General features: G+C 37.3%; 7 protein-coding genes, 4 non-coding genes and 3 pseudogenes across 19 annotated transcripts; 5 read left to right on the top strand and 9 right to left on the bottom strand.

Annotated features, from left to right (window-relative positions):
• Positions 1–8,868: 8,868 nt before the first annotated feature.
• Positions 8,869–8,973, bottom strand: LOC143405419 (U6 spliceosomal RNA). Its single transcript, XR_013092116.1, has one exon. It is a non-coding gene; the product is annotated as a U6 spliceosomal RNA (small nuclear RNA).
• A 10,609-nt stretch (positions 8,974–19,582) lies between these two features.
• On the bottom strand, positions 19,583–19,689 carry LOC143405304 (U6 spliceosomal RNA). Its single transcript, XR_013092022.1, has one exon. It is a non-coding gene; the product is annotated as a U6 spliceosomal RNA (small nuclear RNA).
• An 11,945-nt stretch (positions 19,690–31,634) lies between these two features.
• On the bottom strand, positions 31,635–60,434 carry LOC143404470 (calreticulin-like). Its single transcript, XM_076862590.1, has 10 exons — positions 60,324–60,434; positions 53,360–53,369; positions 50,665–50,766; positions 46,525–46,728; positions 44,344–44,438; positions 42,717–42,926; positions 40,320–40,433; positions 39,377–39,520; positions 33,772–33,864; positions 31,635–31,886 (listed from the first exon to the last, which is right to left on the bottom strand). The coding sequence occupies exons 1-10, from the start codon at positions 60,432–60,434 to the stop codon at positions 31,635–31,637; spliced, it is 1,335 nt and encodes a 444-aa protein (XP_076718705.1).
• A 33,674-nt stretch (positions 60,435–94,108) lies between these two features.
• Positions 94,109–230,407, top strand: Osbpl9 (oxysterol binding protein like 9). Of its 6 annotated transcripts, none has more exons than XM_076860429.2 (24): positions 94,109–94,246; positions 119,787–119,837; positions 133,575–133,653; positions 158,965–159,041; positions 191,527–191,622; positions 192,571–192,618; positions 193,798–193,827; positions 194,898–194,948; positions 203,050–203,088; positions 206,128–206,218; positions 207,777–207,881; positions 210,802–210,961; positions 217,258–217,370; positions 217,482–217,600; positions 220,367–220,452; positions 222,646–222,817; positions 223,986–224,070; positions 224,943–225,053; positions 225,322–225,385; positions 225,490–225,630; positions 227,867–227,945; positions 228,793–228,884; positions 229,377–229,512; positions 229,729–230,407. In XM_076860429.2, the coding sequence occupies exons 1-24, from the start codon at positions 94,136–94,138 to the stop codon at positions 229,801–229,803; spliced, it is 2,211 nt and encodes a 736-aa protein (XP_076716544.1). In that variant the 5' UTR covers positions 94,109–94,135; the 3' UTR covers positions 229,804–230,407. The 6 variants fall into 6 exon arrangements, with proteins under 6 accessions (XP_076716544.1, XP_076716545.1, XP_076966038.1 ...); XM_076860424.1 differs by lacking the exon at positions 203,050–203,088 and adding an exon at positions 186,124–186,192 and having other exon boundaries at positions 94,123–94,246; XM_077109922.1 differs by lacking the exon at positions 203,050–203,088 and adding an exon at positions 186,124–186,192 and having other exon boundaries at positions 94,123–94,246; positions 222,616–222,817.
• Positions 98,595–99,326, bottom strand: LOC143403975 (large ribosomal subunit protein uL23-like; annotated as a pseudogene).
• Positions 151,168–151,270, top strand: LOC143405422 (U6 spliceosomal RNA). Its single transcript, XR_013092119.1, has one exon. It is a non-coding gene; the product is annotated as a U6 spliceosomal RNA (small nuclear RNA).
• Positions 230,408–230,716: 309 nt separating the features above from the next.
• Positions 230,717–320,723, bottom strand: Nrdc (nardilysin convertase). 2 transcript variants are annotated; one of them, XM_076860421.1, is made up of 33 exons: positions 320,248–320,723; positions 301,408–301,735; positions 298,659–298,792; positions 297,624–297,693; positions 297,385–297,466; positions 296,355–296,508; positions 280,853–280,926; positions 275,070–275,165; positions 274,240–274,362; positions 270,883–270,940; positions 269,090–269,163; positions 266,015–266,084; positions 262,945–263,022; positions 261,417–261,537; positions 261,279–261,337; positions 260,948–261,002; positions 252,956–253,060; positions 250,726–250,849; positions 250,143–250,229; positions 247,781–247,900; positions 246,183–246,234; positions 244,781–244,931; positions 241,980–242,107; positions 239,385–239,547; positions 236,992–237,023; positions 236,609–236,747; positions 234,255–234,302; positions 233,953–234,005; positions 233,503–233,586; positions 232,840–232,930; positions 232,297–232,413; positions 231,448–231,537; positions 230,717–231,294 (listed from the first exon to the last, which is right to left on the bottom strand). In XM_076860421.1, the coding sequence occupies exons 1-33, from the start codon at positions 320,580–320,582 to the stop codon at positions 231,097–231,099; spliced, it is 3,693 nt and encodes a 1,230-aa protein (XP_076716536.1). In that variant the 5' UTR covers positions 320,583–320,723; the 3' UTR covers positions 230,717–231,096. The 2 variants fall into 2 exon arrangements, with proteins under 2 accessions (XP_076716536.1, XP_076716537.1); XM_076860422.1 differs by lacking the exons at positions 297,624–297,693; positions 298,659–298,792 and having other exon boundaries at positions 320,248–320,721.
• Positions 310,174–310,277, top strand: LOC143405298 (U6 spliceosomal RNA). Its single transcript, XR_013092018.1, has one exon. It is a non-coding gene; the product is annotated as a U6 spliceosomal RNA (small nuclear RNA).
• A 54,937-nt stretch (positions 320,724–375,660) lies between the features above and the next one.
• Positions 375,661–429,850, bottom strand: Rab3b (RAB3B, member RAS oncogene family). The gene is made up of 4 exons (XM_076862772.1): positions 429,623–429,850; positions 389,595–389,713; positions 385,944–386,068; positions 375,661–375,848 (listed from the first exon to the last, which is right to left on the bottom strand). Exons 1-4 carry the CDS (start codon positions 429,848–429,850, stop codon positions 375,661–375,663), a joined length of 660 nt encoding a protein of 219 aa, XP_076718887.1.
• Positions 429,851–457,761: 27,911 nt separating this feature from the next.
• Positions 457,762–482,991, bottom strand: Txndc12 (thioredoxin domain containing 12). The gene is made up of 7 exons (XM_076862771.1): positions 482,772–482,991; positions 471,204–471,264; positions 463,957–464,009; positions 462,869–462,942; positions 461,635–461,704; positions 460,512–460,595; positions 457,762–458,624 (listed from the first exon to the last, which is right to left on the bottom strand). The coding sequence occupies exons 1-7, from the start codon at positions 482,866–482,868 to the stop codon at positions 458,545–458,547; spliced, it is 519 nt and encodes a 172-aa protein (XP_076718886.1). The 5' UTR covers positions 482,869–482,991; the 3' UTR covers positions 457,762–458,544.
• Positions 466,600–468,175, bottom strand: Kti12 (KTI12 chromatin associated homolog). Its single transcript, XM_076862770.1, has one exon. It carries the CDS (start codon positions 468,146–468,148, stop codon positions 467,093–467,095), a length of 1,056 nt encoding a protein of 351 aa, XP_076718885.1. The 5' UTR covers positions 468,149–468,175; the 3' UTR covers positions 466,600–467,092.
• Positions 468,922–469,647, bottom strand: LOC143404614 (V-type proton ATPase subunit G 1 pseudogene; annotated as a pseudogene).
• A 1,027-nt stretch (positions 482,992–484,018) lies between the features above and the next one.
• On the top strand, positions 484,019–511,453 carry Btf3l4 (basic transcription factor 3 like 4). Of its 3 annotated transcripts, none has more exons than XM_076862766.2 (6): positions 484,019–484,101; positions 487,227–487,293; positions 491,256–491,369; positions 509,372–509,573; positions 510,469–510,528; positions 510,997–511,453. In XM_076862766.2, exons 2-6 carry the CDS (start codon positions 487,240–487,242, stop codon positions 511,041–511,043), a joined length of 477 nt encoding a protein of 158 aa, XP_076718881.1. In that variant the 5' UTR covers positions 484,019–484,101; positions 487,227–487,239; the 3' UTR covers positions 511,044–511,453. The 3 variants fall into 3 exon arrangements, with proteins under 3 accessions (XP_076718881.1, XP_076718883.1, XP_076718882.1); XM_076862767.2 differs by lacking the exon at positions 484,019–484,101 and adding an exon at positions 484,112–484,362; XM_076862768.2 differs by lacking the exon at positions 487,227–487,293 and having other exon boundaries at positions 484,026–484,101.
• A 13,073-nt stretch (positions 511,454–524,526) lies between these two features.
• Positions 524,527–531,817, top strand: LOC143404611 (large ribosomal subunit protein uL1-like; annotated as a pseudogene).
• Positions 531,818–540,008: the final 8,191 nt, after the last annotated feature.

The raw sequence follows: 540,008 nt of genomic DNA, 5'->3' as shown, positions 1-540,008 counted from the left end.
CTCTTATCAGTCCTACAACCATTACCACTATCATAGTAGTCCCCATTTGGCACGTTAAGAAGGACAGCTGAACAAGACCAGTTGTAATTAGCCCACTTTGGTTTTTAGACTTTTTCCACCACAAACCAACCACCCACAGAAATGCCTGCCAGGAGCTCCTAACTCCACTCAGACCCCTCTGACCAGATTCAGTCTTAAAAAGCAAGCCATACAGGCCTCCCCTTATTTAAGAGAGTCTCCCTTGGTCACTTTATGTTTTTTTGGTTTTTTATTCAAAGGAAAAGGGAGTATACTGTTTTAAATAATTCCACTTTGGTGCATTTAACAGCAATAACCACAAGTGATATTTCTATTGGAGTTTTCTATTTTATATTATCACATCTGCATTTCACAATTCACTTCACAAATGAGGTAACAGAGTGTCACAGAGGTTAAGTGATTTGTTCAAGGTTATACAGATAATCTCCAAAGCAGTATTGTAATAGTGAAATGAACAGGGCTCAAACATTAGAAACAAGATTCCAGTTTTGACTCCAGTATTTACTAGTTACATGACCTAAGAGTTGTTATAAAATAACATGTGAATGCATCTAAAGTTGTAGATGCACAAGTTAAGAAATATGAAAGTCATAGAGCGGGCTGGGCATGGTGACACATGCCTGTTATCCCAACTACTGCTGAGGCAGGAGGATCACAAGTTAGTTAGGATCACAGTCTCAGCAATTTAGCAAGACCCTGTGTCATAATTTAAAATTTTAAAAAAGGGATCGGGATGTAGCTTAGTGGTAGAGTGTCCCTGGGTGGTTCAACACCCAGCACCACAAAATAAAAATAATAAAAAAGAATGAAGGGGCTGGGGATGTGGCTCAAGCAGTAGCGCGCTCGCCTGGTATGCGTGCGGCCCGGGTTCGATCCTCAGCACCACATACAAACAAAGATGTTGTGTCTGCCAAAAACTAACTAACTAACTAACTAAAATAAATAAATATTAAAATTCTCTTAAAAAAAGAGTTTAAAAAAAAGAATGAAGGAAGGAGGGGAGGGAAGAAGAAAAAGAAAGTCATGGAGAAAATTGGTTTGGGGAATACAATTTTACTTTCTATTCAACTCTTTACTTTCTATTGAAACTCTTCCAAACCTCATGTGATCCAAGACATTATCCTTGGATGAATTAGGTAGAATCCCAGATGTCTAGAAATTTCTGGAAAGGCAGTGTGTGGTAGTAGAGAGAACATTGGAATCAACTTAGTGTGTGCCCTCAGGCAAACCATTTAATCTATCTGGCCCTTAGTTTCTCATGTATGATAATTAGCAAATCAATATGGAAAATGTTAAGGAAATGTAAGGGATTATTATCATTATTATGTGATTTATGTTGTCAAAAATGATACCTTATACCAGCTTTGGGGGATGCTGAAGCAGGAGGATTGCAAGTTCAAGTCAACCTGTACAAGACCATGTCTCAAAATTTTTAAAAAGGAATGTAGCTCAGTGGTAGAGTGCTTGCCTAGCATGTGTAAGGCCCTGGGTTCAATCCCTAATAACCCCCCAAAAAGTAGCATCTTCTATTTATATCATACTGCTTTTCACAGTTTATAAATGTTTATATTTACAGCATCTAGCACATTTCCTGATGCCTAATAAGTACATTATAAAAGTGTGTTGAACTGATTGGATGCAGTAGTACACACCTGTAATCCTAGCTACTTGGAAGGGGCTGAAATAGGAGGATTGTCATTTCAAGGCCAACCTCAGCAAGCCCTCTCTCAAAATTAAACATTAAAAGAACAAGGACCAAGTACTCTTGTCTTGTAATCCCAGCAGCTTGGGAGGTACTAGTTTAAAGCCTGCCTCAGCAAAAACAAGGCACTAAGAAACTCAGTGAGACCCTGTCTCTAAATAAAATACAAAATAGGGCTGGAATTATGACTCAGTGGTTGAGTGTCCCTGAGTTCAATCCCCAGTACACACCCCACCCCACCCAAAAAAAAGACAGGAGATGTAGCTCAGTGGCAAAGTATCCCTGGTTCTATACACAGTTCTACAAAAGAAAAAAAAAAGTTTGTTGAACTGAACACACAATCTTATATATAGTTGTTAATTGTTCCTAGATTTTCTTATCTGGAGATAAAGATAAAATAAAGAAACAAATTCTGTACTTTATAAATAACTTGTTTAAGTGGGGGCCAAAGAGGGTTTGAATCTTGGTTAAAAAAAAATAGAATCAGACACCTCCCCTCAAGAGGGAAAGACTCCCTTAAAATTATTATATGGGAGTTGTTCCAGGCCCCTTCCAGAACCTAATTTGCACTAGCTTGTTTCTCTGCTTACAGGCTCTGGTTTCAGTTAATAACTTGACATGTCATGGGAGAGCCAGCCTGTAGGAATGGGAATGATGGGCCAAACTCCCCAAACAGGCCTAGAACTTCTGAAACTGGATTTGTGTGTGTGTGTGTGTGTGTGTGTGTGTGTGTGTGTTTAATGCCAATGACAATTTGCTAATGTGTGTCCCAGATCTCATCAAAGCACTGGGTCACATCCCAAGTCTATTTTAGGATCATAAAATGTAGCTAATGGAAGATATGTTATGATCTAATTCATCGTAACAAGAGTGAACTGCATAAGAGAGATGAAAAGGACTTACCTATATTTTCTAGGGAAGCTTAATATCTCTGGGTCTCTAAAGCTCATATTCCTCACAAGCACTGTTTTAGTCAGCTTTTTCATTGCTATGACCAAAAGACCCAATAAGAACAACATAAAGGAGGAAAAGTTCATCTGGTGCTCATGGTTTCAGACATCTCAGCTACTGCTCTGGGCCCAAGGTGAGGCAGAACATCACAGTGGAAGAATGTAGTGGAAGAACACAGTAAGAAAGCAGAGACTGCACTCACCAGGGACAACATATAAACCCCAAAGGAAGTGACCCACTTCCTCCAGCGACACCCTATCTGCCTATAGTTACCACCTACTTAATTCATGAAAGTGAATTAATGCCCTGATTAGGTTAAGGCTCTCATAACCCAATCATTTCACCTCTAAACTTTCTTGCATTGTCTCACACTTGAGCTTTGGAGGAACACCTCATATCTAAACATTAGAGGCATATTGGTGATATTAAGGCCTACTTAGTAGGAATAGTGCAAAAATTAGAGATGGCCAGGCAAAATGGCACGTGCCTGGAGGTTGAAGCAAGAAGATTACAAGTTCTAGGTCATCTTGGGCAACTTGGCAATACCTTGTCTCAAAATAAAATTTTTAAAAAGGGGTGGGATTTTAACTCATTGATAGAGCACTTGCCTAGCATATGTGATGCCCTGAATTCAAGTCCAGTATTATAAAAATAAAACTAAAAAAGGGATCACTCATAAATGGCCTATGAAAGGGCCTGGGTCACCATTTAACTCTCTACCACTCTGGCAAGACTGTATTTACTACGTTGGGCTTGCAGATACATTAGTTATAAGAAGTGGGGTGCTGCCAGGCATGGTGGTACATGCCTGTAATCCCAATGGCTTGGGATGCTGAGGCAGAAGGATCATGAGTTCAAAGCCAGCCTCAGCAACTTAGGCCCTTAGACTTTGTCTCAAAATTTTAAAAAATAATATATATTTTTTAAAAAGGGTTGAGGTTGTGGCTCACTTGTTAAGCACCCTTGGGTTCAATCCCCAGTATTTAAAAAAAAAAAAAAAAAAGACATGGGGTGCCTTGAATAGCTGACACAAATATCCTTGTAATTTTAAAGGTACATAGATGCTCCCTAAGTATGTTAAGATGTGTCTGATGATTTAAATCTAAATATTAATAACCAAAAACTGCTGTTGTCAAGTACATTATTTCATTTGCATAACAATCCTATAGGGATTATTTTTTACATTATTTTACAGAAGAGGAATTTGTCCAAATTCATAATGACAGGACTGAGAATTATACACAGGTCTTCTGACTCAAATATACATTTTAAAGGACATGTTACTGGTGTCCTGTAGAAATTAATCATTCCTAAGAAGACTTGATAAAATAGTGCTCTTGAACGTGGAAAGCTGAAGATGAGGCTCTGGATTTGTGATAACCATAAACCCGAGATGAGCTTGAAGGGGAGACCTTAAATCCTGTACAGCTTTTTCATCAGTCATCTTTCAATCTTATTCTAACCCCACTTCCCTTCCCCAGCTCACCATTAAATAAAATCACAATTATTTTATTTATTTGTTTTACCAGCTTTTGCAGGCAACTGTTATATCAGCTCTTCATGAACACTGCACATCTGTGATGCCAGCATTTATAAAGTTGAGAAATGCAGGATGATTGATTGAAACTATGGGACGAGGGGGGACTGTGAGGAACTCTCTGAATATACAAAGAACCAGTTTATTTTCATGATTCTTTGAGAAGGGCCTTCCACATAAATGGTGCTAAGCTATTAAAAATAAGAAAAGTACTACAATTGTAATGGTAATCTGGAGCTCATACTTCCAAGCTGCTGGTTTCATAAATATAGCCCATCATTGTTCATTTTTGCCCAGGGCAGAGAGGATATGTGAAGCTGCACAATAATAACAATTGTGCTACACAAATAACTCTCCCTGTGCCAGAGTCTAAGCCATGAAAAGAACCAGGCTAAGTTGCCCAGGCTGTCTTTGAACTTTTTAAATGCTACACACACTTGGGGTGTGATAAGACAGTTCAAAATTGTCATCATTACTAATTTTTCAGTGCAATAGGATGTCCTGGGAACAATGTGAGTTTATACCTGGAAAGGCCCAGCTTGGTCCATTCTTGGCCCTATTGCTTCTTTGGTTTATAACTTTGGACAGTCAGTTTCCTTCTCTGTAAACTGAAGGTAATAACACCTGCCTGATTACATATGAAAACCTTATACCTGGCTCACAACAGACACTAGATAAATGTTATCTCCTTTGCATTTCTACTGGAGAACATTTAGGGTTTAAGTAGCCTGAACACAAAAATAGAAATCATTTTTTAAGGCTTTTTCAAAGCCAACTTAATGATTCTTAAAATATTTTCATCTATTAGTAATATTTCTTGAGTACTATAAATTAAAGGAGATTATTACATTCATGTCCCCAGTGTGCCATTGCCTTTTAGAAAGAAAGCAAATGCCGCTTTACACTTGCCCTGTTTCCTCCTTTCCTCCCACTTTCTTATGAAGGGTCCTGGAAGCTGTATAAACCAAAAATATCCAGACATGGTGGAAGATGCCTGTAATCTCAGCTATTCTGGAGTCAGGAGGATCACAAGTTTCAGGCCAACCTGAATGACTTAGGGAAACTCTGTCTTAAAATAAAAAAAACTGGGGATAGGGATATGTCTCAGTGGTAGAGCACTAGCCTAACATACAAGAAGCCATGGGTTCAATCTCCAGTACTAAAAAAAGGAAAGAAAAAAAAAAAGTGGGGGGTATGAAACCAAAAATGAAAAAAAAAAAAAAAGAATACGATGGGAAAGACAATATTTGCACTCAAGGCCAAAAATCCTTTCATCTGCACATTTCAAAGCATTTTTTTCCATCAGTAATTACTAGTCCTGCTTAACATGTGTGAATGATGAGACACCATCAAATTAAGAAGCTTGTCCTAAATCACAGCCCAAGTCAGAGGATAGGATACAGACAGAACAAAGGTATCTTGTTTGCCAGCCTTGGGCTCTAAAATAGGGCATAAGAGAGTCAACAGAAGGCTTCAAGTAATGAGGAGAAAAGTTTGAGGAATCCTGATTCTCTATCTTTGAATCAGTGCAGTGATAAGAACTTGGGCTTCACCGTGCACTTTGACTTCAGATCTCAGCTCAGCCCCTTCCTGGCTGCATAACTTCAGTCAAATCACAAAGTCTTGGTTCCCTTCTCTGAATACGATGGGAAAGACAATATTTGCTGAAAAATGGGGATATTCTTGGGGAAAAACTAAATGATGCAACTTTTGTGAAGGAGCCTAGTGTAGTGTTTGGCACTTTGCAGATGCTGATAGTGTTGGTTCATGTCACTGGTGAAAACCAAGACATTTCCCTCACACACTCATAATGACAAATAGACAACTCTTTCAAAGATTTTTCTTTAAGCCATAATCACAGTTTTGTCTTAGTTTAAAACCATGACTGTGTATTGAAAAATCTCACATTATAGCCCAAATAGAGAATGTCTTGTTCAGGCCTTCATTGCTTTTCTTGTGCTTTCTCTCACAGCCCAACTCTAGCCTATTAGCAAGTTCTGTTGGCTAAATCTCCTATTATATGTAAAAAAAAAAAAAAAAATCTGATTCTGTTTTCAAAGTATATCCCAATCTGACCAATTCTTATTATTTCCACTGCCACCTTCTTTCTCCTGAATCACTCCTAAATCAACTAATCTTTCTGCTTCTATGCTTGTATTTATATCCATTCTCCATATCATAGTCAGAATAATTAGTTTGAACCCAAGGGATGCTTAACCACTGAGCCACATCCCCAGCCCTTTTTATATTTTATTTTGAGATAGAGTCTTACCAAGTTGCTTAAAGCCTTGCTAAGTTGCCCAGGCTGTCTTTGAACTTGCAATACTCCTGCTTCAGCCTCCCAAGCCAAGAAAAATCATTTTAAAACATAAATTCGATCTTGTACTTTCCTTTTAAACTTTAGGGATTTCTCATCAACTACCTGACCAAGGTCTACAGTGGTGTTTTAGTCAGCTTCTTCATCACTGTAACCAAAAGACCTGACAATAACAACATAAAAGAGAAAAAGGTTATTTTGGCTCATGATTTTAGAGGTTCAGTCCATGGTCAGTCAACTCTATAGCTGTGGGCCCAAGCTGAATCAATATCATGGGGGAAGGGCCTAGCAGAGGAACTGCTCAGCTCATGGCAGGGTCAGGAAGAGCAGAGAGATTTGGTTCTGCTCACCAGGGACAAAATATAAAACCTAAAGTTACACCTCCAGTGACCCACCTCGTTCAGCCACATCCCACCTGCCTACAGCTTAATCCACATACATGGATTAATCCACCAATTAGGTTACACCTTTCATAATCTAATTGTTTCACCTCTGAATATAAACTTTCTTATGTTGTCTCACACATGAGCTTTTGGGGAACACCCTATAGCTAAACCATAACAAATGGGTACCATTCCAGATAAATATGTGTCAGCAAAGCACAGAAAAGCAAATGTGTTCCAAGTATGCTAAGAGGTCTAGTGGGATGGAATATAGTGTAGATGGGAGAGGGAAGAACTAGCAGAGAATGGTAAAAAGGGTTAGGAAAAAAAAAAAACAGACAAGAGCTGGGATTGTAACTCAGTAGTAGACCACTTGCCTCACACATATGAGGCACTCGGTTGGATCTTCAGCACCACATAAAAATAAATAAATAAAATAAAGGCACTGGGTCCATCTACAACTAAAAATATTTGAAAGAAAGAAAGAAAGAAAGAAAAGACAACCCAGACAATATCATGGCTAAACTGGAAGTGACATAGAGAAGTGTGTCTCTTTAGAGTTCTCAGAGACGCAGAATTACCCACTGGAAGAAAGGAGTCTCTTAATGTTTTATGTTGGTGGTATTTTCAAATATAATGACTTTGAGCCCAATGAATAAGATTCCTCTTTTAAGATAAAGTCAAGATTATAGACCAGGAATCCTAACGTCAACACAGTGGTTAAGAAGATGAGTTTGGGAGTCAAATTTGAGATTGAATCAAGGTCCTCCATTTATAAGCTATAATACCATGGGAAAGTTATTAATAGTTTCTGAGTCTCAGTTTTATGTAAACTACATCTCAAAGTGATGAAGAGGAATAAATGAACCATGTCATTAAAGCACTTTGAACAGTAATTGGCACATGGGAATGTGTGCTCAACAAATGGGTATTATCCCATTGTTATGATGATGATTTTGATTAAGAATTTGCTTTTTTTATAACTGCCTCATGTCTGTGAGCTTTATTAAAAATGCTGTATTCCTCCTCTAACAGAGATCTGAAATAAATTTACTAAATTTTCAAAGTCTAAGAAGACTCTCCCATTTAACAGCAAAACTTGGCACAGAGAGATACATAAAAGGGCATATACTTGCACTAGAGGCACTGCCTGCTCTATTCCCCAGTCCAGAAGATCAAAATATATAAAAAGAAAAGCAGTATCATTTTTGCATTTAACTATATATGAATATATTTATACATCTTCAGTGCTCCAATTTTTAAGAAAGATTGTTTTGTTTTTGTTATTCAACATCATCTCTATATGCAAGACAAGGATTTCAGCGGGTACTCAACTAAAGACTCAAGGATTTGACCTAACATTGATGAAAATAATTGGGTGTGTTGAGTTCATGCAGAGATGTTATGTTTGTATATTATGCTGAATGAATTATGAAGTTTTTTTTGTACTAGGGATTGAACCTAGAGGTACTTTACCACTGGGCTACGTCCCTAGTCCCCTCCTTTTTTGGGAGCATACTGGAGACTGAACCAGGGGCACTTAACCACAGAGCCACACCTGCAGTCCCTTTTATTTTGTTTATTTATTTTTTAAATTTTCAGACAGAATCTTGCTAAATTGCTGAGGCTGGCCCTGAATTTGCAATCCTCCTGCCTCAGCCTCCTGGGTCACTGGGATTATAGGAAGGTGCCACTGTGCCTGGCACCCAAGTCTTTTTAAATTTTTTATTTTTATTCATGTATCACAATGTTTATTAATAGTTGCAAGTATATAAAATGAGGACATGAACATGATTTGATAAATTAAGTAAACTGAATTTCAATACTATAATAAGAGGGACCAATTCAAATTCTCACCATTTGTTTCACAACCACAAAAACCACTATAAGGGCATTAACAATCTCTCAAAACTGATCAGTTTTGTGCAAGTAAATATGTAAAAATACGGACTGATTCACAAATTTGTGTGTCATCTTTGCGCAGGGGCCATGCCAATCTTCTCTATCATTCCAGTTTTAGTATATGTGCTGCCAAAGTGAACACTTAACTTTTTATTTTGAGACAGGGTCTTGCTAAGTTTTTGAAGCTGGACTGAAATATGCAAACCACCTGCGTCAGCCTCCCAAGTTGCTGGAAATACAGGCATCCACCATGGCACCAGACTAAAGAAGAATTTTCTCAGGATAATATTGGCACTATACAATTTTGCCTTACTAATTTTCAAGCTTAACCTCAAGTAAGTTACAACTGTCCTATTCATAAAATTATGTGAATTATACATCAGTAGGTAGGATAGAGGAAGTAAATTGTTTAAAGCATGAATTTAGTGTCAAAAAGACTTGACTCACATTCAACTCCTGGCTCTGCCTCTGAGAATCTGGGGAGGTTACTTAACCACTCCATCCCTCTGTGATAAAAAGTAGATTATAATCACTACTGCCTCACTGAACAGATTGTAAGGATAAAATGATAATAATTTATATGAAGTTTTTAGCACACAATAAGCATTTGAGAAGATTTTATATATATTAAGTATATATATTAAATTTGAAGTCAAATTTGATATATTAGGGATTGAACCCAGAGGCACTTTACCAGTGAGCCAGATCCCCAGCCCTATTTATTTATTTATTTATTTATTTATTTATTTATTTTTGAGACAGGCTCTCTCTAAGTTGCTTTGATCCTCACTGAGTTGCTGAGGCTGGTCTCAAACTTGCAATCCTGCCTCAGCCTCCTGTGGCACTGGGATTACAGGCATGTACCACCCCATCTGGCTTAGAAGATACTTTTTTAGTAGTAGCTTTAGTCAAACCAAAATGCACTGGGATCTGGAAAAAAAAATCTTCAACATTGAAGAATTGGATTCAAGAAAACAAGTTACTTCTGAAAGACTATTCATCTGAAATTCTATATAAAACAAATTGTCCCCATAATTAAATATTCATACAAAGACTACTGTGAATAGGTTTTTAAAAATTATTTAACAAGAGAAGATTCTGATTGGAATTTCAAAGGTGCATTAAAATTATCTCAGGCCCATAAAACAGCATTGAACTACATACATCCTGCAAACTCCTAGCTGGCCTCTTGGACTAGTTTTTAGACTACAGATTAAAATCCCCAAAAGAAGCTTGTAGAACAAGGGACTTATGAAGAGCAAATTAGTAGGCTTCTTTGCATTCCTATTCAATCATTTGACAAGCCAAGTTTTAGTACATACTATGCTAAGATCTCTACAAAGAAAAGGAGTTAGGAAAATAAAAAAGACTTGGTCCTACCCTCAAAGAGCACCCAGTCTGGAGAGGAAGACAGACAAATACAATGGTAATTATAAATGCAATAAAACAGTTAGGAGAAGATTAAGATGTCAGAAATGTGGGAACATACAGAAGGAATACATTCATATTGTGGGAACAGGGAAAGATTTCTTAATGAGACTGTGTATAAGTTGAAACCTGAAAACTAAATAGGAAGTACCTTGTTGAAGCAAGGGATAGACAGAAAAGGTCATATTCCAGGCAGAGGGAATAATGTTCACAAAAGGTCCATAAACAAAAATATGGAAAAATATGTAATTCAGGTGGTTTAGATTTTAGCTTATGAAGGTGCAAGGCTCGGGTAAGATTTAAACTGGCCTTGTGTATGCTAATAAAAAGTGATCTTTATCCTGGGGTTAATGTGGAGTCACTGAAAGACTCTAAGGGAGGGAAATAAAAATTCAAAATCATGTTATAGAAGGTTCACTTATTCATCATTGTACTTATTCATCATATTTTTCTTGCTTAGTTTCCGTAATTCCAGCCAGGGCAACTAAGCAAGAAAAATAAATAAAAGGCATCCAAATTGGAAAATAAAAAGTAAAACTATCTTTATTTGCAGATGAGATGACTTACGTATACAGACAACCCTAAGGAAACAAAAACAAAGCCTATTAGAATAAAAAATTAGAATAAACAAAATTCAGCAAGGTGCAAGACACAAGACAAATATACAAAAATCAATTATATTTCTGTACATTACAATAAACAGTCTGAACATGAAACTAAGAAATAAATTTCATCTATGTTAACATCAAAAAGAAAAAATAAACCAGGCATGGGGTTGTACTCACCTGTAATCCCAGCTACTTGGGAGGCTGAGGCAGGAGGATTGCAAGTTTAAGGCCAGCCTGGGCAACTAAGTGAGATCCTGTCTCAAAACTTAAAAAAAGAAAGAAAAGAAAAAATCAGAATAAACTTAGTAGAAGTGAATACTTACAACTGAAAACTATAAAACATTATAGTTTTATTATTATAAGACATTAAAAAGACAGATAAATGAAAAGACTTCCCACGTTCGTGAATTGGAAGACTTAAAATTGTTAAATTATTAATACTCCCCAAATTGATGTGCATATTCCATGCGATCTCTATCAGAACCCCTGCTAGCTTCCTTATAGAAATTGACAAGCTTATTCTAAAATTCATATGGAACTTCCAGAAACTCAGAATATCCAAAAAAAATATTGAAAATGAAGAACAAAGTTGGAGGACTCATACTTACTCATCTCAAACTTACTACAAAATAGTATCAAGATAGTATGGTACTGGCATAGAGACATCTAAATCAATAGAATAAGATTGAGAGTTTAAGAATAAACCCATATATAAATAGTCACATGATTTTCAACTATCCAAGATAATTCAACTAAGTTGCCAAGAACAGTCTTGTCAACAGATGATACTGATACAACTGGATAACCCCAGGTGAAAGAATGAAGTTGGATCACTACCTCATACAATATACAGAAACTAACTCAAAATGGATCAATGACCATTTTGACCATTGAACTATAAAATTCTTAAAAGACACCAAGAGTTACTTCACTACAAAATTCTAAGAAGAAAACATAGATGTAAATCTTCATCACCTTTTGATTTCTTAGATGTGACACCAAAAGCACAAAAGGAACAAAAAAGTCACATATCAGGTATGGTGGTGCATGCCTAAATCCCAGCAACTGGGGAGGCTGAGGCAGGAGGATTGCAAGTTTGAGGCCAGCCTCAGCAACTTAATGAGACCCTGTCTCAAAAAATTAAAAGGGGATGTAGCTTAGTGGGGGAGCACCCCTGGGTTCAATCCCCAGTACCATACAAAAAAAGTTAGAGTTAACATATGGCCCCCCAAATTCTATTCCTAGATACATAACCAAAAGAATAAAAAAAATATGTCTACACAAAAGTTTGTATATGACTGTTCACAGTTGTATTATTGAAAATAGCCCTAAGTGGAAACAACTCAAATGTCTATCAACTGATGAATAGATAAATATACTTTGATTTCCATACAATGGAGTGTTGTTCAGCAATAAAAAGAATGGGGTACTGATTCATAATACAACATGGATATACCTTTAAAACATTATGCTAAGTAAAAAAAAATTCAGAAATAAGTGCTGGGGTTGTAACTCAGTGGTAGAGCGCTTACCTAGCACATGTGAGGCACTGAGTTCCATCCTCAGCACCACATAAAAATAAATAAGTAAAATAAAGGTTTGTGTCTATCTAAAACTAAAAAAAAAAAAAAAAAAAATTAAATTCAGAAATAAAAGGACCCAAATTATATATTTACAGGAAATGTTCAGATAGGCAAATCCATAGACATAGAAAGTAGATATGTAGTTGCCTGGGGAAAAGGAGCTAGTTTAGGCTACAGAGTTATAGAAAGGGGTAAAAAGTTTCTTCTCAGAATGATGAAAATTTTCAACAATTAGATAATGGTGAGAGTTGTGCAACTCTGAATATGTTTAAAATCATGTGATTGCACACTTAATAAAAAACATAAGAGGGGGCTGGGGTTGTGACTCAGTGGTAGAATGCTCACCTAGCATGTGTGGGGCACTGGGTTCGATCCTCAACACCACATAAAAAATAAAATAAAGGTATTGTGTCCAACTACAACTAAAAAAAATATTTAAAAAAAAAACACAAGAAAGATCATCCTGGCTTTGTATAGAGGATGGGGCAGTGAGGTCAAGAGCTTTTTTGCTGGGGCCGGCAGGGAGGGGTTACCAGGGATTGAACTCAGGGCACTGAGCCACATCCCCAGCCCTATTTTGTATTTGATTTAGAGACAGGGTCTCACTGAGTTGCTTAGCACCTCTCTTTTGCTGAGGCTGGCTTTGGGTCTCACTGAGTTGCTTAGCACCTCTCTTTTGCTGAGGCTGGCTTTGAACTCACGATCCTCCTGCCTCAGCCTCCTCAGCTGCTGGGATTACAAGTATGTGCCACCATGCTGGCTCAAGGAGCCTTTAAAGAGATCTAAAGAAGAAATGTTGGGGCCAACACTGTAGCACAGTGATAGATCTAGAAGAGCTGATTGTAAGGATAGAAAAAGCATGGTACGTGCATAGTTAGAGACAAGAGCTTTAAAGGAAAACACACCTTAATTTCAAATCCAGCTCTGCCATTTAATAGGGTGGCAGGTAAGTTTCTTAATGATGTGAGATAAATTTTTTAACTTATCTAAACCTCCATTCCCTTTTCTATGAAATGAGGGTAATAAAAATATAATCTGCCTGATAGGGTTAACCAGAGGAATTGTTCATTACTTTAATAAATACTACTGAGTACCTACAATGTGCTGGACACTGCTCTAGGTACGAGAATATAGCAGTAAAAAAAAAAAAAAAAAAAAAACAGACAAAAATTTGCTCTGCCACATGCTTCTACCATGATGTGCTGCTCTACCGCAGACCAAAACAATAGGGCAAATAGATTATGGTCTGGAAACTTCTAAAATTGTGAGCCAGAACAATGCTTTCTCTTTAAAAATTGATTATGTCAGGCATTTGTTACAGTAATGAAAAGCTAACACATGAAGCCAATGCCTAAACACTTACTTGTAGGTAATAGTGAGGTTAAGGACCCTGCTAAGTAATTGAGCCCAGTTATTAGCATATTATGAAGTCATATTGGCTTCTGTGTTTTGATTAGTTTAAGGTTATTTTATTCTCCATCATGTACTTAGGTCATATTAAGGATTATTATGTCCCAGTGGCTCAAGGGGCTGAGGCAGGAGGATCACAAGTTTAAAGCCAGCTTCAGCAATTTTGCAAGGCCCTTAAGCAACTTAGCAAGACCCTGTCTCAAAAATAAATAAGTAAATAAATAAAAATAAAAAGGGTTGCAAATCTGGCTCAGTGGTTGAGTACCCTGGCACATCCCCCTCCCAAAAAAATCAAATATATATATCATAATAATCATATATATATATGATTATTATGTTTCACTGGGATTTTCTGATTGTCCTTTTAAAGATCACCTCCCCTGTATTCCAATGATAATACAGTGTCTTTCCAAAGATACATACCAATTCACTTTCTATCAAACTCTATCCTTCAATATTGATAGGAAATTCTAGAACATGACTCCACAGGAGTCTGAGGATACTACCAGAAAGAAGTTAGAAAACAGGTTGGATATGATCAGAATTATGCTTTTCAGGCATAGAACCAGTCGAAATGGGTAAGAGTTGAAGGTGAACAGTCTTACCAACCCAGGGAGAGGAAGACACAGGGGCACAGCTTCACATCTGAGGTGTCATAATTTTTTCAGGAACTCAAAATCAATATCAGTGATGAAGTCAATCTCTTTGCAAGCTGTATTTATTTATTTATTTGGCAATAGTGGGGACTGAACCTAGTGGGGATTCTAGATGTCTAGATGTCTACCTAGATGTCTACCTCTGAGTTACATTCCCAGCTCTTTTAAAAAATTTGTATGTGTGGGTGAGCCGGACACAGTGACACATGCCTGTAATCCTAGTGGCTCAGGAGGCTGAGGCAGGAGGATCACAAGTTCAAAGCCAGCTTCAGCAACTTAATGAGGACTTCAAGCAATTTAGTGAGACCCTATCTCAAAATAAAATATATAAAAGGTCTGGGGATGTGACTCAGTGGTATCAGCCCTATTTTGTATTTGATTTAGAGACAGGCTCTCACTGAGTTGCTTAGCATCTCTTTTGCTGAGGCTGGCTTTGAACTAATGATCCCCCTGCCTCATCATCCTGAACCCCCTGGGTTCAATCCCTGGTACCAAATTGTCTTGAGATATGCCTGGCTAGTTGCCCAAGGGGCCCCAAACTTGAAATCTTCATGCCTCAGCCTCCCAAGTACCTAGGATTATAGACATGCACCACCATACCCAGCTAAAAGCTGTATTTATGATGTCACTTGAAAATATCACTATCTTTGTCTTCACAGACTAACAAGATGAGTGTTTAAATCATTTCCTTCTCTATCTTGTCATTGTGGCTTTGATCAAGCTCCTTCCCTCCTCTGAGCTCAGGGTCCTGCCTTCAAAATTAAGGGGCTGTATTCAGCCTCCTTTCTAACGTGCTTTTCAACTCTGACATGTTCTAATCTTCTATTAACAGCTATTTTTTATTAAACTCATAATATGTATTGGCATTTTCCCAAGATATGTGATCCTTTCACTCAGTTACTCCTCTCCTCAAACTCTGTTATGAATTATGTTGGGCTTGTCTTTTGATATCCCTATGTAATAAGAATTTAAACACTTGGTTTAAAAAGTGGTGTACTGGCAGGAGCTTTATTTTCACCCAATACATTGGACTGGAAATCATGTAAAGGGCTTTGTTTTGTTCCAGCAGCCGAAACAATAAAACCATTAGAACCACATGCAGCATCATTTTGTACTGCCCTCAAGTGGTGGTGGCCCAGATGTCTTTTGCTGTTTGCAGTTTAAGGAATAAAACACGCCTTCAGAAGAGCTCATGATGTCTAGTGGTCACAGGAGTCACAGAGGACCTGAGGTAGAAAGGCCCTTAGAGGATATCTGATCTAGGCTTCTCTTTAAAAGAGGGATTGAGACTGTACTGGTTGTCATCAGAAAACAAATCTGTTTTAGCATTTTCTATCTTTTGTTGGAAAGCACAGGATGGGGTCTTGCTATGTTGCCCAGGCTGGTTTTAAGCTTGCAATCCTCCTGCCTGAGTCTCCTGAGTAACTGGCATTACAAGGGTGCACTACTGCACCCAACTAGTATCATCTATCTTTAAAGAGAGCTATCTTATGATTTAATGGCCTTGATACTTTCTCTGGTTCCATTTCTCTGCTCCTCTTCACAGCCATTTTTTTTTTCTGCCATTCTGGGGACCAAATCCAGGGCCTAGTGTATTCTGCAAGTTGTTCTACTTCTGAGCTACATCCCCAGCCCCACAGACAAAATTTTGAGAGTTATCTACATAGTGCTTCTATTTCTGTGCCTCCAATTTATGTTTTAACATTTTCCTTTGAAATAATTCCAAACATGTGGAAGAGTTGCACAAATATTACAAAGAACACCAGATGTACCAGAGCTTAACATTTTACCACATTCTTTGAGTGTGGATGTATGTGTACTTGTATGTACATGGTTGTATGTATTTTATGAACCATTTGAATTTATCCCAGATACCCTAAATATTTCAGTGTGTATATCTCAAAATAAGGATATTCTCTTTATATCTACATACCTACCAAGTATGACAATTGAATTTTGGAAACTTACATTTGATATAATCCTTATACATAGCCATATTCAAAGTTTACTAATTGGCCCAATAATGTTTCATACAGCAGGCCAACTCTCCATTTGGGTCTGATCCAGTGCTTAATCCAAATTATGCATTGCATTTAACTTTCATTACTTTTTAGTCTTCTTTAATCTAGAATTGTTCTCCAGTCTTTCCTCATTATTCATAATTTTCACGCTTTTAAAGCACAGTTCACAAACTCTGGAACCAATCTAGATGCCCTTCAAGAGATGAATAGGTAAAAAAAAAAAAGTGGCATATATACACAATGGAATATTACTCAGCAATAAAAGAGAATAAAATCATGGCATTTGCAGGTAAATGGATGGGAGTTTGAGAAGATAATGCTAAGTGAAGTTAGCTAATCCCAAAAAAACAAATGCCGAATGTTTTCTCTGATATAAGGAGGCTGATTCGTAGTGGGATAGGGAGCAGGAGCATGGGAGGAATAGATAAACTTTAGATAGGGCAGAGGGGTTGGAAAGGAAAGGCATGGGGTTATTAATGATGGTGGAATGTGATGATCATTATTATCCAAAGTACAAGTATGAAGACATGAATTGGTGTGAATATACTGTATAAACAACCAGAGATATGAAAAATTGTGCTCTACTTGTGTAATATGAATCATAATGCATTCTGCTGTCATATATAAATTTAAAAATAAATTTTAAAAAAAGAATACTTGCCAGGTATCATATAGATTTTTCCATTTAGCTTTGTCCTATGTTTCTGCTTGATTAAGTTTGCATTTTCTTTTTGGGGGAGGTGGCAGGTTGAAACACTAACTATATTTATTTATTTATTTTAAAGCTGTACTGGGGATTGAACCCAGTCTCTCTAGCGCTGAACTACATCCTAGTCCTTTTTTTATTTTTTTAAATATATTTTAGTTGTTCATGGACCTTTATTTAATTTATTTATATGAGCTGCTGAGAATCAAACCCAGTGCCTCACACTGCTAAGCAGGTGCTCTTCCACTGAGCTACAACTCCAGTCCCCAGTTCTTTTTTATTTTGAGACAGGGTCTCACTAAGTTGCAGAGGCTGTACTCCAATTTGGGATCCTCCTGTCTCAGCCACCTGAGTCACTGGGGTTACAGGGTTGCCCCACTGTGCCTCTTGAGGTAGTATCTTTCTCAGTGCATCATACAAGGAGAAACACCATGTCCTTTGGGCCCATTATTAATTGTGTTCACTTTGATCAGGTGGGTGGTATTTGCCAGGTTTCTCACCATAAAGTTAGCATTTTCTGTTATGTAAATAATGAGTAATGAGTGGAAAGGTATAAATATCCCATTCCTCTTCAAACTTTTGCCCAACCTTCATGGATAACTCTTGTCTCAATCAATTACTATGATAGTTGCAAAACTGAGATTTTCTAACTTCATCATTTCATATGTATTTTGAGGGAATACTGGGGATTGAACTCCGGGCACTCAGCCACTGAGCCACATTCCCAGCCCTAATTTTGTATTTGATTTACAGATAGGGTCTCACTGAGTTGCTTAGTACCTCGTTTTTGCTGAGGCTGGCTTTGAACTCACAACCCTCCTGCCTCAGCCTCCCAAGCTGCTGGGATTATAGGTGTACACCACTGTGCACAGCTCATGTGCATTTTTTAGTTGGCATTCTACTATGAGATCTTTCCATTCTCTCTTATTTATTTACATATTGCTGGGAGCCATCAGCCAAGATGCTGGGAGCCATCAGCCAAGTAGGTATGACAATCTCCTTGCCAGCTTACTCCCATGCTGTCTGTGGAAGGACTTCTGAAAGGTGACCTTGCTCAAGGACTAGGGCAGTTTAGCATAATAGGAGAGTAGGGTGTTCCCCCTTTAGAATAGGGCAGTTTAGCCTAATAGGAGATTAGGGTGTTCCCCCTTTAGAATAGGGCGTATCCTGCTGCTGAGTTCCTCTTGAGTGCTTAGGGTCAAACGTATATTTTGGGAGACAAAAGCCCATACAGAGTGGATTTGGGCAGAGTAGTGGATTTGGGAGAAGTGGATTTGGGCAGAGAACGTGGATTCCCCCAGAACGTGTTTGTAGACGGCCGGTGTGAGTTCGGGAATAAAGAATTGCTGTTTGAATCTACAAGCTGTGTGGAGACTCGTGATTTGTGCCCAGCTAGAGACTGCGGCAACATATTATATTCAACTTGTTTCAGGGTTGGCTAATGAGAGCCCTGCCAAGCCGGTTTCTGTGTCTTTTTTTTTTTCCTTCTTTTTCCATGCACTCTACCCTTGGGGTACACCCACCAGTCCCTACCCCTTTTCTTAGACAGCATCTCTCTAAGTTGCCCAAGCTGTCCTCAAACTTGTGATCCTCCTGCCTCAGCCTCTGGAGTTGATGGGATTATAGGCATGTGCCACCATGTTCAGCTTGACTTCTGTGTACTTTTGATGTGTCCTCATCAATTTTTTTAACACTTCCTATTTTCTCATAGAAGATGTTCCAGTCATGCTATATATTCATGGGCTATTTCTGGAAATCAGCCATTTCTCCAATGAGATTCCCTTGTAGCGGGGGAATGCTATTTAGAAACCAAGATGTGGGCACCAGATATGCTCATTGCTACTGGGTATAATTGCTTCTAAGCCCTTTTAATAAACAGAGCCAAGGGGGAAAACAGCAATTTAATTTATGTAACTATTTTTAATCATGAATTCATTACTGACACCTCTAATTCCAATTCTACACCACAGGGGTCTTTATTTGCACTTCCCTTTTCCCACAGTGAGAGCTCAGGCTCCCAATAACATCTGTGTCTTTTTCATTTACTCAGTGTTATAATGCACACAAAATAGTTTCCTCGTGGCTATAATCATTCCACTACCAAAAATAACACACTAAATAAGGTTCAAGATTTCTTTACAATTTTGTTTTTAGAATAAAGTTGTGTATTGAAAGTACTGTATTCAGAAGTATTTGATTTTTTTTTCTTTTCCTCCAGAGTGATTGCATTAGATATTTTAATTAATTTATTTCTGTTGATATTTGCTTTTAGGATTCCTTCCATTCTCCTTGATTTAATATTCATGTTTGAACTGTCCCCAAATTCAAATCTATGCAAAAAGTATATGGGTTGCTTCGCAAATTTGTGTGTCATCTCTTTGTAGGTATCATGCCCATTTTCTGTGCATTGTTCCAATATTGGCATATGTGCTGTCAAAGCAAGCACACCTCTAATTTATTCTTCAAACTATTCAATTCTTTTTAAAAAAATATTTTGGTTTTTTTAGTTGTAGTTGGACACAATAGCTTTATTTTATTTATTTATTTTTATGTGGTGCTGAGGATCTAACCCAGCGCCCCACACGTGCTAAGCAAGCGTTCTACCACTGAGCCACAACCCCAGCCCCCAAGCTATTCAATTCTTATTTGAGCCCCCCACTTACTGAAGCTACTCCTGAAAACTACTCGTCAATGACCAGTATGTCTCTATTCTTGTCATACTTGACCTTGCATGCTCGGCTGCCTCTCCAATGTTCTTGAAACTCTGTCCTCTTTTGATTTTCATATTCCCATATCCCTCTGGCTTTACTCTGTCTTCACAGGCCTCTCCTCCTTCTCCTTTTCTATTCAATCCCCCTAAAATTTACTGCTCCTCAGGCTTCTTCTTGGCATCCTTCACTTCTCTCTAAATTTTCTACTAGATGATTTCAACTAATTCTGTCTTCAAATGCTGATTGTGCTAATGACCATATCCAAATTCATATCTTTGCCCCAGTCTTCTCTTCTGGTGTCCAAACTTATAACCAGTTGCCTAACTGACATCCACTTGAATTTCTCATGGACGTCTCAAGTTTAACATGTCTAAAATAGAACTCCTAATTTCCCTGCCAAATCAGCTTCTCCAGCTCCTTCCTCTCAGTAAATGTCACCTCCATCTACCTAGCTGCACTAGCCTGAAACCTACAGGTCATTCTTGAGTCCTCCATTTTCCTCAACTACAATGTCCAGTCCATCTGCAAAACATGAAAATTTCATCTCCAAATTTACATCAAATTAGTCCATTTCTCTTTGTGTCCATCACCACTTCACCTTTCATCTCTCACACAGACTACTTGTTGGCCTCCCTTGCACCATGCCCTATCTTATTGTTTTTCTCCCCGACACATTCACTCCATGTAGTGTTAGGGTCTGTAAACAAGTCAGGATGGCGCCTGGCATTTTGCCAGAGGGAGTGGTTTGTGAAGTAACGCCAGCAAGCCATTAAGTGTGGAGATTCCTTATTGGTTGACTGCTGTATCTAGTTTATGTTAATTAAGATAAGCTGTGTGGAATGTATATATACCCCTCCTGTCCTACAATAAACGGCTCCCACTCCTGCTGTATCAATCTACACAAGTTCCTTGTCACCCCCCGGTTAGTTTGCTGCAGCTGAACTGCGGCAATGTAGTAGTTACAATGATTTTTTAAAAAACAAAATACTAATATAAACTTACATTTATTGTGTGTCGGCTATATGCCAGGAACTGGAAAAATATATATAAGTAAAAACATATATGTGTGTGTGTGTATATATATATAACATATATTTTTATATATATGTATATATATATATATATATATATATATAATTTAAGTAAAAACATGTAAAAAGTGCCATGCTCAAGATCTAAACATATACATTTATTGCTATTATTATTATTATTATTATTTTGGTTCCAAGGATTGAACCCAGGGGCACTTAACCAATGAGCTACATCCCCAGCCCTTTTTTTATATTTTATTTTGAGGCAGGATCTCACTAAGTTGATTAGGGCCTTGATAAGTTGCTAAGGCTGGCTTTGAACTTGCAATCCTCCTGCCTCAGCCTCCTGAACCACTGGGATTATAGGCATGCATCACCATACCTGGCTTACTTATAAATATTTTAATATATGTATTATATACACACACACACACACACACACACACACACACACATACTTTTTCCATAACAACTCCATGAGATAATACCCAAATGTACCTCAATTTTATAGATGAGAAAACTTTGACACAGAAAGATTAAGTAATTTGCCCAAGATTATACAGCTGATAAACGATAGAGCTTAGTTTTAGAACAGACTGATTCCTTATTTGTTAAGGTTCTCTAGTATACTTTACTGAGTCATGTCATTAACCAGCCTCAAATGCTGATGGAACTAAATTCCCAACTCTTTACCAAGACCTATAAGGTTCTGGGTTGTCACCTCTTGCTTACCTCTGCAAATTCATCTATGCTTCTCTTTCCTTTCCTTTGTTCCATACATGTGGTTTTTCTCCAGCTTCATTGAACATGATTAGCTCTTTTGTGCTAAAAGCCATTAACATCCTCTACTTCAAATATTCTTCTCATGGCTGGTTCTACTTCATTCTTCAAGTCTCATTCTAATTTTTCTCCAAAGACCTTCTCTCCCATGCTATTTCTAAATAGGTCCTTTCCTGGTTGGCTCTCTCTCAGCCCCTACTTTTTTTGTCTCTCTTCTCCACTAAAATCAAGTGCTGCGGCGAGGCTGGGGTTGTGGCTCAGTGGTTGAGTGTTTGTCTCACTGCGTGAGGCACAGGGTTCCATCCTCAGCACCACATAAAATAAATAAATAAATAAATAAATAAATAAATAAAACAAAGATATTGTGTCCATCTACAACTAAAAAAATGTTTTTAAAAAAATCAAGTGCTGTGAAGGCAAAGCCTGTGTCTCACTTTTATATATTCAGAGACAAACTCAGTTTTCTGTTCATAGAAGAAACTCTAGAGATAATTATTGCATAGACATATTTTATCATATTCTACTTCATGACTTCAGTGTATTCATAATTTCTTCATCCTCATCACTTTGGATTGTTGCAGCCCCGGCTCTGACTCCTCCTATACATACCCTTAATCAACCTCATGCCCTCTTTCTTTACATCCTATTAGTCATAGTTTTTATTGCTGCTAATTGCCCTCAATCATCTCATGCTTCCTGATTTGAATTCCTGAAAAAAGAAATATTGATTTGACCAACTCATTCTTGAGGAGCCAGGCCACATGTGTAGGTCACTTGCCTTTAGGTCATAAACCCAGTCCCAGTCTAAGCAGGGTTTTGGAGGGGAGCGCCTACAGAATATTGCCTTTCACAAGGAGGACAATTTAGTGGGCATAGTGAATGATATTTGAGTATAAGTTGCTGTTGTAGCAGTAACAAATACTTAAACAGGGCATACTATGGCCTGAGTTTCCCCAAGAATTACTCTCTTGAGACAAGCCACAGTTTATTATTGAGTCCAATTCTTTTTTTCCCCCCTCTCTGGAGAGAATAGTAAACATAAACTACCAACTGGTTACATTAATATAGCATTTCCAAAATGTAAGAAAAACATTTGCATTCATCTGCCTTAATACCTCCTGAAACCATGGGAGGTAAAGAATATTGTTTATGTTTAACAAATAAGGAAATTGAGGTTCAGGGAGGTAAAAAGTGCCATGCTCAAGATCCCACACACACTGAATAAGAGCCAGCACTGATGCCAGGCCTCTAGATTCCCACCCATGTGCTTCTTTCACTGTATCTTGCTGCCTGATTTCCTGCCTGGGACCATCATTTTGAATCACAGTCCAAGGGATTTGTAAGGTAAGTATTTGAATGTTCAATGAAATGTTTTAAAGGAGTTTGATGATAATTGGAACTCCCTGTAAGTCAATACTCTATGTGGGTTCTATAGGCTCTGGGCTCTTGTCACCTGAGTATTTATGAAGCACCTACCCTGTACCACATGCTGTTTTACATGCACTCTCAACTCAAACTCACAACATTATAAAAGATCAATCAGATCTGTATAGTTCCCCACCATACAGATGAGGAAACTGAGAGTTAAAAACTTAGGTACTGAACCAAAATTGGAGATATAGTAAATGGCAGTGTGGGGATCCTAATTTAAATCTGATTACAAAGCCCATATTCCTTATATTACACTAGACTGCCTCCTTTCTCTCTGGGGATTGAACTCCAGTTCTCACACATGCTTGGAAAGTGCTCAACCACTGAGCTACACCTCCAGACCCAAGTCTCCCGTGTCTTAATTGGCTTTCTTACTTAGGTCAAGTTACTTAATTTATGTGACCTTCCATTTCCTTATCAATAAAATGAAGATATCAGTACTTAATTCATGGACTTATTATGGGTTTATTAGCAATCATGTGGTAGAACCTATTTCAGGAAACACAACAAGTATACATTATCTTTCAGTTTGGTCTGAATCTAAATCCTTTCAATGTGAAAAAAGGCAGAATTATCAAATCCAATTGCCAATAAGGAAAAAGATTTCTCTTCTGAGACCCTATCCTCCTGGCAAGTACTGATGGTCCAAATTCTGAAGATACAAGGTCTGGAGGGAGACAACAGCTATTTTCCAAGGAAACAGAGCAATTTAATGTATTTTAGAGTTGAGAATGAACCTACATTCAACTTGTTATAAGGTAGCAGAATGGAAGTTAGTAAGCATTCAATAAAGAGATGCAAGTTTATGTCTGACAAAACGAGATCTTCTCTTAGGCCAGGGACCTTTATATATAATCTTATTTAATACCACCATAACTCTAAGAGATAGGTCTTCTTATGACCTCTGATTTTCAGGCAAGGACTTTGAGGCTCAGACAATATGAGTAACATGGTTAGGGCCTCATATCTAATTCAAGGTAGAGAAGGAACTGAATCCCAGTTTGGCACCATCATACCAAGTGTATAGCTGTGTGCATCCTGAAGGCTACTAACAAGTTACCTTGATCTAGACTTTAGGACTTGTTGAGAGCCATAACCGAAGGGGCCCCAGCAAACTTCCAGCTGCCAGCAAACTTCCAGACTGCCGGCTGATGATTGGCTCACAGCGGCCCCAGCAACATCTATCTGATTGGCTCCTCTGCGGTGATGCTCATTGGAGATGCTCATTGAGCTGTTTCCCTGCCCTTTCAGACTACCAGCTGATGATTGGCTCACAGCGGCCCCAGCAACATCTAGCAACATCTAGCTGATTGGCTCCTCTGCGGTGATGCTCATTGGGCTGTTTCCCTGCCCTGGGGGACTTTTTTGGCTCTGCCCATGCGACCCAGCCAATCGGCCTCAAGAGCAGGAGGATTGTGGGAGGTGAAGAGGCTGGTGGGTGTGAATGTGGCTTGTGGGAAGCCGGTGGTGGCAGTTGGGCTCTGAGGGTTTTTTCCTGAGGAGCTATTTTGTTTGGCGTGTGTGGTTCTAAAAATAAAGTTAGTTTCTTTTGACAAGTGGCTCCTCAATTGTGCCCAGCCAGACTGTGGCAAGGACTCTTTGGATAGAACTGACTTCCTGGTCAAGCGTAATCCTTGACCAGGAAGTCAAAATGAGTCTTGCTCATTTTTTATTCTTGGGAAAAAATGAGTCTTGCTCATTTTTTATTCTTGGGAAAAGATAATCAATTATATGGGCATCAGCACAATTTAGGGAGAATACTAGGTAGGGTAGTATTTCCCCTGCAACCATTAAGATAAATACCAACATCTAAACAAATACCATGTGATGCATGCAAAAGCAAGAATAATGACTAGTCTTTGTACAGTACTTTATAATTCACAAAGGATATTCATATCTGTTATTAATTTGCTCTTTAAATCTCCCCTTTGATGTAGGTATTATAGCCATTACACAGATGAATAAATAGAGAACTCAAATAAATTTATTTCATCTGAAAGAAGACATATCATTTTATGGTCACCCAGTCTCCATTCCCCCATCCTTTGGTAACTATATCCTATGTTTGGGGTTGGGGTTGTGGCTCAGCAGTAGAGCGCTTGCCTAGCATATACAAGGCGCTGGGTTCGATCCTCAGCACCACATAAAAATAAATAAAATAGGGGCTGAGGTTGTAGCTCAGTGGTAGAGCACTTGCCTTGTATGCATGAGGCCCTGGGTTCAATCCTCAGCACCATGTAAAATGGGTAAATAAAAATAAAGATGTGTCCATCTACAACTAAATAAATAAATAAATAAATAAAATAAAGGTATTGTGTCCAACTACAACTAAAAAAAAATTTTTTTTAAATACCCTATGTTTTCTTTGAAGTTCAAATACCCTCTTCTTCAGCAACAGTGATTGGATCAGTTCAGACACAAGATATTTAATTTTTGAGCATCAAGTTTGGAGTATTTATTGAAAATTTATTCTTAAACCCATGACTAAGAGTCTGAGGTTACAGACTATCTCTGTGAGAAAATATTATTTTATATATAATAATAAAATATATAAACATATAATTTTTATATATTATATATTTATATAATTTATATAATAAAACAGCAAAATAAGGGCTGAGGCTGTAGCTCAGTGGTAGAGCTCTTGCTTAGCATGCATGAGGCATTGTTCAATGTTCAGCAGTATAAAAAAATAAATAAAATTAAAGTTATTGTGTTCATCTACAACTGAAAAAATTTTTTAAAACAGCAGCACATGGAGCTGAGGTTGTGACTCAGCGGTCGCGCGCTTGCCTAGCAAGTGTGACAAGTTGGGTTCGATTCTCAGCACCATATACAAATAAAATAAAGGTCCATCAAAAACTAAAAACTAATAAATAAATAAATAAAACAGCACAATAAAACTCATCCTACCCAATGGAAGGTTAAAAATTAAAAAGGAATATATAGTAAACTGATATATTGGAGCTCAGAAAGCAATATTCCAAAAGCATGTTGTACTTTGAACTGAAGGACATTGAAAGAGCCTTGGAAGCAAAGTTTCCTTTTGACCTTTTCCCACCTTCCTGCCTCCTACCCCTCTTTCTCACCCAAAGTTAGTCATTAAAACCAAAATACCACATCCCCAAGGTGGGTCATAGAAACTAGAAATATCACCCTAACTTCACCTGCCTTTAAGAGCTGGCCATAAAGAGCTTCTCTGACCTGCCTTGTCTGACAAAAGGTCATTAAGATCCTCATTGCAGGAAAGCTCCTGTCCCATATCTCAGAAGCCAAGATGGGTTTCCCTTCTCAATCTATTACCATGAGGTCATATCTTTTTTTCCAACCACATTTTTTTCTTTACGTGACTGTCCATTCTTCATTGAACCTAAATATAAAAAATAGAATCCCTTTTTGATCCTGTTCTGTCCTGACACTATCACTGTCAGGCACTATAACTGTCCTGCCCAAGCTCTGAGCTGGGAACTGCCGGGCCCTCAGCCTGGCCCTTCCTTGTATGTCACCCCACCTGGCCCTAGGAGGGCTCTTAGCCCAACCCTATCCCATCTCCCATCAGGCCCAGCCAGGGCCCTGCCTGAACTCTCAGTCTGTCCTGAGCCTGGCTCTCGGCCTGCCCTTGTTCAAGTGCTGAGCCAGCTTTGCCCCAGCCCTGCCCCCGCGCTCAGCTGGGCTCTGCTTCTGTTTCTCAGCCTGAGTAGGGACAGGAGCTCTCATCTAAATCTTTCATTAAAATAATATGTTGTGCTTTTTTCTTATTAATATCTTCTTTGTTATAGGGGTATCTGATGTGACCCTTAGAATGTATGAGAAAAAGCTTCACATCTTTCTGCCTCTACAGATGGTGGAACTACATCTTAATGTATAGTATATTAAATGTAAAAATGTCAATATTGCCAATTGGCTTTTTTTTTTTAAAGGGAGGAATTTTTTTAACACCCTTATTCTATTTATTCATTTGTATGTGGTGCTGAGGATCGAACCCAGGGCCTCACATAGTGCTAGATAAGCACCCTACCGCTGAGCTATCGCGCTAGCCCCTCCCAATTGGCTTTTTAAAAATTTCAAGCGAGGTGCTGTGGCTCACACCTGTATTCCCAGCTATGGAGGAGACTGAGCAGGCAGTTCATAAGTTCAAGCCCAACCTTGGAAATTTAGTGAGACATTGCCTCAAAATAAAAAATAAAAAGGGATGAGACTGAGTGGCGAAGCATTTTCCTACCATGCACAAAGCTTTGAATTTAATTCCCAGTGGGGAACAAAATCACACAATAAATTAGCTAGAAGAAGAGACATACTTAAAAATACAAAAAGACAGAAAGAATAAAAATAAAAAGATACACCAGGCAAATATAAACTGGGTTGTGATCTTAACATCTGTCAAAGAATAATTTTAGTCTCAAAAACTAAGAGATAAAAAGTTGGGCTGGGGATGTGGCTCAAGCGGTAGCACGCTCGCCTGGCATGCTTGCAGCCCGGGTTCGATCCTCAGCACCACATACAAACAAAGATGTTGTGTCCGCCGATAACTAAAAAATAAAAATTTTTTTAAAAAAGTTATTACGTATTCATAAAAGAAACAATAGATAACAAAAAAAACCTAAAAAGATAACAATAGAAACAAAAGATACAACACATGGATGCACCTAATCATACAGACAGAAAATACATAGAACCCATAGGGAGAAATACAGATGCATAACTGTGGCTGAAGATTTTAATATCCTCCTCTCAGAAACTGATATATCAAGGCTTGAATAGTGTAATTATCATATTTCAACAATTTTGCATCTTATGAGTAGCTTCCAAAAGGATTAAAGACACAATAAATGTGAAAACTAAAATTATAAAAAAAATTAGGAGACTATTATAGTTTGGGACTGAGGAGAAGGGAAGAATGAAACTTCAAAAACACAAACTACAACACAAATATAGGGCTGGGGATATAGCTCAGGTGGTAGAGTGCCTGCCTAGCATGTGTGAGACACGGGGTTCAATTCTCAGCACCACAAATAAATAAATAAATAAAATAAATGTCCATCAACAACTAATAAAATATTTTTAAAAAGACACTGGGGGCTGGGACTGGGGCTCAGTGGTAGGGTGCCCGCTGTGCACATGTGAGACCCTGGGTTCAATCCTCAGCACTACATAAAAATAAATTTAAAAAAGTTATTGTGTCCATCTAGTAAATAAATAAATAAGATTTAAAAAAAGACACTGGTCAAAGTAGATAAGATAATAGAAGGTTATATTTGAAATACCAGATGTACAAAACCATTGAAAATAAGTAAAAGGACAGCAACTCCTAGGTTAAAAAAAATTAAAAGCAAGGGAAAAGAAATACAGGGAGAAAAATAAATAAAATTTAAAAGTTACATTGTCACAGACCAAAGATGATAAAATGCCATATGCCCTAAGTCGAACTAACCAATCAACACATGGAGACAAAACTGGCAGGAAATATGTACAATAAATATTGCACAGCTCTCTCTGGATTTTATAATAGTGTGTGTGTGTGTGTGTGTGTGTGTGTGTGTGTGTGTGTGTATGAGAGAGAGAGAGAGAGAGACAGAGAGAGAAAGAGAGAGAGTGTTTATGGGAATTGAGCCCTGGGCTTTGTGCATGCTCCCCCACTGAGCTACATGCCCAGCCCTTTTCTGTTTTGAATTTTATTTTGAGACAGGGTCTAAACTAATTTGCCTGGACTGGCCTCAAACTTGAGATCCTCCTGTCTCAGCCTCTCAGATAGCTGGGAGTCCAGATGTGCACCATCATGCCTGCCTTAATTTTCTTCCTAATACATATATCAACTCCAAATTTTTCACAGCAAAATCAGTTTCTTTTGAATATTAATTAAATAAAATTAGAAAAAAAATTCGAATCACTTGAAGGAATATGATTCAGTGGCAGAACGGTGGTATTTAAAATATAAATCCTAAAAAGAAACAAAAAAATTTTTTCAAAGTCTGTATGCATAATGGGTGAAACTATATACACATTTTTTTCTTTTTAAATTTACCTTAATTTTTGAAAAAAGAATGTATATTTATACAATTGATCAAAATAAAAGACAAGTCTTAGGTTATAGCTCAGGGGTAGAGCACTTGCCTAGCATGTGTGAGGCACTGGGTTCAATTCTCAGAACCACATATAAATAAAAATAGAATTCTATCAACAACTAAAATAAATAAATAAATAAATAGGGCTGGGGATGTGGCTCAAGCGGTAGCATGCTTGCCTGGCATTCGTGAGGGCACTGGGTTGGATCCTCAGCGCCATACACAAATAGAATAAAGATGTTGTGTCCACCGATAACTGAAAAATAAATATTAAAAATAAAATAAATAAATAAATGACAAAAGAAAATTTAGCAAAGGTGGGAGCCGAATCTTCAAAAAATATTCAAATGAATCATTATTTTTCACTCTTCCCTCAAAAATGTGCATGAAAATCATTATCTTTATCTGGTGATACTGAAAATATGTAAAAATTAGTGGAACATATACTCGACTGAGCAGAGCAGATATTTTTAGTAAACAATACTCATCAGACTGGCATCCTTAAAACATAGATCACCCCAAACACCAGCCCTCTAACCCCAAGACAAAATATTCCAACTCAGCCCCCGTAGCCTTGCTCTTTTTCATAATGGGAAGACTCTGATGCTATAGAAGTAGGTATAAAATCAAGCTTCATTATCCAGAGAGTATTTCATAGATTTTTAAGGTCTAGAAACTACACAAGGCAGCCTGCAGAAGGGAAGGATGAAGTTCTTGCTGCTCCTCCATCATCTTACCACCCACTGCCTGTCATCTAAGTACCCTACTCTTTGACTCTGAAATTAGGTCCACACTTCTTCATCACTGGACAGACTCATGCATTATTTGATCTCCCTTCATTCACAAAGTCTTCCCTGAAAACCCCAGGCAGAGTTTTGTTCACTTTTTCCAACTAATATTAAATGAGCACCTACCATGTTCCAGATTTGTATCTGAAGCTCTGTGTTATGGTTTACTGAACCATATGACAGTAATGTCTGAGCCTGACTCACTGGATAGTGGATGTAATTTGTTTTAAAAGTACACTTAAAAGGTCATTTCTTCCATGTAGAAGTCTGCCTACTCAGTACTCAATAGCAGTTAGGTACTCACATATTCAACTGATTGGTGTGGTGGAAGGATAAGCTTTGAAACCAAAAGAACTTGAGTTCAAATACTGGCCCTGCCCCTTACTAACAGAACCAGAACAAGTGACCGCTATGTATATTAGATAAGCACACTGTAGGAGCTCCACAACTTCATGAGAAAGTGTAATCTGTAAAGGATGAGAATGCAAGTGATAATGGTGTGTGAACAGGTGGTACAGAAAAGATACAAGACCAACGGACTTGCAAATAAGAAAAAATTATTTAAAAATTAGCGGGGGCTGGGGTTGTAGATCAGTGGTAGAGCACTCGCCTTGCACTTGTGAGGCACTGGGTTCAACCCACAGCACTACCAAAAAATAAAATAAAGAAAAAAAAATAGAGCACAAAACAGCAATGAAGAGAATGGATTGCAAATTCAAAGCTAGCCTCAGCAAAAGCGAAGTGCTTAACAACTCAGTGAGACCCTGTCTCTAAATAAGATACAAAATAGGGCTGGGGATGTGACTCAGTGGTGGAGTGCTCCTGAGTTCAATCCCAAGTACTATAAATAAACAAACAAACAAATAAAGTAGCTTTCCTTTTGTTAAGAGGAAATCTGATTTTGTTTCTAGGTGCTTGATACATTTGCAAGATGAAAACATCAATGAGCACAAGTACAAGCATCTGCGCTACTCAACAAAGACTAAGCAATAGAGATATTTAAATGAAATAAAATCCTTAGGTATACAGACAAATTGAAAATGAGGATCAGGTTGACACAGAAGCTTAAGCAACAATTTTAAACACCATGATAATGATAATTTTCATAGCTACAATTTAATCAATTAATTAACTTATTTGTTCTGCAATACTAGAGATCAAACCCAGGGCCTCACACATGCTAGGCCACTGCTCTACCACTGAACTACATCCTTGCTTTTTTAAAAATTTTATTTTGAGACCTGGTCTCATTAAGTTGCCCAGGCTGACTTCTAACATATTTACTACTTTTGACTATATATTTATATTCAGGCACTTTACACATATTAGCTCATTTTAATCCCTACAACAACCTCATGAAATAGAAATGATCTCTCCTTTCCACTAATAAGGAAATGATCCCAAAAGGTGATGAGACTTTCTGAAGATCTTGCAGAGCAGAGGAGGTGGGTGAAAATAAAAATCCAAAGTTTCTTCCAACAGTTTCCTTTTTCCTTTTCTTTCCACACATTTTAAAAAATTGGTGCATTAAACATTTCTCCTTCTAAGTACCATCATCTGCTTCAGAGCATCATCATTTTTTCCCCAGTTACAGTTCATCCTTCTGGTCAACACAGACTTCTTCATTTTCACCCAGCAAACCTCTTTCTTCATTATCTTCCTGCATCTGCCTGTCGGAATTTCCTGGTTCCTCCTTGGGATCCTCTTCATTTTCCTCTTCTTCAAGTCCCCAGATGTCATCTTCCCGTTCTTCTTCCTCTTCCTTTCTCTTCTTGGACTCTTCTTCCTGTTTTCTTTTTTCCATTTCTTCATACAGTTCTCTCCATTGCTTTTCTATGTCCTGTTTAAAATGTGAAATTTCAAAGTAATTTACAGAAGGAATAAACAAAGTTAACCCACTTTAGAATATCTGGCATCTTCCCATAGCCTAAAAACTTTTTGGGATGGTATTTATTTACACACAAAATTTCAAATGTGTGGGATGAAATGTGTGTATGTGTGTAATTTGTAAATAAAAATTGATTCAGAATCACCAAATATTTATTGAATGACTACTCTGCTGCTGAACACAGAGCTAAACAATCTACACACATCATTTATATTCCTCACTGCAATGCATGAGGTATTACTTGTCCTACTTTCTAAACATAGGATCTGAAGTTTGGACTTCTTTATACATTTCTTGTTGCTTTCCCCCAAATTGAATGTAAGACCCATGGAGGCAAAAACTTCTTTATTTCTTGGCTATATACCTAGCTTTGAACAGGCAAATACTTGTCAGCAAATATTTGTCAAGTGAACAAATGGTTCAAAAATAATAGTTATTATTAAGCACATATTGTATGCCAGTAACTTATGAGATAGTTGCTATCGTTATTTCCGAATAATAAAGAGGTTAAATAACTTGCTCAAGTTTGTACAGCCAGTGAAGAATGGAGCCTGAATTTGAATCTAAGCAGTCTAGTCCCAAAACTCTTACTCTTTTTTTTTTTTAAAAAAATTTAGTTATAGATGAACACATTGCCATTAATTTTGTTTATTTATTTTTATGTGGTGCTGAGGATCGAACCCATTGCTTCACACATGCTAGGCAAGCACTCTATCACTGAGCCAGAACCCCAGCCCCAAAACTCATACTTTTTTTTTTTTTAACTTGCAAAATTGTTATATTTGGTAGATGTCAAGGAAAAATACAAACCCAATTTTTTTCTTTTCAAGGGAAAGCAGTAGGCCAGGCCCTAAGTATGGTGCATGCCTTGATTCTAACGAAAACTCATACTCTTAACCAATATGTAATAGTGACTCAGTTAAATAATATTTGATGATAACCCCCAAATAAACAAGACAAAACCATACAAAAACTAAAAAGTATAAAAAAGTCTAATAACTTTTCCCCATAATTATTACTTTAAAGCTTTTTTTGAAATATCAAGTACCCTTTTTTTTTTTTTTTTTTTTTTTGGTGTCTATATTTCACAAGTACTTTAAGGATGTTTCCTGTTGGATAGTCAAGCACTGGCTACACCCTGCTTCAATGGGCCTTCGTGCAAAGCCAGGACATCTGGATGCCTGGTGTCACTATCATAAAGCCATTGTCTCAAGTATTACTCCACCCATACAATATTCTGGGAGGGCAGAGAAGCTAGTAAACAGCACTTTCTGCAAACCATCCATCCAAAATGGGCTCAGTGGCTCCCTTCTAGAGCACCACACTGAATACTCAGCATGATGCACAAAAGGTATATGAGTTCTGGGTTCAAACTTGAACTCACTGAGTTAAAGAGTGCATGTGGTTGACCTTGTACAGTTTATACTCTGAATCTCAGTTTCTACATCTGAAAAATGGAAGTAATAATATCTTTTTAGGTCATCTTAAGGGCTGAGGTGAATTTTGCAAAGTACTCACAGAGTCATAAGTACAGAGTTGTAGATGTCCAATGAATGTGAGTTCTTTGACTCACTTCTCAAGGCCATGTGACCAGCTGTGGATCATGATGTGAGACTGATTTTTAAAATGCAAATAATAGGGGCTGGAGTTGTAGCTCAGTGGTGGAGCACTTGCCTTGCCCACAAGAGGCACAGAGTTGGATCCTCAGCACCACATACAAATAAAGAAATTAAATAAAGGTATTGTGTCCATCTATAACTAAAATAAAATTAATGCAAATAACAGTGCACAACTGAGGACACAGACATTTAGAATACAGGGTGGGGGAACATCTTACCTTTCTTATTCCCCAGGTCTTATTTCCAACCTCTTCAGCAAACTCTTCATCATTTGTAAGAAGGAAATTGTCAAATATACTGCCCGATTTTACCTGTTAAAATAAAATAATGGGATTATTAAAACTGGGTACTTAAATATTAAAGGGTCTGAAAAAAATCACCTGGAGTCAGGCACAGTGGTACATGCCTGTAATCCCAGCAATTTAGGAGGCTGAGGCAGGAGGACCACAAGTTCAAAGCCAGTTTCAGCAACTTAGCAAGATCCTAAGCCAATTTAGCAAGATCCTGTCTCAAAAATAAAATATAAAAAGGACTGGGGATGTAGCTCAGTGGTGAAGCTCCCTTGATTCAATTCCCAATTCCAAAAAATAAATTTAAAAAATGGAAAATCACCTGGAGGATAGGGATGTAGTTAAGTGGTAGAGCACATGCTTACCTTTGCAGGGCCAGGGATTCATTCTCAGCACACACATACACAAATACAGTTCACTAGGAGGCCCTTGCTAAATGCAGATTCCCAAGCCTCAGGCACAGAAATTTTAATTAAAAATGGAGTTTGGGAGACAGACACCATGGCACATGCCTATAATCCCAGCAGCTCAGAAGGCTGAGGCAGGAGTATTTTGAGTTCAAAGCCAGCCTTGGCAACTGAGAGAGGCCCTAGGCAGCTCAGTGAGACACTATCTCTAAATAAAATATTTTTTTAAAAGTCTGAGGATGTGGCTCAATTGTTAAGTGTCCCTGGGTTCAATCCCCAGTATCAAAAATTAAAAAATTAAATAATAATAATATTGATGGAGGTTAGGGTGGGAATGCAAAGGTTATTAAAAATTCAAATCATCCAGCATGCTTTACTGCCCCAGATGATCTGCTGTAGAAAGAAGTTAACCTACTGATATCCAAGGCTTGGTGTTCCTTCAAGCCTCTACCCACTATTTAAGAGGTCTGTAAAGAAACTTCCATAATTCTGCTAACCTCTAGTTTGTGCCCAGTGGCTCATGCCCCATCTCAGATTGACAACTCCTCCTTCTGATGATGCCTACATATAGATACTATATTTAAGGTCCTCTCCTTAGAATAATCAGAAAAACTAAAAGAACATAGGGGAAAGAAAAGTTTTCATAAGAAATGCAAGCAGAATTTAAATTCTCTAAAATTTAGATCCTATACCATATTTCTCTATTTTCTTAAATATTTTAAGTATTCACCATTGAAAGAAAGATTAATTAAATTCATGGCATGTAATATTTTCAGTATTTGTTTATTTACTTCATAACAAAGGAATAGAATAGAAGGAGCACAAGACCTGGAGTCAAACAGACCAGTTCAACCACATAGAAGTTGTATGATCTTGGGCAAGTTACTCAACTCCTCTGATAAGAGAAGTAAGGGAAATAATAACTCCCTGTGATAGTGTCATGAGAATTAGAGCTAATAAGTGCAAATCACAGTGTCCCGCAGATAATAGATGCTCAGTAAATGATAACAGTGATTATACTTTTTTGGTATCTGGATGTATTTCAAAACAAACAAAAGGAGGGCCAATCAGTGATATTTTACTTTAGCACCATGTTAAATCTTCAAGTCAATTTCACGGGAGAAGTTGTGTGACCAAGAAAAAGCCTCAGGTGAGTTACACTATGTCGCTCCCCAAAGCTTTGAAAACTTCCGCCTTGCCATACACTTTTGTGACCAAAAAGGGTTTTGTTGTTGTTTTTTCGTATTTTGTTTATGTTTTTGTTTTTCATGAGAAAGACTTTTATTTGACTCATCTCACCCCACCAACCAACAAAATAGATAGAGATTGTTATTTTACTCTGACTCATTTGAAAAAAAAAAAAAATTGTCTACAAAATTCCTTGTGCAGGGACTGAGTTGTGGCCTAGAGGTAGAGTGAGCGCTCGCCTACCATGCGTGAGGCACTGGGTTCAATCCTCAGCACCACATAAAAATAAAATAAAGATATTGCGTCCACCTGTAACTAAAAAATAAATATTTTTTAAAAAATCCTTGTGCAACTGTAAGATATTTTCTGACTTTGGGGATTTTTTCTTTTCTTTTGAGTTGTCAGCAATCTTGCTTAGAAAACTTCCCGTTTGTCTGGTGTGGAGGGGCAAGCCTGTAATCCCAGTGACTCAGGAGGCAGAGAGAGGAGGATTGCAAGTTCTAGAAGAGCCTGGGCAATTTAGGAGACCTTGTTTCAAAATAAAAAAATAGAAAGGGGTTGGATGTAGCTTAGTGGCAGTGTGCCCCTGGCTTCAATTCCAAGCACCAGCAAAAAACAAGGAAAAGGAGAAGGAGGAGAGAGAAAGGAAAGAAGGAAAGAAGGTGATCATTTGTTGGCTTTTCCATTTTTCCTGTTTCCAATATTACTAATCTCCTTTGGTCTCTTCAGTGACCCCTTGCCCTCTTAAGTCAAATTCATAGATTCATAAGCAGTACCAGTCCTGCTTCCAAAACTTACCAGTGGGATGACCTTGGTCTATTTACCTCCTCTCTAATCTTATGTTTTCATCTGCAAAATGGAAAAATGGCAGAAAATATACCCTCTCTGGTTTCTTCACACAGGAGAAAAGAACACATAAGAAAGAGTTGTGTTTTTTTTTCTTTTTTTCTTGATGGTGCTGGGGATTGAACCCAGGGCCTTGTGCATGTGAGGATATGCTCAGAGGCAGAGCGCTTGCCTACCTTACATGAGGCCCTAGTCTGGGTCACCAGCAACACACACACACACACACACACACACACACACACACAAATTGAAGGAAAAAAAAAAATGGAGATAGCAAGTCCTACCCTCCTGGCTTCACAGGTCTTTGACACAGACCACCTGACCTAAAGGATATCAATGTGCTTTGCATTATGGCTGGGCTAGACTCGTTGAAGTTTATGTTACTGAATAGATCATGAGGAGTCCCAAAGGAAAAGTATTTTCTTTGCTTTGCCACACCCGCCTAGCCTCTGCCTTGACCAAAGAATGCAATTACTTATATCTAAAAGGAAAAAAATAAAGGGATTATGTTTGAAGGCCTCAGAACATCGAACAGGAGGGGTCAGGGCAAGGCAGAAAAGTCAACCGACTTACTAAATGGGGATGAAGGAAGGACAGAGAGGGCAACTGAACCTGCAGAATATCCAAAGGCTGGAAAGGGGGGTTAGGGTGGTTGGGGGAGGGGCAGGTAAAGGAATATCCATCGTTTTCATGTGTAGAGTCCCTTGGCTTTTCCAATAAGGTGCAGAGACTGTGATAAACTATATGCTCCAGGTTAGTTGAGTGGGGATGGTAGAGTAGACAGCTCGATGCCAGACCTAACTAGATGTTAGAGGGGAAAAAATGTCTTCAAGGGTGATGATAGCATCATGCAGAACTCTCTCTCTCTCTCTCTCTCTCTCTCTCTCTCTCTCTCTCTCTCTCTTTCACACACACACACACACACACACACACACACACACAAAACATAAAGAGGTAATGCTGGGGGTTTAGAAATAGAGTCTCACCCCAGTCCCAGCATCTGCATTTTAATAAGGTTCCCCAGTGACTTCTATGCATGCTAAGATTTGAGAAGCCTTTCTCTGGCATGGTTTCAATTCTTAAAATAGAAAGGTTTGCTTGCTGAGAGAGGCTGAGAGAACCCAGAGCAATTAGTGTCAAATAATTTTTAATTTTGTAGATGACTAAAGTTTAAAATGTGTACCTTAAGGATTTCATTGGGGAAAAAAAGGGGGGGCATTTTAAGACAATAATCAGACTAGGCATAGTAATATGATCACATGTGTTTCCAAGATGTAGAAAGTTTCTATAATGTATTAAAAAGGGACAATTAAAAAAGAAAGATAACAATGCAAATTTGTGTAAATTGTATCCACATTTATCAGATAAACCAGGAAGGAAAGCTATGCTATTTTTCTCCGCCACTGCTCACCTGAATCCCTTTCCTGCACCTGCTAATTTACATACGTGACCTCCTTGCACTTCTATGTTGGTGTCCTTGAACCAGAGAACCACAAAAGTGGAAATAAAGTGGAAAGTGAATAAAGAAATTAAGAGACACTTGAAATATGACGTGTCTAATCCAGAGACCTTTGGTGGCTGTGAACTATAGAAATAAAACAGAGATTTCTAGGACCAGGGACCTACCAAGATACACCCAAGGATAAGTGGCTGTGGTTTCCAAAGGCTCTGTTGTATTGTGGGTGTAGTCATTACAGAAAGAACTTTAGAGACTGACAGACATGTATTTGAATTATCCTGTCTCTCCCATGCACGAGCTGTGTGCTCTTGGCCACCTCACTTGACATTTCTGAGCCTCAATTCTCTCCATTGTAAAAGAGGTAATAATAAAATACCTTACAGAGGTGTGGGAATTAAGGAAGAAAATATAGCTAAAGCATTGATCCCAAGCCAATGTTTACAAAACCAAGTTACTTCCTCTCCAGGCGAAATCTTCCAGGACTATGCAGATTGCCATTTCTAGAGACTTCCTGGGAGGGATTATGGGCCAACACAAGTCTCAGGGAAAAAAAAGATGGAAGGGAAAATGACTCTTCAAAGTCATGAGAATCTGATCCTTACAGATAGGGCCAAGGAGAGATGACTGGCAGAGAGGGAAGCAAGGCAGGGCCTATCATCAGGGCTGGGACTATCACTTCCAACATCTGTCCAGGGATTTTAATATTTCAGACTTTTGCCACATCTCTGGTTTCTGTTTATCTATAGAACTACCCTTCAGGAATCATATAGGACCAGCAGAAGTGGTGTAAAGTATCAGAACCCTGCATCTAGCTAGGTGTGGTGGTACACATCTGTAATCCCAGAGACTGGGAAGACTGAGGCTGGAGGATCACAAGTTCAAAGCCAGCCTCAGCAACTTAGAGAGATCCTGTCTCTAAATAAAGTATAAAAGGGCTTGAGATGTGGTCTAGTGGTTAAGCACCCCTGGGTTCAACCCTAAGTCCAAAAAAACAAAACAAAACAAAACAAAAAAACCTGGACCTGGTGCCAGAAAGTCCTGCACTCAGATCCCAGCTTTCTTTTTTTTTTCTTTTCTTTCTTTTTTTGGGGGGTGCGGGGTGCGGGTACTGGGGATTTAACTCAGGGGTGCTTAATCACTTAGTCACATCCCAAAGCCTTTTTTGTATTTTATTTAGAGATAGGGTCTCACTGAGTTTCTTAGAGCCTCACTAAGTTGCTGAGGCTGGCTTTGAACTTGCAATCTTCCTGCCTCATTCTCCCAAATCGCTGGAATTACAGGCATGCCCCACCATGCCCAGCCCAGATCCTAGTTTTCTGCTCACTTTCCCGGTTGTATATTATCTGGCAATTTAACTTTTCTGAGTCTCCTTTTCACATTTAGAAATAGAAGATGTATAATGAAAATTAAATGGCATATCCCTTAATGCCACACTTGGTACACGGTAGGAACTCAGTCAATTTTAGCTTTTGTAAGAGCTAAAATTGCTAGGATGAATATAATTACCCATTTTAAGGATGAGAAGTTTGAGGTTTAGAAAGATAAAGGCTTATTCAAGTTTGTGATTTCCAACCTGGGGATCTTTCCACAGTGTGAACACTAGAACTGTTGATCAGAGTCCAGAAAGCTTTACCTGCCAAAGGTCCAGGCCAAGAACACTGATGTTAAAATAATGACAAATGGTGGGGTCAGGCTTATATTTAGGGTTGTCTATTTCTGGATGAATCCACTCTCCCTGGTAATTGGGATTGTCAATGATCCGAGGTTTCCACTGTCCCTGAGCAAAGAACCAAAGCAGAACACAGGATTAACATTTTTCCATTCTTCTGATCTCATGTAATCAAAAAGGCCAATCAATTCATTAGAGTAGTTGTGTATTAGACATAAGAATTCAGAGCAGGATTCCTGGAGCTTCTTTCCCTTTCTTTGACTCAGAGGGTGCTAAATAGGATGGGGCAGAGACTCATTCTGAGCCTGTCCCCTCTCTGCATGAGCTTATTCATGAAGTTAAGAAACTGTGGCTTCTCAGAGAACATCATCTAAGTATCTTGGCCAATCTCCTCCTGGTGGGTGGCACAGGAAACTGTGGCCAAATAAAATGCTTGCCTCAGTCAATTTTATTGTTGGTCCACTTGTCAGCTGACTTCTTTAGCTCTTGCTTTTGACAGGAGGTCAGGAATTAACCCTTAAAAAGAAGTTCTCCTGTCCCCTAACAGCTTGAGTTCATGCATGTTTTACCCTTTCCCCTTCGGGCCCACTTCTGAGACTTCCAGATACTGACCCCAGACCCATTTCCTGTTTGGACCATGTTCTTTTGGCTGCTTTCCACTGTACTGGACAAGCTCCTTGCTCAGGAGCTTGAGCATTGTCTTTACCAGCCTATCCTCTCCCAGTTGGGCACAGCCCTGAGAGAAGGGTTGGCATGAGGACAGCATTATTTGGGGTAAGGGAGTAGAAGGAAGGGAAAATGACACAGGATCACAGAATTTGTTTGTAAATTAGAATATACATTGCTTCTATCTTATTTCTCATACCCATTGGAAAGACACACACCCCCCTCTCTACCTCCACCTCACCTTATATTTGAGGTTTGGTATCAGGGGCCCTTCCCACTCCCCATCCATCGCCTCATTCCAGTCATCCGGCTTTTTGGCCTCTGGGTCTGGGATGTACTCAAAGTCCTCCCAGTCCTAAAATGAAATGTTTCTTCATGCAGATAGATATGTGGTCTGGGATGAAACTGGGGCCCCAAGTTTAGTCAGGAGGAACTGGTTCCCTACCCCAACAATCCTTCTGCTCACCTACATAAAGGGCCAGCTCAGGACTTTGTAAATAAACTCCTATGCAGGAGAGAAAAAGCCTTTAAGCAGCAACTCCTGCCCCACCTCTGGGTTCTCTATCACTCTGACCTTGAGTACTTAAAATCAGATAGGAATTTCTCTTGTCTCTGACCTCACCCTTTCCCCAATCATGTGCTTATTATGGTTTGGATGTGGTTTGTTCCCACCAGCATTTAATTGCCAGTGTGATGGTATTGAAAGGTGTTGCAATCTTTGAGACAGATTTTCTAGGCAGGGTTCTCTCAAGAAGATAGCTCCCAGGATAGGATGCTAACTCTGTTTCAGGAAGCTGAGCCCCAACCAGCTAATCAGTTTCCATCTTCTTCTGGTTCATTTTGCAGGGGGAACAGAGGCCTGCAGCCTCTCTGCTTTCACCCAGGACTTGAGCCAACTCTGACAGCATCAGGTGGAGGGTTTCACCAGGAGGGCGGATCTGTGGTTAATCTTGCTGCTCTGAGCCTGCCCACCAGGCTTGGTAGGAGTTTAGACCTAATTTTCCCACGGTGCTAAAGGCCCAGACACTTTGCCTGATTATCTGTCTTAATCTCTGCCTAAATCTCCCTCCCCCTGTAATTGGAATCTTTTGCTGAATCTCTTTACATAAGGTTACACTGCAGGCTTCTCTTTAAGAACTGTTAGTCAGCTTTTTGCCACTGTGACCAAAAGACCCCACAAGAACAACTGAGAGAAGTAAAAGTTTATTTTGGCTCATGGTTTCAGTTATTTACTCCATGGTCAGCCAAGTCTATTACTCTGGGATCAAGGTGAGGCAGAATATCATGGCAGAAGGGTGTGGTGGAGAAACAGTGCTCACCTCATGGAGGTCAGGAAGAAGAGAGAGAAAGCAGCTGCAAGGAAGATGAACTTTTTCAGGTTACATTCCCCAGTGACCCATTCAAACTAGGATGGACTGATTAGATCCATTCATTTTGCCTCTAAATATTTCTGCATTAACAAAGGAGTTTTGGGGGGATACCTTATATATCCAAGGACCAAACCCAGCTGTTGGGTTCCCTGCTGCCCTCTCCTACCCCAAGCATCTCCTTACAAAAAACTGACCCTGCTCTGACCTGTGGAATAGCAACATCGCAGGTGGGGCCCTCCATAGGCTGGCTCTGGAAGACTTCTAGGCTGTCCTCCTATCATGTACCACCTTGAACTTTATCCTTCCAAAATACTGAACTGCTGCTTCAGTTCTTTTCACAATCATATTATTTTCCACCTAATCATTGCACCTTTGCTTCACCTATTCCCTAGGTCTGGAATGTCTTTCTTCTAACCCATTTTTACTTCCCTTACTCTAGTGAATTTATTGTTTGAAATTCAGTATGTTATAAAGCATATAAATGCCATATATTAAGGATTGACTATGTACCAGACATTATGTTCTGTATTTTATATTAGCTCATTTAATCTTCACAACAACTTTCATGCATGGGCATCATACTAATCCCTGTTTATGAAACTGACTTTCACAATAGTATGTTCTTTGCCCAGGGTTTGTTAGTAGGTTGAGGTCTCATAGTTAATAAGTGGTGGAACCCACATTGATGCTCATGTTTGTCTGGCCCCAGAGTCTATTTTTCTATCCCTTAGGTTAATCTAATCACTTAAACATTATCTTCTTTCTCAGACCACAACCAATACTCCACCCCAAACTGGGCTTGGGCTCTCACAGGCTTTGACCTCCCTGGGTCTCAGCACTGATCACAGGGTATGATCTTTGTTTTCTTATCTGCCTCCCCTATTAGACTCTGAGTTCTTGGAGAATAAGGGTTGTCCTCGTCAAAGATACCTCCAGTACAGCTTTCCAGAATGATAATGAATCAATGAGTATGTACCTTATATTGCCCATATCAATAACTTTGGAGTCAAAGAAATAGAGGTGCAAATCTTCCTTCTAATGTGTGTGTGCTTGGGCAAGTCACTTCATTTTCTAACGTGTTTCCTTATGCATACAACACTGCTCACAGAGGTTGTCAGAAGGATCCTCAATAAATGTGTGCTCTCTTCCTTCTATACTGCTTTGAATACTGATCTTGATGGGCCCAGTCTCTGTTCTATCATTCCCAGCCTCCTCCTCTTACCTCACTGCTGGGATCCCACCCACTTCCCAGACAAATATCCTCTGACCTCAGGTTTCTTATCTTCAGGATCTTCTATTTGCAGGCGTTCATCCCATTTCCTTGGTTTCCGGGCATAGGGGTCTTTTATTTTCCTGGGAGGCAAGAACTGCCAATCATCCTCCAGTTCCCCAGTTGCCACTTGCTGGTTATCAATTTTGACTTCATAAGTAGCATTGGGACGAATGATCAGAGTATACAGGTGAGTGTCTTTATTGATCTATAAAGGAAATGGGGAAATATCTCAGCTCTATATCGAACTTTTTGGATCTCAAGCATTAAATACACGAGATCCACAGTTCCCTGAATGTCACCTCCCATATTTTCACAAATATACTTTATCACATCTTCCTCACCTTTCTCTGGTTAACCCTCTAGGGATCCTGGGTCTGTTGTTCTAGTACACACTCCTCCAGTCTCCCTTACCTTCCAGCCTCCCCTTCACAACAGCTCTGATCATTCTCTGATCTTGACTTTTTCTGTCTATCCCTCTAGACTATGAGCTTCTCAACAGCTGGAGTCATATATGATCCATCAGTTGCATTCCTGCTCCAGAGGAGGACATCAGGGAGCTCCTGCACACACAGCTCCCACACCATTCTCCTCAGAAAGGCTCTAGGTCTGAACCAATAACCCAGGCCCCATGGCTTCTTTGGACTCAGTTCCTATCTTCTCTGTGCCCTGGCTGTGCCAAATCTCTGGCAGTACCACTCTTCCTCAAGTTTCCTTGACTTTTCTCAAGCAATATTCTCCTCCAGGAATTCAGTTCTCTGTAAAATTATCATATCCCTTCAAGTTATGCTCATCTTTGAAAACTTAGCCCAGGGAAAAAGTTATTTTAGGAAGGATTGCTGGACTGGGGTTGTGGCTCAGTGGTAGAGCACTCGCCTAGCATGTACAAGGCACTGGGTTCGATCCTCAGCATCACATAAAAATAAATAAAATAAAGGTATTGTATCCAACTACAACTAGAAAAATATGTATTAAAAAAAGAAGGAGAAGCATTGTCTAAGCCTCCAGTTTGGGTGAGGGTCCTCCCCTGTATTCCCAGACCCCAATTATACTAGGTGGTCATTTTCCTCTTTTTTTTTTTTTTTTTTTGTGCTGGGGATTGAACGCAGGGTCTTGTGCATGCGAAGCAAGCACCTATCAACTGAGCTATATTCCCAGCCCCAACTTTCCTCGTCTTGACTCCTATCTTAATTTAATTGTAAGTTTTATCAGGTCATGTCTAGCACATCGTCCACCCCCAAGTCCCAGCACAGAGTTAGCATTTGGTGAGTGAGTGTCAAATTACTCATGAAATCCACCTACTTTCCTTTAGCTAAACTTAGTGTCTCTAGCCTGATGTTACTATAATAAACTGACCCCTCATTTTAAAGCCCAGCATTCCTTACCTCCCCATTCTCCCCAGTATCTAGCATTAGGGACTGGGCCATGTCATGCATTGAGAACTTTACATGACTTCACAGGTTTCTGGATCAGCTGATCTTTTGTGAATTTATAGCACTTCCTTAGCTCTACTTTCTAATCTGTATAGTGTAGATGATAGTGTTTAGTTTATAAGGATTAATGAGATAACCAATATAAAATGCTTATCCTTCCCCTCAGGCTGAGGATCAGCCCTATACACTCACCCTGCACTTGATGGTCTTGTTATTCTCATGGTATTTCCCTTGGTAATGAAGGATGACCTGTACTTTGTTGTTGCCAAAGCCACAGATGTCAGGTCCTGGAAATTAAATCCCAAAGCATGATTTCACATCAATTTCAGGCAGTTTGCCCAGTCCAAGGCCAAGATCCAAGACAGATACAGCCTGTGTGTTAATCAGTATGATCAGCAAGAAATACATGACATAATCTACTGTAGGAATATTTGAGAAAGATTTAATGAAAGGAATCTTTATAAAGGCAGGGTCAGGACATTGGGAAAGCTATAGTGCTATCTCAGGGCTAGGAAGTGGGCTTAGTCCCACCAAGGGCCTGAAGGGGTAAGGAGGAGGAGTTACCAGAGCTTGGAAAAAGAGTCCTGTGGAGAAGCAGCCAGGAGAAAAGGGTACTCTTAGTTGAGGGATACAGCTCTTTTCTGTCTCTCTGATGTTCTGCCAGGGATCCTATTGACCAAACCAACCGGAATCCCCTCCTGTGTCAGGCATTTTATACCATATCATTTAATTCTTACAAGTAGGTATTACTATCTCCACTTTTAGCTGGGAAAATTGTGTCTCCGAAAAGTTAAGCAGCTTGCCCAAGGTCAAATAGCTAATAAGAAGCCTTGCTGGGATTGAAATCACTGCCTACCTAGTTGCAGAGCCTTAGGGCCTTTCTACCTTGTGAAAACTCTCAGGGGAAATATTTATTGATCAGTAACTCTGAGCCCAGAGAACTTTATATGCCAAAGGTTCAGGAATAGACTTTAACCTAATTTTCAACTTCACCTTCTGAGTTAGTGTTCTCTGACTATCCAACACACACTAACACCCCTACAATGTGCTCTAGCTACATTGATGTTCTCACCATTTCTCTACTTCCATCTGAATTTTATGACTCAACTTTTGCACACATGCTTCCTCTGCCCTCATTACATACCCTCTACTTCCTTCCCTCCTTATTAAAATCTAATTCAATCTTCAAAGAACAATTAACATCTCCTCCAAAAGCCTCCAGTTGAATTGAATCATTCCAGGATCTCATTCTGTGATCTTATAGCACCTCATTAATATCTTTTAAAAAGTATGTCCTTCATTCTTCCTCCCTGAAAATCCCTTATGGGAGATTGAACTCAGGGGCACTTTATCACTAAGCTACATCCCCAACCCTTTTCTATGTTTGATTTAAGACAGAGTCTCACTAAATTGCTTAAGGCCTCACTAAATTGCTGAGGCTGGCCTTGAACTAGCTGTTCTCCAGCCTCATCCTCCAGAGAAGCTGGGATTACAGGTGTATATCTGAGAGTTTATTCCATCGGTTAAAAAATTATTCAATTGCCTGAAGGTGGATGGATGAAGTAGAAAAAACACAGGCTTTAGAGGCAAATGGACTGGGTTCAAGTTCTGGTTTCCCACTTACTCACTTTGGGCAAATTTCTTGCCTGAAAGAAAACCCAATCTTGTAGGGTTGTTTGAGGATCAGATAAATAACGTACACATAAAAGGGAAAAAAATCACATTTTTATTATTTCCAATTTCCCTACTACTACCACTGTGTACACATACATTTCTTGTGAGAAGGGTAAATTCTGAAGAAAGAAAAATGAGCAAAGACACATAATTTTGACAACCAGTGATGCTATAAGAATGAAGGACATATTTTTTAAAAGATATTAATGAGGTGCTATAAGATCACAGAATGAGCTCTGAATAAGAGATCAAATGACAAAAAAACTAAGTAGGAAAAGGGAAGGATGCAGAGCACAGTGTCTCATTGTAGTAATAGCTTTTGAGACTGTCTATATTGTTTATGACACTTCTATCCTCACCCCCAACCCAGGAGTATTGGAAATCAAATCCAGGACATTGAACATGCTGGGCAAGCACCTCAACCACTAAGATACAGTTCCAGTTCCCTTCTCTTTCCCCTGTGCTATAAATTTGCAATACCAGGCACCTCCCCACCTCTTTGGTCTATTTTTATTAACATTTAGGTTTAGAGTTGCTTTTTTCGTGTCCTGTTGAAGAGTCCTACTGCACAGGTGGCGTGAAGCTATCACATTACAAATTTTTGTTCCAGGTCAACGTAAATCTTTTCAATAACCACAGTAGTTCTTATTTCACTTAGTACCTTGTAGGACTGACAGCAACTGCTTTCAGAGAGCTTACCAAACATGATGTAATACTCAGATTCTGAATGCATATCCTCTTGGTTCAGGGTGGCAGGAAATAGTTTCACATACCCACCACCGCAATCAATGCCTTGCTCATGTTTTACTGAAAACTGAACCACCAAGGTCTCATTCTCATTGCTGAACGGTTTAAACCTTGTTGAAAGGGCATAAAACTTGGCATCTTCACTGGTCTGGAGACCTAAAAACAGAGAGCATAGAGACTTTAGGATTAAATGACCAAAAAGCAACCAGAGAGACTCATCACTTGATCTAACCAATCTCTGGTATTTTCTCACACACAGTAGCTGTGCTGAAAGTTTTACACTTGTAATCTCATTCAAGCCTTAGAACAATCCTGCAAAATGGGTATAGTCTGGAGGGTGAGTTCTGGGGAAGTCAAAAGACCTGCATTGGACCACATGCCTGATAAAGAATCAAGCTGGAAGTTTTAGCCACATTTGACAAATGCTTTCTTTCCTTCTATCCAAGCTACCTCTGCTTTTCAAGAGATATTTAAACACTGCTCTGTAGCTTTACAAAACAAGGCCCTTTTTTTTTTTTTTTTTTTTTTTGAGACACCTCCTTTCCCTGCCCCACCCAGGCCAAAATGAGGCTCTGCCATGCACAAGGGCTGAGGTTAAAAGAGGCCCTGCAGGGGCAGGGGCTGTGGCCTAGTGGTAGAGTGCCTGCCTTACACATGTAGGGTATTAGATTCCAGCCTCAGCACCAGATAAAAACAAATAAACAAAGATATTGTGTCCATCTACAACTAAAAAAATGTTTAAAGAGAGAGACCCTGCATCAACTCTTAGATCAAATGATCATCGTTGTATTGTTGACTGAACACTTAATTTTTTTAAAATACTTTTTTAGTTGTAGTTGGACACAATATCTCTATTTTATTTATTGTTATGTGGTGCTGAGGATGGAACCCAGTGCCTTGCGCGAGCTAGGTGAGTGCTCTACCGCTGAGCCACAACCCCAGCCCCTGAACACTTAATCTTTACCAGACAATATGTTCATTCATGTGTGTTATTGCACTTAATCCTCATAAAAACCTCATTAGTTGGGCTCTACTAATGTCGCCACATTGTCATAAAATTGATGAGGCCATTTCACTTGTCCAGGATCACCCAACCAATCCTTCTAATTCCAGAACCCCCAGCCTCCACTTCAAGTCTTTTACCTCCTCCCTCTTCAGCAAATATCACGGTGGTCAGGGATCTTAGAGTCTTTCTAGTCTAACCACATTACTTTACTGATGAGGAAAACATGCTCCAGCGAAGAAAGGTTACTTATTCAAGTCACACAGTCACAAATGACAGACAAGCCAAATCTCCCGGCTCCCAGGCCAGTAGTCTTTATTATGCTACGCTGCTGCCCAGCTGACTGGTGATGGCTCTGCCTCTTTAACTCTCTGAGTCTCATTTCCTCATTAACAAAATGTGGATAATTATTTCTGTCTCACAGAGTTCCTGGTGAAGGTCAAGTGAGCAAGAGATGCGAGAAGTACTTATAAACTGTCAACACAAATCCCATAAGTCTTATAAAGAATTGGTTCATGCAGCGTGCTTTTGGAGACAAAATCATTCCTGTATGTTAGACTCTGCAGTCTTGTTCAGTATTAATTTATCTCTTAGCTTTCCATGTACTTTTAACTTCTTTATCTCTAATTGAAATTCCCATTATATTTTAACATAAAATACTCCCCACCTTTTTCAAATTTCCAAGTTAATAAATCCAATATTTCTATTTTTTTTTAAAGCTATCAACATCCAATGTAAGGGGCTATCACGATTCATGCTCGCTCAGGGTCTTTACTTCATGAGCTCACAGTTCTCTCTACTTCCCTGAGTCACTCTCTGGTGAATTTAGGTTTATTTCTGTCCCTTTGAGTAATTTTTAAGCTCCTGAAGAACAGGGCCATCTTTATATTCCCAGCATCTAGGACAGGGCCTGGAATAGAGGAAATGCTCAATAAATGTGTATTGAATTATTAGAAGGATGATAGGTTCTGATTCAGGTAAGTTCCCTCAAGCATTTATTGCACACCAGGCTCTTTGATAAGTACTTCCTTGTCTGACATCATATTAAGAACTGTGCACATTTTTATTCTATGATGACTACTACTACTACTATTTTGCAGTACTAGAGATTGAACCCAGGAGTGCTCTACCATTTAACTACACCCCAGGCCTTTTGTTTTTTAGAGACAGGGTCTCACTCAGTTGCCCCAGCTGGCCTCGAACTTGTGATCCTCCTGCCTCAGTCTCCCCAGTTACTGGGATTACAAATATATGCCATTATGTGTGGCCTGTTCTCATTTTAAAGAGATTTTTTTTTTTGTACTGGGGGTTGAACTAAGGGGCACTTGACCACTGAACCACATCCCCAGCCCTATTTTGTATTTTTATTTAGAGACAGGGTCTCACTGAGTTGCTTAGTGCCTCACTTTAGCTGAGGCTGGCTTTGAACTTGTGATCCTCCTGCCTTGGCCTCCTGAGCTGCTGGAGTTACAGGCATGTGCCACCCTGCCCAGCTAAAGAGAATTTAAAAGAGATCTTTCTTCAAAGATCTCAGGGAGGGGAGCAGTTAGAGAAGCCAGGAAAGACTTCCTTGGAGGAAGGAGTGGCACAGGATCAGAAAAGCAAGTTTTTTTTTTGTTTTGTTTGTTTTTTGTGTTTTTTTGTTTAAAGAGAGAGAGAGAATTTTTATTTATTTTTTAGTTTTTCGGCGGACACAACATCTTTGTTTGTATGTGGTGCTGAGGATCGAACCCGGGCCACACGCATGCTAGGCGAGCGCGCTACCGCGTGAGCCACATTCCCAGCCCAGAAGAGCAAGTTTTGAGGCTCTGTTCTGCCAAACTCTGCCTGATTCAGTTCCCCTTCACCAAGCCTTTTTCATACCCCGGGGACCTTCCAGACAACCAAAAGGAATCTGAAGAGCTTGAGTGGGATGAGATGTGAAGGATGACAACTGAGAGTGAAATGATAAGAGATGGGTGGCTATGCAGACTACCCTACTGGGGTCACCATGGCACAGGTGTCTGTCCCATGGGTCACTCAGTCTCTAATTCTCTAGAAGCAATTCTCCAGAGTGGATTTAAATAAGATTTAAAATGCTCAAACCAGTTTATAATGCTCTCCTTCAGTAAACATGAAAATGAGATGCATAACAGTAGCCAGGAAGGAGAAGACGGGAAATCACTGCAGAGAATGATCAATGAATTCTATTTATAGACAAAAGCTTTCTGAGACCCAAAACCCATGCTGACAGCTCTAGTCCTCAGAGCTCACTCTTTCTTCACAATACTATTTGTCCTTAAAATGGCTCTGTCTAATGAACATGGCAGGTGATGATACTGTCTCCTAAAATCAAGGCTCAGAGAAGTAAAAAGACTTGTTCTAATTGTATAGCTAGTAGGTGATAGGAGTTAGCCCTAGGTCTGTTCTGCTCCACTATCTACAATACTAAACTTCTCTAGGGAAGAGAAACATTTGGATATTATGCAGAACTTTCTTCTGCTTCAAGTGCAGAGTGCTACTTGAAAAATCCTAGGTGGGGTGGGAAAGCAGCATAGTCCGAGTAATGAACAGTTTCTGAAGCCAGACCCACAATCAGATCTCAGTCCTACCCGTTGGCAGCTGGTTATATGGATTTGAGCTCATAACCCAACCTCTCCTAGACTCATTTGCAAAACTGGGAAAATAATAGTGACCACCTCATAAAGTTGTTAGAAGGATTAATGGGAATAATATGTGTAAGGACCTAGTTTTAAATGCCTATTATTCAATGAATGGATATTATTATTTTAGTGGAAAGTTAATCCTTTTCCATTTACTAATTTTTTTTTCCTTTTAGTCATGGGAATTGAACCCAAGGGTATTCTACCACTGAGCTACATTCCCAGTCCTTTTTATTTTTTATTATGTTGCTAAAGCTGGCCTCGAATTTGTGATCCTATGGCCTCAGCCTCCAGAGTCACTGGGATTAGGTATGTACCACCCTGCCTGGTCTCCATCTTCTAATTTTTTAAGTAAGAGAAATGAATTGATAGTCAGAAATAAAAACAATTGCATAAAAGTCAGAATTTTCTCATTCAATTGGTGCATTCCTGAATTCCAGTATTTACCTTTATCTTTTTCTTGGTCTCCATAAAATTTTCCTGCCGTAAGCTGAAATTTACCATAATCCGGCCGATGTTTAGATTCTACCCATCGTTTTTTCCATTCATCTGTGGAGTAAAGGAGAAAAAAAAAAAGCAACATATTAAACTTATTTGTGACTGGGTGTGGTAGTACACATTTGTAACCCCAGCTACTTGGGAGGCTGAGGCAAGAGTATCACAAATTTGAGAGGAGCCTGGGAAATGTAATAAAACCCTGACTCAAAGTAGCATTAAAATGGTTGGAGATTAGATCAATTCTTGTCTAGTGTGTGGGAATCCATAGGTTCAATCCCCAGTACTACAAAAAAAAAAAAAAAAAATGAAAAAAATTGTTTTTTGTTAGAAAATAAAATGCAGCCAATGCTGATCAAGTCTTATGGAAAGGGTAAGAGTATAACAGAGGATGACTCCAATATTCCTGAAATCCCCTCACTATACAATGCCTAAGATCTTACTCTTCAGGCATTACCACATGAAGTGGCTTAAATACCAAGTATGTGAGTAATTTATATATAATGCCTTACTCTATCATCTTTTATGACAGTTAAATTCTAAAGACCACCATGGAAATATGGTTGAAGGGCATGAAATATTTGTTCTCATAAAAGTAGATAGAAAAAAACGTGCTTAGGAGGCTAAGTCATACGTACTTACGTTTAGCAAAGCAAAATAATAAAATTAGCTTACCAAGTAAAGAGATTAGCAGTAACATTTTATACTTCTTGAATTAGTAATGATGATAATGAACAATCAATTTCCATTTACCCTCTTTTGTTGCTTAAACTTTTTAGACTCTCCCTTATGGTTTCAAGGAGATGCTGATAAATATGTTTTGTTTTGGCACAGATGGCATGCAGACAAAGAGGCATTCTTCTTGGGACCTGGCACTCCATCCAAACATTCATTGCCTTTGTGATTTTATGCTTCAGAGTTGCTGACTCCCACTTCCTGGGCCCACCATGGTCCCAGAGTCACAGGGCAATTTGGCAACTTGAGATAGAAAAGGCCTTGGAGGTAGCCTTATTTCATCTCCTCCCTGCAGCTGAATGGATATTTCTCAAATTCCACTCCCAATATCTCAGCCTTAGCTCTACCCATGAAAATCCTGAACCAACATACACCCATTAAGGCCACTGTGAGCTGCTCTGTCAGCTACTGTTACTCAAGCCTGATGACTCAACTACTTCCTTTCATGAAACCCAAGGGCCTTGGGCTTGCTTTTGAAGGAGTTAAGAATATTCCACCCTAAAATATGCTGCTCTAGCATATTGAATGGGTTGAATTAAAGACATTTAAAAACAGCAGGTGCAAGAAGATCACTCTGACCTTCACTCTTTTCCTTAAAAATAGGAATAAGGGCTGGGGTTGTGGCTCAGCAGTAGAGTTCACCTAGCGCATGTGAAGCATTGGATTCGATCCTCAACACCACAAAAAAATTAATTAATTAATTAATTAAAGGTATTGTGTCCAACTACAACATATATATATATATATATATATATTTTTTTTTAAACCACAGGAATAAAATTCTCATGTGAAAAATGTCTTGCTGTGCATGGTGGCGCACGCCTGTAATCCCAGCACCCTGGAGGCTGAGGCAAAAGTATTGCTAGTTCAAAGCCAGCCTCAGCAATTTATCAAGCACCTAAGCAACTCAGTGAGACTCTTCTCTAACTAAAATATAAGAAAGGTCTGGGGATGTGGTTCAGTGGTTAAGTGCCCCTGGGTTAAATCCCTGGTACCAAAAAATATATATGTGTGTGTGTGTGTGTGTGTGTGTGTGTGTGTGTGTGTATTCACTATATATGAAGATAGAAATGGAACCTCATGAAAATCTGGACAAACAAACCTCATTACACCAAACTTTATCTTCCTAGTCACTTCCCTACCCGATTCACTTCCCTACCAAACTCCTTTGCCTTATCACATTTCACAACCTATTACTTGTCCAATTCAGTGTTTAAGAGATTAATTTTACAACCAACAATATAAATTAAAGAAAAAAAGATTAAAAAAAAAAAAGATTAATTTTGCTCCTTTGCATTTTCACTTCTTTATGAGCAATCCCATGCCACATAAAACATGTATTAAGTGCCCAGCACGGTGGAATACACGTATAATACCAGCAACTTGCAAATTCAGGGCCAGTCTCAGCAACTTAGCAAGGTCCTAAGCAATTTAGTGAGACCTTGTCTCAAAATAAAAAATAAAAAGAGCTGGGGAGGAGCGGGGGGTTGTGGTTCAGTGGTAGAGCACTTGTCTAGCATGTGTGAGGCACTGGGTTCGATTCTCAGCACCACATATAAATAAAAATGGATAAAAAAATAAAGCTCCTAAACATCTAAGAAGTGCCCCTGGTTTCAAGTCCCAGTACAAAACAAACATGAGTTGAGTAAATTTGTATGCTTTTCTCCTGTTATTCTGTTTTACATCAATTTAATTCTTAGTCTCAGCAAGGACAGCCAAAAAACCTAAAAGGGGATTAGGGGTATAGCTCAGTGGTAGAGAGTTTATCTAGCATGAGCAAGACCCTGGTTCAATCCCTAGCACCACAAAACCAAAGCCTCTAAGGGAAGAAAGAAAATTTTCCTTCCCCCAATACTTCATTGTTTTCTCTGTCTCTCTCAAAGTCTCAGTATTTGATAGCCTTGGTGCCCACCTCTCTCTCCCTCCTAAGAGAGTGGTGTCACGAGTTTCTGCCTAAAATTGCTGTGGCTTGTATGAAGTAGACCTTATTTCTCTGACCATAGTTGATCCAATGAAGGATAAATATTGATGCCAAAGTCAAAAGATCGATGCTAAAGCCAAAGATATATGTTAGGACCTCATGTGACACCCTGAAAACTTCACCTTACTCACATTCTTGGACGATGCTAGGAGATAGGTACTCTTTGTTCCATTTGGCACCTTGTTAGTGGTGGACCTAATAAGTGGTAGAATCAGTTCTGTCTGGCTTGTATAATTGTCTTTCCTCTGAAAGAAGAAAGAGATACAAGGAAAAGTGCTATGCAGGAAAAAAAAAGTGTTATAATTTATAATAGCTACTAAAAATATTTTTAAAGAGAACTATTTAAAACAAAAGAAAAAATAGATACTATTTAGCAGCCATATGTAGGCATTGTGCTGAGTGCTTTATATGCATTATCTCATTGTGTTCTCATAATAGTCCTGTGATGAATGTCCTGTTTTTTTCCCCCATTAAAAGATGATGAAACTGAAGTTTAGAATCTTGCCTAAGAGCCCAGTTAGTAAGTAAGTGAGCAGCTTACCCAGGTCTATGCAACACTAAAATCTGTACTTTTAGCTAGACTAGACTACTTAAAATAGTCTAGACTCTAGACTCTATATATTTCCCTAAGATCAAACATGTGAAAAGCCCTTTATAACCTAAAGAGTGTGCAACCTGTGTAAGAGTCAACTGTGGCATTTTATAGTTGTGATATATAATTTGTGTATAATTTTAGTAAAGTCTATCTTCCTACTGGACTGGTAAGTTACATAATGATTTTGTTGCCCATTGTGTCCTAGTACCTAGCACACAGTAAATTGTTAAAAAAAATTGTTGAATGCCTGAATGGATGTGTCATTATGCTTTTTGCCTAAACCATAAGGTTCTCAGCCTTGCAAATAGAATAATGCATTTATTCATCCATCCGACAAATATTAATTGAATTTAACCAGTATGTAGAGACGATTGTACAATCTTGGCCTTGAACTTTATGGTAGAAGATATTAGAACAGAAGTCCAGACTTCCCATCTCAAATTATTTTTCAGGTTAAAGAGTACGGATGCAATTCAAACCTGACACAATTTAGGGTATCTAAAATAAGAAGCCTCTCTTTTTTTAGGAGAATAAAGTCATATGATTAATAAAGTTCCATTTTATTGCCTTATAATTTTCCTTTTTAACTTTATAATGTCTTAACATCATGAAAGACTCAAGCCAGAATGACTCTCAGTGGTCATTTAATCTAACTTCTTTACATTATATAAAGGAAAACAGAAGCCCACAGAAGGAAGTAACTTGCTTATGGACACATAGTTACCAGTTGCAAATCTGAGACTAGAATCTAGTACTTCTGCACTCTGGCTCTGGGCTCATTTGTTCCTTCATTCAACAAATGAATATTAGTCATTCACTTTGTGCCAGGGATTAGGTACACAGACATGAAAATCTGACAAGGCCCCTTCAGGGACCTATGAGCCTTGGGGAGTTCAGGGAATCTGGTAGAAGAAACATACAAGTAAACAATTTAAACAGTAAACAAGTAGACAAGTGAAGCAATAGTGTGGTTAGGGTAGGTTAAGGAAGCAGAGGGTAGTAACATCCAGGAAAACATCTACTTCTCCCAGGCATCAGAGAGGACTTCAGAGGAGGCTTGTTGAAGAAAGAATTAAAAGGGCAGAAAGGCGAGGAGAGGGTATTCCAAAGAGAATGTCTTGCATGTACAAAAGCCCAGAGGCTTGAAGCAGCATTGTGTTTCAGGGTAACTATAAAAACTGTATAGTTTTTTAGGGAAGAGGAGAAGAGAAAGAGCCATATCAAGGAGAGCTCTGGAGACCGAGGTAACAGTAGATTAACTAAAGTTGAATGCTGCCATTTCTTCCCAATGCTGCCATTTCTTCCAACCTGATAAATCTTCCCTTTAAATTGGTCAGATATCGATAGGTCTACAGAGACCTCTCCAGCAAAAACTAATGTGTTTGGGAGCTGGCACATCTGGCTGATAAATGCACATAATTACACTCAAATAATCATACTCGAATCTGTAGAGAGAAGCAAGGAGGCCATATAAACATAGTTCCTCTCTAAACATAGTCCCCTATAATTGTACCTCCCAATCATCTGGCTTGTGATATAGCTCAAATCAACAGACTGACTAGGGACTCAGCTCTGCCACCAGCTTTAGCAATATTTAATTTAATTTATTTATTTATTTATTGATATTAGGTATTTAACCTGGGGGTACTTAACCACTGAGCCACATCTCCAGTCCTTTTTATTTTTTTTATTTTGAGACAAGTTCTCACTAAGTTGCTTAGGGCCTCATTAAGTTGCTGAGGCTGGCCTGGAACTTGTAATCCTCCTGCCCCAGCCTCCCAAATCGCTGGAATTACAAATATGCTTACACATCTGGCTTCGGCAGTATTTTTAACTTTTTTGTAACTCAGATTCCTCATCTGTACAAAAGTTACCTAACTCATAGAGTTTCTGGGATAATTAAATGAAATAGCACACAGCCCAGTTGTAGGCAGGCAAGGGCTCAATCAACACCAGTGGTGTTATATCTGCATATGTGTGTATATATGTATACAAAGTTTCATAACATCAAAGGTAAAGATAAATAAATATTTTTAGATTTGAAGATAAAAGTTGTGTCTTCCCCAGCATCTAGTCCTGAGCCAGAATAGATCCTTTAGAAGAAGTTTCAATAATTAGATAAAAATACAGATTTGCTGTATTTATTCAAAATTGTAAGATCTTATTCAACTGAAGAGAATTTGTTAGACAATCTAACCCTTACCTCTTCAGGTGCCAATATTTTACCTACCATTTTCAGTAAAACATGATAAAAGATACTAGTCTCTTGTGTACAGAATTCTAATAAAAAATGTAAACTTTTTAAAGACTCAAACTGTCTTTCAATCTATAATGTACAGCAGAGATGTAGGTCTGGTTTTCAAGTTTTTCAGTCTCCACTGTCCCTTTTCTGCTTAGAACACTCACTTCTCCCTGAGATTAAGGTGTTTGCCTCTAGCCACTGACTGAGCTGTTGTATATGACTTGGGCAATTCCTTTTCTGCATCTGTGTCTTCATCTATTTAAAAAGTATTATATTTAAACTCTTTAAAGAAAGGAACACTGGCCAGGTGCAGTACCCAACGCCTGTAATCCCAATGGCTAGGGAGACTGAGACAGAAGGATCACAAGTTCAAAGCCAGCCTCAGCAAGGCACTAAACAACTCAGTGAGACCCTCTCTCTAAATAAAATACAAAAAATAGGGCTGGGGATGTGGCTCAGTGGTTGAATGCCCCTGAGTTCAATCCCTGGTACCAAAAAGAAAGAAAGGCAGGCAGGCAGGCAGGCAGGCAGGGTGTTGGGGTGCACACCTGTAATCCCAGCAATCTGAGAGACTGAAGTAGAGGATTGCATGTTTGAGGAGAGCCTCAGCAATTTAGTGAGACCTTGTCTTGAAAAAAAAAAAAAAAATGGGCCAGGATGTAGCTCAATGGTAGAGTGTCCCTGGGTTCCAATCCAGTACCACAGAAAAATAAAAATAAAGAAAGGAACCCTGTTTACATAGTAAGTGCTCAACAAATGTTTATCAAGTAATGGATTGGCATGAGGACCCAATTAGTTAAGATAATAAAAATAATTATTTTGCTATCATTGAACAAGAGCTTCTAGTAGAACTTCCACTTCTCTTGGAGGTTGTCATTTCTGATCCACTGTATCTTAGCCAAGTTTGCTAGGAAAGTGGACATTAAATAAGAGCCTATATGCTTGCAAAAGGAAAAATTACTAGTTTTTCACTTAAATATTTGCAGAGCACCTTTTCTGTGCTGCCTGAGTGCTAGATGCCAGGGTACTAATGTGAACAAGACATAATTCTTTGAACTCTCAAACCCTCAAGGAGGTTATAGTCTAATGAGAGACATCTAATTTTCTTATTTTATATTTCTTTTTTCTTTTTCTTTTCAGTACTGGATATTGAACCCAGGGATGTTCTACCAGTGAGCTACATTTCTAGTCCTTTTTTGTTGTTTTGTTTTGTTTTGTTGGTACCAGGAATTGAACTCAGGGGCACTCGACCATGAGCCATATCTCCAACCCTATTTTGTATTTTATTTAGAGACAGGGTCTCACTGAGTTGCTTAGTGCCTCGCTGTTGCAGAGGCTGGCTTTGAACTTGCTAGACTCCTGCCTCAGCCTCCTGAGTCGCTGGGATTATAGGAGTTCACCACCATACCCATTGTAGTCCACTTTCTTGAGGGAAGATTATCTACATAAATTATTTGAAATACATCTGTACAAAAATTTTGTATTGGGCTGGGGTTGTAGCTCAATGGTAGAGCTCACACACTTGTCTAGCACATGTGAGACACTGGGTTCGATCTCCAGCACCACATAAAAATAAATAAATAAAACAAAGGTATTGTGTCCATCTACAATTTTAAAAAATTGTGTTTTGTCCTCATTTATTTATTTATTCTATCATTTCATTATATTAGTATGAACTAATGGATATTATTTTATACTTAGAGTTATAATCTAACCCAATACCACATTATTTTGTTGCTCAATGTCTTTAGCTATTGGGAATTTTTTTTTTCAGAACTGGGAATTGAATTATAGTATGATGTAGTGCTATGAACTTCATCCTCAACTCTCATTTTTAAATTTTTTCCCATATTTGTATTGGTACATTATAATAATACATAGTGGTAGGATTTGTTGTTATATATTCATACATGCACACACTCTAACTTGGCCAATATCATTCCCTAGCATTTCCTCTTTCTTAAAGTTCTTTTTAAATATTTTATTTTTATGTGGTGCTGAGGATCAAACCCAGTGCCTCACTCATGCTAGGCAAGCGCTCTACCTCTGATCCACAACTCCAGCCCTCCTCTTTCTTAAATTTTATTTTGAGACAGTGTCTTGCTGAATTGCCCAGGTGGGACTTGAAATTACTATCCTCCAACCTTAGCCTCCCCAGAAACTGGCATTACAGGCCGAATTATGCCACCATACAATTCTGCTGCCATTACAAATTCTTCCAGTTGATTCTTGTGTCCCTTTGACATTCTCCTATGGTTTTGTTTTTTGAACACCTCCTTACTTTCTGAAACTATAAAATACTCAGAGGTCATCATGCATATTCCCTTCCCAGTCCTAGAATCAGACATTTCTTTAAGGAGGCCTAGTTTCTTTTATTAGATAATGGCATTATAAACCATAAAATGGGCTCTGGGTGTCATTAATTTTTTTAAAGTATTTTTTTTTTTAAAGAGAGAGTCGGGGAGAGAGAGAGAATTTTTTTTTAATATTTATTTTTTAGTTCTCGGCGGACACAACATCTTTGTTTGTATGTGGTGCTGAGGATCGAACCCGGGCCGCACGCACACCAGGCGAGCGCGCTACCGCTTGAGCCACATCCCCAGCCCTTAAAAGTGTTTTAATTACAGTATAACATTTATTCAGGTAAGAGGACAAATCATAAGAGTATTGCTTGATGATAATGATGATGTGTGTATGTTGCTTGGGATCAAACCTGGGGCTCACATAAGTTAGGCAAATACTCTCCACTAAGTGATATCCCCATTCTCATTTAATGATTTTTTTTTCCACTGGAGATTGAACCCATGGGTACTTTACCACTGAGCTATATCTCTAGTCCTTTTTATTTTGAGTCAGGGTCTTGCTAAATTGCTTAGGACCTCATTAAATTATTGAGACTGGCCTTGAACTTGCAATCCTGCCTCAGCCTCTAGAGTTGCTGGGATTACAAGCATACTCCATTACATCCAGCTCACTTAATGAAATTTTAAGACAAATTTACCCAAAGACCTGAAGTTACAATTCCAAAGTCTCACTTCATACCATTCTAATATCCTCTACTCTGCCTTTCCCATGACATTATAAAACAAGGAGAAGAGAGAAAAACTCTAATCATCCTTTGAATATTTCCTCTTTTCCTCCTTCCATTTATTCATTAGTGTTTATTGAGGGCTTATTAAGCACTAGACAGGGAACAGAATAAAGTTCCTCCTTCATAGAATTTATATTCTAATTGGAGTTTATTGTTCTAATTAATTGACAAACTTTAAACAAAATAGCATATAAATATGTAATATAATATCAGGTAACAACAAGAGTGATAAGGGGGATGAGGTTGTTTGTAGCTCAGTGTACAGCACTTGTCTAGCATGTGTGAGGCACTGGGTTCAGTCCTCAGCACCACATAAAAATAAATAAATAGACTAAATGTGATGGTGCACACCTGTAATCCCAGCCGTTTGGGAGGCTGAGATAGGAGGATCGTGAGTTCAAAGCCAGCCTCAGCAAAAGCAAGGTGCTAAGCAATTCAATGAGATCCAGTCTCTAAATAAATAAAATACAAAATAGGGCTGGGGATGTGGCTCAGTGGTTTAGTGCCTCTGAGTTCGATCCCTGGTATAACCTCCCCCAAATAAATAAATAAATAAATGTATTGTGTCCATTTACAAATAAAACAATTAAAAAAAATAAGGAGTGATAATGTGCCATTTTAGATAGGGGCAGCCAGACCCTGTGCTGAGATGATATTTGATCAGTGATTGAAGAGTGAGCCATATTCCAGGTGAGCTACATGAGCAGAACACCAGAGAGAAGGAAGAAGGGAAGGGAGCTGGCACTTCCTACGTACCAGGCACTGTGCAATATGGTTTCCATATCTCATTTCATTCAGTTCTCACAGTGCCTTTCAAAGGAGGTAAGGTAATCGCCTCCATTTCACGGACACTCGGATAGGTTAATAAATTACCCAAGGTCACCCACTTAGCAAATGGCAGAATCAGGACTTGAAGGCTCATCTGTCTGCTCCAAGGCCCTCATTTTGCCTTCTCATCCCTGTGAGCTCCAGAGAGATCCTTGCCATCAGTTTGTACTTGAGACCTGGAAAGGCCAGCTGGATGGGGCCTCTTTGGTTTGGGCATCTTTCCAGGGCAATTCTTCCCCAGTCTCAGCATGTCCAAGTATCCCCGAATCACAGATGGTCTCAATTGCTTATCAGTCGGAGGCCTGAACAGCAGGGTGTTCCTCAGCCCTGCTGGGCTGTCCTCAGTGTGTCTGTGCCAGCTGGGCACAGAGGCCCTTTGTCTCAGAATGTCTCTTCAGCCAAGTTTTCATGGTCAAGTCTGGGAGCTAACAGAATTAACATTCACAAACACACACCTTGTGACTCCTGCATCATTCAGCTCCTCATTTGAATTCCAGTTTCTTTCTGCCTGATTTTGTGTTTTGACAATGGTCACTGCTGTCACCATTAGTCTTCCACTCATATCTTTTTGTATCATCAACTCGATGATTCTCCAATTCAATCTACTAACATTCTTGCATATTTTAATGTGCCAGTCCCTATGCAAGTTCTGGGATTCCTAAAGCTCCTGTTGTCCCTGAAGCCACTACTATTATGACCTGATGAACATCAGACATGGCACTTGATTCAGTGGCCAACAAATTATATATGAAGGCAGGAGACTTGGGTTCAGCAAGCATTTCTGTGGCCGATTTATTATGCCTTGGGAAAAACACTTTTCCTCTCCAGGGCTCAATTTCCCCATCTGTACATGGAAGGTTGAATTCTAAGGACCGCTCACACCTTCTTCATTAAAATAATGTATAAATAAAAAAAAAACTACTGGTACACAATAGGCATTCAATAAGATTAAGTTCCATCTCATTGAGTTTAGTTTCCTGGGTTCCCTGAACCAAGAATGATTTGTGTTGGCTAATAAGAGCATTCTGATATCTGAAAAGTCACTTCCCAGGGAAATTCATTCATTTATTAATTAATCCATTCATTCAACAACAACAACAACAAAAAATTGAGCACCAGCTATATGCCTGTCCCAGGCACTATTCTAGATGCTACAGATATTACAATGAACACAACAGGGAAGCACTGAGTTCTCAGGAAACTAATCTAGTGATGAGGAGAGCAAGAGAGAGGACAGAAAAGGGCAGGGGATGAAAATATTTTAAAAAAGAAACATAGTGGGAAGAAGTCTAAAAAATTGAATATGCAAAAGTTCACAAGGGAAGTGTTTGGGGTATGGAAATGTTCTGTATATTGATTATGGTGGTGGTTACACACGTGTAGACATTTTTCAAAGTTTAATGAATAATACACTTTATTTATATATTTATTTATTTTGGTACTTAGGATTGAACCCAGGAGCACTTAACTACTGAACTACATCTCAGCCCTTTTTCTTTTTTATTTTGAGACAGGGTCTCAAAAAGTTGTTGAAGATCTCCCTAAGTTGTTGAGGCTGGCCTTGAACATGCAAACTTCATGACTTAGCCTCCAAAAAGTCACTGGGATTGTAGGCATGCACCACCATGCTCAGCTGAATGATACAGTTTTGTTGATTTTTTTTTTAAGTTTTGAATGATACAGTTTATTTTTTTTTTATCTCTACAACATTTTATTTTATTTTATTTTTTATTGGTTATTCAAAACATTACAAAGATTGCAGAATCACATCGGTTACACATCCACATTTTTACATAATACCATAATAGTAACTGTTGTATTCTGCTACCTTTCCTATCCTCTACTATCCCCCCTCCCCTCCCCTCCCATCTTCTCTCTCTACCCCATCTACTGTAATTCATTTCTCTCCTTATTTTTTCCCATTCCCCTCACCAACTCTTATATGTAATTTTGTATAACAATGAGGGTCTCCTTCCATTTCCAAGCAATTTCCCCTTTCTCTCCCTTTCCCTCCCACTTCATGACTCTGCTTAATGTTAATCTTTTCCTCCTCCTCTTCCTCCCTGCTCTGTTCTTGGTTGCTCTCATTATATCAAAGAAGACATTTGGCATTTGTTTTTTAGGGATTGGCTAGCTTCACTTAGCATAATCTGCTCTAGTGCCATCCATTTCCCTGCAAAATCCATGATTTTGTCATTTCTTAGTGCTGCGTAGTACTCCATTGTGTATAAATGCCACATTTTTTTTATCCATTCATCTATTGAGGGGCATCTGGGTTGGTTCCACAGTCTAGCTATTGTGAATTGTGCTGCTATGAACATCGATGTGGCAGTATCCCTGTAGTACGCTCTTTTGAGGTCTTCAGGGAATAGTCCGAGAAGGGCAATAGCTGGGTCAAATGGTGGTTCCATTCCCAGCTTTCCCAGGAATCTCCATACTGCTTTCCATATTGGCCTCACCATTTTGCAGTCCCCCCAGCAATGTATAAGAGTACCCTTTTCCCCACATCCTCGCCAGCACTTGTTATTGTTCGACTTCATAATGGCTGCCAATCTTACTGGAGTGAGATGGTATCTTAGGGTGGTTTTGATTTGCATTTCTCTGACTGCTAGAGATGGTGAGCATTTTTTTCATGTACTTGTTGATTGATTGTATGTCCTCCTCTGAGAAGTGTCTGTTCAGGTCTTTGGCCCATTTGTTGATTGGGTTATTTGTTTTCTTATTGTTTAATTTTTTGAGTTCTTTGTATACTCTGGATATTAGGGCTCTATCTGAAGTGTGAGGAGTAAAAATTTGTTCCCATGATGTAGGCTCCCTATTTACCTCTCTTATTGTTTCTCTTGCTGAGAAAAAACTTTTTAGTTTAAGTAAGTCCCATTTGTTGATTCTTGTTTTTAACTCTTGTGCTATGGGTGTCCTATTAAGGAAATTGGAGCCCGACCCCACAATATGTAGATCGGAGCCAACCTTTTCATCTATCAGACGCATAGTCTCTGATTTGATATCAAGGTCCTTGATCCATTTTGAGTTAACTTTTGTGCATGGCGAGAGGAGGGGATTCAGTTTCATTTTATTGCATATGGATTTCCAGTTTTCCCAGCACCATTTGTTGAAGATGCTATCCTTCCTCCATTGCATGCTTTTAGCCCCTTTATCGAATATAAGATAGTTGTAATTTTGTGGATTGGTTTCTGTGTCCTCTATTCTATACCATTGGTCCACCCACCTGTTTTGGTACCAGTACCATGCTGTTTTTGTTACTATTGCTTTGTAGTACAGTTTGAAATCTGGTATCGCTACACCTCCTGATTCACACTTCCTGCTTAGAATTGCTTTTGCTATTCTGGGTCTTTTATTTTTCCATATGAATTCCATGATTGCTTTATCTATTTCTACAAGAAATGCCGTTGGGATTTTGATTGGCATTGCATTGAACCTATAGAGAACTTTTGGTAATATTGCCATTTTGATGATGTTAGTTCTGCCTATCCATGAACAGGGTATATTTTTCCATCTTCTAAGATCTTCTTCTATTTCTCTCTTTAGGGTTCTGTAGTTTTCATTGTATAAATCTTTCACCTCTTTTGTTAGGTTGATTCCCAAGTATTTTATTTTTTTTGAGGATATTGTGAATGGGGTAGATGTCCTCATTTCCAGTTCAGAAGATTTGTCGCTGATATACAGGAATGCCTTTGATTTATGCGTGTTGATTTTATATCCAGCCACTTTGCTGAATTCATTTATTAGCTCTAGTAGTTTCTTTGTAGACCCTTTTGTGTCTTCTAGGTATAGGATCATAGAATGATACAGTTTAAATAAGTAAATGAATATTTTATCTCAAGAAAGATGATTACAATTTAAGTCACATAAAAGGATAAAATATTTTTTTTTGATGAATAAACAAGAAAAGTCCCTGTCAGGAAACATTTAGACAGAAATCTGGATGATGAGAAGGAGGAAATATAATTAGGTAGAAGTCACAGCAAGTACTAAGACCCTGAGATGGAACTGAGCTGGCAGTGTCTGAGAAAGAGCAAAGAAGCCACTGTGACTAGAATGCAATGAGTAAGCAGAAGACAAAAGTGGAGGGGCAGGCAAGGGACAGGTCTCAGAGATACTTGTAGGTCACAGTAAGAAAGATGGATTTCATTTTAAATCTAATAGGAAGGTGTGGAGGTTTTTAAGTTTCAAAATGATATTATCTGATTTACATTTCTAAAGGTTGCTTCTGAATTTTATATCAAAAGAGAGTAGGGAAAAGCAGAAAGGCCATTCAAGTTAGTGAAATAGTCTACATGAGAGGTGGGTAGTGATAGGGCAGGTAAAACATAGCAGGCTTTGAATATATTTTGAAGGTAGAATCAATTACTTGCTGATGGAAAAAATAAAGGAATCAAAGATGAATCTTAAATTTTTGATCTAAACAATCAAGTGATATGTTGGTCTACTTACCAAGATGGAGCAGACCAAGGGAGAAAGACCAAGTCTGAAGGAGAACACCTAAGTTGTACTTTTAACGAAGTCTAAGATACACATGAATTTATGGACATCTTGTTTTATATCAACATTTATGAGTTTGGATAAAACAAGTCAGTGCTTAAATCTTTCCAGTGCTTTCCAGTACCCTAACAGTATTGGATTTCTGGATTTTCTAAACTGAGGATAAGCCTCACAAACCTGCCTGGCACAGTGGTGCACACCTGTAATCTCAGGACCTCAGAAGGCAGAGGCAGGAGGACCACAAATTTGAGGCCAGCTTCAGCAATTTAGCAAGACCCTGTCTCAAAATTATACGTTTATACATTTCAGATGTCTCAGTCCTGCTGCTATGGGAAGATTATTTGAACTTCTCTTTCTGGAGTGTTATTTTTTGGTGTGTGTGAGTCAGAATTCAGTCCAATCATTCAACAACAGTTCTTAACCTGGAACCTCTCTAGGGCAGCCACTGACTTTGATATTGAAAACACAGAGGAAAATCAGAGAAATAGCCAGTGTGCACAAGGCTGACACAAGAAGCATAGAGGCAGCTAAGTGGATTAGGCAAGCCTTCCTGGTAAAGGAAGGTCATGAAGAGTTATCTTTACAGCATGTAATGTGCTGGATTTTATTCATGATTTTGACCTCATCAACTGTCTTGGGGCTTAGGTCTTGAAACTACTCTTTCCCTGATTTCAAGGGACAGTTCAGAAACATTGATAAAACCCTTGGGCATTTCACTCCTGCCACTTTGAACAAGTGGAGTTAGTCCTTGGGGAAATGGCTGCAGGTCTATGCATGATTTCTTTGCTTCAGAAAGGAATTATGGTGTCAGTTAAAGCCAGGCCAGGCAGGGAGGAGGGCCTAAGAGCTGGCAGTCAGAAGCTTGCAAAGGTTGGGCTGAGATCAATCAGGAAATGGGAGGCTAGCACCCTATCTTCGGAAGAGGCTGTGCCTTGTGCAAAGTTTCCTCCACAGCCAATTAGTGAAACTAAGGCATTTCTTGCATCCCACTCCTCAGTCAGCACCTAAACATTCCCCTGTGAGTTGGTGCTGTGACATACACCTATAATCCCAGCAATTTGGGAGGCTGAAACAGAAGGATCACAAGTTCAAGACCAGTCTCAGTAACTCAGCAAGACCCTTAACAACATAGCAAGAACCTGTCTCAAAATAAAAAATAAAAAGGATTGGGGATGTAGCTCAGTAGGTTTAATCTCCAGTACCACTGTGTTCATGCACAGCCTCACTACTTTTCACCAAGAAATTACAATAATGTCCTAGAGGGTCTTTCCATATCTGATCTCTCTGGCTAGCTTCACAATCCATTTCCATATCTTTGCTGACGGGCTGTAAGACACAGGTCATGTCTGTATCTCCTTGCTTACCACCCTCAATAGTTCCCCACTGCTTTCAGCAAAGGCTAGGCTCCTTGGTTCCCTTGATCTAGCCCCTGCCTGCTCTACAGGATCACCTTCTCTAATCTCCCTTCACACTTTCAGTTCCCTGGAGATACCACTACAGGCTGCATCATCATTTAGAACCTTTGCACTTGCTGTTGTTCTGAATTGGAATGCCCTTCTTCCCATCTCTGCTTAGCTGTGGACTCTTGTTCATCCCTAAGAACAGTGTTTGGGTTTTATATTCTTCCTTGAGTCTTCCTGACCCTCCCTCTTGTCTGGGTTATTCACTCCTTCCTCTGCACCACCTCTGCACCTGGCTACCTCAACATGGTGTTACTTGTATCACAGATGGGGAAATTGAGTCTCAGACAGGGGAAAGGGCTTATCCAGGCTTTGAAGTTGGAACATGGACTCAAATCTAAAAGTTCCCAATTCCTAAGTAATTTTCTTATTCACTACTATTCTCTCAAAGAATCAGATTTTACACACACAGAGGAAGAGTATTTGTGTGTGTGTGTGGGGGGGGGGGACCTGAAACAGTACTGTTGAAAATGTGTCTTTAAATAAGCAAGATCTGACATAATTACCTGATGGGCCTGAGACATTTCAGGGGAAATACTGAATGAGATGACCTCCAAGGTTCTCTAAGCTCTATTTTATAAACCACAAAAATTTTCACTATCACAAATAATGCTGTCATTTTCCCCTCCAGGGTTCACTTGTTTGTACTTTGGGGATGAAAGGGAGGGAAAAAACATGTACTGCACATCTACTATGTACTAAGAGCAATGTTTTGCCTTTCTTATCTAATTTAACTCTCAATATTCATTTATTAGAAAAGGACATTGAAAGGTAGACATAGTTAGCTACTGGCCCAGGGTCACACAGCTAAGAAATAGCAAGCAGGGTCTTAAACCGTGGTCCTTCTGGTTCTAAATGAGCCCAAACAAGGAAAGTCAGAGGGATCACTGGGGCAGGTGATGGGGGAAGATCAAGAAGGGTCTGGTCCAGGGTCACTCCCACTGCCAGAACGCTTACCCCCGTCTTCGAACTCCTCGCGCAGGTAGACTTGGCGCTGCACCTGTGCCCCCAGTATGCAGGTCGCCAAGAGCAGTGGCAGCAGCTGCAGCCCCTTCATTTTGCAGAGGTCCCGTATCCCTGCGCCCAGCCTCCGAGTGCAGGTACCTGGCCAGCTGCTGTGCACTGCTGCCGGCTGCTTCTACCTGGACCCCCCCCTCCGCCCGGGAGGGGCCTGAGATCTCTGTACCTGGCCGCCTCCCATTCGCGGCCTTGGTGGAGGTGTAATGAGGGCTACAGCCAATGGTTGGGGACCACGCTCTGAGAGTGCTGGAGGAGCTAAGGGGTGGGGGGCGGAGTAGTGGTGGCAAGTGTTATGAGAGCTACAGTGAAGGGTCCCTAGAGAGTGGGGGAGTGGCAGGGCCAGTTGAGGCTGGCCTCAGGGTTCCCCTGAGCCTACTCAACTTTGGTGTAGCTGGTTTCAAAGCGCTCTCTCATGATTCTTTCCACTATCCTTAGGTCCCTGTATCCTTCTATCTTTCCTTCCATCCGTGGGTCCATCCATTCCCGAAGGGCTATGAAGAAACTGTGATAGCAGAGTACCTCTGTTTAACAGAAATATCTAGGGACCAGTAGAAGTCTTAATCCAGCATGGAATCTCAAGGAAGCTTTTTGAAGGAGGCATGCCAAGGTTGCAGGAAGAAATGGGAAGGAGGAAGAGGAGCAAAGGCAATACTACCTGAAGACGTAGAGGAAGGAAAGACTGGCGAACTAATATTACTTCTACATCAGCCTGTACATTTCAATCATGGTTATTTCCCCTATTGTGAGGAAAATGGAGCTCAAAGAAGGGGGGATGTACCAGCGTTTGCTGATCATAGTACTGTGCTTAGCACTGCAGCTGGCACTCAAGTGCATTATACAATTTAATGTTCACATCCAAGTGTTTGAGGAGAGTGGGGTTTTTTTTGTTATTGTTGTTGTTGTTTGTTTTGTTTTGTTTTTGGTGTGGGGGACCTTTATTTTATTCATTTATTTATTTGCAGTGCTGAGAATTGAACCCAGTGCCTCACACATACTAAGCAAGTGCTCTACCACTGAGCCACAACCCTAGCCCCAGGAGGGTGTTTTAAGGCTCACCTTACAAGTGAACAAACTGGAACTCTGAGATACAAGTGACATACCATGGTCATATAGAAAAGGAGTAGGGAATGGAAATCAGAACTTTTTTTTTTTTTAATTAAAAGAATTTTTTTTAGTTGTAGATTGACATGATACCTTTATTTATTTTATTTATTTATTTTATGTGAATATGCTAAGCAAGAACATATGCTAAGTAAGCACTCTACCACTGAACTACAATCTTAGCCCCAGAAATCAGAACTTCTTATTCCAGTACCTCCAATACACTTTTATTTCATTTCATCCATCTATTCAATGTTTATTTGTTGAGGTCCTATTATGTGTCAGGCACTGAAAACACAGAGGAGAACAAGACTGACAAGTCTGAAAAGGCAACATCAAGTCCAAATGCCCTGAGAAGGGAAATGAGTTTTCTCATTTGAGCAGCAGAAAGATGGCTAGTGTGGCTTAGGCACAGTAAGCAGAGGAGGCGAGGTTGCAGAAGGAGTTGAGTCAAGGCTTCAAAAAAGCCTGTAGGCCATGGGAAGGATTTGTAACTGGTGCAGTAGGAAGCCCTTGAAAGGAGTGACATCACCAGGTTTACATTTTTTAAAAGATCACTTTGGCTGTTGTTCACTTAGTTGAGGATGTCAAGTTGAAAGTCAAAATATATAAATCAATCTGAGAAGAGGTCCTGGCTACAAATATAAATTTGGGGAAATATAAGTGGTATTTTAGGCCATCTAGATAGATCTTTTTAAGAGGGAGGAAAGATTGAAGAACCATGCTAAGTACCTAATCCTGAAGAACTCCAACCTTAAGAGGTAGGCAGAGAAAGTGGAAGAAGCAAAGGAAACCACAACTGACTCCAGAAGAAAGAGCCACCTTTAGAATCCTAAGGGTTTTTATTCATTGACAAGGAAGTCTTCTCCTAAAGGGAGTGCCAAAATTGTAATTTTATTAATGTATACTAATCACTCACTATATGCAGAGTACTATGCCAGGTGCTGGGGCCAGATAGGTGTGTAGACAGAGAGGACCTAATCCTTGCCCTCCAAGAATTCTCAAGCCATCTGGAGAGATGGCAACTTCATTTAGGCACCTAACTAAGGACCAAAGGTGCCTGTGTTTGGTGCCTCAGTAAAGGTAAGAACAGCAGAAGCACAGGGGCAGTGAGATGTGCCAGACAATGTGTATGACTTACTTGTGTCACCTCATATAGTCCTTGTAATAGCAATCACTATTCTTATCCCCATTTTAGACAAGAAGGTAATGAGTCTTAGAGATGTTGGGTAAGTTGCCCAAGGATGCATAGTGACAAGTAGCAAAGCCTGTATACTCAGCCAGATCTCCCTGACTTCAGAGCCCAAGTGCTTAATCGCTGTTTTTAAAATTTTGTGACAATCTGGTAGGGTTGACATATAAGGTTCTTATGAAGATGAAGCATCCAAAGAATAAGGTGGAGGGAGACAAAATGAAATGATGAACAGGATCAAAATGTTCTAGGCCTTGAAGTCTAGATGGAGGAGTTTGGATTTTTTTTCCTCTAGGCCAGAATTTTTCAATTTCTATTTTATTGATATTTTAGATCAGATAAATTTTTGTTGTAGGGGATAGTCCCTGAATTGTAGGATGGTTAGCTGCATCCCTGACTTTTACCGAACAGATTTAAATAGCACTCTCTCCAACAGTTTTTCACAACCAAAACTGTCACCATACATTGCCACATGTGCCCTGGGGTGTACATGTACAAAACTGAATCTCAATTGAGAACTGCTGCTCTAAGAACTGGTGGGGTTCAAGATTTGAAAGAGTGTATAATAATGATAATTTATAATGCTTTCTTAACATTAACAACCTCTCTTAGAATGAACATTGTGATGCTTGTAATGTATCAGCCTTTGTGAAAAATTATATTGTGTTTCAACTCTGATAAGTTGGACTTACTCATACCTAGTTTGGTAACATTCACATAGAGTCTGTTCATTTTAGGTGAAATGATAAAGTTAACAATGTGCTCCTTAAGGACAGTGATCACTGTGCCTTCTTTGTTTTCATATATCAGGTTCTATAACAATGAATGTTAGAGTTGGTGAATTTTAGAATTGCACTACATACATAATGTCTTTTTTAGGATATGTTGAGGTCAGAGATATGTCAGATACAGATTAAATGACAAATGTCTTCATTTATAAGTAAAGATGCTGGTTTTAGACTTTTGATCCCCAAATCTTACAAATCAATAAAATGTGTGGGCTCTATATTATTTTCTTCTTTTTAGGGGCTGAACCCAGGGAGTTTAACTGCTGAGTTACATCCCCAGCCTTTTTTATTTTTTATTTTGAGACAGGGTCTTGCTAAATTCCTTAGGCCCTTGCTAAGTTGCTGAGGCTTGGCTTCAGGTGTATTTTCCATACGGGGGAAAAATGTGTGTGTGTGTGTGTGTGTGTGTGTGTGTGTGTGTGTGTATACAGTGCTGGGAGTCAAACTCAAACCCAGGGCCTTGCACATGTCGTGTAAACACATTACCTCTGAGCCCCAGCCCCCAAGAATATATTTTTAAACTGGATGTGGTGGCTCATTCCTATAATCCCAGTGACTCTGGAGACTGAGGCAGGAGGATCACAAGTTTATTGCTAGCCTTAACAACTTAGCAAGATGCTGTCTCAAAATAGAAACTAAAAAGGGCTGGTGATATAGTTCAAGGGTAGAGCACCTCTGGATTCAATCCTCAGTACACACACACACACATACAGACACACACACACACATATTTTAAAAATTGTTTACTTGTCTTAATCTGTGCTATTATAACAAAACTCCAACACTGAGCAATTTATAAGAAATAGAAATTTATTTCTCAACTATATATGGCACATGCCCATATTCCCTGCTACTAGGGAGGCTGAGGCAGGAGGATTGATTATGCTTAGAAGTTAGAGGCCAGCCTGGACAACGTAGGGAGACTCTGTTCAAAAAAAAGGATACAAGGAGAAGGATCAAGAAAGAGAGAGGATCATACGTTCAAGGCCAGCCTGTACAATTTAGCAAGACTGTCTCAAAATAATATAAAAATAAGCTGTGGATGTAGCTAAGTAGTAGAGCCCTTGTCAAGTAAGCATGAGAACCTCAATTCAATCCCTAATACCACTAAAAAAAGGAAAAGAAACAAAGATATTTTTTTTTCAGTGTTCTGGAGGTTAGAAAGTATAAGATCAAGGTACAAGCTGATCTGGTTTCTGATAAGGGCTGTTCTCTGCTTCCAAGATGGTCTCTTCTTGCAGTAGCATCATATGGCAGAAAAGAGGCAAAAGAAGATGAATGTGTTCTCATATGGCAGAAGGACCAGGCAGCTCTCTGAAGTCTCTTTCATAAGGGCATTGATCCCATAATGTGGGAGGAACCCTGTGAGTCTAACCTCCCAAGAGCACTACCTCTCAATACTATTACTCTGGGGTTTAAGTTCCAACATAGGAATTTTGGGAGGACACATACATTTTAACCATAGCATTACTGTATAAGGTATGTTAGGTGACTCAATATGATTTACTTAACTTACTTATTTCACAGTCCTAGGAGTTAAACCCAATGGCTCTTTTCCACCAAGGTACACCCCAGCCTTTTTTATTTTTTATTTTGAGACATGATCTCACTAAATTGCTGAGACTAGCCTGGAACTTGCCATCCTTCTGCCTAGGCCTCCCAAGTATCTGGGATTTTAGGTGTGTACCACTATGCCTGGCTTCAAAGTGATTTAATTTGGTATTTGTTGAGCACCCCCATGAATCAGGCACTGGGAGGGAAGTAAAGGCATAGTTTCCAACCTCTAGATGCATCTAAACAAAAGGGATGTCAGGCTTACATGGACTGTCTTACCTTGTTCTGTTCCTTACCAACCATGTGATCTTGGGCTAATCCGATTCATATTATAATCTTTTTAGGCACTAGCTACTTTTGCCTTAATGGGTACTTTCCTCCATAAAAAAGTATTTAAAGTTGACTGCATTGGCATAAAGACAAATATAATGTGGGCAAGGTTCATTATTATATATTCATTATTAATGTGTTCTTTTTTTCTGGCCTGATATTTATTTATTTAGTTAGTTTTGTACTGGGGCACTTAACCATTGAGCCATATTCTCAGCCTTTTTTTTTTTAATTTGGAGACAAAGTCTCACTACGTTGCTCAGGGCCTTACTAAGTCGCTGAGGCTGTCCTTGAACTTGTGATCCTCCTGCCTCAGCTTAATGAGCTTCTGAAATTATAGGTGTGTGCCACCACACCCAGCTTCTCTTCTGGTTTTAAAATAAATTAAAATTAAAACATTTTCTTGGGCCCCTAAAAGTACCCTGGGACCCTAGCATGGTGCCTACTATGCCTGTGGATAAACATCTTTGGGACCAATTGTTGATATTCTTGTATCTTTTTTTTTTTTGAACAGGGCCTCCCTATGTTGTCCAGGCTGGCCTCTAACTTCTAAGCATAATCAATCCTCCTGCCTCAGGCTCCCTAGTAGCATTTCTCATTTCCCACTCGTTAAAATTTGAGTTTTGTAACATTGTTAGAGACTTAGAAGTTACATGAGAGCACAAGTCTTATTTGTTCTCTACTGTGTACTTACAGCACTTGTCATAGAAGTAAATACTCAGTAAAATGAACATGAAATTAGTCACATAATACCAGGATATAGTATACACTTGATAAATATCAGATTTATTTGACCAGACCTCCTAGGGAATATACATAATAGATATTAGAAAACTGGAATAGATGGTACAAACCCTGAATGTAACAGGAATTTAGATCAGGAAGGATTGTGTGGGTCAATCACTTCACATGTTTTTTTAAATTGTTTATTTGTTCAGTGCATCAATCCCACTCAATTCAACCATAACACAATCTATCATTAGGATAGAAAGGGGAAGTGTTCAAAAAAATCAATTGACATTCAAGTACAACGTATTTACATACACAGAGAGTTGTACAAGTATTGCCATGTAGCTCCAAGCCCTCTGCAGATTTAATTACAGAGCTACAAAGTGAGTGCATAAATTATGCACTAAGGTCCATGTTTTGGAAATGACTGTGTAGTCCTGGGAATTAGATAGGAGGTTAGATCTTTGTAATTGATACTCTTCTACTTCAGAGGTGAAACCCTGCAGATCAATGAAAACTGTCTTTTTCTAAAGACAGTGTGTCTGCAGTCCTACAGGTCTAACTGGACATTTAAACTCCAAATACTAGATGTCGAGAGGAAAGGAACAATTCAAACTGTAATCTGATTCTACTCAGCCTCTCACTGTGGGGTCATTTGTTTCCTTTGACTTAACCACATCTGAAAAAGATGCCATTTCCCAGATGCACAGTATGAAGTCCCAAGGCCTTTATGTCTTTTCCTGATGCTGTTCTGTTTGCCTGGAATATTCTTCCCCTCTTCATTCTGGGAAACCCCACTAAGTTCCTATTCTTAGTAGTTTCTCTACAAGTGTTAGTTTCTCCTCTCTAAAAAATAAAGCGAAGCATTCATGCCTGTAAACTCAGCTCACACATTACTTCCTTTGGAAGTCTTTCCTATCTTCCCTAAGAATGCACTTATACTAGACACCAATTATATAAAAGCACTTTGCTGAGTCCTTTGTATTTATCATATTGTTTAGTTTTCTAGGCGATTTTATGCAGAAGATTTTTTTTTTACATTTTTTTGGTGTATTATAGTTGTACATAATGGTGGGATTTGTTGTTATATATTTGGCAAAAGGAATTCTTTATCCTAAGTTCCTAGGTCAAGAATCTGCTACCTAAAGCTGGAGTTGTAGCTCAATGGTAGAGTTTTGCCCAGCATGTGTGATGCCTTGGGTTTGATCCTCAGCACCACATAAAAATGAATAAATAAAGTAAAAGTATTGTGTCCATCTAAAACTAAAAAATATATTTTTTTTAAAAAAAGGAAAAAGCTGGGGCTGGGGTTGTGGCTCAGTGGTAGAGTACTTGCCTAGCATGTGTGAGGCCCTGGGTTCAAGTCTCAGCACCATATATAAATAAAATAAAGGTCCATTTACAACTATAATAAATATTTATTTTAAAAAGGAGGAGGAGAAGAAGAAGAATCTGCTGTTTAATGGTCATGTATCTTGGCCAGGGTCCTCCTGTAAAAGGTAGAGATGGAATTGGAATCCGGTTCTACCTGAGGATTTCCTTCAGGCAAGTCAGGACTCCATTCCTGAAGCTCTCAAAATCCTTCCATCATGCTCCTCCACAATACATCTCACTGTATGGTAACTTATTTATATACCTTCATAAGCTAAACTCTTTGTGTATGAAGTACTGGGTATCAAACTCAGGGCCTTGCACATGCTAGGCAAGTACTCTACCATTAGCCATATCTATAGCCACCCCCCCCAACCTTTTTAAAAAATATTTTTTTAGTTTTCAATGGACCTTTATTTTATTTACTGATACATGGTGCTGAGAATAGAACCCAGTGCCTCACACACGCTAGGCAAATGCTCTGCCACTGAGCCACAATCCCAATCCCTTTATAACCCTTTTCTTAATTTTTTTCTATGTGACAGGGTCTGGCTAAATTGTCCAAAAGGGCTTTGGATTTGAGATCCTACCACCTCAGCTTCCCGAGTGTTTGGAATTACAGACATGTCACTGTGCCCTGCCATACTCTAAGTTCTTGAATCCTAAAACAAATATTGCTTCTTTCTTTATTCTTAGCCTGGCCCAATGACGGGCACATGGTGAGTGATAAAAATACACTGATGGAATGAGGTGAGTAATAACAAAACACTTGGCAGTTTACAAAACATTTCAAATATACAATTTAATTTAGCTATAAAGGGCCCTGCTTTTTGAAACTAGCAACATAAAAAAATAAGCTAAATGCAAGTGAAAAAAAAAATGAACAAAACATTATTGTGAATAACAATATTGTAAACAGATACAAAAAAGTAAATTAACTGTGGCCAAAAGTTTTAGATAGGGGACTTGGAGGAATATTTTTAATACATTATTATTATTATTATTATTATTATTATTATTGTTATTGTTATTATTTTGGTATTGAGGATTGAATGCAGGGGGCAGGGGTGCTTAGCTACTGAACCACATCCCCAGCCCTTTTTTATATTTTATTTAGAGACAGGGTCTCACTGAATTGCTAAGTGCCTTGCTAAGTTGCTGAGGCTAGCTTTGAACTTAACAATCCTCCTGTCTCAGATTCCTGAACCACTGAGATTACAGGCGTGCACCACCATACCCAGCTTTTAATACCTTATTTTATTCCATTCTCGAAGAAATCAGTGAAGTGAGTAATATTGCCTCTCTTTTTTGGAAGGGGAACAAAGTCTCAGAAAGGTCAAGTAATTTGACCAAAGTGACACAGCTGTTTTATGGCAAAGCCTATTTTTATGTTCTAGTCTCTAAAAATCCTCTTTAAAAAAATTGGGGGTGGTTGAGGTTGTGGCTCAGTTGTAGAGCACTTGCCTAGCACATGTGATGCTCTGGGTTCAATCTTCAGCACCACATGAAAAAATAAGCAAATAAAATAATAAAGTTATATAATTTTTTCTGCATAGTTACTGGGTTATTCTGTGCCAGTGTTTTAGGGAATGCCAATAACTTATGTTACTTTTTTCTCATTTTTTTTTAGTTTTCGGTGTACACAACATCTTTATTTTATTTTTATAGGGTGCTGAGGATCGAACCCAGCACCCCAAGCATGCCAGGCGAGTGCGTACCGCTTGAGTCACATCCCCAGCCCTCTTTCTTTCTTTCTTTCTTTCTTTTTTTTTTAAACCAACAACAAAAGCATTTTAACAGGCGTCTTCTGGCTAAGTCCTGGGATGTAGTAGCAAGTATGTATCTAGTACAAGTAAGTTATCTGGGGTTTGAGGTCATTAAACATGGGTGAGAGTAAGGCAGTGAGACAAAGAAGTGAAGGGAGCCAATAAGGCATACATTACGGGCTAGTTATCATAGGGGCCAGCTGGGCCTCAGTGATTCTGGGGAACTCTGAGAGACAGTGTAGGACTGCAGGGAATCCCAGTGGAGTGATGAGGAAGCTGGGGTATTATCCACCAAGTCCCATTTGTTATTGGTTCTGGTGATGTTAAATCTCTAAAACTTCCATCTTGCTCTGTGTACAGGCAGAACATGTTTCCTGGCCAGAGAGAAGAAGGGAAAAACACAACAAAATTAAACTCAGGCAAAGAGACGCAGGTGTTTCCTGTAAGTAGCCTTCAGCATGTGGAAGTGAATGCCAAGAAAATATGAACAGGAAACCAACAGCATCTGTGACTGAATGTAATGGGATGTGAATCCTGCCCATACCACTTAATTTTCCACTAGGCTAAAAAAAAAAAAAAAAATTCATTGCAAGTCCATCTACACTAGGTCAGGGATTGACAACTATGATCACTATAATCAGGGACCTATAAACAAATCTGGCTTGTCTCTTGCTTTGTAAGCGAAATTTTATTGCCCATTCATTTATGCTTTTACCTTACTAGGCCAAGTTGAGTAGTTGGGATAGGGAACATTTGGTCTCCATGTCAAAATATTTACTACCTGACATTAATAGAAAATATATGTCAACTTCTATGTTAGGTACTTGGGATACTGAGATGAATAAGATTATTTCCCTGTCCTTAAAGAGTTTATAATCTATTGAAAAACACACATATGTAAACCAATAAATGCACGAAAATGTTACAAATGCTACAGCAACCATTCAAATGAGGGAATATTGATTTCTAACTAGTTGGGGACAAACAAAATATTTATAGAAAAGGTAATAGGTACTTTAACAGAATCCTGAAAGATAAGTAGGTATTTTCTAGACAAACATACAAGAAGAAAGACATTCAATACAGGGGAGTAGAAGTAGCAAAAATGTTGCATAGATCAACAATGACATGAATGTAACATTGTAATTGGAAGTGGAAGTGAAAAGAGGAAAGACTTGAAAAAGACTGGAAAATAAGGAACTGAGTCTGCACGCCGTGGCACACACTTGTAATCCCAGCAGCTAGGAAGGCTGAGGCAGGAGGATCACGAGTTCAAAGCCAGTCTCAGCAAAAGTGAGGTTCTAAGCAACTCAGTGAGGCGCTGTCTCTAAGTAAAATACAAAATAATTAATTATATTTTATTATATCAAATGCCCTTGAATTCAATCCCCAGTATCTGTCCCCATAAAATAAAGGAACTGAATTTTATCTTTTCTTTAGAAATAATGATACTGGGCAAGTGGCGCATGCTAACTTGGGCTGGGGATGTCCCTCCGTGGTAAAGCACCCCTCGGTTCAATCCCTAGTACCAAAAAAAAAAAAAAAAAAAAGATACAAACAAATACAACTGCAAATTCATGGCTGTGGTGATTTATCTTCAAGTTAGTTTGTGTGTGGGAAGGTTTTTTGTTGTTGTTGTTGTTGTTGATGTTGTTACTGGGGATTGAATTCAGGGGTGCTTCACCACTGAGCTCCAGCTCTTTTTCATCTTTTATTTTGAGACAATTTTGCTAAATTGCTGAGGCTGACCTTAAACTCCTAATCCTCCTGCCTCAGTCTCCCAGGTAGCTAGGATTACAGGTGTGTGCCACTGCATTCCACTATTCTTCAAGTTATGGGGACATGGATGGTGTAGAATGAGCAGAGAGCATGAGAATTCTTTTTTTTTTTTTTATTGGTTGTTTGAAATATTACAAAGCTCTTGACATCTCATATTACATATAATAGATTCAAGTGGATTATGAACTCCCATTTTTACCCCAAATACAGATTGCAGAATCACATCGGTTACACATCCACATTTTTACCTAATGCCCTATTAGTAACTGTTGTATTCTGCTTGAGAATTCTGTAAGACTCCTGGTTGAGTCAGAAGCTGTGGCAATCTGATAAGATATCACTTTAATGATAGTTTGAGCATCAGTTTGAACCATGATATATGTTTATTTCAGCTCCTCGAGGAGATAGACATGTTTATAAATGGCAAATGCCTCACAAATTCAGAGCTGACATAATTGCCTGATGGTATTTTTAAATTCTACTCTTTTAAAAAATTATTTCACAAAATGTCATTTCTTTTCTCATTGTAAATACAATGCCTCTGACTTATAGAAAATTTGGAAAACACAAAAGAAGTATAAAGAAAAAAATAAATAAAATCAACTATAATCCTATATGCTCACTACAGATGTTTTCCTGTATACCCTTACAGTCTTCCAGGTAGATATAAAAACTTTTTTTTTAAGTTATTGATGGACCTTTATTTATTTATTTGTTTATATGTGGTGCTGAGAATCGAACCCAGTACCTAACACATGCTAGGCAAGTGCAGTTCCAATTTTATAATAAACTTTTAATATACAAAATTTTTTGTATATTAATCAATACATTAAATTTTATATCATAATTTTCATTATCATTGTATCCCAGATTTTGTGTGTATTTATGGTGCTGGGGATTAAATCCAGGGCCTCATACATGCTAGGTACATACTCTAACCCAGAGCTACATTCCCCAGCCCTTTTTTTATATTTAATTTTGAGACAGGGTCTCACTAAGTTGCTTAGGGCTTCTCTAAATTGCTGAGCCTGACCTCGAACTTGGGATCCTCCTGTCTCAACCTCCTGAGTTGCTGGGATTACAGGCATATACCACACAGTTTATCTCAATCTAGCTTCTTTATTTATTTTTTTATTTTTTCAAGTATTTATTTTTTGGTGAAGATGGACACAACACAATGCATTTTTTATTTTTATGTGGTGCTGAGTATCGAACCCGGGTCCCGCCTGTGCTAGGCAAGCGCTCTACCGCTGAGCCACAATCCCAGCCCCAATCTAGCTTCTTTAGTCTTCTGCTTAGGCCTGTGGGAAAATCACACAAGATTCTACTTTTATCATTTGTGACTTGCTTTATTGAGATTATGGCACCTGTCCTGCAGCTCTCCTTTCAACATCAACCCCTGCCATCATACGGGTAATTTCATCTTCCATGTAAACAATATATCCAGCATGGTGACCTCACCATTCCTTGACTGCTAGGTCTCTTGTAATTTATATCTCTTTAGAAAGAGAATTCAACTCCAGATTTCAACACTTATAGCTTCTCTCTCAACCTTCCATTACCTATTAACTTCCAACTCTGAAACTGGAAATGTTCTTTTTCCTCTGATTATAACCTCCCAGCCTCCTGCCTTGCCTTAGTCCCACTAATCTTTTCTTAAACCTCACAAGAGACCCAACCCAGTCTCTTAAATTCTTTCTCCTAATCTTTCTTTTCTGCCACAGCTAGCTTGGCTTCCCAGTCTTTCTGTCACACTTACCCTGTAAATCTCCCCAACCTTGGGTAATTTCAATTATGTGCCTTCTCTATTCCTACAGTTTCTGAGAATCCCTGACATAAAAAAAAAAAAAAATGCCCACAACCAAATAAGCCAGTGAAACTAATGGTTGGTATCTTCACACTCAGCTGGCTCTTCACTGCTACTTTGAAGTCCCTTTTCATTTCATAGGACCCTTCTTCTTGCTTTTCATACTTCATCATCTTAAAGTTCACTATATAGATTTACCCCTCCCCTCCTTCCCCTGCTATTCTTTCCCTACCTGTTAATGACCTTCTTTTTCTCCTTTTTAAAAAATATTTATTTTTTAGTTTTAGGTGGACACAATATCTTTATTTTATTTTTATGTGGTGCTGAGAAACGAACCCAGTGCCTCATGCATGCTAGGCAAGCATGCTCCCACTTGAGCCACATCCCCAGCCCCTCTTTTTCTCCTCTTCCTCCTCTTCTTCCTCCTCCTCCTCCTCCTCCTCCTCCTCCTTTTGGTACTATGGATTGAACCCAGGGGCACTTTACCGCGGAGCTACATCCCCAGTCCTTTACATATATATATATATATATATATATATATATATATATATATATATATATAATATTTTAAATATTTATTAGTTGTAATTGGACACAATACCTTTATTTTATTTATTTATTTTTATATGGTGCTGAGGATCGAACCCAGGGCCTTGCACGTGCTAGGCGAGCGCTCTACTGCGGAGCCACAGTCCCAGCCCCTATCCTTTATACTTATTTTACTTTATTTTTCAACTTTGCTGAGGCTGGCCTCAAATTTGGATTCTCCTGCTTCAGCCTCCTGACTTGCTGGAATTACAGGCCTGCGTCACCACGCCTGGCTGTTAATGACCTTCTAATTCATAAAGAAATAGAGTTCATGAAGGAGGAGCCATCTTAATTTCTTGCATTAGGCCTTGAAGTATTTTTTCTAGACATTGACTCCTCCCAAATTCTCTTATTCGTTTCCTTTATAATAGTTTGTACTCCCACCCCCACTTACCTCTTCATTTTACCTTCTTTACATGCTACTGCCTTCTAGGGTTTCATCCTTAACCATACCCTCTATTCACATTTCCTGTAGAATCTCTATGCCTTTGGATACCACCTATGGATTTCCTTTGGATTAAAACCTCAAATTTGTGATTCTAGCTCTAGTTTCTTTCCTGAGCTCCAAATTAGTATATTCACCTGCCATTTCACCATCTATTTCCATCTAGATGTGCCACACAATTCAAATTCAACATGTTCAGCATTATCTTTAGCAGATTCCCTGTAACTCCTTTTCTTTTTTTAAAAATTTTTTAATTTTTTTGTTGCAGTTGGATACAATATCTTTATTTTATTTACTTATCTTTATGTGGTGCTGAGGATCAAACCAGGGCCTCGCACATGCTAGGTGAGTGCTCTACCGCTGAGCCACAACCCCAGCACCCCCTGTAATTTCTTTTCTTTTCCTGTGTTCCCAGCCTGGAAATCTGCAGCCCACACGATTCTTGCCTTTTCCTCAGCTCTTGAACACTTCTCTTCTCCTTCCTCTTCCTTTCTATCCTCTATGTTCCTGCTTTCTTTTTTTGTTAATTAAAAAAATTTTATTTGCAGATGGAAACAATACCTTTATTTATTTTTATGTGGTGCTGAGGATGGAGCCCAGTGCCTCACACATGCTAGGCAAGCACTCTACCATTGAGCTACAACTCCATCCCCTATGTTCCTGCTTTCGTTTAGGCCTCATCCTCTCTCACATACTCTGGTCTTCCTGTTGCCAGCATGGTATCCATATTGGTCACAGCAGATAGATTGCTCATCTAAAACATTCATTTCTAGGGGTTGGGAGTCTAGCTCAGCCCGTGCCTAGCATGTGTGAGGACCTGGGTTCAATTCCAAGGACCAAAACCAATACCAAACAAAAAAATATCTGACAATGTTGTATATTCTTGTCACAGAACATTGTGTGTGAACTCATTAAGGATGTTATAAGGGGCTGGAGTCTAGCTCAGTGGTAGAGCACCTGCCTAGCATGCATGAGGCCCTAGGTTCCATACCCAGCAACACCCCCCACCAAAAAAAAAAACAAAAAAACGGATGTTGTGAAATGATTATTACTTGTATATAAGTTTCTGTGCAACAGAGCAAAGGTAAAATGAGTTCTCTCTGGGTATGGGCACTAAGGTCTCAAAGAGAAAGTGATACTTGTACTGGGACTTGAATGATCACTCACAGTTTCCCCAGGCAGAGGAGAGGGGAATGAGGGGAAAGATATTTCACAAAGAGGGAATAATGGGAAAGAGGTAAGGAGTTCAGTTCACATCAGTTTCACAAACATCCAACCTGGGTTGCTATGTCCCAGGTAGTGCTCTTTTCTTGGGAATATAGAAGTAAAGAAGTCACTGATCTCAAGGAGGTAAAAGTCTAAAAAATGACTTTTTAATTTAACCATTATTTAATGAAGAAGGTTGCTTGGGAGATTTAACCCACTAATCTATATTAGCTCCTCTAAACCAATCCAAATAAATATACAGTATAAGTAAAGACTGTGTCCTGGTGGTGCATGCCTGTAATATCAGTGACTCAGGAGGCTGAGGTAGGAGGATCAAAAGTTCGAGTCCAACCTCAGCAACTTAGTGAGACTCTGTCTCAAAATGAAAAATAATAAGGGCTGTGGATATGGCTCAATGGTAAAGCATCTCTGGGCTCAATTCCCAGCAACAAAACAAAACTGTGCCTTCAGAAAACTAGCTTCCCTAGTCTCACCTTGCCCTTTATTTGGGATGTCTGCTGCTGCTAAGCAGACTGTCGGCTTCTTCCACTGTTCCATACTGGCTGCATGAGCCACTATGCTAAGCTTGAAGATGCACATGGAGTCCTCAAGAAATCCAAGTCAAGGGGCGGGGATTCTACTTGTAACAAGTAGATACAAGAAGGAGTCCCAGATTCTTTTCAGAAGAAGTGAAGATGGCCAAGTGAGGAGCGCCTCCATCATCTGACCATTTGACTTCTGGGCTGGGGGCAGGCAGGTACCCAGAAAGCCAATTGCATCTGATGGACCATGTAAGAATCCTTGTCACACAGAATGACCACTTTCCTGATATTTAAGTGCTTTTATATTCATCTCAAAACAAAATTCTGAATTCAGGATGTGGCAGGTACTTCCATGTTGTCTTCTAGAGCGGGTAGTCCTGCTTCTTTTATCCAGTTACTTTCCCTACTGAAATATGGATACCTTTCTACACATTACCTCCACAGTTGGGAAAGAGGTAAGGAGATCAGTTCACATCAGTTTCACAAACATGGTATGGAAAAGACTGCTTTTCTTTTGTTTCACCTTTCAGATTCAACACAGAAAGACGCCCTGAGGGTTCAGTTATCCTGCTGACTTCTCCAGGAAGGAAAAAAAAGCAACTGATGGGTCTTATGCAATTTGCTTAATTATAAAAAAATTATTTTGCAAGCTGAAGGCTGATGTTTAATTTGAAACGGGTGCTTAGGTTGTGGTATTTGTAAATTCTTAGCCTTTTGTTCCAAACAAGAATAATAAATGGCAAGTATGAATGACTTCAGGGTTTTTTAAAAAAATGTCTTCCAGTTTTGGCCACTATTGTGGTAAGCACATTTGAGACTGCAGCAGTAAATTCCAAATATTTGTTGTAATTTGAAAAGAAAAAAATGTTAAAAAGTTACATATATCTCTAAATCCTGGTTCATCTTGTGACATAGATTTACTGGATAGAAATGAAGGCCCGGTTTTGCAGATAACCCTTTGATGTGATAAAGAAGCATAAAGACAAGTTATCAAGATTGATTTCATAACTGATATACCTAAAGAGATTCTGTACAAATACATATTTTGGAACCTTTGCTGTTTTTAAATTTTGTCATTCTTCTACAGACTGACCAGATTGCATAGCAGCTAACCCTGTGAGTATATGCTTACATTTAGTTGAAAGAATGGTAAAAGCAAACAACCTAGCTTGAGTCCACAATGGAACCCTATTCACCTTCCGAAGATGAGAAGCTGCTGTATTAGAGCTTCATTCATCCTGTTTTGTGTAGTCCTACAGCACAGTAGAGTTAGTTTTCCATGCAGCCAAAACTGGAAGAAAAGTAGCACGAATAGTCTTTTAGTTAAGAAGGTGTGATGGACCCTATAGTATGACCTGCCTTCAACTTTGGACATAGAAGAAAAAGAATGAGAAATTTCCATATAACTCCTTTTTCCTAAGAAAAAGAAACAAAAATGTCTTATGTAGCACCATTTGAATTTTTTTTTTTTTGGAATTTTACATTACATAGTTCCATTTTTTATAAAGTCACAAGTAACTCTTTTCCTTCAACCCAGATGGGTACTTGGATTTATTTTTCTAGGTAGTAGGTGTAATGTTAAACTGAAAGGCTGGGACTCAGGTAAATTTCCCTAGTTGGACTTGGACTTTCTCAGTACCAAGTGGGATCTGTCTTAGAACCAATGTTTCCAATCCTTTGGCTGTTTCATTATAGACTTAGAAGAAATTCAGGATCTGAAAAAAAAAAAAAAAAACTCAAATAAGAAAAAATAGTTCCAATAAGAAATATGGGTTTTGTGTTTCATTCATAGATTGAGAATTTATTCAGGGTTTGAAAAAAATTCAAGAAATACGGCTCTTCCTTTTTTTTCCCTTTAACAGTTATGTGATAAAATCTATAGTGGAAAACTGTTTTTGCTTCCAAACAAACAGGACCATTGTATGATGTCAAGCCTTTCATAAGAAGCATGAACACCTTATTAATGATTCTTAATAGAGAAAAAAATTTAAACTTACTAATGAAATTAAGAACAGGTAGTATTACTAGATCATCTCTGTTTTCTGGAATGGTTGCTGAGGACCATGGGTATGATGATGCTGGAAACATAGGGTAGATTTACCCAAAATTGAGAGTGATAGAAATTGCCAAAAAATGGGAGATATTGAGCATTGTTATGATTAGATTAGTGAACCAATTTGATTTAAAATAAAAAAAAAAACTTTTTCACAAAATAAAAAAAAAAAAAAGGTTGTTCAGGGTAGAGGTGGGGCACAAGGGAATGGTCAGTTCCACCTGAAGAAGGACATTTGTGAATCATCCTAAAGGAGGATGTATAGCCCAGGGTAGCTGGAATGTGGTTCTCCAAGGGGATGTTAGAAGGAGGATGCAAAAAAAACCAGTTCATTTTTCTTTGCTCTCCTTAGAACATTGGTAGAGCCTAGAACTCCTCAAATATTTTTTATCTCTTTCCCAGATCCTTTTTGCCTCATTTTCCTAAACCTGATATCTCATTCCTTCTCTCTAGAAAGAGGATTGGGTGGGAAAGAACCAGAACATGTTGTTTGTAGACAAAATAGACTATGTCTTGTTTTTCTTTTTTTTCAAACTTAACTATGATCTGTTTTCTCTTTACCTAGCCACCCAACAAAGGATAATCGTATTTTTGTAGGTTTCTATGTTTTCCCTTAAGAAGGCAACATGCTGGGAATGTTGTTTTATTTCTGGCCAACAAATGCCAATTAAACAAGACAACAATAACAGTAATAACAAAAAGCAGTTGGTGGGAAGTTTAGGAAGAAAAGGCAACAAACCACCAACAACAGAATGTATTATGAAATAATTTGCACCTACACTCCCAGCTGTAGAAAAGTTGGAAATCATTTTTACTAGAAACTGAAAAACAAAAACTAAAACAACAACCAGGCATGGAAGCGTACTCCTATAATCCCAGCAACTCGGGAGGCAGAGGAAGGAGGATTGCAAGTTTGAGGCCAGCCTCAGCAATTTAGCAAGAACCTGTTTCAAAAAAATAAAAAGGGCTAAATATGTAGTTCAGTGATTGAGTACCCCTGGGTTCAATTGCCAGTACTAGAAAACAAACAAACAACCCCTCCCCCCCCAAAAAAAACAGGAAAACCACATTTCTGAAAACTTCATGTGAGTAACACAAGCCATTTTTTTATTCTTCCTTAAAAAAAAATCAACAAAAACCCTCAACAAGTCAGGTATGGTGATACATGCATAAAATCCCAGTGACTCAGGAGGCTGAGGCAGGAGGATCACAATTTGAGGTTAGCCTCAGCAATTTAGTGAGACCCTTCTCAAAATAAAAAATAAAAAGGACTGGGGATTAGCTCAGTGCTAAAGTACCCCTGGGTTCAATCCCTAGTACAAACTCCCTGCAAAACATCAACAGCAATAACAAAAAGCCAACCTAACAAACGTGGTTACATAAACAATTATCCAGTTACACAAGTTAGAAACCTTGGTATTATCTCTGATACTCATTTATGCCCTCCCTCATTTAATTCCATTGCTTCATGAGTTTTCAAAAAAATTTTTTTAATACTGGAAATTGAACCCAGGGGTGTTTTACACCCCTAGTTATTTTATTTTTTATTTTTAAGATAAGATTTTGCTAAGATGCTGAGGGTCTCACTGAGATCCTAAGGCTGGCCTTAAACTTGCAATCCTCTTGCCTCAGCCTCGAGAGTCACTGGTATTATAGGCATGTGCAAAGTGCCTGGATAGTTTAAAAATCTTATTTCTAAAATGTTTTTTAATAAATATATAGTATAGTTATCTTTCCTGTTCTTAATTCCTGTTCTTATTGTTTGAGCTTAGACCTTTTTTATTGCTTGCTTGGCTTTTAAAAAGTCTCTTTGTCTTCTTGTCTACAATCTTGCCCCTCTGTCCTCAGTTTTCTGCCAGGATAATCTTTGGCTGGGGTTATAGCTCAGGGATAGAGTATGTGCCTAGTATACACCAGTCTTGGACTCGATTCCTAAAAGAAAAAAAATCATGCCTTTAACATTTATTGATATTCTAATAATGGCAGGATGAAGTAGCCTCAATTCCTGTCCTTGATGAGTTTATGAAGTTAATAGTTAACACTATCTCCATCTTTTGGCTCTGAGTCTAATCTTTTTCCACTGTACTTCAGCTGCCACTTCATTCCATGCAAGGCCAGTCACTGAGGAATGTAGGAATGAGAGCTGATGTGTTTCTACCACATTTAATTTTAGCAGATGATCTAAAGCACGGAGTTTGACACTGTGTAAAATGTAGACAAAGTGCTGTGAAATTGGACATGATCTTAGGAGTCAAGAACTGCCATTGCTCCTAACTCTTCCTGATGACTGGTGTTGTGACATTTGAAGCAGAGTCTGCTGATGCCTGGTGACCCTGATGAAAGTCAAAACTGACTTAGAAGTTGATGATGCTGTCTATATCATGTCCAAGACATCTATTTTCACACCTCGACAATGCAAATACAGCTTGCAGCTGGGATGAAATTAGTCTGGGAGTAAAAGACCTAGATTCTAATTCTGATTTTGCTTTTCACTAGTTGTGTGAATTTGGACAAGATACTCAATAACTTTTTGTTGTTGTTGTTTTTATTACTGGGGATTGAACCCAAGGGTGCTTTTACCACTGAGTTAAATCCCCGGTCTTTTTTAAATGTTTTAATCTATAGACTTTGAGGCAGGGTCTTGGTAAATTGATGAAGTTGGCCTCAAATTTGCAATCCTCCTGTCTCAGACTTCTGAGTCTCTGGAATTACAGGTGCACACCACTGTGCCTAGTATAACTTTGTATACAGTAACCTCATCAGTAAAATGGATATAATAATATAAACCTTGAAGGATGGTGGTGGGAATTAAAGGAGAAAATTTAGATGATAGTATTAGCAAAGTCCTGTAACCTCCATTAAATTAATGGAGACATAATTTAAATCAAACAATAATTATTAAGCAACTTCTATGTACTAGGTACTGAGCTGGTTTCTGGAAATGCAAAGACAATTAAGACCTGATTCCTTCTCTTAAAAGGCTAAGGGAGGGGCTGGGGATATAGTTCAGTGGTAGAGTTCTTGCCTAACATGTATGAAGCACTCGTTCAATTCTCAGCACCACGTTAAAAAAAATAAATAAAATAAAGGTATTATGTCCATCTACAGCTAAAAATATTTTTACAAAGAGGGTAAGGGAGGAGTAGTAATAGTAATTAACACTATGTAAGTCTTTTAACTTAACCTGAATCATTATGTTTCAAGATCATCACACTTTGGTTACTCCAGAAGACATCTGTAACAGGAGAGTTTATGCTGATTAGTTTCTGGAATATCAAATTTTTTCAGTTCAAAACTTTACATATTTAGTACTGAACCAACTGAACCAAGTACTATAGCACTTTCATAGCTAAAGAAAGACCAGATACCTAGTTAAATATGCTAACTGTCCAGAGAGTGGTGACATTTTCAGCTTGACATGGTAAGATGATCATGATCTTGATACAGTATAAAAGTGTGCCATCTCATATGCAACTCCTTATAGATCCAGGTTGATTTCCTCCCATGTATCCTCTTGGAGTTTGTACCTGATTTTATTACCAGTTTTTATCCTAATCCATTGATAAATGATTTTTGGTTTTTTTTATGATCAGGAATTGCTTGATCCTCAAAGCTTTGTGAGAAGACATGGAAAAGAACACAGTCAAGTGCGCGCACCATTATGGTGGAGAAAAGGCAAAGACCTGGAACATCAATTTTCATGAGAAGTGTGTAATGTGTTTTGGGGGGACCATTGCAGCATAATAAAAATTCAGACATGTTTACATGAACTCAGATACATGTCACTGAATACTATCAGATAGTTAGGTAAGTGCATTAGTTTCTTTGAATCTCAGGTCCCTTACTTATTAAATGTTGAGATTTCCAGGCACAGTGGTGCACAACTACAATCCCAGCAACTCAGTAGTGAGGAGGACTGCACGTTCCAATCCAACCTCATAATTTAGTGAAACCCTGTTTCAAAATAAAAAAATTAAAGAAAAGGCTATGGATGTAGCTGAGTGGTAAAGCACCTATGGGTTCAATCCCCAGTATCAAAAAAAAAAAAAAAAAAAAAAAAAGAGACTGACTCAAAAGAGTACAGCAGGGGGCTGGGGATGTGGCTCAAGCGGTAGCGCGCTCACCTGGCATGCGTGCAACCCAGGTTCAATCCTTAGCACCACATACAAACAAAGATGTTGTGTCCGCCGAAAACTAAAAAATAAATATTAAAAAAAAAATTCTCTCTCTCTCTCCCTCTCTCTTTAAAAAAAAAAAAAAAAAAAAAAAGAGTACAGCAGGGCTGGGGATGTGGCTCAAGTGGTGGCGCACTCACCTGGCATGCGTGCGGCCTGGGTTCAATCCTCAGCACCACATGTTGTGTCCGCCGAAAACTAAATTAAAAAAAAAAAAAAAGAGTACAGCAAAGATTAAATGTGATAAGCTATGTAATATTTTTGGCACAGTTCCTGATACACAGTGAACAATAAGTGATGGAATTGAGGAAAGTACATCTAAAAGGAAAGAAACTGGCTTTATATTAAGTTGCATGTATGTTTTGTGTCTTTGGTTATCTAGTGCTTGTTCTCTACCAGGCATTGTCTAAACTTTTTATCCATGTAAGTTCATTTAATCTTCCAAACAGTCAGTTTGAAGGCAGTTACTATTGTTATTTGCATTTTATTTTATTTTATTTTTTTTGACCACCAACTCAAATTTTAATTCAAATTAAATCAAGATTGTGTTGTGTACACAAAAGCTGGCCAGGACTGTCTCTTACAAGATTCCATGCTAGAGATCATCCCCCTGATCTTCAGGAAAACGTTTTTACAGCACAAAAAGTTACAAAGGAGGTGGGTGTCTAAGGTACTTACAGCAAACAAGATTTTGACAATCATAATACAAAGGCAAATAGCAGGTTAAGGATCTACGTGGCTAACATTTCAAGGTGGAAAATAAATTCAGCTCCAGACATTAGAATTTATAAGTTGCCACTGAGATTTAGAGAGAATTGTTATTTGGTCAGCAGGAGCCAGAATTTATGAGGCACCAGTAAGGTTTTAGAGAGGGTTGTTATCTGGTAAGGGATAGCCAGGCATAGGTGAATTCAAAACACAGGTAGAAATTACAAGCAAGTTTAAAACATCAAAATATTGTCAGGCCAAAGAGAAATTTTAGTTTCCTTACACAAAACAGAAATACACTTTTTACCTCTAAAAGCTCTAAGAGAAGATTTTATTTATTTTTGTATTTTCTCATATCTCATGGCTTCTGGCATTCCTTTGTTTGTGACTATACATGCTTCTCTTCTGTGTTTATGGGGCTTCCAAAACAAAAAATATAGATAAGCCCTTCTCGTAGGGAAGATTTTTCAAACATAGCAAGTAACTACCCTTTAACCCACAGGGTCTGACAACCATATTATAGGATATGAAAGATGCTCCAATATGCTTGTTCTTCCAACCATTGTTTGCAAAGATTGACAAAAGTCAATTCATTGCACAGAATGAGTGAGGTGAGTCTCTGCTCTGCAGTCCAGAACAGGATGTAAAAGAGCCCCCAAAGTGAGTTTAAGACAGGGCTTTACATGACATAGCTGACAAAATCCTCTGTTTGTATATAAAGTATGTTCACATCAATTCCTGTCTTCATATATGTACATTTCCTGGCTTTCAGGGTTCTCAGCGTTCTCCCTGTGGTTTGTTTTCCAATTCTGCATAGCACAGACACCTGGGCTCTGGATCCAGTACAGAAGCCTATAAAAAGATTTTTAAAATTGTTATTTGCATTTTAAAGATGTGAATCTGAGGGGAAACTAAGATACAGAGAAGTAGAAAACTTGCCCAAGTTCACTTAGCTACTAAATGTTGGATACTAAGTGTTTGTTGTACAAACCCAGGTACAGTCAGTCATGCATCCTTTAACAACAAGAATACCGTCTGAGCATTTGTCATTGTTGTAGGCCATTTTGTCATTGTTCAAACATCATAGCGTATACTTACACAAACCTAGATGGTATAGCTTACTGTGCACCTAGGTTATACAGTATAGTCTATTTTAAAAATGTACATGTAGACATACCTATGATAGGGAACAGACAGATGTGAACAGTGGAAACATGAGATTCTATAAACTGGGCCCACTGTGCTGATCCCTACGTTTTCACCTCTGAAAAACAATTTACCAGGCTGGGGTTGTGACTCAGTGGTAGAGCGCTTGCCTAACATGTATGAGTTAGACAAGTGGGTTAGTTTCTTTGAATCTCAGGTCCCTTACTTATTAAATGTCGAGATTTCCAGGCAATTTTCCAGTTCAATTCTCAGCACCACATAAAAAAATAAAGATAGTGTGTCCATCTACAGCTTTAAAAAAAAAAAAAAGCAATTTACCTGCCGGCCTGCCTGACTTAAGTTCATAGGATATGTTACATTCCTTCTATCTGTAGAAGAGATGCAGGCCCCAAGTTATCTTGAAACAAAGATAACACAAGTTATCTTGAAACAAAGCTGGAGGCAGTGGTGGGATGACTTTTATGAACCTTACACAGACCAGATCTTGGAACTCAGGGAGATAAGGCTAATTCCCCCTAACCATAAAATCTGTAAGAACAGGTTCCAGTTAGAACTGGTCAGCATGGGCCAGTGACCTAGAGTTGTTATGGCAGTGGGGACTGATGTCATCCTGCTTTCAGTCAAAAGCAAGAGGTGGAGCCAGGTGCATGCAAGCCTGTAATCCTAGTGGCTCAGGAGGCTGAAGCAGAAGGATTTCAAATTCAAGGCAAGTCTCAGAAACTTAGTGAGATCCTTAGCAACTTAGTGAGACTCTGTTTCAAAATAAAAAAATAAAAAATGCTGGGGATATAACTCAGTCTTAGAGCACCTCTGGGTTCAATCCCTAGTACCAAAAAGAAAAATTTTAAAATGAAGACACAGGTGGCTGGGGTGGTAGCTCAGTGAGAGCGCATTGATCCTCAGTACCACATAAAAATAATAAAGGTTAAATTCTTTTAAAAAGATGGAGACACAAACTCAATTAGCCTAGGCTCACACAGGGACAGGATTATCAATATTATTGTTTTCCACTTCCATGTCTTGTCTCACTGGAAAGTCCTTAGGAATGATAAAACACATGAAGCTGTCATCTCCTCTGATAGCATTGTCTTCTGAAATATCTCCTGAAGGAGCGGCCTGAAGCTGTTTTATAGTTAATTTTGTTTTTTTAATAGTAGGAGTGGGGGGGGGGTTGGGGGGCTTGGGTTGTGGCTTAGTGGTACAGCGCTCGCCTAACATGTGTGGGGCACTGGGTTCGATCCTCAGCACCACATAAAAATAAAATAGATACTATGTTCAACTAAAACTAAAAAATAAATGCTTAAAAAAATAGTAGGAGTACACATTAGTTTTTCCTTTTTTGTGCTACCAGGGATTGAACCCAGGGAAACTTTACCACTGAGCTACCTACATCCCTGCCTCAGCAACTTAGTGAGACCCTGTCTCAAAAAATAAAAACAACTGGGGGATATAGCTCAGAGCTAAAGTGTCCCTGGGTTCAACCCCCAGTACAAAAAAAAAATTAAAAATAAAAAGAAACAAAGACTGGACTCAAACTAGCTAGCAATCCTCTGATCCTCTTCCTCAGGCTCTGGAGTGCTTGGATCACAGGTGTGTGCCACCGCATCCTGCTTAGAGTCCACAGTCTTAACTTTCTAAACATTAAGAGATTATTCATTTCTGGGTTGGGGATGTGGCTCAAGTGGCAGTGTGAAGTACTGGGTTCGATTCTCAGCACCACATAAAAATAAAACTAAAAAATAAATATTAAAAAAAGAAGATTATTCATTTCTCTATCATCTAACTCCAGACCCACTCACATCTAACTCATTTTCTCTTCTCTCCCTCTTGTTACTATGGAAGAAACAGCTGCTCCTATAAAAGATCAACTCTTTCACTTTCTACTATTGCTATTCTCTTCTTTCTCTAGGATGTCCCCAGTATTTCTCTTCTCTGGAAATCAGCAAAATAACACTTTCTAGTACTTTCACTCAAAACTGAAAAACAAGAAAACAAAGAAGCCCTCACTTACGCTGTCTTCCTCTTCTAGATAATGCTCCACTTCTTGGTTCCCTTTCTAGTTCTTTCTGCTGGTATTTGTGTGGCTGGCTTTTTCTTATCCTTGACATCTGCTTAAATGCCACTTCCTGTGACAGGCCTACCTTGACCCTCTAGTATAAAGTACCCACCCACTGACTTCCTTTTTCATCAGTTTATTAAATTCTCTGGCAAGGGTTTATCAGTAAAACCCTGCTCTTATAACTCCAACTACTTGGGAGGCTATGGCTAAAGGATTTTGAGTTGAAGGCCAGCCTAAACAGTTTAGCAAGAACCTGCCTCAAAAAGTGGACACACCCAATGTCAGGAATTAATTAATTTTCTTGTTTAGTGTTTACTTCCATCACAGAATATACTCTCCCCCCCCCCCATTGAACCCAGCAGTGCTTAACTACTGAGCCACATCCCCAGCTCTTTTAATTTTGAGATACAGTCTCCCTAAGTTGCTTAGGACCTAAGCTAAATTGCTGAGGCTGATCTTGAATTTGTGATTCTCCTGTCTCAGCCTTCCAAACTGCTGGGATTACAGACCTGTACCACCACATCCAGCTACAGAATGTAATCTCTTAGAGAGCTCTCTCATTGAATGTTGCATTCCCTGGACCTCCAACAGTGCCTGGATATATAGTATGTGGTTTATAACCTTTTTTTTTTTTTTTTTTTTTTTTTTTTAACATGTGGTGCTAAGAATCCAAACCAGTGCCTCACACATGCTAGGGAAGCGCTCTGCCACTGAGCCACAAATACTTACACTGCCCTTCTAGGCTGCAAGTGATCTGCTTTTACTTCTCCAGCCTAGCATCCTACCACTGTTTCCCTGGTTTACTGCTACAGTAACATTGAGCTTCTTGCTATTCCTAACATCTGGTCTTTACACTTAGAATTCCTTCAGCTTGAAAGTCTCTTCCCCCAGGTCCCTCCTTCATTTTCTTCAGGTCTTTGCTTTGGTCAAAAGTTACCTTCTCTTTCAGACCTTTTCTGTTTAAGAATCTAAAAAAGCAGGGGCTGGGGTTGTGGTTCCCCTAGCGCATGCGAGGCCCTGGGTGCATGCGAGGCCCTGGATTCGATACTCAGCACCACATTAAATAAATAAATAAAACAAAGGTACTGTGTACAACTAAAATAAATATTAAAAAAGAATCTAAAAAGGCAACACTAACTTTACTTCTTTCCTTGTTTAACTATTTTCCAGGGCACTTATCAATTTTCAATATATCATTTACTATGTATTTTCAATATATCATTTACTATGTTTTGTCTAGTGCAAAACAATAAATGTTTATTAATTGAATGGGATTTGTGGAACAAATGCATAAGTGAATATCAGATGTGAAATCTTTTGGTATCATCGCGGCTTATTATTATTTATTCCTTGTGTGAATAAATAATCATAACAGCAGTATTCATGCTTGCATTCTCGCTGGCTGGCACCGAGCCCTGCACACAACAGTCGCCCGGAGCACGCGTGTTTGACAGTGATTGCTGGGGGCGTGGGTCCGCGGGCTTACCCACAGCAGCCGCCGCTGGCTCCGCCCTGGCCCCGCCCCGGCCCGCGGCGGCCCCGCCCCCCGCATGCTGAAGGCCATATAGGCGAGTGACGTCAGGCCGTTTGTTGTCATTGGCGGCTCCCAAGATGGCGTCCATCGTGGAAGGGCCGCTGAGCAAATGGACTAACGTGATGAAGGGCTGGCAGTACCGTTGGTTTGTGCTGGACTACAATGCGGGACTGTTGTCCTACTACACGGTGAGTTCTCGGAGGACAAAGCTCCGAGCGCCTCGGGGACCTTCCTTCTTGGGTGGAGGTGGGGGACCGGGACTTTGGGTAGCCGGGTTGAGGTTGCTAGGCTGGGGGTGCCGCCGTACGAGAGGGTTCCCTTGTGGGGGAGGGTTTTGCGTCCTGGATAGCCAATGAGGGTGAAGGAGATGTAGTTGTAGCCAATAAACAGGCACTAGCTGTCTGATTTATGGGTTGGGGGCAAGCCACTTTTCTTTTTTGGGGGGGTGGTCTGGTTTTAAGCAGGTGGTCGTGTCCCATGCGGTTGTGAGCTGGTAAGGATGGTCGTAGTTATGGTTTAAAAGGTCCGGCTATGCGGTCCAAGCCGCCTCTCCACGTTGTCGTGGACTTTACACAGTACCCTCAGGCCCTGTAGACGGCCGCACCCCTTAGCTTCCCTCCAGGGAACGGAGAGCTCTGCTTTTTTTGCAAGCGTAGCCAGAAGAGCCTGGCCATGTCCAGAGGTGACCCTCGGAAAGAACCAAGGTGTCCAGAATTCCTCCTTTCTGTCCAAGTGTGTTATTCAAGGGATGCATCCCATTTTTTCAGCGGGAGACGAACGTAACCGACGCCTTAACTTTTGAGAAAAGAGGATTTCCTACGCGCGCGGGTCTCTCTTTAGGCGAGAGGTAGAAGGCATAGTGCAGTGTCCCCTTGAAAGTTATATTCTGGGAGGGCTGAGTTGAGGGTTTCATTGTCGTTAACTCGGAACAGTGATGGTGGGCAAGTAGATTAATTATTACGAATTTTGTTTTCGATTACCCCGGCCACCCCATAGCCTTAGAGATGGAAGGTCAGTGGTATCAGAGAAAAAAATTACTTACAAAGTTATTCCTCTGCATGGTGTATAGTTAATAGCTAACGAGAGGGAAGAAATCACTTAAAAGGACGAAATGTCTTGAAGGCTTTAGAAAATAAGGGAAAATAAAATTATGGAAGAGTTAATGTTGATGAGAGAAATGGGAACATATTTATGCATTCATTAAAAAAAAATTGAGTTCCTGCTATGTGTGTTTCCATGCCAGCAAGAATCAATGATCATGAAGACATTCACTGTTTCTCTTCTCAGGAGCTTTCATTCTAGTGGGTCCCTTAATTCATTTTGCTCCTAATAACGCTACAGGATAGGTACCTACCTATTCATTATCCCCATTTAATATCCCCATTTTACAGTTTTGGAATCTGAGGCTCCAGGCTTTTATGTAATTGCTCAAGATCATATAGGCAAGCAGTAAGTGGTGGAATCAAGATGCAAAATTCTTGGCTTTCCAATTGTTTCCATTAAGCTTCACTTTCACTACAAGAAGGAAATATGTGAAAGCTCTAAGTTAATAAGGCAAACCTGCAAGAGTTAAAGTATTAGTTTTCATCATCCAGCTATCAATTTCCTTTCTCCACATCACTTTTAAGTGGGAGAGTACTAAACCTTAATGAGTCTTAGACCCGTTTTTTAAGATTATTTTTCTGTAGGAATGGAAGAGAGGCAACTAAACCTCATATCCTGAAAACTCTGGAATTAGAAAATCCCATGAGCTAGATAAATGATGAGTAATATTTTGTTTCAATAAGTGTGAATCAGAAAAACACATGGAACCTATTAAATTTATTCAAGCTAGAGTAATTCCAGTGAGTGGCACTATGGAATTAAGTTACTTTACAAATCTGAATGTGGTGTCTTATAGGAGAGGTCCCAAGCTCTGGCTCTTGGGAGGTACTAGCCCAGATATAATGTTTCTTTTTCCTGTTAGTGTATGTCATTTGTCTGCCTTCTTTTGGTTTTTGAATACTTGGACAAATACCTCTTTGTCTTACTGGCTAAATACAGTTTTGTTTTTTTTTTCATGTACTTCCTTTTCTTTGTCCTTAATACACTTATCCTCCCTTTTGAGACTAGATTCTATTCAACATTACCCTTGCCAGAGGAAGGAGGTATCATATTTCTCACTAATGGCCATTTAGAAGTTTTGGCCCCCTAGTTCTTTTTTTTTTTTTTTTTTTCCCCCTAGTACTGGGGATCAAACCTAGGCGTGCTTTATATGCTTTACCACCATCTTTGGGAATCACTGGGAGTACAGGAATGTACTGCCACACCCGGCTCCCCTAGTTCTTTTGTGTTAAAGTATTTGCTTGTAGAGTTAATGTGACACTAAAATGATACACAACCCCTATTAGAGGCATTCCAGTAAAGATAGGAAAAGGATAGGTATTCACTGGGAAAGCAGGAGACACATTGAATGTTGATGATAAATTCTGTACACTTGGACATTTTTTCAGTATATTTGGATTCTGAAGGATTTGAGCATACATATTAATGATTTGCATGTGGCTGATAGATTGCAGCTGTATTTTCTAGGACGAATATATGAATTTGTTATACAGTATTTTAAGCAGGGGAATAAATAGCAAGTCACTTTATTTCTTGTTTCCAAAATCACTTGGGCTCTAATCTGACTCTGTGGTTCTTCATCTATGGGTATCCCTGAAAACTCTGAACTAAAACTACATTGGCCTTATTTTAGAGTCAGCCTATCCTGAGAATGGATATTGAAATAATCTCAGGATTGGGTTAAGATCACTGAGATTGCTGTGAACTGAATAGATTCACCCAGGCCATTCTTTTTAATATTTATCTTTTAGTCTGAGGTGGACACAACATATTTATTTTTTTATGGTGTTGAGGATCGAACCCAGTGCCCTGAGCATGCCAGGCGAGCATGCAACCGCTTGAGCCACATCCCCAGCCCCACCCAGGCCATTCTTCATCCTGGATGTTCATTACACTTCACTAAACTCTAGGATGGAATATTTTCTTTTGTTTCATAATTTCTTTTGTTTTTATAATATTGAAAAAATTTTTTTTCCCCAGTGCTAGAGATTGAACCTATGACCTTGTGCATGCTAGGCAAACTTTCTATTTCTGCACTACATTACCAACCCAATACATTGTTTTTGAAAAAGAGTTTCATATTTTTATTTTGCCCAATACAAAACTAGAGAAACTGATTACCTCCTTTAGGAAGGTAGATTTAGGCACTTGTTTTCCAGTTCTAGCCATGACTCTTAGTTATACTTAATAAACTGTAGTTCATACAGCAAGCATTTATTTAGGGTTGACTTTGAAATAGGCATTGTACTGTCTATGTTGGAACTGTAAGCATGCAGTAGAGATAATTCCTTTATGTAGGAACTGACAGTGTTGTTTGCATAACTACAGCCATCTTCCTTTTACCCATCCCCACTTTATGAATACTGTTCTTATTCTCAAGAGATAGAGACTTGCTGGTCTTTGTTCTCTCCTTGAGAGATAAAAAGTTGTTCTTCTCTGTTCTCAAGAAACAGTAACTTGCTTTCCACAAAATCAGGTGATGCTTGCTATGCCAGTAACAAGGGCTAAACCTGCCCCTAAAGGATGGCCATGATTCTGACCTATAAAAGATAATGCTCAAGGGAAATTTGCTACTGCTCTCCCTCTCCTGCTGCTCTCTCCTGCTTGCTGCTGCTCTCCCTCTCTTGCTGTTCTTTCTGTGTGAGACAGCCTTGTCAGGTGTCTAACAATAAATCTGCTCTGTAATTGGTGTGCCTGAGGTTAGTCCTGCACCACTTTTCTTTCAAGTGTAGCAGAGTAGACCCTTAGACATAATTTCAAAACAATATGATCCTTTCTATAATAGAAATATGAAGAATGTTATGGGAACATGGCTTAGAAAAGGCTGGAGACATTTGAGTTGACTTAATGGAGGAAGATAGAAGAAGAGCATTTCAGGCAATGGGCAAAGAATATGCATATACTGGGAAGCTTGAGAACATAAGGTGCATTAGGAGGGTTTTGAGAAATTCTTTTTTGTGTGTGGTACTAGGATTGAACCCAGGGCATGGTGCATGCTCTACTACTGAGCTATATTCCCAGCTCTCCACTTTTTTTTTTTTTTTGGTCGGGGGAGTACTGGGGATTGAACCAGGGGCAATTTGCCACTGAGTTACATCCTCAGCCCTTTTTATTTATTTTTAATTTTTTTTCCTTTTATTTACTTATATGTGGTGCTAAGAATCATCCTCAGTGCTTCACACATGCTAGGCAAGCACTCTACCACTGAGCCACAACCCCAGACCCTTTTTATTTTTTATTTTGAGACAGGATCTCATTAAGTTCTTAGGGACTTGCTAAGTTGCTGAGGCTGGCTTCAAATTTGTGATCCTCCTGCTTCAGTCTCCTGAGTTTCTGGAATTATAGGTCTGTGCCATTGCACCCAGCCCTTTATTTTTATGTTGCAAAAAAAAAAAAAAAATGTATGTTCAGAATGAGGTAGCCAGACTCTGTTTAGATGATTTCAATTTTTTTGGCAGTGGCCAAAGCATCGTAATCAGGAGCCAGTTGAACATATACTTTTTTCACTCCATTGAGCCTGAAGAGTGTTGACCTTGGCCACATTAGCATTACAGAGCTTCTTTGTAGCCTATTTGATAACACCTTGGCCACATCAGTATTACAGAGCTTCTTTCTTTTATTTTGGTACTGGGAAGTGAATCCAGGGGCACTTAACCACTGAGCCACATCCTCAATCCTTTTTTGTATTTTGTTTAGAAATAAGGCCTACTTGAGTTGCTCGAGGCAGGCATTGAACTCTCTATACTCCTGCCTCAGCCTCCCAAGCCACTGGGATTATAGTAGGCATGCACTGTTACTTCTGGCATTACAGAACTACTTCTTTTTTTTTTTTTTTGATCAACTTATTTGATCTAGTGTTTGTTAGCCTTAACATCCACAATGAGCATAAGTGTGTTGTTATCTTCAGTCTTCTTCTTGGCTGACTCAGTGGTCAGGGGGAACTTGATGACAGCATAGTGGTCAATCTTGTTTTCCCTGGGGCTGCTCTTCTGAGAATATTTGGGTTGCCTCTGGAGTTTTAATATCTTGGGCTGCTGAAAGTTAGGTGATGTACAGATCTTCTTGTAGCTGTGGACGCCTTTCAACACTGCTTTTTGGCCTTCAGAGATTTCCTTTGGCTTTGGCCTTGGGAGGGGCAGGAGCTTTATTCACTTTCCATGCCATTGGTGGAAAAGCTCCCAGCCCTTTATTAACATTTTTTTAAGAAATTTTTTCGGTTATAGTTGGACATTTTATTTATTTATTTTTATGTGGTGCTGAGAGTCGAACCCAGGGCTTCGCATATGCTAGGCGAGCACTCTACCACTGAGCCACAACTCCAGCACTCCCCGTTTTAAAATATTTTTTAGTTGTTGATGTACCTTTATTATTTATTTATTTATATGTGGTGCTGAGGATCGAACCCAGTGCCTCACACATGCTAGCCAAGTGCTCTGCCACTGAGCCATAACCCTAGCCCCCCAGCCCCCTTTTTAAACATTTTATTTTGTAACAGGATATTCCCAGGTTATCCATGTTGGCTTCCAACTTGCTATCCTCTGCCGCAGTCTGGCTGGGCACAATTCAGGAGCCACTTGTCAAAAGAAATTAACTTTATTTTTAGAACCACACAAGCCAAACAAAGCAGCTCCTCAGGAAAAAACCCTCAGAGCCCATCTGCCACCACCGGCTTCTCACAAGCCACACTCCCCCACCGCCAGCTTCCACACCTCCCACAATCCTCTTCCTCTTGAGGCCGATTGGCTGGGTCGCATGGGTGGAGCCAAAAAGTCCCCCAATGAGCAGCTCCGTGACCTGAAAGGGCAGGGAAACAGCCCAATGAGCTTCACCGCAGAGGAGCCAATCAGCTAGATGTTGCTGGGGCCACTGTGAGCCAATCATCAGCTGGCAGTCTGAAAGTTTGCTGGGGCCCCTTCAGCTCATCAGCTGGCAGTCTGAAAGTTTGCTGGGGCCCCTTGGGCTGTGGCTCTCAACAATCCTCCCACCTCAATCTCCTGAATAACTGGGGGTTTTGAGAAATTCTAAGCAGCTCCAGTAGAAAGTGAGATTGAATTCAGAAGGTATTTGGAGCTACAAGTTAGGCCTGTAGTTAAAGATCTGTTGGATTATAGCACAAAATTGGTTACTTGAAAATTTATTATTAGATGAAATGCCCAGGGAGAGCTAAGGATATACATTTGGGAACATTGTGTGAATTGTGAACTGTTAGTATAAATCATGATCACAAAGGAAAATGAGAAGGAAAGAAAATTGGAATAGGTGAGATATTCAAGGACCTGGAAGGTTAGAAAGTTCATGTCTTTTGTTAATTTATCAAATGTGTATTTGAGTACCTACTGTATGTCAGGCATTTTGCTAGAAAGTGGGAAATAAAATAGAAATCAAACATACTCAGGATACCTAGAGTGTACTGAGTGGGGGTAAAGCAAGTAAACTATGATGGGAAGCACAGAATATTGGCCGGGGGGGCATAGTTAGGCTATGTGACTCCTAGAAGAGGCAGATTTGTTTTGACCTGAATGAAGTAGAGAGGTTAGGCATGTGACTGGAGAGGGAAAGGTGCTTGAAACAAATGGAATAAATGTTTTTGGAGGAGACAAGAGTAAGGAACTTGTCAGTCCCGGAATTTAAGCTGTGTAATAGGCAATAGTGGGAGATAAATTGGAGAACTAAGCAGTGGGGCAGATAATAAAAGGCTTTTTTGGCAAACTCTGCTAAGAAATTTGAACTTTATCTTTAGGGCAATGGAGAATCATTTTGGTATTGCAAGCAGTTTTTAATTACTAAAAAAAATTTTACTGTAGAAAATTTCAAGTATACATAAAAGTAAAGAGGATAGAAAAATGAATTTCTGTTATCCAGCTTATACAGTTATCAACATATGGCCAACCTTGTTTTATTAATAATCTTATTAGCTCCTTCCTCCTCCATTTCCTAAATACCATATTACTGCATTTCATTTGTGAATAATTCAGTATGTGAAACTCAAAGTTAAGGTTTTTGTCTTTTTTTAGAGATACTAGAGATTAAACTTAGGTCCTTGTGCATGCTGGGCAAGCAGCATCTATTGCTGATTTACATCCCTAGCCCCAAAGTTAAGATTTCTTTTAAAAAATGTTATCAAGGGGCTGGGGTTGTGGCTCAGTGGAAGAGCGCTTGCCTCGCACATGTGGGGCACAGGGTTCAATCCTCAGCACCACATAAAAATGAATAAACAAAATAAAGATATTAAAAAATGTTATCAAAATACCTTTATTACAGTTAAATAGTAACAATAATGTATTAATACCAAATATCCAGTCTGTTCTTTGTTTTGTTGATTATCTCAAACATGTCTCCCTTATCAGTGGTTTGGGTTAGGATTCCAAATGAGATCTGCATATAAAAGTCTTGAGTATCTTTTAATATTTAGATCTTCTGTCCCTCCTTTTTTCTTCGCCATTTATTTGTTTAAGAAACCAGGTCCTGGGGCTGGAAATATAGCTTAGTTGGAAGAGTGCTTGCCTTAAATGCACACCAGCACCAAAATCAAAAAACAAACAAACAAAAAACAGGTCCTTTGCTCTGTTGAATTTTCCACATTCTGGATTTTGTTGGAGACATCCTTTTAGTATGTTTAAACATGTTCCTTTGTCCTCTTTATTTCCTATAAACTGCTACTTTGAGCTAGAAGCTTAATCAGATTAGTTCTTTTTTTCTTTTGAGCAAAAATACCTCATAGGTGGAACCTATCAAATCAAGAGGCATAAGGTAACTGGTTTTCTTTCTGTGAGGTTAAAACTGATCAATAGATTTAGGTGAAAAATATATTTTTATTTATTTATTGTTTGTACTGGGGATTGAACCCAGAGGTACATTCCTAGCCCTGTATATTTTTTAATTTGAGACAGGGTTTCATTAAGTTGCTTAGAACCTTGCTAAATTGCTGAGGCTGACCTTCAATTTGCAATCTTCCTATCTTAGCCTCACTGGGATTATAGGCAAAATATGTATTTTTTTAAAGCATGCTGTGGTTACTGAGGAGATTGTTTTTTTGGCAGGGCTTAGTGATTGAAGTGAGTGAAAGGGGAAGAGGAGGATGATGACATCCAAGTTTTTGGTTTGAGCTGGATGAATAGGGAAGATAAGAACAGGTTCTGGGAGAAAGGTGGTTGCTTTTGGGTATATTGAAATTGAAATAAAGATGTATTAATAGTTTGGAGCTTAGTACAAAAATCTGGGCTGCATATAAATATTAGTTTTTTAGATATGAGTACTTGAGAGAGTGACTGTGAAGAATAGATCTTTGGTTATGACACTGAAAAACACCACTGGATTAGTTATCTATTGTTTGGTAACAAATTCCTCTTAAACTTATTAACTATAAACTACAACTATTTATTATCTCATAGTTTGGGTCAGACTTGAATGGTTCAGGCTCAGGGTCTCATGATTGCAGTCAAAACATTAGTCAGGGGGCTGGGAATGTGGCTCCATGGAAGAGTACTTGTCTACCATACATGAGATTCTGGGTTTGATCCCCAGACTGCCTTTCCACCCCCCCCAAAAAGAGACATTAGCCAGGATTTAGTCATCTGAAAGGCTTGATCAGGGCTGGAAGATCTGCTTCCAAGGTGATTCACACAGTTGTCACAAAGCCTGTTTCTTGCTGACTGTTGGAAGGTGGCCTTATTCCTTACCAGGTAGCTTCTCTCCATTGGGTTACTTGATATCATCATGACTGGCAGCTGGTTTCACCCATGTAGAGTAATCCAAGTGAGAACAAGGACGATGACTCCATTCTTTTCATGACATGTTCTCAGACCATCACTTTTGCCTTATTCTATTCTTTAGAAACTAGTCATTAAGTTCAGCACATGTTCCTGTGGGAAGGAATTTTATACACTGGGCACATTGGGGGAGAAGGAGGATTAACTGCCCCCCACCACTTTTTTTTTTTCAGTCCTGGGGATTGAATCCAGGGGTGCTACATCCTCAGGTCTTTAAAATTTTGAGACAGGGTCTAAGTTGTTGAGTGTATTGCTAAATTGCTGAGACTGGCCTCAAACTTAAACATTTTCCGGTTCAGCCTCCAAGTCACTGGGATTACAGGTGTGCACCACTATACCCTGCAATCCTCATACCTCAGCCTCCTACATTGCTGGGGTTACAGGAGTGTGCCCCTGTACCCAGTTGTCTCTACTTTTTGAAAGGAGAAATTGTGGCATAATTTTAAACCACCAAAACCTTATGTAAGGGATTGTCATAAGAAAAGCCTGAATAGGGGAATGAAAAGGGACAACCAGAGATAAAAGAGAAAAGCCAGAAGAATGTGGTTTTCATGGAAATCAAGGTGGGGATAGTAAGTTGGCCTGAATACTGGTGAGAAGATTGATTAGATAAGGGCTAATACATATCTACTAGATTGATCAACTTGAACATTGATGTCTTTAGTGAAAGCAGTTTGTGTGGAGGGGTGGGTGTGAAAGACAGATTGGAGTGGTTTGAAGAATAAATAGGAGGAAGAAGTAGATCAATAGATGTGGATTATTCAGCATGATTCATTGATGAAAGGGCAGAGAGAGCCATATGGAATTGAGGGGAAGGGCTATAAAGTTAGGAATATGCTTAAACGTGGTAGGGATAAGTTATAGCAGGATCCATGTTAAAAATTAGATAAGAGGGCTGGGGTAGAGGCCCAGCGGTAGAGCACTTCCCTAGCATGTGCGAGGCCCATCCTGGGTTCTATCCTCAGCAGCACATAAAAATAAATAAAGAAAATAAAGGTATTGTGTCCAACTACAACTAAAAAATAAATATTAATTTTTTTTTTTTTTTTTTTTTAAGTGAGGGAAGAGTCTGGACTTGAGAATAGAAAAGATTTAGAACATTTGGCTTTGGGAACTCGAAAAAGAAATAAGTAAAGACAAGTTAAAGGCTAAATAGCATGAGGAACTATTTTGATTATAAAATGTTTTATTTAGTCATTATACATACATGTTTAACCCTTTTTCTTGATTTGTATTGTTTTTTGTAACATTTTTCAGAGAAACAGTGAATTAGTAAGTTACTCGTGCCACTCAAAATTATTCTTTGTAAAAGGAGTCATTAGAGAAATCACATTCTTTGCCATCACACACTGGAAGAGATTCATGATGACTTTGCATTTTAAAACCACTGCTAGTCAAAACACATTTAGGTGTTATTTGGCAGTTTTTAGCATGTCTAGAAGATTTTTTGAAATCCCCATTTAATGTTTGGATTTTAGGTTTTTGAAATGTTTAAGTTTAAGTAATGTATGAAAGAAGTAGTCTCAGATTCTTCTAGAAAATGTCAGTGCCATTCTTATCAAATAATTAAAAGTAAATTTATTTTTTTTCTAAGTAAACTACTTTGGAGTGTATCAATTTTTTTTCTTTTTTCTTAATCAGGGATTGAACCCAGGGTTGTTAACAGCTGAGCCACATTTCCAGCCTTTTATGAACTTAAAAAATTTGAGACAGGGTCTCACTAAGTTACCTAGGACCTCACTAAGTTGCTGAACCCTGCTTTGAACTTGGCGATTTTCTGGTTCAGCCTCCAAGTCACTGGGATTACAGGTGTGCACCACTACACCCTGCAAATGTCATCTTTATTAAGCTTATATGGCATGTTTTGAGTTGAGTATTCCTTGGTGGAAATGCTTGGGACCAGAAGTGGTTAGGATTTCAGATTTTGGGGGGATTTTGGAGTATGTATGAGTATCATAAGATATTTTGTATATAAAATAAAACTAATTTACTAATTTATGTTTTATATACACTTTACACACATAAGCTGAAGTTAACTTTGATACTTTTAGTGGTCTTGTGTTTTGATTGCAACCTGTCACATGAGGTCAAATGTGGAATTTTCTACTTGTGGAGTCCTGTTTGTGTTAAAAAGTTTCAGGTTTTGGGACATTTTGGATTTCAGATTTTTGGTTAAGGATGTTCAACCTGTGTGCAAATCTGATAAAATAGCTTTAGAATTGTTAAAGAAAAATTACATTGCAGGACAAAGTGGCATACACCTATAATCCCAGAGATTTGAGAGGCTGAGGCAGGAGGACTTCAAGTTCAAGACTAGCCTCAACAATTTAGTGAGGCCCTAAGGACTTAGTGAGACCCTGTCTGAGAATAAAACATAAAAAAAGACTGGGGGTGTGGTTCAGTGGTTAAGCCACCCTGGGTTCAGTTCAGTCCTCAGTACTTGCCCCCTCCACCCTGCCCTACTCCCCCCAAATTATTTCTAAATTTAAATCCTCTGAAAAGAAAAGAAATCTTCTATGGTAATAAGTGGTATCAATGGGAAGAAATGTGTGGAAATTTCACTCTATTTTTTCCTAATCCTGCTGCCCGCATACTGAGGATTAAAACCAGAGGTGCTTGCTTGCTTGCTTTATTTTTATTTATTTTGGTACTGGGGATTGAATTCAGGGGTGCTTTATCATTGAGCTACATTCCCAGTCCATTTTATTTATGAATTTGAGATAGGGTCTCACTAAGAGGAGGAGGGTCTTGCTAAGTTGCTGACACTGGCCTTGAACTTGAGATTCTCCTCCCTCAACCTCCTGAGTTGCTGTGTTTTACATAGACCATGGAAATATATATTTACTATTAGTATATTCTGCAATATTTAGAAGGCTATATAAACTAGAGTAGGACTGTGCCATTCTGTCTGAGTATCTTTCATTTTCCTTGAATACAACAGTTAGTCTTGATTTTTCCCTTTCCTAAAACTTCTTAGCCTAGCTCATAATTCTCTTGGGTGTTTAATTATTTTATATTTGTTATAATTAACCAACCGTATCTCTAGTACATTCTTTAACAGTACAACAGGCTTGTAACCTCCTTGGTGGCAGTTTGTTCTGAACATTATAATCTTCAAGCCCTACAATGTAACACATTATTTTAGTGAATGGAATGTCCAGGGTCCTTCAAACTAGGCTTAGAGTTAAGATGTAGAAGACCACTTGGAATTCTAGTTTATATAGCCTTCTAAATATTGCAGAATATACTAATAGTAAATATGTATATTTCCGTGGTCTATGTAAAACCTGATTGAGATTATATAAATAGCAGTGACTTCTGATTAATTATCCAGAACCTGTAGAACTGTGTGGGATCTTTTGGTTAAAATCAGACAGTCAGTTCTTCTTGCTGTTTTGAGCAGTTTTGTTGATGGTAATAATTTTTTGAAAGATAAAAAGTAAAATTGCTAATTATTTTTTAAAATTTATTTTTTAGTTGTAGTTGGACACAATGCCTTTTATTTATTTATTTTTATGTGGTGCTGAGGATCGAACCCAGGGCCTCGCTCATGTGAGGCAAGCGCTCTATTGCTGAGCCACAACCTTAGCTCCAAATCGTTAATCTTAGAACTTGGCTGAATGCCTGTAATCCTAGCTACTGGTGGGGAGGGCTGAGGAAAGGAGGATCTTAAGTACATGACCAGCCTTAAAATCCTGCTAAGATCCTGCCTTAAAATACAACTACACCTTAAAAAATAATAAAAAATAAAAAAATACAATATGATAAAATATACTACAATATAATAAAAGGTCTGGGGATGTAGCTCAGAGGCAGAATGTGCTGGGTTCATTCTCCAGTACCACCAAAATAGAATTGTTAATCTTAAATATGCCATTTCTATATGTGGCAATTGCTGTGGGATTAGATTTTCTAATAGTTAGGTAATAGGTAATCCCAACCAGAACTAGAACAATACAAAAGTGATTTAGATTAAGAATTAAATTCCCTTTACTGCTAATAAAGAAAACCAAATAAACATCCAGCCCAATCAGTTGTTTTCCTTCTTATTGATTTTGTTGTAAAGAATTACCTTCTTAGACTAGTCTAGACTGCCTTTAAAAAAAATGGAATTTTCGCGTGGTATGATGGTGCACGCCTATAATCCCAGCTGAGGCAGGAAGATCTCGAGTTCAAAGACAAGTCTCAGCAAAAGTGAGGTGCTAAGCAACTCAGTGAGACCCTGTCTAAATAAAATACAAAAAATAGGGCTGGTCAAGTGCCCTTGAGTTCAATCCCCTGCCTTCTTCCCTCCTTCCCTCCCTTCTTCCTTCTCTTTTCTTTCTTCTTTCTTTCTATTTTTTTCTTTTGTGGTACTCAGTATTGAAACCAGGGAGCTATATCCTCAGCCCTTTTTATTTTAAGACAAGTTTCACTAAGTTGCCCTGGCAGGCCTTGAACTAGTGATCTTCCTGCCTAAGACTCCCAAACAGCAGTTATTACAGGTGTGCAGCCACTGCACCCAGCACTTCAGAAGTCTTTTTTTTTTTTTAAAAAAACTTCTTTATGTTATTGAAAATTCTATCTTAGTTTCTAGTGATAACTTTGTTGCTAAACCTAGTGGGTACCTTTTTACTCTTAATCTTAGAGCTGTCTCTGTAGTATATGATGATGGGTTACTCTTTCTTTTAAAACTTTAAAACAGTAGTTTTACTCTTCCTGAGAAGATGACAACCTGTTCTTAATTAAAGGGAAAAACATTAAAAAAATAGTGAAAGGTATATCTAATAGAAGGAAGAAGCTAAAAGTTCTGCCAGTTATGGTGGCACATGCCTGTAATTCCCGTGACACTGAAGGCTGAGGTAGGAGGATTGCAAGTTTGAGGCCCTCATGGATTACTTAGCAAGATCTTATCTTGAAATAAAAAATAAGAAAAGGGCTGGGAATGTAGCTCAGTGGTAGAGCAACCTTGGATTCAATCTCCAGTTACTGAGGGGGGTTTAAAAAAAGAAAGAAAAAGAAAAGTCTGACCTAAAATTTCACTGTCTTTATTTTGGAGAGTAGTTTTTCATATGTCTCTATGTTTAAATGCATATGTATGTATATTTTAAATAAATGGAATCATTTTATACATGACAATCTATAACCTTAAAAGCATCTTAAAATTTTTCTATATAATTTATTATACCATTTTATATTATAGTCAAGTGGGCAAATGAACAAGGTATAACACTTTCTTTCAACCTTACTTAATTAGGTCCAGATCTCATTTATATGGTTTGTTCATCAGCCTTCCAGCACTGTGATAAAACACCTGAGATAATCAACTTAAAGGAGGAAAGATATTTTTTTTGGTTTATGGTTTAGAAGATTTCAGTCCATGGGGGATCCTTTGCTTTTGAGACTGTGGTGAGACCGTACGTCATGGCAGGGAGTGCATGGTAGAATGCACATTCTTTTCAAGGGCATGCCTGAATGACCAAACTTTCCTCCAGTATCCCCCACCTCCTAAAAGGTTCCTCCCAGTAGTGCAATAGGATGGTGACCAGACCTTTAGCATATGAACCTTTTGTTCATTTAAGATCCAAATCAGCTGAGCATGGTGACTCACTCTTGTAATCCCAGCTATTTGGGAGGTTGAGGCCTAGGAGGATCATAAGTTTAAGGCCAGCCATAGCAACTTTGTGGGATCCTGTCTCAAAATAAAAAATAAAAATGATGGGGTTATAGCTTAGTGGTAGAGTGCCCCTGAGTTCAATCCCCAGTATTAAAAAAACAAAAAACTAAACCTTAATGTCTGGCTTTGTGAGATTAAGATTCCTATGTTCTTTGTGATGCTGAAAGAGACAGTAGTACTGCTGGGAGCCATCAGCCAAGTAGGTATGACAAATTCCTTGCCAGCTTACTTCCATGCTGTCTAGTGGAAGGACTTCTGTAAGGTGACCTTGCTCAAGGACCAGGGCAGGATCCATGTTTAGGGTGTTCCCCCTTTAGAATAGGGCAGTTTAGCATAATAGGAGATTAGGGTGTTCCCCCTTTAGAATAGGGCGTATCCTGCTGCTGAGTTCCTCTTGAGTTCTTAGGGTCAGACAGTATATTTTGGGAGACAGAAGCCCATGCGGTGTGGATTGGGGCAGAGTAGTGGATTAGGGCAGAGTGTGGATTTGGGCAGAGAACGTGGATTCCCCCAGAGCGTGTTTGTAGACGGCCGGTGTGAGTTCGGGAATAAAGAATTGCTGTTTGAATCTACAAGCTGTGTGGAGACTCGTGATTTGTGCCCAGCCAGAGACTGCGGCATAGTACTAATATGTCAAATAGTTCTCCCTTATCTGAGCAGGGTACTTTGCAAAATCCCAGTGGATTACTGCACATAAAACCAAACCCTACATATATAATTTTTTTAAAACTATGCATAGTCTATGATAAATTTTAATTAGAAAATTAGGCATAATGACATAACAATAGCTATGGTATAAATAAGATAATAATTATAACAATGTACTGTAATGAAATTTATGTGAATGTGGTCTCTGTCTTGAAATATTGTATTGTATTCACCCTTCTTAGGATAGTGTGTGATGCTACAGTGCCTATTTAATGAGATGAAGTGAGGCGAATGACATAGGCTGAGTAGGTTAGGCTACTTTGTAAGTGTTACTGGAACATTAACACTGTGATGCAGTTGATTGGATAATTGGATAACCCTGACAGCTAACTACATGACTGAGGAGCAGGTAGTATATACAGCATGGTTAAACTGGACAACAGGATGATTCATATTGCAGGTGAGCATGATGGCATTAGATTTCATCATGCTACTCAGAACGGAGTACAGTTTAAAGCTTAGGAATTATTTCAGGAATTTTCCATTTAATATTTTCAGACTGTTGATTACAAGTAACTGAAACCTCAAAGAGAAGCCATGGATAAAGCGGGACTGATATATTATCTACCATGGTTCTGCTTAGCTGGATATTACTCTCTTTTTTTTTTTTATTGGTTGTTCAAAACATTACAAAGCGATATTACTCTCTCTCTTTTTTTTTTTTTTTAAAGAGAGTGAGAGAGGAGAGAGAGAGACAGTTTTTTAAATATTTATTTTTCAGTTATCGGCGGATACAACATCTTTGCATGTATGTGGTGTGGAGGATTGAACCCAGGCCACACACATGCCAGGCGAGCGTGCTACCGCTTGAGCCACATCCCCAGCCCGATATTACTCTCTTAATTAAAGCAGTAACAAAGACTCACCAACAGGCAAGGAGAAGATGTGCAGATTATACTTTTTTTTAAAAAAATATTATTTTCTAGTGGTTGATGGACCTTTATTTCTTTATTTATATGTAGCGCTGAGAATCAAACCCAGTGTCTTACACATGCTAGGCAAGTGCTTTACCACTAATCTACAACCCCAGCCCCAGAATCTGCTTCTTGATAGGTAAATAGCAAGTTTTTAGAAGAGATGTGGGATTGGAAATATAGCTGTAGTCATTTTTGCTAAAGAATGTAAAAAAACCTCCTATTATGTGTTAATCTCTTTTCTAGGTTCTTGCCTTCCCTCCTTCCTTCCCTTCTTTCTTGCAGTTCTGGGGATTGAACCTAGAGCCTTTTACATGCCAGGCAAATACCTACCACTGACTTACATCCCTAGCTCCACACCCCTGCCCTCCTTGCCCTTTGAGATCAGATCTCACTAAATTGCCCTGACTAAATTGACCTTGAATTTGCCATCCTCCTGGGATTAAAGGTGTGCACTACCATACCTGGCTTGTTTTATATATATTCTTTATTAGCAGATACTGTCATCTCATTAAGCCTCATAGCCCCTCTTATTTGTTTTTGCTACCACTGTAAGCATATAAACCACCATGATATTTCACCTTGTCTATTGTAAACATCAGCTGGACATGATGGCACACACATGTAACATCTGATTTGGGAAGCTGAGACAGAAGAATTGCAGCCTCAGCAATTTAGCAAGGCCCTAAATAAGCAACTTAGTGAGACCCTGTCTCAAAATAAAAAATGAAAAGGTCTGGGGATGTGGCTTAATGCTTAAGTGCCTCTGTTTAATCTCTGGTGCCAAAGAAAGAAAAAAGAAAGAAAACTTTGTTTTAGAATTATAGTCACCTGGAAGGGGAGAGTAAATGTCAATTTCTGATAGGAAACATCCTGCATTACTGGTACACCATGTTGTACTTGCAGTTTAACTTTCAGCTTCTGCCTTCATTATTTTCCTAGAAGTTCATACATTTTGAAGTAAAATTGGAACTGATAAAGAATGGGTGTTTTAAAATTGCCTTTTGAAAAAGTACTTTCCCCCTGATTATAAAAGTGAAATATAATTCTTTTATAGGTCATTAACTTCTCAAGTCCTTAAAAGTTTCATAAGCAGTTTGGCATAGCTCTGGAATTCTTGAGCTACTTCCTTATTCTCTCACAACTTTCTCTTTTTTTTTTTTTTTAATTTTTTTTAGTTGTTGATGGACCTTTATTTTATTCATTTATTTATGTGCCGTGCTGTGAATTGAACCCAGTGCCTCACACAAATAGGCAAGTGCTCTTCCACTGAGCCATAATCCCAGCCCCCAAAACTTTTTTAAAAAAATATTTTATTAGTTGTTGATGGACCTTTATTTATTTATATGTGGTGCTGAGAATCAAACCCAGTTCCTCACACATGCTAGGCAAGCACTCTACCACTGAGCCACACCCCCAGCCCCCCAAAACTTTTTAAAATATTTTTTTAGTTGTAGTTGGGCACAATATCTTTATTTTATTTATTTATTTTTATGTGGTGCTGAGGATTGAACCCATCGCCTCACATAGGCTAGGCGAACCCTGTACTGCTGAGCCACAACCCCAGCCCCTCATAATTTTCTCTTAAGCATCAATTTTTGAGAGATATTCTTTAAGAAATTAATTTCTTAGACAGTGTTTGAATTTATAGCATTTTCACCCTGTCTTTTGATATGTACATACTGTATTTCAAATGCTTTTCCTTGTTATCTTGGAATCATATTTAGCACTTTCTTTGCAAAAATATTTTCTGAGTTCTAAACTCCAAATTTGAACAAAGAGCTTTTGAACATGGCCCCATTCTAAATTAGGCTCTATAGGATCAGTCTTGGAATCAGAATAAGGCCTCTGAAATTTCATGATGTTCTGTTTTTACCAACTACATTTTTTGTTTGTGTGTTACACACATTTTCCTATATTCTTCAGATATTTGTAGTGCTCTTCTTGTTTTCTTTTCATTATTGTATTTTGGGCCCTGACTTAGTCTTTTCCAAATAAAGAAAAAAGACCCTCAGGCAGTTTTTGATAATGAAGTGAAGTTGAATGATAGTAAATTATTATAATTTCACAGTTTGGTGGAAGGAAGTACTAATGTCCAAGTACAAACCAGTTGGAGTTTAACACTCCCCCATCCTTTCCTTCAATCAACTCTTGCGAAAAAACATGAATCAATATTTCATATTTTGGGCAAAATTTGAGGAAACAAAACAAATCTGCTTTAAGGTTCAGCATATATTACCAATGTACTACAAATAATTTGCAGATCTTGGGCTGCTATTTAGTATTTAATATTTAATTGTATAAAGGATATAAAACAGAAACTTTTAAGTCATCATGGTTGTCCTTAATTGAACCTGTGAAAGCTGTTCTCTTCACTGATCTGTTGGCCTGGAATTCTGACTTGAAGATAAAATTGTCCTTTTTAAACAGTGAAAGATTTGGCATTTTACAATGTAATAGGCCATAGATCAAAATACTGGTTCATATTCTTTACCCACAAGTTTGAAATCCTTAAAAGCTCTGACTTCCTAAAGCTTTTTTTCTAAATTTATGATATACTCATTTGGAAATGAAGCCTGTCTTGAACTGATATGTGGCTGTTTATAGTCTTTATTACAGTTGGTGTAAATATTTATAATGTTATACTTCAGAAATACTAGTATTATTAAATTATGTGCATGGTTACCCCAGACCTCATTACATGTATGATATAGTTAATATATAAAAATGTATAATGTATATATAAAATATGTTTTACATGTATAAATAAACACACACACATATATATGTAGACCTATGTGATCTTGTTACTTAGGGATTGATATGCCAGAGAGTTCAGAACTGCTGAGAGCTTCACAGGGTGACATTTACTTGACTGAATTCAGAAGGATTGCTCATTTTATAATCAGCCTTTGTGGTTCAGAAAAGCTTAGAAGGAAGACTGAGATTAACCAGGTGGGTAGTGACTTGTATAAATGCCATAGGCTTGTGTGCCTCTGGGGTCATACCTGGATTTGAATCCTATTTTTCCTCTTTGCTGTCTGTGAGACCATGGGCAAGTTACTTAAACCTTTCTGATTCCTCAATTATAAAATGGCTGTAATAAAAGAACCTGAATCTTAAAAGCACTATGAGAATGAAGTATACAGTGGTTAGAGCACTAGCACACTGTCTGGCATATAAGCACTCAGTGATAACAAAGAGCTAAAGTTTATGAGAGTGTTTTGACATAGTAATATTCACTAAATGTAATTGTGTTCACTATTACATAAGCTGTATTTCAATTTGTTAATTCGACTGCATTTAAGCTGTACAGTTGTCTGAATAATTAGTGCATTTACTCTCTGAAAGTGGGCTATATGGAATGCCAAATTTATGAGCAGCAGCAGACCCAGGGGAATTATATTATAGATTTTTAATGGCATCAGACATTGACAATGAGACGCATGATCTCCATCTTAAGAGATTTTACACACACACACACACACACACACACACACATTTTTTCCTGTTTTCTTGAAGGGAGGTCAGTCTTATTCCCAGGGTCATGGAGGGACCCCCAACATAACTTTCACCTTGTTTCAATTCATTTCCTAAGGCACAATCTGTAGTGTGATTAATCACTAAATCTAATGCTCAAAATAAGGCTATCTACACTAGGGAGTGAAGGATTGACAGAGTTATTTGTGATAACTTGAGGGGTGAGTGATGGGGAATATTCTTCCAGTACTTTGGGTCTATAACTCCTCAAAGTTTTGTTGGTATAGCTTTCCAACAGCAATATGGCATTTTGTGTGATTAAGAACCCACAAGGCGAAAAGTAGTGAATACTCCCTAGGATATTCAATGCTATGAGAATGGCTTATGGAGTCTGCATCCTGTAAAGTAAAGAGACTTCAGGATGCATGTCATTGCTGTCATTAACTATTTTATAATTATTGTATATAGTGCATCTTTGTGGAATTTTGGCAAGTGTGACTTCTTTATTTTTTGTGGTATAATTATATCTAATAAAAAATAGATTTTAAGTATATATTTAGATGAGTCTTGGAATTTGTTTACAAGCTTGTTACCAGTGTCCCAGTCAAAACATAAGAGTGTTGCTATCATCCTGCAAAGTTGCTTCCTGTCCCTTTCCCATCTATCTTACACTTATGCCAGCCAGCCTCTAATGATTTCTATCTTTATAGGTTAGTTTGCCTGGCACAGTGCCTTCTTTTCTAACAGGAGTGAATGGTCTAAGGTGCAACACTGACTAGGAATACAACCTCTTATGCTCTTAGAATGAACTAACATGAATCTCCAGGCTGAAGCAGTGTTTACATTTATATGAAAAGCAGAGAAACCTTTTTGACATTTGTCCACCTTCATTTTCTATATGCCTTTTACCATCAATTGATTAGATGTTTATTCTTTTTTTAACCCTTTAATTTTTTGTTTTTTATTGGTGCATTATAGTAAAAATGGTGAGATTCAGTGTCACATATTCATATGTGCACACAATATAACAACACGATGTGGCCAGTATCATCCCCAGTATTGCCCCTTTCCCTCTCCTACTGCCTTCCCCTGGTTCCTTTCCTCCACTCTATTGACCTCTTTTTGATTTTCATGAAATCATCCCCTACCCCTCTGTTTTTTTCCGTTTTCCTTTCTGGCTTCTACAAAGGAGAGAAAACATGACCTTTGACTTCCTTTGACCTTTGGCTTATTTCACTTAACATAATGTTCTCAAGTTCTATCTATTTTCCTATAAAAAACATAATTTTATCCTTATTTATGACTGAATAAAACTCCATTATATATAAAATATATATCACATTTTTTTTAATCCATTCCTCTGTTGATAGACACCCAGGCTGGTTCCATAGTTTGGCTATTGTGAATTGTGCTGCTATAAACATGGGTATGTATGTATCACTATCGTATGATGACTTTAATTCTTCAGGATAAATACCTAGTCTTTTGTGGAATCTCCATATTGATTTCCATAGTGGTTGTACTAATTTACAATCCTACCAACAGTTTAAAGATGTTCCTTTTTCTCCAGATCCTTTCCAGCATTTATTATTGTTTGTATTCTTGATGGCTGTCATTCTAATTGCAGTGAAATAAAATTTCAGTGTAGTTTTGGTATGCATTTCCCTAATTGCTAAAGATGTTGATCATTTTTTATATATTTGTTGGCCAAATATTTTTTTCTGTTAGAAGTGTATGTTTAGTTTGTTTGCCAATTTATTATTTGGGTTATTATTTTTTGATGTTAAAAAAGTTTTTTGAATTCTTTATATATTCCAGATATTAATCCTGTCAGAAGAGTAACTAGCAAAGATTTTCTATTCTGTAGTTTTTTTTTCTTTTCACATTCTTAATTGTTTCCTTTGCTGTGCAGAAGCTTTTCAATTTGATGCTATCCCATTTATTAGCCCATGGCATCATTTCCTGAGCTTTTAGGGGTCTGTTGAAATTGTTGTCTGTGCCTATAAGTTGGAATGTTGACCCTGTGTTTTCTTCTAGGAATTGCATAATTTCTGATCTGATTCCTAGGTTTTTGATTCATTTTGGCTTGACTTTTGTGCAGGGTGATAGATAAGGACCTTATTTCTTTGTTCTACCTATGGATAACCAGTTTCCCCAGCACCATTTGTGAAAAAGGCTGTCTTTTTTTCCAGCGCACGCTTCTGGTACCTTTGTCAAGGATCAGATGACTGTGTCTGGGGGTTTGTCTTTCTGTCTTCTATTCTAAATGTAGATTCTTTGCAAAGGGGTGGTAGGAATGCTGAATGGGAGATGTAAGGATGAATTAGATACCCTGCCCTGAAGGAAAAGGGATGACGCATGTGCATACATTATTATCATACAAATAATAGGTCTCTTAATTAAGGGGTGCTATATTTTAGTAACTTCAGACAGAGACATCACATATAGCTGTCAGAGATTTGGAGCAAGCAGGTGAGACTCTTGCTTGATCTGTAACACAAATTTTAAGCAAATTGAAATTATCATTCAAATAAAAAGTGTAAATGTCTTATATAACAGGTTTGGATGGCATTCTTTGCTTTATAAAAGGGTTGTAGAATTAATTTAAATGGTAAGCTAATTTTCCCTAGTGAGTTTTAAATATGTTTCTGCAAAACTTTTCCAGACAAGCTGGGCTCTATATATACCTGTAATCCCAGCTATTTGGGAGGCTGAGGCAGAAGGATTGTCACAATGAGTCTAGCTTCAGCAATTAAACAAGACCCTGTCTCAAAAAGTAGAAAGGACTGGACTGTCAGCTACTATTCTCTCATCATCAGAAACTACTATGATTCATCAAGAACTTAGTCTTTAGTGAATAGCAGCCTTGGGCAGGCTTGCTGTCAGGGGTAGCTAGGGGTTACCTGCAGCTGGAACTTTTCCTCCTCACCTCTCTGCTTCTCTCACCATGTAGGCTTTAGTTGTCATTTTCTTCACATCCCAAGGCACATGATTTTTATGCTTGTGTGGCATCCATATCATCCCTATCTTTACAGCTTCAGGAGCAGATAGGAAGGAGCTCTTTCTTAACTTCAAATGATAAACTCCCCAGGAAATACTGTCCTGCTTTTTGGGGTATAGTGGGTCCTGTGATTAGTCAGCTTGGTTAGATAACCACCCTTTGACACTCTTTCTGGGTGATGTTGTCATACTAGCTTTCCTTTAATCTCACATTAGGCCTGAGTCGGGAGAGAATGAGGGAGAGGGCCTGCCCTGTGCCAATTGTGAAAGATTGAGGATTGGAGGATATTAGTGTGCAGATACAGTCTAAGAGAATTGTTTGCAGGGCAGCAGCAGCCTTTTCAAATTGTGCCTGCTCTATCAAACTCTGCTATATTTTATTTGTGCATCATTAAGTAATTTACTTGGTCTCCCTAGTGTCACTTTGATTTATAATATTTACAGAATTCTTATCATGCAAGATTTTGTGAGGTTTATTGTATATGATGTGCCTGTCACATAGAGGGCATCAATGAGAGAATCTGCTGCTGTTATTATCTTTTTTCACAGGTTCTCATATTTATTAATGCTATTGTTCTAAAATAGAACTTTGAAGATGTTTTTGTCCTTGTAAATAAATCTTCACTAGTTCTCCATTAACTATTGAACAAAACTAAATTTTTCTAACTACTAAGTATTTTTTTCAGACCATTTAGGATCTGATCCTGGTAATGTTATTTTCACCCTTACTTCTGTGTTCATCTCTGTTCTCTATGCTCTGGTCTATAAGACTACTTTCTTATGAGTAGGAAAGTAAATTTTCTTTCTTGATAGTGTTCCTTTGTTTGGAATGATCTTTTCCTCCCTACCTTCCCTCTTATCAGAGGGAAGGTATTATTATTATTATTATTATTATTATTATTATTTTGCCTTTTGGTACCAGGGATTGAACCCAGGGGCCTTTTATCACTGAGCCATATCCCTAGCCCTTTTTATTTTTTGAGACCGGGTCTCACCAAGTTGCTTAGGACCTTGCTAAGTTGCTGAGGCTGGCCTCGAACTTGTGATCCTCCTGCTCCTGCCTCCTTAGTTGGTGTGTCCAGTGGTGTTTTTTTTTTTTTTTTTTAAGCTCCAGATGTGCTGAGAAAATGTTGAAAACTCATTGTTGCCTTCCCATATCTTTTTTCATAGTAGGGAGCCTTTTGGAATTTATAGCATTTTGTACTTGTTAAAATAGTTTACATGCTAGTCTTTTTTCCTACATTTTCCCTACATTTTTGTAAGAGTCTTAAGCCAGTTATTTTGTAGAATGTTCCACATCATTCTGTATTTTCTTGATTATTTCCTGGTCATATTTGTTTTAATCATTTTCAGTTATCCCTTTCAGTGTTTTTTAATTAGTAATCCAAATAGTGATATCATCACTGGGACCTGTCTACCTATTTCTGTTTAATGTAATATTTATTTATTTATTAAAAAATATTCTGTAGTTGTAAGTTGACACAATATCTTTATTTTTTTATTTTTTTACACAATATCTTTATTTATTTATTTTTATGTGGTGTTGGGGATTGAACCCAGGGCCTTGCTCATGCTAGGCGAGTACTCTACTACTGAGCCACAATCTCAGCCCCACAATATCTTTATTTTATGTGTGGTGCTGAGGATTGAACCCAGTGCCTCACGCATACCAGGCTAGTGCTCTACCACTGAGCCACAACCCCAGCCCCTGTAATTTTATTTTAAAAATTGTGTTATGGTGGAAAAGAATCAAGGATGAATATGTGGCTCTTAACTTGTTTGAGTTTACTTTGTATTCCAACCTTATCAGATATTTTCTAACCTGATTGTTATTATTTTTGTATATTGCCTTTGTATTTTTGGTGGGAATATAAGTAAGGGTACAGTTAGAGGGCTAAAATGCTTAAAGAATATTTTTCTTAAGTATTTTTTTTTCACTAGCTGTGTTATTAGTAAAGAACTCTTTTTGATTCTGCTGGTTTTGAGAAATTTTTTTCTAACCTGTGTTAAGTCCTTCTTGTATTTATAAGTGGAATATAAGAAGACTTCTTAATACCTCAATAATCACTTGTGAACCTGAGTTTGGCTCAAGAGTTTGGATGTGTAGGGCAGGGCATCTGGAGTTTCAAGTGGGACAATTGTCTATAAAACATAATCATACAATATCAGCTTGATTTGCTTCTTCCTCACGTAGGTGGAGTACAAAAAAATGCCAGTTGTTTAAGTATTAAATATTTGTTGAATTTTGGTTTAACTTTGTTATGCATGAGCATAACAAAGTTTAACTTTGTTATGCATGAGCAGTTTAATTTTAGGAATATTTACTGAATGTCAGCACTGCACTTGTTGTGCATAACAGCCTTTGCTTGACTCAGTATAGTGAGGGTGACATAAAGGATAAGCAGTGTTTCATCAGGAAATGTGTTTTTAGCTCCTAATGTGTATCAGACACTGTTTTGAAGCACAAGTCAAGATATAATTTCTACCCTCAAAGGAATGTGCCACAGGGTGTTGCAGGCTACTGGAGACTGGGAGCCCAGGGATAGAAATCCAAATCTAAGCAAGCTAAGGTGCTTGATGAGTGACAGCAAGGCAGAAAATCTGGGCCAAGGCTATTCCAAGCTGAATAATTTTGGATGAGAAGTCACAAAGGCAAAAACGTCAGCCATTTGGGGAATTGCAAATAGGTGAAGTTAAAGCAATGTTTTTCAAAGTGTGGGCCTCTCTCTGATTTGTTGGAATCATCTGGGAACAATTCTTAAACACCTAGGTCATTCTTAGCCTTCCTGATGATTCTCTAACTCACTGAAATAGGAGAAACACTGGGCTAGAATTAAGGGACAGGAAAATTACAGTGTAATATGTTACATTAAAGGTATATAAAAAGTTCTATGATTAGGTTAATTTTTATAGTATACAAACCATTTTCATTTAAAACTCTGTAATTCCCCTATCAGTAAATGATTTCTTTTGGGAAAATGGGTGGGCAGAAGGGATGGATAGTACTATAAATCTCATTTTTTTATTCCCAGATAATTCTAAAAACAATTGATCTGTCAACTTTTTATTCATCAAATGTTTTATTTTTTTTTTTTAGTCCAAAGACAAAATGATGAGAGGCTCTCGCAGAGGATGCGTTAGACTAAGAGTGAGTATTTTATTCATTTTTATGAAAACCAATTTTGATAGAAAAAGATGTGTTTTGATGGAATCATGGAAGTCCAAATTTAGTTTAGCTTCCTGTCTTTTACAGGTAAGGGACAAGGGGAAATATTAAATGAGTTGTAATGTTGGTTGTACAGCAGCAGTAAAAAAACTCTGAGAAATCCCCATGTTAGCCACTTGGTTTTTCCTGTTCAATGCTATTTAATAATGTGTGTGTGTGTGTGTGTGTGTAGCATATGTAGAAACATGTAATTTCTACAGGACACATATACAATTTGAGCCACATATATAATTAAATTTTTCTGGTAGCCTCATTTAAAAAAGAGTGAGATTAATATTTTGTCCAAGCCAATATATTCAAAATATTATTTCAACATGTAATCAATACAGAAATTATTAATAAGATATTTTACATTCTTTTTTTCATAGCAAGTCTTTGAAATCTGTGTTGTCTTTTACACCAAAGGCAGATCTCAGACTGGCTGTACTTCAGGGGAGGGGCTCAGTGGCCACTTATGGCTAGTGGCTACCTTATTGGACAGTGTAAATCTCTGATTTTCATGCTGCTTTTGGTTGCTCATTCAATTTATATCACTGTCCAAATAGGTACAAGCTAGAAAGAGTGCATGACTGGAGACACAGTTTTCTAGTATTCCACTGTATCTAAAGAAGAGTCTGCTTCTATCACTAGTAGGTAAATCAGCTTCTAGTATCCCTTTCTTTTTCAAGGTAGTGCTTATTTCATTCTGCCATTTTTTTTTTTTTCCTGTATCCTTTCTTTGCTTGTTTTGGTGCTGGAAGTTGAATCCAGGGTGCCTCTTTACTTTTGAAGATGTGAATATATTTGGTTAACATATTGTTGCCTTTTTTATGAATCCTTGGTAGAACGAACAGGTAACTCTCAGAAGCTAAATTATAACTGAAAAATTGTGGCACTGAGATAGGTGTCTAAGTGTGGCAGATTTATAGGATAGAAATGAGACAGGCTTGTTTTGTGCAGATGGTGAATATGTGATAGCATAAAGATTTTTAAAAATTCAACTTATACTTTTTATTTTTAAATTTACTTTGGTTTCTCTTTTTTGACTTCTCGGTATAATTGCTTTTCTAAGCACTTGCTGTTGACCTCATTCACTATTCAGGTTTGTCTTAACTGCTTTTTTGGCTTGATATAGGCTCAGTAGCAAGACCTGGGCACAGCTGTATTGAGATAGCTGAATTTAGTGTGGATTTGGGCCACTGTCTCATTGTTATAATTAGCGCGCTGGTTTTATTCATTTGTTGTATTTTTGCTTTTTAAATATAACTTGAGGGGCTGGAGATGTGGCTCAAGCGGTAGCGCGCTCGCCTGGCATGCGTGCAGCCTGGGTTCGATCCTCAGCACCACATACAGACAAAGATGTTGTGTCCGCCAAATACTAAAATATTAAAAAATTCTCTCTCTCTCCCCCTCTTTCTCACTCTCTCTCACTAAAAAAAAAAAAAAAAAAAAAAAAATATATATATATATATATATATATATATATATATATATATATATAAAAATAACTTGATTAATCATTAACCCCTGTAATTACCACTCAGGTTAAGAAATAGGATTTTTGCCTGCTGCCCCTGAAGCTTTTCTCTGTGCTGCTTACCTGTCTCCTAAAGTAATCACTTCTATTATAGTAACTACTTCCTACTCCCCCCCCACCTTGGGTACAGGGGATTGAACCCATGGGCACTTAAACCACTGAGCCACATTCCCAACCCTTTTTATTTTATTTTTTTATTTTGAGACAGGGTCTTGCTAAGTTGCTGTGGCTGACCTTGAACTTGGGATCCTCCAACCTCAGCCTCCTGAGTCACTGAGATTACTGATGTGTGCCACCATTTCTGGCCACTTCTTGCATTTCTTTATCAATTTATTACCCAAGCATGCATCCCTAAATTCTACAGTTTTAATTTTCTTATTTTAAAATGATGGCTTTTTTTTTTTTTTTTCCCCAGAGTTTATCTATTGAAGAATCCAGAGCCTTTGACCTGTAGGAGTTTCAATAGTATAGATTTTACTGATTGCAGACTGGTGCATTCAGTGTGATCCTCTGCCCTCTGTTTTTGCTGCAGATTGACAGCTGCATCCAGAGAATGGATTGGACTCAGATTTGATCCCATTGGCAAGGCTACTATAGGCAGTGGTGTGTTCTTTTAGCAGGAGATAAAGTGTCTGTTTTTTTGCTTCTCATTGATCTTAGTAGCCATCGATGTTTAGTGCCTACATGCATTAAATCACTGGGGGTTGCAAAATGATGACAGTCTGTCATTGTTTAATTTTTACTAGGAATAATTTTTTAAGGAGACACTTCATCTATTATTTGGTTACCCAATGATGCAGTCAGTTCAAATAGGTAAGATAATTGCTTGATTACTTCCTTTTTCTTAACCAATTTTCAAGGTAATAGATTGACTTCAAATACCATCCATTTAAATATACCCAAAAGAATTGGAAGCAAGGACTCAAATATTTATGCATCCATATTCATAAAAGCATTATTCACAATATTCAGGAGGTTGAAGCAATCCAAATGTTCATACACAGATGAATGGAAAAACAAAAGGTGATATATAATACAATAGAATATTATTCTTCCTTAAAAAGGAAGGAGAATTCTGATACATGCTCAACATGGATGAACTTTGAGGCTGTTATGCTAAGTGAAATAAGAAAGCCATAAAAAGACAAATACTATATGATCCCTCTTATATTAGGTAGTTGGATTAATCAAGTTTATAGAGACAGAAAGTAGAATGAGGGTTTCCAGGGACTGGGTATAGGGGAAATGAGCAGTTATCATTTAATGGGTATGGAGGTTTAGTTTGAGAGGATGAAAAAGTTCTGGAGATGCATGGTGATGATGGTCATACAACAGTATGAGCATACTTAATGCCACTAACCCACAAATGGTTAAAATGGTAAATATCATGTTAGTATGTTTGCCACTACACATGCAAACCTGCATTTACTTACTCACAAATTTCACATTTATTTCTCACAATTTAACTCACATTTTATTTACTCCAATCCAACCTCTTAGTTAGATTTGCAAAGGTCTCACAAGACTGAAATCAAGGAGTTGACTGGGTTGGGTCCTTATCTGGAGGTTCCAAGTTGCTGACAGAATTCAGTTCCTTGTGTTTGAAGAACACAAGATGTCTGTTTTCTTGCTGGTTGTCAACAGCACATATTGCCCTATGGCCCCTTCCCTCTTCAGGTCAGCAGTCCACATTGAATCCCTTTGACTTCCTGTTCTGCTACCAGTTGTACCAAACACCCTGCTTTTTAAAAAGCTTCATGTGTGCTGGGTTGTGGCTCAGTCCTAGAGTGCTTGCCTAGCATGTGGCCCTGGGTTTGATCCTCAAGTACCCACCAAAAATGAAATTAAATGAAATGATATAAATGAAATGAAATGAAATAAAATAGGCTTTATGTGATTAGATTAGGTAAGACCCACCAGACTGATCTTTTTAAAAATATTTTTTTATTTTATTTATTTATGTGCAGTGCTGAGAATCAAACTCAGTGCCTCACACATGCTAGGCAAGCGCTCTACCACTAAGCCACAACCTCAGCCCCAGATGATCTTTTTACCCACTGTTGTCTCATCATATTCAGTTTCCACCCACACTAAAAGGTGAGGTTATACAAGGACAGGTCTGTGAAAGCCATTCTTAGAATTCTGCTTGCCACATAACATGGCAGAGAAGAACTAGACATTCCTGTGTTTAAATCTCATTTTACCCTTTGCTTTGCTGACTGAAACAGGGAAGCTATTTTGTAAGCTTTCTGAGCTAGAACTTTCTCTTCTTTAAAGTGGGGATTATAATACCCTTTTTGCAGAATTTTGTGAGGATAAGGCACCTCGCACTTAGATAATCTGAGTTTTATTACTAGGTGTATGTGTATGTGCATGTGCACACTTGTGGAGCATTGTAATTTTAGACTGCCATTTGGCTTTCTGTTTAAGAAACAACTGGAAAGGTTGTTTGAAATATAGGTTCCCAAGTCCCACCTTCCAGACATGCTGTTTTAAAGTAGTGTTCCAGAACCTTTATTTTAAAACAATATAAACAAACAAACAAACAAATAAATAAATAAAAATGGATTTTCTTGGTGATTGTGTTGTGCAACCAAGTTTGGAACCACTGGTGTAGGAGGAATCATAGTGATCTGGGGTAGAATCTTAAGAGTTTCACCTCTATGAAGATAACATTATATACCTTGAAGGGATGTGAGATTTAGCAATTATGTAAGGATAGGGTTTGGCACATAATACAGATCCAGTAAATGATAACTTCTATGGATGATGATGATGATGATGATGATGACGATGACAACGATGACGAGGAGATGGTATTAATGATGATGATAGATAATGCATCTAGATTTCAATTGAGCTTAATGAGTTTTTACTGACTACACCATTGATTTGCTTCTCCTCCATCCCATCCTTTGTTCCAGGCACACTATACCTTTTGTTCCCACACTGTGTGTGCTTATTCCTCATTGCTTCTGACACATTTTTTTATTATATTGTGAATTTTCTGCACCCTCTTGCCTGGCAACTTCATCTTTTAAGAGACATTTAAAATGTTATTTCTGTTCAGACTTTCTGACCTACACCCTTTCAGCAAGTTTGGTGGCTCTTTTCCTCTACCTTTTTACATTTGTCACGTATAGTCATAAAGTACTTGTTGCAGAGTATTACATGTTAATTTGTCTCTTGTCCCCACTTGATAGTAAGTTCCTATCCACTGTAACATTTGCTTGGCACATAATAAATAAGCATTAAAAAATATTATTAATTTTATATACTTATAAAAATGATGACTACATACTGGAGAATTTGCCTTTTCTATGGTTTATGTACAGAAAAACTGTAGGAATTATTTCAAATGAGATAATGCTGACTTCTTAAATGAGAAATATAAGCTAGTAGTTTGATAGGTTTCTAAAAAAAACAAAGCAAAACACCCTTGTGGTTTTAGGCTACATGAAAGGAGAATGGGCTGGGAGAATGGGGGGAAAGAACCATAGGGGAAGTGCAGATCAGGGCCTGTGCTAGGTGATTTTCACATGTAACTCCCATGGTAGAAGGATAAAAACAGGTTTCCCAAGTTGTTGCTAGGTAGTGTAAAACCCATGAAACTTTGACTGTTGGTCACAAAATATTTGCCACTAGAGGGTACTGTTTCCTTGATGAAAGAATGAAAGTTGGTTGATGCTTAGGTTCTGATCCTACCCCGACCCCTCATATTCTAGTCAGAAGCAAAATACTGACCTTTTCAGGTAACATCTGCAAAATGGAGAAGTAACAACATTAACGAGTCAGTGTGAAGTAGAGGCAAGAATGTGGCATCTATGAAAATAGTACTGCCACTTTACTGTATGAGTTCTATCACTTCACTAGCTCTGTGACTTGGGCCAACTCATGTGTTCAACTCCTTTTTTTTTTTTACTCTGAGATCAGGAGCGTTCAGGGTCATATGGCTGTAGACAGCAGCCTTTTTTTTTTTTTTTTCCTTTAAATCTCTGGAATGGGCATCATGCTATTTACTCATAGACTTATGAATTTCAAATTAATTAATATGTTAAAAACATATCCAACTGCAGTATTTGGGTCTTGGTAGGATTTTAATAAACAGTAGTCACTGTTACAATTAACAATATTAGTACACAGTTGAACCTCAAATCCTGACAAACTCTATAAAGGGGTTTAGGAACCACCAAAGTAAGATGGATTATAATTCAACAAAATATTAATGTTATTAAGTCTTTGAAAACTATTATTTCACATGAAACTTAAAGTAACTCTCTTTTACTGAGGACTGTGAAATTAAGCATGAGCTGACCATTCCTTATCTGAAATGCTTGGGACCAGAAAGGGTTTCAGATGGACTTTTTTGGATTTTGGAATATTTGTATATATATATAATGAGATACCTTGGAGAATGGACCTAAGTATAAACATGAAATTCACTTTATGTTTCCCATATACCTTACCTACACAGCCTGAAGGTCATTTTATACAGCACTTTTAGTATGCCTGCATGTGAAGTCAGGTGTGGAATTTTTCATTTGCAGTGCCATGTTGGCACTCAAAAAGTTTTGTATTTTGGAGCATTTTGGATTTCAGATTTTCAAATGAAGGATATTCAACCTATACCCCATTTATCTGTTGTGCTAGATATGAATTGCCTGATTGTCCAATGGATGCATCATCTCTTCTCTTTTAGTTCATCACAAAAGAGGTCAGCAGAGTACCATAACAAATTATTAATAGTTTCTGCACTGACTTATGCTAAAACCTCATTCATTGTCTGTGATATTCATATCACTCCCCATATCCTTAGTATTGGGATGCATCTAACAAAAAGTGACATCTTTGGATGCAGGAAGTTATTATTTTTAAAGTAATGTCTAACCTTAAGAATGTCCTCCTCTCCTCTTAAGTTTGTATCCTATAAGAAGTATTAGCAGGCTGGGCTCAGTGGTGCACACCTATAATCCCACTGGCTTGGGAGGCTGATACTGGAGAATTGCAAGTTCAGTGCCAGCCTTGGCAACTTATCGAGGGGCTAAGTAATTTAGTGAGATCCTGTCTCAAAAAAATAAAAAGGGCGGATATGTAGCTCATACCATAGCCCCTGAGTCAAATGCCCAGTACCCAAAAAACAAACACAAAAATATATTATCAGTTGTCATTTCACTGTGAAAAATTACTCCTGATTTTGGCTTTTCTTTTTAATTCAATAGCCCCCCCCCCCCCCTTTTTCCATCTCCATCTCTTTGCTATGTATTTGACGTTTAAAATATCCTCCCTGGGGCTGGGGATTGTGGCTTAGCGGTAGAGTGCTTGCCTTGCTCGTGTGAGACCCTGGGTTTGATCCTCAGTGCTACATAAAAATAAATAAGTGAAATAAAGGTATTGTGTCCAAATACAACTAAAAAATAAATATTAAAAAAAATAAATTATCCTCCCTTAGTTTGGTGTGGTGGCACATGTCTGTAATCCCAGTGACTTGAGAGTCTGAGGCTGGAGGATTGCAAGTTTGAGGCAAGCATCAGCAATTTAAGTGAGGCTCTAAGCAACTTAGCAAGACTCTGTCTCAAAATTAAAAGGGCTGTGGATATGACTCAGTTTTTGAGTGCCTCTGGTTTCAATTTTCAGTACCCAGCAGATGCACCCCCCCCTTCAAAAAACCCCACAGAAAATGTCCTCCTTTGGACAACATATAGATAGATACCTATTTAATCTCTGTGATTAGTACATAAATGTCATTAGTGCTATATTTTCTGAATGGTTATACTATTTCATAATTATAAATTAAAAGTTAAATAAAAGAGAAAGTGATGGAAAATATATATAAGGAAAATGCTAACTATGGCAAAGCTGAGAAACAGCATTAATATTCAACATAAAAGAGCTTAAGAAAAAAATTAAAATTGTTACAGAAAAAGAGAATACCAGAGGCCCAGTATGGTATAGATAATGTTCTTTGACAAGAACAGATATAAATTAGAAATCCCTTAACAAAAGAGCAGCCACCTGCCCCCTCACATATATACTTCTAAATAATTCATCAGTGAAAGTAGAAAACATAATGGAGATTGTGAAATATTTAAACCTGAATGATAATAAAGGGACCATGTGGTAAAACCACATCTAAAGAAGTCTATGATTTGTAATCTTGATGAATGTATTATAAAATGGAGATTAAAAATTAATGGGCTATGCATACTTTAAAAAAAATTAGAAGATAGAAGAAATTAGAAGAAAAAAACAAGTGGAATACATTAATGAAGTGGGAGATAAGTGTTAGAGAGCATCAATAAACTGAAAGCTCATTCTGTGTAAAAGGATAATGAAATCAACCCTTAGATCATTTGGAGAAATAAAAGCAGAGGTGTAAATAGCAATATTAAGAATGAAAAGGAAGAGAAATGCATATATATAGTAGAGATAAAAATTGTCAGTGAGCTACTGTGAAAATTTTTTGTCAATAAATTTGCAAGCTTATGTGAAAACAGATGATTTCCTTGAAAAGTAAACATCACCAGAATTAACTGAAGATGAAATTTGAAACCTAAATAATACCAGACCATTAAAGAATCTACTCACAAAAAAGTACCAACTTTTAACCAAAGCTTCTAGGAACAGATAAGCCTACTATTAGAAATAAGGGAGGGTGGGTGCTGGGGTTGTGGCTCAGGGGTAGAGTACTTGCCTAGCACTTTTGAGGTACTGGGTTCCATCCTTGACACTACATAAAAATAAATAAGTAAATAAATAAAATAAAAGTATTGTGTCCATCTATAACTAAAAAAATCAAAGGAATAAAAAGGAAATAAGGGAGATTCTCCAGAATAGAGAGAGTCTTCAATTTTATAAAGGTGATGTAACCTTAGTATAAAAATCATGCAAAAGACAGTAATTTTTTTTTCCCTTTGCTGATTCTGGGGATTGAACCCCCAGCAAGATGGAGGTGCCTGCTTTTGCTGTTTCTTCACAGTATTATCCTCTGTAGGTCCTCGTGAATGCTGTAAAATCAGAATGAAAAAGTTAAAAAAAAAAACAACAAAACAAAACGTGGTATAGAAAGAACATGAAGAGTTTGGTGCAGCAAGAGGAAGGGTGTGCAATGCAGCAGTGAATGAAAGGTTAAGACCTGGCCAGTTTCCAAGAGGCTTCTCCCTGAGAAGCCATGAGAGGGGCATTGGATAGTGGGAGATGCAGGGTTTTGCTTTTGTTTCACAAGTTGTGGGGAATTGATCTGGAAGAATGATATAAAAAGTAAAATTACTTGGTATTTGTGTGGAAATGTTGAGAATGAGGACATGTTGGATCTCTGTGAAGTAGAGAGAAAGGAAGCCCCGGGTGGGGGGTGTGTGTGTGTGACAGTGGAAAGGTTGGTTGGGCCAAATTTTGAACAGTCTTGAATGTCATTAGGAGATAATGTTGACTTTATTAGTTTGTGGGGAGACTTTTATACATGTGGGTCTCCCTTTTTTTTTTTTAAAAAATAGTTGTTACAAATAGATAATTTTTAAAATATTTATTCTTAAGTTTTAGGTGAACACAATATTTGTATTTTACATTTATGTGGTGCTGAGGATGGAACCTAGTGCCTTGTGCATGCTAGGCAGGCACTCTACCACTGAGCCACAACCCCAGCCCACATGTGGGTCTCTTATAACTGTTGGTGCTTTAGAAATATTTCTCTTGAGATAGCAAAGACTGTAAATTAGTAGGTGGCCAGATTTATCGGCTTCCGTGGTTCATGCCCGTAATCCTGATTACTCTGGAGGCTAAGACAGGAGAATTCCAAGTTAGAGGCCAGCCTCTGCAACCTAGTGAGACCTTGTCTCAAAATTAAATAAAAAGGGTAGGGATGTTGCTCAGTGGTGGCCAGATTGAAAGCTGTCAAATTGCATTATGGTGAAAGCCTGTTTTATAGCCATCCTGAATGAGCCAATCTCAAATGATGAAAGTCTGAAATAAAATAGTTGATGAACAATAGTTCAGAGGTACTATGGGCATATCTTGTGGTGATGGAATGAGGGAGAATTTGAATAGACCTTGGAGACTTCTATCTGAGTTGATTAGGTGACTGGTAAGCTTACATTAAGGAACCTGAGAGAAAGAACAGGCATTTGGGAATGGGTTAACAACAGCTTTGTTGAGATATAATTCACATATCATACAATACACACATTTAAAGTATGCAGTTAATGTTGACAGTATTTTCAGATTTTTAAAAACCACTGTCACAGTCAATTTTAGAATATTTTCATCATCTCATAAAGAAACCCAGTACCCATCAGCATTCACCATTGCACCACCTCCTCTAGCCTGAGGTGATCATTAATCAACTTGCAGTCTTTATGAATTTTCCCCGTCTGGATATTTTCTTTCTTTTTTGTGGGGAGGGTGGAGTGGGCACTGGGGATTAAACCCAGGAGCCACATCCACAGTTCTTTTTATTTTTTTTATTTTGAGACAGGCTCTTGCTAAGTTGCTAAGGCTGGCTTTGAACTCATAACTTGTGTTCTTCCTGCCTTAGTCTCCCGAGATGCTGTATTTACAGGCATGAGCCACTGTGCCCAGCTCTTTTGGATATTTCCTATAAATATAATCATATAACCCTTGGTTCTAAGTGACTAGGTTCTTTCTCTTAACATAATGTTTTCAAGGTTCACCTATGAGATCACTTGTGTTATACTAATTTCTGCATTTTATGTCCTGTACTAGAGGCAGGGACTGTTGTTTTGTATTTCAGAGCTGTGCTGTTATGGTTTAGATATGAAGTATCCTCCAACAAAAGCTCATGTGTGATACAATGCAAGGAAGTTTAGAGGTGAAACGATTGGGTTGTGAGTTTTAATCAGTGCATTCATCCCCTAATAGGGATTAACTGTGTGATAACTATAGGCAGGTAGGATGTGGTTGGATGAGGTGGGTCATTGAGGGGAATGTATTTTTGGGGTATATATTTTGTCTGTGGTGAGGGGAGTCTCTCTCTACTTCTTGATGGCCACGTCATGCTTTCTTCCACCACATTCTTCCTCCATGATGTTCTACGTCACCTTGGGTCCAGAGCAATGGAGCTAGCTCTATGTGAACTAAGGCCTTGGAAGCTGTGAGCCCCCAAATTAACTTTTCCTCCTTAAAATTGTTCTTGTCAGTTCTTTTGGTGACAACAGTGAAAAAGCTGACTAAAACATGTATCTAGCATATATTTTTGTGTTTAGTTATTAAGTACTACTATATTTTGTATGTAGACTCACAAAATAGTTGATGTATGATAACTTAGAAGGTTAACTCAGTTAACCACAAAATTAAGTTAACCAGAATAAACTGCTTACATGCTTCTCCACTGAGGTATGTCTATATTTGCTGTCATGGAATAAGTAGGTACTATGCCTATCCAATCCTAGTTCTGCCATTAGTTCTCCTTTTTAAAAAAAATTCTTTTTAGATATATATAACTGTAGAGTGTATTTTGACATATTATACATATATGGAGTAAATTTATTGTAATTAGGATTCTATTTTTATGGTTGTACATGATGTGCAGTTACATTGGTTATGTATTTATACATGAGGATAGGAAAGATATGTCCAATTAATTCTCTTTCCTATTCCCATCCCCACCCTTCCTTCATTCCCCTTTATTTAATCCAATGGACTTCTGTTCTTCTCCTCTCTAACCTCCCTTGTTGTGGGTTAGTATGCACATATCAGAGAGAACATTTGGCTTGTGTTTTTTGGGGGACTTGGCTTATTTCATTTAGCATGATATTCTTCAGTTCCATCCATTTACTGGCAAATGCCATAATTTCATTCTTCTTTATGGTTAAGTAATATTCCAGTGTGTATATATGTCACATTTTCTTTATCCATTCTTCTGTTGGAGGTCATCTAGGTTGGTTCCATAGCTTGGCTATTGTGAATTGAGCTGTTGTGAACATTGATGTGGCTGTATCACTGTACTATGATGATTTTAAGTTCTTTGGATATAGACCGAGGAGTGGGATAATTGGATCAAATGGTTGTTCCATTACAAGTTTTCTAAGGAGTCTCCATACTGTTCTCCACAGTTTTTACACCAATTTGCAGTCCCACCAGCAACATATGAGTGAACCTTTTTCCCTCATATCCTTGCTAATGTTTATTGTTACTATTCTGACTGGAGTGAGATGGAATCTAAGCATAGTTCTAATTGCTAGAGACATTGAACATTTTTTTCATATATTTTTTGACCATTTGTATTTCTTCCTCTGTGAAGTGCCTTTGCCCATTTATTGATTGGGTTATTTGGTTTTTTTGGCATTAAGTTTTGAGTTCTTTGTATTTCCTGGAGATTAATCTGCCATTAATTCTTTGAATGACTTTGGGTAAGTCCTGATACTCTCTGAAGATATTTTCCTTACCTGAAAATAGGAGTAAAATTTCCTTCCCAATCTTAAACTGAGGAATGAGGAAGATAATTCCCATGGATGGAACTGTATAGAGGTGAGGTTCATTCAGATGGTCTCTGGGAATAAATGAATAAATATTTCATTCTGTTACCAAATATTCCTGGGACAAAAGTAGTCTCCACATGTAGCTTTTTTTCCCAAGTGGCATTTTTGTTTTTCCTCTTGAACCTTTTCAATTCTCATTTTCAAAGTCTCTGATTTTCTTTGGTATATGGTTTCTCTTGTCACCCGCTTGGGGCATTTGACATATCCCATGCTCTCTAGTCTGGAATACTATACTCATTTCTTAAGGACATTGACCTATTGACCTGTTGACTCCTTATTTTACATAATTTCCTGTTTCTTTCCTTAATTCCTGTTGTCTTAACATAATGCATGTAGTTAAAAACCTATCTACCTTTCCCAAACAATTTAAGTGAATTTTTTGTGTGTGTGCAGTGGGTGTTGGGGGCTGAACCTTGGTCCTCTCACATGCTGGGCAAGTGCTCTCCCATTGAGCTATATCCCCAGATCTCCAAAATAAACAACTTATAAACATAGTTCCCTTTCCCATCATTTGTAGAGTTGTTCATGCTTTTCTTTAGAAAACATATACATGTAAATATATATTTTTTAAAATCAAGGATTAATTGAATTTTAAAAACAAATACAAGCTATCAATATATTCTGAAATTGCCAGTACACCTGTGGTACAGCTGTCAAGTGAAAGATATCTTTATAACTTGGTGGTCACAAGTTAAAGAAAAACAAAAACAAAAATTAAAACCATTTCACAGAAAGGAAGGGAATAATATGAAAATAGCTCAAGAAATACAATAATGAGCAAAAATATATGGGGAAGGAGGAACGTGTACTTTTGACTTCACTGAGAAACCAAGAGGAGACTGGTCTACCTAAATGTGTACTTTAGTGCCATGTGTCAAAATAAATATCCAGTGTCTTGGGAGGCTGAGGCAGAAGGATTTCAAGTTTCAGCTGCAGCAACTTAGCAAGACTCTCAGCAACTTGGAGAGCCCCTGTCTCAAAAAATAAAAAGGACTGGGGTTGTAGCTCAGTGGTAAGACATTTCTGGGTTCAATCCCCAGTACCAATAAATAAATAAATAGCCCTAGATTTTCAAGACCTCATAGCAGTTCTGTTGGGGGAAGCAGACATATAAACAGATAATCACAATATAGTGTGAAAACTGCCACAGCAGAGCAGTGTTCAAGTGGATATGAGAGCATCTGGAAAAAGGGATTGGACAGTGTTTGAAGCAGATGTCATCTGGCATTTCTTTACTACAAGCATAACACAGAAGCAGCCTGATGAAGAACAACTGCCTTCTTTGAGCTTCACAATAACCTGGGGAGGTGTAGGTTTCTGACTCACATTTTAGTGAGCAATTTAAAGCTTAGAAACTGTATGGTTGGTTCTTAAACATAGATTACAGGTTCAGCTTCTGTGTGTCTCCCCTCCCCCTCCCACTAGGACCATGCCCCTTATGCAGGCATAGAAAGTGTCTGTGCAGGGCAATAAACTTGTATTGCCAGCCCCTTTCCTTTGCTTCTCCCTCCTTCAGCAAAACTCGAGTCTCAGCTTTTCTGTCTAGCCTGCTTCCAGTGTCCTCTGTGCATTGAGTATTCCAGTGCTGTAGCAGTAGTGAATATTGCTGATGTCATTGTTTGCCTTATTGGGATTTTGCTCTTTGTTTCACAGGGAGCTGTGATTGGTATAGACGATGAGGACGACAGCACCTTCACAATAACTGTTGATCAGAAAACCTTCCATTTCCAGGGTGAGCTGAAAGAAAAGATTCTTTCTCTTCATAGTCCCAACTGCTTCTTTCCTTCTCTTTTGGGTTGTTTGCTGAATGACTTGAATGGTTTTGCAACTGATCCTGCATGAACGAGTGCACAGGAACGTTCTGGATGAAGTGGTACTGCAGGTTAGGCAGGGATTTGTATCTGCAGTGGAAACAGATCTATTTGAATCGACTGTGGACTGGCGGCAATTGGAGATTAACAATTTAAAGGATAAAAATCAGAAAAAAGAGTAATGGGCTGCTGCTGCTGCTGGCTTGTGTTTACAGAAGGTTGCTGATCTTCTTTATCAAGGAGTGTGATTCTGCTTCTGCATGAAGAGTCTAAAGACTGATTGTGAAGGTTGCAGTGTTTGTCCATGTTAAACTCAAAATGTAAATTAAATTGAAGCTGGCGGCAACCTTTGGCTTTAAGGTTTTGCTCTGCTTCAAGAAGTACAAGTTTGCATTCATTTCATCTGCATTTCTGTGTCTGTATGCCAACCATCATTTCTCTGCTATTATCCTTTTTATAGTTAATAACACCAATGCCATCTGCCACTGCTATGTTTCGGCATTGCATGCTATGGTTCACCGGTAGAAAGGGTAAGGTACTGTATGATCATTCTCATTTCATCTTGCTTTGAAAGCTCTAAACCTGCAAATAAAAGTCAATTTTTATGATCTGTGCTAATGCATCTCTTCCATTAGGAGTACTTATTAGTTTTGGTACTAATATTTGTTGTTTTGTCTATCCAAATTAAACTCTTATTTTATGTTTAAAGCAGTCCAAGAAACTTAGAAATGGAAACATTTGGAGATGTTAGCACTTTCTCTGAGCTACAAGTGATAATACACTGTTATAAATGTTAGGTATACCAAGATGAATAAATATTAAATAAATTTATAGTTTAAAAATGTTTTGGTTAGGAAGTCTAACAGTGATCAGATATACAATATGAGGTCTGCAGGCAGCTATTGTCCTTCTGTGATAAGATGCTATATTGAGGGTGTTTTTCTTCATTGTCTTGTTTGAGAAATTGACACAGAAAAATATGCTGCTTATATACAATAAAAACAAACCAATGTACTCAGTAGTGATATCTCTAATGCTTTCTCCTGTTTATTCTTATAATATTTACTGTTTGGTAAACTTATTTTATTCAGAGCTGTTAAATAATTAAATAATGTTGCTTTTCTGAATTTTTCCTCTACATTTAAATTCATAAAGCAGTTTTAATTGTATTATGAAAACCCAGTCTTTATTTTTAGGTTAAGTATGTAAAAGCTACTTATAAACCAAAGCAGATAATTTCCACACACTGGAACTCTTTTCTTGAATGAAGTTGAATAATGCTTTTCAAGCAAGAGCTGCAGGTGTAGGTAAAAGCTGCAATACGGAATTTTCTCCTCTGCAGTTACTAAAGAGGCACCTCCTTTGGACTCCCAAGAACCTGTGTTTGCTTGTTTAAAGGAGAAGTGACTTGAATCTCTAGAGCAAAGGCACCTCTAACTTCTTATTTATTTTTAAATTATTTATGCTAAACTGATCTACACTTTAACACTCTCATATTGATGTGACTTGCTTATAAAACAAGATATTCCTTAATGGATTGTTTAAACGATAAAGATAAACGATAAAGTTATGTATATTTTAAAAATGAATTCTTAGTTCCGAGACTGTCAGACTGATTATTTTCTACTTAATAGTAATAGGAGTTTTTAGGCAACATGAGATCTAGCTTTTGCAAAGAACTCAGTGGTAAGGCAATATTTATTTATTTTTGGCAGTAATGAGAGATATTTCACCTTTATTGCTCATGAGAAAATCTCTACAAAATTTTAAAAGTTTCTCATGTCTTATCTTAAATTCTTTACTAAGAAGTGAAAGCAAATTTTGGCTGATATGCATTAACATGTTTAAATATGCTAGAGTTTTTATTTATTTAATTTATGTGTGTGTGTGTATGATGTTAGAGATTGAACCCAGGGCCCTATGCATGGTAGGCAAGTACTCTACAAATAAGCTACATGCCAAGTCCAGTTTTTATTTAACATGCCAGGATTTTTAAAAGTAAATGATGAGAGCTGGGGTTGTGGCTCAGTGATAGAGTGGTTGCCTAGTGTGGGTGAAGCACTGGGTTTGATCCTCAGCACCATATAAAAATAAATAAATAAAAATAAAGGCATTGTGTCCACCTACAACTAAAAAAATATTTAAAAATTTAAAAAATAATGCATTTATAAAACACACTCTACTGTCAGTTATTAAAGGGAAAGTTATGGATACATTTATTTATGCATTCAACATCTGTTGGTCTAAAATTAATCTGTAAAACATATAAAACTCCTTGCCCTCTTGGGCCATCCATTCCAGTAGAGAGAAAGCCAGTATATAAGATATTAGTACAATATAAGGGATTGATAAGACCTGAGTTGGGGGAATAAAGCAGGAAAAGAGAAAATGAAATAGGAGTGTGAGAGAGAGAGAGAGAGAGAGAGAGAGAGAGAGAGAGTGTGTGTGTGTGTGTGTGTGTGGAAATTTTAGATAGGGTGGTCAGGAAAAGACTCACCAAAATAGTGACTTTTGGTAAAAGAGCTGAAGAAAATGAGGGAAAAAGTTAAATGACTGTGTTGAGTGAGGTGGGTAGGCACATCACTCAGGCCAAGGGAGTAATATGTATGAAAGAGCCTTCCTGCCATATTTAAAGGACAGCAAGAAGGTTGGCTGAGATGGTATATGGATAGCCATTGAGGAGACTAGAGGGAGATGAGATCCAAGAGGTAACAGGAGCCCAACTGTGTGAGGTTTTTATAAGAACCTTGAATTTTACTGAGATGAAAGGCCATTAGAGGATTTTGAGCAGAGGAATGACTTGATGTGACTCATGGTTTTTCTTTTTTTTAAATATCTTTATTTGTTTATTTTTGTGTGGTGCTGGGGAGTGAACCCAGGGCCTCACATATGGGAGGCAAGCATTCTACCACTGAGCTACAACCCCAGCCTGTGACACATGTTTTAACAGGATCATTCTGGCCACTCTGTTGAAAATAATATGCAGAGGGACAAAGATAGAAGAAGAGGAAGTATTTTGGAGGCGTTGAACCTAGAAGAGAGAGTGTGATAGTTCCCATGTGATAGCAGTAGGGGTAGGGAGGCAATGAGAAGTGGTCAAATTGTGTGTTAATCAACCTTAGTGAGCTGTAATTAACCTAAAATAAAATGTACACATTATATAGTTCAGTGAGTTTTGACAAATTTATTTACTCGTAACTACCATCACAATGAAGATATAGAACACTTCCATCACTCCAAAAGATTGCTTGAATGCCCCTTTTGGTCAGTCTCCACTCCCAACCCCTATCCCCAGACAGCCACTGATCTGCTTTCTATCGGTATAGTTTAGCTTGGAATCATATAGTGTGTCTCTCTTTTAGTTCAGATAATGTTTGCTGCATGTATTAGCAGTTCCTTTCATTTTGCATGTGATAGAAAGAAAAGTTGACCCCAAGATTTTTGGTTTGAGTTGCCGTTAACTGAAGGTGGAGGATTGAAGGATGTAATAGTTTTGGAGACGGGTAATGTGGGCACCAGGAGCTTAGCTTTAGACATGTTTATTAAACAAGTTTTAGAAGTCCACCCAGTTGCCAAATGGAGATGTCAAGTAGGCAGTTGGAGTGTGGAATTCAGGGGGAAAGTTTGGGCTGGAGTAATAAATTTGGGGACTCATTAGCATGTGGCACATGGGTGGTATTTATATATTTATTTATAGATAGAAAGATTTAAGTACTGAGCCCGGGTCTTGAACATTTACACAGAGGGTATTAAGATGAGGCAGAATTAGCAGAAGGGATTGAGAATAAAGGAGGAAAAAAACCCAAAATGAATGTGATACCATGGAAGCCAAGGGAGCAGATGTTTCTAGGAGGAGAGGTAGATCAGCAACTAAGTCAAATGCTGCTGGCAGACCAAGTAAGACAAGGACACAGAAATTATCCCAGGATTTAATAATGAAACCTTGAGAAGAGCAATTTTAAGATAGGAGTATAGACATTGCTTTCAAGTTCTGCTCTAAAGGGAAGGTGAGAAATATAGCAGTAGCTGGAGGGGGAAGTGGGTGCAAGTGAATTTTTTTTTAGGATAAGAAAAATAATAGCATGTTTCTGTGTTGTTGGCAGCAATTCAGTAAAGAGGGAAAAATTGATGGTGTGGAAAAGAAAAAGGGCTAATTGTTAGATCAGTGTCTTGGAGAAGGCGGGTAGTTAGTTATCTAAGGCATTGCCATTGGCTAGAAGAGTTCATAGTAAAATAGCTTTGAGTGTTAATGGGACCTCAAATGAATTAAAGTAATGATAATGGGGGGAAGGCAAATGTGATTCTCAGGAAGTAAATCACTAGGAACTGGGAAATGGGAGACTAGAGAATTAAGAGTAGCAACTGTGATGTTCTTGGCTTGACTTAACTTTGGATGTTGTAAACATCTGAAACAGAGAATCCAGAAGAACAGAGGTGGCGAGGGGTCCTCTTATATTTAAGGACACAAATGATGATAATTAAAGCTGAGTCTGAGCTGCAAGTGGAGATTTGTTATCATCAGCATATTACTGGTAGGTGGAACTAGAAGTTGAAAATTTGAATGTCCAAGAGTGAGGCAGGTAAGTAAACCAGTGAAGGGTGAAGCTGGATAATGATTAGCAATTTCAGGCTGGAGTTGTAGCGCAGTGGAACAGTTCTTGCCTAGTATGTGTGAGGCACTGGGTTCGATAGTCAGCACGTAGATAAATAAAATAAAGGTCTATTGACAACTATAAAATATTAAAGAAAAAAAAGATTAGCAATTTGGAGCTTTGATGCCCTGTTCAAAGCGTAGCTGCTACTTATAGATACTTACAGGCTTTTGGTGATGCTTATCCAGTGATGGCCAGTCCATGTTTTTTTAAGAGAAGCCAGAAATCCAGAGTTGGTTTTTGTTTAGTTTTGTTTTGCCAGTCAGGTTGAGTGTGATGTGCATGTGAAATATCCAGATTTAAGTCTCTAGATGTAAAAATATATTTACTTTGGTCAAACAAAGTGCATCTATGGGCTAGATAAAACCTTTGGATTTTTCAATCTTTGGTAAAAACCATGGTAGTAGTGAGTATGAGCCACCTGGGAGATCAAAGGGAGACGAGAGCTGGGGATTAAACCTTGGATCACACTGGGATGGAACTGCCAGCAGGCTCAGAGGGATGATCAGAGAAGGTAGGATGAAAGCTCTTAGTTTTAACCATTTGAAATTAATTTTTTGTAGATCAAAAGTAGTCTCTCATCAGCAGTTCATGTAGCTTAACATAATATAGTTCATACCAGTGATAAGGAAAAAAAATTCAGTTAAATTTTACCTTCAAATCAAATTGTATGTATTTAATGATTTAATATATGTAATGATTGATAACAGTTTTTAAAAATTTTTTTGGTAGTTGTAGATAGACAGAATCCCTTTACTTTGTTTATTTTTATGTGGTGCTAAGGATTGAACCCAGTGCCTCACACGTGCTAGGCAAGCACTCTGCCACTGAGCTACAGCCCCAGCCCGCATAGTATATTGGAATGATGATAATGATAGTGAATATTTATCAAATGTTTATTTTATACTAGGTATTTCTCAGGGTTTTTTTGTTTTTGTTTTTTGGTAACGGGGATTGAATTCAGGGTCACTCGACTACTGAGCCACATCTTCAGCCTTATTTGTATTTTATTTAAAGACAAGGTCTCACTGAGTTACTTAGTGCCTTGCTATTGCTGAGGTTGGCTTTGAACTCACAATCTCCTGCTTCAGCCTCCCCAGCAGATGGGATTTTTTTACAGGTGTGCATCACTGCTCCTGGTAGGTTTTTTTTGTTGTGCTGGGAAAACCTAGTCTCATACTTGCTTGGCAAGCGCTCTGCCACTGAGGTTCATCGTCAGCCCTCTACTCAGTTTTATCTTTATTGAACTATGCAGTTCTTGCAACTTTATGAAGTAGGTACTATTTTTTTAAATTTTATTTTATAAATAAGGAAACTGGTCACAAACAGAGTCATAAGGCAGAACTGGAATTTGAACACCACATTTGTACTTTATAGCCATTCTCTCTTAGTTGTTACAGAATTATTTTAGAGATTTGTCAACTAGCTGATAATGACTTATCATTTTATCAAAAAAGAAATTTTAAATCAATGCCACTTAATGCAATTTTTAAATATGGTCTTGATTTTAATGTTCTGCATGTTCCATTACTTAGTAGAGATAGTAACAATAACAGTGGTGGTAACAATAGCTACTACTACTACATCTAAATATTTATTATGAACCACTAACTGTTTAACTGACAGCATACATCACTTACAAAATTACTGAACTCCATAACTTTGAGGTTGTTTCACTTCTAGTTTTTTTTCTTTTTAGTTATACATGATAGTAGAAATGTATTTTGAATATATATATATATATATATATATATATATATATATATATATATATATGCGTGCAGTATAACTTCCCATTCTTATGTTTGGTTGTACAAGATGTGGAGTTAAACTGGACGTGGTTTCATATATGAAACTAGGAAAGTTATGATTGATGACTTCTAGTTTTAGAGTTGAAGAAACTGAATCTCAGGGAAGTTGAGTGGCAGAGCCAGAATCAGTGCCCAGGCCAATCTAGATCAGTGGTTCTCAAAGTGTGGTTCCAGACCAGGAGGTCAACATCACGTGGGAACTTATTAGAAATGCATGTTCTTGCCCTCTGCACCCCCATTGCTGAGTCAGAAACTCTGGGAATGGGTTCTCTCTAGTGATTCAGGTGTGTTTTAAAGTTTGACAACTGTGGGTCAGGAGTCAGAGGAGGTTTCACATACTATTCCACTTTTCTTTTTTAACAATCTTATGCATTGGATAGAATTACTCTCAATTTATAGATAAGAGAAATGAGGCATTCTCACTTCTTAGATTGTTTCTTGCTGTGATCTAGCCATCAGCAAACCTGGTATGTGAAAAATCTGAACTTTTTAAAGATGAGAATTATGGATATGTATGTCATTAGTTCTTCTAAAATAATCCTTTGCTTTCAAGGCACTTACTGAGGACTTCCTTTATGGAGTATATTCTCCAAAATAATTTCATGTATGAAATTTGTTTGCAATGTATTTGTGCATACTTTAGAGTAGCAATTTGCTAAGACAAAATGCAGCATGTTTAGACATTAAAAAAGTGCTTAAATGTGAAGAACTTTGAGGAACTATATAAGTCTCAGTAGAAGTTAAGACTGTGGTGGTTCTGATAACCAATCTTTTCAACCCTCTGTTAGAGCTTCCTTATTTATTAAAATGCAGAATTACTACAAATGATGCAATGGTTAATGTTATGGTGAAGGAAAGTGTTTAATTTAGAAAGGTTATATTGATCAAGTGTATTAGGATGTCGCTGCTCCCACTGCATTAACATCAATCAGCTCAGCATGGTACATCTGCATCATTAATCATTTAGAAGAATAGACAGTAAATCATTAGACTAAAACATAGTTGTGGGCTTAAATGTCTTCTGTTTTAAAAATAAGCATCTCAGCATTATAACTCACAAGCAGATGCAATTATCTTCACTTTAACTATTGACTTAAAAAATTTCCTGCAGAGGAAATTTTTGATAATCTCCCCCCCCCAAAAAAAAATCCTTTACAGACATGTAAAGGAAGTAAGTTATAATTAATTCTCTAATTAGACACTATTATTTCAATGGGTGTTAAGTGGGGAAACACTATTAGATTCATGAATCAGGAGTTTGTTATATTACTGTAGGAGGGCTGGGTCTAACTGGTGTGCCTTTTTCTTAAAAAAATATTTTTTACTTGTAAATGGACACAATACCTTTACTTTATTTATTTATTTTATGTAGTGCTGAGGATTGAACCCAGTGCCTCACACGTGCTGGGCAATCACTCTACCACTGAGCTATGACTCCAGCCCATGCCTTTCTTCTTAATTTGCTCTGCTCAAGGTCTTCCCTAAATATTTGAAATTATAATCTTCTCAGGTTTAATTATGGATTGCTTGGCTTAGTGAGTAGATAGGATTAGAGAGGATGTTTTATTTTTATTAGTAATTTATATAGGTATATATTTTAAATATTTTTTGTTATACATGGATGCAGTATATTTATTCTGGGAAAATATAGAATAGTATAAAGATGATACTAATAATCACTCCTGGTCCTGCCACCTGAAGATAATTGTTACTAACATGCTTGTATATTTCTTTCTAATTCTTAGTTGTTTATTTGTATGATTTTTTAAGAGTAAGTCATTCCATGTAAATAAAGTTATCTAGCTTTCCAATTTTAAATATTATATTGTGACTATTTACCCCCTATAGTAAATATTCTAAGAAAACATGATTTTCAATGTTATACAATATTCTACTATGTGAATAATCATATTTAGCCACTGATTAGTGTTGTACAAGTTTTTCTCTATTTTAAATAATTCCATGTTTAATATCTTTGTACATAGGTTTTTAACCAAATGTCTGTTTTGTTTAGGATGAATATTCATTAAAGAATTTGTCAGAATAAAAGACATAGGTATTTTTAGTATTTCTGAAACAATATTTAATTTTTTTGTGTGTATTTGTGTGTGTGTGTGGTATTAGGAATTGAATGCAGGGCCTGGAGCATGCTAGCATGTGCTCTACCACTGAGCTATGTCACAGCCCTTTTAAAATTTTTGTTTTGAGACAAGATATTTCAGCATTGCCCAGGCTAGTCTCAAACTTGAGATCCTCTTGCCTGAGCTTCTCAGCTGGGGTTTCAGGCCTTTGCCACTGTGCCTGGCTTCTCAATTACTTTTAAGACGGTTTATGTTGATTTATACTCCTTTCTGCTTTATCACATCCCTCATCAGCACTTAGTATTACAATTTTTAAAAGTATGTCAACTCAGGGTCCCCCACCCCCTCACCAAAATATATTTCAATGTGTTAATTTCTCATTTGGTGACTTACTCATTTCCTGGTTGTTTTCATTATTGTTAGAGTGTTTCTCTTTTCTTATATCCTTTGGAAAGGTAATTATCCTGTAATCTGAGAAATTGCTGATATATATTGTTATCTTTTTTCAGTTTGGAACACACATTCACAGTTTGAAGAGTAAATGAAGATGCATAATGAAAAACTACTTTTGTGTATAATGTGTGTCTGAAAATGTGGATTAAAGTCAACTATGTTGAACAGTGACTTGAATGGTTATAGGAGGGTATATTCTTGCCACATATTATAAAGTTCTTATATTATAAAGTTCTTTACCTTGCCTTCTAAATATAATATTACTCATAGATTTTATCCCTTAACCTTCAAAAATGAACACTTGGGCAGTCACCTCAAGTTTAATCAGCCAGATTCTAAAGTATCTCATTGATGAAGATTTTGTTTTCAGCATGCCTAATGATTTCTCCATTATGTTTATAAAACATCTCTTTTTTTTTTGTCATTTCTATTGGTACTTTAATTTTTTTGTTTTTCTATTAATTGAAAAATATGGTAGGATGCAGAATGTATTCAGATACTTGTATGATCATAGCTCTTCAAATGGAGATGATGATGTGTTGTAAATATAAATCCTGGCAGCTTTGCAAGATGTGATGACACAAAATGTCCCTTTGTTGCTATAAGAAAAATCAGGCTGGGGTATAACTCAGTGGTAAAGTCCTAGCCTAGCATATTTGGGGGCCTGGGTTCGACCCCCAGCACACTCACCTCCAAATGCCAATTTTTCTGTGACGAGTCAGTATACAAGAAAAGTGCACATTTTATGAAATTTGAGTAGTCAAGTACTGTATATGTAAGATCTCATGCCTCAACAATCTTTAGGAGCATGAAACTACTTGAGGGACTTTTAATCTTTAAAGTGAATGTACTTGAATATAGGAATTCACTTAAGGGAATGATAAACCAAGCACAGTGATGAGACGGAAGAAAGTAAAGTTGCTATCGTTGAAGAAGAGGTTTGAGGGCCTGCAGTCCTGCCCCTTGGTAGTGCTTAGACACTGATAGAAAATACCAGTATTCTCTTTATTTCAGCCATTCATTCCTTTAGCTCATTTATTTTTAAATCAAATACTTGAGTGCTTATTGTAATACTGGGCTCCAGGCTAGATTCTGAGTATAATGGAGTGAGCAAAGTTCTAATCTTAAGAACTTTACAATTTGAAAGGCATTGTTCCAGAGGAGGCTTCCTGGTTGCACAAAATATTAGGTAGTTCTTGGATCCCCTCATTAAATAATCCTGAGTTAAAGCTCTAGTAATTCTGATAATGCCTGGACTACACTGACCTTGTTTTTTATTTTAAACTGCCAACTAACTGCTGAACTCTCCAAAGAAATACTTAGCTCTGCCAAGGTTGTCTTTGTCTTTTTAACCTTTTCATTCTTTCTTGGACATGCAGTTTATGAATATTCATTCTCATAATCAGGATGCTTTTATCAATTGTACTCCTCACCTAATGTCAGTTCAACATATGAAATAAAGTTGTGTTTTAGCATCTTTTTTTTTTCCGTAGTTAGACAATACCTTTATTTTATTTATTTATTTTCATGTGGTGCTGAGGATTGAACCCAGCCGCCTTGCATGTGCTAAGTGAGCACTCTACCGCTGAGCCACAACCCTAGCCCCTAGCATCGTATTTTCTTAATATTCACTTTAGAGAATCCTAAAACAGTTTTGAGTAATACCCTGAGGGAAAAATCAAATTCAAATTAATGATAAGAAAACTCCCTCTTTGCTAGATTGCTGGCTTTAATGAGGACATCTACTTTGGGTGACTGCCTAGTGGGAGGAATTGGGATTATATAAAAGAAAGTTGAGGTGATCCCCTTGCATATGGGTGATTTAGGTGAAGCAGGGAAGAGTGTCAGTGAGACTATTTATTTTTGGAGAAGCTGATTGGAATTTTTTTTAAAAAGGTGATTATAATACACTTTCTAAGTGAACCCCTGATAATAAAAGAAGGAGGTGCCATGGGGAGGAATCAGACACCAATGATGCAGTTAATGTTGTTCTGGGCACTATAATCCTTGTAGGTACCTCACATGTGCTTATGAGGTAGTCATTTATTCCCATTTTATAGGCAAGAAGACTGAGGCTTGCAGGAGTTTTTTTGTTTTGGGTTTGGTTTTTTAATTCAAGGTTACACATGTAGGAAGTAGCAGAGCTGGAATTCAAATCCATGCTCTTTTCTTTCTACAGTGCTGCGTATCCATGCCTTTCCTTTCTTGTTACCTCAGCCCACCCTGACTTATCATTTATTATACCTTAGCCTTCATTGCAGCCTTTGCTTCATTGTTGTTCTCTCTCCATTTAAACAGAGTAACATGCTTCTTATTCCAGTAGAATCTCAGTGTTTTTATGCTATCAGGTTGTTTTGGTTGTCCAAGTTTCTCCTTTGCTCAGTGTCTATCCAGGTTGAGGTTTGCCGTGGGAAATCTCACCTCTTTGAGGCAAGAGAACTCAGACATTGGTTGGAAAAGATGGGAGTGAACTGTGGCATGAGACATGAATGAGCAGATCTAATTTGATTATGTAGGAGGCTTAGAAGCCTGGCCAGAAAAAGGCCTGGGAATGCTCCCTGTATGGATTAAAGGAGTCAAACATTTACCTGTATCCTGTTTAATTTTATTCCTTTTCTGACTGTACAATTTTCTTTTTTTTTTTTAAAGATATTTTTTTTATTGGTTGTTCAAAACCCTACAAAGCTCTTGACATATCATATTTCATACATTAGCATACATTAGCTTCAAGTGAGTTATGAACTCCCTTTTTTACCCCAAGTAGAAATTGCAGAATCACATGGGTTACACATCCACATTTTTACATAATACCATACTAGTAACTGTTGTATTCTGCTGCCTTTCCTATCCTCTACTATCCCCCCTCCCCTCCCCTCCCATCTTCTCTCTCTACCCCTTCTACTGTAATTCATTTCTCACCTTGTTTGTTTTCCCATTCCACTTACAACCTCTTATATGTAATTTAGTATAACAATGAGGGTCTCCCTCCGTTTCCATGCAATTCCCCTTTTCTCTCCCTTTCCCTCCCACCTCATGTCTCTGTTTAATGTTAATCATTTCTTCCTGCTCTTCCTCCCTGCTTTATTCTAAGTTGCTCTCATTATATCAAAGAAGACATTTGGTATTTGTTTTTTAGGGATTGGCTAGCTTCACTAAGCATAATCTGCTCTAGTGCCATCCATTTCCCTGCAAATTCCAAGATTTTGTCATTTTTTAGTGCTGCGTAATACTCCATGGTGTATAGATGCCACATTTTTTTAATCCATTCATCCATTGAAGGGCATCTGGGTTGGTTCCACAATCTAGCTATTGTAAATTGTGCTGCTATGAACATCGATGTGGCAGTATCCCTGTAATACGCTCTTTTAAGATCTTCAGGGAATAGTCCGAGAAGGGCAATAGCTGGGTCAAATGGTGGTTCCATTCCCAGCTTTCCAAATTGGCTGCACCAATTTGCAGCCCCACCAGCAATGCATAAGAGAACCCTTTTCCCCACATCCTCGCCAGCACTTGTTGTTGTTTGACTTCCTAATGGCTGCCAATCTTACTGGAGTGAGATGGTATCTTAGGGTGGTTTTGATTTGCATTTCTCTGACTGCTAGAGATGATGAGCATTTTTTCATGTACTTGTTGATTGATTGTATGTCCTCCTCTGAGAAGTTTCTGTTCAGGTCCTTGGCCCATTTGTTGATTGGGCTATTTGTTATCTTATTGTCTAATTTTTTGAGTTCTTTGTATATTCTGGATATTAGGGCTCTATCTGACGTGTGAGGAGTAAATATTTGTTCCCATGATGTATAAAGTTACAACTATCTTATATTTGATAAAGGGGCTAAAAGCATGCAATGGAGGAAGAATAGCATCTTCAACAAATGGTGTTGGGAAAACTGGAAATCCATATGCAACAAAATGAAACTGAACCCCCTCCTCTCACCATGCACAAAAGTTAACTCAAAATGGATCAAAGACCTTGATATCAAATCAGAGACTCGGCGTCTGATAGAAGAAAAAGTTGGCTACGATCTACATATAGTGGGGTCGGGCTCCAAATTCCTTAATAGGACACCCATAGCACAAGAGTTAATAGCAAGAATCAACAAATGGGACTTACTTAAACTAAAAAGTTTTTTCACAGCAAGACTGTACAATTTTCTATGTTAACTGAGGGATTATTTTTCAGGTTGTTGAGGAAACCAAACCATTATATCTTCTTATTTTTGTTCCTTCTTTGTAGAGAAAGTCCTGCCTTCCTAGGAAGAATAAATGTACAGTGTGAAGTAACCAGTATTGCTTTGAGCATAGTGATTTAGTACAAATTATACTAAATGATAAATACAAATCCTAAGTTATAATGAGGACTGAACCAATGACATTTTGCTGTATCTAGATTATGCCTTACAAGGCAGGGTTAAAGTGTGTGGAATGTATTGGGGTTGTCTGAGCTCATACTGCAGTCTTGGTCTGAGAGTATTTGCTTTCTGAAAGAAAGGCAAAGATATTATGTTAACATCTTATAGCTAAATATAGAGAAGGAAGGAAGTAGCTTACTGCCAGCTCTCTGTCCCCAAGCAGAATTGTCTGGAGAAACTGTGAGGGCAAAGAGTGAAACCTTTAAAAGGTGGTTCATTAGGAATGTTATAAGTTGATAATGCAGAAATGCCTTCACTCTACTTTATACCCTGAAGAAATATTTGCATACTTTTAAGTCTAAAGGGCTTCTTTATCCACAGTGTGTAAGGAACAACATTAATTTTTAGACATCTCTAAGCATCTTATTTAGAGTAACATAAATCAATTATTGTAACTTCTTTTCTATCCCTGTTTTAGGCCATGTCTATTTTGGCTTTGTTTATCCCAGAAACAAACAAAGAATCATACAGATATATTTTATTTGCCTTGTGATAGTTTCCTCCCTGAATTTTCTGACAAGTATTAATATTTTTCCTTCTCTTTCCTTTTGTTGATTTAACTCAAGTTGTGATTGTATAGCATCATTCTTATTTTTTGAACAACCCTTAACTTTGGTCGTCAATGGAAAATACTCTTTTTTTAAAAAAAAATTTATTTATTTATGGAAAATACTTTTGAAGGTCTGTATTTCTTTTCATAAACTTAGATTGCTTTAATTTCTCAAAATTCATTCATTCCTTTTCTCTCTCTCTCTCTCTTCCTTCTCCAGAATACATTAATGATTTTTTTTTTTTACTTTTCCTAAGAAGATATTTTCTACTAGTGTATATTTGAGTACTTCTAGTTAATTAACAAATTCAGTAAAATTTATGATAATAAAATTTCCAAAGAGGTTAGGTTTATTAAATTTCAGAATTAATTGAATCAGAGATTTTTCAGACTCAAAAGTAAAATTTCTGGTGGCTTACTGCTTCTCAACTTGTTTTTCTTTCTGTGTTCTTTGTGATGTGGAACAGCATTTACATTTCCCCTTAAAGTTAATCACATTTGAGGACTTCTTTTTCTCTTAGTCCCTGTATATCTGATGAGCCACAGTATCCATCTGTGTTTTCCCTATTTCCCTAAGTCAAATTACATGGCCCAGGTCTTTATCATTTCTGACCTTCATACTTTCTGTATCTTTTAAATTTCCTTTTTTCCCTTTCCTTCTGCCAAAAGCAGAACAGTTCTTTTCTTACTAAGTTATTTAGGTTCTTTTCTTAAATAAAATCCTGCTTTCCCCCAAAAAGTTCAAATTAAGGTTAGTGACCTTTAAAATCAAGCTTTCACTGAAACCTGGAGTTAAAGTAGTTATAAAATATTTATAGGGACTAAAATTATTACTATGTACTTACATATCTTTATGCCAAGGATTTTCATTGATAGGAATAATTTGACTTAGAAGCATGTGATTGTAGAATAAATTGAAAAAACCCATTAATTTACATATGGTTTTTATTATCTTCTTGACTGAATCAGTGTTGAGTTACACAATAAAATGCTGACTTTGTCCTGGAGAATCACAGTATTGACTCAGCTAGTCAAAGCAGAAGTTGTGGGGGAGAATCTCTTTTGTAAATATTTGCATGTTTTATTTGACAGTTTTAGAGACGCTAACTACAACTATTAATAAATCTATAAAGGAGCCAATTATGGCAACTTTAGTAGGATATTAAACAAAAATAATAATTTCTTAGGAAATCAAAGCTTTTTTTAGACTCCAAATATATAAAAGGAACTCTACATTGACTAATGAAATCAGTAGATCATCATTTCTCATTCAAGTGTTTATTGGGCAGGTGCCTGACATGATTTTAGGGGCGTGGGATACAACAATAAACAGAACAAATAAAGATCCTGCCTTTATGAAGTTTGCATTCCATTGTAAGGAGGCAGACAACAACTAATAAACACGGGTAAATACATAATTTAGAAGGGATAAGTACAATGTAGAAAAAGGGCAGATTAATGGGAAGTTTTAATGCTAGGTTAGGAACTGAACTTTAGTATATATGTATCATTTGTGAAGATGACAAATTATCATCTGACCTGTAGTTAGAGTACTAGTTAGTTGCTTAGAAAATGTTAAGCTTTGAAATTAAGAAAGTATGGATCAGATTCCATCCTAGATCTTAGGGAGTACACAGCTAAGCAGGGGAAGGGGAAAAATCATTAAACAAACTAGCATGTTATGGTGTTATAGATACTTCAATAAAAGCATGTATAAAGTCTAATAAAGCACACAGCCCTTTCATTTTCTAATCTGATCTCACCTCTGTGATAAGCAGTTTATTTAAACCATGACTTTTTTTTTTTGGTACTGAGAATTGAACTCGGGGGCACTTAATCACTGAGCCACATCCCCAACCCTTTTTTGTATTTTATTTAGAGACAGGGTCTCACTGAGTTGCTTTGTGTCTCCCTAAGTTTCTAAGGCTGGCTTTGAACTCTCGATTTTCCTGCCTCAGCCTCCCGAGCACTGGGATTACAGGAATGCGCCATGTACCAGGCTTAAACCATGATTTTTATAAGCCTTCTAGATATCAAATCTTGCTTAGATTGCTTTATACTTGATGATGTAAATTGATCTTTTTTTTTTTTTTAATATTTTATTTTTTAGTTTTCGGCGGACACAACATCTTTGTTTGTATGTGGTGCTGAGGATCGAACCCGGGCCGCACGCATGCCAGGCGAGCGCGCTACCGCTTGAGCCACATCCCCAGCCCGTAAATTGATCATTTTTTTCCACACTTTATTACCTTAAAAAAATTAGCTTCTGATTACTCAACATGTCCAAACTTGTTCCAAATTATAATCAGTTGCACTTTTTTTAACCACCTAATTATCTAAGTGGAGTGTTTTTATTTAGCATCCATCCAGCATCCATCATGTACTGCTACAAATACTTAATGAGTAAAGCACTATAAAATTTGCAAGACACTGTGCTAGGCACTAGAAATGCAGCAATAAATAGACTGACAAAATTCTGTATTCTAAGATCTTACAATCTAGTGGAGGAGGCAATCAATAAGTAGAATGTTACATATATACATATATGTAGTTCTAAAACTTGTTCAAGGTCTGAGCATCCTGTACATTTTTAAATATCATATGAGGACTCCAAAGAGCTTGTGTTTACAGATATCTGTTAATGTTCACCAGTTCAGAAATCAAAATAGGGATTTTAAACTTATTTATTTAAAAGTAGTAACAATAGTCTGTGACAAAATAACCATTTCCCTACTCCCCTCTACAAGATAATGAGAAGAGTGACATATTAATTTTTTTCAGTTCTGTTTAATGTCAGGCTTAACAGAAGATATCTGGATTCTCATATCTGTTATATGTTGTTTTGATTGAAGAACATGAAAATATAGCCTCATACAGGTATGTAATTAGAAAAGGAAGTAATGCTTTACTAGTCTCTTAAGAGAATTGTGAATATTCTTCTTTGGTATTTCACCAAAACTCAAGTGATAGTTTTTTAATCATTAATTGCAGTGTAGAAGCTGAAACTATACAAATGAAATTGATATATGAAAATACTGTTATTCAAATCCTTTGGTTTAGCAATTTGAATAGCTCATTCACCCTCTATATGATTTTGTAACATGCATTGATCATTTAGGAATACTGTTTTTTCACTGAGTTATATAGATCTGACATAAATATTTGACATATTTTGTTTTATGACATAAAAAGTCATATTTGTTGATATTGCTTCAAACTTTCAGAATCTGTCAAGGTCATGGTGGTTGTTAAATACATGTCTTCCAAAATTCCATTGTTTATCTAAAAGCTTGAAGTTTATGATTGACAATAAACATTGTCAGTGCTCATAGATTTAGCTTGTATTATTTGCTCAGAGTTGGGCTCAAGCATTTCATCTGTGGAAACAATTTGAGCAAAAGCTGGGAATTATGATTCATGTGAGCAGTAAGCACAGTGTAACTGAAACGTCATGGTTCATGCAAGAGAATATTGGGAAAGTGCTTACTTGGGCAGCACATATACTTAAATTGTAATGAGAGAAGATTAGCATGGCCCCTGTGAAAGAATGACACACAAATTTGTGAAGCATTCCATATTTTAAAAAGTATATTGAGAAGTAAGACTAGAAATGTATTTTTATTGCTGATCTAGAACTATAACAGTTGCTCAAAATTGTCCCTAAGGCTTAAGACAATGCCTGGTACCCGGCATGTGTATTTATATAGTATCTGAGTGATAGAATATTTGAGTTTAAGAAAGGAAAGATTATCTTATCATGAGCAACATAGGTGGAGAAGGTGACATTTCCCTGTAGCCCAGAAGAATGAATATAATTCTAATAAGCAAAGGTATTAGGGGCTAAACAATGTGCTACCTGGAAAGTGATTGTATTTTCCAGCAGACTGTAAGTTACTTGAGATCATGGATTGTTCTATCCTTGTTCATGTTCCATATGCATATGTACCTTATGCATTCGAGGGCTCAGTAGTTATTTCAGCAGTGACTCAGGAGTTAATCCTGTAAACATGTCTGTGTGTGTGTGTGTGTAATGTTTTCATTTTATGCTAAGTGGGAAAAAGAGGTCTTCCTGATTATAGAGGTTAATTCTACTTTTTACTTCAATTGCAGAACATGCAAATAACCACTTCCTTTAGCAAATACATGGTAATTTTTTATAATTGTTTCATGTCTTGAAGAAGAAGGAAATATGACTTAAGGAGGACAGATTCCTAAGTAGTGTTTCAGCAGCAATAAAGTTTAAGAGTTTAAATCTGTTTCTTGTGGTTTGGCTTGTATGAATTACATAGGAAGAGTGAAATTTTCAAAATTCTCTCAGGTTCTTACTTATTCAGTCGTACATAATTTAGAAAATGTGACTGTATAAGTAATAAAAGAGCTAAGATTTTAAAATCCTGAATATGCAAGTATTTTAGACCTACTGTTTTACTTTACAAAGAACCTTTTTTAAATGAATGCTTTATCATTATTTCCTGCAAACAAGGGAATTTTTCATATATGCTGAATATAGCTATTAACATTGGAAGTGTTAGCATGAGGAAATCAACACAGATGCATTTAATTTATTTATTTATATGTGGTGCTGAGAATCGAACCCAGTGCCTCACACATGCCAGGCAAGCACTCTACCACTGAGCCACAACCCCAGCCCAACACTGATGCATTAATACCACCTAATCCTTAGACTCTATTCAAGTTTCACCTGTTGTTCTAATAATGTCCTTTATAAGCAAAAGAATCTAATTTAGAATCACATGTTACATTTAGTTGTTTTGTCTCGGTTACTTTCAGCTTGGAGTAGTTCCTTAGTCTGTCCTTGAATTTTATGTAAGCCTTCATACTTTTTTTCCTTTTCCTTTCTTTGTGTGTGTGTGTGTGTGTGGGGGGGCGGGGGCGTGATATTAGAGATGGAACCCAAGGAGCCTTTTACCTCTGAGCTACATCTCCAGCCCTTTTAAATTTTTTGGTTATTTAAAAAAATATTTTTAATTGTAAATGTAAATACTTGTATTTATTTATTTTTATGTAGTACTGAAGATCGAACCTAGTACCTCATATGTGCTAGGCAACGCTCTACCACTGAGCTGCAACCCCCGCCCCTCTTTTTATTTTGAGACAGGAAGGATCTCACTAAATTGCCCCAGCAGGCCTTGAACTTGTGATCCTCCTGCTTCAGCCTCCTGAATAGCTGGAATTACAGGTGTGTGCCATCATGCCTGGCAAAAACCTTGACATTTTTAAAGATTATAGGCCAGTTATTTTGTTCCCAATTATTGTTTTTTTTCCCCTGATGCTTCTTTACAATTATATTCAGATCACACATCTTTGAAAGAATCGTAAAAATGTTAGTGTATTCTTATCATAGGATTTGAGTTTGTTCAGTTGGTGATTTATGATGTTCTGATCATTTGATTAAGGTGATATCTGCCAGACTTGTCTTAGAAAGTTTTATATTTTTCCCTGCTTTATTAATATTTTGTGGGGAAATTAAAAAAAATATTTAATTTTAGGTGTAGATGGACACAACACAATGCCTTTATTTTTATGCGATTCCACTGCTTAGCCACAATCCCAGCCCCTGTGGGGAAATATTTTAAAGTTACCATTTCTTATCAAACTTCCAATTTGTGTATTTGATAGTAACTCCTGGTTTTCTGTTTTTCTCAGTGGATTATAACTTGCTAACATTATTATTTATTTTGATGCTCAGTTCTCAGTTTGACCAGTAGTATCCCATGTAAGCTGATATCTCTATCCTTTTGACATGTTCTTAACATAAATCTCTAAATATATCCATACTTTCTGGCACCAAAAGATATTTCAGGCTTTGTACCATCCCTATTCTAATTTTGGAATCAAACTACTTTTCTAAGAAGCACACTAATTCCTTTTAGTAGAGAAATTTAGAAATGAAAACCTGTTGCTAGGTGTCACAGCTGCCCTTTCTTTGGGAGCTAAGAAATATGAATGTTACTTCCATATGTTTGAGTATGGTAATGTACCTCCACACCCATATTGAAAACAATAAAGTTATACTGATACTTCCAATTCTAGTTTAACACCATGGAAGTTGTTCTGATTTTTCCTCCTTACCATATTTGTAACTCCATTTTTCAAAATGAGAACTGCTTTTTCCTTGTTATTTATATTTATTTGATCAGTCCTTCACTTTGTCTTTTTTTTTTTTTTTTTTAAAATCATCTGCTTCTCTTTGGAATGCCATCCTTACTCTACTTGGCCTTGGCAACCTGTGTCAGGCTGACCTTGTTCCCCACAATGTGGATACCGCCTTCACTTTTCTTGGGCTCTGACTTCCCATGTTGGACTTAGCCATTATGTAGAGCCCATCTTCATTTTGCTTTGAGCTCTGATGTTCCATGCTTGATCTTCCCTTTGCTTGTTGAGATATGCTTTGTCTTCATCCTGTTCAGACTCTGACATCCTGAACTAGACCATTGATCCATTTGATATAATGCTTTTAATTAAATTATATAGATTTTCTAACGTCCCCTTTCTGTTTTAAGATTTGACTTACTGTTCCACAAAATCATTTAGTTGTGACAGTTCCTTAATTTCTTTTTATCTTTTATTACCTTGTCATGTTAGATGAATATTGGTCAAGTATTTTGTAGAATGTTTTTAATTTTTGGTTTACCAGATATTTTCTCATGATGAGATTGAGATGATGTATTTTTGCAAGAATACAATAGAAATAATATTTTCTTCTCAGATTGAGAGAGGGGTATGTGATGTTAACCAGTCTTATCACTGGTAATGTTAACTTTGTGTTTGGGGGGGTAATAGTTTCTTTTTCTTTATCTTTCTTTTTTTTTTTTTTTTTTTTTTTTTTGTGGTACTGGGGATTGAAACCTGGGCCTTATGCATGCTAGTCAAGTGCTGTACCACTGAGCTATATACCCTCAGCTCTGGTGATGTTAACTTTGATGATTCAATTAAAGTGATGTCTGTCAGATTTCTCCATTGTAAAATTACTACTTTTTCCTTTGTATTTGGTAATACCTGAAAGAAATACTTGGAAACTATGCTAATTTCATCAAACTTTCCACCTCCAACTTTTCCTACTGCTTTTAGCCGTTAGTAGGTCTTGCCTGCAGTAATTATTACAGTGATGTTGGTCTAGTGGTGATTTTTTAATTTCTCTCATTCTTTCTCCCTTATTAATTGTAATTCCTTTGAAAGAAAAGATATCCCTTCTCCCCATTCTATATTCAGTTTTTTATATGAGTATTGGTCTCATGTATATTTGCTATATTCTATGGGTTATAGTTCAATGCTATCTGGATTTGTTTTTTGTTTTGTTTTCTTACTCAAAAAAATATTTTTTGGCACTATGAATTGAACCTAGAGTCACTTTACAACTGAGTTTCAGTCTGAGTCCTTTTTATTTTTTATTTTGAGATAGGGTCTCACTAAATTGTTGAGGCTGGCTCAAAACTTGGTGATCCTCCTGATTAACCTTCCCACATCATTGGAATTACAGGTGTGCACCACCACATCTAGCCTTGCTCCAATTCCTTAGTCTTCCAATATCTAGTCAAGATACTGTTTTTCAGAACTACTTCATGTCTTAGTTATCATTAGCTGCTACATAACAAATTATCATAGATTGCATAGTTTAAAATGGCAGATATTTATTTCTTTCAGTCTGGAGGCTGGGAAGTTTGAGATAGGGGTGCCAGTGTGCTAGGTTTTGGTGAAGGCTCTCTTCCAAGTTGCAGATAATCAATTTCTCCTTGTGTGCATATTGTGGAAAGAGTGAGAGCTTTCTGGGGTCCCTAATACCATTCAAGAGAGTGCTACCCTCATAACCTAAATACCTCCCAAAGTCCCCATCTCCTAATACCATCCAATTAGGGTTAGGCTGTTATTAGATATTTAGTTCATAATATTAATATTTTCTTCTTCACACCTTTCAGAGTGGTTGTCTTACTTATTTGTATTTTTAAGTAAATTTTTTAGTTTTTGCATTCTATTCTTCATCTCTTCTTACCTTCCTGGTTGGTTTTCATCAATTAATTTGTGGGAGGGTATGTGAAACCTTACTGATTCTAAGAGTTTGAACATATACCAAAAGATATATTCAGAAAAGTGTTTCTACTTCCTTAGCCCTGCTCTCCTGTTCCTATTATCTCTGGTTTTCTATCCTTTCTTGCTAATGACTTGTATGTAATCAATTTCTCCCCCCCACACACACCCATACACAATGGGGATTGAACCCAGGAGCTTTACCCCAGGGCCTTACCAAATCACTTATGACCTCACTAAATTGTTGAGGCTGGCCTTGAACTTGGTTCTTTCTGTCCCAGAATCCTTCTGTCTCAGAATCCTTCTGTCTTTGGGATTTGTAATCCCAAATTGCTGGGGTTACAGGCATGCACTACCACATCCAACCTAATTTCTTGTTTACTCTTGTATTTCTTTTATAGGAACAAGCAGACACATGTATATTTTCTTTGGTATCCTTATTTTTTACACTAAAGCTGCACACTTTGATTTTTTTCATTTAGTATTGTATCTGGAAATCACTCCAAATTATTCTAATGGAATCTTCCCTATTCATTTTTCTTAACCTGCATAATACTCCAAAGTTTATTAAATGCATACTCTGTATGGGTATTTAGAGTATTTTTCAGTATTTTGTAATTACAAAAAGTGTGACAGTGAATAACCTATCTGGGGTTTCTAGGACTTCTGAAATCTGTGGCTTAATGTTTTTCATAAATTTTGGAAAATTCTCAGCCAAATGGTACTTTTGTTCTCTCCTCTCTTTTGTCTGCTTCTGGTATTTCAGTCACATGCGTGTTATAGTATCTTACCCTCTGTTGCTTTTACCCTTTCTTCTGTGTTTTCTATCCCTTTTATTCACTGTCTGTTGTTTCAATAAGTTTCTTGTAGTCTCTCTTCTGGTTCTCTATCTCTTGAATTGTATTTGATGTTAAAATAATCCATTGAGTTCTTAATTTTGATTATTGTATTTTTTTTTGTAATTGTGTATGGACAGCATGCATTTATTTTATTGGTATGCAGTGCTGAGGATCAAACCCAGTGTCTCACACATGCTAGGCATGCACTCTGCCATTGAGCTACAGCCACCGCCCATGATTATTGTATTTTTAATTTAGAATTTATATTTGGTTATTTTAAAGATCTAAATGAGAAACAAAACATTTTTGTCATTTACTTATTTTTTTAGTATTATTAGTTGTAGATGGACACAATACTAGTATTTATTTATCATTTTTATCCGGTGCTGAGGATTGAACCCAGGGCTTCTTCACACATGCAGCAAGCGCTTTACTACTGAGCTACAACCCTAGCCCAATTTTGTCATTTATAAAAAATCCTGGAGCTTCTGTTGATGTTTTTTTTTTTTTTTTTTTTTTTTTAGAGAGAGTGAGAGTGAGAGAGAATTTTTTTTAATATTATTTTTTAGTTTTTCGGCAGGCACAACATTTTTATTTGTATGTGGTGCTGAGGATCGAACCCGGGCCGCACGCATGCCAGGCGAGCGCGCTACCGCTTGAGCCACATCCTCAGCCCTCTGTTGATGTTTTTGATATATTTTTTAAAAATGTTTATTTTTTAGTTGTATTGGACACAATACATTTATTTTATTCATTTATTTTTATGTAGTGCTGAGGATCGAACACAGGGCCTTGCACATGCGAGGTGAGTGCTCTACCACTGAGCCACAATTCCAGACCCTGTGGTAGATATTTTATTTGAAAAATTATCTATAGAAATATAATTCATCTGAGATCTTACAGAAAATATTTTAATTTGCTTTTGCTAACTAAATAGGTGCCTGGAGTCACTAACAATCTGGGAGTCATTTTAGTCTATTCAGGCAACAAGATTTTTCTAGTCCCTCCTGATGACCAAGCAGTTGTTTTGCTTTACCCTTAATTTCAAGGCACAGCCATTGAGGATCCCAATCAAAACATTGGCCATTTACCAGAATTCATGCTGTAGATGGGCCCTGGCCTCCAACTTTCAGTTTGAAAAGACTTCTTTTTAAAAATAGACTATTTTGGGACAGTTTCAGATTGAGCTGAAAGTACCGTTCTCACATACTTCCTGCCCACACACAATGAGCCTTGTAAGTGCATTGTCCAGGCTAATGATTCTTTTCTTCAAATTTCTCATATCACCAGGCAAAAAGTGGCCCTAAGTACCAGGCTTATCTTCTAGATGTCTGTCCTTTCCCAGATCTTAGCCTGATAATTCTTGTTGGTGTCTGATGCCTTTGACCAGATTTTTTTGCCTTTTCATTTAAATCCAATTTATTTTTTGACTGACACATAAAAACAAAAATTGTGCATATTAGTGAACTAAAGAAATGTTTTGATATGTGTTTACATTGTATAACCATTAAAACAGGTTAAGCATATCTTCTCAAGCATTTATCATTTCTAACACTTTTAGAATTCTTTTCTCTACCTTTTTGAAATGTATATTATTGTTACCCAGAGTCACCCTGCTGTACAATAACACACCAGAAATTCTTGCTCCTATCTTAGTAAAACTTAGTATCCATTGATTAACCTTTTCCCAACCCTTTCACCCCTTATTTTTCCCAGCCACTGGTAACCCTATTATACTTTCAACTTGTATGAGATTATCTTTTTCAGATTTCATATGTGAGTGAGATCATGTGGTACTTGTCTTTCTGTGCCTGACTTACTTAACATAATGATCTCCAGTTCCATCTGTATTGTTGCGAATGATAGGATTTCAGGATTTCATTGTCTTTTTAATGACTGAGTAGTATTCCATTGTGCATATGGACCACATTTTAAAAATCCATTCATCTGTTTGTGGGAATCAGTTTTTTTTTTTTTTAAGTATTGTCAGTATAGTTTTTCTAGTTGTTCTCAGTGGGAAGGTTGGTCTGATCTATGTAACCTATCTATTAAACACAGTTTTCTCTTTGTTATATTTTTTGCAAGTAGACTTGCATTTCTGCTTAAATATTAGATCTATTAGATATTATAAACTCAGATAAGACAGATCAAGGTAACACTGTTAGGGGAGTAGCACAATTAAACACCTCTATTAGCATTATGGTCTTAAAAGTTTGCTTTCAAATATGGAGATACAGTGTAGAAATTATAGTTTTATTTTTATTTTATTTTATTTTTTTATGTGGTGCTGAGGATCAAATCCAGGGTCTTACATGTGCTAGGAAAGCTCTCTACTGCTGAGCTACAACCCCAGCCCCAAAAGTTTTAATTTTTTATTATCTCTTATTCTAGCTCGTGATGCTGATGAGCGAGAGAAGTGGATCCATGCTTTAGAAGAAACAATTCTTCGACATACTCTTCAGCTTCAAGTAAGAGTCTTTACATGACTTCTGGATAGTTTGTTAGGGGTGTGTGTGTGTGTGTGTGTGTGTGTGTGTGTGTTTTCTGTTTTTTTAAAAAATAACCGATATGATATAATAATAAGTTGCTTATTCTTGCTTTTATGGTATTATCATATATTGTAAAGTTATAGTCCTTTATTTTCTTCTGTTTTCTATAGGACAAAGTATTGATTTTTGTTTAGAAAGAAGATAATATAAGGCAATGTTAAAAATGAAGTGCTGTGTTAATTTGCCATAGTAATTATTTTTTTCATTTATTATATTTTAATTGTCTTTGTTTCTTTCCACATTTTTATTGGTTCATTACAGTTGTATATAATAATGGAATTTGTTGTTACATGTTGTACATGCACATAATGTAACAATATAACTTGTCAGATTAATTTTTTACTTAATATAAATAGTTGTTATTGATATAATCAAATTATAGAATCATGCATGATAATACGTAAGTGCTGAGAAGTTGATCTCATTTTCTCATTAATAGGATTTTGGCTATTACCACATGCATTGATTAGTATGGCAATTCTAACTGGGATAAAAGTGAAAGAAAACTCAACCAAAAATGGATCAAGGGAAAAAAAAGAGAAGCCGATTTATTTGAGTTTTAATTTGAAATAGTTCCTTAAACAACGTTGTAAGGACTCAGATTCCCCATCTCTGTTTCTAGATTCCATTTCTTCTAATTTGGCTTCACTTTCAGATAGGTTTTCCCTTTGTGTTGTTAAGATGGTTGTAGCAATTTAGTCTCACATCATAGGAACTCTGAGTCCATTGGGGGCTCTTGTTCTTTCTGGAGCTCAATAAGATCAACAGGTGCAGTGCTGATCACCTTAGCTTCAGTCGTTTTTCTGATCCAAATTAATCACAATTTCACAATCATATGTTCTACCTTGGAGCTAGGATGTTATGGGCTTCATCAGAAACAATTGATAGTAGGGTAGAAGATGTGTCCACCTTACCCCATCCCAGAGAGTAAAAATAAGGGAAAAAAACAAAAAATCTCTCTTCTACAATATAGAAAATACTCATCTATGTTTATTCTCCAACAAAAGAGCTTATATTTATGGCATATAAAGGATTTCATTTTATTTTGATTTAGAGGATTGAATTGTAGAAAACTGCTTTATAAATTTTTCTCTCTACTTAACTTTTGTCCTATACCAGGAATTAGCTTCATTAGATAAGATGCATAGGGAATTTCATGTTGTACAAGTTGTGAGGTCCCCATCACTTGAAAGTATTCAAGTAGAAGCTTAAAAACATTTTTTGAGTATGTGGTTATTCAGGGACAATAAGACATTAATATGGAGTTGAAGTAGTTACTCTATGAGTTATGTTTTTTAAAGCAGTTTCGTGGTCTCCATGGGGTTTTTCCCCCCCTTTAATTTAGGGAGTTTTATAAATAATACAGCATCATTTCAGTAAATTTGTGATTCAGCAAGTTGATAAGTGTTTAATAGTAATAATAGACTGAATGTGGCAGATGAGATTTCCCCCACATTTGGTTTAGACTGACATATAATTCTGTTAATGATCTGTTTTCAGGCTACCAGTACCAATATTTCTGCCACTGTATCTCTCTGTAAACCTACACAAATGCTGTTGCTTACTTATGTTCTTCCAAATGGTTTTAAAATTTCTGGCCTCTACATCTGTATGATGTTCTTAATCTTTGAATGTCTTTTGCCCTTTTCTTCAAGGTCTAGTTCAAAACTGACCTCTTCTGTGGAAACTCCACTGATTGGTTCTCCTCCCTTGGCATCCAAGTTCAAAGTGATCTCTTTCCTTTGAATGTCATAAGCATTGCACAATTCACAGAGTGCTTACCATATTCTTCTTGTTTACCTTTTAAAGTATGTAGAACTCACACCTTTCTAGTTAGCATACAGACTCCTTAAGGTCAGATACTGACTTTGAAAAGATTTTGATAAGAAGAGCATTTATGTATTTTTTCCAAATTTAATGTACAGAGAGGATAAGACATTTAGAAATATGGAATTAAATGTTCATTTAAGTGACCAAAGAGTCTCTTCCCAGAAGAAGGCAAGTGTGGTAAAGACATTTGCTCTGGAGCCAGAATGTCTGGTTTGTATTCCAGTGTCATAACTTACATTTAACCATTAACACTTAACTTACTGTTTCTGGTTTCCAGTGTCCTTATCTATAGAAGGACAAGAAATAACCACTTAATATGAGTTGTTGTGATGGTTAAATGAAATTAAATGTAAATCGGATGAAATAATGCCTAGCTATAGTAAGAACTTGATAACTGTTAGTTGCCATTACCAATACAACAACTACTGCCATTTCCTCTGCCAGTGCCTGGTATTCTACTAGTGCTCAGTAAATGTTAGTTAAATGGAGAAATAATTCAAGGAATTAATGAAGAAACAGATAGATTGCTTTTCCATGCTGTTATTAAATACTTTGAGAATATGGCCAAAGGGACTGGTAGTTCACCAGAAATACCATTAAATCTGTGGGTGAAGCATCGTTATGCAAAAAGGAGATGTGGTAGAATTGCAGTCATTAGCCTGTAATCCCAGTGGCTTGGGAGGCTGAGGCAGAAGGATCATGAGTTCAAAGCCAGCTTCAGCAACTTAAGGAGGCCCTAAGCAATTTAGCAAGACCCTGTCTCAAAACAAAACATAAAAAGGGTTGGCGATTTGGCTCAGAAGTTAAGCGCCCCTGGGTTTAATTCCTGGTACAAAAAAAAAAAAAGATAGCAGTTATTATAAGGCTTGGAAAATAGTAGAAGCAATGCAAAGGCTTTATTCAAAGGACAGTCTTCAGATATGATAATTACATGTATGCCAAATCTGTTCTAGAAGAACATGAATTTAGTATTTAAGGTACATTTACAAGAGTAGCTGAAAAACCAATCTTTTAATAATATTGAGATACCCTGATTCATGTGTCTAACTGGGTGTTCAGGCCCAGGATTGCAAAACCCCAGCATACTGTTTATTAATCCCAAAGAACTTGGTGGACTCAATGGAAAGGGTTTGGACATTTTACTACTGTGGAGGGCTACATCACACCTACAAGCAGGAGAAGTATATGGGATAGGTTGAACGTGTGGTATGGAAATGGGTTTCTTTAGATGTTTTGTGAGTGTGTTCTTCTATTTTACCAAGTTTGCTCTGCTTTGATCCCCACCTAAAGACTGGAGGAGATAAGGGAAATGGTTAATTTCTGTTTCTCTCATCACATTCCTTAGACTTTCTTATCTCACTGCTTAGAACAATAAGCATTTCAAGGCACTGAATAGTGTTTACCCCAATAACTGAGATTAATAAAAATCTTTGGAGCCTTTTTTCTTGAGTGTTAACCTGTTTCACCGAATATTAACTTTTTCAGACATACATTTCAGTATCTCATTATGTAAAGATCTGTTACCACAACTGTATTATTTCCCTTGGACTCATTAGATTTTATTTTCATGTGATATAGAAAAGTAGGTGTTTGTTTTCTCTCTTGAAGCCCTTTGTTTCCCAAAGGAAATGATTGCAATATAGATACGTTCCTTCTTTCCAGGTAAAATGGTGTGGAGAAGTGGTCAGTTGCTTGAGTTTCCTATGTCAGAAGAAGATGCCCCTGAGGGTTGTTGCTATTCCTGGAGGCAGATGAATTTCTGACTTCTAAATTGGCGCTTAAGATTTTTTAGAATTCAATTTTAAAATAAATTCTGTTGTATTAGTAATAGCTTTTCTATCTTGAACTCTTAGGAAGGAACTAAGAACAGATGGTCCAGTTTTATAGATAACTAGAGGTTTTTCCTTTAACTGCCAGAAATTTATTTTAACCGTATGTTTTTATGGAAATCTTACATATTTTTCTGCCTTTTCATTGTAGAAAAGAAAAAGCTTTGAAGTAATATATGTTCAACCCAGAATGTATGGAGAACATAGAAAATTTATTTATTCAGTAAATATTTATCAAGCATTTACTGTATTCCATGTACTATGGTCCATGCCTTTGTGGAACTCAGTCTAGTATAAAGAAGAAGCCATAATGACAATTAAACTTTAAAAATCTAATAAAGCAAACATGTAGGTAAGACATGCTTCTACAAAATTTTAATCTATTAGAAGTATATAAAATATAAGTAATAAGGCTGGGATTGTGGCTCAGCGGTAGAGCGCTCGCCTAGCACAGGCAGGATCTGGGTTCGATTCTCAGCACCACATAAAAATAAAGGCATTGTGTTGTTTCCATCTACACCTAAAAAATAAATTAAAAAAATATATAAGTAATAGGTTTTCCCAAGTTTTTCCTCTGGAGATAAATATGTTTTTCATTTATTAACTTCCTAACCCTGATGTAAAGTTACAGTACATAAATGAAGAAACATTTAAGACAAAGAATAACTAAACAACACAAAGCAATTTTAGTCATCTTGTGGCAGGAATTGGCTATTTGGTATTAAATTTGGCAACTCAAGTGTTTTTTTTTTTTTTTTTAGTTGTAGATGGACACAATATCTTTGTTTTATTTATTTTTGTTTTTTTTATGTGGTGCTGAGGATTAGACCCAGTGCCTCGCGCATGTAGCAAGCACTCAACCACTGAGTGACAACCCCAGTCCCGCAACTCAAGTGTTTTTAATGAAATCTGAAAGTTGTTTCAGAAAGGTAAGTGACCAGTGCAGAATGTTACCTATAAATATTCAGGCACTTGGGGCTGGGATTGTGGCTGTGCGGTAGAACACTCTCCTAGCACGAGCAGGACCCAGGTTCGATCCTCAGCACCACATAAAAATAAAGGCATTGTGTTGTGTCCAACTACACCTAAAAAAAATAAATATTAAAAAAAATTCAGGCACTAGGGCTGGGGTTGTGGCTCTGTGGTAGGGTGTTTGCCTAGCATGTGTGAGGCACTGGGTTCAATCCTCAGCACCACATAACAATAAATAAATAAAGTCATTGTGTCCATCTGTAACTAAAAATCATTCAGGCACTAGTACTCATAAAATGTAACTTTAAAAATTAAAGAGTACTGAAGGCCCATATACAAAACCATTACTTCCTGTCGCTCAGTTTTCTCTGTTCTGCTCCCCAGCCTAGCCAATTTTTTTCCTAGTGTATTGTGCTACATTAGTAGCATGATAGCTAGCATTTAATTTTTCAATAGACACTTTAAGCTCCTAAAACATGGCAATCCCTGTGTTACGAAATGCTGAGGATACATTGGAGAGCAAGGCATTGCACTGTCACGGGCATCTTGAGTTAGTGTAGAATGTGTTCACTCTAATCTTGAACTAAATATTTCTTTGTTTGATAATGCATTAAGATTTGCATGCAGTTTACCAAGTTTTGAAATATAGTGGCCTTAATCATGAGGTGCAAGGACTTTTACTACATATGCCAAGTGATATATTTATTCCACCTGGCTAAAGTTTCTACTTGGAAACCTGTTAGCTGATTTCAGTTTTGAGATTTCTGGGAATCAGACATGCAAAATATTGAAGCTATATATCCTGCTTCTGAGAGTTGTCTTTTAATGTTAATCTGCTTCAGAAAAGTGGCTTGTATTGGTGAACAAATGCCCAGGGAAAACATGATTTGACTAAATAAATAAATATTTATTTATTTATTTATGTATTTATTTAAGAGTAGTTTTAGGTTCATGGTAAAATTGATCAAAAGGTACAGAATTTTCCTGTGTATTCCCTACCTCCAAACATGCATGTCTTCCTTGATGATCAAGATTTTCAACCACAGTGGTACATTCATTACAATTGACCTACCCTAACACATCATTATTACTCAAAGTACATAGTATATGCTAGGTTTCATTCTTGGTGGTGTTTGTGAGTTTTCATAAATTTCTAAAAACATCTATTTATCATTACTAAAAATTCTCTGTACTACACTTACATATCCCTCCCTTCCCTTACTTCTTGACAACCACTGAACATTTTACTGTCTCCATAGTTTTTCCTTTCCCTGAATGTCCATTTCTGATGGATTTCTTTCCCTTAGAAAAATAGATCCAAGTTTCCTCCTTGTCTTTTTATGACTTGAATACCTCATTTTACTGCTAAATAAATATTTGTTCTAATCTTGAACTAAATATTTCTGTTTGATATATTAAGAATTGCATACAATTTACCAAGTTTTGGAATATGGTGGCCTTGATCATAAGGTATAGGGACTTCTCCTATATGCCAAGTGATATATATATTCCATGTGATAAAAGTTTCTACTTGAAAACCTAGTAACTGACTTTATTTGACTTCAGGATGTACCAGCATGTCTTGATCCATTCATTCACCTACTGAAGAACATCTTGGTTGCTTTCAAATTTTGGCAATTATGAATGAAGTTGTTATAATTACTATGTGCAGGTTTTTATGTAGGCGTGTTTTCAACTCTATTGGGTAAATACCAAGGAATGGCTTTTCAGTGTTATGTGGTATGAGTATGTTTAATTTTGTAAGAAAACACCTGTCTTCCAAAGTGACTATATCATTTTACATTCTTGCCAGCAATGATTGAGAGTTCCTTTTTGTTCCACATCCTGGTCAGGATTTGGTGTGGTCAATTTCCCAGATTTTGGCCATTCTGTATGGTATATAGTAGTTTTAATTTTAATTTTAATTTTCCTGATGACATCTGATGTGGGACATCTTTTCATATGCTTATTAAGAGTTGTCTAATATATTTTGGTTAATAGTTCTTCATCAGATACATCTTTTGTAAATATTTTCTCCCAGGATGTGGCTTCTCTTTTTATTCTCATCAGTTCTTTCTTTAAGGCCTGACGTAGTGTATCTGAAAAATGATTGCCAATCCTAGATAATCTAGATTTTCTTCAGTATTATCTTCTAGGAGTTTTATGATTTTGTGTTTTATGTTTAGATCTGTGACTCATTTTGAGTCAAATTCTGTGGGTGAAATAAGGTCTTGGTCTGATTCTTCTTCTTTGTTGTTATGGATGTCTAATTGTTTCTGCTCCATTTGTTGTAAAGTCTATATTTCCCTATACTATTCATTTTTCCTTTTTGTCATGGAAGAGTTGATTACATTCATGTAGTTCTGTTTCTGGGCTGTCTATTCTGTTCCATTGACCTATTTGTTGTTGTTATTATTATTTGCCAATTCTACACTATCTCAATTAGTGTCAGTTTTCCAGTTCTGTTCTCTTTTAATATTGTGATGGCTATTCTGGATCCTTTGCCTGTCCATATAAACTTTAGAATCAGTTTGTTGATATCAATTAAATAACTTGCTTGGATTTTGATTGGGATGGCATTTAGTTTGTAGATCAAGTTGGGAAGAACTGATCTTAAAGGCATAGTGTCTACCAATCAATGAACATGGAATATGTCTCCATTTATATAGTTCTCTGGTTTTGTTTATCAGTTTTGTAGTTTTCTTCATGTGTCGGGTTTCTATTCTTGCGACTAAAAGGCTCAGGGGTCACTCCAGTTGAACTGGGCTAACTGGGCTGCGCAAAATAACCACACAAGAGACACAAATATCTTTTTGTTGGGGGTCGCTGTAACAGCTTGCTAGCAATGATTGAGAGACCCTTAAGGGTCCGCAGAAAAAGAGTGAGAGCAGGCGCTGAGCCCTTTTATTGAGAAGAAGCTATTCAAATGAGGCAAGGGGTCAGGTTTCAGGGGGCTGAGTCTATCTTCCTGATGTCCGCTGCCAGCAGGTTGACTGACACCTGGGTAGGCCACACTCAAGGACACAGTAAGAGAAGGGGACACACACACAAGGCACCACCATGGAAGATTCTATCCTAAACAGGGCAAGGGATTATATTACAAAGGAACAGGTGAGCATAGCTTCACCTGTGGGGCTGTAACAAGACACACCCATGCACGAGACACTGACCCTCGAACCCAAGAAGGGTCGGGAAAGCTCTGCCACATTTCTGTGACTGAGCGCCTCAGCATCCAGCCAGGAGTGTGACTCAGTCATGTGTAAGGTTGGTCTCCCACATTCATGTATGTTCTAATCTTAGAGGGAAAACTTTTGGTTTCTCATCATTAAGTTTGATGTTAGCTCTAGTTTTGTTTGCTTGGTTGGTTTTCCCCATGGTGCTGAATCTTGGACCCAGAGGCACTTTACCCCTGAGCCACATCCCCAGCCCTTTTTATCTTTTATTTTGAGACAGGGTCTCACTAAGTTTCTTAGGGCCTCCATTAATTGCTGTGGCTGGCCTTGAATGTGTGATCCTCCTGCCTCAGCCTCCGGAGTCACTGGGATTACAGGAGTTGATTGGCTTTTTGTAGAAATTTCATGTTTTGGCAAGTTCCCTTTTCTTCCTCATTTACTGAGAGTTTTTATCATGGATGGGTGGTGGATTTTGTCAAATGTTTTTCTATATTTACTGATATGATCTTCTAATTTTTCTTCTTTCACCTGTTTATGTGACAGATCATATTTATTTTTGAATATTGTATCAGCCTTGTACAACTGAGATAAATGCCATTTAGTTGTGAATGTTTCTTTTTTTTACATTGTTGAATTGCATTTGGTAATATTTTGTTGAGGATCACTATTCATGACAGATACTGGTTTATAGTTTTCTTTGCCTAGTTTGAGTATTAGGATTATGCTGGCCTCTTCTGGAAGTTATGATAGAGAATCAATGTAATTTCTTTCTTAAACATTTGGTAGAATTCACTAGTGAACCCACCTGGGCCTGGTGCTTTCTGTTTTGGAAGATAATTATTGGTTCAATTTCTTTGACCCAATATAGACCTGTTCAGATTTTCTATTTATTCTTGTATGTGTTTTGGCACATTGTCTTGCAAGGAATTAGTCCATTTATTTAGGTCCATTAACTTGTGAATACAGAATTGTTCATAGTATTCATTTATTATCCTTTTGATGTCCGTAACATCTGTTATGATGTCTCCTTTCATTTCTGAAATTAGTAATTTGTTTTCTGGTTTTTTTTTTCCCCTTACTCTGTTCAGAGACTTACAAATTTCATTTCTAAAAAAACAGTTTTTGGATTATGTTGTTTTCTGTATTGGTTTCCTGTTTTCAATTTCACTGATTTCTGCCTTCATTTTTACTATATTTTCTTCCGCTTCTTTTGGATTTCATTTAATCATCATTTTCTAATCTTATAAGGTAGAATCTCAGATAATTGATTTTAGGTCATTTTTCTTTTCTGATATATGCCTTCAATGCTGTAAATTTCCCTCTTGAGCACTGCTTTCATCATATAATACAAATATTATAAATTGTGTTTTTCATTTTCATTTAGTTAGTTCAAAATATGGTTTAATTTCTCTTGGGATTTCTTCTTTGCGCCAGATATTATTTGGAAGGGTGTTGTTTAATCTCATGTTTGGGATTTTCCAGCTGTCTTGATTTTTAGTTTAATTGTGTTATGGTATGAGAGTAGATAGTATCTGATTTCTCTCTCTTCAATTTTGTTTAAGTGTGTTTGATGGCCCAGAATATAGTGAATCTTGATGAATAGTCCCTGTGAGTTTGAGGAGAATGTGTATTTTGCTGTTGGGGGAAGTAGTTAATACATGTCCTATATCTAGTCAATTGTGGTATTGAGTTCATCTATGTCCTTATTGGTTTTTTGCCTGGGGATCTGTGCATTTCTGATAGGGCAATATTGAAGTCCCCAACTAAGATAGTAGATTCATTTGTTTCTCCCATGTAATTCTATTAATTTTTGCCCCATGTGTTTTGATGCTCTATTGTAAGACATATGTGATGCCTTCTAGATAGACTGTCCCCTTCATCATGTTATAGCCCTCTTTTATGCTTGACAACTTTCCTCTCTGGGAAGTGGGCTTTATGTGAAATTAATGTAGCTACTTCCACTTTCCTTTGGTTGCTATTAACCTGGAATATTTCTCTATCCATTTACTTTTTTTTTTTTTTTTTAAAGAGAGAGTGAGAAAGGAGAGAGAGAGAGAGAGAGAGAGAGAGAGAGAGAGAGAGAGAGAGAATTTTAATATTTATTTTTTAGTTATCGGCGGACACAACATCTTTGTTTGTATGTGGTGCTGAGGATCGAACCCGGGCCGCACGCATGCCAGGCAAGCGCGCTACCCCTTGAGCCACATCCCCAGCCCTATCCATTTACTTTTAATCTATATATGTCACACACTTTTTTCCCCTCCCTTCTTCCCATAGTGGATGAGCAGTGATGCTGGAAATCAAACCTAGGGCTTCATGCCAATAAGGCAAGCTCTCTACCCCTGAGCTACATCCCCAGCCCAGCCCCCAAGAGAGGCCAGTGTTTTTCTTTCTTTCTTTTTTTCCCCCCTCCTGTGATTGAGTCTCTCTCCCTATGTTGCCCATTCTGGTCTCCAATCCTTGGAATCCTGTCTTAGCCTCCAAGTGCTGGAACTCATGGCATATGCTACCACACTTGGCATGTCTTTATATTTAAAGTAAGTTTCTTGTAGATAGCATATAGTTGAGGCTTATAGTTTTGATCCACTCTGATAATTTTTGTAATTTAATTGGTACATTTAAATCACTGCCATCAGATTGATTACTGAGACAATTGAATTAACATCCACTATATTTATTACTGTTTTCTATTTCTACTGAATGTCCTTGTTCTTTGTTTCTGTCTTCCACTCCCCCCCCTGCATTTTGTTGCTTTAATTAGGTATTTTATATTATTTCATTTTCTCTTTTTCTAGAGTATCAGTTGTATTTCTTTTTAAAATTTTTTCATTGGTTGCCCTAGAGTTTGCAATATATATGTACAACTAATTCAAGTTCGCTTTCAAATAATACTATACTATTTCACAGGTAGTATATTTTAGAATAACAAAATAACCCTTATTCTTTCCTTTGATCCCTTATATCATATACATCTTTCATTTCACTTATATATAAGTGTACTTAATCATACATACACATCAAATACATGATTACTATTTTGAAACTGTTATCTATTAGATGAATTAGGAAAAATAAAAGCTTTCATTTCCTTCTCTGATGCTCTTTTCTTTCTTTATGTAGATTTGAGCTTTCAATAATTTTCCTATTCTTTTAATATTTATTTCAAGGCAAGTCTACTGACAACAAATTTCCTCAAGTTTTGATCAGAGTAAGTCTTTATTCTTCACTTTTGAAGGATAATTTTGCAGGGTATAGAATTATAGTTTAAAAAAATTCTTTAAAAAAAATTTTTTTTTTTAGTTGTAGTTGGACACAATACCTTTATTTATTTGTATGTAGTGCTGAGGATCGAACCCAGCACCTCACATGTGCTAGATGAGTGCCCTACTACTGAGCCATAACCACAGCCCCTAGTTTTCTTTTTCTTAAATCCCTCAGTACTTTAAATATTTCTTTCCAGTCTTTTCTCACTTTTATTGTTTCTGTGGAGAAGCTTGAGGTAATTCTTAGTTTTGCTCCTCTGCAGGTAGGCTACCCTCCTCCAAATTCTTTCAGGATTTTTTTGATATTTAGTTGCTTGAAAATGATATGCCTAGTTTGGTGTTATCCTGCTTGGTGTTTTGTGGGCTGCTTTTATTTGTGGCTTGGTGTCTCATATTAATTTGTGGAAATTCTCAGTCATTATTGTTTCAAAAGTTTCTTTCTTCATTTCTTCTTTGGTATTCCCATTAGGCATGTTATAACTTCTGTAGTCTTTCCATGATTCTGTTATTTTCCCCCTCTGGGGTTTCCAAGTTTTTGAGGTATCTACTGATATCCTCAAATTCAGAGATTATTTCCTTAGATGTGTCCAGTCTATTAATTAGTCTATCAAAGGCATTTTTCATTTCTATTATGGTGTCCTTTTGTTTTTTTAAGCAGTTTAAAAAAATACCTTATTGCCCATCTGTTCTTGCATGCTACTTTGTCTATTAGAGTACTTATCATGTTAATCAGTTGTTTTTAACTTCTCATTGTAATATTCCAATATCCCTGCCATGTCTGAGTCTAGTTTTGATAACTGTCTCTTCAAGCTATTTTTTCCTTTTTAAGGTTCTTATAATTTTTCCTTGATAGCCAAATACATTGTAAGGTGGTGGTAAGGTGTGGGTGGTGAAGTATGAAGTAGTCTTGTGATTGGGTCTTAAGTCTTTTAGTAAATTTTGTGAACTTCATATGTGCTTCTTAAATCCTTAACCCCGCTCTTCCCTCCCATAGGTAGGACAGGATGGCTAGAGAGGGTCGGAGTTGAGTATTTACCTTCTCCCACATGGAAGCCTAGAAGAGAAGCAAGAGGAGATTTTACTCTAATTAATACCAATTGTGATGACAGTGTAGACCTTCTGAAGGTGAAACTTACAAAAGCACCACCCCCATCCCAATACTTGATCTCCTAGGAGTTTATATCTTTCAGATTTGTCCACACTTCCAGCATTTGTAAATTAGAGATCTGATTTCCCTACAGCCCATGCTGGTTACCATGGAAGTTGTGACTTGTGTGTTCTGCTCATGTAAGTTGTGATTCTGTATATGTGCTTCTTGGTCTCCTAATTTGGAGGGCAGCAGTTTGGTGACTGTGCTTCTTTTATAGATCTAAGAACTGTTGATTTTCAGATTGTTTAACATTTTATTTGTTAGGGCAGAAGACTGAGACATCCAGGCTTCTTCCATACATACCAGTCTGAAAACCCCAAAGCTTCACTTGATTTGACTTTTTAAATTTTTTTGCCTCTTTTTTCCTTCTGTTGCTACCAAAAGTATTTTGTCATCTATGTTTGAGGTGACATTAGAATAGAATATGATTTCTAGTTAAACATTTTTGGGGCTTTCTAGCAGAAGTAATATATTTTAAGGTAACATGAATTTAACATTCAAAGAGTATATTTAAAATTTTGACTTTTTCCTATATTGATTTTTATACTTCTTAATGATCATATTCTGTTCTCCCCCACCCCAAACAACCACAAAAATAGTTCTATTAGTTCAAAGATAAGTGCTGTTTTAGTCAGCTTTTTTGCTGCTATGACCAAAAGACCTGATAAAATCAACATAGAGGAGGGAAAGTTTATTTTGGGGGTTGTTTCAGAGGTTTCATTCCATAGATGGCCAACGCTAGTCCTCAGGGATCAAGGTAAGGAAGGACATCATGGCAGAATTGTGGAAAGCAGCTAGAAACATTATACCAGGAAGCATAGAAAGACAGCTCTGCGGAATAAGGACAAAATATGTACCCTTCAAAGACATGCCCCCAACTATTCACCTCCTCTAGCCACACCTAACTGCCTACAGTACAACTCAGTTAATCCCTATCAGTGGATCTGCACTGATTAAGTTAAGGCTTTCGTAGCCCAATCATTTCACTTCTAAACTTTCTTGTATTGTCTCACACATGAACTTTTGGGACACACCTTATATCTAAATTGCAGGTGTTAACTTCTGATTCATAGGTTGGAAATTACTTGCCATAAGTTGGTTTTAGTCATTTAGTCACTTAACCGTTTTTTGAAATAACTTGTAGATTTATTTAAAAACATTTGAGTTGCCAAATTTGGTTATAGCTTCTTGGCACAAAAAAAAATTGCTTTATTTTGTAATTAGTTTTCATTTTACAAGCTCCATCTTTTACGCATACTGACTTTACACCAAGATTAGGAAAATGAGAATTACATGTCCGCAACTAATAACTTATCTATAGTGTTCAACTGTGCAAGCATGGATTTTGGACTGGAGCTGGGACCTCTTTAACTATTTTACTGTTTACACTAAGAAAAACTTAGTATTATTGTTAAGAGACAGTCATAGATCATATTCTCTATTGCCATTAACATTTGTCTATAAATAAGAAAAACTAATGATAACTGGCCCCATTAAATTTTTACTAGAACTTTAAATATTTACACTATACTATTAAAAAGTGACAATGTCTTTAGATTTTGATACTAACCCCTAATGATGGTAATTGGAGATTTGGAGGATACTTTTTAAAAAAAACTTAACACTTTACTAGGCATTATTAAGTACAATGTCCTTGGTGACCCCATGGTCTTTCTAATTGGGAAGACATAAGCAAATGAAATAACTGGTAAGCAAGAATTATATAAATAAGCATTATGTTTCTTACAGGGTCAAGCAGTACAGTACATAGACAGAATCAGAGATGTAGACGACTTCTCCTCCTCCTCCTCCTTTTTTTAAAAATTCCGGCCTAGAGAACCGTTGGATCAGCTATTGTGGAATTAAGTCCCTGGACTACCCAGGTACAACATAAAATATTAGAAAGGCAGATATTAAATGAAAATTTAAAAGCGTATAGACATTGTCCTTGTTCATCTGGCAAAATGAATATATTTCTTTCTCTATCACTGCTTATCATTGGATATGTTTATTTTTAGAATAAAAATAGGTAATTCATTGTTGATATCTTCCAGGCATTTTATTAAATATTTATGATATAGTGTTACACAAAATCAGACAGGATCCCACTTTACTAACTTATTATACTTAACATAAGCATTAAAAAAAATAACAAGTAGAAAGCAGAGTGGTTGTCTGGATTGATTTCAGAAGGTCATGAGGAAAGTTTTAAAGTGATAGAAATACTCTATTTCTTTCCCTTTTTTGGGGGGAGGTGGAGTACTGTGGTTGAACCCAGGGGCCTTTTATGTACCCTTCAAAGACATGCCCCTAACTATTCACCTCCTCTAGGCACACCCTATCTGCCTACAGTACAACTCAGTTAATCCCTACATATTCAGCTTTTATTTTTATTTTGAGACATGGTCTTGCTAAGTTACTGAGGACCTTGCTGAATTGATGAAGCTGGCCTGGAACCTAGCGATCCTCCTGCCTCAGCCTCCAGAGTCATTAGGATCATAGGTATCTGCCACTGTGCTTAGCTCTGTTTCTTAATTAGGTGGATACATGGGTGCATACCTTTGTCAGAACATTTGTATTGTACATTTAAAATGGATACATTTGGGCCAGCATTGTGGCTCAGTGGTAGAGTGCTTGCCTAGCATGCCTGAGGCCCTGAGTTCATCCCTGTAACCACATAAAAATAAACAAATAAAATAAAGGTATTGTGTCCATCTTAAACAAACAAAAATAAAATGGATACATTTTATCATGTAAGTTGTCATTCAATAAAGTTGTTAAATGTAGAATTGTAATTCTGGTAAGAATCTTACATGGTCTGACAACATATAATGGGAAGAATTGACACGGGCAAGGCAAGACATGATAATGAGTAGAAGTTAATTAATTAAGAGTGGAGTTGGTGTCAAGGAGATAGTATAAAAGACAATAGTATGTGCCTAGGTCCTGAAGTTGGAAAGTCCTTGACAAATTAAAGAATACTGAAAGAGGTTTTGTGTGGAAGGCAGAAAATAATACAAAGGTAGGGCGAAACCATGCGGGTCTTTGTTAAGTACTGAGTCATATCCTATGCACTGTGGAAAGCAGTTGACTTTTTTTTTTTTAATAATTTTTTAGTTGTAGATGGACACAATTACCTTTATTTATTTTTATGTGGTGCTGAGGATCGAACCCAGTGCCTCACACACGCAAGGCACATGCTGTACCACTGAGCCACAACCCCAGCCCAGCAGTTGACATTCTTTAATTGGTGGTGAGGTGAGTGATGAGGAGGCTACTGAAATTGGTTATGGAACTAGTCTGGCTATTTTGTATTGAGAATGAATCTGAGGAGCTAGGGTAGATTCAGCAAGACTTTAGTGAGGATATTATTCCAAGAGGCCAGGATCTGTAATAGGGTGGTGGTGATGGGGAGAGGGAAAATTGAGGGTGTATTTAGGAAGAAAACAAATGACAGAACTTGGTAATGGACTAAAAGTGGAATATGGGAGGTTTGTCAGGAAGACTACTAGGTTTATGGTGTAGGTGTTAGGGTGGGTGGATGGTAGTGGTTTCATTTACAGAGGTAGGTAGCTGCGCTGGGGAAATACCAGGTTTTTAAAAGAGTGGTAGGGGAAAGAAGAGTGCACTGGTTTTGGACATTTTGAACCAATTTACATAAAAAAGAAATCTTTAACATTGAGTATAGCAGTGTAGCTTATTTATTCAGCTAGCATTTACTGAGCCCTTAGTGCAGTACGGTGCTATGTGTTGTAGAGGGTAACAGAACTTCAAAAGTACAAAATAATAATTGGATGTTTTGGAATTTAATAGAGGCCTGGGAGAAGTAACCACAGAGAAAAGCAGAGCAGAAAGGAGATTGCCTTTCAGATCATTTATGTCCCTGATTTCCTGAATTTTGGGTGTTTCTCTGACGAGGTCGTCTAAGCCCAAACTTTAGATGTTTTTAATTTTAAGTTATGCCATCTGGATCTTTGAAGAATCTTCACAAGACACCTACGTTCCTTATGGAACCATGGCACAACAGCAGGCCCATGGAAGCCTCATCGATTAATAAAATTAAACAGGCATCCCGAGCTTTTGTTTATTGATACACAGTAGTATGCTTCTCTCCCGCCTTCCTCCACCCCCACGCGACACAAACAAACTTTCAGGAAGCAAAATCCTTATCAAGATGAAACTTCTGGGTCCAGGCTCCATAGTTACCTATAGCTGCCAAAATGCTGAGGTAAGTGTAGGTGAAGCATTTTTACCGCTGTGACCTGATCCTTCCTCACCACCCAATGGGGCGCCCCGCGGCCGAATCTCTGAAGCCAACCTGGGTCCCCGTGAGCGACAACTGTCTTGCCGGGTGCCGCGGTGTATTTCTCAGGCGGCGCCCAGGCTACGTCGGGAGACAGCAGCCGCTTGCCCTCCCGCCAGGACTGACTCGCTCCTGCCTCTCCACGCCGAAACTGGCCCAACCGCCAATCGTCAGCTGCTCGCCTCCCCTCCAGCAGGTGACCCATGGCCAATCGCCAGGGGTCTCTTTGCCAGGAGCCGGCAGGGCCAGCCAATCGGGGCGGTCCCTAGGCCGCGGCGCGGGCGGGGCGGAGGGACGCGGTGTCCCGGGGGACGGGCTGAACCTCTGGCTGGGCCGTCTGCGCCGCCGCCCGGGTATCTGATCGAGGGAGTAGAAGAGGGGTGCGCAGGAGCAGCCCCCGCTCCCGCCCCAGGAGGCACCGAGGGCGGGGGCCTCAGCGAATGGCTTTCTTGCTGGCCGCTTGCGGAGTGAGTAGACCCCGAGGGTCTGGGAGAGGGGCTGGTCCCCACCCCTGAGTCCCCGGGGTCCCTGCTGCCTGCCCTGGCAAAGGCCGGAGGCGCCAGTGTCGTGCTTCCCCAGCCTCCTTCTCGCCGCCCTTTGGGGTGAGTAGGACGACGTGGCTGCCCAGGCCCCTCTTCCTGGGGAGTTCTCACTTCCTCAACAGTGATGGGTAGAAGAAAGGTTGTTGGCCTCCAAACCCCGCTTAGGAGGGAATCGCTTTCCTTTTTTTTTTTTTTTTTAATCATTTTTGTGGAACTCGTTTTTCTTTTAGAAAGCTGACTCAGAGTGTAATTTTAAACATAAAAGTTAAAAACTTTTTTTATCCCCCCATGGAAAGCTTAAATTTGACCACTTGTCCACTAATAGGATCTCCAGTTGCAAACCAAATTACTTTTTGATGTTTTGCTTTAAACACTGTGCTCTTGCTTGACCCAGTATTTTTGTGTATAATTATGGGTGCTATTTTTTGTATGTGTATGTGGTGGGAAGTGGTTTGTGCTTTTTGGGTATCTGTTGCAAATATATTGAAAACTTTGGTATAGTTTTATGGGGTTCACTTAACAACTTGGAAGGGTAGATTTTAGGTTCTCAGCCTGCCTTAGTGAAATTTGCTTATAATTAATAGACTGGGAAGCAGTTTTGAATCGTGTCCTTTTTTTCTTGGCATTTATATTGTATATTTAACAAGTATTTTTATCTTGAGAGATTGAACAAGATAAATTCTTGCTAATTTGAAGTAAGTTTTTCCTAAAATATTTTTTTAGATGTAGTTGGACATAATATCTTTATTTATTTTTATGTGGTGCTGAGAATGGAACCCAGTGCCTCACACGTGTGGGGCGGGGGCTCTACCAATGAGCTACAGCCTCAGCCCAAACTAACTTTTGGTTTTGTTTGTTGATCAAACTGTTTAACTTTTTAGATGTGTTAAGGAAATTAAAGACAAATCAAGTAATTATTTACTAGCATCTCATTGGTGAACCTGGAAGGTATTTTTTTTTCCATAGTTTTAAGAGTTTTTGCAGTGAATTTTAAAGTTGGAAATTCTCAATTAATTGGAATCTTCTCACAAGACATTGCTTATATTAAACTGAGTAAGTAAGAAAGCTCTTTAACGATTAGTATCAGCATCTCTGATTTACTTTTACTTAGAAAAAATAAATTTTAATACTTTTATTTTTGGTGTAATGCAGGCCAAGAGACTGCTTCAATAAAAATGCCACATTTCCTTTCCTAATCCTGGAAATTGTTAAGGATACTTTTGTTTGTATGTATATGGGGAGGAAGATGGTTTTATACATCACTAAAAATTCAGATTTTTAGTCTGGGTGCTTAAGTGAACAACAAGAAAGATAAGAAGTTTTGTTTCCAAAAGTGTCCTGAGTTTGATTTGTACAGGAATGACGTACTTGAAATGCCCTTTAGTATTATCAGAGGCTGCAAAGATCATTGGTCACATCCATTTGGTATTTCCAAAGTTCTAGGTGATATGCAGGGTTTTTTTTTTTTTTTTTTTTTTTTAATATGAAGAGATTGTGTTCAGTAGTAATTTAACCACTCAGCCATTCCCAGTTGATTTGAAGATCAGCAGGGAATTTAGTTGAGTGCAAATTTGGTCCATCTATGAAAGAGCATTGTGATATTACCTGATTGAAAAATCATGCAGTTGTCTGGCTTACAGGCTGTTGATTGAGAGAGAGGATGATGACAAGAAAACAATTTATAATCATGCTTTTATTCTACAAAGCAAATACTAAGATGTCCCCTATATGTTGAGTTTGTTAATATCTAAACATTGTAGACAAATAATTGATATTTATGCCAATGATTTTGATATAAAGGAAACATTTATATGATTACTATAATGTACTTATTAAAATTTTGTAAAGTTTTCAGTAAAAGTTTAAAACAAAGATTGTTAGGCTTGAAAAAATAGTTCTTAGATTGAAGATATATTAAGCAAATAGTCCCGTTTAAATATTTTGATGAATTGTGAAGTTCTACCTCGCAGAGATAATAGTTATTTAAAATCATTTTCCATCTTTGTTTTCTGTGGCCAGTCATCAGGTTCTGTTTGCCTTGCTAATGTCTTTTTTTCCTAGATGATAAAGCTTTAATTTTCCTTCATCATCTCTCACCTAGACTTCTGGAAAAATCTTCTGACCAGTCTTTGACTGTACTTTCCCCACTCATCCTTTTTAATAAAAAACAAACCTGACTGAATTGCTGCCAGGCTTAAAAATATTTTGATTTCCTGTTGTTAAAGTCTAGCTGTTTCACATATCCTTGGAGGCCCTTCACAAACTGTTCCCAATTTTTCTCTCTTGATTCTGTTTTTCACACAGCCTTGTTAGTTTACCTGGTTGTATCTCAGGTAGTAGGCCATCAGGTCTTGCTCAACATATGGGCATCTGTACTGTCTTCCTTCAGAATGAGAGTACTCTTGTCTTTTCAGTGGCTACTACAGTATTTTGTTCATGTTCCTGTATTACAACTTTCACTAAGTTGTATTGTAATTTTGTTTTGCTCATGTGTCTGATTTTTGCATTAGGCCAGAGATCAAAAGTTCTTATTCATCTTTGTATCCCCAGGGCCTTTGGCCCTAATCAAGTGCTTGGTTTGCTGGAATAGAAAGGTGTGATGATACTGTTCCTCACCTGTCATAAGGGTCACAGCTGAAACCCCTATAACAGAAGACAGATTTTAAGAAAAAAGCTTAACAGATGTGTTTATTTAAAAGTTTTACATGTTAAGAGGGCCTTCACAGTGAATACCTAAAGACCCAGGGAAAACTTTATGTTTAGGTGAAGAATAGACAGCTGTGTAGAATGTGGTTGAACAAAAAGGTGTATGACTAATGTAATAAATTGAATGAGGGAAACTCAGCAAAGGCCTGTGTAGTCATTATCATTCTCTGCCTCAGTATAACATTCCTTTATCCTGGGTAATGGGGAAGGACCCCTTTCAAAATGAAGGTCAAATAAGGTAGGTCAGAAGTGTCTACACATAAAGGTGTGGGTATATTTCTAGGTATTATAGCTGGCTTTGGGAGAGAGTTCTAGTTTCTCTGGCCTACCTTGTGAAAGAAAGAATAGCAGGAAAAAAAGAAAAAAAAGCCAGGAGAAGTTTAGAGATGTTTCTGAGATCCTTGCAGTGTTCTTCAGTTGAAAGAGCCATATTTTGGGGTATTTTTTTTGTTGTTGTTGTTCCAACAATACATAGTAGGTGTTTTAACACATGCTTATTATGCGATTAAAATATGAGAAATAATAATATTGTGAATATGCAAACTTTTAACTCAGTTGTACTGGCTTAGTTTTTCCTTGTGAAATAGAGTCTCCCAGGTCACTAAAGTTCTTGGTTACCAGCAGACAGGAAAGGCAAGGGACTGAAGTAGGTTTTAGAAACATGTTATAAATGGTGGGCAGATTCTGAACACCCCTAACCTCCAAATATGTCCTCTAATATAGTTGAAATAATGCTAAGAGCAATGCTTGCATAGTTTGGTCCCGATGCACTGATTTTATCTCAGGAAAAAGCTTGCTAAGTTGTAAGAGAATTCAGGGCAGTTACTTGGAAGGCATAGACATAATAGTCATTCAACAAATATTTGTGTCATGAATGAATGGTAAGGTCCATCTGGTACCTGCATGCATGTGCTTAAGAGACAGTGTGCACACTTCCTACATTAAAGTTAACTTATTTCTGGAGGCACCTTTTAGAACTTGGCTTCATTACTATATTGATTGAGGAACTTATTTTGTTTTTTCTAAAATGTGCCACTTCAACCGAGTTATTCTGCTTACCCCCATTGTTTCTTTGCATTCTCTGTATTCCTGAGAATGTTTTTAAAATCTGATTGCTTTAGTCTTTCTCCCTTGGTGTCTAGGTTACACTAAATGGTAGTTGGCTTGAGTTTTAACATTTTTTATCATACCAAAGAGGATGTGGTTGCAACTTACAAGTTCTTACTATCTTTATTTAAATTAAAATAATTTTTCAAAGATGAATAAGTAGACCCTAGAGGTATTTACTCTCTGGGTGAATAAGGTTGTTTACCTGGAGATACTCCTTTCACAGAATCCTAAAAGTGGAAGAAATTCAGAATTCAGTCTCTGTTTTTTTTCCCTTCCCCTCCCTCCCCCCTCCCTCCTCCTCCCCCCTCCCCCTCCCCCCTCCCTCCCTCCCTCCCTCCCTCCCTCCCCCCCCCCCTCTTTCTGTCTTTCTGTCTGTCTTTCTAATAGTAGAAGTAGGAGTTTCTGAGAAGCCAAATGATTTGTTCAAGAGTCACACAGGAAGACCCTTACTTTCTAGGACTTAAGCTTAGATGATGCTTGCTTTGTTATTATATCTAGAAAGTGTCAAGGTGCTGCTCTGGTGGATCTGCATGCGTTGTTTCTTAAACCCCAGTACTTTCTCCAGTTCGGCTACTAATTTGGATTTCCTTCTAAGTCAGCATCCAGATCTGAAAAATACCATCTTATATGTCTCTAAAAGAATATTATTCTTCATTTGGTCTTTTTAAAAAATATTTTCTTAGTTATACGTGGGCACAATACCTTTATTTTGTTTGTTTATTTTTATGTGGTGCTGAGGATCGAACCCAGTGCTTCACATATGCAAGGCGAGTGCTCCACCACTGAGCCACATGCCAGCCCTGGTCTTGTGGTTTTTAACCTCTCTTTGAGTTTATACTAGCCCTTCAGTCTGGGAGTATATCTTTTCTGGTTATTCTCCACTTTCTTACAGATTCATTTTCTGCTTTTTGTTCTATGCTCCAGGAGCCTGAACTTTACAGCCTGTATCACCTGGTGTCCTTTGTCCTTAGGCTTCTGTTTGGGTTTAGTCAATGGGAGGCAGCAACAGAAGAAGGAAGGTTAAAAGAAAGAGAACCTTTGGAGTATTTATTGCCACTGCCCCTTCCCTGCTTTGATGCAGTTTTAGCATTGACTGTCCTACAGCTGCAGTATACACTGAGTAGCTCCTCCTGTGATTGGCCCATGATAACATTATTCCTTGCTACTTCAGAATAGGAGTAGTAAAGGTTTCCTGCTGCTCCCTTATTCCTGGGGCTTCAGCATCCCTTGTTTCCTTAGCCCTGCAATCACTTCTACAGTCACTTTATTAAAGAAATGTTCAAATACTTTATCTGATAATGCTGTTTTCTGCCATGGCCCACTGCTGTAATATTTCTTCCCCATTTCTGTCCAAATCCTGCACTGTTAAATGCCACCTCTCAGAAATCTTTCTTATTCTTTAAACTTTCTCCTTTAAATCTTCTAGTGCCTTTCTTTTATCATTTATTTTACCTTGCTCAAATCAGTTATTTGTAGACAGATGTTTATGTCTTCTAATAGATTGAAACTCTTTTAAGACAAGATCACTGTCTGCTTCACCTTGGCATTCCCAACATGGCCAACATAGAGCCATAGTCATAGGAGATGCCCAATGAGAAAGTAACTATTGTAACACTGAATTCTATACCCAGAGTAGTATGTATAAAAATGTGCTCCTAAGATTTGGCCAGAGAGAATGAGCTTTTAGAGGGATGAGATGATTGTCATTGCCTGATCGTCCTCCTCATTGTACTGCAATTTATTTCCATATTTTTTCTCTAATCTTTCTTTTTTTTTTCTTTAAAAATTTTGTTAGCCATAAAAAATTCAACATTCATACTTGTAATGTAGTAAATCTTTTTGTAATAACTAAGTGTGTGATTTGTGATTTTTATCATGAATATTCTGGTTTATAATCTGCGAGAACTTATAGTTCTTGGATACTTTTTTATGTTTAAATAGTAATACGGGTTGAGGATGTAGGTCAGTAGTAGAGCACTTGCCTATTGTGTGAGTGTTTGGGTTCAATCACCAGCACCACACAAAAGCAAAAACAAAAACCTGTCAGGCACATTGCAATTCATTCTTGTCCTGTTTCAGATCATCTTGATAGGTTTCTGACAATAATTGAACTGAATGAGGGAAATTTTGTATACACTTTTAATAACTATCAAAAATGTGCCTGTGTTTTCATGCAACATTCATTGGCAGCTAAAAATCAGATATATAAAAAACAACTTTGACATATGTAATTTTAAGGAATAAGGTGCCAGAACACTTGTAGAACCACCTGTTCTTTTCAGTTCAGGATTGTTTTTGTTTTGTTTGTGTGAAATATAAGCATTGTTTTAGTCTGACTCCTTTGTTATGTTAGCTCTCCTCTGGCATTAATTTGTCAATTTGTTATATTTGCTGTAAAGAAACCCAGTTTTGTTAGATAAATCAGGTTTTGTTTTGGAAAACAATCAAATTTCCAACAAGTATTATGCTATGAGAATTCTGCAGTTATTTCAAAACTCAAACTAACTACTAAAATTCTCAGTTTAAAGATTTACATGTTTAATTTTTCCTAGTTATACATAGACTAGATTTCCTGGAAACTTTCCTAAAACATTTATATTTGGTAGATGGTTAAAAATAGACTTTCTAAAGTCTTTTAATGGCTGTTAATCTGAGGTTGGGGAAGGGAAGAATGTTTTTTTTTTTTTTTTTTTTTTTTAATTCCATACTAGTAAGCTACTGAATTTAATTTAGATACTAGAATGACATAAGAAAGATTTTGCAAGTAGCCAGATCAACTAAAGTGTCTCAGAAGAAATGCTTTGGTTGATTGCCAAATATCACATGGTCAAAACAGTACTTTGTTAGGTGATGTGATGTAGTAGATGTTTTTGTTCTTCCTGAGATTGCTTTCTTGAATGTTGAGTCATGCTCATGTTGTTGGCAGGAAGGGTGTGGGAAAAAAAGTTAGGTATTATGCTTTGTTTTACTGGCCATTTTTCTTCTCACCATTTCATTTATTTCAGTATAGTGGTGATTGCTAAGTTTTAAGTACTTTTTATTGCCTTGTGCTTTACCTTTAAATGATGTTACAGCTGGGGCTATGGCAGGTCGCTTGCCTGGCACACCTGAATTTTTTTATACTACATTTTATATTACATACTTGGAAATACTGACATACTGTCAGTATTGCCACATTTATTTCTTTAACATATTTTGAAAATGTGTACTTAGAAAAAAACTAAACATGAATATATATAGTAGAAACAAAGAGTCTCTCTTAAATGCTCCCAGTCCTCAATCCCACTGCTCTGGAGTAACAGCATTTTATGTTTTGGTTCATGTTTTATTTCAGTATGTGGTGTGTGTGTGTGTGTGTGTGTGTGTGTGTGTGTGTGTAAATAACCTTTTAAAAATGCATCTTCTAGTATAACAAATAGCTTTTTAAAAATGCAGCTTTAATATTACTTGTGTCTCTAATGTTATGTAAGCACCCATTATCAATAGAAGTCTGGTATTTTTTTTTTAATTTCTGTAGTTTGCTTTCTGCATTCAGACACTGTAAATTCATATTTAAAGATTTTTTTCTTTAAAGGTAATTTGCTGTACCTGAATACTCAGAATCTTAATGCTTTTCATGATATTTATATATTGAAAATGCCAGTTACATTCTTATGACAGAGGGTAACCAGGTACTTTATTGTCTAAATGGGGACACTTTTGAGAGTGAAGGAGGCTGCTAATAATAATTTTGCCTAGATAGCAGCCATAAAGACTGTCCTATGCAAACATGTATATGGTTATCCTATTTATAGACTTTAGGGTTTTTTTTTTTTTTTTTTTTAGTTGCTTTTTATACTGCTTTGTTGAAATAAATTGGGAGAATCTTAAAAAAAAAAAAAAAAAAAAAGCTGCCAGTGATTTCAATAGAGGAAAATGCTACAAATCTCAGACTTTTGTTGTCCAGTTGCTTGAGTAACCAAATCACTTTATGGAGTCAATGCTGTTTTTTGTTTCACAAGTCCAAGGGTTATGTAAGAGTTTAGCAATAGGTGAAGGGTTCTTAAAGAGTAAGAGTTGTGCTAAGACTTGGTGTGATGATTGAAATTCATGAATTTTAGCTAGTGTCTGTACCTGATTTCTGTTTGGCAGAGCACCCTATTTCTGTCACATTTATAAGAGCAATTCAGATTTGTTAGTAGACAAAAACAACTACCTATAAACTGTTTTCTTTGTAAATTTAAAGCAAAAAGCAATTCTAGTTTTTCAGAGATGATAATCTTAAGGAAAAAATAGGCTTTCTTTATAGTGTTTGACTCTTGATTTTCAAGGTAATAATTTCAGGTAAAATAACCAGTACTTTTCTGTATCTCATATTGGATTTTTTTTCTCATCTGATTTCTAGACTGCATTCATTTCATCACTTGTTTTGTCTGTTGCTCATACCTTATCTTATTACTGTCATTATCTACTATCTTCAGAGTTCATCAACTTAATGTTTCATTTCCTATTTAAGGAGACGATAAATACAATTTAACTTCGTGCTTTTATCCTTTTCTTGATTGTGTATCTCTGAAAAATTGCACGTGGTTTATAGTATTATCTGATTTTTTTTTTTTTTTAAGTTCAGTATCCTTTGTGACTTCTATATGTTAAGCAGTGTGTGGAGTTTGGGATTATAATGGTGAATCCGGGTTATCTGAGACTCCAAATTATAAAGGGAAGTAGAATACCTACTATTGTATTACTTTACACATATTTTCCCCATTTCGTCTGCCTAGAAACCACAAATGGTTTTTGTTATTATATTATCTTATTCTGGAGAAAATGGAGAAAGAAAAAGTGACTTGGCTAGAGCACACAGATAATTTATTAGGAAGTTGCAGATTCAGCGTGCAAAACTAGATCAAACCTTAAAGCTTGTGCACATTTTTATTTTTTATTTTTTTAAATGTATATTATTTCGTTGTAGTTAGACACAGTACCTTTGCTTCATTCATCTATTTTCATGTGGTGCTGAGGATCGAACTCAGGGCCTCGTAAGTACTAGGCGAGCACTCTACCACTGAACCACAACCCCAGCCCTTGTGCTCATTTTTAATACCTTAAACTCCTTGAGGCAATTTTCAAGTTATGTTTTTGTACCCTTATGTTATAAGAACTCTTTTCAAATTTCATTGATTTAATAGAAAAGTGTAATGTATTTGAAGCCAGAGGACTAGGTTAGAATCCCTGTTTTTTTTTTTTTTTAAATCCAGCTGGAAGATTTGAATAATAAGCAATATCTGTCTACTATGTTGTGATGATGAAAGAAGAAAATGTAAAGTGTCTTAGCAAGATACCTAATACTATAAAAAATTTTAATAGGTATCCATGGTGAATCCATGGTGTTAGACTGCTTACTCAAACTATGGGGGGGAAAACCTCACTTTTTAGGCATTCTTGGGAAACCCAGCAATTTTTGGTAAGGTACCTAGAGCTACCGTGTTGATAATAGAGAATTTAATTTGAAGCCTTGGATTGTCAGTACACTGACTTAATGGAAAGTACTTCTCTGAAGGTACTTTGGAGAATATAGTTTAATACTAGGCTCAATTTTATGGACATTTTAAAATTGATAATCTTTATTCCAAATGAACTGATAGTTGAGTATTAATCTTTAGGATTAAAATTGGGTAGAAATTTTTTTCCCTCAGAATTTCTGTTATCTTTAATTCCTATTTTTCCTTTAGCTGAAGTGGATAAATCTTAGGGATAAATAGGTATTATAAATGTTTCAAAATGTCCAGTTATCCAGGGAAATCAGAGATTAGCAAGCCTCACTTAAAATTGTGATCTTGTTAATATTTCTGATTTTTTAACATACTTTTTTCATCATTAAACCAACTTTTAAGACATCTGATAGGGAGACAACATGATTTTATTTCTTTAAAAATTTAATTTGCTAACTTAAATTTCAAAGGCACAGAAAAGCCAATGAATTTGGCATAATGTTTTGTTTTTTAACTTGTTACTTGCTGCTTATGTACCTGTTTTTCCTCTGTATAGTTACAGATTTTCTCTTATTTTTCCTTTACTTGATTATTGATTCAGACTCACAGTATGGTAACTTTCTATTCTCTCTTTTCCTTACCTTTATGGAAGATCAGTACTACACTTGCTTTTTTCCAGTCTTCTGGTATCTCTCCAGTTCTTGAATTTTCAAAAATAATTGTAAGTGATTCAATTGTAAGTATATCCTATACTTCTTTCATTAGATGAAAGCTTATTTGTGATGCATGTCATCTCAAATTGCTAATTGTTAACAGAAACTTTCCAAATAACTTATATTTTAATCAAAATGGCATTCTTGTAAAGTTATCATTAATTATAAGGTATGTTTTTTACTAATTTCAAGAAATCATCTACTTTTATTCATATCCATGTCATTTATTTTTTACTGAGGTTGTTTTCTTTTGTATTTTATCTTTGTTGAATTTTTAAGCTGTTTTTTTTTTCTTTTACAGTTCTACTGACAGCTTACCCTGTTTTCTTGTTAGTCTAAAGTTTTTTGAGACTTACAGTATTTTTCTTCCTCTTTTTACAACATATTTTTATTATATATGTTTTTTTGTCCTGTGATTAAGAGAAAGTACTGCAGATAGAGTACTTAGTTCTTTTAAGTTTTCACTGAGAAGTAAGATTTGATGTGAAAATTCTCACCTGTTAAAATTTTATCTATCTATTTATTTATTGGTACTGGGGATTGAACCCAGGGGCACTTTACCACTGAGATAGTTTATTTTTTGAGGTGGGTCTTGCTAAGTTGCTAAAGACAGGCTTTGAACTTCCCACCCTCCTACCTGTCTTAGCTCCCAAATAGCTGGGATTACAGGGGTGCACCATGGTGGCTTGCTTGTGAAATTCTTTAAACAATATTATTTTTTTTTTTTTTTTTTTTTTTTTTTTTTTTTTTTTTTTTTTTTTTTTTTTTTTTTTTTTTTTTTTTTTTTTTTTTTTTATTTTTTTTTTTTTGTGTCATTTCTCTTCCTCTATTAACAGGAATTACTTAAAAAGCTTTAACTGCCTGTCTCAAAAGTTGTCTCCTGTGAAGTTTTACTTAAGGGAATATCTCTCCAAAGCAGCTTTGCATGTACTTCAGGCAGTTTTAAGGACTTCCCTTGCAGTACTCTCTCTCTCTCTCTCTCTTTTTTTTTAAGTATACATTTTAAATAGTGTTTAGTGTCCCAGCTAAAGTAATTTATCAGGAATTGATTTAATTTTTACTGATTTGTTAGCTTTTAAGTCCTTTCTGAGAAAAGCGGTTCCTGTAGATTGGGCTTGATGTATGTTTCTCTCTTTTCTCTCTGTATGTTAAACTGGATGTGTAGATCATGACTGATAAAGAATTATCTGTTATTCACCATGACTATGTATTTATTTTAGTTTTCTTTAATTTTTAAATTTTTTTAATATTTATTTTTTAGTTGTAATTGGACACAATATCTTTATTTTATTTACTTATTTTTATGTGGTGCTGAGGATCGAACCCAGGGCCTCACACATGCCTTACACATGCTAGATGAGCGCTGTACTGCTGAGCCACAATCCCAGCCCCTTAGTTTTCTTTATTAGCAAAGAACTCTTGAAAGCTAGAGACTATTTTGCTTTTAGTATATTAACCCATAAGTTGGTTTTTTTTCTTTATATATATTTCTAATTTTATGATTAGATTGAAATTTAATTTCTATGGAGATTTTTCTGTCTCAATTTACTTACAGTTTAAACTGTAAGTAAATCCCTACAGAAATTGTCACTTTATAGGCTATGACACAAATTAGGGAGCAATAACCTCTTTGGTCCTGATTGCCAACAATTTAACATAATCACTTCAGTTAACTGCTGAAGAACATGGATAGAGGAGAAAACAAGGGAGGGAACAGAGAAAGGAAAAGAGAATCAGAACAGAAAGGCAAAGAAACTAGGGGAAGACTGGTATTGTGATTGACAGTTGCCAGATGCTGCAGCCAGGCTGTGTGTGTTCATTTAACACTGCAACAGTGAGCTAGCACTGGAGGATGCAGTGATGACTGAATGGTACATACCTGCCCTTCATATAATCTTTTAGAGAAATCAACCATTAAGTGTAACCAAAAAACATGACCAGAATATTAGATTGTATATCTGTTGTCAGACTACTTGATCTCAAGAAGTGTGCAGTCCTTCCCTGTTCTCATTTCTTTTAAGGGGAAGACAGAACACCCTCAGTGTGATAAAGGATTGTATTAGTCCTGTTTAAAAATAAAACTCCATTGAAAAGGATTATTATGATTAAATGCAGTGCCTCAGTATTCTAAATGTTGAATGGAAAGAGGAACAGATAATTCAAGATAATTTTTATGAAATAGTCTCTATCAAGAGATATTCAAATGAAGACTAGAGACTCAAAGACATTATAAAAGTAACTTCTGTGAATGGGAAGTTAGAGTAGGTGACAGATAATGAAACTTGTGATACTTTTTTTCTAGTACATTCTTATTAAACAGTTTAATTAGTATAATTTTTTTGATAAATTTGTATATGTTATCAATTGTAGAAGAGTTAAAAGGATTTTCTTTTTGAGTACATGCAGAATTTATGGATTACCATGCAAAAGAGGTTAGGCCAATTCTGATAACTATCATTATGAAACTTTCCATTGTACATTACCTGAAGAAAAATGATTTGGTGAGTAGATCTTTGAATATTGGATATTGAAAAGCATGGAGATTATTCTTAAGGTAAAGGAAAGTTTCGGAAGACTATTTAGATTCAGGATTGAGAGGAGAGATGAGTGAGGTTTATATATGATTCTAGCAACATCAAATTTTTAAAGAATTAATTATAGGATTCAGATTGAGGTAATGTAAATTTGTTTCTTTTTATTTCCTGGAAGATTTTTAATCTAATAGTGATTTGTTCAATAGAATATGTTAATCAGACTTTTATAGTGGTAATTCTAAATGGTTTCAAAAGGGAGTCTTAAAGCTTATATTTCCCCTCTCACATAGATGCCTCACCTTTTCACTTATGAATATGTTGTTGATCTTTTAAAATATTTAGCAAGAATGATGTATTTAGCTGATTTTAGTTAAATCATTGATAATTATAATATTCTGTGAAAAACAGAACAAAACAAAAGCCAGGCCAAGCATTCCTTGTAATTTTTCTGTAGCATAATAACAGGGAAAGAAATAGCTCCCTTCTACTATAATATCCATGAAATGTTATATGTTTATCCTTCCTTTTCTTCATCTTTATTATACTTGACAAATCAAATGTTTCTAATAGAAAGTTCTTTAGATTATCTTTTTAAAAAATGAAGATCTTTAACCAAATTTTTAAAATATATCTAGATTGTATGTACATTGTTTGTTATGATTTTTTTTTGTTCTTAAAATTCTTTTTTCATATATAATATCACATATATACTGGTTCAAGCAGGTTTTTTTTTTTTTTACATATATGTGAAAAAACGAGTAGGCAGATTTATTACCTTTGAATTTTGAAAAACAAAAGAATTACAAGTTGTTTTTTTTTCCCTATCACATTCTTAACAGGACTTAGTAAAATTCTAAGTTTTGGCTCAGAATCCGAATTTTAGATTGAGAATAACAACAATAGCAAGAGTAATAATTGATGGTGTTGGCTGTCATTGTCTTTGGTATATGTAATAGCTGCCGCACTAATAATAGGAGGAGGAGGTAGAAAGAAGACAGAAGGTTAGATAGAGAGCCATGGTGCCTTTTTAGGGCCTGAGCCAAAATTAGAAACTAGGTTTGCCAACCCACTGTCCTTTCCATAAGACCCAACCATCTCAATTTGTTTCGAGATAATGGCTGTGAAATGCTTTACTACTATTAATAGAAGCGTTATATGTGCAAAGATGAAGTATTGCTGTAATATAAACTTTAACCTCAGTTTACTATACTGTGGGAAATGTGAAAATGAGCTCATTTAGAATCAATTTTTTTGATTGGAAGGGAAGATAAGAAAAGGTCAACTTTGAGATAGGTATGCTGAGCTGTTCCTCCTATATTCACCCATTTAGTATACGGAGTTATGTAGTTGGGATAGGACTCTTTATTTTTTTTCGGGGGGGTTACTGGGGATTGAACTCAGAAGGTGCTCTACCACTGAACTATGGGAGATACTACAACTCCAGTCCTTTTTTTTTTTAATTTTAATTTTAATTTTAAAATTTTTGAGACAAGGGCTGGGGTTGGCTCAACAGTAGAGTGCTCGTCTAGCACATGCAAGGCGCTGGGTTCAATCCTTAGCACCACATAAAAATAAAGGCATTGTGTCCAACTACAACTAAAAAAATATTTAAAAAATTTTTTTGAGACAGGGTCTCATTAAGTTGCTGAGTGTCTCGCTAAGTTGCTGGGGCTGACTTGGAACTTGTGATCCTTCTGCCTTAGCCCTCAAGTCCCTAGGGCTTGTGGGGTGTGCCTCCAAGCCTGGCTTGGGTTAGGATTCTGGCAGTAATATTTCCTTATCCTATTCCCCTGCTTAACTATGTGACAACTGGGCATGCATATTTGGTAAGCTGATAATGTTTTCTCCAGCTGTTTTGTTCTATATACCTAGGATTGATGTGTTTTTCAGGCAGAACTGATTAAGAACCTTTGAGTGAAGTTAAAACATAGAAATTCATGTTCTCCTGGAATTTAAAGTTTATGTGACAAAAAGTAGAACATACCATGGCTGAATTTTTAAACGGAGAAATAAGTGGGTCCTCTAAATAAGTAAACATTTACACCATGTCCAGAGTGTAGTGTTCGTGCCAAGGGTGAAAGTAAGTAGGGAACTTAATTAGGAGAGAAGTTTTTGTCACTTTCATTTAGAAAGGGGCATGTTAGAAGAAGTGAGGATTTTAAGGTTCTTTATAAAATTTTAATAGAATAACTTTAAAAAAGGAATTTTTAGTTGTAAATAGACATAATACCTATATTTTATTTATTTTTGTGTGGTGCTGAGGATGGAACCCAGTGCCTCACAAGTGCTAGGCAAGTGCTGTACCACAGAGCTATAGTCCCAGCCCCTAAGGTTCTTTTTTAAATAAGGGAGATACAGAGCTGATGGAGAATGTTAAGGAATGGGAGAACTAAACAGTGAGAATATGAAGTTAAGATTAAGGGAATAGAGGAATGTACTGAAAAACAACAAAAAAATGGGTAAATAGTATTCTAGGTAGTTTTTATGTATCTTTAGCTAAGTCACTGTTGTTCTTGTGGTGAATGAGAGCCAATTATGGGTTGTTGGGGTTAAAAAAAGTTGATTCTAAAGAGCAGGTTAAATCCTCATTTGGCCATTTGCACATGTAATTGGTGAGACTAGCACTTGAAGCTGAGAGGAAAGTTGATGTGTCATTATTTTTGGAGAATTTAGAAAACAAATATTTCTGTAAAAGTACTGTTTCTTTTTAAAAAACAAAATGTTTTCATTTATGAAGGTTGAAATGTTTTTTTTATTAAACATTGCTTGGGTACTGCTAGATTTATTGCAAATTTTATTTTTCTCTAGGGTTTGGATTCAGGATTTGTTCCTAGTGTCCAAGACTTTGACAAGAAACTAACAGAGGCAGATGCTTACCTACAAATCTTGATAGAACAACTAAAGGTATGACATAAGTTTATATATTGAATTGATATAAAGACATAATGTTACTGAATCTGATTTTGAGAAAAAATTCTTTCTTCCTATAAATTTATAGTCCTCATATGGTTCTTCAGCAGTTTTAAAGCTGACTTATTTATATCTAATCTAATTATATTGGTAAAGAGCATATTTACATAATGTGCTTTTTGGTCATTAAAGAAAAGGTAAATATCTAGATGTAATTTGAAGAAAATAAGACTTGGCTTATTTTACATTCATATTCTGTTTAAAATTTCTATGAAACTGGTAAGGTTTAGTGGCTCAGTCTCTAAGATCTTTTTTTTTTTTTAATTTTAGGGAAAAGTGTAGGCGAGACAGTTTAGATATCTATCTCTTATCATTGCAGAGTAAATTATCTTATTTATTTATTTATTTGTTTATTTAGAAAATTCAGATCTAGGTTTGATATTGTCTTCCTGGGTATTCCCTACACCCATCTTCATTTCCCAGTAGATACAAATAAGATAAATAATTAAACTGGAATTTAGGGGAATATTGGTCTCCAAGTAATTGGAAGTTTAATTACACTGCTTGAAAAGATTAAAAGCAATGTTCCACTATTTACAAAATTATTTTAATTTCTACTTTAAAATGAATTAAAAGCAGAGGTCTTAGGAAGAAAGGGAGTGTTGATAAACTTGGGAGACAAAGCAGACTTGATATTTTAAGTTCTTAAGAGTGGTGTGCTTTCTTTGTAATTCTACCTGAATGATTGACTTTTACTGTTTGCAGTCAATCACATGATGGAACATAACTTAATACAATGCCAAAAATATATGCTGTATTGAAAATGCACATAAATCATCTATAATATGTTTAAGAATTTTTGCTTCTGTGTTTAGGAAGTGTACACAGTGCAGTAAAGTGAATTGATGTTATAACCTGTTTTTTAAATTCTTAATCCTGTAGCTTTTTGATGACAAGCTTCAAAACTGTAAAGATGATGAACAGAGAAAGGTAATCACCGTGATTTTGACTTAAAAAAGCCTTTTGGAAAAATAACAGATACACCAATCAGTATTTTGACTATTATGATAGTATTATTGACTTATTGTAATAGTACTGTCAGTGAACCTTATGGGAATTTTCTAGTGAGTTTTTGTTATGGTTTTGTAATTAAAAGATTACAAAATTTAATATTATTCCTGTTTTGTAAGTTCTCTCATATATAATGTGTTGAAGGTGGAAAGTATATTTTATTAGATATACATATGGTCACTTCAGATACAAATAAATAAATGGGCAAGAATTGTCAGAACAAACAACTGACATATAAGGAAACATGCTTTAATTATAGTTCTACTGTTCTTCCCATCCTTGGATTTCTGATGTCTACTTTGTAGTTTGCATATTGTTTTCTCTTTTTTGGGGGGGTGGGGAGTGTGCTAGGGATTGAACTCAGGGTGCACCTAACCACTGAGCTACATCCCCACCCCCATTTTGTATTTTATTTAGAGACAGGGTCTCACTCAGTTGCTTAGCACCTTACTTTTGCTGAGGCTGGCTTTGAACTCACGATCCTCCTGCGAACTCGGGATTCTCCTGCCTTGGCCCCCCTACTACTGAAATTATAGGCATGTGCCACTGCCCCCAGGTTGTTTTCTCTTTTCTAAATTAGTATTTTCCCTCTCCTGGCAACATTGTTGTTATTATTTTCCCTTTTTTTGACTGTAGCCTTGCATTTGGCCCTTTAAGACTTGTTAATAGTAGTGACTCAGGTTCTAATTCACCTACCATTGATTCTAAATTTCGTCAGTCCAGTCCACTGTCATTTTTTAAACAGTTTTGGAAAGCATAAGATGATTCTGAAAGAAAACATTTTAAAATTACATAATGAAACCTACAGAAAAAAAATCTTGTATTCAAAAAAGGAATAGAATGTTTTATATTAGTCTTACAAATCTTGAATTGAATCACATGAATTCCATTTAAGACGGTTTAACCAAAAAATGTCTTGAGTTTTTAATTTTAATGTTCTGTTTAGATTTAAAAATATAATCAAGTACTTTCTTCATAATTTTACATTTGCTTAAAATAATGAATACATTTCTAGTAAAATTCTTTATGACTAATCAGCAAAAACAAACTAGTATATTTATATCTCTAATTATTTTTGTTTAAATTTATTTTTCACAGAAAATTGAAACTCTCAAAGAAACAACAAATGTAAGTTATGTGTTTGATAAACTGACTGTATTATAAGGTGCTGTATATATTATCTCTGTATTAAGTTGCTGATATTGATTTCTGTTCTTGCCTGAGATCCTTAGATAAAAGGTATCATTCATTCACAAGTGTAGGTTGAGTATCTCTCATACGAAATGCTTGGGACCAGAAGTAGTTCTAATTTGGAATATTTTGGATTTGAGAATATTTTTGCACAAAATATTATTGTATCAAGTATGGAATTTTATACTCTGGCATCCTGTCAACATTCAAAAAGTTACAGATTTTGGATTTATTTTTTGGGGGGGTGGGTGGTACTAGGGCTTGAACTAAGGGGCACTCAATCACTGAGCCACATCCCCAGCCCTATTTTGTATTTTATTTTAGAGACAGGGTCTCATTGAGTTGCTTAGCATGTCACCATTGCTGAGGCTGGCTTTGAACTCACGATCCTCCTGCCTTAGCCTCCTGAGCATCTGGGATTACAGGAGTGAGCCACCGCACCCAGCTAGATTTTTTTATATTTAATTTTTGGATTAGGAATACTCAACCTGTGTATATTCTCTTGTAATTAAAATATATTGAGATTCGGTTTATATAATGTACTAGCCTTCTGACATTATCTGACAGACTAATTAGATTTGTATCTTGATAAAAAGTATTTTAAAAACAGGTAAGATAGTATTCCAGGTTTATCAGTATTTTCATTTCCATGAATCTTAAGTAAGTGCTGTAGGAATGTACAGGGTGGCTGTTCTTAATCTAAGAATTTGAAAGTTAATCAAACTCATATTTTTCTATTTGTGATGTTGAAAAGTCATTTAGACAGTGTTTTGTATAAATAAACAATATCGTGGCATTCCTTAGGAGATCATAGAATTGCTAATGAATTAACTTTGAGACTATCAGCGTATTAGAATCATAGGATATCCTCAAGAGAAGGGCATCTTTTATATAGTATAGACTTGACCCTTGTGCATTTGAACTGATTTTTTGTATTTTTAAGCTTCAACATTATGCAACCATTTTATTTGAAGTAAGATCCTAAAATCCGTGTTTTGTTTTTATAGAGCATGGTAGAATCTATTAAACACTGCATTGTGTTGCTGCAGATTGCTAAAGTAAGTAAATTTACTTTCGATTACCTTCATGTAATGGATTCAGAAATTCTAATGGCATTTTCCTTTTAATAACCACAAAACTCAAGTTCTGAAATACTACCTTTCTATGATAAATTGAATTGTGGAGTTACTGATATTGAACAACCATTTTGTTTGGATATTATTTTACTTATGTGTGTCTGTGCTGGTAACACTTTTTCTCAGTGGTTGGGAAGGAAGGGAGCATGTTTGAATTACTCACCCTTTCTTTCCCTTTTACCCATTTTTATAGCTTGGAACAAGGCCATCTTTTGCAAAATCTTTTTCAAAAGATTTTTTTTTTTAAGAATATATAAGGGAATTAAATTTTAGCAGTCATTTTTCTTATCCATAATGCAGAAAGAATATTATGCATGCATTTTAAAAATCATGCTTGATATAGATTTTTTTTTTTTAAGTATTGAGGTACATTAATGAAACCAGTGCTCTAATTGATGTTTTTACTCATGGAACAAACATATTCTGTATTATTGTGGGTTAAAATTTTTATGTATATTGTCTGCTTTTCTGAAAGATTTACTTAAATATTGATTGCCTAAAATTTTCAAAAGAATTTTTATTGTTTGTGAATGAGCTTACTTTTTACAAAAGATTTTCCCCTTGTTATTCCTACCTATTTTTATCCTGCAGCTAAAAGCATAGGTAGATAGCTCAGTGGCCAGGTTAGAAATGATGTTTATGTGAGTTTTTCATTGTTGGTCTGCTTTACTTACTCAGTTACGCATAGTTGTTTGTTCAATTATGGAAACTTTTTTTCTGAGCATTGTTATTGATGCAGTGGGATAGGGCAATCAGTTTTTGTTTGAGTAGTAATGATATTATGCTTATAGGATAAAGGGGGATTGAATTGTCATTTTCTTTTGAAGCCAGACTCAACATTAGCATACTTAAGTGTCAGAACTTAGGGCTTGCATTCACCTTATAGATATTCTTGACCACGATGCCTGCTTCCTATATGTCTCTAAACTTGTCATCTACTTTTGTGGATCAGAATCTATTCTGAAGCTAAGAAGAAGGGAGGATAGGGCTGGAGGCATGAAAGGAGTAAGATTTTTGGTTTAGTTTTTCTTGGCTCTTGAATTACATGGGTGAATGCAGGCCTACAGTTAACCCAAAACCTGTATATATTTAACTAGTAAACTACACCAAAAGTGTGTAGTGGAATAGGTATTTTAGGGCATTCATATTTCCTTCTCTGGAAGATGTTAGAAGAAGAAGTGATACAGTGTGTAGGCCTGTTGGAGTCGTCTCTGGAAACCACTCAGAATTTTAGATAGCTGTACAACAGTTCACTCCAGGCTTTTTCACATTTTATCCACTCATCAAGAACATTTTTGGTGTGCTTCTCTTTGAAGTGTGTTTTGGTTCAACATATTAAAGCTCTTTTCTAGAACTTTCTATAATTTAGTCTGAACATGCAACCTATTTTCATCCAGCTCAATAGACAAAACATTTCAAGGTCCTTCAGAATGAGTAATTCAGGTCAAATAAATGGAGTTGGACTTTTTATTTAATTTCAGAAGGAAGTTTTATTATTAAGGGTTTTTTTACGTGCAAATACAACTCTCCTGTGCCCATATGAACTGTGTATGTCTTTAACCTAATTTAATTGTAAATCAGACCATATTATTTGCCTAATCAAAAATGCTTTTCCATTTTATTTGAAATGAAATCTAAACTACTTAGTATAACATGCCATCACTACTCTCTTCTTTTCTCCTATCCTTGCTTAATCATACCATTCAATAACATTGGCCTGTTCTAGGGATTTTTACTTGCTTTTCCCTTCACCTGGAGGGAACTTCCCATAGATTTCCACCAGACTCCACTCCCTTACTTCACTTGATTCAGATTTCTGCCAAATAAAATGTCTTTGGAAAAACCTCCCTGGCACCTCTACCTAAAATAATTTCTAACTCCCACTAGTTTCAAATCATGGTCTTGTATCACTAACCAAATTTACACAGTATATTTGTTTATATGTTATCTCTACATAAGAGTCAAATCTTTTGGCAGCCTGAGCTGCCATAACAAAATAATATAGATAACAACAGAAATTTCTCATTTTGGAAGCTGAAAATTCAAGATCAAGGCTCTGACCTTTTTCATTTCTGATGGGGGGGCCTTCCTTTTTGGTCTGGAGACATCCTGTAAATTCATATAGTCTTTCCTTGATGTATGTACACAGAGAAAGCATAAGTTCTCTGGTCATTCTTCTTTTATGGATACCGATCCTATTTATTCAGAGCACCATGTTTTTTGCCTTATTTAGCCTTAATTAAATCCTTAGAAGCCTGTATCCAGTTATAGCCACTTTGAGGATTAGACCTTCAACATAGGAATTTGGTGGAGGGGGGCACAGACATACAGTCTATAATAACAATATATTCTCAGTATCTATAATATTTGCCTGCCACATAACCGAATGATTTTTCTAATGCATAATTTTTTTAAATGATTGCATGGTTTATATTTATACCTATATTTCCACTGTAGGTATGATTCATTTCATTTAGCTGCCTTTACTATGCTGTGATGAAATTTTGTTTTTAGTTGTAGATGAACACAATATTTTATTTATTTATTTTTATGTGGTGCTGAGGATTGAACACAGTGCCTCACATGTGCCAGGCAAATGCTCTACCACTGAGCCATAACCCCAGCCCAGAAAATTCTTATATGTTAATCGTTAGGCAAACCTAAACAGTTAACTGATCTGTGATTAAGAGACAGTGTTTTGGGGGCTGGGGTTGTAGCTCAGTGGTGGAGCACTTGCCTGGCACATGTGAGGCACTGGGTTTGATGCTCAGCACCACATATATATAAATAAATAAATAAATACTTAAATAAAGGTATTGTTTCCATCTACAATTAAAAATATTTTTTAAAAAAGATACAATGTTTTAAAATAATAATAAGAAGCAACATTGCACAATCTTAAAGAACATAGACTCTGGACCCAGAATGAGTTTGATACCGGTTCCATCACCAGAGCAAGTTTGTTTATCCTTTCTGTGCTTTGCTTTATATTCTGTGTAAAACAGTGATATTAATAGTATCTACCTCTTACTTATATTGTGAAATTTAAAGGATTACTATTTGTAATGTTCTTAGTACTAGACATATTGAGCCCTAAGTATTTCTTAAATATAAAAAAATTTAGGAAGGTAAATTTAAAGTGACAATATAACATTTTGATAAAAATGGGAGAACTTCTATCCAGTGATGGAAATATAAATTGTCATATCCACTTTAGAGGACTATTATTCATTGGCAGGTTAATAAAGGAGGGTGATAATGCCATCTAAGACTTCACAGGGATCCAAGAAGTTGACTAATTTAAACCTTTTTGAGGCTGATATATAGTCTGGCAGAAATAAAATTTTATTCTTCAAGTCTAAGTATTTTTTTTTTCACTTGCTTGGTAGTATCTTTTGAAGTATAGAAGGTTTTAATTTTGGTGAAGTCCAACTTATCAGTCTCTCTTATTGCTGTGTCTTTGTTGGCATATCTAAGAAATCATAGCTTGAACTAATGTCACACGGATTTTGTTCCCATGCTTTTTTAATTTTAGCTCTTTAAGTCTAGCTTGAGTTAATATTTGTGTTGTGATACGAGGTAGGGACCCAAATTCATTTATTTTTTGTTTTGTGAATGAATATCCAGAATCCCAGTCCCTTTTGATATCTTCTCAACATATAATTAGGAAGTTTATGAGCATAAAATTAAGAGAGCATTCACTAGACTACATTGCCTCATTAGAGAGGTGGGGATATGTTTCATGTTGTTTTTTTTTTTAATGATGGACATGGTTTAAAAAATACCAGAGTTTATAATTATGGTCAAAGTCTCCCAAAATTATGTGGTGCTCGTGTTTTTGTTGACTATCATATTTTCAGATCTCAGTCATGTTGGTATGTTCAAAAAAGAGAACAACCATTATGTATAGAATGAAGGGACTTATAACCAAATAAATCTGGTGTAATTTAAGTAGGAAGTAACATTGGACTCTTTCTTTGTTTCTTTAAAATAATTCATATTGAATTCAATAGAATCTCTGGTTGAGATTTTGCTTTACTTCACCCATTAAAAGGCAACTTGTAGTTCATTTAGAAAATAAAAACAAGAAAGGAGAAAGGGAAAAAGTGAGTGTAATAGAACAAAAATCCTAGAATTTATATGGGAATGGTTGATAGTAAGGCATGTAACAGCCTGTGGGTTTAGATTTGACACTGCCTTAAAAAAATAAACCACAATGGCAACTCAAATAATAACTGATTTAGAGTAGCATATGCTACTAATCGAGAATTTTTTAGGGGGGAAATGTTAGATGTTTATCTTAAACTGTACTAAGAAGTGCTGGTTTTAAATGTGATATACTTTGTCAGTAATGTATTGCCTTTTAACAATTCACCCCAAATTTTGAGTGTCTTAAAATAACTTTGTCACTTATTTTCCGGACAGTTCTGCATTTTGGGTAGGCCACATGGCTTGTCTCTGCCTTGTTCAACCTTGGCTTGATTAGAGGCTGGAGGGTCCACTTTCAAGATGGCTCACTAACATGGCTAAGAAGTTGGGTGGTGTGGGAGGGTTACGTTCCTCTCCATATAGTTCTTTTCATGATAGCTTGGGCTTTCTTACAGTGTACTAGGGTTCCAATAAAACAAGATAAAGGCTTGTGGCATTTAGAAGTCAGAATAATCATTACTCTTATACTGGTTGGTAGGTAACAGTCACAATATTGAATCCAGGTGGATTCAAAAATAGGGAACATGATGTCTGCCCTTTTTTAAAATATTTTTAAATTATTTATGGACCTTTATTTTATTCATTAATTTATATGTGGTACTGAGAATTGAACCCGAAGCATCACAAATGTGAGGCAGGTGCTCTACCACTGAGCCACAACCCCAGCCTGATCTCTCTTTTTTTTTTTTTTTTAAAGAATTTAACCTTTATTTATTTGTTGTTGTTGATTTGTTTTTATGTGGTGCTGAGAATCGAATCCAGCCCTCATCTGTCCTAGGCTAGCACTCTACCACTGAGCCATAACCCTAGCCTGGTCTCTGCCTTTTAATGGAGTTATTTTTGGACATTTTAAGCTACCATATGTTTATAATTCTGAGAAAGCCTTTTGGAAAATCAGTCTAATATTTAGAAATTAGAAGAGGAAAACCAAAAATCAATTAAATTTTCATCTGAGCAAGACACTTTCTTTTCCATTTTTCTTTCTCTGTAAGTTTCAGTAATTTATTTTCAACTTTCTTTGTATTCAGAATTACTGAAACTTTGCGTGCTTTAAATATATACTTAACTTAGTTGTGCAAATAAAAGGGAAAATGTCAACTTGAATTATGAGAATATTAAAATGGAGATACTTTCAGGGATTTGTAAAATACATGCACCATGCCAAGGGTTCCCAAGACCACCTGTGGGTTTGGAGATTGTCTAGAAGGACTCACAGCTGTGACCTACTACAAAATCAGGAAAATGAAAAGACACAAGGAAATCTCCAGAGCAAACCAAGCAAGAGTCTTATTCCAGTGGAGTCATATAGGATGTATTTAATTCCTCCAGTAACAAATCATGATTTGTTATCTACCTAGGAAAACTCATTAGACACCCTTTGCCTAGAGATTTTATTGGAGGATTGTCACATATGCACTCTCTTGACACTTAATACCATTCCAGATTTAAAGAAGAAAATTGGGTGTTCAGTATAAACCTTAGTATTTCCATAAACAGCATAGCTACGTTGAGCCACTGTAACCAGTTATGCTGGTGGGAACTGTCCTATAACCTGAGTTACTAGATACCAGCTAAAAGGACAGCTTTACAATCATGTTTTTCTAAGGAGCCATTCCAGGACTGCTATGTTAGTTAATTCTTTTCTGCACATATACTTAACAGGTCTTCAGATTGCTCTTGTTTGATGCTTTGGTGTATAGATTTTCTGGAAAAAAAAATTCACAAATAAATGAGATATAGGTTGGCTGTTATGTTTAAAATCAAAACCAAAGATTAGTTTCTACTCAAACTTGGAACAGTGGTACTTGCCTGTAATCCCACTGACTTGGGATGCGGAAGCAGAAATGTGATCACAAGTTTGAGGACAGCCTGGGCAACGTAGTTGAGAACTTACCTCAAAAAATAAAGAGGGGGCTAGGATATAACTCAACAGTAGAGCACTTACCTAGCGTGCAGGGGCACTGGGGGCAAATCCCTAGTATCACAAAGTAAAACAACAATAAAAAACTTGAAAGCTTCCAGATAGGTTACGGTTAAAACCTTAAGCATTTTGTTTAAATACATTAACTGCATAATACTAAAATGTGAACTTTTTTCCCCCCGCGGTTATGTTTGCTGCTTTAGAGAATTGTTCTTTTATCAAAAAAAGGGTTGAGGGGGGGACTATGACAACCAGAAACCTGGTTTCTCTTTGCTTTTTATTTTGGAATCTCTCCAAGGTATCTAATAGAAGGAATACTATTATATTTCTCTGTCTATCTGATGTCTTTATTTTTGTATTACATTTATATTATTATACCCTTAGATGAAGCAAAAGATAGAGTATTAGTTTTCCCTTTATTATTAATATTTTTTAAAAGCTTTTTTTTTTTTTAGTTGTAGATGGACACAATGCCATTTATTTATTTTCATGTGATGCTGAGAATCAACCCCAGTACCTAACATATGTTAGGCAAGTGCTCTGCCACTTAGCAACAACCCCAGCCCAGTTTTCCCTTTATTAATAAAAACTAAATTTTATGCAGATTGTGGTGGCATACACTTTTAATCACCACTTCTTGGGGGCTGAGGCAAGAGGATTGCAAATTTGAGGCCAGCCTGGGCAATTTAGCAACCATTTTACTCGAATGGACATGAAGAAATTCAAAAAAGATAGTTTTTTTTTAGGTCATAATATTCTAAAAATATACCAATCTTAATAATCATCTTACCTTTAAACATTTTTAAGGTTTTTTTTTTTTCTTCCCTACATTTCTCTCAGTACAGACTTTCTCCCCTAAGTATTTGATGTTGCTTTCTATATATATAGTACTTGTCCAGGAAGTATTTTTTCATCTCTTGAGGATGAGACAGTCCCAAAAGATTGCTCATTCCTCCTGTATGCATCCATGTTGGTCACTGAGGTGCTCAGGAGAGTGGGAAGGAAGAGGATTGAAGAGTCCAAGATATATAAGATGAATTCTTAGGTTCCTTCCACAGGAGGAATGAGTGTGTGTTGGCAACTCCATCACCTTCCCACCCTTTAAGTATATCCTTGTAGTGGCAAGGCAAAATAGCTTATTTGTTAAGAGCATGAATTCTGGAATGAGACTGCTTGTATTGGAACCCTGGCTCCCTCTATTTCAGTGTTCTCATTTGTCAGGGGGAATAATAAAAATAGAAACTATATTATCAGGTTGTTGTTGGAATACATGAATTAATATACATTAAAATGCTTGCCAGGTATTAAGTATTGGCTGCAACATCATCATAGTACAGATATAGCAATTATGGTTACTGAAACAAAAATCAGAAACAAAAACAATTACTTTTTTTTTAGGAAAGTAATAGTCTAATTCTGATACCAGTAACCCGAATATGTGCAGTTGTGTCCATTTCAAGTTTTTCAGGGTATGTGATTGCCACACCTTGAAAGTATAGTGAGAGTTTGGGAATTGTAGGGATTGGCATAAATGACTATAAAGTTTAAGCTAAGAAATATTTAGATCTTCAACCCTAAATTAGTACATCACTTTTAATTGTTAGTACAATTACGACTTCAGTTTAATAGGTTATTTTCTCAGCAAACTTAATTAAAATGTCTATGTAGAAAATGAATTGTCATGCTATTGATGTTGATTATTTTATAGCTAGCAATGGAGTTATGTTTGGCTAGGAATGTACAAATGGAATTTGTACATACATTGTAGTAATACATTGTAGTATTCTAACACTATTGCTTATGTAGTAAAATAAGCTTTCTTAGTAGAAAAAGTACACATGGGATTACTTAAATAAAAGAATAAAGTTAATATTCTTAACATTTTTCCTAAAGGACCAGAGTAATGCGGAGAAGCACGCAGATGGAATTATAGTAAGTTTAATCTAATCTTTTGTTTCCTTTTACTTCTGCAGAGCATTATAACCAGTCATGTCAGGAGAAACCTGAATTTCTACTCATTTTTCAACGCAAATTCCTATTTTCACTTACTCACTGCTTTTTGTTATTAACTCTTGCAATTTTCTGTGAGCTCTTTAAGTTGGCCATCTTTCAACAATCATTTGGAGAGGAAATGACAATCTTAAAATTATTTCTAAGTATTGGTTTCAATTGAATCACTTTGCATGTGTTACTTGATGGGTTAATCATGGTATGAAAACAGATTTTATAATTAAATAAGGCATAAACAGGAAGTAGCCTCTCTTTTTGTCCTGAAACTTTACAAATGTCAGCTTGTCTGAGATCTGGAAACATTTTGTAAATCTTCACAACCATCTCATGTTTATGAAAGGATGAGCATGTTATTTTTATATTTGGCTTAAAATGGAAAGCAGAAGTTAGATATCTGTGTTGTTTGCATATTTCTTAAGAAGGCAAAATACAAGAAATATCTTTGAAATATGAATTAAATACAGTGTAATTTCTGTTTCTGTTTTCAAAGTGTGAGCCCTAGTGATATAATACAGTTACATGAAATAAATACAACATAATGTTATATATCTCTTCCTGAGATATCATTGAAGATTGTTAGCCTCATGGGAAAGGACTGTATGTGTTTGTTGTCCAGTAACTCCTGGTCCCCAAAGACTACTCCTAAGGAAGCTTGTGTTGGCAGTTATTTTCATGTCCTTTCCCTCTAAGCCAAAGTTAATTGTGTTAAAAAATGGACAGGATTTTATAAAGCATACCAAAAAATGTTTGATTACTCGCAGTTATGAGCATTTGGCAAGTTTATACTCAGAGGAAATTTAAATTTGTAGAAAGCAAACATATTTGATTCATTTGCCCAAGAACTGAAGCATTTTTCTTTGAGAGTTTTTATTTTGAAGAAAAGAACTGTTCATGATGTCTTAGATCCACATTGCTTGGACTTACATTACAGCCCTACTGCTTACTACCTGAGATCTTTAAGCAAGTTACTTAACCTTTCTGATTCTTATTTTCCTTATTGATAAAGAAAGCTGAAAGTTTCTTCCTTCAAATGTTATAAGGTACAGAGTGATCACATAGTATTCAATAAATGTTAGCTGTGTGTACTTATATGTATATATAGTTCATTATATTATTTTGCATGAGTTTCATTAATGTCCTAACAAATTAGGGCCTGAAGATTATTTGTTTGAACTTCTGAAACTCCTGCACATTTTTCAAAGCAGTATATAGAATATAATTTTACATACTTTAACCTGAAGTTGATTGGCCAAGAACCATAGATAAATGTAAAATAGTTACTGTTTTCTGTCAAAGACAGTAAGATTGAATACTTTTAATATACATACTGTCAAAAAGACAAAACTATATATATAACTAACAAACGTAGTTAATAGATTTTATTAGCTTTTATTTGTGATTCATGGATTGTAGAACCTCCATCCTATTAAAATAGAATGAGATCTACTGGGCAGTACCAGAACAATGGGTTTTGTAGGTTAGGAACAAGGAAACTGAACAGTAGAAAAACTGATTGGTTAACATCAGGTTATTTTTTTTGTAACCTGGGTTAAAGCAGAGAGGACTTCATTATTACACTGAATCAGATAGATGGGAATCTCCTATGTTCTGGAAAAACTGATCTCCTTTGAATTTCAATTTGATTATGCAGCATTTAGCATGAGTGACTCCATTTGGTTTGGTCTCATCTGTTGGGACTAAATATAGGAGCTTAGTTCAAAATAGTAATTGCCATAATTTTCATTTAACAATATAAAGAAGTTTAAAAAGGTATTTTCTTGGGTTGACAAGCCTAATATTAGAACATTTCATTTGGAAAGATTATATCCAAAAGACAAAATTCTGGTACCTGATTACTTTGATTCCAAAGTTACTTTATTTATTAGTCTCTTCAAAGAGAGGGTTAAGGAGGTGATATATTCTCATTCCTTTGGATTAGAGCATTAGTGGTGGGATTTGCTCTTATGAAACACTTGGAGTCCTTTAGAGAAAAGCACTTTGTAACAAGGAATTTAAAGAGTAGCTCCAAGACTTGTTAAGATGCTTGTATAATGACTTGATCCAGATCTGAAAAAAGAATCCTAAAGTGATAATAGGAAGCCCATAGAGACCATATAATCCATTTTTTCTTTATTTTATAGGCTGGATTAACTGAGTCCCACAGATAAGATGCTTGAGGGGTCTAAGGAGTTAAAGTTTTTACAGATACTTTTTTGGGTTTAGTCATTAGCCACGACCTGGATTTAAAATTCATCCAGACCTTCTTCCCCATTAAAAAAAAAAAAAAAAAAAAATCAGTAAGCTGCGTAGAGTCTTGTTTTTAAAATGTCATTGGGCTGTCAGAGTAATTTTTCTTGGAATCACAGAAACCTGGACTCCTCCCCGCTAAAATTATGCCATCTGTTTGTTTCCTTTTCTGTAGTCTCAAAAAGAAAACCTTCTTCCCATACTTAGTAGAAGGTATATCTTTGCCTTGAGTGACCATAAAACTGGACACCAACATTGTGTAACAGAGTGGTGGATAGCAGTGGTCTAGGATGGAAAGATGAGATCTTCATAGTATAGATCCATTAGCGTAATGATAGGTATAAATTTTATTAACACCAAAGAAATATTTATGATGAATTGTTTTTGAAGCACTGAATTGAGAGGTTATTGTTTTTGCTTCTTCAAATCTTCTTCACATCATTTTATAACTCCTAAGTTTTTCCAGTTAGCTTTACTATCTTATTTGGACAGTGATTGATTTATTTTCTTTTCTTACTGTGCTTTGTTAGAAGAAACTCTTACGTGTCTGTGTAGAAAAGGTGTTTCATTTTCTCTTTGCATTTTGACTCTCCTTATCTATATAGCTGCCTTCAGGATTTTGCTGTCAGGAATGGGGCATTTTACTCACATGGGAGGGTTAGCACAAGAAGAACAGTTAATTAAAAATAACTACATTGTGTTTCTTTATCTCAGAGTACTATTAATCCTGTAGATGCAATATATCAACCCAGTCCCTTGGAATCTGTAATCAGCACAATGCCTTCCCAGACTGTCTTACCTCCAGGTATAGTATTTGGAAAAATGTTTCACAGATTCATTGATGAGAAAAAATTTACCTTATATGGTCATTATAGTAATCTTAGTATTTTCTGTGTGTGTTTTTTTTTAAGTAAATAAAATGATCATCAAAAATAATACAGCTGAGGGGCTGAGGTTATGGTTCAGCAGTAGAGCGCTCGCCTCGCATGTGTGAGGCCCCAGGTTCGATCCTCAGCACCACATAAAAATAAATTTAAAAAAATAAGTGTATTGTGTCCAACTACAACTAAAATATAAATATTAAAAAAACAGGTGAAAGTGGTAAAAGAAATTAATAGTATTTTGATATGGAAACTTTTGAAGTATGATGAAAGGGGCTTTAGTGTTCAGAGATGGAAGGCAACATGGACTTGGATTTGCTAGTAGGACAGAACTATTTATTTATTTATTTTTTGTACTGGAGATTGAACCCAGGGGTGCTTCATTTACCATTGAGTTACGTTCCCAAACTTTTTTTTTTTTGAGGTATAGACTCACTAAGTGGCTTAGGGCCTGACTAAGTTGCTGAGGCTGGCCTTGAACATGTGGTCCTTCTACCTCAGCCTCCCAAGTTGCTGAGATTGCGGCTGTGCGCTACTGTGTCTGGCTGGTAGAACAGAATTTTTTGACCCAGCATTCATGACTATCAAAGTAAGCTTAGCATACCTTAATCTACTTAAGGGTAATCCAGGAATATTCAATTTGGAGGTATTCTTTTTTTTTAATTTTTAATTTTTTTAAACATTTATTTTTTAGTTATAAGTGGACACAATACCTTTATTTTATTTTTATGTGGTGCTGAGGATCGAACCTAGTGCATCACACATGCTAGGCAAGCGCTCTTCCTCTGAGCCCCAGTCTTGGCCCCCTGTAGGTATACTTTATAATTTTGAACAATACAAAGTTTTACTTAAGATACTGAGAATGGGAAGAATAAAATTTGTGATGCCTCCTGATCAGATGTAATTTTAAGTATGGAGCAATAAATACTTTTTTAAAAACAGACAAAAGAGGGTCAAGGGCCAACACCCCGCTGTCTTGATTCCCTTTGTCTTTCTATTGCATCCATCATGTCTGTGTTCTTGTTGATGATGACATAGTGAAGCCAGAAATTGCATTATAAAAGGGAAAGTTCTTTTTTAAAAAATACTTAAAAGCATGTGAAATCCTTTTATGAATTTTTTGCTCCTTAAGAGAATGAGCTTAATATTACTTTGAGTACTAAAGAGGAGATACTGTGCCCTGTTTCACATTTTATGTGGTTTGGGACTTAGAACACATTATCAACAGAAGCATGTATTGGTTCTACAAAATAGTTATACAGAGCATTTGCCTGTCATGGCTGGTATCTTGATATCTTGCCTGCATATTATCATTGAGTTTAAGAGACTAGTAGGTCAGAAAGAAGGAGTAGCATGAAACCTAATAAAATACTATTTTAGAAATTTCTGAACTTTGTGATCTTGAATCCCAAACAATTGCAGTTAACAACAGTGTGTGTGTTTGACTGTTTTCTCTAACTTATTTCACATATTCAAATCTAGAACCAGCTCAGTTGTGTAAGTCAGAGCAGCGTCCGTCTTCCTTACCTGTTGGACCTGTATTAGCTACCTTGGGACATCATCAGACTCCAACACCAAATAGTACAGGTACAGATTTGTGTAACCTTTTTTTCTTACAACTCTCCATTAACATTTAAGATTTGTGTATGACTCCTAATGAGTAAAAGTTGAAGGAATATGATGTATATTTCTATTGGAAACAGTTTTATCATTATAGTACATACATGAAGTAGTTAACTTTGTTATTGAATTAGAAGCTTTAATAAGTAATTATAGTTTAAATAAAATATTGCAGGGTTTTGTGTAGCTTAATAATTATTTGGGATTCATATTGAATTTTGGGGGAAATTTACTCAAGTTAGACTTTTGTGTACTTTCTTACTGTAAAGAGATCAGACAAGGGGCTTGGGTTGTGGCTCAGTGGTAAAGTACTCACCTAGCATGTGTGAAGCCTCGGGTTCGATCCTCAGCATCACATATAAATAAATTAAGATATTTTATCCAACTAAATAATAAACATTTTAAAAAAATGAGTCACGTGGAATAAATGCTTTAAAAAAAGAGAGAGATCAGACAATATAGAAGTATACAGGAAAGCTGAAAGTCCTCATTAGCACCCTCCCCCAATTTATATACATGTTTGTACAAATGCACAAGTGTAATTTTATTTAGTTGTTTTCATGTTCATATAATTAGGTCTACAACATTCTTTTAATAGCTGCCTGGGTAGGTGTTACCTCTTTTTCCATTAATGCACATTTAAGTAGTTTCCAGTATTTTCCTGTTATAGCAATATTTTTCAGTGATATTTTTGTACGGTACCTTTGGCACATAAACATTTATTAGTCTTTCACATTTTTTGCCACTTCATTTTAATTTACATCTGCTTAATTTGTTTAGAATTATGGGCTTTATTTTTTTCTCCAATTTACAGGTATGCTATTCATGTTAGATATTAGATTTTTTTAAAAAAACATTAAATTTATGTTATACTACCTATAGAACCAAATTCAAGGAAGCACTGAGTGCTTTGGACCCTGTTAAGTCAGAAAGCCAAGGGCAGAACCACTCTTGAGAAATGGGAGATCAGCCCCACTTCTTCTTCCGCAGATTTCTTTCTGGGTAGGACTTTTCTTATGTAATAATAATAAATTCCCATGTGATTTAGCCTATTTCAAATCTTGAATTTGTGAATGCACTGATCCTGTTGTGTTGGTCTTTAATATTTAACCGTGTGGGCAATTTCTTCTGAATTTTGAAAGAAAAAAGGTCAACAATAGCCCTCTTAGAAGCTCTTGGGAAAATGCAAATAAAGAATTTGAGTATAAAGAAGTTGAAATGTTTTGGCCGACTTCTGTATTTTGTGAACTGAGTCACAATTCATTCATGTTGACAGTAGTACCAGTGATTTTTGTTTGTGGTTTATAAGGTTGGATTGTGAAGCAGACAAAATTTATCTGTTGAAAAATAGATAAAACTATTTACTAATCTTGAAAACAGGAGGAGCTTTTCCTTAGATTAATTTTAGTGTGATTATCTTTTCAGAAGTATTTCAGAAAGAGATTATTTCAAGAATCTTACTATTGTGATTTTTGTCTTGTTTGAGCTTTCATCCTTACTTCTACTTTCTCCACCCTCCTTTCCTTTCCTTTTTTCACTAATGTGAAAAAACAACAACAACAACAAAAAAAAAAAACTAAGAAATCATTTTGTTTGCTCTAATAAAGGTGCTCCCAGTTATTTGGTTTGTAGTTCCCAAACTCATTTTCTTCTTAGACCCATTTTCAGTGGTGTGATTACCTGGAGTACTTGCATGTTACTTAATTATTTGTAATTCCTAGTCTAACTTCTCCTATTCCAATAAGAGAAAGTTTCTTTCCTATCTTATTTCTGCTGTTGGAGAAAAAAAAGAGAATTTAAAGTTATTTGCCTAGGTAAGTTACCTTTTGAATTTCCACAATTACTATTTTAAAAGTATTTTTGTGAAAATGGCAACCAAGTGTGATAGACTGATTTGCTTTTTCTTAACTATTGAACCAAAGATATAGGAATGGATTAAAAATCTGCGGGTAGTGTTAGATTCATTTTCATTGCTGTTACCTTCCATTTCTTCCAGATCTGTAACCTTAGCTTTTGATTGCCATCAGTGATTTACTTAACATTAGCCTGTAGCAGGTATCTGCATAAATTGGCATGAATTATGTGACAGACTTAGATACATAGCACATTAAGTTGATCTCAATTCTTTGTTTAATATATATTTTGGCTTTATTGCTCCATCTGGTCATTTCAGATTTGATAGTAGTCATCTTTATCTGGCCTTCCATATCTTTGGTTAGACTCTTTAGGAATAGGAAGACATTCTTCCTAGCCTTTTCCTCTTCTGCATTCTTTCCCATACTAGCCCTCTGTTTTTATTTCTGTCCCTGAGCCCCAGGCATCTGACTTATGCTTAGGTGGAAAAGAAATGAGGAGCATGTGTAGTGTGTGCTCAGAACTTTGTGCAGAGGTTTAGAATTTTTCATGTGACTTCTATGAAAAAGGAATAATGTGAATGTAATATCCTGAACAGTATTCTAACATTTGTGTAGTGTTGCTATTTTTTCTGTATGTTTTCTATATGGTATATTTTTCATTGGGTCTTAGTATCTGGCCTCTAGTGTAAAATAAGAGTTTTGGCTTCCCATTGGTACTGGTGTCTGTTTCAAGACTTCAGTATCACAATTCACATAATCAAAAGCACTGCCTTCTTAATATTAAAGAGAAATTTACCTTAAATTATAGTTTGGGGATATAGAATCTTTTTCCTTTATTTAAAAGGCTATTTCCCCTTTCTGTAACATGATAGGCCTTTTCCTTGTTTACTTTAAATGTTGATTTTCTTTACAAATGGTGTGGAGACTTCTACTAACTTAACCAAACTCTTGATCTTAAAAAGGTCTGCTTTGCCCCATCTCCCTAATTACCAACATTTTTCCCCCTAATTTAAACCTTTTTAACTTTCTAGGCAGTGGGCATTCACCACCAAGTAGCAGTCTAACTTCTCCAAGTCATGTCAACTTGTCTCCAAATACAGTCCCAGAGTTTTCTTACTCTAGCAGTGAAGATGAATTCTATGATGCTGATGAATTCCATCAGAGTGGCTCATCCCCAAAGCACTTAATAGAGTAAGTACTTGAATAAAATGTGTATTTAAAAGACTCCTGGTTTTTAAAGATACAATTTGATTTTGAGACTGATGATAATGAGAGACTTGCTTTATAAAGTCTGCTAAAAGAACAACCTACTTTTCATTGGCTTATTGAGCAAAGTGAGTTCTAAGGGAGTTTTACTTTTACTGCAGATTTAATCCAAATATAATTAGTAGCATCATTGTGGTAATGTTCCAACAATGTAAGTTCAACTCTGGAAACTTCTATAGCACCCCAACATTAAGAAAGGATCTAATCTGATTGTGCAAGCTATGAAGTATTATACAAGTAAGAGCAACTTAGAGTCTGTTGGGGGAACGGATAGACATGTATAATCCACAGAAGATACAAGGTATGGTGTTTTATTCTGCTTTAAGCTGGGTAACTATAAACTGGGTAGCTTATAAACAACAGAAACTTATTTCTCACATTCTGGATGCTGGGAATTCCAAGATCAAGTTGCTCACCGCCTTGGGTGTCTGGTGGAGGGCTTGCTTTCTTCATGGATGGCACCTTTGAATGGTTTGTTCTCACATGATGGAAGAGGCAAGATGGCTCTCTAGGACCTCTCTAAGACTAATCCTATTCATAAGAGTACCACCTCACAATCTAATTACTACCCAAAAGCTGTACCTCATACTATCACATTGGTCATTGAGTTTCAACATATGAATCTGGGGAGGACACAGACATTAAGACATGCAGTAAGAATAAGCACAAGCACAGACAGCCATGGGACATTTTGAAGTCTTGAGAAGTCAGGGAAGGATTCCCAGAGGGAAGATTTGGTGGGGGTGGGGGATGGGGGGTGGTAATGATCCAAAGGTGAGATGTGGGTGAGTAGAGAGCAGGGAAATGGGGCTAAGGGGAGGGGTAAATGGAAATGTTTGCTTGCAGATGCAACCCTATTAGAAAGGCCTAGAGGCAAGGGGAGCTTGATTTCTTTGAGGACTTGTTAAGTATTTTGGTGTGACTGAAGTATAAGGTGTGGTAAGTGGCTAAAAAGAAAAGCACAGAGCAGGGAAAGATGTGAAAGTTGACAAGGACCTGGGCATAAAAGTCTTTAGCCTTTTATGAATTTTGAACATTTTTACCATGAGTGATGGCTGTTACTGGTCAGGTCTGCATTTTAGAAATAGATTGACCTAAATTGTGTAAAATTAAATGTGGGTGGGTGGGAGGCACTTGATTACAGATAGAAAGACCAGCCAAAACCTGATAGTAATAATATTGGGAATGGAGGGAAAGGTTCTAGAGATAGTAAACAGGCAGATTTTAGCTGATCATGATGATATATTTTTCTTAGAAAATATTTTACATCATTGAGTAAAAGCTAGGTATGTACCATTTTGTACAGTGAATGTTTGAACTGCCATCCATTTACACTCTACACATAGCTAATAAGCGAAATACTTGTCAGCTCCAATAGTATACAAGTTTCTATTGTTAAGACTTTGGATTCTGAAGTTTTAAAAAGAATGGCTTCTAAATCTGTTTTATTTCAAAGGTGTGTGACCTTGGTCAAGTTATTTAATCTATGTAATCCTTTTCCTTATTAATTTCAACTTCAAAGGATCACTGTGAATATGTAAATGAGAATAATATAAGTCAAGTGCTAAATTAGTGTCTGGCACATAATAATAGCTGTTATTTTATTTCTTTTTTGTATTGGGGATTGAACCATGGGTGACTTACCACTAAGCTAGTCCCTAGCCTTTTTTATTTTTTATTTTGAGACAGGGTTATCACTAAGCTGCTAAGGGCCTTGAATTTGTGATTCTCCTGCATCAGTCCCCTGAGTCACTGGAATTACAGGCATGTGCCACCATGCCCAGCTAATAATAGCTGTTATTTTAAAAAGTGAATTAATCTTTTATATATTCTGCTTGTGTTTATCATAGATGTATTTGGCTTAGTTTTTCCTGGCATATTTTTTTTTAGCTTTACTGCTTTCATGGGGATTGGTACTATTGTTATGACTTGGGTTGGCTTTCTAAGAGTACAAATTTGGAAATTATTATATGTGAATTTATAAGCAAAGTATGATGAGGTAGTCCCTAGATATTGGATGTTGGTTTCTTTTAATAAGAAATTTTGTGTAGGGCCCTGGGGTTCTCTTAAATATTGAGAAATCTGGTATTTATCTATAGTTGCATCATAATGGCTCAAAATCTCAGCTGTTATAAGAAAAATGATTACCAATTTTGTTGGCTCATAAAGTTTTTTGACAATGGATACAATTCAACCTTTGTGGGGAAAAGTGAAATATGTGATCTCATTAAAACAGGGTAGTCAGGGTTCAGAGTTTTGAGCCCACAGTTCAAAGCAAGCTGAGCAGTAGGACTTCATTTAGCATGGACTGACTGACTGACTCACCGATCAACTGACTTATTTCCTATCTCCCTTACTACCTGTATCCATGTTTTTTGGTTTGAGATGGGGTCTTGCTGTGTTCCCATACTGGCCTTGAATTTTTGGGCTAAAGCAGTCTACCCACCTCAGCGTCCCAAGGAACTATGACTATAGGCACACCATCTTGGTATCTTGTCTTTTTTTTCTTTATTATTATTATTTTTTTTCTTCCTGGTACTGGAGATTGAACAAGGGGCACTTTACTAAACTACATCACTAATCCCCTTTGTGTTTTATTTTGATACATGTTTTCACTAAATTGCCAAGGCTGGCTTCTAATTTCTGATCCTCCTGCTTCAGCTTCCTAAATCATTGGGATTACAGGTGTGCACCACTGGTTCTCTTCTTGATGGTCTGTTAGGAAATAAACTATTGAGATTGGCAAACTTCTCATTGCCAATGAAATTTCCCTTTAATTTTTTTTCCTAAAATTTTATGATTATGGGGCTAAAAGAAAATAAGCATTTATAAGAATATTCCAGTTAAAAGGTTGATATCTGAGGTTCCATCATTGGGGTTTTTTGTTTTTTGTTTTTTAGTTTTTGGTGGGAAGGGTCCCAGGGATTGAACTCAGGGGCATTCATCCACTGAGCCACATCCCCAGCCCTATTTTGTATTTTATTTAGAGACAGGATCTTACTGAGTTGCATAGCACCTCACTTTTTCTGAGGCTGGCTTTGAATTCATGATCCTCCTGCCTCAGCCTCCTAAGCCACTGGGATTACAGGCATGTGCCACCTTTCCTGGCTTCATCATTGTCCAAAAGAACTAAAGATAGTCTCTTATGCCAGACATTAGCTTTTTTTCTAAACAAAACACAACTGAAAATGTCTTGCTAGTAAATGGACTTACCCATTCTCTTAAAGCATATAATTATGTACAGTAAAGTATTTACTGTAATAGGCATGTCTGCAAGTTCATCTGCATACTGGTGGGCTGTTCCCACTCCTCTTTCTTTTAAGCTTTGTGCTTTCTGTGTGCCCTGCCCCTCAAATACACAGTTATGTACTTCCCATTTGAAAGGGTTCAGAGTCAGTTTCTGTATGCATTTAATCCTTTCTGAGTTCCCTTCCCCACTAAATTTCACATAACTCTTAGATACCACAGTGTTTTGTTCACTTGTTTGCCTTTTGTTTTAAAAGAGGTTTTAAATCCCTTTAAATTTAGTGTGCTGGCTCAAGCTCCACACTGTCTTGTAACCTTACCCTACTCAAATATGGAATTTATATTCTTTGCCTGGCCTATGTAGGCTTTGAGCTGTGACACCTGCTTACCATCAGCTGCTCCTACTAGTTTTCTTGCTCTCATACCATTTTCCCCCCTCTTTCTCTGAAGGAAGAGAGCTTATTAGCTTAAGTCCTTTCATTGGCTAAAAATGTGTAATGATGATAGCTTTCCTTCTCAACAGTGTTACTGAGCAGTGTGGTTTACACATTTATAAGTTAGATGAAAAGTACATGTTGAAAAGAACTTCTGCTTTGGAGTCAGATGGGTGTTTGAAATGGCTCCACTGGTTTCCAGCTATATGACCCCAGACCCATGATTGACCCTGTGAGCATCTGTGTGTCTGAGAATAATAATGCTTTCCTTACAGGGTTGTTTTAGAGCGTTTGGCACATTATAGGGACTCAGTAAATTGTTATTATAATTAAGTTCAGAACTTTAATATTTTTGTACTTCATGATCCTACATTTCATTCTTGACAAGTGAGCCCATTGCAGATATACTGTCCTGTTCTCATCTGTGTTATTGTCTGATTAACTATATTCTTTAAATAATGCTCTAAATGAGGCAAACTGTAGAATGGTTGAGGATTTGTCCCTTTTCCGTTTTCATATTATGGACTGGCTGAGGATTTGTACCTTTTCCATTTTGTTTTGTTACTTGGGATTGAACCCAGGAGTACTTAACCACTGAGCCACATCCCCAGTCTTTTTATTTTTTGAGACAGAGTCTTGCTAAGTTATTGATGGTTTCACTGAATTGTTGAGGCTTGGCCTCAAACTTGTGGTCTTCCTGCTTCAACCTCCTGAGTTGCTGGGCTTACTGACGTGTGCTACTGCATCCAGCTTAGATCTGGTTCCTAATCATGGGTAAAGAGAAAAAGCATAGCATAAATACATTTGATCTTTGCCATTTCTTCTAAAATATGATGTATGTTTTATAGGATTTCAAGTTAGGTCAGTTGATTTAAAAGATTTGACTATTTTGATGATTATAAAAAAACACAAAAACTTTGAAGATTATTTTCATTCAGTTCTTTTACTTAATGATAATTTGACTTCTTGGGTCTTTTACTTGAGTTTTCAATTGCCTCTCAAAACTGGTGAGATAAACATTAGTTATAGTACCTTGTAATGTATATTACTAAATTATCCAAGAAGCAGTATTCAGTTCTTGAAAAATAGATCAAAAACCAGGTAACCAGGGCAAACAATGTTTAATAAGAATACGTAGTGTAGTCTTAATAGGTGGTTATTTTAGTGTCTAATATAGGGATTTTTAGGGCATTCAGGCTTATTTTTTATAAAACTGTAATGGTGGGTACATATCGTCATATATTTGTCGCTGATGATAACACGTAGAATACATAACACCCCACTCACATAACACCAAGAGTGAACCCTAATGTAAATCATAGACTTTGAGTTATTATGTAGAATTATCACTTGTAACAAGTGCGGGATGTTTGTGGAGGAGGCTGAGCATACGCTTAAGGACAGGGAGTATAAGGTAACTCTGTACTTTCTGCTTAGTTTTGCTGTGAATCTCAAAGTGCTTTATAAAATAAAGTTATTAATTTAAAGAAAAGATAAACAAGGGTAAACTTATATATAAATTAGAATATATAATGTTTTATACTTAAGATTTGTAATAAGACCATGATTATTATAGAGAACCATTTTATAAGCACCTGAAATGTGAGAAATTGGTTTTCTGATTTTACACTGAATAAGTAAACTACAGTCAGGCATGGTGGCTCATGCATGTAATCCTAGCAACTTGGGAGGCTAAAGCAAGTTCAAGACCAGCCTCAGCAACTTAGTGAGAACCTGTCTCAAAATAAAAATAAAAAAAAATTTAAAAAGGGGGCAGATCTGGGGATGTGGCTCAGTGGTTAAGCGCCCCCTGGGTTCAGTCCCCAGTTTAAAAAAAAAAAATAGTTAACTGTGCTTTTCTGATTATTCTTCAATTTATGTACAGATACTTCCCTGAGTAAATTGTGAACACAGGTATAATAATCTAATACAGGTAGCTTTCTTTAGACCTATTGACTAGCTCATAAAGCCAGTTATCATAAATTTACTTGAAAAAATGATTTTTTATTTTTTTAATTTCAAATTTTTTTTAATGACTGGAAAAGGTGTTACTATCATTGTGGCTTTTATCAAAGGATCTCAAAAATATGGATAAGACATCTTTCTGAGACTTAATATAAGACTGTTGACTTTCGAAGTTCTGGGAATTGTTGCTAAGTGTTGTGACACATCTGCATGTATACAGAGCAACAAAATCAGAAACGAACTCTAGTTTCAAACTTGAATGCAGAGGCAAAAATCTTACTAATTTTTGATTCCTTGTCGTAAAATGTGACTTGGTTGAATACACCATCCAAAAAGAACAAAACAAGAGACCTTGTCATCAGGCCTCACAGTTCACAGTCTTGGTGACAGGGAGAGAGATGGAATTGCGCGTGTGTGTGTGTGTGTATAACCTGAGAACTGTAAGAATTGTTTGTCATCCATCTGTGTATTTTAGTTTTAAGTAACTTTATAAGTTAACATCTTGCTATGACTTCAAATTGCTTTCTTTAGCTTAAGAAGGTGATTATTATTATTATTATTTTTTTTTTTTCTTAGTTCTTCTGGTTCTGCCTCAGTCTTGACACACAGCAGTTCGGGAAATAGCCTAAAACGCCCAGATACCACAGAATCACTGAATTCTTCCATGTCCAACGGTACAAGTGATGCTGGTAAAGGACTTTTGAAAACAACATTTTTAATCTTAGAAACATTTGTAATACTGGTAGCAGCACAATTTGGCCCAATTTAATACTAGTCTAAGAGGATCTGTTTTGTTTTAGACCTTTTTGATTCACATGACGATAGAGACGATGACGGAGAGGCAGGGTCAGTGGAGGAGCACAAGAGTGTTATCATGCACCTCTTGTCACAGGTTAGGCTCGGAATGGATCTTACTAAGGTAAGAGCTAAATTTGGGATTTGGTTTAAGACTTAATTTGTATGTGTGATTCCCAGGGATTGGGTGGTTATAGTACTTAGAAAAATGATAAAATTTATATGTAAAATGATATACTTATGTCATGTGATTTAACTTACAGACAAGTAATCTGAAAATTTTGTAAACGGTTGATATAAGTTCACTTATGATTTCCTGGAGAATATGAGTTGTGGAGATTAAGATTTGAATTTTATTTTATTTAAATGAGAAATAATAATGGGGACTTGGTTAGAAAGCAAACCTCAATTTCAGTGATGTGTGCATAGAATCATAATGAACAGAGTTTCAGTCTTAGGGTGGAAGGATCTGTGTTTACCTCCTACCTCTGGTAATGCCAAACCATCTGACCTTGAGCAAGTCCCTTCCTCCAGATCTCCTGCAAAGTGAACATACAGTGGCCTCCTTCTCAATGTTATTGTAAGGATTAGAAGATGCATGTTGAGCCATATAGTGGCTATATTCTGGATTTGAATTTGAATTTAAACCTGGAGCTTTAAACAGTGATTTAGGAGACTTAAGTATATCTTTGTGTATATCTGCCACTGTGCTAAGCATGTTTAACTCCATTTTATAGATGAGGAAACTAAACCCAGGTTGAAAAAAAAATTTTTTTTTAGTTGTAGATGGATAACAAAACGTTTATTTATTTTTATGTGATGTCTAGGATTGAACTCAGTGCCTCACGCATTCTAGGCAAGCACTCTACCACTTAGCTACAACCCATCCCTCAGGTTAAAATTTGGCTGAGTCATATTAAGGTGGCAGAACACTGATTCTAACCTGGCTTGTGATTTTAAAATGTGTCATCTTTCCATTGTTGCCCTTGAAGTGAGGGATTGAGCTGTGTAACTTTCATTTCATATTGGTTGAAATATTGTATCTATCTTTAGAATTTTAGAAAATTTATTATTTTCACTTTATTTATGACAAAATGAACTCTAGTACTTTGTCACTGGTGAACTTAATCTTGATTTTGAATTTAGAGAGCTATTATGAAAAATGCTAATCCAGTAATACCTTTTAATAATTTATAGTCATGAGTCATTTAACAATAGGGACATGGTCAGAGAAATCTGTCATTAGGCAATTTTGTCATTGTGTGAACATTGCCTACACAAACATAAATGGTATAGCCTGCTACACTCCTAGGCTATATTATAATTTTATGGGATCATTGACCTATATGAGATCCATTTTGACCAGTTATGTGGCACATAATTGTATCTATCATTGAGTCTTTTATTTAGAAATATTTCACAAAACTAGAAAAAGTAGTACTACAATTCATTCTGAAAAATTAAGAGACCCAGAATAGCCAAAGCAATCCTGAGCAAAAAGAATGATGCTGAAGGCATCATAGTACCAAACCAGAAATTATACTACAGAGAAAAACAGATTGGCACTGGCACCAAAATAGACATGAAGGCTAATGGAATATAATGGATGACACAAGACAAGCCCACATAGATACAGTTATCTGATATTAAAATATACGTTGCCAAAAACATGTTGGAGTAAAGATAGTTTTTTTAACAAATGGTGCTAAGAAAACTAGATTTACATATGTAGAAGAATGAAGCTCTCAACCTGCAGGGAAGTCAACTCAAAGTGGATTAAAGTCCTAGGAATTAGAAACTCTTATTCTAAGAGGTAGGCCCATCGCTCCCAACATATTGGTATAGGAACCAACTTTCTTAACAATCCCCCTAGAGAGCAAGAAATAAAACTAAAAGTCAATAAGTGGGATGCCATCAAACTAAAAAAGCTTCTGTATAGCAAAGAAAACGAGCATGAAAAGAGAGCCTACAGAATGAGAGATCTTTGCTACCTGCTCCTCAGGATATTAATACCCAGAATATATAAAGAACACAAAAAAAATCCATAAATGGACAAAAAGAACTACACAGACACTTCTCAAAAGACGAAATACAAGTGGCCAACAAATACATGAAAAAATATCCAACGTCTCTAGCAATTAGGGAAATGCAAATCATAACCAATCTCACTCCAGTCAGTAATCAAGAATAATTAGGGCTGGCAAGAATGTGGGGGGAAAAGGTACACTCATGTATTGTTCGTGGGATTGCAAATTAGTGTATCCACTCTGGAAAGCAGTATGGAGGTTCCTCAAAATACCAGGAATAGGGCTAGGGATGTAGCTCAAGTGGTAGTGCGCTTGCCCGGCATGCGCGGGGCGCTGGGTTTGATCCTCAGCACCACATAAGAATAAAATAAAGATGTTGTGTATACCGAAAACTAAAAAATAAATATTAAAAAATTCCCTCTCTCTCTCTCTAAAAAAAAAAAAAAAAAAACTAGGAACGGAATCCCCAAATGATCCAGCTATCCCACTCCCATATATTTCCAAAAGATCCAAAATCAGCATACTATAGGGAAAAGGACACATCAGTGTTTATAGCAGCACAGTTCACAATAGCCAAACTCTGGAACCAGCCTGGGTACTCTTCAATGGATGAATAGATGTACTCAGTGAAAGGAAGCTTGCACAGAGGAAATGACATTTGAACATGCAGTACCCCTTCTCTGTTTTTCATCTGCTGGGCTACTTAATGGGCATTTTGGAATAGATGAATTTGAGTGGTATTGTTTTAGAAACATGCCTGGGCAGTATCTGATAAATGTTAAATGATTGGAATGAGTATTCTTTTAGCAGTTCAGTAATCTGTGTTTGGAATTTAATCCTCACAGGTCAATTGTGTTTTTCAGGTAGTTCTTCCAACATTTATTCTTGAAAGAAGATCTCTTTTAGAAATGTATGCAGACTTTTTTGCACATCCGGACCTGTTTGTGAGGTATTTGAACACAGTAGTTTCTAGTTTTTCAGATTTGTTACTCAATAGCCTTCTGCCTTTGCAGGATAAATGAATTCCTTCTCGCCTTTCAGACATTTCTGGGTAACAGCAGGATTGAATGTTTGTTTACATTATTTGGTGATGGTGATTTTGTAAGGCAACCAAGTTTACCACTTTAAAAAACTTCTTAAGAACCGATTAATAGATGCCCAGTATGTATAAGGCCAAAATTATAGGCTTATTTGATCCAAACATTGATTATACTGTTAATTTATTTGTACTGTATCCTGGGAGAACTTCACTGAACTGAATTCAGAAAACTTTTCTAAAGATTTCTAAACAAGAAAACTTTTCTTGTTTGGCAGGCACTTTGTTATGAACTGGAGAAAGAAAAAAAATCTGTGTCTGCCCTCGAGTTTATAGTCTAGTGTTGGATTATAAACTTTCATAAATTTTAAACTTAAAGTTTGTACTGTTAGCTGTCTGTACAAGGATATATGTAAAGGTAGGATTGATTTATGAGGAAGCAAGTTCACATTGCTATTTTTATCGGTAGCAGGGAAATTTTCTTTGTAATCGGAAATGCTCTAATCTATTTTCTGATTGTATCTCTTGCCTTGGACTATGATTCACTGCAGCCAGACATAAATCCCTCAGGTTTTCATGGTGATTGGGCACATAGGCTGACATATATGTATATATTTATTCCATCTTGATGAAGGTTTTAGAGGACCAGATAACCAGTTTTGAAAAGGCACGAATACAAATACATATGGAAGTGTTTGAGTTAGTAGATAATTTAACAAATAAGCTCTTTAAAAAAAAAAAATTTGGTAGTTGAGATGGACAGCATGCCTTTATTTTATTATTATTATTTTTTAATGTATTGCTAAGGATTGATTGAACCCAGTGCCTCACATGTGCTAGGCAAGCATTCTCATGTGTGCCTCTAGGTTCAATTTCTGGTTCCAAAAGAAAGAAAAAAAATGCCAATAGATGAGATTAAATGGAATACTGAAAATACTTGATTAATTAAAAAAAAAGGAGAGAGGAGAAATAATGCCATGAGGAACAAAAAGGACATGTAGAAAACAAATATTAAGATGGTAGAGTTTAAGCTCATTTACATCAGTAATTATGATAAATGTAAATATAATATGCTCACAATTTAAGAGAACAGAGATTGTCAGACTGGATAAAACAAAATGTAGCTGTATTGCCATTTCAAGGGGAGAGACTTGAAATATAAAGACATTGCTTGGTTAAAAGTAAAAGGATAAATTAAAAAAAAACAAGGGGCTGGGGATGTAACTCAGTGACAGATTGTGTGCTTAGCATGCAAGAGGCCCTGGACTAGGGTAGGTTCCCAGGTCAAAATGGCAGTCAGGCCTGCTGTTGCAGCATCAGGCCAGTGGCTGGATGGTGTCCGAAAATGTTATTATAATGTTGCAGGAGTCAATAAACTAGGAGTAATGAGAGATGATACAGTATATGAGGATGATATAAAAGAAGCCATAGAAGGTTTCCTGAGAACCTTCCAATCCCACCAGTTCTTCCCTGATTTTTCTGAGAAAATCATAAGACTGTAGAAGATCCAAAACAGTATAATTGGTCACCTTGATTCAACTGACCTTTCTGAACACTGCCCAGCAATTGTATAACAGCCTTTTCAAGTGCACTTAGAATATTCATTAACACCATATGGAGAGAAAAAAAGAAAAACCTAAAAAAGATAGATCATATGCTGCAAAGCCTTAATCGATTTAAACTAATTGTATTCACATAGAATATATTTTCTGACCATGAAAGAATTAAATTAAAAATTAACAATAGATACAGGAAATATCTGTTTGTTAATAAAATAATGTACTTACATCAGGTTCTGGAACAGGCAAAACTAATCCGTTGCACTAGAAACTAGAAGCACTGTTTGCTAGGGTGGGGATAGGTGGTAATTGCTTGAACAGAAGAATGATAAAACTTTCTAGAATAATGATTAAATAAATGGATATGTACGTTTGTCAAATTCTTCAAACACTAAGATTAATGCATTTAATTATGTATGTTATACCTCAATTAAAAAAAAAATCTTAGGGGTAACTCTTGGTGTCCTGGGTCCTCTCCAATCCATGGCTTAGGGCAGACATGCTAACAAAAAAGCAGGGCACTAAATTTTTTCTTTGTCTCTTGCAGCATTAGTGACCAGAAAGATCCCAGGGATCGAATGGTTCAGGTTGTGAAATGGTACCTCTCAGCCTTTCATGCAGGAAGGAAAGGATCGGTTGCCAAAAAGCCATACAATCCCATTTTGGGTGAGATCTTTCAGTGTCATTGGACGTTACCAAATGACACTGAAGAGAACACAGTGAGTTATGCACCAACAGTTGTTTTATCTTAAATTGTACTGATGGAAAATTTTACTTCATTTAAGGGCAGATAACAGTGATGAAGGCAGTGAGCAAAATATGCTTACTATGCAAAGAACATTGTTGTCAAATTAGCATATTTTGAAAATAGTGAGGAAGAGTTATAGTGGAATGAGATGAGAACAGAGATTGAGAAATCAGATCATATAGGGCCTTGTACACCATAATGATAATTTTATAGCTTGTCAGAATCTCATTTTTGTTTTGAAAAAGTCATTATGATGAGTTTCTGAAAACCAGATTTAGAAGCAAGGAACCATTCATTATTCCAAGAGAGAGATGGTTGATTCCAGTTCTGTTTTGGTGGTAGAACTGGTAGATGGATTGGGGGAGGAAAGGTAAGGAAATCAATCAGAGATGAGCCCTTAGATGTGTGCTTCAGCAGGTGGTACTGTCATTTACTGGTAAGAAAATATTGGACCTGGAGAGGGGAAAAATCAAAGGGCTCTGATTTGAAATTAGAGTATAAGGGGTTTGTTAGACATGTAAGTGAAGTTGTCTGGAATCTGAGAGGGTAGAATATGGAGAGAGTTCTTAGCTGGAGATGGGGCTTCCAAAATTTTAGTATGTTTAGATGGTATTGTGAAGTCTTACATTTGGATGAAATTACCTCGGAAGATAGCTAGTGAAGAGGATGTAACCCAGAACTGAGCCCCAGAACTCTGTCATTTATAAGTCTAGGAACATTAATGAAGAGTTAGATACACACTAAAAGGCTTCTAAGGATGGAAAAGAAAAAGTTCCTAGTCCATTGTGCATGCCACATAGTAATCTTTCAGTAAACATGAGTCTCTATAACTTTTCTTTCCTAAGTGACACATTACATATAGTCTTTACTAAAGATAATCAGTATATGTCTATTCTTATTCACTTGACAGACATAAGTATCCACTGTGTCAGGCCTTTAGGATTGTCTTAGTATAGTCAGGGAGATTGACACAAACTGTAATAATAGTATTGTAATTGAGTGCCATAAAAGAAATATGTAAAGGGTGATTGGTGTGTATATAGGAGGGAGCAAAGACTCCAGTTAACAGATTTTCTGTATTGTCATTTGTTTTTGTATTGTCCCACATCAGTAGGAAATTATGTTGTATTTGCTTGCAGGAGCTAGTTTCAGAAGGACCAGTTCCCTGGGTTTCTAAAAACAGTGTAACATTCGTGGCTGAGCAGGTTTCCCATCATCCACCCAGTAAGTTACACAGCTCTTCTGCAACATCCACTATGAAACTATTCTGCCTGCTGAAGATCATTAAAAATTCTGTAGCTGAGATTGCTTTATTGTCAGTTGTACGGCTAGCTATATCATCACCATTACCTGAAGTAGAAACTCAGTTGATTTGTTCTTATTGTCAATTCCTTATATAAGTTTCAAGATTCTTAGTATCACTGACTAAATATATATATGAAAAGAAGGAATTTGGGAGATAGATATGGTGGTACACAACTGTCCTCACAGCCACTCAGGAGGCTAGAGAATCATGAGTTTGTTTTATTTTGAGTAAAATAAAAAATGGTTAGTGGTAGAGCACCCCTAGGTTTAATCCCCAGTATCATTTTATTTAAAAAAAAAAGATGGGGGCTGGATTTGGGAAACCAATGCTTAATGCTTCTAAACTCACACATAATGCTCTGCTCTAGAGACCTTAGCAACTTTCAGACAGTTTATATAAATAATATGTAATTTTTATATTGTATGTTCTGGACATAGTGGAAAGAATAAATATCCTCAACATCTTGTTTAGTGAAGTATTAAAATTGGAAGTACTGGATGGGCTCAGGTTGGGGTTGGTAATAGGCATGCTTGCTGACCAGAACACAAGACACTTTTGATTTTATGTCTCCTGGAGTGTCCACAGCCAAATTCATTTTAGGGGAGCTTTGAATGGGTGCTTACATTGGAGAAAGAGTGGAAAAGGCAAGTGGGTACCTCATGGCGTAATATAAGGTTGTTCTTTGAGAGGTAAAGGACTTCCCTGTGAAGCCAGGTTTTTCCCCCAGATGGGGTTTAAAGAGGTAGCTGTAGCTATATAGTGCACTAATAGAAAACACTTTCCTATTCAGTTTCAGCCTTTTATGCTGAATGCTTTAACAAGAAAATCCAATTCAATGCTCATATCTGGACTAAATCAAAATTCCTTGGGATGTCAATTGGGGTGCACAACATAGGGCAAGGTAAGTTTGTGGGCATTGGGTGGACTACAGTGTTAGGAGTTTGTATGTCTTCGAATACCTGATAGACACCTGTCTAGTAAGGGAAAATGGCTACAGAAAGCCATACTGCATGCTGTTGGGTGCATGAAAGCATATGTACTGGGATGAAGACGGGATGGGATACAAAATAGGTTACTCCTAAATCAAATGAAGTATCCATTAGACAAACTACAAAGCCTTGTGGCCAGTTGACACTATTAATCAGAGGTTTTATTCCTTCTCTCCCCAGGCTGTGTCTCATGTCTAGACTATGATGAGCATTACATTCTCACATTCCCCAATGGTTATGGAAGGCAAGTAGAGCCATTTCCATTTCCTCTGATCAGCAGAAGACTCCACCAAATCCATTCCTTTCCTCATAACTATCAGCCTTACCTGAGAACTTTTGATTTTCCAGGTCTATCCTCACAGTGCCCTGGGTGGAACTAGGAGGAGAATGCAATATTAATTGTTCCAAAACTGGTTATAGTGCAAATATCGTCTTCCACACTAAACCTTTCTATGGAGGCAAGAAACACAGAATTACTGCTGAGATTTTGTAGGTATTTTTTCTCAAGTGCTATTCCATTTTTCTGAAATACTTCCTTTTGTCTTAAACTTCGTTAGGGATTATTTAAATTGTTTTGTCCTTTTAAACTTGTAGTACATCTCTTACTAAAATCCCTTATGAAAAGGAGACCTAGAACTCAGGTTCATAAAAGTCAGGGGTCACTGAGGAGACCTGCTTCCTCACAACCTGATTTGCAATGGGAACTGAAAGAGGTCTTCTACCTTTTCTGGCTAACCCAGACCATGGATTCTTAAAGATTGGTCCATAAACTAGTCCTTAACAGCAGACTTTGTGAGTGTCCCCTGAGTGTCTCCCAAGTCTTCATAGTCCTTCCCTTTTCTGTGCCTTTGCTAGGGGGAAAGCAGTTGGGTGGGTTCAGAGCTTGCCTGGAAGGGGACAGTGCAGTGTTGTGCCACTGGACTTTTCTCTGCCTTGGAAGGCCTTATTGGGAACAGTGTCAGATGGAAAATATATGACTGGTAAACCAGCTTTCCAGGGAGATGACTTAATGTGGATAACTAAATTGGCAACCCAAAACATCTTGAGCAGGTTGGGTCCAGGAACATAAGATGAAGTTTACAAAGAATCAGTAACATTGTTGGATTCAGAAAATATGGTAGGGCTTAGAGAGCAACACGAGTCACTGCTAAAAAAACAGGAAGACAATGGAAGCAGGTTACCCTCCTTTTGAGGTAATCAACCCCACAGGAACTGTTAGCTCAACAGAATTTTCTGCCAATTAGAGCCATATGTAGTAGAAAGACTACCTTCAAAAGTTGTGAGCTCGCTGGGCACAGTGACACATGCCTGTAATTCCAGTGGCTTAGGAGGCTGAGGCAGGAGGGTTGTGATTTCAAAGCCAGCCTCAGCAACTTAGTGAGGCCCTAAGCAACTCAGCGAGAGCCTGTCTCTAAAAAAAAAAAAAACAACATTAAAAAAGGTCTGGGATGTGGCTCAGTGGTTAAGTGCTCCTGGGTTCAATACCCAGTAACCCCCCATACTGCACCCCCTACACACCAAAAAGTTGTGAGCTCAGAGAGCTCTTTGTGAAGTCATTTTATTCAGGATTTGAGCATCAGACAAAGTTTGAGCATCAAACTTTTTGGTCTTTGGACCCCTTTATTATATCCATCAATATTTTCATGAGAAATTAAAAGATTTTAAAATATTAATTTTTAAATTAGGTTTTTTTGCAAAAATAAATTTTGTGAGAATAATAGCTTTTTATGTTTTGAAAGTTTTATAAATCTTCAATATAATTAATAGAATACAGGTGGATTCTACTAAAATCTGCTACTTCTATTCTGTTGCTACATATTGTATAGTCTTTGGAAAACACTGTACACTTGTGAAAAAACCAAGTGGAAACGACAAGTAATATTACGAAAATAGTTTTGACATTAAGCACTCCCTCCCTTATAGGGTCTTGGGAACCCTTAAGGGTACCCAGACCACACTTGGAGTCATCACATAATAACCTTCTAATCCTGGAAATTTTTCTTTCTCATTGTTCCCTTTCCCCCCATTTTCACTTGTTTCCAGCAAGGGATAGCAGTTTTCATCTCTCTACCTTGGCTTTTTTTTTTTTTTTTTTTTTTTTTTTTTTTTTTTAATTTCTGGTCTCTTTTAGCCTCAGTTTATGCTTTGTCCTTCCTAACCTGGCCTATGCTATTAAATTTATCTGCCCAAATTCCATATCTGCCAGACACATGACTGTGGTGTCAAGTAAAGGCCTGTCAGGGCTTTGGAGGATCCTTGTTTAGGAAAAGAGCCAAAACTATTTGATCTAGAGATTTCTTTAAGCCTGGGGAGAAAAACTATATACTAGAGTTAAGTTTCTTCGCACCAGCAGTTTTGCCCTTGACCCCTGGTGCCCACATGAGCTCACTACACACCTAGAATCTCAATGGTGAGTGAGTCTAGTAGGCTGTGAACAGTTGGAGGGCAGGTAATGTGCCAGGTGCCAGCATCTAGCACAGGGCTCCCTTGCCTATCTCACACCCGTTGCTTATGGGATCTGCGGTTTATTAGCATCTTGTTTAGGGCCCCTTTCTTATCATTAGCCTTGAGAAGTCTAGTTCCATTAAGCAATTTTTACCAAAAACCTCACAGTTGCTCTTTTATGTTCTATGCTTTGACAATAAACCATGCTGCCTACAAAAAAATAAATTGGTAGAATAATTCCCAATTTGACACTAACACAAATATTTCCTTTTATATTTAGTTCTCCAAATGACAAGAAGTCTTTTTGCTCAATTGAAGGGGAATGGAATGGTGTAATGTATGCAAAATATGCAACAGGGGTAAGAACCTATATTTTGCCACTTGTCTTTGGCTACATTTAATTTCAGCCTATCCCTTTTTCCTACTTTTCCATTTGAAACTTTACCACCAATACCACCTATAGTGTCATCTCTTCAGGGTGAGCTTTACTCTTCCTTCCCCTTCTTCCTTTCCAGCAGTGCAGGTAATAGAATGATTTTTACTTTTCTCTCTTTACAAAACACTTGAGAATAATATATGTAAAACAGTGCTTGGCACATATTGAGCACCCTGTGTTAGGCCTATCATCTGAATGTGTGCCATGTTTGTAAAATGGAGTGCTAACCAAATTTGAGTGTGTGTGTGTGTGTGTGTGTGTGTGTGTGTGTGTGTGTGTGTGTCTACACTCAAAAACTAATAAAATTAACTAACTGCCACCAGGCATTCAGAAATAAATGAGTCCCACCATCAAGGAATTTTCCGTCTGTATACCACCCATGAAATGTTCTCATTAAGCCACGAAGAAAGGTGGTATAAGGATAACAGGAGGAATCTGTGAACTGGATTTCAGAGAATTTGCAATGTAAAAAGCACACGAAGATTAATTGTGATGGGTCTGGCTTCCTAGGAATGATGCCCATACATGTAGCAACATAGCCACATTGAAAATATCTGTAGCCACATTTAAAATATCTGTTGAATTGAGCCTCTGGACTTAAAACATAAAATGGTATTATTTTAGCCTTAAGGCTGCATCATTTACATACATGAAACTTAATCTGTTAATTAAAGCCTTCTGTGAAGAGTTGACTTTTCCTCAGAAAACAGTTTAAACGATAAAATATCCCTTTAAACGATAAAATATCCCTTTAACCTCTCGTTTTCTAGGAAAATACGGTCTTTGTAGATACCAAGAAGTTGCCTATAATCAAGAAAAAAGTGAGGAAGTTAGAAGATCAGAATGAATATGAGTCCCGCTGGTAAGGAAAATTAGAACTTCTTTTCTTCAGTGGAAATTATGGCCTTGGGAGGAAGTGCTTACATCTGCCTCTGCAGTTGACCTCTTGACCCTTCCAAGATCACATTTTAAATCTGAGGTTTTTCCTGAAATGCAGCTTCTCAGCTCCTCTGTTCTAATCCTTTCAATTTAAAGTAAAGGACACTCAAGCCCTAGAGAGGGAAACTGACTTTCCCAGGTAGGTATAGATAGAACCAGAAGTAGAATCACAGGTCTCAGCTCCCTTTGTCCTTTCTCCTGTTGCTTGTTTATACTTTGATAGCTAACAGGTGGGGGTCTTCCTTAGGCCCATTTCTGTATTCTTTACTCCTTCTGTGCCCTGTTGCCACCTTAAAGAGATTTATTATAACACTCAAGAGCCATTTGATTTATATTATTATTTTTATACTTTATTCAGAGTGGCTCTAGACTTTCATTCTCAAGATTGTCCGTTCTCTTGATCTCTCTTCTTTAGCCTTTGGAAGGATGTCACTTTCAATTTAAAAATCAGAGACATTGATGCAGCAACTGAAGCAAAGCACAGACTTGAAGAAAGACAAAGAGCAGAAGCCCGAGAAAGAAAGGAGAAGGAAATTCAGTGGGAGACAAGGGTAAGCCCCACCTAACTGCTATTCCCCTATACCTTGAGTAGTAGTAATTCATTCACGTTTTAGCCAGGTGGTGAACACTATGAACAAAGATGATCACTGGTCCCTTCCTGAAACTCATTTCGTCCAATGAGGAGAGAAGGCATGGAATAATAAAAACTACCCTATAAAAGAATAGTACAAAACAAGCAAATAAATGAATTCTTATTCTTCTTACAGTTATTCCATGAAGATGGAGAATGCTGGGTTTATGATGAACCATTACTGAAACGTCTTGGTGCTGTGAAGCATTAGGCTGGGAAACAAAAGTTTACACCCGATGACCAGGGCAAGTTGTCCAAATTAAGCAACAATCTTCCTTTGGGAGAACCTATCACTCCCTTCTTATTGCAGTGGTTCCTATCTCAGGGATACTGGACTTTCTGACACAGATGAACAATTAAAGCTGGAAAAGCTTCCCTTTCTCTATGGCAGTTAAGATTTTGACTTCAGTCCTGAGAAAACAAGATGTCTGCTCCTGTTCCAGACCCCATGCTTTGAAAAGTTTCACACTCTGCACTCTTGTTCTGCTGTTAAGACATGACAAACAGACTCTTATTTCTTCGTTCATGTAATCTCTTGGGTTCTATATATACAAATATATACACACAAAAATATACCTGATGGCAGATTTTTCATAATCTTCCATCTATTGTAAATATTGGTTCCTCAGAGTTGTTTTAGAATATTAGTGCAATGTATTAAAATCAAGTGTTAGGAAATTTCATGGTTTCACTTATGATAACTTTTATTTTGGAAATGAACTATTATTAAATTGTATCTAAACCTGGATTACAGTTGAATTATATTCAGTGCTTCTTAAGGCTTCATAAAGTAATTTTTCCAACCTTTTTAAAAAGTGTATTTTTTTTTTAATCTTCATGTTTAGACATGGAAGCCAGTTATTTGGCAACCTTGAATATAGTAGCTTTTCACAAGAATTCTTAAAATACTGGAGGGTCTGGCCTCCTTTTCCTCTTCCTACCCTTATTGTGCTGTTCTATCTTTTGTCCCTGCTAAGCTTTTTTCTTCTGTTAACACACGTAAGGCTACCAACATTTCACCAAAAATATTTTATTGCCTTACAGTGTTTAATGTGTATTTTTAGATCCACACACCCCACACTGAAATAAAACATAATAAAAAGAATGCCACAGCAGCAGATGGCTCATTCTGAAGGGTAATACAGAACTATCTTTATTTAAAAATACATTTAAAAAAAAAAAAAACAGGTATTAGTACCTAGCATTTAGGTACTAATAACAAATTGGTTACATAGGGCCTCTCAAGAATTGGATTCTCCATCTGAGATGACACAGGCCAAAGCTTCCCAAATAACTGCTTCAAATGTGTCAAATTTCACACTTGTCCACCCCCTACATTGACCCTGTGTTGGTTAGTCTCAACAGAAAAGGAAAAAAAGTAAATTGAATTCTATGATGCCAGTGCAAAAAATTCAATGTAGGCCCAAAGGCAGTAGTAGTGTACCTCCATAAAATACAAACACATCTTTAAATACACACTCCTTCAGGCCAATGAGACTGCAGTTTATTTGACTATTTTATGGTAGGGGAGAAGGCTGAGTGTTGATGTGAAAGCCCTGATATCAGTAATGGGGATGGTAGAATCTGCCAGCAAAGGAGAAGGTGGCAGGTAGGCTAGCTGCATCACTTCACAAGAAGAGTTTGAATCCTCACCAGAAGGGGTGCCATCCCCTTCCGGTTCATACTTCCCATATCCAACAACCTGAAAGAGGAAAAGATTCAAGGTAAGAAATGTGTTGGCCATATTGTAGGCAAACAACTTGTTTAGAATTTCTATTAACCACCCAAACTCAGTAAACGACAATCCTGGAAATTCTGGAAAGAAAGGAACTATAGTTTACTTAACCATACTCACATGAACACTGAGCATTTTACTTCCTGGTCCTCTGTGAGCCTTGAACCAGTTAACCAGGTCTGACTTCGAGAATGACTTCAGAGCTTCAATCTTATAGAGGAAAGGGAGATAGGAAAGACAGATTGATCCTGCTTATATCTGAGCACTTTGTTTTATTTTCAGTGTTAGCTCTAACCTTCCAGAGAAGGATAGAGAGAGGATGAACCTCTGTGGCACAGCTTCATATTTCATAGTAATGATCTACATTAGCAGGTAAGCAAGACAGCAGATGTTGTAATTACAACTCAGTACTGTACTCAACTAGAAACCCAAGTCTTTGGTGTCACATTTCATTTCTCTGGCTTGAGAAAATATAGCAACTACTGATGTCAACTGGAGTGCTTTTATTGAGCTGGGCTCCTTCTGCCTCACAGAGCAATGATGTCTTTGTTAATGCACTGCAGGAGAGCTACCTATAATCAGAGGTGACACTAAATTGCAGGATCCAGAGAGTTCTTTTTCATGGGTTATATTATTTTGAGCTAGGAGTCATCAAAAAACCTATACAACTGGAATAAGTAAATCTGGAGGACATCAAGTCCAACTTTCTATAGCAGAAACCCTTTTGAATCCATATATATAATAAAACGTTGAGCTTCTCTGAAAACAGGTAGTGGGAGGTAAACTTTAGCACCACACTCACACTCACATAGCCACCTTATCTGGAAACTCAGTATTTGAATCAAGAAATGAGCAAGTGGCCAGGCCTCAACAAGTATCCCAAGTAGCACAATACTGGGATGCTTGCACTTGAAACTCATAGAATTAGGAACCCTCACATCAGGGCTATGTTGGTCTGAAAATCATTACCTCGTGGGCAAGACGGTCAAAGAGATACTGTTGTGTCACCACTTCATTCCAGTTCCTGTCCACCTCCTCCCCAAGGTGGGTATCTTCACACTCTTTGAGCTTGATCAAAGCTGTAACCTGTTCCCACCAAAGAGACACTCAGGCATGACATCACACCAGTGTGCACAGCAGGAATTATAATCCTATCAAATCTGGCTTGTGAAGGACCTAGCCAGCATTATTGGAAGAGAGGAAGCTAGGGGGACATTATGATCAGAAAAAGATGGAGCTATAAATCTCAAACCCGCTGGGCTTGGTGGTGCATACCTGTCATCCTACCAGCTTGGAAAGGTGAGGCAGGAAGATGGCAAGTTCAAGGCCAACCTCAGCAACTGGTGAGACCCTGTCTCACAAAAGGCTGGGATATATAGCTTAATGGTAGAGTTCCCCTGGGTTCAATCCCTAGTACCACAAAAACAAAAAACTGGCCTACACACTGAAAAACTGGTATATGGTATCTTGAAGGGTTGCATAAACCAAGACTAGACAGACCAGTGCAGTCACCTGGGTGTTGAATGCATCTTCAGTGAGGTTCTCGATCTTCTCTTCAAAGCTGGAAAGAAACTCTTCTATCTTCTTATCAACAATTTCAGAGCTGAAATAGAATATCTTCAATGAAAAGCAATCAGAGAGCTCATCTCTGGCAAAAGTCAAAGGAAGGAATTAGGACTAAGGCATATTTCCAAGGAAAAGACATAAGTGTTTTCTAAGACTTCCATACTCAACCATAAGCTGAAGGAGGGAAGAGAATGGGGAAGAACCTTCCTATACCCGGCCCCCCACCACTAGAACAATTTCTCTAGTATCCTCATCCAGAAGTAGCTACAGCCATACCTGACCATTCCAAAGCTGAGAACTATCAAGACCTTACATTTAGTTCCAGCATAAATGTCAATTTGGGAATCATTACCTTTCTTGTTCTCATCTACCTAATGAAAAACATTGGCAAGTGCTGTCAATAAGACTTGAGCCAAGTCCTAAAGGGCCACTGGAACCCATATATCAGTTCTCATTATGGTCATCTACTGCCTCCCCTCTGCTCCCCAGTGACTAAATAGAGCAAACCCTGCTTGTATTAAGAGTTGCATGAGGCTTAAGGAAGTATCTGTAGTTCCCATTCTCCAAGTCTAGAATAGGTTAGATCCATTTATTCACTGGCTTACTCACTTATATTTGGTTGCCTGAGTCCCCACAGTGACAGAGAATCCTAGAATCCCAGATGTATTCCGACAGGTTGGGTATACATGGTACCTATAAAAAAAGAAGTTTTTTGGGCTCATGAGGTTACTGGGCTCTGCCCTCAGAAATTCAAGGGGGAGGGTTTCTACCCACATACTGGGTTCTGAAAGTCCTAAAAGATGACCATAAATGTGTATACAACTACTTAATTCTCTTGTCAAGGTGTGCACCCCTTTCCTGAACTAGGGACCACAAGTTAGCTTGCTTTCTTGTTTATCTTGCAACTTGACCAAACTGAAAACATGATCATAGTCCAAGATGTAGCATATTTCAAAAATTCTGACAAGTAAGGCATGGAAGGACTGTGAAGTTGTGAGAGGCTGCAAAAGAAGCCCCAGACTCATTGTAAAATTTCAGTACCCTTATCAGCGAACTTACCCAAGGGTCTGCTTGGTTCGAAGGAAGTCAAAACAAGGCTCTTCCATGTGCATCTGTAATTCAACACACTAACCATCAGCCCAGAACGCAGCAAAGAGACTTCCATTTTTTCCCCTCAAAAAAGTGTTCCACATACCTCCATGGTCCAGCCTCTCACTACTTTCCTCCTATATCCCTTTCCTATGCTCTTACTGGGTAAGAATACTAAATGACGACCCCAAGTCACCAGCTTCCAAGGAGAAAGGCTGGGTCTCAGTGAACCCAGGCTCTTAAAAACACCTTGACTCACTTTATGCACTTACCACAAGCAGCTCCATAAGAGTATATTCTCTTAAACTCCTGGTACCTGACTGAAAAGACAAAGTGATCAGACAAACTAAATATCCAGTGGCTTACAAAACTTTTTAATATTAGCTATTCTTTTTAAAAACTTTTTTATAACTTTGCTTATTATTTTTTATTTGGTGCTGAGGATTGAACCCAGTGCCTCCCATGTACTAGGCAAGCGTTCAACCATTGAGCCACAACCCCAGCCCAATATTGGCTATTCTTAACAACTACTTATTATCATCCCCTCTCTTAGCCCCAAGAGAGGTAATCATACACTCTCCGTTCCCACTAACCTGAAGGTCTGTAAGAAGAACTATGCTAGACACCTGTAACTGCAGGTGGACATGGAGGTGGGTCTAATAATCCTGACCTGCCAGACCCTGCCTGGAGGACCTAGAGAACTCATAGGACACTTTCTAAATTCAAGCATTTTAGTTCACGGCCCTATGGAAGATAGCAGGAAATGGTTGGGGATCATGAAGGAATAGGACCAGATCTATTTCATAGGTAGAAACAACTGTTCCTATAAAAAACATCCAAAAGGAAAAAACCCTATTTAGAAGCCTCATCCTAACTACCCCGGAGAGAAACAAAATATCTCAGAATGAAGATGGCAGGAGACAAAGCCAGAAGATGGTTGCCTGTGCATGCATCTCCAGAGTCAGGCTTTTCTGAGACTCATTTCTCTTGATCTTCCCATTTCACCAGAGAAAGAGGCCTGTGTGCCCTAGAAGCCCTTAATAATCAACAATGAGATTTCCTATTTTCTTCTAAGAGAGCTGCAAAAAAGAACCAGTGCATCAAGTTTCTATCGAAAATGCTCTCTGTGAGGAGGGAAATGGTTTCCTAAAAGCAGTAGTTTGTGCTTAGAGATGACTAAAAGAAAGAAGTATCTTCAGTCTCACATGTGAAATCCTGCCTAGATCTCTGCCTCTGGGTTTTGAGAAATTAAGAGACATATAAGCAGGGCCAGGCTGTACTATTTATGGAGTTTGGGACTGAGAGTTGGAACCTAGAAAGACTGCAGGTTGGTTTTTTGCTATCACCAAGGAGATACGCTCCACAGAGAAGCTGGGCCTCTAAGGAAAGACAAAAATCTATTCACCTAAATCCAAAACTACTGTGGCTCCTGAAGCACTCATTAAGAAGACTAGGGAAGCCAGGCATGGTGGCACATGCCTGTAATCCTAGCAGCTCAGGAGGTTGAGGCAAGAGGATCATGAGTTCAAAGCCAGCAGCAGCAAAAGCAAAGCACTAAGCCACTCAGTCAGACCTGGACTTTAAATAAAATACAAAATAGGGCTGGGGATATAGTTCAGTGGCTGAGTGCCCCAGAGTTCAATCCCAGTATTTAAATAAAATAAAAGACTAGAGAAAGGCTCAAGTTCACCAACAAAAGATGACTGACATAAGTCAATTTACTTCTGACACCAGACCAGGGCAATGTCAGGATAAGACTCAGGTCTAGGGCCAGAAACACAATACAAGGGAAAAAAAAAAAAAAAAATTACAAGGCCATGATACTCAAACCCAGACCAAGGACCTTCACAAGACCTGAAAGGTAAGAACTGATAAGGACTTCCTCATGCAAGAAACTCAGGACCACAGCAGCAACTATTGGAACTCCAGAATTTGGGAAGTCAGATGTCAAGCTGGAGGTTTAGAGAAGATCCTTCTTATAGATTAGAAGCTGAGTGGGAGATTAACCACAGGCTAAAGTAGACCATGTATTAATGGGACTGTTGAAAAGTGCTTCCTTATTTTAAGCTCTTCCCAAGCCTCCAGAATACTGTGCAAAGAATACAGATTCCAAGGACTGACCAGATAAATTGGAGACCAACAAATGAGGGACTCAGAACCTTGGATTTATCATCCATAAAGTGGAGGTAATAAATCCTTTCCCTCAGGTGTTTTGAAACCTTTATGGCTCATAATCATTCTTGTTCGGTGTATACTGATTGTTTGGCTAGGTTTACTTTTGTCTATTTTTCAAAACTGTCCTTTTAACAGGTCTATTTGGGGTTCTGTTAGGGAAACATGCAGGAATTTCCATCCATACTGTATCAGTTCTTCCAGATTCTAGATTAGTTGATTAATGGAGCAATATCTCATAGTAGAGAAAAGGCCCATTTTACTGAAATGTAAAGTTTAAATGTAGTTGCTTCAAGAGGAAAAATGGCACAAGAAGAATTTAAGATTTGTGGTTAAGTTACAGAGGTAATAAGAAGGTCACTGGGTCAGCTCATTCCAAGGTACTTTGGACCTTCCCCCAGACTTTCATGCCCTAAAGGTACTTATCCATAAGAATACAATGGGGCCAACTGACCTGGTAGTAAACAGTGACTTCAGAGTTGGCATCACCCTTGTTTAAAGCTCTCACTTTGCATAAGTGGTGGCCACTGGGTAGCTCTACCACTTGGAATTGCACAGGCATTTCTTGCTCCAGGGGCATGAAATTCAGCTTACTGCAAAAGAATCACATAGGTTACTGAGACAGTGCCTTTATTCACATACACCCTTCCAAAACCTGTGAAGAAATAGCCAGGCTGTTCACAATCCCTCCTGATTTGCTTTATCTCAGCCTCAAGAAAGTCTACCATGGGTAAATATTTCAAATGTGAGTTTAGTAACAATTAACTTAGCTGTGGGGCTTAATGCCCTTTTTCTGAACACATAATCCTCAAAGAGATAATTCAAACCAGTACTTACTCAACAACATATTTCAGGAAATCCATTGATTCCTAAGAGGTAAAAGAGAAGAGAATTACTGTATTAGTTCCTCTTGATTTATTTCACCCAGAACCATGTAATACCAATTAAATCATTTCATTGATCAGGAAAATCAACTTAATGATAATGTTTAATTATTAAATACTGACTGTGTATGGTGGAAAGGGAGGTACTATGATTGAACCCAGGAGCACTCTGCCTCTAAACTACATCCTTTGCCCTTTTTTAAATTTTTATTTTGAAATATTCTTAAGTTTCTTGGGCTAGCCTCAAATTTGGGGATGCTCTTACCTTAGCTTCTGAAGTGGCTGTGCCACCACACCCAGGTGAATACTCTTAAATGAACAGCTCCTCTTCTGGCTCCCTTTGCAATCTGTTTACATACACTCCTCATTGGATCAAACTTACTTGTTTAGGGTGAATGTATCCAAGTAGACATACCCCTGTGTTTTAGAAATCTGGGCCCAAGGACACAGAGCCTGGATAGAATAAGCACTTATTCTAAGAGAACATATTCTCTTCTTCTCCAAAAATTTCTCCTACAAAATAAAAGATTTCTTCTACAAAATAAGATTTCTTCGACAAAATGAGGTATTTTCCAGCTATGGCAGCACACACCTGTAATACCACGAAGGACTGAGGTAGGAGGATCTTAAGTTTGAGGCTGGCCTGGGCAACTTACCAAGACCCTGTCTCAAAATAAAATAAAAAGTTCAGTGTCAGAGTGCTTACCCATGCCTGAGGCCCTGGGTTCAATCTCCAGTACCCATACACAGACATAAAAGCCAGGGGTAAGGGTGTGTGTGTGGGGGGAGAGGGGGGTTATTGTTTCTAAAGTGGTTTTTCCTGGGGGCAATCCATAGTACCAAGTCCTCTGGACCCAAAGCCCCTTCTTGGTACTCCCACTGTGCCCAGAAAAAGGCAGCTATTCTTATTCTTTTTGTTGTGGATTCAGACTTGGAAAATTCTCTCTGTGGGCAGGACAGATACTAAGGATGGTTTGAGGTTTGGGGGATAAAGATAGAAAAGAAGGGATGGGTAGCAGTCACAGTTTCAAGAGTGATTTATAACTAGGTGGGGTGGCACATGCCTATAATCCTAGCAACTTGGGAGGCTGAGGCAGGAGGCTCACAAGTTCAAGGCCAGCCTCAGCGACTTAGCAAGACCCTGTTTCAAAATAAGAAATAAAACAGGTCAGTGGTTAAAGCACCCCTAGGTTCAACCTCCAGTACCAAAAAAGAAAAATAATAAAGAAGATTTATGTATTCTATCAAAGGGTCAGTCCTGAGAAACTGGGAGGCCATAAAGGAAAACAGTCAATAGCCATTTTAGGAAGAGAGTTCCAAATATACACTCTTGCCTGGAAAAGGCCATTGTCAGTTACAAGACCCAAGAAATACATCTAATTTAATATCAGAAAAAATTCTTTATGGGGCCGGAGTTGTAGCTCAGTGGTAGAGCACTTGCCTACCATGTGTGAGGTACTAAGTTAGATTCCCCAGCACCACATAAAAATAAATAAAGTACTGTGTCCACGTACAACCAAAAATATTAAAAAAACAATAAGAAAAAACTCTTCATATGCTCCCAATCCTCCTCTGCTTCTAATAAGGAAAATGAGTAGTATTATCACAGATTCCTCTCTTTTCCCTCACTTCCACTAATTAAGTTTTAAGTTTGGGTCATTTTCTACCTTATTATTTCCTATTCTTTTTCATTTCTTTGGCATAATCTCAGACTTCATCATTGTTCATATAACAAAGTTTATCATACTAAACATTTTTTAAAGTGTACAGTTCAGTAGTGTTAACTATAGTAGTAACTATATTCACACTGATATAAAATAGATTTCCAAAACATTTTCATTTTGTAAAACTAAAATTCTATACCCATTAAACAACTGCTCTCTTCCTTCTTTCCCCAATCCCAGCCTCTGGAAACACCATTCTACTTAACCACAAATCTTAAATTCTTCAATGGTTCTCCATTTGCTACAGAATAAAGCCCCAGGTTCCTTCACCTAACAAAACTTATAACACATAGGTCTGCTTCTGTATATATGTAAAACATCCCTTGCCACATACTACTCCCACTTTAATCTCTACATTAAACTCTTCATGTTTTCTACAATCTTCCACAAATGTAACCAACATCCCTGACACACACACATTGTCAAACTCATTTCATTCAAAGTCATAAACAGTCTTCTTCATAGGAAGAGAGCTGCCTAAGTATCAGAATGGCAGGTTTCCTCCAAATCAGAAAATGATAATGCTGGCCCACAAAACTACAGAGCTTCCCACTTCATACAATTTCAGAGTACACCACTGCACTGAAGCCCAGAATACAGTAATAGTATATCTAACACTCACCGTGCTTGTGACATTTCCTTGTACCAGGCCCTCAACAAAGAGTTGGGCTTTGAACTCTTTGACAAAGTTCAGGAGAGACTCCAGGGAAAGGCCATCCATCAAAGCCCGGTACTTATCAATCATTGACCAACGGGCATATTCCAGGATTAAAAGTCGCACATCTCTGCACAAAGAGCAGAAAAACAAATAGCAACAACCTCTACTGCAAGAAATGCATCTTAAAAGTACAGAGATATTTGGTCAAGTTTTATAGATGAGGGGCTGGGGCATGCATGAGGCACTGGGTTCGATCCTCAGCACCACATAAAGATAAGCAATAAAATAAAGGCATTCTGTCCATCTACAACTATAAAAAGTTTTTAAAAAAAGTTTTATAGATGATGTATTTTTTTAAAGAGACAATTTCTATCACAACTTAAGATGGGGGAGGAATGTCATAATCATCAAAAAGAATTTCAAGTTACATATACAAAGTTTATAATGGATTTTACTCACCAGTACAATAATATACTTATCTAGTCTTAGTTGCAGAGTAAAATATTTAACATAAGTAAAGTTGATAGATGACTCAAAGCTTTCCCAGTCATATGCCAATTTAGCATTATTACTATTTTGGTTTGAAGTCTCACTAACATTAATTACTGGAGGTTACTATGATGAGAATCTATAATTGCAGTGACAATATAGTCCAGGTAATGTCTTTAGTCTAGAAGCAGATTAACTTTACCTCCTTATCCGAACCAACCTAAACCTACACCTAATAAGCTGTTTGAACTTGGCAAGTTAACTAATAACTGTGATTCAATTTCTTCACTTGTAATAATGCCTACCATTTATTTGGCATAATCACATGGTGAGAATGAATATATATACATAAAAGTTCTTTGAATAGTGCTAGCACATAAATTTTCCACGAATAGTAGGCATATTATTATTCTACTACACTTCAATAAATTTCCAAAGTGACTGGGTTTTACTAAAATAGTAGTTGATAAGACAGGCGCAGTGGCATATGCCTATAATCCCAGTAGCTCTGGAGGCTGAGGCAGGAGTGTGGGAGACCAACCTGGCATGTGACTGAGTTACTCTCCGGCTGGGTGTCTGAGGTGTCCACGTAGCAGAAATGCAGCAGGACTTCCCCACCCTTCTTGGGTTCGAGATTGGTGTCTGTGTAGAGACGTGTCTCTCCACTACCCCAGGGACCCAATCATCTCATCTGACCTTGCAACACTGCCCCCCCTTGACCTTCATTGGATGGAATTTTCCCCAGAATTTAGAGTTCCCCAATAAAAGCCCACTCCCAAGCATGCTTGCTCTCTCTTACTAGCCTCTCCCATAAAACCTTGCTTCCGCCCTGGAGCTTGAGGCTGAGAGCATGAGGAATCGTCCCCTGGAGCTTGGTTTAAAGGTAAAATTGTGTGTCTGTGTTTCATTTTGTAACTCCCTGAGAATTTCCCTTCATGACCAAACAATTAACCGTCTGTGCTAGCTGTGGACAAAGCAGGAGAATCATGAGTTCAAAGTCAGCCTCAGCAAAAGCAAGGCATTAAGCAACTCAATGAGACCCTATCTCTAAATAAAATACAAAAAAGGGCTGGGGATGTGGCTCAGTGGTCGAGTGCCCCTGAGTTCAAGCTCCATTACTCAAAGGAAAAAAAAAAAAAAAAAGTAGTATTTTTGTAAGTAAAACAAAGTAGTATTCAGGACTTATGGGATACACAGCACTATTATCATCATTTCAACAATTGCAGACAACTCTTCTTCCCAAATCAGATTATCAGTTAAACCTAACACTTAACCCCTTCTTCTTTTGTAATTAATGGACTCGTTATAACTATGTCAAAAGCAGGGTTTCCATTTAAAGTTGTGCTGTTTGTTCACCATTTTCAGATGTCCAGCAAGGGAGTCAAGAAGAGGTTTGCAAGCCCTTTGCACAAAGGGCTATACCTGCTCAGAGGGGACTTATCTGTTCTTCCCACAAAGGCTCTACCCTGCTGATAGGGTATCCCAAAGAGAGCTTTCTTTCTGATTCACACAAAGGTATCCACATAGGCTATCATTAGCCCTGGACTAAAGTAAGAACAGGCTCTGAGGGAAGGCCCCAGGGACAGCTTTTTATGAGAGGGTTCAAGCATTAGTGTACAGGCTGTTCAGTTGCTTTGCTTTCTTCAGGAACCTTAGCTGAACTCTGTATAGTTAAAGTTGCCAGATAAGTGACAAACAACTTAATTGAGATACTTATCAAACCATATAACACACTAAAATCACCAGTAAACAATTTTGGACTACAAACAAGCCAGCACTTAACTGTTTACTTACAAAGTAAATTGCAAATTATTTAATGATTTGCTTACAAAGATTAGAAAAACATTCTTCTTTATTTTCAGCCTCTAATCAAGTAATAATAGGCTGCTTTTAGTCCTGTTCACAGATAGTTACTTAATCTGGATTTAGAGATTTTATGATCTGAAGCCACAGCACAATTCTCGCATGTCTGAAAATAAGCACCAAAATTAGCTTCACTCCCTGCAATTCCCTAAGAAAGGTAAATGCTTTTAGGTTCCTAAAATATAAATTGATCCTGTGTATACGCACTTGGCCAGAGTCTCGGGCTTGATGAGAATGTTAAAGTAGGTCTTCTTCAATTGCTCCGTTATCATTGTAAAGACAGCTGGTGTGGAACTGAACTCAGCTAAGTAGTCAATAATGAGCTGAAACAGTAGCTGTTAAGGGGGGAAAACAAAAGAAACACTTGATGTGGCAAAGCATGAAAATCTACCAAGTGTTAGGGGGCAAATGTTTTCCTTTGGTTTTTACCAGGGGTTTAGCATAGTACTAGGCATTATAGGGGACATAAAAGAAGTACTAAAGGGCTAGGGCTATAGCTTAGTGGCAGAGTGCTTGCCTAGCACGTGTGAGGCACTGGGTTTGGTCCTTAGTACCACATAAACAAATAAAATAAAGGCATTCTGTCCACCTACAACTACAAAAAAAAAAAAAAAAAAGTACACTAAGGACTCAAGAGAATCTTCAGGGACTCAAATTCTCAATATTTGCCAAATTCGAAGCCATGGTTCTTCCTTTTTCATTATTTTCCCGGGTATTCTCAAACATTTTTTTTCTTTCCAAACACACTTATTTCATTTTATCTAGTGTCCACTACCACTCCAAAATGTGACTTTAATTGGATGAACATTATATATTAATTTTAAAAACTGATAATTTTATAATACCCAGAAGGTGAGTCTCAAGGTCTTTTTTATTTGCTTCATTATACAGTTTTCAAGCTGGGGATGTAATTCATTGGTAGAGCTTCAGCCTAGCAAGTATAGGACCTGGGTTTGATCCCAGCACCACCACCAACAACAACAAAAAAAAAAGATTTACAGTTTTCTTTAACTAGCTCCTATACTATTCCTACTTATTCCTAGGTATTTTGTTGTTTTTCTCAATATCGTAAGTGTAATATTTGTTTCTACCCACTTCTAAGTGGTTTTTGCTATCACAGGAAAAGAGCAACTGATTTTGAAATACTGAACTCATGACTAGCCACACATCACAAATTAAGTTTAATTTTGGTAATTAATGGTAGGAATTCAGTAATAATTTTAGTAGCATCTTAGGTTTTCTAAGAATACAATCAGATCATCTACAAAGAAAAATGTTATTCTTTTCCAAAAAAGTTTCACTTCATTTTATTGTGGTAGTCAGAACCTCAAAAACAATGTTGACTAACAGAGGTGATCATATATTACTCTGGGCTTGTTTCTTGATTTCAATGTTCAGTGGTTCATCATTTAATGTAACGCTGTTGGTGTGGGAGGGCTGTTAATAGTCTATATTGAGTTTAAATAATTTCCCTCTATTCCTATTTATTATAAATGCCAATACCAATTCATCAAATTTTTGGCATTTCTCACAATATTTATATAGTGGTTGCTCTTTTTTGATTCATATTATAATGAGCTACAGCCATCAATTTCTTAATATTGGACAACCCTGGCAGTCCTGGTACTTGGTCATGATGAATTGTTCTTTTTGCTATATTTATTGACTGATTTTGCAATGCTGGGGATGAAACCCAAGGCCTTTGCATGCTACTCAAGCACTCCACCACTGAGCTAGATTCTCAGTCCTAATTTTCAAAAATTTTAGGAAGTTTGCATCTATATTCTATAGGTAAAATTAGTATTATGATTTTATGTTCTATATCATTTTTTAATATTAAGGCTAGGTAAACTTTATAAAATGAAAACTATCAAACACTTTTCTATGGTTTGTATTTTGAAAAAGCTTTCCAGGTAAATCTAAAACATACTTTCCAAATGAAAACCACTATATTAGGTAGTAATCTATTTGGATTTTAATCTGTATCATATTTAGTCCTTTAGAGTGAAAAAAAGTAATATAGTAATATACTTTGTGGTACCTTTTCTTAAGACTAATCTTTGCTCCTAGGTAGGTGAGGTGTAAGGGTATAGAGGGGGGAAAATATACTCTTCTCTTGAGTTTCTGTCAAGAGGGAAACTAATGCTTCCTAGGCACAGATATGCTTTCTTTTTTTTTTTTAATATATTTTTTAGATGTTGATGTACCTTTGTTTTATTTTATTTTATTTATTTATATGTGGTGCTGAGGATTGAACCCAGTGCCTCACACACGATAGGCAAGCGCTCTGCCACTGAGCCACAACCCTAGCCCTCACAGATATGCTTTCTGGCAAGTTCTTTCCTCTAGACTTTTTCTTGTATGAACCTATTCCCCAAACTTTAATACAATATATAATGTATCTAAAGAAGCCTAGATATAAAATTTGTTGTTGGGTACATTATATTATTTTCCCAGGTGTTTAATGATTTCCACTCTCTTAGCTAGCATATCATTTTTTCCTCTGCTAATATTAAGTTTATGTCAAAGCAACACTGAAACACATTCCTTACCAACAGATACACAATCTTTTAGAAAAAAAGGCTCATAAATTTAGAATGAAAATGAAACACATATTTGAAACAATAATAGAGAGTACAAAAAAAGAGGATGACAGTGCATAAACATTGGAGTTCTACTTCATGTCAGGCAATAAACCAGGTCCTTTAAATCTGCCACTGGCATACGGTAAAAACAGTTCTAAATGCCAATGTTGGGTAACGCAAAGGTAAGTGAGATCACGTCAACAGCCTGGGCTGTATTGTACACACTGCATAATAAGACATATATAATTCTTTGGTTATAGTCATAGTTAGAATACCTGTCATCAGCCAAGAAAACTCATGATACAAACATTTCTTTTTAGGTGTAGTACTTCATGCACTTGCCTCCATGCTTGATACTACAGGGGCAATAAACAAACATTATACTTTAAAGCACTTTATGAAGAAAACAGTACATATACTTACAGGTAGTTTGTGGTTGAATCCTTTTACTCGAATAATTAAACCATGCTCTCCAGCTACCAGTTTATACTCCAGCTGTGCCACATCAGCTTCATAAGCTGGTTCCGCAAGATTATGGGTAAGGATATTGACAAAGATATCAAAGAGGACCACACTGAAAAGTTTACCGAATGCAAACAACATCATTAATTGACAAGAAAGACATGAATAGATTTGCTTCAAATTACAATTTTTAAAAAAACTTTACTTTTAGAAAGGTATTATTAATTCATCGCTCTGAAATGTAAAACTGAATGCTAATTTGGTTCAAAGGTAAATATAGCTTACTCAGGACTCAGTTTCATAGGCATATTAGTGGTGCTTCCTAGGCTTTTTCATGTCATGTACATGTATAAAATGATATTAGTTATATTGTATAATGAAGGGAATGGAATAGGCATCAGAAGCTATTGGCCTAAGGCTCATGGCTTCTCTCCAGACTTTTTTTGGGGTTGGAGGGTAACTAGAGATTGAAGCCAAGGGTGCTCTACCACTGAACATTATCCCTAGTCCTTTTTATTTTTTGTTTTGAGGAGGATCTTGCTAAGTTGCTGAGGCTGGCCTCAAACTTGCCATCCTCCTAACTTGAACTTACCATCCTGTCTCAGTGAGCCATAGCCAAGTGCCACTGTGCCTGGTTACTCTCCAGACTTAAGCTTTCTGACTGACTAATTGAAAATATGAGGGAAGGCAAGTTTTTAGAGTAAACATTATAATAGAGTTTAATACTGCTTGTCATTTTAAGGTTGGATACAGTAAAGTGACAAAGAAAAAGTTCACTATCAGTTCCTGAGTACTTTCTGTGATTCAGCACATCTTAGGCTCTCTAATTTTCCACAATGTCGCTATCCAAATATTTAGGCAAACTGCTAAGAACAAGTTGTAATTTGATTCCTTGGCAGTGTTTAAGTACAGGATCAACAGATCCAACAGTCCTCACTATAGACTAGGAGTTAACCCTAGAGTACAGCAAGAACTGATCATTAAGAACTTTCACAATTCACTAAACTCTGTGACTAGCCTACACCATCAGCATGTTTTACATATGGGTGCTAGAGTATGATTTTAATGTTTAGTACCAATACAAATGGCTTGTCTGGAGCATAGGAAAAATGTAAATCAGTAACATAGTTCAAGTACTGTGATAGAAAATGAGAGGATGATTTAAACCAAGACAAAAGTTTTCCAACAATTAAAAAAAAAAATGGGCCTGGGGTTGTGGCTCAGTGGTAGAGCACTTGCCTGGCATGCGTGAGGCCCTGGGTTTGATCCTCAGCACCACATAAAAATAAATAAATAAAATAAAAGATCCACTGACAACTAAAAAATATTAAAAAAAAAAATCAGAAAAAGGACAGTTGCTTACTTTGCGGCAGACTTCTGTATCAAAGGTGTAATCAGATGGAAACGTATGTAGGCTGAAAAAAAAAAAAAAAAAAAAAGACCGTAGATAATTTATGGAAGCTCAGAGGCTTCAAATATTTTTTAATTGTGAATAAAGTACAAATACTTAAATCCTCATATTTTAATTTTTTCTACACATTACATTTTTATTTTTAAGGTTTTTTTTTTTTTTAAAAAAATAGTATTTACCATTCCAAATAAAGTGCCCTGTGAGACTTTCTAAGTGAAGATCAGATATATGGATACACACAAAGAGGTATATGAATATTCACACTTATTAATAGCTTCAGATAGGGAAAATGTTAGGATATACATGTCAAGAACATTAAGGGAATAACCCTAATGTTTACAGAAAGTTTTGACAGAACCTTTTTCTATGGAAGCTGAATTAAGAACGTTTTCTGAAAGTCTTATAAGCCATTCAAGAAAAATTGTGAAGAGGTGGTGATATAGCTCAGTGGAAGAATGCATGCTTAACAAGCAGAAGGCTGTGGGTTTAATCCCCAGCAGAATGATGAAAGGATGGATAGAGAAAAAGGAAGAATGGAGGGAGGGAGAAAAGAAGAGAGGGAAGATGGATGGATTGATTTATGGAAACACTTTCTCAACAAACTCAAGATTTCTTCACAGAACTAAGGTATAACTTTGGGACATTAGTTAAATTACATCTAAGGACACTTAGTTTATGATTCCAAGTTGCTTCAGGAAGTTTCAATGCTTTGTACCAGGAACAAAACATAAAAAAGCCACATAGTTTGGGTCATAACCTTAAAAATCAAGAAATTTAGTCTGTTTAACAACTCTATATGATGCTTCCTTTAAAATGAAAAGCAAGATAGCAAGAGGCAGATGGGGGAAATTTTTACATCTGTAATGCTGGATTAGGCTACTGTTATATCCAAGAATAATTTTTTAAAAATATTTTTAGTTGTAGATGTACACAATACCTTTATTTTGTTCATTTAGTTTTTTAATTGTGGTGCTGGGGATTGAGCTCAGTGTCTCACACGTGCTAGGCAAGTGTTCTACCACTGAGCCACAACCCCAGCCCTGTAAGAATATTTTTTTTCATATAATCTTATGTTCAAATAATACCAGTTCCTTAAGATGGCCAAACATCTGGCTCCACTTTCATTTATCTAAAAGAAAAGTATCTGAAAACAATTGATTTCTAGGCTTGAATTTTTATTTACTGAAAAACAGAGTATCTGTAAGTATTTATGTGATAACATAGGAACACAGTATGAATCTGATAGATAAGCCTAGAAAAGGTCTCCAAAGTAAAGGGAAAAGGAAGTGGGCAAGACACAGGGGGAAAAAGAATGTTGCTATGAAAAGGAGGAAGATTTGTTTTATTTTTATTTTTTTTATATATATATATATATATTTTTTTTTTTTAGTTTTTGGTGGACACAACATCTTTATTTGTACAGTGGTGCTGAGGATCAAACCCAGGGCCGTGCTCATGCCAGGCCAGCACACTACTGCTTGAGCCACATCCCCAGCCCCGTAAGATTTGTTTTAATTACCTCACATCTTTTAGGGAGGGTAGCATATTACCTTTTGGGATTTTGAATTTGTTGTCTTTCTTATACCACAGGGAACCTTGTGGAGTATTCACAATTTTAACAGGGTATTCTGTTTCAGGGCAATCAAAAGCCTTCAATGTGAAATCCGTGGCTAACAAAAGAAGAGAATAAAAACAATCCATTATTCTAACAGAATTCTCAAACTGTTCTTGGTTTCAAAAGTTTAAATAACCATTTTTTTGTGTGTGTGGCAAAATAAGCCATATTTAAATACTAGAGTATGCTGTATATAAACTCTGAAAAATCTGTGATTTCCCAAATTTCGATTTCCATGAATTTGGGTTCATTTCCTTTCTCAAAAAAATTCTGAAAGAGGAACTTCTGATTAGGATAGTTGTATAATTCACTTTATGAATGAATACATTCTTGAATGTCTCTTACCAACTTTATGGACATTTGAAAGTTTATAAAATAATTCTGCTCAAACAAAGCCAAACTTGTAATTTCAGTTAATTAAAACAAATTATTACATCCAATATAGGTGATAAATAGGTAATTGGAGGAAAAATGAGAATGAAAGAATAAATTGTTATAGTTATTTCTCTTAAAAAAAACTTTAGTTGTTTAGATATTTAATGTTCAAGATATGAAACTGAATTGCCCAAAATCATAAGACTTATAAAAATAAAAGTTAGCCACAAGGGGGCACATGCAGGCTGATAATCTAAGTGACTTGGGAGGCTGAGACAGGAGGATCATCAATTTTGAAATCAGCCTCAGCAACTTAGTGAGACCCTCTCATAAAACAAAAAACAAAAAGGGTTGGGGATGTACATCAATTGTAAAATGCCTTTAAATCCAATCCTAGTAAAACACACACACACACACACACACACACACACACACACACACACACCACATGGCTTTTTTCTAATTGAGATGAGATGCACATGATAAAAAATTAGCCATTTTAAAGTGAATATTTCAGAGGCATTAATACACCCACAATATTGCACAACCACTGATCTAGTGCCATATAATTTTCCAAATCACCCCAAAAGGAAAGCCTATTATTTTTAAGGGAGTTGCTCCCTATTAACCATTCCCCTCCCCAGATCCTAGCAACCTTTACTATGTTCTGTCTCTGTAGATGTACTTTTTTAGATATTTCAAATAAATGTATTCATATATGGCCTTGTCACTTGGTATGGTATTCTCAAGGTTTATCCAGTATTTCCTTTCTATTTATGGCTGAGTAGTATTCTAGAATGTGTATACCACAATTTGTCCAATCATCCATTTGGCTGTTTTTCTATCTTTTGACTGTCGTTAATAATGCTAGTATGATCATGATGTAAGTGTATTTGTTTGAGTGCTTTTTTCAGCTCTTTTGAAAATATATGTAGTAATGAAATTGCTGGGAAAATAAAGTTTTCTGAATGTATTACATTCACAGACAACTGTAAAACCTTTGACTTAGGATTAGTAGCTTTCAAATTTTCTTACTACAACTCAACAGAAATATCTCCAATGCAAGCAAGTTGATAGATACAAAACAAAAATTTTTGAAATAACATCTTTTCTTTATGTAATAAAATATTTTCTATATTCTATTCTAATTGATTTTTTAATGCTTTACAGCCCAATTACACTGACATCACAGTGTTGAGAGCCACAGCCAAAAGGGGCCCCAGCAAACTTCCAGCTGCCAGCAAACTTCTAGCTGCCAACTGATTGGCTCCACTGTGGTGATGCTTATTGGGCTGTTTCCCTGCCCTTTCAGACCACGGAGCTGCTCATTGGGGGACTTTTATTGGCTCCGCCCATGCGACCCAGCCAATCAGCCTCAAGAGCAGGAGGAGTGGGGGAGGTTGAGAGGCTTGTGGGAAGCCAGTGGTGGCAGTTGGGCTCTGAGGGTTTTTCCTGAGGTGTGGTGTGGTGTGTGTGTTCTAAAAATAAAGTTCGTTTCTTTTGACAAGTGGCTCCTGAATTGTGCCCAGCCAGACTGCGACATTACAACCCATTAATATTGATTTTACAACATTTTAATGGGTTGTAAACCACAATTTGAAAAACACTAGAAAATATGATAAGATAATGACAATTTCTTCCTTTGAAAGGGTCAGCTATTATGTTCAAGAAAAAGCATAAATGTCAGGAAGCCAAGATTGGGGTTTAAGTCCCAGTTCTTCTATTCACCAACTAAATAGTTTGGGATAAATCACTTTGTTTTTCTAAAATTCTGTTTTCATTCAGAAAAGAAAAGAATAATGCCTATAACTGGGATTCTAAAATAGGAATTCATATGGTACTTTGTAAAACATTATGTACTATACAAGTTTTGCTGATTAGTACATGGATAGATTATGTAAAATGACTGCTATCTTACTGACCTATGTACTTGTTTTCAGCTGGAAGATGAAGATCTGGATTTAATTCAAAATTACTCTTCCACAGTTCAGCCCAGGAGTTTTCAACATCTGTAGAGAAGAAAGACAAACTGATCCAACAAATAAGGCCATGATCAGAATTCTCTTAACAAACCAATCATTGACTAGCCTCCACAAATTAATTCTGACATATCCAGGCAATCTAGAATTTCACTGCTCAAATAGTCCCATTAGCACTCTTATCGGCTGGGAAACTGTTAGATACATAAACTCTCAGGTCCTTCGCAGACCCCTTGAATCAATATCTGTATTTTAATAACATCTAAAAGTGACGCACTATATTTGAAAAGTAATTTTCTAAAAATGATTTCCAAATACCAAAACAGGATTTTTTTTTCAATAGCTAATAAATATAAGCATAGCAGAAAATAATTCTTCCCAAATTAGAGTAAGTAATTTTCATTTCAAAGGGAACTTTAAAAAAAAATTATACTTGCCCCACAACAAGAACCATCAGATAAGATCATTAAAGCATAAAAATTCCAAAGTAAATCAGATATATCTAATTGGAAGACAAAATATTTACCTTCTATGCTATACTGAGTCCCAAACCACTTTTCCTTGAGGTTGCATTTTCCCTCATTAGCACCAGAGAGTAGAACAAGATTTGCTTTTTGAGGAACTAGCTGATTAAGGGCTTCGGCAATGACCTAATAACGGTGGAAGGGGTAATGGTGGTGGTAAGGAAAGGGAGACATATACAATAATAATCTTAATATATTTCTGTTAAAAAGGCAAAGTTACATTGTTAGACACCCCCAAGATCCTAGCATCCTGATGTTTATAAAACTATTTAAAGTGCATGAACACCCATATTTACAAAGCATCATTAATTAATTAATATTTCAAGTATTTTTTTCAGTTTTACTGAGGTATAACTGACAATTATCAAATGTTTCATGATAATAAGTCCCACATATTAACAGCACTAGCAATAAAAACTGCTATTATTTACTGTGTTTTTACTATATGCCATTCAGTGCTCAACATACACTATTTCATTTAATCCAAAAAAATAATAATAAGGTATAATCATTTTAAAGAAAATAATACTCAGCTTCAGAGATTAAAAACTAAGTAATGCTTAGGTTAAAGATTATGTGATTTACAAAAAAAAAAAAAGAAAGAAAGAAAGAAAGAAAGAAACACAGCTAGAAGTGTCAAAAGTGGAATTCTAACCATACTGTACATGCCAAAGAATATACTCTTAAAAACTATATACTACCTCATACACAAGATAGTAAAATGATGCCAAAGCAAGGCCTCCTCTAATAATCCTTCATCTGCGATAAGGATTAAATTCAAGATTATGTAGGTTAATTTGGAATTTCAAGTAAAATTTAAACATTTCTTTGAGAAAAAACAACAAATGGTGGTTTGGAAAAAACACTCAGATCACTAGACATAACCAACCTAGAGAGATAGCAAGAATGTGTAATTTTTACTTCTTCCTTTGCCTTTCCCTATCCTCTTTAAAAGAAAGTTTTGGAATAAACACCCTTTCTAAAATTTCTCAACCTCAGCACTTAGTAACATCCTGGGTCAGATAATTCTTTGTTGTAAGTTACTGTCTTCTGCATTTTAGGATGGCTGGCAGCATCTTAGGCTTCCATTTACCAGATTTCAGGAACCGCCCTGTCCATGCCCAACCCTTAATTATCACAACCAAATTATCTCTAGACAGTGACAAATATCCCTGGGGAAGAAATCATCACTGGTTGGCTACTGTTACCCTGTAAGAACAAAGGTGATTTGCTCCCCAGTAGTAGAGGAATGCCCCTGACCAACTATTCACTTATATGTAATATTATCTGTAAATCATGTTTCTAATTTAGAGAATTTTTAATTTGGGGTGGGGGGGTTCTGGGGATTGAACCCATAGGCATTTAACCACTGGGCCACACCCCCAGCTGTGTGTGTGTGTATACGTGTGTGTACACACACACACACACACATACATATATTTTTTAAACAGGGTCTCACTAAGTTGCTGAGGCTGGCCTCAAACTTGGAACTTACTACCTGAGCCTCTCAAATCAGTGGAATTATAGGTATATGCCACGATGCCCAGCTAATTTAGAAAATCTTATATTTTTCTTGTAAAAATTTTGTGATTCCCCCAAAGTTATTTATCAAAGTCAAAATACTTTTAAATATATGCAAAACTGAGGGTGGCACATGCCTATAATCTTCTTTTCAATAAAGATATCCAACATAATATGTAATAAAAGAACAAACAAAGGTTTTATCACTTTGGTTCCAGTTCAAAGTCACCTTATTGAACCATACATCATGAAGTCAACAGTTGTACATCTAGGAAATTTACCAATAGAGCTCTCTTTTACTGGTGTGTATTTTTTAATCTATCTAGTAGGTATTTCTTTCACTCTTTGGTTGGCTAGAACAGCAATCTGTATCTGGATTTAATTGTCCTGAATTTCCAAAAAAATTAAAAGGTAAGCTAAACAATTTCTTAAGTATGTTTAAGAACTAAATAAAATAATTCTTAACTGCCTTAACTATTTTAGATGTCTTAACAAAGTGAAAACTTTAAGCTTTTTATATTAAAACATAATAATGTAAAATAATGAGAAATTACTCATACAACTATTGCAATTTCTTCTGCTTAAACAAATAAAAAATCCTGACTAAATATAACCAAGTTTTCTCTTTTCTCAGTTCTTAAGTATACTCTTGGTACTTTTTCACCCTTCTCTTTTCCTAAAAGCAAGTTTTAGAAGTGGAAACCTCCTTACTTCCGGCTTGTATTCAAAAAGAAGCTGATCTCCAGTGAGAAAGTCCTGCAGTGGGTACAGTTGCATGTTTTCACACATGTTTTCCACATACTCAACTGGATCTGTCTGTAAAGAGGCAAAATTATTTCACACCAGAACCTCTCCGCTGTTATCCTTAATTGGCCACAATACTCATATATTTTCTGTTTTCAAAAATGAAATCAAAAGTAGATATAACTGCAGCTTAAGAATCTGATGCTTGCAATTCCACAAAAATATCAGTGGAAGGTACTGCCTTAAGGAGTTTAACCTCACACCCCTCCAAACCCCTTCTGAGTCTGACAGCTCAACTAGATTCTAGTCATGTTACAGTCTCTTCATGAGAGCAATCATAACACTGAATTGTAAATGCTCATCTGTCCAGTGCTCCACATGACTGCAAGGTCAATAAAGACAATGGACCTACTACTACAGCACTATCACCAAAAAACTATTTGTAAGGATCAAACAAATGAAAACATGAGTATCATTAGACAAAATTATTGAGTAGCGAGTAAAACAGTAGTTACCAGAGGTGGTAAGGGTAGTGGGCAGAAGGGATAGAGAGAGGATGGTTAATAGATACAGGAATACTGCTAGATAGGAGCAATAACTTTTAATGCTCTTTAATATAGTAGGATAACTATGGTTGACAGCAGTTAATTATATATTTCAAAATAGCTAGAGGACAGAATTTTGAATGCTTCCAACATAAACTAATTATAAATGCTTGAAGTGATAGATATGCCCATTAACCTGATGTGATTGTTACACATTGTACTGTGTATTAATATATCACTGTACCACACAAACATGTACAATTATTATGTGTTAAGTAAAAATAAAGTTTTTAAAAAAGTTATATTACTCAGTATTGTACAGTTCTCTGAACCAATGAAATGGAAAAAATTTTCCAGAAGAAAGCAATAAATTCAAGTATTTATTAAGCATCCAGATACACAGAATTTTAAAACTGAGGGTGGCACACACCTATAATCTTACTGGGAGGCCAAGACAGGAAGTTTGTAAGTTCTAGGCCAGCCTCAGCAACTTATTAAGATCCTCAGCAACTTAGACTTGTCTCAGAACAAAAAATAAAAAGGACTAGGGATGTAGCTCAATAGTACAGAGACCCTGGGTTCAATTCTCAGTAACAAAGAAACAAAAGGACCTTATAAGTCCTGTATCTTACTCCCTTCTGTTTGTCATGATCGTTCAGCTAAAATTTGGGGGCCAACAGAGGTGAGGCAAAGAACCTCACCCCCCCGCTGGTACGAAGACCTCTACACAGGTGTGGCTGTATACTGGACTGGTAGTCAATGACGGGTAAGATCCAATTACTATGGTACCAACCTAAGACAGGAGGCTGACGCCTTGAGGTCAGCTCATCCAATAACGGGTAAGGACCATATGTACTATTGGACAACCTAAGGCAGACACGGTCCCTAAGCCACATGCTTCTTGTTTAAACAGAGAGGGGGAGATGTTGAGAGCCACAGCCGAAGGGGCTCCAGCAAACTTTCAGACTGCCAGCTGATGATTGGCTCACAGCGGCCCCAGCAACACCTAGCTGATTGGCTCCTCTGTGGAGATGCTCATTGAGCTGTTTCCCTGCCCTTTCAGACTACCAGCTGATGATTGGCTCACAGCAGCCCCAGCAACATCTAGCAACATCTAGCTGATTGGCTCCTCTGCGGTGATGCTCATTGGGCTGTTTCCCTGCCCTTTCAGACCACGGAGCTGCTCATTGGGGGACTTTTTTGGCTCCGCCCATGCGACCCAGCCAATCGGCCTCAAGAGCAGGAGGATTGTGGGAGGTTGGTTGTTGGGGTGTGTGGCTTGTGGGAAGCCGGTGGTGGCAGTTGGGCTCTGAGGGTTTTTTCCTGAGGAGCTGTTTTGTTTATCTTGTGTGGTTCTAAAAATAAAGTTAGTTTCTTTTGACAAGTGGCTCCTGAATTGTGCCCAGCCAGACTGCGGCATTTCGCCTAGCCGTCTCCTTGCAAAATTCCTCATTGGCAACCTTCCATAACAGGTATTGTCCTCCATTTAGCACAGCTTTACACATATTAGCCCAATCTGCTGGCGTCATGTTCAAGTTGGTAATGGATTCGACCAAGCTTACAGTGAAGGGTGCTTGAGGACCATAGGTTGTTACAGCCTCTTTTAGCTGCTTCACTGTTTTGAAATTTAAAGTATGGTAAATTCGCTGCCCTCCTACCTCAAATACAGGGCATGTTAATACTTGAGATCCTGTCTCAGGATCTGAACTATCCACTGCGGGGGTTGGGGGCCTCTCAGCATATGGACGTGGCCTTGTCAGTTGGACACTTACGCCCTCTGGTGATAGAAAGGTGTTAGTAGCAGTCTCCTGTAGAGGTGGTGCTGTTGGTTGGACACTTAAGCCCTCTGGTGATAGAAAGGTTTTAGTAGCAGTCTCCTTTTGTAACTTTCCCCCTGATGGCTTTTTCTGCTCTAAACTTTCTTTCTCTGTCTGATTAGTTCGAAAGACCTTCTCTTTTACTTGAATCTTTTCCTCTTTCTGACTAACTTGAGAGACCTCCTCATTTACTTGAATCAATATGTCTTCTCCTTCCTCTACCTTTGTCTGAATTGAAGGCTTTGGACTAAGAAAACCAGATACTAACGCCCACAATGCCAATGTGCCAGCTGGCAGAGTTCCTGGGCTGTTCTTTTCTATTCTTTTTAAATCTTCACCATGATGGTTCCATTGTGATATATTTAACAACTCCTCCTTAAAAAGCCATGGGCTACATTTTTGCATTGTATCAACGTATGCCCTGACTGCTCTTGATTTTACTGAGATGCCTTCTTCCTCTAACAATTTACTTAACACTCTTTCAGTTTGTTTTTTACTAGTTTCTGATCCCGTATTTCTACTATAATACAACCCAACAAGATGACGCCAAACAAAACCGAGACAGAATGAAATAAAAATGGAACAACAAAAATTCATTATAGCCTTTCTATCCTCCTTATATGTGCATCCGTCCTTTCTCCCTATCTGTTCCTCAGACGTAAATAGTTTTTCCTCAGAAGTGAGCGGTTTTTCTTCCGTCTCACTCATCTCCAGGGACAGGCAACTTAAAACAAAAATGAAGCAAAACAAAAGAGGAATCTTAAAATGGCTCCCCATCCTCTCACCCTGCCCTCAGGGGCGAGCGGTTTACTTACCCTCAGTCGCTCCCCGTGCGAGCCACCAATTGCCGCAGTCTGGCTGGGCACAATTCAGGAGCCACTTGTCAAAAGAAACTAACTTTATTTTTAGAACCACACAAGATAAACAAAACAGCTCCTCAGGAAAAAACCCTCAGAGCCCAACTGCCACCACCGGCTTCCCACAAGCCACACACCCCAACAACCAACCTCCCACAATCCTCCTGCTCTTGAGGCCGATTGGCTGGGTCGCATGGGCGGAGCCAAAAAAGTCCCCCAATGAGCAGCTCCGTGGTCTGAAAGGGCAGGGAAACAGCCCAATGAGCATCACCGCAGAGGAGCCAATCAGCTAGATGTTGCTAGATGTTGCTGGGGCTGCTGTGAGCCAATCATCAGCTGGTAGTCTGAAAGGGCAGGGAAACAGCTCAATGAGCATCTCCACAGAGGAGCCAATCAGCTAGGTGTTGCTGGGGCCGCTGTGAGCCAATCATCAGCTGGCAGTCTGAAAGTTTGCTGGAGCCCCTTCGGCTGTGGCTCTCAACAGACCTTATAAGTCCTGTAGATAAAAAGTGGTTCCATTCCCATGTTTCACATAGGAAATACACTGGATTAGGTGACTTGCCAAGCTTACACAAGCCAAGTATAGACTATAATTCTGGCTTCCTAATGTTATCTACATACTATTCCCCAAATACCTTCCTGCCTAGCCCTTTACCATATATATATAGGCTGCGTCTTATCTAATGGGAGAATGAAAATGAAGGTTACTGCATTCTGGAGCAGTAGTGGCATAGGGTGGAGGCAGGAACAGACAAGCACGTATATATATTTCATACATTTTCATATAAAAATAGGATTAAAAAAAAGTAAGGAAAGTTCACTGTTAGCTTTTTTTTCTCTATTTGAGAAAACATTCCCGTACATCAATGTCACTAAAGTACTTGAAATAGCTCTTCCTGTTGTGTACTCTATTTTTAAAATTATTTTAACTAGCTATTTACTTAAATGTAATTGCTCTCTTGTAGGTTATAGATAAAACTGAGTGATTCCAAGTATTTCCTATGAGAAAACACTAAGGATTCTAGCCAAAAGCAGATACGTCATGCCAAAACTATAATAGACTATGTGTTAGGGAAAAACCTTTTAAATGGGCTGGAGGTAGAGCATTTTCCTGGTGTGTACCAAGGCTCTGGGTTAGATCCCCAGCACCACAAAAACACACTTAAATGTTATCATTTAATTTTTATTTATTTATTTATGTACTAGGGATTGAACCCAGGGTTTACTGAGCTGCATCCCTACCCCCTTTTTTCATTTTTTTATTTTGAAAGAGTCTGCTAAATTGCTGAGGCAGGCCTTGAACTTGCAATCCTTCTGCCTCAGTATCCTGAGTTGCTGAGATTAGTCATGTGCCACAGTGGCTAGCCATTTAATTTTTCTTTAAAATGTAATGTACATAGTACAATATTCAACCTTTTAAAGTGTATAATTTGGTAGCTTTTAGTACAATCATCAAGTTTTGTAATCATCACCTATCAAGTTTCAGAATACTTGCACTCACCCCAAAAGAAAACTTCATACTCATTAGGCAGTCATTCACAATTACTTACTTCCCTCAGCCCGAGACATCAGTCTATATTCTCTATGAATTAATCTACTCTGATTATTTCATATGAATGGACCTATTTAAAACGTGACCTTCTGTATTTGACTTCTTTCATTTAGCAGAGTGTCTTCAAGATTCACCTAAGTTATAACATAAATTATTCTTTTTATGGCTGAATAATATTCCCTAATATACAGAGTCTACTTTTTATTTATCCACTCATCGGTTACATTTGTTTCCATGTTTTGACTATAATATATAATGCTGCTATGAATATTTGTGCATAAGTTTTTCTGCAGACTTATGTTTTCAATTCTCTTGGGTGCATATCTAGGAATATGGATTTCATCCAGATCACCCTTTCTGCCATTGCTAATCCACTGTGTTTTCCTGAACACTTTCCACGGATCAGTATTGATGCTGGGGCTCCTTGGAAGGCCCAGCCGATGCAGCAAAATTCTTATAACTAGTTCATATAATTCATATTTTGTCTGATATTTTGAGACAAGGTCTCACAAGCTGCTTAGGGCCTGGCTAAGTTGCTGAGGCTGGTTTTGAATTTGTGATGCTCTGGCCTCAGCCTCCTGAACCACTGGGATTATAGGCATATGCTACAATACCCAGCTTGGTTAGTTTGTTTTTGTTTTTGTCTTGTTTTGAGTGAGGGTGGGGAGAGGAGGAAATAGGGGATGGTAACAGGGGATTGAACTCAGGGCCACTTGACCACTGAGCCACATCCCCAACTCTATTCTGTATTTTATTTAGAGATAGGCAATCTCATTGAATTGCTTAACACCTTCCTTTGCTGAAGCTGGCTTTGAACTTGCAATCCTCTTGAGCTGCTGAGTTGGTTAGGTTTTAATCTAAGATGCTTTGGGGCTTGTGTTTTCAAATCAAGACAAATATTCATTAATACAAATACTCATTATGCCATAGATTGGGGGGAGTGATAAGCTATGGAATGGGGAGATGGCAGAAAAAAACATTATCTTGAAATGTACTTCCAACAAGTAACTGATAAGGCAAAAGAATATATCATTTACTTAAACAATGTTAAAAAGCCAGTTGCAAAGAAAAGGAATCTGGGTATGACAGAGTTGTCCACAATTCTCATTTCCATTCTTTTCCCTGCCACAGTTCTGGTCCACATACTGCCATCATAGCTGATAAGAATACTGATCAACATCACTCCTGGAAACACAGATGACAGGACTTGCGGATTCTAGATTTATCAATCCACTTACAAGGAATGTCCCTAGGACCCTTTTAGTAATCAATATGGGCCAGGTAGATTTTTCTGTTCCGTAAATAAGATTTCTAGTTCATTTCTAATAACTTCTTTTGAAGTATATAAACCACATTAAAACAGAAGTCAACAGTAACTGGAAACCTCGTTTTTGTGATCTTGTACTCAATACTAAGTATCCTTTACTCATAATACATATTGAGGGAAGAGTACAGTGATGATCCAAAAATCCAGCTTTCAATGTTCTCTATGGTTGTTAAATCAGGAGCTCTCAAATCTAGGGTCCCAATATATCCCCTACAAGATGTCAGCAGACAAATTCAGGAGGGACCCATTAATTTGATTGGGAAGAAATTACATATATTCACTAATCTATAAGTTACTTCTTTTAAATTATGAATATAGGCAACAAACCATGGTAATATTAATAGTATCTATGACCTTCTCCAAGAGAAATCACAATTGTAGATATCATGTATACTCATTGCTACTTAAAAATCCTGAAAATTACTAGATATCCTACCACATCTTGTTATTTAATAAAGAAACACATTATTATTTTTTACTGTTTTGAGTACTTTAATATTCCTTTGTAAACTACTATATTATGCATTTAAGAACACCATGGGGGGCTGGGACTGTAGCTCAGTGGTAGAGCACTTGCCTGGCATTGTACAAGACACTGGGTTCGATTCTCAGCGCCACATATAAATACATAAATAAAATAAAGGTCTATCAATGACTAAAAAAAAAATTAAAAAAAAAAACACCATGGGGAGTGGGGAAACGCTATGTACTGTGTATTAATTAACAGTATTGTTTCAATGTTAAATTTCCCACTGAGACAACTATATTGAGGTAAGGCAAGAGACTGCCTCTGCCTTGATACATGCCAAAAAACATTTAGGCGGGGCTGTGGTTGTAGCTCAGTGGTAGAGCGCTCACCTAGCACGTGCGAGGCCTTGGGTTCAATACTTAGCACCACAAAAAAATAAATAAAATAAAAGTACTGTATCCAACTACAACTAAAACATAAATACTTAAAAAAAACATTTAGGGTGAAGTATGACATTGTATGTAATTAACTGTCAAAAGGTTCAATAAAAAATAGACACACACACACAGAAAGAGAAGGAAGAAAATATGATGAATTATTATCAACTGGTAATATTATCAATTTAGGTGAGCGATATACCAATGATCACTGTACTACTGATAATTTTTCCAAAATTTTAAAAAGCCAAGAGGATTAAGTAGTATTCTGAGGAGGGGTCTACAACATTCAACAGACTTCTAAAGGGATCCAAGCCACAAACGGGGAAAAACCCTCTGCTCTAAACTCTTTACCTTTCAACATTAAATAATATCTTTCTTTTATATGTCCTTATACTATATAGATAATTTCTTACTTATGTTCCTTTCTATTGCCTAGAATATAACCAAATCTTATTCAAACCCTATATTTTGATACTGAACTCAATTCAAATTTACTACACCCATGAAGACTTCTCCTATTCTATTTCAATCAAGGAAAATATTGTCTTTCCCCTAAAATAGCAAAGCTCAGTGTTTCTAACATTATACATGGCAATTACTACAGATTTACCTTAAAGAATACCTTCACAATATTTGAATTCCCAAACTACCATAGCATAGCAAGCTTTCCATGAATGTTTATCAGAGGGATAGATAGGATGGATGATTACATTGACAAATGGCTGTGATACAACATGATCTATGTCATCTGTCTAATCCTGTCACTGTTACTCAATATAAATACTCAAAACAAGATTTAATTTTTTAGATAGCCTCAAGGCCATCTTGAGACTCACATGACAAAGAGTGGCAGAATAAAAACTCCAGTGACACTTCCAAAAAGAGGAACAATGTCCACACCAGTTTCAACTTGGTCACAGATAATATTCAAAAAGAATTTGACTTCCAATACCTGTTCTTGGTAATGAAATTCATTATCCTCAATTTTCTGAATCTCTTCAAAAACTCTATGAAAGAAAATGATAATTAGAGATATACTAAAATTAATCACTAGAATCATCAACAAGAAAAAAGAAGCATAAAAATAAAGAACTGGCCAAATAAATGTAAAACCTTAGCATACACTCACATGTAGAAGGATGAGGATATGAAGCCAGTAAAGGAAATAGAGTAGGAAATGCCTGAAAAGCCATCCCACAGGACTAAACCATGTGTACTGGCAGGCTGAAGGCTAAAACATATTAGAATTGACTCCTGGCCTCATTCTAAGAAGTTTTTATTACCTTTTTTCTGGGCCTAGCTTCTGCAGCATTTTTAAATACTGAAAGACAGTATGAGCAACCTGAAAACAAAACATCTCATTAGTCTATTACATAAAGTAATATCTATATAAAAGAAAAAAACTCCATGTTAATATTTACCTCATAGAAATGTTCATAACCTTCATCAGTTAATGTGATAGAAATGCTGAACACTGAATAAGTAGAATTTTGCTCAAATCCTGTCTCACCATTTCCACCAAATAATGCAAGAGCCCAGCACCTATAGTTGGGAAAAATAATCCAATCAGTGTCTCTGAATTGACAGCCTACAAATACTTCAAATTAACAAAATAGGCTTTCTATGTAAAATTTGGGGATCTTAGCTTTTGATTAATATAATTTCTAATAGTAAATTTCAAAGTACAAATTTTAAAAGCATAAAGCCTTCCAACGGACTATTGTGCACTTGGGAGTCCCAGAAGGAAGTAATGTTCAATGGTGAAGCTAATAGATATTGCAACACAGTAAAACACTAACAGTTTCATGAAATCAAAGAACTTCTTGTTGAAATAAACAATACAAAATATTAAGATATGGCTGCTGGGAAGCATTTCACTTATCATTTCTTATTTTGTCTCTTAAAAGAAATCTTAAAATGTATCAAATACATTCCAGTTTAGAAAGTCAAATGAGTTCTTTGAGACTATTAGCTAATCTATATAGATTGTCTAAGAAAGAAACAAGACTGGATCTTTTCCTGACTAAAATAATATCATAAACTTTTTTTTTCCAAAAAACTATGGAGTACTTTATGTATTTTCATGTCATCCTTGCATAGGGACTGAGTTAATCTCTGAATCAATTTACTTTATTTTATTTTTATTATATCTGCTACCAAAGTGAGCACCTGAAAACTTAAGAGAGAAGGACTCCAAAATGAAGTATTTGAAATTGTAATAAAGTTTGGTAACTTTGCACACATCTCAAAGCACATTATACATACTGTAAAAGGTATGTATAAACTCAATTATAATTGGTTTATTCTTTTATAATAACTCTAGACTCTTCATTTTCTTTATTTTAGAACACACTGATATCTTCAAGCACCTCTTTACATTTCTCATCTCTTTTCATTCTCAAATTAATTAATTAACAAAAAAGTCAATCAAGGAATTACCATAATATCCTGGTCCTAATTCTAAAGTTTTGTTTCTATTATTTGGCTGTAGGTGACTTACATAGGTGCTTACATGCATCATGACACACTCTGCTAAGAAAGTTACATACACTTTTCACAACCCCATATATTTTGTACAACTGATCTACACACTGAAATTTTCATTAAAGTCTATCTTTTGGTTTAGAAAAGCCTAAAAATGCAGTTTTTAAATAATTTACTCCTTTACTATTTTGTCAAATCCAAATTCTTGATTAGAGTTAACCAATTTATGTAATTCTGGAATTTATTACTTTCATTTATGATGTTGGTGTACAGTATGAAGAAATAACAAAATAGAAGATGACAATTAAAATAAATGAGGTTATGGATATGATTACAACTAAGAATTAAATTTTATTGTAGACCTCCTGGCAGCTAAAGCAAAAGAATGAGCAATGTAACACTTATTGTTTACTATTATCTTTCAGAGGCTGTTATACTGAAAATTCTTAATAACTGAATACTTGCTTTTTTCTAAGGTAAGAAAGAATGCTGCCTTTGCCTTCATGTCCAACCAGCCAGGAGATATAATGAAGTGGCTTCACCCTTTAAAAAAAAATTAAAGGTCAGAAAAAAAGCTTTTTTACACTAGAAAATCTTATCTCTAAGACTATAACATTTGATTTATTCTTTTTTGGTTTGGTTTGGGTACTGGGGGTTGAACCTAGGGTTGCTCTACCACTGAGCCACATTTCCAACCCTTTATAATTTTTGAGACAGGGTCTCACTAAGTTGCTTAGGGCCTCTCTGAAGTTGCTAAGGCTGGTCTTGAATCTGTGATCCTCTTCTCTCAGCCTCCCAAGTCACTGGGATTACAGACTTGTGCAACTGTACACAGTAACTACAATATTTGATAACATAATTAAACTTGTTCTTACAGAAATCCACTAAATGTGAAATTGCAATTAATTTAAAAGCAGCAAGATAAAAATATAAAATATGGTAAATCACTTTATCTGAAATCATTGAATGAGTACAATCATTCCAAAATTTAAGGCTACAACTTCTTTTCTTGGATACCAAACTTCTCTCCTTTCATGATAAAATCTTATTTGTCTCACCCAAAATAAAAGTAATACAGACTATCATTTTAGAACCTAATACAGGGTTGTTATGAATCACTCTGTCTACAAACAAAAACTTTGTAAAATGAAATGTGTTATTCTAAAGGTTGGAAATCTGGGTTCTCGTTTTAGTTTTTTCAATTAAATCAGTTTCTAGTTTTAGTTTCCTTCAAGTAAATCAGTACTTTAAATAAAAGACATAACCTCACTGTATTTTTATTTTCACTTGCCCATGTGCAGAGTTTTCATGCAAATGCAGTTAACAGGTATTATTATTATATAATAAGAGCCTAAGTAGTTGCATATGTTATTCAAGTTCTTTACCCACTAGCTTCTACATAATTTTTAAAATGTAGTCCTTTACAAAATGTAGATATCCAGAAAAATGAATTAGGTAATCAAATGAAGTTACAGAACTCAATTTAGGAAACTTTTTTTTCTCTAATCAGTAAATTTATTTATTTATTTAGAAATGGAATTTTGCCATGTTGACCAGGCTGGCCTCAAAGTACCCTCCTTTCTCAGCCTCCCCAGGAGCTGGGACTGCAGGCATATATCATCATTCCCACCAAAACTTTGTAAACTCTTAAAAATCAGATATAATATTATGATTTCCACTATATTAAGCAACATTGAAAGCCCATACAACATTGTTTAAAATGTGAATTGATTTACATGTATACTAAGACTGGCACAGAGGATTGAGCTCAGTGGATCACATATTTTCATCTAAACAAAGCTAACTGTACTGTATTTAGTATCTAGAGGAATAAACAATTATTGGCTTCTCTGTAAAAAATGGATCCCTATAGAAGCTAATTTACTGGATATTTATATTTGGAGATTCAAAATAACTGATGGTGACAGGGGTGGGGGTGAGGCAATGCTGGGTATTGAACCCAGGGGTACTCTATTGCTAGAGCTACATTGCTAGCCCTTTTTATTTTTTAATTTGAGACAGGGTTTCACTAAGTTTCCCAGGCTGCCTTGAATTTGTGATCCTATGTCAGTATCCAACTTGCTGGGATTATAGATGTGCACCACTGTGCCTGGAGAAATATATTGTTAAAACTAACAGTCCATTAAAAAAAAATAAGCAAATAACTAGATGGAAACATAGAAATTTTAACAGTTTTTGGAAAAATAATCATTAATAGTTTTTTTACTTTTCAATAATTTTCAAAATTACAACCATGAACTACCTTAATAATGCATTAAAGCAGTTAAATTGTTTATATGTAGTATAATTCTATTTCCATAAAGGTATGTGTGTTTTATATTCAGTATTGTAATGCCTAAAAGATATAAAGGAAACTATTCAGGTGGGATATATCTTGGAGGACAGGAACAAATACAGAAGCAGAACTTTACTTCTCACTTAATGGCTTTTTGTCTTATTTGACATTTAAAAGCATGTACTTAATAATGCTTCTTGAGACTTCATAACTAGATCATTGAGAATATTACTTTTTTCTATATTTTCCTTATACCAAAAACAAGTAGACAATATGTATTTTATTTTTTTCTGCTTTCTCATAAGCACACTATTATTATTAATTTTATGAGACCTGGTATTCTAACAAAAGCATTTTTTTACCAAGCTCAAGCAATACACATTACTTTCTTTTCTTCTGCTTGTATATGTGTCCTCATGGCTTTGTTTTGTCCACAGTGGTTTTAAAAGATTAATTAAATTTTTATCAACTCAATGCATTTTCATTTGCATTTATTTCTAATTATACAGTATTTGTATGTGTGATTATTTGATCCTTATCTTTAAAAATTACCTTGGCCCAAGCTGTACTGTTCATATATACATAAGTTGAAATACCTTCCCAATTAAAGTAAATATGCCTTAACTCATAATAGCAAAAATCCTTGATGCTTACCCAAAGTTATTTAACTTTACTTTTTTGGCAGGGAACTGGGGACTGAACCCAGGAGTGCTCTACTATTTAGCTACATTCCCATCCCTTTTTATATATTTTGAGACATGGTCTCACTAAGTTGTTTAGGGCCTTGCTAAATTGCTGAGGCTGACCTCCAACTTGTAATCCTCCTGCCTCTGTCTCCCAAGTAGCTGGAATTACAGGCCTGTGCCACTATGCCTGGCTATGACTTTACTTCTGAAAGCATCAAATTAAATGGTAGCCACCACCTAATAAACCATGCATAGATATATTTTTGTACTAAAAATATAAAAGAATATAATTATAAAAGTTAACATGCTACTAAATGCTCAATTTTGAAGACTATGGAAAGGTAACTAGTCACAGGAGAACTCTAGTTTTTAATACCCAAAAGGACAGTAAAATATACAGCAAGACTTGGAAAATCCAGGCATGTTTAATTTCCAGGTTTAACACATCTGTGTTTGCAATTCAGAATTCTGTAAATGTAAACCATTTAGCATGTTTTAAAAATATAACTGTCGTTCAGTATCTAATGAAGTTTAGTTTCCCTTGAACTCTTACCTGTAATGTTGCTGTTGAGGAGGAAGTGCCCATGTGATGGTCAGAGCATGAATTTTTCTGATGGGAACAACTAAACAAAATATTTTCCAGAAGAACAGATATTAAGTGTTTCTCCATAATTTTTACAAAATTATAAGAACTTTTTAAAAAGTTAATTTTTAATTATATTTCATCCTCCAATAAACAGAAGGTTAAATAAAATGCAATTATTATTATTATTTTCAGCTGCCAATTTTCCAATTTGAATAATGTAATTTTTGGCGGGGAGGGTATGAGGGATTGAACCTAGGGGTGCTCAACCCCTAAGCCATATCCCCAAGCCTTTTTACTTTTTATTTTGAGACAGGGTCTTGCTAAATTGCTGAGGCTGGCTTTGAATTTGAGATCCTTCTGCCTTATTCTTCTGAGCTGCTGGGATTACAGGTGTATAGCACCACTCCAGGCCAAAAAAATGCCATTTTTATAAATATCTTTTCTATTTAGTTTCTTTTATCTTTTCTATTTAGTTGGTAGTAACAAAACCAGGGATGAAAGACCAGTGAAAATAAGAAATGCTGCGAAGGATGAATCTCTTCTTTCAGGAAAGGATACAAGACTAGGAGTTAGGAGATCCATGGCAAAAATCCAGTCCTACCATGTTGCTGTGTGTGCTTATGTGACTTTGAGAAAAATCACTTGCATTTAAAATCTTTTTGAATCTGTTTATCATGGTAAAATGAACACCCAGTGTACTGGGTACTCACTGGGGTGGGTGGTGGTAGAATAAAAGCTCAATAGAAAACAATAAACAATAGAAAATGAGTTGTCTCTGGGAAGAAGAGGCTTAAAAGAACAGAGCCAGTGGCAAAAGGGGTGTACAGAAACAGTCACTGATCAGAGGAAGAAAAAAGAAGAGAGAGTAGCAATGGGGTGAAAGAGAATATCTAAGGCAATCAGGAGAAAGAGAAAAAAAATCTGCCACAATAAAAGTAGCAAAGAGAAATGGTGAACTAAAAATGCTTCTGTAATATTCAGTATGGGTAAATTAAGTAAATTACAGCATAATCACATGACTCATTAAGAGGTTATTACAGAATGATATTAAATTTTAAAAAAGCAGGAGTCAGTCAATCAATAAATCAATAAATGAGCCAAGGACCTGAACAGACACTTCTCAGAAGAGGATATATAATCAATCAATAAATATACAAAAAAAAAATGCTCATCATCTCTAGCAATCAGAGAAATGCAAATTAAAACTACTCTAAGATACCATCTCACTCCAATAAGAATGGCAGCCATTATGAAGACAAACAACAAGTGCTGGCGAGGATGGGTGCGGGGGGAGGGGGGGGAGGTATGCTCATACACTGTTGCTGGGACTGCAAATTGGTGCAGCCAATTTGGAAAGCAGTATGGAGATTCTTTGGAAAGCTGGGAATGGAACCACCATTTGATTCAGCTATTCCTCTTCTCAGACTATAACCAAAGGACCTAAAAACAGTATACTATAGGGACACAGCCACATCAATGTTTATAGCAGCACAATTCACAATAGCTAAACTGTGGAGCCAACCTAGATGCCCTTCAATGGATGAATGGATAAAAAAAAAATGTGGCATTTATACACAACAGAATATTACTCAGCACTAAAAAATAATAAGATCATGGCATTTGCAGGGAAATGGATGGCATTAAAGCAGATTATGCTAAGTGAAGTTAGCCAATCTCAAAAAAACTAATGCCAAATGTCTTCTCTGATATAAGGGGGGTGACTCAAAATGGGGAAGAGAGAAAGAGCATGGGAAGAAGACTACTTCTACATAGGGAAGAGGGGTGGGAGGGAAAGGGAGGAAGAAAGGGAATTGCATGGATGGTAGAAGGAAACCCTCATTGTTATACAAAATACATGTATGAAGATGTGAATTTGGTGTCAACATATCCTGTATACAGAAATATAATAAATTGTGGTATAAAGGTATATTAAGAATTATAATGCAAAAAAAATAATACGAGAGCTCATGTAAAAAAATAAAAATTAAAAAAAAATTTTAAAAAGTAGGAGTCAGAAGTGTATGCATTAATAACATTATTATTATTATTATTTAATTTTAGTACCAGCACTTAACCACTGAGGCACATCCCCAGCCCCTTTTTATATTTTATTAGAGACAGGGTCTCACTGATTTGCTTAGGACCTTGCTAACTTGCTGAGGCTGGCTTTGAACTCTTGATCCTCCTGCCTCAGCCTCCCAAGCCACTGGGATTATAGGCATGTGCCACCACACCCGGCTAATAACCTTATTTTTTATGTTAAGAAAATATAATGGGGGGCTGGAGCTGGGGCTCAGTGGTAGCGCACTTGCCTGGCATGTATGAGGCACTGGATTTGATTCTCAGCACCTCAGGTAAATAAATGAAATAAAGGTTTATCAACAACTTTAAAAAAATTTTTTTTTAAAAAAAGAAAATATACTTGGGGCTGGGGGTATAGTTCAGTGGTACAGCACTTGCCTCATATGCATGAGGCCCTGGGTTCAATCACCAGCACCACATAAAAATAAATAAATAAATAAATACAAATAAAGATATTGTGTCCATATACAACTAAAAAATTTTTTAAAAAAGAAAATATACCTATAAAAAAATCATGTAAATTTGCCAAATATGATTTATCTCATTGATCTAAGGGTAGTTCACCCAAAGTTCCTCAATCTGACATTTTAAAGATTTTCTTCACTTAACAAATATTTGTTTTATATTAGAGTTAAAATAAATTCCGAAGTGTTTTCTCTCTTATATTTTTCCTTCTGTAAAGGCAAACAAGAGCAGAATGTAGATAAAATGAATTAAGAAGTAAACAAAAAAGCCAAAGAAAAAAGAGAATAGGGTAATTCAGGGAAAAGCCATGAAACAGACTCAAGTGGCAACAGGGCACTATCTGTCACTAACTGGATATCCCCTGTCCATATACTCCCTTTCCAACACAACTGTATTTCCTGCTGTGTTCTCATTTTCAAAGAAAATTGGCAGTCTTAATTTTTAGAGAATGTGCTAAAGTTATTTCAAACAGTTTTAAATCTTAGAGTCACAAACCTCTATAAAGTTTGTTAAATGCTGGTGTGTCAAATGGATCCGTTAAATGCCCAAAGTTTGGTTTGGGTAACCCACTGAAAACAAAACAAATAAATTAAAATTTAAATGGCAAAAGTTTTTATAAGCAGTATCATTAGGGATATCTAATTGAATAATAATTATATTCTACATTTTTGCTGATGGCAGGCATTCTAGGCATAAACCAACAGTTGGCAATAAAGCCATTAATTCTTCAACTACACACTCTATTCTTAACCGCAGCTTCAATAACTATCATGCTTTTACAACTTACAAAATAGCAAATAATGAACTGAAGGGAGCCTACTCTCAGTTTTCATTGCCTCTATAAGCCCCATTCAATTTTAGTTCTCCCTATAAAAAAGTCATTCCAGAAAGAACATTTACACTAGAGATAATAATTTTCTTTTTAGTACTGGGGACTGAACCCAGAGGTGCTCTACCACTGAGCTACATCCCAGCCCTTTTTTATTTTGAAACAGAGTCTTGCTAAGATGCCGAGGCTGGACTCAAACTCAAAATCTTCTGGCCTCAGGCTCCAGAGTCACTGGGATTACAGGCAAGATGATACTTTTCTTGTTCAATAAATATATATGGAATGATTATTAGGTATAAAGCACTATATTAGGAACTGTGGTGTTTTAAAAACTCAGCCTCTTCTTCCAGGGGCTTCCAATCTGGTTGAGGATAACTACACATTTCTTATAAAAATATGGCCAATACAAATCAGTATCGCCTCAAAAACTCTTATTCTATATCATTAAGGAACCAAAGTTATTAATAATAGGAGAATTTTAAAATGCTCATTAGGGACTGATAGAACCTAATGAATCCCTCAGAATTAATATCTGTGATTTTATTAGTGAAAGATGTTTTTTTAATGAGAGACATTCCCATTTGTTATGGGACATTTCTATACCTCATATTTATTTCTTATCAGAAAAATTAAAAAATTAAATTAAATACCCCCAAATTTGGCATGGCTTTAAATTTCTTCCCAGACATAAAAAGCACTGGTAATTTTCAATGGAAATTTATACAATACCAAAACAATAACCAATCAGTTGTTATTATAATTTTTTTTCCATAAATTTAAAATGACTATGTATTGGGATGATTAACTGGAAAAGCCACTAGCTTACTCACCTGATATTAAAAAAAAATGCAACAATAAAGTATCTTTCACTTATTTGTATTATTTTGATGAATCTGAGGTGGACAAAAATGTTAAGGAGCATCCTGAACTGAAACATTATGTAATTTCTAATAAAAACCATTTTGGTTTAACAATCTGAAATAAGCTTTTTAGGTAATATGAAAAATCAGTCATCATCTACAGGTTTATTTCTTTTATGGGGAAAAGCATACCACATTCCAAACAACTGATGTTTAAAAAACAAACTTTCAGAATACACAATTTGTTAGAGGCAGAAGACATATTATGGTTCTCACCACAGTACTTTCTTTCATTATTATGGTTTCAAACACCAAACACAGTAACAGAAAAGCTCTGAATAAATGTAAAAGAGGCATAATTTCTTCAGAATTATTGTTTACTATAAATTTATAAGCCTGTAGATTGCGACTATGGAAATGGGTTCTCCAACTTAAGTTTTCCCACTCAAAAGCTGTGTAATCTTGGCCAAAGTTATTAAAATTAAGTCTTAATTATGACATGTTTAAAAAACAAAAGAAAAAAGCCTTTGTGGCTCATATAAAAAGATATGGTCTCTTAAATTCTAAAGTATATGACTTATAAAAAATAAGTAACTTACTTGTTTGGTATCTGGGAGAAGATTTCAGTCACCCAGTTTTCCAAAGTATCCAGTGTTTCTTGAACGGAAGAAAGGGACACATAATATTGTTATTCAATGTAGAAACAGAATTAGATTTTTCACAGATCTTTAGCTTCAAAACAAAGAGATATTTTGAGAATTACTTGCCAGTTCTTTTTTTTTTTTTAAAGAGAGAGTGAGAGAGGAGAGAAAGAGAGAGAGAGAGAGAGAGAGAGAGAGAATTTTTTAATATTTATTTTTTAGTCATCAGCGGACACAACATCTTTGTATGTGGTGCTGAGAATCGAACCCAGGCCGCACGCATGCCAGGCGAGCGCGCTACCACTTGAGCCACATCCCCAGCCCAACTTGCCAGTTCTTAACCAGTAATAAGTAACAGGAAAAGTAACAGCAGATAAAAAAACCTTAAGACACACAATTTTATTAGACTTCATTTCTCACTGGTAAAGTTAGAAAAGGCACTCAAGTTCAAAAAAAGTGAGAGAGAGTTTTTGTTTATCATTAGGCTAGTGTGAAGGACCAAGAGAGAAGAAATATATCAACCATCCTCTTACACCCATTCCAAAACTTATACCCATTCCAAAACTCCTAGCTTCTAGGAAGGTCTCCCCAGACCTAACTTATGTTACATTGCCCCTCTGCTTTTCAGCATCCCATCAGTATTTTTATACTTCGCTTGTATATACTACATTATACTTACTGAGGTTTTACCCTATAAGTCTCTTTTTTATTTTTATTATTTTTAGATGTATGGACCTTTATTTTATTCATTTATTTATATGTGGTACTGAGAATCGAACCCAGTGCCTCACACTAGGCAAGTGCTCTACCATGAAACCACAGCATCAGCTCCCCTATAAGTCTTTTTGTTTCATTTATGTATGATTTTCATCTTGTTTTGATTCCTTTCTTACATTTCCTAAGAAATTTTTAATAAAACACAAGATCTAAATGAAAAAGGAGATGTTTTAGCTTTATCAAGTGACCATCAGTGGAGTCACGTGAGTTTCACTAATTCTCAATTTAAAAAAAGCCCAATTTAGAGCTTGTGCTTAGCACGCAATAGGCCTTGAATTCATCCTAGCACTCCCTCAATCAAAAGATGCAAGATGCGAATATAACTAATCAAAATTTGAATTTATTCTATACTATTTATTCAGATGTTTTACTTTCAAGTAGAATAATAAACGTATAAGCTGCAAAATCTATGGAATCCAGATTGTATAAATGGTTTTCATTAAAACTATGGCTTATTTTTAAATTTTGCAATAAACATTTATAGTTCTTATTGGTTATCACAAAGGAAGAAAGTGCAAAAGAAACAATACACACTTGAAGAAAACTTCATGTATATGAAACAAGTTGCAACTATTAAAAATTATAAATTAATTTATAACAAAGATGGAATTATCTGCATTAACAAATGTAAAAAGAATCAAGAAGCATATCTAAAATTTGAACAAAAGAATCTATCATACCATAACCAAAACTTTGTTAAATCAAAATAATGGACTATTTTGATCATAAATGCAAAATTTTTATATGTAACCCAAGTTAGCTTTGACCTTAATGTTGACAATATAGAGGGCAAAATTTAATAAAAAGGAGACTCACTTAAGGTTAAAGAATTAGCTTTTCCAGAGGAAATCTGCTAAATGTAAGATTATGTCAAAAGGAAGCAACTGACTTTGAAAAACAGCCTAAAGAAGTGAAAATGTAAAGAAAAAAAGAAAGCTTCCATAATTCTCTTAATGAGAAAAAGTTAACGAGTTACTGAAGATAATCATACAAGATAGAAAGGAGTAGGAGTATTCATCAATCTTTTATAATTAAGATACTTCTATCATTGTCACTATAATTGATTTCAATCATGCCAATTTAAAGGACCTTATGAGAAGATGGACAGACAACTTGCCCTGTAAGAGTTTATAATCAGGGGCTGGGATTGTAGCTCAGTGGTAAAGCGCTTGCCTAGCACATGTGAGGCTCTGGGTTCGATCCTCGGTACCACATAAAAATAACATTTTTATAACAATATCATTGTATACAACTCCAAATAAAATAAATTTTAAAAAAAAGAGTTTATAATCAACAGAAATTAAATGTAAAACCACAGAAACAGAACATCTGAACATGGCTTAAAAAGCCAATTCATAAAGCCAGGTGTGGTGGTGTCTGCCTGTAGTCTCAGCTGGGAAGCTGAGGCAAGAGGATCACTTGAACCTAGGAGTTTAAGGCTAGCCTGAGAAACAGCAAGATCTTCATCCCAAGGGAAAAAAAAAAAAAAAGTTTAATTCTTGATCTATCAGTGTTATCAGTATACTCATAGACAACATAGACTAGCCTATAGATACATCCATTTCTACAAGAGAAAAACATCTGCACTGGTCTGTAGTGTAGCTCAGCAATTTGATCCCCAGCACCATAGGGGAGGTAAACATACCGCAAAGTATATTAAGTGCTAGAGTAAACTGTATGCAATTATGATTTGATTTTACTTTTTTTTTAGTTATTGATAGACCTTTATTTATTTATACGTGGTGCTGAGAATCAAACCCAGAGCCTCACACATGCCAGGTAAGTGCACTACCGCTGAGCCCCAGCCCCAGCCCTAGCCCTGCAATTATGATCTAATGCTGCATCTTTATATTTGTTTACATTTCTCTCCATAGTGAATAATGACATGTATGGTCTATAAGTTTTTGCATAAGTTTTGATAAATCTTAACTTTTATTTTTATTTTTTAATATTTATTTTTTAGCTGTAGTTGGACACAATACATCCATTTCATTTGTTTATTTTTATGTGGTGCTAAGGATCAAGCCCAGGGCCTCACATGTGCTAGGCGAGCACTCACTGAGCCACAACCCCAGCCCAAATCTTAACTTTTAATTTTCCCTCCAATACCAGTGATTAAACTCAGGATCACTTTACTACTGAAGCTACCCTAGTTTCTTTAAATTTTGAAATAAGGTCCTACTTAGCTGCAAAGACTGATCTTAAACTTGCGGTCCTCCTGCCTCAGCCTCTGGAGTAGCTGGGACTACAAACATTCACCATCGTTCCCAGCTATATTTTAACATTTTATAATAAATGCCTATATTTCCTGGTAACAAATAATAAACTAGACCATTATCTATCTATATTTTATGCATTCATGACATACCAAACAAAATTTTTCAAAATTTTTAGACTGTATGTTTCTCTACAAGTTTTTTCAAACTGTTGTGGATCTTAAAAAAAAAAAAAAAAGTCAGATAAGTGGACTCAATACAGTTTCCATACTACTGTTCAAGGATTAACTGTACTTTAGAATAACTCTAAAGATAATATTACCTTTGGATTGAACCACTAATGTCATGTAATGAGCAGAGTAGTAATGCATCCAGAATTCTCTCAATCTAGCATGTGTATCAATATTATTCTTTTTCGGTTCATGCTTGAGAGTCTCAGCATTTCCTGTAAAAAGTTGGAAAAAAAATAAAAGTAACTAAAATCACTTTTTTCTTAAAAGTCTTCTACACCAACAATGCATGTTCTGCCACTTTACTTGACCTATGAAGAAATGCAAGCAACAAGAATATTGAATAGTGTATAATAAATAATAAACAAAAATTCTTAAGGAACAATTCTGAAGTATATTTTAATACACAAGGAATTCACCTCTGGTTAGGAATACCTCAACAGCAGACAAGAAATAAATAAGCTTCCTTGCTTAATAGTCTAATACTCAATTCAGTTTACCCTCTGAATTAGTTTATTAATATTCTGCCTAATTCTTAAAAATAAAGCAAATAAAGCCAAAATATTCAGGGAAGTATAATATATTTGAAATATACTTTATTTATTATTGCTTTGTTTTAAGTATATTCTAGATGAACTCATCCCAATTTCTACTCTATTGGTTAAAAGGATTAATATTAGGCTATAAATGAATTCTACCACCAATAAAAAGCCATTACGAAAAATAGATAAACAGCTTACCAGTTAAAATAAAATTAGATCATAATTCATACTTAATGACCTTCTGTTGAAAAGTTATCTAGCCACCCAAAAAAGCAAAAGGAACTTAGCTACCCTAGCTTTATAATTTTAATTTATCACCTTTTCTTATTCTCAATCTTTCTTACCTAGAAAATATGAAATATTATTATTTAGTATCTTACCCCAAAAAAACTTGCCCATAGGATGTCCAGGTCTAGCAAGGCTCCCAAACAACATTTCTTTCCTGTTTGCATCAGATGGTCTTGCAAGTTGATATTCTATCATTTTAAAGAAATACTTTTAATAAAATTAAATTCTAGTATCTGTTCTAATTTTTTTGAAATTCAAGCTTACAGAACTTAAAACAAGTAAGTAACAAAAATTAATTTTTATAAATCACTTAAGACTGAAGTTGGGAACTTAATGACTTAGGCTTAGCTTTATCACTTAATCTGTCACTTTGGGTAAATCAATCACCTTTCTAGAGTTTTCTCCTATTTTTTAAATGAAATAAGGCAGTTATGATCTAAAGGTTTCAGCTCTAGGTTACTATGTCCAAGAATATACTGAACAAAGTACTAATAAAATATTAAACCAGCAGGGCATGGTTTAATTACATGCCTGTAATCCCAGTGGCTTGGGAAGCTGAGGAAGGAGGATCACAAGTTAAAGGCCAGCCTTAGCAAGTTAACAAGACCCTGTCTCAAAATAAAAAAGGGCTGAAGGTGTATGCTCAGTGGTAGTGTGTCCCTGGGTTTAATCCCCAGTATCAATATTCAATTCAATTAGATTCAGTTAAATTTAATTCATGTTAATACCTAATCCCCAATGGGTAGAGACCTCAAGAATGAGATTACTGCCCTTATGAAAGAGATTACTGCTCCCAAAGAGCTTCCTCATCTCCTCTGCCATGTAAAGACACAGGGCAAAGATGACTGTCTATGAACCAGAAATTGGGCCTTCACTAAATATTCAAAACTGCCAGAGCTTTGATCTTGAACTTCTCAGTTTCCAGAACTGTGAGAAATAAATTTCTGTTGTTTATATGCCACCTAGCCTGTGATATTCTGTTAAAGCAGCCTAAACAGGTTAGGATAGCTAGAATTCCAGTTCTGTTACTAACTAAACTGTTCACCCTTGAGGAATTTATCTAACTTACATTTCTGTATCTATAAAATGAACTCAACAGGACTTAGCTCATATGATTTTTATAAGGAGTAAATATTAAATTTTTTTTGTTTGTAGATAGACACTATATATCTTTATTTATTTATTTTTATGTGGTGCTAAAGATCAAACCCAGTGCTTCATATGTGTGAGGTAAACACTTTACCACTGAGCTACAACTCCAGCCCCAAGGATTAAGTAATTAAAAAAAAAAAAAATTGGGGCTGGGGATGTGGCTCAAGTGGTAGCGCGCTCGCCTGGCATGCGTGCGGCCCAGGTTCGATCCTCAGCACCACATACAAACAAAGATGTTGTGACCGCCGATAACTAAAAAATAAATATTAAAAAAATTCTCTGTCTCTCTCTCTCTCTCCTTCTCTCTGTCTCTCTTTAAAAAAAAAAAAATTTAATGAATACCTACTGTGTTGTTAGGTATTACTGAAATAGTTATTGGGAGTAAAATTTGAATAAACAGTAAAAGGAGCAAAGTCCATGGCCTCAGAGAGTTAAATTCAGGCAGAGGAGAGAAGCAATAAACAAATGAACAAATGTTTTCAGATAATATCAATTAGAGATGGGTGCTGAGAGGTCCCAGTTTCCTAAGGAGTCACTCAAGCTAAAGTTGGCTCCAGCTATACTTGAAAGACAAAACAGGAGTTTTCTGGGCAAAGATAGGAAGAAGAGTGTGTAAAATATTCTAAGGAGAAAATGGGGAAGGAGAATATGGCAACTCCAAAAAACAGAAAGAAGGTTAATATGGTCAAACAAAGGTCAGAATCAAAGCAGAGGCCAGGGAAAAAAGTCTAGACAAGAGTTATGCAGGATGGCTGAGGCTGTGGCTCAGTGGGAGAGTGCTTATCTGGCATGTGTGAGAGGCACTGGGTTCGATCCTTAGCATCACATAAAAATAAACAAAATAAAGGCAAAGGCATGGTGGAGAGGGGAGATAAGCAGGAAATAAATTTTGAAAGGGACTAGGTAAGACCTTTGAGAGAAGTATAAAATGTGTATGAATATAGCTCTTGGTATCATATAGTCAATACTGACTATAGATCTTTGGTAAAATAACTGATTTTGGGTCTTGGGGTTACTTATTAACCCCTCTAAGCCTCAATTTTACCATTAATCAAATAAGGATAATGGGGATAACAATCATAATAATGCAAATAATAAATGTTCAAAAAATGATATCAATTATTTATCATGGAATAATGTAGTGCATTGCAGATGCTTAATCAAGGGAATTGACATTATCAGATTTGGACTCCTAGTAAATTCATTCTGCATGAAAATATGAATAATGGATTGAAGGGCACCAAATAGAACCAAAAAAAAAAAAAAAAAAAACAGTTACAAGTCCTTACTATTATATTTGGTGAGAGAACAGAAACTAAAGTGACAGTAGAAACAGAAGCAGAAGTCAACATATTTAAGAAAATACTTTAATTATAAGTCATGAAGGCTAATCCAAAGATGATTCAATAAAAAGTATAGTCACAGCTTCAACAGAGTATTTTTTCTTTTCTTAAAGTCTCTGTAAAAATATGAAGATATGGCTACAACATAAAAGAAGCAACTCCATTACTGAAGATGTCCATGTCCGGGGCCAAGGGTATTGCTTAGTAGAAAAGTGCTTGCCTAGCATAAAAACAGATTCTTCCCTAAAGCATCCAAAAGAAAAACTACCCTAGGGAAACATTTTAGAATTCTGACCTCCAAATCTGCAAAAAAAATAAACCTGTTTTATTTTAAGCCACTGAATTCTAGTAATTTGCTTAGCAGCAACAGTTAACTAATATCACAGATATGTAAACATATCTACAAAAAGGAATTTAATTACATGGCAGGTTATGATAATTATAATGTTGTATCTCATTCATTAAGTCTCATATACTGAAAAAGCCAGTATTCTTAACACTACTGACCCATTAAATTAAAAAAAGTAGATAAATAATAAAAATTCATTATATCTAAACACCCAGAGACCACAATCTTCCACATGATTAGATAAAAGGGCTTTGTTCATATCCTTCATTCAGTCACTGAGACATATTATAGTTAATTATGTGAGAGTATGAGCTAATATTAAAATAGTTAAATTTTAAGAATAATTTTTGCCAAAATCTTGTTTTAGCAATAAATAAATCCCACCTTAAAAACTTACCTTGTGGATATGTCCTACGAGCATGTTAAATGTATTCAGGAAAACTAAAACACTGAGCAAATCTATGTGCATTATGCTGATAAATGCTTATAAATATATACGTACACACCCTTCAGTGAAAGCATAGACCAAAAATAGATAATCTACACAAGGAACAGTAATAAAGTATTGAAGTCAGTATTATTTAACAAAAGGCCAGGAAAGAATTAATTTCTTCCACAACCAGAAGGAGACAAATAAAGGGAAAGGATTCTATTGGATGAATCTGTCAGGACCCTCCATCTCTTTATATATATGGAATTGGCCATCTTCATGCAGGCAAAGAAAGTCATTAAATGAAACAAGTAACAGAAGAATGATAGAAGAAAGACTCTCACATGTAAATGGAACAGAAAAAATAACATTTGATTATTCAGCTCTCTAAACTGGTTAATGAGGGCCTGGGGATGTGGCTCCATCGGTAGCACGCTTGCCTGGCATGCGTGTGGCCCCGGTTCGATCCTCAGCACCACATACAAAAAAAAAAAAAAAAAAAAAAAAAAACACAAAACATGTGTCCACGGAAAACTAAAAAATAAATATTAAAAAATTCTATCTCTCTCTCTTAAAAAACAAACTGGTTAATGAACATTTAAGTAACATGTCATATCAGTTATAATAGATCACAAATTGAAATTTAGGATGTCTATCATTAAAACAAAAAAATAATTGAGCAAAAACCAAAGCCCAACAGGGATTTTGCCATAAGTTCATCTTAAACCAAAACAAACTAGTATGTGTGCATGCATAATGTAATGAAGCATAATAAAATATATTCTGATTTACACTTGTAGTATCTAATTAAAGAATTTTTTTTTTTTTTTTGGTGCTACTGGGGATTTAAACTCAGGGCGTTATGGATGCTTGGCAAGTACCCCACCACTGAGCTTCATCCCTAGCACTTTTTATTTTTTTTTTTTTATTTTTTGAGTCAGGATCTTGCTAAGTTGACCAGACTCATCCCAAACGTAGGATCTTTCTGCCTCAGTCTCCTGAGTAACTGGGATTATAGGTATGTAGCACTGTGTCTGGCCCAGAGGTCTACATTTTTAAACACTGATTTAACCCATTCTAGAACCTATAGGAAAAAAAAACATACTAGAAAGCATTTAAGAAACACAGATAGGGTTGGGGATGTAGCCCAGTGGTAGAGCACTTGACTAGCATATGCAAGGCTTTGGGTTCAATCCCCAGCATCACACACATCAACAAAAAGACACAGATAATAGTTATTCAGTCTCAAAACTTGATAAGGGTTTTCAGAACTTTCCTTAGTAATTTTGGCTTTTCATTTGTTCAAAAAAATATCTGGGTCTAAACTAAAACAGAGATTTTGGTAGGCAAGTAAAATGAAGTAATAAACTTGATTTAAAGAAACTACTAAAGCTAGGAGGCAATAAGCTATCCTATCCTCTGTTACAAATAAATTGAGGGTCATAGCTAGTGACATTTCTATAAGTTAAACAAAGATGTGGTGACTTCCAAGCAAATGGCTTTTTGGCCATGTGTGGTTTACTCAGCCTACTCAATGTATTAAGTCATTATTAGACCTAGACACTGAATCAAGCCAAGGAAGAAAATACTATAAAAACAAACAAATACAGACACCTTGATTCTTCAGTTGCTACAAGCCAAACCTAACCTATATAAATTCAAAGTTTCCCCAACTCTATTAGTACTACTTATACTACATAATTCTAATTCTAAAATAAAGCAAGTAATGTTATTCTACAATGGTAATATTTATGGTATAAAGCTCTAATGAACCTCACCCTATTGAAAATAGTGGAAGTCCTTATTGTTTACATTCTTTAAATCCCAAAGTTAAGAGAAATGCTCAAGAAGTAATATTAAATGCATTTCCTGCTCAGGGATTTATTTCTTCATCCATAGATATATAACAATTGTTTATTGTTTTTGTAACAATTGTTTTTGTAACTAACAAAATTTAAGACACAAAGCACCTATATACACAAATAACAAGTAACAAAAGAAAAACTATAATAAATATCAGGACAGTATACTTGAAGCCTCAGAAAAACGTCTATTCACACAGAAAGAGTAAGAGAACTTTTAAAGCTTTAATACCTAATTAGCTTGAAGAAATTGGCTACTATCTTCCTGTGTACACCCGCTTGTAATCCTAGCAATTCAGGAGACTGAGGAAGAAGTACTGGAAGTTCGGAGGCCAGCCTCAGTAACTTAGGAAGAACTTCAGCAATTTAGCAAGACCCTGTCTCAAAAACTAAAAAGAGCTGGGGATATAGTTCAGTGGTAGAGCCCCACTGGGTTTAACCCCCAAAACAAAAAAAGAAAAGAATTAGGCTACTGTCTTGGAAAAGATTAGCCACTATGGTAAAATTCTGAAAAAACAAACCATGAGTAAGCTAAATTCTAGTATTCTTTTGAAATTACTTCAATTCTAACCTGAATAAGAAATTTATTTCCTTCCGGAATGAATATGACATATTTATCTCAATGTTGCCCTTTAAGATATAAAGATAAAATGGCCTACGGATAACAATGATAAATGTGCTAAATAACTGGTTCAATAAGGAAAGAAATCGTTAAAAGACATGAAGCACTTTTTTTTACCACTATCAACAGCTTCAACTTCACGGTCAATTGCATCTCTGATCATTAGTGGATGGATGAAGAACTGGGCCCATCTGAAAAACAAACAAGATAGACATTTCTGGTTTTGTTCAGTTTCATCAATCAACATCTATTTTTTAATTAAAAAATTTTGCTAAAATGGAAATTTAGTTCACAAATATAAAATCAAAATAACATTCTGCATTTCTGTATTAAAAAATCTACATTCATTACAAAATATAATCAGCACTTATAGAGAAAAGTACATAAAACAAACACACAGAAAAATGTATAAATATACAGACTAATGTATAACTACAAGACAAATATCTAAGTGCCCCACACAGGTGAAGAAAGAGACCATGTGACAACTACCCTTTCCTCAAAATTATCCTGAATATTATGGCAATCATGTCTCTGCTTTTGTTTATATTTTACAACCTGCAGTTTTTGTCTACCTTTTTCTTCATCATCAACCCTAAGGAGCCTTTTTAGAAATTTTCTCCCATCTACTCCATCCCCTACCTTTGACTGACTGATTATTAATTTTGCAGTTAGGAGGGCGGATTCCAGGGCCTCACACATGCTAAGCAAGCATTTTACCACTGAATTACATCTCAAGAGGCCCCTATGATATCTTTTTTTAAATTTATCTTTTAGTTGTAGATGGACACGATATCTTTCTTTATTTTTATGAGCTGCTGAGGATCAAACCCAGTGCCTCACACATGCCAGGCAAGCGCTCTACCACTAAGCCAAAAACCTCAGCCCAGTATCTTTGCTTTTTTAGCCTATTGCATTTTCCTATTTTTAGAATCACCTAATCTATGTAATACTAAATAAATTTTCTGAGATTGTGGTTGGAGTATCACTGAATGTACAAATCAAGAGAACTGACACCCTTTATAAAAATGAGACTTTGAATGCACAAATAATACTCTCCACTTACTTAGGTCTTTAATAATTCTCAATAAAGTTTAGTGTATTTCTAATACATAATTTTATGCTGTTTTTGGAAGATTCCAGGGTGCCTGATTATTTTTAATGATATTATAAAGATTTCTTTTAGTGTCATAACTCTACTACATAAAAATAGTACTGAGATATAAATATGTGCATGTCTGTATGTATAATTAAATATATTCTGCCCTTTAATCCCAACGACTCAGATGGCTGAGGCAGGAGGATCACAAGTTCAAGGGCAACCTGAACAACTCAGCAAGGCTCTAAGCAACTTAATGAGAAACTGTCTCAAAAGAAAATATTATAAAGGCTGAAGATGTTGCTGTGGTTAAATGCCCCTGGGTTCTATTTCTAGTACAAAAAAAAAAAAAATCTCATTTTTAATTTTAGTACTGGGGAATGAACCCGAGACCTCACACATGCTAGGCAAACACTCTACCTCTGAGCTACATTCTCCAACACTTTTATTCTCCTTAAATTTTTTATCTTGAGAACTGGTTTAAGTTGCCAAGACTAGCCTCAAACTTCTGATATTCTTGCCTCAGTTTTAAGTAGCTGGGATGACAGGTGTGCACCATCAAACCTGGTATTTATTTATTTGTGTTTTTTTGTTGGGGGGCAGGTGGTACTAGGGACTGAACTAAGGGATGCTTTATCACTGAGCTACATCTCCACTCCTTTCTATTTTTTTTTTGAGACAGGATCTCAGTAAGTTGCTGAGGCTAACCTTGAACTTGTGCTCCACCTGCTCTAGTCAACCTAGTAGATGGGATTACAGGCATGCACCACTGTGCCCACTGCAGCAACTTTTTATTTTGTAGTCAATCTACCTTTCTAAATTCTCTTGTTGAAATTAATAATTTAGCTGAGTGCGGTGGCACATGCCTGTAATCCCAGTGGCTAGGTAGTTCAAGGCTAGCCTCAGCAACTGAGCAAGGCCATAAGCAACTTACTGAAACACCGTCTCAAAAAATAAATAAATAAAAATAAAAAGGGCTGGAGAGAACTGGGGTTTTAGCTTAGTGGTAAAGCACCTCGCATGTATGAGATACTGGGTTCAATTCTCAGCACCACATAAAAATAAATAAATGTAATAAAGATATTGTGTCCATCTACAACTAAAAAAATGGTTTTTTTTAAAAAGGGCTGGAGATGTGGCTGAGTGGGAAAGAGCCCCTGGGTTCAAATCCCCCTACAAATAATAATGATATAGCTGTAGAAGATTTTGAATTTTTTATGTATCATCTGCTATGACAGTTTTGTGTTTAGCATCTCCCCCCCACCACTAACTTGTATTACAAATGATAACTATAGATCACCATAGATTGTATCTGTCTTGTTTCTGATCTCAAGTTAAAATTTTTCTTTTCAAGTTTTCACCATTGAACTGTTTACCAGTTATCATGAGAAAATGGCCTTATACTGTTTGCTAAGAACATCTTTAAAAATAGGTACTGAAATTCATCATACATTTTCTACAAATTATTGAGATGTATTTTCTCCTTTGATATGACAATGTGATGAACTACATTAATTCATTATGTTACATTACTTCATTTTTCTAGGATGAACTCAACTTAGTGTTGACATATTGTCCTTATGTATTGCTATTTGTGGGTGAGCCTGGCCTATAATTTTTCTTATAATTTTTTCTAAAAAGTCATGCTAGCTTCATAAATAAGGAGTTATTATTTCTTTCAGTTTTGGTAGTATTCTAAACCTAAAAACTTATAAGAAATTTTCATTACTGATTTCGTTTCTTTGATGGTTATAAGATTACATGAACTTTTAAACTATTTCTTCTTATTTCTGTGTTAGTTTTATAAATTTGTGTGTGTGTATATGTGTGTGTGTGTGTGTGTGTGTGTATTTTACTGGTGACTGAAGCCAGGACATTGCACATGCTAGGCAAGTGCTCTATCACTGAGCTACATCCCCAAACCCTTTTTATTTTTTATTTTGAGACAGTCTCCCTAAGTTGCCCGGGCTGGCCTTGAACTTGAAGTCCTCCTGTCTCAGTCTCCTATGTAGCTGAAATTATAAGCATGCAAGACTGTGTCCAGCTAAAATCTGTATTTCTAAGAACTTACGTACTTTACCTAATTTTGTTTTCACTTCCCGACAGAGGTTGTTCAAAATCTTATTATACTTCCTTCCAAGGGCTGAGATTGTGGCCCAGTGGTAGAGCACTTGCCTAGCATATGTAAGGCACTAGGTTCAATCCTCAGCACCACATAAGGATAAATAAAATAGAAGTATTGTGTCCATCTTCAACTAAAAACAAAAAATCTTATTATGCTTTCAATATCTGCAAAAGCATATTTATTTTCATTCCTGATATTTGCACATACATGTTTTTTCTTGACCAGTCTTATGAAAGGCTTATCTATGAGTGGTATTTTTGTTTTATTTTGTTTTTCCAAAAAATAAACATTAAGCTATCTTAAAATTCTGTTTGCATCAAGATATAATTTGGCCTGGGAATGTAACTCAGTGATATAGTGCTTGCCTAGCATGTGTGAGGCCCTGGAGTTCAATCCCATTATCACAAAAATAAATAAATTAAAAAAATAAAAATTTCACATACCATAGAACTCCCCTTTTAAAGTATATGACTAGGGAAACTGTACTCTTTAAGAGTGAGTCTACATTTTCCCTTACCCAAGCTCTGGACAACAAATGGTTGTCAATTCTGGACAGTTAATATAAATGGAATCATACATTGTGGATTTTTTTCTTTTTGTTGTTTTGTTTTGTTTTTTGGGTTGGCTTCTTTCACTTGATATATAATGTTTTCAAGGTTCATCCACACTGTAGCATGTATCAAACTTCATTACCTATAGACAAGTAATATTTCATTGTTTCAAATATTTTATTTATTCATTCATAAATTAATAGAAATTTGGGCTGTTTCCACATTTGCCCTGTTATGAAAAATGCTACAACAAACATTATGCACAAGATTTTGTGTAGATGATATTATGTACTAAAAGTACAACTGCTAGGTCATATAATAATTTTTTGATCAATATATCAACATTGTAAATGCTATATATGATAAACCCAAGGCCAGCATCATTCTAAATGGAGAAAAATTGAAAGCATTCCCTCTAAAAACTGGAACAAGACAGGGATGCCCTCTTCACCACTACCGTTCAACACAGTCCTAGAAACCCCAGTTAGAGCAATTAGACAAAAGAAAGAAATTAAAGGTATACGAATAGGAAGAGCTCAAACTATTCTTATTTGCTGAAGACATGATTCTATATTTAGAAGACCCAAAAACCTCCAACAGAAAGCTTCTAGAACTAGGGGCTGAGGTTGTGGCTCAGTGGTAGAGCACTCGCCTTACATGGGTAAGGCGCTGGGTTTGATCCTCAGAACCACATAAAAATAAATAAATAAAATAAAGGTATTGTCCAACTACAACTAAAAAAATAAACATTTTTTTAAAAAGCAAGCTTCTAGAACTCATAAATGACTTCAGCAAAGTAGCAGGATATAAAATCAACACCCATAAATCAAATGCATTCCTATGTATCAATGATGAATCCACTAAAAGAGAAATTAGGAAAACTACCCCATTGACAATACCCTCAAAAAATAAAATACTTGGGAATCAATCTAATAAAAGAGGTGAAAAACCTCTACAAAACAACAGAACACTAAAGAAAGAAATTGAAGAAGACCTTAGAAGACTGAAAGATCTCCCATGTTCTTGGATAGGCAGAATTAATATTGTCAAAAATGGCTGTACTACCAAAAGCGCTATACAGACTTAATGAAATTCCTATTAAAATTCCAATGATGTTCCTTATAGAAATAGAAAAAGCAGTCATGAAATTCATTTGAAAAAGTAAGAGGCCCAGAATAGCAAAAGCAATCCTTAGTGAGAAAAGCGACACAGACCTTAAATTACATTTCAGAGTCATAATAATAAAAATGGCATGGAATTGGCACAAAAACAGAAGTGAAGACTAATAGAACAGATTAGAAGACAGAGAGTCATGCCCACATAAATATAGTTATCTCACACTAGACAAGGGTGCCATAAACATAAAATGGAGAAAAGACAGCCTCTTCAACAACTGGTGCTGGGAAAACTGGAAATCCATAAGCAGTAGTAGAAAAAATCTATCTCTCACCCTGCACAAAACTCAACTCAAAGTGGATCAAGGACTTAGGCATTAGACCAGAGACACTGCACCTACTAGAAGAAAAAATAGGCCCAACTCTCCACCATATCGGCTTAGGAACCAACTTCCTCAATAAGACTCCTAAAGTGCAAGAAGGAAAATCAAGAACCAATAAATGAGATGGTATCAAACTAAACAGCTCTTCAAAGCAAAGGAAACAATCAAGAACATGAACAGAAAGCCTTCAGAATGGGAGAAAAATCTTTATACCACCAGCACCTCAGACAGAGCATTAATTTCCAGGATATACAAAAAATTTAACACCATAAAAACAAATAACCCAATAAATAAAAGAAATGGACCAGGCACTTCACAGAAGGAAAAATACGAATGGTAAAAAAAACATATGAAATAATGTTCAACACATCTAGCAATTAGAGAAATGCAAATCAAACTACACTGAGATTCCATCCCACCTAAGTCAGAATGCCAATTATCAAGAATACAAGCAACAAAAAATGTTGGTGAGGAGGTGCAGAAAGAGGTTCATTTATACATTGCTGGTGAGATTGCAAATTGATGCAACCACTCTGGAAAGCAGTATGGAGATTCCTTACAAAACCTGGAATGGAACCACATATGACCCTGTTATCCCACTCCTGGGTTTATATCCAAATGACTTAAAATCAGAATCTACAGTGATGTAGCCACTTCAATACTTACAGCAGGTCAATTCACAATAGCCAAGCCAAGCTATGGAACCAGCCTAGATGCCCTATAGCAGATGAATGAATAAAGAAAATATGGCATATATACATAATGGAATATTAGCCATAAAGAAGAATGAAATTATGGCATTTGCTGGTAAATGGATGGAACTGGCGACTATCATGCTAAATCAAATAAACCAGTCCCCAAAAAAACAAAGGCAGAATGTTCTCTCTGATATGTGGATGCTAACCTATAACAAGGGAGGAGAAGATCAGAAGTTCATTGCACTAGACAAAAGGGAATGAAAGGGCGGGGCGGGGATGGGAATAGAAAAAAACAGAATGAACCAGACCTATCTTTCCTATCCTCATATATAAACACATGACCAAAGAATCTCCACATTACGTACAACTACAAATTGGAACAAGTACCTATTCCATGTATGTGTGCTATTTCAAAATATCACTGTTATGTAAAAAAAAATTTAAGTAATAATTTTTTTGTTCCACTTTCTGATGGGTTTCCAGTTTTCCAAGGAACTGTACCACCATCAATTTCACCAAATACCTGCCAACAATAATTAGTATTGTTTCCTTCTTTGAAGTGGGTGTGAAGTATCTCCTTAGTGGTTTGATTTTCAATTCCCTAGTGACTAGTAACATTAAATATCTTTTCATATACTTATTGGCCATATGCATATCTTCTTTAGAGAAATGTCTATTCAAATTCTCTTTTTACAGGGGCGGGGGGTTATAAGGGATTGAACTTGGGGGCACTGGACCACTGAGGCATATCCCCAACCTTAAAATTTTGTATTTTAGTTAGAGATAGGGTATAATTGAATGGCTTAAAGCCTCACTTTTGCTGAGGCTGGCTTTGAACTTACAATCCTCCTGCTTCAGCTTCCTGAGCTGCTGGGATTACAGGCATGTGTCACTGCGCCCCACTTTTAAGATGGATTATCTTTTTATTGCTGATCTCTAAGAGTTCTACATATATTCTGGATAGATTTGCAAGAATTTTCTTCTATGCTGTGAACTGTCTTTTCACTTTTTTCATAGGATTCTTTAAAGCAAAAAAAGTTTTTAATTTTAGTGAGTCCTAATTTATTTGGATTTTCCTTTTTTCTTTTGTTTTTTGATGTCTAAAACATTATAAGGATTTATACCTATGTTTTTCTTCAAAGAGTTTTATAATTTTTGCTTTTACATTTAAGTCTATGGCCAGTTTAATTTTTGTAGATAGTGTGAATACAGAGCCCAGGTTTATACTTTTGCAGATGGATAGCCAGTTGTCCCAGCACCATTTGTCCAAAAAAAAATCTTTTTCCATTGAATTGTCTTGGCACCTGGCAAATGACTATCAATGTAAAGGCTTATTTCTGGAGTCTCAATTTTATCACACTGATCAAAGTCCATTCTTATGCCAGTACCATATTATAGCTTTCAGTAAATTTCGCGAAGTTTGAGTCCTTCAACTTTATTCTTTTTTTTTAATATTCATTTTTTTAAGGTGTAGATGGACACAACACAATGCCTTTATTTATTTATTTTTTTAATGTAGTGCTGAGGATCGAACCCGGGTCCCGCCCATGCTAGGCGAGCGCTTTCGCTGAGCCACAATCCCAGCCCCTCAACTTTATTCTTTTAAAAGACACTTTTGACTATTTTTGGTCTCTTGCTTTCCACAAAAATTTTAAGATCAGTTCACTGATTCTTCAAAACTGGCATATGAAGTTTTGACATGACTGAATTTGCAGACAGATTTGAAAAGAACTACCATCCTAAAAATATTGTCTTACAATCTAGGACCACTGGACCACGACTTTCCATTTATTTAGGTTTTCTATTTTCAACACTTTCTTGTGATTTTCCACACACAAATCTTGCATTTATTTTGCTAAATTTATTCCTAAGTATTTTATTAGTTTAGATCCTATATAAAAGAAATTATTTTCATAACTTCATTTTTGGATTTTTCATTGCTACTATATAAAATTCCAATTTTTTTTCTTTCTTTTGGTACTGGGGATTGAACCCAAGAGTGTACTACCACTAAGCTACATCCCTATCCCTACCCCCTTTTATTTTTTGAGACAGGGTCTAAGTTACTGAGGTTGGCCTCAAACCTGTGATCCTCCTGCCTTAGCATGTGACATAGCACCCAACTCTCCAACTGACTTTTGCATACTGATCTTATATCCTGAAACCTTGCTGAATGCTTCATTATTTTTAATAGTTCTTTTGTGGATTCTGCAGGATTCTCCATATGTAGGGAGTTCTAGTTATTTGTGGTAATTATGTTCTCCAAAGTTAGGACAACCACTGAATTAGTGAATACTGAACCCATCTATCCTAGAGGAAATATATATACATATATATAATGTATACATATACATGTATACATACACAAAAATTATTATCTTAAATCCTAAAGGCATATCATAGTATGTTCTATTTTTAAAATTTTACCATATAGAGAATGAGGTTCAGAAGTGTTAACATGTTTGAAGCCACCATACTAACAGATGCCAAGGGGATTCAAACCCATCCAACTGACTCCAGTGCCAGAACTTCTTGCATTACACGTTCTGTACTCTAGCATTTTCATCTTCTGGTCATTTCTGCATTAGAACTTTTTAATAATGTCACCTTGTTCAACTATGTGTAAATTGCATGCTTAGCTCAAAATTTTCACCTCCCCACATGTCCATGAATGACCCATAAGGGCCCCACAAGTATGGATTTTGAAATTACAATTTTTAGTGAACTGATGAAATTGCAAATATGGGTAACTGTGCATAATGAGAATCATTGCACAAGATTATGGCATCCAAAAAGAGACTTTTGTTTCTTCCTTTCCTGCATTCTGTTTTCTTATCTAATTGTCCTGGGTTTTAGCCTTCACAACAATGTTGACTAGAAGTAATTAAGAGTTAAAATTTTGTCTCTTTCTTGGTTTTCAATCTTTCACCATTAGGTATGTTATTTGCAGGCTATTCATAGATACCCTCTATCATATTGAGTAAGCTCCCTTTTATTTCTACTTTAAATGGTTTTATCATGAAAGGGTACTGGGTTTTTCAAATGCTTTTTCTGTGTACGTTGAGATTACAGACTGAGAAATGTTTTTTGTTCTTTCTTCTATTAATGTGACATAACATAGTGATTGGTTTTTCAAATTGTAAACTAATCTTGCTTTCTTGAGATAAACGCAATTTGATCATGGTATGAATCTAGACTCAGTTTAGGTTTTTTTTTTTTTTTCCTAGAGGAATGTTGTTTTCTATGTTCATAAGTGATATTGGCCTGTAGTTTCCTTTTCTTGTTATGTTCTGGTATCAGAGTAATAATAACATAATATAGTTATTTAGAAAGTATGATCTCTTCTATTTTTGAGTTTGTGAAGTATCGGTGTTGATTCTTTAAAAAATTGGTAGAGTTCATCAAGAAGCCATCTAGGTTTACACTTTTCTTTTGGAGGGGAATTTTTTTTTCCCGGATACTGGGAAATGAGCCCAGAGATGCTTCACCACTGTGCCACATTCCCTTTTTAATTTTTTATATTCTAAGATAGCTCTCACTAAGTTGCAAAGGCTGACCTTGATCTTATGATCCTCCTGCCTCAGCTTCCCTCACTCCTTCTGGAAATTTTTTTTTTTTTTTTTTTGTACCAGGGATTGGATTCAGAGGCATTCAACCGCTGAGCCACATCCCCAGCCCTATTTTCGGGGTCTCACTGAGTTGCTTAGCAACTTGCTTTTTACTGAGGCTGGCTTTGAACTCACAATTCTCCTGTCTCAGCCTCCTGAGCCGCTGGGATAACAGGCATGCACCACCACATCCGGCTGAAATATTTTTTGATTACAAATAAAATCTCTTAATTTATTAAAAATCTACTCAGGTTTGTCTTTTTAAGAATATTTCAATAATTTGTATCTTTCAAGTAATTTGTTCATTTCATTGGCTTATCTGATTTGTTAATATGCCATTATTCTCAATGTTTTTTCATATTCTTATTATTTTGGTAAGATCAGTAATAATGTTCCTGCTCTCAGATATCATTTTCATAATTTGAGACTCCTTTTTCCTTGATCAGTCTAAGCTGAAGATTTGTCAATTTCTGTTGATCTTTAAAAGTAACCATACTTTGGTTTGGCCAATTTTCTCTATTGTATTTTATTTCCCTATACTATTTTTATTTATTTATGGTTTTTGTATGCGTGTGTATGCTGGGGATCAAACCCAGGGTTTCTTCACACATGCTAGGCAATCTCTCTACTGCTAAATACAGTCTAGCCCTCCAGTCTACTTTTTATTACCATTCCTTCCGCTTCCTTTGGGTTTTATTTACTCTTTTGTGTCTAATTAATTAACATTGTTCATATTGGAAACAACTGTGCCTCACTAGTTTTATCAATATGCAGTGAGACTTGAGGGCAATAATAATTGCTTTTTTGCTTCGAAGTCTGTTTTTTTTTTTTTCTCATACCAATAAAAACACATTGGCCTTCTTACATTATTATCTCCATGGTATACCACTTTATGATGTTTTTACTTGCAATCTTTCTGCATCGTTACGCTTATATTTAAGTCTTGAAAACTGAGTCTGACTAGATTTTTTTAAAAATCCAGGCTGATATTCTTTTTGTCTTTTATTTATTTTTTTTTAAAGAGAGAGAGAATTCTAATATTTTTTTTTTAGTTTTTTCGGCGGACACAACATCTTTGTTTGTATGTGGTGCTGAGGATCGAACCCAGGCCGCACGCATGCCAGGCAAGCATGCTATCGCTTGAGCCACATCCCCAGCCCTCTTTTTGTCTTTTAAATGGAACTTGGTCCATTTACATTTAGTGGAATTACTGATATATACACACAGTGCATCTATTTATTCCCTCTACTTTTACAATTTGTCTCATTTATTCTGTTTCTTATTTTTTTCTTCTTTGAATCTGTAATGTTTACCAATCATTCCAAATATTTTTCCTTTACTAGTCTATAAGTTTTATAATCAAATCTGGTTTGTTTGTTTTTTAGAAAACACATGTATCCTTTAATTTCCCAATGTGTAATATCAATACGTTACAAAACTTTTTCTCTTTTATTTTTGGTTCTTATGCTGTTGTAATTTTAATTCTGTAGAGTTTTAAAACTTTATATTTATTGTTTTTGCATTTTGATATACTGGGGATTGAACCCAGGGGTACTCTACCACTGAGCTACAACTTAAGTCATTTTTATTTTGAGACAGGTTCTTGACAAGTTGCTCAGGTTGGCCTTGAATGTGCAATTCTCCTAACTCAGCCTCCTACTTAATATTCATTTATATTCACTCATAAAATTATTTTCTTTGTTCTTCAATCTTTTTTGTTGTTGTTGTTTTTGTATCTCTGACCTTCATTTTCCTTTAAACTAAAAAAAAAAAAAAAATGCTTTAGAAACTTTTTCTTCAGAAATTTCCTTCAGTGAGGAGCTAGGGTTGTGGCTTAGTGGTAGAGTGCTTGCCTTGCATGTGTGGGGCACTGGGTTCGATTCTCAGCACACATAAAAGTGAACAAAATAAAGGTCCTTCAATGTCTGAAAAAATATTTTAAAAAAAGAAAGAAATTTCCTTCATTGAGAAGTTTGGGTCCATCTAAAACTAAAAATTTAAAGAAATTTGGATAGTGGCAAACTGTGATACTGTGAAATAATTATATATTTGGTCTTTGTACCCATTTTCTGGCATACAACTCCCAAAATTCTTGGAATCCCTGAACTGACAAAATAGGGTCTAAAAGGCTGCTTTTGCTAAAAATACTGACTCTTCACTTGGTCCTACAATGCCTAATGGGTAACTAAAAGCATCTCTACCTTCATTCTGGGTCTTCTTTGCTACCTTAAACTTTGGGTCAGATTCCTACCAAACTCTGCAGGTAAGCATGTTAATCATTTAAGGAGTGTTCATCTAAAGCTGGTAATCCTTCACTTTCAAGGCTGAAGGTTCCAAGACAAGAACAATTAAGATATTTTGAACACTGGCGGGAACATCATAATCAATACACAGTTAACTGCCAGTGTTATAATGTCCTGTTTCAGACCATCTGAGTAGAACCTAGAAGTTTCCAATCATTGCTCTAAATCGGAAGGTCTCACTCCATGTTGTCTTTCTGATTTGCACTTTCTCTGAGTTATACTCTCCAACAGTCACTTTGTATTCCAGGAACAACACATCTGATTGATCAACACTTCGCAAGAAGAGTCAAAAGTGCATCCAGGCAGCAGCAACACTCTTATCAGTAGTAATGACAGGCCAAACCAAAATGTGAACATGTCTACTAGACTATGCATACTTGGTATCCTCAACTTTTATTCTTCCCATTTAATCCCAAAGATCTTGTTAGCTCCTCAAAGACAGGGCTTAGAACACTAGTACCCATTTCCCAGTGTGGTCACACTGAATAATACATTCCTTTCCTACTTCACCATTACTTCTCTGCTTGATTTTTGGGGGAAAGTGGTCAGATCTGTTGTGTTCTCACTACCCAAAGTCAGCCCCCCACCCCACCCCACAGCCTAGAACTCTAAAAGTACCAGTTCTTTACTTGGACCTGCAAATGCCTAATAGGTAACTAAAAGTTACAGTGCCTTTTTCTATTCTAATTAATTGACTGCTAGCTTCAGAATGGAAGCTGGTCCCAAGAAATATTAAAGCAGGATTAGAGGATTGGGACTTTCAGTCCCCCCCTCTCAATCACTGGATAGGGGAGAAAGGATGAAAGTTGACCACAAATGGATAATAATTTAATAAATTATTCATATGCATATGCAATGAAGTCTTTTTTAAAAAATGACTGGGTTTGGAGAGCTTAGAGATTATTGAACATATGGAGGTTTCTGGAGGGTGGTGAACCCCTTTTCTCTTATCCCTTATCCTCTGCATCCCTTCATTTATATCCTTTGTAAAAATCCTTTATAATAAACTGTTTAATGCATTTGTCTGAGTTTTATGAGCTACTCAAGAAAATTAACTAAACAGAAGAGGGTTGGATTGTGGGAAGCCTGATTTATAGCTGATGAGTCAACACAGGTAAAACAACCTGGGTCTTATAGATGGCATCTAAAGAGATAAGGTAGGACTCTGGGGAACTGACCCCTCAATCTGTGGGAGCTCACACTTTCTCTGAATCAATCAGAACTGACTTGGTTCAAAAAACACACAGCTGATGTCCACTGCAGAACTGATTCCTTGCTTGTCATTGGGAAAAGTCCCCATATATTTGGAGGTCACAAAAGTCTGTGTTGACTGGTGTGAGAGCAGAGGGAAAAACAAAAAACCAGGGAGCTTGTTTTTCTAACATGAAAGTTCTTGCGGTGGCGTATGAAGATCTATTTCACTATGATTCATAAGAGATATCTGTTTAGTGTAGAATTTGTGGTTAGTTGGTAGTTATTTTCTTTCAGATCATTAAGGATATTCCATTGTATTTTAGTTTCTACTACTACTGTTATATTAGTCACTTGTTGGTATAGCTAATATTCCCTTGAAGGAATTTTTCCTATCTGGTGAAGAATTTCTACATTTAATTTTTTATAGTACTACTGTTTTTCTCCATGTGAATTTCCTTTAATGTATCCTTCTGGAAATTATTATACTTCTTTACCTTCTGAATGGTTGTCTCACATCAAGGTTCTAAAAAACTTCCCATGATAGAGCATTCAAATGTCTCTAACTTCATTTTTCCCTCTCTTCCTTCTGGGACTCCAAGTAATAAACACTGGACATTTTCCCCTCTATCTTCTGTGTCTCATACTCTTCATGTTTTTATTTTCTCCACTTTATGCTATATTTGGGTTAATTTCTTCAGATCTTTCTTCCAGTTAATAATTCTATCTTCAGCTATACTTGTTAAACATGGGCATTACACTTTCAATTTCAATTATAATACTTCAGTTCAAAATGTTCTTTTTCATTTTTTAAATTTCCCAGTTCATACTTGATAATTTCTTACTCCTTTCAAGTATATTCAAATTTGTCCTTCCTTTCTTAAAAAATAGTATATTTTTATGACTTGGATGTCACCATTCCAATGTCTGAAATTTCTAATATGTTTCTGTTATCTATTCTAACTCACGTTGTCTTGTTTTCCAGGGTATCTGTCTATTTTTTACTGAGAGTTGGTCATTTTACTTGAAAAACTACTTATAGGAACAATATAAGACCTAGAATGAAGGCATCTTCTTTTTAAGAGGATTTACACTTGCTTCTTCTAATCTTCTAGGAACACTGCCCCCAATTCTGAACCATAATGAAGGCTTCAGGTTCTCCAGAAGACTCAGGAGGCATTTTGAACGTACTCAATAATTTCTCAGGATGACTAATCCCTTTTCTTAACTTGAGAGGACAGCCTTTTGGAGTCCCAGCTTATTATGAAAAGAGTCTCTGGTGAAACGTTCCCTGCCCTTGGGAACATACTTGATTTTTATATTTGTGGCCCTTGTCCTACTACACTGATAAGTTCAAATTTATTGGATTAGCAAATGCCACCAGGATAAGACAGCTTTCATTCTCATTTACTATTACTGAAATGATCTCAACATAATCAAATGATATGACCTCTGTGACAGAATTAGATTTTAAAACCTATTAAAAAATACTGGCACTTGATCCACATTATAAGGGGCATGTTACAAATGACATTAAGGCTTTTAATTCTTTATTATCTGTGAAAGTATAATATAGCATTTAGTATAATATTTGTAATATGTAATGATCTACCACTATCTACCATTTCTGGCATTAATTTATGATTTGATATTCATGTTAATTTCTCATTCCTGCAGTAGAACTCTTCTTATTAATTCTGGTAGGATTTTTTTCAGTAGAGATAAATGTGTGAGCAAGAATAATGGTGTATGCCCATAATCCCAGCAATTCAGGAAATTGAGGCAAAAGTATCTCAAGTTTGAAGATAGCCTCAGAAACTTAATAAGATCCTGTCTCAAATTTTAAAAATAAAAATTCAAAAAGGACTGGGGATGTAGCTGAACTGTACAGCATCCCTGAGTTTAACCCCCAGTTTAAAAAAAAAAAAAAATGAGGAGAGAGAAATAATAACTAAGGGTGTACAGAAATTAGGATATTCATCACAGCATTATAGTACTGGAAAACTGGAAACAACTGTCTAAGAATAAACCAATTGAAAAGCTTATGATATTTTTATACAATGTAAATAATAAGTGACACTTAGAAATTGTATTTTATAAATAATTATAAGTGAAAATTATATCTTATTTTTAAATATAAGTTATAAAAGGATACACTTTATTTCATAAACATTTTAAAAAGTATCTGTCAACTGGTTATCTCTAGATTCTAAAATTACAAGCAATTTTATCTCTATTGTTTTTCTTTATTCTAAATAAGCAATAAGTTACAACAAAGTCTATACAGAATATATTATTTACAAAACTCAAAGAGTTATTTAAGAGTTTCTTTAATATAAAGACTAAGTTATTTTAGAACAAGAGTCAACATGTATTTAATAGGTCTTTTTTCCAAATAAAATATTCTGATAATTCTATAGAATCAAAATACTACTTGAAAATACCATAGAACATACCCAATATTTCCATTTTTAAGAAGTTAACAGATCTTAAGTATTAACATGTTAATATTTATATTCAAAAAATATACACTCTGATTTAATTACCTATCCAGAGCTTCCTTGAAGTATTTTCTCTGAACATCAAACTGAAAGACTGTACGTTCACAATCAGTTGAGGCATTATCACTACCCCCATGTTTCTTTAGGAAGGCATCAAATCCATTCTCATCTGGATATTTCAAACTACCCATGAATACCACTAAGTGAAAAGAACAGAAAGTCACACAACACAAAAATATAGCCAATATATTTATTACGAAGGATGAACTTTCTTATATGTGCAAAACATTTGAAAGAAAATATTCCAAGGCATTAACAATGGTTGTTTCGTTAATACTTACTTTCTTTATTACATTTCTGTTTTTGCATCATTCTATAATGCTCACATATTTTATGTTAAGAAAAATCAAGCACTTCATTTTTAAAGAAAAATAAGACAAGCATACACAATTTATTTATAAAAAGGTTAAAACTGAACAAGTAATATATATATGACAATTGTTACCATAAAAACTAATAAAGTAAAAAGTTTCCTCTCAAATATCTTAGAAAAATTAAATGAGTAATTCACAAAAAAAAAAAAAAAAAAAAGTATGGAGGTAAATATTTGCAACTATGTAACGTCCACACAGACTTTATTTAGGTACATTCCTAATTAAACTAAAGTTTTCTATTTTGTTTTGTTTTTATATTAATTATGTCTTTTTATTTTCTGTATTTCTGGTGTTCTAACATCTTTGGGCATTACAAACACTCAAACAGACTTCCCCAACAAGAGCTAACCAATTCCTAATGAATAGCAATCATCTCCCAATCTGTTGTCTTTATCATACTTGAAAAATGATGCCTGTATTTTAAAATGTTTCATTTTCATCATCATTATAAGTATACTAAAGAAAATTAAAATCATCCCTGTGATATTCATAAGTCAAAGATTTCTTAGCTCCTTTTCTGGTTAAATATATCATACATATATTTATATATATTTATATAAGTATCTAACCAATTACTTATCTTTGAAATCAATGCATATAAATTTGGATGTGGGGGAACACCGGGGAATGAAAGATCTTACTGTGCTCCAAAAAGTGTGCCAGCCCGGGCAGGTCATCTGGATCAGCAAAACTCCCAACTCCAACACAAAGAGCCGCTGCAGACTGGAGTAAGTAGAACACATAAAAATAGTTGAGTCAATTCTAAAAGAGTAATATCAGCATCGCATTGTAAGGATTCATTTGGAGATGGAAGTTTTCCAATACAAACTAACAAAATTCTTTCCCTGAGAATCAGGAGGAGCAGCAAAGTGAAACTCACCAGAACTGTGTCAGTTTCACCCTGCTGCTCCTCCACTTGCCATCCTGCCAAATGCTGAACAGGTGCAGACCTAGAGGGGAAAAAGCAGAAACAGACAGAAACAAAAGGAAGAGGGACTGGCCAGCCCACCCAAATATTATTTCATGTCAGCATTTCAGAATTCTGAACCAAGTTTGTTCCTAGAATTATTAGATTGGGGAAATCTGCAGAAATAACATATTTAGGTTGATTAAAGATTAAGCAATTGAAAGCTCTGTTACTAGATGTGAAATCTCTCAATATGTTACTTAGAAAGTTTTTATTTTATTAAAATAGGGAGTAAACTAATGTTTTAGGAAACTACTGAACAAAAACAATAAGTAAATGGTTAAAAATAAAATCTTTAGCTATTAAAAAATGACAGAAATAGACTTTAAAGAGGCTTTTTAGTTCTTCACTTCTTACTAAACATGTATAGCATATATTACTTATCATTATACATTCTCCCAATACCTTGGGAAAATCAAGCTTTTAACAAAATAGATGGCCAAGAGGTATACCAAACTCTGCAGTTAAAATGATTGGGGCATATCATTGAATCACTGTAAGTTAAAGGACACCAAAAAAGGAAAGAAAAACAGTCAATTTGAATAATTGAAGATAGGAAAGCAAATATTTCTCAAATTTTATAAATGTCAATTTTACAGAGCTAATCCATTTGGTAAAATGGGGTTTTGATAAATAGGTTACCTTCTTCGGAAAAGAGCGTTTTAAAAATTGGGGCTGGGGATGTAGCTCAGTGGTGGAATATATGCCCCTGCGTTAAATTCCCAGCACCACCAAAAAAAAAAAAAAAAAGTATGTACCTGGCATACAATCTAACCATGTGTCAGAAAACTTAAGTATGTTTAAAGAAGAACCAAACAGCCTCACTTGATACCATAAATCTCATTTTGAAGACTCAGGCACATAATAAACTCAGTCAAAACATGGGGAAATATCCACTTCTTCCAACCACAATCTAACCTGTTCTGTGATGTTTAATTGATGCCTAACCTGCTTTCAGCTCCAACTACCCCATAAAGATTTCTTGTCTCGACCAGCAGGGTTGAAGACATTTTTGAATAAGTTGACTTAAACCACAGTTTATCAGTCAGCTTTGACCACAGCAAAAACAGGCTCTGCGATTGCTAGAAAAGAAATTCATACTTGAGAATTTTCTACCCAAGAAATTCATAATGGAGAAATGCATACTTGAGAATTAAGAAAGCTCTGAACAAATCATAATTCAGTGTATATCATACTTAAATTTCAATCTTACTAATTTATTAAACTTTCAGATCAAAACAATTTGGGGGGAAGGAAGAAAATGGAGGGAATAAAACATGTTTCAGAAACTTCTTAATTAGGCAAAGAGTCTCAAAAAAAAGCTATATTTTTTCTTTCCATTTCCTTTATTAATTTTCATATTTACCATAAACAATGTTCATACTTCCCAAATAATAATTAAATCATAAAACACTTCAAAACCTGAACCACTCATAAGCCACCTCTTACCTAGACTAAACTACTTGAGTTTCTTTTTCCAGACACTTATTCATTGAGTGAACTAAACCATTTTTCCATTGTTACAACCTTGGAATCTTTCCTTTCACTTGGGTACCCATTACTTCTGGAATCAAAATTATCTATTTAAACTACAATTATCAATTAAGAAAACATATAAAGAAGTCTAAAGCATGGGGAGAGCTCCTTATAGACAGACAGAAATTACAGAAAGACAGAAAAAGAAGGAATTGTATAGATAGGAAATATGTAATTTTGTTTTTTTAAAAAAAAAGAAAATAAAAAGGTCTGAGATCATAGGCAGGTATTGTGGAACATGCCTGCAATGCCAGCTATTCAGGACACTGAGATATGAGGACTCAAGTTCAAGGCCAGTCTGAGTAACTTAGTCAGATGCTGTCTCAAAACAAAATAAAAAGGACTGGGAATATAGTTCAGGAGTACAGCAGTCCTGAGTTCAATCCCGAGAAGCGGGAGGAAGGGAGGGGAAAAAAGGGGAAGGAGGCCTAAGATCGTCCAGAAAGACGGGGACAGGGCTAGAATTAGAACCCAGGTTTCCTGACTATCAGTGTTCTTTCTAATCGATAACTTTTCTTACAATTCGGCAATTTTTCTTCTTTTCTATTATTGCTACATTTGGAAATAAGAGATCTATTTTAAAAGTGAATTTATTAATAACAATTTGTTTATAAAGACTTATAGATTACCAGGTGACTGACTCTCTCTCTCTCTCTCACACACACACACACACATTTTTTTCAGTGTTTTGAGTTTCATCTCTAAAGCTTTTCAGGTTAACACCACTTGGCCTATCATACTACACAAAAACAATTCAACATTTTAGTAGTAAAGAGCAAAAGTTCCTTAAAAACATGACTCAGGGCTGCATGTGGTAGCATACACCCGTAATCCCAATGGCTTGGAGGATGAGACAAGAGGATCACAATTTCAAAGCCAGCCTCAGCAAAAGTGAGGCACTAAGCAATTCAGTGAGACCCTGTCTTTAAATAAAATAAAATAAAAATAGGGCTGGAGATGTGGCTTAATGGTTCACTGCCCTGAATTCGATTCCCAGTACCCAAAAAACAGGGGGTGGGGAGGACACGACTCAACAGCCTGAACAACTTGGTTGAAAGAACTGGTACACTCTTTCTTTAAAAAAAATATTCTCCAGGAAGAGTGACTATCAAGCAATTCATTTAAAAACATCATTGAAGCCAGGTGCAATGATATCTGCCTATACTCCCCAGCTACTTGGGAAGCTGAGGCTGGAGGATCATCTGAGCCCAGGAGTTGAAGACCATCCTGGGCAACATAGCAAGACCCCCATCTCAAAACAAACAAAATTTACCACTGAAGACTTGTTAAGTATTCATGTAACACCTAAATTTTAGTTTAATAATCTGATGGTAAATCCTGCATAAGTAAATTACACCATGTTGAATGTGTTATCAATAGTCAAGAAACTAACTCTAATTTGCTGGTCAATTCCACTGTAATGCCTCCAAAATATTATCTGCTATCATGGGAACTCCCTACTGCAAAACGGAAGCACGCTTCAAAAAAATAATGTGAGAAAAATTTACTATCAAGACTTATATAACTATTCATTGGTTGCTATTATATATTAAATGAAGCTCAACTCCCTTTCTATTAAACTATTGTAATGTAATTATTTGTCCCAACCTTTGGTGCTTTTCACAAAAATAGCTAAGTCAATTCAATTATCTGGATAGAAATTACCCACATGGTCCAGAGGAAGATTCTACACCACTGGCCTCATTCTTTTCTTCATTTTTTTCTAGTCTCTCCAAGAATACACTCTTATTCCTTTATCTCAGGCTAAGAATTATATAGATCCTCACCTCTTGGCAATTGTTCTTAAAAATATAAGGTACACAAATACACATAAATTCATATATTACCACTGATCACCTCTGAAAGGTTATTAAGAATTTTGTTTTGTTTTCAGAATATCTCCGATATTCAGAATTAGAACCCAGGTTTAATATAAAAACTTTATATTCCATTAGTTTCTATAACAAGCATTACTTTTATAATCAATGCAAAATGTTTTCAAAATATAATCCTTATATAGAATACAGAATAGACATTTACTGAAGTTCAAAAGAAAAACATTTACTTCCTTTTTGGTGGTAAGAAGTAAAGCATGAGTTTAAAACTTATCCCAAAGAATTCCCAAATTTGAAAAGGACAAAATAATAGACATGACTCACACCTGTTTTTCAGTGGTTTTCTTCCTAGCTTCGGCCCTCTCTTCCAATTCTTCCAACTCATTATCCTCTGTATCAAGATCAACTTCATCATGCTCATCATCATCAAATTCACCTTCATCATCAAAACCCTCTTCATCATCATCTTCTATCTCAGCCCCAGAATCTTCATCATCATCATCTTCTTCTTCATCCTCTTCTCCTTCTCCTTCTTCTCCTTCCTCCTCCTCCTCTTCCTCCTCTTCATCATCTGTTGCATTTCCTGTTTTACCTTCCATATTACTTAGATCTGAAATCAAAAGTGCCTGCAAGCCATTCCGTAATTTGATGTATCTGAAAAAAAATCATAAAATATTTTGATTCAGCCATTCATTCATAAGCCTAACACAAGCGATGAGCTTGGTGAAATTTAAGGAAAAAAATGTCAAGCACAAATGCATGCACACACATGCACACATACACCAAAAATGAATACTAGAGTGCACACCCCCAACTTATCTGCAGTTTGATTTGCCCAATCATGATCCCAAAATACTAATTAATATATTTTTAAAATGTTTTTTAGTTGTTGATGGACATTTGTTTTTGTGTGGTGCTGAGAACTGAACACAGTGCCTCGCACATGCTCTACCACTGAGCTACAACCCCATCCCTAATTCATACATTTTAAAAGGTACATTGTTCTTAAATATCACATTCTACATTACTTGAAGATCTAACCTAAGAGAAACATTCTTCAATATACAGGTGACGCCAACTTAAGTATTAAAGCAAAACTCACAAAAACTTAACCTCTGTTGTATTTCTACGTTATATTTGAAGTAACAGTTTCCAAAGCTGCCTTTTTAGACTTAAGAAACTGTTATATCCCTAAGAAAATTAAATTCAATGACTGCTAGTACCACAGGATGTTGATTATTATTTAATAAAACTATTGTGGCAGTTTGATGACTAGGTGCCCAGTAGAGACTGCTCTCCCATCTTTATGTATTAGAAACTAATGCTATATTAGAGTAAAAATTTTAAAAATGGGGCTGGGAAATGTGGCTCAGTAGTAGAGTGCTTGTCTAACATGCATAAGGCCCTGGATTTAATCCACCAAAGAAAGGAGAAGAAAAACTACAATCATATAGTCCTTTAGGTACTCACTGATCAGTAAATTAGACAATCAAATCAGTACAATGCAGATTGACAGAGGTAAACACAGAATGTTTTAGAAAAAAGAAAGCAATCAGGAAGGCTTCTGAAACAAGGTACACTGGAAGTCTTGAAAAAGAAAAGAATCAAGCAGAAACTGGGAAGAATAACATGCAAAGAAAGACATGGAAGAAGGTCTCTGGCTCAACATGAAAGAATGAACACATGGATTTATCTCCCTTTTATATAAAATAAATCACATTTCAAGAAAAAAATATAAGATATTCAATCAATAAAATGATGCTCAATCTCACCAGGAATCCAAGATAATCAAATTAAACCATTGTTAATCCAACATATTAAATACATACAAAAAATTATTGCTATCCAATATTGACAAGGAACAATGTATTCTCCACACACTGCTGATAAATTTCAAGTGGTACAGCATTTTTGGTAGGGAAAAACAGTCATATCTACTTTTAAAAAAATATAAACTGTACTTAACTTCTAGTCCAGTAATTTTGTTTCTAGGTCTTTCATGGAAGTATTCACACTCTTGAGCAAAGATATATCAAAAATTTTCACTGTAGCAATGTTGGTAATAAAGTATTTATACATATAGGCATAAATATGTACATGGATATTTCTAAAATGTCTAAGAAAACTTCTTTCTTCTAGCTAATTCAACCTGTCTTCATTAATTTGATTTCATTTATTCTCCCACTACTCCTGTACTGACAAAACAGACTAAAAGAGATTCTGAACTATGTCCAGAATTAAGAATATGGTAGTATTTCCTTTATAACAAAACACCTAGCCACTCATTTTTATGTATTTCTTAATAAACCAACATTTTGTTAGGAATCCATTTTTGGTTATTAAAAATTTTCAAACAGTTTTCATGGGCTGGGGACTTAGCTCAGTGGTAGAGTGCTTACCTAACATGCATGAGGCCCTAGGTTCAAACCCCAGTGCAAAACAAAACAAAATAAAACAAAAAACTGTCTAATTAAATCTAAAAACACTTGGGGTCTACATGGGGAGGGAGGATGACATTCCTATGAAGTACCCTCTTTTAACCTAAAAAATTTAGCACTGACTATCCAGGCCTGAAATTAACAATTTAAAACTGGACTCTATATCATTACTCACTCTATGGCATGTTTGGAACTTTAGCTAACTTTGCAGTTTAAAGCCTGTAGACCTAGTTTAAGCAGTCAGTAAAGTATTAAGTACTATTCTGCCCATCAAAGCATGAAAGAAATCAAATCCAGATTAGGAGACAGAGAAAGTAGAGGGAAAAAAAGAAAAAAGAAAAGAAAAGGTGGGATGAGGAGAAAGGAGGAGAGGAAAAGGGCAACAAACTGCATGGTACAATATAATTTCAGCAAATGATTAAGCTTCAGAAATTCATGTCATCTCTACTTGTTAAAACAGAAAAGACCATGCCAACCCATTTAGGACTCAATAGAGCTGGGGGTAACTCAGTGATAGAGTACTTTCCTTGTATATTCAAGGCCCTGGTTCAATCCCCTGTCTCTCTCTCTCTCGCTCGCTCTCTCTCTCTCTCTCACTCTCACACACACACACACACACACACACACACACAAAAGCCATTTAGGACTCACTAGAAGTCCACTTTGCAAATGGCAGCCCTTTCCTACCCTCAGTGTTTCTCACCTATGGACGTAGCTCCTAACATAACCTGGTCAATCTTCCCAGCATGACTTGGAGTTTCATTCTTCCCAAACCTTGACTATGGGCTAGTTTTTGTAAGCTTTGTCTTATGGGATGTGATAAAATTAATGTTAAGATCTGAATCTGAAGCCTAGGGCTTCAGGTGCTTTGTACCTTCTGCCTTCACTCCGGAGACTCAGCTGCCATGTAAAGTTCAAGTTAGGCTATGATTAAGAAACCATGCAGAGAGAGGAGGTCCATCCTTTAGCAGTCTCACCAAGGCCTTAGAAGTGAAATTTAAGCCATCTTAGTCACCCTATACCAACCAACCCACCAAATGAAGGCTATCACACGTAAGCACCAGTAAAAGGAGCAGAAAAACTGGCCAGTCATTCCTCTGAATTCTAAGAAATAATAAACCATCATTGCTCTGAGCTTGTAAGTTTTGAAGTGGATTGTTAACACAGCAATATTAATACACTGGGAAAACTAAAAAAAAATAGCATGTCTCCCATATGATACAATAATTCTACTTCTGGATATACACCCAGAAGAATCTAAAGCAGGGACTAAAACAGGTATTTGTAAAGCAATGTTCATAGCATTACTCACAAGTCAAAAGACATGGGAATTAAATCATATGTCCATTGATGGGTGAACAAACAAAATGTGGTGTATACACAATAGAATATTTGTCTTTAAAAAGAAGTAAATTCTGATACAAGTTATGTGGATAAGCCTTGAAGATATTATGGTAAGTGAAATAAGTCAAACACAAAAATGACAAATATTGTATGATTCCACTACCTACAGTAGTCAAAATTCATAAAAGGTTAGCTGCCAGAGGGGGAGGGATAGAAGGGGAAATTGTGTTGTTTGTTTGTTTATTTAAGAGATGGGGTGTCTCACTATGTTGCCCAGGCTGACCTCGAACTCCTGGGCTCAAGTTATCCTCATGGCTTTGCTCTGACAGCCAAGTAGCTGAGACTACAAGTATATGTCACCATGCCCAGCTGGAAGTTATTATTTAATGGGTACAAAGTTTCAGTTTGGTTAGTTGAAAGGTTCTAGAGATGGATGGTACTGATGGTTGTACAACATTATAAATATACTTACGCCAATGAAATGTATTTTAAAATGGTAAATAATGTTTTACTGAGATAAAAAATAAAAGTACCTGTTTTCCCCATTTGATTTTAGAATTAAATAGAAGACATAAGAAACAGATAAATATCAAAACGTCAGTGTTATCTTTGACAAAAGCTAGATTGAAGAATATGACTTAGTAGTCTGAAAAGGGCTTGCTAAACTACCATATTGTATAACAGTTTCAAATGACCAAAAGATATGTAGATGTAGATAGGTAGATAGATATGGGGTGGCAGAAGAAAACAGAAGGGAAGAATTTGCAAAATAAATAAATTTTCTTTTCCTCCAAGAAAATTTCTTAGGACTGAAGAAAACGCATTCCATTACTGCCTGAGGTGATCACAGAGGAAAAAAGCTCTGGCAGAAAATTGTGGCAGAATTAATGTTAGATCACAAAGGACACTAAACAAAAATAAAACATTTTTACCAAAAGCACAAGCAAATAGTGTTGGGTATGGTGGATCACACCTATAATCCCAGCAGTTTAAAAGCCTAAGGCAAGAGGATTGCAAGTTCAAAGCCAGCTTCAGCAATATAACAAGGCCCTAGGCAGCTTAGTGAGACCTTGCCTCAAAATAAAAGAGCTGAGCATACAGCTCAGTCAATTCCTGGTACTAAAAAAAAAAAAAAAAAAAAAAAAGCACAAGCAACAAAAGAAAAACCAGACATCACCAAAATAAAAAACTTTATGCTTCAAAGGACATCAAAATGACAGTGAGAAGAAGAACCAGCAAGAGAAAATTTTGCCAATCATTTATTTGAGACATGTATCTAGAACATACCAAAAACTATTACTACACAATAAAAAGTGAAAGACGAAGGATTTAAACAGACATTTTCCCCAAAAAAATATATTCAATGATGGCCAATAAACACATGAAAAGATGGGTCAACAGCATTAGCCTCTAGGAAAAAGTGTATCAAAACCACAAGGAGATACTACCTCACACTCACTAGGAGGGCTATAATCAATAAGATAATAAGTGTTGGTAGACTATAGAAAAATTGGAATCTTCATACATTGCCAGTAGGAATATAAAATGGCACACTTTGGAAAATAGTTTGACAGGTCTCCTCAATGGCTAAACAGAATTACCATAGGGTCTACTCCTATTTTTACACCCAACAGAAGTAAAAACATAACCACACAAATATCTTTACATCAATGTTCATAGTAGCATTATTCATAATGGCTAAAAATGGTCATCAACTGAACAACGCATAAATAAAACATGACATATTCATACCTTAAACATATTATGCTAAGTTAAAGAATTCAATCACAAATAATCACATGAATTTGATTCCATTTACATGAAATGTTCAGAAGAGAGAAATCTGGAGAGATGGAAAACAGATCTGTGGTTGCCTTAGGCTATGATCAGGATGGAAGGATCAACAATCCTGGCAGCCAAGGGGCACAGGGTTTCTTATTGAGGTAATGAAATTGTCCAAAGTTGTGGTGATGGGTGTACAACTCTATAATTATACTAAATCCTAGGCTGAATGTATAGTATATGAACATTTTGATAAAAGTATTTCTTAAATAAGGCAATATTTAACTCTGGAGAAAACAAAGTTGTTCAACAAATAAAATATAATTATAGTAGACTTACCATGTCTCAGTATGAACAGTATTTTTTAAACTATAAATATTATTAGTTTATCAAAAAATTGGGATGTATTTTAGAAAGGAGATGGAAGTTATATCTAAATTTTATCATAAAATACCCAGTTAATAAAAATTATTGATTTTAGCAACATAATCAACTAGAACTTAAGATTTGTATGAAGTAAAATAGTAAGTCAGTACTTTTTTTAGTCCATTCACATTTAACAAGCCCTTTCTGCAAAATTAATTTTTAAGAAATCATAGTGGGGTAGGGAGGGGAGCATGGGAGGATTAGAAAAATTCTAGATAGGGAAGAGGGGTGGGAGGGAAAGAGAGGGGGCAGGGGACTAGCAAGGATAGTGGAATGTGATGGACACCATTATCCAAGACTCGAATTGGGTGTCAACATACTTTATATATAAACAGAGATATGAAAAATTTGGTATATATGTGTAATAAGAATTGTAATGCAAAAAAATACCCCAAAGTACATGTATAAAGACATGTATTGACGTGAACATACTTTATATTCAAAGATATGAAAAATTGTGCTCCATATGTGTAATAAGAATTGTAATGCATTCTGCTGTTGTGTATTTAAAAAAATTTTTTTAAATCAATAAAATAGAACATAATAAAGATCCCTCAGCCAGAAGAAGTGGTGCAGACCTATAATCACAGCAACCTGGGAGGCTGAGGCAGGATTTCAAGTTTGAGGCCAGCCTTGGCAATTTAGCAAGATTCTCAAAATTTAAAAAGGGGCTGTGAACACAGTTCAGTGATAGAGTGCCAGTGGGTCCAATCCTCAGTATTGCCAAAAATTTTTTTAAAAGGCCCTGAAAAATAATCCATTCATATATAGAAAACCTAACATATGTATGACAGAGTTGCATACTGGAGGGAAAGGATGTCAAATTATGATTTATGGTCAGCATACTAACAATTATTTTTACATTTCTTTTTTTGTTGTGGTTGGATAATGGCGTTTGAACATGGGGTTCTCTACCACTGAAAAAATGCCAGTGCTTTCTAATTTTGAGACAGGCCCTTGTTAAGTTGCTGAGACAACTTGTGATTTTCCTGCCTCACACTCAATTGCTAGGATTACAAACCACTGCCACATTTTTCATTTTTGAAAATACTTTAAGTTTTTAGAATAATTTGAGATCCATGAAACTGAAATTTCAATGTTCATAAAGTTTTGTTGAAACATACATAGCCACACTTATTTATATGAATGCTGTGTGGCTGCTTTTATGCTACAGTGGAAGAGTTTAGTAGTTGTGACAGAGAACTTATGTGGCAGTCTCATGCTTTGTACTGCTGTTGATACCCTACAAATAGTAGCAATGCACTTATAACTTTTGAGGTCAGCATTTTGAGTGTCACATGTATCAATGTACTACAACCTTCTTTTAAATGAGTACATAATTATCATGCTCAAAGAAAGAAAGAAAAGTAGAATTCAAATGTCCCTTTCAAGGCACAGGGAAGTGTGGATTTTGTCATCAAACTATATGGTAAAACATTGTGTCATGTTATGATGAGGTCTAAGACTAAGTACTAATCGTAATATTCCCAAGTCACAAGAAATAATTAGAAAATTTAAAACAAAGTGTTATATCACTATAGAATTTCTTCAGAAACATGAAAGTGAACGGCAGTTTCTGAGAGTTCATTTGTAGACCAAGAAATGGAAGCTATTTACCAATGGGGAGATAGATCATTTTTGCAGCAAGCAAATAAATTCATCCAGGAAATAACTGCATGAAACTATTAACCTTTCTGTGAGAACTAGTACTCATGGCTGAAGACATTGTGGCAAGATAAATAGTGAATTAAAAAAGCAAGGCAGGCTAAGGCTGTAGTTCAGTGGCAGAGCACTTACCTAGCACTAGGTTTGATCCTAGCACTACATAAAAATAAACAAATAAAATAAAGGCATTATGTCCACTTACAACTAGAAATTTTAAAAAAAAAAGCAAGCCAAATTATTTTAAGTTTTTGTCATTTGATATGTCAACAGATGTTACCAATGCTGTTATTTATTTAAGGAGAATTAGCCTCAGAATGTGAGCAACTACATAGTGTATTATATGGAGAACTACATTCAAAGGGAATGGGGGGAAAAAAAGCACAGCTTAAAGTGTAATCTGCTAATAAGTATTACCATTGATGCTGGTAAAAATATGTGGAGTATAAAAAAGGTTTAATTCAACAAATTTAGAGAGCCTCTGAAAACATGAGGTGTTTTAATGCCTATAGTTATTCATCGTCTTATTGATCAGTAGTACTTTACAGAAAATATTTGATTCTACTACATGATAACGGAACCCGTAGTGTCATTTATCCTTACAGACATAACAATTATAGTCATATCTTCAAGGACTGAGGTCAGCAGTGCCTATCTGTAGGGAAAGATCTTTCAAAGAAATATATAAAAAATCTCATTACAAATCAGTATTAATGGACTAATATTTCCAATCTATTTTGAATGCAGGGAACAACAACTTTAAACCCCAATAAAGCAAAAGGTTATCACAGAAAAAATAATTCCATAATTTTCACAAAATGGCACTTTATTTTGAACTTCATAAAGTTTTCATTAAAAATTAGTAGAAATTTGCTTTGTTACAAGTATCTACATAATATCCTTGATTCTCTCACACATGAGAAAACCTATCTGGATTTTATTTTTTTACAGAAATCATGGTAATCCTAGGGTAATAAGATTGTTTAAACTTATGCTTAGATAACTGATTGTCCATATGTTTTTAAAACATTAATAAAACTAGGTCCCCACCTACATATAAAAAAGCAAAACTCTAACACTTTTAGAAGAAAATAATAAAGTAAATATCCTAACTCCAATTAAATTTTAAGAGGGTATAAGCAAATGGAAAAGATGTTACAGACTTAAAAGAATATATACTTGCAATTCCTATAACCAACAAAGGAATGGTATGAAAATATATAAAGAATTTTTTTTTTTACCCCCTGTGGTACTAAACACTAAACCCAGGTGTACTCTACCACTGACCTGCATCCCCAGCCCTCTAAAAATTGTGAGACAGGGTTTCGAGGTGCCCAGCTTGGTTTCAAACTTGCCTATCCTCTTGTATCAGCCTCCCAAGTAGCTGGGATTATAGGAACGCACCATCATGCCTGGTTACAAAACATAAAAAAAAATCTTGTGCTCACTTTGGCAGCACATATACTAAAATTGAAATTATAATAGAGATTAGCAAGGCCCCTGGGCCAAGGATGACACAAATTCATGAAAAAAAACAACTTAAAAACAGGTGAGTCATAAATCTTTATAAAAAATCTAATGTCAAGAATCAGAATGGAAAGAAGCAGGAATTTTCATGCTCTAATGGTATAAATATTTTTAAAAATGCAACCAATTAGAAGAGCATTTTGGCAACATCTATATCAATAAGTATACAAATGAGTATATCCTTCAAAGATGAGTAATTTTACTTATTGGTAAATAATGTATGAGTATATATATTTCAAGATGAGAAATTTTACTTATTGATATCATTACACTTATAGGTATATGCTCTATATAAACCCAAAGTATGCACAGAGTCACAGATAATCCACCAAAGCATGGAAACAACTTAACATAGACTAATCAAAGAAAAAAAAGCAAAATCAAAAAGATAAAATATACTGGAAATTGAGAATAACCTAAATGACTAAAATTAGAAAAACAGGTAACTAAATTATGATCTATTTATCCAACAAAATATTAAACAGCAGATAACACAAACAGTATTACTAAGAATGAATAAATCTCAAAAGCAATGTTAAACAAAAAAAGCTTATTGGGGCTGGGGATGTGGCTCAAGTGGTAGCGCTCGAGTGGCATGCCTGAGGCACTGGGTTCGATCCTCAGCACCACGTAAAAATTAAAAAATGTTTTAAAAAAAAAAAAAAGTTTGTTATGAGACATCCAATGTGATACTATTTCTATAATGCCTTAAAACATGCAAAAATAATTACATACTGCTTACAGATAAGTGCATGTTTATACCCAGTATTAAAATGTAGATAAAAATGATATTTAGCAAACTTTAGATAATGATTAACACTGTAAAAGAAAGGAAGGAAATTTGAGGGTGCAATATACAGAGCTACAGAGAGCTTCGACTGAATCTGTGAGAGAAAAAAAAAATTTAATCTGAAACAAGAATAAAATGACCTGAGAGACATCAAATAGCTTATCCTTAAATAACAATGAGGCCAAAGGAGATAAAGATGGAAATGAATACAAGTTTTAGACAGTTCAATGGAGGTCAATGTAGTTTCGATGGAGGTCAAGTAGTAAGCAGGGGCCTGTTAATAAGGCAGGAAGAACAGTGTTGATCTGGAAGCCAATAAAATTATTAGACATCCATCTAAATTTTGGAGTATCTCATTTCTGAGACCTCTTCTCTTCCCTGTCCACCCCTGCTCTATGTTATCCAGTTTTAATTCTTTAAATATCACCCCGTATAAAACTAGCAATCACTCAGTTTGCCACCTTTTTTGTTTTTTTCCTCCATTGCCATTTGACATACTGTTTATTTTCTTGTGCATTCTTGAATAGTTCACTCTGTCACATGCTGCTGATAGCATGAGAACTAGAGAAACAAAAGATTATTGGTGATCTTGAACACAGTTATTTTGGCACAACAGTGAAAGAAGACAACTCTGAGTGAGATCAAGAAATGAGAGTAGGGGCTGGGGTTGTGATTCAGACGTAAAGCATTTGCCTAAGACATGTGAGGCACTGGGTTTGATACTCAGTACCACATGAAAATAAATAAAATAAAGGTATTGTGTCCACATACAACTAAAAATTTTAAAAAGAAATAATAAAAGTAGATAAATTGCAAATTCCAAATACGTACAGACAACTCTTTAAGATAGGCTTTACTGGAAACAGGAAATAAGTAGCTGGAAGAAAATAATTCAAGGACTATGTAGAATAAAGAAATGCTTTTCTCCTTAGGATAGAAACCATTTCAGCATATCTGTATGCTCCTGGGAATGATCCAGTAAAATGTAAAAACTGATGATATAGAATGGAAAAGTAACAACTGCTGGAATAATTAATGGAACATTGAAGGCAAGATGAGATGGAATCCAATGCACAAATGAACATATAGGTCTTAGGAATATAAACAGTTCATTTATTAACAACAGAAGAGAAGGTACACAAAGGCTCAAAAAGACAAAGTCCCTCCCCACTTCAAAATTTTCAGAATAAAGGTAAAAGAAAAGTAAAAATCACAAAAATATAAAATAGCTTGAAAAATATGGTTACAGGGACATACAAAATTGTTACTCAATAAATGCTAGAAGGCCAAGACTGAATGAAAAGTGTCAGAAGTGATTCACAGAGGAGTACACAAGTCAAACATAACCAAAAACAAGAAAATGTGCCAACCAAAACAGTATAACAGAAGATGAAGGTGAAGCCAGAAAGTTAAGAGCCAAAAATAGTACCTTCGACCTTATCTGTTTACCTTGCTTATAAAGAACCAAATGAAAAAATCCAATTCATTCTAATTACTACTCAGTAATTTATTTTCATAGAATAGCATTTAAGCTATCATGTAATTCAGTACCCCCTAATATGATTAGTATGAAGAACAAATGAGATAATCTATGTAAACTCCTTAGAACAGTACCTGGTACACAGAATGGACTCAACAAATATGAGCTTTTTCTGGTAGATTATTGTTGGCGGTGGTAATAAAAAATATAGAATCTGTCAAAAAGCCTATCTGGAGAATGAGTGAACTTGCCAAACTATAGTCGGCTTCCAACCCTTCTAAAAAAACAGTGCAATTCTGGGGCTAAGGTTGTAGTTTAGTGGTAGAGCACTTGCTTTACATGTGTGAGGCACTGGGTTCAATCCTCAGCACTACATAAAAATAAATAAATATATTTTTTAAAAAAACAGGGCAATTCTGGCCTAACCATGGAAAGCTAAAAATATACTATAATCTACTAAATTTCCTTTGATTTGGACAGCCTTAATGTTTGCTTTCATTCTAACAAACTATATGAATATAAATCCTCTATCAGTGTGGAGGTCCCATAATACATTATGTTTTTGTCTGCCAGGTCTTACAACTAGAGAATATCCTAGAAGCATATTACATCACTAGGGGTTTCCATATATATCTATCAAACACAGACTGGGCCCAAACTAGGCGTGGTTGTGCATGCGTGTAAACAGGAGAATGAGACAGGAGGATCTCAAATTCAAAGCCAGCCTCAGCAACTTAGCAATTAAGCAACTTAGCAATTGCTAAGCAACTTGGCAATTTTAAACAAATTAGTGAGACCCTGTCTCAAAATAAAAAAAATCAAAAGGATTAGGGCTGGGGCCTGGGGTTGTAGCTCAGTGGTATAGCTCTTGCTTAGCATACATGAGGCACTGGGTTGGATACTCAGCATTAAATTATATTTTTAAAAAGGTATTTTTTTTAAAAAGTGGGGGGCGGGTAGGCTGGGAATGTAGCTCAAAGTTAAGTGCCTCTAGGCCCAATCTCTGGTACCAAAAAAAAAAAAAACACTGGGTCCACACCCACAGAATACATTTGGGAATAAACAGTCATTTGAGATAATAATTTTTTTTAATATTTATTTTTTCAGTTGTACACAATACCTTTATTTTGTTTGTTTTTATGTGGTGATGAGGATGGAACCCAGTGCATCACACGTGCTAGGCGAGCGCTCTACCGCTGAGCCACAACCCCAGCCCGATAATGAAAATTTAACAATCTTAAAATCCAGTAAAACAGTAATAATTAAGTTATGTCAGAAATAAAACATACTATAAAACATCTAATAAGAAAATGTCCATAACATTGTTAAATAACATTTCAAACTATGTAAATTACATATTTTTGTTTATTTTTGCAGTGTTGGGGATCAAACCCAGTACCTCATCCATGCAAAACACATGCTCTATAACCAAACTACATCCCTCCCTGCCCCCACCCCTGGCCCAAGTATATATCAATTAAAAACGCATAGGAAATAAAATATTAAAATTATGTAGTTAAGTCTACATGAAACGCTTATGAGGGTGTTATTTTTTTATGGACTTTCTTCCTTTTAAAAGCTAAATTGCACAATATATTTTATTCTGCCATTGTCATTCAACAAAACATTATTACATGCTTTTCTGTGTCAATACACAAAGTACCAGGTCATTCTTTTTCTTTTTTTTTAAATAAGTACTATCTTGAAATATAGTTATACATTCTTTTCATTGTAAAACTATCAAAACTTTTTTCATTGTACTACGGATTGAATCCAGGGGCCCTTTTTATTAAATTGCTTAGGGTCTCACTAAATTATTTAGGCTGGCCTCAAACTTGCAGTCCTCCTGCCTCAGCAACCCAAGTTGCTGGAATTACAGGTGCACACCACCACACCCAGCTCATAACTTACTTTTGATTGTGCATGGCACTGAGTTGATTCAATTCAGAACCTTGTACATGCTAGGGAAGCACTCCAACACTGAGCTACATCCCCAGCTCATAACTTAATTTTATACAACCAACAGAAAATAAAATTGTTACAAAAAACACAGCCAAGAATAGTCTTATATAGGGCTGGGGTTGTGCCTCAGTGATGGAGCTCTTGCCTAGCATAAGTGAAGCACTGGGTTCAATCCTCAGCACCACATAAAAATATACAAAATAAAGGTATTAAGTCCATCTACAACTAAAAAAATTTTTTTAAATAGCCTTATACAAACATTTAATAAGTGTAAACATAACAACAGTAACTAACAGGCTGGGGTTGTGGCTCAATGGTAGAGGGCTTGCCTAGAATGCATGAGGCACTGGATTCAATTCTAAGCAACACATATAAATAAATAAAGGTTCACTGACAATTAAAAAAAAAGTAGCTAACATTTAAGGGCTTGCTTTGTGCCAAGTACAAGCCTACATATGAATTAATACACTAGAATATCACTGTGTGTGTTATTACCATTGGTATAATTTCTTTTTCTTCTTTTATAACTTGCCTATTTGTACTTGTTTACTCTGAAAAATCAGGTCATTCTTTTTCTTCTTTTTTAAATAATTTCCTTTATTAGTCATCTTATACACACAAACACACACACACACACACACACACACATATTTAATTGTAGCTAGACACAATACCTTTTTTATATTATGCAGGGCTGAGATTGAACCCAGTGCCTCACATGTTCGAGGCAAGTGCTCTACTACTGAGCTACAACCCAGCCCAGGTCATTATTTTTAAAACCTCGCCAGAATAAAATTAAGTCTAAAAATTTCTAGCAAAATATCCGTAAGAGTTCCAAGAATATGCCTGACATGTAATCATTTGTGCATTTATATATTTTACAAACTATATTTGAGAACCTGCAATGTGCTGGTCACTGTAATGAATAAAATGGACATCATCTCCATACTCAAGCGTTTTTAACCTAGTAAGCATTTGTTAAATTGAGTTAATAAGGGGAAAGAAAAAAAAGGGGGGAACATTTCAATTAAAGAAAGACTAGTACCATAGTACTATTTGTCAGTGCACACCCTTCAACACGCAACAATTGTCTCTTAAGCCATACTTGGAGGATTCAATGAATCCAAGCTTCTATCTTCAGATTAATTTTAAGAACACTGGAATTACAGGTGCACACCACCACACCCACTTTATTTAAATTACCAAACCTGACTTGGAATTTGTAATCTTCCTGCCCCAACCTCCCCAAGTAGCTGGGATTACAGGTAAATTCCACCAACCCTTCAAGATTTTCTCTTCCTTCTAAAACCAATCCCTCCATATATATTCTTGATCCTGTCACCTCACTACTATGGAAAGTCAATGTTCCATCTACTATCTTCTTTATCTTCAACTTCTCCTATCAGTGCTTTTGTTCCTCAGGCAATAAACACGCTATATTTATTCCACCATGAAAAAACTATCCCTTTTCACTTTAAAATCAAACCTGAAAAATGTCTACTTCACACTCTAAAAGTTCATGTTTTCCATCCATTCCTTATCTCACTACAACCTAGCTTCTGCCTTTATACCATTCTTTTGAAGCTGCTTTCAGCAGGAATAATTTCTTGGGTTCTGTTTTTTTTAAAATATTTTTTATTTGTCAATGGACCTTTATTTATTTATATGCTGTGCTGAGAATCAAACCCAGTGCCTCATATATGCTAAGTAAGCAACCTAAAGCCCACAACCCCAGCCCCTAAAAAGAACTGTTTTTAATTCTTAAACTACTTAACCTCTTAGTATTATATAACTATTATCACCCCTTGATTCAAGTATTCTCCCTCTACTGGCTTCAAGGCCATTGCCATTTAATTTCTTTTTGCTTCCTGAATGATTCCTTTCAATTTCAACTGTTTATGGGTTCCTCTCCTGTGTCCAAACATTGAAGAGATGAGTTAGCTTGCTCAAAGTCACAAAACTACTAGACAGGAAACCAGATACAAAAATGACTTTATAAACATATATGTGTGTGTGTGTATCTCCCTAACAACTATCAGAATTAACAACACATTTCAGTTTCATTATCTGCTCCCTGATTCTATCACTGCAGATACCACTGTTCCTTGAAGGCAGAAAGAAGACTCACCATCATCATCTTCAAAAGGAGAGAGAGCTTTTTAATGGTAACCTTATTTAAAAAAAAAAAAAAAAAAGTTTTTTTTTTAAACACAGAAACAATATAATTCTTTCTACTCTTAACACAACAGCCCTCATTAAAGAAATTAGTCTAAGAAATGAGTCAAAAGATATTTATTAAAGTCATATTAGTATTCAGAAGACTGAATGTATTTCAACCTTAAAAGTATTCATATTGTTAAATGAGCTTGAATTTCATAAGTATCCCTAGCTTGCTTCTCTAAAACTAAAGGAATGCAAAAGACTTGGATTCGGTTTTCAGACAAAGGAGGTGAATGTTGCCAAGCTGCTAGAATTTATATAAATGTCAAATATATAATGATTTCTTTGTAACTCTAAGACTCAATGATAACTCTAAGATTCTATGATAACATCATTAATGTGTGTATGTACACAAATGAAAATGAAACATAATTATTCCAAGGGTTTTATTGAAAAGATCAATAGATAAACCTATATTCTTCCCATCCAATACAAAAAAAAAGTTCTTTTATTTCCTGATATATAGCTGTCAATACCTTAGATTTACCTACAGTTTCTGCTCAGAAGTGAACCACCCCATTACTGAAATCAGCAGATATTAATGTTCTCAATGCAGTTGTTCTGCTCACTTGAACTGTGCTCCTCTTTCTGTTCATCAACATATAACAGTAAACAATAAATTATCAGAAATAGGCAGTACCTTATTCAGCATGTATTCATGATTCCATTTAGTATGTTGAGAATTTATTAAAATAACCATCTCCTAACTTATAACAGTCTGACCAAATTTTAAAATAGAAAGGCTTGCTCTCCAGGAGCTTACATACCTGTTCATTTGTTTTTCTCCCTTCCACCATAGAAATAGGCAATAAACACGACCTCATTTTACAGACAGATTAAACACGGAAAGTGTTTTATACTTATTTTAGTCAATCCAAACTTCCTAACATTAAGCGCACTTTATGATTAAAATAATTCAGTATTTAGAATGTCTACTACTAATCCTGAATTTCCACTCTAAACCAAAAAAAAACTGGAGTAATAGTTCACAAACTGGAGTTCCTTAATCCTTCCAGAAGAAAAGAGAATTAACACTTACCCGACATTTATTCAGCTCCCTAAAAAACATAACAAGTGTCCTGGAGATACAGTCAACATTTCAAAAAAGGTGAACACAAATTATATAAATAGAAGAGTAAAATTCTGCAGGCTATTACTTAATAAATACAGACTGGTAAATCTTTCAAGGCATTATTTTACCATAATGTTGCTTTAAACAGGTCCTCCTCTGGTGCTTATTTACACATTCAAAAGGCATATAATTATGATAGCTGCGTACTATAAAGGATAATGTACAAAGTTCTACAAAAATGCAATGGAAAGGGAAATTAATTCTGCCTGAAAAGGCTTCACATAGATAATATCTGAGCAACTCTTAGAAGGATAATTTAGCTCTCTAGTCTGCAGATGCCTCATGTATTTTTGGTTACAAAATATTGCAGAATTTACCTGTAAGTTGTATAAATCTTTAGAGATCACTTATCCTGAGACCTTCTACCTTCAAAGTAACAGAATCTTTTCTTTAAAAGTCTGACACTCTAGTGTGTAAAACAGGTAAAGTGGATAGAAGGGCTCTTTTGAAAGGCAAAGTTATTGAAAAGTTGCTGTAATCAAACTTATATGAAAACTGAAACACTAAGAAAGAATGATTTAAAGGTCACATAGAAACAGAAAGGAAATAATTTATTGAAAATTCACCTGTTAAGTCTTATCTCTCCTTTTAAGTCTTGCTTCTCTCTCCATTTGGAAGTTATCACTCCTTACTTCATTCCCTGGTCTACCTAGCACATGTTTCCATTATGGCTTCTATAAAACTTTTCAGTGACCTAATTTTATGTGTCTGTATTTCTCTACTACATTGTAAGCTCCCTGAAAGAAGGGAATGTCTTAATCATCTTTGTATGTCACCCAGAATAAAATGTTGTGTACTGTATTGTATCTGACCAAGTATCAAAAAAGATTTAAGTTGGCCTGGTACCTGGCACATAGTAGGATTTAATATTATTTATCAAATCAATTTGTGGAACATAAGGTTATTAAATAATATACCTAGTTACAACAGAGTCTGACACACTGTGTCTATTCCACGAATATTAGCTATTATTATGTAACCTTATATAGGAAGGGAAGAAAACCCTGAAGCCATTATTGAAATTTTAACCTGAAAGACAAAAACTAAGCAACTTTTATCAAGTTTTCAAGTTGCTCATTTACATATTACTACTACAAGCACATATTTCATGAGAAAAAGACAAAATCTTGTACATCTTAAAGGATGGCAGCCTGGGAAAAAACAATACAGAGAGTTGTATGTAATTAATCTCCAGACCTGGAGTGAAAAGAGAAAATGGACTGGTCTTAATCTTGGGGCTAAGTCATATCTTTCTACACCTCAGTTTCAGTCACCTGTGAAATGGGGGTGGTGAAATGTTAACTCTAGGCTTCTTTCCTGCTCCTGCTCTAACACTGTAACAAATTTGGACCTAGAATCTTTCAGCTTTCAACTCAACATGAGTAAAAACTTTATTTTTTAAAAAACCAGCAAATGGTGCACAATGGATTTGGTGTCAGATGGCCTGGATTTTCATACCAGTCTGATATCATTTAGCTGTGTCATTCTGAACAAGAAGCAAACTCTCTGGGTCTCAATGTCCTCAACCTGTAAAACGAAGGTGTTGGACAATATGAACTCTTTAAAATACATCACAGTCATGATATTCTATGAAATAAACTAGCTCTAAAGGAAATAGACAGAGATTAAGTCACCATTTATTAGAAATGTTTAGAGGGCTCTGCATAAACCAAAAGTAGAGAATTTCAGGATTTGAAAACTACCTCTCAATCAACTGAGGAACAAGTAACTCTCCAATGTATTTTTGGAAGAGGTCTCCCAACGATTCTAGTTCTGAAGAACGACCCATGGGAAAAAAGTCAGTCATTTCATCTTAGGCCACCTATGATGCAAAGTTCTTTACTGAAGCCAACCTATCCTCTTATAACTTTTGCCCCCTACTTTTACCTCTCACCCACCTCTCAAATGTTTCTGGTTAGCGGTATCTCCCCTTAAATATCCTCTCCTCCAAAATTAAGATTCTCCAACTCTATCCATCTTTCCTCCCAACAGAGCACCAAAACCCCCTTACCGCCCAACCCGCCTTCCTCCATTCTTGCTTTAGTGAACGTCAAAATTACTCAAACAGCTCTTTCCATTCTGACACGCTGATTCGCTATGGAACCTAAGATTTCTCACTAACCCAGCTGATACCACCCTGCAGGCCCTAATTGCCCTTGCCCGCTCCACTCAAGGAAGCCCTTGCGGGGAGAAGTATGCCCTGTTACCCCGAGAAAGAGAGAGAGACAGGGAGACAGGGAGGGAGGGAGGGAGGGGGAGGGAGGGAGAGACACACACAGAGAGACAGACACACACATACACACACACACACACACTCTCTCTCACACAGAGACAGAGAAAGAAGTGACGGCGGCGCCAACACAGGCCGGCACCCTGTTCTCCCCATCAAACCTCCTCCCTCACCGGTATTGCTTGGGGTCGCTGGGAGACTTGATGATCTCAGGGTCTCCGGCATTACTGAGAGACCCCCTCCGTCCCTCCTCCTCGGATTCATCCGCTCCTAGACGGGCAACCCGGCCGCTCTCGCCCAAATCCTGTCCATTGGGTTGCAGTTCAGGGCAGCTGCAGGTGGACTTCGCCTTGTTCCTTCCGGGCATGGTCACAGTAGGAAAAGGTCTGGTAGAGTCTTCACACCGACCCCGCGCTCCGATTCTCCACAGCGCCGCGAGCTCCCGCCCAGCCTCACACAACTTCCTCCCGGTGGCACAGACTGCAGCAACCGCGACTCTCCTCAGCATTCACCACCAAGCCGTAGCGATGGGCATCCCGCTCCCCAGGGCCCACCCCCTCCTCCTACTCCAGCCGCTCCTCCTCCTCCTCCGCGTTCCAGAGGCGGCGGCCGCGGCCGGCGCTGGTGCTGCCGCAGCCGCAGGGGAGGACAGGCCTGAACCCCTCCCCCAACTCGGTCTCTCTCACGCTGACTTTCCTCATCCCCCGCCCCCCCTGGACGCGGTGACGCTACTGACGTTAGCCAATCACGAGACAAGAAGGCAGTCACGCTCATGGGAACAACCAATGGTAACAGGGAAAGAAAGGAACCAAAGGGACCCGGCTGGATTCTCGGAGCACCCAGAGAGCATTTCGAAGCCTAACGTGGGCGGGGCGACAGAGAGGAGGCCCAGTGACGCGGAGGACGACGGGAAAAGGGCGCCTGCGCCGCGTTTATGACGTATTCGTCAGCGGCTTTATGGCAGTAAGTACTGCTCCGCGTCTCAGAAAAATATTCCCCTAGTGAGAAAACTGAAGCGAAAGCGGACAGATTGAATTACAAAGTCTTCTCCCGTTCGTGTCATATTTTGTGAACTCTGCCTCTCAAACTCGAGGTCGAACGTTTGGCCGTGACTCAGCATATAACAAAAAGCAGAAGGCCGGAAGTCTTTTCCTACGCCCTGGAGGTGGACGCTGCCCCAGAAGGGGAGTCAAGCGCCGGAAATAGCAATTGAGCGTTTCCGCCGCTTGCCTGTCAAGTGCTCTTGCTTTTCGCCCTTAAACCTTATGAAAGTGGTTGCAAGATCGGTCTGGACTTTTTTTAGCTCCGCCACAGACTAGGGTCCACAGTTATCTTACCTTTAAGTTCACTCTACTTTTACTGAACATCTACGACGTGTGGGCGAGCTGCTTTTAAGTTTTTTCTGCTTGCAGTAGCCTTTGATGGGCAAGCTAAAATGTGACTTAAGTATAGACACAATTTAAAAAAACGTAGCTGACAATAAGATACTGGCAGGTTCCGATGATACTAGCACATATAAAAATGAACATGAATGAATGGAGAAAGACTTGAAGCAGGGATATGTATTGTGGGTTATTATATCTAAGTTTTTCTAGGCCTCTTCTGAACTCCAGGCATGGGATAAAGCCCGGGGGGGGGGGGGGCGGGAAGGTGTATTCAAAAAGTAATAAATGCTATGAAGAATACAGGATAGGAGGATAAGGAGTTGGGGAGGACAGGTGTGGAAGGTTCAGACAGGAAAGGATGAAACCTGAACTGGGGCAAAAGATGAGGAATATTGAAAAGTATTGTTCAACGATCCCAGTTTTCAAGAACCTATCAGCTTTTTAAATAAGCAGCTCCACTAGACTGCCCTCCTTAGGAGCAGGTTTTTTTCTTTGTATCTCCAGTCTCTAGCATGGCTTCTCAAAACAAGTAAATCAGTAAATGTTTGCTATTGAGTAAATACCCGCAGCGACATTATCTATATTGTATTAAGAATTATTTTTCTCTCCAAAGCAATAATGCCATAAGTGAGAAATCATCCAAGTTCAGCTAGCAATTAGATTTTCCTTACTAAAAAACAGAATTTACATCTTTAAGTGTGACCTATTAGTTTTCCCTTTATTTTTTACTTTGCAGTACTAGAGATTGAATCTACAGCTTAACACATGCTCAGCCAAGCGCCCTACCGCTGAGCTACATTTCCAGCTCTTAGAATTTTGCTTTAAAAAGATCTCTGAGTGGGGCGTGGTGGCACAAGCCTGTAATCCTAGCGGTTTAGGAGGCTGAGGCTAGCGGATCACAAGTTCAAAGCCAGCCTCATCAAATTAGTGAGACCCTGTATCAGAACATAACAAAAAAGGCTGAAGATGAGGGTTCGTGGTTAAGCCCCCATGGATTCAATCACTACAATTCAATAAGTACAAAAAAAAAAACAACTGAATTTTACAAGTCACCAGATTCAAAATATGGCAACACCCTATAGTGTGGCATTCCATGTATTCATTCCACCAACAAATCCAGCTGGGAATAGAGTGATGAACAAGAAATTTTCTAGTTCTTTTGATTGTGAATAGTTCCAGAAGGAGATAAAGACACATAGAGTTCTCTAAAGAAGGAAATTTAAGCTAACATTTGAAAAATATATAGGAATGGTGCAGGAATGTGTAGGAATGGGTTTGTCAAAAAGCTTTTGATAATCGCGTCAGTATGGCTAAATTGCAATAATCTGGGAGCAAAAGGGAAAGAGATGAGTGGCAAAAAAATCATACAAAACCTAAGAGTAAGTCACTATTTGTGTATTTTTTTGTATCATTGGATCCCCAGCTCTTTGAATGGTTTCTGAAACTCTGTAGTATTTATTCAGTAAATAATGACTGAACAAATGAAGAGAAGTCATGATCACAAGTGTTTTCCAAGTAGATCACTGTGGCTGATGTGTGAAATATAAATTGGATGGTGAAGGGCCAGGGAAAGTCTGTAAATGAGAAAAGAGGGAGCAGAGCCAGGTATGTGATCTGTGCCTAAAGTTCCAACTACTCAAGAGGCAGAGGTAGGAAGATTGCTTGAACCCAGAAATTATGGGCCAGCCAGGGAAACAGAGAGACCTGACCCAAACTTAAAAAAGAAAAGGAAGAGGAAGAAGTTGAGAGGCTACTAAATAATATAGGCAATAAAAAATAACTTGCGTTTGGGGAATGATGGTGGAGATAGATAAGTTGTGTATTTAGGAGGTAGAATTGACAGGTTTATTAGTGGTTGATTTGATGTGGGGGAATAAAGAAGAGAGTAGTGTAGGCATAACTTTCTAGCTGATTTTCTGGTTGGATAGATGATAATCCCAATAATTTTCAGAGTTTCTGAAAGGCAAGCATTTTAGAAGGAGAAGAGCATTGGCTCAGTTTTGGACTTTGAGTCAGGTTGAGTTCAAAAAAGAGACCTAAATTGGAGATCAAAATGTTGTGGTTTGTCAGTTTCTAAGTTGTAACCAAAGCCTATTGAATAAGACCACCTCAACCCCCATTGAAATTGTGAAGTAAAAAAGAGAAAAGGGCCCTAGGACCAAGCTGTGAAGAAGAAGAACTCACAAAAGAGACTGCCATATTGGTAAGAGAAAAAGCAGAATGTGATGTCCAAGGAAAAAATAATTCTCTGATGCTGAGCTGAGTATAATTTCGAGCCCATAGCAAATGTCAGAATTTCAGATTAAATGTATCAAAAATGAAAATTGATAAGGCATCACAGAAGTACTTTAGTTTGGGTCCTTTAGATACAAAAATAAATACCTAGCAATGGAGATGAAGCTCACAAATGACCTATGGCCTAACCAGGACTTTCAAACCAAAAGTATTATTTTCCTATTGAAAATAATTTTAAAAGTTGCCACACCTCATTTGTTCTTTTTTAAAATGTTTTTTTAGTTGTAAAAGGAGACAATAACTTTATTTTTATGTGGTGCTGAGACTCGAACCCAGTGCCTCACGTGTGCAAGGCAAGTGCTCTACCTCTGAGACACAACCCCAATCCCATACCTCATTTGAATACTCATAGTTATTATAAAAAGTATTTCCTGGAGGAAACATTAAGTCAAGCTACTTCCATTTGTAAGAAATTGAGCTAAAATAAATAATAATAAAGTTAAAGATCACAGGATTATAATTTTAACCCTATTTATCTAGTCTTTCTTACAGTATATAAATGCTTTTTTTTTCCATTTCCACTCCATCATTAGCATCCTATACTCCTTCCCAGCTTACCTCATAGATTTCCTTCTCATTAGGTAGTCACCCTTTGCTCCCTATTATTCTAATGAAGTTCAGAAATCATGAAAAATAAAAACATCTCAATTCTATGTTTGATGCCTACCTCTGAAAATTATTTTAATTTTAGTCAATGTGATAGCTGTCTACCTACCAGAGAAACAAATCTGAGCTTTACTCCTAAAAACTCAAAGGTAAGTTATTCTTAACCCCATTATTCGCCTTTATATTTTGAGAGTTAGAAAAAGTCAAAAGAATGATGGAGTATTGGTTCTACGTTGAGTAGATGTAGAACTCAATACATCTGGTGTGGCATAAGCCCATTTAGCTTCAAGCCCAGAATTATCTTCCTTTTTCTAGTACCTAAAATTTCCGCATCTGTGATTCATTGTAATCTTTTATGACTCCTCTTAAATGCCTGTTACACTTTTGAAAGAAATGAAAACTAAGGCCACTTTGTGACTAGTGTTTCAATTTTAGAACACACTCTGGGAAACTTTAGATCATCATAAACCTGGGGTGGGTGAGGAAATTACTAACTGTAGGTGAAAAGGCAAAGAGAAGGTAGGTAACAACAGAATTATTATTTTCAAAATACTGTCTGTGGCCCACACTAAGAAATTATACCTTTGGAGCTCTAGCTGTTATGGGTCCCACCCACTGATTGTTATCCACCTTTTGCAGTTTTGTATCTAGGTCAAGAAATAGGCCTATTTTTATGGAGCTTTGTTTATGTAATATACAAAGTAATTTATGAGATTATAAAAACAATTTTCTCCTATATTATAAACATGGTTATAGGAGGAATTTAGTGCTTAGACCTTAAGATAAATTAGGAATTGCTCTAAAAATTATGCCAAATGAAAGATTATTCTATAACCAGTGCCCCTCTTCTGTTTTAAAGATATGCATTTTAAGACTCTGTCTAGAAAGGAAAGTGTGAAGACACAAAAATTATGTTTATAATATATAATCAGATTATGTTACTATTCTTTTTAAAATTCATCAATGGCTCCTCTTTTTTTTTTCCTCCTGGTACTGGGGATTGAACCCCAGGGGCACACTGACACTGACCACATTCCCAGTCCTTTTTTAAATTTTTATTTTGAGATATAGTCTCTCTAAATTGCTCAGGCTGGTCTGAAATTTGTATTCCTCCTGCCTCAGTCTCCCCAATAGCTGGGATTATAGGCCTGTGCCAGCATACCTGGAACACACTGACTGGCTAGCTGAGTATTTTATGTATTTGTTTGTTTGTTTGTGTTTGTTTTGGTTACTGGGGATTGAAACCAGGAGCACTTTACCACAGAGCTAGTCCCAAGTCTTTTTTACTTTTTATTTTAAGACAGGGCTCATTAAGTTGCTAAAGCTGGCTGGGATTACAGGGGAGCACCATTATGCCCAGTCACAATGACTTTTTTACTCTAACACACCAGGATATTTCCTTCTTTATGGCTGTTATCTCTGCCTCTTGGCCTGGAATATTCTTCCTTTAAATTTTGCATTGCTGGCTCCTCATGAGTCATACAACAGTTCAAATGTCATTCTCAAGAAGTGTCTTCTGTTATCCAAAATAGTATTCATTATTTGAAATTATATTATTTATTATTTATTTCTGTATCGGCTTTTTGACTATATACTGTCTATATTATCAGTTCATGCAGAGTTGGTATTTCATTTGTCTTATTTCCGACCATATGGCTAGAATCAAAAATCATGCCTGGTATATATTGAATATTCAATAAATACTTGTTGAGTTAATCATTGAATGATACAAAAAGGGAGGACAATTGAAGTTTCAAGACCAATTGAGTGTGTATAGCTTTAAATTTGAGATGAACACCTTTATCATTGGGCATGGAAAGAAGATATAAAGCAGAATAGGTATAGATGTAGCAAAAAAATTAACTAGTATTAGGAAGAAGAAAGCAACTAGAATTTATTTATTTACTTTGTTACTGGAGATTGAACCCCAGGGCACTTTACCACTGAGCTACATTCCCAGCCCTTTTTATATTTTATTTTGAGACAGGGCCTCACTAAATTGTTGAGGCTGGCTTTGAACTTGTGATCTTACTGCCTGCCTCCCAAGCCACCAGAATTATAGGTATGTGCCACTGCACCTAGCCCCCCAACCCCCAAGTAGTGGAGATTGAACCCAGGGCACTCTATCACCAAGCTCCACCCCTAGCCTTTTTATTTGATTTTATGATAGGATTTTGCTAAGTTCCCAGGTTGATCTCAAACTTGCCTCAGCTTCCCACATTGCTGGGATTACAAGCATGTACCACTGTGCTTAGGTTTTTAGACTCAGGGCCCCCTGAACATGCTAGGTAAGTGCACTACCACTGAGCTACACTCCCAGTGTAGCAGCAGGAATTTGAAAGAGTTTTTGTCTGATAGTCCTCAGCCTCTGTTCTCCTTTTGAAATATGATACAAAGTCAATGCTGTGACTGAGGGATAGGTAGTGTGAGGGGTCTTGCTTTCTTGGAAATAAGTAAATAAGATATTTGCTTTTACTGTTTGTTTAAATTTCACACATCTTGAAACCAAGCCCAGGTGGTAGTTTCTGTTTCCTGAGTAACTATCATACTTTGTGCCAAGCATTTTACTTTCATTGACTCATTTAATCTTCACAAAAATCTGAATCTGACACTCACTAGTTTACAGAGAAGTTAAATATCTTGTACAAAATTTTAAAAAAATGAAACTACCAGAATTGCAAACTATATGTCTCTGAGTCAAAGATTATATTCTTTCATCTCTTATGTGTTGCCTAACAGTAACCTGATGTGGTTAATTTCCAATCTAATCTTTAATTGCAAAGTAACAAATGTCATAACTAATATATCCCAAAAGGACAGTTCATCACTATCATTAAGAAAGTATCTGGCTTAAATCATATTGTTATGTCCTGGGCATGTACCAATGTGTAGCAATGAATCCCACCATTCTGTATGGTTATAATGCATCAGTAAAAATACAGAAAAAAAGTAAGTATCTAATATTCTAACAATCATCCTTCCTTTCTGAATTATTAGGTCTAAAAGCCACTTACTGAGATGGGGATGTAGCTCATTGGTAAAGCACTTGCCTAGCACATATAAGGCTCGAGTTCCATCCCTATATAGCTAATAATAATAATAATTAATAAATAACAAAGTCACTTACTTAGGTGGACTAAGCAAGCCAGGACCTCTGGGTAGGAGCAACACAATGATATGTGTCAGGACACGAACAATGTAAGGAGGTGACCATGAAGGCTAATGGTGCAAGTGTCGGAGTAGAGCACTCGCCTAGCATGCGCAAGGTGCTGGATTCGATCCTCAGCACCACAAAAAAATAAATGAATAAGATAAAGGTATTGTTTCCAACTACAAAAAAAAAATTTAAAAAGAAGACATGACACGAAGGATGTGACTCTACTTTGTGTATAACCAGAGATGTAAAAAATTGTGCTCTCTATGTGTAATATGAATTGTAATGCATTCTGTTGTCATATATAACAAATCAAAATTTTTTAAAAAAGAAGAAACAAAGAAAATTTTTATAATGGGAAAATCTGACAAACACCATTTGTGAGTACAATAACATTATTACTAAGGAACAAATTGCAGTTGTTATCAGTTAACAGTATACAATGAAGAAAAATCCAGCATCAGTTCTGTACTATTCCTACCCAAAATGTACAACTTGAATCTAATCAAGAGGAAACAGACTAACCCAAAATGAGGGACATTGTATAAAATAGCCCACCAATAATCTTTAAAAGTAGCAAAGTGATGAAAGTCAAAGAAAGACTAAGAAATTGTTCTGAATAAGGACTAATGAGACCTGATAACTAAATGCATAACTATAAATGACATTATCAGGACAATTAACTAAAGAGTTCTGTGGATTACGTGATACGTGATGAATCAATGTTAGTTTCCTGATTTGGGGCTGGGAATGTAGCTCAGTGGTCAAGTGCATACCTAACCTGTCCTAGGTCCTGGGTTTGATCCCCAGCATGTGCGCACACACACAAAAAAAAGTCCTGATTTTTGAGGATTTTAGGGTAACCAGACATCATATTGGCAATATATTCTCAAGTTGTTCAGGAAGGAAGGCAGCCTCTCTGTACTGTTGTTATAACTTTCCTGCACGTTTGAAATTATTTTTTTAAAAAGGAAAAATATCACTGAGGGGGACAAAATGAGCACAATTTGAAACATTGGAACTGTCTGCCAGTGTCTTAAATGTAAAATGTGAGTCCTGGAATTTGTGGAGAAAAACAATGTTTGTGGGGGTAATGGTAATAATTATTCTCTGTCTATCCACACCCTCCAAAATCATGCTGAAGATTTTCCTTTTAGAAGCCTCTTTTGACTATTCTATTCCATACTTATCACCCATTCCATACCTAAACTCAGAATGTACATTGTTTATTTCACTTCCTTAGTACTTTTTTTTTTGATACTTGGACACAATACCTTTATTTCACTTATTTATTTTTATATGGTGCTGAGGATCGAATCCTGGGTCTCACACATGCAAGGCAAGTGCTCTACTGCTGAGCCACAACCCCAGCCCCCCTTAGTACTTAATCATATATAACCTTGTGACTTCTCTTGTATTATTATTGTCTTGTATAAATTTTAAGTTCTTGTTTAAATCTTGTGAATGTTATTTTCTTAATCATAATAAGTTTAGAAACAGATATCATATATGGTTTCTTTCTCTCCTCAACATACCTAATACATGTTTTGCAATCACATTTTCATATCCTGAGGACTGTCAAAAATAATTGATTTCGCCAAGCAAAAATTTCATACATACCAACTATATATTAGGCACTGTAAATAATAATTACATGTGTAGGATGCATTGTAGTTAATAAAACATCTACACACCCATTATCTCATTTGTTATTTCTAACAACTCTGTGAAATAGGTGCTGCCACATGATAAACAAACACAGAGAGGAACTGTGAATTATTTAAAGCCATATAGCTTTTAAAGAGCAGAATTGGAATGTCACCTTCATTCTTCAGATTCCAAGTTCAGTTTCCTTTTTTTTTTTTTTTTTTTGCTTCACCATAGAAAGCAAATAACAAGTCTGGACACTCTCATGTTCATAAATATTGTATTAGTTTTCTACTGCTGCTGTAACAAATTACCACAAACACAATGCCTTAGGTGATACAAATGTATTATAGTTCTGTAAGGATAAAAGTCTGACACAGGTCACACTGAGCTAAAATCATGAGGTTAGCAGAGTGCATTCCCTCTTAAAGTCTAGAAGAGACTCTTTTTCCTTGTTGTTTCCAGCTTCTAGATGCTACTCATATTTTTTGACTTGAATTCCCTTCCTTCATCTTCAAAGAAAAAAAACATTGCATCTCTCTAGATACATCCTCCTCTGACCCTCTATTCCACTTTGAGGGATCCTCACAATCATGTTTGATCTACCCAGATAATCCAAAATAGTGTCTCTATTTTAGAATTAGCTGATTAGCAACCTAATTACTTCAGAAAACTTAACTGTCCTTTGCCATATATCCTAACATATTCACAGATTCCAGGGATTAGGACATGGATATCTTTGGGAGTCCTATCGTGTGGATGTTCTTCAAATATGCACTTTCCAAAGATCCACTGAGCATTTTCACATCTTAACTCATGATATGAATAGTTCTTCCATCTACTGAAAAATCAGCCATTAGATTCCAACAGGACAATTTGCTTACTGGTATATTAACTTTTAGCAATTAGTTTACCAAAATCATAAGCCATAGTTGATTTACAAAATTTAGTATCTTCTAAGTCCACTGTTCCCATTCAACAAACAAGGAGGTCAATGACATTAAGTAACTTGCCTAAGGACACACAGCTAGTAAGCAATAGAGCAATAATCCAAACTTGGACCCTATTTACAAAGCTCAAAAGCTAGAAGCTTTTATCACACCATTTTCTCACCAATAATAGAAATTTCTAGGGCCTACATTTTTTTAAAAAATCCAAATAAAATTTACTGCAACTTTTGTAGAGTTTAATTTGCGTTACAAGATGGGCCTCATAGAGAATTATTTAAAGCCCCTCAGGAAAAATATCCACGGCTTAAGGTGTAACCACTTTTGTTTCTTCTTTGGGGAAAAAGATGAGAGATGATCTCTGGGTCAAATGAAGGTGAGGAGTAGAGAAGCAGAATTAAGGTTATTTTGTGTGATGATGAAAGAATTGTGCTAATTGATTCTTGTAGCATAAAATGAGAAGTGTCTTTTTTTTTTTGTCAGTTGGTCTTCAGTGGCTTCAGTAGATATAAAACAGTATCTCATCCCAACAAAAGGATTACACATTGATTAATCTAACTTGTTTCAACTGGGGCCTACATTTAATGCCTGTGATTTAAACATTAATTTATTCCTTTGAATCATCCACTTTTTTTCCGTTTTTTCTTTTCTTGGAACCCAGGAATACACTGCCACTAGCTACACCCCCAGTTCCTTTTTTATTCTTTATTTTGAGACAGTGTCTCCATATATTTCCCAGGATAGCCTTGAACCTGTGATCCTCCTGCCTCAGCCTCCTGAGTTTTCTGGGATTACAGGTGTGTGCCTAATTGGATTATCTATTTGGGGGAGGGTGCTGGGAGTGGAACCCAGGATTGCCTAACCACTGAGCATCCTCCCCAATCCCCCTTTTTTTGCTTTAATTTTTTATTTATATATGACAGTGGAATGCATTACAATTCTTATTATACATAGAGAGCACAATTTTTCATATCTCTGGTTATATACAAAGTATATTCACATGAATTCATACATGTACTTTAGATAATAATGACCATCACATTCCACCATCATTTCTAACCCCATGTCCCCTCCCTTTCCCTACAACCCCTCTGCCCTATCTAGAGTTCATATATTCCTCCCATGCTCTCTCTCCCTACCCCACTATGAATCAGCCTCCTTATATCAGAGAAACATTCAGCATTTGTTTTTGGGGGGATTGGCTAACTTAACTTAGCATTATCTTCTCTAACTCCATCCATTTATCTGAAAGTGCCTTTTTTATATTTTATCTAGAAACAGGGTCTCGCTGAGTTACTTAGGGCCTTGCTAAATTTCTGAAGCTGACTTTGAACTCATAATCCTCCTGCCTCAGCCTCCTGAGCTACTAGGATTACAGGTATGTGCCACTGAGCCCATCTTGGATCATCTGCTTCTTACAGACTGCCTTGAAAATGCAAATCACTGCAGTAGAGGCAATAATATTACAGAAAATGTTTGGCATTTAATGAATTCAATATTTGTAGTTTCCACTAATCAAAAGTGAACCCCAGGGCTGGGGTTGTAGCTCAGTGGTTGAGTACTTGCCTCGCATGCATGAGGCACTGAGTTCAATCCTCAGTACCATATAAAACAATAAATAAATAAAACAAAGATATTTTGTCCATATTTTACAACTAAAAATAAAATAAAATAAAAACTTTAAAAAGTGAATCCCAGTGATCCCTGACCTGGAATAATGTTAACATTTCTAAAGTTTAGTTTAAATCACTCACTAGAATTCTGGTGTTATGGTTTGGGTATGAGGTGTTGTGCAAAAGCTCCTGTGTTAATTTATAGGAATGTTTAGAGGTGAAATTATTGGGTTGTGAGAGCCTTAACCCAATCATCCTGATATGAATGGACTAACTGGGTGGTAACTATACATAGGTGGGACTTGATTGGAGGAGGCAGATACTGGGGACATGCCCTGGAAGGGTTCATCTTCCCTGTGGTTCCTTCCCCTTTCTGTCTGCTTGCCAGCCACCAAGAAGTAACCAGTGCTCCTCCACTATGCTCTTCACCATGGTGTTCTGCTTCACCTCAACCCCAGAGCAATGGGGACGAAAACCATGAATTAAATTGAAGTTTTCCTCTTCTAAGTTGTTTTTGTCAGGTATTTTGGATACCTGACAAAGCAAAGCTGTGGGGAAAGTCCCTTAGTAATTCAGTCTAGTCAGTCTCCTAGAATCCAAGTAATAAATTTGCTTTACTATATGATTTTCATCATATGTGTCTTATTTGGAAATTATACTCTATAATGTCATTCCTAAGAGAGGATATTTTTCAAGAGTCTTAATTAAGAAGAATTCTTTGGTAATATCAAGAATCTATATCATAGTGACAAGAAGCTGTCAAGGGTGATCCCATATCAGCTTGAGAAGTTGCATATTATAATAGTGTCAGGAGACATGGATTAACTTCACTACTTGTGAGTCATATGATCTATGGGAAATTATGTAATTTCTTTAAGCCTCAGCTGCTTCTAAAAATGGATATAGATTCTTGCTTAATAAAGTTGTAAGGCTTAAAGAAAATGATGGATGTACAAGTGTGTGGCAAAGGAAGACAAAATCCTGATAGGAGTATGCATGAGTATGTAAGCAGACAGCTGTAAAAAAAAAATTAAAAAGGCATAGTAGGGGTTGGGTTCAAATCTTTACTGTTGCTTGTGTGATCTTGGGCAAGTTCTAAGTCCTTAGAAACTCTTAATCTTGATTTTCTCATTTATAAAACACATTCTTCATAGAGTTGTTGTGAGCATTAAATGCCATTATACTCTAAGAGCAATTATTCTAGAGTCTGACCCCAAGTATACGTTCAAGAACTGTGCACTCTTTTATAGAGTGCAAGTACAAAGGTTCCAGATGGTTGTCTTTAATTGACCTGATGATGACAGACGTGATTTCTTGTTAAACCACAAGGCGGAGCTAGAGACATAGGAGTGGATGTCTTATTTAACAGGAATCTTCAGATTTCAGGGAGAAAAAGAAGTAGTTTTTCATATGGAATCTTCAGATTTCAGGGAGCAAAGAAGTAGTCTCTCAGAGTCCATGGGTTTTGCCAGAACAAAACCTATTTCCCTTTAAGCCACCACTCATGTTCCTCTGAGTCATTTCTTGTTGTTTGCTGTTTTGTTTTCAAAAAGAGAATAGTAGGACTGGGGTTGTGGCTCAAGTGGTGCATTCCCCCAGCACGTGTGAGGCACTGGGTTTGATCTTCAGCACTACATAAAAGTAAAAAAAAGATATTGTGTCCACCTAAAACTAAAAATGATTATAAAAAAGAGAGAGTAACAGCCCAAAGAACACTCAATAGATATCAATAATGTGAATTTCACTTCCCCCTTGGAAAAAAAATTTGGATTTAGCACATAGAAGATGACTATATAGTTATAAAAGAAATCCTTTAATATATTTAGCTTTCTTCTCATTCTTCAGCCCAGAGACCAAAGGCAGCTTTTGTCTACACTCTGCTTATGTGACTGATTTCCTGTCTCTCAGAGCCCAATTCTCTCTCCCAAAGGCATACTAAGAATTTCTCCCAAGAAGCCCATGAGGTCCCCATACAAATATCACTCCTGGAAGGCTGTCTTAGCATCCCAGGATGTTAAATATCTAGATTAAGTTTCAGTTGTTCTCAAAGGATCACTTTGAAGGTATATTTTGTAAGCTCATTAAAAACTCAACTCTCATTACTTTCAGGCATGCTCCTGTACGCTATGTACTATTATAATTAGAACCTCGTGAAAAAATCACAAAAATCTACTTAAAAGATGATGGCAGTACCAAACATCAGCTTCAAAATGCCACTATTTTCAGGGATCCTGAAAGCATTGCTACAAAAATGAGCTTAGATCATTCCCAAATCTAAGTGCATAAGACAAATTCCTTCATTTCTACACATAAATACACTTCATGCTCAAGTGAGGGAGAATGGAAAGATTCTAGGCAGAGTTCCAGGACATGAAGAAGGTCAAACAGAAAACAATGTTCTCAGGTTTGAAAGTAATTATATATGGCTTGACTAGAAAGGTTGAGAGGGTGAATGGCAAGAATTAAAGCTGGAGGCCTTGGGCTGTAGCACAGTGGTAAAGTGCTTGCCTCTAATGTGTGAGGCAATGGGTTCGATCCTCAGCGCCACATAAAAATAAATAAAGATATTGTATGTCCATTTACAACTAAAAAAAAGAATTAAATCTGGAGAAAAATCATTAAGCCATGTATTTTATAATAAGGAGTATATATTTTATGCTGAGAGCAATGGAGACCCACCAAAAGGCAACAAGGTATGGCAAGAAAAAAAATTGTTTCGTGCTTTAGAAAGATTATAGCTGCAAGATAGAGAAGGGAGGAAGGCAAGTCTGGGCAGAAGGCATGCAGGATATTTTCTGTTCACCTCTCCAGATGCTTTCTCCATCATCTATCTGCTCTGTGTCCCAGAAGTTTGAAATGTGTGCATTCCCAACAGATTTCCTTGCCCCTCTAACTGTTGGTTGGATCCAGTGTTAGGACAGAGCAGCAGATCAGAGATTAGGGGGAAGGAGAGGTCCAAACATTTATTCCCCATCATCAGGTATCCTCATTGTGTGAGGATACCTGCCACCACCAAAGGTCACAGCTATTAGCAGTCAGCACCTTCCATACAACTGCCATCTTCCAATCCTTATAATCATTCCCTCCCCTGCCCTTCAACTGTATGGGTAGTAATGATTCCAACTTTGCTAGGACTGTTAAAACTTTGCCTCCCTTGTTGGTCTCCCTAAACTGTGCATATGCCTTGTGAATGGTTCCTTTATTGAACACTCCTCAAATTATCTAGTTTGCGTGTGCCATCTATTTCTTACCAAGACTCCAATGGATGCAGAAAGAAACCAGTAATACTGTGATGGTTAACATTTATTATGTTCTAGGCACTCTCCTATGCCGGGTTTCTGATCTCACGACTAAAAGGATCAGGGGTCACTCCAGGTAAACTGGGATAACTGGGCTGCGCAAAATAACCACACAAGAAACACAAATACCTTTTTCTTTGGGGTCGCTGTGACGGCTCCTCTGACCTTAAAGGTCCACAGGAAGAGAGAGAGAAAGCACGCACTGACCCCTTTTATTGAGGAGAAGCTATTCAAATGAGGCAAGGGGTCAGGTTTCAGGGGGCTGAGTCTATCTTCACGATGTCTACTCTCAGCAGGTTGACTGATATCTGGGTAGGCCACACACAAGGGCACAGTAAGGGAAGGGGACACACACAAGGCATTTCCATGGAAGATTCTATCCTAAACAGGGCAAGGGGTTATATTACAAAGGAACAGGTAAGCGTAGCTCCACACCCATACACGAGACACCTTCCCTCAAACCCAAGAAGGGTGGGGAAAGCTCTGCCACATTTCTGTGACTGAGTGCCTCAGCACCCAGCTGGGGAGTGTAACTCAGTCACATGCAAGGTTGGTCTCCCACACTCCTACACAGTTTATATATATTTAATGCTCACAGCAGCCCTATGAAGTATCCTTCCTTTACAGATGAGGAATCTGTGATACAGAGAGATTGGATAATTTTCCTAAAGTCACACAGTTTGTGAAAAACTGAGCCAGAACAGACAGAGTCTGTTTCTAGAGTGTATTTTCTTGACCACCATGCCCTTTGGTGAGGTAAGAGTTGATGTAGTAAGTTGCAGCAATAACAATGGAATAGAGAAAAATTTAAGACCAGTTGTTGCTAAACCCAGTGTAATTTAAAGTATCAATTGGGATCAAGAGGCAATGAGGACTGGGGTTGTGGCTCAGTGGTAGAGTGCTTGCCTAGCACATTCTAGGCCCTGGGTTCGATCCTTAACACCACATAGAAATAAATAAATAAAAATAAAGGTATTGTGTCCAACTATAAATAAAAAAATTTTTAAAAGAGGCATTGAAATTCACTGGTTATAAACATAGATTTTGGAATTAGATGGACCAGGCTCATGTTATGTTTAGCTGAGTGATTTTTTTTTTTTTTTTGTAACAGGGATTGAGTGCTGAGCCACATCCCCAGCCCTACTTTGTATTTTTTATTTAAAGACAGGATCTCACTGAGTTTCTTAGCACCTAGCCATTGCTGAGGCTGGCTTTGAACTTGGGATCCTCCTGTCTCAGCCTCCAGAGCCACTGGGATTATAGGCCTGTGCCAGTATACCTGGCTAGCTGAGTAATCTTAAATAAATCATTTTCTCTTTCTGGATTTCAGTTCCTGCATCTATAAAATAGGATTAATAATGCCTACTCCACTGAGTTTCTTTAAGAATTGAACAAGATCCTTTCACATATTACTTAATCTGGCATGTAGTAGATCTTAATAAATAAGATTTTTAATAAAGGTGCTTAATGAATATTTATAAATAAATAAACCCAGAGAGAAATGGGAGCACCTGTTGGAATTTAGGTATGTTAGCTCCAAAATGCTATCATCAGTGACTAAGAACTTGCACTGAGAACAAACCAGCCCTTCCCCTCCTTTGTGTGCCTCTGTTATTGGGCTATTTTTGTGGTATATTTTTTTGATGAGGTACCAGGGATTGAACCCAGGGGCACTTAACCACTGAACTACATTCCCAACCTTTTTAATATTTTATTTTGAGACAGGATCTTGCTTGCTAAGTTGTTTAGGGCCTCGTTAAGTTGCTGAGGCTGGCTTTGAACTCGAGATCCTACTGCCTCAGCCTCCTGAGCCACTGAGATTATAGGCATGTGCCACTACTCCTTGCTATGGTATTTAAAAAAGAAAATATTTATTTATTTATTATTTTTATGTGGTGCTGAGGATCAAACCCAGTGCCTCATTCTTGCTAGGCAAGTGCTCTACCACTGAGCTACAACTCCAGCCCCTATGATGTGTTTTTAACTATGATGTTCGAGTTATTGGTTATTTGTCTTTCTCTTCTGCTAAGCTCCACTAGTCCAAATTCATATCCTTATCCTCAGTTACTATCATCATACGTAGCACACACTAAGAACTCAGTAATATTTGTTGAATGAATGACTCAGTACTTCTAGGAAACGATTCCCTGAGTTTCATCTCAATTACCTTTCTTGCTGTCATGTAGATTAGAAAATTACTTACTTTTTTATTAATTACTTTTTCATTTATTCATAAATCCTAGTGCACACTAGGTGCTTGGCAAATATTTTTAAATGAATGTTTGGTGCCAGGGACCAAACCTACATCTTTGCAGATGCTGAGTACACTCTCTACTGTGAAATATATCCCTGGTTACCTATTCTACTTTTCTAATACAAGTAAAATTTCCTCAAAGTGTGTTCAGTGCAACTTTAGCAAAGTTTTAATAGATACACAGAAAAGAGGTTTAATGGTCAAATAAAGTTGAGAAACTTAGGGTTAAAACAAAATAAATCTGATTCTCAGGGTTTTAAATTTGCTAACAGGGGCTGGGGTTGTGGCTCAGCGGTAGAGTGCTCACCTCACATGTACGAGGCCCTGGGTTCGATCCTCAGCACCACATAAAAATAAATGAATAAATAAAATAAGTGTATTGTGTCCAACTACAACTAAAAAAAATAAATATTTAAAAAAATAAATTTGCTAACATACATTTTGATTCTCCAATATATTGCAGTATACAACATTTCCCAAAGTTGTTTGGACATAAAACTTCCTACCCTTTTTTGGAGCAGTGCATATTCCATAGGACTAGTATTCTGTGGGAAACAATTTAGATGTATAGTTTTATTTTTCTTATGCTGATCTGCCTGCTTTTAAAACTATCCCATTATACTCTGTCAGATGTTGAAGAAAAAACCCTGGGAAAGAGAGTCTGAGTCAAGTAGTATAAAGCTCCAAATGAATCATTCAAGGAATGAGAAACAACCCTTTCTGGAGGTCCTCAGAGAAACATTTATTTACTGTCATTCCACCAACATCCTGCTTCAAGGACCAACCCAGATTTAGAAGTTACAATGGCCAAACCCAAAATTGAAACTTACTACCTACAAGGAAGTCAAACTACAATCTGGGAATGAAGACATTTGTAACTATTTCTATTTTTTTTATTCTTTTTTGTTTCTCCAAAAACATAGGCAATAAAAATCTTTTAAACAAAAGGACCCTTTGAGCTTGCTGTCTAAGCAAGAAGAAGATGAAGAGAGAGTGTACCCAATACCATAGTCAGATTGGGATGTGCATGCAGAGGAGGGGTGGCAGAGTAACAAGTAGTGTACAGTAACAAACACCAAAAAGAGAGGGAAATAGGCAGAGTCTGTGGAGCTTCTAACAAGAAAGAAAGAATAAAGGAAGCTCTTTTTGGCTTGTGCGGCAGGATTTAGTCTTTAAAAGAAAGGGGGAAAAAAGATATAAATGAAGCCTCCTCAACTCTATATAGAGATTTGGAGGTCCTAGGCCAAAGTCAGATGTTGTTTCAAGTGAAGGTTCATCACATACTTATTGAGTACTTACTATGTGTCAGCATTGTTCTAGCAAAGAAATAACAAAAATCTCTGCTTTCACAACTTTACCTTCTGGTAGGAGTTTTTTTGTTTTTAGTTTTCTGCTTTTTGTTTGTTTGTTTTGCTGTGCTGGTGATGGAACCGGGACCTCATACATGGTAGACAAGTGCTCTACCACTGAGCTACATTCCCAGTCCTCTAGTCATTGTTTATTATATTTATGCTAATTTTTATTGTAAAAATATCATACAGAAGATTGTGTACAACATATGGGGCCATATTAAAAATAATCACAAAGAATAATCATAAAGCAAACATAAATCTACAAACAGCCTTGCTTATGAAAGAGAATATTACCAGAACATAATGAGTTCCCATGTAATTTTTATATCATGTTTTCCTCTCCCACAGAGATAACACCTATTCTGAATTTTGTGTTAATAATTTCCTTGCATTTTAATTAATTTATATATTTTAATAAGGTATATATGACAGCAGAATGCATTTTGATTCATTGTACACAACTGTGGCACAACTTTTCATTTCAATTATTCCCTTGCATTTTACCACAGTTTCTGTGAAATACTAAGCAATTTTTTATCAGTCAGGGTCCTGGCAGGAAACAGATGGTACAGTCAAATTAGGATAATTTGAGAAGAGTTTATTAAAAAAACTATTTACAAGGGTGCCAGCAGGGTATGGTAAGAACACCAAATAAAATATTAGCCTGAGGCTGATAAGAAGTCTTATTACTCTAGGCTTGAAAGGGAGGGGAGAGAGTTATAACAGGAAATCAGAGACAGTTGGGAGGAGTACTTGATAGGGCTGATACCTACAGAAGAGGGAACCCAGCCAGTGTACAGTAACCCCCACTGAGAATAACAGAGAATAAAATCAATCCTACTGGGCTGGGGATGTGGCTCAAGCGGTAGCGCGCTCACCTGGCATGCAATCCTCAGCACCACATACAAACAAAGATGTTGTGTCTGCCGAAAACTAAAAAATAAATATTAAAAAATTCTCTCTCTCTCTCTCTCTCTCAAAAAAAAAAATCGATCCTTTAGTTCTCTAAACTTCTGTGCTGCCTCCTTTCAATGAAACCTAACCAAAGTGAGAAGTCAAAGAAGCCCATTGGTGTGACCTATGCAATTCAGCTTCCTAGAAATCAGAAAAGTATGTAGAGTGAATCTAGAGGCTCAAACAGAAGATATCTAGACAAAATATCTTGCTTAGTTTTTCCTGTTTAAGTTTATAGAAATGGAATCATACAGTGGATACCTTTTTGCAATTTGACTTTTGGCTCAATTCATTAGAGTAGTTCATGAATAAACAAGCAGTAGCTTGTTCATTCATAATCGGTTCTGTATAATGTCCCTTTGTATGACTTAATCACAATATATTTATCCAATCTATAATTAATGGACATTTTGGGCTGGTTCCAAGTTTTTATATTTCAGAAACAATACTGCTGTGAATATTTTTGTGAGTATCTCTATTATAAGAATGCATATGATATATATGTAATTGCTGAATCAAAGGTGCAAGTTAAACTATAATGGATAATAAGAAACTGTTTTCCAAAGTCATACTATCTACACTGCAACTAGCATTAAGTGAGGGTTCTTCTTCTTCTACAATCTAACATTTGGTATTGTCAGACTTTCTAATTTTTTTTTGTCTTAAGTGGTGCTTGGGATCAGACCCAGGGCCTCACAGATGCTAGGCAAATTCTCTACCAATGAACTACACTTCCAGCCCCAGAGGTTGCAATTTTTTTTTTTCAGTGAGAAATAGTATCTTATGGTTTTAATTTGCATTTCCTGTTACTAACATGATTGAATGTTTTCTCATATGCTTATTGTTTATCTATATTACCTCTTCTAAGAAATGATTTTCCTTACATTTATTTTTCTGCCTCTCTTGAATCAGTTATATGTCTTATAAATACCTTCTCCCCCTTAGTGCCTTGTTTTTGTATTCATTATGAGGTATCTTTTGGTGCACACAGTTGTTACTTTTACTGTGTTTGAATTGGAACTGTTTTCCTTTATGGTTTGCACTTTTGGTACCTGTATAAGAAATATTTCTCTGCCCTGATGTCAAACATATTTCTTATTTTGTATTTCAAAAATTCCATTGTTTTACATTATACTATAAACTTGAACACCTTCCTATATAAGTCTTGCCATGGTCTGAATGTATGTTCTTCTCTACCAAAATTCTTATGTTGGAACTTAATAGCCAGTGTGATAGTATTAAGAGATGAAGCCTTTTGAAAAGTGAGATGAGGCCTCTGCCCTCATGAATGGAATTAGTATCCCTTTATTAAAAAAAAAAAAAAGTGAAGGGAGTGCTCTAGTCCCTTTTTCCTTCCCACCAAGCAAGAACACAGCATTTGTTCCTCCCATGTGAGAATGCAGCAAGATGCTATTATGGAAGCAAAGAAAGCCAGCCCTCACCAAACACTGAATCTGCCTGCACCTTTATCTTGGACTTTCCAAAACTGTGAGAAATAAGTTTCTATTATCTATAAATTACATAGTGTAAGGTATTTTGTTATAGAAGCTCTAATATACTAAGACAAGTCTTAAATATACTTAGAATTGATGTCTGTGCATGGTGGAAGGTAGGCATCAAAGCTAATTTTTTACCACAGAGAGAATCAGTTATTGAATAGTCTTTATCTTTTTATAACTAATTTGAAAATGCTTCCTAGGACAAAAAAAAGGGTTTTCATTTTGTATTAGACTTTTCTTGGATTCTCTGTGTACTTTTCTATACCTTTGGAAACACTATAGTCTTCATTTGAGCATCTCTATAACAAATTTTGATATCTGGTAGGGCAGAGCTATCTCATTCTTTGGAATTTTCTTGGGTCTTCCAGGAAAGAGCTTAAGTTCCATGGGAAACAATCTAATTTAATTGGAATTGCATTGGATCTATGCATAAATGTGAGGGTAATGGATACTTCTAAAGTATTTTTATGATAAAAATATAGATGTGCATTGTAAAAAGAAAATATTGATAAGCAAAAAGAAAAACATAAAATAGTCCAACAACCCAGAGACTACCACTATTAATATTTCAGCATAATATATTCTTCTGTATTTGTGTGTGTGTGTGTGTGTTGCTGGGGATAGAACCCAGAGACTTGTTCATGCTAAGTGTGCACTCTATCTTTGAGCTATACCTCTGGCCCCTAGTGTTTTAATCTTATGGTAATTGACAATCTATAACATTAAGTCTCTGTACTCTGTTTATTTCAGTCTTTAATATCTTTCAATAATTTTGTATAATATTCTCCCTAAAAGATAAGCACAACCTTGTTAGATTTATTCCAAGGGACTTTATATACTTTTTCTACTTTGAATTATACCTTTTAAAAATTGATTTGGGACTGGGGATGTAGCTCAGTAGTAGAGCACTTACCTAGCATGCACAAGGCCCTGGGCTTAATTTTTAGCACTATAAAATGAAATGAAATTAAATATAAAGTAAAATAAAATAAAAATACCTTAAAAAAAAACAGTGGTCTTTTGTTTATTACTATATGCCCAATATAGGTCTTGTGACTAACATGCAGTATGTGCTCAGGAAGTACTTATTAATTCAATGAATGAATAAAAACACCTAGTAAACTGTTGAGTGATCTAATGAAATATACATAGGGGACTTACTTGTTATTTTCTGCTAGCTTACCACATTAAGGACTTCAGTTTCAGAAGACTTCAATTTAATACTAGTTCTCCAGGAATAATGACTTACTAAATCATTATCTTTTAGATCATCTTAATAGGGGAATAGTTTAATAGCATCTATCCTGTTGTGGGATCTGAGAGTATGGTAATTTTAATGTTGGGGAAGGCAAAACATGCTCTATGACAGCATGAAGACACTAGTTACCTGCAGCGTGTGATAGGGTTTTAATATTTATGTCTTCTCCAAAATTCATGTAGAAACTGTATTAAGAGGTGTGGCCATGGACTGGGGTTGTATCTCAGTGGTAGAGCACTTATCGTGCACATGTGAGGCACTGACTTCAATCCTCAGCACCACGTAAAAATAAATAAAGTAAGGTATTTATCCATCTACAACTTAAAAAAAAAGAGGTGTGGCCTTTAGGAGATAATGAGGTCACATGGGCTCTGCACTCATGAATGGGATCAGGTGCCCTCATAAACAGGTCTGATGAAAGCCAGTGGCACATACCTATAATCCCAGCAACTTGGGAGGCTGAGGCTGGAGGATGGCAAGTTGAATGCCAGCCTGGGCTACATAGACTCTGTCTCAAAATAAAAAATAAAAAGGGCTGGAGATGTAGCTCAGTGGTAGAGCATCCCTGGGTTCTATCTCCAATACCAAAACAAAACAAAGCAAAAAACAGGGCAGGGGATAGATTTTGATGGAGCAAGTTTGACTTTTTGACCCATTCCATCTCTTCTACCATGTGAGGAAATAAGAGTTCCTTCTCTCTAGAGAATACAGTAACAAAGTGCCATCTTGGAAGCAAAGAACAGCCTTGAACAGATCCAAATCCTGCCAGAACCTTGATCTTAGTTTTCCCAGCCTCCATAACTATGAAATATTTCTGTATATTTTTTTCTTCATAAATTACCCAGTCTGTCCAGGTGCAGAAACATATGCCTGTAATCTCAGAGATTCAGGTGGCTGAGACAGGAGAATTACAAGTTCAAGTTCAATTACAAGTTCAATAATTACAAGTTCATTGCCTGAGCAATTTAGTGAGGCCCTAAGCAATTTAGTGTCTAAAAATAAAAAATTTAAAGGTTTAGGGATGGGGCTGGGGTTGTGGCAAAGTGTAGAGTGCTCACCTGCCGCAGTCTGGCTGGGCACAAATCACGAGCCACTCAAGAGGAACAAACTTTATTTCTGAACTCCACCAGCACACTCCACACACGCACCACAGGAACTCTCCCGAACACCACCCACGCGGCTCCTCCAGGAACCACCAACCAGAAATCCTTCCTCCAGCACTTCCCCAACCAATGCGAACTCTCCAGGAATCCCTGTGAGAACTCCAAAGTAGCGGGCCGAGGTGGACAGTAAAGGTCTAATATACAATTGAGTCAATTCAGCTTCATCTTAGTGGCTCGCCTCTCAACCAATACTATTGACAAAATGCCGGGGGCCATTCCGACTCGGCTGTGGCCCTCAACATCTCCCCCCTTCTGTTTAATTAAACAACAAACAATGTGGCTTAGGGACTATGCCTGTTAGGTTGTCCAATACTACATATGGTCCTTACCCGACATCCGATGAGCTGACCTCAAGGTGTCAGCCTCCTGTCTTAAGTTGGTACTACTGCAATTGGATCTTACCCGTCACTGACTACTGGTCCAGCATACAGCCCTACTTGTGGATAGGACTTTGCACCAGTAGGGGGGTGAGATTCTTTGCCTCACCTCTGTTGGCCCCCAAATTTTAGACCATCACTAGCAGAAGGGAGGAGGATGCAAAATGCCACCACACCAAGCCAAATGACAGCTCTTTTTGGAAAAATTGTACCACTGATGACACCATCAGCAAAGATGCGCCAGCACTACCACAATTCGCTGCACCAACAGATAGTTCACAATGCATACAAGTGATACATAGTCCAGGCAAGTTCTGCAAGCAGTTCAAAGCAGAGGAATCCATCAATATGTCCGTTTCCTCCCAAAGTAAATCGACTAATTGATTGGGCATCACTTGTTGAGTTATTATTCATTGATGCATCAGTTTATACAGTTTACTGTGATAGCTATCAAAGAAGCTGTAGTTTGGTTTTATCTTTGTCTTCACTGGCACTGGGATGAAGATAGGAATTCTGGCAATGATGGCTTAAAAAAAATCATGTAACATTCCAACAGGTACTAAGAAAACAATTTTCTGAACAATTTACATTATCCTGAACAGAATTATTAAATATAATGAAAAGGAAAGGTGAAAGTAAACAAACAGATCTGTTAACCTCTTTTAAAAACAATTCTCAACAGCTGTTTACCTAATTTAAATTAAACCATATAAATCATGTGAATAAAAAAAAATTTGGATCCATTTTTCATGAGCGCTCCCCATATATGATATATGACAAACGCACATACAGAATACAACACAAAACACAAGTGTGCACACATAACATACAACACATAAGACAATAGTAAAGACCTTGTAGCTTTACACAGGTGAAATCTTCATTGCAATGTTTAAAAACTCCACAGTCAAAAAATAAAACTGATCAGAAAAACATTAACCTAGGTCTGTATGAGCTCAAAAAATAAAATAGAACTTTATGATTTGGGAAAGGGCAATAATAAAATAGATATTGAAAAAAGACATCCTAGTTACCACCTGGGTTTGACTCTTTTTTGGATATCCCATCCTTTTTCCTGTAACTTGCATAATGGGTCTGAAGGTATTCCCACAAGCAAGCCCCAAGGTTTTTATATTTGAAATAGGCTTTAATGGTGTTCATTATTCATTAGCCTACAGGTGTGGGAGAACCACTGTTGCAGATGTAAGAATAGCCAAGCTGGAGCTCTGGATATCAGCTGTTATGGATTTGAGTCAAATCATCTTCTTTTTGGTCTGTAGAAATCGCTTTGGTTAGTCTCTCTGGAATCCAAATCGGCTGCTGTTCTCCCTGTGGAAACACACAAACAGAACCCCGACTCCAGACAATCACTGGGTCAGGACCTTTCCATTGTCCTGTTAGAATATCCTTCCAAAGTACCTTAGGCTTATGTACATTTTTTGGATACATATGCCTTTCTGCAGCACTAAGCCCTGATGAATCCAAATTTAAAAAGTTTAGAGTAAAAAGGGTTTTTTAAGTTTATCTTTGGGGGATATATACCCCTTTCCAATTCCCTCTTTTTACTTTAATAAGTACATTTTAATAGTTTGATGAGCTCTTTCAACTATGCCTTGTCCCTGTGGATTGTATGGAATTCCTGTTATGTGAGTAATGCCAAATGATGAACAAAATTGTTTAAAAGAGGTAGAAATATAACCAGGACCATTATCTGTTTTTAACTGTTTAGGAACGCCCACAGTGGCAAAATTTTGTAAGAATGAGCTATAATATCTTTAGTTTTTTCTCCGGCATGAAGGGAGCCCATCAAAAATCCGGAAGAAGTATCAACTGTAACATGCAAATATTTTAATTTTCCAAATTCTGGCAAGTGTGTGACGTCCATCTGCCAAATATGGTTAGGTATCAGTCCTCTAGGATTGACTCCAAGATTAACTTCTGGTAAAAAGGTCACACAATTTTGACATTGTTTTATTATTTGTCTAGCTTGTTAAATGCTTTTGTAAAGTATTAGCATTGACATGGAACCTTTTATGAAAATTTATAGCTTCTTCTATTGTAGAGAAAATATGTATGTCATGTGTAGTTTTATCTGCTAAATTATTACTCAAACTAAGGGCTCCAGGCAATCCTGTATGTGCCCTGATATGTCCTATAAAGAATGGATCTTTTCTGTCCCAGATTAGACTTTGTATAGTGGAAAACAAAGAGAAAACAGTAGAGGAAGGGGAAATCCTACCAGCATCTTCAAGGGATACTATAGCATTACCTATATACTGACTATCAAAAAATAAATTAAATACAGGATCTTTAAACATCACAAAAGCTTGTAATACTGCATTATGCTCTACCTTTTGAGCTGATTGTTTGGGTACTAAAAACGTAAAAGTTTGATCAAGGGTAACTACTGCTGCTGTACCATTATTTGACCCATCAGTGAATATATTTGGAACATTCATGATAGGTGTTTTTCTTGTCATTTTTGGAAAAACTACCAGATGCGAAGACCAAAAAGACAACAAAGGATTAGATGGTAAGTGATTATCAAATGAAACATTAGATATACACATGATTATTGCCCAAGTATTTAACTCATTAGCTAACTCATCAATTTGATTCATAGTATATGGAGTAATAATTTTATTGGGAGAAATTCCAAACACTCCCTTTGCTGCTTTTATTCCTTTGAGTATCAATTGTCCTAGAGCCTCAGGATACCTAGTAAGAATAGTGTTAGGAGAATAAGGTAAATGTGTCCACAATAATGGACCTTCTTGCCAAAATACTCCTGTAGGAATATTTTTTTTTGGTAGTACAATAAATAATAAAGGCAAACTTATATCAATTCTATCCAAATGCATATTTTCATATATGTTTCAATGATTTTTAATGCCTTTTTTGCTTCAGGCGTTAACATTCGGGGTGAATTTGGATCTGATGGACCTTTTAGGATATCAAATAAAGGTCCCAACTCTCCTGTTGGTATGCCTAGATAAGGCCTTTTCCAATTTACTCTCCTAATAACTTTTGAAAGTCGTTAAGTGATTTGAGTTGATCTACTCATATTTGAATTTTTGGTGGGCGGACCATGGTTGAGGATAATAGAACTCCTAAATAATTAATTGGAAAATTTACTTATACTTTATCTATTGCTATCTCTAGATTATAATTTTTTAATAAATGTGTAAGTGTCGCATAACATTCCAGCAATGTGCTTTTATCTTTATGTGCTAATAATACATCATCCATATAGTGAAACATTTGTAGTTCAGGATTTTGATTTCTAAGTGGCTGGATTGCTTTGTTAACATAAATTTGACACATAGTTGGGCTGTTAGCCATCCCTTGAGGGAGTGCTTTTCATTCATATCTCTGATCAGGACCTTCATGATTCAGTGCAGGGATAGTAAATGCAAAACGTGGACTATCCTCAGGATGAATTGGAATTGAAAAAAAAACAATCTTTAATATCTATAGCTAAAACATGCCCAGGTTTTTGGCAAAGCAGACAATTGAGGAATCCCCGATTGAGCAGGTCCCATAATAACCATCTCATTATTAATGGCTCTTAAATCTTGCAATAATATCCATTTACCAGATTTCTTTTCAATGACAAAAATGGGAGTATTATATGGAGATATGGAAGGTTGTATATGTCCCTCCGCTAATTGTTGTTTGACCAGGTCATGGGCTACTTGTGTATTTTCTTTAGTCAGGGGCCACTGAGGAACCCATACTGGTCTTTCTGATTTCCAAGTAATTTTTATTGTCTCAGTGACCCCTTCTGAAAACCCAATCCATGTCTATCAATTCCTTGATCTATTTGAATTGGTGCTGCTATACCTTGTTCTTGTTCTCCTACTCTTTTTTCTTTTCTAAAACCTTGTCTAGCCCTAATAGTGGGTGCATTTGAATTGATGTTATTTGTTAATGTCAAACCTAATTGATCTAGGACATCTCGTCCCCATAAATTTATAGGAAGATGATCCAATACATATGGCTGAATAGTTCCTTCACATCCTTCAGGATCCTTCCAATCTAATACCATTGCACTTCTATGGGGATTAATCACCACTCCTAGGCCTCGAAGCGTTTGAATGGCTTGTTGTAATGGCCAATGTTTTGGCCATTCTTGATGAGATATGATGCTAAGGTCTGCACCTGTATCCAGTAGCCCATTAAATTCATATCCTTGAATATTTAGTTTTAGCATTGGGCGAGAATCTAAATTTAAAGACAGCATAGCCCAATCTACACCTGTGGAGCCTAATCCCCTGGAACCTCTTTCAATAGTACTACTGGAAAATTTATCATGCAGGCTGGATATTATTAATAACTGTGCTATTCTATCTCCTGGTGAAATTACTGATATAGCCCTTGGAGAACTGGCTATAATTTTTATTTCGCCTTCATAATCGGGTTAATTACCCCAGGACTTATCATAAGTCCTTTTAGAGTAGAAGAACTGCATCCCAATAATATGCCTACTGTTCCTTGGGGAAGAGGCCCTTTTACCCCTGTGGGAATGATTTGAATTCCCATCTCTGGAGTTAGTACTGCTCTGGAGGAGGCACAGATGTCCAATCCTGCACTTCCTCTGGTTTGTCTGATGAGAGATCTAATGGACAATGTATCCTGGGCACTACCCTGATGATGTTGCTGGGTTCCTTCATGGCGTTGCTGGGTTCTTCCAGTGCCCTGTATATTTGTGGTCGTGGGCCCCGGAGCATTGGGCCCCCCCTGTCTGTTTTTTGGCAATGGAGCCCAATGCTTTTCTCCATGATATCATGGGTATACACCTGGTCCTTGTCCTTTTTTTGATAAGGGAGTACCCTCTATAGTGGTTTGAGAACGGCATTCATTAGCCCAATGTCTCCCTTTATGGCATCGTGGGCAAATACCCGGTATTCTACTCCTTTGATACCTAGCTTTGTTAAACAATCCTCCTATGGGGCAACTCCTTTTAAAATGTCCTGTTTGTTCACAATTATAGCATGTATTTGGCATCTAAAGCCTGTTGTACTGCAGCTGCCAAGATTTGCCCTTGTTAATTAATGTCTCTGCATAATTTAATATATGTGTTTAAATCTCCATGTTTCCATGGTCTAATGGCCTCCTTGCACCATCTGTTTGCTTGCTCAAAGGCTAGCTGTTTAATTAATGGCATTGCTCGTTCTGTGTCCCCAAAAACTCTGGTAGCTGTTTGAATAAGCCTATCTACAAATTCAGCATAAGGTTCATTAGCTCCTTGTATTATCTTAGATAATTGACCTTGTAAATCTCCATGTCCTTGTAAAGTCTTCATGCCCTAACTGCATCTGTAGCAATTTGTGAATATATAGCAGGATCATATTCAATTTGTTGCCATTGTCCCTCATAAGGTCCTTTTCCTAACAACATATCTAAATTTCTTTGAGGGTAACCGGCTGCTACATTTCGCCTAGCCGTCTCCATGCAAAATTCCTCATTGGCAACCTTCCATAACAAATATTGTCCTCCATTTAGCACAGATTTACACACGCTAGCCCAGTCTGCTGGCATCATGTCCAAGTTTGTAATGGATTCGACCATGCTTACAGTGAAGGGTGCTGGGGGACCATAGGTTGTTACAGCCTCCTTTAACTGCTTCACTGTTTTGAAATCTAAAGCACGTTGAATTCGCTGCCCTCCTGCCTGCTCAAGTACAGGACATGCTAATCTTTGAGGTCCTGTCTCAGGATCCCATCTATTAACTACGGGGGTTGAGGGCCACTCAGCTGTCTCCATAGGTGGAGCTGTTGGTTGAATTACACCCTCTGGTGATAGAACGGTGTTAGTAGCAGCCTCCTGTTGTAGCTTTTTCCCTAATAGCCCCTTTTCCTTTAAATTTTCTTCCTCTGTCTGACTAGCTCGAGAGACCTTCTCTTTTACTTGATCTAAAATGTCTTTCTCCATGGTCTGGACCTCTAACAATTTACTTAACACTCTTTTGGTTTGTTTTTTACTAATTTCTAATCTACTATAAAGATAACGCAACCCAACAAGATAACACAAAACATAACTGAAACAGAATGAAACAAAAACGGAACAAAAAATCGTTGTATCAATTTTCCTATTTTCTTGAAATGTATTTTCGTGGTCTATCTCTATCTCTTACTCAGGGCCAAACAACTTCAAACCTTGAGCCAACCATTTTTTCCAGTTTGCCTGAGAAAGTTCTAGGGATAGGCAGCTTGAAACAAAAACAAAACAAATCAAAACAAGAACACATTGTTTTTTGAAATGATCACCCATTCTCTCACCTTCCCTCAGGGGCGAGCAATTTACCTTACCTTACCTCCGAGCTTCAGGCATTCCCCGCACGGGCCACCAATTGCCGCAGTCTGGCTGGGCACAAATCACAAGCCACTCAAGAGGAACAAACTTTATTTCTGAACTCCACCAGCACACTCCACACACGCTCCACAGGAACTCTCCTGAACGCCACCCACGTGGCTCCTCCAGGAACCACCAACCGGAAATCCCTCCTCCAGCACTTCCCCAACCAATGCGAACTCTCCAGTAATCCCCGCGAGAACTCCAATGTAGCGCGAGAACTCCAAAGTAGTGGGCCGAAACGGACAGTAAAGGTCTAATATACAATTGAATCAATTCAGCATCATCTTAATGGCTCGCCTCTCAATCAATACTATTGGCTAAATGCCAGGGGCCATTCCGACTCGGCTGTGGCCCTCAACACTCACCTAGCATTCATGAGGCACTGGGTTCAATCCTCAGCACCACATGAATATAAAATGAAGATATTATGACCACCTGAAACTAAAAAATAAATATTGAAATGTAAAAAAGGGCTGGAGGGGCTGGGGTTGTGGCTCAGCAGTAGAGCGCTTACCTAGCATATGTGAGGCCCTGGGTTTGCTCCTCAGCACCATATAAATATAAATAAATACAATGAAGGTATTGTGTCCAACTACAACTAAAAAAAAAGAAATTATATAATTTCTTTTCTTTATATATATGGATGAGAATATAGCTCAGTGGTTAATTACCCTGAGCTAAATTCCCAGTAGTAATAAACAAACAAATGAACAAATAAAAATAAAATACCCATTCCAGGTATTTTTGAATAGCAGCACCTGGACAAAGATAGTATCCTTTGCAAAGGGGAATAGATGAAGGAAGGGAAAGAGAAGTGACCCTGATCCTAGTTGTCAGGATATATTTATGCAGATATGATCTGTTGAGAATGAGCAAGTTTTTCTTTTTTTATTTTTTTCTAATTAGTTATTATGACAGCAGAATGCATTTTGACATATCATACATAAATGGAGTATAACTTCTCATTCTTCTGGTTGTACATGATGTAGAATCCCACTGTTCATATAATCATACGTATATAGCATAATAATGTCCACTTCTTTCTACTATCCTTCTTACCCCATACCCCCTCCCCTCCCTTCACTCCCCTCTGCCTAATCCAATGTACCTCTATTTTTCCCTGCCCCACCCCCTATTTTGAATTAGCATCCACCTATCAGAGAAAACATTTGGCCTTTGGTTTTTTGGGGATTGACTTACTTTGCTTAGCATGATATTCTCCAGCTCCATCCATTTACCTGCAAATGCCATAATTTCATTCTTATTTAGGGCTGAGTAATATTCATTGTGTATATATACCACATTTTCTTTATCCATTCATCTGTTGTAGGGCATCTAGGTTGCTTCCATAGTTTGGCTATTGTAAGTTGAGCTGCTATAAACATTGATGTGGTAGTGTCACCATCATATGCAGATTTTAAGTCCTTTGGGTATAAATTGAGGAGTGGGATAGCTGGATCAAATGGTGTTTCCATTCCGAGTTTTCTGAGGAATCACCATACTGCTTTCCATAATGGTTGCACCAATTTGCAGTCCCACGAGTAATGTATGAGTATACCTTTTCCCCCATATCCATGCAAACACTTATTGTTGCTTGTATTTTTGATAATTGCCACTCTGACTGGAGTGAGATGAAATCTTAAGAGTAGTTTTGATTTGCATTTCTTTAATTACTAGAGATGTTGAATGTTTTTTTCATATATTTGTTGATCAATCATATTTCTTCTTCTGTGAAGTGTTTGTTCAGTTCCTTAGCCTATTTATATACTGGGTTATTTGTTGTTGTTGTTGTTGTTTTGTGTGTGTGTGTTGAGTTTTTTGAGTTTCTTTATATATTGTAGAGATTAGTGCTCTAGCTGAGGTGCATATGGTAAAGATTTTTCTCCCATTCTTTAGGCTCTCTCTTCATGTTATTGTTTCCTTTGCTGGGAAGAAGCTTTTTAGTTTGAATCCTCAATTTATTGATTCTTCATTTTACTTCTTGTGCTTTAGTAGTCTTGTTAAGGAAATCAGTTCCTAAGCCAACATGGTAAAGATTTGGACTTACTTTTTACTCTATTAGGTGCATGGTCTCTGTTCTAGTGCCTAAGTCTCTGATCCACTTTGAGTTGTTTTGTGCACAGTGAGATATAGAGGTTTAATTTCATTTTGTTACATATAGATTTCTAGTTTTCCCAGCACCATTTGTTGAAGAGGCTATCTTTTCTCCAGTGTGTGTTTTTGGCACCTTTGTCTAATATGAGATAATTGTATTTATGGATTTGTCTGCGTGTCTTCTATTCTGTACTATCAGTCTATGTGTCTGTTTTGGTACCAATACCATGCTGTTTTTGTTACTATAGCTCTGTAGTATAGTTTAAGTTCTGGTATTGTGATGCCTCCTGTTTCACTTTTATTGTTAAGGATTGCTTTGGCTAGTCTGGGTCTCTAATTTTTTCAAATGAATTTCATGATTGCTTTCTCTATTTCTATGAAGAATAGCATTTGAATTTTAATAGGAATTGCATTAAATCAGTATAATACCTTTGGTAATATGGCCATTTGGACAATATTAATTCTACCTATCCGAGAGCATAGGAGATTTTTTCATCTTCTAAGATCTTCAGGGCTGGGGATGTGACTCAAGCAGTAGCGTACTCGCCTGGCATGCATGCAGCCCGGGTTCAATCCTCAGCACCACATACAAAGATGTTGTATCTGCCAAAAACTAAAAAAAAGAAATAAATATTAAAATTCTCTCTCTCTCTAAAAAAAAAAAAGATCCTTCTTCAATTTTTTTCTTTAGTGTTCTGTGGTTTTCATTGTATAGGTCTTTCCCCTCTTTTGATTCCCAGGGGTTTTTTTGTTGTTATTGTTTTTGTTTTAGGCTATTTTGAATGAGGTAGTTTTCCTAATTTCTTTTTCTTTTTTTTCTTTTTTTTTTAAGAGAAAGAGAGAGAGAGAGAGAGAGAGAGAGAGAAATTTTTTTTAAATATTTATTTTTCAGTTCTCGGCGGACACAACATCTTTGTTTTATGTGATGCTGAGGCTCGAACCCGGGCCGCACGCATGCCAGGCGAGCGCACTACCGCTTGAGCCACATCCCCAGCCCCCTAATTTCTTTTTCATTGAATTCATCACTGATGCATAGGGATGCATTTGATTTATGGGTGTTGATTTTATTATATCCTGCTACTTTGCTGAATTCATTTATTCTAAAAGTTTTCTGGTAGAATTTTTTGGATCCTCTGAATATAGAATCATGTCATCAGCAAATAGTGATAGTTTGAGTTCTTTTTTTTCTATTGGTTGTTCAAAACATTACAAAGCTCTTGACATACCATATTTCATACATTAGATTCAAGTGGGTTATGAACTCCCATTTTTACCCCAGTTACAGATTGCAGAATCACATCGGTTGCACATCCACATTTTTACATGTACAACATGACTGTTGTATTCTGCTATCTTTCCTATCCTCTTTTATACCCTCCCCTCCCATCTTCTCTCTCTACCCTATCTACTACAATTCATTTCTCTCCTTGTTTTTTTCCCCATTCCCCTCACCTCTTATATGTAATTTTGTGTAACAGTGAGGGTCTCCTTCCATTTCCATGCAATTTCCCTTTTATCTCCCTTTCCCTCCCACCTCATGTCTCTGTTTAATGTTAGTCTTTTCCTCCTGCTCTTCCTCCCTGCTCTGTTCTTAGTTGCTCTCATTATATCAAAGAAGACATTTGGCATTTGTTTTTTAGGGTTTGGCTAGCTTCACTTATCATAATCTGCTCTAATGCCATCCATTTCCCTGCAAATTCCATGATTTTTGTCATTTTTTAGTGCTGCGTAATACTCCATTGTGTATAAATGCCACATTTTTTTTTTTTTATCCATTCATCTATTGAAGGAAAATTGTCAAGCCTGAGCCCCTTTCCAGGGATGTGACCTTATTTGGCCATGATGGGCTTTACACATATTTATTATTTATTTTATTTTAATTTTTTTTTAATATTTATTTTTTAGTTTTCGGCGGAAACAACATCTTTGTTTGTATGTGGTGCTGAGGATAGAACCCGGGCCACATGCATGCCAGGCAAGCGCGCTACTGCTTGAGCCACATCCCCAGCCCTGAGTTCTTCTTTCCCTTTTTGTATCCCTTTAATTTCTTTCATCTAATTGTACTAGCTAGTTTCTAGGACTATGTTGAATTAAAGTGGTGATAGAGGCATCCCTGTCTTGTTCCAGTTTTTAGAGGGAATGCTTTCAATTTTTCTCCATTTAGAATGATGTTGGCCTTTGGGTATAGTATAGATAACTTTTACAATGTTGAGGTATATACCAACTATCTCTAGTTTTTCTATATCTTGAACGTGAAGGGGTACTGTATTTTGTCAAATTCTTTTTCTGTATCTATTGAGATGATCATATTATTCTTGTCTTTAAGCCTATTGATGTGATGAATTACATTTATTGATTTCTGAAAGTTGAACTAACATTGCATACATGGACCTGAACCCCACTTGATAGTTGTGCACTATTTTTTAAATATATTTTTGTATGCAATTTGCCAGAATTTCATTGAGAATTTTTACATCTGTGTTCTTCAGGGATATTGGTCTGAAGTTTTCTTTCCTTGATGTGACTTTGTCTAGTTTTGGTATCAGGGTGATGCTAACCTCATAGAATGAGTTTGGAAGGGTTCCCTCCTTTTCCATATCATGGAATAATTTTAGGAGTATTGATGTTAATTCTTCTTTGAAGTTCTTGTAGAACTCAGCTGAGAGTCCATCCTTTTTTTAGTTGGTAGGTTTTTGATGGCATCTTCTGTTTTATTGTTTAAATTGTATATGTTCTCCTGATTCAGTCTGGGTATATGTTTCTAGAAATTTGTTGATGTCTTTGAGATTTTCTCTTATTGGAGTATAAATTTTCAAAATAGTTTCTAATTATCTTCTATATTTCAATAGTATCTATTGTGATATTTCCTTTTTCATTATGAATTTTAGTAATTCGAGTTTTCTTTCTTTCTTTTGAATTGTTTCTTTTGTTTCAATTTCATTGATTTCAGCTTTGATTTCAATTATTTCCTGTTTTGTACTGCTTTTAGGGTTGATTTGTTCTTTTTCTAGAGCTTTGAGATGTAATGTGAGGTCATTTATTCATTGACTTTCTATTATTTTAATGAATGAGCTCAATGCAATGAACTTTCCTCTTAGCACTGTCTTCATAATGCCCAGAGATTTTGATATGTTGTATTGGTATTCTCATTTACTTCTAAGTATTTTTTTAATTTCATCTGCTATCCATTTGGTCATTCAATGGCATATTATTTAGTCTCCAGGTATTGGAATAGTTCTATTTTTTATGTTATCATTGATTTCTAATTTTATCCATTATGATCTGATAGAATGTTGTTTAATATCTCTATTTTTTTTGGTATTTGCTTTTTTGTAGTTGCTTTGTGGGGTTTTAATTTTCAATATAAAACTTTATATGTAATGAAAAAATAGATACATACACCTCAATATTGAAAAATAAGTACTATTATTTTTTTTTAAGAAAGAGTGAGAGAGAGGGAGAGAGAGAGAGAATTTTAATATTTATTTTTTAGTACTTGGCGGACACAACATCTTTGTTTGTACGTGGTGCTGAGGATCGAACCCGGGCCGCATGCATGCCAGGCGAGCGCGCTACCGCCTGAGCCACATCCCCAGCCCCAAGTACTATTATTTTTAACTACTATTCTTTTAGATTCAGTTTTTAAGTGATACAGAGATAATGCAAATATTTGATTTAGGTAACAGCTGATTCAAAGTCATCTTAGCCGGGCACAGTGGTGCACGATTGTGATCTGAGGCAGGAGGATTATAGGTTTGAAGCCAGTCTCAGCAACTTACAGTGAGGCTGTAAGCAACCTAGTAAGACCCTGTCTCAAAATTAAAAATAAAAAGGATTGGGGATATGGCTCAGTGGGTTAAGCATTCTTGGATTCAATCCCTAGTACCAAACAACAAAACAAAACAAAACAAACAAACAAACAAAAAACAACAGTCATCTTGTATATCCACTAAGAAAGGCAGAGGAATAACATGAAGGAAGTAGTAAAGGCCTCCCATTACATGGACATGATTACATCTCAGGCAGCTCTTGCAGAAGCTGGGAACTTGGAAAAGCAGCTCCCCATAAGTGAGCGATAGGACTCTTGGTACTGCTGCCAACTTACCCTTGAAGAAAAACAGGGAAAAGCATTCTTCAAATTAATCAGATTTCAGAGGTTTTAGGCACGGATTTAAATAAGACCACAAAGGGCTTTAAGCTCATAACTACTTGACCAAACCATTTCTTTCGCAGCCTCCTCCAGAACCACCTTGATTGTGATCTCTCTATCCTCTCAACGTCCTTCCAAAATGCTATCATCACCACCACTCTTCAGCTAAAATGTCTAAGATGTCAACAGCTGCCGTGTTCAAAGATCATCCCTTTTGTTCAGAATGAACATTCAGTTCTCTTTATTCAACAAACCCTCAATATGCCAGAACCTGTGGAGAATCTGAGAATTGACAGAAAAATAATATACCCTTCCCTGACCTTTAGGAGTTTACCTCTTGGTATGGCAGAAACAAACATAACTGGCTGGGTCATGTGACGCTTTGTTTCTTCAAAGATGTCTTCACAGCCTCCCATAACACAATGTAGCCACTAAAGCCAGAGGGGGCTGAAACAGGAACAGTTGAAAGAGATCCTCTTCTGTTTCTCTTATGCATGCTGGAATGAGTGGCCCTGTATGTGTCCTGGGCGTGTGATGAGAGTAGGGTCTCCAACAAAAATCTGTGTTCTTGCTACTAGTATGAACCCCAGTGCAGGTTTCAGAGGTGCTTTAGTATATGAAGAAAGGCAATACCCCATCCCAGTGCTATCAATCAAGAATTACTTTGCTTTTATTGCTTTGTAAATTGGTCATCAGCAATATTTCCCTAAACATAGGTCTGCCCACAAGAAGCCAGAATAGATGCAAATTCGACCATCACTGCCTCAAAGATCTCAAACCATAATTTTCCTTCAATATCTGTTTTGATCCCTGAGCTACTCCATTGGTTCCATCTCTTTTCTTTCTTTCTTTCTTTTCTCTCTCTCTGTTTTTTTTTTTTTTTTTTTTTTTTTTTTGTGTGTGTGTGTGTGTGGTTCTGGGGATTAGAACCCAGGGCCTTGTGCATGCAAGGCAAGCACTCTACCAGCCCTCTTTTTTTATTTTTTTCTTGGCAATTTTATTCACTCAAGAAGGGTTTGGGGCTACAGCTCAGTGGTAGAAGGCTTGCCTAGCACATGTGAGGCCCTGGGTTCAATCTTCAGCACCGCATAAAAATAAATAAATAAAAATCCATCTAAAATTAAAAATTAAAAAAAGAGGGGCTGGGGCTGTAGCTCAGTGGTAAAAAGCTTGCCTAGCATGTGTGAGGCACTGGGTTCGATCCTTACCACCACATAAAAATGAAACAAATACAATAAAGGCATACTGTCCATCTATAACTACAAAAAAATTTAAAATAAAAAATAAAAATAGAAATAAAAGGAGCTGGGGTTTTGGCTCAGTGGTAGAGTACTTGCCTAGCATGTGGGTTCAATTCTCAGCACCATATATAAATAAATTAACAAAATAAAGTCCCATCATCGTCTAAAAATATATTTTTAAAAAAATAGAAATAAAAAAAAAAAGATTTATATTAACTGGTACACTACACTGTAGTCATTCATTGAAGGGACTCTAGGATCTCAGTCCAAATTCTGTGTTTATTAACTGTGTAACTTTAGGCAAGTAAAATATCCTCTCTGTTTCTTCATCATAAATGGGGATAATAATAGCACTTATTTTATAATATCATTGTAAGGATTAAATTGATTTATGTGTAAAAGGTTTAAAATAGTGTCTGGATCCTAGTAAGCACAATAAAAGTGTTAGCACTGACCATCAACTATGCGCAAATCACTGATCTAAGCTCTTGTATTATCTCATTTAACCTTCACAATCACTCTGTGAGATTGGTACGTTTTACAAATGAGAGGTATATAACAGAGCTCTTGAATAAAACAGATTAAGTAAGCTGCCCAAGGCTTTGTTCAGAGTGTGAACAAAACAGGTGGGGTTTCTGCTGTTAAAACTTTTTTTTTTCCCAGTACTGGGGATTGAACCTAGGGGTGCTTTACCACTCAGCTACTGAGCTACATCCTGCCCCCTTACCCCTTTTTTAAAACTTTGACACAGAGACTCATTAAGTTGTCCAGGCTGATCTCAAACTTGTGATCCTCCTACCTTAACCCCCCAAGTCTCTGGGATTACAGGCATGCATCACCTCTCCTGCCTATCATTAAACTTTTAAAGCAAAATAATTTTAGGATGATGAATGCAATGAAGAAAATGAGTTAAGGTAAGGAGATGTGGTAGAGTCAAGTTACACTAAAGAAGTGACATCCAGAGACTTGTTGCCCTTCTCTGCCACTGGCCTCTATTCAGAGCCATTTTGGTTTACGTCAACATACTTCCATAACTCTGCATGTTGTTAATGCAACTATTGGAGTTCATTTCCTTTGTTTATGTAGGTCCCCAAGCCCTTTAGGCACATTGGCCTTTGTTTGCTTGGCTTATTTAACAGGAAAGAAAATGTTTACTTCACAGAAAAAAAAAGAATGTATTCTGCATCATTGGACAATCTACTCCACTGTAACCAGAAAATTTCATTCTGACACAGTAAGTCCTGTGGCAAAGGAAACACAGGAGGCTATGAGCTTGGGAGAGAGGAGTACAAATTACATAGAGACTTAAGTATGTCCTAGTTCTCTTCTCAAAAAAGAGGTTGTCCCTCATTTTATTGGCAGCCCTCACTTTATGAACTAGTATAGTTTGAAAATACTCTTTACTTTGTGCAGATGGAGGTAACATACCCTTCCAGGAGAGTCTTAGGCAGGAGGAAAAGAGGCCCAAATACTTCTTCCACAGGGATTTCTTTGACTACTGTGGATTTCTGTGTCTTCCATAGGACATAGGGATTTTATTCTTCTGGTTACTGCTGCCCTTATATTATCTGTTATTTTTCTGGGGGTTTCTGTTATTTTTCTAGGGCTATCTGTTGTTTTCTTAGGGACTTCTGTGTCTTCCACAGGACTTGGGGATTTTACTCTCCTAGTTATTGCTGCCCTTATAATATCTGTACCACAGATATTATATAATAAAGTACCACAGACTGGATGGTTTAAAATGAAAGAAACTTATTTTCTTGCAGTTCTGGAAGCTGGGAGTCCAAGATTAAGGTGTCAGCAGGGCTGGCTCCATCTGGAGACTCTGTGGAAGAGTATGTTCCATGGCCATCTCCTCGCTTCTGGAATTGCCAGCGATGCTTTGCATTCCTTGGTTAACAGCTGTATTACTCCAGTCTCTGCTTCCATCATCACATGGCCTTTTTCCCTGTGTCTCAGTCTTCCTTTTCTTTCCTTTATTTTAATATTTATTTTTTAGTTGTAGTTGGATGCAATACCTTTATTTTAATGGGTGCTGAGGATCGAACCCAAGGCCTCGTACATGTTAGGTGAGTGCTCCACTGCTGAGCCATAATCCTAGTCCAAATTTCTTTTTTCTTTTTCTTTTTTTTTTTGGGGGGGTGGTGGTGGTGGTGCTGTGGATTGAACCCAGGGCCTTGTGCATGCAAGGCAAGCACTCTACCAACTGAGCCATATCCCCAGCCCCCCTTTTCTTCCTCTTATAAAAACAGCAATCATGGGCTGAGGTTGTGGCTCAGTGGTAAAGCACTTGCCTAGCATGTGTGAGGCCCTGAGTTCGATCCTTAGCACCACATAAAAATAAATAAAAATGAAGGCATTGTGCCATCCTTAGTGTATGTGTGTGTATCTATCCTTAGTGTATGTGTGTGTGCAATCATTGGATTTAGGGTTTACCCTAATCCAGGATGGCCTTATCTTAATCGGGTTACATCTGCAACAACCCTATTTCCAAATAAGACTGCAGTTACAGATCCCCGGCTTTAGGACTTAAGTTTATCTTTTGGGGGGGGATGTAATTCAATTCACGATAGCATCTTTGTGCAAGTTGGAGACAGACGCCCCCTCTGGATGTATGCTGTCTTTCTCCTATGATTTACTGAGCAGACAGCATCTTTATGTGAATTACACCAAAGAATCTTTTCTTTTAGTGGAAGGAAACATCTCCATATACCAGGATAAAGTCTCTCTCTCTTTTTTTTTTTTTTTGTACTTGGACCCTAAGCTGGATTTCAACCCCATTTATCCACCTGTGCCCCCCTTGGCAGGATACAACCTGTTCAATCACAACCTTGCCTGATCTGCACTCAGCTGGCTGCCTCTGGTCTGCCCCTCCCTCCATTCCGGCCCACCTTCTTCCTTCCATTCCTACATCTTGGGTATACAATACATTCTTATTTTCTCTATCCAGTTTTACACACACACACACACACACACATATATACACATATACACATACACATGGATATATACATATATTTTTTCTTTTTTTTAAGTTGTCATAATTTTAATATGTCATAATAATGGACTCAATGGCTTTATTTGTTTTTATGTGGTGCTAGGATCGAACCCAGTGCCTCACACTTGGAAGGCAAGTGCTCTACCACTGAGCTACAACTCCAGCCCTTTATCCAGTTTTTAAAATATCTTGTAGAATGATCTCATTCTGTATCTCCTCATATTTTCCTTCTCCTCTGGAAACATCACCCTAGTCCGTCCTCCACCATGACACCTTCCTCAGCTGTTGGAATTCACAATGATCTCCCCCTTTTCCCTTGGGTCAACCCTCCATCTCCTATTTGCAGTTCAAGTAGTTTGGATGGAACTGACCCTACTCTGTTACTCCAGAGACAGGCACAGGAATTAAGCTTGGCCATCCATACCACCTCATCTCTTAGCAGCATGATTTATCTAAGAGAATTATATACATGACCCAAGACTTTTGCCAAAACTATCAAAGCAGAGGTATTCTCTCCCTATCCAGATGGTTTTATTGGTTGGGTAAACTGGAACAATCCAGAAGAGAGTAAAATTGACAGAGAATCGTGATAATATAATTATTCGGTTAAGCTATTTCTGAAGCCAGATATACCCCTTGGACTTTATAGTAGCAAACACTAACAAATTCCCCTTCCATCATGACCCCCTTCTTCTTTTCTTCTCATAATTTTTAAATGGATTTATGTTCCTTGTAATTGAAAGAATTATGACTAAATGCAATATCTTGACATTCTTCTCTGCTCTGTTCTTCTAGGCCCATCAAAGTCTTCATAGTGGGTAGGAGTCAACCAGGTAAAAGAAAACAAATAGGGTTTCCCAACACAACGTGGTAAGGGTGGATGTAGGACTAACTGACTCTGCTGCCTGCTTAAACTTGTTAAACTTGCAAGGAGTAAGGGGCCAGGGTAGGAAGTGGGTTCTGCCCCTTCTTGGAGCAGCCAATTCTGTCTGCATTTTGTTTCATTTTTCTTAGGGATTCACCATTTTCCAGCTCAGCGGTCTTGTTCTGTTGGGAGTTAATACAATGCTAGGAAGCATGCAATGCTCCTTATTATTCTTTGCATCACCAGCACAAAGGCATAACCAGCATCTGGACTGGCTCTCCCTGAGCTCATGTAGCACTAGACTGTCCTCCACCATGACACCTTCCCCAGCTGTTGGAATTCACAATGACCTCCCCCTTTTCTGAGTCTATCATGAACCTCTGCATTGCACTATGACTTTTTTTTGTATTTGTACTAGACCTATTTTCACAATTCCTTTTTAAGGTCTCAAAGGCTAGAGTCTCCTCCCAAAGTTCTTAGCACAAATTCAGGAAAGAGTCGCTCTATAAATGTTACTTGTTATTATTGTTTGATCTGAAATGCACCCCAAAGTCTCACATGTTGAAGGCTGGATCCCCAATGCAGCAATGGGCTTCTGGGAAAAGTTTGGCTCATGCAGGGGCTGCCCCATCAGTGCATTAATCTACTGATAGCTGAATAAATTACTGGAAGTTGGTAGAAACTAGGAGGTAGGACATGGTTGGAGGAATAGGTCACTGGGTAGCATGCCCTGGAAGGGTGTTACTGGGCCCTTCCTTTTTCTCTTCTTCCTGATGGCAACATACTGAGTAGCTTTCCTTCACCATGCCCTTCCGTCATGATATTGTCTCACTTCAGGCCCAAAGCAATGGAGCCCCCTGATCATGGACTGAAACCTCTGAATTGTGAGCTAAAATAAATCTTTCCTTCTCAGGCTGGGGTTGTGGCTCAGTGGTAAAGCACTTGCCTCACAAGCATGAGGTCCTGGGTTTGATCCTAAGCATCATATTAAATAAATAAAAATAAAGATATTGTGTCCATCTACAACTAAAAAATATATTTTTTAAAAAAATTTAAAAATAAATAAATAAATCTTTCCTTCTCTAAGTTGTTTATGTCAGGTATTTTGGTCATAGTGACAAAAAGCTAAGAGGATAGTTCAAATGAACTTTAACTATTGTAAGGATACAGTTTGTACTAAGAAAACACATCAACACAGAACAAAGAGATACTAAACATAGATATTTACAAATGGGATCCTCCCTTTCACTACTGTTATACCACTATATATCCATTATCCTTTATATTTGTACAAACTCAATACTACTATATAACATTTCATATTATAAATGTTTCTAAAAATAGCTGACAGCATACAGAACATAGGTAGGAAAAAAAAGGCATGAAAACATCTGCTTAGCTAGAATCTGATGGTATGAGATATAAGGGTTATTATTTCTTTCTCCTCAGTCATATAGAGGAATGACTCTAACTTTTACTAATTGCTCCTCCTGAGGAATTCTGCCCAGCCTGTTATGGTACATTTTCTAAGTTGGCATGAAACCAGATTGTTCCCTGGTTGAATAAATTAGAAAGAGCAGTTGCAAGAATTGAAGGTAGTATGCAAACTGGATAAGATAACATGTCTCTGTAACCACAGAGACCATCTGCCTCTAGCTCTTGATATAAGGAAAGCCCTGCTTCTCAACTTTGCTCCAAGAATTAATTTTGTTGTGGGTGTGGGGGACTGAAAGAGGAGTAGTTTTCCTCTCCTTCCTTCTCTTCCATAAGCAGAGAGGAAACCAGATGTATACATAACTGATGCTTAGGTTTTTTCTTCAGCTGCCCTCCTCCAGCCTCCTGCCTCCCCCTACCATATGCAGGGTTCAGAATTAGGGCTACCCACACGTGGGGGCAGACTACCCTGTTCTGAGACAAACCAAGCCATTCTTTATGTAGTCTTGGTGCTTCACTGATGCAGGTTTTAGTTTTCCTTGTCTAAATACTGGGAATACTGGGCTGGGGCTGGGGCTGGGGCTGGGGCTGGGGCTTAGTGGTAGTGCACTTACCTGACATGTGTAAGGCACTGGGTTTGATTCTTAACACCAATATAAATAAATAAATAAATAAATAAATAAATAAATAAATAAATAAATAAAGGTCTATCAACAACTAAGAAAATATTTTTTTAAAAAATATTGGGAATAATAAAACCTGCATTACAGGGTATCAAAGATTAACAGGGCCTAGATGAGAAAGTGCTTTGAGAACTGTAAAGTACTGAACACATAATTAATGTTTTTTATGCTATTCTAATCATAATATATATGGACCCTCCTCTCTGCTCCTTTCTCTTAGGCCCCAACTCCATTTCAGTTCACAGCTTTGTTCATCTAATCCACAGCATGAGTTTTCTTAGCTACTTTTAGCCTCCAAAAGTTTTTCTGAAGCCACCAATATCAAAGTATGTTGGCCTTGATAATTTTAGGTGAGGTTCAGTTCCTAGGAGATTTTTGGAGGAGGGAATCCTTGGAAATGGTGCTGAGAGGATTATGCTCAGTTGAATTCCAGGCTGAATGCCATCCACCCCCAACACCCAACAATGTCTCACCACTCATTTATCATAAGTCCACAAGTTTCAGTTTCTAAAATGCATTTTTGTTTGATTCTTGTAACTATTTTGTGAAGCAGGCAAGGTTGTTTAATTTCATCTTATGGATGAAAATATGTTTGTCCAAGACCCAGTTATTATGTTGCAGAGTCAAAACCCAGATCCAGATCCCTGGAATCTTGGAATTTTGAGTGCTGGAGGGAACTTCTAAAAAATATTCTAGAATACTTGAAACCCTCATTTTGGACTATTCTTCATTCCTGAAAATAGCTGCTAGAGGAAAAACAAAGTATAAGTAGTACTATTTTGTAAAGTGTGTGGTGGCAGGCCCTACTGTAAGCAGTCCAACAAGGTCATGAAAAAGAGCAATTGAAGGCCTTTTTCCTGAACTTCTCTTGTTCCTAATTGGAGTCTTCTACCCTGATCACTAAGTCCAGATTCCATCTCCTGCTAATAACTCCCTTCTATTGTCCCTTTGCTCATGATGTTTACACTGGCTCTCTCCAGTCTCTGGTTTTCAGTGCCATTACAAAGATCTTCGATTAGATTTGCCTCCCTGTCACTGCCTGATTGGGATGATTTTGTATAGTACAACAGTCAACACTACACATTTGCCACCTGCTATATAGTGTGCCAGTTATTGACCTAAGGGCTTTACAAGCATTCTTTCATTGAATCCTTTCAACAATCTTACAAGATAGATATTATTTTTCCACTTACATATGCTGTAACTGAAGTTCCAAAAGTAATCTGCCCAAAGTCACAAAACTAGTTAGTGAAGAAGAACCAAGAATTAAACCTGGATGTCAGAATGTAAGCCCTGTGTGCTTAACTACTGTACTATACTACCTTCTCAGATCCTATTCTGTGGCATAATGTTTACAGGGATTTGAAGATCATTTACCTTGTGGAACTCTCTCTGCACTTTCGTTTCCAGGCTTCCAGTTGTATGGTGGGTTTGTCCTCAGAAAGATTTTGCTCTGCTTCACAAGCACTTGTTGCTTGATAAATTTAGTCCTTCTTGAATTGGAATGCATTTCTCGTTCTTAAACACAGCTGCCTGGTCTTTTCTCAAACACATGAGACTGTGCTCCATTCTTAACAAGTCTACTCAGAGATTCTTATTTTTGCTTTTCCTTTTGTTACCCTTCAGGAACCCACAGCACATGGATCATCTAGTTGCACTTAAGTGCTGCAATGCTTTCTGGCAGTCTCAGATACCAGGGTCATAAGCCTGGCTGATTGGTGATGGGGGTCACACAGCATTGGCTGTTTTCATTGTACCCAGAAGAAAGGAGGCTTTCGTAAAAAAAAAAAAAAAAAAAAAAGGATTCCTGCCAAAATCCTGTTTTCCACTTACAGTTCTTACAGAAAACGGGCATAGAATCAAAGAGCATTTGCGCCAAGAGGGCCCACAAAAACCATCTGGTCTTAGCTCCTGAAGCCCAGAGATGGAGCAACTTAAGCAAGATGTACAACCTTTTAGCTTTATATATTGCTAAACCAGGAAGAGATGCATTAGAATCTAAAGGGAGCCTAGATTCCTAATCATCCTCCTCAGAGACTGCTCTCCATTAGCATTTCTGACATGATTTTGTACCAAGCAAAGGGAAGTATTTTATTCAAAAATCCCAGAGATTTCTAATTTAGGTATTTGCTATTTAGCCACTTCAAAATGATAGAACACAAGTATGCAAAAGCTTATGCCACACAACCCAGTCCAGTCAGTAGTGGACTCAAGATGATGGTGTCATTAAGATGGCTAAGGAATAGGAACAGTTGTGGAGGAAGGAGTGGCAATGGTGTTAGCTGTTTTGATTAGCTCTTGGGAGCTTAGAAAACCAGCTTCTGTGTGGACTAGTGACCCTTAGTCACAGGAACTTTGCCTGTGCTGTCATCAGTCTGTCCATGGAGAACTGCTTCTAATCTTGAGAAATCCCTCTTCCCCCTGCATCCAAGTACAAGAAGAAAGAACCATGGAGACAGTATGTTTCTTTTCCAGATTATACTTTTTAAATTTTTTTTTTAGTTGTAGATGGGCACAATACCTTTATTTTATTTATTTTTATGTGGCGTTGAGGATCAAACCCAGTATCTCACATATTCTAGGCAAGAACTCTACCACTGAGCTACAACTCTAGCCCCAGATTTTACAGTCTTCATCAGAAAGTCCATGATAAAGGGATTTCCTGAAAGACCTCATTTAAAAAAATTAGAATTTCTACACTTTGAACTTGGAAGATTATATGAAAAATAAACTGAGAATCAAAGAAGAGACAATATATTTTTGGTTTCAAGTGATAAGAACCTAACTCTAATGTTCAGAGCTAAATGGAACTTTATGAGAAAGATGAACTGAGCTGTCTAACAGAATCAAAAGAAGAGGTGACTGGCTAAGTCTCAAAAAAACAGGATTAGCCAGGCATGGTGATGTATGTCTGTAATACCAGTGATTTGGGAGCCTGAGATGAGAGGATTACAAATTTGAGGCCAACCTCAGCAAATTAGTGGAGCCCTCAACAACTTAGTAAGACCCTGTCTCAAAATAAAAAAGGCCTGGGGATGTAACTCAATAGTAAAGCACCCTGTGTTAAATCCCCATTATTAAAATAGTCAGGATCAGGAGCAAAGAACCAGAGGCCTCACTCTTTCTCACCTTATATCTGTGTCTCTGTGTAATGGCCTTGTCTCTTAGTATAGACTAACATTTGTACATGAGTTGAGGACAGTCCATCAGAGTTTTAGAGTGCATGTCCTCACGTATTTATTTGCCATTCAAAATGGAAGAGAATAGCTCCAGGTTTTTTTTTTTAAATAAAAATCTTAGGGAAGAATTCTGATTAGCTTTGCTTGAACACATGGTCCCCTTATTGACAGTCTTCACTAGAAGCCCCTGGTTTGGGTGACGGAATAGTGGTACTACAAAAGAAGAGATTGCTAATTCCTGAAGATGGGGGCTGGAGGGTGGTGGGGGATAGCTGGGCTATAATGGGAAATGATTTACCTGAGATCCTATAGCAAGTTAGGGGCAGACTCAGGGCTAGAAAGAGAATCAATTTTAAAAAAATATTATTAGCTGGGCATAGTGGCCCAAACCTGTGATCCCAGCAGCTCGGGAGGCTGAGGCAGGAGAATCACAAGTTCAAAGTCAGCCTCAGCAACTTAGTGAGGCCCTAAGCAACTCAGCAAGTTGTCTCAAAATGAAATGTAAAAAAGAGCTGGTGGGGGCTGGGGATGTGGCTCAAGCGGTAGCGCACTCGCCTGCCATGCGTGCGGCCCGGGTTCGATCCTCAGCACCACATACAAACAGAGATGTTGTGTCCGCTGAATACTAAAAAATAAATATTAAAATTCTCTCTCGGGCTGGGGATGTGGCTCAAATGGTAGCGCGCTCGCCTGGCATGCGTATGGCCCGGGTTCGATTCTCAGCACCACGTACAAAGATGTTGTGTCCGCCGATAACTAAAAAATAAATATTAAAAAAAATTCAAAAAAAAAATTCTCTCTCTCCCTCTCTCACTCTCTCTTCAAAAAAAATTAAAAATAAAAAAGAGCTGGGGATGTGACTCAGTTGTTAAGCGACCCTGGGTTTAATCCCAGGTACCAAAAAAAAAAAAAGAAAAGAAAAGAAAATTATTAGTAGTAATGATGGAAGCTAGGCACAATGGTACACACCTGTAATCTGAGCTACTTGGGAAGCTAAGGTAGGAGGATTGCAAGTTTGAGGCCAGCCTGGACAACTTTACCAGACCCTGTCTGAAAAACAAATACGAAAGATGGAGGGGTTGGGGAGGTAGCTCAATAGTCGAGTGCTCCTGGGTTCACTCCCAGAGGGCAATAAATAAATAGTAATACTAATGGCTACTTCTGAGTTATTTTAATGTGTTGTATGAACATAAATCTCTGTTTTACTGAGCTGTTCATTCATTTTTTAAAATTTTTTTTTAGTTGCAGGTGGACACAATGCCTTTATTTTTATTTATTTATTTTTATGAGTGCTGAGGATCGAACCCAGTGCCTCACCCATGCTAGACAAGCACTCTACCACTGAGCCATAACCCCAGCTCCCGTTCATTCATTTTTTTTTTTTTTAATTCTTAAGAGGTTGATGTTGTGTAGAGAATGGACTACAGGGGAGAAGAACCAAGTCATCATCAGTAAGTGTGTATATAGAGAAACTGTGATAGCACTCTAGGGAAACACAATGGTGCCTTGAACCAAGATCATGGCAATGGAAATGGAGAAGAGTAGATAGATTTAAAATCTATTTGAAAGTAGAACCATAGGACTTTCTACTGGATTAGGTATGGAGATTTGAAAAAGAAAAATCAAGAAATTAAGAATAGCACCTAAGTTTCTGGCAAGGCTAGTGCCAAAACGTATGTGGGACAGAATAAAGTTCCAGTTTGGACATGTTAAGTTTGAGACAGGGAAATGTCTGGTAGGTTCTTGGGTACACATGTCATTACCAAAGTCTTGGCATCCCAAACCTCAAAACTAGATGAGTTCTCCAGAAAAGTGAATGTAGGAGGAACAGAGAGCCCAAGTGTTTTTTGAGCCATTTTTTCTGAATGTACTGAAAGCTTCAGCTAGGCTTCTGGCCAGGACAAGTCAGATAGGAATCACAACCATTATTCACAGTGAATCTCATGGAATGAGAAGCCAGTTTCATTCTTCAAGGATAGCTAAGAAGCAACCAAATGGACTATTCAACAAGCATCAGAACTTCTCATCTAGATATCTCTTGATTACTCCAAAGTAGACCCTTTGGACAACTAAACAATTCATGAGGCTGTCCAGCTCTAAACCATTTTGACACATCTCTGAGGATATTTGTAGTACCAGAATTTAAGACCCCAGGAAATTTCACCAGTCTGAGTTTCAGATGATTCAGGGATGTTTCATGTGGATTAAAAATTTTGCCACAGTATTTCATAGTTCTTCCTGTTAAGAGATGGTATCTCTCTCTCCACCCCTTAAAATTGGGCTTAGCCATGTGACTTGCATTAGTCAGTGGGACATTAGCAAATGTGATATAAATAGGCTTGAAAAGTGCTTAAAAATGCTCTGCATTGGAGTGTGACCTCTCTTGCTTTTGGGAAAACTTTTGCCACCATATGAACAAGTCTGGGTAGCCTTCCAGGGGATTAGACCACTTTGACAGAGGCCTTTAACCACCCCAGTCTGCTGACCTAGGATCCAGACATATGAAAGAAGCCATTACAGATTATCCAGCTTTAGCTGGAAAAAGCACCCAGCCAACACAGAATCATGAGAAATAATATAAATGCTTGTTGTCTTAAGCCACGAAGTTTTGAAGTGGTTGGTTAGATCCCTCAGAAGACAATTAACTCTTAACCAGGGACTTTTTTTTTTCGATGTTGATGGACCTTTATTTCATTCATTTATTTATATGTGGTGCTGAGAATCAAACTTAGTATCTCTCACATACTAGGCAAGCTCTCTACCTTAACCAGGCATTTTAAAGGTGTTCCACAGGCACAGATAAGCTTTCTCTCATCCTTACTCTTCTTGGGAAATTTGTATTTGATCAGTCATCAAAAGTTGGAACTTGGGGCTGGGGTTGTGGCTCAGTGGTAGTGCACTTGCCTAGCATGCGTGAGGCACCCGGTTCGATTCTCAGCACCATGTACAAATAAATAAAATAAAGTCCATCAACAACTCAAAAGTATTTTTTAAAAAAGTTGGAATTAAAAGATGAAAGATTAACTGAATAATGTAAAGCAAAGCCGATAGGTAGTAGAATAACTTAGAGGTAGTGGAGTCTTCCTAGGTCTCTGGAAATCAGAAAGCTCCACAAAAGTGAGGTTTCCTAGGCATGTGTTCTCATAGTACTATGTAGATTTCCTTCAGAGGTACTTGGTAACCATATTTGAGTGATGACTTGACAATATCTAGACTAAACTATGAAGTTATATGCTTCAAGGTCAGGACTGTCTAAAATGACACTGACTATATCCTGGCACATAATTTGCTGATTGAGTAAATTTGAGTTTTGCCTACTTAACATAAAGGATTTAGTCCTTTAAAAAAACATCACTTGGGGCTGAGATTGTGGTTCAGCGGTAAGTGCTCGCCTAGCAGGTGCGAGGCCCTGGATTCGATCCTCAGCACCACATATAAATAAATAAATAAAATAAAGGTATTGTGTCTAATTACAAATAGATAAATATTAAAAATAAATATTTTTAGTTGTAATAGACACAATACTTTTATTTATTTATTTGTATGTGGTGCTAAGGATCAAACCCAGGGCCTCGCACCGCTAGGCAAGCGCTCTACCGCCGAGTCACAACCCCAGCCCACTAAAAAAAATTTTTTTTTAAATCACTTAACTGTATTTATGTCTCACAGGCCAGTTTTTGTTCATACTTCCAACCTCAGGATGTTACTTGATTCTTCAACTATGGTAGATAGTTGGGTATAAGCTTAGGATAGAAAATCTGAAATTGATGAGATCCCAGGACACTGATTGTTGTAATTTCTTTTCCTTCCCCCAAACTGTTGGCAAACAAAGTCAAACACTTCAGGAAATTCAACATCCAAGGAAGGAGCTTTGGGGCAGGATTAAGTGATAGGAGTGGGAGAGTCTGGTTCTGGAGGATGCTCATCTCATTCCGTGTTACAAGCCTATAGTTACAAAGCAATTGGAAACCAATGGTTTAACTAAGGTTATTTAACTCTGAGAATCCTTAGGAGTCTATCACAACCACCAACCCATCAACTATACATCTGAGACAAAAGAAGAAAACTTAAATGCCGCAGTCTGGCTGGGCACAAAATCACAAGCCACTCACAGCTTTGTAGATTCAATCAGCAATTCTTTATTCCCAATCTCACACTGGCCCTCTACAAACACGTTCTGGGCAAAATCCCAAATACTCTCTGAATCCCGAGAAAACTCAACGGGAACTCCAGGAGCGGGCACGCCTGAGGCAGCAGGATACGCCCTATTCCCAGCAGGGTACACCTTAAACCTGGAACCGCCCTAAACCCAAGGAGAGCCCTAAACCCTGATCCGCCCTAAACCCAGATCCGCCCTGGTCCTTGAGCAAGGTCACCTTACATGCAATGTCACTGCAAATGACCTGGGTCCAATATGGAGATTCCTTCCTCTAAGCAACATTGGGTAGGCTGACAAAGAAATTGCCATGTGTCATTCCTACTTGGCAATGGCTCTCAGCACTTAAAGAGTATGAGTCAGACAAAGGTGGGTTCAAATGATGTATATTAAATTTTTTCCAGGACCATGTTGCTTAGAAATAAAATATTCTTCTAAGCACCTCCATTAATCAGTTACTTGTAGGCAGGGATCATTTGATTTGTTTATATTTATTCAGTCTTTAATTATGTTGGGTCCATAGTAGATACTCAGAATAGGTGAATTTGTTCTTGCAGGTGATCCAAGTCCTAGTCCTAGCTTCATTAATAATGGACTCTTAGGGCAATTAGATTTCCTCCCTTTCTTGAACTCAACAATCCCTTCTGTAACACAGGATATTCACTTAGTTTCTTTCCAACCTTAGTATTTGATGAACTTGTGCCCCTTCAGTAACTCTACCCCACTGCTGTTCCCCATTAGTAATGCTACAGACTGAGGAAACATAATAAGTCACACATAATTTTGTATTTACAGATACACATGCATTTACAACAAATTATATAAAACAACTACAATACTGTTGCACTCACAGCCTATTTTTGCCTCTTTAAAGATCAAGAGGTTTTTTTTTTAATCTTCTTTTATTTGGATTGTTTAGAAAGATAAAATCTAGGACAAGTTGCCACTAGCACATATTATTTTGCTTGAACCTTGGTAGTTAATTGTGCTATTACTGTGATTGATGAACACTGCACTGCAATCAGCTGGAAGCTGCTGCCTTCCACTCAACAGAAATGAGGTCACAGAGCAGGGCTGGGGAATTGCCATCTAACAAGCAGGTCTGTTTGTTGCCCAGTAGAAGAGTTTGCCACTAGAACATTTAACTCTTGATTCCATCTGTTGTGAAGATTCTTGCTCCCTTGACTGGCTCCTGCCTTTTAAAGACTTTATAACAGTTTTAAGTAAAACAGTTAATCTTTGGATGTTCAGTAGGAGAGAACAGACTATTGGATATAGTTACTAAAATATCCAGAGTAGGGGCCTTGGCCTGAAGTCCTACTACTAAGGTAGATGCCCAGAGAAAATAGTAATCATCCATGACACTGTATGCAATTTTATGGAGTAAAAAGTACATCCCAGGGCTGAGGTTGTAGCTCAATGGTAGAGTACTTGCCCAGCATGTGTGAGGCACTGGGTTCAATCCTTAACACAGCATTAAATAAATAAATAAATAAATAAATAAATAAATAAATAAAATAAAGGTATTGTATCCATCTACAACTAAAAAAATAAAATGAAGTTTTAAAGCACATCCCAGGGTGGGCATGGTGGTTCACACCTATAATCCTAGCAACTCAGGAGGATTGCAAGTTCTAGACCAGCCTCAGCAAATTAGTGAGGCATTAAGCATCTTAGTGAGACTCTGTCTCAAAATAAAAAATAAAATGGACTGGGCATGTGGCTCAGTGGTAGAGAATCCCTAAATTCAATCCCCAAGTCCAAAACAACAATAACAAAAAACAAAACACACACACACACACACACATCTAGAACCAAACCCCTGAGAAGGGAATATATATTTCCATGATCAGAGAAGTCAATCAAGTCAAACCCCTAACATGCCCCATTGCAGTAGCATGGAGGCTGCTCAAATCATTGCATGAAAGTCAGATAAGCATAACCTGACAGAGGCAAATGTAGGAAAAGCCAATACTTGGCCCTGAGAAACACTGGGCATTTTCTATTTAGGCCTATTGGATCTGGTTGCCTGGGAGACTAACTCTGCTTTCCTGAGCATGAGACATCCATCACCTCAGATTAGTCTGAGTAGTTGAGCAATTTGTTAACAGATTAAAGACATAAGTCTTTTCTCCAGTGTATCTGCAATCTGACAGCCCTGGCATTGTATCCTAATGTGTCTCTCATGCTTGTGTGATCTTGCTCAAGTTTCTTAACTTGTCTGAATAATATCTGTCTAAAGGAGATGAAATATAAAATGTGGTTAAGAACACAGAACTTATAGCCCACAACCTGGAACCCCTCCCCCAACCATTTATTCATTATGCGACCTTAGGCAAACAAGAACCTCTTTGTACCTTCTTTTCCTCATCTTTTTAATTTAATTTTATCTTTGCAGTGCTGAGGATTGAACCCAGGGTCTCATGCATGCTAAAGCAAATGCATTTCTGAGCCGCACCCCTAGCCCAATTTCCTCATGTTTAAATGAGGTCAATTACAATGCCTTCCTCACAAAGATGTTAGGTAGATAAATGAGTTAATATGTATAAAGTGCTTGGAACAATGTCTAGTGCAGAGTAAGCATGACATCTGTGTTAGTTGAAATGGCATTGGGATGATAATCCTGATCGCTCAGATTCCTTCTGAAGATGAACTAAAATGCTGAAGGTAAAAAAAAATCACAGAATTATTTGTGCCTGAAGAGACCTAAGATCATGCAAATAAAATCCCCACTTTATAAGTGAAAAATCAAGACTCAGAGATGGGAGGTAGCTGGTTCAGAGCCACACATAATTTAATGGCAGGGTCCAGGTCTCCTAACTGCAAGTCCAAATTTTGTCCTCTGCATTGCATCAAAAAAAGCAACATTTCCATAGAGATGACTCTGGATGGTTCTTTTATGTGGTCATTTGACCTGTTGCCAGCTAATGCATTTTCCTAGGACAATAAAATATGTTTGAAATAGAAAGAAAACTGAGAAAAGGCTCTTTCCCTAAACACACACTGACTTTTGAAGTGGCACGTTAGTGTAGGAGAGAGAAGTCTGAGGATTTGGGCCATGGTTGAGAGGAAACATTTTCAGAAATCATTGCTAGTTCCGTGTCATTACTTCAGATAACCCCAAATGTGTCCCTGTGTCCACAAGCTGGAATCATAAACTAATCCATTCAGGCTTCAGAGTATCTATTGTTTTGGGTTAGGTTGGTTTGGTTGTTGTTGTTTTCTTCGGGTGCTAAATTAAGGAGCTTCCACCAGAATGGGCTCCTTGGTAGACACCAAGGTGTCACTCCCAGGACAACAGGATTGATATTGGGACCTCTGTGTTCAGTTTTCCCGAGTTTTTCAGGGCCATTCCCCTTTTGATTTATCTGCTTTGGCTCACATTTCTCAGTGGAACTGCTCAGAAGTAGCTGACAAGTGGGTTAGAGGAAAGGGGCAGGATGGGAGAAAGACCCTATGAAGAACAACAGAAGTTTAGGGGGATTTGATCTAGAGAAAAAGTAAGTCCTAGAGGTCATTATTCTTGTTCTCAAATTATTGGAGGCTATCATGGGCAGAAAGAGCAGAGGCAGCAAGATCTCTGACAGCAGAGCTGATACCATTGGGGTGGGAAGGGGAAGAAGAATCTACAAGAGGCAGATTCCAGCTTGAAGCAAGGAAAACTTTCTGAGTCTGAGAGCTGTGCAAGGATGGGGTCCCTGCATGAAAGTTGTGCTTTAAAAGAAAGAGAATTGGTTGCAGGGTCTGACAGCCACTTATCAAGAGATGTGAAGGTTGGGACTGATTAATTAGACTAGGTAAATTTAGGTATCTCACCAACTCTTAAAATTTTCAGGTCCTGGGAGCCTAAGATCCAAAGATCAATTTCATGGAATCCCCACAATCAAGAACCAGCTGGAAAGAAGCAAAATATGAAACTTATGACCCATTTTTTATCTTGCCTGTTATTTCTTTTTCTCTTTCTTGCACTCATTGCTTGCTATTTCATATAGCAGGTACCTTTGACATTTGCAGGAGATAATCCTTTTAAGTATATTTCTGACTCAGCCTTTGCTCCTTCAGCATCACTAGAGAGTCTGAGCTCTCCAGAGATTAGTGCTGGCCTGTCACCACAGCAACTGCCCAGGCCCTGTGGGTATCCATTGTAACAAACATAGGACTTTGTGAGCCAAAGCTTGACTGTGGTGAGAAAAAACTCCACAGGGAGCCTGATATGAAGCAAGAAGGTTGTACTTTGGGAAGTTTTCTTTAATAGGATTAGCTGTAGAGGTAGGACTCACTTTACACATTTGGCCAGCTCCTGAAAAGTGTGGGTGTGTGACAAATTTTAGTAAATGGAGGAAATCTCATCATAAAGGCAGAAAGTACACTCTTCACAAGTCCCTGATTTAAATCCTCTTCATAAAATGGAGTTTTTAAAGGGAATCTCCACCCATGCCATGTCCTGTGTTGTTAGTCTAGTACTGAGCATCTGTAATTGGGGCCACCTGCAGAGAACTCCCCAGGGGATGGCAGAGAACAGCAGCAACTCAGCTTGCTGGGGGCTAGGAATGGACAATGTATAACAAGGAGAAGCAAAGTGCACATGGGGGCACAACAGGGGTAGGCTTGGAGAGTGGGCCTTGCCTAGCATGAGCAGTTCTGCTGCAGCAGTGGTGGGGTGTCCGAGAGACGTGTATTCTTAGAGGCACCCAGCACAGAGGGGTCCGTGTCCAGCGAATCAGACATCTTATCACAAATGGCATCCACCAGGCGCTCGAAGGCCTGCCTCACACTGATGTTCTCCTTGGCACTGGCTTCAAAGAAGTCAAACCCTAGGAGAGAAGAGACACAGGTACATAGTTTCCCCATTCCTTCAGCTGGAACCTTTTTGTGCCCCCAGCAGAGTACTCTGGATCAATATGGCCTGCACTCAGAAGTGAAGTGAGGAGGCCTAATTCCACAGGCAGAGGGTACTGCTTCAAGGAGACAGTATAGGGCAGGGGTTACCTGTACAGGTTGTAGAGTCAGACAATCTACCATTGACCCAGCTATTTAGTCCCATGCAAATCACTTGTTCTCTTTACAAATCAATTCCCAGGATTGTAAATAGGATAATTTTACCTACCTCACAGAGTTATTTCAAGTACAAAACAAGATAATGCATGTAAAGTATATGGCCCTATTCCTGACACAGAAGGAGTGTCATAAGGTGTTTTAAATATGTGAGCATTTATACTTCTTAAAGCATTTAGTACATCCATTATCTCATTTGCTTTTCACATTATTCTCTCCATATCACTAGTACAGACACTGTGGCCTAGGGAATTAAGCTGGCTTGCCCAAGATAAGTAAAACACCAATATGAGAAGCCTCAGTTTTGGACTTTTTGACCAGGGATTTTCCTCTTTCCCCTGCTTCTCACTCACTCCAGTCCAGCCAGCTCTAATCTGGGCTCTGGGAGGCAGCCCAAGAGCCACAATGAGCTGGGCATGGTGGTGTATGCTTGTTATCCCAGTGACTCGGAGGCTAAGACAGGAGTATCACAAGTTTAAGGTCAGCCTCAATAACTTGAAACCCTATCTCAAAATAAAAAAGGACTGGGGATACAGCTCAGTACCCCTGGGTTCAGTTGTCAGTAGAAAAAAAAAAAAGCGCCACAATGAATAAGTAAAGTTTTATTTGATCCTTTCTACACACTGGCTTGTCTCCATTCAGTGAGGTTCCTCCTCCCTAAAGCCTAAAATCCACTAAAATGATTCTATAGATCTTTCCTTCCCCTCAAAAGCCCAATAAAAGGCCCAGGGGAAACTGCCTGAGGTGTGCCACATTCTTGTCTGGTTTTTGAGATCTTTGAGAACTCTTTCTGTGACAATGAATAACACTTGGTTGTTCCAAGAGAAACAATCCAAGGCCCTCCTAGTTCAGACAATGTGGCCTGTCCCACCTGAGGAATCCTGACCAGGTTGGTGGCAGCCCTCAGAAGCAGAAGCTGCCCTTCCCATCATGTCCCCAAGGCAGCCCATTCCCTCCCCTTTTTCTTCCTTCCTTCCAAGTCTTCATTTCTTTTCAAAAGCCTCTCTTCCTTTTTTTCTTTTTCTTTTCATTTAGCTCATTTCCCCCTTATGTTCCTTGCACTTTCTGTTGAGCATCTACTATCTATGTTAGGAGCTTTAAAATATCATTACTTAATCCTCACAAGAGCCTGTCATCATCTCCAATTTACAAATGAGAAGACAAAGCCTTCAAAGTTCTGTGTAACACTCATACATGTGGCTGTGTTAGTGGAAATCAGGTTTATACCTGTGTTTGCCTGAATCTGAAGTCTATATAGAGCCCTGCCTCTCGTTTCTTCCTCTTTCTTCCTTTCACTTGGCATTCTTTCTTCTTGATCATATCTTTTTTCTTCCTTTAAAAAGTCTGTTTGCTTGATCTTACTACCACAGTGTCTGAATCTGGGAGAGTCACTGCACCTGTCTGAATCACTTAACCTCTCTGATTCTCAGGCTACTCATTTGTCAAGTAGGAATAATAACAGAGTCTTCCTACTGAGAGCAGTTGGGAGGATTGAGTGAGAAAATGGATAAATTGCTGAACAAAAGTTGCCTGTTATAACGTTTCTTTCTGCTCTTCTTTCATCTTGCTCCTCTCACCTCTATATCTTTCTCCCTCTTTTATCATCTCTTCCCACAAAGGGGAGAATATCTTTCTTCCTCCCACCTCCCTCCTGTTACTCCACCATCCACAGAGCAGCCTGAGGCCCTAGGTACAAATGAGGCTCCTTTTCTCAGTCTTCCCAGCATAAAGGCACTCACAGCTCCTGGCAGCCCAGCTCCAGCTGCTAGCCTCTCCAGTGGCTGAGTTCCTGACCTGAGAAAAGCAAGCTGCAGAAGTACTCGCTAATTGTGGATATGTGACGAAGAAGAAGAAGAAGGCAGCTCCTGGCTCATTATCCTCAGCGTAAAGAGACCCTTCAGCATATAGCTTTTCCTTAATGAATATCACAAAAATTAGCTCCTTGGTATTTGACTGGCTTATGGCAAGTGGCAGTGTTTGGGCATGTGGAGGGGAGTGTATTGCTCGCCTAAGAAAGGAGCAAACAGATAAAGTAATAAGTAGGCTTTCACCATCACTATAGATGAAGGTGAGAAAACAGGTCAAAGCCAAAGGCACCAATTCCTTCTGAAGAACTGACTCTGAGGGAAGGGCATGACACATTGGAAGGTGGGCATTGAGAAAAGGCCTGAGAGCTAGCCTGGATTTTAATACAGCCTGTCAGTTACTAGCTCTGTGACCTCAGGGAAATTCCCTAATGACCTTCAGCCTCCATGTCCTTTTCTGTAAAATGGGGTCAGTGCTATATACCTCATAAGGTATTAATGAGAATTAAACGCACAAAACTATGTGAAGTGATTCACATAGAATACATGGCAATCCCCCTTCCCATATTTTCTCCTCCCACTATAGTCTCTACCCTTCCATTGTCTTCAGGGAAGCCCTCTGGTTCTTCATCATTCATGGTCAATCAATAAACCAGTTCTTATGTACAGATGTTGCACCAGGTTTGATGTTGAGTGTCAGGAACACAAAGAGATCAAATCTACCTGTGGAGAAGCCACGCTAATAAGAGAGTCCATTCCTCACTTCTGCATTGTTCTTAACAGTGCACAAATACAATTTTAGAAAACCTTTCGAGGTGGGTAAGCCAAGGCAGGGTTTATCACTCATAATTTGTAGATAGGAAAACTGAAGCTCAGAGATGGGGCATAAAGGAGGACTCTGTTATGCCTCTTTGTCTCACTCTCAGTTGGAACAGTGACAGAACAAGCCATAACATTCTAACACAATTAGAAGAACCAGAGGCCATACAGGAATTCAGAAGAGAAGGAGAGGAGAGGGAAAGGAAATTTTCTGAAGTTACTGGGGATGTGAATTTTAATGTCAGAACTAAACTAAACTCTTCACCTAACTTCTCATTCTTCAGGACCCAGCTTTGGTGTGGTTCATTTCCCCAATGATTCCCTCTGCCTTATAACTCATTCCTTGTGTGGTAAAAATCCATTTGACTTGGAGCTCCCCAAGCAGGGACTGTGCCAGTCATCATCAGAGCTCAAGACCAATGGAGTAGTAGGTGCTCAGTGAGTATTTGTTGAATGAAGGAGGTTGGAATGAGCAGGGAGGGCATGGTTGAGGGGATACAGACATTGGGGCTCATGAAAGCTTAGCTCAGCATGGAAGATCCTGTGCTGGGCTGTGGGGACCCTGAAGTGAATCAGACACAGTTCGTACCCTTGAGTAGCTCCTAATTTAATGTGTAAGGGAGACACTTTAACAACATTTTAGAGATTAAGTGCTGAAACAGTGGAAAGGTAAGGGATGTGAGGGTACAGAGAAAATTCCTCACCAAGTCTGGGGGCTAGGGAAGATTTCTCCAAGAAACCAGATATCAGCTAGATGAAGACATATGACTTGAGTATTCACATGAGAACATACATGCACACCAGGCAGGGGAAATGGCATGAGCATAAATAAGTGGGCAAAAACACAGCATTGATATATGCTAGAAGGAGAATAGTAGTTTATTATAATTATAGCAAAAACCCAAAATGGTGAGAGATGAAATCAGTAGGAAGCTAACATAAAGAGCTTATATGTCATGCCAAGGAGATGATTTCACTGTCTTCTCAAAGGTACTCAAAGTACTGAGAACTCTGATTCAAGCTACCAACTCATGGGTCTAGTCAGGTCAGAATAAGTCCCAATTACCCCCACCCAATTACTGTCAGACTCCTGGAAGGCCCTTTATCAGTAGGCCCTGGTGGTAACCTTTTCCTCAGGTTCATTAATAAAGATTCTCATGGTCTGAGAATCTAGTGAGGCTAGAAAGTTGACAACCAATTAAGCAGACTAGCCATTCCTCACCCCCATTCATTTCTTCCCTCTAATTGGCTTCAGAACAATGAGATTTCTGCTGTCTTCTTTGTAGCCCAATTCTTAAATCACTCTATTATGTTCCCCTATGATGGTGTCTACCTTTCCTGTCCAAAGGCAGTTGTTATGGATCCACAGACTGTGTGTCTACATTGCCTTCTTCTGAACTTGACCTCAGATTTTATTCAGAAATTCACAACTAGCTAAATTTACCTCTCCTCATTCTGACACTGCTCTAAAATATTTCTCCACTATTATTACTTTCAAATCCCTTCTTCATCCTACTCTGATACATCCTCATCTCCATCATTTATCATTCTTCAACTCACAATTCTCTTGTCATTGACAATTTTGGCAAGGGACTCACTTCCTTTCTACCCTAGGCTTACTCTTATTCTCAGGTACCCTGAATTTCATGTGAACAATTGATCCAATTCCTTGGCCTATTAACTTCTTGACCATTTAATTTCCATTGTCCTTTTCCATTTTGCTTCAGCTATGCCCTTGTCTTATAACTTGAACTATTTTGACTTGGATTTGCAGCTTTAAAACTGAAAGTGGTCTTATTAATTTTATATCAGCCATACTGGCTCAAAACTCAAGACCCTTACATTAGTTAATTTTTCATCACTATAACAAAATATTTGACATAAACTTCTTAGAAGAAAAGAGGTTTATTTGGATCACAGTTCTGGAGGTTCAAAGTCCTTAGGCTTTGTGGTGAGGGCTGTCCCTTAACTGCATCATTTTATGGCCAATAACAATGGTGGGAGTGTGTGTGGGAGCAAGAAAATTATATATCTTGAGCCAGGAGGCAGTGAGAGTTGGGTGGGGCCAGGTTTGCTACTTTTATGACAACCCTCTCAAGAGAAATCAAGAGTGTCCTGAAAACTTCCTTCCAAGAGCACACCCTCAATGACCTAAACCTTCTACCCGGCTCCACCTCATAAAGATTTCACTACCTTCCAATTTTGCCACCCTGGGGACAAAGTCTTCCATCACAGTGGACCCTTGGAAGGCCCTCAAACTATATCCACACCATAGCAACCCTGCATGGCCTGGCCTCTGTATACTTCTCCAGCTTCATCTTTGGCTTACTCTGTGCATACAATGTACCTCTCCCCTCTACCCCCAGTAGCACTTTGCTCAGTGTTTCAATCAGATTTCAACCAAGGAAATGGGAACTACTCTTAGCATAAAATCCAGAGGACATTGGTTACATAGGTGATGGAAGAACTGAGAAGCTGAATACAATAGAGGAAACCCAGAGATTACCAGTGGGGGAAAAAATAGTATTATTAGAGGCAAAGAAAGCTGGAACCAATGGAGTAAGAGTCAGAGAAGAGGAGCAGCCACTGCTGAAGTAGCCATCCAGGGACTCCAATTCCAGGAAGCATAATATTTTAGGGTCTCTGCCTCCACATGATCTTCAGAAAGGGGCTTCTCATCCCTTTCCTGAATATGATTGGAGATAACTCTGGCCAGAGCCCAGGGAGGCTAGTAAAAAGGAAGCATGTTTCTGCCTACAAGGGAAAGAGAGTGCTTAAAATGTGGTCTTGAAACACATGTATACCAGAATAGGGTAGTGGGAAAAGTGCCCACAAAATAAGAGTTTGGAGAGGGTTGCAGGAGAAAGAAAGAACGGGAGAAGGAATGATAACAAACAGTTTAAGGACTGGCACAACCATCTACTCAAAGAATATTAAAATTTTCTCTTTAAGATTTTTGTTTCCCTAGTCAATAAGTTTCTTTTTTTAAATATTTTTTAGTTGTCGAGAAACCTTTATTTATTATATGTGGTGCTGAGAATCAAACCCTGTACCTCACATATGCCAGGCAAGTGCACTACCGCTGAGCCCTAGCCCCAGCCCTAGCTCGTCAGTAAGTTTCTTATGGGCAGGGAACCCATTCACGGCTATGGCCCCAGGATCCATCATGCATTCAGTGACTAGAATTCAATTCAATCCATCATGCATTCAGTTATGCACTGCCTAACCTACAAGAGATTTTACATCTCTACCTACTGGCAACTGGCTTGCTGTGTCTCCTTGTGGGAGGAATATATCTCCCATCCCATCAACATTAGGTTGATGATAGGACTTACTTTGACCAATGGATATGGGCAGAAGTAATGTGACCCAAGTCCCAAAAGAAGCTGCATATTTAGCCATTCTGGGTTGGATCCCAGAGTAAGAAGGCACAGGAATGGAGTCACAACTGACTTGCAGCTGGTACATAATATGAGTGAGAAGTAGACCCTTATCATGTAAGCTCACCTGGTTGGTTGTTACCACAACATATTTTAAAGAAATATCATTAATATTGTGACTGAGGTAAAAATTTAAAGAGAAATCATGGCAGGCTTCGGGGGAAACACTATTGGATGACAAAATAACAATATTAAGATTTGAGTCTAAAGACTGAGTTTGAATACTGAGACTGCCATCTACTACTTATATGGCTTAGAATAGCTACATTATCTTAAAGTTCAAAAATAGACATGGGATCTGGCATGGCTCGGTATGTGCAAGAAACGTGAGTGGTCTGGACTCAGCTTCTTCTTCAGTAAAATCACTGATTTACTGCAGGGCTGGTAACATGCAACTGTACAAGTACAGACACAACTGATGATAATGCCATCTAACTAGCTGGGTGTGAGGATGAAGGGCACAAGAAAATTGCTATGAAAGCACATTGTGAGTTACATCACTGTTAGTTATTATCAATGCCAACTAGGTCTTTGTTTCTCTTCAACCAGGCTCAATGATATAAGGTTTCTATAATTCATCTCAACCCTCCAAATATTTAGTGAACACATAAAATAAGCAAGGCAAAGTAAAAAGGGTCTGTGGGGTGAGTAATAAGTAGGGGAATTGTGTGAATCAAAATGAAACCAGGGCTGGGACTCGGTGGCAGAGCCCTAACCTAGCATGCATGAGACACTGGGTTCAATCCTCAGCACCATGTAACAAACGAAATAAACAAAATAAAGGTAATTTTTAAAAATGAAATCAAGCATGGGAGCACATGCCTGTAATTCCAACAGCTCTGGAGGCTGAGGCAGGAGGATCGAGAGCTCAAAGCCAGCCTCAGCAATTTAGAGAGGCTCTGAGCAACACAGTGAGACCCTGTCTCTAAATAAAATATAAAAAAGGTGGGTATATGGCTTAGTGGTTAAGTGCCCCTGGGTTCAATCCCTGGTATCAAAAAATTTTTAAAAAATCAAAGTTGGATATATCTAAATAGAGCCACTCATTCAACTAATCCACACCCCATTTTTCAAACAGACAGACAGACCCAGAGAGAGGAAGCAAGATGTTCAAGGTCAGAAGCAAAAAGCTCCTAACTCCTAGTCTGGGTGCACTTTCCCACTACACTATGCTAGTATACATTTAAAGCCCACATTTTAAACACTCTCTCTTTTTCTTATAGGCAGAAGCACATTTCTTTTTTCACTAGCCTCCCTGGACTCTATCCAGAGTTATTTCCAAACAGATGCAGGAAAAAAGGATATGTCAAGCTAAGAAACAAGAGTATAGTTGAGTCCTGGGTCTAGTAGACTTCCAAGTTGCATGAGCTAATAAATTCTGTATTTTTTTTTTAAAAAAGCTAATTTGACTTGGAATTTTATCACTTGTAATAACAAGAGTCCTAATTCAAGCAGAACTTATCACAACTAACATCTTTTTTTGAGATATAATTCACATACCACAAAATTCACCATTTGAGGATCAAACCCAGTGCCTCAAGCATGCTAGGCAAGAACTCTACCTCTGAGCCACAACCCAGCCCCCCCCCCCCGCATTTGCAATTCTTAACATGCATCTAGGTTTATTTATATAGTTATTTGTTTAATGTCTCTTTCCATGCTAGTTCCATGATGGTAAGAATTACAACTGTTTTGTTCACTATTATATCCTGAGTGACAGGACAGAACCTGATACAGAGTATGTGTCTAATAAACATTTTTCAATGAATAAGTGAAACATATGAATGATTATGTACCCTGTGCTGGATGCTTGAGATAATGAAACAAATCAGACATATTCTCTTTTCTTAAGGGCTCTCCAGGCTCATTGTACCTCATCCTGCCTCACAAGTCTCACTCCTTCCTCAAATAAGGCATTAGGTCATGATTATTTGTAGATGCCAAAATATCAACAGTGATTTCCTTCATATAACCATCTGCTGATCCAGACATTCACCAACACCATGTCTGTTTTGTACAAGGTGCTGGCCTCCCAAAGATGAATATACTTATTCCTGCCCTCAGACAGAAACAGATAAATTTAACCAAGTATAATAGGTGGCATGTGAAGGTTCAGGATTTTCATGTGATGAGGTGGTTGGGACAGAGACCCATCCATCCACCCACACAAATGATGTCTCTACAATGTTAGGATTCTACTTTATTCCCTCTGCTAAAATTTTGTTTCTAAGGTTAGAAATAATGGCCGTTTACTTTCAAAAATTTAAGGACAAACATTTGACACATATTTTTAAAAATTTTCATAATCATCTTATATGAATAAAGAGATAAATATGTAAATAGGCAAATTCTAATAATCAATAGAGGAAAGCTCAGAAAGTTGTGTAGGTCAGAGATAGGTAACTTTGATCTACCCAAATTTAACCAATTCATTAAGGCCTTCTTCAAGTACCTCCCTAAATCCTGCACTAAGAATTAGCTCATTTTCTATCTGCATTCCTATGTGCTGGTAGTGTCTCAGGGGACTGTGGATTGAAGGTATAATGGAATAACCTGAAGTTATCCAAGTGTGGGCTTTACCACATGCTTACTGTTCTGTGAACCAAGAAGAGGCACTTTCTGGAACCTGAGAACCTTTGTAATAGAGTAGGAACAGCAAGGCCCAAGATGACCCAACTACCCCATTTATTAGGCCCTTACAGTGTGCTAATTTCTAGTCCAGTCCACTTTGGAGAATAAGGGTGAGGACACATAACACCTCTCTCTCTCTCCCTCCCTCTCTCTCTCTCTCTCTCTCTCTCTCTCTCTCTCCGCTAATACACATAATACAAATATATAACACATAATTCACATTTGTACTTCAGAAACTGTCAGAGAATATAACTTTATGTTCCCTATTCCTTAACACTTAAAACATTTGCCAGACACAGTGGTGCATGCCTGTAATTCCAGCAGCTCAGGAGGCTAAGGCAGGAGGATTATGAGTTCAAAGTCAGCCTCAGCAATGGCGAGGCACTAAGCAACCCAGTGAGACCCTCTAAAAAAAAATACAAAATAGGGCTGGGGATGTGGCTCAGTGGTTGAGTGCCCCTGAGTTCAATCCCCAGTATTTCAAAACAAACAAACAAAACATTTAAGGTGTGACAAATACATACTTAGACTGGCTAAAAGTCCCAACAGTCCATCTTTTCCTCTAGAGGAAGATATCATATATTCTACAGACATGGAACTCTTAGATTGAATTCCAATAGTTACAATAAAATAAAATCAAAACTGCTCTTTTAGGCAAAGTAGATATGGGTTCCTCTATGTGGCCACTGAAACATGCCTGGGTACCTGGGCCTCAGTGGAGTATAGGAACAAAATGCTCCAGCCTTGGAAAAAGCATCACTGAGCTTCATATGCAAACCACATAGTTTTGCCTTCTATATAGTTACTTTTGTTGTGAATTGTGTTTTGGTGAGAACCATCAGTTTACATTGAAAGAAATGTTAAGAAACAATCTATGATGTTCAGTATTGTTGGAAGGATGTACAATATCAAGGACATGGTCACATTCAGTATAGAGTCTTCTCTATATTTGCCAATGAAGAGCAATGCTTCTCTGGAAAAATAGGTTTGTTTTTATATTAAGAACATTCCCTCTTTGCAATGTTCTCTAGGAAGCTCAAAGGCAATATTTTGGCCCAATTCTTTCAAGTTCACAAGAAAATTATTATAAAATATATTTATGCGACACATATATATACATACATATAGGCACACATACACACATGCATCATGTACATACCAAGTTGCTCTGCAAGGAGCCGGCCCTTCTCAGTGGGAACAACTCTCTCTTCTTCCATGTCACATTTGTTCCCCACCAGAATAACCTGTGCATTGTCCCAGGAGTAGGTCTTGATCTGAGTAGCCCTAAAAAAGAGAGAGAAATATGCTATAGATGGAAAGTTTGTGTCTCTCACATTCACAAGTTGAGCCCAACCCTACTTGTAATGGTTTTAGAGGTGGAGCCTCTTGAAGCTAATAATCACATGAAGATAGAGCCCCAGTAAATGGGATTAGTCTCCTTACAAGGAGAGAGAGATAGAATGTGCTCTCTCTCAGCCATGTAATGATACAATCAAAAGGAGGCTGTCTTTAGACACTGGATGGATATACTGGTATCTTGATCTCAGACTTCCTAGTCTTCAGAACTGTGAGAAATAACTGTTCGTCATTTAAACCACTGATATTCTTGTTATAACAGCTCAAAATGACTAAGGCACACATCCTCCTAGGTTGAAAAGGGAATTTCAAAAGTCCAAGAAGCAGTTTCCCTTCACAAAACTAGTGAGTTGCTGCCAATTTATTTAGCTGAGGACAGACACACACATACCTACCCACACTGGCTGTCACAGATTCTGACCCCCACACCTTGGCTGCAAACTCACCCATCTCTTTGGAGTCCTTTAATATTTTGTCAGTCTTCTCACTGGGCAGAGAGCTCATTTTAAAATGTGTATCTGAATACGATGTGGCCTTTTTAAAAATATTTTTAGACCTGTATATTTTTTTAATTTTCAGTGGACACAACATCTTTATTTTATTTTTATGTGGTGCTGAGGATCGAACCCAGCACCCCATGCATGCCAGGTGAGCAGCGCTACTGCTTGAGCCACATCCCCAGCCCTACAATGTGGCCTTTTTAAAAAATCTTCTCTAGAGGGTCCCAGACTAGCTGTGATCAAGTCCAGGTTCTTCAGTTCAAAATCATTCATGTCAGGTCTCTCCAGGCTCATTGTACTTCATCCTGCCTCACAAGTCTCACTCCTTCCTCAAATAAGGCATTAGGTCATGATTATTTGTAGATGCCAAAATATCAACAGTGATTTCCTTCATATAAGATGACTATGAAAATTTTTAAAAATATGTGTCAAATGTTTGTCCTTAAATGTTTGAAAGTAAATGGCCATTATTTCTAACCTTAGAAACAAAATTTTAGCAGAGGGAATAAAGTAGAATCCTAACATTGTAGAGACATCATTTTGTGTGGGTGGATGGGTCTCTGTCCCAACCACCTCATCACATGAAAACCTTGTACCTTCACCATGCCACCTATTATACTTGGTTAAATTTATCTGTTTCTGTCTGAGGGCAGGAATAAGTGTATTCATCTTTGGGAGGCCAGCACCTTGTACAGAACAGACATGGTGTTGGTGAATGTCTGGATCAGCAGATGGTTAATCCTGAATCATATCTTGAATTGACTCTATTCTGATACTGAGATTCAATCTACATGAACCCTAACTGCAATCTAGACCTATTATTGAACCTGCTACTAAAACAGGTCCCATCACCAATCATCATCTATGGTAAGAAGCCATTCCCTTGAAGGATGGAATTCACTCAATCACCATTTGTTGTAGGCCCACAAAGATTCAGGCCTCATTTGGGCACTGGAGCTTTGATGGCAGGTGGAGACAGGCTAAGACCAAGTTGCCTAGAAGGAAAACTCAAAGGCCAGAGCTTTGGAGTCTTTGGATTCATGGCAGATACCTGAAGCCAACTCTCCTATCTCTCGATGTTACTCTTCCTTTTATCTTCCTCCCTCCTCCCACCCCATCCTCTCTCAGCTCCCAGATTAGAAACAAGCTCAGGTTATTCTTGGAAAAGTCATCACCAGGTGTTAAAGTCACCGTGTTCTTGAGAAAGAATGAACAGAGACTGATGGAGGGGAGAAAAGGGGCCAAGGCATATAGGAATGAGCAGTGTGGAGACACTTTAAGGCTAATCACTCTGTGGGAGGTGTAGTAAGAGAGAGAAAATGAAGAGGGAAGGAGTGAGGAAGAGGAAAAAATCATAACTGAAAAGAATAAAGATAAGAGGAAGGGAAAAGAGAAGAAGGAGAAAGAAGGACAGTAGAGGGAAGAAGTTGTTAAAAAGGAAGGGGAGAAAAGGGGAAAGAGAGGATGATGACTGAGAGGCAGAAAAAAGAACACAGGTTTCCAGGATGGCATTTTGGACTGTTGGTCACGACAGAGGAATGGAGCAGGCAGCCTGTAAGATCACACCCAGTTCAAAGCTCCAAGTAGCCAATAATGCTTCACATAATCATGACAACTACTCTTTGGGAAGAGGGAAGTCCTCAAGCTGCTATGGTTTAGATGTAGTTTGTCCCCAAAGAGTTCATGAATTGGAAGCTTGGCTCTCAGGGTGGTAATGTTAAGAACTAGTGGACCTTTAATAAGTGAGGCCTAGTAGGAAATAATTAGGTCATTAAGGGCACTTCCCTCTAAAGGAATGGATATAATTCTTGAGGGACTCTGGTTAGTTCTTTGTGAGAGGTTTCATAAAGGAGCAAGACTAGTCCCCTCCCAATCTCTCTCTGGCTTCCTTTCTTACCATATGCTCTCTCCCTTTTGCTCATGTTCCTGTCTTGATATGATGTAGCCAGGAGAACCCATGCCAAAGCCAGTGACATACTGTGTGGACTTTCAACCTCTAAAACTGTGAGCAAAATAAACTTCTTTTCTTTATAAAGTATCCAGCCTCAGGTATTTTGCTATAGCAACAGAAAACTAACTAATATAGCAGCTATGGGCAAAAGATAACAAGAGAAAGGCTTGGCACTGGCCAGCATTCTAGCTGGGTACCTGAATCACCCAATTCTCTGATTCTGAAGAACAGCCATGGCACAGACATCTCACCTTCTCACATCCTCCTTTGATTAAAGGCATTAGGAATTGGCCTTTCCCTGTCACATGTCCATTCCCTTCTCCTCCTTTCTCCATGTAAGTAACCCCTCAAGAAAAAAGACATTACTTGCTCAGTGTACTGATTTATATTGCAAATTGAACCTTCATGAACCTGAACTAGATTTGCTATTAGGCCCCAAACCCAGCCCAGGGATAGTGAAGTGTCGTGTGCATTCACTCTCCACTATAGACAGTGGAGATTATAGAATAATCTTCCTGAAACATAAATCTGAATTTCTTGATTTTCATTTCAAATGTTGTCACCTATGAGATAAAATCCAAACCCCACCATATAAAATCTTTCATGATCTGTGCTCTTCTTTCCCTCTCACCAACCTTCTTTATCTTTGCACATCTATATTCTTTCCCTGAAAATTCTTATTTATCCCTCAAGCTAACTCCTGTTAAGTTTACAAAATGTAGTGTACGTGTCATCAACCCCAAGACATTTTCTCTCTAAACTGAGATAGACAGCCCTTCCCTGGGTTCCCACAATCCTGATGTCTCAATTCATCACTGTACCTGTCACATAATATTCTTGTAGCCTGCTTCCTACTCTGACTTCTCTCATCTGAGAACTCCGTGAGAGCAGGAGCCATGTATGAGTCATCTGGCTTTCCCTAACATACAGTATAAAGCCTAGTGCACATTAGATTTTCATGAACAGTTTGCCAAGTGAATGAATGAATAAATGAGTTTTGTACCAGTCCTGGACAGCATTGAAGGACTCTTCATTGGTGATGTCATACATGAGAATGAAGCCCATGGCCCCACGGTAATAGGCTGTAGTGATGGTCCGATACCGCTCCTGTCCAGCTGTGTCCTAGTTGGGAAAAGGGGGAAAAGGAAAAAGTCAGCTTCCTAGAAAGTCTGCTTTGGTTCCTAAAATGTCCCCCAAGACAATTAACTCATAATCTAAGGCACATTTAAGGAGTGTTTATTAGGTATTGTGCTTGTGACTAGAATAAAATGATTTTTAAAACCTCACAGAAATAAGAAAATAATTAAAATCCCAATAAAAATTGGCAAGACATGAATAGCTTCTACAAGGAAATACAAATATAATAAATAATTATTATGTTAAAAGCCTTAATCTTTTTTTAAGTGGACACAATACCTTTAATTTATTTACTTATTTTATGTGGTGCTGAGGATCAAACCCACATGCAAAGCAAGCACTCCACCACTAAGCCACAATCTCAACTCCACCCCAAAAGCTTTAATCTTTTTCTTTTTAAAAAAATATTTATTTTTTAGTTGTAGGTGGTTTTTATGTGGTGCTGAGGATCAAACCCTGTGCCTCATATATACTAGGCGAGTGCTCTACTTCTGAGTCACAACCCCAGCCCTAATCTTATTCTTAATAATAGTTCTCATTATAGATGAGGATGCATTGAAATGTACAAACTTGTTTGTGGGAGCAGAACTTTTGTTAAACCTTTTTGGAAAGCAGTTTGGAAGTTTCAATAGCATTAAAAATGTTAATACCCTTGGCCCCAGAATATTCCTTCTAAATATTTTCCTACAAAAATCAGATAAATATTTACACACAAATATGTTATGGCTTTATTTTTCATCAATTTATATATTCAACAAGAGGAAAATGGTTAAAATTTAAGAATTTTTATGTAAATGAATATAAGAATACTTATTGACATGGGACAATGCTTATAGATATGATATAGTATCAATACACAAATTTATATGTGGAAGTGAAAACTATTAAAGAAAACACACCAATAATAGATATTATCTCTGAATAACAGACAAGAATTACTGCTGACAAAAATGAGGCCTTGAGGGCTGGGGCTGGGGCTCAGCAGTAGTGCACTTGCCTGTCATGTGTGAGGCACTGGGTTTGGTTCTCAGTACCACATATAAATAGATAAAAAAATAAAAATGTTTATCAACAACTAAAACAAAAATAATTTTTAAAAAATGAGGCCTTGAATGCAGGACATCTGATTCTAAATCTAATGATTTATCCAAAGGCATTTATTGAATACCATCTATAATAATAATAAAATAAGAAATGATCACAATAATAATTACAGAGTGTCATTATTTGTATATGCATTGCACTTGTATCAAGAAACTTAAGAAAAATCAAGTAGATGTGTTATGATACTCATCTGATAGATGAGGAAACAGATTCAGAGAGATTATCCAATACATGTCAGAACCAAGATTCAAATCAAGTCTATCCTACTCCTTTATCCATTATAATATATTGCCTTAGCCACGACCATACTTTGTGTGATATAAAAATGGAACTAGAGGAGCTGGGATTGTGGTTCAGTGTTAGAGTGCTTGCCTAACATGTGTAAGGCACGGGGTTTGATTCTCAGCACTGCATATAAATAAGTGAACAAAATAAAGGCCCATCAATGTTTAAAACAATATTTTTTTAAATGGAACAAGAACCACCCCTGTTCTCAGGAAGCCTCTGTAGAATTGTGGTAGTGGTTAAAACATACCAGTGAACTGATAATTAGCAATATGAGACAGTATGTCATCAGAACCAGATAAATGACACAGAGAAAATGTGAAATATAAGTTCAGGTAAGGAGAAACATAGTGGTTTGGGGAAGTTATGGAAGATATCAAAGCAGAAGTAACATATATTATACTAGTCGGGACTCTTCAGTTACAAGCAATCTCCAAATCTCAGCAGTTTGAACACAAAGTTTTATTTTTCATTGTTGGTATATGTCCACTAAGGGTTGGATGGGTGTTCTGCTTTGTGTACTTCTGATTCCAGGATAAAGACTGACAGAGAACTTCCAAAAGGAGAGATAGTGCGTGAGTCGTGTGTTGGCCTGTAAAATTTCTACTTTCCCACTTCACTAACCAAAGCAAGTCAGGTATCCACACCCAAATTCCAGGGGGTAAAAAAGTACAATCTCATAACATACCCAGGAATAGAACCAGAAATATGTGGAAGACAGTATACCTATTTCCATAGGTAGACTCTGCACTGAGCCCGGGAGCATTGCCTGAGGATGTGCTTATTTGGCAATACAATGAGGACAATAGGGACTTTCTTATTTTTATTATTTGTTCTAATTTGTTATGCATGACAGCAGAATGCATTTCAATTCATTGTACACAAATGGAGCACAACTTTTTATTTATCTGGTTGTATGCGATGTATCATCGCACTATATGTGTAGTCATATATTTACCTAGAGTAATGATGTTCTCATTCCACCATCTTTCCTGCCCCCATGCTCCCTCCACTCCCCTCCCTTTCCTTTGTCCAATCAGAGTTCTCCATTCTCCCCACACCCCACTTATCAGAGAGAACATTTGGTCTTTGGTTTTGGGGATTGCCTTACTTCGCTTAGCATAATATTCTCAAACTCCATCCATTTACCTGTAAATGCCAAGATTTAATTCTCTTAATGCTAAGTAATATTCCATTGTGTGTATATGTATGTGTGTGTGTTTGTGTGTGTGTGTGTGTGTGTGTGTGTATCATAGTTTCTTTATCCATTCATCTATTAAAGGGCATCTTGGTTGGTTCCACTTTTCAGCTATTGTGAATTGAGCTGCTATAAACATTGATGTGGCTGTGTCAGTACAGTAGACTGATTTTAGCCTCATACATGTTAGGCGAGCACTCCACCACTGAGCCACAACCCCAGCCCCTGGAGTGAAATTCTTAAATTTTAAGATTTTAAGTCCTTTGGGTATAGACAGAGGAGTGGGATAGCTGGGTCAAATGGTGGTTCCATTCCAAGTTGTCTAGGAAATCTCCATACTGCTTTCCAGATTGGTTGCACTAATTTGTAGTGCCACCAGCAATGTATGTATATACCTTTTCCCCCACATCCTTACACTTATTATTATTTGTATTCTTGATAAAATGCTGAGTGAAATTCTTTTTTTATATATTTATTTTTTCGTTTTAGGTAGACACAGTATCTTTATTTTACATTATGTGGTACTGAGGATTGAACCCAGTGCCTCATGCATGCTAGGCGAGCACTCCACCACTGAGCCACAACCCCAGCCCCTGGAGTGAAATTCTTAAAAGAATTTTGTAAACAGAAAAGTAGAGAAAACATATTTTGGCAACAGGAAGAATTTTTGCCAATGTGTACTCCAGAAGAATTTAAAGAATGGTGAGAAATGGGTAAATGACAAAGCTAGAAAGAGCTTTGAGTGCTGTGCCATGGAGTATGGACTTTATCTTTTAGAAACAAAGATTTTGAGGCAGGGATTAACATAATTAGATGTTAGCTTTAAAAGATCACATTGGCAGAGTCAGGTATGGTGGCACAAACCAGTAGTCTCTGTCACTCTGAAAGCTGAAGCAGGAGGATCAAAAGTTCAAGGCCAGCCAGGGAAATTTAGCAAGAGCCTGTTTTAAAAAATAAAATATCATCAAATGTATGAAAGATGATATGTCATGAGCTTTGTAATGTTTTGAACAACCAATAAAAAAATAAAAAATAAAATATCAGTATACAAAATCAACAGCTTTCCTATGCATCAATAATGAATCTGCTTAGAAAGAAATCAGGAAAACAATTCTTCACAATAGTCTCAAAAAAAAAATAAAAGAAATAAATCTAACTAAGGAAGTGAAAAACCTCTGCAATCAAAATTACAGAATGCGGAAGAAAGAAATTGAAGAAAACACCAGATCTTCCATGCTCATGGACAGAATTAATATTGTTAAAATGGTCATATTACCAAAAGTGATACACAAATTTAATGCTGTTTTCATCAAAATACCTATGATGTTCTTTACAAGACTGAAAAAAAACTTCTAAAATTTTTTGAAAGAATAAAACCCAAAATATTCAAAGCAATTCAAAGAAAAAAAAAGCAATCCTGGAGGCATCATAATACCCAACTTCAAATTAAACTATAGGGCAATAGTAACAAAATGGTACTAGCCATAAAAACAGACACATAGACCAATGGAATAGAAGACAAAGATAAACCCACACAGACACAGTCATCTGATCCTGGTCAAGGAGAAAAGATAGCTTTTTTTTTTTTTTTTAAAGATATTATGCTGGGAAAACTGGTTATCCATATGTAGAAAAATGGGACTAGATCCTTATTTCTTACTCTAAACAAAAGTCCACTCACAATGGATCATAAATCTAGAGATTAGACTGGAAATTTTGCAACTGCTGGAAAAAAACATAGGGTCAACACTCAAACATGTAGGTGCAGGCACAGGCAACAACTTCCTCAAATAGGACCTCTAAAACTCCAGAAATAATACTAAGAATTAATAAATGGGATATTTTAAAACTTCTGTGCAGCAACAGAAACAATTAAGAATTTTAAGAAAGGACTTATAGGGCTGGGGCTCAGAGACAGGACCTATAGGGCTAGGGCATGCATGAGGCACTGGGTTTGATCCTCAGCAATGCACAAAATAAAATAAAGATATTGTGTCCACCTATAACTAAAAAATAAATATTAAAAAAGAAAGGACCTATAAAATGGGAGAAAATCTTTGCCAGCTACCATTCTGACAGAGACTATCTAAAATATGTAAAGAACTCAAAACACTTAACACCAAAAAACAAACAGCCCAATCAATAAGTGGGCAAATGAAATAAACAGACAGTTCTCAAAAGAAGAAATACAAATGACCAGCAAATGAAAAAACGTTCAACCTTTTTAGCAATTAGGGAAATGCAAATCAAAACTACAATGAGTGTTTTATCTCACTCCAATTAGAGTGGCAGTCATGAAGAATACAAATAATAATAAATGCTAGAGAAGATGTGGAGAAAAAAAGAACACTTTTATACTACTAGGATTGTAAATTAGTACAACCACTAAGGATATCAGTATGGCAGTTCCTCAAAACACTAGGAATGGAACCATCATATGACCCAGCTATACCACTACTTGGTATTGATCCAAAAGAATTAAAGTCATTATACAGTAAGGATACAAACATACCCATGTTTATAAAAACACAATTCACAATAGCCAAATTATGAAACCAGCCTAGGTGTCCTTCAATAGATGTACTGATAAATAAAATGTGATATATATACGCAATGGAGTTTTGTTCAGTCATAAAGAACAATAAAAATGCATCATTTGCAGGAAAATGGATGGAACTTATGAGTATATATTAAGCAAAATAAGTCAAACTCAGAAAGTGGAGGGTCATATGTTTTCTCTCATATGTGGAAGCTAGAGAAGAAAAGTGGGGAAAGAGTTGATGGGGGATCTCACAAAAATCAAAGGGAGATCAGCAGAGTAATGGAAAGGGATGAGTGAAGGAAAGAAGGGAGAGGAAGGGAAAGGAGAAACACTGGGGAATTATATTGTTTTATCAAGTTATACTGTTTTATCATGTGCAGGTATAAATATATAACAACAAATCCCACTATTATTTACAATTATAATACATCAATAAAAATATGGGGAAAGACTGCTAAAATTTCTTTTAAAAAATAATTAAAAATTTCAAAAAGAGGCTGAGGATGTGACTTAGTGGTAGAATGTTTGCCTAGCATGTGCAAAGACTCGGGTTCAATCCTCAACACCGCAAAGAAACAGAAAGATCACTCTGGCACCATGTGGGGAAAGGAGTGGAAGGAGAAGAGATAGGAGTCAGGAAGGCTGAACAGAAGATCTTTATATTTGTTCAGGTAGGATCTAATATAAGGGTGTGAACTAGAGTGGTAGCAACAGGGATGGAGTAGGAACAGATTCATTAGGTATTTAAAAGGTGAATTGTAAGATATGTTGACAGAATAGATGTGAAGAGATGAAAAATGAAGAGTAATAGTTATCTTCTGTCAAGGCTCCATTTCTCCAAGGTAGCAATTCAGCTCTGGCCCAGACTTGCATAACTTGACTCAGCAAAACAAAACCTGCATTTAGCATATCGACCTTTCTTGAAGAGCACATTCATTGAGCAAAGTCTTTAAGCATCTTATTTTTCATCTCAGTTTATCAGAATATAACCAACTCCTACAGACTCCTGCTGATCTGCAGGCTTAGTCCCTAAGTATTGTCCTGCATGATTTAAAATTAAGCCACATATAGCACCTCTCTTTAGGATTTCTGGCAAATAAAATTTTCTCCAGGTTATAAATAAACGTGTGGAAGAATGGATGAATGGATAGATGGGTAAGTGAATTAATGAGTAAAGGAACATCTAACATTTGCAATCTTAGGTACTATAGAAAGAAATGCTTGTTGTGTGCCCTATCTGCATAAAATCTTTGTGTATGTCTAAGAAACACTGCAACAATATTTTATTTACTCCTCCCACGCCTTTGCCTCTGCTTCCTGAGCTTCTCAGAACCAACTCCTACAGACTCCTGCTGATCTGCAGGCTTAGTCCCTAAGTACTGTCCTGCATCATTTAAAATTAATTCACCCTTCCTGATCTAAAGGTCCAGACAGGTCTGAGCTCCTGCGCAGCTACTAGGTCTCAGTTCTCCTCACTCCTCCCAAGCCATGTCTTATTCCTCGGAGCCTGGCCCTATGCACCAGCTCTTTATCAGGAGAGTCTTGTAGCCCAATTAATATCCAACTAATTATAAACCCTAATATGTAATCATAAAGAGCTTGTACATGGAGTCAGTTTCACATCTGTACTCCCAGTGCCTATCACAGGGCTGTGCATGCAATAGATTAAATCACTGCTTATTAAACAAAAAGGCCAAGCTGAGCTGTGATGCACACCTGTAATTCCAGTGACTCAGGAGGCTGAGGCAGGAGGATCAAAAGTTCCAGACCAACCTCAGCAACTTATTGAGGCCCTAAGCAACTTAGTGAGACCCTGTCTCAAAATGAAAAATAAAAAAGGACTTGGATGTAGCACAATGGTCAAGTGCCCCTAGGTTCAATCCCCAGTACAAAAAAAAATTTTTTTTTTTTAATTCTTCCTTTTTGTGGTACTAGGAACTGAACCCAGAGTCACTCTATCACTGAGCTACTGGGGACTGAACCCAGAAATACTCTACCATTGAACTATATCTTCAGCCCTTTTTATTATTTTATCTTGCAAAGCTGCCCAGGATGGCCTCAAACTTCTGATCCACCAGCCTCAGCCTGCTGAGTAGATGGAATTACAGGCACGCACCCCCCAAAGCCAGCAAGGTCATATTGTTTTAAGATTAAAAGTATGATCTTTAGAGTTAGATTTCTGAATGTGAACCACAGTTCTACAACTTACTATGTAACTATGATGTCTTCCAGTGATCTCTGTCTCCTGGTATTCATACTCTTAGGCAATCCCCTCCTTGGACAATTTACCCTTGGGGCACTTAGTTTCTTTCTTTTTTTTTTTTTTTTTTTTGGTGGGGTGGTACCAGGGATTGAACTCAGAGGCACTCAAACACTGAGCCACATCCCCAGCCCAATTTATTAGAGAGAGGGTCTCACTGAGTTACTTAGCACCTTGCCGTTGCTGAGGCTGGCTTTGAACTCGCAATCCTCCTGTCTCAGCCTCCCAAGCTGCTGAGATTACAGGCGTGCACCACCACACCTAGCCTCTTTTTTAAAAAAATATATATATTTTTTTTTAGTTGTAGGTGGACACAATATATTTATTTATTTATTTATTTTATATGGTTCTCTCATGCAAGGCAAGCACTCTACTACTAAGCCACAACCCTAGCCCCACCTTGTTTCTTAATGTATACAGTTGGAAGATAATAATACCCACCTCATAGTTTTGATGAGAATTAAGAATGTTACATATAAAATGCTTGGAAGAGCTCCTGGTGCATAATTCGCTCCATACAGTCATCAGTTATTGATTTTTTGCTTCCCTGGGCCAGCTTCCCAGGATCTGCCCAGCATGATTAGACAGGTCTCATGTCATGTATTACTTTCCTCTCATTCAAAACTGTCCTGGGATTCCTCCAGAGTCTCAATGTGATGCTTCCCTTAATGAATAGCAATGTGGCCTAACAGAAAGGAAATGGATGAGCTTTTGCCTTAGTCTGACTCCTAGCTCTGTCATTATCAGCCATATGATTTTTTTTCTTTTTTCTTTTCTTTCTTTCTTTTTTTTTTTTTTCCTGGTACTGGGGATTGAACCCAGACCCTTGAACATGCTAGACAAGCACTCTATTGACAAGCTCCATCCCCAGCCCTTTTTATTAGGAGACAGGGTCTCTCTAAGTTTCCCAGACTGGACTTGAACTTATAATTCTTCTGCCTCAAACTTCCTGAGTAGCTGGGACTACAGGCATATACCATGACACCCAGCTTTAGCCATGTGATTTTGGACAGGTTGGTTATTTCATCTCTTTGGGGCTCATTTCCTCACATATGGAATAGAAATAAAATGCTTAGGGTTTTGTAAGGTTTTTCTAATTAAGTAAAATGGTTTTTTTAATGTCTGGTACATAAGAGGTAATCAAATGTGAGTATCATTATAATTTAACTTTTAAAGTCAAATTTTAAAAATTATTAATCCCTCATTTCCTCATCTGTAAAGTAGTGATAATAATATCAACTTTGAAGTGGTTCTGTGAATATGAGAGATAATGTAAGAGTTAGAGCCTGGCAAAGCACTGAGCACATGGTAGGTTCTCAGAAAAGTTCATAGTAGCTGCTGTTACTGTTGATATTACCATTGCTATTTCATTTAAAGAAAAGCAAGGTTAGAAACAACAAGCCAGCTCTCACTATCCTCTGCTCAATGGAAGGTAGTCTAGAGAATTGCTCCTGAACCTCCCTCTTTTATTTTTAAAAAAAATCACATTGACAAACATTGATTCCTCTCCCACTAATGAGAGTCAAAAATAGAACAAAGAGGAGACAGGAAGGAGAAAGAAAGAGGAATGACTCACTGGCTACTTGAGGAAGGAGACCATGTCATCAAGAACAATCAAGTCGCTTCTAAGCAACAGCCATTCATTGAACTCTTCATATGAAGAAAGCATTATGACAAAGAATGGACACCAGAGTGAGCAAGCCACTGCCCAGGCCTCCAGCAACTCTGTCAGTGTGGCAGACAGACACACAGGTAAGCAGATGAAGACTAATGTCAACTGAACACCTATTATGTGCCAGGGCATTTTGATAAGTGCTTTACATATGGGATCTTTTCATAATTTGAGGTAACAAAATAAAATTGCTTGTTGAGCATTGCTCTGTGCCATAGATTAAGTACTTTTCCCATTTGATTTAATTTTCAAAACAGTCTTCTGAAATACTCTTACCTCCATTTACAGATAAAGAAATGTCAAATAACTTGCCATAAGATCTCGAAACCAGGAACACTCTATCATTTGTCAGTTCATGGCAAACTCAGAATCAAACTTGGACTCTTTCTGATTGCAAAGCCAATGCTCTTTTCAGAACAACTTTTCTCCTACATTATTTCTATTAATTATAATTTCAGCCTGCAGCAAGTCAAGTTTGCATCTCTTTTTCATATATCAATTAACTGAGGATCACAGAAGTTAAGAAAATTTCTAGTCACAAGCTATAAATGAGCAGAGTCAACAGGTTCAATCCCCAGTATTACAAGAAGAAGAAGAAGAAAAAAAAAAAAAAGCTGTTTTAGGATACAAATTCCATCAAAGCCTTTGCATTTTCAATACAGCCTACAGCCAACCAGACTGTGTATACTTGTTCCTCTGCTCCCTAGGACAGGACCCAGTTCACCCAACAGCTTCCCAGACAGGAGGTCCTCCAACCATGGCTAAGGCTACCAGGAATCCTTCCAAGGACTTTCCTTACACCAGAGTATAAGGCTGGAAATCTCTTGAAGATATTAAATGAAATAATGTGTCTAGAACACAAGTGCTCAACCAATATTCACTCCTACCCTTAACTTCTTTCCAGAGATCCCTCACAGTCACCCATACACACTCTAATCATGTTTGCTTCTCATTTCTGCCCAGGCTACACTCTGCTACATGTGCTCTCTCCCAGCTTTTCCAGTTGTCTTGACCATTATATTGTTGAATTCTAAAGTTAAAAGGAACCTCATAAGTTATTCAGTCTACTCCCTCAATCAAAGTAGGCATTCCTTCCATGCCACATTTACATTGTTTATTTATTTATTTGTTTGTTCTAATTTATTATATGACAATAGAATGCATTTTGATTCATAGTACACAAATGGAACACAATTTTTCATTTCTCTGGTTGTACACAAAATAGAGTCCCATCATTCATGTCTTCATACATGTATCTAGGGTAATGATATCCATCTCATTCCATCATCTTTTCTACCCCCATACCCCCTGTTCTCACCTCCCTCCCCTTTGCCCTATTTAAAGTTCTTCCATTCCTCATATGCTCCCCTTCATGGATCAACATCCACTTATCAGAGAAAACATTCAGCCTTTGGTTTTTTGGAATTGGCTTACTTCACTTAGCATGATATTCTCCAATTCCATCCATTTACCTGCAAATGCCATGATTTGATTGTCTTTTAATACTGCTGAGTAATATTCCATGCCACATTTACATTGGATATTTCCAGTATCAGACACACACCACCTCTCCAGGCAGTCATTCCACTGACCACAATTCTGTTTATTAGAAAATTTCTTCCTTTCATTGAGCTGAAATCTACTTTCTATCCGTTGACTTAACTCTGTTCTCTGGAGACATGAAGAATAAATCTACTGATTCACTCATGTGGCAGCCATCCAAATATTTAAGTCCTGTCTTCGTTTAACTATTTTAGAGTTTACAATGTTTTTTCCTCTTATTATCTGTCTTAATTCACAGAAATGTGAGAGATCTAATATCTGCATTCCACAAAAGGGGCAACTGAGACTTAAAGAGGCAAGACAGGGACTGATGAAAATGAGCTTAAATAAAACCAGGTCTTAAGTCTCCAAGAGACCAGCGCCCTTTTCACAAGGCTATATCACTGATGTTTTCAATCACCTGTCACAGGGACCTTGACAATTAGCAGAATGACCAGAACAGTGAAGGGAACTTGAAACCTACTAAAGATGTTAAGCCCTGGGGGGATGGGGAATAGTAGGCTCTCTTCAGATATCTAAAATGCCTAAAGGGTTTACTATCTCTTTTTCTTTTTTGTGCCAAGATAGATACACAGATACACCACAGTGTATCTAGCATTAAAGTCTACAGTGTCTGCTTACTGTAGAAGATAAACCTATATTGGATTGGAGTTCTGACGTAGGAAAGGCCCCTTTCCTGTGCCTTCCTTGTGCCTTTCCTTCAAGTAACATTCTTCTTTCAGAGCTCAGTTCAACATAGCATTCCCACCATCCTGGCAAAATCAAATCCTCCCCAATTATATGCTTTCCTGGCACCATGTGCTTCTCGTTTGAAAAGCACTCATCCCCACTGTAATTTTGTATTTATTTGTATAATTATTTGATTAGGATCTGTCTCCCCTGCCAAACTGCAAGTGCCACAAGAACAGGATGTCTGGTTTCACTTACTATTGTGTCTCCCGTGCCTGGCACAGCACCTGACACATAAGGCTGGAGTGTTCCAATAAATATCTGTTGAAAGGATGAATTTATTGGGTGCCTGCAACATTGTGGGTAGAACACATTGAATGTCAGATGAGTCTTTCTGAAATTCAAATCTCATCATCTCCCTCTGAGTCTAAATATCTTCCTTGGTTTTCTAAAGCCCACAGCTTCTCAGTAGTTATAGACCCTTCAAGATCTAACTCAGATTTCCCTGCCAATTTCTGGTGTCTCATTCCTTGACGGGACCAATGAGTTCCAGTTTTTCCTAAATATCTGTGGTCTCCCAAACAGAGTACTCCTTCATACCTCTGCACCTTTGCATATGCTAATCCTTGCTTATACTGTCCCTTCCTTTTTATAATATGGGACCTTACTCACAAGTCTTCTCTGAAGTTTTCCCTGATACACCAACACACAAGGTAACTTCTTTCCCTGCCTATAGAAGGTTTGGCATTGTATCATTGTACATATCATATTCACTATAGTTTCTGGCTCATCTGTCTGTCTTCCCTTTTAGACTGTGAGGACCTTCAAATGGAATTGTATTTAGACCCTCAACTATAGCACCTGGCACATAGTAGGCACTTAATAAGAATGCTGGTGAATGAAACTTTAAGGTTGACTATGTACTGAGTTGGGAACTCATTTAGAACTTCAGGGTTGAATGAAATAAGCCCTGTGACATACATGCCATCACCTCTTTTTGGTCCCATTCATTGTTGTAGAGGGAGGGCTAGTTGTGGCTCAGTGGTAGAGTACTTACCTCACATCTGTGAGGTACTGGGTTCAATCCTCAGCACCACATAAAAATAAATAAATAAAAATATTGTGCCCATCTACAACTAAAAAAAAAAAAAAGAGGGAGGCCCAGAGTAGTGACAGAACTTGGGAAGCCACACAAAGAATGAGAAGTTAACTCTGGTGCCTCCACCGAGTCCTGCAACATACTCACTCCCCTAGTGTTATACTTCCCTAGTGTTATGATTTGGATGTGAGATGACCCCCAAAATCTCATGTGTGAGAAAATGCAAGAAGGCTTAGACGTAAAATGAATGGGTTATGAGAGTCTTAACCCAATCCATGAATTAATCCCCCCATGGGATTAATCAAGTGGCAACTGAAGGCAGGTAGGATATGGCTGGAAGAGGTAGGTCCCTGGGGGCATGCCTTTGGGGCATATATTTTGTATCTGGCAAGTGGAATCTTTCTGCTTCCTGATTACCGTGTAAGCTGCTTCCCTCTGCCACACTCTTCCCCCATATTTTTCTGCCTCACCTCAAGTCCTGAGGAATGGGGCCTGCTGTCTATGGACTGAGACCTCTGAAACCATGAGGTCTAAAATAAACTTTTCTCCTTTGCAGTTTTTCTGGTTGGGTCTTTTAGTCACAGCAGTGAAAAAGCTGACTAACATACCTAGTGAGTCTTCTCTCTCTACCCCTCTTCAGTTCCCTCCCTCCTGGCCAGAGTTGGGTAGAGATGATAGGCACCAGGGAGGTAGGTAATGGGAGTATTGGGGCTGGCTCTCCCATACCATTCTCAGAACCACAGATGCTCAGCGTCAAGTCCTTTGTATTTTGTAGCAGCTGGGAATCAAGACTTTATGTCTCATGGGAATGAGAGAAAACAAATAAAAAAAAAAAAATCTGGGGCTGGAGATGTGGCTCAAGCGGTAGCGCGCTCACTCACCTGGCATGCGTGTGGCCCGGGTTCAATCCTCAGCACCACATACAAACAAAGATGTTGTGTCCACCGAAAACTAAAAAAAAAAAAATATTAAAAATTCTCTCTCTAAAAAAAAAAAAAAAAAAAAAAATCTGGAGCCCAAGGACACATAAGTAGCAATTGGTTATATCCTTCAGGAAAAAAGACAAGAAAGAGGCCACTGGAGTCCAGGACTGAGGGTTATGAAGCACTTCACTGTGCTCTGTGATCCTATCTAGGCTTTGAAGTTCAGGTCAAAGGGTACCTATCTTGGGACGTCCTTCGTGATGCAGTTTCAAAATTCATCACCGTTCCTTTTGGACTGTACTTTGGCTTCTTTTTTAGCAGTAGCAGAGCACAGACTATGAGAGCTAGATGATTCTTGGGAGAATATCAATTTCACATGTATTTACTGAGTCTGCTCTGCCAGTGAATAAGACTTATGTGATTCCTACCCTCAGAACTCTCATAGTCCAGTGGGGAATTTACTATACAGGTGACAAATGCTATGATAGGTACACACAGAGTCAACTCCCTTGTTTTAGTCAGCTTTTTTCTTTTCTTTCTTTCTTTTTTCTTTTTTTTCTTTCTTTCTTTTTTTTTTTTTTTTTGCTGTGACTAAAAGACCTGACAAGAACAATTTTAGAGGAGGGAAAATTTATTTGGGGGCTCACAGTTTCAGAGGTCTGAGTCCATCAAAGGCCTGCTCCATTCCTTAGAACTCAAGGTGAGACTGAACATCATGGCAGAAGAGTACAAGAAGCAGCTCACATGATAATCACAAAGCAGAGAGGGACTACACTTGACAGATGCAAAATATATACACCAAAGGCATGCCTCCAATAACCCACCTCCTCCAGTCACACCCTACCTACCTTCACTCACCACTCAGTTAATCCCATCAGGGATTAATTCACTGATTGGGTTAAGACTCCCAATCATTTCTCCTCTAAACCTCCTTGCATTGTCTCACACATGAGCTTTTAGAGGACACCTTACATCCAAACCATAACATCCCTAATTTTACAGATGGGAAACCAAACCCCTGAGAAACAAGTAACCTGTTTTCTTATTTTTGACATTGTTCTCTCAGACAAAACCCTCAAAACCTCTCACAGATGTGACCACCAACTTCCATAAAGATATAGGCACCACATTCTACTTCAAGCAGATGAACTGAAAGTTATAGACTTCCTTTCATTGTTTTTCAATGTATCTGGCATATCTCAGACATTCAATAAATACTTGTTGAATGAATGGATCACAGCACCTATGTCAGGAATGTGTTTCCACTCCCACCTATACTTCTTATTTAGACTGTGGAAGAAAGACTGTGCCTCGTCATTTCTGTACCCTCAGTACCTAGAGTAGTGCTTGGCGCCTGCCAACAAAACTATTTAACAAAGCTGGGTGCTGTTGTCCATGCCTGTAATCACAGTTACTCAGGAGACTTGGGCAGAAAGATTGCAAGTTTGAGGCCATCCTGGGCAATTTAGTGAAACCCTATCCCAAAATAAAAATAAAAAGGGTGGGAGATGAAGCTAGATCAATTGTAGAGAGCTTTCCTAGGAGACACACAGCCCTGGTTCAATCCTTACTATGGGAAACAGGGGTGGTGGTGGTGTGCTTTAAAGCAACAAAGAAATTAATGAATGAGAGAAGAGTGGACAATATGATCTCTCTGTTGCCCTAAATAACATCCCCCAAACACACACCCATCTTCTTGTAACCCTCTATTTCCTAGCTTCAGGGATACCGCACTTTTCTGGTTCTTTGCCATCATCTCTTCCTGCTCTTGCTCTATCTCCTACACTGGCTTCTTATTCTCCCCTGGGCCCTCACTTTCAAGTTACAGATGGAAATTTCCAGTTGTCTGCTGGACATCTCCACTTAGTCTGAATCCCTTGGCATGTACATGGTTAATTACTCATTATCGCTTATTTCATTTGTGTCTTCTCTCACAAATAAGTCCTCATGAACACCTCACACATGTCTGGACACACAGCAGGTATTCTAAAGATGTCTGCTAAATGAACTATAATATTCCAATGCTGTGCATGGACAAATTTAGCATCAGAGTTGCCAACCCATTTCCTCTTCACTCTTTTTGCCTCCAAATTGACATCAGCACCATTCACAGCACTCTGAGAAATCTCTCTGGGGAATTCATTTAATTTGCCACCTGCTGTATCCTTTATGTGACTCACCAACTCCCTTCAAGACAGGAAGATGTAGGGAGAAAAGTGAGGTGGGAGAGGGCCAAGAGGAAAAAGAGAATCTTGGAACAAGATTATATTTAATATATCGTCAGGTCACAGCAAGTAAGAGGAAATGAAGAAAGTCAGGTCTGGCACTGAAAATTACAGGTGCTAAAAATAGTTCTCTGGTCAGACAATTCACAGAAATGGTTAATGGATGACTGTCCAATAAGTAATCAGAGAAATACAATGTGAAATGACAAAATATAATTTTTTACCTATTGAATTAATTAAACTAAGACTCCATGATATTAGCTTTCCACACAGATAAAACAAAATAGGGATTTCACTATTTAGAATATGTCTAAAGGAAATAAATAAGAAACTTATGAGAAGTTTTGCAAATTGAGAATGATCATGGCAATATTATTCAAAACAGTCCCAAATTGGAAAGCAGTTATAAGTAGTCAAATAATGGGGAGGAGGGCTGGAGATGTGGCTCAGGCGGTGGCGCGCTCGCCTGGCATGCGTGCAGCCCGGGTTCAATCCTCAGCACCACATACCAACAAAGATGGTGTGTCCGCCGAAAACTAAAAAATAAATATTAAAAAATAATAATAATGGGGAGGAAATTAGCTTTGAGGGGCTAGAGACAAGACCTCATTCTCTCACCAGTTTAGAGAGCTCAGCACAACATAACTGTAAGAAATACTGTTGACTGAATGAATTAATGAGTGGATATGGTACTCCCTTCCTATAAAGTATAATGAAGTCATTAAAAACATAAATACTTTCTAATAATGTTAGATATATTTATGTTGTCATGTAAAATAAAAGTTCACAGAAAAGAAACTGGAAAGAAATCAACAAAAAATATCAATCATATTTTCTTCTCTAAGCTTGGCTGTAATTTAAAAATATTTTTAAATTACTTTTTTAATTCAGAAGAAATTAAACCCCTAGTAAGAGCTGGCAGTTACTATTCTTACTATTCATAGTCCAGGGAGAAGGAAAAATGGGAAAAAACATGGGAGACCAAAAATAAGTTGATATTATAGCAAGATAGTGAAGTTCTTGTACTATTTACTCTTCCTGCTTGAGTTAAATACATTTGAAATTTTCCATAATAAACAGCTTAAAAAAATAAGAAGACCTGAAACAACACACTATCTGGGAAGAATACAGGGAGTTCCATTTTTTTTTAATTTTATAATTTTTTTTTTTAGTTGTAGTTGGACATAACACCTTTATTTTATTTATGTGGTGCTGAGGATCGGCGCGCTAGGTGGGTGCTCTACTGCTGAGTCACAACCCCAGCCCTGAGAGTTCCATTTTTAATGGGATATAAAACTCTATATTTCATGGATGTTAAAATGCCTACTTTTCTGAATTTAAGCATCTCTGAAATAAGGATGTATCTTACAATTGACAATACCTTAGATTCTCTAAAAAAAATACTTAAAACATCATATGGGGGAGGAAGTAGGAACTGAGGCTGAAGCTAGATTTTGGCTGTCTTGAACGCCAGGCCAAGGCGCTGGGACACTGTTCTGAGGAGAATGAGTGATGCTCCCGTCAAGGGGAGGAAATTCAGTAAGTATGTGCTAAATGGTAAGGGTGCTATTATTGGGACACTGCTGCACATATCAAGGGCCAGAAGACACTGGCCTTTGAGGAAAAAGTGTTTGAGGACTTGCCCTCCTCTCTTGTCATCTCATGAGTCCCAGTTCTCTTCTTCCTCAAATCTTTCACATTACTTTCATTTTCCTGAAAGCATAATTGTTTTCCTAGAACCCAAGCCAGCACCATCACTGATGTAAATATCCACAGTCCTGAGTCCCCACTGCAGCTTCTGATGTGACATTTTAAAGCCAAAAAATCTCCGCTTAATGCCTGGCACAGGGACCTACTACTGAACTCATTCCCGAATGGAGATAAAAGGAGTTCACGTATATAGGGCAGGCAAGAGATTAAACTGAACTTCTCAGGACATCTGGGACTTAACTAGAAAGAGAAATCAGGAGTTCAGGATCTCCAGCCTGCTCTGGGCTATGCTTTCCCTCTGTGTCTTAGAGCTGCTTTCTTTGGGGATTTGGCCCCAGTAACCATAGCAGACAAATCCCCTAAGGATCATTTGCATACAGGTGCCAAAGTGTTCTAAAAATAGGATCAACACTCTGGCTCCACAAAGCAAAAGCCTTGAAATTTATTTATAAAGGATGGTGGGGCAAGCATGTGAGGAGGAGGAGGAACCTCTCAGGAGCAGCCTAACAACAGGAAGCTATAATTGCAGGCTGGGAGTCAAGAGCCCTGGGATCATTTAATTTTGCCACTCATTTGCTTCGTGGGCTTAAGAACAACCTATACCCTGGGCTTTGGACCTTCCATCTTTAAAATAGGGATATTAGACTAGATGATTTTTAGGGCCCCTTTTAGCTCTATGGAGTTATAAGGATATTATGTATACTGCATCAGGATACAAAATAATTATTATTATAATGAAATAATAATTTTAACATGAATTGAGTACTTACTAAGTGACAGGCACTGTGACAAGTGTTTTTCATACATTACTTCAACAGTCCTCACAACCAGCTCTTTGAGATGATTAGGAACTCAAAGATACTGAGGTACTAAGAAGAATGTTTACAGAGTACTTGCAAATATTCCCATTTAAAGAGTATTAGAGCTGGGGATTTAACCCTATGCTATTCTGTCTTCCAGGTTGCTAGGATGCTAAACTTATCCCTGATTTTCTAACCTAACGGTTTCAAGGACTTATGTTCATATCACCCCTTTCCATCCTTTTCTCCCTAGGTTCCCACCACCATGGGATACTCCTGAAGTTCCAAACATTGTATTCCCCTATCTCGGTGCTTTGCTTATGCTGTTCCTTCTGCCTGGAAAAGCCTTATCCCCTGCCCTGCTGAACCAGTCCCTACCTATCAATCAGACTTCAATACAAATGCATCCCCCTCCATGACTCATTTCCTTCAATACTCATAGGCAGAAGTAATGACTGGGTAACATTTGCTGTAACAGAGTGTACCAGGCACCATGGTAATTCTTTCCACAACTTTCTGGGAGAAGTTCCTTTTTCATGCTCTTTTTACGTATGAAATAACTGAAATTTAGAGACTAAATATCTTACCTGAAGTCATATAGATGAACCCCATGGTCTGATCTGACAGTCTTCCTTACCCCTGTTCTACCCACTTTCTAACTAAGCAGTACATGAATTGCTACAATGTTTGTCTCTTCCATGAGATAATAAACTCTTCTAGTGACTTTTATAAAAACTCTACATGTAAACTCTTTCTATAAATCCTTGTAGTGGTTTAGTTTGTTTGTTTGATTCAATTTTGAATGTTTGAATGAACAGCTGAGAGATCATTTGAGCAGTGTACCAGAGAGATAGTGGGGAATCAGGCTAGAATCATAACCAAAGAGAAAACAAAAAGGTTAAGACCCTCACTGTGTCTAATCTTTCTCTGCCACTTGTTCCTTTGGAACAAAATTTAAAAAAAAACAAAAACAAAAAAAACAACTATCTATGGTCCTTGGCACCCACTTCTGTTCTCACCTCAGGAGTGAGATCACCTCCTCCAAAAAGCCTATTGAAACTACCCTAATTCTCATCATTCCCTTAACTTTAGTGTTCCTTTAGCACATAGGTGTCATTTAATTAAACACTATAAACCTTAATGAAGAGGTACTATGAGGGACAGCAGAAAGACTATGGATTTGAGGATGAAGCCCAACAGAGTTCCAATTCCCGCTCCACCACTTCTTGACATGTAACCTTGGACCAGTTACTTGACTTTCTCAACTACAGACTAGCCACAAAACAGTGTTGATAATAATATCCTTTTCTCCATATTGTTGGGAGGATAAAATGAGGTAAGTGTTGTGAGTGCCTTGTCAGCTGTAAAGCTCTGTATAAACATGAGTTCATTCAGCTTACAGTTTGCCCTCAATCTGTATGTTCTTTCCCCTGGAAACAGCTCACCAGGTCTCAGATTCCTGGGGAGATGGAGGTGTAGGAAAGTGTACAGAAGGAGGAGCCCAAGAAAGTTGGGATGGGAGCTGCCTCAACAAACTTCTGCTGCAAGGAAATGAAAAGACTTATTCCCCCACTGGTGGTAAATTTCCAAGCCAGCCTTTGGGCTCAATCAGTTGACATGGCAACAACCAGTGGGGCAGAACAGTACCGTAAGAGGGCACTTTCTCCCCTCACAAAATGACACCTCATGATAGTTTGAACACAATGTCTAACCTCAGGAACACCTTGGATTTTTTTTTGTCCCCCACCCCTTACCTTCATTATCTATTCCTCCCCGAGTGTAGCTGAGAAAACTGTGAAAAGTTCAGCCTGAAGTCATATGTAAAATAATTATTATAGCAAACCCAGCCCTATGGCACATGCCTGTAATTTCAGCTCCTCAGAAGGCTGAGACAGAAGGATCACAAGTTCAAGGCCAGCCTGGGCAACTTAGTGAGATCCTGTCGAAAGATAAAACATTTAAAAAGGGCTGAGATCTAGCTCAGTGATAGAGTGCCCCTGGGTTCAATCCCAGTACTATAAATACATAAATAAGAATAAAATAGTCCCTGTAGCAAGTCACAGTGGTGTGTACCTATAGTCCCTGCTACTGGAGACACTGAGACAGGAGGACTGCTTAAGCCCAAGGCTTAAAGACCAATCTGGGAAACATAGTGAGACTTCATTTCAAAATAGATAGATACCATTAAATAGTTCCTTAAGAGGAGGCTGTGATGTCCTGGGATGGCTCCAGTACAGCATTGTTGGCTCCAGTACAGTGTTGCTTGTGGTTAGGTCTTACTTTTTATATGTAAAAGTAGTGTGGTTCAGTGAGAGGAACGCAGTTGTGTTTGGAGGTGATTAAAAAAATCCTGGGTTCAAGTCCCACTTAACCCATTTACCAGTTATGTGACTTTGCCTCTTTGGGCCTCGGATTCCTCGTGTGTGTATTATGATGATCATGTGAGATTCCAGATCGTGTGTGTATTATGATGATCATGTGAGATTCCAGAAATATCAGATGATCTGCCTGATCTAGTGTCCACAATGGCTCTGAGAGAAAAGTAAGAAAAGAGTGTGCCCTTCTATAGAGGCCAGCCAAGAGAAGCTTCAGACCTCCTAGCCATTGATGGGCAGAGCTGATGGAGAAGGAGGGAGACCTTGACTCAGGACTTATCACTCACTTTGATTTTGGCAGTGTTTTGGGGATTTTGCTTGTTTATTGTTATTGTTTTTATTGTGGCAATACTGAGGATTAAACACAGGGCTACTCTGCCACTGACCTACATTTCCTTTTTAAAAAATATTTATTTATTTGAGACAGGCTCTTGCTATGTTGCCCAGGCTACCCTCAAACTTGCCATCTTCCTGCCTCCCAAATAGCTGGGATACCAGGCATACACCACCATGACCAGCTATTCTGTGAGTCTTTATTGAACTCTTATTCTTGGTAAGTTCCTGTGCCTATGCCTGTGCCTGTGCCTGGTGCTGGAGCTGTAGACATGATTAGACTTGGCCCCTGCCCTGAATCAAGCAACAAATACATGAAAAAAAATATTCAACATCTCTAGCAATTAGAGAAATGCAAATCAAAACTACTCTTAAGATTTCATCTCACTCTAGTCAAAATGGCAACTATTAAGAATACAGACAACAATAAGTGTTGGCGAGGATGTGGGGGAAAAGGCATACTCATACATTGCTGGTGGGACTGCAAATTGGTGCAGCCAATATGGAAAGCAGTATGGAGATTACTTACAGCCGTTTTTTAACTGTTCTGTTCTAGCTCCTTCTAGAACTGGAAGAATCTATCAGGTATTCCTTTAAAACTATAATTCTGACTTTGTCTTTTATTTCTTCACTAATTACTTCAGACTTTATTTTCTCAGGTGGCTTATCCTCTCCTGCGCAGGAAAAATTACCCTGGCAAGGTGCTGGCCGCTTCGTGATAGAGTGCCAGTCTAATGGATTTATTATATATTGATGGGGAGACCCCCTCCCTCCCAGGTTTTAAGCACTGGAGTGACAGTGATCAGAAAACACTTGGAGAGAACAAGACTGAGGTCAAGAAGCTCCATTCAGGCTGCTGGAAAAATGGGAAAATGGGAATCTGAGGTAGGAAAGGGGGAGAGAAAAGAGCCAGGCTCACAGTCAGCCCTCAAAACAAACAGAATAAATGTTTGTAGAACAGAATTGGGATGAGCTGGGCTGGGGATGTGGCTCAATCGGTAGCGCGCTCGCCTGGCATGCGTGTGGCCCCGGTTCGATCCTCAGCACCACATACAAAGATGTTGTGTCCGCCGAAAACTAAAAAAATAAATAAATGTTAAAAAATTCTCCCTCTCTCTCTCACACTCTCTCTTAAAAAAAAAAAAAAGAATTGGGATGAGCTTTGGAGAAATTTAGGAGATAGAATCGAGGGTTCTTGTGAACAATAAAATGAATAGGAACAGGAATAAAGGATGACCTCAGTTTTGAGCTGGAGGCAGTGTTGGTGAGGGTGCTCAAGACAAGCAACACAGATATCCCCTTAGACTTGACCTCCTATTTATCCAGGCCTGAGCCGGAGACTCTGTGTCATTAGCTCAGAGTTGACAGACTTCACCAAGGAAGGTGAGAAGCACTAGAGTACAGAGAGGATGAGAGTTTCCAATGTCACCTTGCAACTCAAGGTGCAGGGCAATTGTGTGGGGGAAGGAGGAGTCGCAGGAGGGAAGGGGTTATAAACCCTCAGTTGAAGGGTCTCCCCTACTCCAACCCCTGCCCTTAGCAATACCTCAGGAAGGTTCTAAGGAAGCTAAATCATTTCCAATCTTCAAAGGCAACTAGACATTTGCAGGGGCAGAGTTCTGAATATGGGGGTGAAGAGGGAAGACGCACATCTAATTTCTCTGCTGATGACTCCATATCGTCAACCCCATAGCTCAGTCTTAAAAATGATAGCTATCACCCAAGATCAGTCACATCAGTAAGGCATAATAGGACAGGAACAAACAAATCCTGACTTACCCCTCACCCCCACTATGGGACTTTGTGTTTGATTATCAAGCATCTGTTACAGGCACCATGCTAGGCCTCTTCCTTATATTGTCACATTTAATCTTTACTATAATATTAAGAAGTATTAAACACTTTTCCTATTTTACAGATGAGTAAACAAGTTCAGAGACACTACTTATGCCATGTGTTCATTCTACCACAGCTGAACTGAGTCCCCTAGGCCTCCCCTCATCCTGGGCCACAGTGTGTAGCAGATCCTAAGAGACAATTACATTAAGGGTCAGCTCACTTAATTATATATCTATACACCAGTGTTGTTCAACCTGGGATGCTTATTAGAATCACTTATGAAGTCATGGGGGCTAGAGAGACAGGAGAGTTGATAGAAAGGGAGGGGAGTCTGGAAAGCTAACACGTAATAGTTTACAACAGATGTGTCCCTTTTCAAGAATGTTTGCTTGGAGATTACAATTTTTAGCTATGGTGTTGACTCTTAATTTCCTGTGAGGTCCGCGGAGTATCACAGTGCATTAGAAAGAATGGTAAAGGCAGTTGGGTGTGATAAGAACACAGTAGAAAGCTCTAATTTTGAAGCCCAGCTGTGCCATTTATTAATCTGTATGATTTGGTCAAGTCTCAACTTTTCTAAGTCTGTATCCTCATCTGTTCTGTGTACCATACATTGTGATAAAAAAGGAGGTAAAACATCTGAAAAATATATAGTTGCTACTATATAAATATAATGTTTAACATTTTCACCATTTAGTGTGTGCTTTACCAAAGTCCTTACTCCATGTGAAAATATAACAAGGAGAAGAAGGGGAGAGGGCATAGGCATACCAGGATTTTGAAGTCAGAGAGAACTTGATTCAAATTTGGACTCTGATATATACTATTTGTGTGAACTTGAGTAAGTAACCTAACTCCTCTGGACCTCAGTTTACTTATCTGCAAAATAAATGTAATAACAATACCTAGCTCACAGGTTTATTTGAGGATGATATGAGTTGATTGAAACACTGACACAGTGCTGGCATGACATCCGTGTGACTGCCAGTTCACATCAGTCCTAGGGTAAGGATTATTAGCCTTATTTACATAAATGGTAGCTGTTTTTCATTGTCCCAATAATTACTGATGTATAAAGTGGCATTCAGAATAAGAATAGCACCCCCTCCCCCTCCATCCAGTCTCTGGGCCTCTAAAAACAAGGATCAAAAAGAAGCAAGAGGAGCTGGGTTTGTAGCTCAGAGGTAGAGCGCTTGCCTAGCACGTGTGAGGCACTGGGTTCAATCCTCAGTACCAGAAAAAATTAAATAAATAAAATAAGGGTATTGTGTCCAACTATAACTTTAAAAAAATAAAAATTTAAAAAAAGAAGCAAGGATCCTCCCATACCCAACACACAACCACTGTCTGTCTGTCCTGGGTCCATCTGTCTTTATTATAATTGTTTCATTTGACCTTTGTTCCTCTGCTCATGTCAATCATGGCAAGAAAAACAAATAAAATTAATTTTTAAAAATTATGGGAACAACCCACTTGAATCAAATGTATGAAATATGATATGTCAAGAACTATGTAATGTTTTCAACAACTAATAATAAAAATTTTTAAAAAAATTATAGGAACAAGTCCAACTTTCCCAGACCATCCCCAATTACTGTACTCTGATTCTCATATGGCTCAGTTCATCATCTTTTCTAAACTTATCTCCTCCCCTCCCCATTCAAAAAATTCCCTGTGCCTTCTAAAAATCAGTTATCAGAAAAAAATCTTTTTATCAATCTCTCATTGAATGTTCCTTTCCCTATCTTGTTGTAAATGAAACCTAACTCTCCCTGAGAACATAGCTCCCCCAAAGCTTCCAAATTTCTGGTTGCTTCCTTTCTCATCACCCTTCAATCACTAGGCCAGGAGATGGGATATATGTTGTAGCCTCTCACCCCTGTATCCAGATCACTTCCCCCTTTCAAAAAACAAAACAAAACAAAATACCTCCAGCTTTGAATCTCATATCATGAAATTATGTCACCCATTCATCCCCCTACTGTCAAGTGCACAGCTGCTGGTTCACTGTTACTTTCTCCATAATTTTCTGGTAATTTCAATACCCATATAGAGGGAGAAGAGAAATTGGAGATGGGAATGATTTCAATACCCATATAGATGAGCCTTTCAACCTTTTGGACTTTCATTTCCTTAAACTTCTCTCCTCATCCGTCACTCTCACAGTCATACCCTGGACCTCAACTTTCCCAAAAGTAATTTCAAGTGTCCCACACTCAGCCCACTATGATCTCCAGCCCACTCCGAGATTCTGTTTCAATAGTGTTCATCCCCTACCATCTCTTTACCAGCCCTCACCCCTCTGATCCTTACCTCCTTCCCAGCTCAGCTTGAATCCTACAGTCAATCATGATAATAACTTCCCCACAAATGCCTCTGACTCCCTTGGCCCTCTATTGCTTTTTTTGTACTTTACTTACCTTAATTAAAGCAATCTCTGCCTATTTTATGCATGTATCCACAAAGCAAAATATAGCTGGAGAAAAACACAACCATTTTTCAAACTTATGAATTCTAACTTACGATCACTAATTTCAAGTGGAGCTTTAATGCTAATTAGCAATCAAATTACATTTCCCTAGTCTATTCACTCTCCCACTTTCCTGTAAGACAGCCTCCTCTCTCTTCAAATCTCTAATCTTTCTCCTCTGTCCTAACTCTTAGTTGATGTCCTTGTTTCCTCCTTCATCAGAAAATTGTATCCAAGAGGACTCCCATCAGTACATGTAACCTGAAGCTACACCTGTGCCCAAGCCCTCTGCTTTCTCTCCTGATGACATGGATGTGCTCTTAGCAAGGACTCACCCTCCCATCAGCTCCCAGATACTGTCCCAGGAATTCTCCTCTCTCTCCTATGTCATACCAGTTTTGTGTTTTTGTATCTTTATTGGTTGTTTGATTTGTTGATCCCCATTGTATTGTTTCACTAGCACACAAAGATTCTGTTACTTTTCCCAGCTTAAAAACAAAAACTCTTCTAATTCAAATCCCTTGCTATCCCAATTGTTTCCTTTTCTTTACAGCAAAATCCTTGAAAATGCTATGAATTACTTAACATCTCTAATTTCTTCTCTCCCTCTCTTAAGCAGGTTTTCATTCCTGTCACTTTACCAAAACAGCTTGTATCAAGGTTACCAGTGTACTACTCCATGTTGCAAAATCCAGTAGTCAATTTTTGGTCCTCATATTCATAACCTATCAGCTACATTCAATACAGAGGTCCCTTTCTTTGTAAAACCATCTTCACTTAGCTGCTAGGACACTACACTTTCTCTTTTCAATCACCCTTTTTGTCTTCTTGCCAATTCTTCCTCATTTTCCCAACATCTCAATGTCAGAATATCTCTGGGCTTAGTCCTTAAAATCTTTCTTCCATCTTCACTTTCTCCCTCATTGGTCTTATTCAGTCTTGTGGGGTTTTTATTTACTTTTTATTTTATTTTTACATTTCTTTATTTTTAAACTTTCTTTTTTAATTTTTTGTAGTTGTAAATGGACACTGCTTCTTTAAAATTTTTAATAGTTATTTTTTAGTTGTAACTGGACACAATATCTTTATTTTATTTTATTTTTATGTGGTTCTGAGGATCAAATCCAGTGCCTCGAATGTGCTAGGCGAGAGCTCTACCACTGAGCCACAATCCCAGCCTCTGGACATAATGCTTTTATTTGTTTATTTATATGTGGTGTTGAGGATAGAACCCAGTGCCTCACGCATGCTAGACAAGCACTCTGTCACTGAGCTACAGTTTCAACCCCTAAACTTTATTTCTTATTTATTTATTTTGAAGTGATGCTGAAGATCAAACCTACCACTATCAAGCTCTACCACTGAGCTATAATCTCAGCCCCTATATACTTATTTTTTAATGTTTTTTTAGTTGTTAATGGACCTTTATTTTATTTGCTTATTTATATGTGGTGCTGGGAATTGAACCCAGTGCCTCACATGTATGAGGCAAGCACTCTACCGCTGAGCTACAACTCCAGCCTCTATTTACTTATTTTTGATACTGTGACTTGAACTCAGCGCCTCACAAATTTCATGGTTTAAAATACCATCTACAGGGCTGGCATGTTGGCTCAGTGGTAGAGCACTTACCTAGAACCTGTGAGATACTTACTGGCTTATTTCTCAGCACAACATATAAATCAATAAAAATAAAGTTCTACCAACAACTAAAACAATTTTTAAAATACCATCTACATATGATGACTTGCTAATTTATATTTGCAGTCAGGTCCTTTACCGTGACCTCTAGACTCATTCATTCAATTGCATATTCTGTGTCTGTTCTTGGTTATCTCACAGCTGTCTTCAATATAACATGACCAAACAGAGTCTTCATTTGTCTCCCCAATCCTGTTTTCCCTACAGTATTCTTCATCTCTGGGCTATAACCTTCCAGTCTCTCAGATCAACCTTTTGACCCCTCCTGTTCATTCTCCCACTTCATCCAATTCAAATCCTGTCAGCAATATTTTTGACATATGAATAGAATAGAATCTAACTATTTTCTCTACCATAGCCACTATTCCCCTTGTTGAAGAAATCATCATTCCCAATCTCCATTGTTGTAAATCCTGACAGGTTCTACCTACTTCTGCCCTTTGCTCTTCATAATTTATTATTGAAACAGACATAACACTGTCTCAGAGAAACCCTGTTAAATATTAAGATATAAGTAGTGTAATATTGCACATTTTGTGACTATACTAAAAATCAGTGAACTGTATACTTTAAAAGAGTACAGTTTTATGGGATATAAATTATATGTCAAAGTGTTTTAAATGGAATGTAGTAGCTTAGGTTGGATCATGGAATAGTAAAAAGGATACAGTAAAAAAAAATACTAAAATCCGAATAAAGTTCTTAGTTTAATCAATCATATTATGTCAATAACAGTCTCTTAGTTTTGACAAATGTACCATGGTTTTGTAATATGTTAACATTACACAAAATGGCTTATATAAGTAAAGGATATATGGAATTTCTCTGTGCTATTATTGCAATTTTTCTATAAATTTAAAATTATCCAGATAAAAAGTTTATTTAAAAGCTACATCAGGGGCCACTGGGGTTGTGGCTCAGCAGTAGAGCACATGCCTTGCATGTGCGAGACCCTGGGTTCGATCCTCAGCACCACATAAAAAAAATAAACAAGTGAAATAAAAGTGTTAAAGAAATATTAAAAAAAAAAAAAAGCTACATCAGGGGGCTGGGGGTGCGGCTCAGTGGTAGAGTGCTTGCCTAGCATGCATGAGGCACTGGGTTCTATCCTCAGCACCACATAATAAATAAATAAATAAATAAATAAAATAAAGATATTGTGTCCAACTACAACTAAAAAATAAATATTAAAAAAAAAACTACATCAGACCATGTCATTCCACTGCTCAGTGCCTAAAATGTATCAATATTTGTGTACATGGTATATTCCCATTGCCTACATTGAGTGCTCCTTAGAAGAAGGGATGTTATTTCACCAATCCCTGCAAAGCTTAGCACAGCCAGGCACTTAAAAGGTCCTGAAAAGCAAATATGCTTTTGCAAATGCCTTTTCTTTTGTCTATAAGGCCTTTTCCCTATATTGACCTGAAAAACTTGTATTTATTTGTTAAGACCCAGTTCAAATGTACCCTCCTTGGAGGATCTGTCCAATGGTGAGAGAGGTGTGTTGAAGTCACCCATAATTATTGTGTTGTGGTCTATTTGATTCTTGAACTTGAGGAGAATTTGTTTTATGAACGTCGCAGCACCATTATTTGGTGCATAAATATTGATAATTGTTATGTCTTGTTGGTGAATGGTTCCTTTTAACAGTATATAATGTCCTTCCTTATCCCTTTTGATTAACTTACTCTTGAAGTCGATTTTATTCGATATGAGGATGTCCACCCCTGCTTGCTTACGAGGACCGTGTGCGTGGTATATTTTTTCCCAACCTTTCACCTTCAGCCTGTGTATGTCTTTTCCAATCAGATGTGTCTCCTGGAGGCAACATATTGTTGGATTTGTTTTTTTAATCCATGTTACCACCTATGTCGCTTTATTGGAGAGTTTAAGCCATTAACGTTTAGAGTTACTATTGATATATGGTTTGTACTGCCAGCCATGTTTGATTATTTATCTTTTTTTTTTTTTTTTAATTTAGTTTGTTTCTCCAAGATTAGCTTTCCCCCCTGCCCTCTGTCATTACTGAGGCACTTCCCACTGATGGTTTTGGTTGTTGTTTTTCATTTCTTCCTCGTGTAGTGTTTTGCTCAAGATGCTTTGCAATGCTGGTTTTCTGGCTGCAAATTCTTTTAGCTTTTGTTTATCATGAAAGATTTTTATTTTGTTGTTGTACCTGAAGCTTAATTTTGCTGGATGCAGAATTCTTGGTTGGCATCCATTGTCTTTCAGTGTTTGAAATATGTTATTCCAGGATTTTCTCGCTTTCAGCGTCTGTGATTAAAAATCCATTGTTAACCTTATTGGTTTACCCCTGAATGTAATCTGCCTCCTTTCTCTTGTAGCTTTTAATATTTTCTCTTTGTTCTGTATATTGGCTATCTTCATAACAATGTGTATTGGCGTTGGTCTACTGTGATTTTGTGTGCTCGGTGTTCTGTATGCATCTACAATTTGTATATCCATTTCCTTTTTTATTTCTGGAAAGTTTTCTGTAATTATTTCATTCAGAAGGTTACTCATTCCCTTGGTTCGAATCTCTGTACCTTCCTCTATCCTGATGACTCGTAGGTTTGGTTTTTTTATATTATCCCATATCTCTTGGATGTTTTTCTCATGATTTTTTACCAGCCTTTCTGAGTTGGCTAGACTCTTTTCAAGATGATATATTTTGTCTTCATTATCTGACATTCTGGCTTCTACTTTCTCCACTCTGTTAGTGATACTCTCAATTGAGTTTTTAATTTGGTTTATTGTTTCCTTCATTTCTAGAATTATTGTTTGATTTTTTTTTTTATAATCTCTATCTCCTGATAAAGATGCTTTACTTCTTCTTTTATCTGTTTATGTAATTCATTTTCAATGTGTTCTTTCACTGTTTGGATTTGCTGTCTCGTATCCTCTTTAAGGTTCCATTCCATCTGTCTAAGGTATTCCTTAAGTTCTTTATATGACCATTTTTCTGGTGACTCTAGGTCCTCCTGAATATTTAGGCTGTCCTTCATTGTTTGTACTCCCTTTCTTCCTTGTTTTTTTATGCTGTTCATGTTACTTCTTGTTCTGTTTGATTGCTGAGTTACTGTTTACTCTTATAAATTTATTTGATGCTTGGGAGGAAAGATATTAGAAGGGAAAGGAAGAAGTCACTAAAGAGAATGAGAGTAGGCAGGTAGAATTCAAGGAAGGGGGAATAAGAAAATTGAAAAGAAATGAAAAGACAAAAGAAAAAAATAGAAAATAAGGAAAGAAAGAAAAAAAATTTTAAAAAATGATAATAAAAAAATGAAAATGAAAATTTTAAAAAATAATAATAATAATAATAAAATAATTTAAAAAATTAAAAACATTAAAAAAAGAAGTTAAAGATCAACAACAAAAAAAGTGAAAATGAAAGGAAAAAAAAACAAATTAAAAAAATAATAGTAATAATAAATGCAGTCATAGAGTTCGATTAACTTCTCTTCCAGTAGGTGGAGCTGTGCCCACTGGGCCAAGCTTCTCCTCTCAATAGGTGAGAACCAATCACTGTGCAGCAGCTCTTCCTCCCAGACTGGGCGTGTCTCCAATCCTGAGTGTCTAGGGCCTTCTCTTGTGTTTCCTCGAGCCAGGCCCCGCTCACCTGTGAGGCTCACCACAATACTGGCTACACGACAGGTCTGCTGCTCCTGGGAGCCCTGTTTTCATGAGCACCTGGGCACACTCTCCCTGTTTGCCTCCCTCAGACCCTAAGTTTGTAGAGCTTGGGGCTGAGAACCCCCAGCAAATTTGCTTGCCCTCCGGTAGCCATGCCCCCGGTATCTGGTGCAAGAGACCTCAGTTGTCAGCACTGGTGGGAGCGGTAGCCGGGAGTTCCGCGCCACAAGTCCCGCGCCACTCCTGATTCCCTCAGTCTGGCTATCCTGCTCACGGGAGAGCTGGGAGGGGTCCTTAAGGTTTCCCTGCTGTGTGGAGAGGGATGGCTAGGGGATTACACACCTGTCATCGCTGGTTTCAGTGAAGTTATCTCCTCTGCCCGTGACGTCAGTTCTTTGCCATGGTGGTATCCCATGCAAATGGTGACCATTCGTTCCCTTTGCCGGGTGACCATTGCAATGGGTGGGTCCTGACTGTGTCTCTCCCAAGCCCCGTTTCAATCCTGTGGCCACTGCCTATGAAGGCTCGGTTGGCTTTTACCTCTGTAAGTTTAGAAGGGCTGACCAGTTATTTCAGTGGGATCATTAGTGCTGAGTCACGAGAAGCAGGCGAACCGGAGCTTGAATGCAGCCGATCCGGGCTCGGTGTGTGTTCTCGGCGGGTTCTTTAGCACTGAGCCTGAGTAATTTGTCTGTGAGACGCAAGTGAATGGCAGTTTCCGCGGGTTCTTTAGCCCTGGGCCAGAGCAGTTCCGGGAGCCGGAATTTGGCCGCTCCGGGCTCGGTGTATGTTCTGATAGGAGCAGGCTCCAAGAAGCAGTTTCCGTGGGTTCTTTAGCACTGAGCCTGAGTAATTTGTCTGCGAGACGCAGGCGAATGGCAGCCTGAAATTACCTATTCTATAGCTGAATGAGCCAAATGTACCCTCCTTTGTGAAACCTTCAATGATTTTTCCAGGTGGAAGTAACTGTTCTGCTCCATGTTCCTATAATACTTTCTTCATCTCTTTATTATATCATTTATACCATATTGTAGTTGTTTATGTGCCCTTTTATCATAGAGCTTGGCACATACTATGTGCGTGACATGTTTTTTTGAATGAACGAATGTGCAAAGGGCTTCTAGGTTATTTCTTTTCCTCCCACACCAATTTGAATAGTTGGAAGTGGGTGGTGGGCCTCATTGAATAGCCAATCAGAATTACTGGTTAATTCATTTACAAATTACCAAGACAGACTATGCCTGCAATTCTGATTTGACTTCCCATAGTCTTTGTTGTGATTTTTAAAATCAGATTAAACCTTTTCCAGCAGCTGGCTCCTACAGGCTTTGGGGAGATGAAAGTGTCCGCATGTCTCTGCAGCCACACCAAGAAACTTGCTGCCTAGAAAAATCAATTCTGATTATCACAAGAGCTGAGCAAAGGATGATGTACTCAGAAACTGTCTCCGTACTCCAGGAGCCATAGGAACATGTCAGAGTCCCAGTAACCCTGCTCAGCCTTCAAACTGTTCGGTGTTGTCCACTGGCCTCTATCTGGATCTCCGGTTTAGGTTCCGGTGGCTAGAGCTCACCTTCCTAAAGGTAGCAGAAGGAGTCCACACTGGCCTGTGGATGAGTTTGTGCTGATTCCAGGATAAAGTATTATTAGCAAGCCCCACTTGCCCAAACCACTTTAGTCGTGCATTTCATCTTAGCTTGTTTGTTTGTTTTTAGTACCAGGGATTGAACTCAGGGGCACTGGACCAGTAAGCCACATCCCCTGCCCTATTTTGTATTTTATTTAGAGACAGGGTCTCACTGAGTTGCTTAGGGACATGCTTTTGCTGAGACTGTCTTTGAACTCACAATCCTCCTGCCTCAGACTCCCCAGCCACTGGAATTACAGGCCCATGCCATGGCACCCCATCCTTATCCTACTTTTGATGAGTAATGAGACTTCCTCTCTGACTCCCACATCTATCTCTAAATTGGTTCCAAACTTAGGTAGGGAAGAAAAGGAAGGCCATTTATTGATCCCCCTAGAATCTCAATAAAAACTATTATTTGTTCAGCATTTAAGGTACCATGTTGGTAGCTGAGGACCAAACTCAGGCCTTGCACATGTTAGGCAAGTGCTCTGCCACTGAGCTAGATCCCCAACCCTGCATTATCTCTTTTTTTTCTTTTTTTTTTAACCTTTATTTTATTTATTCATTTTTATGTGCTGAGGATCGAACCCAGGACCCGCATGTACTAGGCAAGCGCTCTACCGCTGAGCCACATCCCGAGCCCGCATTATCTCTTTTAAATCATTGCCAACATAGCAAAGCAAGTGGAATAATAGAGGTGTATGCAATTGCCATGGTCACTGAGGGTTTCAGAGCAGAGACTTGAAAAGAAAGAGGAAGAAAAACAGCAATCCAAGATAGGCCCAGGATCAAGGACAGTGACCTATATGTCCTTCACAAAGAAAGAGTTCTTGAGCTCAGGATGTATCTCAGTGGTAGAGCATTTGCCTAGCCTGCTGGAGGCCTATGCTTCAATCCCCAAGTACAGGGGGTGGGGAGTGGGGCAGATTAAGAACAAAGATAGAGTTCTTGAGTTTTTGAATCGACAATACAAGCTTGTTGGAAAGGCCAGCCAATGCATTTCTGGTCTTTATACAAGTAACTCCAGACACATTCCTGTCTTTAAAGTCTTTGACATGCAGGCCACCAAAAAAGCTTCACTAGTGGGAGTAGAAAAGAAGAGATTTTGTCTTTCTATGATGGCTGCCCCTGTCACTGGACCATTCCAGTGGCAGGGATCAGGCCTAGAGTAAACTGTTGTAGTGAAGGTCATCAGCTAAGTTAGTCTTTTAAAATGTGAATAGAGTTGAACAGGAACCCCAGTTACAAGCCTGGGGATGAGATCTAAGTCACAGTTCAGTAATTCCTAAGCTCTGAGTCCCAGTGCCTGAGGATGAAAAAGATCTATCCTTTCCTTCAGGACCCATACCACAGAAGAAATGAGATTCTTTTCATTCATGTACTTAGTGCCTATCTCTGCACTGGGGTGCAAAGCATGTGAGCAGGAAGGATTTATCCCCACCCCCAGCCAATGACTGGCACAGTGCAAGTACCAGATAAATGTCTACTGAATAAATGAAATGATGACATTTCCACTTGGCTCCGCATAGTTAACTTGACATATCTGACCTCATCTCCACTTCCCAGGGTCTGAGGGAAGGTGTGAAAGACACAACAAGTGGCTTAAAAAGCACACAGAAGAATTCACATGGCTGAAAATACCCACAGTTCTTATAAGATTTCATAGCTCTCCATGGGCTTTCCCTTCCATTTCCCCCACTTAATTTCACAACAACCCATGAGGTGAGGACAGCAAGGATTGGGGAAGGGTCACTCCAGATAACTCCAGATCACACAATCACTGCAGGGTAGAGAGAGGACTAGAATCTGAGACTCCAGAATGCCAGGTTAGTTCAGTCTTCCCACAAAGCTGTAAATATTTTCCCTGACCCACACCGAACCTGCCAGCATCTGTGATGGGCCCCACGTGGAAGTGGTGGAAGCCCCTCCTGCTTGTCTCTTTCCACAGGTCTTCAGGGGTTGCCTGGCAACCAGCACCCAGCAGTAAGTGGCCTCTAGCTGGGTCTGTTGCTGTGAAGTTACTAAGTCTCCTTCCCCTCACACTTAAGCATGCTCTTGCTCCCTATTAATGAGACTTTTCCCCTAGCCCCACCTCTCCAGTAAGATTTTGTTTTTTGATTCACAATAATTAACCTCTCAGGAAACCAAGGAGGTTCACAGAGGCCTATGTGGTAAGGATCCCAGGGAACAAGACACTCCCAATGCCTTCATCATTCAATATCCCCTAAAGATGCAGAAACTCCTATTGTGGGTGGTCCTTCTCACTGATGCTCATAACCTCCCCTTCTCCCCTCTCCATCTTCCACACTAATAACAGATTTCCAAAATCCCCTGGGAGAGCTCAAAAGGCCTGGAATCACTGAATGGATACTTCATACATGGCTAGTGAGTACTAGGTGTTGTTCCAGTACTTTTGGAATCACAGATGAAAAACCTTGGGAGGGGACCCCATCACCTTTTACATGTAGACTAGGAGACAGAGAAAGAAGACATCTAAAATTTCTTGCATTCCTGATATATGCCAGACACAATACTATGGCTCCACATTAGTCCCTCTCAGCAAGCCTGGAAGAATTTTACAGTCAGAGATATGTATTCATAGAAGCCAAGTGATTTATCAGAGCTTACAGTTTGAAAAAAAAACTTTTGTGTAAAAAGTTTAGAGAATTCTATCACAGGTATTGGAGAGCCATTGAAGGGTTTTAACAAAATCAGTTTTGCATTTAAAAAAAACCCTCTGGCTTCAGATGAAGGAGAGATGAAATTGAGGCACACACACAGAACAACAGCAACAAATTGTGGTTTGGATCCAAACTAATCAAATTGTATACGTTAAATATAATCAGTTTCTCCCTTTACAATTAATTGATTATCAAATTTGGTAAATTCTAGTCCTAAATCTCTAATCTCTGTACTTATTTCCATCCCTTATGTCACTTTGTCACTGTCTTAGTGTTATGGACTGAATGTTTGTATCCTTTCAAAATTCAGGTGTTGGAGCCTTAACTCCCAGTGTGGCTATATTTGGAAACAAGGCCTTTAAGAAAGTTATTAAGGTTAAATGAGGTATAAGGGTGAGACCCTGATCCAATAGGATTAGTGTCATTGCAAGGAGAGACACTGAGGAGATCATACACTCTCTCCCCTAAGTCCACATGTGGAGGAAAAGTCATGTGACACATAGTGAAAAAGTGACTGTCTGCAATCCTGCTGGCACCTTGATCTTGGACTTCTTGTCTCCAGAGTGTAAGGAAACAATTTCTGCAGTTTAAGCCAACCAGTCTGTGGCATTTTGTTATGGCAGCCCAAGCGGACTGATGTACTTTAGTTCAGGCCCTTATAACATATACAAACCACTGGTGCATTTCTCTCTCTCTCTCTCTCTCTCTCTGTCAATATTGAATTAAATTAGTTGGTTAATTTTTAAGTAATTTTATGAGACATAATTTACATATTAAAAACTATACATATTTAACATATACAATTTGATTAGTTTGGATCCAAACCACAATTTGTTGTTGTTGTTTCATCTGAAGCCAGAGATTTTTTTTTAAAATGCAAAACTGATTTTGTTAAAACCCTTCAATGGCTCCTCAATCAATACCTGTGATAGAGTTCTCAAAAATTATTAAGTAAGACAAATATAGGTACAGTGTACATAATATATGATTACTAGATTACATAAATATCCACTTTTGTACACAAAAGATGTTAAAAATATGAAAATGAAATTAACAATATGAATATTCAAAGTTTAAATTTTAATGTATTTATGAACAGCACAAAAAACAAATTTTGCCCTGTAAAAGCACATACACACATATAAAAACCCTTTGATAATTTTTTTAAGCAAAGCAATGTTTTTTAAGCAAAGCAACTAAGTCAGATCTAATTAGATCTTTATTGATTTTACCTCGAAATGTAAACTGAAAATGAACTTGTGCTGGAATTACAGAACATCACTTCAGCCATTTTCTTGTGCTCACTTGGGTTTACTATACTTGGTACTGTCTTCAGAGATTTCTTTACAGGACTCTTTAAAGACCACATAACTAGATTTCATTTAGTTAAAACTAAATAGTATTATCAATAAATTCACTTAACCAGGTACAGGAAAACTGCCAAGCTCACAACAGGCTAAAAATGAAAAAAAAAAACAGAGCAAGGAAGTCACTGCTGCCAACCCCTTGAAAGGGCTGAATGCCTCCTACAACAAGCTTTTTCCAGAGTAGGATATATCTGATACAGGGATCAAACAAAGATTTCTGTGCCAATCCACAAAGTAAATGTTAGTAAAACATTAATTTATTTTGTATTTATAGATTAAAAAATAAGCTCTAATAATTTCTTCAGATCCCAAAGAAGTCTTCAGGCTTGTACCCTCTAGCTAATAGCAAGAATCTTCTGTGCATTATACAAGATTTCCCTGACCTCCAATCGGCGGCTTATGTCCTCTCCAGCAAATTTCTCTCTCAACATCCCTTCCCTGCTCTTTCTCAGCCTTGATTCAGTTTCACTCTATTGCTCACTATACCCTAAATACTCGGTGCCCTCACCCCCTCTGTGATTGGCTGCAAAGATGACATCAGATAACACAAGTGATTGCACTAGGCACTAAGAGGTGCTTTTAATACATGCATGTTTACTCTCACCACAAGAGAGTTAAACTAGATCAGTGTTCCACAATTTTAGCCTGCCTTAAAACCACCTGGAAGACTTCTTATACCACAGATTGTTGGGTCCCACTCCCAGCGTTTCAGATTCAGTGGATCTGAGATGGGGTCTAAGAATTTGCATTTCCAACGAATTCCTAACTGTTGCTCATATAGATGGTCTAGAAACCACACTTTGATAATCAATCAACTAGACAACCTGTATAGCTTCTCTCATTTCTAATGATTTATGATTCCTCAGTGCCTTTAAATGAACAAAATGAACACTTATCTCTATAAGTTAACATTAAACATTATCATAAATTGAAATAAGGCCTCTATAAGACCTCCGATGTGCAGTGTAGAGAAAAGAACATATAATTTATAATCAGAAGATCTGAGTTCAAATCAGAAATTTGCGGGAGAGGACATAGGCAGCCGATTGGAGGTCAGGGAAATCTTGTATAATGCACAGAAGTTTCTTGTCATTAGCTAGAGGATACAAAAGTTGTCCTCCATTTGTGTGGCAGACTTAAGGAAAGTTACTGTGCTGCGCCCCTCCCCTGACTCAGGCAATGGCAAGGCCCTACTGAGGTGGATGGCACAAGGCGTCCATCCTCTGGAGGAGCGCGGTATGTTTCTGGGAATGGGCTGGTTTGTTTTGCATTCCTTTAATAAGTATAGTTGTGACTTCTCATATGACCATTAAGTATGAAGGAAAAAACATGACTTTCCCAATTAATGCAGCTACTTCTAAAGAATAGATCTGTTTGCTCTAAATGCAATGATTCAGCTGTGGAGCGTAAATTGTTAATGTCTAATAAAAAACTCCCTGTATTCCTGTCAAGGAAGTTATTGAGAAATTAAATTAAAATCTAGAGAAGAAAAATTAATGTTAAGAAGACAGATTAGTGCTTAGTACTGGGCAACTTGTTCTTGTTCCTGTGCACAATGGTTTGTGCTCTTACTCTTGTTTGATTAAAATTAATAACAAGTCAACCACTTGCCATAACCATGGCACCGGTTCCAGTCAATAAGTCAAGAAAGAATAGTCAAGGTATAGGCCAATAGTTTGGGACATTTCTAACTATTATTAAAAGTTAACTAAGCAGAAACAGCTCAAAGCAAAACTCGAACTGAAAGTACAAATGCTTGCTTATGCATAAGCCAAGATACATTCTTCTATTCTAATTGTAGCTACGTAATATTTTGTTTCTTTGAATAATGATTCCTGTTTTGTAACCACAAAGTACTGTGAGCCTGCCAAAATGAAAAGTATATATGCTCAACTTCACAAGTAAAGATTGGGATCAACACCTTCACTTTGGTGTCTGTGTTGTTTCTCCACCCCCCTTTCGCCGACTCCTCACCATCATTCATCTCCTGAGACCCCCTGTTGGAGCTGGATTCTGACATTACTGTCTGTTTTTTTCTGTAAAACAGAGTATATAAAAACAGTATCTGCCTCATAATGTTAATTGTGAGATTATGACAATCTGTAAAAATATTATATATAGACTGTCCAAATAAATGTACAATGCAATATATATATATTTGCTAAACAAAATAGATAATAAACAATATGTTTTGAATATGTTCACAAATTTTCAAAATTTCCAATCCTAGTGTAAATTCATTGATGAGTATATGATCCATATGGTATTACATCATTTAAAATATATACATGAGGAAGTGTGGGGGGCGATAGAATGAGATGGACATTATACCCCTGATGTGTGGGTATGACTGCACAAATGATGTGACTCTACATCATATACAACCAGAGAAATAAAAAGTTGTGCTCCACATGTGTAAAAATTTTAAATAAATAAATAAATAAATACACACACACACACACACACACACACACACACACACACGTTTTACCAGGTGCAGGAGCACACACCTGTAATCCCAGTAATTCAGAAAGCTGAGGCAGGAGGATCACAAGTTCAAGGCCAGCCTCAGCAAGGTCCTAAGCTACTCAGTAAGACCCTATCTCAAAATAAAAAGTAAAAAGGGCTGGGGATGCAGCTAAGTGGTAAAGTGCCCTGGATTCAATTCCCCATACAAAATATATAGAGAGAGTAAGTATTATATAATTTAAAATATATACATGAGGGGGAGTTGTATATATGTAATAGTGTGTGTGTATATAAAATAAAGTGTATATATATAATATATATAATAAAGCATGTACACATGTATATAAATGAACATTGTGTGCATATATAAACTTTATTAGTACCATTGGTAAACAACAACAATAGTGGTTGTGTGACCAGTTTCCAATATGGTCCCAAATGATCTTTCTCTCCCAGTATTCAAACCATTGTATAACTTCCTCCCACACTGAATCTATGACCAAGAGAATACTCTAAGGCTACATGAGAGACATTTCCCTTTCCTCTTTGGTTTCTTAGATTGCTCACTCTAGGGAAAGCCAGTTACCATGCAATGAAGAGGATTAAGCAGCTCTGTGAAGATACTAAGAGGGCCAAATGGGAAGGAAGTAAGGCTTCCTGCCAACAGTCTGCACCAGACATGTGAGTAAGCCACCTTGGAAGTGGATCCTCCAGACCCAGTCAGTCCTCCAGAGGACTGAAACACAAGCCAGCATATGGCTACACTTCACAAGAAACCCCAAGCCACTCCCAAATATTAGACCCACAGAAACTAAGAGATAATAAATTATTATTGTTTATTTATACCACCAAGTTTTAAAATAATTTGTTATGCATCAATAGATAACTGATACAGTAACTAACACTGATTGTGTATTTGCTGTATTCCAGGAACTACACTAAGCATCTAACAGCCCTATGTGTAGATGCTCTTATAATTTCCAAAGAAGAAAGGATGACCCAGAGAGGTTAAATAATTTAGTCAAGTTTCTGTGGCTACTCAGTAGTAGAAATAGAATCTGACTGAACCCAAGTTTCTAACTCCAAAGCCTAGTTTCTTAATCACTTGTTAACATAGTCAGGATAAAGTCTCTTGAACATCTAATTATCAGACTCAAATGAACCCTCAGAGGAGAGCAAACTTACATAAAACCAGCATGGGGAAGCCCAGGGGTCAGACCTAAAACAACATTAACATTTGATGTTGGTATCTAAAGATTCCAAGCTGGTTCCACCTCCCAGCCTGAAGACTAGCAGACTAGTTATATCTCAGGTCAACACTGCTCAAGATGCCCATGACTCACCCAGATCTGCAGCTTCACTCGCTTCTCATGACGGTATACTGTCTTCACCTTGAAGTCGATGCCCACAGTGCTAACAAAGGCCGGGGTGAAAGTGTCATCAGCATAGCGGAAAAGGAAGGAGGTCTTGCCAACACTGCTGTTGCCAATGATGAGCAGTTTGAACATATAGTCAAAATTCTGGTCAGAGGCATCTTTGACTCCAGTTTTACCATCAGTCACTGAAGCCATCTGCAAGAGAGACCTATGGTCACTTGAGAACACACCTCTAGTGTGACTTTCAGTCACTAACCTTCTAATGGTCAACTATCATTTACATACTCTCCACCCCAGCTTAACAGAGGAAATACACAGAATCACCCCATCGTTGCACCTGCCACAAATGTTGTCTCAGGACTAGGGTGGAACCCAACTCCTCCCCTTCAATCCCATTCAGCAAATATTTACTGAATATGTTGATCTGAGGCAAGTCTTTGCTGGGTTTGGGGAGTACAAATATGAATCAGACATGGTGGTGGATCTCTGGGTGGCTAGACACTAGAATAAAAGAACAGGGAAACAGAAGTAACAACTATAGGGAAGTGATAAAACAGGGAAACCTTGACTGAGAAAGTCCACAAGAAGCCTAACCCAACGGGAAGACATGGTGGTCAAGAAGAGTCTCCTGTAGGAGGCAGGGCTCAGTATAGGGTTATCATTCCCTGTTTCAAAAGCTTTTATGGCTCCCCACATCTCTAAATATCAAGTCCATACCATTCAGATTAATGAAGAACCAACTAACCAAAGAATCAACTTTCTAAGCTTTTGTTCCCCAATTCTTCTCCCCATCAACCTGTGCTACCTTAATATTAAATTACACTTTACTCCAAATACTCCACAGTATGCCTTCGTCCCTTTGTTTATGGATTCCTTCTGCCTAGAATGATTTTTCCCCCTAATAAACTCCTATTCATCCTTGTAGGTCCAGGTAGAGTGTCATCTACCCTGTGCATGGCAGAGATATGACTCCTGCTCCTGTGTTCTCACAACACTCTAATGGTACTTTTGTCATTTTGTAACTGTTTACTCTTCTGGCCCCTCTTTTAGACTGAACATCTGGGATTTAATATACTCCATTTCTGCATGCCTGGCTTCTAGCACAAATCCTCACACATAACAGCACTCAGTAAAAATGTGTGCTGAATTAATGAAAGTCACTTCATCACTTTGGGGCCCCAATATCCTCATATAGGAAATGGGGAGAACAATTTCTGCCCTTGCGTTTCTCACAAGGCTATTACAGGGCTTGAATGAGATAACAATGATTATGACCTTCATAAACTGATAAATTCCACAGTTGTGTGAATTTAAGTCCTTATAATCCAATCTTTCTAAGCCTTGATCTTTTATTTGTTCATTCACTCATTCATTCATTCAGCAAATATTAGTGTGTGCTAGGCCTACTACCATTCTCTCCTTTTCTTAGAACACTTTGAACTGAACTCCATGATCCAGCATAACAGAGGAGGAAGGAGGTCTTGCCAACACTGCTTCTGCCAATGATGAGCAGCTTGAACATATAGTCAAAATTCTGGTCAGAGGCATCTTTGACTCCAGTTTATCACTGCTCACTGAAGCCATCTGCAAGAGAGACCTATGGTCAGTTGGCTACTTTGAGTCACCAACCTTCCAATGGTCCTATTACCTGATGTGAGTCCTTTAGTTGCTTCTTCTACAGCTTCGAAACATCAAGTGCCCTACTTCTCCACCTTAAGTCTCTCCTCTTGCTTAACACTAGGTACAAATGGGCTGGGTAAATAATCAGGGAATGGTAGAAGGGTACCTCTAATTTGAGAAAGTGTTCAGGTTATCATTGTCTTTGGTAGTTCCTGTTTTTTTAATACCTTTATTGATTGATTGATTGATTTTATGTAGTGCTGAGGATCAAACCCAGTGCCTCACATGTGCTAGGCAAGCGCTCTACCACTGAGCTATAACTCCCACCCCAAAAAAAGAAAGAGAGTGAGAATGTTGAGTTTGGCTCTATGTAACTCTCAGATAAAGTATAAAGACAAGCAGCTGATGAACATAGAAGGTTGTTTTTGTTTTTTGCTACTAAGGATTAAACCCCGGAATAGTCAGGTCCTCTACCCCTGAGCTACATCCTCAGATCTTTTTATTTTTATTTTGAGATAAGGTCTTGCTAAGTTGCCCAGCCTGGCTTTGAATGCAGGAATTCTCCTGCCTCAGCTTCCCAAGTCACTGGGATTACACTACCACACCATACTCAAATGTAAATTTAAAGCACTCTTTAAGAACAATGAGACACATATATAGAATTGATAATAGTTATTCAAAAAAAAAACCTTTCTTAATATATCACCACTAGTCTTCAGTGCCCTCCGTTCTTCCTGCCTTTATATAAGACCCTCAGCTTCATCCCTGTATCATCAGTCCCATGACAAGGCTCAAGAGGTATAAAACATGTCCAGGATACTTGGAGGCTTAGGCATAACAGCATTTTTAAAAATTTTTTTTATTCTAATTTGTTATATATGATAGCAGAATGTATTACAATTCATATTACACATATAGAGCACAATTTTTCATATCTCTGGTTGTATACAAGTATACTCACACCATTTGTGTCTTCATACAGGTACTTTGGATAACGATGTCCATCTTATTCCACCATCATTTCTAACCCCTTTGTCCTATTCATAATTCCTCTAATCCTCCCATGCTCCTCCTCCCTACCCAACTATGAATCAGCCTCCTTTTATCAGAAAAAACATTCAACATTTGGTTTTTGGGTTTTCACTTCGCATTATCTTCTCCAACTCCATCCATTTACTTGCAAATGTCGTGATTTTATTCTCTCTTATTGCTGAGTAATATTCCATTGTGTATATATGCCACATTTTCTTTATCCATTCATCTACTGAAGTGCATCTAGGTTGGTTCCACAATTTACCTATTGTGAATTGTGCTGCTATAAACATTGATGTGGCTGTGTCCCTGTAGTAGGATAACAGCATTTCCCCACCCCCACCCCCCCAGTGCTAGAGATTGAACCCAGGGGTGCTCTACCACCTCTTTTAATTTTTTTTTTTTTTTTTTTTTTTTTGTGGAGACAAGGTCTCACTAAATTGCCCAGGCTGCCCTTGACATCGCCATCCTGTCTCACAGTCATGCACCACCACATTCAGCTAGACATAATATAATTTACATGAAAGAAGAAAGTGAGGTTGGAAAGGAGAGTGCAATTGGCTGTTTAAATTGTCTCACAGACTTCACTTTTCAGTTTGTCATAATACAAGATATAAAGCCTATTTCAAGAATTGATGATTCAAGCCTGTGAGGGGGCACACACCTGTAATCCCAGTGGCTCAGGAGGCTGAGGCAAGAGGATCTCAAGTTCAAAGTTAGCTTCAGCAAAAGCAAGACACTAACCAACTCAGTGAGACCCTGTCTCTAAATAAAATACAAAATAGGGCTGAGGATGTGGCTCAGTGGCCAAGTGCCCCTGAGTTCAATCCCTGGTATGCCCCCAAAATAAAACAAAACCAAAAAAGAACTGGTGATTCAAAAGAATTGTTTTTTCTAACAGAAGGGAAGCCACCACAATGACATGATACCATCTTTCACTCTGCTCCATTTGTCTTTCTTTGTCTTTGTTTACAAAAGAAAATTTCTGCTATGAAAATACATATTCATTATAAAAAATTTGAAATTTATGCAAATGTATAAAAGATAAAAAATTAAATTATCTAATATCTCACTTACCCAAAAATGACTACTATTAAAATTTTAGGGACTGGGGATGTGGCTCAAGCGGTAATGCGCTCACCTGGCATGCGCGGGGTGCTGGGTTCGATCCTCAGCACCACATAAAAATAAAATAAAGATTTTGTGTCCACCGAAAACTGAAAAATAAATTTAAAAAATTCTCTCTCTCTCTCTCTCTCTCACTCTGTCTCTCTTTCTTCTCTCTCTCTCTCTCTCTTAAAAAAAATAGTATATTTCTTCCAATATATATTCATTTTAAAAAAATGCTTGTATCACCATACATGCCTATTTTTAAAATTATATCTTCTTAAATTTTTTTTAATTGTAGATGGACACAATATCTTTATTTATTTATTTTGTGTGGTGCTGAGGATTGAACCCTGTGCCTCACACGTGCTAAATAAGCATTCTACCACTGAGCTACAGCCCCAGCCAAGAACTATATCTTATTCATTAATTTAAAAGGCAATGCACACTCATTGAAGGTAATTCATCAACTTTTCATTATTTACTAGTATTACTTTTCATCATCTGTAATTTGCATTACTTTCTTACTTTTTAACATAAAAAAAAAATAAGTAATATGGAACCTAAAATCTTATACTGAAAAGTAAGTGTTGCTTCCATCCTAGTTTCCAACTTCCAGTTCCCCTCCCCAGAGGCACATGTTATCAATTTATATATCCTTCAGAGATATTTTTTGCATATACAAGCATAGAAAAATATACTTTTTATTTATATGTAAATGATAGCATACCATACATTCTAGTCTATAATTTCTATGCATATTTTAATAGCTGAGATCATCTGTACAGAAAGTATAGACCAAAATGTATGGTATGCTATCATTTGGCAAAAGTATTTAAATTTTAAAAGTATTTAATAATTTAGTCATGTATGACTAAAAAAAAATAAAATTGTATGGTAAAAAAAAGTATTTAATAATTTAAAAAGTACTAAGACTTTAAAAATTCTTCATAAAATCATTTCCTACGACCAGTTCTTTAATGTTGTCATTCTCTTTAATAAGAGAGTTGCTTTTCAGTTTAAGTTGTGTTTCTATTCTTAATTATTACATATTAAATTGAAGTGAACATTTCTCTCTTTTTTTGATTGTTTAAGTTGTAGATGGACCCAATACCTTTCTTTAAATTTATTTTTATGTGATGCTGAGGATCAAACCCAGTGCCTCACATGCTAGGCAAGTACTGTACTACTCAGCTACAGCCCCAGCCCTGAAGTGAACATTTCTTTGCATAAACCTTTGTTCACTTTCCTAATTATTTCCTCAAAAAGTGGTCAAAGGGCAACTTCACTAAAACACAGCTTTGATTTTCATTTTAATTTCATGTCCTTTATCTTATTTTATCCTCTAAACCTGGGAAATAAAGTTGAAAGGACAAGGATTATTCCTTGTGTTATTATTCAAGTGTTATGGGAAAGTTTTAAATTTCTACTCTACCCATCAGTTGAATTCTTAAGCAAGTCATATTGACTCTCTAAGTCAGAGCATTATTACCTTAAAATAGGAAATTGCCACCTACTTCATGGAGCAATGGTACAAATAGAGTAAGCACTACTATATGTAAACAATCTGAGAATTTATTGGCCAATAGGAGGTACTCTAAAATTATTACTTCACTAGCCCCTTTTATTCACATTTGCTGTCAAATTTTGTTGAAATGCCTCTCTCTCATCTGGGCTTCATTATTTGGGTGCTGTTTTATAACAAACTAACTGCTTCTCTTTCTGGATTGAAAGGAGTTTTATCTATCATGGGGACACCAACACTGGACCTATATCTTTAGAAGATGATACTTCTTTCAATAAACATTAATTATTTTTCATGTGCCAGATTACCAATATAAATGTTTTCATTTTATCTGATGAAGCCAGTTTTACACTCTTAAACTGCTAGAATTAGAAGGATATTGAAGAGACAGGTTTATCATAACAAAAACCCTGGCTATTTGTGCCAGCTTTCATAGTAACTCAGTGTTTGAAATTGGGCAGATCATTAAAACTCTAAGACTCAGTGTTCTCATCTGATAATAATAATAACTACTTCACAAGGCTGCTGTGAATTTTAACTAAGAGAATGAATGTAACTGCTTCATACACCATGCTGAGAAAATACATGTGGCCTTATGTAGAAACAGAGGGAAATTTTTCTACATTTATTAGCCTTGCAGATGTGGAGAGTGGAGAGTAAGAGTCAAAGATAGTTTCAATTCCTGTTCTGATCCAACCCCCAGCATCATTTTGTAGGTAAATAAAATTGAGGCTCCACAAAGAGAAGCAATTTGTCTAAGGCTACACAGTTCATAATCAGAACTTCTGTTAGCTGATGTCTTCCAGATTTGACAGGGCTTAAGGAAGATAAAAGCCAGAACAATTTTAGGGTGAGTAGAAAAGTTTCCCCAACACCTTTCCGTACTTGCCACACTCTGCCATCAACATCTGCTTATGTGCACACAGCACAGCTTTCCCAGTAGGTGGTGTGAGAACAGAAGCCCCCAAGGGGGATCTTCTCAGGAAGGGGGCAAGGGGGATACAGACATCTGGAAGAGAGGCAAAAAACATCCTAGCAGGCAGCCGCCTGAGGCAGATCTGAGCAGACAGGTCACTGCACAGTAGTGCATGCAGAACTGCATTTGTAAGATAAAATCGATCAAATCTTCCCTCTCTTTTGTGACAGTCACATAAAATGATAAAGCTGGGTGGCTCACTATCTCCATGAGCAATACAAATGAAGGCCTAGGAATCATCTGGGAAGTATGTTATCCCTGATCCCAGGCTGGGGGAAGGAAAGAAATGGCTCCTCAAAAAAGATGTGAAAAAACAAATGTCCCTTTCAGTCTCATAGGCAGCAGAAATAAACACCTAAGTAAGAATCAACTTCAGCCAGGAAAAAGGCGGGGGAGATATTCCCCTAAAATCCATCAAGAAGATATCAACTCAATAAATATAGCAAAGAAGGGAATTCTTTTTTGATTGAGCCAAAAGCTTGGACAAGGAGATTGAGCCCAAGAGACCTGGGTTAAGTCCTGGAACTCTCAGTAGTTGTGTAAATTTAGGCAAATCACGTCCCGAGCCTGTTTCCTCATCTAAAAAATAAGTTAATAAAATGGCTTCCTGGCAAAACTCTTGTTAAGAATTAAAACTAGTACATAAGAGAGATCTTTATAAATCACTTTGAAATTTTTGGGTTTTTTTCTGTGTGCTTCATGTTTTCTCATAGCAACTCATCTAAGTACTGAAAATAGTTTGGGGTTCCAAAGCAAACAAAGTCAATATAATTTCCTGCTTTGTCATTTATTAACGGTGAGATCTGGGCAAGAAATTTTACATGACTAAGAAACAGTTTCCTCCTTTGTAAAATAAGCATTTGGGGGAAGAATATAGGTAATATAGGTGATTTAGCACAGTACATGGAATATAGCAGGTGTTCAAAAGTGTAATTCCTTATCTTCCTTCAGAGAACATTTATCAGTGGGGATAAGGAGTTAGGCAAATGTGGACCTCCCTCTACTATATATATGCCCATTCTCCCAAAAGGCATATTCTTTTAATTAAATCTTCTTTAATTCATTTTCCACTGCCAACCCATTATCACCAGCCTAGCCCAGCCCACCTCCTCATTGTTATCCCAGGTCTTGTATAGCCAATAGAAACACCATCATAATTGCTGCCATATATTGAGCTCCTACTAACCGCCAAGTATTCTACTAGTTACTTTCAATGCATTTTACTTGCACAACAACAGATGCTTGATAGATGTTCATTTTCTTCCTTCTCCAGGTTGGAAAAAGATAATATTACTCAGCAATAAAAGAGAATACAATTTTGGCATTTACAAGTAAATGGATGGAGATGGAAAATATCATGCTAAGCAAAGTAAGCCAATGGGAAAAAAAATAAAGGCCGAATGTTCTCTCTGTTATGTAGAGGCTGATCCATAATGGGGGATGGCATGGGGAAAATGGAGAAACTTTAGGCAAAGGGGAGGGAGTGGAGGGGATGAAATATGGAGACAGGAAAGATGGTGGAAAGTGATAGATGTTATTACCCTAGGTACATATATGAGTGCACATATGGTGCAATGCTACATTGTATACAATCAGATAAAAGAAAAATTGTGCTGCAATTGTGTACAACCAATCAAAATGCATTCTGCTGTCATATATACCTAATTAAAATAAATTTTTAAAAACTTTAAAAAAAGATAGCCATGTGTGTAACTGCTGACAGAATGGAGGCACACCTGCATAAGAACATCAGTGTGTGGGTGGGAGATGTGGCTCAAACGGTAGCCCGCTGGCCTGGCATGTGTGTGGCCCAGTTCGATCCTCAGCACTACATATAAACAAAGATGTTCTGTCTGCCGAAAACTAAAAAATAAATATTAAAAATTCTCTCTCTCTCTCTCTCTTTCTCTCTCTGTCTCTCCCTCTTTAAAAAAAAAAAAGACATTAAAAAAAAGAACATCAGTGTACATCACATTTATAAGTATTTTACAGTTTACAAAGTTCTTTTCACTCATTATATCCTATTGGCTTCTCATAATCCTTGGGGTAGATGAAGAAATTGAGGCAGAAACCACCTCAGCTAAATTCTTCATTCAGTCAACATTTACCAAGCACCTAGCATGTGCTGGGCCCTGTGCATACTCTGGGAAGATGCCCTAATGAGCTCCAAACTTTTTTTTTTTTTTTGTACTTATAGATGGACAGAATGTCTTTATTTTATTTGTTTATTTTTATGTGGTGTTGAGGATTGAACCCAGTGCCTCAGCATGCTAGGCAAGCATTCTGTGTGCTGAGCTACAGCCCCAGCCCCCATGAGCTCCAAACTTAAGTATTCTGTTACTGATAGCTGCTTCTTCTTCTTCTTCTTCTTTTTTTTTTTTAATTACAATCTTTAAGAAACTGGAAATTTATTTCTTGGATTGGAGGTCATTTTAGATTTTACCTTTTCCTATACTGTATCCTCTAGTAGGAATGCACTTTACTCCACTGCTAGCTAAAATCCCTCATAAGGAGGTTCCCTGACCCACCTGCCTTCCCAAAAGGCCTCGCCTCTGACTACCACCATTCTAGCCCTTCCCATTACCACAGAGAGGGCCTTTCATAACTTCCATTGTCTACCTCTGTTTATAGCATAGAATAGATGCTGTACCTAAGCGCATACACTCATATCCAATCATTTTATTGTCCTCCATCCCTGCACATCTGGATTCTGGGAAGCTGGGATGGAAACCCACACACACCCACATATACACCTCTCTTAGTTTCCAGAGGTTGCCACACTGTCCACCCCAAAGTCCCTTCCACGCTTAGTCTCCAGAACAGAGGAAGCCTATGGATGAATTTTTCCTGTCCACAATTTGCTTCTTATTAGTGATCCCAGGTGGCAATGTAATCTGGTCCAGTGCTAGTCCCCCCCCCCGCCAACCCCTCTCAGTCTTCTGAGAATCCTAGCACCTAGGCTTCACTGTTCACATTATTTCCCCCAACACACCACAACCCACACCTGGTTCCTCCCCAACCTGACCCAGTGCCCCCACCACCCCAAATTCTCCAAGTTCGCTCACCTTTCTTCCACCTCCAGCCTCCAGACCCTGCTCTATTCCAGCGTCTCCCCGCCCCCACTCCTGACTAGAACCCAGGCGTCCCCTGCCCACATCCAGAACCACTGCCCACTCCCTCCTCCAGCTTCCGCGCCCTTGCTCTGCAGTCCGGGTAGACCCAGCTGGCCTCCCACCTTTTCATTCTTCCAAGCTAGCAGCTTCCAAGCCCCACCCCTCGCCCTGCATTCACCGCGACCCCTTCTCGGGTTCCAACTGGGTTCCAGCTTTGCGCTCCCTCCTTTAGTAGCTATTCATACTCACACCTCCTGTCCGCTGACCCTCTCTCGGACCTGACACCCTCGCCTGCTCAGCGCCCCTTCCTCTCAGCACCTCACTCCTCATCCGTTCCCCTCCCCTCCCCTCTTCGCCTCCACGCCTCCTCCTGCCCTAGCTCCTTGGCTCCCGGGCTCCCTCTTTCCGCACTAACCCTCACCGCTCTACCCCGAGCCGTCAACGCCCCCCTCCCCAGTTTCCCCAGCAATCCCGCTGCCCTTCAGTTGCATCCCATCTTTCCCCCCAGCCGGGGCACGCTTTCTTGCCCTCCGCCCTTAGAGCTCCCCTGGAGGCCCCTACCTTTCAGGGAGAGCCCCTCAATGCCCCCTGCCAAGGCGAGTGCCTCCTCCTTGTCTCGGCGCCCCTCTCTAACGGCCTCCCCCAGCCCTTCTTCTCGGTGTCCCCTCAGCTGCCCAGCGCTAGCTCTCAGCACTCGCTCACTTTTCCTCGCCGGCTGGATGCTGGGGCCGCGCCCCTTACCTCGGACTCCGAGGTGGACGAGGTACTGGCTCACGGACTACGCAGCCGGACGGTCCCACGTGGCGGCAGGAGGGTTGCTGCGGGATCTGGGGAGCCTGGCAGGGTGGAGCCTGGTGGAGCCTGGTGGAGCGAGACGGACGGATCTGGTCCCCACCTCAGCGGCTGAGGACTGAGGCTCACTCAGGCTCCAGCTGGGTTCAGCTCCCGCTGAGTCCAGTCCCCGCCCAGGGGCGGAGTCCGTGTTCGCCCCGCCCCCAGCTCCTGGCAAGTGTGGGGAATCCAAGGTATCTTGGGGGCCCACAGCTCCCCCATATTTGGGTGGCTATTGTGATTTACCTTAATTCTCACATCTTGCTCCACAGATAATCTACTGGGTGACCAGAGAGCTTTGATGATAAAGTAGATGATGATAGGCACTGAGCTTTCCTTTTTTCAAATAACTTTCTTGCGGGTTACATCGCTCCTTCCTCACAAAAGCCCAGAGAGAGAGAGAGAGAGGCAGAACCTTGATGGCGGACTACAAGTAGAAACTAAGCCAGAAATCTGGGTATCGTCCTCTATTTGATGCATTCCTTCACTTGCTCTGCAGTCCGGGTAGACCCAGCTGGCCTCCCATCTTTTCATTCTTCCAAGGTAGCCGCTTCCAAACCCCACCCCTCCTGGCCTTAGTATATCCTTACTTTTCCTCTTGATTCCTACTGCCCATTCTCTGATGCAGGATTCATTACTTCTTGCCTGGACTAAAGCAACAGCTTTGTTATTCCTAATTCTGCTCTCCAGTACCTCCTCTACATCAGTGGCCTGAGTAACCTTTTTGTAAAATTTTTATTACTATTATTAATTTTAGTTGTAGATGAATACAATACATTTATTTATTTATTTATTTATTTATTTATTTATTTGTAATACTGAGGATAGAACCTAGTGCCTCACATGTGCTAGGCAAGAGCTCTACCACTGAGCCACAATCCAAGCCCCCTGAGTAACCTTTTTAAATGTCACTATCAACCTGGTTTTAAAACAAACCAAAAGAAAAAGAAAAGAAAACTTTCAGTGTTTCCCCATTACCAGCAGTAGCTTGGAAGCTACCAACTGGAATGGAAAGTTTTCTTGCCTGAGCATTAGAAAGTCCCACTCTTCCAAGAGTGGTATGTACAGAAGATAATTAGCACCCCACCTTCAAACCCTCTTGTGGACTTCACTTACAGTCTTCCTGAGGCCACAGGAGCCAGCTGACTGTTTTAGTCTAAAGTAGTCGTCCTTCCCTACACTCTTCCCCTATACCAAATCTTAGAGGTCTGAGTCAAATACCAAAACCAGTTTTTCACCAAGTTGCATTCTGAACCTGTCCACATTCTTTCCCCCCAGCCTAGGCAATCACCCAAATTAACAGTCCTTCTGCTTGTCTGTCCTGTCCCTCAGACTCAATCCTTTATTCTATTCTGAGCTTCTTCCCAACCCTTTCACTCATTTCTACTGCCCATTTCTCAGACAGTCCTTTTCCCTGTGTCCCCTAGAGACCCTCTTCCTTTGTCAACAAACTCTCCTACACCCACTGCTTCTTCAAAGTACTCAGGTTACTTGTTTGTATTTATTGAAATATTACTGTCATCCAGGACCCTGCTCCCTTTTTAGCCCTCTACGAGAAGTCTTCTCAATTTCCTACTACCCACACACCATAAACCTAGGAGGTGGGCCAGCATTGCCACTTCCCCGCTTGTACAGAAATTTCTTCTCCTTTGCTCTCCAACCATACCATCCTCATACCCTTCCTCACCACTGACCTCAGTTTCTCTTATGTATTAACTATTTCAACCCCTGGATCATGGTCATCCTCACTAGCCCCTGTCCTACAATCCTCATAGTGACTTCAGTGGTCATGGGTTTCCGGGCCCTCAGTCACTGGCCTTGTTTTTACATTACTGAGGCCACCATCTCCCATAGTATACTGAACCCCTTGATCACTTACTACTGGGACCTCTGTAATCTCAAAAGCAAACATCCTAAGGGCTGGGGCTGTAGCTCAGTGGTAGAGCACCTGCCTCGCATGCGTGAGGCACTGGGTCCAATCCTCAGCACCACATAAAAATAAATAAAGATATTGTGTCCATCTACAACTAAAAATATATTTTTTTTTAAAAAAAAGCAAACATCCTATGCTGACTATTCACTTACTTTCTCCAATAAACCCTTACTTTCCTCATTTCAAAATTGGTGAGAAGATAATGATTATTCATTCTTCACAGGAATAATAACATATAAAACTATCCTTTTAAAGTTGTGAAACAATATGAGAACAGATGGCATTGCTTTTATGTAGCCTCAGGTCTTTCTCCTTCTCCTCCCCCTGAAAGGCCATATATAAAAGAAAGAGAACAGGCTTGGGGCCAGCAGACCTGGTTTTCAATCCTTGTCACAATACTGGTTTGCTGTACAATCTATGTCAATTGCCTTATTTTTTTGACATGTGTATCCCTTCCTTATTTGAGGAACATAACAAGAGCTACCTTCCAGAATTGTGAAGATAAAATGAGCAAATGAGCTACTGGAAAGCACTTAATAAAAGGTTAGGTACAGAGTAAGCACTCAATAAATATGAAACATTGTGGTTATTATAACAGAAAAAATGCTATATTTAACCACAACTGCTTTCTAAGAAGGATAGATGCTAACACAGAGAAGGTCCTTTGTCTTATTTGAGTCCTTGAATGTGGATCTGTAAGTCTGGGAGAAAAGAGGGGAGCACCACAAAATTGCTCTATGTAAAAAGATGAAGGAGAATTTGAAATTCAGTTGGCAAAATGGGAGGGAGGGGTAATAAAGACAGATGGGAGGGGGAAAAGGAAAAAGATAAGTAAGAAAATCAGTGTAAAGGTAGATTCTGCATGGGTAGTCAGAAGAAATCCTCCCATGGTGGGTGGGCAAAGGGTTTTAAACACTGGCATGCCTAAAATGGAGTATGATGTGACACCTTCTGTGACTCTCAAGATGTCAAGAGAGTCTACCATACCTACAAATGCTTTCTGAGAGGAATCATGATGGTGCATGGGTAAGGAAGTTAAGCAATGCTTTGTTTTGTCTTAATTAAAAAAGGAGACTGGAGGTATCTCTAAGAGTGCGGGCTCTCATGGAATTGACAAAAATCTTGTAGAGAACTTTGAATTACATATTTTATCCCCTTTAATCCTCAATATAATCATGCAAGGTATGGATTATCAGCTTCTTTTCATAGATAAGAAAATTGGAATCAGAAAGCTTATGTAACTTGCTCAAGGTCACACATTTGGTAAATGGAAGAGCCATTTATCTTGGAGTCTGTCTGACACCAAGGCCAGGGGTTTTTCTATCAGGCCTGAGAATTTTGGTTGCTCAGCGAATACCATTGTTTCTACAACAAAATTTCCTAGAATCTTTTCTAGTTGTTAGGATCAAGAAATCAACCTTCTCTAGTTCATATTTTTTATTTTCATAAATTTTTATAAAATTTATGTTTTTTTAAAGAGAGAGAATTTTTTAATATTTATTTTTTTTAATATTTATTTTTTAGTTTTTGGTGGACACAATATCTTTATTTTCTTTATTTTTATGTGATGCTGAGGATCAAACCCAGTGCCCCACGCATGCCAGGTGAACGTGCTACTGCTTGAGCCACAGCCCCAAAATTTACGTTTTTCTCATATGAGAATCAGTCATTTAAAATTTTTTTTTATTTGTTCTTTTTAGATTTACATGACAATAGAGTGTATTTTGACATACTATACATACATGGAATATAACTTATTCTAATTAGGAGGTTGTACATGATGTGGAGTTTCACTAGTGGTGTATTTATATATGAACATAGGAAAGTTATATCTGATTCATTTACTGTCTTTCCAATTCTCATTCTCTTTCCCTTCCCTTCATTCCCTTTTGTTTAATCTACTGAACTTCTACACCACCCCACCTTGTTGTATGTTAGCATCTGCATATCAGAGAACATTTGGCTTTTGGTTTTCTGTGATTGGCTTATTTCACTTAATATGATAGTCTCCAGTTTCTTCCATTTGCTGGCAAAAGTCATAAAGTTGTTCTTTGTAGTGGCTAAGTAGTATTTTATTATGTATATATGCCACATTTTCTTTATCCATTTATCTGTTGAAGGGCTCCTACACTGGTTTCATAGCTTAGCTATTGTTAATTGAATGGTTATAAACATTAATGTGGATATTTTACTATAGTATGCTGATTTTAAGTCCTTTTGGTATATACTGAAGAGTTAGGATAACTGGGACAAATGGTCATTCCTTTCCAAGTTTTCTGAGGAACCTTCATACTGCTTTTCAGAGTGGTTACACCAATTTGTAGTCCCACCAGCAATGTATGAGTGTATCATTCTGCCACATCCTCACCAACATTCATCATTTCTTGTATTCTTGATAGAGATCAGTCACTTTTAAAAGGTAGTATCATATGTGGATATCATTTGGAATTAGTAAATCTTCACAGGACAAATATTTATCCTAGTATGAGTCCCTCGTGGTCAGCCTGTGAACTTAGCCAAAATCACAGGTCAAGTGTTCTTATTCAAACTCTTCGGTAGGTTGCCTCATGCCACAGAGGAGTTAAAGCAGGTTCCTGAAGCCCACCAGAACCTGAGAAACAGCTCAATAATGTAGAGTTTATTGAGAGGAATGGTGGAAGATGGGGCCACAAAAACAGGTTGGGATCAGATAGTCTGAGGCTTTGTAAATCATATTAAGGGTTTTGGACTTTACCTTGCAAAGAAAAAAGGTTTGAAGCAATGGAGTAACATGATAACATGTGTCTGTAAGAAAGTTAACTCTGACTGTTGTAGGAACCCAATGACTTAGATTGGAAGGGTAGGAAGCAAGGAAACAGGAGATAGGGAAAACAGTCAAGAGACTGCTATAATAATCCAAGCAAGAGACAAAAAGAACCAGAACTAAATCATAGCTATGGGGAAGGTAGAAAGTAGAGTGTTGTGATATATATTGAAAGGTAAAAATTCCTTGGACTTGGTGGCAGATTAAATGTGAAATATGATGGAAAGGGCTTTGGCAACCAAGTAGATAGTAAAGCCATCTATTGACAAGGGAGCAGAGAAGTTGTTTCTGTTATCTATTGCTGCATAACAAACCACTCCCCAAAATTCAATGGCTTAAAACAAAAGTAATTTATTATTTCTCACAATCCTGTGGGTGGTTATATAGCTCCATTGTTAGTTTCACTTCGGATTACTTAGGAGCTGCTTTCAGATGGAAGATCAGCTGGACAGGAAGGAAGGTCTAATATGTCCTTACTCATGTGTCTGGCAGTTGGTGCTAGCTGGGCATCATGGTTTCTCTTCATGTGGCCTCCCATGTACCAGTAAGCTAGACAAATTTACATGCTAGCCTCAGGGCAGTGTTCCAAGAGGGTAAAAGCAGAAGATACAATCTCTTAGGGCCAAGCCTCAAAAATCATCATATCACCTATAATAAATTCTATTGATCAATTCAAGTCATAAGCCCAACACAAGGGGATGGTAAAGTAAACTCTGCCTCTGATTGGGAAGGAGAGCAAAGTCTCATTACAAAGAGGCATGGATAGAGGGAAGGGAGGAACCTAGGTCCTTTTGCCAACCTATCTCAGGACTGAACACATATTTGGATAAATGAGAAAAAAAATGATGAGAATCTCCAATGCCACCTCATGCACTAATTACTTTTTCCTTCTTCCCTATGCATCAGTTTCTTCATTTGTAAAATAAATAAATGTGCAAGTTCGTTCTCCCCATCAACATCTCTTTATAAAGTGAAATTGGTTAAAATGCACACTAAGGGCACTGTCCTGTCACCAAGATACAGTGCTGTCAACAGGGGTGGAATATGAAACACACACAGGAATCATTTAACATGTGAATAGTCAAATGGTCAGAACCTGAGAACTACCCCCTATTCCTCTCTCCCTTGCCCACCCTACAAACCCTTCACCAGTGCTAGCCCATTCTACTTTTCTGGAGCTCTCCATTTCATTCCTTCTTCTCCATTCCATGACCAAATCTTCCTCACTGTCCTATTCCCACAATAACCTTCAATCCTCCCTAAAATCCACATTCCATACTGGAGTACAGGACTCTTCCTAAGCCCAGCTTAAAACCCCCATTACCTTCCTCTGAAGTCCATCTGTTTAACATGAGCCCATGGTCCCCAGTAATTGGGCCCAAATACCCTTCAGTCTCATTGCTAGTCACATGCTCCTCATACCTTGACCTCCAATGACTTTAAACTGTTTGGTGTTCTCTGTATGTGACTTGCTCCATAACATCTCCATGAGTTTGAATGAGTTTTTCCCTTTCCCTGGAATGTCACTCCCTCATTTATTCATTTACTCATCCAACTAGAAAATATCTCCTGAGCATCATGTGATGGTTTGGACACAAAGGTCCATATGTTAAAGGCTTGGTACCCAGATTGGCTCTGTTGGGAGATGATGATACCTTTAAGAGGTAGGACTTATTGAGAAGTCTTTAGGCCACTAGGGCATGCCCTTGAAGGGGATAGGATAGTGGGACCTTGGCCCCTTTCTCTCTTTTATGTACTGGCCACAGAGTGAGTGGTTATGCTCTGCTATACACTCCCTCTATGATGTTCTGTCTCACCACAAGCCCAAAAGCAGTGGGGTCCATGGACCATGAATTAGAATCTCCAAAACTGTAAAACAAAATAAACATTTTATCTTTGTAAGTCAATTATCTCAGATATTTGTTATAGTGGTAAAAAGCTGACTAATACGTACTTGCTTTACACAGAGGTGAATAATTCATGGTCCCAAACCAAAAGGAGCTCGGTGTCTGGTGCAGGATAGTGATGCATAAAATACACTAATTTGAATTCCACAAAGGTCAAGGCCACACCACCAACTAATACAGCACCTCCTTGATCACTCTTAGAAGGGCTTAAGGGTTATTTGTTGAATAAATAAGTATATAAATATTTACAAAGGATTTTTCATTCCCACCATTTCATTTAATTTTCATAATAAGCCTGTGAGATGGGGATTGAATCATGCCATCTTAGATGTGAGCGAAAAATTACTAGCCCACGGTTTCTTAGCTATTGAAAGTACAGAAAGCCAAGACTGCAGGAACACATTAATGAATTTGGCAAGACGTGGCTATTTTCTCTGTGGTTCTGGTCAGCAGGGAGGAACCTGAGGTGTTAGGCCTGGCCCCATGCTGGGTCCTGGGATGCAGACTTGAGACTTACCCTGGGCTTTCAAGGATCAGTTGGAGTTAAATGCATGGAGAAGCAGCCAAGCTAGATGGACCAATATGAGCAAAGGCCCAAAGGTGTGAAATGCTGTGAAGTCTACAGGGAACCTCAGAGAATTTTCAATCTCTAGAAGCACAGGTAATGGACACAGTAGCAGGTGTCAGAGCCAGTGGTCAGCCAGAGCCTGGGGGGCCATACTAAGGTAATAGACTTAATGGTCAGGAAATGCAAAACTTACAAGGCTTTATCCAGAGGAAGACTTATCTGAATTTGTTTTAGAAAGAGCTTTGTCTGCACAGTAGGAAATGGATTGAACATCCTAAAATGCAGGTGCAGAGAAACCAGTAGGGTGGCAGGGTAGTTTCAAATAAAGAGTGTAGGACCTGAAATGGAAGATACAGTGGGATATTAGGAGATGATAAGAGGGAGCAAATTTGGTGACTGATTGGACATAGATGGGGGAAAAAGGAACTTGAGGCAACTAGGAGAACTTTCTGTCTTGGGTACAGTCATTCCCTGTGAGAAAGGAACAGAAGAGACAATTACGGAGGCATTGGGGTCTAGAAGAATAGGAACAGGAGCCCGATGGTAAGGCAGCAACTGCTCTGGAAATGGTTATTCATAATTGTCTTCATTTATTTTATTCAAATTTAATCAAATCCATCAGTGGCTCTGTCAGACTTCTCCAGAGCCCAGAAACAGAATCTTGCACTGTCAGATTTTGTCTCTGCCTCCTCCACCCTCCAGGCCTCTATCCCCAGTTATTAACAGAGAAAATACCTGTTCCATATTTAACACAGAGAATGATAAGACAGCACTCTGTATCAGGGTTTTAGTTCAAAATTTAATTAAAAAAAAAAGAAAAAAAAAACTTAATTGAGATCTTACTGAGGAGCCAAAGGAACCCCAACACAGCCTTCCCCCACCAACCCAACATGGGAACCCCTCTGTCCTCACATGGGTGCTTACTTCCAAAGATGCCTCTAGGGCAGACTGCTTTACCCTTACATAACTACTGTTAAGAAAGTCCTCTGGGGCTGGGGTTGTGGCTCAGGGATAGAGCGCTTGCCTCACAGTTATGAGGCACTGGGTTCCATCCTCACCACCACATAAAAATAAATAAAGGTATTGTGCTCATCTACAACAAAAATATATTTAAAAAAGAAAAAAGAAAAAGAAAGTCCTCTGCCTATGTGTAGCTTCCACCCTCTGTTCCTAGATCTCCATCATTCTGTCATTCATTCATTCCACAAAGATTTCCTTGATCACTTAGTACATGCCAAGCAGTGTTCCAAACACAGAGCACACAGCATGACCTAACAGAGGAGACTCCGGCTCACATAAAAAGAAACAAACAATAAGCAAACAAAATGTGTAAGAAAATTTCAGATAGTGATGAACATATTTAAGGAAATACTCCAACAAGATGATATGATAGAGTGACTAGGGGATAGGACTTATTTTAGGCTGATTAAATAGGGAAAACCTTTCTGAGGGAGCAATATTCGAATTGAGACCTGATTGATGAGAAGGATCAACTCATATTAAAGATGAGGAAATTGATCTGCAAAGAGGATAGGTAATTCTTCCAAGGTGAGACTGGCTAAGTGACTAATGCTAAAGTTTTCCCCTTCTTGCAGTGTGTTTACAGAGCAGTGGCCTAAGCATTTCTATAATCTGTGGTCAGGGTGTTCAGTGCCCATGAGGCCAACTTAGGCACAAAGTCTCCCTTGACTGTCTAAGTTACCACCTATCAGTGATCATTTCTCTTTCTGTTAACCTCTGTTAAATAAGGGAACGGTTTAAATTAAATATAACTAATAGTAAGTTTAGAACTAGACAGTTCTGAATTCAAATTCAAGTCTCACCATTTGCTAGCAATGTGCTAGAATTTCTCTAAATCACAGGTTGCTCACTGTAAAATGGGGATCAGAATTACTTTATAGGTTCTTTGAAAAAGTTAAATTAAAAGTGGATAATGTAGCTGGGTATGGTGGCACACACTATAACTTTAGGGACTCAGGAAACTTAAACAGGAAGATTGCAAGTTCAATGCCAGCCTCAGGAACTTAGCAAGACCCTGACTAAAAAAAAAAATAGAGAGCCCTTGGGTTCAATCCCCAGTTCAAAGGAAATAAAGATGACAATATATGTAAAATAGTGTAGGGCATAATGTAACGTGGGGCATGTTGCATCAGAAAAGAGGAAACCTAACTTGCTGGCTGCTAACCGCTTCCCAGTCCTGGGACCATAGGTGGCTAAGAGAGTACCTAGCAATTAGCCAGAAGGCATTGCCATGGGTTGAGATGAAGAATCAAACCACCTCTAGGATAGGCTCAGAACCCTTCTGCCCTCAAGGACAGCTCATGTCTCCCATTACTGTCTGTAGGATGGGTGTAGATGTAAATTCTCCCCACCCTGCTGACCTTTACCCTGATTGGCTCCTGTACATTATATTAGCTGTGTATGTTTTCTCATTAAACGAGATCCTGCTTTTGACAGTTCTCCCTGGCGTCTGATTGTCCTCCTGGGAGGGAGGGCTGAGCTGATTGTCCTCCTGGGAGGGAGGGCTGGGTGTGGGCGGCCAGTCGACCTTTACCTTTCTTGGCCTGTCCTGGTCGGGGTGTGCTCCCCCAATCTCTCTCACAGGTCAGGAGGGAACTGAGGGGGTGGCTAAAAACCCCCGACAAAAAATAGGTGGTGTGTAATGGGAAGTTCAAGAACACAAGCAGCTTTAAAAGGATCTTACAGCTCTTATAAATAAGTACATAGTGCTTGCCAGTGGTTTCCCTTTCAAATAGCTTTCCATGGAACTGAAGAACAGTTACCAGTCTTGGAATTTATAAAATAAGTCAGAATGCCTTCCTAATTTTGCAAGACCAGTTCCTTAAGTCTCTCAGAGGGCTTGCTAAGAAAGGATGACTGAGAAGGCTGCCCTGTGACCCTCTGCAGAGGTTCAGTTTCATACTCCCTCTTGTGTTGTATATGGGAACTTCACTCTCTCTGGACTGATCAGTAGCTGTGGTGCTGAAATCAGCCTGGTTAATAGGGCTGAATAGAAGTGTACTAGCACTAATAAACACCTAGTAGTATTTTCAGAAATCTTCTGAGATGACTTCTACATATTATATCACGTCTCTCATCAACCATTCAGCATAAGTATAAACTGAAACTCAGCAAGATTAAATTACTTTTCCAAATAACCATGGATAATAACAGACAAAGCAGACTTACAGGGAAGAAATGGAAAAAATCAGAAAACAATGTTTATTGCACTATAGGATAAATTCCAACTTTCTTAGTAAATTTGATCAGGTCCTTTTTGTTAGACCAGGATGCAAGAAAATACCATTGACTCCAATTAAAATCAAATTAAAGCAAGCTTATTATTTCGACCGGCCGGGCTGCCTCTCCCTCCCAAAACAGCGGGAACAAGACAGTGGCGAGGCTTCTTTGCGGCCCAGTTTTATAGCCCAAAAAGTTACACAAAGAGGGGTTACAGATACAACACTCTGAGGAGCATAACACAAGTTTACATTTTTGCTGGCCCCGGCATCAGAATTTATGGAGATCTTAGAGAGAGTCGTTATCCGGCCAGGGAAGGCCAGAATTTATGAGGCGTCACTAAGGTTTAGGAAAGGGTTGTTATCTGGTCAGGGAAAAACGGACATTGGTGAGTTCAGGGCATGGGCAGGCATTCCAATCAGCTTTACAACATCAACTAATGGCCAGGTCATACAGACATCCTAATATTTTTACAGAAAACAGAAATGAATCCTTCATCACTTGTGACAAGCTGGCTTCTGATCTAATGAGAGAACTAGGCTAGGTATATCACTTTTCTCTCCAGCTTTATCTCCAATCACAAACACCCTCAGTCCTTATGCTCTGGTCACACAGAAAAACTTAAAAGTTCCCAGAAAATGCTTTATATCTCATCACTTTTGCATAAAACTTAGTCTCTAGCTCAGGGTCCTTCATCAACACCTCTCTTCTACTTAGAAAACCACTTCCTATTTGTTCTGCCATACTATCCTTCTCCTTGGAGAGAAGGTAATTGTTCCCTCCTTTGTGCTATTTCTGGACCCCACACTTTCTGTTAAAACATAATGGCTCAAGTGAGATGTTCAACCCTAGGAACATTCCAATTATTGATGATGCAGCAATCATAGCTTCAGGGACTGAACAAAGAAGTACAGTGAGGAAATCAGCTATGGTGGCACACATCTATAATCCCAGCAACTTGGGAAGCTGAAGCAAGAGAATCTCAAGTTCCAGGCCAGCCTCAGCAACTTAGACCCTGTCTCAAAATAAAAAGAGCTTAGGTTATATGTACCTCAGTAGTAAAGCATCCCTGGGTTCAATCTCCAGTACCAAAAAAAGAAAGAAAGAAATACAATATAATTTACATTCTGGTGAGGAAGCATAGGCATTAAACCAATAAGTCACACCAATAATTAATTACCATGGGATAATAATTATTATTTTAAAGGAAAAGCAGCAAGAAGATTTTTTAAAGCCTGTTTTAGGGGCATGATCAAGGAAGGTTTCACAAAGTAACATTCAAGTGGGATTTCAAATTACAAGTTATATAAAAAGACGGTGAAGAATAAATCTGGTAGAGGGAACTGCATGCATAAAGGCCATGAGAAACACCGAAAAGTGGAAAGAAGGCCAGCATGGCTGGAAGGTGTTAGAATAAGAAGGGCTGGGGTTGTGGCTCAGTGGTAGAGCGCTTGCCTAGCACATGTGAGGTGCTGGGCTCCATCCTCAGCACCACATAAAAATAAACAAGTAAGAATAAAGGTATTGGGGCTGGGGATGTGGCTCAATGGTAGCGCGCTCGCCTGGCATGCGTGCTGCCTGGGTTCGATCCTCAGCACCATATACAAACAAGGATGTTGTGTCCGCCGAAAACTAAAAAATAAATATTAAAAAAAATTCTCTCTCTCTCTCTCTCTCTCTCTCTCTTAAAAAAAAAGAATAAAGGTATTGTACCCAAATAAAAAAATATTTAAAAATTTCTAAAAAAAAAATTATAAAGGGAATATAATGTGATTATATCTCCAAAACCTGTGGAGAATAGTTGGAGAGAGGGGCAAGAATGGATGCAAGAAAACCACCTAAATAGCTATTAGTTTATTTAGCCACACATACCTTAAATATTTATATACATAAAATTCAAAATACTTATACTATATATATAAAATACATAGGTTCTAGATCTGGGGATATAGCTTAGTTGGTAGAGTGCTTGCTTCACATGCATAAGGCCCTGAGTTCAATCTCCATCACCAAAAACAAACAAACAAACAAACATAGGTTCTATACCAGGGTTTGAGAATATTACCATGAAGAGGACAGATAAAAGCCCTTCCTTGGTGGACCTTACACTGCAAAAGTCTAGGCAACAAATGCTTATGGTTTAAACCACAGTGGCAGTGATGAGAATGAAAAAAATGTGAATTAGTTTGCTAGGGCTTCTGTAACAAAGTGCACAGATTAGGTGGTACAGAAACTTGTTTTCTCACAGTTTGGAAACTAGAGATCTGAGATTATGGTTGGTTTCTTTTGAGGCCTCTCTCCTTGGCTCATAGATCGCCATCTTCTCTCTTCACATGGTCTTTCATCTGTGTCCGTGCCTTAATCTCTTATAAGGACCCTATTGACATTTAAAGACCCTATTTTTCAAATACAGTTATATTTAAGGTAGTGGGGGTTAGAACTTCAACATACAAATTGGAGTGAGGGAACACAATTCAGGAATAATAAGAAATGAGCCAGGTGTGGTGGTCCATGCCTATAGTTTCAGCTACTCAAAAGGCTAAGGCAAGGAGATAATTTGAGCCATGAGTTTGAGATCATCCTGAGCAACAGAAGACGACCTCATTTCAAAAACACAACTTTTTTTTTTTTTAAAGAGAGAGAATTTTTTAATATTTATTTTTTAGTTTTCAGTGGACACAACATCTTTATTTTATTTTTAAGTGATGCTGAGGATCATACCCAGTCCCCCGCACATGCCAGGCGAGTGCGCTACCGCTTGAGCCACATCCCCAGCCCCAGAACTTTTTTTTTTTTTTTTAAGGAGAGAAAATAAATAGTATACGGGGTAAAAATGGGAGTTCATAACCCACTTGAATCAAATGTATGAAATATGATATGTCAAGAGCTTTGTAATGTTTTGAACAACCAATTAAAAAAAACAAACAAAAAAAAAAGGAGAGAAAATAAATAGTAACTAGTGATTATGGAGTAGGGGTTAGAAGAAGATGACAAGGGGCTGGGATTGTGGTCCTAGCACGTCCGAGGACCTGGGTTCTATCCTCAGCACCACATAAAAATAAATAAATAAAATAAAGGTGCTGTGTCCAAATACAACTAAAAAATAAAATATTTTTTTAAAAAAGAAGATGTCAGGGATGGGTCTCAGGTTTCTGGCATGTAAAATAGTGGAAAGTGGTGCTATTATTTATTTGATAAGGAAATAAATAAATAGTAGAAAATTGCAGGAAAGAGCATCAGGATCCATTTCCTCTTTTTCATTACTTATTGTCCTTTAAGGGGTCTTAAAGCAATGTACAAAAATGCATTGGTTTGGCACCTGGGGCTGTGGCCCAACTGATAGAGCGCTCACCTAGCATGTGTGAGGCACTGAGTTTGATCCTCAGCACCACATAAAAATAATACAGATATTGTGTCCACCTAAAAGCTAAAAAGTAAAAAATTTTTAAAAATGCCTGGTGTGGGCTGGGGTTGTGGCTTAGCGGTAGAGCACTGTGAGGTATTGGGTTTGATCTTCACCACCACATAAACGTAAATAAATAAAATCAAGTTTTTTGTTTTTTTTTTTTAAATGCATTAGTTTGGGCTGGGGTTGTAGCTAAGTGGTAGAGCTTGCCTCATAAGCGTGAGGCACTGGGTTCCATTCTCAGCACCACATAAATATAAAATAAAGATATTGTGTCCATTTAAAACTAAAAAATAAATATTAAAAAAAGGAAAAAATGTACTGGTTTGAGCAGCAGCATATCAGAATATTTATTGATGCATAGTATTCAGTATGCCTGGAGAGAGTGGATCAAACATGCAATTCTGAATTAGAGAAATTTCACAGAGGGAGGATAGGAAAAGAAGAATTGAAAAGGGATTGAAATGGAGCAAATTATATTCCACACATGTATGATTACATCAAAATGAATGCCAATATTATATATAACTATAATACACTAATAAAAACATTTAAAAAGAAAATTTTAAAATAATTTTTTCAGCGAAACTTTTCTTACTCATTTCCCAATCCCACACTCCTATTGATATGAGAGAAATCATTTGCCTGAGGCTATGAAGACAGAAGCCAGAGTAGAACAAGTATAATGGTAAAGAATAAGAAATGATGAAGATTTGACAGCATGGCCCAGGCTGGACGGACATATGAAGCCTGCAAATTGTCACTGGGGTAATCTTACAGAGATAGATTGATGATAGAGAAAGGAACATTTATGGTTAAAAAAAAATGTATCTGGGCTGGGGATGTGGCTCAAGCGGTAGCGCACTCGCCTGGCATGCGTGCGGCCTGGGTTCGATCCTCAGCACCACATACAAAGATGTTGTGTCCGCCGAGAACTAAAAAAAATAAATAAATAAATACTAAAAAATTCTCTCTCTTTAAAAAAAAAAAAAAATGTATCTGAGGATAAGGAAGGAATGACTTCAGAGCACAATGGAAGGATAAGTAAAAGCCATCTCTTCCACCAGAACAAAAGGGATGGAGGAGAAGAGACAGATGTAGGCAGGTCTATAGATTTAGCAGTAAAAAATTGAAGGAGTTATGTAAAATCCACATGAGGTCAGAATGTTGATCAGCTTGGCTGAAAGGACAAATAGGTAACTGTGGTCAGAGTATGGATTTCTAGATTCAAGATTTCAGAACAGTTTGAATAACAAGGTGAAACCAATTGAGGGGGCTAAGATACAGCTGAGGTCATTGGTATTAAAAAGTCAAATAAATGAGAGGTCAAGGTGTTAAATGATGTTTCCCTTATGATGTTTCTTGTGGTAAGTAATGGAGACCCCAGCTTCAGTTGACTTAAACATAAGGGAATATACTAGCTCACATACCTGGAATTCCAAAAACAAAGTGGAATTTGAAGTTGACTCCAACTGTTTCATGGACATTTTCTCAGTATTTGCGCCCTACATGTGTTGCCATCATCCTCAGTTGGATAGAAAGTAAAAATCCAGAAGTAGAACAGGTGAGACTTCTGAATTTCTAAAATATTAATTTGAATTATGAATCAATCCAAGTCGTGCATTGTTATCCAAACATATTTATCCAAAAGTTCCTTTTCTGGGGAAATTCGTAGGTCACCTCAGTCTCAGCAAGGGTTATTGAGCACACTATTCCCTACAAATATCAAAATCCACAAATTTTTAAGTTCCTTATATAAAATGGCTTATGATTTGCATATAAGGTAGGCACATCTTTCTGGGACATGTAGATATGGTAGTTGACTGTATATTGTCAATGACAAAAAGGAATAAGACTGCTAAAAAACTAGTTAATGACTTAAAGACAATCTTAACCTTTGAGGTTGTCTTCACTTTGGGAAACAGAAATCATTTGCATATAATAGTTTTCTACAAATTAACATCTATCTCTACAGAGTAAACTCTAAACAGTAAATATTTGATCAAATTAAGTTATATTATTTTGAAAAGTCAGATAACCCATTAGGCAGAATTGTTACAACAATACATAAAATGATGTTAAAAGTTTTGAACAAATTTTCTTAGCACTTGTTGTTATTTTCTTAAAATGTTTATTTTTTAGTTGTAGTTGGATACAATATTTTTATTTATTTATTTTTATGTGGTGAGGATGGAACTCAGGGCCTTGCACGTGCTAGGTGAGCATTCTATCACTGAGCCACAACCCCAGCCCCTTATTATTACTTTTAGAAAAACAAGTTCTGAGAAATAATGTTCACATAAGTACATTCATGGAGATGGGAAAAGTTTCATTATTGCAATGACATTAAATTCTTTGAACTCTTTTATGCCCCCAAATCAGTGGTCTAATATTAAAAAACATATCCCTTGATAATTAAATTAGGTCCTCTTTCAACAACATTGTAAACAAAGAAATATAAAGCATCCAATTTGCAAGAAAATTTGTTACTTGTTCAATAGAGGCATTCCAAGTATATCACAAACACTAAATACTTATTAACTACATTTCAGATTTTTCACTTGCATTAGAAGTACCTTGTATAACCCAAATTCCTCAGAAAGATTCAAGAAAATCTTTGTAGACATAATGTGCTTTGATAAAATGTATTTATATTTTGTGCTTTAAGCAAAATTTAATCAAACATTTTGGCTTTCTTTCAATTTATCAGGCAGTCTTACGTATTATCTAAGTAGCCAACCACTTTTCACTGTTTAATCAATTTAAATCAGACTGTCTCTAAGAACAACTTGATTTTAGAAAGATGGAATAAGCAGGGTTAAAAAAAAATTTTATTTACTTTGCAGTACTGGGGATTGAACCAAGGCCTTGCATATGCTAGGCAATCGCTCTACCACTGAACTACATCCCTAGACTTGAATGAGTATTTTAAAGTCAAATGTATAAATTACATGATAAAATGCTCACGTTTACAGTTCAATGAATTTGCACAGTGTACATCTGTGTAGCCATGTCATCACCATAGAAACTTGTTCCTGTGCCTTTATAGTCAATCCATCTTCAGGCCCATTCCCCCAATGCCAGATGTGCACTCTCATACTATTGATAAGTTCTGCCTCTTTTATAACTTCATATAAATATATTTTTAAAAAATATTTATTTTTAGTTGTAGTTGGACACAATACTTTTATTTATTTTTATGTGGTGCTGAGAATCGAACCCAGGGCCTTGCACATGCTAGGCGAGCACTCTACCTCTAAGCCACAACCCCAGCCCCATAAATATACTTTTTTTGGGTACCAGATTGAACCCAAGTGTGCTTAACCACTGAGCCATATCCCCAGTCCTTTGTTCTGAGACTGGATCTCCCGAAGTTGCTCAGGGCCTTGTTAAGTTGCCAAGGCTGGCTTTGAACTTGTGACTCTCCTGCCTCAGCCTTCCAAGCTGCTGACCTTTGTTTTTACTTGCCTTTCTTTCTTTTTTTTTGTAGCAAGACCCCATGTCAAAAAAAACCAAAAAGGGCTGGGGATGTGGCTCAAGTGGTAGCGCGCTCGCCTGGCGTGCGTACGGCCCAGGTTCAATCCTCAGCACCACATACAAAGAAAGATGTTGTGTCTGCTGAAAAACTAAAAAATAAATATTAAAAAATTCTCTCTCTCTTAAAATAAATAAATAAAGTTCTAAACCCACTTATTAAAAAAAAAAAAAAAAAAAAACCAAAAAACAAAAACAAGTGTAAGAGAAGAGCACTGGCTTTAGGACATGGATGGTGAAAAGAGCAGGAGTCCTTGGTTAGGACTCCTAGAGCAGGCCTTCAAGGTTAATTTTCTTTTTCTTAACATTTACTTTTTAGAAGTAGTTGGACACAATACCTGTATTTATTTATTTTTATGTGGTGCTAAGGATCGAACCCAGGGCCTCGCACGTGCTACACTAGCGCTCTACTGCTGAGCCACAATCCCAGCCCAAGGTTAGTTTTCTTCCTGAAGTGATTTCCCTCCCTCCCTCCATTCTCCAATAATAACAAAAAGGCCATCACAGCACATTTCCTTTTAAAGTTTTATTAAAGTTTAATGAACAATTAATATTTTATCTTTTTGGGGGGATTGACCCCAGTACAAAAATATCATTGATGATTTGACAAAAATGGCTCCACCTAGGGCTTGAAGGTTTGAGTTTCTCCAACAGTAACAAGGGAAAGCATGCTTCCAGCTGGGGCTCGGTCCAAGCACATAGTCATTCTTGCACACGCATGCGTGCTAACAGCCTGAGCAGGAAAAGACGAAGGAGGATGCAGGGATTCAGGAAGAAGCCCAAGATTATTCCCAAGAGAAAAAGACAAAAAAACAGGCTGGTCTTCTTGACAGGGGATAGAATTACTGATTTACATTTAGGATTTACTGTTTTCTTAAAAATTGCTATTCCGGCCATTTTAACATTGTAGAAAAGATGCTACTAGTCTCTTTCACCACTAAGGTGAGTAAAACAGGAGGAAATGGGAAAAGACTCAAATACTGAAGTGTAAGTGAGGTATTAACCTCCAAGTGGCTCAAGTTCTGTATCAGGTTTCATTCTTTACATTCGAAGACAGACGGACATTTAGGTGACAGGGAGCAAAAGAAGCAAGTCTGCCATACTGCTGGATCCACAAACAATCAGACCAGCTTCTTTTAACAGATCTCTTCCACAGTGAGAGAGCTCCTTCCAATGTAGGAAGAAAAAAGGTTTCCTGGTCAGTTTAATTGTTCTGGGCAATTCCTCAATATTCCCTCCTCTGCTGCTTTCTTTCCAGAACACTATTTTTGATGAAGAAAGGGATATATCTGTGTTACAATTCATCTTCAAGATGTTTTTCTCTGAAGGCATCACCTGTCAGTCTTTCCTGAGCTTCCTTCATCCCCTGAACAACTGTGAAATAAAGAGGGAAAAATATGAAGCACAACTTAATATCTGATATTTGACAACAATATAGATTCTTAAATGTTTTAGGAGAAATATTTAAGAACACAACTTCTGTACTCAACATCTAGTTTTGAATTTTAGTCCTAGCATATCATTCTTTGAATCTGTTTCCTTGTTTATAAAATGATATAATCCCACTTATTTCTACACATATTTTAAAAAGTGGATGATAGAAGTGCTTCATAAATTACAAAGTCCTACAAAAATGTTAGCAGTTACCCTGGCTTACCCTCTAAGATTAGAGTTGATTTCCTCTATGTTCACTTGATAATAAGGAGAGAGAAGAGAACACCTTCCTACCATCCCCATTGTTTTTTGGATGACTGTTGCATTTATTTCATTCCCTGTAGAAGTTACAGGTTACACTGATGATGGAGTGTATGTATGCATATATGCATTCTGAGGGAATGGTCTCCACTGAAGCATGTAGTCATTTCTACTATCAACTATACATGAAAGGAGCCAAGTTTTCAGGCAAAATAAAAGAGAATCCTAGAAGGAAGGCCTCAGGCAGACAGGAGATGAAATTTCTTATATATCTCAGGGCCTCTCTCCTATGGATTTGCACTTCAAGAAGGGCAACGATTTCAATATAGGCCTATGAATGGTGGTTCTACAATAACACCCCTACACAACACAGGCTGGAAACTAGGTTGAGCCAGAGTCTGTAAATCTTAGAAAGCACACCCATTAGCTCCTAATATAGTGATATTTTCCTTTTGTCTTGCCTGTGTCTCTAGTTAAGACAGGTTTGAATGTTCCAGTTTCATGTCAGCTGAGCCACCAGGAACTCAGGGAAGAGTCTTGTGTTCACATTGGACTATGCCAGTGTGGAGAGGGGAGTGGTAACTTGGATAAAATTCTAAGAGAAGGCAAATCTCGAAGGACAAGAGTTCAGGACCTAAAGCTCAGCTGCCATTCTCTGTGTGGAAAATCTCCTTCTAACACCAATCTCTTAAGATCTTCATTTGGTTAAAGAATATGCTACTCTCCTTAACCGGGAAAAGGTGATGACAATATTTCCACATCTCTTCCCCTTTCCTATTCTGAGAATAAGAGTTTCAAGGACTCAAAAACAAAGTGATCCTCAACCTGGCAGTTTGACAATTGGGGACACGTGGCAACTTGGTAAACAATTCTTTTATAGATCAGGAAAACTAAGGGAGGAAAACAGTAACAAAACATGGCATGAAATCCAACCCTTCCCCTAAGATGACTGTGTGCCAGAATTAGAATTCAAAAAAGCCTAACTGAGATTATTTCAGCCTTCCTTTGCCTATCTGTACTTATGCCACTCTGTCTGGAACATGCTTTTCCCATTCTTTTGCTGTGTCTCATTCTTCAGGACTCAATCCACTCACAATTTTTTTTTTTTTTTTTTTTTTAAAGAGAGAGTGAGAGAGGGAGAGAGAGAGAGAGAATTTTAATATTTATTTTTTAGTATTCGTCGGACACAACATCTCTGTTTGTATGTGGTGCTGAGGATCGAACCCGGGCCGCACGCATGGCAGGTGAGCGCGCTACCGCTTGAGCCACATCCCCAGCCCCAATCCACTCACAATTTCCTCTAGCAAACCTTACAGACCCTCCGTGTTGGGCGATATCCCCCTCATACATCATTTCCATAGTTTGAAATGTCCTCCTGTTGTCTCTAGGGAAGGGTCCATGTTATCTTTCTCCTGTATCCTATAAAGGATCTGGCCAAAAGCTAGGCATGCAGGAGTTGCTTGGCTAACAGGTTAGATTAAGTTCCTATCACAGACCTTGCCCATTATGGCTCATCCTAGTTAAATCCAGCAGCAATCCTCCCCAATTTCTCAAGCAGAACAGTACCTTGCTCAGCACTGATATAGAAATACTTGTAGCTGGGGTTTCCATTCTCATTGATGATTTCAGGATGCACCTTGCCACTAGGATCTATTGTAGAAAAAAGGGCACAGGGATTGCAATAATTTTAACATATAATACACTAGGTCCTCCAGGAAATAAAACCTCCCCATGTTTGCCCATTATCTCACCACCTATCCCTAACATTTCATGCTGTAACCACAATGAATTCCTTGCAATTCCCTGAACAATGCCCACCACCTTGTCCCATGCCTTGGCACATGCTGTTTCATCTTTCCAGCACTTTTTTTTTTCTGCTTGATAATGATGAGGCCAACATTTTTATTTGTATCCCCCATAGAATCCAGCCAAATATAAAGCCAAGATTAGGTGGTCACTAACTATCTCTTATAAAACTGTTTGTGGAAAGACATTTGCTTGGTTGTATTATTCTGTTGCCTCAGTTGCATCATAGGGTCAGGAATGGGAATTGTGACTTATCCTTGGCCTCGCAGTGTCAAACACAGTGTCTGACATGGCTAATGCTCAAAATGACTGTTGAATGAATAAATGGAAGATCAAACTCCTCTCATTGCTCATAAAAAGTTTCCCCACAAACTTGCAGGTTTGGTTTTCAGAACTCTCTCTTTTTTTTTTGTACCGGGGATTGAACTCAGGGGCATTCAAACACTGAGCCACATCCCCAGCCCTATTTTGTATTTTATTAAGAGACAGGGTCTCACTGAGTTGCTTAAGGCTTCACTTTTGCTGAGGCTGGCTTTGAACTCACGATCCTCCTGCCTCAGCTTCCCAAGCCTCTGGGATCATAGGTATGTGCCACTGCGCCTGGCCAGAACTGCCCCCGACTCTTTTTTTTTTTTAGTTGTAATTGAACACAATATCTTTATTTTTATGCAGTGCTGAGGATCGAACCCAGTGCCTCACATGTGAGAGGCGGGCACTCTACCACTGAGCTCCAGCCCAGCCCTGGAACTCCCCTCTCTTAAAACTGGTTTTTATTTGTTCTTTGATATCCCAGTATAGTTTCACAACTATATACATACTTCGGTCTCTTGCATCATTTCTCTATCTACATCATGAATCCCCCAATTAAAAATTTTTGTCTTACCCAAGAAAAGAATTCGTGGAATATAACCCCCATCAGGGCTGAAATCTTCATCCTTGGGTTCTTCTTCATCCTATTAAGAGTAAATGTAAACCTTACATCAGATCATGTCCTCCCTCTCCTCAAGGACCTTCAGATTCCTCTGTTGTTCAGGACTGCAAGGCCCTACATGATCTGCCCTTGGGACACTTCTCAAAACTTCATGTTCTACCCTGTTAAGACTTCTTCAGCCCCATTAATCTGCTTTTTGTTGGTGTCATTCAGCAAACCAGATATGCTCCTAATTCAGGCTTTTGGACTTGCTCTTTCCCTATGTCTAAACACACTTCCTGTGTCATCAGAAGCTCACTCCTATTTCTGCTTCCAATTTTTACTCAAATGTTGCCTTTTCTTCCACTTACCTAGAATTGCAAGCCATCTTCTCCTTTATTTTTGGCGGTAGCATTTACCACAGGCTGACATATTCTACTTGTTTGTCTCCCCACATTACATTGTAACTGCCTTGAAGAGATACGTAAGCATCTGGGCTATCCATTAACTATATAAGCAACTCCTCTGCTGTCTCAACCTTAAGTGTTAATGTGTTCAGAAGATTCTTAATCCTATGGTTAAACATTATCTTTACAGAAACTTTTGGAAAGAAGTATCATCACAGAGTATCCAAGTAATTTCACACTTGGAAGGTATGATCTAAAAGGAAACACGGCTAGGTTACAGTACCTACTTTTTTAATTTACTAGATTCTACGATTTTGACCAAATCACATACCTTCTTCAGGTCTAAGATGTCCTTTTTGTAAAATGGGAATAATACCAATGGCCTAAAAATTTCTTCCAAGTCTAAGATCTGATATTCTCTGACTTAGGATTCCTGAAGTCTATATGAAGTACATAAAAGATGTCTCATGAGGAGATAGGAAGACTGTACATAAAAGTCCAATTCTAAGCAGGTGCTCAAATGAGTAAACTTTGCAGGGTGTTGTAATCTTCATATGTGATTACATTTTTTAGTCTAAGTATAAAATCCAGTCATCTTATTCAAGCTCTCCTCTCTACTTCCTCCCCAAATTAGACGTTAACACATCTGATGTAAGCCTTAGTATGAGAAATCAAGATAAAAACAAACATAGGATAATCAACTCTATATTCAACATGACTTTATACTCTTACTGTTATTAAATCCAAAACAATAAAGTCTTAAAATCATAGCACAAAAAGAAAAATTCTTTAAGGCTTACCTCAAGATTTACCATAACAAAATTATGGGAAAGTTCAGAAATTTCTGTAGATTCTGCAAATTTGGGCTTTAAAGCTAGAAGGGGGAAAAAGATTTTGAGTATAAGAAACATCATACCCAAACCCCAATGAGCCTAAGCATCACTTATTCTCTTTGGTAGTTCATGCATTTGCTGATTCATATAAATTAAACCTTCTTTTTCTTCCCTCCAAAACCAGAACTACTGGAGCACCTAGATGCTGGTGCTGCTTCTGTCACTTATTTGCATAGCTGTGGCCTTGAGTGACTTACTTCATTTCTCTGAAGCTTTTATCTCACTTATAGAGTACGGATAATGATACACAAATAGCAGGAGGAAGCATCACTATTTGCTTTTATGGTTCAGTTCAACAACTATTAAAAGAGTAATAAGGTAACAACACTTTGCCACTAAATATGTGTGTGTACACACATTATACAATTATTTATGCTAATTTTACATTCCTTTCCTAATATTTTAACTGTAGAATACCAAATTAAGAATAAAACCTGATTGGGAAAGGAGCAGGGTAGTATAGCAGAAAGAATTACATGCCACAAAATCATATAACCTTGGTTTGATTCTTATCTTCTCCAGACAACTTCCTTAACCATGTACAGCTTCCTCTAATATTTATTGCCACATGCCATTTTAGCACTTATTTCCATTTTCTACATAACTGTTGCTGCTGTTTTTCTTTTTTTGCAGAGCTGGGGTTGTACTCCACCACTGACCTACATCCCCAGTCCCTTTTATTTTTTGAGACAGGGTCTCACCAATTTGCTGAGATTGGCCTTGAAATCACAATACTCCTGCTTTGGCCTCCTGAGTAGCTGGGATTCTGCAATACCACCCCTGGCTTATATAACTGTACTTTAATCAACTCAAAGCTTCCTAAAGCCCCCTGCAGATATATAATTACAAATTTCATGAAGGAAATCTACATCATATATTTCTTGGTGTTCCTTAAAGCAACCACAGTGCTGTGTAGAATCAGTGATAACATTTATTAAATGTTAACTTTGACAACACTTCTAAGATCCGTTTTTAGATTGAGAGCATTTACTGACCTTTGCAAGCTCCACACCAAGACTTATGGATAATCACCATAATAGGCAATCCACTTAAAAACAAAACAAAGAAATTATAATCTAGTAATTGTATTTCCTCAAAGTATTCTAATAAAATAACCAATTTATGGAGATAAAGATGTTTCTGTAGTATGATTTCAATTGGTAAAATAAGTAGACCATCTAAATATTCAATAGTAATAGATTTTGATAGCAAAAATTGATAAATTCTGATATTCCTGTAAATTCTGCAGATTTGGCCTATAAAGCTAGATAGAAAGACTGGAATGGAAGAAAACACCCAATTACATTATTTTAAAGGTTCCAGTAATTCTAAATTATTATCATGAAAAATAATCATTAAAGATGTAAATGAAAAATTTTGTTGGCACGTTAAAAACTAAGATATAAAATTTCTTTTTTAAAAAATATTTTTTAGTTATACATGGACCCAATATCTTTATTTTGTTTATTCATTTTTATGTGGTGCTGAGGACTGAACCCAGTGCCTCACATGTGCGAGACAAGCGCTCTGCCACTGAGCCACAACCCCAGCCCTCTTTTTTTAAAATATTTTATTTTTTTAGTTTTCGGTGGACACAATATCTTTATTTTTTTATTTTTATGTGGTGCTGAGAAACGAACCCAGTGCCCTGGGCATACCAGGTGAGTGCGTTACCGCTTGAGCCACATTCCCCAGCCCAAGATATAAAATTTCAATACGGTTTTAGTCAACTATAGATCCCCAAAAGAAATGCATCAAAACATAATCTTGGGCTGGGGATGTGGCTCAAGCGGTAGTGCGCTCGCCTGGCATGCGTGCGGCCCGCGTTCCATCCGTAGCACCACATACAAACAAAGATGTTGTGTCTGCCAAAAACTAAAAAAAATAAATATTAAAATTCTCTCTTTCTAAAAAAAAAAAAAACCCAAAACAACACAACAACAACAACAACAAAAACCCCACATAATCTATAGATGAGACAGTGGATTTTTCTTACATTTGTGTATTTTTTCAATTTTCTTAAAATTAAATATTTTTTAAATCAGTGATGAAGAGTGTTTTTTTAAAAATTATAAGCAACATAATCTACCTGAACCAGATTGGTTAAATGAAGCTCTTAAAAGTTTTCAGTTTAAATGTTAAATATGAGGGCCCTATATAGGCAGGCATTGGCTTACTTCATCAAACAGCCTGTTATCACCATACCATCATAATACTATACAAGGTACAATAGCTATAACTGTATTTACCATATTGAACTCCATTACACTAAGGAATTATTGATAACAAACACTTCTACATCATTCACTTATGCCAATAAATATTATCTAAATATACACAAATTAGCTCATTTAGTGATAAATGAGTTACTCAATTACCTCACCTTACACTCATTATAAACCTATAGAGACGTGTGCCTGTAGTACTTGTAAAGACTTAAAAATCATATAAGAAGAGCAAGTTTAAGTGGGTAGTGGGATATAGCTAACCATAATAGCCAAAACATGCTAAACGTTTACTAGATGACATTGTACAATGTGCTATACATTCATTACCTCATTTAAATCCTCAAAACAACTCAAGGGTAATACTTTCAATGGTCTCATAATATAAATGAGAAAACTGAGACTCCCAAGAGATCAAATAGACAGCCCATCTAACCCACGTTTTAAAGCTCCATTCACTTTCAGAGCATGAACATTCTAGAATGTCTTCTCCCCCTTTTCTCTCTGGCAAACTCCTTTGCAAAGCCTTTCCCAAACTGCCTAGTCTTTCTCTTCTCTGGGATCCTAAAGCATTTGTCATCATCATCTGACCACCAGTCTTTTTCATCCCATTATCATCTATCTGTATTTCTCACAAACTTCTCAAGGGCAATGACATAGTTAGTCTTTGAAAAATCACAGGTACTGGGGCTGGGATTGTGGCTCAGTGGTAGAGCACTCATCTAGCATGCACGGGGACCTGGGTTCGATCCTCAGCACCACATAAAAATAAATAAATGGAATAAAGGTATTGTGTCCATCTACAACTAAAAAATAAATGTGATAACTTATTATCACAGTTATAGTACTTAAATTTGTTCTAAGAAACCAACAAAAGAATGAAAGAAAGGCAATTGTGATACGTATCTTAAAATACAGAATAAAGCACAACAGTCATTAACATGCCATAATACAGTCACTTTAGGGTGGCCAAACAATCTAATCTTTTACTAAGCATTATAAAAATACAATTTCAGGACTGAGGTTGTGGCTCAGTGGTAGAGCACTCTCGAAGCACAGGTGGGGCCCTGGGTTCGATCCCCTACACCACATAAAAATAAAGATTGTGTCCAACTACAACTAAAAATATATATATATAATTTCAGGGCTGGGGTCGTGGCTCAGTGGTGGGGCATTTGCCTAGCACATGCAGGGCCCTGGGTTCGATCTTCAGCACCACATATAAATAAATAAAATAAAGGTATTTTGCCAAACTATGGCTAAAAAATATTTTAAAATAAGTGTTCAGCCAAAGATATAACAATAATGTGTGTTTATATACAATATTACACTAGATTACATGAAAAACATTTAGTTATATTAAATGAAAGAGACTCAAGCAGACTCACTACTTTTAAAATATTTTATTGGAGGAAATAACGTAGTGGTTATGTCTTTCGCTTTCACAAAATCAAAGATACTTAACGACCAAAAACAATGGGTTTATCAGTAAACTCAGTCCCAGGAAAAAGAAACTAGCAAAAATTAGGTACTCAGAAAAGATTTGTGATATGAAAGACTGGTCAGCACAGAGTCCAGAACTGTTCACAACTGTTTTAAAACAATTCTTATCCACCCAGTCTCTTCACCCACTATTCAAATGAGAAGAGTCAAGGGTGTGTGATATACCAATCCAATCTAAGCAATCCCTGACCACTTGAGCTGTCTTCTCTGGAGAAATTTGCCAGGATTCTCTCTAGTCTCAAACTTATGCTGTAAACTCAGGGCCTGGCACAGGGGCAGTCAGGAAAGTTGGAACAAATCAGTAAATTCAGCAGCTCCACTAATATAACACGCTTTGCAGACCTTCAGACTATTCTTCCTAGAGAAGAACAGTGGAAGCCACGGATTCCCCCTACCGCTCTGATTAGTGCAAGCTCTGACCCAGATACTGAATAAACATATTGGCCAGTTGATGAAGGTTCTCATTGTTGGGATGCATTTTAGTATAGGAAATAAACTGGCGACGAAGGCGACTCAGTTCTGCCATGGTCAGGGGCCGAGTGAATTTTAGGTGCTCGGTGGTGCCTGGAAGTGTTAGCAAGTCCCCAGGCACAGCGCACTTCTGCGCTTCCATCAGTCTGGCCAACACCTGGCTTGTGACCTGATCCAACTGATGGAGAAAGCTGCCGGAGGCAAGGGGCTGGGATTGTGTAGACTGATGTGGTGGGGGAGCCCGGTTCTCAAACAGGGCAGCCCGGATCTCCACCACAGGTAATGCCTCTTCTAAGCCCACCACAGTAAACAAAGGCCGATCCCAACGGTTCCGAGAGTCAGGAGTCTCAAAGCGCAGTGTTAGAGCCTGCATTAATTCAGGAGGGTAAAAGGCACTGGTCACATGCTTCACAGATTTCTCAGGCTCCGCAATCACTACAGCTGAAGAATCTGATGCTTCGGCTTCTTCCGGCTCCAATTCCCTAAGTCCGTGGGCCCCGATTCTCCCATTTACTATAGAGGCCGGTTCGGCGGCAGTACTGATGTCTGCAGGCTCAGATTTCCCGCCCTCCTCACCGCGCAGCCGCCAACTCACACTAAATTTCGGGCCTGGGTTCTCTTCCGCGCCAGTCACCTGAGGTCCTCGGCTGGCACCTCCTGGCCTCACGCAATAAACCAGGCAAAGTGGCGTGCGCTCTGCCCGCGCTAAGCAGTAGAGCTCGTAGCGGAAGCCTTTGATGTAGTTAAGCGAGTCCAGGATGACCACGTCGTGGCGACTTAGGCGCCGTTCCACCGCGGCTCGCAGGGCCCCACGCAAAGCCTTCTCACGGGCAGAATCGCCGTACACGGTCGCATCCTCCGCGCCTAGGACCGAAGCGTCATCCACCACGTATACCGTGTGGCCCTCAGCCGCCAATGCCCAGCGAAGCTCTTCTGCACGGCGGCTCTTGCCGCTGTAGGGCAGCCCGCAAAACACCACAAGCGGCATGCTACCAGGGAGCGGCCATCTGCAAACTCGCCGCGCCAACTTCCGGGTTGTCTACGTCACTGGTTTTAACCGGAAGTACACACGGGTTTGCACTTCCTGTTTTACGGACTGGCAAGACTTTTTGTTTCTATAGAAACAGGGGCTCTAAATCAACTAGGTCCAGGTCCAGCTTACTAGAAAGGAGATGCAGAGACTAGAATGACATCGGTTATTCATGCGAAAAGTTACAGACTTCCGGAGAATGTGATCTCCCTGGGTCGAAGACTGAGCCCGCCTATTTATTTATTTATTAGTTGTAGATGGACAAATACCTTTATTTTGTTTGTTTATTTTTATGTGGTGCTGAGGATAGAACCCAGGGCCCCGCACGTGCTAGGCAAGCACTCTATGGCTGAACCACAACCTCAGCCCCCATTTATTTATTTTATTTATTTATTTTTTTATGGCAAAGTCTTTACTTTTAAATGATTATCATCACACCAAATAATAACATGTAACAAATTCTTGAGTCCTATCATCTAGTAATTTTGATTAAAATAAACTAACAGCAGCCCAAACAAGTATGTTAGTATTCATTGTTCTAATCCTTAGTCAGAATGGACGACTTTAAGGCTGGCTGCTGCTTCAGACAAGTTACAAATAACTATTTACTACTTTTTCATAGATAAAGCCCCTGACCTTCAAGAAAGTATAAGGGAAAAAATTATTTAATCCCTTTCTTTCTTCAAAGAATTGGTTTTTTTCTACTAGATCTAAGAAAGAAAAAGTCAACATTGATACATCCATTGCTTGAGCTAGAAGGCATAGGAAAACAACAACACATACTCAGTAAATTCCTAAGAAGGATGAGGTAAAAAGATGACACCTTTGGATAAGGACTAAGGCTGTACAAAGAAGCTAGATTTGCTACTCTCCAAAAGGGACCTACTATATCACAGAGAAATAATTTAATGCCTTTCTAAGAACAGAACCCAGGCTCTGCTAAAGCTCCACATTCCTCAAGGCACTTCACATTCTGAAGTGCTAATCAGGGAATAGGTGCTTCTTTCTCCTATCCATTTATGCGGTAGTTTTCATGGATTTTTGATCGGATGTCGCAGACAAAAGCCAAGAGATTATCCAAGACTTCGTCCCTGTTCTGCGGGAAGTAGGTTTGCAGGATGGTCATCTTTTCCTGGGTCTCCTTCTCCACTTCAGTGCTCTGCAGCTGCCATGGGATCCCAGTGCAGCAGCTTCCTTGGTCTTGAACTCTTTCTCCCTCTGCAGGCGGTACTGTTCAATTTCAGCCTGAGCTGCTTCTTTGGCCTGCTTCAGCCTCTGATTCTTTCGCTTGCGGGCATCCGACACCTTCTCTGCGCCCGCTTCTCCGCCTGCAGCAGCTGCTGGATCCCCTGCGACTGGCTGGCCATGGCTGCGGCGACTCAGAGGGCCAGGCAAATGGCCTAACTAACGCCACGGCCCCCGGGTCAGCTCCCCATTTATTTATTAATGAGCATTAAATACTGCGAAACTGCTAACACTTATATTTAGCACACATAAGGCAATTGATAAACACTTGTTTTGCTCTGTGTGCATTCACACCTACTGGCACTCAGTAAATGTTTATTCAATAATCATTTTAATTATACAACATCTCCAAAGCTGGGGATTTAGAGATGAACATAAAAGAGTGCCCCTGCAGGAGATCAAGTGTCTGAATAGGAAGAATCAAGCACCTACATTCAGAGTAATAAATGCTATAATGGGTGGGTATAGGTTGGGTTATAAAAGAAAAAAGAGAACATCTGCCCAGAGAAATCATTAAATCATTAAAGACTTTAGGAACTTGAAATTTTTCTGCTGAGCAGAGATGACAGATACAATACAGGATGTCCAGTTAAACTTGAATTTCAGATAAACAAAAAACTTTTTACAGTTGTATAAGTATGTCCCAAAATTGCATGGACCTATTTAATATTATTTATTGTTTGTCTAAAATTCAAACTTAATTGTGTATCCTTTGTTTTTATTTGCTAAATCTGGCAACTCTGCTGCAGAAGATTTGACACTCAACAGCCTGGAATCTGTAGATTTGTTCTAGGAGCAGGAAACACTATAGTTTAGTAGATCTAGAAATGTGAGTTTGTATATCTGAAATTATGACTGTGTATAATATAGGAACACATATTGGAGTGGAGTAGATCTTTGTATGGCTCCCGTACACTGTAGAAGAGAAAATGCAAGTCTTGGCTTTTCCACTTATTAGTAGTTTACAGCAAGTTATTTCATTTTTCTGCATTTTAATTTCCTTTTCTATAAAATGATAATTTATTTCATAGGTGTATCAACTCAGAGATTGTAAAGATTAAATGATTCAATGCCTATAAAATAGTGCTTAGACTTCCCTCCCCTGACCTGCCTTTTCTTCCTCATGGTCGGAGTTGTGTGCGCATAAACTAAACCCACTTGGACTACGAGACTACTTGAGTCTAGTAGGCAGTATGGTATTTTGGTTGAGAGTACAGGCCCTGAAGGAAGTGCCTGGGTCAGAATCAAGGCTCTGCTACTTACTAGCTGTGTGATCTTGGGTAAATTACTTAATTGCTCTATGCCTCAGTTTTCTTATCTCTAAAAAGAAGGTAACAAAAAGTACCCCCTCATAGAGTTGTTGTGAGGATCAAGTGAATTAATTCATATAATTTAATATCTGTATATACTAAGCACTTAGTAAGGATTAGCTAGTAGTATTTTTTTTTAAGAGAGAGTGGGACAGAGAGAGAGAGAGAGAGAGAGAGAGAGAGAGAATTTTTCAATATTTATTTTCTAGTTTTCGGCGGACACAACATCTTTGTATGTGTATGTGGTGCTGAGGATCAAACCCGGGCCGCACGCATGCCAGACGAGCGCGCTACCGCTAGAGCCACATCCCCAGCCCTAGCTAGTAGTATTGTTGTTATTATGAGGCAATTATGCAGTTCTTGCTCTGCCTTGGCATAGCCCTTCATCTGAAATTAATGCTATGTTGAAGATTAGAAAGAGTCTTATCACCATAAATAATCTAAAGCATATTTTGTACCTGGCTGCTGCTTCTCTCTTCCCATCTTCTAGTGTTCTCCAATGAATATGATCCCCAAAACCTGGAACAAAAAAGGCTTATAAACATTCACACAATGAATAAAGGACACAGACCTAAAAAAGTAGTGTGGCATGTTCGTAAGATACCCACAAAAAGGCTTTCCTCTATTAATAGCCTGTGTTGAAGACCCAGCTTCCCTGATAGAAATTAGAGACCATGAATAGTCCCCTATCCCAAGCCTCAGTTTTCATATCTATAAGATGGAAATAACACCACCCAATCAATAGCTTTTAAGGAAATTAAATAATGAAATGAAATGCTTTGTAAACTATCACAGAGTATGCCAGTAATACTGTAAGAATGAATGAGCAGGGCGCGCACGCCTGCAATCCCAGCAGCTTGGGAGGCTGAGGCAGGAGGAGGACTGCGAGTTCAAAGCCAGCCTCAGCAATGGTGAGGTGCTAAGCAACTCAGTGAGACCCTGGCTCTAAATAAAATACAAAATAGGGCTGGGGATGTGGTTCAGTGGTTAAGTGCCCCGAGTTCAATCCCCAGTACCAAAAAAAAAAAAAAAAAAAGGCAAAACTAGAAAAAGAATGAATGAATGAGAATTTTCCATACAGCAAACATAAAGCAGGTCATAACAAATCATAACTAGTTGAAGGTGACACAGCAATACAACTTAGAGTCAGAAGGACATGGGACTCCACTTCCCAGTAAGTGTGTGAATTTTTATGAGCGAAGTAAGCTTTCCAAGCCTCAATTTCCATATCTGAAAAATCAAGACAATAATACATACTTCAGAATGTTGGATGTAAGGACTAAAGAAGCTAATGCATTTTAAGTGATTGTTGTTAGTATTCCCACAATTTAGCAAGAGTGATCTTTTTCAATCACATCACTGACGGATAAGAAGACTTTCATAGACTTTCCAGGGCCCTAAAGATAAAGGTCCAAGGCTAGAAGCAGAAGATTTGAGAATATGGCATCTGCCCACCTCTCCAGTCATTTTCCACACTTTTCCTAAAACCCCATACACAGAAATACTTTTACTTCTTTAAATGCAGCATGTGGGCTGAGGATGTGACTCATAGGCAGAGCAATTGCCTAGCATTTTCAAGGCCCTGGGTTGACTCCCCAGCATTACAGAACCAACCAACCAAACATACATACATACATACATACATAAATGCAGCAGGCACTCTCTTCCCTTCAGTATTTCATAATCACTTTACCTCTGCCTTTTCTCCCAGCCTGTCCTCCAGTCTTCAGGTGTAATAAGAGGACAATTCTTACAAATCTCCCCTAACTCCCAAACCAGTCTCTTCTCCTCCCATTGCAGCACTTCCCAGACTGAATTGTAAATATTTATGTATCCATCTCCCTCTCTCCGAGGGGAGCTCCCTGAGTGCCTATATCTGTTTCATTCCCATTTCCCTAATATTTAACAGTAAACATGAATATAGCAAGTGCTCTATAAAATACACATGAATATACAAGTGCTCTATAAAATAGTTATTGAATAAACAAATCTTATCTAGGCCAAATCACATAAAAGACAATTTTTATATCCAGAAAATGTTAGTGATCATAAAATGCTGTTATTTATTAACCAGTTTATCTGTGACCAGCATACTACATGTGCTAACTCATTTAAATTTGGCCTTAACAATAACCCACTTTACTTCCCTACATTTCAGTTTTCTCATCATTAAAATAGGCATAAGTGGGCTTGAGAATGAACGTAGCTCAGTGTTAGAGCACTTTCCTAGCCTGTGTGAGGTCCTGGGTTTAATCCTAAGCACTGGGGTAGGGGGTTGGGAAGAAGCATAATAGTTCTATCTTATCAGATTACTACCAAATATTAAATAAGAAATATAAAAATCTCAACACAGTATTGAACATATTGTACAATCGGCAGTAGTTTTTGCTATTCTTTACATAAAGTTGAGACTTCTTTTTTTTTTTAATACATTCAAAATACATTTATTTATTTATGTGGTGCTAAGAATCGAACCCAGTGCCTCACACATGCTAGGCAAGTGCTCTACCACCAGGCCACAATCCCAGCCATAAAATTGAGACTTCTAAGGCTCAGAAGTTATCATCAGCTGTTATTAGATCACATTGCTACTAAATGGCCAATCTGAGATTTAACCTTCAGTCTTCTGCCTTTTCAGCTGCTAAATCTGTCTTCCAGATCATTCTTTCCCAAAAATAAACTCAAATCTAAGTTTCATCTGTGCTACCTCAAGGGAATAAAAATTCAAAATTCATCCAGATTAGCACATGGAGGCAGTATCCAAATTTACCATCATCACTTTTCATTCCCAACAGCATGGGCTGCTGGCCAAGAGAAAATATCACTTGCCTAGGCCCAAAGTTTGATCCTGAAGAGCAAATGACTGAGTGAAATTGGGAGGATGCCCAGGAGAACTGGAAGGTGTCTAATGTGATCACCATCATTCTACCTACAATACCTAAACTAAGATGACTGAATCCTGCTTCAGCATAGTGCCCAACCAACCAACCTGAAAGAATATTCTGCTACAAAAAAAGGTTAATCATACATAAACAGACTTTCAGAATGGATTCACTGTAATAATGGAAATCCCACCACAAACACAAACTAAGCTAAAAATCAGATGAGAAACAGTGAACAATCAGCAAATGGTAAGGCTACCCTGAAAGTAAATATTCATTATAACATGGCAAATGGAGAATCTGAGACTCCCATATTAACCAAATCCTCAAAAAACATGGCTAGAGTGATTCCCATCATTAGTACTCTCTGGTAGATGAATCAAATGCCAAACCTTTCTGGAGGGAAGCATTCCCTACTTTATTCTCTAGGACAATCAACATTTTATTAAAAAAAAATAGCCATTGTGGGCTCACAATCATAGATCAATAAAGATATAAGAAAACAAGTCAACACAAGTAAGAGCAGAAGCAAGAGTGAGACTTCGAAGACTTCAGCTATCAGTATTATCAGCCACAAAATACAAAAATAGGAATACATGAAATGTTAGAGAAATACATGAAATCACAGAAACAGGCATGCACAAACACACATACACACACATAAATAGACAAATTTGTGATGGTACCAAATAGAATCTGTAGAAATAACCCAAAGTCCACATACTATATAATTCCAATTACATAACATTCTGTAAGAGTCAAAACTATGAAAATAACAAAAAGATCAGGGTTGTCAGGGTTCATTCTCTCATGGGGGAGAGGGAAAAAAATAAGTGGAGCATAGGATATATTTTAGTGATTTTAAACTATTCTATGTGATACTGTAATGTCAGATACATGTTATTATGGCCTGAATTATGCACCCCGAAAATAATTCATATGTTTACATTCTAACCTCCAGTACTTTAGAATGACTGTTTTTGAAGAAATAGTTTTAAAAGAGGCGATTAAGTTAAAGTGAGATCATTAGGATGGGCTCCAGCTCTAATTCTTATAAGAAGAAATTAGGACACAGATGTAAACTGGGGGAAGATCATGTGAAAACAGAGAAGACAGTCATCTGCAAGAAGAAATCAACCCTACTGACACCTTGACCTTGGACTTGTACTCTTCAGAACCCTTAAGAAAATAAAGTTCTGTTGTTTAAGCCACCTAGTTTGTACAAAACAGCCAGGCATGGTGGTGCACATACTAATCCCAGAGACTCAGGAGGCTGACACAAAAGTATTGCAAGTTCAAGGCCAGCCTCTGTAATTTAGAGAGACCCTGTCTCAAAAAATAAAAAAGAGGTATAGATGTAGCTCAGTGGTATAGCACCCTAGGTTCAATCCCTGGTACTGCAACAAAACAAAACCCACAGAACATACAATAGTAAGAGTGGACCCTAATGTAAACTGGGGATTTTAGTTAATAATAATCTATATTGGATTATCAGCTGTAAAAAATGTACCATATTAACACAAAATGTTGAAAGGGAAGATGGGGAGAAAGAGGAGAAAGGGCACATGTGGGTATTTTCTGCTCAGTTTTCTGCAGACATAAAATTGCTTGAAAAATAAAGTCTACCAATTTTTCAAAAATATAATGGATAGAGTAAAACACAAATTAGAGACAGGGGGAAAGATATATTAGAAGAAGTTATCCAGGATGCAGACCAGAGCCATGAAGACAGACGATGTTAAGAGAGGCCAAGAGGGCTGGGGATGTGGCTCAAGTGGTAGCGTGCTCCCCTGGCATGCGTGGGGCCCGGGTTCGATCCTCAGCACCACATACAAACAAAGATGTTGTGTTTGCCAAAAACTAAAAAAAAAAAATAAACATTAAAAAAAAAAATTCTCTCTCTTAAAAAAAAAAAAAAAAAGAGAGAGGCCAAGAATACAGAGATTGATTTAAGTCTAGCATACACAATTATTTAAGGTGGTGAAACTGTAGAATGACAAAACCATTGAGTGAGAAGATATTAAAAACAGTCAAAGAGAGCCAGGCTTTGTGGCGCATGCCTGCAATCCCAGCAGCTCGATAGGCTGAGGCAGAAGGATCACATATTCGAGGCTAGCCTCAGCAATTTAGTGAGACCCTGTCTCAAAAAATAAAAAGCACCACTGGGTTAAATCTCTAGTACCTAAATAAACAACAGAAAAATGACATATTTCCTACAAAAGATCAATAATTATGCTATTATACTGATAGGAACAATAGAAATAAAAAGAGAGCAGAGTATCATCTTGAAATGCTAAAAGAAAATAACTAAACCTAGAATTATATACTCTAAAAAAACTATCTTTCAAGCACAAGGACAAAGCAGACATGTTTAGATAAACTGCGAGGTGTTTTTTTTTCCCCCACCATCAGGTATTCACCACTCATTATTATTTCAATAAATAAGTATTTATTCAACAGGATCATATAATAGTCAAGAGCATGGACTCTGGACCCTGACTCCTGGGGTTTGGATCTTGGCTTTACTGCTTACTAGTCATATGACTTTGGGTATGTTAGGTAATTTTCCTGCACTATAAAATGTTTCCTCAGCTATGATAGCTTAGAATAGTAATATTAATTACTACAAGTATTTGCTATTGATATAACATACCAGGCACTAAGTTCCTTAAAAATATTAATCCTCCCAACCCTATGAGGCAGACAGTCTCATCAATCCCATTTTACAGATGAGAAAACTGAGGCACATGGCCTGGGGTTTTGGCTCAGTGGTAGAGTGCTTGCCTGACATGCACGAGGCACTGGGTTCGATCCTCTAGCACCACATAAATGTAAAATAAAGATATTGTATCCACCTAAAACTAAAATATATAAAAAGAAAGCTGAGGCACAAAGTTTAAAGAACTTTCCCAAGGTCACCTAACTTGTGAATGTCAGAGCTGAGATCTGAACTTAGGCAGAAGGGTTTAGACTTTGTTTTTAAGCATTACAGAATACTATCTGTTAATAAAGAAGATAAGGTCAATGGGACAAAGACAGGGTAGACAATAGAGGGCCTTACAGGTCATTATAAAGACTGACTTTTTTAAAAAAATGTTCTTTTTAGTTGTAGATGGACACAATACCTTTATTTATTTTTTTAATGTGGTGCTGAGGATCCATCCCAGTGCCCCACACATGCAAGACATGTGCTGAGCCACAACCCCAGCCCCATAAAAAAAGTGACTTTTTAACTGATGATAGTGCACACCTACAATCCCAGCTACTCAGGAGACTAAGATGAAACTTGCAAATTCAAGGCTAGCTTGGGCAATCTAGGAAGACCCTGTCTCAAAATAAAATAAAAAGGGCTAGGGATATAGTTTAGCAGTTGAGCACTTGCCTAGCATGTGCAAAGCCCTGGATTCAATTCCTAACACAGGGAGGATGGAAGAACAGAAAGCAGAAAGGCAGATAGTCAGGCTTTTCCTGAGCTACTAGAGGGTTCTGAGCAGTTATAACATGATGTAATTTGTGTATTATGGATTTTTGAACTTCTGTGCTAAAAACAGATAGCAAAAGAGTATTTATTATAGGGTGAATTGTATCCCCTTCCCCTAAAGAAAGGTACAGTCCTAACATGTGACCTTATTTGGAGATAGGATCATTATAGTGGTAATCAAATTTAAATGAGATTATTTGGGAAGACCTGAGCCCAGTATGATTAGTATCTTTATAAAAGGGTGAAATTTGGACAGATATGCACACAAAAGAATTATGGTCATCTCCGAGCCAAAGAGAGAAGCCTAGAAAAGATCCTTCCCTCTCAGTCCTCAAAAGGAGCAATCCTGCTAGGAGGAATATAATATTGGATTCTGGATATATTTTGAAGACAAAGTCAACAAGATTTGCCGTGAATATAGGGTACAAAAGCAAAGACAGATGTTAAAAGCTGATATAAATGATACAATAAAGAAAAAATATTAATGACACAGGACTCCCTGGTAAAATGCCATTAAGTAGGTGAGACGAAATCTAGTACTAAAGTAAAGGGATTAGCCCTTGCTAGAAATACGGATGATTTATCAAGTAACAGGAAAAGAAGAACTGGTGGGTAAATGTAATGGTGAGAATTTTTGGAAGCCTCCTATGATCCCCCTTTATGTTCTATTAAATGGGAATATGGTCACTAACTGAAAATAAACATTGTGGAAAAGTATTGGAGATTTGCAGACAAGACAAAGAATGAAATAGTCCCCTACGAGAGAAAACTACAAGGATACCTAAAGGAATCATTTTAGATAGGAAATATCAGGAAAAAACCCATATACAAGAATAGTGAACAAGTACATGGGTAAACATGTAGTTAAATCTAAATATTCATAAAAATTTGTAAAGCCCAATTCATAGTTTTAGAAAACTGAACTAAATTACTGAACAACTGCTTATAAGTAAAGAGGGGCTGACTGAAGTTTAATATTCTAAGGCACCCTTACCATTGGGGGGATTAAGATAGTAAAATTCAAGAGTATTTGGTAAAAGGACTAGAGTACCAAATTTCAAACTAATAAAGGAGATAAAATAAGAACATGTAAATAAATACTCAACCTCCAAAAAAGGGGGAAAAAATGGAAAAAGCATAGGAGAAACAGTAGAGATGGAAACTGGATAAAAGAGCAGCTATCAATAATAACAACAAATATAAGTGGACTAAACTCACCAATTAAAGTTAAAAGATGAAACTGTCAGATTTAGCTTTAAAAAAAAATCCTAACTACCTTTATGATGTTTATAAACGTATACCTAAAACAGGACTTGCAAAAGTCAATGGTGGTGTAATTCAGAAACAGATAACAGGCAAATGCCAACCAAAAGAAAATCAAGAAAGTTAGATTAACATCAGATTACATTGTTTCTCCACAGACCTGGGCTACCCAGAAGCTAGGTAATAATGCTTACAGTTGGGGACATTGTTGTTAATAGAGACACCAAAGCACCACTATTCAATGATTGGAATGCTCTGTACCTGTGCTACTTAATATGGTAGCCACTAGCCACATGTGGCAACTAAATACATGAAATGTGGCTAAGTTAATTAAGGACCTCAGTTTTTAATTTTATTTAAATTTAATAAGTTAATTTAAGTTAAGTTTATTTAAATTTAATAAGTTAAATTTAATACATTTAAAATGTCACAATCCTAGAGACCAATTACTCCAACCCTCACACTTTACTGAGTTCTAGAAAAATACAGAAGCCATCTGAAATTTTGGTCTTCTAATTTCTAATTAGCATGCTTTTCCAGTATCCCAACACTTCCCAAGCTGATCTACTGCAATACCCCTAAGAAGTATACCCCTAAGAGGTATAATACAAACACTCTACTATCATCACTTATTTTTTTTAAAGAGAGAGAGAATTTATATATATATATATATATATATATATATATATATATATATATATATATATTTTTTTTTTTTTTTAAGTTTTTGGCAGACAAAACATCTTTGTTTGTATGTGGTGCTAAGGATGGAACCCGCGCTGCATGCATGAGAGGCGAGCGCGCTACTGCTTGAGCCACATCCCCAGCCCTATCATCACTTATTGAATGCTTAGTTTAGGTGATAATTTTAATGATACTAATAGTATAATGATAATAACAATATTAATAATGACTAATACCTACATGGCATTAATTATGTACCTGATACTTCTTTTTTTTAATATTTATTTTTTAGTTTTCAGCGGACACAACATCTTGGTTTGTATGTGGTGCTGAGGATTGAACCAGGCCGCACGCATGCCAGGCGAGCGCACTACTGCTTGAGCCACATCCAGCCCCCTGATACTTTTTTAATGCTTTTACATGTATTAACTTATTTAATTCTCACAATAACCTTGAGGTACAAACTCTAACTACCTCTTTTTTACAGATAAGGAAACTTAAGTTAAATAGCTTGACCTTACACTGCCTGTAAGTGACAGAGCTGGAACTAGAATATAGGTTGACTTAAGAGTCTGTAGTTATAAATATTCACTGCACTTTACTGCTTCTGTAGCAAAAGTTAAATGAAGAAATGAATGAAGGAATGAACCTTCATCAAAGCACAATGAGAATACTGACTTCAATTATGTAAAATTTGAGTTATTTGGTTTTTCCTTCAAAAAGAATTTATACAGGTGCACTATTTACCTTGTTACTAAAATCATCCACTCCCCAGAACCACCCACACTCACTCCTATGCCAGCATGGAACACCTGAAGATAGTCCAGTTTCCTAAAGTGTCAGCTGCATAGCCACTTAATTTATGCCAGTTTTCTGCAAAGTAAGCTAAAGTCTCCCATGCCAGCAGTTCTTCTCCTAAAACAGGTAAAAAGGAAAAGCAACCATTTATAAATACAGCATTTACATCAGCATTTCCAAGCTTTTCATTCTAAAAAGTGTTTTCATGAGTGTAAGCTAAAGACATAAGAAAAGTATTATCCACCCTCTCCCAGCAGATAAAAACCTGAATAATAAAAGGTCAGACAGACTGGAATTAGAATCCTAGCTCAGCCGTTTACTATTCTCACAAATGCAAAATATGGCTAACGAAAATATTAATCCCACAGGGTTGCTGTGAAAGTGAACAGGATACCGAGTGGAAGGTAAATACTTTGTAAGTATTAGTGCCAAATGTTTATCCTAGAGACTTGACAAAATCATCTATTTGTTTTACGCCAGAGAGCAAACTGCCTCTACTGACAGCTTTCTAGTTTCTTCCTCTGCAAGGAGAGGATTAAAATCCAGGCCTCCCAATGCCTATGTAGTGCTTACTCCACACCACTGTGCTTTCTTAAAACTGTGGGGACACTCATTCTCTCCTCTCTGCAAATCACAAGGCCATCTTCTGAAGAGTCAGAGATACTGAAACATCTAACAGAGATAAGAAATCTCACTCATCAAAATTTTCAGGAACTACTGCTTCAGGTAGCATTTGGGTGGGGGGGCGGTGAGTGGGGTATAATCTATGTCCCAAGAATCCATGTATAATAAATACATACAACAAAAAACTGAAGTATTATTAATTCCTTTAAGGAATAATTAAACATTCTTCCATGGGAGGAAATAATGCCAGTTAACATTTAAGTGTGTGACACAATATTAAATGTTTTTTTTTTTTCATTGAATCCTCAAAACCCAATCCCCCTACCTTGAGGTTCTATGTACTGCTGCAGTTACCTGGTATTTTCCTTCTCAAAGTCCATATATATTGTCATATAACTGCCTAACTGCCTACTTACTTGTTTTTAAAAGTACAGGGGACATAACAATCATGTTTACCATTCATTTTTCTTGCAACAAATATTCTTGAGCATGAACAAGGCAGAAATGGTCCTGGCTCACTGTGGCAGATAATATTTACCAAAGATAATTACAAAAAAACCTTCCACCTCACATGTTCCTCTTACAAATGTGACTTCAGTGTGCCTCCTATTTCATGTATAGATGTTAATGTTCCTTCCACTTGAACCTGCTCCCACAGAGTATAGTAGAAGTGATGCCATATGACCTGTATGGTTAGATAATAAAAATGCTATGCCTTTCCACCTTATTCTCTTGGGTCACTCATTATTGGGATCCAGCTACCATAATGGGGAAGAAGCCTACACTAGCCCATGCAGAAAGACCACAGAGAGAAATAACCAGTCTGCTGAGGCCCCTGACATCATGGAAGAGAGAAACATTCCCCAACTGTGACTCATTTAAATTCCTGACCTAGAGACAAGGCAACTGGTTTTGTGTCAGAACACATTAAAATTCAGAGCTAAACTCACATCCTTACACCATAGTCTTCTGTCTTCCTCGGTAGTTAATATTTTATTCTAAATAAACAGTAACCTATTTTACAATGGGATTAAGAACATTCTGCAAATATTACTAGTGTATTTTAAACATTCTGGCCTAATGGAATTCACTGTGCAGGCTTCATCACTGAGATGGTAACCTCAGAAACCCTTCCCTGATCTTCCTAACTCAGTTAATTCCTCCCTCATCCTCCTAAACCTTTCTACTATTTCCTATTCTATCACAGTTTCATTTGCCCAGCTGAAATTGTCTTATTAATTTATCAATGAGTTTACACTACTTTCTCTTTCTCTGACTTGAATATAAGCTCCATGACAGCAGGAATCTTATCTGTCTGGTGTGCCTGGGACAATGCCAGAAATATAGTAGGTGATCAAAAATTACATACTGAAGGAAGAAATGGATGCATTCAGTCCACTGAAAGTGCATAGAATGTCTTTACCCATGAAGGAATGTAAAGATAAGGAGGATAAGAGAAAACAATAAAAAATATTCCAGCAGAATCATTCCATATAGTCAGATCAGTTAAAAAAAAAAATGGAAGAGGGGGTGAGATCCAAGTATAACTAACCCACTTAGAAAAGCATAAACCCTGAGTTCAGTGGATCCAACTTTCAACCAAGAAAGAGCTGATGAGGAGAAAGATGTTCAAATTGTGAATGAAGATGTAGGTAATAGGATGGAGTTGGGATACTAACCTCCATTCATAACTACTGATCATTCCCTCCTCAGAAAAATAAAAAATAAAAATCAGTTTCTCTAGACACACTGGCTGAACCACACCAAAGACAACTGTTGGTGGCCCTCTAACAGCAGAACTTCTATACTTCATCTGGGCCTTTTCTTTGCATCTCCCAGGGCAAGGAGGCAGTAGCCTAGCTCTTCAAGAAAGAGTGAGGAATCTTCAGATCCAAGGCTGGAATCTCGACACAGTAGGTTCCCGAGGACGCTATTTCTTTAGGAAGGGAATGTGACCATTCCTGAGGATCTACCAAGTGCCCAGCACTATGCTGGGCTCTTAAACATGCTTTTTCTAATTTACAGACTATTTCTTCCCCCAACACAAAAATTAATAGAGACCTTAAGTATAACTTCCCCATCTTACCTTTCCCGAACTCACTACTCCCTACCCCAAGAAATAGTCAAAACTCTAGGTGGGGTTGCGGAAGAAAAAAAAAAAAAGAAGAAGAAGAAGAAAGAACTGGCGGTAGCCTAAGAAAGAAAACCCGAGGGGAACAGTGTTAGACAAGGGGAGGGTCCTATTCGGCTGGGGCCCCGGATCAGTAAAGATTAAGATAAGAATGCAGTCTGACCCTTTCCAAGCCCAATGTGTCCGTCAGAAGAGGTGATCAGGAGCAGGAAACTGAAGCCCAGCAAACAGGTGGCCCCGAGACGAGGCCACATCTCCATGGTGCTAGGTGCGCGGGACCACCGGGCTGACCCGATACAGGGCCCGAGTCACCGCAAGAGATCCGTTTCTTTTCCTTAGAGCGGGTCAGCCCAGACCCTCTCTTTCTCAGATTTTTTTTTTTTTTTTCCAAACTCTGAAGGAAGTGATGTTAGACGGATGTGGGTGGTGCCTCCGGGGTCCGGTTTGGGATGGAGTTAAAGGTGCAGATCACGTAGAAGGGTTCGGGAAATGCTCTCGAGCGTGATCTGCCTTCTCAGGGTCTTGTAAGTCGAGGCCTCAGGACCAAGCGGAAAAACATGGGCTGAGACGGTGGGGGGTGGGGGTAAGGGAGAGGTTCGGAAGAACCGTTGTGGACTAGGTCTGCCAGCCAGACTAACCCCTCCCCCTGCCTCCCCCGCCCCCAGATCCGCTGTACTTAATATTCAAAACGCAAATTATTGATTCGTGAGGTCAACATCTCCCAACAGTGGGTGAGTCGCCTATTGGCCTCGAATTTCCCTTCTCCCACCGCAAGTAAGAAAAATCCGACAACCGGATTTCATTAATTTCCTGCTTAGGTCTCTGAAGAGACCTGATAAACCCATTCTGCAGTCAACTGTCTCTTGCCTTGCAGGCATACACTTCACTTTCACACTAAGGAGGATGCAACAACTAATACAAGCTTCAAGAAAACCAGAGTTGGGGCTTCTTGTTGCAAAACTAAATGTTCCAAGGGAACCAGGTCACGTCACTGTAGGCATTTAAAATGTAAAGCTTCTTCAGATTAAATCTATTTTTGTTGTGGATTAAATATTTCTTTTTAATTTTCGGCCTCTACTGCATAACAGGCCAAAATCTCCCATCTTTCTTCTATTAGTTTGAGTCCAACAATGCATACTTAATGCATAGTGAAAAGCATCAGAACAAAACTACACAAACAAAATCATTTCGCCTTTTTATTAGGTTCTCCATAAAGTAAGTACCGACACAATGGAACGCCTGGGAGACTGTAAGCTCCAGGATGCAGCGCGGCACCCGGCACCTGCCGCCAATAGAAATTTTGGGGTGCGCAAAGCAGGCTGGGTTTTGTAGTTGGGATGCGCGCTCCCGGGATAGGCCGCCGGGGAAGTAAAGGCGGGGCTGACTGTGTCACGTGGGCCTCGCTCCCGCCGCCGCCGTCTTTCTCTGTCTCGGCTGAGGCAGCCATCTTGCTCTTGCCGCGTGCTGGTGTTGGAGGACCCTCCCTGCTTCAGGTGAGACCCCCGGCGGTCCCGCCACTTCACGGCCATAGGCCGCTGCGCACGGTCTCCCCCCGCCCTCTTCTTCCGACACCCTCCAACCGCTCGGGCTGCCACTTCCGCCGTGGCGCGGCGAGTGGGGGCGGAGGCGGCTGGCTTGGCCTGTCGGTTACCGGCGGCGCAGCTGGGGGTCGGCACCTGAGGGAAGGTCCCCAGCACCAACGCCCCCTGTGAGAGCGGGACGGTGCTTTTGCCGCCCAAATCCAGTCCCAGGAGGTGGGTGGACCCCCTCTCCTCTGTTCCATTACTCTTCGTTATTCACAACAACAGTGTCAAATGTTTTGAGCTTATACAGTTTATCTGTTGTCATCTCAGTTGATGCTTCCAGTCTACAGATAGGGAACCCGAGGTTAGCACCCCGCCCCCTGCCCGGGGAACCGGACTGTGTTGCAGGGCTCGTCACCTTATAATGGCAGAATTTGTTTACAAGTCTGCCTCCCTTTTGGGACATAGCCTAGCCCATCCTTAAAACCCCATCACTGCTTGATGATTGACCGACAGGCACAGTGATATACAGCTAGTGAATGGTGGTTTCAACTTCCCTTCCCAGGTTATTTCACTTATACCTTAGCTATCCCCTCGGGAATGGTAACAATAGTTACCAATTATTGAGTGTATTTCTGTGAGCCATATCTTGTGCTTGATAATCTACCTTTAACCCTCAAAACAACCCTGTGAAGTATGTGTTATACCTTTCCTGATGCAGGAGGAACAAAAGTTCAAAAAAGTAAAATACTTTTCTGAAGCCTGAAGTATTAAGTAGAGTAGACCCAGTGTCTTTGATTCTACAGCCTGTGCTTCTCGTAAAGAAATCTCATAATAAAAAGTTGAGACTAAAGGTTGAAATTATTTTTATCCCTGTGTAAACATGATGTATGTGAAAATGCCTTCCACAATGCTTGGAACTTAGGTAATTTAGGTTAAGTATTGATTAACCTCATTTGTACTCTATCTTGAACTCCTAAGAAAAGTGCTAAAAGATCCTTGGATCTCCCAAGGAAGAACTCATTATCATGTGACCAAAGGAAGTTACTTCTCCCTTTGGTTGCAGAAAGGAACTGCTACCTCCAGGCCTTCTTTTTCTCTTAAATTGGAAAACGCTGAACTGCTTATAATTTATGCCCCGCTGTTGTCCTCATATATATAAGACAGGAATGACAGGTACGAATTAAGATGGATTAAAGAAAAGGGAATTAAATCAGGTAATCTTTGAAGTCTACTCCAGATGCTGAGCTTGACATCTCTTCTCTCAAAGACAGTCCAATCACCTTTCCCTCTTGAATTCCACACACCACAATTTGCTAATAAGACAAAAGACCATACTTGTTCCTTCACTTCTGCTTTGAGCTTCCAACTTCCCTATAATGCTTTTTCTCTGAGATACTCCTTGAGGATAAGATTTTGCAATTCTGTTATCCTAACCACCTGGAATGGCATCTGTTCTTTCATCTACACATTGATTTAAAGAGTTAATGTGGTTCTTTGTTTCAAACAAGTCAGGACTCTTTCTTATCTTCCCAACTCTATTTCTTCTCTTGAGGATTATTACTTAAAAATGAAGAAAAGTCCCAAAGGGTTTATTCTGTGTTTGATTTTAATATTTTCACTTAGCCCCGTTTTTGCAAGAAATTCCTTAAGCTCTGTTAGTTCACTACACCTTCAAAGCCACATTACTTTGAGAAAAGTGAATATTGGTCCATTCCTGTGGAGATCTAAATATAAAGATTAGGATTTATGTCAGCAAATTTAAGTCTATGGCAGAGCTAAGATTGGCATATGCATAAGGTTGCTTGTTTTGGACTCTAAACACAGTTGTTCCTAGAAGAGTGTTTTTAGCTGCTTGATCATTGTGATACAATGCTGAACAAAGAAATAATAGATTCTAATTGTTATTTGGGAACTGGACTTTATTTAGCCTTAAAGCAGAGATGCAGGGAGGTTAGTACCTAAATTCAATGTCAGTACAGAGTAACTAGTAATTACATAATCTTTTCATCTCTTCATCTCAAAGGAAGAAAACGGTATCTTTTATCTAAATGTCGAGATCATACTGGGTTTGGAGAATCTGCCCCAAAAGATTTAATAACAGCCTAGTTCTTTTTACCCTTCCTCACATCTCAGTAATGATCTGTTGAGCTACAGAACAAGTCAAACAAGACTTTTAAATTGGCTTTTATTTGTTTGTTGTGTGTTAAGATCCATCATAAACTTAAGAATGTTGTTTTCCTTAGTAGGAATATTATTGATGAAACTAGAATTCATGATTTTATAATGCTTTTAGAATCTTCAAAACAAAAATTGCTATAAAAAACTTTGAGTTGCCCTTCCCACCAATTTAGTATTCATGTAACCTAGATATGTTTTTGTTAAATTGTGCAGTGGAAAATTTTCCCCTATATGCAAGAATATTTTGACAAGTGTGGTATACTAACTACATCAGCACAAAGTATTAAATGAATTCTGGAGTGCTATAGAAGTACTAAATGTTGAAATCTGGTTTGTTTCCCCATTATTAACACAACATCCGACCTTGAATAGAGGACATGACTACATATTTTGACAGCTAGAACAGCCTATTGTTGAATTTCATCTTTGTCTAGCCTTCTCCCTACCCCTTTGTCCTCTTTATGATTTAGGAAATACAGATTTTGATGTGGGAGAAAATTATTTACTTGAAGGTTTTGCTGATAACATTTGGTAACAGTTCTCCGCTCTAAAAATCTTTGGGAGGAAAAACTGGCTTGCCTACAGAGATTTTGTAATTGGCTAGATTTTACTGAATGCCAAAGAACTGAATCACTTTTTAAGGAGGAGTCTTCAAATAGGTGACTTTGAATCCCATTCTTTTTTTCTGTTTGTATATTTGGCTCCCTGTGGTATTACTTTAATTTTGATTTTTAGCAATACATGGTTTATGAAGCTAGAACAAAGTATTTATTATGAATATAGACAGTATTAATATGGTTGTGGTGTTAATGCATACTGCAAACTCAGTGAGCCAAAAGGTACTGTTTATAAACAGTTTTTTTTTTAATTTTCATAAAACAGTGTCTTTAACAAATCTATTTTTCCCCCCCTAGATTTACCAACAGCATGAATCAAGAAAAGTTAGCCAAACTTCAGGCTCAGGTCCGGATAGGGGGCAAGGTGAGTGTGGCATAAGAAAAACTGATAGGAGAATGTATGATTACTAGACAGTATTATGATTTTGGACTTGTGGTCATTGAAAACCTAAAATCTTTTCCATAATCAAGACCAAACCACATTCCAATTTGAGAATTATTTGTCTAGATCTAAAACAGCTACCTAGAAGACTCTTCTCTGATGATACAATGAAATAGCCACCTTTGTTTGAAACCTAACTTTTAATAGCTGCTAGTTATGACATAAACAAGTTTCAACCTTATGACTTCCATTTTTTTCATCCGCAAAATAGAAATAATCCTAAAAGATGCTCCTAAAAATTAGAAAAATATTTATAAAACACCTTATATGGTATCTGTCACAGGGTAGATGCTTAGTAGATCATAGTTTTATTATAATGTTAGTTTATCTTCAGGGCATGCCAGATATTAGCATTACATCTTGACTGAATGTACGCACTGGTACAGTTAGGTTTACAGGATATTTAACTAGAAGTTGGGTGTGATGACACCTGTTTATAATCCCAGCTACTGGAGATGCTGAGGCAGGAGGATTACAAGTTTCAGGTCAGCCTGGGCAACCTAGACTTCATCTCAAAATTAAAAAAAAAAATTTTAAAAGGTCTGGGGATGTAGTTCAGTGGTTGAACACCAGCAGGTTCAATCCCCAGTTCTGCAGGAGGAAAAAAAAATTAACTAGAAATTCTTAAATGGGTTATACATTTTGTTTATTGCTAGGTTTTCCTCCTAGATTCCTGCCTGTTTTTCTATGTTGATGAATATGAACATGAGCTTTCTTTTTTTTCATATACTTTAAAACCTAAAGAAGTACTTAGTTTTGAACACCAAAAATCTTTGATTTCCCCTCAACTGTGGCCCTGGGCCCCAGGAGAATAGTTTACCTTTGTCTATCCAATACAGTGTTTGCAAAAGGGAAAAGGAGAAAGGGGTAGGTAGGGCACTGTGTCAGTCCTCACTGTGTCATTTACTTTAACAACAATTTCAGCTCTGGTGACAGTCAGGAAAGAGGAAGAAAAGACTTTGACTAGTACCTTCTCATTTCATAATGCTATAGTTATATGGTTCTGGAGTCATATTAATACACTCATGTAACCACAGTAGTCACACTGTAGCATCAAATGTGATATAATATGCCCGTGCAAAAAATTAGAGATATTCAAGAATCATAGAGTATATCTGGAAAGACATGATGCCACACATCATCATCATGTAGTTTAAACCATTTGTTGGTACCATCATTCATTGTTCTATTGTTCTATTGTTTATTGAGCATTTGCCATATGCCAGGCACATAGTAGATAAATAAAATCTCTTATTCAGCATATCTAAGATTGGAAGAGAGTCATGCTCACAATTACAATGAAGAATAGAAAGTGTTAAAATGAATAACAAGGTGCTCTTCCTTAGGGGAGGCAAGCTGGGATTCAAAGGATAATAAACAGCTGGGTGTGGTGGCCCACACATGGATTCCCAGCTAGTAAGAGTCCAAGGCAGGATGACAAGTTTGATGCCAGCTGTCTCAATATAAAAATGAAAAGTGTTAAAGGTTTAGCTCAGTTGTAAAGCTCTTGCCTCACAGGCGGGAAACTCTGGGTTTGATCTGCAGTACCAAAAATCAAATAATAATAAAATACAGGATAAATAAGAATTTATTGTCAGACTGACCAGGTTCATGGGAGAACAGATAAAAAAGGATTATTATTTCCACACACGCAAAGGCACATAGAGTGCTTAGATAACATAGTGCTTAAAGGAATTACTTGCTTTGAATTCATACAGCTAGTTTAGAGTACATGATGGATAGAAAATGGTAGGAAACAAAATGACCTGATAGTTTGGGGTTCCAATGTAGTTTTATATGCCTTACTAAGAAGGTTGGAATTTTATCCTGTAGGAAGTATCCTGTAGGCAACTATTGAAGGATTTCAGAAAGGAAATGACAGCCATTTCAGAAAGGTAGCTGGGCAGTATGGAAAAGGGAATGATATAGTTTAGCATAGAGAATAATCAAGAGGTTATTGCTGAACTATATGGGTCACAGGTTTAGGAGTTGGAATTGACATGATTTAGTGATTGATGGGATATGGGAGATAAAGGTCAGAAAGAAGAGTGGGATGATACCTAGACTTCTGGTTTTAGAAATTGGATGTATGGAAATACTAGCAGCAAACTTAGGAAGTAAAGGAAGAATAGACAGGTGGATTGAGCCTTTTGACATTACATTTGATGTTCCTGAGGATCATTTGAATTAAGGTATACAGCAAGCAACTGAACTATCTCTGAGTCAGGAAACCTTCACAAATAAGTAATCTATGAGCCAGGCACAATGGCATATGCCTGTAATCTCAGCTGCTCAGAAGGCTGAAGCAGAAGGATTGCAAGTTGCAGGCTATACTTGGTAACTTCGCAAGGTCCTGTCTTAATTTAAAAAATAAAAGGACTGAGATTTAGTTCAGTGGTAAAGCACCCCTGGGTTCAATACAATACCCCCCCCCAAAAAAAAGACCATTGTAATAGTGATACTTTAAAACTGGATTTTGTCACAATCTGCTGCCAAATGTCCCTTCTCTCACTGGAGTTTCTGAGACTGAAGGTTCTACCTCCTCTCTGTAAAGCTGATTCCCTGAGGACTACAGAAGGAGCTATCCCTACTCCTACTTTCAGAAAGACTTAACCATCTAAACTTAGGCTGATTTTGTTCGTGTTTCCACTTTGCTTTAGTTTATTTTTTTTAATTGGCCCATTTTTATAACAGTTTTTCAGTAGAAAAGTGTATTTTGAGTTTTAAAGTATCTGTATTGATTGATTGAACTTTTCTGTATTGAAAATGAACTTTTTGTATCTCAGTTAAAAGTATGATTTTCAACCTGTTTGCTCAGGCCAAAATCCTAAGCATCATCCTAGACTACTCTTTTTTTCATATCCATCATCTAATCCATCAAAAGTCATGTCATCTCTTCTGACAATCTGATACTCACCATCTCCACTCCCACAAATGTCATCTCTCACCAGGACTGCTACTGGAGCCTCCTGACTGGTCTCCTTAAAGACCATTTTCCAAATAGCAACCTTAGTCCTAAGTGAACAAATCACATCAAGTCCAGCCACCTCCATGGTTAAAACTGTTCAGTGACTTCCTATTACAATTAGAATAAATCCAGTTCCTGCCCATGAAATTCTAGGCTATGTAGTCTGGCCCTTGCTTATCTTTTCTGATATCATTTTTCTTCTCTTTCCCATGTGCTCTAGCCCTTTTGTCTAGAAAAGACAATTCAGCCTTTCTTCATTCTGCTTGGATCACTCTTCCCTAGTTGTGGGTCTCAATTCATATGTCACCTTTTCATAGGGGCCTGATAAGGTCGTGCTCTGCTCCCACTCTTAATTACTATGTTTTTGTTTTGTGATTTTATAAGAGTCCTTATCATGTTTGAAATAGTTTTTTTTTTTTAATGTATTTACTGACTTTTCCTTTTATTGTAATGTAAAAACTTTAGGTAAAATCTTCATCTTTTTCATTCCTGGATTTTCAGATTCTCTAATACTCAAATCATAGGCATTTAATTCTTAATATACCTTAATTCTCAAGATTTCAGACCTCTTTAGACTTTTATTGGTAGGAGCTGGTAAGGACTGTAAGAAAGCATTCTTTATAATATTTGAAAGTTGTTATAAAGTATATTAAGTTGTCTTGAAATTATGAATTATGTCTTATTGGCAAACAGTATTTTTTTTAAAGTGTTGAAAGAACAATTAGATACTGGATAAGAATAAGAACAGCTAGAACTGACCTTCAAAAAATCTGGGTTAGATTGACAATCACTACTCTGAGCAGTCTTATTGGTCATTACTATTTAGTAAGTTTTTGTTAGATTGTTGCAGTAGATAGGAAGATGTGATTGCAGTTGCCGGCTGCTGAGCATGCTAACACCTCTGATTATTTTTCAGGGCACAGCTCGCAGAAAGAAGAAGGTGGTACATAGAACAGCTACAGCTGATGACAAAAAGCTTCAGAGTTCTCTAAAAAAACTGGCTGTGAATAATATAGCTGGTATTGAAGAGGTATGATCACTTTAAAACTATTAAATAATGTACGCAAACAGCACATGTGCAAATAATTGTCTAGACTTTTCAAATTTAAAATATTAGCGTAGAAGAATCTAATATTGTTACACAGATATCTTTAAAGGAATGTAGCTGTTAAATTTGCTTTTTGAATAAACTCACATGATTTTAGTAAAGATTTAGTAAGCAAGATTTTTATTATGCTTTTCAGACTAAAGATGTTTATGGTAAAATTATGGGAATGCTCTTGAATTTTAATGTAGAATATGATTTTTTCCTAATAGTATAGAAATAAATAAACCCTAAGATTTCCTCAAATAGCGTAGACTGTTTTACCCCAAGACCACCTTTTTACTCTACAAATCCTTTTTTTTTTTTTTTTAATTATATATAGATTTTTAGTTGTTGGTGCACCTTTATTTTATTCACTTATTTATTTATATGTGGTGCTGAGAATCGAACTCATGCTAAGTAAGCACTCTACCGCTGAGCTGCAACCCCAGCCCTCTACAAATACTTTTAATTATTACATTAGCCAAGAGCCTGAAGCAATAACTTTACATAGGTTGAATTTCTTATTAGGACTCTTAAAAAAATTATTGTTAATTTTTTTTTAAATATTTATTTTTTAGGTGTAAATGGACACAATACAATGCCTTTATTTTTTATGTGGTGCTGAGGATCGAACCCAGATCCTGCCCGCGCTAGGCAAGCGCTCTACTGCTAAGCCACAATCTCAGCCCTTATATTGTTAATTTTTAAATCAATTTATTTTACATGTGTGTTTTGGTATTGGAAATTGAATCTAGAGTACTTTACTAATGAGCCAGCCCTTTTAGTCTTTTCTTTTTATTCTAATTTGTTGTATATGACAACAGAATGCATTTCAATTGATAGTACACAAATAGAGCACAATTTTTCATGTCTCTGATTGTACACAAAGTAGAGTCACACTAATCGTGTCTTCATATATGTACTTGTGGTAATGATGTTCATCTCATTTCACCATTTTTCCTATGCCCCTACCCCTCCCTTCGCATCCCTCCCTTTTGCCCTATTTAAAGTTTCTCCATTCCTCCATGTGCTCCTCCCACATTCTCATTATGGATCAGCATGGGAGAGCGAGAGAGAATTTTTTTTTTTTTAAGATATTTATTCTTAAGTTTTAGGCGGACACTATATCTTAAATTTATGTGGTGCTGAGGATTGAACCCAGTGCCTCATGCATGCTAGGTGAGCACTCTACCACTGAGCCACAGCCCCAGCCCCAAGAGAGAATTTTTTAATATTTATTTATTTTTTTTATTTTTCAGTGGACACAACATCTTTATTTTTTTATTTTTATGTGATGCTGAGGATTGAACCCAGTGCCCCACGCATGCAAGGCGAGCATGCTACTGCTTGAGCCACATCCCCAGCCTGGATCAGCATCTTTATATCAGAGAAAACATTTGGCATTTGGTTCTCTGGCATTACTTCACTTAGCATAATATTCTACAACTCCATCCATTTACCTGCAAATGCCATGATTTTATTGTCTTTTAATGCTGAGTAATATTCCATTGTGTATATATTTATACAGTTTATTTATCCATTTATCTACTGAAGGGCATCTAGATTGGTTCCACAATTTACCCATTGTGAATTGTGCTGCTATAAACATTGATGTGGCTGTGTCCCTGTAGTATGCTGTTTTTTAAGTCTTTTGTGTATAGACCGAGGAGTGGGATAGCTGGATCAAATGGTGGTTCCATTCTCAGTTTTCCAAGGAATCTCCAAACTGCTTTCCATATTCACTGCACCAATTTGCAGTCCCACCAGCAATGTATGAATGCCTTTCTCCCCACATCCTCGCCAACACTTATTGTTGTTTATATTTGTAATAACTGCCATTTTAACTGGAGTGAGATGAAATCTTTTGATTTGCATTTCTCTAATTGCTAGAGGTGTTGAACTTTTTTTATGTATTTGTTGCTTGATTGTATATCATCTTCTGAGAAGTGTCTGTTCAGTTCCTTGGCCCATTTATTGATTGAGTTATTTATTTTGTGGTGGTAAGATTTTTGAGTTCTTTATATATCCTCGAGATTAGTGCTCTATTTGATGTGCCTGTGGTAAAAATTTGCTCCCAAGATGTAGGTTCTCTATTCACTTCACAGATTGTTTCTTTTACTGAGAAGAAACTTTTGTTTGAGTCCATCCCATTTATTGATTGTTTTATTATATATATATATATATATTTTTTTTTTTTTCAGTTGTTGATGGACCTTTATTTTATGTATTTACATGTGGTGCTGAGAATCGAACCCAGTGCCTCACGCATGCTCGGCAAGCACTCTACCACTAAGCCACAGCCCAGCCCCCATTTATTGATTCTTTATTTTATTTCTTGCCCTATAAGAGTCTTATTAAAGAAGTCAGGGTCTAATCCGATATGGTGAAGATTTGGGCCTACTTTTTCTTCTATTAGGTGCAGGGTCTCTGGTTTAATTCCTAGGTCCTTGATCCACTTTGGGTTGAGTTTTGTTCATGGTGAGAGATAGGGGCTTAATTTCATTTTGTTGCACGTGGATTTCCAGTTTTCCCAGCACCATTTGTTGAAGAGGCTATCCTTTCTCCAATATATGTTTTTGGTACCTTTGTCTAATATAAATAACTATATTTATGTGGGTTTGTCTCTGTGTTCTCTATTCTATACCAATGGTCTACTTGTCTATTTTGGTGCCAGTACCATGCTGTTTTTGTTACTATAGCTTTGTAGTATATTTTAAGGTCTGGTATAGTGATGCCACCTGCTTCACTTTTCTTGCTAAGGATTGCCTTAGCTATTTAGCGGGTCTCTTATTTTTCCAGATGAATTTCATGACTGCCTTTTCTATTTCTATGAGGAATGTCATTGGGATTTTAATTAGAATTGCATTAAATCTGTATGGTTGCTTTTGGTAGTGTGATCATTTGAACAATATTCTGCCTATCCAAGAACAGGGAGATCTTTCCATCTTCTAAGGTCTTCTTTAATTTCTTTCTTTAGTGTTCTGTAATTTTCATCATAGAGGTCTTTCACTTCTTTTGTTGATTCCCAAGTATTTTATTTTATTTTTTGAGGCTATTGTAAATGGGGTGGCTTTCCTAGTTTCTCTTTGAGAGGATTTGTCACTGATGTTCAGAAATGCCTTTGATTTATGGGTGTTGATCCTGCTACTTTGCCAAATTCATGTATTAGTTCTAGAAGTTTTCTGGTAGAATTTTTTGGATCTTTTAGGTATAGAATCATATCTTAGGCAAACAGTGATAATTTGAGTTCTTCTTTTCCTATTCGTGTCCCTTTAATTTCTTTCGTCTGTTTAACTGCTCTGGCTAGAGTTTCAAGAACTATATTAAATTAATTAATATAACTATATTATATTAAGTAGTGAAAGAGGGCATCCCTATGTTGTTCCAGTTTTTAGAGGGAATGCTTTCAATTTTTCTCCATTTAGAATGATGTTGGCCTAGGGCTTAGCATAGATAGCTTTTACAATGTTGAAATATGTTCCTGTTATCCCTAGTTTGCCTTGAGCTACCCCTTTTTAAAATTATATATATTTTCTTAAATATTTTTTTAGGTGTAGATGGACACAACACAATGCCTTTATTTTTTGTGGTGCTGAGGATCGAACCTGGGTACCGCCAGTGCTAGGTGAGCGCTCTATCGCTGAGCCACAATCCCAGCCCTAAAATTATACAGTGTCTCCCTAAATTGGTGAGGCTGGTCTGGAACTTATGATCCCCCTAGGTCAACCTCCCAGGTAGCTGGGGTTATAGGCATATGTGACCATGCCTGGCCAATTATTTTATATTTTGATGAGACTACTTTTCTCAAATATGAGACCAAAGATTATCTTATTCCAAAAGATACTAAAGAAAAATTTTAATAATATCAACTACTTGTGATCTATTACCATCTACCTCTGCCTGATGATTCCATTTCTAATATTAACATTATTTACATTTATTATTGCATAAGTTAGATTTAATCATATCATTACTATGTACGGTACCATCTCACAGTTTTCATTTTGTTTTGTTTTGTGGGGATGGAATCCAGGGCCTTGCACATTCTAGGCAAACGCTCTACCACTGAGGTGTACCCTTAGCCCCTACCTCACAGTTCTTAATAGATTATTAATTCACATGTGATGTAAGACATGAATCAGAAATAATGTAGGGGTATGGATCACTGGTAAAGAAATATCAGAGTATCAAAGAAAAAGCAGTGGGATGGCAGTATTCAACTCTGCATATATGAATGCATAAAATAAGTATTTAAATTTGCTTTGTATTTTAAAGATCATACTGATAAAATAGTAAAAAATATAAGCCGGAGCTGGGGCTTAGTGGTAGAGCACTTGCCTAGAATGTGTGAGGTATTGGGTTTGATCCTCAGCACCACATAAAAATAAATAAATATTGTGTCCAACTACAACTAAAAAAAATATTTTAAAAAATTTATAAGCCATTTTCATCCTTTTTTCTTTCAGTTTGTTTAACTATATTCTTACTTGAATAAAGATTGAGGGCTGGTGCTGTGGCTCAGTTGTAGAGCACTTGCCTTGCATGTGTGAGGCACTGGATTCAATTCTTAGCACCACGTATAAGTAAATGAATAAAATAGAAGTTAATCAACAACTAACACAATTTTAAGAAGTTGATTTGGAAGTCTTGAACTTAAGTACTTTCTATACTTTATTTTTTCCTGAGCTATTGAAATTTTTTGTGTATTTTCATTGACTTTAAATTTCAGAGATTGTTCTCAATCTGGGGTGTATTTTTTTGGAGGAGGGACAGATCTAGATTCCTTCAAACTTCTTTAAAAATCCAAAACTTGGGAGGCTGGGGTGTATAATCTAATGGTAGAGTGTTGACAGCATGCAAAAAACCCTGAATTCGATTCCCAGTAAAAGATCCAAAACTTGGACTGGGAGTGTATAGCCCAGTGGTAGAGTGCTTGCTTGCCTGTCATGCATGAGGACCTAGGTTTTATCTCCCTGCACTGTCTAAAATAAATTAATTAGTCAATAAAAATCCAAAACTTTGGTAAAAAGGAACAATAAAATTTTTTGCAACAATAAACCTGACTCTGATAATATGAAGCCTAACCTAATTTTAAGTGTTTATGCAGTTTTGTTTCTTTGCCTGCCTTTCTACCGTCTAACTCCTCAGCCCTATTGACATCTTGAAGCACATAATTTTTTGTTGTGGCAGCTTTCCTCTGCCTTGTAAGTGTTTAGCAGTGTCCCTGGTCTCAATCCACTAGATGCCAGTGGTGCTTCATCCCCCTAGCTGTGACAATCAGAAATGTTTCTAGATATTGTCAGGTGATCCTTTAGAGACAAAAATCACCATTGATTAAAAACACTGCTTTGGAAAGAGGAAAAATATGCTTACCTTTCTTGTAGTTTTTCTCTGTTGTTGTTCAAGTTTGGAAGGCTTTATGGGGCTTATAAATTTCAGCAGAGGAAGGGCATTAATTTTAAATGTTTTACAATGAAATCAGGAATAAGTTAGTAATTTTTTTTCTTTTCTTTTTTGGTGTTAGAGCTGGAGATTGAACCTAGGGCTTCCCACATGCTAGGCAAGTGATCTACCACTGAGCTACATCCCCAACCCTAGTTAGTAATCTGTGAACTCTTCAGAATACAGCCAAATTTGAAATGCTGCACTGAGGTTATGGTATTGTTGTAATTGAAACTGTTATATTAAAATACTCAATGATAGTCAAGACTTTTTGAATGTCTACTGTGTGCCAAGCATTTTGCCCTATACTTACTAAATAGTGTTACATAAAATATTAGCATAGTCTTTGTCCTTTGTTGCTTATAATCTATTGGGGAAACTGATTAGACAGTTAGACATATTTCATATTGTTCATTAATTTATCCTGTTTTAGTCTGTCCAGTTATGCTTTCCTAAACTTACTCCTGGCCTTTTCCTGTCCTCTTGTCTCCCTGACCTCCTCACCCCAAACCAAGACAGTAAGAGGTATCCTGCCTTATACCCTGTATTATTGAGCACCTGCCATGCAGAATTTATTATTTAGGCCATTATAGATTTTTTTTTTAAAATCCCCATCAGTGTTTCCAAGGGCATTGTCATTTTTCTCTCTCTCTCTCTCTCTTTTTTTTCCCCCTAGATTGTAATTTAGGTGTTATTTCCTCCCAGAAGCCTTTCTGGTAGCACCTGTACAATAATTGTGCAAAGAAGAGTTAGGTACTTTTTGCTTTTTTTTTTTTTTTGGCAGTGCTAGCAATCAAACCCTGGACCTTGTGCCTTCTAGGCAAGCACTCTACCACTGAATCACATCCCCAGACCTGTATTTAATAAGTATGCACTTAATTAGACTGTATTGATAAATTCTTTTTTACTGATATTACCACCGAAATTCAAAGTTTGAGTAGTTGCTGGCCCCAAAACATTACATAGAGAATTAATGATACATAATAAGCATGTGTACATTCTTGCTTCTTCCCAGACTCTACCCCACCCTTTGTATGTTGTTTTCAACCAACAAGAAAAAAAATATATTAAGTAATTAACAATACAAGAGTAACCACTGTAAAGATTTTGGATATTTGAACCTAAGATGGAGAAGGTTTTGCTGTTCTTCTTTCTCTCCCTCTAAAATTGATATTTTTGAGAACCCAAGATATTTGTTCCTTAAATAGCCCTTTGCAGATCTAAACTGTTTTTGTTTAGGAACATCTAGTATACTAAATATAACCTGGCTTGCTCATACATTTTTGGGTTAAAAATGTCTTCTTGTGAAAGGAAAAAGAAGCTCTTGGATTATAGTGTACATGAAAATGTGTATATGGTTTTCAGAAATAATAAGGTTGAAAAAACATATATATATCTTAGAAGAAAACCATTTATTATAAACTTGTTATATTTGGGATATTTTAACCTGTTACAAAGTTCTGAACTCAAGAAGATGCTATTTTTTTGGTTTCAGTAGTTTAAGAAAAACAGATTAAAAACTTAAAAGAAGACACTGTGGCCACTGTTGGGGAAAAAAAAAATAGTTCAGTGTTTTCTGTGCTTAGACTTCAAAGAATTAAACAAGTAGAAGGTGCATAGTTGGTATGGGGAACAGGGAATCTGGTGAATTTCAGAAAACCCATTGAATGCACCTTCAGTGTGTTTTTTGTTTTTTTTTTTTGATACCAGGGATTGAATCCAGGGGTGCTAAAACACTGAGCCACATCACTAGTCCAGGTTCTTGCTAAATTACTGAGACTAGGTTTGAACTTTGAATCCTCCTGCCTCGGCCTTCTGAACCACTAGGATTACAGGCATGCATCACCACGCCCAGCATTTCAAGGGTTTTTTTTAAATGGTTTTTAATTGTACTTTATAGGCTGTCAGTATTAGTGATACATATTTTTCCCCTTTTCAAAGCTTAATTTTTGTTCTCTTCAGAAACTTTAAAAACGGAAGGATTATTTGGATTAAGACAAGCAGTTCTAGTCTTTTATGTATTGATAAGTTAATCAATTTGTTATAATACATTGTAATCATATGTAGATTTCTTTTGTATATTACCAAAGATAAAGAAATCCAAAGCTGTGAAGATGTAGGAATGGGAGAATGCCAAAGATTGTTCAAAAGCCAACTAGATGATGACCATGTTTTAAACAGGGATTCTTAGGCAAGCTTGCAATCTAATCCAAAACCAAATTTCTGAAAAGATTTTATGTTCTATGATATTCAAAGATTTTTAAAAGTACCACTAAAATGTACTCTCTGGTTTATATATCCTAAATTGTTCAATTTGCTTCATAGAGTTTTAATATTATATTCAGAGGAAGCTCCCATCTTATTAGGATGTATTTCTGCCTCCTTGAAGCCTTCCTTAATCTTTCCAGACTAAGCTATCAACCTTCCGTCTGTCCTTCTGCTGTCTTTAGCTTAGATTGCTCTGCTGTAATTACTGTTTTTGCCATCTCATATTGTGGTGTATGGTAATGGTTCCTTATTAACCAAATAGTCTATTTTTAGACCAAATTTACTTACGTCTCACTCATTGCTTATAGATGTTAACAAGAGACTCCCATGATGAGTTTGTTTGGGACCTATTAAATTTAAAAGACACTGATTATTCTAGATGAAATTGTTCTCCAGGAAGTTAAATATAGGAGCTAAGGCTCAGGAGAAAGCTTAGGGCTTTTAGAGGATATAAACTTCATAATTGTACACATAAGGTTTTTTTTATTTTTATTTTTTTTGTAGTTGTAGATGGATAGCATGCCTTAATTTTATTTTTATGCGGTGCTAAGGATTGAACCCAGTTCCTCATTTGTGTTATGCAAGTGCTTTGACCTTGAGCCACAGCATCAGCCCCTACACAAAAGTTTTAATATTGTTCTTTTTCTCTTCCTGGTTCTTATTTTTCCTGAACCGTTTGTGCAGAGGAAGACCAAAGTTATTAGCTGACTCTTCCCACACTTCCTTTTTCCTCCGGCTAGAGCCTCCATTGCTCATAATTGGCCAGCCCTATATATAGGAGTAGAAGGGATATCCCTTCCATTCACCTTATGCTATAACAGCAGGCTTAGTTCCTCACTTGAGGTCCCGTTCTTTGTTTTTATTATTTTTTTAAATTATGATAAAATATATTTAACACAAGATTTTCCATTTTAACCATATTTAACTTAAAATTCTGTGAATTAATTACATTCACAATCACCATTGCCACCATCTCCCAAACTTTTTCAACTTCTCCGATTGAAACTCAGTACCAGTTAAACATTAGCTCCTCATTTCACTTTAACCCAACCCCTTGGTAACCTTTAATCTATTTTCTACTTCATTTATTCACCTATTTTTTAGATATTTCATGTAAATAGAGTTATACAGTGTCCTTGTAAGCCTAGCTTACTTTACTTAGCATAATGTTTTCAAGGCTCATCCATGTTGTAGGATGTGTCAGAAGTTTACTCTCTATTTTTTAATTTTTTTATACTTTTTTTTTAAGTTGTTGATAGGCCTTTATTTCATTTATTATTTATATGGGGTGCTGAGACTCGAACCCAGTGCCTCACATATGCCAGACAAGTGCGCTACCACTGAGCCCCAGCCCCAGCCCCCAGAATTTTAGTCTTTATAGCTGAATAATATTCTGTTGTATGGATATACCACATTTTATCCATTTGTCTATTGGTTGACATCTTTTATTTTTTAAAATAACTTTCTTCTCAATATAAAAATATATTTATTTTTAAAATTTTTTAGTTGTAGATGGACACAATATCTTTATATTATTTATTTATTTATGTTTATGTGGTGCTGAGGATCGAACCCAGGGCCTCACATATGCAAGGCGAGCGCTCTACCACTGAGCCATAACCCTGGCCCCCAAATATATTCATTATTGTAGAAAATTAGGATTACATAAAAAAAAATAATATTCAACCATAATTCTACCACCTGAGGAAACTACCATTAGGCTTATTTTTTTCTCTTCCTTTTTTTTATAGTACTGGAGATTGAATCCAAGGACACACTCTACCACTAAACTACATCTCCATGTCTTCATTTTTTATTTTGCACAGGCTCTCACTAAGTTGCTGAGACTGTCCCCAAACTTGAGATCCTCCTCTCTCCACTTCATGACTAGCTGGAATTACCATATATTTTTAACATATCTAATATTACAGCTAGATGTACAATTTAAAAATCCTTTTTTTCAAATAGCTTTATGTTATAAAAATTGTTTTATATCATTAAAAACTTATTAAGCACCACTCTAATAATATATGTCTACATATATTTTATTATGGCTATGCATTAATTTAACATTTTTGTTATGTAGAATAAGTTTTGATAATAAAAGAATTATGTTGAACTTTTCTATAAATATTATTTATCTTCATCTCTGATTTCTTTCAAATAGATTCTTGGAAGTGTGGTTACTGGCTGAAAGGGCATGAGTATTTTTAAACTCTTCATCCATTATTTCCAAATTGCCTTTCACAGAGAGAATCCCTGTCTCGTCAAACTCTTGCTACCAGAAACTAAGATAAAGTGCTCCCAGCATATAATAATCTAATGACAGCAATAATCTTTAGTACAAACCCACATTAATGGGTTATGTTTCATACTAGCCTTTAGAAATAAGCAGATACTGAGCTAGAAGAATTGAATATGAAGGACACTGACTTAAAGTATGTACAAAGCTCATAGGCCTCAAAATCTGTTATCCATCAACTTCATAAAACTCCACACATAATGTGTCTTATTCTTTTAACCAGTTAAGATATAGGAAGAAGTCAATAAACGATAAATTTCTTTATAAGTGTATAGGTGCCATTACACACAGAAAGGAATGGCAATAAAACTCTATGTTTGAGAAATCTGTTAATTATAAAAACTATACCTAGCCTTGGATAAGGACTTGGATACCAAAAAAATAATTCAGATCTTTTCTCTGAACTGAGAGGGCAATAACTAGCAAAAACTATAGAATCAAATATAACTTTGTAAACCTCCTCTAGCCATAAGAAATAGAGGTCATTGATGTGCAGGATAAAGAGACCATCCAATGTACCAAATACTTTCACTGCATAATCATCAGATTCTATGCCAAATATTTTTAGAAAAAAAATTGGGAACAATCATTATGTGACAATTTATATTTAAATGTACCAGTATTACTTACAATTATTGAGGCTGAGGTTGTGGCTCAGTGGTAGAGCACTTGCCTAGCATGTGAGAGGCACTGGGTTCGATTCTCAGCACCAAATATACATAAATAAAAATAAAGTTCTATCAATAACTAAAAAAAAAAAATTTAAAGGTAGTAAACCTTTAAAAAATCAATTGTTACTAAACTAACTCTGGTGCCAGTTTAGGATGCATGGGATACTCAATAATATACATTATTAATGCAGTTATTATGATAGTGGGGTGAAATATGGTAGAAAATAGATGACTGCTGTAATGAATTTATATGCTATACTTAAAAGCCAATGAAGGCAAGTCTAAGTTATTTGGTAGCAGCATGATGGGGCCTCCCAGAATGACTTAAAATGACTTGAGTTCTATAAGAGAGTTGAACTGATTCTGAAAAAAAGTTGGGCCAAAGATACAGCCCTGGAGGTGCTGGGCATCTTTACTGGAGGCACTAGTGGTGCTGTTTCTAACCTGGGCTGGTTCACCCTTCCGTAGGCAATGTGGTGGCCCAGGCACCCCATTGGCATAGCACAGTATAACCCAGAACTCCTGGGCTCAAGCAGTCCTTCTGCCTCAGTCTCCAAAGTAGCTGGGACTACAGGTATACGCCATTTCACTGAGTGAGTGGTGCTATTTCTTTTTTATATATATAGTTTTTTAGTTGTCCATGGACCTTTATTTTTATTTATTTGTATGTGATGATGAGAATCAAACCCAGTGCCTCACACATGCTAGGCAAGCACAGTACCACTGAGCCACAACGCCAGCCCAAGTGTTGCTATTTCTAAACCTTGATATGAACCTGTGCTAACATTGGACAGTTGAAACCTGACAGTATCCGTGATGTTAGAATAAATTATATAGGAGAAGGCTGAGATTGTGGCCTAGTTGTAGAAAACTTGCCTAGCATGCATAAGGCAATGGGTTTGATTCTTAGCATCACATATGAATAAATGAATAAAATAAAGGTCCATCAACAATTTAAAAAAAATTTTAAATTATATAGGAGATATTCATGCATTCAGTAGATCTGAGTGTATTATGTAATAGACACTTGAGAGAGTACTATGTCTGTGGTCTCTGTTCCCACAGAGTTTACCTTCCAGTAGGGTCAAAGATTTACAAACACAATTATACTACAAGACAATTCTATATAATAGCAGTATCTATGAATTGCAATAGGTGCATAAACTACTTTAATTTTTCACAGAGAAAGAAGCATCTAGGGCTGGGGATGTGGCTCAAGCGGTAGCGCGCTTGCCTAGCATGCGTGCGGCCCAGGTTCCATCCTCAGCACCACATACAAACAAAGATGTTGTGTCCGCCGAAAACTAAAAAATAAATATTTTTTAAAAAAAATTCTCTCTCTCTCTCTTTAAAAGAAAGAAAGAAAGAAGCATCTAACCTGAATCTTGGATAGATGGGAATTTGCAAGGTGAAGAAGCGGGTTTTTATAAATAATGACAGCAACACTTGAAAATGCTCTAGACTTAGGAGGACAAAATGTTTTACTTTAACTATAAGACATGACTATAGTGTTAGAGCAGAAAATAAGAGCAAGGGCATCTTCTTTTTAACTGGAATCTCAAAATGTCTCCTTACCCATAGCCCAAATGCCATCCTTTACCTTTGGCTATCTTTAAGTGGGGGAAGCGCACACATGTTTTGACATTTGTTGAAAACGGACCTAAGTATTGGTATAATGGCTAGTTCATGAAGTCTCTATATGCAATGTATACAATTTGCTTTGTGAATTTAACAAGTTCCTTGTCTCTTATTTTACCTAAAAGATCAGGGGAAATATCTAACTGATCCTGCTCAGTAAACAATTATCATTTGATAGTTTCTCGTAACTTGTGGCCAGAAACCTTATATAACTATATTATTTGCTCAGCAGGAAGAAAAGAAGGAATGTTAGAAATAAAATATTCTGTCTTTTTTAACTTCTGGTATTGCATTCTCTGTATTCTAAAATTAATTCTCCACCCCTTTCTGGATCTTTCTGTTCATCTTTTATACCACCCCATTGGAAAAAAACATGAATAAATGTATTTCTGTTTAACAGTATGAAACGGAATTCATCTTAGTTTTTCACACTAAGACAACATTTCAAACTAGAAAGACAAGGATGTACAATCTCTGGGGTAGATTTCAGCCTTTGGAAGAGAAGCTTGAACTGAAGGAAAATTCATGAATACATTGGTTTTTTTGTTTGTTTGTTTTTGTATTTTATTAGAGACAAGGTCTCACTGAGTTGCTTAGTGCCTTGCTAAGTTGCTGAGGCTGGTTTTAAACTTGTGATTCTCCTGCCTCAGCCTCCTGAGCCATTGAGATTACAGGCGTGCAACACTGCACTCAGCAAATGTATTGTTTTTGACCTTATATTATCATCTTATTTTGTAGCCAGAGAGATATTATCCATTTATCTGTGCTGTTTTTCTTTTATCTCCATTTGGCCTGTATTCTGAGATAAATAATTCTCTGTTAGACTTACATGTAGCCATGGAGTTGACTTTTTATGAGCAAATAAATGTTTTAAGCATGAGGTAACATAGTAGGAAGGAAACTAAACAACAACCAGAGAAGCCTAAGTTCCATTCAAGTCCTCAGTTTGCACTTAAACAGCTATTTTTTCTTAGATATGTTGCTTAATCAATAGGTGTTATTTCAGTATTTATTTCTTTAACATAAAGGATTTGAATGGGAAGATTTCAAAGTTCAAAAAATATATATAATGTGAATTTAAAAAAATTTTTTTTAGTTGTAGATGGACACAATATTTTTATTTATTTATCTTTATATGGTGCTGAGGATTGAACCCAGTGCCTCATACTTGCAAGGCAAGTGCTCTACCACTGAGCTACAACCCAGCCCTAGCATGAATTTTTTTGAACAACAACAATTTCAAATGTCCTGTGACTTTATATCTGTAAGTAAAAAAAAAAAAAATGTCTGAACTCCCAGTTTTTGAGACTCTTCACACCTGGAAGTATTGTAGAAACTCTTTATTAAACCATGTAATTGGTGTAGAATTTGGAAAATATAGTCCTACTGTATTAAAATTATGTGATTCTAAGATAGATCTAAATTAACATCATATTTCACATCTACTATGTCACTTCTTTCTAAAGCTTCTTGACCACTTGAACATTTATTTGCTTTTTCTACCAATACTAAAGTATCTTCAAAATGATGTAATTATTTTTTTTTCTAAAGTTCGTATAAATTATGTCACGATGTCATTTATTTAGAACAGCAGGATTGAATGCTTGCTGTGTATTGTACCCATGATAGAACTTTAAATACAGTACTAAGATGGAAGGGTACAAAAATGAAATAGTGGGGGAAAAATTTTTGTTAGAAAAAAATGGAAAATTATTTGTGAGATTTAGTTATAATTTTCCAGAGATTTGCCTTTATTTTCTCTGTGTTCCAGGTCTTGCCTGAAATATAGAAGTCCCTTTCTTCCCCTTCTTTTCTGATGCTGTCAGTGGTGTTGATCACCTCTGAGAAAGAAAAGCCCCTTCCCACTGATTACGGAGAACATTTTAGCATCTCTTCTTGATTGTGAAAAGGGCAGTTTTTGGATGAATCATGAAATGCTTCTAAAGTAGACAAGAGTTAACTCTTTAAATTTTTTATAAAATAAGCATGTTACCACCAAGGTAACTTATCCAGTGGAATCAACTATGTGATGGAATCACATTATTTACACATTAAACTTTGTATAGAGATTCACTGTACAAAAAAAAATCTAGAAAGTACTAGTAAGATAGAAAAACATTAATTTAAGTAACACATGTTCAACCTTCTTTTTCAGCTAAGTCCCAAAGCAAGTAAAATTTGAAATTATCAGTTCATACTGGTAAAAGCTACAGAAATAATGTCAGAATAATTTTAAAGATTTCCTAGTCATTGATAAAGGATGTTCAGGTAGGCAGGTGGGTGGGAAATTTGATGTTTACAGAGGTTGTCAAAAGTTGTTGAGAAGCTACATTTAAGAATTAGAGGTGGTCTGGGGTTTTAGCTCAGCGATAGGGCACTCACCTCACATGTGCGAGACCCTGGGTTTGATTCTCAGCACCACATAAAAATAAATAAATAAAATAAAAGTATTGTGCTCAACTACAACTAAAAAATATTTAAAAAAAAAAAAAATTAACGGAACTAGGGCTTGGGATGTAGCTCAATGGTAGAGTGCTTGCCCAGCACTGGGTTCAGTCCCCAATAGCACAAAGAAAAAAGGAACAACAAGAACAACACTGACAAAAAAAGAATTAGAGGAACTAGCTGGGTATGGTTGCACATACCTGTAATCCCGGCTCCTTGGGAGGCTGAAGCAAGAGAGTCACAAGATTAAGACCAGTTTCAGTAATTAAGTAGGAGCCTGTTTTTTTGTTTTTTAAGAAAAATAAATTTTTAATAAAATAAATAAAGCTTGGGATGTAGCTCAGTGATACAGTACTTGCCTAGAATGTGCAAATCCTAGGTTCAGTCTCTAGTACTGCAAGAAAAAAAAAATTGGAACTAGTCAGATATAGAAGCATGTACCTATAGTCCCAGCTGTTTGGGATGCTGAGGTAGGAGGATCACCTGAGTCCAAATTAGTCCCCTTTCTAATTTTAAAAAAGAACTAGAGGAACTGACAAAATCCCTTATAAAGAATGATATGATAGGGTCTGGGGTGGTGACTCAGTGGTAGAGCGCTTGCCTAGCACAAGCAAGATGCTAGGTTCAATCCTCAGCACCATGTAAAAATAAATAAAGGTATTAAAAAATGATAAAAATAGGTCAAATTTTTTCCTATATTTTTTTATTGGCGCATTGTAATTACACATAATAGTGGAATATTTGTACATGCACATGGATATAACAATATAATTTCTTCAGTATCATTCCCCAGTTTTTCCCCTTTCTCTACCTTCTTTTCTACCCCTGGTCTCTTCTGGTTTTCCTTCTGTTTTAATGAGACTCCTCCCCCTTTTTTTGCCCTTTTTCCTCTAAAGCTTCCACATACAAAAAAAATGCACAACCCTTGACTTTTGGCGTTTTGCTTATTTCTCTTAATGTTCTCAAGTTCTATTCATTTTCCTTCAGATAACATAGTTTCATTCTTTATGACTGATATATCATATGTGTGTGTATGTATGTTTGTATATCACGTTTTTTAATCCATTTTCCACGAATGGGAACCTAGGCTGGTTCTATAGTTATTTTTGTTTGTTTTTTTGCTGTTGTGAATTGAGCTGCTGTAAACATGGGTATGCATGTATCTCTGTAGTATGCTGACTTCAGTTCTTTAGGATAAATACTGAGGGGGTGGTATAGCTGGGTCATATGGTGGTTCCCTTTCTAGTCTTTTGAGGAACCTCCATACTAATTTCCATAGTGGTTATATAATTTACAGTCCCACCAACAGTGTAAAAGTGTTCCTTTTCCCCTACAACTTGTCTAGCATTTATTATTATTTGTGTTCTTGATGACTGACATTCTAACTGGAGTGAGATGAACTCTCAGTATAGTTTTGATTTGCATTTCCATAATTGCAGAAGATATTGAAGATTTTTTTCATGTATTTATTGACCATTTGTATTTCTTCTTTTGAGTTGTTTCTGTTTGGTTTATTTACCCATTTATTTATTGAGTTATTTGGGTTTTGGTGTTAAGTTTTTTGAGTTCTTTATATATACTTTATATATACTAGGTATTAATCCTCTATCAGAAGAATTTCTTCTTTCCTTTGCTGTGATGAAGTTTTTTAATTTGATACCATCACATTTATTAATTCTCAGTATTATTTTCTGAGCTTTAGGAGTCCTATTGAGAAAGACATTGACTGTGCCTATATGTTGAGTATTGATCCTACATTTTTTTCTAGCAGTTGCAAAGTCTTTGCTAAGTTGCTAAGGTTTTGTTGTTGTTGTTGTTTTGTTTTTTTAATTTTTTTTTTAATTGTTGATATTCATTCATTCATTTATATGCGGTACTGAGAATCAAACCTAGTGCCTCACGCGTCCCAGGCAAGTGTGCTACCAATGAGCCACAGCCCTAAGTTGCTAATAAGCTTTTGATCCATTTTGATTTGACCTTTGTTCAGAGTGAGAGAGGGTAATCTAGTCTCATTCTTCTACGTATGGATAACTAGTTTTCCCAGCATCATTTATTTTAAAAGACTATCTTTTATCCAGTGTATACTTTTGGCACCTTTGTCAAAAATTCAGTTACTGTTTCTCTGTAGGTTTTTCCCTGTGTCTTCTATTCTGTTTCATTAGTCTATGTGTCTTGTCTTATGCCAGTACCATACTATTATCTGTAGTATAATTTTGAAGTTGAGTATTATGATGCCTCCAGCCTTGCTTTTCTTTTCCCTTAGAATTGCTTTGGCTATTTTGAATCTTATTATTCTTCCAAATGAATTTTTCTAGTTCTGTAAAGAATATGATTGGTATTTTGATGGGTATTGCATTGCATTGAATCTATCACTTTTGATAATATGGCCATTTTAACATTGTTCTCCCTGTCTGTGAACATGGGAAGTCTTTTGTCTCCTAGTGTTGTCTTTAACTTCTTTCCTCAGTGTTCTATAATTTTTTATTGTAGAGGTCTTTTCCTTGGTTAGATTTACTCCAAGATTTTCATTTCTCCCATCCCCACTTTTCTTTTTTCTTTTTAGCTATTGTGAATTAGATTTTCTTATAATAATAATGAATCTGTTATTATTATATAGGAAAGCTATTGATTTTGTGTCCTGACAAGTGGAAATTTTTGTAAATTTACTAAGCATTTGAAAGAGTGAAATATCTAGTCGATTAAATTTTAGAGTGTTTTTTTTGTGTGTGTGTGAGTTTTCAGTAGTTATTTACCATATGCTGTCTCCCCTTTACAGTTTGTCTCCAAAGTAAGATACTGTCTCACCAAGTGGTAATTGCACATAATGTGTTTGATAATGTAAATTGAGTAAGGTAAAGGGTTTCATTAACAAGCCAGTTTTTGGTTGATAATTTTTTTTAATGGTAGTATGAACTTTCTTCTCATAGAAGTCTGAATTGGAAATCTAGATGCTATAATAAAATGACTATTTCTTGACCATACTAGCAACTTGTATCATCCACATCATTGTACTTTATTGCTAGGTTCTTTCTTCATTCGTGTTCACTATAGCTAATCACTACCTTGAGATTGCATACCTGCTAAGTAAAAAAATCAGAACTGGATAAAATGCTTTTTTAAAAGATATTGTTTTAATTGTACCTAGCATGTGAAATACATTTTTTCCTGTGGTCATGCAGGTGAACATGATTAAAGATGATGGGACAGTTATTCATTTCAACAATCCCAAAGTCCAAGCTTCCCTGTCTGCCAATACCTTCGCAATTACTGGTCATGCAGAAGCCAAACCAATCACAGAAATGCTTCCTGGAATATTAAGTCAGCTTGGTGCTGACAGCTTAACAAGCCTTAGAAAGTTAGCTGAACAGTTCCCACGGCAAGGTAGGTATTTCAGTTTACTTCTTTCACTCTCTACCTTAATTAAGGAACCTAATAATATAAATGGTGTCCCATCTTCAACTGAGAGGATTTGCCTCAGTATGTAATTATTTTACCTTTTATAACATCATTTGTGTGCTTCATAAAAGTTTGGTTTTGTTTCTTTAATAATCAATGTAATTATGGTATATAGAATATTCAGACAGTGTTGTTGATTGCACTATGGTAACCATAAATTCTGTATTTCTAAGGTAATCTAAAGTTCAAATGTGTCTTGTTGCCCCAAAAAATCAAAGGGCTCTGTAATTTGTATACATACTATGTAGAGAGAAACTTACTTTCTAGTAAGTTTTTGGAAGAAATCTTTATTAATTTTTATTTGGAGAATATGTCCACTGTGACTGACTGTAATTTATGTTTATTCATATCTGAATTATTCCATTTGAATATAAATTTGATCTTTGCTGCATATAACTATTGCCAACTGTATTGAGAGTATATCTAATTGTTAAAGTTTTATTGATTTTAATGTTACTTAAGCAAAAAAAAAGTTTTTTTTTCCCTCCAGTACTGGGGATTGAACCCCTGTGTACCCCGCAGCCCCTGCCCTAGCCCTCTAGCACTGAGCTTCATCACTAGCCCTTTTTATTTTTTAGTTGTAGACAGGGTCTCACTAAGTTGCTGAGAATACCCTCAAAGTTGCAGTCTTTCTATGTCAGCTTTCTGAGCTGCTTGAATTATAGGCATGCACCACCACACCTAACATGAATGGATTTTAATCCATTGATGGATTAAGATATATATATAATATTTTTCTGAGCAACTATGTGAAATTTAGACAAGTGTTTTATAAAGGTCTTTGTTCTTAATAACTAATATTAAAATAAACTTTTTAAAGTGTTGGACAGTAAAGCACCAAAACCAGAAGACATTGATGAAGAGGATGATGATGTTCCAGGTAAGTGACATTTCTTTGGACTTAAGTCATGTAGCATCCTGTTTATCTATTTCACTGACAAGATGACTTTCAAAATTTTATTTATTGTGATCTCTGAATTTAAATTGGTCACAATGATGTGAATAGATTAGTGAAAAAGAATAAAAGCACTCTCTTGTAGAACTTAGAAATTGTCACACAAAGCTCTGCTAACTGAATTTATTACATTGAAATCACTGTGATTATAAATCTGCATAGTTAATATGGTAATTATAATTGACATATGAAAACACTACTCACCTTAGTAGTTTGCTAAGACCAAAAAATATATATATATCCTTAAGATTACTGCTTTAAGCAGATAAACGAATCATTATTAGTGAAATGTTCATTTCTGCCTGTTCTATGTTTTCAAGCTAATTATAGTTTCAGCAATTTTATTTAGCTTAGAATTCCCCCGTCTTGACTCATTTTTGTTGTTTTTTCCAGATCTCGTAGAAAATTTTGATGAAGCATCAAAGAATGAAGCTAACTAAAATTTTTTTTTGGTATTTTGAAGCTGGCATGGACTAGATTTAACAAATCAGCTATGTGGTTCCAAAGTTTTACAGACACAGAGAACATCACCTGTTACTAGTTCAGTAATATAAATATTTTGTATATTAATAATGCTGTTTCTTCAGCATTTTTTGGTCATTTGATTTTGCATTTTGCACTTCTTCCCAGGATCTATTCTTTTGGTCAAATATGAAGTATTGGTGCAGTTTGAGGGTGTTTTGGTTTTTACTTCTTGGTTTTTTGTTTTGTTTTGGGGGGGTATTTTTGGTGTATGTATGTATTATGTATGCGTGTGGGTATGTGTGTATACAGTGGAGAAGAAATTGGAAAACAGTTCTATTTATCCTCTTCCTTCCCCCAGTAGAAATAAAACAAATCTTTACATTCATTACCTTTTTTTTTTCCTAATTATGCACAGAATTAATGTAAAGTGAATTCTTTGATTTCAGATCTGAAGAGAGTTTTTTACCATTGGAGATTTGGTTTTAACTTGCTTGGTAAACGATCATATTTTTCATATATTTCTCTGGGTTTAAAATGTTTTTGAGATTTTTTTTTTTTTTTGCCACCAGCTTTATGCTGGAATAATACTGCATATCTTTGGTGCAACTGCCTTAGATGCACTTACCTAGTCAGACCCAGAAGAATTTCTTTTACCAGCTTTCTTTATAACTGTTTTTTTCCCCCCTCTCCTTTTGCTCTCTAAATGGTCTTTTCGACCTTTGGTAATACTCTTCCTCATCTTGTACCTAGCTTGAGAAGGAGGTTCTCCATGTAGAGTTGAGTGCCTAATCCCTCTTTTTCTAAGGTTTTGTTCCCTCATGTTAAGGAATAACAGCTCTATCTTCACCTTTTTATTCTCCCTCAGATTTACAGTTTGTTAGATTTCAAACTGGAATAGCCAGCATGTGCTTGCTAAATAATTTTTTACTGGCTTTGTCCTGAATCCTAACTGTTCTAATAGCAGGTGTGAGAAAGCTTTTTTTCAGTAAGGTTGAAATGGGAAAGTCCTTTTGAATGAGAAGAAAATAGGCCATGGACTTCATCCCCCAGCACAAATGGGCATTCTGAGATATGGTACAGGCCTGGGGAGGATTCCTTCAACCACTCTCCACTCTTGGCCTTGAACCTACCTCTGGGTTGGATCTTACTGTAGCTGCTCAGAACACCCTCCTGCATGCTTTGAATAATGCTTTGGGGGGAGCACTGATAAAAACAGTAATTATTTATTTTTTTTTAACCTCCTTTCAGAGGACTTGGAGGTAAGTTGCATTCATTCGCTCAAGTTTCCCTCTTGCTGTCTGATAAAAGCTTGCATTTTGCATACCAGCATTTGATAGTCAATATTTTAAGATAAGATTTAGAAAATCTGTCATTTCCTGGCCCATCACCAAACTAACTACAGCTTATCCTTGCAGCATACCAATTTTTGTTTCAAGTTGGATATCTTTATTTGATATCTAAAGTGCAAGACCAACAATATATTAAGAGATCAGTAGACGTGAAGGCAAAGCTTTTGTGTTTTTTTTTTTTTTTTTAATCTGGACACCTCAATTTATAAATTTGTTCATTTTTTCCTGTTATGTTTTTATATAATATATGGACTTAACAAAATAAAATAACAGTACAAAGGAGGAAAATATTTCCTCTTGTGCCTCTCTTATTGTTGTCTACAGAATTTTCTTCTTTTGTATTTCTCTTCTACTCCCTATTCCCAAATGAAATGTACTCAAGTAGTGCTTGAAATAATGTCTCATCCATTGTTAGGTCAATAGTGATACATGATCTACAGAGTTGAGAATTCTGTTCCTTTTATATTGCCCCAAAGAGGCATGTTGTGGAGCAGAGAGAGTTAGGGGGACCACTTCAAGTGGTTAGGGAGATAAGAAGATAAGCCGTAAAGCAAATGGAGATAGACATCTAGAAGTCAGGGGATTTGTGTTCTGGTCCAGACTTGCATTAATTATGTGACCTTGGACAGGTCACTGAAATACTCTGAAATTCATCAGTCAAATGAAATATTTCTAAATGTAAAGTTTCTTCTGCTTTTGCAGTTCTGTGAATCTCTGAAAATTCTCTAGGAGGGAATCTGTTCAGAGATGTATTCATCAGTACTTATAAAACTATACAATCTTCTTCCTCTTTTTTCATTTTGAAATTCTCAGTGCCCAAAAATGTTTCTGCTTTCAGAGTATGTAGGCATAGTTGGCCAGGGATGTGGCCCAGTGGTACGGGGCACTGGGTTCAACATGCATGGGGCACTGGGTTCTGTCCCCAGCACCACATTAAAAATAAACAACAACAACAATATTGTAGGCATAGAACTTAAGAATAAAAGTATGGATGAAACTTTAGTGAATTTTAGGGTTCTTGGCATAAATATGATACACATAGTAGGGAAATTGGCCTTAAATTTTTGGGATAATTTAAGAAATATGTACGTAAAATTGATTCTTTATCTTAATTTTTATGGCTAGTCTTTAAGTCTTTTTGTAAATGCTTATGTATTTTAGGGAAGCTGAAAATGAATGGTTGATCCCTTATTTTATCATTATTTTCCATATTAAGTATTGATCTTAAGAATACATCAAGTACTTCAATTTATTATTAAGTAACTAATACTTTCAGAATTCTATTAAATTCATTTTTAAGAAGCCTACCAGGTTTCTGTGAAAAACCTTTATGTAGGGTCCGATTTGTTTCTTTGTTTTAATTCCATGTTTAGACCTGAGTATGTTGTAAACCCATAAGTAAGATATTATGCTGAGCACTATGATGCATGCCTGTAATCCCACCAGCTCTAGAGGGTGAGACAGGAGGATCACGAGCTGAAAGCCAGCCTCAACAACCTAGTGAGGTCCTCAGCAACTCAGTGAGACCCTGTCTCTAGAGAAAATATAAAAAAAGGTCTGGGGATGTGGCTCAATGTTAAGTGCCTAATCAACCCTTGGTACCCCCCCCCCAATATATATATATATATATATATATATATGAAAGAAAATGGTATGGAAGGGAAAAGTATAGGTTTAAAGATAGAGATCAGCTTCACTACCTACCTATAGCCTCTTTAATCGGGCTACTGCAATGTACAACTCTAAAGAGCCATCATTCATACTATGTTCAGAGTAACATTTTCATATAATACAATATGAATAATTTGCAGCAGTGACTTTGCTCTTGAGCCTTAGTTTCCTTTGTAAAATGGTACCTAAGATTCAGAGTTGCTTGACTAAGGGGAAGACAAAAGATGATTAAAGTGTGTTACCTTCTAAGCTGTGACAAAAAGTTTTTTCCTGAAGCTTATGGCCATAGGCACAGCAAATCTACATTCTCAGCCCAACCTGTATTGTTATGCCATATAGAGTTTGCCTGGATTATTATAGTCTCCTTATTAGTCCTGTTTATGATTCACTCCTTCTCCCCTACACAGGAGCCCAGCTATCTAAATTGATATCTGACCACATAATAGCCTTATATTTCCAACATTATATATAGTACAATATTAAGTTTATTTTACATTATTTACACTTCTAGCATCTTGGCAAATGTTGAGTCAAACAATTTTTATCCCCAGCATTCAGTATAGTGCCCAACATAGAGTCTACTCAAAATCATAATAACTAACACTGTTGACTACTTACTATTGATACAAAATTATTTAATTCTCAAACCCAGTGGGCAGATATTTTCCCAATTTTAAAAAGCGTCAGAAATGGTTTAGGGAAGTTGCCAAAGTTCAGAACAACTATCTGGGGAATAACTAAGATTCTAATCTAAAGCCATCAAATTAGAGTCTAAATTCTTGGTATCTTCCCCCATGCTGTTCAACAACAACAACAAAATTTCTATAGTTGTAGATAGACAGCATGCCTTCATTTTATTTGTTTATTTTTATGTGGTGCTGAGGACTGAAACCAGTGCCTCACATGTACTAGGCAAGCGCTCTATAACTGAGCTACAGTCCCAGCCCCTTTTTTTAGTTTTTAATTTTTATTTATGCAGTGCTTGGGATCAAGCCCAGGGCCCTATGCATGCTGGGTAAGAGTTCTACCACTTGAGCCTAACGAATATGTATTGAAATAAAAATTATGTGTACATAGCCTTTACTCAAACATCCTCATCGAATTAAATTGTCCACAGCTGGCTGTGGAGATGGATACTATAATCCCAGATACTCCTGGATTTAATCCCCAATACCACACATTATTATATTTTATATATACATACATATATATATAAAACATTATTATATATACATAAGCTTGAAAATCAACCCCATCTGAATGATTTTTCAGGATATAAATAAATAAAGTCACAAATGAAATGACATCTGTGTTCATGGATTGGAAAACTTAATAGTGTTAATTTGTCAATACTACCCATGATGATTTACAAATTCAAAGTAACTCCTATCAAAATTCCAATGATGTTTTTTGCATAAATAGAAAAAAATCCCAAAATTAAGATGGAATCTCAAGAAAACCAGAATAGCCAAAACAGTTGAAAAAGAACAAAGCTGGGAGGGCACATTTCCTGATTTCAGAACTTATTACTTAATTCAAAGCAGCAATCAGAACAACATGGCACTTGCATAGAGACATGTAGCTCGATGAAATAACTAAGAACCCAGAAATAAACCCTCACATATATGGTCAAAATGATTTTAACAACAATGCCATAACAATGCAATAGGTTAGATAGTCTTTTCCCAGTATCTACACTGGGAAATTATATACTGGGAAAACTGAATATCCATATACAAAAGGAAGAAGTCATATTGTTTACTTAAACCAACACATAATTAAATGGACCAAAGACCTAAATGTAAGAGCTTAAACCTAAGTCTTGGAAGAAAACAAGAAAGCTTCATGACTTGAATTTAGAAATGAATGCTTGGATACTATACCAAAAGTACAGGCAACAACAAAAAAGATAAACTGGATTATACCAAAATTAAAATTTTGTACCTCAAAGAACACTATCGGAGGACAGATGGCACACGCCTGTAATCCCAACTATTCAGGAGATTGAGGCAGGAGGGTTGCCAGTTCAAGGCTAGCCCAGACAATTTAGTGAGACTAGATCTCAAAATTTAAAAAAAAAAAAAAAAATGTGGACTGGGGATGTAGCTCAGTGGTAAAGTGCCCCTCACTCAATCCCTAATACCAAAATCGAGAGAAAACATCCCACAGACTGGGAGAAAATATTTACAAATATTTTGTATACAAGGCATGAATATTCAGAACATATTAAGATCTACAACTCAACAACACCACAAGACCCAATTTAAAAATGGATAAAGGATTTGAATAGAAAGGTCTCCAAAGAAAGAAAAAAAAAAAGGCTGGGGATGTAGCTCAGTGGTTAAGTGCCCCTACGTTCAGTCCCTAATACCAAACAAAATAAACACCACAATAAGCACTTCACACCTATTAGGGAATTCTTTTTTTATTTTTATTTTTTTACTTGATAGAAATTTATTTATATGCGGTGCTAAGAATCAAACCCAGTGCCTCAACATATGCTAGGCAAGCACTCCACCACTGAGCTACAACCCCAGCCCCCTATTAGGACATTCTTTAAAAAATTATAGTTCTGATAAGGATATAGAGAAAGATGAGTGTTTGTATCATCTAGTGGGATATAAAATTACACAACCACTGTGGAAGACAGTATGGAGGTTCCTCAAAAATAAAATGTACCATATGGTACAGCAATTCCACTTCTGGGTATACATCCAGAAGAACTGAAAGCAAGAATTTGAACAAGTATTTGCACACGAATGTTCATAGCAGCACTATTCACAATAACACTACTCATAAAAGGTATAAGCAGGCGCTGGGGTTATGGCTCAGTGGTAGAGTGCTTGTCTAGCATATGTGAGGCACTATGTTCAATTCTGAGCACCGCATATAAATAAATGAATAAAATAAAGGTCTATTAACATCTATTTTTTTTTAAAAAAAAAAAGGTAGAAGGAACAGGTGTCCATTGATGGATAAACTGTGTGGTATGTATATGCAATGGAATATTGCTCAGCCTTTAAAACGAAGAAAATTCTAACATGCTACAACATAGATGAAGCTTAAGGACACTATGTTAAGTGAAATAAGACATAAAAGGACAAATATTGTATGATTCCACTTACATGAAGTATTTTAGATCAAATTCATAGCGACAGTTACTATGGGGAAGAAGAGAGGAATGGGGAGTTATTTAATGAGTATAATTTCAGTTTAGAATTATGAAAAAGTTCAGGAGACAAATAATGATGACTGTACAACAATGTGCATATATTAATGTCACCGAATTATATACTAAAAAGATGTTTCAATAGCAAATTTTATGTATATTTTACTACAATAAAAAAAATCTGATGGCATGCCTCTGGAGACCTCATGTTGAGGAGATCAGTCATTTGTAGGTAAATGTGTCCATCACAAGCACTATGGATATGATTTACCTCAGCATTAAGCCATTCCCAAGGCCCATAGTGTTGAGAAGTCACAGATGCCATTGCTAGGTGCCAATTCCTACATCCATGGTATTAAAATTGTTAGAAAATAGCATGTATTAAAATATAAAAGATGATGGTAAGAATGAGATAAGTGGGCTGGGGTTGTGGCTCAGCGGTAGAGCGCTCACCTAGCACATGTGAGGCCCTGAGTTCAATCCTCAGCACCACATAAAAATAAATAAAATAAAGGTATTGTGTACAACTAAAGAATAAATATTTTAAAAAAATGATGTAAGTGCCACAGACTTTTTAAATGTCACAGAAGAAAAGGGTCTTCATCCCATCCTATGTTTTCTAGACAAAGTTCTTACCACAATGTATTAATCCTGGCTTACATATCCTCTGAGGTTGGTTTATATTCACAGAACCTTCTTGAGAAGACTAGATAGGGGTAGTGGGTATATATGTAGTGGTATAGCATGTGCTTAGTATGTGTGAGGCCGTGGTCTTGAGCCCCAGCATTCCCTGCCCCAAATAGAAGCCTAACAAGTTGTGTTCACAGGGTCACTTCACTTCAGTTATAAGTAATCAGACCAAGGTCAGAACATTGACCAAAGATCCAAACAATAGGCTAAGCTGCCAATGCATTCATTTCTAAGGAATTTATGGTAAAAAAAAATAAAAATTTTAAGGCTAATTCAGCTGATAGCAGACCCTTGAACTGAATGGTCATTTAGGATATGGCTATAGCACTAATGTTGGGCTGTGTGCAAACAGTGGAAGCTGGTAAGAATGAAGCAGAAATAATAGATGTGAGAGAGAGAAGAGCCTCAAAAAATCATTTTATAATTCCTGTCCTATGAGGCCTAGCTGTCCTTCTGAACCTGGGTTGCTAACTTGACAGATTTTCATGTTCTTAAAACACTTTCCTCTGCCACCATCACTTTGTTAAGTTAGGTTATGAGACTCTTCCTTGTAACTAAATGATCCTAGAGTGAAGACATTTGAATATCCTCTACAAGAATTTCCTGATTAGGCTGGAGATGTAGCTCAGTGGTACAGTGCTTCCCTGGCATGTGTGAAGCTTCAATAACCAGCACCAAAAGGAGGGGGCGGGGTGTTCCCTGATTATAAATAAAAAAGACTGCTTTGAAGAATTCACGGTCCCTGGAAGGAATTTAACATTAGATGAAGGAATAGGAATAGATCAAGGTATTTTCAGACTACAAGGGAAATAGCATGAAGGTAGAATGTTGTTATGGGTAAAGCAAAGAATTTGGGTGCATAATGGTCCTACATTGAAATCTTAGCTCTACCACTCCTTACATTTAACTTCCCAAACTGCAGTTCTCTTATTAGATAGTGAAGGATGTTAACACTTAGCAGAATTGTTGGGAAAGTAATGTATATGTAATCGGTAGCATATAGTAGACATTGAGTAAATGAGTTTTATTGTCAAAGCATGACTGATAGGGCCTGTTCAAATTAAATGATAGCTAACGGGCTTGGCCCAATTTGCAGCATATTTTTAGTTAACAGAATTGTTCTCAAGTTTCCCCTCTTTTGGGCCCCCTTTTGTTATCACCTGAATCCTTGCTAATGCCAGGGGAAGAAAAAGAATAGTTGAAATAAATAGCATGCAAATATTATGAGTAAAATTAGACTCTGAACTTTTTGAGAACAGGGAAGAGGTTTTATTACATCTTTTTGTTTCCAGCATCAAGTACAGAGACTGGTATATGATAAGCACATATTAGGTAACTCTGAATCAATAAAATTCAGAAATGAATTAATTTGATTTAATTTATGAACAACCAAATAGTCAGGTGGTGGTCAGAGGTTTTACACAGTGTCATTCTCTACCCCCAGATATCTCAAATGTGATAAAAATCTGTCAAGTCATATACTCCAAGTGGCAGGGTTGCTCATACCTCAGTCATGATTTTTCAGAGCCCAAATCAAAGCCAGCAATGTTCTATATCAGCTGACAAATGGGTCATGGTAGTATTCCCAAGAGAAAAAAAAAATGTGATCTCTAAAACCCAGGAGGATTGGCGAATGTGCTTCCATTTTGGTGGTAATAGGCACAATATGCAATGGCTTGTTCTTTAGTGGGAATGTCCTGGAATGCTCCAGATCATTGAACCCCTAAAAACTTCACTGATGTGGCAGGCCTCTGAATTTTTGTATAGTTTATCCCCCACACTCTAAGATTCCTGTGCCTTAGCAAGGCAAAAGTACTTGCCACTTACTGCATAACAGGTCCAATTAACATAATAGTATTGATCTATTGAACTGATGTGATATTCTGCAAATGGCCAAACAGTTCAGGTCCCTCTGGATTACATAATGGAAGATAGTACATGAATATTAACATTAGGGTAAGATCATGGATGTATATTATCACCTATCCTGTGAGAGTCTCATAGCAGGTATAGTTGAAGCCACTACTTGATCTAGTTTGGCTATCATTGCCATTATTCATCAGTTTTTTCAGAAGCCAGGCTGATGAATTAAATGAGAATATGGGAGGGACCATCATTCTTTAAAGTTTTGAGGGAGATACTAAACTCTGCTATTCCACTATAATGTGATAGGGTTTTTATTTATTATCTTAGCCATTGTCAAAGAGCAGTTTCAAGGGCTTCCACTGGCCCTTTCTTACTACTACTACAGTAGCTCATGGTCTACAGATCAAGAAACTTACATGAGGACTGGGTTTGCGGCTCAGTGGTAGAACAATTGGCTAGCACGTGTGAGGCACTGGGTTCAATCCTTAGCACCACATAAAAACAAATAAAGATATTGTGTCCATCCATAACTAAAATTTTTTAAAAGAAATTAATGTGAAGGTTCTGCCAAATCTATGTGTATCATTTCAATTATACACTCAGAAACAGGAGAAACAAGTGGGTAGATAAGACAGACCTGGGCTAGGACTCCATTTATTACCTGACCCACATATATTGCCATTCCAGTAGGGGGACCATGCTAATGTGTTAGGTCCCAGGTATTAGTGTTAACTTGGACCCTGTATCCAACAGCCCTAGAAAAATCTGGATCATTTCCTTATTCCAGTGTAGAGTTTTCTGAATAAATAGCCATTCGTTCCTTTGGAGAAGAAGTAGGGGAATCACTACTATATATATTTGCTGTGGTTTAGCAGGGTCCTTCTGAAATAGGAGCATGGCCATCAACCTTCAGTTGATGGTTTCTGGGTCTGAGAACTGACAAAGATTTGTGACTTCAATGTAGTAACTGAACTCAGCCTTCTCCTCATTCTTTAATTTTTATTTTTTTAATATTTATTATTTTTAGGTGTAGATGGACACAACACAATGCCTTTATTTTTATGTGGTGCTGAGGATCAAACCCAGGTCCCACCGGTGCTAGGTGAGCGCTGTACCACTGAGCCACAATCCCAGCCCTCATTCTTTTATTTTTATAAAATAAGTTTTTAGTTGAGGTTTAAAAAAACAACAGCATAAAATTTGCCATCTCAACCATTTTTAAGTTCAGTAGTATTAATTATGTTCACATTGTTTTGCAAAGATCTCCAAAAACTTTTCATCTTACAAAACTGAAACTTTATCCCACTAAACAACTTCTCATTTTACCCTTCTTCAGCCCTTGGAAAGCATCATTCTACTTTCCATTTTTATGAATTTTACCACTTTTTATCCACTATATAATTGAAATCATATAGCATTTGTCTTTTTGTCTTCTCAACCTTTTTGCAGGGTGGGAGGGTACCAGGGATCCAACCCAGGGACGCTTAACCACTGAGCCACATCCTTAGCCTTTTTTTTTTTTGGTAGTTGTAGATGGACAGAATGCCTTTATTTTATTTGTTTATTTTTATGTGATGTTGAGGATCTGAACCCAGTGCCTCATGTTTGCTAGGCAAGTGCTCTACCATTGATCTACAGCCCCAGCCCATCCTTAGCCCTTTTTATATTTTATTTTGAGACAGAATCTTGCAAAGTTGCTTAGAGCCTCACTAAGTTGCAGAGGCTGGCTTTGAACTCAGTGATCCTTCTGTCTCAGCCTCCCAAACTGCTGGGATTACAAGCATGCACCACCTCATCTGTGTTCTCATCTATTCTTCTATAATTAAAAAAAAATTGTAGTTGTAAATGGGCAGAATACCTTTATTTTATTTGTTTATTTGCCACATCCCTTCTTTTTTAATATTTATTTTCCAGTATTAGTTGGACACAATACCTTTATTTTACCTATTTTTTTTTTTTATGTGGTGCTGAGGATCAAACCCAGGGCCTTGCATGTACTAGGTGAGTGCTCTACCACTGAGCCACAACCCCAGCCCTCATCCCTTCTTAATCTCTTTTAGTCACATATAGTGGGCAATCTATCCCATTATAAGAGCACCATGTTCTTTGAGTCATCTTCAAAATTCTTACTGGCCGTGCCCTCGTGGCTACCATTCTGAAATTCAGTCTACTCTTTGCTATCAACTAGCTTCTGCTGTGCTGAGATCTTATTTGCATTGCTACTAAGGAGTTCACCATCTCCTACCATCAGTCTAACTTAGGATAGCTACTACAAAATTCAATCATGCTATGACTTCCCCCAACTTGCTGCCTTGGTAAATCAAGGCCCTTCTGAAAAGCATGATCAACATTCTCGTAGATTTTCCAGAAGTAATGCCTCAGATACAACTAGGGGTATTTATATGACATATGATCTATACTATATTTTTTTAAAGAGAGAGAGGGAGGGAGGGAGGGAGGAAGAGAGAGAGAATCTTTTTTTTGTAGATGGACACAACACAATGCCTTTATTTTTATGTGGTGTTGAGAATCGAACCCGGGTAACACCCGTGTTAGGCGAACGCTCTACCGCTGAGCCACAATCCCAGCCCAATACTATATTTTTTAATTAAAAAATTATTATTTTTATTTTTTATAACTTTTTTTAAAGAGAGAGAAAGAGAGAGAGAGAGAGAGACAGAGGAGAGAGAATTTTTTATTATTTATTTTTTAATTTTCGGCGGACACAACATCTTTGTTTGTTATGTGGTGCTGAGGATCCAACCCAGGCCGCCCGCATGCCAGGCGAGCAAGCTTCCGCTTGAGCCACATCCCCAGCCCCTAAAAAATTCTTAATTCTAAAATAATTATGACTTCAAACATTTTGGATAAGGAAGTATATATAGATCTGTTGCTACCATTTGTTAAGTTGCAAATATGACACACATTTTTCAGAAATAATCCTTAATAGTCCTACAATAGGGATTTGCTTTTCCCCTTTTTCAAGTAATGACAGAGGCATATAAAAGTTACTTATTCAAGGTCACAAGTTAATAAATGGGAAAGTCAGATCTCTGAAACTTCAAAGCCTGCTCCTTCCCATTATACCATGCTATGTCCACTAGTAAAATCATTGCCAGTCTATATGTGATATTAACTGCCTGTGATCCATGATGTTTTACAGAGAACACTGTGACTTCTAGAAGCTCTATTACCTGAACAGTTTGAAAAATCCCTGGACTTGATAATTTTAAATATCTTCTCCACCTCCTGGGATTCTGTATGACTTAATAAATTCTAAGCATACTGTCAATGGTAGATTATTACTATTGTTATTTTAGCATTTTATGGAGGATATGTACTTTGCACAAAACTGAGTACTTATTAGTAGTTATTTTTCTCAGAGAGTAATTTGCATGGGATCCAGAAAGGACGGCTTATAAGAATATAAATCCAAGTAAAAAGAAAATGGATTTGGGAGTTAGACCTAAATACATATCTAATTTTTGCCACTTAATTCATTAGCATATAATGAGACTATGTCACTGTGGGATATTGGGGGAGTAGTCTTGGTCTTTTTAGATGCCATACTATCTAACTATATCTATGTATCTTCTTAAATTTTGCAAAATATTTACCAAGAAATAAAAGAAATCAAAGATCCTTTCTATAGATAATTTTAAAAATGGTTGTGAAAATATGACTTTTTTCTTTTACAAAAATGAGCAATAAAACATTCATATCATGTATGTGCTTCATGGTATGACTGGCCACCAAGGTCAGGTTGTCTTGACTATGACTAAAACCAGGGAACCAGATTCCAGGCCGTGGATAAACTTTGCAATGATTCTTTTATCTGATTCAACATTACAGATTAGAATATCCTACCCCCATACTATCCACACACCAGCTACTCAAGCACACAGGACAGCAAGTAGAGCATAGAAATGTCTTTGTATTGCATAATTTCCTCCATAAAGCTCTGTGTTGTCTACCAGAGGTACTGGTTGTCTGCACCAGTGATCATCCACTCCTGACAATAATGAAAGATAAAAGAGGATTCCTACTTTACCACTTGTGTTATTTTGCCTTTTATCTCCCTTGTCTTCCTTTCCTCAGAGGTTTCAGGCATGATTTGGAATGGTAACAATAAAGCTGAGCAATGAAACACATTAGGCAGTTGGTTGTGAGAGTCATTTCCTTAACCTTATTGACTGGGCTTAATAAAATAGAACTAAACCCCAAGACATAGTATGTGAAGTTTCCCACAGATTTGATTTTGCTCTAAACCCCAGATTGGCATACAATCATGACTACTAATTTACTAAATTACATAATCACTTTTTTGTCACTGATAGTCTTGCTTGTGAATTAGAAAAACTTAGTTTGGCTTATTTAGACTCTAACATTTTCTTAAAAATATTTTTTAGTTGTCAATAGATTTTTTTTTACTTTATTTATTCACTTATATGTGGTGCTGAGGATCAAACCCAAGGCCTCACACATGCCAGGCAAGTGCTCTACCACTAAGCCACTGCTCCAGCCCCTTATATTTGAATATATTGATCTTTAAGCGCATTAGGAGCTATTTTGGAGATAAAATGGTGAGAGAAAGGAGTGGCATTGAGAACCTCATCTGTAGACACCCCTTTATCCACACTGACTCCTGCTTTTCTCATGAATTCTAGTCAGAACACATGAATTTTTCCTTCTCTGGATAGGCTGTGTCAGTTCATGACTTTTAGAAAGTAGATACCAAGACAGAGATAAATTGCAACATTTATTGGGGATAACATCTGTGGAAGAGAAGGAGCAGGAGTAGTCAGTAACTGAGCATCACACTTTTTACAATATTCTCTCCAGAATAAAAATCAGATAATATCTGGATATGAATATACTCATCATGAACTCTAGCAGTTAAAAAGAAAAGACACATTCATAATTTTAAGTACTCCTTTTCCAAGGTAGGGGGTAGAAGTCTGGGACCTAGAATAATCCAAGATGGAATTAATCATGCAAGGATTTTATTAAGGAAAAACACCAATTTAAGAGAAATTAGGTCCAGAGCTGGAACAGGTTGAAGGAACTGTCAGACTGTTATACAAGTCTGATCCTGAATGTAGGAGTGAAGAAGAAGGTTGAGAAGAAATATTGTAGTCTGCTTTGCAGTCTGAGGAAGGTTTTCCAAAGTCATTGAGGCTTCTTCAACTTAAGTCAACCATCAGAGGAGTTCCATATCTCCCAGGAATAGGTTTACCTTAGTATTTCTGCCATACAATGGTTCATACTTAAATTTGTATTTATGTATGGCCTAAATACAAATGGATTTCAGTATCTCTGGAACCTTGGAAATTACCCTCCCTGTAACTGGAGATTTGCCAATTGCATTCTTATGGTCAACCCAGGGAGATAATACAAAATATTGCATAAAAATATTTCATGGGCTGGGGTTGTGGCTCAGTGGTACAGTACTTGCCTAGCATGTGTGAGGCACTGAATTCAATCCTAAGCACCACATAAAAATAAATAAATAAAATAAAGGTATTGTGTCCATCTACAAAATAAAAAAATATACAAAATATTTCATAATATATACATACATGGGCAGGTATCTGCTTTACTCTTTTATCATCAAAGTAAAACTAAATAACTTTATACCTATAATTCTATTTGATTCGAATAACAAGCCTGAGGTAAGTACTACTGTTATCTGTATTTTTATCAACAAGGAAAATAATTTGAATAGAGTTAAAATTATTGAACTCTTACTATGAGCTAGGCCTTTTTATCAATGATTTGTACATTTAACCCATTTGTACATTTAATCCAATATCACACAGCTCCAAAGTATCATGGCTAGAATTTAAATAGATTTGCCTAACTCTAAAACTGATGTGAGAGGACTGGGGTTTTAGCTCAGAGGTAGAGCACTTTCCTAGCACTGGGTTCCATCCTCAGCACCACATAAAAATAAATTAATTAAATAAAGGTATTGTGTCTTTTCACAATTTAAAAAAATTTTTTTTAAAAAAGAAGCTGGTGTGACAGGTACCTGAGTTGGTGAACAAACAGTCCAATGCTCAAGGAGTATACAGTACTGATCCCAATATCATACTCCTCCCCTGTCCCCTGGTCTGGATAACTAACATTTGTGGATGACTTCTTTGTTCTGGTCACTATGCTAAGTAACACTGTCTCACTCAGTCCTCAACATCTTCCCTTTTGGTTTGGTTTTACTAGCCCTGTTTTACATATGAAAAAACAGATTTGGAAAATTTTTAATATATAGTAACATTTATTGAACTCTTACTATGAGCTAGGCCTTTTTATCAATGATTTGTACATTTAACCCATTTAATCCTCACAATAACCTTGTGAAGTAGGTGCTTTTATTATTACTATTTTAATAGATGAGGACACTAGAGCACATTTGGAAATACAACCAAGTAAGTGGTAGATTGAAAGCTTGGTACTCTTGTTTCACGGCTTACTTGCTTAGCCACTGTGACAAACTGTTCAATGTCAGGACAGCTGGATTTAAATCCCAGGTTTGTTTGACTCTAAATTATTCTTTGTACAGGCCATACTTTGCTCTTGTGCTAAATTGTTCCTGATTCATCATTCATTTCAAAAACACTCACTGAGTACCTATGGTATACTCCTGTGCTATGTACCAGGGAAATAGAGATTATTCAAACAATCAAGTATTGGGCAAACTATAAAAAGCAAGAAAGAGGGGCTGGGGATGTGACTCAAGCGGTAGCGCGCTCGCCTGGCATGCATGCGGCCCGGGGTTTGATCCTCAGCACCACATTAAAAAAAAAAAAAAAAAAAAACACAAAGATAATGTGTCCGCCGATAACTAAAAAATAAAATATTAAAATTCTCTCTCTCTCTTTAAAAAAAAGTGAGAAAGAAAGGTCTCTGTATACTGATGCAGCATAATTTCTGAGATCTAAGTAGAAAAGCAAGGTGCAAATGTATTTTTTATTGGAAAAAAGCAATTACTAAAAAACTGGTCTGAACTCTCAAAAAATGTTAATGTGATGAATGGCAAATAAAAGGGGCTGAGGAGGGAGTATGAAGTGTTAAGTTGTAAAATTTAAAGGATCTCAGATGTTATTTCATTTATACACACACACACACACACACACACACACACACACACACACAAATGCTAGACTTCTGTTCCTGGATCAGGGATAAGACTGTTTTTACTGACACAGTAGTCTTAGCACCAGTTTTCCATGCTGCATTTTCCAGTAGGGTGATATAACAAGGACTTGCACATACAGTATTATTTGTACAAAATGAGAGAAACTCCAAAATTATGAATTTCAGAACTTATCTAGGATGGCTTCACAGTTGCCCATCCTTCCCTCAAACAACCCTAATTAGAAGTGACTATTTCCCCAGATCTTACTTTTAAAATTGATGGTATAGAGAAAAGGATTAAACATTTATCAAGTTTTAAGAAAGAACTCTAGTTCATTCCCAGTTGGAGGTAAGGTTCTTTTCAGAAAAATGCCAGCTAATAAGTGCAGAAGAAATGACAGAATTAGAAAAATCATCACATTTCAACCACCAGTGAAATCACTGATTCACATAAGCCTTTCAATAGATGTTAAAAGGTGACAGATCGTATGTAGTATCTAAGTACAGCTTTGTAGTTAACTTGTATGTTGCAAGTGTGTGTATGAGTGGAAAGAGAGTATTTGGCATCATTTTAACCAAATTATCACACTTAGCATCTTTAAGACTGGGCCAACTTGACATTACGCGCCTCCCTATGTAATGGAATATGAAGTTCCCAATATTTCCTATGAAACAGTTTTGCCCAAAGTGTCTATCTTAAATTTAGTCAATTTAGGTTTAACTTCTTAATTTAATTTAACTTCTACTTAATGAAAATCCAAACAGTCCAGAATGTGGAACATTTTTTAAGATAATAGGTCTCATCAGTCCAAAAAGTTTTATTGTAATTTTTTAAAAGTGAGACAACTGTTTCAGATTAAAAGGATCTAAGAAACATAGTAATCCAATGCAGTGACTGAAGACTGATAGAAAATCAAACAAAACTAACTACAAAAGACAATTGAAGCAATTGGTAACATGATATTAAAGAATTGTTAATTAATTAGGTATAATAATGGTATTTTCCTAATTATTAGGTTTATGCTGAAATATTTAATGGTAAAGTGTCATGGTATCTGCAACTTTCATATAGTAAAGAGAATAACAAAGCAAATATATTAAAATATTAATTACTAAACATAGGAAGTTAAGTATGTGGACATTTATTTAAATTTTTCATATGTACAAATTTTTTCACAATCAAGAGTTTTGGGGGAAATCGAGATCTGTATTCCCAAGGGGAATAAGAACTGAAGGAGGGGTGTAAGGAAGTGAGGTTTATGTGGAAGACTGGGAAGTTACCTGATAACAATTACAATACAAGCCTAGCATGGTGACACACACCTATAATCCCAGTGGCACAGGAGTCTGAGGCAGAAGGATGGCAAATTTAAAGCCAGCCTCAACAATTCAGCAAGGCCCTGAGCAACTCAGCAAGACTTAGTCTTGGGGATGTTTCAGGTTCTCTGGGAAACCCTCTGAGTCAGAGGTAAGCGGGAAGAGGCCTTATTGAGGCATGCACTTACTATCAACACCTGAGAAGAAGTGAGCGACCCATGACTGGGGGCAGAGGAAGAAGTTGGACTGCGATGCAACTGTAACAAAATCTGCTGATCCTATCAGAGCTCAGGAGCAAAATAACCCTCTAGAATCATCCGAAATTGAGACAAAGGGGTGACCTTTATGTCTCCCACTGACCCCACCACCAGCCAGTCATTGGATTCAGACTGCACTTATGAAGGAGGCATAATTTTTGAGATCTAAGTAGAAAAGCAAGGTGCAAATGTATTTTTAATTGGAAAAAAAGGAATTACTAAAAATCTGCCCTTGGATGGGCAACTCCTGTAATGGGCAGTTCTCAGAGAGGAACTCAGAAGCTGGAGATATGCCTGCCTTGATCTAGAATGGGGGATCTGGGTGGTATATAACAGTATCTATTTCATTTCCAGACTATATTACTGTGTACTCAAAGCCACACTGTACATGAGTTTTTTCATATGGTCTTGCTGTGATATCCCCATCAGACACTTTTCAATTCTACATGTATCATAAATTCCTATTATTTATGCAAATCTAAGTGAGTTTCCTAACAGCCCTGAAAAACTTAATTGAAACAATACATGAACAGGGCATAGTGTTATATGCCAGTTACTTGGGAGGTGAAGGCAGGAGGATAACAAGTTCAAGGCTAGCCTCAGCAACTTAGAGAGACCCTGTTTCAAAATTAAAAAAAAAAAAAAAAGTACTTCAGTGGTAGAGAGCCCCTGGTTTCAATCCCTAGTACCACAAAACAAATCAACTAACAAGTAAAACTCAACTACTAATTGAAATACAAATTTCTACTATTTGAAGTCTAGCTTCACTCTCTGTTTCTGAATCCTATAGTTCAGTACAATAATCAGAATCTGAAATTTTACTACAGAGATTTCAGTAATGGCAACTCAAGATTCTATATTTGTAATACTCCATTCTAATCTATGACTCCAGGTTCTATTTTTGATTTCCAAGTTCTGTCAAGTCTGAGATTCTAAAACTGAACTTCAGGTGCCAAAATTAGAAGGCAGATTTCCTTTACATTTAATAAAGTTTTTTTTTTTTTTTTTTTAGTTGTAGATGGACACAATACCTTTATTTTATTTTTTGAAATACTTTTTTAAGTTGTGGATAGACCTTTATTTATTTATTTGTATGTGGTGCTGAGAATCAAACCCAGTGCCTCACACATGCCAGGCAAGTGCGCTACCATTGAGCCCCAGCCCCAGCCCCAGCCCAACAATACCTTTATTTTATTTATTTTTCTATGTGGTGCTGTGAATTGAACACAGTGCTTCATACATGGTGGGTCAACTACTGAGCCACAACCCTAGCCCACACTTTTCATTTTTAACTCCAGATTTGACTCTTAGTTTTCTAACTTCTAGCTAGAAGATGCTGAAAAGGGTTTCTTGAGAATTTGCCAAGTTACATAATATTTTATACACTCATAAATTGAGTTCTCAACTTTTTGGAATAACCAATCTCTTGATGATGGAATAGCTTAGCAATGGCTACTGCAATAGGGAACCAGACTGGCCCCTGGCAAAACTGCTGTTAAGGAAACTTCCTAGTTTCCCTTTCCTTTCCCTCACCCACCTTCTCATCTCCATGGCTTTTCTTCATATCCCAAGGCTCATATGCCTTCTCATGGTGGCCATCAAACCTACTTAATTCAAATGACATTCAAGAATATATTTGGAACTTCTTACATTAAAGTACAAATGAATTAAAATATTTCATACAGTCTCCTCACCCTGTATAAATATTTAAAATTTAAAGGCATAGCCAAAGAGTGGAAGTTCTTGAAGTAACATTTTACACATTTTCAAGGAGTGGAAGAGTTAATTTGAAAGGAAAATCACAAGACTTCCCTGTTGAACTTTTGAAATCATGTCACCCAATTGATTCTAGGATTTGGAAAATCTTTTTTCTTCAAATGGGTATAGGAAATCATGCAGATAGGGCAAGTGTGGTGGCTCAGTGACAAAGCACTTGCCTCTCACCTGTGAGGTACTGGGTTTGATCTTCAGCACCACCTAAAAATAAACAAACAAAACAAAGATATTGTGTCCACCTATAACTAAGAAGTTAAAAAGAAAGAAATCATGTGCATAATATGTGTAGAAGAGATTTGCGAACATTATGTAAATATTAGTTATTGTAATTATCACTCTCCCTTTTCTCTGTCTGCTATGACCGTGACTACTGTGCCACCTTTCGGACATTGTTTAAATTACATTGTTATTTGTCTTGAGTATCACCCAACCATATTAGATTTTTCTTGGCATAACTGAAGATCCCTTGGGGAAAAAAGTTTCCTTGGTTGATTTCACTGAATTTATAATAAATTATTTAATATTAATGAGTTAAAATTATCTAGTTAACATTTTCCAATGGAAAGGAGCAGTGAAACAAGGATGGAGAAGTCTTAATTCCTACACTTGAAATGCGTGTAGAATTCAGTGTAGAAATGTAATTCCTACACTTGAAATGCCAGTGCGTTGGGAACTTCATAGCGTAGATGATCTTCCACCTGGTTCTTGAAAAAGCATAAATTTTAGAGGAAAAATAAATGCTTTGGGCAGAGAAAACAGTATGGGAAAAGGCGCAGAGCTGTAAAAGTGCCTTTAAGAATGGCAAATTGGTTTTTTCTGTTACTGCGGCGCAGCGCGTGAGCCCTAAGCAGCAAAGTCAGTCGGGACACCCTGTAAGAGGCTGCGGAAAGTCCTGCAAGGGAACCAGCGCAAGCGCCGCAAGTTTCTGGAAACGCTGCAGCTGCAGGTCAGCTTGGAGAACTATGCTCCCCAGGACAAGCGCTTCTCAGGCACCGACTGGCTTAAGTCCACTCCCCGCCCTAGATTCTCAGTGTGGGGCCCGGGGAACCAGAAGCACTGGCCAAGGCTGTGGATATCCCCCACATGCACATGGAGGCGCTGAAGAAACTCAATAAGAATAAGAAGTTGGTCAAGAAGCTGGTCAAGAAGTATGATGCCTTTTTGGCCTCAGAGTCTTTGATCAAGCAGATTCCACGAATCCTGGGCCCATGCCTAAATAAGGATGACAAATTCCCTTTCCTGATGACACACAATGAAAACAAGGTGGCCAAAGTTGATGAGGTGAAATCCACAGTCAAGTTTCAAATGAAGAAGGTGCTGTGTCTGGCTGTTGCTGTTGGTCATGTGAAAATGACAGATGATGAGCTTGTCTACAACATCCACCTGGCTGTCAACTTCTTGGTGTCATTATTGCTCAAGAAGAATTGGCAGAATGTCCGGGCATTATACATCAAGAGCACCATGGGCAAGTCCCAGCGCCTGTATTAAGGCACATCCTAATAAATCCTAGTGCTACCAAAAAAAAAAAAAAAAAAAAAAAGGTAAATTGCTCTGTGTAATCAGAGCTCTGGGTCTAAGGAAAGGGGAGGTGATGATAGTGATCAATAGTCAATTTCCATAGTTCCTTATTGTGTACAAAGCCCCTTTTAAACATGTCCTCAAGGGAAGTTTTATAACACAGTGGTTGATACCATGGGTGGTGATGACATTTGGACTTTGGTTTAAATCTATGTTTTGTTTTGTTTTGTTTGTTTGTTTGTTGCTTTGTTTGTGGTGCTGGAGATTGAACCCAGTGGTGCTCTACTACTGAGCTAGATTTCAATCCCTTTCTATTTTAAGACAGGGTCTTGTTAAGTTGCCCAGGCTGGCCTTGAACTTGGGATCCTTCTGCCTCAGTCCTCTGAGTTGCTGGGACTCTAGATGTGTTCCACAACACCCAATTTAAATCTTATATTTGACAACTGTTATATTTAACAATTGCTCTCTAAGTTTTCTTGTGTTAAAATAAAAGCACCTACTTCCCTTGTTAGAAGCTAACACTTGGGGCTGGAGATGTGGCTCAAGCGGTAGCGCGCTCGCCTGGCATGCGTGCGGCCTGGGTTCGATCCTCAGCACCACATTCAAACAAAGATGTTGTGTCCACCAAATATTAAAAAATAAATAAATAAAGTCAATTGTTTAAAAAAAAAGCTAACACTTAATAACATAATTAATAGTTACATATGCTACTATTTTATCTGTGAGGTAGAAATTACTATCCCAGTATTACAGAGGAGGAAACAGGTTGGGACCAGAGAGTTAAGAACACTGAATGGAAAGTATAAAGTTTGGGCTTATTCTTTGTAGCCTTACTCTTTGTAGGCTACACTGGTGATTTGTTCTTTACTTGGGAAGATAGATACTCTTGTGTTTCTGCAAAGAAACAGAAATGAAATTAGTCCCTCTTCTACTCAAAAACATTTTTCTCACGTGGAGTTTGTTTGATAATGTGAAAGGGCCTTTGGGCGCATCAGAGAGATGGCATAGTTCACTTCTGTGGGAACTGTGAACTGGGAGTCAGAAGACCAGGTGCTAGCCCCAATTCTGTCTCTCTCATTCTATGTGATCCTGGAAAGCCCTGCCCCTTCTCTGGATTTTAGATTTTGTTTTTCTCATCTGTGAAGTGGGACATTTACATCCAGCCTTCTAGAAGGAAGTCATATACAGTCTTTTAGCTGACATGATTTCTAAGCACAGAAGTTCCCTTTCTAGACTGATATTTCATGTGGAGAAGACTGAGGCTTTTCAAACAGGACTTTATCATGCAGATTACCACGACACCTATGCTAGGGTTGTAAGTATAGGTTTCTCTACCTGACAGATCACTGTTTATAAAGGGAAGTGTGATATAGAAACTGAACCTCTCCCAGTCTCAGCTTCTTTATCTGTAAAATCCCCACATCACTGGGTTATTGTGAGCTTAAATAAGAAATTATATCTTACAATATCTAGGATAGTATTTGGCACACATTTCAAATTCATTCACTTATAGCTGTCCCTCTCCACTGTCATTGTCTTAGGCCTGGCCTGGTCTACAATTTTGCTTGGGATTCTAAAAGAGCCTCTAGTTTCCAGTTCAAATTTCTACAGTTCCATTCCTCTGAGTGGCCAGAGTGATATTTTAAAAAATTGAATCATATTCCTTCCCTGATTGAAAACCCTCCAAAATTTCCCACTGTCTTGGATATAAAAACCCAAATCCTTACCATGGGCGATCAGTCCTTCACTGACTTTTGCCTGTCTTTCTCTGGGCTTATCTCTTGTCACTCAATCTTTGCTCAGGCCATTACAGTTACACTGGCTGACTGTTTCTTGGGTTATTTTCCCACACCAGGCCATTGTACACACCTCTTCTACCTAATTACAACTTGCTTCTAGGTCTCAATTTACATATCACTTCCTCAAAAAGATTTTCCTGGCTCTTTCTAAGTCATTGTCTCTCAAGATCTCCCTGCCCCCATTATTCTAATAATCTCATATTCCAGGGCTTACACAATTTATAATTTATATACTTATAAATTTATATATCCTTTATATACTTTCCCCAAAATAAGTACTTTAAATCTGTCTTTACATCTCTCTATCCCTACTACTGAGCAAATCTGAAGATGTAGTTCTTAGGGAATGTTTATTAAATGAATGAAAGGTGGATAATTCATTAGTTCTTTTTTCTTTTTCCTTCCTGTTTATATTTTTACAAAACATACTAAATGAATTATTTCATAACTAACCCCCAATTTTTTTTCATGTGTCAGGTTCCATTCATTTATCTTAAAGGTATGATTTTTGTAAACTTGAGATCTGCATTCCAATCCTTGATCTGACATTTCTGCTGTGGGATCCAGGACTGAACTTTGGCTTTTTATTCATTAAATGAAGAGTTTAGCATGAACATCAAAAAGATCGTTATGAAGAGTAAATGAGAGGGGGCATGGGGGTAGGAAAGATGGTGGAATGAGACAGATATCATTATCCTGGGTACATGTATGATTGCACAAATGGTATGACTCTACATTGTGTACAACCAGAGAAATGAAAAATTTAGTTCCATTTGTGTACAATGAATCACAGTGCTTTCTCCTGTCATGTATAACTAATTGGAACAAATAAAAAATACAAATCAAGTTGTAAAAAAAAAATTAAAAATCACTTAAAAAAGTAAATGAGAGGAGCTGGGATTGTGGCTCAGTGGTAAAGTGCTTGCCTAACACACGTGAGGCTCTGGGTTTGATCTTCAGCACCACATTAAAAAATAAATAAAGGTTATTGCATACACCTACAACTAAAACAAATATTAAAAAAATGAGAATGTATATGAAGCACTTATAGTGAGACATGTTAAGTTTTATAAATGGTAGGGATTTATTTTCATTTTTATTTTTTTTAGTTGTCAATGGACTTTTGTTTTATTTATTTATTTATATGTGGTGCTGAGGATGGAACCCAATGCATCACACATGTTAGGCAAGTGCTCTACCACTGAGCTACAACCCCAGTCCAATGGTACTGATTTTGTTACTAATAAGTGTAATAATAATTTTCTGAATATTCCTAGGTCTGCGGTAGAGTATTTTTGGCTATAGAAGACAACCAAATTTCATGACAGCATACCATGGGTCCAGTCCTGAAACTGGCTCTGAATTTGGGTACCCTGTGTCTTTGAGCTTCATTTTCCTCATCTATAAAATAGGTTTATTAACCCATTCCTATTTATCATACAAGGCCATTACAGGGTTCATACAGGATGGTATCTGTACAAAGCCTTTTTTTTTTTTTTTTTTGGTACTGAGGATTGAACTCAGGGGCACTTGTCCACTGAGCCACATCCCCAGCTCTATTTGTATTTTATTTAGAGACAGGGTCTCACTGAGTTGCTTAGTGCCTAGTCATTGCTGAGGCTGGCTTTAAACTCATGATCCTCTTGCCTCAGCCTCCAGAGCCGCTGGGATTATAGGTGTGAGACTCTGTGTCCAGCTGTACAAAGCCCTTTTAAAAGTAAAGGGCTGGGACTGGAGCTATAACTCAGTGGTAAAGCGCTTGTCTAGCATGTGTGAGGTACTGAGTTCAATCCTCAGCACCACATAAAGAAAAGGTATAAAAAAAATACAACATTATTAAAAAATATATTTTAAAAAAGATTTTAAAAAATGTAAAGGGCTGTATGTAGAAGTAAAGATCTATTTTATTAACCCCTGGCTCACCTCCCAAGGAGGCTGGGTAAATAAGATGAGGTTGAAATAATGATTGAAACAATAGGGAGAGCTTTGGGCTGGAAGCCAAGTTCAAACCTGACTCTCATAGGACCCGGCTTCTGTTTAATCCTCAATTAAAGAGAAAAGCCTGGATACCTCTTCAATGCTTTAGGGAGAAGTGTAAAGAGAGGAGAGAAAAGTCCAAAAGTAATACATGGCTATCTACCTCCCCTACTGCTGCCTGCCCTCAGAGGGAAAAGGACCTATGTCCTAATTTTCTTGGTTCTTTCTTCCCTCAGGGCAGGTACAAAGCCTTGTTATATTCCTGAAGAAAAGGCCTTTTCTTAGCTAAATGATGATGACTGTTTCACCCATCTTCACTGTGGGTCCTTACCCTAGCATGTCAACAAATTTTCCTGGATATCCAGGGAGGAGGTGTTAAAATGCAAAAAGCAGCACAATTCAAAAGTCAATCATTAATCCATTCACTTGCTTGTGACCTTGGGCAGGTCCTGGGCTTCAAGGCCAAAATATGTAAGATGGTGAGAAATGCTGGACTCTAGGCTCTTTGCTCTTCCTTTCAGTCAGTGGTATACTGGCAAATGTTTAATTACTAGCTTTCCTAGTGTTGTTCTGACATTAATATTGGTTAATGTTTTGGAGTAAGATGAGAGTGAAACAATGAAGACATCTATTGGAACTTTACTCATCAGTCTATAATTTAAGTGACTTCTATGTTGAGTCAAATAATAGTTTTCAAATATTGAACATTACTAAATAATTTTGTGTTTTTCACAATGTAACAACTGAAGGCACAAATTTTAATTTTAATTAAAATTTTAATTTTAATCTGCATTGTTAATATTTGTTCTAACACTTTCTCAGGTAACAAATAAGCCCTGGCTTATAGCATTTGATAATTTTGTTGGGATAAATATTCCTAGCATGACTAATTTCATAAAAGTTATAAATTTTGATAAGGTCCAATTTATCAAAATTTTTTCCTTAGTTGTTTGAACTTTGGTGTCATAACTTCTTAGCTCTATTGCATAATCTAAGGTAAAGATTTACATTCACATTTTCTTTGAAGAATTGTGTAGTTTTAGCTTTTGTATACAGGTCTTTGATCCACTTTTGAGTTAATTTTTGTATAAGGCATGACATACAAGTTCAATTTCATTCTTTTTTTTTAATTTAAAAAAAATTTTAAGTTGTAGGCGGACAAATACCTTTTTTTGGTGATTTATTTTTATGTGGTGCTGAGGATCAAACCCAGTGCCTCACACGTGCGAGGTAGGCACTCTACTGCTGAGCCACAATCCCAGCCCCTCAACTTCATTCTTTTTGCATGTGGAAATTCAGTAGTGCCAGCATCATTTGTTGAAAAGGCTGTTCTTTCTCTATTGAATGTGATATAGCACAGTATAACTGAAAATATTCAATTTAAAACATTGGAAACAGAGAATTAAGGTATTTTACATTTTTGTAAAAAATTTAAAGAGGGCTGGGGTTGTAGCTCAGTGGTATAGCACTCACCTGGCATGTGTGAGGCACTGGGTTTGATCCTCAGTACTCCATAAATAAATAAAACAAAGGTACTGTGTCCATCTACAACTAATACTATTTGTATGTGTGTTTGTGTGTATGTGTGTGTGTGTATGATAAAGAACAATTTGAACAGCTCTTGCTTTTTTGGGGGGGAATGATTTAAAACATGAACAACTAGTTCTTCTATTCTTGGAATACAGTCCTATTTCTTTCTAAGTTTGGATCCACTTCCAAAATTTTATTTTTTGCACTTTCAGTATTATAAAGCATCTCCAAGGATTCCTTTAATTGAAGTTTCTTGCTGGTGTTACTTTCTCATCTTCATCCTTGTAGTCACTACTACTTTCAGTAAGTTTGACTTTACAAAGTTCTTATGGCTGCATACCCAGTCTTTCAAATGGAAGCAGTGTCAAAATTCCTATGCTCAACTATTTATTGTATTGTTCCATTTACATTCACTTAAAAGTTTTACTTGGAGGGCTGGGGCTGTAGCTTCAGTGGCAGAGCACTTGCCTAGCATGTATGAGGCACTGGGTTTGATCCTCAGTACCACATTCAAAAAATAAATTAAATAAAGGCATGCTGTCCATCTACAACTATAAAAACATTTTTTAAAAAAGTTTTACTTGGAGCCTTATCAACTTTGTTTCTTTGCTTCATTTGAATTTTTTCATAATACATGAATGACATGTGGGCTGTAATACTGGTAGAAGAATCATATTCTTTGCTGTCTGTGCAAGACTGGAATACCAGATGTGCAGCAATCAATCACTGACAGATGAAAGAAGTGGTGTGATTGGTCACTGATCATGATGTGCACCTGCTATTTGCATAGTGATTTGTGGACTGAGGAGCTAGCAGCAAATTTGTACTTTAAAAAAAATTTTTTTTAGTTGTAGTTGGACACAATGCCTTTATTTTTTTAAAACTTACTATTATGTGGTGCGAGGCAAGTGCTCTACCGCTGAGCCACAATCCCAGCCCCTCAATTTAACTTTAAAAAACAGCTGTTTCTTGTCAACTACAAACACTGAGAGCTAACTATGACATGGGCACCAAATGCCAGAGAATAAAGAGGGAAAAAAACCCTGCAGGGTTTGGTTTGGTTTTTTGTTTTTCTTTTCTCTCTCTCTCTCATAAGTCATCAGGCTATAATGGATGCTCACTACTTGGTTGGTATACTCTGTACTACAATATACTTTTTATTTATTTGGTTTTCTGATTATGAGAATCTACTTGGGAATAATAGGGAAAGGTATAAAGAAAATGTTAACTTGGGACTTTCCAGAGGGAGAGATGAGAAGCAATGTTTATGGTTAAAAAGATGAGAAAAGGCAAGGGAAGATAATTAACTGAGAGCTTACTATGAATCTGGAACTTTCTTTTTTTTTTGGAACTTTCTTGATAAACTTTACAATCTTGTACCATACCAACGAGAAAAACAAGACTCAAAATAAGTGATTCCCTCTAGTCAAACAGCCTGAAATTGGTGGATCTGTGATTAGAACTCAGATCTTCTTACTCCAAAGTGCAAGCTCTTTCCACTATGCTGTACTATCTCTGCATGGTGCATAGCATGGAATAGACTAATCTGGACACCCTGAAGTAAAGCTCGGAGATTAAAATATCTAAATAACAACTATCCTTCTCTGTTCCAGGTCATGTTTATATTACTAGAACCCAGGATTCCAGTCTCAAGGTCAAGTCTCCAGCTCAAGGTCTTTCCATTGTATCTCACATGCCATACTGACTTATGTAATTCCTATGAAAAACATATCATAAACATTCACCTATATCAAGTATATCTTAATACTTCCTTACTGGAACCAGAGGATGGCAGTGAATTATGGACAGATGTCAATAACAATAATTATGCTTGTGGAAATACTTCTTGTGTTGTCAAAGTTGAATTATAAGTGGCCCCATGGTCTGCCCCACCCTAGTGGTTGGTATACATTCCTACCCTGAGTGTGGGAGGATGTTTGGCAGCGTGGAAGCAACAAGAAAATTTGTAGTCACACAGGCCCTGGTTGGAATCTTAGCTCTGCCATTCTGTCACTTTGGATAAGTAACTTCACCTCTGTTAATCTCGGTTTCCTAATCTGTCCACATGTTGAAACAGCACTCATCAATCTTTCTCCTCAAGCCTCCTCCCCTCCCTCTTCTCCCTGCTACAAAGCACTGACTACCAAATTGCCCAAGGTAGAAACCCAAATGTCATCCTTAATTTCTCCCTCTTGTTCACATACCAATCCAATTATGAGTTTGATGATTTTATCTTCTGAAATCTCTGTTCTCTCTACCCAAATTCACTTTTGCCTGGACTACTGCAATACTTACAGGTGACCTCCCTACCTCTAAATTTGTGTCCTCCAATCTATTTCCTACACAGCAATTAGAGTGATCTTTTCTAAAACCAAATCTGTTAATAATATTGACCAGATTACAAGTTCTAATGGTTTCTTATAGCCTATATGATAAAAATCCAAAGTCCTTGCCATGAATTATTAGGCCTTCCCTGTAATGATCTCTGTCTTGGCTGTCATTACTTCCTAACTTTGTTCTCTCTGCTAAAATTGTTCTCTTGGTCCTTCAGACATCTTGTGTGTTGACTCTAGGCTATTGCACATTCTATTCCTGCTGTCTGGAATGTTCTTACCTACCCCTTTCCTTTTCTTCTACCCAATTCGCCAAGCAGAGTTCTCGCTGTTCTTCAGGTCTCCACTTACATATCATATTCTTGAAGGAATCCTTCCTGACCCCAAGTTTGGGTTAGAAGCCTCTTGTTTGTGTTACTATAGTACATTATGCTTACCTCTTAAATTCATAGTCATTTATATTCTCATTTGGCTTCCACTAGTAATCTAAACTCTATAAGGAAAGGGATAGCACCTTGCTTACCACAGAACACACAGCCCAGTACATAGTAGCA

The sequence above is a fragment of the Callospermophilus lateralis genome, chromosome 7, assembly GCF_048772815.1.
Source record: "Callospermophilus lateralis isolate mCalLat2 chromosome 7, mCalLat2.hap1, whole genome shotgun sequence".
NCBI lineage: Eukaryota > Metazoa > Chordata > Mammalia > Rodentia > Sciuridae > Callospermophilus > Callospermophilus lateralis.
This window is presented reverse-complemented; position numbering and strand designations above follow the sequence as displayed.

What these genes read in the sequence shown, in the direction of transcription:
- LOC143404470 (XM_076862590.1), bottom strand. Translation starts at nt 60,434, where the DNA reads ATGCTGAGACTGGGGAAGAATTGCCCTGGAAAGATGCCCAAACCAAAG. An exon ending in TGAGTATTACATCATGTTTG is followed by an intron (nt 44,439 to 46,524) that starts GTAAGCTCTCTG and finishes TTTAATTTCCAG; the next exon opens with GACCTGACATCTGTGGCTTT. An exon ending in TACCAAACCTCAAATATAAG is followed by an intron (nt 39,521 to 40,319) that starts GTGAGGTGGAGG and finishes TTCTTTGCTCAG; the next exon opens with GGACAGTGGAAACCTCGGAT.
- Osbpl9 (XM_077109922.1), top strand. Translation starts at nt 94,136, where the DNA reads ATGGCGTCCATCGTGGAAGGGCCGCTGAGCAAATGGACTAACGTGATG. An exon ending in TCGGAATGGATCTTACTAAG is followed by an intron (nt 217,601 to 220,366) that starts GTAAGAGCTAAA and finishes TGTGTTTTTCAG; the next exon opens with GTAGTTCTTCCAACATTTAT. An exon ending in AAATTCAGTGGGAGACAAGG is followed by an intron (nt 229,513 to 229,728) that starts GTAAGCCCCACC and finishes TTCTTCTTACAG; the next exon opens with TTATTCCATGAAGATGGAGA.
- Nrdc (XM_076860421.1), bottom strand. Translation starts at nt 320,582, where the DNA reads ATGCTGAGGAGAGTCGCGGTTGCTGCAGTCTGTGCCACCGGGAGGAAG. An exon ending in GTGAAACTGACACAGTTCTG is followed by an intron (nt 297,467 to 297,623) that starts GTGAGTTTCACT and finishes TACTTACTCCAG; the next exon opens with TCTGCAGCGGCTCTTTGTGT. An exon ending in TTTTTGAATACAAGCCGGAA is followed by an intron (nt 250,850 to 252,955) that starts GTAAGGAGGTTT and finishes CACCGTTATTAG; the next exon opens with GTCATTGCCGAAGCCCTTAA.
- Rab3b (XM_076862772.1), bottom strand. Translation starts at nt 429,850, where the DNA reads ATGGCTTCAGTGACTGATGGTAAAACTGGAGTCAAAGATGCCTCTGAC. An exon ending in GAGTGAAGCTGCAGATCTGG is followed by an intron (nt 389,714 to 429,622) that starts GTGAGTCATGGG and finishes TTTCCCAACTAG; the next exon opens with GACACAGCTGGACAGGAGCG. An exon ending in GCTCCTTGCAGAGCAACTTG is followed by an intron (nt 375,849 to 385,943) that starts GTATGTACATGA and finishes CTTCTCTCCTAG; the next exon opens with GGTTTGACTTCTTTGAAGCC.
- Kti12 (XM_076862770.1), bottom strand. Translation starts at nt 468,148, where the DNA reads ATGCCGCTTGTGGTGTTTTGCGGGCTGCCCTACAGCGGCAAGAGCCGC.
- Txndc12 (XM_076862771.1), bottom strand. Translation starts at nt 482,868, where the DNA reads ATGGAGATGTGGCCTCGTCTCGGGGCCACCTGTTTGCTGGGCTTCAGT. An exon ending in AAGAGAGAAGCAGCAGCCAG is followed by an intron (nt 464,010 to 471,203) that starts GTACAAAATATG and finishes TTTGTTTTTAAG; the next exon opens with TGGATTGCCTATTATGGTGA. An exon ending in TCCACGAATTCTTTTCTTGG is followed by an intron (nt 460,596 to 461,634) that starts GTAAGACAAAAA and finishes TTTCTACAATAG; the next exon opens with ATCCTAGTGGCAAGGTGCAT.
- Btf3l4 (XM_076862766.2), top strand. Translation starts at nt 487,240, where the DNA reads ATGAATCAAGAAAAGTTAGCCAAACTTCAGGCTCAGGTCCGGATAGGG. An exon ending in AGGTCCGGATAGGGGGCAAG is followed by an intron (nt 487,294 to 491,255) that starts GTGAGTGTGGCA and finishes ATTATTTTTCAG; the next exon opens with GGCACAGCTCGCAGAAAGAA. An exon ending in TGAACAGTTCCCACGGCAAG is followed by an intron (nt 509,574 to 510,468) that starts GTAGGTATTTCA and finishes AACTTTTTAAAG; the next exon opens with TGTTGGACAGTAAAGCACCA.